This window comes from Pleurodeles waltl, chromosome 10 (assembly GCF_031143425.1).
Source record: "Pleurodeles waltl isolate 20211129_DDA chromosome 10, aPleWal1.hap1.20221129, whole genome shotgun sequence".
Classification (NCBI taxonomy): domain Eukaryota; kingdom Metazoa; phylum Chordata; class Amphibia; order Caudata; family Salamandridae; genus Pleurodeles; species Pleurodeles waltl.
The window spans coordinates 609,298,706-609,875,421 of NC_090449.1; the positions used below are offsets into that span (position 1 = coordinate 609,298,706).

The window sequence follows — 576,716 nt, forward strand, 5'->3', positions numbered from 1 at the left end:
CACATCCTCAACTCTATTTTCTCTCCCAACACCAGGATCGCCACCACCCACACAACCCCACTCACATGGTCCAACCACTGAGTCATACATTTCAAGATACCCGCACACCAAGCAGCCCCACCAGACAGAACAAAAGCATTATCAGGACACTGGTGCAAAATATCCAAAGAAAAATGGACCAAAACCCTGCAGGAACGCTCACCCAACCCAATTAGGAACCTCGATGTCAACACCATGCCCTTCAATAAATGGCTCACTGACTGCATCAATCCCACCACTCCCAGCAGAAACAAGACCTCCAAAAACAACCAACTACCCATCTGGCACACAAATGATCTCAGGAAGTCCAACCGCCACTGAAAACAACTTGAGAGAAAATGGAGACTCAACAAAAACACCACTGCAAGATCCATATATAAAGTCGCCCTCAACCTCTACCATCAAGAACTAGGAGATGCAGGGGGCATGGCCAGCCAAGATGTCTGACTAGACATCTTTTGCCAAGGTTACTGCTGTGAAAAAAAATAATTCTCCAGTATCCAGATGAATCTGTCTTATGACAGTCAGAAAGCCAGCTGGTACCTGTACCCCCGATATGCGAGTGGGGGCAGCTGAGTCTGCAGACGCCCACATCTGCACCGTGAGCATGCAGCGGCCTCAGCCCCAGGAAAAGTGGTGCGAGGGCAATGTATTGGCTGGCTGCCTGCGAGTGAAAATGTCCCTGGTCATGGATGAGGGGCGCATCAACAGCCCTAGTAGACAGTGTGGTGGTGCACCAGGTCCGGGACCACCCTGAGCCATGGTGGTCTTGACCTGTGCGTGCTGGGAAAACCGGGGAGGAGCCTGAACATGACTGTAATGGAATTGGGCCACAGAGGCCTTCTTCCCAATATGTAGGCCACTTTGACGGCAGACAGAGTTATGCGCTAGTGGCTGGTCCTAAGCTGGCGGCTGGGCCTGCAGCAGTAACCAGAACCTGCTGGCTGGGGATAGCTGAGAAGGAGAGACACTAGTTCAGCCCCTGGTATTGACCACTGCTGTGTATGGGACACCATGTAGAAACACAACGAGAGACAGCCTGCGGTGACTTGCCCCGTGGGGCTCCATTGGGGGCTATGTGAGATGCCCTCAGGAGCTTCGCTGGATACTGGATCGAAGCAGTGGGGGAACCTGTGAAGCAGCCTGCTAGCCTATCCCCTTGGTGGGAGGAATCGTGACCACAGTAAAGCGGGTGACAGTTGTGTGGCCTGGTCCCTGGAGTGGCAGGAGGAAGTCCATATCCCCCATTGACACAGGCGAGTGACTGGCTTCTAGAGCGAGAGTCAGGCTGGCTTGAACTGCTGGGTCAGCGAATGGTGGCATTTCTGTCTAGAGCTAGCACTGCGTGGGATACTGACTGGGCCCCGCGGTTGGGCCAGATTTTTTAGTCTGTGGGGAGGGCCTGTTGCATACTGAGCCGAGAGGATTGCTCGCCTGTGTCCCAAATTTACACTTGAGATAATACTTTGGTCTCGACACGGTGTTTCAGGATTCCTTCTGCACAAGTCTGAAGGAGGAGGGATGTCCCAAAGGTCCTGAGTGCTTGACTGGACTACAGCACCGGTGTATTCTTAACTGTTGTGCTTGGAGCAGCCTGATCTGAGCCATGAATGCCCTCCCGGGTGGTGCCAGCAGGTAACTGGAGATTTGCTAAGGTGTCTGCCCCGTCCACTGGGCCTAATTGATTGAGTGGGCCCGGCTTTGGAAGAGGCAGATATCTGCCCCACCAGGTAAGGAGTGCGGGCAGTGGAGGAGGCCACTGTCATCTATTTGGCCAATGTTTGAATCCCCATTTGAGCCTGCCGAGTGCAGGCCGCTTCACCCCCTTTTTGCTTGACATGGAATCTCTTGGGCTATTCCACGCAACAGTGTGCATTGAAATGCACTTGACAACATGGGGAAGGACAAAGATCCTAATGGGGTGTAGTCGAACAAGAGTGACTAGCACACAGTTCCGGGCTGATGCCCACAGGGCACAATGCAGGAGGAGCGGTCCGATCCGGGGACTGGGAAGCTGTAGCTTGCCATGGTTGAGATCCTGGCGGCCATTGGAGACACCAGAGAGTCTCTGGAATCTAAGATAGACACTATAGCAATTGATATTAATCACTTACGCTTGGACTTGCATAAGGCGGCTGAGTGAGTGTCGGGCACTGAAGATATCACTACTCTCAATCAGGAAGTCAAGTCGATCCAGGCTGCTGTGGCCGGACTCAAATACAGTGCCTCACAAATGGAGGACCGCTTGGAGGACACAGAGGACTGCTCTTGGTGCAACATATGCCTCATTGGCTTTCCGGAGCGACTGGAGGGCCCCTCTGCAGAATTCCTCCTAGAAGACTGGATACTGAATACACGTAAACCCAATCGTCTCTCTAACTTCTTCATGATCGAGTGTGCACACTGTGACAAAAGTCTCCCAGCTGGGTGTGCAACCCCCCCGGCCCTTATTGCACTCCTGTTCAGTTTTAGGGATCAGGACATGATCTTTCAGCCTGTACGCACTCATAGTTCCCCAGATTCAAAGACAAAGAAATCTTCATTTTCCCAGATTACACTCAAAGTTCAAGATCTTCACAATAACTTTTTGCCAATTAAATAACAACTTCGAGACCACAACATTAAATACAGTCTCCAGCAAAGCTTAGACTTCAACACAATGACAGAGTTCAATTCTTTGAATCGGCCCACGAGGCAGCGGAATGGCTTGATACCCTGGCCACTGGACAAAAGTGACAAACCCTTGAGCGGGGAGAACTGAGACAGAGGGGACAACGCTGTTCTGAAAGGAACAAGACCAAAACACAAGGCTTCCTGATGAGACGACAGGTGAGCGCATTCCCGTTTGCCTGGATGGGCCGTTTCAGAATGCACCTGCAGAGGTGCTAACCCAGAACTCCTTTTCTCAAACCCGAGAAGTACCGGACATGCTGAGTGATAGTATGGATGCTGGGTGACTAATTGAACTTGGGCTGACACCACTTGGTTTGTATGGGTTGCTACGTAACATATGGGGTATCCCATACCCGATTTTCTCTACTACATATCATTGTTGTTGATGATCGGTGTGGACATTGGTGGGCAGGTCTTTGTGACCTACTGCTCATCACATGAAACTAATGGTGATAACCAACCAATGTATCCTTATCTTGATTGCAATGTTATCTTTTGATTTCACAGAAGGAGGAGGCCAAGAGCTCTGCCTCCTACAGACTGCTGTGACTCCTGATGGTCTTGCAGTTTGTGGGGGGCCCCGGCGAATTATATCTACAACCACAGTTCAATCTTTCACAGCTTAGTTGGGCTAACCTGGGGTGGGCGATTGGGGAGCTATTCGGGACTTTATTGGTCACAGATTGTGTCATGGGGTTTTGTTTGTTCTGCCTGTGGGAGTGACTGCAGGTGGGAATGTAGGGGGACATGTCAACACCAGTTTTGTTGTTGGGCGGGGTAGCTTCCATGGTTAAGTGGTGCAATGAGACGTTCTACAGTCACTTATTTGCCTTACAGAGGCTTGGTCTGCTTATACCAAACCATTATGAGAGGCAAATGCACTAAGGCCCATATTTATACTTTTTTATCGCCGCATTTGCGTCACTTTTTGACGCAAAAGCAGCGCAAACTTACAAAATAAAATTGTATTTTGCAAGTTTTCAGTGCTTTTGCGTAAAAAAATTGTGCAAATGCAGCGCTAAAAAAGTATAAATATGGGTCCAAATATGATGACGGCCTTCTCACAGGTACGGATGACTCGGATTTGGATGCAGTCCCCGACTATTTGGCAGGACTATCACTGTCAAAACTGATACAAGAGGAGTCTAAGTTACTGGGAGCCCCAATGACTATAGAGAAACAACAGGGAGCATTAGATTTAAAGTAAAATGTCAAAAGCACCCGGAGGAAATGGGTTACCTGTAGAGTTTTCTAAGGCTTTCTCAGGCGCCCTAACAGACAAACTCTTGCCAGTATACGAGGAGGCTTTGGAGAAAGGGATACCTCCTGATACCATGAGAGAGGGCTTCATATTCCTGACCCTGAAACCTGGCAAGGACACTATGGTGGCGGGCTCTTATCTCCCACTATCAATGTCGACCCAGTGTGATATCAGACGGCTGATGCATGCGGTTAGGACTAGTCAACATCTGGAGAGTGCATCACCCAAAGTCCCGCGAGTACTCCTGCTGCTCCTCCACGTAGCGCACCTATAGCAGACTTGACTACTTCCTGTTGCAATCCACTGCAACACACCAAGGACTAGATACATCATATTTGGGACAATACATTTCAGATCACTCCCCTCTACTACTGACATACTCGCTCCATCGCATGCCATATAAGATACAATCATGGTGGCTTCAGGCCCAAACACTGATGGACCCTGACTTTCTTGATGCATTAATGGAAGCCATTGATCAATATCTTGATACTAATTGGGACAGTGCAAGCTGCAGAGTGATTGAATGGGAGGCAATGAAGGTGGCCCTTAGGAGTGTGTGTATAGCAACATGGTTGCCCATCCGTCAAACACTAGAGAGGGAATTGACACAGGGAGAGTTAGAGAAGGCACTGTCTGGAATGCAGGGAAATATGACTGAATGGGATAGACAGAGACATCAGGTGTGTGAGGTGTGGGGCCGGTTGGATAGACAGGTTCGGACTACCAAACGTCGTAGATGGTACTTGGAGGGGGCAAGGGGGGTTGCCTACTGACGCACCTTCTACTGTCTAAGAACTTAACCCAGCCTGTGTTGGCACTGAAAACCCATGCAAGATGTAGCAACATCACACAGCAGGCAATTAATGCAGTCTTCGTCGATCACCTGAAGGAGGTGTATACAGCGCAATGTGACAGACTTGGATGCCCCCGACTATTTGGCAGGATTATCACTGTCACAACTGATACAAGAGGAGTCTAAGGTACTGGGAGTCCCACTGACTATAGAGAAATAACAGGGAGAATTAGATTTAAAGTAAAATGCCAAAAGCGCCCAGAGGAAATGGGCTACCTATAGAGTTTTATAAGGCTTTCTCAGGCACCCTAACAGACAAACTCTTGCCAGTATGTAGGAGACTGGCCTGGTTTGTAGTGGGTAGCTAAGGTACTTACTCCTTATAACAGGTCCAGTTATCCCTTATTGAAAGGTAGGCAGTGTTCTAGCAGCTTATGCTGTCTAGACATAGCTGTAGCAGAGCAACTTAGGCTGAACTAGGAGACATGCAAAGCTCCTGCAATACCACTATGGTTCCACAATATGTATACACAATAAAAGACAATACTCAGTGTTACCAAAAATAAAGGTACTTTATTTTAGTGACAAAAGGCCAAAAATATCTTAGAGGCAATACTCCTTCTGGAGGTAAGTTTTATACACAATATATACACCAGTAACCAAAATAAGGTAAATAAACAGTCATAGAATAGTGCAAACAGTAGAAAACACAATAGATTGCAATGGGCCTAGGGGCAACTATAAACCGTATAGTAAAATAGTGGAATACAAATGTCAAATTCCCCCTTAGGCAAGTGTGTGTAGAGGGCCGCTGGGAGTGTAAGAGAACACCAGAGGTAAGTACAATTCCCCACCCCAGATCCCAGGAAAGCAGGAGTAAAGTACAGCAAATTTACTCAGGACACACTACAAGTCGTGATCAACGATCTTGCAAGAACCAAGCAAGACTGCAAGCAACAAACAATAGATTCCTGGACCTGAAGACCTGTGGAGAGAGGAGACCAAGTCCAGAAGTCAAAGAAGAGTCCAGGAAGGACAGGAGCCCCTGCCAACCTAGAAGAAGGTGCAAAAGTGGATTCTCCGGTCAGAAGAAAAGTACAGAAGTGCACCAAAGAAGATGGCTGTGGGTTCCTGCGTGGTGAAGGAGATGTCCCACGTCGAGGTGTTGGATGCAGGCTGTTTGCGTCGCTGGATTCCGCCGACAAGCCTTGGTTCAAGCAAGTATGTGGTTTTTCTGTCAAAGAGGAGCTGCCTGGACTCAGGACGGACCTGGGGGGGGACTCAACTTGGGCTGAGGAGACAGAAGGGGCTCTCAGCACTTCTGAGAGCCCTCAGAAGACCAGGCAGCACCCACAGGAGTCCCAGAACATGGGACAAAGAAGATGCAAAGGTCTGTCATCGCAGCACTACACTGGAAGGTCCCACGCCGCCGGAGAACAACTCAGGGAGCTGTGCATCGCAGGATTGAGTCCTGGGGACCTGGGCTACGCTGTGCACGAGGAACTTTTGGAAGAAGTGCACAGCAGCTCAAGGATCTGCAGAAGATGGGGTGCACAGGGGAACTGTCGTGGCACCGGGAGGCAAGCTCTGACCTCCACCAAATTTGGACAGCTGGGTCCCTTCGGTCCACCACCTGTGTTCCAGGGAGCACGCTCGTCGTCAGGAGAGGAGTCCCAGAGTACCAGTTGTTGTCACAGAAGGGTGCCTGTAGAAGCATGAAAGTGACTCTGTCACTCCACGGGAGATTCCTTCGGTCCTTCTGGTGCAGGGTGAAGACAGGCAGTCCTCAGAGCGTGCACACCTTGGAAACTGTTGCAAATGCTGGCTGGAGCTGAAGCTGCAGGTCACAGGAGTTGTCCTGAATACTTTGTTGCAGTTCCAGCGGTTCATGGAGCAGTCTACGGTTGATCCAACAATAAGAAGCTGAAGCAGAGGATGCACAGGAGTCCTGGCGGAACCTTGCAAACTGAATCTGAGGAAACACCCAGAGGAGAGACCCTAAATAGCCCTGAGAGGCAGATTGGCTACCTACCCAGGTATGCACCTGCACTGGCAGTCCTGATGAAAGATTTGTATGAGCTCCTAATGGGTGGAAAAGAACTGCTGCAGCCCATAAGGATCTCCTGGAACACCAATGCCCTGGGTACATAGTTACCATATACTAGTAACTTTTAAGGGGGTCAAGGGTGCCAATAAGAATTGGAACATGGCGTAACTGAACTGTAGTGACAAATTTGGTAAGTAGAGAGAGCATAAGCACTGGAGTTCTGGTTAGCAGAACTTCAGTGGCACAGTCAAGCATACTGACAACACACATAGGCCACAAACTATGAGCACTGGGGTCATGGCTAGCAGGATCCCAGTGAGACAGGCAAAACACACTGACAAATAGGTTTTAAACTATGAGCACTGGGGTCCTGGCTAGCAGGATCCCAGTGAGACAGTTAAAACATACTGACAAACACTCACAAGCAGGCCAAAAATGGGGGTAACCATGATAGAAAGAGGCTACTTTCTCACACAGTGTACAAGGAGGCTTTGGAGAAAGGGATACCTCCTGATACCATGATAGAGGCCTTCATAGTCCTGATCCTGAAATCTAGCAAGGACACTATGGTGGCTGGCTCTTATCTCCCACTATCAATGTTGAATTTTGGCAATGTGTAATATCAGATGGCTGGCGCATGTGCTGCATGCCCCTGACCTGGTAGATGATCCCTACGCATTAGACTTTCTAGATATAGAACAGGCATTTGATTCAGTATGTTGGGACTATGTCTGGCAGGTGCTGGAAGCAGTAGGGCTGGGTCCTATATAAAGTGGGTGAAACTGTTATATGAACGTCCGATAGCGAGTGTCAGAACTGGCCACTATGTGTCTTCAGAGACTTTTGTGTAACGCAGCACCCAGCAGGGTGCCTACTGTCCCCCCTGCTACTTGCCCCTGGCCTGCCATCTGTGGTATGCATTACAGGGTGGGACATATGAGTGGAGCACACAGAGCATGTAGTCTCGCTCTACGCAGATGATGCTATGATTTATCTTTGTCAGCCTGATCTCTCCGCCCCTATTTTGCTGAACATAATGCAAGAATTAAGAGAGCTCTCAGGCCTGCAGGTAAATAAGGCTAAGTTGACCTTGTTCCTGATTGGGTTGCTGAAAGAAGTACCACTTGATCAGTTACCTGTGGCTGGTATTCCATGGAAAATGGATAAAGTTTGATACTTGGGCATATACGTTACACACAGGGTGCAGCCAACCTACAGATCTAATTTAGGCTGTGTGCTCAGTCACTTGCGCCCAGCCATGGAGTTTTGGAACACATTGCAGCTGTGCTTAGTGGGTAAAATAGCCCTTATAAAATGGTGGTATTGCCTAGGTGTCTATTAGCTCTGCAAGGCCCCATGCATGAAATCCCCCATCGGGTTTTTCAAGACTTGGATAACATCTGGTGCAACTCCAGTGGGTAGGGAAGCGCTGGAGGGAATAGCTAGCTACCTTCAAGAGAGAACAGAGCAGAGGAGCCTTGAAGGTCCCACACTTAGACCTCTAATGACTAGCTTCCCACATCCAAAATGCAATCCTCTGGCTTGACAGAGAGGACAACTGGGAGAGATCTCTCCTAGCTGGCTCCCACAATGGATACCCGTTGGGTGAACTACTACTGAGGGACAGGAATGTCCCCGATAAATTACCCCATGTGATCCGGATGACATGCCAACTGTAGGACAGTGCTGTGCGGAAGGTGATGCAGAGGACTTCTTAACACCCCAGAGCTAGACATTTGGAATGTGCATCCTTTTGTCCAAATTGACGATGTTGAGTGACAGATAGCAGGAAGACAGCTTCATAATGTTCTCTGACTTCTATCCAGGAAACATCTTTATTGCCATGCAAGATGCACTTGACACATTTGGACTCGGACAGGGACAGTTTTTGCAGCGAAAACACTTCATGCTATTTATCCCAACAGGGCTCCCATTTGGACTCGCTGTGGTGTGGTGGAGGCAGATTCTTTGCATATTTTGTGGAAATGCCCCATTATTATGCTCTATTGGGTAGAGATATTGGCCCATATCAAAACAGTGACAGGGTGGGTGGTCCTCTGTGTGATTAAGCAGTGCCTGCTGGGCTTTCTTGCAGAGAAGCCCAAGAAAAAGTTGGGCATGAGGTTTGGAGTGCTGAGACTGACAGTCACCAAATGATGTATAGCAATCTGGTGGCTGAGCGTAGATCCTCAATGATTCAGGCTTGAAGAGGTGATCTGACAGAATAGGCAGGTGCAGAGGAGGTGCACATGCGAAGAACCAATCACAATGATAGGGTGACGTATGACCTGCTTGCTGGGGGGAGTAATGATGCAGATGTTGACGTCCATATCGCCATAGCCCAGATTGGAGCACCACTTGCAAACAACTTGGAACAGTGTCAATGCCACTCTATAAACACCAAAGTTCGAGTCATGTAATGGACCACATACGGAACAATGTTAAGGCTCTTTTTGCTGCCTCAAAATCCAACCATACATGGGAACTTGGTGGGGTGGTTGGGGGAGTTATTTTGGGGATATGAAACCCACTTATAATGTTCCTATTGAACAGTTTATTTCTGGACAATTATTACTCGTTATTGGTGAATACATGTTATATCCTACAGGATGATAGAAAATGTGCCTACAATTGAGATATTATGAGTAATGACAGTATGTTATACCTCTCAAACATCATTGAACAGAAGATTACCAAGATCTTCAACACATTCAGCCCACATCATACCTAAATGAACACCCAGCAGGACACCTCCCTCATTGTGAAACAGCAGCTAAGAAAGTGGAAACTCCTCTCAAATTAAGACACCATTGCCCTGATGAGTACTCGGGCTCGGGAACCCCACAGACCTACTTCCCAACTTCATATACAACCTTGGAAGATTCACCATCTCCTCTGTGCTCACCATTGTCATCCACACCTCCATAATCACCACTATCTTCCTGTCTTGCTGGACAAATGCAGAAGTCAACTCCCTATTGAAGAAACCAACAGCAGACGCCAACACCCTCAGTAGCTACAGACCCATCTCACTCCTGCCTTTTCCAGCTAAAGTCATGGAGCAAGCAATTAATACCCAACTCGCAAGCCACCAAGAACTCCAGCAGCTCCGAGACAGCTCTCAATCTGGCTTTTGCATCAACCACAGCACAGAGACTGCCCTCATTGCGGCCTCCAATGATATCAGAAGCATCCTCAACTGAGGAGAAACAGCCACACTCATCCTCTTCGACCTTTCTGCAGCTGTCGAGGTGGACTCCCCCAGCCCACCCATCAGATAGCTTCAGCACTAGGATTATCTGTGGACCGGCCCTCAAATGGGTTTCCTCCTTCCTCATGGACAGAACTCATTGAGTTAGACTTCCCCTACCCTTCAGAACCTAAGAAACTCATCTGTAGAGTCCCTCAAGGAATGTTGTTCAGCCCAACACTCTTTAATGTCTAAATGACACACCTCACTAACATCGTCAGAGCCCACGGCATCAACATGGTATGCTACACCGACGACACATAGCTCACTCTCTCTCTTACCAACTCAACCAGTACTGTCAAAGCAAACTTTGCCAACAGCATGAGCAACTTCACTGCCTAGATGAAAAACAACTACCCCCAGCTCAACACAGACAAAACCGAAATCCTTTTCTTCAGCAACAACCACTCCCCCTCGGACGCCTCTTGGTGGCTCTCCAAACTTGGCCCACCAACCACCCATACAGACCATGCCAAGAACCACAGACGACAAAAGCAAACAAACACAAATGATGGGGGGAATACGGAACCAATCAAACATTCACCCCCAGTCACACATCTGGGTTTAATCCATCAATTCTTTTGCTCACTACATGTCCCTAGTTTGGACCCAGCCATATGCAAATCAGTCTTGACCCTGTTCCCCGTGGCAACAGTCCAGCGAGAACTGCCAGGCGAGGTCCCTGGTCCGGAAACAAGCATCCTGGTACTGGTTTCAGGTTATCACCCTTCTTCAGCCAGGCTAGCTGAATCCGATGGCATAGTGAGCCTGGGACCCACCTCTGGGCATACCCAGCGCACTTAGGGTGACAAAAGCAAACAAACCCAAATGATGGAGGGAATGCAGAACCAATGAAACATTCACCCCCAGCCACAGATTTGGGTTTAATCAATCAATTCTGTTGCTCACTATGCCACCCTAACTGAACTATTCTGGACATCAACCTCTCCATGCGCAGACAGACCAACGCTGTTGCCTCATCATGCTTCCAGATCCTGCGAATGCTAAGCAGAACGCCACTGGCAAACTCATCCTGAACCTGCCCTGAAATAACCACATCTCTCTACACCTCAACAATCTGAACTGGCTCCCAGTCCAGAAAAGATATAGGTTCAAGCTAGTCACCCATGCCTACGCAGCTCTCAACAACACCGGTCCAGCATACCTCAACAACCGATTTGATTTCTACCAACCCACCAGACACCTTCAATCTGTGCCCCAGGCAATAGCACACTTCATTTGCATCTAGAAGGCCAGAAGCGGAGGACGCTCCTTCTCGTACCTCGCAGCCAAGAACAACCTCCTGCAATACCTCCAAACCTCCCCCTCTCTCATGGATTTCCAATGGAACCTCAAGACATGGCACTTCCAGACAAAACAGGCATGACCCACCCCCCCCTTAGGCCTGCCCTAGTCAGCACCTTGATACCTCCTCCAGTGATTAGCTGTGCTCTACAAATCCACATAACATAACTTTGAAGGAAAAGGGCTGTGTAGCAGCATGTAACTTCACACAAACTCTGGTTTTGGCTCCATGAAGAATGGCTTACTTAGTGCCAGAAGACCTGTCTAGTTTGCTCCAAATGAAAGTCACTGGGTGGACCAAGGGAGTGAGTTTTTCATACTCACTACTATATGGTCATTGAGGTCATCTCACTGCACCTAAACCAGACCTAGTCTACAGAGACTGGAGTACTTGGGTAGCGCAATGCCTTTCTGAACCTTGCCAGAGTTACAGGGCAATCCTAAATACAAAATTCCACAAGGATAGATGATTAGACTTCAGACTTGATGTTCTTGGCTCACAGGGGCCTCTCATATGAGCATTTTGTCCCATAGAGGACAGCCGGTATCCTGAGGTACACAGTGGTTGTTGACTTTAGTACACTCATGGGCAACAGCCTGCACTTCATGGCCTTTCTGGTGACATGGGTAGCGCAGACTTTGGCAAGATTGGGCAGCAGCCCGCAATCATGCAACAGTCCTGACCATACCAGGGTTCTTACACTTTTCTTACCAGGTTGCACTTAGCACAATTCCCAATGGGCCTCACTTCCTCCAGATGCTCTCCTCCTCCTCACAGGTTCATCTGGTCTTGGCAAGCAAGCAGAGGCTGGTGCTCCGGACTTTGGGCCAATTCTTCACATCCTGGTGGATGCCCTCACCCAGCAGGGTGACTAGCACACCTTGATCCATAACTCTGGTTCCAGCAGCTGTAGATGTTCCCAATACCTCTTCTAATGAATGGTGTTGTTGAATCACTTGTGAGTCTCGTGCTCCTACCTTTGAAGGCCAACTCCAGAAACAAATGGGATTTAGAATTGGATTCTTTGAAATTTGGTTGTGGGCGTCAGATCCTTTGAAGTGCTCTTTCCTCTGCTCTGCCATTCGTGAAAGCCACAGCAGGAGTGACTAAAATTCTGAGTGACTCACAACACAGGCCAAGGGAGTAACCAGGGATCAAGTAGGCACAACTCCCTTAATAGAGGTAAAAGGGCATGTTCATACTGCAGATCACTTTAAAACACGAAACAGGAATGCTGCACCCACCCAGTGTGTATCATCTAACTCTTGGTTAAGGCAGTAGCCCTCTACCTTCATGAGGGTAGCATTTGGTTCACCCTTCCTGTTCAATGGGCCGTAGTCCCAAGAGACAGTCCTAGGTCATGACGCACAAGCATGATTGATGCCCATCCATGACCAAAACTCATTACCAGCGGACTAGATATCATTCAGCTAGGGAACTAATGGCAGAGTTGCACGTAAGTCACCATGTTAGGGGATTTTCCATCCTAACATTCCTTGGGAGGTGAGCCGCTACTGTGAAGATTCTATGTCGCTGAGCTGACTACAACATGTAAATCACCTCCCAGCAAAGGCTCTCTGCCTCCACAGTATGAGAAGTTGTCATGACCACTGTAGCCTGAGGAAAACTGAAATGAAGACCCACCAAAACTTGAAGGGGTCCCCTCATCAGGGCAGATCTGGATGTACAGAGTTGGAGATTTGCATCTGAGCTGTGAGACTCGCCTAACGGTGGGGCAGCTGTGACCGATACACCATTAAAGAGTGCTCATTGGCCACCTGATGTTTGACAACAACAGGATGCACAAACCATAAGGCCAAGCAGATGCAAGACCTGCAAAACCGGGATCCAAGACTGGGTGAGTACTCACAGAATCTTCTCTTGATTATCAGTGATCCATTAAGGAGAAGAAAGGACTTCATTCTTGCTGTGTTCTGTACCATCCATATGAAGGTTATCTCTGTATAGGCGAGAAAAGTGGAACTTTTGTCAGTGATAGTAAAACCAAAGTTGTGGTGTAGAGTCATAGTCCAATGAGGGTGTTTCCTAAGCAGTCCACTGAGGGTGTTTCCTAAGCAGTCCACTGAGGGTGTTTCCTAAGCAGTGCTCGGGATTCTACTTTCACTATCCAGTTGTCCATGGATAATTTTAGTAAGGCTGCCACAACTGGCAGCACTTTTGCAACAACACCTAGAGCTCTTGTTAGTCTGTATGGTGAAATGATAGAACCATGAACTCATTATGCTGGATAACACATCTGAACACCTGGAAACGCCTGTGGGCAAAAAGAATCAGACAATGGAATAAGTATCCTGAAGACCTAGGGATGCCAAACCATCTCATGCATTTACTGCATCTTGAACTTGTCCTTTTGAATGGGCACGTTTATAAGGAGAAGATCCAAGATGTCTCTTAGATCCCCTTATTTCTCAGGGACCAAGAAGTAAAGGGAATAAAATCCTATCCCTCTTTCTCTCATAGCCACCACCTCTCTGTCCACCTTCATCAACAGGGCAAGGACTTCCATCTGCAAAATTGAAGCATTTGAAGGAGAGCTATCCACAGTATACAAACAACAAGAGTTCACATTGGTATAAACTTAACATGATTCAATTTATTGGCAAACAAGGTAGCTCATATTTGAATCCTATAGAATTTTAGTGCACACCGAGACAAAGCCATGCAAAAGGCAAACAAGGAAAATGTTTTAGTACATAATTAATTCAATTTACGCAGCGAGCCTAATCTAGACAAAGTTAAATTAATCCTGGTCTTTTTGTCAACATTTAAATCCCAGAGACACTTGAAGGGTCATCATCAGGGAATGAAAACAGAAGCATAAGAAAGGGTTTTAAATTTACACGAGGGCCAGGAAAGTGCAGAGAATTACGGGATAGGGTTGGGAATGTTCTTTGTTCTTGCGGCCCTATGCTATGGTATTTGTAGAGTGCTTCATCACCCATGAGGGAAGCCTCACGCTGAGCAGTTGTGGTACTGGAGCCTGCAAATCTAGGTGAAGAAGCACGTTTTCAGCTTTTTATGAAAATCCAAGAGGTAGGAAGAGTTCCTTATGTGGAGAGGGAGATTGTTACATTTTGGGTGAGATGTAGGAGGACCGGGCTCCGCTTTTGGGCTTGCGTATTTGTTGGGCCTGTGCAAGGGCTAGTCTTGTTTATCCGAGGTGTCTTTGAGGAAATGGATTCTACTGTTCAGGTATCCTGGTCCAGTCTTGTGGAGTGCCTTGAAAGGGAGGGTGAGCAACTTGAATGCTGTTCTTTTGTGGATCTGTAGTGTACTGCCTTGCAGAGAGGCGTAATGTGTTCTCAATGAAGGACATTCAGTATGAGGTGGGGAGCTGTGTTCTGGATGGTTTGAAGTTTGCAAGTGAGGTATGTGGGGACTTGAGCATAGAGTCTGCTGCTGATGAGGGCTTGCATGATCATCTGCCTAATGTAGGCTGGAAGCCCCCTGAAAATCCTTTTCAGTATTTTCAGCAGGAGGAAGCATGACAAGGTCACTGCGTTGATCTGAGCAGACATGTCCAGTTAATCATGAATGGTGAACTCTAGGGCCCATATTTATACTTTTGACACAAAACTGCGTTGGCGCAGTTTTGCGTGAAAAATATTACCGCCGGCTAACGACATTTCGGTGCGCTATGGGGGTGTCAAATTTATACTTTGACGCACGGCGGCACAAACCACAGGTTTAAGTCTTTTTTTTTTATGCACACCGCAGCGTCAAGTCATAAAGCAAAACAACGTTAACGCGGCGGAAATGACTGTGGGTCGATTTACGACTCCGCAAACTGGATATGCAACGTTTTTTGACGCAATAGTGTCAAATTTCCCCGCAAACACAGCCATTTCAGCAGAGGAGAGCCAAAATGGATCCCAGATGCCTGTACAGACCCCAGGAAGATGACAACATACCAGGAACCAGCCAGGAGGACCCACACAAGAACCAGGACAGTTTGAAGAAGAAAAGAAAGTGTCGCTTCAGTGCAGAGGAACAGGAAATTCTGGTGAAAGAGGTGACGGAACACCAGCACCAACTGTTTGTCACCTCAAAGTTGCTAATCAGTAGGAGAGAGGCAATATGGCAACAAATTGTTGACAAGACTAACAGTATGGAAGAAGTACGCAGAACAGTCATCGAGTGCAAGAAACGCTGGCATGACTGCAAGCGCAGGACCAAGGAAAAGATGGCCTAAGAACCGGAAGGCAGCACTGCAGACTGGAGGTGGGAGTCCAGCACACCAGGAGGCCCTGGACCACACGGAGGAGATGGTGGCAGCCGTCATCCCGGAGGAGATCGTCACAGGGATTCAAGGACAGGACAGCGCAGACTACCAGGAGGCAACACACATGCAGGGTAAGTCACATGGGGAATTAAAATGCACTAATGTCAACTACAACTGGGGGGGAGGATACCGACCACAAAATGCATGGAAGTCATGATATACATGGAGTGGCATGGGTAAAGGGGTATGGCATGGGGGCATGGCCTGTACAGAGAGAAGCTGGGGCACACCATAACACAACACCAACAACAGTTCCATGGGGGTATGCTGCCATGCCAACGATGTACCAAAGGTAAAGCCACGCCAGGAGGGAAGGGCATAACATCAAACTGACATCCCGTCACACGTCAGCCACTATACCCCCTACATTAACTAGGGCCCAATTAACAACCTCTAGCCATACCGACAACTGGAATGTAACAGTGACAACAGTTTCCACTACCACGTCCGCTCTGTGTGCAGCTCAAGTAGCCAATGGCAGTAACGTCCCCATGGATCATACACACCTAAATTAGTGGGTTGAGGATGACAACTTTAACAATCCCCTGAAATAAGACAAATGTTCCAGTCCTTGCAATTGTGAATGCCCATAGTTGCCGCAAACATCAGCCAATGTCATCAACAGTAGGAGCTACACAGCACTAAGGTCACACCCATGCTGCATATGCCAGGGTCCATCCTGTGCCTGGGTCACAATGCAACATCCCAAATGTCATACTGCTCAGGCAACAGCATTGAGGGGGAGGACACATGTAACTGGTCACTGAAATTCACCTGCACAGTCAGAGGAGGAAATAGGACACTGCTACGACTATCTGGGCAATCCAATCTCCACACATTCCCCAACATCAGCTGTACACATTACCATCAATGAAAACTATGGCCGCCATCCTAGAGGGGGTGCATCCGTGCATGATGTCAACTGAAGAACAGGCAGCAGCTATGCAAGGGCGAACAACTATCTTGCAGGAACTTGAAAAAAGGCTGAAGGAAATCAACACACCTGTAATACAGTTGACCCAACACCTACAACAGCAATCCTGTCAACGCGTGCACGAATGCAACATTGAAGCCCTCAGGGCCGACCTGGCTGCCTACCATCGTGATGTGGCTGCTATTCTCAAGAACCAGCAGATCCTCCTTGCAGCAGTACTGTCCTTAAGACCTTCACAGGTAACAGCGACCGGGATGTCTGATTCCACGTCTTCTAACACTGAGGTGGGTGTTGCTCCTTCACAACCACCACCACCAAGGACAGAGGAGGCAACACACACATTAGAAGAAGAAGACATGGAACAGATCACCTTCACACGTAAAAGTACCCGTAAGCACTAGTCCCTGCCACATGGCCAACTATTACCAAGGTCCAGCGCTTTGTAACATGCCAATCTTGCAACTGTACTCAATGACTGTTCTGCAAACTACTGTATATCTTGTCAGCCTGCCCAGTGCTTGTCTCTCAATTACTCATTGGCAAATCCTGTCCCTCTGCACTGTCTGACACATCACCCCAGCATGTCAAATGCATTTTCGTTTAGCACTTGTGTAGGATCACAATGGAAGATGTCACTATAATGGACTCACAATCACGGACAATGTACATATAGCACTACAGCACTTTTCAATAAATAGCACTTCCACAACCACTTTGTCTCTGTGTAATGTGACACATCAACCGTGCAGTAGATCACTGAAATTTGCCTCCTGTCATATTACATAGCTTGTCAATACAACTGTCCTGAAATAATGTAGTCTGCTAACTATGCACAGTGGCCTTGATTACACCATACTCTGCCCTTCCTGAGGGTAATATCGATGAAAAGAGAAACCATACACCATAAGGCTGTGTTGGGCAGAATAATGCTTCCTCAAGGGATATCTAAGCCATTAAATAGTGGCATCAAAATGTTGCCACCATGCAATACTAACACATATAACATTGCCCACAAATCTAAGCAAACAGTCAACAAACTGCATGAATGAAGGTGTCTGAGTTTACATCCAAATAAGTAATCATGCTGAACAGTGTCACAAATGATCTATGTGAGTCATGAACACAATACTACAAGAGTGCTTACTACCACTCAGCTAATAAGGGTGTCCTTGAACATCACACTGCAGTCAGACATAACACAGTGTCCCCAATCATAAATCTGGAAGCACTGTATGTGACATTGAAAACATACTTAATGAAAAAAACACGTTGGGATCTATAATAACTGTGAGTGGTGGTTGCAATGAATGGTCTAATCTTTGCAAGGTAGCTCTGGGGTAGCTGCCAATGTTACAGCTCAGTTGGGATTTGTTTGTAGCATAGGACACAAATGTAATACAACAGAATTCATGTACACTTATACCAAGGCCCTGATCTACAAGCATTTCACACATACTGTAAAGGGTTCACTACATATTCATAAAACGTTAATAACAGAAGAGAAAACTCGGGGAAAAGCCTTACCTACCCTAATCTACCCTAACTACTCATTACCCACAACTGTCCCTAACTAACCTAAGCTAATCTTACTTATCACATGTAACGAAACGTTCTAAACATCAACCGCACACCCCCCTTATGAGACGGGACACATGGAGGACAACAGATACTAACCTAAATACATACTATCCTATACTAAACAAATATATTTTTTTTTTGTAAGAAATAAAATTAATATTTTTTTTATATATATTTTATTTATTTTTTCAAAATACACATGAACCCCAACATAGCCAAACACACTCAAGAAGAAAAAAATGAAATAATCAGGACCCCCAACCCACTAACACTAACTAAAATAACAGCCTATACTAGCCTAACACTAAGCCCCCTAAACCCACAAAGTATAAGAATAAGGAAAGAGGAGGAAGGGGAGGGAATCATGTCCATCAAAAATGTCTAGAGGTTGGCCCTCCGGAGGGTCCGCTTAATGGACCGCACCCGCCGGTTGATGTGGCGAACATCCTGCCGCAGGCGACTCATTTTCCTGAGAACACGGTCCATCTTGCGCTGCTTACCTAAGATCCATAAGGATTCTCGCTCACCACCTGGTAGACCTATAGTTTCAGGAATTGGTGGTCCAACCGAGAGATTGTTGGAATACGTTGACATCGTTTTGCAGCCGTTTGTTACTAATCTTCCTTCTTTTATTAAAGACACTAAACATATTCTTAGCATCCTCACTGATATCACTTGGGAGCAAGGTATGACGCTAGTGACTCTTGATGTCACTTCATTGTATACAAGTATTGATCATGACTTAGGCATAATCGCCTTACGTCACTTTTTATACAGTCAATCGGCTAGTTTATATGGACATGCTAACATGATATTGGACATGGTCAGGATGATTTTAGACAATAACTTTTTTCTCTTCAAAAGGGAGTGGTATCGACAATAAAGGGGTGTAGCAATGGGATCTCGTTTCTCGCCAGCGTATGCGAACCTCTTTATGGGGTTCCTAGAACATAGATTGATTTGGGGCCAGGAGGCGAAAAATTGGAATTCGAATATCCTTTTTTGTGGTCGATACATCGACGATTGCATTATGATTTGGACAGGAAATACTATCGAATTAAATGAATTTGTTAGTTACTTGAATTCCAATGATTTCAACATCAGGTTTACCTGGGAATATAGCAAGACCAGCATCACTTTTTTGGATGTAGAGCTTTTCATCCATAGAGATAAAATTGAGAGTCGCCTATATAGAAAAAGCACATCTTGTAATTCAATTTTGCACGCAAGTAGTGCACATCCGAAACATCAAATTTACTCTATCCCCTACGGCGAAATGGTTTGTGCTAGGAGAAACTGCAGTTTGGAAGTGGACTTTAGAAATAACATTGATGACATGATGTCCAGGTTTAAATCCCGTGGCTATCCTTCAATTACCCTGGATAAAGCATATAGTAGGATTGGACGCCTATCCAGGGATGATACTCTGAAACATAGAAATAGTCACTGATAACAATGTAAGGTGTGTAGTGGATTATACTCCTACCTCAGCGTCCTTACGAAGATGTATGAGAAAACATTGGCATATACTCAAGGCAGACATAACTTTGAGAGGTCAAATATCAGACTCACCCACCTTCACTTATCGTAGAGGGAGAACCTTAAAAAATATTTTATGTCCTAGCTACTCTCCAACATCTCCAAGGGACAATTGGCTTACAATTTGCAGCAAGGTTTTTTTAAAATGTGGTCGATGTGTGATGTGTAAATGGAGCAGATCAGGGATTTCCATTTTCAATAGTCAGATGGGAGATAGATTTCAGATTATCTCTAATATTACGTGTGATAGCAGTTTTACTATATACATGATTGTATGTAAATGCGGTCTATATTATATAGGCAGTACTATTAGATCCCATAGAATGAGAATCAGTGAACATTATAGAGCTCTCAAACAACGGGACGAACGCTATCCCATAGTTACACACATGTATCAGTGCTCCAAACAGAACGATACCTGGACTTTTGAATTTTTTGGCTTTGAGATAGTACATGCTAGTCCACGAGGTGGTAGTAGGGAGCTAGAATTGAGGAAGAGAGAATGCTATTGGATTCTTAAATTAAGAGCAGTGGAAATGGGTCTCAATACCAATTATAAGATGGAATATTATTTGGATTAATATATTTTTGTTATGTATGTTGATAATTTACGCTTATTACTATTCATTATTACCTAAACAAGTGCCATTATTATAGAGGCTTATGAGGCATAATGTTGTCTTTCGGAAGTTTTGGTTGCAATGGAATTATATCTTTTTTCTTTTGTCTGACACAGTTTGGGGCACAGGAGACATTTTTCTATGCTTCCATTCCCTAGGGATACACGCCAACTATCATTGGCGATAATGTGTAATGGTGCCCGGCATTGTATAACTTACATCATGTTTTATTAGTCTTTTTATATTAATGTGGGCGGACGATATTCATACTCTGCTTGTTTGTTTATGTAATTAATATGTTTAAAGTATTGGTTACAGTAGGGTAGGCCTTCCTCATGTTCTGTTCATTTGCTATTTTTTTGTTGTTGTTATTTTTTAAGTTATATTAATGGACGAGTCTCTTGTTAAATAAATATGTTACTATTGGGTTTGGATTGTAAGGGAGGACGAGGATATAAACGTGATTTGGGTTTCGGTATGATCTCTTCTAATATATGATGTTGTCATTATTTTCAAGTTGTTGCTGACATTGGGTCTTATATCTCTTATTTTGATTTATCTTTTATTTTTGATCTTTTTAATTTTTTCTACTTCTCATTCTAATTCTGCAATTATAATACAGTAAGTAATCCTCTTATGATATTCCGAAATATTTATATTTCAAGTTGGCTAATTGGGATTATCAAATACGTTGTTTTTGATTTTCATATCTTAAAGATGGCGTCCGCGTTCGTTTCCCTTTTCTTTTTTCTATTTGTTGAAACGTTCTCTTCACGTTCAAGGCAATCGAACGCACGTAGCGGATCTTTTCTCCTCTCGCGGGTTTTGGTTGTAGTCACTTTGCCCCTTTAAAGATGGCGGGTTAATACGAGCTTCGCTCACGACTTTTGGGGTGATGTACTCGTGCTCCGTTTCTCGTATATAAAATAAGTCAGAACGAGAGGTGAGTGGGGGCTGCAGTATGCTCTCGCGCTGTCAGCACGGTTAGTTCTTTTTTGCTGGTAGATACTACGGGATTTATTTAATTTTCTTAATGTTTATAAATTTATGTTAATTTTTATTGCTTTAGGGGTTATTTACACATCATTACATTGCACGGACCCATTTACATGTGGTCAGCGATTGGTAGGTGTTTTTATGATTAACCTTGGGTGAATTCACAAGGTTTTTTAACCTAATTCATCATCTTTTTCACGTGTTTAATTTTGTGCTCTGTTATTGACAGGAATACTTTATTGTGTCAACAAAGTTAGTTTGCGCTATACCCAATTAAGGTATGGTCTGTCTTACTTGGGGTCACGGTGGTTAGATTTGGTGTTTTTGTTCACACTGAGTTTATGTGGCTATAGTATTTCTATTAAGTGAAATATGTGTGTAGTACTGCACTCCGCTTTTCTTTTAGGGTCGTTTGTGCGTCCAAGTTTTGAGGTCTTTCTGGCACTTCTGAATTCTTTCTATCTAGTACTAGTTATACTTTATATTTTCCTCGCCGTTTGTACCTTGGTTCCTCCCTTTCATTTCCAAACCAGATAGGGTTGACCTTATGTTCACTATAAAATTAAATTTACATTTTGGATTGTATAATAAGTATTTTGATGCAATTGGTGAATATGTTAGTTGTGTTATTATGGGTTATCTTGATTGAAATTTGAGATGTATATGTAAGCTTTGTCTTTTATGTGTAATGTATGTTTTGTTTTATGTATATTTTATGTGGCTCTTATATGTTTAATATTCTTTGCAGCCTTGAAAAAGTCACGGGGCGTATTCACTCCCATGACGAAACACGTGTTGGCTATCTTTGTCTTTCATTAAAGATGAATTCTTCATTTCAAGGACTCCATTGGATCTCTATTTACATATATGTTTCATGTGAATTGGACTATTGAAATTTTGAATTTGAATATTAGCAACTATTGACTATATAGACAACAATTTAATTACGTGTGCCTTAGTCTCTGTGTTAACAATGTGGTGTGTCTGGGTTGATACATTTAGGAGGTTGGGGAAGATCCTCCTGGGCTGAGAGCACCGTACTTCAAATTAACAATAATTTTATTTTCATTACTCAAGAGGGGATTGTTGGGAGCGCTATTTTTCCCTTAACATTTCTTCCCATTAGTTTATTACATTTTGCGCTGCAAGTCCACAAAAGCAGCAGGGTCAATTGTTGCAGCTGGGGTGGTCTATGTGCCAGCTGAGGAAGTGTGGGGCCGTGTATGGTCAATTCCTGTGGGCTGCCCTGACGGTGGTCCATTGCTAGGGCCTGGAGCACTTCCTGATGTTGTTGGCACAACGGTCTCAGCTGTTGGTGATGCCTCCTGGGTGGTAGTGGTGGTGGTGGTGGTGGTGCTGGTGGTGGCTGTGATGGGCAAAGAAGGGCCACCCTGTAGGAATGCCCTCCAGGCTCCGGAGGCCCGTTCGGTCCTGTATCTTCGGGCCCTCCTTCTGTACCCGACTCTACCTACAGTATATGCTGGTACCACATTGCCCGCCTCTGGAATTCATGCAGCTGGATGGGTGTCATATTAGCAGCTGTGAAGACAAATGAAAGAAATTACATTAGGAACTGCATTGTGTGAAATGGCACAAGAGGTAAATCAGACAGTACATCTACTGTACTTGTAACAGCTCATATCATCATACAGATCACTGAATGTCCCTGAGGAAGTACATGGCAGGCCAGCCTACAAAGGTGTATCACACATAGCACATCCAAACCCTACAAGATGGGTAGCAACTGGCATAATTTTGGCATCAGAGTTCTGCCAGTTGTCAGCTAGCAATCATGCTGCTAATCCTCCGCCAATGCCAGGGCTACAAATGCCAGTGTACTGGATGGAAATCTAGGGCCACATGATCTGCAAGTTGTAAATGGACTTGCTAGTATAGTACTGAGTGTGTATACTAGGTTCAGACCAAAGATTCACTGATTTACATGTCTGTGTAACAAACTTGTATCATCAGTCCTAGGTACACTATTCACAAACCCATGCCTGTGTTTGAGGGTGAGGGGTGGAGAAACAACTAACAATTTCAAACAACATGGACACCCAGGAAGCTTATGAAAGCTGGACATGTGTTTGGCTCAACACACACACCACAGGTAAGGTGTATCTACAAATAGGAGACAGCAAACCCTTGACCAATCCCAGCGCCACACATGTCTGGCAATGCAGACCTTTGCCCACATCATATACTTCCAGTAAGCCATGACTTACAACTAACACAGAGATGCAAGAACACCCCTGGTCATGATTTGCATGCATACCTAGGCCATTGCACTCAAGTGCCACATACTCGTAGCACTACATGTGCAGCTACATGCTGCTAGGAAGTTCAACCAACAGTTTAATCGGTACATTAGTGAATAGGGAAGCAGAAGTCTGTGGGTAAGCATTTTGCAGCCCCATTCTGTGAGAATGTGGGTCTGAGAGGCTACCTAAATCACAGATTAGGTCCAGTGCGACTCTTGCTGATACAAGTGTTATCCACATGACTCATCCCCATTCACATTGCGGGGCCTACAGGACTGACCTAGAATCCCTAAATAAGACAATAGGATAAGGATTGGCCAAATCTAAAATGCATAGTAAATGAAATCCCACTCATGGAACAAGACAAATGATGGGCCAGCGCATCACAACTTGCTATTTGTTCAACATACAGGAGTCCATCACTCATCACCAGCAAACACAACACATAACAGACATTTCAACACTTACTGGAGTTGTCGGGGTCCTCGAATGAAGCCACCTCACCCACACTGTAGGGTGCAGGTCCACCTGTAAGGCATGGAAGGGAGAAATGTGCTCAAATTCTATGCACTGACCAACAACTCCAAAGACAAATACTATGTGTAAGATTACATAAGTAAGTACATCCACTCAGACATGATGATACTGCATCTGATATAACACGGCTAACTTTTACATACCATGGGTCTCCAGTGAAATTTACACACGTATCTGCATACATGCAGTGGCCCTAACTATCATGTGGTGGCAAACATGTTCCTTCATTAGTGAGCAGACATAATAATGGAGTGTATTTGTCGCATCATGTGTATCCAAGAGAGACATCCAAAGCCAGTTACCTTGAGGAGTGCATTACCGGTCAAACAGCCATTGTGGCCATGACAAATGTATGACACATAGGTACAATGTACAGAGGAGCAGGGACATTTGTAAGCCCTCATGTTGTTACAGTTTCTTCATTTGATGTGGCCCAGCAATGATGAGTTGCATCAACCATAGATATAGGAACCCACGTGCATACCTTTGGCCTGCCATCCCTAAACGAAAGGTGGAACAACAAACACCAAATACCAGTGTAAGATGTTAGCTGAGGGCACTTTGCACTTTTTCCCTATGTCTCCAAATCCAGAACTGACATGTATCCGAAATGATGAAGGACCACAATAATCCCTAACATTTATAGAACTTCCGTGATCGCTTTCCTTACACACTCACCAGACACACATGAGACATATGTTTGGGCCACATTGCTATCATCAATTGATGTGAAGCCTGCACTCATTTTCAGCCTCATCTAGTGTTTCGAAAGTCAGTCTAGCTGTTCCGTCAACAAATGTTGGTAATGATTTTGAAAATCTATACCTCACAGGCAAATGTGACCTATGTATACATAATTAGCTCTTGATTTGTGTTGCTGTTTGACACAAAGGTGGCACCAACTTACATTAAGCAGAAGTATTTAGTAAGTTTGCAGAGCACTTGCTTCCGAACAGCTAGCAATTGTGGTCCTTAACATAGTCCATGAATGACTCTGTATGTTTCCAAAGCATTCCACACACTGAACAACATTGCCGACAGATATTGTACAAATCATCTGATGTCACTACAGAGCTTTTAATCGTGCACATTTACATGATTTGTACTCACCAACAGGGCCACCAATCACAATGCCCAGGTGGTCCAGCAGATCTTGCTCCCTGGAGATGAGGTCAGCCCAGCGATCCTGCAGCTGGTGGTCATTCCTCTGGCTCTGATACACATGTTGCAAGTGATGCAGAACCTTTCCCCACAGGATTCCCCTGTACCACCCGACCACCTGCCTCAATCATAAGGGGGAAGAAATGGCACACCAGCCATATGAACCGCCCAAGCTCCTCCTCACCCATCTTGCCAAGACGTGGCCTACCCAACATCTTAGCACAGAAAAAGGGGTATAGGGGATAAAGAAGAACAAAGGAGAATGGGGGGAAGTAGAATAAGAAAAAAGTTAACTAAACAACTAAAAGAGCCCAACTATCCCCAAACTTTTATTACCCACAACAGACTCCCACAAACAACAAAGACAATACAATACTGGACAATAGTACACAATAAACAATCAGACAGAATACAACAACAATATTTAATTCACAACCTAACAAGTAATGGACCATACAGGAGACAAAAGCACAATTGGACTAGACAAAACTCAGAACACAGCCACAAAGTGAAAGTACACCCACTGTACATAGGGGGTCATTCTGACCCTGGCGGCCACGAATGACGGAAGCACCGCCAACAGGCTGGCGGTGCTTCCTAGCCCATTCTGACCGCGGCGGTAAAGCCGCGGTCAGAAAACCGGGGCCGGCGGTTTCCTGCCGATTTTGCCCCGTCTGGGCTAATCCGCCATGGCAGCGTTGCAAGCAGCGCTGCCATGGGGATTCTGACCCCCTTCCCGCCAGCCTGTTTCTGGCGGTTGTCACCGCCAGGAAGAGGCTGGCGGGAACGGGTGTCTTGGGGCCCCTGGGGGCCCCTGCACTGCCCATGCCACTGGCCACTGGCATGGGCAGTGCAGGGGCCCCCTAACAGGGCCCCGGCCGGCTTTTCACTGTCTGCCTAGCAGACAGTGAAAAGCGCGACGGGTGCAACTGCACCCGTTGCACGGCCGCAACACCGCCGGCTCCATTCGGAGCCGGCTTCTGTGTTGCAGCCCTCCTTCCCGCTGGGCCTGCGGGTGCTAACATAGTTAGCGCCCCCAGGCCCAGGGGGAAGGTCAGAATGCCGGCAGCGGTCTTCTGACTGCGTAGCGGCCAAATGGCGGTTCCCGCCTGGCGGGCGGCAACCGCCGCCCGCCAGAGTCGGAATGACCACCATAATCTGTAAACAGAATATCCTATTACATCACTTCCTGCATAAAATGGCCGCCGTTTTTATTGCTATGCGTAAAATAAAATTTACGCATACATTATGTGCGTAATTTTTTTCGACGCACAGGAGTAAAAAATTAGGCCGCATCCATATGTTTGGAAATAGTCTAACACTTAACCAATTTTAAGGGCATAATGCGTCGTTTTTCAGTCATAAGCATCATTTTTTTATGCTTGTGTGTCATTTTTTGACACGTAAGCGTCAACATTTCAGGGCAATAACTGGGTTTGGGTCATTTTGCCATTTTAATGTAATGTTACATTTGTGACACAACTGAGATAGGCTGATTGCACCCACTTTGGTCTTGATGGTGTATGGTCACATGTGAGACATCATACTGCTGCGGACCATGATCCGCTACTTCCTTAACAGGATTTTCACTCTTGGCTGACGCACTAGATGGCCATATGTGTGGCCTACATATATGTATTGCACAAATTGGGCATGTTTGGCGTCAGGAGAGGATAGCAAGGTGACACACATAAGTACAATACCTCAATGCCTATGGCTCAATGTGTGCGCATTGGCTACTAATGTAGTTGTTGACCCAGTGTGTGTGCATCACAAGATGCATTATTGAAAATATGCTTGTATGAATGTGAAGTCAATGTGTCCAAACCTTAGATGCAAGTCATTGTGGAAATGAGAGAGGACATGTGTTAGTCATACATGTAGCAACATCTGTTGTGTGCACTTCCAAGATTTTGGGTAACGTAGACACCACAAATGACAAAGCATGCACCGGATAGAAGGCAGACGCTTGTTCATGTCAATGGTCCAAAAGTTGCCCATCCCATGTCCTGGAAATTTGGTAACTGCTTACTAGGCACCATGAGTCAGGCACATGTACAGACTAAGTGGGTACCATGTTATTGGCACAGACAGCCAAAGGTGACCCACAACTGTAATATCACACCACAGCTGTGGTCATATGACTGAGCCACAACTCTCCTGTGGCAGTGGTGGACCAGCAGACGAGGCAGCACGTGGCCACATATTTCCAGTGATCAATTGCACAGAGGTGTCTGGTTCATGTGTGTGGTCCAATGTTGATCTTGAATTTTTTTAGGGGTCTATGTTGTCACAGTTACGTCCAGGTCTCATCATGAGTCAGTGGTGGCTATTCCTGTATCTACTGAGTATCCTTCGGAGATCAATGGAAGTAAAGTCGATGAGGACATGAGAACCTACATGCGGATGGTCCCACCCTGTCACTGCAGACATGTTATGAGACTGTCAACAGGGCAACCTTGGTGTGCTGAGTGAGATCATATCTCAGGAGTCATGTTCCAGCAGGTGTCATTACAACATTTGTACACAGGTTGGCCTGTAAAGTTCCCACTGCATCTGGGAACATCATAGCCTCTGTGTTGATTAATCTTGCAGCTATTCAGCACGCACAGCCCATCAATATGTTGTGAGCAATGTGATTCAGCATGTTAACTGTCAGGGTCCTACCATGTGTGGACTTTTCATGCACATTATCAGAGGTAGCTGGTTCTGCTGGAGGCACCATACCCAATCCTTGCATACGGCCATGGTACACTCTCACACTTTGTCGTTCATGCATACATGAGCCCCAGACAAGGGATAGGCCATGATTTTGGTATTCAAAGACAATTTTACTAATATGGTACATGTAAAAAGCAGATGATGCTATACAACGTATTTGGGTATGCATTGAGGAAGTACCTGACAAAATACCCCCTGAGGAATGTGAGGTTTGGTAAAGCATGTGTGGCACATATGTAGCCACAAGGAACCTTTAGGGTAACACACAGACAGGTGCCAGTCAGGCTGACAGGATGCAGGGTCAATCAGGATCAAGCAATTTCACAAGGTACATACCCAGTGGTCTGACTTACACTGGTCGGAGGAAGAACAAGACAGTTGACATGGGAAACTGTGGTTGTCCTGTGTTTTGGAAGGTGACACAGAAACCTAAGGGCTGTGTTACACGTCTTAATTACTAGCAATGCATAACAGTGTATTTGACAAAATGGCAACTTCTATGCTGCTCCAAGCATCTGCAGGGGCAGTGCATGTTCAAATGGGTGGAGTGCATGGAGGTGATCACAGCTGTGTGCTGCATCAGTTTATCACAAGTCCTGTAGGTGAGATTCCAGTTCAAATGGCCAACAGTACCTTTCACACGGGAAGCAATGTACAGGTGATAACAGGGCTTAGAAACTACAAGCCAGTGTTTTAATTGACCTGACGTCCATTCAGTCAGATGTACTATGACAATGGCATACCATAGGAAAGGGTGTAGCACACTGGATTACTATTGTTAGTCTGTGTGTGTAGAGGAGGGAATATCGGGGTACACATATTACCATTCCAGAGACCTCTTCAGACAGGCGGGTTGAGACCAGGATCATGGATGTGTCAGGAGTTAGGAAATGGGCTGACATGTACATGGAACGTCATGTGCGCAATGCTTGTCATAGGTGTGGCACTTGTGCTGTCTATATTCTGCTTCTATGGAACTCTAGTCACAGATAGACCTTGCAAAGATAGGTGCTGTACGACTTACTGCTGTCAAGGGTCTGGACATACATTCCTGTTACCAATGCAATAGCACATCCACTGCCTCATGTATGAGGCATTTTTTTCCCTTATAGACGAATGGTGTCTTAGTTGTGTGCCATATGCTGCAATGAACCATGTTGCCAACATGTATGTGTGAAATAGGTGTGGTCCTCTGCTATTGCCCTTCAAAGGTGAAATGTACAGGATATATGTCATTTACAGTGTGTGTGTATGTGACTGTTGTATAATACGCATCACAATTGCTTTGCAAATTTCTGTGTCCTGATCAGTATATCAGCAATGCTCCATGAGGCTACACTCTTATTCTGATAGTTAGAGATAAAGGTAAGCACAAATGATTAGCCATACTATGATATGGTGATTATTATCGGTGTTTATTTACATTAGTTAATACAGTAGTGATGGTGAGTTGTTTTAAAAGAAATTGTTCACAATATGTTGGTGCCTACGCAATCCAGCAGCTGTGTTTTGTTGTTCCCTCTCATGTTGCAGGCCAGCATCCTCCTCTTCCTCCTCTTCAGGCATTTGTGGCTCTGGTTCTAAGAGGGGAATGTTCCTTCGTATGCAAATGTTGTGCAGGATGGCACATGTTAAAATGATCTCACAGACCATTTCTGGTGAATATAGGAGGCTGCCACCAGTGATGTCGAGGCACCTGAATCTCGACTTGAGGATGCTGAAGGGCCACTCCACTATGGTGTGTGTCCTCCTATGTGCCTCATTGTAGGCACGCTCTGCTGCAGTGCTTGGGTTGCCAAATGATGTCATAATCCATGGCTGGACCCCATACCCCTGATCAGCTGAAAAAGAAAATGAGTGGGATCATGTTGATGTAGCTTGCCCCATTAATATCACCTTGCATGGCAGTAGTTGTCTTGTGTTGTCTGTGACTCTTTTGTGTTATTTTGTTCCTACCTAGGCTTGTAGGATGTACCATCTGCATTGTGTTGTTTCCTTGGCTGAACGACTGTTTGCATGCTGACCGGTTGTCAGCAGTATGTTTGGGTATTTGCAGTACAGTGTGCACTCCCTAGCATTGTGACTTGTGATACAGGTGTCCCTGTGTCTTCACTGGGGGTGAGACGATAGTTCCATACACAGATTCAAATTGACAGTGGTGGTAAGACGTTAGCATCTATGTACCCTGGACATCCCACACCCTTAGACTTATGGAATGGATTAATTTAAACATTAGTGAGACGCTTACATTTTGCAAGATGACAATTAGCCAAACCTTTCCATACGTTGTGATCATTGACGTCTTAACATTTGACTGTAAACTAATTTCAGATGTGTGACAGGTTCACTGCAGACCTATCAAACATGGCTAGCGATGTCACGACCTCAGCGTGTTCCTGTCCACATGTTGCTGTTGTGGTGTATGTGTTGGTGGTCCTAGAGGGTTGCTGTGCAGTGTGTATATAAGTAGGTTTTTGTACTTACCAACAAGTAGTCCATTGCCATATCGTCCATCCTGGAAGTGTTGATTGATGGTAGAGTGACGGAAGATGAATGAGTCATGGACACTCCCAGGATACGTTGCCACGATGTTGGTGATCAATCCTTGGTGATCCACAATGGCCTGCACATTGATGGAGTGTGTGTGCTTCCTGTTGCGGTAGAGGTGTTCAGTTGCAGCAGGTGGCACAAGGCATACATGTGTGCAGTCGATGGCACCAAGGACGTGTGGGAATCCATTAATGAGGTAAAACCCCTGTTTTGTCTCCTGATGCTTCTGCAGTGTGTTTGGGAAGCAGATGTGGCGGGTGGGAGTCCAATGATGGCATCCAGTACTTTGGGCAAGAAGGCAGAGAATAATGGCTGTGATATTCCGGCAACCGGGGCGCCAGTGCTTTGAACGGAGCCACTTGCCAACATGTGTAGTACAGCTAGCAGCTTGGTTTCTGTTGGGATGGTGCTGGGTGTCAGCAAGGTGGGTGCCAACTGTGGCTCTATGTTGCGCAGCAGCTGCTGAATGGCCTGCCAGTTCAACCTGTACCTCTGGATGATGTCATGTTCCCTGAGGCCATGAAGGGTTGTTCTGGTGCGGAATATCCTCTCCTGCCTTCTGTGCTGCCTTTGGGGTCCCTGCTGGTGTTGTGGTAGCTGCTGTTGTTGTTGCTGGGCTATGCGTCTGCATGCACGCTGGATGAGAAGCACCTCCATGTCTCCCTTTTGCTGCTCTGCTGTTGCTTCTGTGTGTTCTGATTAAATACAGGTGTGTTTGCCCCATTTTAACGCCTGCTCTGACCCAGGTGTTAATTTTTTACGCAAATCGGGCTGTGCGTAATTTTCCGACTCTGCCTCCCGGCCGTGCAGCATTTTTGCCCAGAAGCATAAATACGACGCACATCCGTTTAAGTCTTTATTTGGATGGGAACACCTATCTTGCATATGATTAACACAAGGCAGTTTCCCGCATCCAAAAAATGACGCACATGGCGGGATTTTGATGTCCGCGGGCTCGGGCGTCAAAGTTGAAATATGGGGCAAGTTTTGCGCTGAATGTGCGTAAAACTTTTTGACGCACATTCGGCGCAGACGGAGTATAAATATGCCCCTAGGTTTCTTGCTTTCGTGCATGTCGTATCCTGAGGTTTGGTGACCACTAGTTGGAGTCCCAGACTGAGGTCTCTTTTCCAAAGGTGATCACTTCTGTTTTGTCCGAGTTGAGTTACAGACAGCTGCTTTTCATCCATCTGGCAATCTCAGTCATGCAATCCGTAAGTCTGTCCCTTGTGCTTATTGTTTTGTCTGATAGGGATACAATGAATTGAGTATCATCTGCATAGGACGGGACTTCTATGTTGTAGGCTCTGATGATGGTTGCTAGAGTGGTCATGTATATGTTGAGCTGAGGAAGGAAATTTGGGGAACCCCATAGATTAGTTCTGAGCCTCTGATGTGTGGGGCTGCATGTTGACAAACTGAGTCTTACAGGTGAGTGTGTCCTTGGTTGCCTGACTCATGCAGACATTGAATGAAGACAGGATGTGTGAAACTGTCAAAAGCGGTCTAGAGGTATCGGAGAATGAGAGTTGCCATCCATCCTCCGGCCAGGATCAGCCTGATGCCGTTGGCAGCTGCTATGAGGGCTGTTTGGGTGCTGTGCTGTGATTGAATTGGAATTCGGATTGTGAGATGCTGAGGACTTGCAGATCAGCAATATGTGCTGATAGGCATCTGCTGAAGCCTTTCGCCATGACTTTAGTGAGGTATGGCAGGAGCGATGTGGGGTTGTAGTTGGTGAGCTTGGTGGAGTCTGTGGTAGGTTTCTTCAACTGTCATTTGAATGCTGCATGCTTCCATGTTGGTGGAAAGGTGTGGTGATGATGGAGACATTGAGTATTTTGGAGAGAATTCTGGTGATGAAGGCTGAGTCCTTTGTTGAAGATGTGGTGGAGGAAGGGTCAAATGGGGGCCAAGTGGTTGGTTATCATGAGTTCTGCTGTTTCTTTGACAGTGATAAAATTCCAGGTGGTCAGGGTGTGATTACTTTCTGTGATGAGAAGGGTCTGGTGAAGTGGCTGGTTTCAGGTTAGTCCTTGATGCTCCTGTAAATGTCCTTGATTTTGTTGTTGAAGAGCTGGTTGCATAACTCCTGGAAGGGGATGATGCTGTTGATGATGGCTGTGTGTGCTGTGAATTCTTTTATCAGGGAGGCTTACTTTCTTTTGTTGGCACTGGAGTGTATGCAATTTGCCAGGTACTATTTTCATGTCCCCCAGTTGCTGGTGGGATCCTCATAATCCAGCTTTGTACAAGTCTCTGCAGTGTTTCGGTTGAGCATAAAATTTTCTTTTCCAGATGGATGCAGCGAAGTTTAGATATCCTAAGCTCTTCTATGTACCAGCAAGACTAGGTTCATGATCCTGTTGATTGTGTCTTTCTGAGGGGTGCCAATGGGTCTGCACAAAGGGTGATCCAGTTGTTCAACAGCAGAGTTTAACGGCAAAGCAAATGATCAATAAGCAGACTGGTGAAAGGAACGTTAAATGATTTGAAGCTAATTTCACAAACTTTGTTGTTGAATTAGGAGAGGAACATGTAACACCCCACTGCACTATGACCGCCTGTGTCAGTGAAGATGCAGCCTGTAACCTTAGTCGGATTGTTAGTGACACTGGTGGTGGGCAAAAAGACCAGAATAAATTAACTTATAAGTACTGTTAGTTTTGATGTTCCACTTAGCATAGTGTTTGGACCTATTAATTGATGTAGTTAATCAACGATGGATAGGATGATCGTGCTACTGAGCCTGAACTTATCATAGAATTCCTCCTCTGACTGGTCAAATACTGTTTTCCTGGCCCTAAGTATTCTTTCATGGAGCACCCTCCGTGCTAAACTGCCAAGAACCTCATCCTTCTGGCTTTCACATATAGGGCAACCACTTTGGATTAAGAAAAATTTAAACGTTCTGGCCTTCCTTTTATGTTTTGCCCCTGATTAACATCTGTGCCCAACTTGGTGTGAATTTGCAAGTACAGAATGATCAATCTAAATGTGTGAATGATTAGTACATTTCCTTTGCAATTCGCTATTTGGTAACTATCGTTAGGGAATCTTTATTTCATGGGACGAAAATTGCAATATCCTATTTCTTCGGTTCGGGGATGACAATTTTAGAACTTGAACTATTTTAACATTTAGGACAATTGACAATACACATTTAGCAGTTGCATACCACTACATGACTGGTTTGTAACTCGTTAAACTTTAGTACATCTCGCTCATGGTACCCAGAGTTATCAACTTGAAGGTTTGATTGGGCACGAAGAGGCTGAATGGGTAGAGATGCAGGATGATATTCAAAGAAGACAATTTACTTACCTTCAGTAACGCTCTTTCTAGTGGATACACTATCTAATCATTGATTCCTCAGCTGTAGACTATTCCCCAGACCTGAGAGTTGATCAAATAATTTTGAAGCAGTGTTTCTATGTGCCGATAAATGCTGCCATGTAGCTCTGCATTGGCGTACAGGAGTTTGTGCCCCACTATAGCCTGAATTCCCCTCCCAGAGAGAGCATTCTTGGGAGCTCTTAACACACAAAAGTAGTGATACTGCACATTCTCAGTTGTGGTGAACAGATATAGCCATGGTTCTCACCACTGCTGGACAATGCCCCGCACCATCTCAGGGTGTAGCCACCATCCGTGATCTGCCAGGCACTTAAAGATCTCACCAGTTGGTTCATGATCAGGGAAATCACCCTGAAGTTCCAACCAACTCCAGTGGTGTAGCGCCTTTTGGCAGAGGACTCAGGACTCCATTCCACTGTGCTTATTACAGTTCCATATGGCGTTAGTGTTGTCTGTTAAAACCTGCACCAGATTTCCCTTACTGGATGGCAGGAAGGCCTGCAATGCCAAGCGACTGGTCTGTAACTCTTTGTTGAGGGGGCTTTTCGCCAGAGATCATTGATCTTCTCTCCTAGGTGACCAACCAACCCAGCAAAGACATATCCATCACTACTGTCAACTGTGTGGGGAAGGGAGAGTGGTCTGCCATTGGTGATATTGCGTTTGAGCAGCCACAACTGCAGAAGTTGTACAGCCTCCTCCAAAACGGGGATGATCTCCAACAGGATTCCTTGGTGCTGGGCCCATTGAAATTTCAGTTCCCACTGCAGAGTCTGCATTTGCCACCTGGTGAAGGAGATACGCAGGATGCATGAGGTCAACAAATGGAGATGTCTCAAAGCCACTCTTACTGAAATACAAGACCAAGGCTGAAATATAGGGATCATGGCCTGAATTACCTGGATTTGTTGAGGCAGAGCAGAGGCGCTGTACAGCACCATGTCCAAAATTGCAACAATGAAGGGGAGCCTCTGCAACAGAATCAGGTGGGACTTCAGCTCATTGATCAAGAAACCAAGCAATGTTAGGAGGTCTGCCATAGTTTGGAGGTGGTCCACAACTGACTGAGGCGAGCCTGCCATTAACAGCCAGATGTCGAGATAGGGGAAAAGCAAACATGTGCCATGACCATCAATTTTACTCTAGGGTTGCTGGTAAGGCCGAAGGGGAGCATGGCAAACTGAAAATGCCCCTAGCTGACGTTGAACCACAGGTAGCATCTGTGGATAGCAAGACTGGCACATGAAAGTAAGCATCATGTAGGTCTACGGCAACCATGCAGTTCCCTAGATCCAGGGCAGAAAGAAATTAGGACAAAGTGAGCATTTTGAATTTGTCCTTGCAGATGACGGCATTTCTAGGGCAAAGATCTAAAATAGGACAAAGGTCTTTGACCGTCTTTGGCATGAGGAAGTAGCCGCCCAAACTGGCACCCTGTCGAAGTTTTCTTTGGTCAATACAGCCTGCACCTCTTGTCACAAAATGGAAAGATGCTCCTCCAAAAGCAACTCTGACGAAGGGGAGGTGGAGGATATCCTGTGTCTGATCCTGCTCCCCTTGTTGACTTGTTGGTTGTATGCCACTAAGGCCAATCTAAAGCAGCTTAGAGGCATGGATGTAATGGACAAAAAAGCAGACCTCATTGACCGAATGCAACGCCATGCTGGCAGGAGATAATACCTGTTTCCCAAACTCCTCAATCCTTTTCAACTCTATCCAGAGGAGTTGTAGGAAATGCATTAGAGTTAACCTTACTCGCAGAAGCCTGAATCACCAAACTCTCAAGAGTCAGGTATTAAGTGAGAAGGTCTGTGTAGGAAGCTGGCCTGGTGTGTGGTGGACACCTATGGTGTTGGCACCTTGTTCCAGGTCCAGGCAATGCCTATTAGTGACTTAAGACAGTGTCTAGGAAGCCAGGGCTCTCTAGAGGTAGAACAGCCAAGACTTATTAAGGAGACTTACAAAGCTTATGCAGTACCACAATAGTCACACAGTAACTTATCACACATGAAAGGAACCGCACAGAGGTGCTTTATTACAATAACCCTACACTAGATGCTTATAGATAGTCCCCCCAACTGGAAGTAAGTATACACTATATATACACACAATAACAATCAGAAATTGGCATGGAAAACAACAAGCATTGGCCAGAATTGTAGAAAATAGCTAGGGCCCTAAGGGAGGGCCAACCCATATACTAAAATAGTGCAATGCAAAGTGAAGTCCCCCACCCAAAGGTATGGAGTAGTTAGAGGGGAGCTGGGAGAACTTGGGACCACAAGAGGAAAGTACCTTAGTGACCTGCAGCGACCAGGAGAGCAGAGATAAGTACCTGGTTTTACCAAGGACTAACAAGAGGACTTAGAAAATGGATTGTGCGAAAACAGGACCAGGCTAGAGGAAACCAAAGGTGGATTCTGAAAGAAGAGGACCTGCAAAAGAAGGGGACAGAGTCCAGTCCGCGATGGAGGGTCCAGTCGGGGCAGGAACCACTACCCACCCTTCTGTGGATGAAGATCTCGGTCTACGGGGAAGAAGACCTGTTGTGGAGTTCAGGAGCTGCAGAGGCATCCTTGGAGCAGTGCAGATGGTGTCCCACGTCAGTCTTCGGGTCGCATATGGTCAATGGTTTAGTTAAACCACCAACAAGCCTTGGCAAATGCAAGAAGAGGCAAAAGAAGAGTTGCAAGGCTGAAAAGGACCAGCAAGGAGAAACAATGTTGCAAGGCAAGATCGTCTCAGGAGTTTCAGTCTTGTTTGTTCCTGAAGTGTCCATTTGTGGTTCCAGTGGCCAGGAGCAGAAGTAAACAATGCAGAGGAGTCCTGGTGGAGTCTTGCATGTCGAATCCTGTGGCCCCACCCTCAAGGGAGTCCTTAAATGGCCCTAAAAAGGGATTTTGGTCACCATGCACAGTCACCACCTCTCAGGAGGTGTTTCTGATGTCATCTGCCTGACCTGCCATGCAGATGCTCCCAGGGGCCTCTGCACATCTTGGTTTCAAGATGGCAGAATTAAGTGACCACCTGGGCACCACCACCTCTGGGGTGGTGATGGACAGGGGAGCGGTCACTCCCATTTCCTTTGTCCAGTTTTGCTCCAGAGCAGGGACCAGGGCTCCCTGAACTAGTGCAAACCAGTTTATGCAACAAGCACACCAAATGCGCCCTTCAAAGTAAACCGGTGGCTTGGGGAAGCTAACCCTTCCTCCTGGTAGGAGCAATACTGGGGGGTCCTCTCAGTAGCCCCCAGAGTGCATGGAATTATACAGCCAATACTAGCATTAGTATTAGGGTATGATTCCGACATGTTTGATACCAAACATGCTTAGGTTTGGAGTTACCATTATGTAGCTGGACACAGGTAGTGAATGACCTGTGCCCAGTACACAGGTAAAATGGCTTCCCCGCACTTACGAAGTCCAGTACAATGAACCTGGAGTTTGTAGGGGCACCTCTGTTTATGCATGGGTGCCCTCACACACAGTGACCTGCACCTGACTCTTTGGGCCAGAAAGGCCCATAGGGGTGACCTACAGTGACCTGGTGTAGGGACCCGTGGTGAAAGGGTGCATGCACCTTTTCATGCAGGCTGCAATGGCAAGCTTGCAGACACATTTTGCATGGGCTTCCTTGGGTGGCATAGTACATGCTACAGCACAAGGGGGGGTCCCCTGGTGTCCCAACGCCCTGGGTACCTAAGTACCATATACTAGGGACTTACAAGGGGACACCAGTATGTTAATTGTGGAGTGTACAAATGTCTTAGGAAACCAAATGTGGAGGGAGAGAGCACAATCACTCTTGGTTAGCAGGATCCCAGTGAAAACAATCTAAACACACTGATAGGAGGGGAAAAGTGGGGGTGACCATGCCAAAAAGAGGATACTTTCCTTCAATTTGGATTACCTGGTGCTGGCCTTTCATGTCTGCCACCTGTCTGTTTACTGGAAGGTAAAAGAAAGGCTTTGCCCAGGTAACCATTAAGGTGTTAGTTTAGGCTTCATTAAATGGGAGTAGGTCTTCAGATGAAACCAGATCTGGGTGCAAAACGTGAGTCACTACATTGTTTTTAACTTCCACTGAAGGTAGCTGTAGGTCCAAGACCTCCTCTGAAAGTCTAATCACCACAGCAAAAGATATGCTTTCCTCTGTAGGGTGTCTAATGGGCGACACAACCCTGTGTCCTGGTAGATATTTGTCCCACTAGTCTCTTGCAAGTCAATGAAAATGTCATCATCATCATCATCATAGTGTGGGAGTAAATTAGCCCCATCACCGTAGTCATCATTGTCTGGCTGATTTGAGTCTGATCAAAAAAGGAGACAAAGCCTCTAATGAAGGCTCATTGGAAGAGGAAGAGTTTTGTAGGAGTCTGAGCGAACTCAGACCAGGTGCGATGGAGTGGAATCAATATGTAAGCATGGTTAGGGTTGACACAGACTCGGCTCCTTAATGGACATCAAATTTAGCAGGAGCTCAATGTCCAATGCTTATCACCTTAGTACTAGCGTTGTTGGAGAAAGAAATACTGCAGATCCTGGAACTGGATGTGAAATCGGTACAGGGGTCTGTGCAGAACCAGAGGTGGGTTCGAGGAGGAGAGGGCAGATCCACCAGCAGTACCCCAACAGCAAGCCCCTGTGGACCTTGGAGCTCATAGCCACACTAGAGGGAGCCAAAAGAGGGCCAAAAATATGAAGCATGGAATCCCTGAACCCCTCGACCAGCTAGACCAGCTACAGCCTCACCAATGGCCTGGGGAAAACAAGGCGCAATGGGACCAGATGTGGAACTGGATCCATGACCAGGGACCAGGAGAGACATCAGTTGGCACCTTGGCAATCTCCAGACTTTTCTTTGGATAGTCCGGATGAAGTTGAGTCACTCTTCCACTTCTTGTACTTTTTCTTTGACTTACTGGACTCCCCCACCCATGAAGAGGATCTGTCAAAGGGGCAGTCGTGAAAGTGAGAACGAGCCTTCACACTCAACTTGGAGTGAGACTTGCATGAAGGGCTGAAAATTCTTTCAATGTTCCATGATGTACACGTTCATGCCACAGTCGCAGATTGTCTTTGAATGCATGAAGGCACATTCTGTGCATGTTTTAGAGTCATAACTGAGCCCAAATACTAGCAGCGCACATTGTGTGGGTCCATCACTAACATCAGCTTTCGAAAGTGTAATGCTATCTGGATTTTACCCCTAGCTCCGTCTTGACTACTGACGCCATTTTGTGCTTAGCTTAGCTTCAAATACCGTCATATTGGTGGTGCAGCTATTTTTCCATGCACAACTTATGCAAGATGTTTTTCACTCCTCTCACTCTCTTTCTGGTACAGCAGGGAACAGTTTGAAATTGGGAGCGCACCTTGGGATGTGGCCAATCTCTAACCGTGCTTTTTCAACGCTGACCTGGTACAGCCAGCGTTTGAAAAAAAACGTACTGTATTGGAGGGGGAAGTTTCTAGAATTCTGCTCTCTAGCATGTTTAAAGTATATAAGAGGGAAGCTTGATAACTGGGATAAGACAGAACTCATTTCTGGGAGGGGATGCCCTGCTCGGATTCCATTGTGGGTCGTTCTCTCTTTTTGCGGTCATTTGGGTTCACGACTTGAAGATGGCAAAGAGATGATGTCACTGTCAAGCCCAATGACGAAGCATTTTTAATTCTTACTTTTAGCTTTGCGTTGTGCATGAATATATAATCACTATATACGCATATATATTATACTTGGTTGAAGTAGTGTATTTTCTTTGTTTGTTTCTATGATCATTATTATTCTACTGCTGTGATTATTCTCAGAAGTGTACTTCTGTTGCTGCATTTGACATAAACGCTTACCCTGTACGAACCTTGAGAAGTGCCTTAAATTCATTACTCAGACTAAGAGTGCTGAATTGTTGGCATTCCTTTCATTTTGTCTTCTCTCAGTCTGAAGTATAGCAAAACAGAAAGTCACATGGTTTGAACCTTGCAGTCTTCGGTGGGGACACTGGTCCTTGCATACTGGAAGATTTTAAGAAGAATTGATCAACCGACAAAAGGAAGCAGATCTCCAGATGCATGTACGAAGGCCAACCCTGCCAAGTACCACTCATCAGGCATTAGACTAATGCACTTTAGTGCTGGTGTTCTGTAACGCATTTTAGTGCTGGTGTCCTCATCACCGCACTAAAATGCATTAGTCACGCTATTAACTGCCCATGAGGTGTGCTCTGAGAGAGCTGCATTTTTAGGGTTCAGCGTGGAAGTGCTCTAGCCTGCTGTAATCCCTCTGTGGGCTTTTAACCACACCCACCGCATGCCCATCAGTTTTGTTGGTTTGCAGGCTTGCTTTTAAAATTCATTTGATTTAATTTGTGATAGGTATGCATATGTCATGTTTAGCCCTCCTCGAGCACACAGGCCAACTACTGAAAACATACGAGGCTCTGTGTTTTCAGCATGGGTTCTGGACTACCTTTTCTTTTTATTTGCTACGCAGCACGATCTCACTGGGCAGTAGTCCAGTGCTTTTCATGACTTCGATCCTGTTACATGGATAATTGCACTTTTGCCAATAGGTTTGACTGCGAGCGAACTTCTGTTTCCTTTTGTGTGTCTGCTTCACGGTCATGGTGGCTGTCAGCTCGCTTATGTAAAACTGTTTTACTTTTCATTTCATGTGGTAATAAAAGCCCAGTTAGGACTTTACAACGTTAATAGCTCTAAGTTGAGAAAAAGGAAGACCCATTGCATTGCAAATGCTTGTTTTAACAGTGTTCGCCCTGGCAATGAGCGCGCTAGTGGTGAGAACGACCGTCTCACTAGTATATCAGAAGTGGCACTTGACTCTTCTTCGCATTTGTTAAACCTGACATCATGGCACCGAGCGGGCAAATGATTGATATCACCCAGAAGCCAAGCCTGTGCGAATACCATGCGTCTGTCATTGATGATAAACAATTCGACTGGCAGAGTGGCCCACGTGGCTCCAGGAACTGAACCTTACTTGTTGTTTTCCAGCAAGTTACCTACCCCATTGCTCTGACCACGCAGGGTGATTGGCCTGGGAGGTAGACACTCAGGCAACAGTTTTTTTTTTTTTCTTTGCTGCGACCGCCCCTACCAGAGTGACGCTGCAACAGTCCACAGCTGGCCAAGCATTAGTCTGGCATCATGACTAAGAAGGTGGGTCCTATTCACAGTGTGGAATGGATTCTACAGCCCTGCCTGCTCTGCCTCAGCAGTCTCCAGTACTGTGAAAGGTAGAATCTCTGCCACTACCTATCATGTGTGATGTTTCCTGTCCCTCAGTCCTTCGTAAATCAACATTTAGCTTTCTCTGCTAAGATGCTGCCTCTACGCTGCTGAATGCGAGGGCACTCTCTCGGGATGCAGGGTAGTGCTGCTATGTGTTTCATAGTGCCCGGAACACAGAGGGGCATATTTATACTCTGTTTGCACCAAATGTGCGTCAAAAGTTTTGACGCGCATTCGGCGCAAACCTTGCACCATATTTAAACTCTGACGCCCGACCCCGCGGACGTCAAAATTCCACTGTGTGCATCATTTTTTGGAGGCGGGTAACTGCCTTACGATAATGATACTGAAGGTAGGCGTTCCCTCCCAAAAAATGACTTTAAGGCCTGTGCGCCGTATTTATACTCCAGCGTCATTTTGACGCACAGGAGGGGGTGGGCCTTAAAAAACGGCACACAGCCTGATATGTGCCGTTTTTTAACGCCTGGGTCAGGGCAGGCGTTAAGGGGCCTGTGGGCTCGGAAGGAGTCCAGAGGTGACCTTCCCTGCCCCCAGGGACACCCCCTGCCACCCTCGCCCACCCCTGGAGGACACCCATGGATGGGGGGACCCATCCCAGGTCAGTACAGGTAAGTTGAGGTAAGTATTTAAAAGAAAAATGTAAGTGGCATAGGGGGGCCTAATTTGGGACCCCATACATGCCACTGTGCCCAATGACCATGCCCAGGGGACAGAAGTCCCCTGGGCATGGCCATTGGGCAAGGGGCATGACTCCTGTCTTTGCTAAGACAGGAGTCATTTCAATGGGGGTTGTGCGTCAAAAAATGGCGCAAGTCCGGTTTGAGGCATGATTTTTGCCTCAGACCTGACTTGCACAATTTTTTGACGCAGGACCCCTATTTTCCCCTACGCCGGCGCTGCCTGGTTTGAGTCTTTTTTTTTTTGCGTCAAGAAGTATAAATATGGGCCAGAATTCTTACATCACGGCACCACTTACTCTGACAAATGTTTCAGATAGCAAAAGCACAATATTGTATAAAGTTGTAACTCACATATTTGAGATCCTTCAAACTACCAAGGGACACTTTTTTTCTGGTTACGTTACACTAGCTCAAATTGATTTTCATGTTTTTTTTTAAGGATGATGAGACTAAGGCCCATATTTATACTTTTTTAGCACCACATTTGAGTCATTTTTTGACGCAAAAGAGGCGCAAACTTGCAAAATCCAATTGTATTTTGTAAGTTTGCCCCTTTTTTGAGTCAAAAAGCAGCGCAAATGTGGCGCTAAAAAAGTAAAATATAGACCTAAGTGATTTGCCCAGAATCACAGTATGTTGAGCCAATGCTGGGACTTGACCGTGTTTCCACATCTCCAAATTCTGCAGCTTTGGCCGTACGGCCACAACCTCTCTGCGCTTAACCCAATTTAGTCCATTTTATTCTAGAAATACAAATAAGAGTCACAGGGAACAATAGAAAAATGAGAGAACGCAAAGTAGGGGAAAAGTGGATTGTAGAGATGAGTGGAAGGGAGAGGGGTGAGGGAGAGGAAAGGCCTAAGGACACAAGAAGGATGGGAAGTGTTAGAGGGAAGGGAACTACAAATAGAGTAGAGTGACCAGGGAAAATAGCGGGAAAAAGGTGGAGGTGAAAAAGGAGATGTACTATACTATACTATAATATTGGGTGGAAGAGGAAAGTGCAGAGAAGGGAGGAAAAGTTAGATGCAGAGAGATAATGGCGAGATCACAGAAAATGGGAATAAAGACAAAAGGGAGGAGAGGGATGACAGTGAGGGCAATGGAGTTGCACGAGAGTTTAGGACTGGGAAAGAGAGAAAGCGAAGGAAGGAGAATATGCTAGAGAGTGAGCAGATATGGGACACTTACGCATATCATCATTACTCATAATTACTGTGGCCAAAGTATCCAATTCTTTACTCTTAACTTGTGAATGAGGACAGCGATCTTTATTGAAAGGATGTGTGTTTTCGTTCATCCTTGCCTATTTTGTAGTTTGTTTCAGCACTTCAGGAAAGTTGCAGTTATTTTTAGGCCATTTACTCAATAATGCATTTCAGAAATCAGTAATTTCTGAGGACGTATCCGCTTTGCTCCACTCATGTCAAACGTAAGGCATTACATACACAATGCAAGCATGAAAATGTTAGATGCTGGTAAAGTAAAAACTTGGCAGTTCTAATTTTGTGATATTTATCTTTTAACATAGACTTGATAGCTTGGTTAACTCCAGGTGTCACACCTTTGGTAACTGAATGTCACTCATATGGACAGTCAAGCCATGGAAGCAATCTGAAAACTTGCCATCTATAGAAGGTGCAGAAAGAAACTGATGTTGCAGGGCAGAGGTGGTTCATATTATTTGCGGCTCTGCTCCTTCACTTCTGGGGCAGAACGAAACAAATGCAGAGTTGCATGGTGTCGCCGAGTGGCGCACAGGAGCACTGCTTGAAAAAGTCCAAATACTGTTTGGCTTTTGGGAAATATTCTACAGGTCAGGAGTCTGCGGTTAGAAATATCCATCAGAAAAGGTCATTTCCACAACAGAGAACCTTGGGTCTTTGGGGCATATATTTGATGATCGCAAGTAACAACAATTCCTGCATCTCTGCCAACAGCTCTGAAAAGCCTAGAAGGACGGGGAAGGACGTGGAGTACTGGGAGCATGGATCAGAGGCCCACTGCCAAAAAGGTTCATGAGTTCTATGTAATGGCTACAAGCTGAAAAAAGCAGGCAAATTCACCATCTTCCAAAGGTGAAGACCGTTTCCTGAACCCTGCTGAGGGGGGGTAAGCCCAGTTTCTTCTAATGAAAAAGGGTGGTGGTAGACATTCTTGGTGGATTTCTGCAGGTTCTTCTTATTGTCATTGCCAGAGACTGCTTAATAGTTCTTGAGAATGCCGAACCTACAAAACATTGACAACTACCCAGATCTTATCTAGTCCACAGAAGCATCTGGATTGCACAAAGGCTCCAAGGCAGTGATCATGGCTTGAGACAGGCATGAGATCCACAAAAAATTACTTTGCAAGCTATCTGTAAATTCACTTGTTGAAGACTTTCTTTTTTCCATCAAATAAAGGTTGGCTGAGCTAGAATGCCTTAAACACCTTAAGCATTGTAGTCCATGCCTACATCAAGGCCCTGGAGTGAGGGATTAATGCGCTGTATAGTTGGCTGGAGCCTAGAACTGTGCCTGACAATCATTGGGCAGGGCAGGTTATGGTCTGTGTGTTTTTTCTTCAGCCAGCTAGAATGGCCTCTGCATTGACTCAGCACAGGTAGTATGAAATCTGACACAGCCTGAAAATGTAATAAAATACATTGGCATCTTTGCCTAAATTTACAACGGCTGAGGACAGGAGTACATAGCTTCAATTAAGAAGCAAAGTAATCTGAAGAACAATTTAATTACCTTTGGTAACAAAATATCTGGTAGAGACATATCTAGTTGCAGATTCCTTACCTTAGAATTCCACCTCCGGCATCAGTCTGGATCTGGAGATTTTTCTTCGAGCAGTACCCTTGTGCACCCTCAGGTGGCGTCAGTCGACTCCCCGTCCACTGTGGGCGTCAATATAGGCACCACCTGGAACACTGATTTCCGTTTCTTTTTACAACTTTCCACGCCAGAAGAAATGAGCCATGAAGAACACTGACCTGGTGCACCAGAAATAGGGCCCTGAAAGGGAAGTCACTGTCCCTAGAAATCAGTTTGCAGAGCAGAGAGGATGGGTGGGTCGGTAAGGAATCTGCAACTAGAATATGTCTCTACCAGATAATTCATTACCAAATATAAGTAAATTGTTCGTCTAATAGAGACTTCTAGTTGCAGATTCCTTACCTTAGAATAGATACCCAATCAATACCATCCCAGAAGGAGGGAATGCGAACCAAGATCATTACTAAGAAGTCCTGTTTGATAAATGTGTGCAAGGACGCCCACGTTGCTGTCTGACAGATGTCCAGGACTGGAACTCCGCATGCTAACTCAGTTACAGCTGTTGTTCTGGTAGAGGGAGCGTGCAAGCCCTCCGGGGTTGCTTTTTAGCCTATGCGTAGCACATTTTATTGCAGAGAACAACCCATCTAGAGATGATTCTCTTCTGCACTGCCCAACCTTTCTTCGCACCCACATAACCAACAAGGAGTTGATCATCCATCTGTACTCTTTGGTACGATCAAGATACAACACCAACGCTCTTTTTGGGTCATGGGGTTGGAGTCTTTCCTCTTCCTTAAAAGGATGTGGGGGCATGTAAAAATAATAGGTAAAGTGATGGATTGACCTACATGAAAGAGCATGACCACTTTAGGTAGAAAGGAAGCCCTGGTACGAAGCACCACCTTGTCAGGATGAATGGAGAGGAAAGATGGCTTTGAGGAAAGAGCCTGCAGTTCACTCACTCTGCAGGCAGAAGTGCTGGCTGCAAGGAAGGCTGCCTTCAGAGTAAGAAGCCGAAGCTCAAAAGGAGTACACATCAGAAAAGTAAGAACTAAGTTCAAATCCCATTGGGGCATTATGGACAGAGAAGGGGGAAACAGATGGGTAAGACCCTTTAGAAGGCTTCCAACAATGGGAGACGTGAAAAAGGATGGTTGGTCGGGCAATCTGAAGAAAGCCGAAATGGCAGACAAATAAACCTTGAGGGTGCCCAGAGCAGAGTCCTGATGGGCCAGAGAAAGAACAATCTAAAGAACCTCAGAAAGGGGGGTGAGAGGGGTCGACAGACTTGTCTGTACACCATGCCACAACTGTGTTCCAACAACAGGCGTATCACATTTTGGGGGAAGGGTGCCTGGCTGCCAAGATAACATTACAGATTTCAGACGGAAAGTCAAAAGCTGTCAACTATTGGTGGTCAATCTCTGCAGAAGAAGGCCTAGACTGGACAGGTTCGGGTGGAGAACCCTCCCCTGCTGATGCGATAAAAGATCCTCCCAAAGAGCCAGTCAGAATGGAGGATCGATGGCCATGCTCAAGAGCTCGGGATAACAGACCCTTCATGCCAGTCCGGAGCCACAAAAATGACTTGGGCTCAGTCGTTCTTGATCTTCTTGAGACATCTGGGCAGAAGTGGTATTGGCGGAAAGGAGGCCTGAGTTTCACTCATGACTAAAAGCGTCACTAAGTGAGTGGCGCCTTGGAAACTCCAGCGGGCAAAACATTTGACATTGCTCGCTCTCTGCGGAAGTGAACAGATCTAACCAAGGTTCTCCCTACTGCTAAAGAGATCTTGTTCCACCTCCCGATGAAGACACCATTCATGGCTGATGTCTGAGTTCATCGGCTCTGGCGTTCAGACAGCCTGCCAGATGTTGAACAACAAGGGATATGCCCTGATGTTCCAGCCATGTCCAGAGGCACAAAACCTCCTGATAAAGGGTCCACAACCCCACCCTACCCTGCTTGTTGCAGTACCACATGGCACTAGTGTTGTCTGTGAACACCTGCACCACTTTCCCTTCGTGAGAGGGAAGGAATGCTTTCAATGCTAGCCTGATCGTCATGTGCTCCCAAAGACTGATATGGAGCTCAGATTCCACCAGAGACCAGAAGCCTCTGATCTCCGCCTCCCCCATGTGGCCGCCCCATCCCAGGAGTGACACATCTGTCACTACTGTTAGATCTGGTGGGGAAAGGGACAAGGATCTGTCTCGGACCCAATCACTGTTCAAAAGCCACCACTGCAGATCTTGAGCAGTCCCCTCCGAGATCTGGACTATGTCAGAGAGATTTCCTCTGATGCTGCACCCACTGGAACTTCAGGTCCCGCAGCAGAGCCCACATATGCCATCTGGCATGTGTCACCAGCAGGATGCAGGAGGCCATGAGGCCCAGCAGCCTCAGAGTCATTCATACTGAAATACAGGATAGAGGCTGAAACATTGGTATAATAGCCTGAAGAACCTGGATTTGCCGCTCAGGGGGATAGGCCAGAAACTCCACTGTGTCCAGAACAGCTGCAATGAAAGGGAACATCTGTGAGGGAGTCAGGTGTGACTTCAGCAGATTTATAGTCAACCCAGCGAATGCAGGTGACCCGCCGCAGTCTGGCGTTAGGAGACAGCCTTGGGCAAGCCCTCCTTCAACAGCCAGTCGTCGAGGTAAGGGAAGACTGAAACCCCTAACCTGTCCATACTCATAGAGGTCTACCCACATAACCCTACTAGACCTGGGTAAACAGAAGACCTTACATAGATGTGTGGTAAACTAGTAGGAAAGAATAGCATAAGAATTCATCCTAAAACGGGGTAATCAATCCACCTGTTAGAAGTGAAACAATTTCATAATTTATTTAGATTAGTCATAGAAAATAATAATGCGTGAAAATATTGAAAACAAACATACTGTTTCCTTCAACAGCTAAAATACATATATCAGTTTATGCACAAAAACTTAAATAGAAATAGCATTAGTCTATATGACTAACAGTATTGTTGCTCTCCAAAAGATTTAATTCACAGTGTGGTTGTCCATTTATATTACACCTAAATCCACGAAATAGTGATGGTTGTTCTTAAAAGGACATATATCTCATGTATAGTCGTTATTTCTTCTCATTTTGAGATAATGTGTAGATTATTCTTTAGTTCCTTAATATTTATTGCAATCTCACAAGATCCTATTGTCAGATCCTATTGTCGACACGTTTCGGCCCCATCCCTTCTGGGCCTCATCAGGACCAATTGGAGATAACAATGCCTATTGAACATAGCTACAAATGGGATATGGTCATTAATTCCCATACAAATGATTGTGAAAAGATATCAGCCATTTGCCTTTAAGACTACCACATAGGGCATGCTAAAAAAGACTCCGTCTAGTGCTGTAAAACCATTTATGGTGTTGATAAATGAAAAATGGAAAGTGGACATAAACCTGTTAAAATATGGATCACTCTAATGCACCCCATAGTGAGAAAACAAAGGTAAAAACCTGAACATACTATTGTGAAAATCCTATACAAGGACCAGCCCCAAAAGTGACATGAGCAAGCTCTTAGTGTGTAAATTAGGAAAAGAAGAGCTTTAAACGTGTTTAATAGTCTTTAGATTCTTTTTTCCTACCGGTAGGTCGATCGGGACCTGAAACAAAGTTCCTTATGTCCCCTTAAGCTCTCCGACGTTTAGCTTGTGGTCTATATGAGCCAATACCCTAGAATACAAGTCAGGAGGGTCATGCTTCAGACAGCAACATATAAGTTCCCGCTAAACAGTACACCATAAGTGTTTGCCCTCAAAGTTACTCACGAGTTTTCGACACCAAGTGCTTCCCAGGAATCTTTGTTAGAGTCGAGCCCACGTACAGGTCTCCCCACCAGCGTCCGGTGTAGAAGAACAAACGCGCGCAGGTAGAAGTGATAGACTTTTTATAACTAGCGCACGCTGCGTACTTAACGGACGAGTGTCTCTGGAAGTACCACCTGGGGCGCCATCTTGGTATGGACTTACCAAACCCGAGGCCCCCGTAATATGGCCTGTAATCAAACTAATTAGAACGTAAAAGGGACAATGCAGTCTCTTGCAAAGCGGAACCCAAAGGAGTTATGCTATTAAGTAATACTCCTCTAGGAGTATAAACCAGGTACAAACTATTTGAGAATCTACAATGGATGGAATTGAGGCTTGTTAGAAATTGGGTTTTTGGTTGGCAGTCAGGTTACCCTCTGTCCAAGCAAGAACCCTCACTCTAGTCAGGGTAAGTCACACACTCCAAATTATCCTGTGCCCACCCTCTGGTAGCTTGGCACGAGCAGTCAGGCTTAACTTAGAAGGCAATGTGTAAAGTATTTGTGCAATAAATCATACAATAACACAATATAGCACCACAAAAATAAACCACACAGTGTTTAGAAAAATATATAATATTTATCTGGATAATTGCAGGTCAAAACGGATAAAGATGCAATGTGAAATTGTAGAGATATCACTGAAAAGTGATATTAAGGGGGTCATTCCTACCCTGGCGGTCCGAGACCGCCAGGGTAGGGGACGGAGGAAGCACCGCCAAAAGGCTGGCGGTGCTTCTGGGGCTATTCTGACCGCGGCGGTAAAACCGCGGTCAGAAAAGGGAATCCGGCGGCTTTCCGCCGGCTTCCCGCTGCCCCTGTGAATCCTTTACGGCGGCGCTGCAAGCAGCGCCGCCATGGGGATTCCGACCCCCTTCCCGCCAGCCTGGTTCTGGCGGTTTTCACCGCCAGAACCTGGCTGGCGGGAACGGGTGTCGTGGGGCCCCTGGGGGCCCCTGCAGTGCCCATGCCACTGGCATGGGCACTGCAGGGGCCCCCTAACAGGGCCCCACATTGATTTTCAGTGTCTTCTTGGCAGACACTGAAAATTGCGACGGGTGCAACTGCACCCGTCGCACACCAGCAACTCCGCCGGCTCCATTCGGAGCCGGCTTCCTCGTTGCTGGTGCTTTCCCGCTGGGAGGGCGGGCGGCCTTTTGGCGGTCGCCCGCCAGACCAGCGGGAAAGTCAGAATGACCGCCGCGGTCTTTTGACCGCGGTACGGTCTTCTGGCGGTTCCCGCCAGGCGGGCGGCGACCGCCGCCCGCCAAAGTAGGAATGACCGCCTAAGTGTCTTAAGTCTTTACAAAGCAAACAAAGTCTCTTTCAAGCACAAAGTACCTGGTTTAAAGTGGAAAATCTCCGCAAAGGGCCGCAGAAGAAGAGATAAGTGGAAAAATGGTGTGTGCGTCGATTTCTCCCCTGCACACACGGACTTGCGTCGTTATTGTTCACGCGGGGAAGTCGTGCGTCGTTTTCCGGCGCGCGGACAGTCTCTTTCTGTGGTTCACGGGATTACCAGATGTCTCGGGGTCTGTGCATGGATTCTTCAGCTTGTTTTCCGGCTGCGCGTCTTTCCGGGAGGCTGTGCGGGGAATTTTCGTTCTCACGGCAGGCGGCGCGTCGATTTCCCCTCTGGAAGTCGGGCGGCGTTGTCCTTGCGAGGCCATGCGTCGAAGTTCCGGCCGCCCCAAAGGCGTCGCGTCGGTGTGCGGCGATTTTCTCGCCGCGGAGCAAGCTGTGCGTCAAAATTTTCAGCGCACAAAGAGTCCAAATGAAAAAGAGAAGTCTTTTTGGTCCTGAGACTTCAGGGAACAGGAGGCAAGCTCTATCCAAGCCCTTGGAGAGCACTTTTACAGCCAGACAAGAGTTCAGCAAGGCAACAGGCCAACAGCAAGGCAGCAGTCCTTTGTAGAAAGCAGACAGGTGAGTCCTTTGAGCAGCCAGGCAGTTCTTCTTGGCAGGATGTAGTTTCTGGTTCAGGTTTCGTCTCCAGCAAGTGTCTGAGGTGGTAGGGCAGAGGACATGTTTTATACCCAAATGTACCTTTGAAGTGGGGGAGACTTCAAAGAGTGGCTTAGAAGTGCCCCAGGTCCCCTTTCAGTTCAATCCTGTCTGCCAGGGTCCCAGTAGGGGATGTGGCAGTCCTTTGTGTCAGAGCAGGCCCTCCACCCTCCCAGCCCAGGAAGACCCATTCAAAATGCAGATGTATACAAGTGAGGCTGAGTACCCTGTGTTTGGGGTGTGTCTGAGTGAATGCACAAGGAGCTGTCAACTAAACCTAGCCAGACGTGGATTGTAAGGCACAGAAAGATTTAAGTGCAGAGAAATGCTCACTTTCTAAAAGTGACATTTCTAAAATAGTAATATTAAATCCAACTTCACCGGTCAGCAGGATTTTGTATTACCATTCTGGCCATACTAAATATGACCTTCCTACTCCCTTCAGATCAGCAGCTGCCACTTCAACAATGTGTGAGTGCAGCCCCAATGTTAGCCTAAGAAGGGAGCAGGCCTCACAGTAGTGTAAAAACAAATTTAGGAGTTTTACACTACCAGGACATGTAAACTACACAGGTACATGTCCTGCCTTTTACCCACACAGCACCCTGCTCTAGGGGTTACCTAGGGCACACATTAGAGATGACTTATGTGTAGAAAAAGGGGAGCTTGAGGCTTGGCAAGTACTTTTAAATGCCAAGTCGAAGTGGCAGTGAAACTGCACACACAGGCCTTGCAATGGTGCAATGGCAGGCCTGGGACAAGGTAAAGGGGCTACTTGAGTGGGTGGCACAACCAGTGCTGCAGGCTCACTAGTAGCATTTAATCTACATGCCCTAGGCACATACAGTGCACATTACTAGGTACTTATAAGTATATTAAATAGTTCAATTGGGTATGATCCAAAGTTACCATGTTTAAAGTGAGAGAGCATATGCACTTTAGCACTGGTTAACAGTGGTAAAGTGCGCAGAGTCAAAGAGCCAGCAAAAACAGAGTCCAAAAAGTGGAAGGAGGCAGGCAAAAAGTTAGGAGTGACCACCCTAAAGCATGTCAGGTCTAACAAGGCTCAATCTCACCTATCCGGTAGTCTCCAATTGCGGAATGTCATATTAAAACGGATGAAACAGATTTTAACAAGAGTCAAAAGATCATCAGAGCCACTAATGTTAGTTAATACAGAAAATACCACAGTTGTATAGCAGCAAGGGCCTATTCTAGAATTGAAAAAGACAGTGTACTTCAAATTTAACACAGGTGAAATTTTTCACACAAACAAAGAACACCCAGTTAAATCAAAGACCATAGTTCCTCCAAGTCATTTAAGCCTTGTCTGGCTGTTTTATATTTCTCAATCAGTCTTGCCTCCATTCTCAATAAGTTTGAGCAGATGAGCTGCGACCACCGCCATCACTTTGGTGAACACTCGAGGAAAGCTGGTAAGGCCAAAGGGGAGCATGGTAAAGTGAAAAGTCTCATGATCTACCATGAACCACAAGTAATGTCTGTGGGCAGCCAGCACAGGAATATGAAAGTAGGCACCCTGCAAGTCAACACTACCATCCAGTCTCCTCAGTCCAGGGCACAGAGACCCTGAGCCAGAGTGAACATTTTGAAGTTCTCCTTTTTGAGGAAGAGCTTGAGGAACCGAAGGTCTAGGATAGAGCAGAGGCCCTTGTCCTTCTTGGGCACCTTAAAGTAGCGGGAATAACAACCACAACCTACTTCTGGCAGTAAGACCCTCTCAAAGGCTCACTTGGCCAAGAGAGCCATAGCCTCCATATGGAGAAGTGCCAGGTGATCATCCATCATCGGATCATAGGATGGTGGCATGGACGGAGGGGTAGTCTTGATGGGGAGGGGGTAGTCCCTTTGGACTATTTGCAAAACCCACCTGTTTGTTGTGATGGTGTGCAAGCGGGACAGGAAATGGCAAATCCTGCCACGGACTGGTCCCTGGTGGGGAAGCATTAGAATAGGAAGTTTGGAGGCTACAGCTGGGGGGTTTGGAGGTGGTGGACAGGCTACACTCCTGGCTCCCTGATCCACACAGATGCTGGATCCCATGTCCCCAGCCACGCAGAAGCTGGGCAGCATGCATGGCACAGTGGCTGATGGGGAACTGACACGGCTGGGCACCCCCTCCATAGCCACAAAAGGGCAAAAAGCAGACCGAAGGGTCCGGGGGGGAAGAGGGGGCTCAGCTGCAAGGCCAAGGGACCGGCAGTAGCCCGGGACTCCTTAAAGTGCTCGAGCACTAAGTTTGCTTTCTCTCCAGAGAGACTTGTGCCATCAAAGGACATGTCCATCAGTGTGGATTGGACATCCACTGAAAAGCCAGATGTTCTTAACCTGGCATGGCCACACAAGTCCACCATCAAAGCAACCGATCTGCCTAGAGAGTCAGTCTCATCCTGCCCACATCTGATTGTGAAATTAGCTGTGTCTCTCCCATCAGAAACAGCTTGGGGAAGAATGGCCTGGGCCTCCTCCAGGACCTGTGGCAGCACTTGCTCAACCATGTCTCATAAAGTATGGCTGTAACAGCCCAAAAGGCATGGGGTGTTCATAGACCACAATGCCAGGCTGGAGGAAGAAAACAACTTCTTCCCAGGGTGATCCAGCCTTTTGGATTCTCTATCCGGGGGAGCAGGAGGGAACGTGCCATGGGAAGTTGAGGCTTGGATGAACAAGCTCTCAGGGATAGGGTGTTGGGTCAGGACGCGGGGTCATTAGACACAGGCCTATGGTAGCGGGCTATTGTCCAGTTCACAGGAACCCCTGTGCTGGGTTTGGACCAGGTCCCCAGCAGGACATCAGTGAGGCCTTCATTTAAGGGCAAAATGGTTTCTTGGAATCCCTCAGTTGAAGCATCTCAGTCAGCAGGTTAGTCCTGACAACCACCGAAGGCAGCTTGAGGCCCAAGACCTCGGCCGCCCTCTGCTCCACCATGGAATAAGATGTCCCTCCTCCGTAGCCACTGTAGGGGAAGAAAGGATGCCAGCATCAGGGAAGGTGTCCAAACCGCTGGCTTCACCTAGTTCCTGATCCCAGACCATGGGGTCTTCAAGCTGGCATTCTAAAGGATCCAGCGACCCCTCTATACTCTCACCAAACTCATACAATCGGTGATGAGCGCTGCCGCTCTAGCTCCATGTCGGAGTCGCAATGAGTATGGGATCGATGCCGCCTGTGGGCCTGGGCGGCGTTAGTAGCATCAACACCGGAACCATCGTCGGGGAAGGTCGCAATGGTATGACCAATGCCGGTCCTGATCCGGAAGTGGATACCTGGGTGCCCCTCTTCCGGAGCCAAGGCCGAAGCCGCCAGCGGGGAACCCAAATGGTTCCCTGCCAAGTCAGCAGGGCCAAGGGCACTCTGACAGGGGCAGGCTGCCCAAAGATGAGGCGCATGGCCTCGTAAAATTTCTTCGATTGGACAGGGGTGGCTCCGGCTCCCGGAACTCAGGGAGGAAAGGAGTCGACCCAAAAGAAGGCTCTGAGAATGGAGGCCTTGAGCGATGACGCTCCTTCTGCTACATCATGTTGTCTGACTGACCGGGTGAAGTCGAAGAACATTTGTGCTTCTTTTACTTCTTCCTAGGCATAGCTGAATGTTCTGATGATTTTGAATGGGATGATGATGAATGGTGAGGGCTCCACAAGCAGACTCAGGACCTTCCTCTTGACGGAGAGCGATGCAGAGCTGGGCACCAGGCCACGAGTAGCTTTAGGGGCTGCTCCTGCAATTTTCGGGTTCCAGGTCTGGCACTCGGAGCGCGACTTCGAGCCATGGTCACGCTCCAAACACCACAGGTATACGAGGTGCAGGGACATCATCCAGTGACAGAGGTCACATGGCTTGAAGCCAGTCTTCTGTGACAACATCCTTTATGCACCAAGAAGTAAAAAAACTTCAACAAAAGGTTGAAAGGCTAGTCAAAAAGCACTGTGGGGAGCTCTGTGGATCTGCGCTTAGGCTGGGGCAGAAAGAAAAGAACTGACAGTGCACTGGGTGGTACCTAAATACGACCTGTGAAATCATATCCGGCGATCACGATGCCAACAACAGGTGCGGCGTTAACCGACACCACCCAACGGCATGCAGGGGTACTGCGAAGAATTATCTCCGGATCCAGACTGACGCCTGGGGAAAATTCTAAGGTAAGGAATCTGCAACTAGAATTCTCTATCAGATATGGCTGCACAGGGGCTGACCTTCACACATCCAACTCCTGCAACCCCAGCTGCCCCAAAATAGGACACTCCACTGCCTGCATCTACTGTTAAGCATGTCCAAGAAGGTTGCAGGATTTTTAGCCTGATTGAGAACTCTTAATCCAACAAGTCTGGCCTATTTAGAATTGGGTGCTTAACCCTGGGGCCCTACATCAGTATGATAATCGAAATGGCTTTAGGTGGTGCAGTATTGCCACATAGTATTATACCTGCTGGCCACATAGCTGCTTTCTTGCACACTGTAATCAAGGTTACCACCAGCAAGGATTTTTTGCTAGTGGTAATTTTCATTGCTCAAATATAGGAGCCCCATCCTCAAAACCCTCAACAAGGGACGGTCAGATTTGTAGCATCCTTTCTACCACTACAGGTGTGTGTGATATTTAGAAATGGGGATATTTTGCCAGTCATCTGGGATATTCTTCACATTTTGTTAAACTAAGGGCCATATTTATACTTTTTGACGCACAACTGCGCCAACGCAGTTGTGCGTCAAAAATGTTAACGCCGGATAACGCCATTCCAAAGCGCCATGCGGGCGCCTTATTTATGGAATGACGTTAGCCGGCGGAGCTGACTCGTGTGCGTCAAAAAAAATGACCCACACCAGGCAGCGCCGGCGTAGGGGAAAATGGAGCTTGGGCGTCAAAAAATGGGGCAAGTCGGTCTGAGGCAAAAAATCTGCCTAAACCCGAGTTGCGCCATTTGTTTTGATTCCCACCCTCCATTGACATGACTCCTGTCTTAGCAAAGACAGGAGTCATGCCCCCTTGCCCAATGGCCATGCCCAGGGGACTTCTGTCCCCTGGGCATGGTCATTGGGAATAGTGGCATGTAGGGGGGCACAAATCAAGCCCCCCTATGCCACAAAAAAAAAAATATATACTTACCTGAACTTACCTTAAGTTCCCTGGGATGGGTCCCTCCATCCTTGGGCGTCCTCCTGGGGTGGGAAAGGGTGGCAGGGGGTGTCCCTGGGGGCATGGGAGGGCACCTCTGGGCTCCTTCCGAGCCCACAGGTCCCTTAACGCCTGCCCTGACCAGGCGTTAAAAAATGACGCAAAAGGGGCTGGATGTCATTTTTTCAGGCCCGCCCACTCCCGTGCGTCATTTTTGCACGGGAGTTTAAATAAGGCGCACATGCCTTAGAGTCATTTTTTAGAAGGGAACGCCTACCTTGCATATCATTAACGCAAGGTAGGTGTCCACGCTAAAAAATGACGCAAACTCCAAGATCTTTGGCGCTAGACGGGTCTAACGCCAAAGTATAAATATGGAGTTAGCTTTGCGTCGGATTTGCATAAAAAAAAACGACGCAAATCCGGCATAAACAGAGTATAAATATGCCCCCTGGTGTTACAAAAATAAAGGTACTTTATTTTAGTGACACAATTACCAAAATGTACTAGATAGGCAACTCTCCAATAGGAGGTAAGTAACACACTAGATATGTGCGTTAGTAATCAGAAATAGGCATAAATAGCAATAGAAAAGAGTGCAATAGCAAATAGGCAATAGTCACCGTAAGGGGAGCCCAAACCATATACTAAACATGGAATGCGAATGTAGGACTCCCACCTAGGTAGGTGGACCGTGCATAGGGGAGTTTGGGAAACTAGCAAACCCCAAAGGTAAGTACGTCAGCGCCCCCCAGCGACCAGGAAGAAAGGAGTAAGTTATTAAATTTTCTCCAAACCACCCAAAAGAAAGAAAGAGAAGAAAATGCAACACCCACACAAGACTGCAAGAAACCAGCAGTGGATTCCTGAAGAGGAAGATCTGTGGAAGAAAGGGACCAAGTCCAGAATTCACAGAAGAGTCCAGTGGGGGCAGTAGCCACTACCCACACAGCTGTGGTTGCAGGAGTTGGTCGACAGTAGGATGGAGACGTTCAGGAATGAAGCCCTGGAGCAGGTGAAGAGTTCCTGGAGGATGGAGTTGATGTTCCACACCAGATGGTGCAGTCGGTCACTGGCTTGGAAAAGCCTCCCACAAACCTTGCAAAGGCCGAAGTCGCTGTTTAGCAAAAAGTGGAGCTGCTGGGAATCAGCAAGGTCCAGGAGGACTCATCCCATGTGGGGGGGCATAAGGGGGGACCCTCAGCAAGGCAAACAGTCCACAGAAGAAAAAGCAGCCCCCCCCCCCCCACAGGAGACCCACTGGAAGAGGAACCAGGAGTCGCAGAGGAGCCCACGCAGCACAAATGGGGAAAGGTCCCTTGCTACAGGAGAAGCAAACAGAGGGCTGTGCATTGCAGGAAGGAGTGCTGAGGGCTGGAGCTGCACGGAGCCTGAGGATCCCTTGGAGGAGATGCCAACAAGCCTTGGCAGCTGCAAGAGATGCTGTGAACAGGGTAGTGTTCTATGTGGAAAGGCAAGGGCTTACCTCCACCACAGTTGGAAAGCTGGCAGAGAGGACCAAGCGGACCACTCCGGACCACCACCTGTGATGCAGGATCCATGCAGCTCAGGATGAGAGGAGGTCCACCAGCCGGTCATTGTTGCAGTAGGTGCCTGTTTCACTCCAAGGGAGATTCCTTTTTCTTCTCAAGCAGACTGAAGACTTGCCGCCCTCAGATGATGCACAGCCGGGGAAATGTTGCAGAAGCTGGAAAGAGCTGTGGAAGCAATGTTGCAAGAAGAGTCTTCTTCGTGGAGGCAGCTTGTCAGTTCATGGAGGGTCCAGTCGTGGTTCCAGTGGCTAGAAGTAGAAGTGGAGGTTGCAAAGGAGTCCTGCTGGAATCTTGCAAGCCGAATATGAGGACCCATCCCAGAGGAACACCCTAAATAGTCCTAAGAGTGGCCCTGGTCACCTAGCCAGGTGCCCACCTATCAGAAGGTGCCTCTGACGACACCTGCCTGGCATGCCAACTTAGATGCTCCCAGAGTTCCCTGCTAACCTTGGAAACAAGATGGCAGAACACAGAGACCCCCTGGAGGAGCTCTGAGCACCACCCCGTGGTGGTGATGGACAGGTTACATTGTCCAGTTTTGTGCCAGACCAGGGATTATGGGTCCCTGAACCAGTGTGGACTGGTTTATGCACAGAGGGCACCAAATATGCCCTTCAAAGCATACCAGTGGTGCGGATGCTTCACCTCCCAAGCCAGTCACACCCATTTCCAAAGGGAGAGGGTGTTACCTCCCTCTCCCAAAGGAAATCCTTTTTTCTGCCTTCGTGAGCTTAATCAGATCAAGCAGCAGGAGGGCAGAAACCTGTTTGAGGGGTGAAAGCAGCTTGGGCTGTCTGGAAAACCCTGTATGACTGGTGGTAGCAATGCTGGGGGTCCTCTATGGAGTCCCCATGGTGCATTGAACAGTATTGCGGTATGATTCCAACATGTTTGATACCAAACATGCCCAGGTTCAGAGTTACCATTATGTAGCTGGACACAGGTTGTGGCCTATGTCCAATACACGCATAAAATGGCATCCCCACACTCACAAAGTCCAGAAAAATTGAACTGGAGTTTGTGGGGGCACCTCTGCTTTTGCAAAGTGCCCTCACACACAGATACCTTCACCCTGCTCTCTGGGTTGAGAGGGCCTATCATAGGGGTGACTTACAGTGACCTGGTGCAGTGACCTATAGTGAAAACAGGTGAATGCTCCCATTTCACGCAGACTGCAATGGCAGGCCTGTAGAACCCTTTGCATGGGCTCCCTATGGGTGGCAGAATAACTGCTGCAGCCCATAGGGATCCCCTGGTACCTCAATGTCCTGGGTACCTGGGTACCATATACTGTGGACTTACATGGGGGGACCAGTATGCAAAATGTGGGAAGAAAAAGGTTTAGTTACCAAAATTGACAGGAGAGAGCATAACCACTGGGGTCCTGGTTAGCAGGATCCCACTGGACACAGTCAAACACACTGACAACAGGCCAGGCAGAAAATAGGGGTAACCATGCCAAGAAAGATGGTACTTTCCTACACAACTCTCCCTCAAAAAACAAAGGACAAGAAGGCCAACCTTGCCCAGATGAGTCTTCCTTGTCTAAGTAGAAATATCTGGAGAGTTCAACTGTATTGGAGTGGTTACTCCCAGGCCTATGTTCTACTGTATACTCCATTCCCAGTAGTGATATGGACCACATTAACACTTTGGGGTTTTCTCCTTTAATCTGTTTGAGCCATTGAAGGGGCTTGTGGTCTGTCTGAACAATAAGTGAGTGCCAAACAGGTAGGGTCTCAGCTTCTTCAAGGCCCAGACCACAGCAAAGGCCTCCCTTTCTACAGCTCACCAATGCCTCTCTCTGGGGGTCAACCTTCTGCTTATGAAAGCAATTGGTTGGTCCTGGTCCTCCGTTTTGTGAAAGAGCTGCCCCAACCCCTACCTCTGAAGCATCAGTTTCAACTATGAACTTCCTGGAGTAGTCAGGGCTATTCAACACAGGTGCAAAGCACATGGCCTGTTTGAGGTCCACAAAAGCTTTTTGAGGGATAGCTGTCCACAACACTTTGTTTGCCATTCTATTAGAGGTGAGGTCATTAAGAGGGGCTACAATGGAGCGATAGTTCTTAATGAACCTCCTGTAGTACCCAGTGTGGCCTAAGAAGGCTTTCACCTGGGTCTGTGTAGTAAGGGGGAGTCCAATCTAAAATAGGTTGGATCTTCCCCTGCCGTGGTTGAATCTGGCCACCACCTACTAGGTGGTCCAGATACACAACCTTCCTTTGCCCTATCTGCCACTTAGAGGCCCTGATAGTGAGGCCTGTTTTTTGCAGAGCCTCCAAAACATTCTAGAGGTGGACCATGTGGTCATCCCAGGTGGAGCTAAAGATAGCTATCATCTAGATAAGCTGCACTGTAGGTTTCCAAGCCTTAGTTGACTGTATTCAACAGCCTTCGAAAAGTGGCAGGCGCAGTTTTCATACAAAGAGGCATTACTGCGAGGTGCTAATGCCCTCCAATGGTTGAAAATTGTGTTTTTGGTTTAGCATCATCTGATAACTTGATCTGCCAATAGCCTGCAGTCAGATCAAATGTGCTAAGATACTTGGTAGACGCTAGTGTATCTATGAGCTCATCTGTCCTAGGGATAGGATGAGCATCAGTTTTTGTGACTGTTTGAGCCCTCTGTAATCAACACAGAACCTTATCTCTTTTTTTGCCATTTTTTGAGTGAGGTTTTGGGACCAGCACCACTGGGCTAGCTCAGGGGCTGTCAGAGTGCTCAATGTCTCCTAGGTACAGCATCTTTTGCACCTTTGCTTTGATGCAGTCTCTGACATGGTCAGGTTGTCTTAAATGTTACTTTTGATAGGCAAACTGTCCCCTATGTCAATTGTGTGTTCACACCAGGTTGTCTGATGAGGAGTCAGAGAAAACAGTTCTGAGAACTGCCGTAAGAGATTCCTGCAATCTTCTTTCTGAGATTCAGAAAGACAGGCTGCTAGGATAAGTCCATCCACTGAGCAGTCAGCTGCAGTGTTGGAAAAAAGGTCAGGGAGAGGGTCACTCTCTTCTTCCTGTCCTTCATCAGTGGCCATGAGCAGGGTCATATCAGCCCTGTCGTAGTAGGGCATAAGGCGGTTCACATGAAGTACCCTCAGGGGGCTTCTGGGAGTACCTAGGTCAACCAAATAGGTCACCACCATAGTGTGGGGACCACTCCTCTTGTCCTGGAGTGCCCTGGGAGCCACAGGCTCCAGGACCCACACTTTCTGCCCTGGCTGGTAAACAGTTAGGACAGCCTTCTGGTCATGCCACTGCTTTTGCAATTCCTGGCTGGCCTGAAGGTTTTAAGTGGCCTTTTTCATGTACTCAGCCATCCTGGATCTGAGGCCAAGTATGTAATCCACAATGTCTTGTTAAAGGGGCTTGAGAGGTTGCTCCCAGCCCTCCCTTACAAGAGAAAGTGGCCCCCTAAAAGGGTGTCCAAACAGAAGTTCAAAGGGGCTGTAGCCCACTCCCTTCTGAGGAACTTCCCTGTAGGCAAAAATGAGGCATGGCAGTAGGATATCCCACCTTCTAGTAAGTTTTTCAGAGAGTCCCATGATTATGCCCTTTGAGAGCTTTCTTCAACCTCTCTACCAAACTATTGGTGTGGGGGAGGTAAGGGGTGGTGAACTTGTAAGTTACACCACACTCCTTCCACGTGGCCTTAACGTAAGCAGACGAAGTTTGTACCTCTGTTTGATACTACCTCTTTTGAGAAGCCCACTCTGGAGAAAATTCCCATGAGGGCTTTTGCCACTGCAGGAGCTGTAGTGGTCCTTAGAGGTATAGCCCCTGGATACCTGGTGGCATGGTCCACCACCACCAGTATAAATTGGTTTCCTGAGGCAGTGGTCGGGTCGAGGGGGCCAAAAATATCCACCCCAACCACTGGCAGTGGAAATAAGGGGGCCTTTGGAGTGTCACCTGTCTTGCCACTGGCTTGACAGGTGACACAGGAGTGACAAAACTCTTATGTATCTTCAGACATATGGGGCCAGTGAAAGTGTGGGACAAGTCTTGCTTTGCCCCAAGTAACCTGCCATGGGTTTGACATTGGCAAAGGAAAAAAAATGTCTATGCTGCAGAGGTACTGCCAATCTCCTGGTAGCATCAGGTTTGGGTTCCTTTGACTCTGAGTATAAGAGGTTGTCTTCCCAATACACCCTGTGGGTGCCACTGACGTCCCCTGCTTCCTGAAGGACAGTGTGCTTTCTCAACCCTTCCAGTGTGAGACAGGTTTTCTGAGCCACACTGAAATCTGCCCTGGCAGACCCCCCTGCACCTAAGAGCTTTGCTATGTCAGCTTTCAACTCTTCAGGTGTAGGTTCTGCCAAGGGAGTGGATTCCTCCTCCTAAAAGGGGGAATCCACACTGGAGGTTGGGGTAGGGGGCAACCTTTTGCCCTTTCTACCCTTCGCTATAGTAGCCTCTTGGGCCATTATTTCAGGCTTCAAGCTTCCTTTTTCTTTTTGTTTTTTTGGCCTGTGCCCTAGTCAAAGCAACAATATGCCCTGGGATGCCCAGAATTGCTGCATGGACCTCCAACTCTACTTCACCCCAAGCTGAAGTCTCGAAGTTGTTCCCTAGTAGACACTCTACAGGTAGGTCTGTGGACACTACAACTTTCTTAGGACCAGTAACCTTCCCCCCCTCCCCGAAATCAACAACTGCGATGGGGTGGCGCACAGTATTGTTGTGGGCGTCAGTCACTTGGTACTGATGACCAAGTAGGTGTTGCTCAGGGCACATCAGTTTTTTCAGTCACTGATTCATGCATAGTGACACTGTCACTTGTGTCCCTCTAGGCCTCTGCCGGAACACTATTTATCAAGGGAAGCTGCCTGTACTTACCCCTATTAAGGGGACAGGCAGCAAGGGTGGCAAAATCAATGCCCCCATCTGAAACTAAAACAGCCTCAGAGTTGTGTCTCACAAAACAAGCCCCAGTTACACTTCCTAAAGTGAGCCCACCTACACCCTTGCATTGGCTATTGTTACCTGACCCACCACTACTGCTATTACTAGGGGTCCTAGTGGTAGAGGTGGGGGTTGTAGTGGTGGGTGGCTTGGTGCTTTTCTTAGGACAGGAGCTGTCTCCTGGCCTATGGCCTTTGTTTCTGCAAACATAGCACCAAGGATTTTTGCTGTGGGAAGAAGAGGAAGAGGTTTTGGGCCCACCCTCCTTGCAGGAATTTTGTGGGCCTGATGAAGACTGTAGATTTGTTTTTGTCCCCACCCTTGCCCTGAGACTTAACTGCTTCCTTTTTCTTGTCTTTGTCACCCCTGTGTGAGCTTTGCTGCTCACCCTCGTTCTGACCCATTTGTCCACCTTCTTTCCCAATTCTTGGGGAGAGGTTGGATCTGAGTTTACCAAGTACCAGTGCAACAAATCAAACACACAATTGTTAAGTACAGTATATGCTCTCTCAGAATAAGATTGTATAAGCCCTCATAATCATTGCCTTTACTACCATATACCCAGCCTTCCAAAGCTTATACAGAGCAATTCACAAAATCAACCCAATCCTGGGCGGACTCCTTCCTGGGCTCCCTGGACTTTATCCTGTATTGTTCAGTGGTAAGGCCAAAGCCATCCAAAAGAGCAGATTTAAACACAGTGTAATTATCAGCATCTTCCCCTCTGACAGTAAGGAGACTATGGGGGTCACTCTGACTCCCGCCGGGCGCGGTCACCGCGCGCCCGGCGGGAGCCGCCAAAATACCGTACCGCGGTCGGAAGACCGCGGTGGGTATTTTGAGGTTTCCCCTGGGCTGGCGGGCGGCCTCCAAAAGGCCGCCCGCCAGCCCAGGGGAAACCGTCCTTCCCACGATGAAGCCGGCTCGTAATCGAGCCGGCGGAGTAGGAAGGTGCGACGGGGGCTACTGCACCCGTCGCGTATTTCACTGTCTGCCAAGCAGACAGTGAAATACTCGTAGGGGCCCTCTTACGGGGGCCCCTGCAGTGCCCATGCCAGTGGCATGGGCACTGCAGGGGCCCCCAGGGGCCCCGCGACCCCCCCTACCGCCATCCGGTTCCCGGCGGGCGGACCGCCGGGAACTGGATGGCGGTAGGGGGGGTCGGAATCCCCTCGGCGGCGCAGCTAGCTGCGCCGCCTTGGAGGATTCAATAGGGCGGCGGTACACTGGCGGGAGACCGCCAGTGTTGCCGGTCTGACCGCGGCTTTACCGCCGCGGTCAGAATGCCCTGCGGGGCACCGCCGGCCTGTCGGCGGTGCTCCCGCCGACCCTGGCCCCGGCGGTCTAAGACTGCCGGGGTCAGAATGACCCCCCCATATCTTCCCTTGTCAGAGAAGGAGAGCCAAAGGATAGCTGCCCACTGTCTCTGGGGGTGGGGGACCCTATGTACTTTATAGGCCCTCTCCAGAGGGGAGGACCACTTGTGAATGTCATCCCCCACCTTGTAGGGGGGGACAACCGTACTAAGGTTTCTAGAATCAAAAGAGTCCTCTCTGACCCTAGATTCCCTGAAAACAAACTTGCTGCTGCCACCATGAGGTGCTAACCCCAACACCTGCCTCTCTCTCTCTCCACTGCCAAGGTCTCCCTGCCTAGGGCTAAATGTTGCTGCTGCAGCCTCAGCTTGGCCTTCTCCAGTGTCAGTTGCCTGAGTTCCCTATCTAGAGAACCCTCTGCAGTTGTGCAGTGGCTCTCTGCAGACACTGAGGAAACATGAGATTGGGCAGAGGAGGATCTGTTCCTATTCTGGGATACCCTCTGAACCATCCCTCTAGGAACAAAGGTGGACCTACTGTTATGGTCCCCCTTTACACTACTAACAGTGCCCTTAGCAGGACTGTGGGTGTTCATAGGCTTTGCCTGATCCTCCCTGGGTATGTTTTAACCCACCTCAGTAGCTAAAATCTCTTTCTATAGCACTGGTGGGGGGGGGGGGGAGGAAGAATCTACTTCCTCCTCCTGGCTACCAGCATTTTGCTAGTGATCCTGGAGGAGCAGGCCTAGAAGCAGAGTCTTGTTGGGATTACTCTCAGCCTTCAGCATTCTTTCTGCACACAGCTCCCTAAGCACTTTGAAGGTCATTGCCTCATAAGGAGACTCCATGACCTGAGGTGTGTGCTCTGCAGAAGACATGTCAGCTAGCTAGAGTGGTGTAGGATCCATAACTACTCTAAGTCCCCAGAAAGAAGTTTGGAGTAAGGGCTATGCCTAAAACTCTTCTCTTACTCAATCCCAAGAGACTGTTTCCTGTTACTAGGTATAGTGTAGACCCCTAGGTAGTATGTGGTCTTTCCTGTGGAAAGTACAAAGTAACAGAGTGGTAAGGCAATTGCAAGAGGTAGCTGCAATTGCAAGAGTTAGCTGTGGATGAGCAGCCAAGGCTTATCTAGGAGACATGGAAACCTCATGCAAAGCCACTGCAGTTACACAGCACTTACACACATGAAAGAAACACTCAGTTGAACAAAAATAAAGGTACTTATTTTTGGTCACACAATACCACAAAATACTAGAATGGGAACCCTCCAATAGGAGGTAAGTAATATACTAATTATATACACTAGTAAACAGTAGTAGGCACAGAAAAGGTTAGAAAATAGTGCAAATAGCAATAACCAATAGTGACCCTAGGGGGAGCCCAAACCATATACTAAAAAAATGGAATGTGAACACAGGACTCCCACCTAGGTAAGTGGAATGTGTAGAGAGAAGCTGAGTACCTAAAAACCACAGTGATAAGTAACACAGTACCCCCCAGTGACCAGGAATGCAGGAGTAAATCACTGGAATTTCCCTAAACCACCCAAAAAGAAGGAAAAGAAGAGAAGACACCCAGACCAAACTGCAAGAAACCAGTTGTGGAATCTTGGAGAGGAAGCCCTGTGGAGAGAGGGGAACAAGTCCAAAAGTGTCAGTGGAGTCCAGGAGGAGTAGCAGCTACTACCCACCCAGCTGTACATGCAGGAGTTGGTCAACGGTGAGGAAGAACAGGTCAGCACTGCAGCCCTAGTGCCACAGAAGAGTATGTCCTGCACTGGAGTGAAGATTGCAGATGGGTGTCGGTGCAGGAATTCCACCAACAAGCCTTGGCAAAGGCAAATTTTGAGGTTAGTGGAAAAGTGGTGCTGCCGGGGACCAGCAAGGGCCAGAAGGATTCAACCCGGGAGGGGGAGTGTAGGGGAGTACAATCTTTCTTGGCATGTTACCCCCAATTTCTGCCTGATTGTCAGTGTGTTTTGACTGTGTCACTGGGATCCTGCTAGTCCAGGACCCCAGTGCTTATGGTTTGTGGCCTGCTTGCCAGGATACTTGCACTGTTTCATAATTGGCACTGGAGTCCTGCTAATCAGAACTCCAGTGCTCATGCTCTCTCTGTTTCTAAATTTGTCACTATAGTCCAGTGACTTCATATTTTACTGAAAATTGGCATACTGGACCCCCCTTATAAGTCCCTAGTATATGGTACCTAGGGCATTGGGGTTCCAGGAGAGTCTTATGGGCTGCAGCATTTCTTTTGCCACCCTTAAGGAGCTCATACAAACAATTCTTCAGGACTGACATTGCAGCCTGAGTGAAATAGTGTAAGCACTATTTCACAGCCATTTTCACTGCACCAGGTCACCTATAAGTCACCTATATATCTAACCTTCAGACCCTGAAGGCTAGGTGCATAGAACCTGTGTGTGAGGGCACCCCTGCACTAGCAGAGGTGCCCCCAAGTCATCCAGGTCCATTTTCCCAGTCTCCGTGAGTGCGGGGACGCCATTATAAGTGAGCACTACATATAGGTCAATACATATATGTAGCTTCACAATGGTAACCCCGAATATGGCCCTGTGAGATGTCTACTGATTCCAGTATTGGTTGCACAATCCCATGCATTCTGGGGGCTCCACCATGCCCCCCAGTACTGCCATACCAGCCTTCTGAGGTTTTCACTGCAGCACCAGTTGCTGTCACCTCACAGACAGGGTTCTGCCCTCGTGGAGCCTGAGCAGCTCAATCCCAGGAACGCAGAACAATGCATTTCCTTTAGGACAGGGGTGTTACACCCTCTCCCATTGGAAATAGCTGTTACAGGCATGGGAGGGGTATCCTCCCAGGCCCTCTGGAAATGTTTTGAATGGCACAGTTGGTGCCCTTCTTGCATAATCCAGTCTACACTGGTTCAGGGATCCCGAGTCCCTGCTCTGGCACGAAACTGGACAAAGGAAAGGGGAGTGACTACTCCCCTGTCCATCACCACCCCAGGGGTGGTGCCCAGAGCTCCTCCAGAATGTCGCTGAGTTCTGTCATCTTCTTTTCACGATTGTCAGGGAACTCTGGGAGCATCTAAGTGGCCAGTGCCAGCAGGTGATGTCAGAGATCACTCCTGATAGGTGCTTACCAGGTTAGGTGACCAATCCCCCTATCAGGATTAATTAGGGTCTCCCCTCTGGGTGTTTCCTCAGATTCAGATTGCAAGACTCCAGCAGGACACCTCTGCATCCTTTGCTTCACCTTCTACTGTCGGATCAACCACAGAACTGCTCCAGGAATGCTACAACTTGCACCAAAGTATCCAAGACGGCTACTGCAACTCTGTACTCCAGCTCCTGCCAGCAACTGCAACAGTTTCCAGGTTGTGCACGCTCCAAGGACTGCCTGTCTTCATCCTGCACCAGAAGGGCCGAAGGAATCTCCTGTGGAGTGACTGAGTCACTTCCCTCCTTCTGCAGCGACAACCTGCACTCTGGGTCCCCTCTCCTGATGACAAACATGGATCCTGAAACACAGGTAGCGGACCAAAGCGACCCTGACTCTCCAAAGGTCCAACTGTCCAAATTTGGTGGAGGTAAGAGCTTGCTTCCTGTGCCAGACAGTACCCCTGTACACTGCACGTTCTGCAGCTCCTAGGGCTTCTGTGCGCTTCTTTAAGGAAACCTTCGTGCACAGCCTAGCTTAGGTCCCCAGCACTCTATCCTGCGACGCTCAGCTCCCTGAGTTGTTCTCCAGCGGCGTGGGATCCCTTTGTGTAGTGCTGCGACGACCGTGATTTGTAACTCCTTTGTCCCAGTGTTCTGGGACTGCTATGGGTGCTGCCTGGTCTTCTGAGTGCTCTCCGAAGTGCTGAGAAACCCCTCTGCCTCCTCAGTCCGAGTTGAGACTTCCAGGTCCCTCGTGGGCCCAAGCAGCGCCTTTTCCCGCCAAACAAGTCTCTTGCGCGAGCCAAGGCTTGTTGGCGGAATCCAGCGTTTAAAACCAGCCTGCATTCACTGACTCAAAATGGGACATCTCTTGCACCAAGCAGGAACCCGCAGCTGTCTTCTTTGGTGCATTTCAGACTTTTTCTTCCAACCAGAGGTTTCACTTTTGCACCTTCATCCGGGTTAGCAAGGGCTCCTGTTCTTCCTGGACTCTTCAGCTGTTCTTGGACTTGGTCTCCTCTCTCCGCAGGACTTCAGGTCCAGGAATCCATTGTTGGTGTCTCGGAGTCTTGCTTGGTTTTTGCATTATTCTTTACCACGACTTCTAATGTGTTCTGAGGAAACTTGCTGTACTTTACTCCTGGTTTCCTGGGCTCTAGGATGGGGTACTTTACCTACCTTTTGTGTTTTCTTACAGTCCCAGCGCCACTCTACACACTACTCTTGCCTAGGTGGGAAGCCGACATTCGCATTCCACTATTTTAGAATATGGTTTGTGTTCCCCCTAGGCCCATTGTAACCTATGGTGTTTCTCACTATTTGCACTATTTTATGGCTGTTTACTTACCTGATTTTGCTTACTAGTGTCTATTTTATGTATAATACTTACCTCCTAAGGAAGTATAGCCTCTAAGATATATTTGGCTTTTGTGTTACTAAAATAAAGTACCTTTTTTTTTGGTAACACTGAGTATTGTCTTACATGAGTGTAAGTATTGTGTGACTACAGTGGTATTGCAAGAGCTTTGCATGTCTCCTAGTTCAGCCTTGGCTGCTCTGCCTACAGCTACCTCTAGACAGCATGGCTTCTAGACACTGACTACATTTCACTAATAAGGGATAACTGGACCTGGTATAAGCTTTAAGTACCCACTACAAACCAGGCCAACCTCCTACAGGGATACAGGGGACCCTCAGCGACCAGAGGACCCACGGGAGCAGAGACAGCACCCACAGGAGTCCCGCAGGACAGGGACACAGAAGTCAGAGAAGGAGCCCATACAGCACTATAGAAAGGGATCCCATGGCCCAGGAGAACCATGCAAACAGCTGTGCATCGCAGAAAAGAGTGCTGGGGGCTGGAGCTGCATGTAGCCTGAAGATCCCTTGGAGGAGATGCCAACAAGCCTTGGCAGCTGCAAGAGACACAGTGCACGGGGGTACTGTCCTGCGTGGGAAGGCAAGGGCTTACCTCCACCACAGTGGGAAAGCTGGCAGAGAGGACCAAGAGGAGTACACCGGACCACCACCCCTGATGCAGGAGCCACACAGTTCAGGATAGAAGGAGATCCACGCAGCCGGTTGTCGTTGCAGTAGGTGTCTGCGGATGCAGCGGAGTGACTCCTTCACTCCAAGGGAGATACCTTCTTTCTTCTTGTGATTACTGAAGACTTGCCACCCTCAGAGGATACACAGCCTGGGAAATGTTGCAGAAGCTGGAAGGAGGCCTGGAAACAGTGTTGCAAGAAGAGTCTTCTTCATGGATGCAGATAGTCGCATCCTGGAGGGTCCAGTCGCTCTTCCAGTGGCTAGAAGTCGAAGAGGAGGTTGCAGGGGAGTCCTGCTGGAATCTTGCAAGCCGAATCTGAGGACCCACCTGTAGGAGGCTGGCCTGGTTTGTGGTGGGTACTTTGGGTACTTACACCTTACACCAGGTCCAGTTATCCCTTGTTAGTGAATGTAGTAGTGTTCTAGCAAATTAGGCTGATAGAGGTAGCTATAGCAGAGCAGTTTAGGATGAACTAGGAGACATGCAAAGCTCATGCAATACCACTTATAGTTACACAGTACTTATACACAAGTAAAGACAATACTCAGTGTTACTAAAACTAAAAGTATTTATTTGGGTGACACAGTACCAACAATATCTTAGAGACAATACTCCTTCAGGAGGTAAGTATTATACACAATATATACACCGGACACCAAAATTAGACAAGTAAATAGTCATAGAACAATGCAAACAGTAGGAAATCCTATAGAATGCAATAGGAGAAAATAGGTCTAGGGGTAACACAAACCATATACTGAAAAAGTGGAATGTGAATCAAAAATTCCCCCCTAGACAAGTGTAGTGTGTGCAGAATCGCTGGGAGAGTAAGAATAAAGTTGGTAAGTAAATCACCCCACCCCAGAGCCCAGAAAAGCAGGAGTAAAGTACTGCAAGTTTCCTTAGGATACACTACACCTCGTTTTTGGGATTTTGAAGCAGGCAACCAAGTCTGCGAAGAACAACTGCTGGATTATTGGACCTTGAGACCTGCAAAGGCAGGGGACCAAGTCTAGAAGGCGAAAGAAGTTCAAGGAAGGACAGGAGCCCCTCCTAACCCAGAAGAGGGTGCAAAAGAAGAGTCTCTCGTTAGTCAAAGACTGCAAAAATGCACCCTAGGAAGAGGCCAGCAGGTTTCTGCATGATGCAAAAGATGTCCCACAATGTGAAGATCGTTGCAGACGAGATTTCGTGTTGAAAGGCACCAACAAGCCTTGGCTACGCCAAAAGTGCGTTTTTCATCAAAATGGCACTGGATGGACCCAGGAGAGACCTGGGGGGCCTCAATGCTGAGTGAGGAGGAAGAGGGGGCTCTCAGCACTTTAGACAGCCCCCAGGATACCAGCCAGCACCCCCAGAAGCCAGAGGATCTGGGTTCAAAGGAGGTGCAAAACATGTTTGCTGCAGCACAACAAAAGAAGGTCCCACGCCGCCGGAGAACAACTTAGCGAGTTGAGCATCGCTGGGTGGAGTGCTGGTGACCTGGGCCAGGCTATGCACGAAATAATTTTGCAAAGAGTGCACAGAGGCCTCAGGAGGCGAGGAAGACACAATACACAGGGGTACCGTCATTCTCGGGGACCTCAGGACAGTCTATGTTGATGATGTCCACCCTCTGTGTCCTTAGGAGCACGCTCGTTGCCGTGAGAGGAGTCCCAGGGTATCGGTCGTCACCTTGGAAGGTGCCTGCTTGGAGCAGGGGAGTGACTCCGTCACTCCGTGGGAGATTTCTTCTGTCCTTCTGGTGCAGGATGAAGACAGGGAGTCACCAGAGCATGCACACCGTGGAAACTGTTGCAGTTGCTGACTTGGGGCTGAGGTTGCTGAAGAAAAGTGTCTCTTGTAGACACTGTGTTGCAGTTACAGCGTTTCTTGGAGCAGGCTGCGGTTTATCCGAGGTCAGAAGAGTCTGGAGTTGTTGCAGAGGATTCCTGAAGGAAACTTGCAAGCAGAATCTGAAGCGAACCCATAGGAGATACCCTAAATAGACCTGAGAGGGGGATTGGCTACCTTATCAGGTATGGACCTCTCAGGAGGGGTCTCTGACATCACCTGCTGGCACTGGCCACTCAGAGCCCTCCAGAGTGCCCCCACACCTTGCAAAGCAAGATGGCTGAAGTCTGGGACACACTGGAGGAGCTCTGGGCAACACCCCTGGGGGTGGTGATGGACAGGGGAGTGGTCACTCCCCTTTCCTTTGTCCAGTTTCCCACCACAGCAAGGGATAAGGGGTCCCTGAACTGGTGTAGACTGGTTTATGCAAGGAGGGCACCATCTGTGCCCTTCAAAGCATTTCCAGACGCTGGGGGAGGCTACCCCTCCCCAGCCTGTAACACCCATTTCCAAAGGGAGAGAGTGTAACACCCAGCTCTCAGAGGAATTGCTTTGTTCTTCCTTCCTGTGACTCGCCTGCCCAGACCCCAGGAGGGCAGAACCCTGTCTGTGAGGTGGCAGTAGCTGTAGCTGCAGTGCAAGCCTCAGAGAGCTGGTTTGGCAGTACTGGGGGTCCATGGTGGAGCCCCCAGGATGCATGGAATTGGCTCCCCAATACCAGATTTGGAATGGGGGGACAATTCCATGATCTTAGACATGTTACATGGCCATATTCTGAGTTACCATTGTGAAGCTACATATATGTATTGACCTATATGTAGTGCATGGGTGTAATGGCGTCCCCACACTCACAAAGTCCTGGGAAATGGCCCTGACCTATTTGGGGGCACCTTTGCTAGTGCAAGTGTGCCCTCACACTTAGTAACTTTGCACCTAACCTTCAGCAAGTGAAGGTTAGACATATAGGTGACTTATAAGTTACTTAAGTGCAGTGAAAATGGCTGTGAAATAACGTGTGCGTTATTTCACGCAGGCTGCAATAGCAGTCCTGTGTAAGGGTTTGTCTGAGCTCCTTATGGGTGGAAAAAGAAATGCTGCAGCCAATATGGATCTCCTGGAACCCCAATGTCCTGGGTACCTAGGTACCCCATACTATGGATTTATAAGGGGGGGGTCCAATGTGGCAATTGAAATTGGTAAATGAAGTCACTGGCCTACAGTGAAAAATTTTAAAGCAGAGAGAACATAAGCACTGAGGTTCTGATTAGCAGAGCCTCAGTGACACAGTTAGGCACTACACAGGCATACACATTAGGCCATAAACTATGAGCACTGGGGTCCTGCCTAGCAGGATCCCAGTGAAACAGGCCAAACATACTGACATATAGGTTTTTATCTATGAGCACTGGCATCCTGGCTACCAGGATCCCAGTGACACAGTAAAAACAAACTGATCCACACTCACAAACAGGCCAAAAGTGGGGGTAACCATGTTAGAAAGAGGCTACTTTCTCACACCACCCCAGAGGAAGACCCTAAATAACCCTAAGACTGGACTTAGTCACCTAGCCAGGTGACCACCTATCAGAAGGTGCCTCTGACATTACCTGCCTGGCCTGGCCACTCAGATGCTCTCAGAGTTCCATGCTCGCAGAGTTCCCTGCTAACCTTCGAAACAAGATGGCAGAAACAAAGGATCCTCTGGAGGGACTCTGAGCACCATCCCTGGGGTGGTGATGGACAGAGGAGTGGTCACTCCCCTTTCCATTGTCCAGTTTCGCACCAGAGCAGGCACGGAGGGTCCCTGAACCTGTGTGGCCTGGTTTATGCACGGAGGGCACCAAACGTGCTGTTCAAAGCATACCACTGGCTTGGGAGGCTACCCCTCCCAAGCCAGTCATATCTATTTCCAAAGGGAGAGGGTGTTCCACCCCCCTCCCAGAGCAAGTCCTTTGTTCTTCATTCCTGAGCTTGATCAGATCAAGCAGCAGGGGGGAAGAAACCTGTCTGAGGGGTGGCAGCAGCTTGGGCTGCCCGGAAAACCCCAGAAGGCTTGTGGTAGCAGTGCTGGGGGTCTTCTATGGAGCCCACAGGGTGCATGGAATCATACTTCCAATACTGGCAACGGTATTGGTGTATGATTCCGACATGTTTGATACCAAACATGCCCAAGTTGGGAGCTACCATTATGTTGCTGGACATAAGTAGTGATCTATATCCAATACAGGCGTAAAATGGCATCCCGGCACTCATTAAGTCCAGGAAAATGGAACTGGAGTTCGTGGGGGCACCTCTGCTAGCGCAGGGGTGCCCTCACACATAGGTACCTGCACCCTGCCCTCTGGGCTGAAAGGCCTACCATAGGGGTGACTTACAGTGACCTGGTGCAGTGACCTGTAGTGAAAACGGGTGCATGTACCTGTTTCACGCAGACCGCAATGACAGGCCTGCAGAACCCTTTGCACGGCCTCCCTATTTGTGGCAGCATATCTATTGAAGCCAATAGGGATCCCCTGGTACCCCAGTGCCCTGGGTACCATATACTAGGGACTTACATGGGGGGACCAGTATGCCAAATGTGGGAAGAAAAAGGGACAGTTACCAAAGTTTACAGGAGTGAGCATAACCACTGGGGTCCTGGTTAGCAGGATCCCGTTGGACACAGTCAAACACACTGACAACAGGCAGAAATTGGGGGTAACCATGCCAAGAAAGAGGGCACTTTCCTACACTGGGGGTGCGGAAGGGAACGTCCACACAAGAGGTGGAGGCTTGGATAACCAAACTCTCAGGGATGGGGTGTTGCATAAGGAAACTTGGGTTGCTGGTAGCAGGGCGATGGTGTCAGGCAACTGTCCTGCTCACAGGAACCCCTATTTTGGGTTTGGATCAGGTACCCAGTAGGACATCTGTAAAGGCTTCATGGAAGGGGAGTAGGGGTTCAGAGGATGAAGCTCCAGGCCTACGCACCTCTGTCAAGAGGTTAGTCCTGACTTCCACCAAAGGGAACTCAAGGTCCAGGACCTCAGCTGCTCTTCGCACCAACATAGAATAGGAAGATCCCTCCTCCGTACGGTAGTGGGGAGAAAGCATGCCAGTATCTGGGGGGGTATCCATTCCACTGGCTTCACACAAGTCAATAAGTCAGTCCACAGGATCTTGGGACTAGTATTCCAAAGGGTCCATCAACCCCTCCCATTACTCACCATGACCCAGCCCAAAAGAAAGGGTCTCAGGACCTGACATAGGAGGCAAGGCTACTGCTGGCTTCAGAGTAGGTGTCGTACAACGCCATCTGGCTCTGTGTCAGAGTCGGCAGTAAGCATGGGGATGGTGCCGTTCGGGGTGCAGGCAGCGCCTGGTGCATTGGGAAGGTGGAGTGGGTACATCTGATGCAGTTACCGATTCAAGCATGGATCTTTGGGTGCCCTTCTGAGCCAAGGTGCCAGTGCGGAATCTGAAAGGGCCCCTTCAGACTCAGCGGGCCTGAAGGTGCGTCAGCAGTGTAAAACTGCCCAAACATGAGGTGCACGACCTCACAGAACTAAGTTGGGCAGGGGTCGCTCCGGCTCCCGTAAACTCCTGAAGGCGTGGAGTCAGCCCAGACGCAGGCTCTTCAAAAGGAGGCCTAGAACGACGATGCTTCCGCTTTCTCATCTTGTCGGTCGACAGACCAGGGGAAGTCGAAGAATATTTTGCTTTCCTCAACCTCCTCTTGTGCCTCGTCTTAACCGATCATCCGAGGATTTGGAGTAGGACGATGAAGAACACCACAACCGCTCCATTCCTCTCGACCAGGACCTCGACTTGCGAGGAGTAAAGAGACCGCTCCCTCGAAGCCTCCAGATCCATGGCTCGAAACTCGGAGCATGACTTCGTGTCGTGGTTGTGTTCCAGACACCGAAGGCACACGAGGTGCAGATCTGTCATGGATATTGCCTGATGACAGGTCTGTAGGGTTTTAACCCGGTCTTCCTTGATGACATCCTCGATGCACCAGGAGTTAGCAACTCGAAAAAGACTTCGACAAAGACGAAAAAGGCCAGTCAAAAAATGACTGAGGTAGCTCTCTCTGGATCAGTGCTGGCTGGTAGGGAATGAAAAGAACTAAGGTAGAGTGCCGGAGTGGCACACGTAGAGGACCCGTAATGTCATATCTGATGCAGATAACAGCAACAATGGACGCAGAGCCAATTGATGCCACCTAACAGCAAGCAGGGATACTGTAGGAAGCTGGCTCTGAATACACAATCTCAAAATGAGATAGTGTGCGCAGAGTCCAGGGGTTGCACAGAGGCTTGACAGAGGCTAAAGTAGATAATACTAATGCTCTATTTTGTGGTAGTGTGGTCGAGCAGTTAGGCTTATCAGAGGGTAGCGCAAAGCATTTGTTGTACACACTCAGACAATAAGGGAAGCACACACTCAATGACTAACTCTAGACCAATGGTTTTTATTATGCAAAAATATCTTTTGTTAATTTATTTCTAGAACCCAGAGATTCAAGGTGCAGATAAGTACATGAATAAATAAGTATTTAACATATTTATCAATACCACTTTGGTTGGAATTAGCAAGTTATACAGCTCTTAAATAAATGGCAGTAATCTGTTTTAACAGTTGACACACTGCAATTTTCAGAAACAGTTCCTGGGGGAAGAATATTAGTATGATTTGAAGGTAAGTACAGGACTTACAGTTCCAGTCTCCAGGGGATAGGAAGACCATAGGTGGGGGCTCAAGTTAACCCCAAACACCCACCACCAGCAACACAGGGCTGGCCAGGTGCAGAGGTCAAAGATGAGGCATATTTAACAAGCTCCTATGGAGACTTGGGGCACTCAGAATCAGGCCTGCTAGCAGAGAAGTACCGCGTCTTCAGAGGGCAGACCTAGGAGGCTTAGAGAAGCACCGGGGGGGGGGGGGGGGGGGGTCACAGGTCAGCACCAAACACACACCCTCAGCGGCATAGGGGTGGCCGTGTGCAGGGTGCAAACACAACGTCAGGCTCCCAATGCTTTCCTTTAGGAGGACCCCAGGGGCCACAAAGATGCTGCAGGTAAGTCCAGGGGGTCGGTTCCGAGAAACCAAAGGCTGGACAAGGCGGAGGGCCACCTGCTGGACGTTGCTGACCAAAGGCTGGACTCCCCAAGGCCAGGGGGCTGCGGTACAGGGGTACCTTTAGGTGTCAGGAATCTTCATCCGGTTTTGTCACGGTCAGGGGGGTGCTCTGGATTCAGGCTGCAGGCAGTGTCGTGGTGGACAGGAGGGGTCAACCCAGGGTGGGCACTTGCTCAGAATCACCTGGGGAACAGCTCTAGTCAGTTGGGCCACCTGACTCGGGCCGTGAGCGTTGGGTGCAGAGTGGGCAGGACACGTGGATCCAGGGCTGTTCTGGAGTCCTTAGATGGAGTTTCTTCTTGGACAGGGCCGCAGTCCATGGGAGTTCTTGGTCCTCTGTGATGGAGACAGTCTTCTGGATGCTTGTCAGAGGTTGCTTGACCTGCAGGATGTGTCTCTTTCTTTTGCACAGCTTTTGAAAATGGAGACAGGCTGGTAGGGCTGGGACCAAGTCAGTTTTCGTCTTCCGTCTTCTCTGCTGGGGTTTCAGCTCAGCAATCCTCCTTTATTCTTGTGAGATCACCAGGAATCTGATGAGCTAGGTTCACTGGAGACCTTAAATCCTGGATTTAGGGGCATTACAGGGGTCAGAGGGCAGTAGCCAATGGCTACAGACCCTGAGGGAGGCTACACCTTTATGGTGTCCACTCCCTTTGGGGAGGGGGGACACAGACCTAACCCTGCTGGTCCCCGTCCTCCAAACTAAGATGGAGGATTTTGCAAGGAGGGGGTCACCTCAGCTCTGGACACCTTAGGGTTGGTCGCAGCTGAGGTTTTCACTCCTTATTTTTCCTAAGTTGCCTGCCAAACTTGCAGCCAAAAGTGGGGCTTTGTCTGGGGACAGGCATCTTCACTAGCTGGAGTGTCCTGGGGCAGTGTAACAAGAGGCCTGAGCCTTTGAGGCTCAACGCCAGGTGTTACAGTTCCTGCGGGGGAGGGGGTGTGAAGCACCTCCACTCAGTGCAGGCTTAGTTTCTGGCCACCGAGAGCACGAAGGCTCTCACCCCCATGTAGTAAGAAACTAGTCTTGTCTCTTAGTGGCAGGCTGACACAGACCAGTGAGTCCTGCACTAAAGGATTGGGTAAAATACAGGGAGCATCTCTTAAATGCTCTTTGTGTGCATTGTTCAATACATCCAACACTGGCATCAGTGTGAGATTATTGTGCTGAGAAGTTTGATACCAAACTTCCCAGTATCAGGGAAGCCATTAAGGAGCTGTGGAGTTCATAATGGCAAACTCCCTGAACATATAATCTATAAGGCCACACTGCACTTACAATGTCTAAGAATGGCCTTAGAAACTGTAGGGGCATATTGTTCATGCAGCTATGCACTCACCTGTCTTATTGGTCACCCTGCCTTAGGGCTGTAAGGCCTGCTAAAGGGGTGACTTACCTATGTCACAGGCAGTGGTTTGTGGGCATTTTTTGTCTTATCCTCCCCATCAGCACACACAAGCTGCATTGGCAGTGTGCATATGCTTAGTGAGGGGTCCCCCAGGGTGGCATAATACATGCTGGAGCCCTTGGAGACCTTCCCTTGCCACAGGACCCTTGGTACCATGTGTACCTTTTACAAGGGACTTAACTGTGTGCCAGGGTGTGCCAATTGCAGAAACAATGGTACCGTTTTTGGGAAAGAACGCTGGTGCTGGGGGCTGGTTAGCAGGATCCCAGGACACTCTCAGTCAGGTTGGAATCAATATCTGGCAAAAAGTGGTGGGTAATCATGCCAGCAAGGGTACTTTCCTACACAACCCCCTCCCAAACAAAAGAGGATGAAACTACTGTTTCCCAAGAGAGCCTTCATTGTCTAAGTGGAAGAATCTGGAAAGGCCATCTGCATTGGCATGGGCAGTCCCAGGTCTGTGTTCTACTGAAAAGCCCATTCCCTGTATGGCGATGGACCACCTCAAAAGTTGAAGGTTCTCATCTTTCATTTGCATTAGCCATCTGAGAGGTCTTTAGTCAGTTTGAACAATAAAGTGAGTACCAAACAAGTATGGTCTCAGTTTTTTCACTGACCAAACCACAGCAAAGGCCTCTCTCAATGGCACCCCTATGCTGCTCCATTGGGGGCAAACCTCCTGCTAATTAAAGCAACAGGCTGGATCAAGGCCATTATCATTGGTTTGGGACAGGACGGCTCCTATCCCATGTTCAGAGGCATCTGTCTGCACAATTAACTGCTGAATATAATCTGGAGCTTTGAGAACTGGTGCTGAGCACATTGCCTCATTCAAGGTATCATAGGCTTTTTGACAATCGAGCCCAGTTTACTTTTCTGGGCATTTTCTTTGAGGTCAGCTCTATGAGGGTAGTCACAATGGATCCATATCTCTTCACAAACCTCTTATAGGAACCAGTAAAGCCAAGGAATGCCATGACTGGAGTCTGGGTTTTTGGATCTTCCCAGTCCAGAATGGTCTGGATCTTAGGCTGTAAGGATTGCACTTAGCCTCCACCTACAAGGTGGCCCAAGTATACAACTGTGCCCTGCCCCATCTGGCACTTTGATGCCTTGATAGTGAGGCCTGCTGAATGCAAGGCCTGCAAAACCTTCCCCAAGTGGATCCGGTGATCATGCCAGGAGGAGCTAAAGACCGCAGTATCATCTGGAAATTCTGCACTAAAGGACTCCAAGCCAGCAAGGACTTGATTGACCAACCTTTGGAAGGTGGCAGGGGCATTATTTAAGCCAAAGGGCACAACAGTAAACTGATAATACCCAAAAGGTGTAAAGAATGCTGTCTTTTCTTTTGCTCCAGGTGCCCTCCTAATTTGCCAGTACCCTGCAGTTAAGTCAAAGGTACTGAGGAATTTGGCTGCACCTAATTTGTTAATCAAATTAACAAATTAGGTGCAGTTGGTATAGGGTGAGCATCTGTCTTGGTAACAGAGTTGAGATCCCTATAGTCCACACAGAACCTAATTTATCTCTTGGAATCTTTGGAATGAGGTTTGGGGACTAGGCCCAGGGGCTGTCTGAGGGCTCAACCCCTAAATTCAGTATCTTGTGGGCTTCCACATTGATGCTCTCTTTGACTTGGTCAGACTGTAGATTTTTGTTTTGACAGGGAAACTGTCTCCTGTGTCCACATCATGGGTACACAGGTGAGATTGTCCAGGGATAAAAGAGAACAGCCCAGCAAACTGTTGCAGGACTTGCCTGCAGTCAGCTTGCTGTTGGGCAGTAAGGGTGTCTGAATAGACAACTCCATCAACTGACCCATCTTTAGGGTCATTTGAGAGGAGGTCAGGGAGAGGTTCACTCCCTGCTTCTCATCAGTAACCATCAGAATGGTTGCATCTGCACTGTCACAATAGAGCTTTAGGCAGTTCACATGGACCACCCTCTTGGGTGACCTGCTAGTGCCCAAGTCGACCAAGTAGGTGACCTCACTCTTTTTCCTTAGGGTAAGATAAAGGCCACTCCATTGGTCCCGAAGTGCCCTGGAAGCAACAGGCTCCAGAACCCAAACCTTCTGCCCTGGTTGGAACTCTACCAGTGCAGCCTTTTGGTCATACCATAGCTTCTGGAGCTGTTGGCTGGTCTCAAGGATTTTGGATGCCTTTTCCTTGTACTCAGCCATTCTTGAGCAGAGGCCAAGCACATACTCCACCACATCTTGTTTTGACTCATGGAGAGGTCTCTCTCAGCCTTCCTTTACAAGTGCCAGTAGTCTCCTTAGGAAAGGCCAAACAGAAGTTCAAAGTCGAAAACCCTACTCCCTTCTGAGACACCTCTCTGTAAGCGAAAAGCAGGCATGGCAGGAGGGCATGCCATCTCCTTTTGAGTTTTTCAGGAAGCCCCATGATCATGCCCTTCAATGTCTTGTTGAATCTCTAAACAAATCCATTGGTCTGTGGACGGTATGGTGTGGTGAACTTGTACACCCCACACTCATTTCACATCTGTTTTAGGTAAGCTGACATGAAGTTTGTACCCCTGTAATAAACCTCCTCCTTAGGAAACCCCTCTCTGGTAAAAATACCAATTAGGGTCTTGGCTACTGCAGTAACTGGAGTAGACCTATGGGGAATTGCTTCAGGGTATCTGGTGGCATGGTCCACTACTACCAGTATATACTGAGTCCCTGAGGCTGAGTACCTCAAGTGCACACACAATGTGCCCACCAACCCATTCAAAGGGAACCCCCACCACAGGAAGTGGAATGAGGGGTAGCTTTGGGTGGCTACTTGCATCATCACTGGCTTGGCAGGTGACACAGGAGTTACAAAACTCCTTCACCTTCTGGGATTTATTGGGCCAATAGAAGTGGTTGACAAGCCTACTTCATGTTTTTGTTGGTCCCAGATGCCCAGCTAGGGGACTATCATGGGCCTAAACTGCTGAGACACTACCACTCTCCTGGTGAAACCAGGTTTGGGGTCTCTGGCCTCAGTGTAAAGGAATCCATCTTCCCAATAGACCCTGTGAGAGCCACTGACATCTCCCTTTTCCTGTGCAGCTGCTTGCCACCTCAGGCCTTCAAGAGTAGGGCAGGTCTTTTGTCCCTGGCACAGCTGTTCCTTTGTGGGTCCCTCTGGGTCCAAGAGCTCTATCTGGTAAGGATCCAGCTTCATGGACTCAGTTCCCGCAGCGGATAAGACATCTTCCTGAGAAGAGAGGTCTTGTTTCTTGTGCTGCTCAGAAGCTGGTCCCCCAGTCTTCGTGCCTTTTCTCCTGGAAGGTTGGGCCATTTTTCCAAGCTCCAACACTTCTGTTCCATCATGTGCTCTGCTCTGTGCTCTTGTTTTTACACACACCAGTTCAGGGATTCCCAGCATGGCTTTTGCATTCTACTTCAACCAAGCTGAGGACTCCAGATCATTCTCTAGCAAGCATTCCACTGCGACTGCAGAAGAGACAACTACCTGTTTCAGGCCAGTAACCGCTCCCCATTCTAAAGTCACCATAGACATGGGATGGACCTTAGTTACAATGTCAGCATTAGTCACTGGATAAGTTTGTCCAGCCAAATACTGTCCTAGGGAAACCAGTTTCTCTGTCACCTGTGTCTTATCCATGTGATTGATTGACACCTGATCTGATCTATATTAGTCAATAAGGACAATCAATAAAGGACCATTCACCAATAATGTTCACAACTCAGCTTTAATAGAATTTTGAGTAAATATATGCGTTTGGCACATCAACAAAGTAGAATGAAAAATAGCAATAATGAGCATCTATTTATATGTGAGCAAAGAGTTCACCAATAGGATCACTGCATTGGTTGACTGTCTACGAAATGCATATTTCAGCTACTGCATCATATTCACATCAAGACGTTCAAAGAAAAAGCAAATATAAATGTGCAGAATACGTCATAATATAAACACAGTGCAAGTATGTTGATCAATCAGAATAAAGCAGAGAAACAAAGGCCTTTCATCCCTGGGTGGAACTTAACTTTATCCAGAATGCTGGGAAGCCCTCTCCTGCCTGCCCGAAACTCTCTCCCACTCGAGCGTCACAGTCTAAGAACAGCACAAACAGGGAGGCAGCGATGCGGGTGATGGCAGCTTGCGCAACTCCACTTGCGAGCTTCAATCCCCTCACCCGCGCTTCAGTGCTTAAGCAACCTGAAGCTTGGATTCTATCCCTTTCTCGCATCTTCTAGCTAAGTTATCAGCACATGTCCCTCGGCTGCTCTGTTGTTTCCTAGCCATTATTTTTCCGCCCTTTTACTGGACTCCCTTTCTCAGGGTTAGAACGACCTTCGCGTCCCTCTCCCACACTTCCTGCTTCTTACACATGCAGCTGCGGACAATTTTATCCATGGAATGTTGGAAAACAAGCTTGAAAGCGACATCGTGGACCTTTCCATGTTGTTTCAGGTTTCTGCAGGCATCACGCTCATCTGCACTGCTCAGACTAATTAACCCTTCGCGTCGCAATGTCTTCCGCACCTTTCCCTACACTGATCACTCCACCCCTTAGATGAGCGCGATGCATGCAAAACAAAAATCAATTTTTTGGCATTTCGCTAGCTAGGTTGCTACGAATACCCATCAGCATTATTCTAAGCACTTGCATTTTAGTATAAAGCTGTTTAATACATACATATAGACTACATAATATAGTCATCAATATGACACAAACAATCAGTAATCAGATTAAAGGATGCAACATTATATTTAGCGTTTTTGTAGCTCCTGGTGCCCAGCCCAAGAAAATATCATACCAGTGGTGCTCAGTTACTTGCTGGATGCGTGAAGCAGAGTGCATAAGCTGTTTAGCGTCTATGGTCATCTGTATGGATGTATCCTTGGTGTATTTACCTGCCATATCAAATTTAGCAAATGTGACTTGTGCGTAGTGCCTGATTGCCTCTAGTCTGGGTAGCTTAACAAAAAGTGGGATGTTCCATTCTAACTGTGCTCGCATTTGCGTTTGTGGTGAACTTAGTCGGACGGTATAGGATGTGAGTACTTATGTCAATAATGCTGGTAATATTGCACATACACATTAGTTGCTCTCTGGTGGTTTGTACAAATCTGTTAATGAGTAAGGGATGATTAGTAACATAACATATACTCTCCGTTCCTATCTGATATAAGTCTGTGCCATTAATAGGATAAGGTAACCATTCGCATTCTCCTGGTATTGGGTGAAGGCACGGATCTAGCACCCGTCCAGTGTGGGTACATACTCACTCATTAGACCAATCTGCACATCTGGTGGGATCTACAGTGTGGTTTGTCTGATCAATCCACTTTTTGTCAGTATGAGGTATCCACCATTCTTTACCTATCACTACGGGGAGTAATATAAAGGGGCACCATATTTCAGGAGGAAGATCACTTCTTGCTATATCAAAATGAGCATAACACATTTCTCCTTCACAATGAAACTGTATCTGCTTTACCAGTATCTCCTTGGGAAAATGCAATTGTTGTCTCCAATACTCTCCTTGGAGCTGTCCCCATTCTGCTTTAAAATCTGCATATTGTTGATTAACAATACTTTGCCATAATATACATTGGATACCCTTGGACACTGCTTGTGTGGTTTGAAAGCTTTTTTCCAAATTGCTCATAAGTGAAATTATGCCATTGCCAATCACAGTACAACCCTCGTAGGATTTTCCATACCTCCTGTGAGTGTGTGGGCCCCCATTGAGAAATTACTTTTATGGCCTCTCCTGTACTATATCCTGTATATGATAACTTATTCCTAATGGATTCAATATCAAAAGAATTCAAGGCCCCTATCCCTATTCCGGTGGCCCTGGCTATCAAGGATCCTAGAACTCTTCTAATGCGTAGCTTTGGCAAGGGCCATAACTGTAGTGTCCATGGTGCACATAATGGATCATACTTTAAGACATTTCCTTTAGCAATATTTATCTGTAACACAATATGGTTAATTATGCTTGCATGCAAAGCTTGCTTACATCCTATATCGGACTATGGAAACATTGCCTAAGTTGCTAACCATGCATCTTTCAGCTACATAAAACATGAAGGCTGGTGGTTTGGAATATCAAGCTCCTTTGGTTCCATTGTTCATTGTAACAACCACCATATGTCCTAGTAAAATACTTTGTTTGTCAGAACAATTATAGGGCTTACATGGATATGCCTGTGCTGGCGTAAACGGTACAATGGTATCACAATATTTGCATATCATGTTCAGGGTATAATTCAAAGCTTGTACTATTGCTGGTGTTCCTTGCAATTTGTTTAGTCCATTAGCATGTCGGATTTGCTGTCCGGTTACCTTCCAGGTCACAGCTTTGGCAGCCATCCACTTGCCTCCAGGTACTTTTACGGTGCAAAGTGAAATCTTCCCCTGGCCATCAGTTACATTAGCGGCTTGAGGTGCACAAGTGACATGAAGGTCCGTAAAAACATTCTCTGCTATATTCGGTCGAACCCAAACACCTCTTCCGGTTGCAATTATGACCGCAAACACGAACCACATCACCGACTGAGATGTCATATTTACGACCGCGGGGTAAGTCTCACTGCAGGTACAAACACAGGTAAATTAGAGTTCTTTAAAAGTACAACATACGTGCTCCCCACCTCTTGACTCAATTTCTCCCCTGCTTCTGGCTTTTTCCCCGGATGATGCACCCATACTTTTCTTCCTGTGCTTCCAAATCCTCTCTCAACTCTCTGGGTGTTATTGGGGGGGGGCGGCAGATCTCTCTTCTATATGGGGAGTGTACGCTTGTTCGCAAATCAATTGTGCAAGTCTGTCATGTGCTTGATATGATACAGCAGCATTTCCTTGGTTCAACAATACTACTTTGACTTCTCTACAATCTGGGTCTATAACTCCCCCAAGAACCGACACTCCCTTGATGGCTAGGCTAGATCGAGGGGCAATCCTACCATATCTTTCGGGTGGTACGCTCACTCCTATTCCTAGGGGTATGGTTTTCACCTGTCCTACAGGTACTTTATCTTCTGGAGCAAACAGATCTAGTCCTATACTGCCAGGAGTAGCCTGCAAAGGTAATCAAGCTTGAGGGTTTATTTTCCAGACAATCATTGTATGTATAGTTTCTCTATCATGCCCTGTCATCCGAATGAAAGGAGTCTGCTGCCCAACTGGTCTGTTGTTGGTCTCAATCAAGCCTGCAGCTTGTGGGTAATAGCTAAGGTGTAATATCCACCAAATTCCCAGTTCCTAGGCCCAGTCCTGCACTGCTTTCCCTGAAAAGTGTGTGCCCCTATCTGTTTGGATCTCATCAGGTACCCCATAATGTTTTATAAGGTAGTTTAGCCCTCGCAAAGTGGACTTCTAGTCTGCAGACTTACAAGGCATAACCAACATAAGGCCAGAGTAGGTGTCCACCATGGTCAATACGTAGCTTTTTCCTCCTTCTTTTGGTAGTGGCCCGATATAGTCCAATTGCCACACCGTGGCAGCTGCAGTTCCTCTTCTGATATGTCCGCTAGGCTTCTTTTTGCAGGGCACATTTCTCTAACTTGGTTGCATGTGGGGCACTCCTTTACTGCTTGTTGCACTTGTTCTTTAGTAACTGCAATTTGTTGTTGCTGTACCCATGCATAAGTGCCATTTTCTCCTAGATGTCCAGATGTTGCATGGGCCCAGTTTGCTAAAGCAGCTTCAGCTTCCTCATTGATGACCACTGTTCGTGTTTTGGCCATCTGATCTGCAGTATTATTGAATAGAGATGCAAGTGAGGTGTCCGATGGGCAGTGGGCATCCACATGTCCCACAAAGATTTGACATCTTTGCCCTTTCTCCCACATCTCTTCCCATAGCTACTCGCCTCCCCAGTTGGGGGTGCCTTTAATTTTCCATTTATCTTTGCGCCAAGTCGGGACCCAGCTTACTAGTCCTTGGTAAGTGGCCCAACTGTCAGTGTACACAAATGTTTTCTCTCCGATGGGGGCCTGTTCGATTACTGCTGCTACACCCTGCAGTTCTGCAAGCTGGCTTGATCCATTATCTCCTCCTCTCAGCAACAGCGTTTCTGTAGCAGGCTGGAATGCGACTGCCATTGTTGATGGTACCGGGCAGTGCCATCTGTGAACCATGCATTTTGTCATTCGTCTTCAGTAAGTTGCTCAAAAGGTGGGGCCGTTTTAAACGGTGAAGGTTCTATTTCAGTAAGTTCTGATGAGGGGACCATTGCCTGCAAGTCCACTGCCCCTAGCATATCTTCTTGTAACTTCGACACTCCTGCTGGCCCCGGCTTTGCCCTCTGCTGCAGGTACCATTTCTGCTTTACGATGGTAGACTCCTGTGCCCTGCCTACTTTAGCGCCAGACCCTCCTTCTCTTATACAGCCTAGTAAAGGGACCAGTGTTCTTAAGGGAACCGGACGGTCACCAGTTATGCGTTCCGTTTCTACTAATGCCCAATATGCCCCTGCTAGTTCTTTCTCTAATGGGGTGTAATTGCTCATGGATGGTGTTAATCTCTGACCAAAATCCTTGTGGCACCCTCTTTTTCCCTTGCCTCTGCCATAGACTCCACACCACTACATCATCCTGTACTATCATTTCCAGCTCAAATGGGTGTCCTTCTGTGATAGGGCCTAACGCAAAATAGTTCTGTAATGCATCTTTTGCCCCCTTAAAGGCCTCTTGCTGTTCAGGTCCCCATTGGAAAGCGTGCTTGTTTCGTGTGACTTGATATAACGGTCTCAGTATTAACCTAAGTGAGGGAAATGTTGTCTCCAGAATCCCATCAAATCAATACATCGTTGTACTTTTGCCTTTGTTGTAGGAACCTTTAGCTGCTGTACCGTATCAATCACTTTCTGTGGTATTCTTTTTTACTGGCCCTGACCAAATAGCGCCTAGGAATTTTACCTCTTGTGCAGGGCCTTGGACCTTTTTTTGGGTTAATAGCCCATCCCCTCTGCTGTAAGAACTCAATTAACCTCTCCAGTGTGTCTGAGACATGTTCTTTGGTTTCCCCAGTGATCATGATGTCATCAATGTAATGTGGAAGTTGTGTGTTCCCTGCCAAGAAGTTAGCTAAATCTCTGGCTATTAGTCCATGACACAAGGTGGGGCTACGTACGTATCCCTGGGGCAACTTTCTGAATGTAAACTGTCTGTTCTGCCAGCTTATTGCAAATTGGCCTCATCAATGTCAATCGAGAAAAAGGCATTTGCTAAATCAATTACAGCATGCCATTCCCCCACATCTTTGCTCAACTGTTCAACTAGCGTGATGATGTCTGGGACTGTGGCTGCCAAGGGCGGAGCCACTTTATTCAGTTGTCGATAATCAACAGTCATTCAATATATGTATCATCTGGTTTCTTATTGGGCCATATAGGGGAGTTAAATGGGCTCACGGCCGCCCTCAGCACACCTGCATCTAGTAGACCTTGAATGGTTTCTGAAATCTCTTTGTGACCTCCATGTACGCAGTACTGTTTGATGAACACTGGCTCCTTTGGAGGAGGCACATGTAATGGGCTCCACTTTGCATGCCCAATCAGAACTGTCAGATTTCTTTATATGTACGCTCCTCACACCAAAAGTGAATGTTCCCCATTGCGTGTCAAAAGCTTTGCCTAGTAACAAATCCATACCAATAATGTATTCTGGTACTTCAGCTATTAATACTTCTGCCGTAAACGGGGGTCCTTTACGAATTGACAATTTGAGTTTAACGGGTTTAGCCTCTTTCTCAGCACCCCCGTAACCCTTAATGATCACACTTTTTCCTGGCAGCCTCTTAGGGTTCCCTTTTATCAGAGTTACTTCCGCACCTGTATCGAGCAGTGCCATAACATGTTGTATTCTTTTTTGCCAATAAATAATAAGAGGTACATATGGCCGCCTGTCCCCGGGGCTTACCTCTTGCACTGATCTGACTCCTGGGGTTTGGCCTGACCTTCATAATAAGGGGTCTGGGACTTCCCAGCCATCTCTGGACAAATCAAGATAGAGAGTTGAGACAGGCAGCTTCCTATTTTTCCCTGACTCTGTTTTTTCCTTCTCAGCCTCTTCCATTGATGGTGCTGAGGGCTGCTTTTCATCGAATGCCTCCTTTTCTTTCTGTCTACGATGCAATGCTTTCCATTTATTAAGCAGATAAGGGGTAGGCTTCCTGTCTATCTCCTCTTTCTTCACCACAGTATTCAATAAATCTATCCACATTTGTCGTCTGATCACTTTTATTGTAGACTCTCCTCCCTTATATTTATTGTCTTGCCCCACAGCTCTGGCTGATTTTTGCCTGTCAAGCCCTTCTAATTGTGCCATTAATAATATCACATCCCCCACTGGTCTTCCCGGAGCGGGTCCTAGAAGAGCCAACAGGGCACATTTCATATGTGGAGGGGCATTCCTAATCAGTCGTGCTCTGATCCCTACTGTCACAGGTTCGACGTCGGGCCTTGCAAATTGTTGGGAATACACTGCGTTCTGCATCCCCATTTCTCATAGTTGTTCATTTGCCTCTGAAATTGTGTGCCAAGGGCCCCAACTCTCTTCCACATCTATAGCAGTTGGATACAATTGCTTCACTCCTTCCATCAACCAACCCATCAGAGAGAAAGCTTGTTGCCCCTGGGCACCTCGTAACCGTTGCCCTAACATGGCATGTGTAGTTACTGATCCCATTTTCAAAAGTTCAGTTGGTGATAAAAATGTACCATCTGCTCCAGTGTCCCACAATCTCACTAACCATTTAAAACAAAGGATCCGCAGGCATTTGTCTAAACATGCAGGTTATTTCCAACAGCTCACTTTGTGTATAATCTCTTACTAAACGAGAATTCTATATTTGCCCACCATTTACTCCCTTTGATTTGTTTTGCACAAGTGGACGAGCCTCCACTACACTTTCCTTCTCACCTTCAACTTCACCTAGTTCTGCTACACGTACTTCCACTTCATCCACCCAATTCCAATCATCATCGTTATCTGAGACTGTCCCATCCCAAGTATAAGGATCCCAGTTTTCTTTGCGTACCAACACCCTCACTTGCACAGCAGAGGGTATTTTAGGCTTCTGCCTACTCTTCTGTTTTGCTACTCGTACTGCTAATGCGGTCCACCTTGCTTCCATTTGATCACCCTGAGTCACTGCACTTTCTATAGTCTCTTTCATGAGTAACTGCCTTTCCTGCAAGGCTGCAACCTCATACTGCAGCTTCCTTATTTCTGCATCCTGGGTTAACGTTTTCCTGTACACCGTACGGAGCGCAGACAGGAAAAGCCATCCCACTTGCCCTGCTGCTTTCAGCTCCAGCTTTGCCCCTCTTAGTTTCACACACTCAACCGCATCTTCCACTAAGAGAGGAGTCACTTTCTCATCTAGTGCTTCCCATAAAACCGGCACTGCCCACCGGTTCAGGAGTCCTGCCACGCCAGAAAACGGGTCAGTTGCTAACCACCCCGGAATGGACCTGGCTTCTGCCCCATGCTGCCTTCCGCTCTCTGCCTCACTCTTCTTATGTCCCCAAAGAGGCATTATTGACTTATAACCCGCTTCTGGTTCCAAAATGTCTTATCCAGGTGATTGACACCTGATCTGATCGATGTAAGTCAATAAGGACGCTCAATAAAGGACCATTCACCAATAATGTTCACAACTCAGCTTTAATACAATTTTCAGTAAATATATGCGTTTGGCACATCAACAAAGTAGAATGAATAATAGCAATAAAGAGCATCTATTTATACGTGAGCAGAGTTCACCAATAGGAACACTGCATTGGTTGACTGTCTACAAAATGCATATTTCAGCTACTGCATCATATTCACATTAAGACGTTCAAAGAAAAAGCAAATATAAATTTGCAGAATACGTCAGAATATAAACACAGCGCAAGTATGTTGATCAATCAGAATAAAGCAGAGAAACAAAGGCCTTTCATCCCTGGGTGGAACTTAACTTTATCCACAATGCTGGGAAGCCCTCTCCCGCCTGCCCGAACCTCTCCCCCCCTCCAGCGTCACAGTCTAAGAACAGCACAGCCAGGGAGGCAGCGATGTGGGCGATGGCAGCTTGCGCAACTCCACTTGCAAGCTTCAATCCCCTCACCCGCGCTTCAGTGCTTAAATACCCTGAAGCTTGGATTCTATCCCTTTCTCGCATCTTCTAGCTATGTTATCAGCACATGTCCCTTGACTGCTCTGTTGTTCACTAGCCATTATTTTTCCGCCCTTTTCCTGGACTCCCTTTCTCAGCGTTAGAACGACCTTCGCTTCCCTCTCCCACACTTCCTGCTTCTTACACATGCAGCTGCGGATAATTTTATCTATGAAATGTTGGAAAACAAGCTTGAAAGCGACATTGTGGACTTTTCCACGTTGTTTCAGGTTTCTGCAGGCATCAAGCTCATCTACACTGCTCAGACTAATTAACCCTTCGCATCACAATGTCTTCTGCACCTTTCCCTACACTGATCAACCTGTATCCCTCAGGGCTTCTACCTTTGTCCCATAAAATTAGGAGGTGCTGCCTGTATTATTGCATGTTAGGTGGGCAGACAGCAAGTGTGGCTACATCCACCTCACCCTCAGAGACCAAAGTAGCTTCAGTGTGAACCCCAATTTGCTCTGGTCACAATGTTGATCCCCACCTATAGACTGGCTATGCCAGTACTAACTGGAGCAATGCTAGGGGGATTCTTTTTGGGACAGGCCAAGTCTCCAGTTTGGTATCCATGCTGTTTACAGTTGTGACACCAGGCCATTTTGGGATAAAAGTTTTTACCCTTGTACCCACTTGTAGAATGTGAAGAGGTTGGGGCCCACCCTCCTGTGCATGTTTTTAGGGCCCTTATGAAGACTCTTTGCTTGTGTCCTTGGTTGTCTCCCCACCCTTCCCTATAGGAGGCTCTGTGACCCCTTTCTTTTGGTCACCCCCAGTGGAAGTCTTGGTCACCCTTGTCTTGACCCATTGGTCTGCCTTCTTTCCCAATTCTAGAGGAGAAATTGGACCTAGGTCTATCAGATATTGATGCACATTGCCATTGAAGCAGTCACTTAAAAAATGTTCTTTCATAAACAAATTATAAAGCCCATCATAGTCATGCACTCCACTGCCAGTTATCCAACCAGCTAGTGTTTTCATGGAGTAGTATACAAAATTAATTCAGGACTGGCTCGAGTTTTTGTGAGCCCCCAAATCTAATTCTGGACTCCTCAGTGGTGAATACAAAGCCCTCAATCAGGGTAGCCTTCATGTGATCATAGGATTCAGCATCTACACCGGTGAGTGTGAGGAGTCTATCCCTACACTTAGCAGTAAACAGTTCCCAAAGGAGAGCTCCCCAATGAGAGCTGTTTAGTTTCTGGTAGCACAGGCTCTCTCAAAAGCTGTGAACCATTTGGTGATATCATCACCTTCTTCATATTTTGAGAATCAGTTTGGGGGATTTTTAGGACATCAGAATGCTCTCTGACCCTATTTAAGTTGTTTCCACCACTGATGGGTGCTAAGCTAATTTCTGCTTGCTCCCTCTCTATAGCTAGGAGCTGTAGCTCCAAAGATAACCTTTTGGCCATCCTTGCTAAAAAGAGGTCCTCTCCATCGAGGATGCCCTCAATGTTCCCAAGGAACTGGACTCCCCTGTGGAAGATCCAGGTCTTGTGAGCACTATCTTTGGAGATAGGGGCCTTGGGGCCCTGATCTCCCTAGTTAAGTCAGGAGTGGGGAGTTCATCCTCCTCAGCTCTAAGATCTTCTCTATCTGAGGTGATGTCTTCCTCCTCATCAGGGTGGTCCCTTGTATATTCTACCAAGAGCTCCTGGAACTTGACCTTGGTAGGTTTGGAACCTGTTCTAAACTTTTTCAGCTTGCAGAGGCACTTTTAACTCTCCCATCCCTAGATGGAGGTAAGGGGTGAGATGGAGTTCCACACCATTTCCTCTGACCTGCTCATTATGTTACTAAAGTTGGGGATTACTTTTAGGAACTAAAAACTACTTCTAGTTACTAACCCCTAACTTAAAATAACTTTTAAATCTAAAAAGGAAATGCTAGAGGGGACTTAACCAGGGCCCTAGCAGGACTTTTACAAATTTAGAAAAAATTGCCAAATTCAAAAACCAGTTTCTAAAGGCAATTTTGGAATTTAGTTGTGTGATCCACAAATGTAGGAAGCTGGCTCTGTATATACTATATCAAAATTAGATATAATGTGCACAGAGTCTAGGGGTTCCCCAGAGGCTTAACAAAGGCCAAAGTAGATAATACTAATGCTCTATTTTGTGGTAGTGTGGTTGAGCAGTTAGGCTTATCAGAGGTTAGCACAGAGCATTTGTTGTACACACACAGACAATAAGGGAAGCACACACTTAATGATTAACTCTAGACCAATGGTTTTTATATTGCAAAAATATATTTTGTTAATTTATTTCTAGAACCCCAAGATTCAAGTTGCAGGTAAATACATTAATAAATAAGTATTTAACATATTTATCAATACCACTTTGGTTAGAATTAGCAAGTTATACAGCTTTTGAATAAATGGCAGTAATCTGTTTTAAAAGTTGACACACTGCAATTAACAGAAACAGTTCCTGGGGGAAGAATAGTTAGTATGATTGGAAGGTAAGTACAGGACATACAGTCTCCAGGGGATAGGAAGTCCATAGGTGGGGGTTCAAGTTAAACCCAAACACCCACCACCAGAAACACAGGGCTGGCCAGGTGCAGAGGTCAAAGATAAGGCAAATTTAACGAGCTCCTATGGAGACTTGGGGCACTCAGAATCAGGCCTGCTTGCAGAGAAGTACTTGTGTCTTCGGAGGGCAGACCTAGGGGGTTTAGAGAAGCACCGGGGGGAGGGGGCCCACAGGTCACCACCAAACACACACCCTCAGCGGCATAGGGGTGGCCGTGTGCAGGGTGCAAACAAAGAGTCGGGCTCCCAATACTTTCCTATAGGGGACCCCAGGGGCCACAAAGATGCTGCAGGTAAGTCCAGGGGGTCAGTTCATAGAAACCAAAGGCAGGACTAGGCGGGGGCCACCTGCTGGACGTTGCTGACCAAAGGTTGGACTCCCCAAGGCCAGGGGGCTGCAGGACTGGGGTACCTTTAGGCGTCAGGAATCTTCATCCAGTTCTGTCGCGGTCAGGGGGGGTGCTCTGGATTCAGGCTGCAGGCGGCGTCGTGGTGGACAGGAGGGGTCAACCCAGGGTGGGCACTTGCTCAGAATCACCTGGGGACCATCTCTAGTCAGTTGGGCCAACTGGACTCAAGCCATGGGCATCGGGAGCAGAGTGGGCAGGATTTGCTGATGCAGGGCGGTTTGGGAGTCCTTAGATGGAGTTTTTTCTTGGACCGGGCCGCTGTCTATGGGAGTTCTTGGCCCTCTGTTATGCAGGCAGTCCCCTGGAGGCTTTTCAGAGGTCGCTTGACCTGCAGGATGAGTCACTTTCTTTTGCAGGGTTTTTAAAGTTGGAGACAGGTCATTAGGGCTGGGGCCAAGTCAGTTTTCATCTCCTGTCTTCTCTGCTGGGTTTCAGCTTAGCAGTCCTTCGTCTTTCTTCTTGTGAGGTCGCCAGGAATCTGATGAGCTAGGTTCAGGGGTGCCCTCAAATCCGGGATTTAGGGTGGCTAAAGGGGTCAGAGGGCAGTAGCCAATGGCTACTGACCCAGAGGGTGGCTACATCCTTCTGGTGTCCACTCCCTTTGGGGAGGGGGGGGGGGGGGGGTCACAGACCTAACCCTATTGGTCCCTGTCCTCCAAACTAAGATGGAGGATTTTGCAAGGAGGGGGTCACCTCAGCTCTGGACACCTTAGGGGTGGTCCCAGCTGAGGTGGTCACTCCTCCTTGTTTTTCCTAAGTTTCCAATTGAACTTGCTGCCAAAAGTGGGACTTTGTCCGGGGGAGGGCATCTCCACTAGCTGGAGTGCCCTTGGGCACTGTAACAGGAGACCTGTGCTTTGAGGCTCACAGCCAGATGTTACAGTTCCTGCAGCGGGAGGTGTAAAGCACCTCCACCCAGTGCAGGCTTTATTTCTGGCCACTAAGAGCACAAAGGCTTTCATCCAATGTGGTCAAACTCGTCGCTTAGTGGTAGGCTAACACAGACAAGTCAGTCCTGCCCTACATGATTGGTTAAAATACAGGGGGGAATCTCTAAGATGCCCTCTGGATACATTGTTCAATAAATCCAACACTGGCATCAGTGTGGGTTTATTGTGCAGAGAGGTTTGATACCAAACTTTCCAGTATTCAGTTAAACCTTTTAGAGCTGTGGAGTTCGGAATGGCAAACTCCCAAACCATATACCCAATAAGGCCACACAGCACTTATGATGTCTAAGAATAGACTTGGACACTGCAGAGGCATATTGCTCATGCGTCTATGCCCTCACCTGTGGTATAGTGCACTCTGCCTTAGGGCTGTTAGTCCTGCTAGAGGGGTGACTTACCTATGCTACCTGCAGGGGTTTGTGGGCAAGGCACCCTGAAAGGGGTGCCATGTCGACTATCTTTTGCTCCCCACCGGCTCACAAAAGTGGCAATGTGCATGTGCTTAGTGAGGGGTTCCCCAGGGTGACATAATGCATGCTGCAGCCCTTGGGTATCTTCCCTGGCCACAGGGCCCTAGGTAACATCGGTACCTTTTACAAGGGACTTAACTGTGTGCCAGGGTGTGCCAATTGTGGAAACAATGGTACAGTTTTTGGGAAAGAACACTGGTGCTGAGGTCTGGTTAGCAGGATCCCATCACACTCTAAGTCAGGTTGACATCAATATCAAGGAAAAAGTTTGTGTGTGTTTGGGGGGGTGGGGTTTAACCATGCCAACAAGGGCACTTTCCTATTGATACTGCTTGAGAAAAATCTCCGTATCCAGACTCATACCTGGGGAAAATTCTAAAGTAAGGAATCTGCAACTAGATATCTCTATCGGATGTATTCATTTTAGTTGTCCCTTTCAGAAGTCAGTCAGACAGAGAAGTCAGCAGGTAACTCTGTTAGCCAATGGAGCTACCAACTTTTCAAAAGCAAAAGTGATAATTTGGAAGTTTTGCTGTTAAGACATTTTAAAAGTATATGTCCTACTTAATAATATACATCTGCCTGCCATAGGGCTCCATAGGCCTTCCTTAGGGGAGAATTACATAAATTAAGGGAAGTGGGGGCTTTGCCATTGGTTTAAATAGCAAAGTCGAACTAGCAGTTTTAAAACTGTTCTTCCAGGCTGCAGTGGAAGGCTGAGAGACATTTTGTACAATCAGTGCTGCAGCCCTAGGGGCGGTGGGTGGGAGGGTACAATGTCTTTCATCGCCTTGGTAACCTATACTAGGGGCTTATAAGTAAGTCAGTTTATGTCAACTGGGAGTAGTCAATTCAAAATATATTTTGTAAGGGGTTACAACACTAGCACTAGGTTAGCAAGCCTCCGTACACTCTCAGATTCGAAAATCCAGCATCAGTCCAAACCTTTATGAGTGATCATGCAAAAAGAGGCTTTTCCTTACAGTTGTAGTTTCTCCTGAAAATCCTGTTTGATGGTAGAAAATAAAGCATAGATATGAATGCATCAAAATACACGCTGAGGTTCACATTTCTATCATTTAGGCGTACGCATGTTGTCCGAAATGTATCTTCTAAGAACAGATCTAAAAACCTATGTCAGTTTGCAATCGTACAGAATTTGTATAGAATGCATCTACCACTTAGGAAAATGTCAGTTGAATGGAAGAATGATGGGTCCCACATGTGAGACTGAAGGCAAAGCTATTAACACTAATTATAAATCAGTGCTCCATGGTGTGAAGTGTCTAAGATAGAAGAGTGTCTACTGTATTATCTACATCCCTTTTAAGATAGTATTATGTACCACTCTTGTAAATTCATAAGCTCCCTAGATCTGAGGAGCAAAAGACTCTTGTGATGTTGAGGATTCAGAATAGTGGAAGGGAGCTTAGCAGTTTTCACTGACTGACATTCAACCCAAAGGTGGAGAACAATTTTGTACAAGTTGAATTCCTAAACTTTTCAATGTCTTGGGCAGCCATCTGAAATCTGTCACATTTGACTGTTTGAGGTGCTCTTTACAAATCAGATCAGGTTGTTGGGATGGTGTCAGAAGTATAATTCCCCTGTTGAGGATTTAGAAAATGATGAATTTTCATAAGTTGCATTTTGGGGGTTGATCTGTGAGGTGTAGATTTTGATTCTGTTCTTAATGTGTTGTAGGGCATCCCCATGGATTGCTTACTGATTCACACAAAGGAGTTTAAAGGCGATTTTTGCTTTGACAAAGAGTATTTTAAAGATGCAAGTGGGCACTGGTTGAACCTTACTAATTCTGTGAAGGAGTAATGTTATTGAATACATTAGAATTGGACTTCAAGATGGAGACTATGAAAGTTTAAGAATGTTAGGTGAAAAGGTACATCTATCTTGGCACAGCAGTTCTTAATGTGTCCAGTTCAAAGTCTAATCTGCAAAAATGCTGGTTCTTTCTGACATGTTAAGAATATAATAAACATGATTCAAAATGAGAAATACTTTAAACAAATAAGTTTATTATATACATCCTTGAAATACAGATCTCTTAGCATTGCAGACAGGTTTGTTCCATCCTACCACACTTTAATCTATTAAAGGGGGCAGTGAGTGGTGGGGATGGTTATGATGAAATGTTATCACATTTTAAACCACGAAAATAAGACGAGAAAAAGCGTTGGATAACACTACTAGGAAGGACACATGCTCATAAGAACAAATCTTGAATCAGACATGATTAAAAGTAACAGGACATTTTGTAATAAAACAATTACGAGTTATATTTAGCACTTCAGAGACAAAAACGTGCAATGCTCAACAAAAACTTGAAACTGCAAACAACAAATATGACGTATCAAAATGACACAATCTTGGAAAGCCAACACCAGAAAATGTTAAAGTGGCGAAGGATTTATGGAATCTATCTCTGTCCATCACCAGCCTAAGACAAAAGAAAAATATACCTTCCCTTTGACCTTGCCCAGTTTATAATTTACAGTGGTTCCAATTTGAATTTGACTGGGATAGATCTGATAAAGAAGAGTACCTGCCAGTTTCAGGCGGGGTGGGGCTGGGTGTCACAAACATCCCTCCCACCCCCACCCGAAACTTATCTTCCTCGCTGGCTCCGCCATGCTGCTCCTCGGTCCTCACAGCAGGCACAGGCTCCCAGCCTGCCCTGCGGCCAATCCTGAAGCTGCATTTATGCTGCTGGCAGCATGAAAGCAGCATTAGGATTTGCCACAGCGCCCTGGCTAGGCGCTCCGAGGCAGAGTGGGAGCCTCTGCCTGCTATCTCCAACTCAGCAAGACAGTGTGGAAAAGCTGCAGCTTCCACCTGCTCCTAATAAAGTGTAAATTATTTGCCAGTAAAATGTACTCATATTTCTAATAAATATTTGAAATGCTGATACAATATATTGCCACATTTCAGAAACTGGTATTGTGGTTAAAATGTCAATTCTAGATCCTGGAAAGATGGAATTGTGAAGTATGATAGGCTTAACAGACAGTCAAATCTATTAAACCAAGCAGAATGAAAAAAGACCTGTATTCAGCTTTAGTAACAAAAATCAATACTCATTTTTATATTCTAAATATTATATTTATTTGCTTTGCTATTTTTTTTAAGGAACAGTAGATAATTCTTAAATTAATTGGAGTAATTATAATGGTAAAAAGATACTATATATAGGAGAGAACAGCTGCCTGTCTTCGTCACAGAAAGACTTTTTAAATGTCATTGAGAGAGCATGCAGGACTTGAACTAGATTTTCCAGTCACCTAAAATGTTCTACAGATATCTTGTCCAATTAGGATGCACAGCATCACAATTTACCCTGCTACATAATGGTGATCTAACAGATGTAGATCAATCTTGCTGCAAGAGGATGTTTGAGATTATGGAATAAAGCACAAATGGTAATCTCTACTCCTTTTAGAGTTAAAAGGGATTCAAATTGTGCAGAATATACTATTTTAGAATATGAGCATGTGCTGTTTTTTCTGTGAAAAAAACTGTTAAAATAGGGTCAGGACATATTAACAATGGAATGTACTTAAAAAGAGTGTGCATGCCTGAAAAGAGACTTAAAGTAACTATGGGCAAAATAGCTTTTCATCTCCACCATAAAGATGATTACATTATCTTATAGACAAACATAAGGAGGACATACATTGTTAAGATAATGATGAGCAAAAATGTACTTCCCGTAAATCTTACAAACATGAGCCACTCAAATGCACCATCTTTTATCTTGGCAGAATGTTTCTTCTCCTGTGAGTGTCACAGTCCCTTCCATTCAGTGTACAGGTTCTTCCCAAACCAATTCACTCGCCGAAAGTCTTGATAACCTCAAAGGGCCAGTGAGCACCTACAGTACTAATCTTTGAACCAGTACATTAGGATCAAAGAAAACAACAACTAATTGAGTCTCTTCAGTCTTTTCATGTTGATTTCTGCCGATAATGAAGGGTCAGATCACCTCCACTCTTCCAAATGAAATGCTTCACAGTTCGAAGGTCCATATTGGGATCCAATACCTGAGAAAAAGAGCAACAATTAGTCTCTCTATATATGCCTGCATTACTAGGAGACTGCAATTAAAACCCCATACAAACAAAATGAGAAATAAGAGATATAAAAAACTATGAAAACAATCTGAAAATCGCAAATAGATTACATTTTATTCATACCAAGCATCTAACGTTTGTAAAGCAAGGAAAAGTTAGTTATTAGTGACACCTGCTACCCAAGGGTAGCAACGTCTTTACATTTATATTCTTCGTTCAACTTCACTGGAATTATTGAATAACTCAGGCACATTTTCTTAGTTATTTTTTAAACAGACAACTTTGTACTGTTATGTAAAAATATTATGCTGCAGCACTACTCTCCTTTTTTGTCAAATCTTTACACTATTTGTTATCTCTATATATTCTCTACATATTTGTGGGCTGTGAAGAACAACTTCCTTTTAAATTAAAAGCCTTCTTGTAGCAAATTTGTGGCCCTGCCTTTTAGCCACTATATACTACTAATTGTTTTGAAAGTGGGGGTCTCTTGTTTGCTTAGATCCATCATATATATATATATATATATATATATATATTTAAAAAAAAAAAAAAAAAAAAATTTGCAAGCCAAATGCTCAAATCGCATTATAGTATCTTAAAGTCTTTTTCTTTTCAGCAGCCAAACGCCACCCTTTTCTGCACAGTAGTAAATAATTTCATTGGAACTGGCGAAGTAACAACAGCAAGATTCTTCTGTAAAACGTTCAAATTCCTTTATTTTGTTTTAGAAACTAATTCCATATTGATCAAGATTGTATTCCATCCTAGCTTCTCTGAATTAACTCTTCCTAGTCCTTTCTTTGATGACTGGGAAGGGAGTGTAAAGCGGTTGAGTTGCAGGAACCGTTTTTCTGTTGCGTTTTTCATCAGGAGGATTGGCTCCCTCTCCTCCTGCCTCAGATTTACACCCACCTTTGGGGTCTGATTTTTTTTTTATCCTTAAATAATAATTTATTCTGAAAGTCTCTTCCCCTGCTTTAGTAGCCTTGTGGATTATTCAAGTGTACCCTCCACTCTTACCTGTTGTTTTTAACAACCTCAAATTTGGGCAGATCTATAGTTTGGCATTTTCTGATGCCAATGCCTTTGCTCTTGAACTACTGTATGCCCTTCATATCACCGAGGGATTTTCTTGGCACAAGACTGTGGACTGAACAATGTGGGGTTTAAAACCTTTCTTGAAATTTTGTTTCTGGTGTCTGTGATTAGCTGCCACAGGCTCCATGGATTTATTAATATAGTCCTTTCATACCTGAGCTCTGGACTACAAGGTGCAGGAAGGGAGCAGAATAGTTGTGTTTTCGGGTTGCGTTTTTCATAACTAGTTATAGAAGGTTCTATGGCTCATCAATTTCTATTGCCTGGCTGCACTTACCAACAAAAAGCAGAGATCCAGAATCCAATATGTTTTCTCTATTTATCCTACAGTGGAATACTTGATATTTTAGTTTCCTAAGGCCTGCTTCTAAGTATCATCTGTGTGTCCCACAGCAGAATGTTTCAATCTGACTAGTCGCTGGCCAGCCGTTGCCTGGCTAGGCCAAAAAGGCTCCTGTTCTGTAATTTGAAAGGGTGACTGTCTCTTTCCACCCAGCCCAGCCAATTTCCAATCCCATTTGAAGGCTGGGAAGGGAATAGTGTTTCAAACCCTTATCCGAGGGGACATTTCTGAACCAGATGCCTTTCTGCAGCTGGGCCTGCGGTTTCTCGAATTTTCAGTTTTATCCTTAGCCCTCTTCATGTCTTTGGGTCAGGTTTGGGTGGACATTACTGAGAATTTGATTTGGTAGCCTTTGCCTAGCTATTGCCATTCATGTGAATTTCCCATCCACTTCCTGAGCAGAATAATTGGTAAAACGATCTTCAAAGTTTCACCAACTCAGTTTATTAAAAGTAACCCTTGCTAGCTTTATACGGTACTGTGACCTCACTAAATTGTCTCTTTCTTCATCTTAGGCAGAATGCAAATGAGAAGATAGAATCATAATAGAATTCCCATGTATTTCTGTTTGAGACACTAATGCATTGATATTGCAGGGTGATTCAAAAACAGAAGAAAATAACATGTTAAAATATTAGTGCATTCCATCTGTAGCCTGCAAAGTTTTCTTTTTTTCCTGCCACTTACAAAATAGTGTTTAGAGGGCTGAAGAAAGCCTACTAATCTGTATTTTAAATTGCCTACAGTGGGAAATCCTGGTTTTAGAGAAGTCTGATAACAATGAAGGAAGACCTCAAAACACACGCTACTTAGGGTGACATATGCAGTCACGGATGCAATTACAGTTGTTCCATCACATCTAGTAACTTCTTACATGGCTCCATGTTCCGACCATTGAGGCACCACCTAGTAACAAGTTCTGAAATGAATAGGTTTTGCTTAGTTTAGTCTGATTTATGCTTAGGGATAAGGAATCCCTGGTAAGAACTATCCATAAGTAATGTATTTTTATTAAGTTTAAAAGCAACCTCTTATTGATGCATACTAAAAGTATTATTTATGATGCTATAAATCCGGTAAATTAAGTAGAACCAGCATGCAAAAAACATCAAGAACTGCATATATGTGATGATAAATCATTTCTTTTAAAATCAGCCTACCACAGGATCTCGAAATTTCTTTCTCTTAGCAAGAAACATTTTAAAAATAAATTCAGGATAGCTCTACACAGATCAGCGCTGTTTATATGAAAAAGGACAAAAATCCAATAAGACCAACACAATACATTTTCCTTCAGCCAAGAAATTATTATTTCTCTCAGAACAGATTCAACAATCCTGGTCCTCCATCTGACTTACCTGATCCTGGCACAACAGTTCTATTTTCTCTTCAGCTAACTGTGCAACATCTTCTTCCTTTTCTTGTTCCCCTGGCTTTTCATTATTGGAGGAACTCGTGGTCTGCGATTCATTATCCAGGTTGATGATTTTTTCATATACATGCTCCATTACCTTTCTGACTTGCAACATATCACTTGCTGAAAGTCTATCTCTGCAGAAAGAATCACAAAAATCAACGAAGCTTTCAAAGTTTTGAAAGAGAACAAGCATGCTATCAAACTATGCCTATTGGTGTAAAGGGCTTTCATGACTCCGATCCAGAATGCCTGAATCTTTCAAAATAAAGTTCCACGCCACCCACCATCAAAACACATTGGACTACATACCCGCCCTGGTACATGGGCCTCCCATGTAACCCATTCATATCTCAATATACCTTTCCCGAAAGGTATCAAGCAGATCTACTTTTCAGGGTTCCTAGAGGGCTGAGAGATGAACTTATGCACGATGAACCAAGAGGGGATTATAGTAGCAGAGTAGAGCAGAGTATTTAGTGTGGTTCTAATAGTGGAAATATTGGCAGTTGCAGAATGTGAATAGGGGCTGCTAAAGGAGAGGGGTGAGAAGGGCTTTGTCCTCGGAGAGAAGTCACTGCATGTAAGGTAGGAAAGATTTAGTTTTTTGAAAGTAGCATTGTTTTGTTGCACCAAGAGGGGACAAGAAGGTGTAGACTGCAACATCTGTACTTTTCTGTGCTCGGGTGTCATTTTACCCAGCCCAATAACGCATGTTCATCCAAATCAAACAGAATTCTACAAAAATGCTGCTTTCTACACTTATGAAATGGGTATTGTCACAGAAGAATTTTGCATTTCAACATTGTGGTATATTTCTTTGTTACAATTATATCGAATATATTGAGGCAGCGTTTTCGCCTTACTCCCTTGATGTCTAGCGAGCGCATATATAAATTCCAGAACACCTAAGCCACCAGAATTATCTATCTTGCACATCCAGTGAACCTATTAAAAAGGTTATCCTTACCAGGGCCTTGAGCATATGGACAGAAGACTCACTGTGGATGAGATGGAAGGATTATGTTACTTACCTTGTAAGCATCTATTTGTCACATGTAGTTTCACATGCGGTGGACACTTCTGTCACTTAGTCTTGGGCTCAGACGTTTAAAACTTGTTTTTCTTTGAAAAAGTCTTTTGAGTCACGGGATCCAGTGATGACTACTCTTCCAGGCAATGCCCATGGTCATTTGCTCCTTCTGCAGATTGTTTTTAGACATTGAGTGCAAGTGTAGTGGAGCTAGGTGGTGTTTTAAGTGATGGCCATGTAGTGTGAGTGAAACTAAAAAATATCTATGTGTGTACATTATCTGGAACAAAAATTGACTTTGGGGAAGTGGGTGGGTGCATGTGAATCTACAGCACTACATGTGTTGAACAGATGCTTACAAGCTAAGGAACAATCCATCTATAGCGTGTGGCTATAGATACACATGCAGTGCACAGACTGTTAATCAGTTCTCCCCACCCGGTGGCTAGTCGCTGGGTATTGCTGATGCTTGGAATAAAGATCTTGGTACGGCCTGTCAGATACATGCTTTTTTGGGTGCAAGGACATCCACACAGAATTGTTTGGTAAATCTGTGTGAAGTTGACCAAGTGGCTGCTTAACAAACGTTAGCTATAGAAATGTTATCTAAGAAAACCATGGAAGGACCATTCTTCCTAGTAGAATGTGCCCATGGGGGGACCGGTAGGGTCCTCTGGCCTCAGCATAGCAAGTTTGGTTGCATTTGACTATCCATATAGCAATTCTTGCTTTGGATACAGAGTAACCCTCTCTGGTGATACAGAAAGCCATAAACAGCTGTTGTGTTTTTCTAAATGTTTTTTTCATCAATATAGTATCGTAGTGCTCTGAACATCTACAGTGTATTGTGTTCTTTCAGCTACTGAATATAGATTGAGAAAGAAAACTGGGAGCTCAATGGCTCAATTAAGATGAAAGGACAACTGAACTTTAGACAAGATTTTGGATAAGGTCTGAGGACTACCCTGTCCTGTTGCATTTGAAAGAACGGCTCTGCTAAAGTGAGCACTTGTATATCACTAACGCTACGCAAAGAGGTGAATGTGACTAAGAATGTGACTTTCCAAGAAAGGTATCGAAGTGGACAGGAATTTAAGGACTCATAAAGGGGGGCCATGAGTCTAGTCAACACCACAATGAGATTCCATACTGGAGATAGTGGTGTTCTTGAAGGTATCAACCTTTTCAGACCTTCCATGACCGCTTTGACAGCAGGTACTTTAAACAGTGAACTGTGTTCTCTGTTTTGTAAGTACGCAGCAATGGCTTCAATGTGATGATATATGGATATGTAAGCTAGACCTGACCTGTTAGGGTTGATAGAGTCAATGTGTTGAGCCATGCCGTAACATACAAAATGTTTTCCATATAGCTACGTAGCACGTGTCAGTGGTAGGGGTCTCACACTTTGAGAATGCCCATATATTCTGATGGCAGATTTAGATACCCAAATTCCAGAAATTGTGGAGCCAGGTGGCTAGATCGAGCTGTTTGGGATCTGGGTGCCTTATGACTGTCCCATTGTTTGTGTCAGAAGATCCTGCAGACTGGGGAGCTTCTTGTGAGGGTCCACTGACAATACTAGTAATATGGTTTACCATGTTCTCCGTGCCCATGTGGGAGCTACTAGAATTAGCGTGAGAGGTCTGCCTGAGCTACCTCACCACATATGGAAGTAGTTGGAGAGGTGGAAAAGTGCAGGCAAATACCCCTAACCATCCATAGTGCAGTGCCTAGTGAGTGTGGGTGGAAGCAAAGTGATGGTATATTGCATTTTCTGCTTTGGAGAATAGATGTAACTTTGGTGTACCTATTTCTGGAAACACCAGTATACAACTTGTGGGTGGAGTTCCCACTCGTGGACTTGTTGCTGCATCCTGCTTAGAAGGTCCGCAAAGTCACTGTCTACTCCTGGGAGATATTCTGCCAAGAGTTGAATATGGTGTGGTAATGCCCATCTTCATATGTGCTGTGCTAACAGAGAGGAGTAGAGAATGAGTGCTTCCTTGTTTTTGTATGTAAAACATCACTGTCATATTATCCGTTTTTATACAACACACACCATGTGCTGAATGTATGATAGGAAGGCCTTGAGCACTGAATTGCAAGGAGCTCTGGACAACTGATGTGGTGAGGTCTTTGTTGAGCAGTCTATACTCCTTTTACTGTCATTTTTAACACGCGCCCCCACCCCCAACAGTGAGTGAAGCATCTGTGTTAATGGTCATTTACAAAAGTGGGCCCTTGTCTGCCCTTCCCTGCAGCAGGTTGTCACTGTTCCACCATTGCAGGGAACAATGAATTGTGGGCTGAATCAACACTACGTCCTTAAGACTGCCCTCCGCCTGTGACCTCTGTGATGCTAAGCACTCCTGTAAAAGGCAGATGTGCAGTCTTGCATGGGGTAGAAAGGCCATGCAAAAGACCATCATGCCCAGAAGACTCATTACCGTCCAGTCTGGCAGGCGACAATGTGGCTCACAAGCAGACCTCTTTGTGAGTTGGGATAAGCTTTGGTTGTGACAGTGTTCATAATTGTCCCCGAGCAGGGTTGGATCTGGTGTGATTCCAGATGTGACTATGTCCAATTTATGGTAAACTGTAAACTTCGCACCTGTATAGCGCACTACTCACCAGTTAGGGTCTCAAGGCGCTGTACGCATACCGCTGTGGAACCTCTCCTGCTTTTCCCTGTGAGGCGCCCACTGCTGGACAGCCCCAGGGTGAAGCCAGGCATCCAAGCGCTGTGAGGGCCGTTGTGGAGATTAAGCAAGCTATTGCCCAGAGTTACAGAGTGGGGCCCATTAATTAGATTAGGCACAGAGGTGAGAATTATCTAGTCCAAGGGATTTGAGCCCAAGACCCCCCCGAGGTGGGAATTGAACCCTGGTCCCGGGCCAGATCTCTGCATCAGGGTCTGCTGCTCTAACCATTGTGCCACACTTCTCCACATGGTGAAGCCCAATCTGGGGAGAAGAGGGATAGGGACTTGTGTATCATGTACACAGATGACTGTCTGAACCCTTTATAAGCCAACTGTCCAGATAAGGGAAGACATGAATACCTGGGCTGGTAGTCAGGAGCAGATATTGTGGGGGGGCTGGCCCCAAAGGAAAAGTATACCTTAAAAGAGGTCTTGGGGATGACAGATGTGGCTACCCCCACAACAGCTTAAAAAAAACACCAACATATTAAGGTTTTAAAGAATGCCATACATTTGACTGTAGTTTTTAAAGTTTTATATGTTGACAGCTATGTGATAAGTAATAGGAAATTATGCCCTTAATCTACAATAAGAAAGGAATGGTGGGAGCCTTTCCGGAAATATGTGTCAAATGGTGTTTTGACAGCACGTCAAGGAAAAACAAACAATAGAATATGAATGCAAGTATCCCTAGGGTTCTGTATTCTCCATCAAGGCACCTTTGGGGAAATGTGTGGCAAATGCTGCATTTGCAGGAACATTTTCATAACAATTATCGATAATAATTGAATCTTTTTTAAAGGCATATCTAAACATATTGTCAAACATGACGCACACAACGTGATCTCACTGTCAGTCAGCACTGTGCTAATTGTGTCTGGCTCCTGCAGAAGAGATCTCAATGAAACAGGGATTAGAACAGAAAGCCAAGGTAAGCATTGGTTGTTGAGGGGACAGCTCAGCAAGTATGCCAATATGCTCACTTCCACTAGTCAAACGGACTACAACTAGCCATGCAGCTGCTCATCCATCACTCCAGATCACTGAACCAGTGCTTTATGTATGTGGATTAGTCGATATGGTGGGCACCCACTCTATTTTTGAGGTCCCAAATTTAGTTTCCACAATCAGACTGACCCATGCTAAAAAAAACAAAACAAGGAGACATAAAAGGTGAAAGAGAGGTATAGGGGAACAGTGACAAAATGATAGCACAGATGAAAAATAACCTGTAAGAGTAAAACAAATGAGACAGTAAATGGACGGTGGTAGGAGAGAGTGATGAGATGAAATCAAAATTAGGCAGCCTTGGTATTCGGTACAAGGGTATTCATAACCAGCATTTGCAATGCAGTAGATCTCACATTTGCTTGAGTTAGAGCTATTGGCACTGTAAATTCATAACCGGACTTTCCTTGACACACAAATTGGTCAACCCTGCCTCATAATTTCATCCTTCGCTGCCACATAATTCCAATGGCTCTGCGTATAACTAAAGCACTACCATTAATGTGTTCCTCTATCTGCACCGAAAAATTAATGTTGCCATTTAGCATCCTAATATAAATCTGTAATGGTAATTCCAATAGAATACTACTTTCACCACCCACACCATCAGTGTTGCTTGTTGGCTAAAAAAAGACACAAGACAGTCACAAAGGAAAGATAAATTAGAAGGGTCACCCAGAAGAAGACTTTATTCGGTATGAAATAATTCATCCATTAAAACAGATAAACACCAATACATTAGTTAAAATAACAATAAGGCAATATACAATAAAAACAACCATCAAAAATATAAACCGATAAAACCTCATTCATAAAAACAATAAGATAAAATTATTCATTCTAAAAACTCTACATTTTTACGCCAAGTAGTAGCTCCCTTCAAGAATGATCCCAGCCCCCTCCACAACAATACATCTGAGGCCATTTGCAGCCACATAAAAGCAGGGCGATATTGCACGAAATCCTTGGGCCTTAAAAGAGGTAATAAAAAACGAGTTCTAAACGGTGCATAAAAACACAAAACAATGTAAAATGGGGCAAGGTCTGTGGGGACACCCCATCACAGGGGCAGGGTCTAATAGATTTTTCCCCATACTAGCGTGGGGGAAACATAGATTACTTCTAATGATCCCCAAACGAAATCTAGTAATAAGAGACCTTTCCCTCACATCATTTATCTCTAAAAGACAGCGCTCAGGGCCCATCCCCATCTTTAACATATTAAAATCCCTGACCGATTTTTTCCCTAAAGCCTCCCCCTCCCTTTTAGTCCCCTGGATTCCCAGAAAATTATCCTTAACCCAATTTTTATCACGACTAGTCAGGCCCTCAGGATTTTCAAACAAATCAGGCCGCCCCAAATCATGGGCCATCTTTCTTATATACGTCAGCCAGGGAATGTTCTTTACATTGTCACAATCCCTTAAAATATCCATATTAAAAGTAGCATGTTCATTACTCCAGACAGAAATCCATAACAGAAGGGGAGCCAGCTGGATATTGTCTTGCACAAACTCAAGATCTAATTCCAAATGAAGGCAAAAACCAGAAATATTTTGCCCAACTCCCAATAGCCCTCTACAGAAACGATTTTCTTCTACAGTAGGGCCTCGGGTATCCATATACCCCCAAAGTGCAGCACCATACAGCAGGACAGGGAGGCATTTCCACCTATAGATTTCAAGCAAAGGCTTAATAGGTTTACTTCCTACCCTGACAGCAAAGTCAAAAGTCACACCAACTGTAGCATGAAAAAGCACAACCCCCTTCTGGCAATACAGGGTTTCCAAGATCCTTTATCATCAAAGATGACCCCCAAATATGGGAACTCATAGGCCCTGCTAATGATTTGATCATCGATTCTTAGCTCCCCCCACCCTGCTCAAGGGTCTTCCGCAAAGCATAAAATGTGATTTCTTATAATTAATCTCTAGGCCCAAAGCTGACATAAAGGAGGCATAAGCTCTGACTACTTCACGGAGACCATTCATAGTGCGGGCCATAAGGACCGCATCATCCGCGTACGTCAGCACGGGGACATTAATGCCATTCACCTTTGGGACATCCCTACAATGTTCCATCAGAAAATCCGACAATCCATTTGTATACAGAAGGAACAGAGTGGGAGCCAAGACACACCCCTGGCGCACACCCCTTGAAAGCTTAAAGGCCTCTGAACATTCCCCATTTAGACCCCACCCTCACATTTGCAACCGTACCGGAGTGGAGATACCGGAGCAACTCTACAATTTTAGGATCCATCCCTAGCTGATTTAACCTCTTCCACAGTATAGACCGGTTTACCTTATCAAAGGCACAGCTAAGGTCCATAAAGGTAAGGTAGAGGGTACCCTTCCTAGCTTGCGTATATTTACCAAGCAAAGACATTGTTCTCACGTGCCGAGACCTTCCCTAAAACCATACTGGTCCTGGCTTCAAATTTCATTACCTATCATCTAGGCCTCAATACGCCTTAAGATGATCCGTCCCAGAATCTTCACAGAAGAAACAAGGAGAGAAATGGGGCGATAAGACTTAGGATCGTTCCGATCGCCCTTTTTTAATACTGGGATAATACAGGCTAGTCTCCAAGAGGCAGGAATACCCACAGTAACTGCCACATTAAGAACGTTTAAAAGAATAGGTGCCCATAACTGGGGACTGGATTTATACAAATCCATAGGGATCGAATCCGGGTCTGGGGCTTTATTGCTAGCGCTACTCTGTATTGCATCAATAACCTCCTGGAGTGAAAACCTAATTGCTAGGTTAGGAGCCATATCATACTCATTGTCCCGGTTATTTCTTAGGGGGATACCCTCAAAAGTTCTACAGAAGTGATTTACCCAGGCCTCTGGGGCAATGTTACAGCTAAGTCCCTCAGATGTCTCTGTTCCAAAGGAACCTCTATTTACCACCTTCCAAAACAAACCAGGATCTTTCAGAACTACGGCATACTCTAACTCTTACCAGGCTTTGTCTTTATGTTTTATCTTGCTATCCCTCAGGGCCCTTTTATACTTAATTCTAGCTTCTTTCACAAAGACCCTATTTCTAAGATGTTTCTTAACGGCCATATTCATGTTTGCCCTAGCATCGTAACAGGCCTTGTCAAACCATCCACATTTGCGTTTACTGGGGCGGCTGCCTATTGAAAATAAACAGTCTCTCGCTGCTGTATTTACTACTGTTATTGCATCAATAACTGCCTTAGGATTGGGAGCCTCTATCAGAAGTATTTCCATAAATAAATGTAGGTTTTCCCCCACCACCCTTCCTACGACTTTTTGGGAATCTACTTGTTTCCAACCAAGCCGCCTGCCCCGCTCTCTTATCTCCACTGCAAAGGGCCCACCTCGTCCTAATTTACATAGGGCCCCAGGGAGTTTAAAAGACACTATAAGGGGATTATGGTCACAAATACACTCCCCTAGCACCCCTCCACCGATCACCAGATCTTTCATAGGTGAAGACACGAAGATATAGTCAATAGTGGATCCAGACCCTCTTCCCACATAGGTTGGGAGTTGGTGAGTATCTACTACTTCCATGTTACAGAAATTCTGTAGGCCCATCCTCCTAAATTCCTTAATCAGAACCCTGCCTCTGGAATCCTGCATACCATCCGCCGAATAATCCTCACAGTCACACTTAAAGGGATTTACCACTGTACTAAGCCTTCCCAACTTAGCATTAAAATCTCCAGACACAATAGCACAGAATTCCAACCCCACCTCCTCCATTCTAAGCTTCAATACCTGAAGAACGGAGAATAGGGCCCCAATTTGGCACCCCACATCCCACACAGCATTATAAAAATTTACCAACAGAATACTGAAATTGTTGGAAAAAATTACCCATACAGGCAATATACCCTGGTGGTTGCAATTGATTTGGAATGCACCCAATATCTTAGAGAGGCGAATTAGGGTAACCAGGCCACCTTTCGAGAGGCCACAAAGAGACTGCACAGCTGGAATCGCAAATCTATCATACCCATCCCACACAGCAAACCCATCCCACCAGGTTTCCTGAAGCATGATAATATCATAGTTAGCCAAACAACTAACCCAAGCCTGGTCAGATAGCTTGGCATCATACCCCCGCAATATTCCATGAGATAAGATTGCACTGAGGAGGCACCTCTTCTCGTGTAATCAGGGTCTTGGTGCATTGTCAATCCACCCCTTCCAAATCTAGATTACTGTTGGTAACAGCTCTTCGGCTGGTTGCCTGCAGGGTATTCTGACCTGGGGGGGATTCCTGCCAATACCAAGAGAAACCTCAGCACTCAATCGCATATGGTCATAAAAATAGCCCAAGGGGACCATACCTATTGTTCCTGCTCTTGAAGCAGCAGGACTACAAGTAGAGAGAAGCCTTTGTGTCAGGCCAGGATATCTAACATTTATAAAGATAAAATCATCATTCCCCTCCTTTTTTTTGGGCCCGACCCAACCAATTTTTCTAGCAAACAGAATGTCCTTAAAATCCTTACACGAAAAATCACAATTATTACTCAGCCAATATCCAGCCTTATTTATAAGTTGGGCCGTAGACTCAGTTGCCCCAGAAGCAAGAGCAGGAACATTCGTCAACACCACCACATAAGGGGCACAAGCTGGGGGGAGATCCAAGCAAGCCAACGAAGACCTGACCGTCAACAGGTTCTGATTATATTTCCCATCCAGCTGTTGGCAGATCCCCCCCAACTGCCAGATTCAGAATCAGGCTGCCTGCTACAATTAGACCTAATAAAGGCCCTTCCACCCATTAGTAGGGTAGTAGGAGGAGACGGTGCAATCTCAACACAAGTACTTTGACCCCCAAGATTTACAGGATTAGCCAATTGCTGAGGTATTGTCCCCAAAGGCCCCAAAGTCCCTGCAGCTTCCTCCTGCAGGATCAATTCCTCACTTGATTGGGATCGCCTAATCGGGGCCACACATTCACCTACACAATGCCTCCCTTGACCTCCTTGCTCGCATAGCCGAGAAACTGCTTTTTCTATGGCCAATAATTTCGCCACAACAGGGGACAAAATACCATGGACCATTTCCTGGAATTTTGACAATAAAATAGTTACATCACAGCCCAAATGCTGGCAAAGTTCAGGGTCACTACTCATCCCCTTAGGGAGCTCCAAGAGAGATGTTTTCATTTTGGGCACCGTTTTCTTTAGAACCTTTTTTTTTTTTCCTCGGGGGAGGGCAACATTTATCCAAGGGGCAGACCGGGGGAGAGGACAGCAAAAGTCTTTTGCTTCTTCTTGAAGATCCTTGACCAACAGAGCCCTCTATTGTCTCAACATGGGCGAGCTCAGCAGCAGCAACACATTGGTCGCCCCCCAGATAGGCCACCTCCACGTCCAAGCCCTCCGAAGGATCACTGACTACTGGGACCTGACGCCAGTCCTCCATTTCCGTGGATAACCTCCTCTCTGCCAAATCAATTTCCTTTGTTGCAACCCCAACAGCTCTTGCAAGGAAGGAGTCCAATGTGGTGGTTCCACTACCCTATCTACCACCACCACCCCCCAAGGCGCCAATTAACTGACCCCTTTTCCTACCCATTTTTCAATAGTGGAACTTCACACAACAAGAGCAACAAGCGTTGCAAAAAATAAAGACGATTTAAATCACCGTCTCACCCACTGTAGAACTCCAAATACTGGCAAAGTTAAATAGTCACCACCCACAGGAAGATGAAAGAGGGGTGGCCCAGCCAAGCCTCTAACGGGCGCAAGACGGGCCCGCCCTTGGCCCGGACGCGTCCTGCGCCGCAGGAAGAAGCAACGCGCTATACGTGCTTTCAGGGGCAGTCATCGCCCCCCTGTTTCCGGCTGTCGGGAGCGTCCCCCGAGGGCCCGGGTAGAGTTCCAAAATGTCCCACGCTGCGGGAAGAAGCAACACGCTATACGCGCTTTCTGGGGCAGGCACCGCCCCCCCCCGTTTCCGGCTGTCAGGAGCGTACCAGAGGGCCAGGGCAGAGTTCCAAAATGTCCTGCGCCGCTGGAAGAAGCAACATGCTATACGCGCTTTCAGGGGCAGGCACTGCCCCCCCGCTGTTTCCGGCTGTCAGGAGCATCCCCTGAGGGCCAGGGCAGAGTTCCAAAATGTCCCACGCCGCAGGAAGAAGCAATGCGCTATACGTGCTTTCAGGGGCAGGCACTGCCCCCCCCCCCGTCTCTGGCTACCAGGAGCGTCCCCCGAAGGCCAGGACAGAGTTCCAAAATGTCCTGCGGGAAGAAGCAACGCGATATACGCGCTTTCAGGGTGGAAAGGTTTATTATTTTGGGATCTCCACTAACATGGTGTGGGGGACCCAAATATGACCTAGAAAGATCATGTTGTGTTAAACATTTTGGTGGTGGTCCCATTGCACTAGGACCAACACAGGCTGAGTTATGGGCAAATATATTGTGAAAAAGAATGCTTGCAAAGGATTATGGGTCAAATTTTCCAGAGTGCACTGAATATTGTAGTAAAACCACACCCCCCCCCCCCGCTGTGCCTAGAGAGCCACTTTGGCTTTGACAATTTCTGTTTTATGTAAAGCATTTACCAATTTCAAGTGTTTAAAGGGGAGAGCCACAAGAAATGATTAGGTAACTGTGAACAATATGACCAGCACTTCAATTCTGTGGATCGTGTTCATGCTGTTGTGCCTGTTTGTGCGGTGAGCCATGCAGCACGAAGGGGGGAGACAAAAGAAATAGTTCACCCAGCTGAAGCATATTGGTAATCGTGCATTCATCTATGTAACAGAGGCAGTCTGCACGGCGTGACAAAGAAAAGCCTCAAGGCGGGACAAATGTAAGGCAATTACCAATTACATCAAGTGATTTTTGTAAGGCAAGTCTGCAAAGGAGTTAAAGTCATGGGTGTGAGGTGGGTGTGGGTAAAAGCCCACAATACTTACAACAGGTCAAAGCGCTAGTGTGCACAACCTAAAAATGCCAGGACAGCCTCCCAAGAAACACCTTTATCCCCTCCACTAATAGGTTTACAGATAAAGCATTGCTTGAATTCTAAACTACTACCAGGGAGTCTCACTGATACACTTTGGGGACAGACCCTCACTGTTGTAGTCTTGGTCTTTCTCTGGCTGCCTGGAAAGTGCTTCTATATTGACTGCAGGGCGCAGGCAGTGTAATTTAAATGATGATGGATTTTCAAACAATAAAATACAGGAGGCATAGTCAGACTGAATCCCCTCTTTTTTTTACTGTGACATCAGAGCGCATATGGCATCCTTGCAGCACTGTAAATTGTAAAGCTGCATTCTGAGAATGCACATTGAGACAGACTTATGGTTAATTTTGGCAGGGCTGAGGAATTATTTTATTTGGACGATGATAGGCTGCTTTATTGTCTCAAAAGGAAAATGTCACTTACCCAGTGTACATCTGTTCGTGGCATTAGTCGCTGCAGATTCACATGCTGTGCATAGTCCGCCGTCTGGTGTTGGGCTCGGAGTGTTACAAGTTGTTTTTCTTCGAAGAAGTCTTTTCGAGTCACGAAACCGAGGGACTCCTCCCACCTCGGTTCCATTGCGCATGGGCGTCGACTCCATCTTAGATTGTTTTCCCCGCAGAGGGTGAGGTAGGAGTTGTGTATGCTAGTAATAGTGCCCATGCAATGGAATGAATACGTATGTACCAAATGTAGGTTAAAGTAATATATTTACAAATGTACAAATGTTGAGGATATACTTCCAAACGGCTACAAGCTCCCGGGGAGGCGGGTGGGCGCATGTGAATCTGCAGTGACTAATGCCACGAACAGATGTACACTGGGTAAGTGACATTTTCCGTTCGGTGGCATGTGTAGCTGCAGATACACATGCTGTGCATAGACTAGTAAGCAGTTATCTCCCCAAAAGCGGTGGTTCAGCCTGTGGGAGTGGAAGTAGTTTGAAATAAAGTTCTTAGTACGGCTTGTCCTACTGTGGCTTGTTGTGCAGATAACACATCTACACAGTAGTGTTTAGTAAATGTATGAGGCGTAGACCATGTTGCTGCCTTACATATTTCGTTTATTGGAATATTTCCTAGAAAAGCCATATTTGCACCTTTTTTTCTGGTTGAGTGTGCCTTTGGTGTAATAGGCAGCTCTCTCTTTGCTTTAAGATAGCAGGTTTGGATGCACCTAACTATCCATCTGGCAATACCTTGTTTAGAAATTGGATTTCCTGTATGAGGTTTTTGAAAGGCAATAAATAGTTGTTTTGTCTTTCTAATTACTTTTGTTCTGTCAATGTAGTACATTAGTGCTCTTTTGATGTCCAATGTATGTAGTGCTCTTTCAGCTATTGAATCTGGCTGTGGGAAGAACACTGGTAATTCTACTGTTTGATTTAAGTGGAATGGTGAGATAACCTTTGGTAAGAATTTTGGATTTGTTCTTAGAACTACTTTATTCTTGTGTATTTGAATAAATGGTTCTTGTATGGTAAACGCCTGTATTTCACTTACTCTTCTTAGAGATGTGATGGCAATGAGAAATGCAACTTTCCACGTTAAGTATTGCATTTCACAAGAATGCATGGGTTCGAAAGGTGGACCCATGAGCCTTGTTAAGACAATGTTGAGGTTCCATGAAGGAACAGGTGGTGTCCTTGGTGGTATAATTCTCTTTAGGCCTTCCATAAACGCTTTAATGACAGGTATTCTAAACAGGGAAGTTGAATGAGTAATCTGCAGGTAAGCCGAAATTGCAGCGAGATGTATCTTTATGGAAGAGAAAGCTAGATTGGATTTTTGCAAATGTAGTAAATATCCTACTACATCTTTTGGAGACGCATGCAACGGATGAATTTGCTCATTATGGCAGTAATAAACAAATCTTTTCCATTTAGTTGCATAGCAGTGTCTAGTGGAAGGTTTTCTAGCTTGTTTTATGACCTCCATACATTCCTGTGTGAGGTCTAAGTGTCCAAATTCTAGGATTTCAGGAGCCAAATTGCTAGATTCAGCGATGCTGGGTTTGGATGCCTGACCTGTTGTTTGTGTTGTGTTAACAGATCTGGTCTGTTGGGTAGTTTGACATGAGGCACTACTGACAGGTCTAGTAGTGTTGTATACCAAGGTTGTCTTGCCCATGTTGGTGCTATTAGTATGAGTTTGAGTTTGTTTTGACTCAATCTGTTTACTAGATATGGAAGGAGAGGGGGAAAAGCGTACGCAAATATCCCTGACCAATTCATCCATAGAGCATTGCCTTGGGAGTACTTGTGTGGGTACCTGGATGCAAAGTTTTGGCATTTTGCGTTTTCTTTTGTTGCAAAGAGATCTATTTGAGGTGTTCCCCAAATTTGAAAGTAAGTGTTCAGTATTTGGGGGTGACTTTCCCATTCGTGGATTTGTTGGTGATCCCGAGAGAGATTGTCTGCTAGTTGGTTCTGGATCCCTGGAATAAATTGTGCTATTAGGCGAATATGGTTGTGAATTGCCCAATGCCATATCTTTTGTGTTAGGAGACACAACTGTGTCGAGTGTGTCTCCCCCTGTTTGTTCAAATAATACATTGTCGTCATGTTGTCTGTTTTGACAAGAATGTATTTGTGGGTTATCATGGGTTGGAATGCTTTCAACGCTAGAAATACTGCTAACAGTTCTAAGTGATTTATGTGAAAATTTCTTTGATGTATGTCCCATTGTCCTTGGATGCTGTGTTGATTGAGGTGTGCTCCCCACCCTGTCATGGAAGCATCTGTTGTTATAACGTATGTTGGCACTGGGTCTTGGAAAGGCCGCCCTTTGTTTAAATTTGTACTGTTCCACCATAGAAGCGAGATGTATGTTTGGCGGTCTACCAACACCAGATCTAGAAGTTGACCCTGTGCCTGTGACCACTGTGATGCTAGGCACTGTTGTAAGGGCCGCATGTGCAATCTTGCGTTTGGGACAATGGCTATGCATGAAGACATCATGCCTAGTAGTTTCAGTATTATTTTGACTTGTACTCTTTGTTTTGGAGACAAGGTTTGTATTACATTGTGAAATGTTTGTACTCTTTGTGGACTTGGAGTAGCAATCCCTTTTGCTGTGTTGATTGTTGCTCCTAAGTATTGTTGTGTTTGACACGGCTGCAGGTGTGACTTTGCGTAGTTGATTGAGAAACCTGGGTTGTGTAGGGTTTCTATGACATATTTTGTGTGTTGTGAACACCGTTTGAGCGTATTGGTCTTGATTAGCCAATCGTCTAGGTATGGGAACACATGTATTTGCTGCCTTCTGATATGTGCAGCTACTACTGCCAGGCATTTTGTAAAGACTCTTGGCGCAGTTGTTATTCCGAATGGCAACACTTTGAACTGGTAATATATGCCCTTGAATACGAACCTTAGGTATTTCCTGTGCGAAGGATGTATCGGTATATGGAAATACGCATCTTTTAGATCTAATGTTGTCATGTAGTCTTGCTGTTTGAGCAGTGGGATTACGTCTTGTAATGTGACCATGTGAAAGTGGTCTGATTTGATGTAGGTGTTTAGTGTTCTGAGATCTAGTATTGGTCTTAGAGTGTTGTCTTTTTTTGGTATTAGAAAGTACAGTGAGTAAACTCCTGTGTTCTTTTGATGACGTGGTACCAGTTCTATTGCGTCCTTTTGCAGCAATGCCTGAACTTCTAGTCCTAGAAGGTCTATATGCTGTTTGGACATGTGTGTTTTCGGTGGGACGTTTGGAGGGAGTTGTAGAAATTCTATGCAATAACCATGTTGGATAATTGCTAAGACCCAAGTGTCTGTTGTTATTTCCTCCCAAGATGTGTAGAACTGGCTTAGTCTTCCCCCCACTGGTGTTGTGTGAAGGGGTTGTGTGACTTGTGAGTCACTGTTTATTTTGAGGGGTTTTGGGACCTTGAAATTTTCCCCCGTTTCTTGGGAATTGGCCCCCTCTGTATTGTCCCCGAAAACCTCCCCTTTGATATTGTCCCTGGTAGGTTGGTGGTCTTGTTTGTGAGGTGCTGGTTTCTGTGGGTTGACCGCGAAACCCTCCCCTAAAAGTTGTTTTACGAAATGTGCCAAATGTGCCTCTGCCCTGCGGGGAATAGAGTGCGCCCATGGCTTTGGCTGTGTCGGTGTCCTTCTTTAATTTTTCAATTGCAGTGTCCACTTCTGGCCCAAACAATTGCTGTTCATTAAACGGCATATTGAGCACTGCCTGTTGTATCTCAGGTTTGAAGCCAGATGTGCGCAGCCATGCGTGCCTCCTTATCGTCACAGCAGTATTTATTGTTCTTGCAGCTGTATCTGCTGCATCCATAGAAGAACGTATCTGGTTGTTGGAAATATTTTGTCCCTCTTCAACCACTTGTTGTGCTCGTTTTTGGAATTCTTTTGGGAGGTGCTCGATGAAATGCTGCATCTCGTCCCAATGGGCCCTGTCGTATCGCGCTAGGAGTGCTTGCGAGTTGGCGATGCGCCACTGATTTGCAGCTTGTGCTACAACCCTTTTCCCAGCTGCATCAAACTTGCGGCTCTCCTTGTCCGGAGGTGGTGTGTCGCCTGATGTCTGCGAGTTGGCTCTTTTACGAGCTGCTCCTACGACTACTGAATCTGGTGTCAGTTGTGAAGTAATAAAAGCAGGGTCTGTGGGCGGTGCCTTGTATTTTTTCTCCACCCTTGGAGTTATTGCTCTGCTTTTAACTGGCTCCTTAAAAATCTGTTTAGCGTGCCTTAGCATTCCCGGGAGCATAGGAAGGCTTTGATAATGGCTATGGGTGGAGGACAGGGTGTTAAAGAGGAAGTCATCCTCAATAGGCTCCGAATGTAGCGAGACATTATGGAATTCAGCTGCCCTAGCTACCACCTGTGCATATGCTATACTGTCCTCAGGTGGTGAGGGTTTAGTTGGGTACGACTCTGGGCTATTGTCCGATACCGGAGCGTCATAGAGGTCCCATGCATCCTGATCATCTTGGCTCATGGTGGTATGAGCTGGTGATTGTGGTGGAGTCTGTGCCGGTGATACATGAGCCGACGGTGGTGGAGAGGGTGGAGGAGGTACCTTCTTTACCACCGTTGCTTGTGGTGGCTTGTCTTGTTGCTGAAAGTCAAGTTTCCTTTTCCTTCTGATTGGGGGAAGAGTGCTGATCTTCCCTGTACCCCTTTGGATAAAGATCCGCTGTTGCGTGTGATCTACTTCTGTTGTTTATAATTCCTCCTCAAATCTGTGTCTTTTTAGTTGGGAGGACAGTGATTGTTCCTCTGAGTAGGCAGTGGTTTTCGGTTCGGTTGCCGGGTGTTTTGGCACCGAAACCGTGTCTTTAGTTTTTTTCGGCTCCGACGAGATCTTTCTCTTTTTCGGTGTCGTGCCCTTTCGGTGCCGACCATCTTCGGTGCCGCTGTCTCTGTGCCAAGCAGTTTCGGTGCCGCTATCTCGGTGTCAACCCTTTTCTGCACCACTCTCTCGGTCCCGAGATTGCTGTGTGCCTGTGTCTCGACCTGAGTCGGACGACCTCGGCACCAGCTCGCCCTTTTTCGGTGCCGATGGACGGTCACCTACTTTATGGGTTAAGCCATGGCCTGTTGGCAGTGGCGTCCCCTGGGCTTTGTCTGTTTTTTCGTGTGATCTTTGTTTCGATGTTTTACTCACGGTTGGTTGCTCTTCGACGTCGAATTCTTCGGAATCCGACTCGTGGATAGGAGAAAGTTTCTTCTTCCTCTTCCTCGAACCGTTGTTGTCCTGTCAGCGTGGACGCCATCTGCAACCTCCTGGCTCTTCGGTCTCTGAGCGTTTTTCTCGACCGAAACGCGCGACAGGCCTCACACGTCTCCTCCTTGTGCTCGGGGGACAGGCACAAGTTACAGACCAAATGTTGGTCCGTATAAGGATACTTATGGCATTTAGGACAGAATCGGAACGGGGTCCGTTCCATCAATCTCGATGTTGCACGCGGTCGGGCCGACCAGGCCCCGACGGATGCTCGAAATAACCCCGAAGAGCTCCCGAAGCTCTGCAAGATTCGGTGGTGATTGGATCTAACTACCCCGATACCGAACGAAACAATACCGACGATCTAAGATGGAGTCGACGCCCATGCGCAATGGAACCGAGGTGGGAGGAGTCCCTCGGTCTCGTGACTCGAAAAGACTTCTTCGAAGAAAAACAACTTGTAACACTCCGAGCCCAACACCAGATGGCGGACTATGCACAGCATGTGTATCTGCAGCTACACATGCCACCGAACATACAATTTAGGAAGTTTTTCTGATGAACATCAATTGCCAATATTATGCTCTCTTGGTACTAAGGTGTTGGGACAGAAAAAAACTCCTCATGCTGGGAGATGCCCTGAGTGCCCAACTGTATTGTTGTCTGGATCCCTAATGCTGTTTTTGTGTCATAAGCAACAATGGATCATGTGGTTAGGCCATGACATAGGCCTGCCTCACGGACTACTGTCTTGTTGAAAAGGAAGGGGTGCCCAAAGCACTACCCTCATAGTGGCTTAAACTTACTGCTTTCATCAGGAGTTGAGCAGCACAAGTGCGGTGGTGGCAGCATTTCATGAAGTGATCAGCAGTACGGAAAAGGATCTTTTTACCCTGTGTCACTGGAGTGAGGCCTACAGGCTCACTCACTTTTTAAAAAAGTTCTGCTGCTGTGTGCTTAACTCATCCTTGGCCAACATCAGTTAGAAATGGAGTGCTGCATTGCACAGGAATAGTGACTCTGAATTAGTTGTATGTGTGCCTGGGAAGGGAACAACACAAGGATGGAGCAGTACTGTGCAGCACATGTATGGTTTGTACATGTACTGGATGTATGTATGCCTGAGAGGAATGCATTGCACAAGATGTGGTGATGTGCAGTGGGGTAAGCAGGGGCAGCATGTGCTGGGTGTGTTTGTGTGAAGTACAATACATGAAAAGGGTGAAGAACTGTGCAGCAAGCACAGTGAGTGTGTGTGCTGGAAGTGCATGTGTTTTTAAATAATACCCTGGTTAAAGATAGAAAAGAGTCAGTGATGACTAGTGTGCAAACTTAATGTGGGATAAATGCATGTGTACCTGCAAGGGTACAATGCATAGAGATGTTAGTGCTGAACAGAAAGTGTGCTATGTACACAGAGTAAGTGTGTCTGCAACAGTATTTTCTGTGGGGAACCCTGGGTTCCATGCCTAGTAAAGTCATGAGGAGGAGCGAAAACCCACCACAGACAGATTTGTGTATTGCTTCATTCCTGTGAGCTGGGTGAGGACACGCTGGAGGGAAAAGGAAGACTCCCTTTACATTTCCAAAGACTGCTCTTCGATTCAGTGATGGGTCAAAAAGAAGGGTCCTGGACACATCTCAGAAAGGGAGATGGGGCTGATAAGAGAATCATAAGGAGTAGGGTTGGGGTCTAGGGTTAAAGTTTTGATGCACATATCACTGCGGCTGACATCCAGGTGGGAACTTTGGTCACTCCCATGAATTGTGTTGTGGAAGGTCAGCTTTGAATTTGTGCCTGCTGTGACAGACCTGTTTCATGAAGGAAGATGAAAAGAAGCAGAACCTCAACATACATTTTAAAAGACCCAGAACCTAAATTACATTTGGTGTCTGGAAAAGGACTATGAGAAGGGGATGTTGAGTCCCCCAAAATATGTCATCTACCAAGATGTCAGATGGGCTGTGTAAGAAGGGGAAGCTCTGCAGGACTTCTGTCTTTGACCAGGCTTTGGGGGGGGGGGGGTAGGAGGCAGGGGGGCAGCAAGGCCTGCTTGTCTCCCTCCTGGGTGAAGGGACATCACCCAGGGAAATCAATATCACCTGGCATGGAGCACCAGCACCTGACTGCTTGCCAAAACCAGTGTGCCCTGTGAGAAGGAGAAGAGCATAGGAGGGAGAGAGGTCAAGTCGGCAGCCATACCGTGAGGACTCCCTGTACCACGTGTGAGGATTCCGCTGTCCACCAATTGGTCTGTAGCCAGTGTGCAAGGATGTTTTCAGTGACCTCTGTATGCCAGGAGAGGGCCACCATAGACTGTGCCAAGTATTGAGCGCTGTGTGGAGGGCGCCAAGCCCACATGTTCTGTTGCTGTGACCCTGTATGTCAGAAAGGGCCACAGGTGAAGAAGTTGTGGGACCACCATCCCTGGACTCGCCTGCGCGGCGATCCCACATCAAGCATGGCTGCTGTGGTGTGGCCATCTGCACCTGAGAAGCCTACATTGCGTCCGAAGGTACTGCAACAATCCTGTATGCCCAGAGGGGCTGCTGGACCCAAATCATCAAAGACGTCAGGCGGCCGCCTTGGACTGAAGTAAGGCTGTGATGGTAGGAATAGTGCACGAAAGATCTGCCCTGACTACCTCCTATGGACCAGGAGGACAATGCTGCAGGACTATTGCTATTGGGAGCCTAAGGACTGAATTCCCCGAAAGATGCTGTGATCGCAAGGGACAGCAGCCACGCCACTCCAGAAAGATAGCCTATGCAGGGCTGATGCTGCAGGGTGTACCGCGAGCAACCTGACCTTTGGATCTTGCGAGTGCTCACTGAGCACACACACTAACGCCAACAGCTTCTGTGCTGCAGGAGTGGGCATGCCTTGAACTAGGGCCTTTGGGACACTGGGGGATTTACTGATAAAGGTGCTGAAGCACATTAGGCACTTTTGACTGAAATCCTGTAAAGTCAAAAGGCAACTTTTGCGAACGGCCTAATAGTTTGCATTCCCGGATGCGGCCACCAGTGAATGGGGAATAACCATGAACATGTTACATGAAAGAGGGTAGGACAGGGATTCGTCCGATAGCCACAAGAGCCCCAACCTCAAGGGGGGACTGTGTTGTTGCATATGAATGTTGCACCGCTTTGTATGTGTAGAGTTAGAAATAAAATACTACTTTTTCTTATAAAAGCAAGTATTTGACTGGATGTTGATTTATTGTTTGTACTGTTTGCATTTTGAATTGTGAGTTGTGTTCCCTCATCTGTATCTACATCCACCCAGAGGGAGCCTTGACTGCTCGACCACAGCTACCACAGAGTCAAGTGCAGAAGGGCTACTTGGTCCAGCCGAGTGGGATCCATAGTGGGTCGGGCCAAGGACATCAGGAGTAAAAGGCCTCAACCACCACAGTCAAGCCCAGTGGCACTTGCGTGCCCTGTGGCCCTCTGAAAGGGGTTCTGAGATAAGGGCTGTTAAACAACAATGTTGTTTGGTTGGGACCATAGATTTGTTTTTTCTTATGCCCCTTGTCTAAGGGTCCATGGTGGTACAGTTTATATCACAGGCCTAGTCATTGTGTTCATGCATTGATGTCTCTATGTCCTCAAGTCCCAGTGACCTTGTGCTTTCTTCAGTGCCCTTCTCAGTGACACGGTGTGTCTGTATCCCCATGTCCCAATGCCAGAGTCAATGTGTGACTTCCACTGTCAGTGTTAGTCACAAGTTCCATATATCAATATTCCCACATTATTGTAAAAATGGCGGAGGACAGCCCCACACACAACGCTGATGCCATGGAAAACAGGAGATCACCCTTGCTGGACCAAGATACCAATAAAAGCATTCAGCCCAGGCAGGCTAAACCCTCGCCCCCCTGGTACACTGAAGAACTGAAAACACAAAACAAAGACTGCAAAAGACTTGAAAGAATATGGTAGAAAAAGGCTATGAACCACATTTGAAAAAATACACTCTGCCTATTTACAAATGATCACAAAAATATCAGGAAATCGAAGGCAAAGTTATTTCCAAAAACAAATTTTAGAATCGAAAAACCCCACAAGGGAAGTTTTAAAAATTTTAAACTCACTCATTCAGAAACAGATAGAAACTTTCCTAAATTATCACAGTTTTTAAGCAACCGTTTACCTTCTTTTTTCCACAGAACAATTCTTGACCTGGTGAAGAACATCACTCAGGCTCCAAAGACAGAGTCTGTTGGGGTTAAAACCGCTTCCCAGCCCATAAGCCTCTCTGAGACACTTTTAACCCCATTTGTGAATCAGAATTATCAATAACGTTAACAAAATGGTTTCTCCCCCCCCATATGAATGCTTGTCCACTACAACAACTTGAGAAAGCCAGGTAGTTCTATCACTCTACCACATCTCCTGCAAACCTGCAATTATATGTTGCTATTTGGTATAGTACAAAACACATAGAAGGCAGTAATTGTTTCACCTCTTTCAATTAAGCCTTCTTTAGACCATGAAATCTTAACCACCGACCAATCTCAGTTCTGCCTCCGTTTGCCAAACCAACTCAGATAAAGGTCTGTAACTTGTTCATTAGTCATCTGAAATTCTACAATTGCACAAAACTGCATTGGGTTTTCGCACAGGACAGCCTTGTCAAAGTCAATGAAGACATCACACACACCTTAGATGGAAATAGAGTGGTGACTATCAGTTTACTAGATCGGCAGCTTTGAAACTATCTCCCACTCCATTTTAATCCAAAAACTTGAGACAGCTGGAATCTCTGGAACATTCCTTGCCTGCTTTACATCTTTTTCACAGGGACGGACCCAACTGGTTATGCAGGGGTACTAGAAATCCTCAACTAAGCCCATACTGGTTGAATGCCCTCCCCCAGTGCTCTTTGCTAAGCCCCCCACACTAACTCGTACATGGCTCCTCTGCCTAATCTGAGAATCTTTTGGAACTTTTTTCCATGCTTATGCTGATCAGATAGAGTTTATCATCAAGTTACAAGAAAAACCTGAAAAAAACTGCACTTCATTTTAAGAACTCTTCCCCTTGGCATTGCCAAACACATGAGCACCAACTCCCTTGTATTAAATTACAACAAGACAATGAGTTTGGTACTAAAAAGAGTTGGCATCAAAACTGGTCCCTCCTTTTCTCCACATGCAATCTGAGGGTGATTGTTGATTCAGAATTCACTTTTTCCCACGCTATGTTCCACAGCTTTCTCACTTTTAGGAGTCATAAAAATCTTTCCTTTCATTCTGACATTAGCAAGGAAGGATTTTATCCAGGCAGTAATACTCATGAGGATGGAATATTGTATACTGTTAGTGGGGTTGCCAAATTACCTGTTACATAAAGTCCATATCTTACAAAACACAGTAGCCCATTTAGTCCTGGCCCTCAAGAAATCCTCTCTCTCCCTCCCCAACCCATATCCTGTAAGCTCTAAACACTTCACTGGCTCTCAGCTCAGAAAAGGTGTATGTTGAAGGCCATATGCTTATGCCACAAATATATATACAACGCAGAAAAAGCTCATACTTGTGTTTTCTATACTCACCTGGGACAGGTTATCTCACCCTTCAGGTCACAAAATACTTTCCTGGTTACTATACCCAGTTTCAGGAATCAACTGAAACTTTGATTCTAGCACTGTCTCTAGGGTCAATTTCTAGCACTGATTACATCTGAAGCAGAGAATAGTTTACCATGCAACTACCGCACCCAAGGAGCTCTAACGCTTTTCAGATGCCAATTAAAAACGTTACGCATTTGCAACTAATCAGTCAACCTTCACCTGAATCAAGTTGGTTGACAAAACATATTTTACACCATGCCTGGGTTAGTTTGCTAGTGCTAGGAAACTTAATTCTGGAGGTAAGTGCACTTTATAAAATCTGTATTAAATCAATCAATCATATAACTTTAAGTATCCCAAATATCAGTGTCTCACAATATATGGGACTGTGTGCCAGTAGGAGCAATGTCCTTTTCTGTGTATGTATTTGTACTCCATTATCAATATTGGTAAAACTGTGTTCTGTGACAATGTGTCACTACCAGTGCTCTTGTGTTGCTACCCCAATGTTGGTGCCCCCCAACTTTCATACTGTGCAATTGTTTGTACCTCACTGAATGTCTCCCCTGATAGTTTCCCTGTGCCAGTTCAGGTGCTCTAGTGCCAGTGACCCACTGTCACTGGCTTCATGCTGGCGACCTGTGTTGTGTTAGTGTCCATGTTTTGTGGCAACCCTCATAATTGGCCCACTGCTGGTGCCCGTGTCAGTGACTCAGCATTAGTATTTGTGGACTTCTCAGTGTTCATGGTTAATGTCAATCTTGGTACATATGAGCCAGTGTCCCTCTGTTTCCTCCATCGTTGTTGCAGTTTCAAACAGTGCCCCCTATTTCTCCGTCTATTCAGCATCTGTGTCCCAGGATCCATGTCTCCATGTCCATTATTTTGGTCTTGTCACTGTGGCAGTAACCCCTGGCAGTGTTGCAGTGCCCTGAATCAACACCTGTGTACCTAAGTCCCCATCTCGTTGTCAGTGTCCTCATGTCAGTGTCACACTGTTAGTGACACTTGTCAGCAACCACAGATCAGTACCCCAATATTGTGTCCCTCCAGTGACTGTTCTGGTGTTGTGTCCTAGCATCAGTATTTCGTGGAAGAATCTTAACCCCTTTGACTGCCCTGCCATTACCATTGTCCCAGTATTGATGTTTCTGCCCGGTCTGCATTCCAATGCTGCATCCTGTGTCTGTGCACCAGTGACTGTATCCTTGTATCAGTGTTGCAGCGTGATCGATGGTGTTCCTATGGCAGTGGCTCCCAGTGCCAATGCTGATGCCACTAAGTCAGTGTCTTTGTGTACAGTTTGCGAGCTGTGTCATAGTTACAGTTTCACTCTTGCAGGTCAAAATCTCCATGTCACTGTTGGTTTCTCTGTGTCAGTGTTCTAGTATCTGTGCCCCAGTGCCAATATCCCAATGTCATTGTCTTCATGTTAGTGTCAGCACACCCAGTAAGTGTATACCTGTCAATTCACTAATGTTAGGTCCTGCAAGTCAGTGTCCCTATGTTGTGAACTGGTATTGTGTCCTAGTGTGCACAACACTGTGCCCTAGAGTCCCTTTGTCAGTGTCCCAGTGAACTCCCCCATGCCAGTGTCCCACAATTAGTGACTGTGCCCCATGTCAGCACTCTGGTGTCACTGTTACTAGGAAGTATTGGTGCTTCGGTTTTTGTGTCTTCAACGCAATTACCCTAGTGTCAATGCTGATTTGCTATGACATTATCATTATGACAGAACCTATTGTGTGGTAGTGTTAGTCTACTTTTGTTGCCATGTCAATGTCCCTAAGTCAATGTTGTAGCTCCTTTGGCAGTGAGCATGTGAACATATGACAGTATTAGTGCACACTTGTTAGAGGCCTGTCTGTCACTCTCATTTGTGACCCTATATGTCCATCTGTCTCCCCCTTTCTCACTTGCCTCTCTGTCTACACCCCTTGCTCTGCTTAAGTTTATATGTAACCAACTGCCCCAGCGCCTGTGTTCTGGGGACAATCAGATATCTGACCCCACACGCGCAAGGACTGTAATCTTGATCTATTAATACTGATAGGAAAAAGAGATGCAGTGAGAAGGTGATGATCTCCCATGTTTAAAATAATCTCCTTCCAGTCTAATTTACTGCAATGCAGTGCAGTCTGGATTCAGTGTCACGTGCTTAACGCCCAATCAAGTGAGTATTTGTCCAGTGTTTAGAGTTTATGTAGTACTCATCTGGAGTGTTGTTTCAAGTTATGGGTGCACAAATGATGTTTCCTCAAGGTCACCTATCTTGTGTTTTGTCTGAGGGTCATCAGTAGTCCTCTTTCAAGCACCTGCAACAGTACCTGCAGCAACGAATGGACGGTTAGTGAATATAAATGACAAGGAATGGTTTGTGTATGGTTAAATGGATGGAGGCCTAATGGTGGGTTGTGTTTAGGTGGATTGTGCACAGCCACCTGGTACAGATCATGGGCCCCTAATGAGATAAAACTGCCTCTCAGAGTGACCAGATATTGCTGATTTGCTTGGATAGTCCCTTTTTTATAGACTTTGTCCAGGTGTCCTGACATTTTTCATTAAATGAAATACTTGATTTTGTGAGAACAGATGAACAGAAGCATGATGTGTAAAATGTTGCTCATCCTCTCATCTCATTTTCATCGTAATACAAGGACATGTAAGCTTTTACCACAGTCCTACCAAGTTTAACAGATTCATGTGACTAGCTACTCCAGTCTAGGTTTTTTCCCCTCACACTGTTACTACTAGTCTTGCTTATCCCATTATAAAGCTAGGACTACCTGTCCCAAAACGTCCTGGTACTTGTTTTTTAAAACCTGGTCACCCTACATATAGCATACATAAAATGCAGCCTTCAACTAACAGACAAATCACCAATACTGAAGCAACGTCTCCCTCACCTATGCCACAGAATGTATGTTGATAAAACGGTTTACCTCTATACACCAAATAATAGCTTCTGAGCACTTTGAAGATGGCGGTAGTTTAACAAACAGCGGAATAAGACAGAGGAACTGGACTTGGCTAACCAACTCTGCGACACTAGCTACCACTTCTGGTTATGGTGGTGAGAAAGATGGAGACGAAGTCCAAGTTTATTTTTGTTCCAGCTGACAGCCATACAATATTTTAAAAACAACAAATTAAAAGTGTTAACCAAACTGAGCCCTATGGCAAATGAACATATGCAAGGCAATACACTCAACTGCTAAAGGAACAGTGATACACTACATTCCTAGTCTAGGTAGAATCAACAGATTCATTAGAGATATATTAAAACACATATGCAATAAAATGATAAAAATATACAATCCAATCATACGCTTACAGGGAGAAACGTACCTCACAGACACTTTAATTACATAAGAACATTTGGGAGCAATAATCCTTCCTCATATTGCCATTCTACCGCACACTTAATATAAGAAAGGGCATGTGGGATTATAAGGGTATAAATTGGAGCAAAACATAGCAGCATATTACGGCCTGAGATACGTGCAAATCCACAGTAGCTATCTGGGTAGACTAGTGCCTAGCACTGCAGGCAGCTCTCTCAGGCGTCGCCACATTTCCCATAGAAAGGACGATACATAATTGACCATGGAGACATCATCAGATTTAAGGCACAGCGTCATCACCGACCCCCAAAGTATTTAAAAAGGGGAATGAACCATTGCCGAAGTGCAGAATAAAATTTGTTGCAAAACAAAATAAAATGGGCTAAATTACCTAACCCTCCAAAAAGCAATCACAGTGATCAAAACTAGCATAAAGCATATGGGTTCGTATAAGGTAATCTCTGCCGGTAGAATACCTAGTTGAAACTTTGTGTACAGTGTTCGCTTCACATCAAGGTACAACATATCTAGGTATTCTGAGAAGGAGGGGCCATAGATGTTACAAAAGTAATCGCTCAAAATGGAGCCTGGCTTCAGCTTACGGCGTTCCTTTAACTGCACATGTTCAGAATACTGCTCTTTAATCATATCTGCAGTATCCTGTCTGACTCTACCGAGGGCTTCCCTCAGGGACACCATGTGCAGATCATTTAGTATTTTATGTACATGAGAAAGCCATGTATGACCTCGACTGATACCACTGGCAATAACTTATTTTGGTATATCCAGAAAAAACGCAGCCTGGGGATTTCTTACTAATCTAACCCAGTAAATGATTGGCCTGAGTGCTGCAAATTCCTATATTGGAGTAAAATTTAACTCTACATACAGCGCCACTAATGGTGTCCCAGGTCCAAGCTCAAGAAGGGTTCCTAAGAAATCATTTTTGGCTACTTGAAGTGTTCGCGGATTCATGTACTCCCATAGCTCCGCCAATACAGAGCAGCTGCCACTGCCCTTTGTTTATATATTTGCCAGATGACACTAATACTTCTAGTTTCTGCTTTTTGCCTAAGACTGCTCCTGCCATTTGTTTGAAAACAAATGTTTCCATCTTTATGTGGTGGCCCCACAACAGATTTTCTGAAGATCAAATTCCCAGATAATTAAAATGCTTGGCAATTTCCAGGGGTTTAACAACTTTGCCCAAAGGCTTCCACTTGAAGCTAGGTGGTCTCAAGGCCATACACTTAGTTTTACTTCCATTAATGGTCAATGACTTCTTGCAGCAATATTCCTCAAATTGGTGTGATAGCTTATGGCCAGAATTTCCTGTTTGAGCCATCAGAACAGCATCATCCACACTGAATAAAATCACAGCTATAATGAGAATATCCAACAGATCTCCCTTAAGAAAATGCGCTATGTAATTTAGGAAAAGGCTGAAGAGCAAAGGTGCCAGCACACACCCTTTACCGGACACCTTATTCGACCGAGAAGGGATTGGTACACTCCCCACTAGGGCCGTACCGTAATTTGGCTGTATTGATGCAGTGCAAAGCCCTAATGGCCATTAATAAAGAGGCACCCACTTCTAGGTCTGTCAAGGCTCTCCACAACTTCTCTCTGTTGACTCAGTCGAATGATGCTTTCAAATCGACAAATATTAAATACAGCAATGACTTCCTCACCACAGTAAACTTTTAAGAAATCATGAATAAACAGAGCACCTGGTCAATAGTCCCTATAAGCCAGCCTGCGCTCCCGTCATGACATTCTGGGCGTCAACCCACAACCCTTGACGTGACTGAGCAAAATGTTCCCCAATAATTTCCCTCTGCCATTCAGGATGGCGATAGCTAACCGGGCAAGCCTGATCACCCTTTTTATGAATCGGAACAATAATGGCTGATGACCATGAAGGGGGCACTGCACTCCCAGCAAGTGCTGCATTAAACACTTTAGTGATAATCCTAGCTCACAAGTGGGGTTACTCACAATATATATCGTTAGGCACCATATCTGGGGGCTTCTGTGTCATTTCAAGGATAAATGTTTCCACCTCAGATGCTAGAATATTAATTGCACAAACCTCAGTAGAACCATTCTCTTGGACTAGCCCAGGACAGAGGAGGTAAGACTATATAGTGTACTAAAGTGGATGGTTTAAACAGAAGTCCCAATATAAGTTTCTATGGTACTAAACAAACCACCTCCATCTGATACATCAGTTACCAGAATAGTCTGGATTTTGTTTTCACAGGAGGCCTCCCTCAGTTCTTCTCAGAGTGCCAACTGATGCAATGACTTATTGGTTACTATTCACCCCTATACTTTTGAAATGTCAACTTGCTTAGAGGGCTTCGATGTTGCTCTACTAGATCAGAAGAGACAACTCCCTTCATTCTATGAGATGCATAGTCATACCAGTTTGCCCTTGAGCTCTGTTTCGCTTCCATCGACCTGGCGCAATTAGTGCCAATAGGCCCAGACCACATGGAATTCAGCTAATTAACCATCCCATTATAAGCTGTTAAAATTACACTGTTGTGATCAGAGGGGGAATGAAAAATAACCAGACCATATTTAGTAATCGAACATTTTAACAGTGGAAGTTTATGTGAGTATTTCTCACTGCTCCACCTTATTCTCCTTCTATTGTTAGACGGGGCAATCGCGAGCCTGAAGCTCCTCTCCCATAAAATAGTTGAAACTTCCCCCCTCTGGCGTACTTCCAGAATATAGTCCAAAAAACATTAATGTGCTGGAGTTCAGAGGGTCGCTATCTGAGCATTTATCTTCCGCCTGGTTAGACGGCAATGCGGTGATATGAGGCACTTTCTCCCATGAAGGGCGTTTGGTCAGATCAAACAATGTAAACTTGCTGTCTTCGCAGGACTTCACTGCCAGTACCTTGTACTCACTCTGTGGCAAGGCTCTTAAATGTTATGAATCAACCGCCAAACCATGCAGACTTAGACATATTTGTTCCTAAGTATTGAGTTTCTTGCCCAACTCTCTTTTGCAAACATTTCTGGCCATGGTCACCCCCCCTCCTTCCCTATAAATGTATTTATTAAATATATCCTCAAGGGGGAGAACCAGCTCCATTGGTATTTCACTCTGCCTGGTCTCAGTGGACTATCTGGTCAACAGACTCCCCGCTATTCCATGGGGTGGTGCAGATTCTGGTTCTTTATTAATCCTTTGATGAAGTTTGCAATCAGCTTTGAAGATGGTCTGACCACATTAATGCCACTGTTACCGCTACTGCCGCTATGGGGGAGGAAGACTGCCCCTCTACGGGCTCCACATGCACAATTGCGACTGCAGGCACTGGTGCGCTAAGGAGTCCTTTCTGCATACCGTCCTTCCTTTTTGGGTAGATTGCAAGCAATTTATGAAGGATTCTCGGGCCACCTGTTTAACACGTCTTTTTGCCCAGGTCATGACATATCTTCACCCAAAAACACAAAATTCTTGGTGTTGGCGAGGGGGACCCACTTCTTGCCCTCCACCGCAGGAACTAACAGCCATGACTAAGTGTACTCTTTTTTGCAGGGATTATTCACTTATCAGTTAGCTCCTCAAATGGTGGCCTAGAGGGTTGGGAGCACATTCGGATTGCAAGACGCACCATTCCTAGAAAGGGCTGCTTCTGCAGTCTGAGAGCTCAACCTAATGGAGTGATTCTAGCACCACTGCACCCTCTACCACCGCACTGTCTGCTGTCCCAAGGCACATGCCACAAGTTTGATGTCTCAGCTACTTTTCACGCCACACCAATCAGCGCCAAGGTTCACCTTGTAATGAATTAGAGGAAGCTCAGTTCACTGGCAGCACAAAGTCCCTGGTAGCCCCTATTGCTATTCTGTAGGGATTCTCCTGGGTTACCGGCTCCCTGACCCCTTGTTTTGCTTCAGCTTGTGAACCGATAGCCCATCCACAGTCCAACAGCCCAGAAGCAACCTCTGCAATAGCCACTGCAGCTTGCTCCTCCGCCTGGTCAGAGGTGGTGTGTACGGAAGGGGGTGTGCACATAAGTCGAGGTAACCCTGGGCCCAGGCAGCAGTCCAATCCAATCCAATTGAGGTGCACCCAGCTGAGAAAGGAGCCAATTTAGAGGGCCGGATGCTCAAGGCCCGGCACAGGTAGCAGGTAGAGTGGTGGGGGCGGAGAGAACCCAGCCTCATACCATAGTCGCCACTTATCTCCCTCTCCCCTGACCAAAAATCCAACCACGCGGGCCGGGCAGCGTCTCAGCCCTGGGCAGTGCAGCTCCGAAACCCTGAACACCAAGCTCCTCCTGCATCCTCAGTGCACAAAGTCAGAATGACACCGACAAGAGAACCTGTAAATCCTTCAAACGTTATCATAAGCAAATCAGAGCCACTAAATGCTCCACGCTCACCAGCCACATCGAAACTGTAATGCACCAAGAAAAAACTTTTCCATAGAGCAATACTTCTCCCCTTTTCTAGCAAGCTGCCTCAGCATAACACCCTCTCAGGAATTGTGCACCCAGCTGTCTCTATTCTTCAGCAACAAGATCATCAACATCTATGTAACCTTCAAGCCCAACTGGACATTTCCATGCTTGCAGCCCTCCTGCCCATCTCTAACACCCAGAGGACCACTCTACCAACATGGCCCATAATCAGCACTCAAGAAACCTCAATGACCCTGCATTCCATGTAAGTCGAAGCAACCTTGGACTCCTGCCCTCAACACCTCTTCATGTAAGAACTGGACCCATCAGTGCAGCAACATTCCCAGACACCTGGAAACACACCTTGTGCACTCCCTCGTCAAGAAACCCAAAGCAAACTGAATGTTCAAAACAACAATCGGCCTACCTCCCTGCTACCCAACCTAGCAAACGTATTGAAAAGATGATCAGCAAACGCCTAGCCAACTACTTCAAATACACCAGGCAATCAGATTCTGGAACAACTACAGTACAGAGACTGCCTTCATCGCTACCATGGATGACATCTGGATGATCATGGACAGAGGTGACACCACGGTGCTCAGCCTACTGGATCTTTAAGCAGCTTCCAACCCCATCCTTATCCAACAACTGCATGAAGCCAGCACCCAAGGTTCTGCACTTCGCTGGATTTGCTCCTTCATGACAGGCCGCACAGTCGGTCAGCCTGGCCCCCTTCACCTAGGACATCAACAACCTCATCTGCAGAGTTCTGCAAGGAGTCTCATTCAGCCCCACTCTGTTAAGAGCCTACATGACCCCACTAGCCAGGTTCACCCATGTAAATAACATATCCGATGCCAAGGACACCCAGCACATGATCTCCCTCTCTGACAAGACAATGAAATCACCTGAGGCATGAAAATCAACTAGCCCAAGCTAAACACAAGCAAAATGACTCATCGTGAGCAGCATGTACATAGAAACTCTGTCTCCTGCTTCCACACAAAAGATGCACAACAAAGTCTTCAAATGGCTCCCCACCAACACTCACATCTTTCACTCAAGCTCTTATCAACAGCTATCGGGCTTACGGCCACACCCCCTATGCTGGAATCAATGCTTAACTAACCAGAAGACGCCAGACCATACAAAACTCAGCAGCCAGGCACACCTTCATCCTCCTACCTCATGATCACATCACTGTGAACCGTAAAGCAACCGTAAAGCACTGTGAACTGTAAAGCATTATACCTAAATCACGATGTAACATAAGTTACATTGTGATTTAGGTATAATGCATTATCTCTCCCTAGTTTCCCTTATACCTGTTTCTGAGCCAGTGTGTGTGTGTGTGTGTGTGATGTCAGAGAATCTTTATGTATGCCTGGAGAGATCAGTTTGAAAGAGTGGGCTGAGCCACAGGATGCTGCTCCCGGATGGGCGTTGATATGGTTTTGAGATGACACAGGTAACTAAGACTTTATTCTTCAAATAAACATCATCATAAAACCTGTATTACCTGCCAACTGAGGATTAACAAGGAACGCAGCAAGTGTGGTGTAGCCCAACAGGCAGTGTGTGGAATTAGCCACTTAAGGGCTTAAATGCAGCTCTATTGGTATACATTGCGAGCAACGTTTAAGCTCAACTGGCAGTGAGTATATATTGGATGCCTTGTGTAAGGTCTCTATATACTAAGAAGAGGAGTACCTTTTTCCTGATTTTAACCACCCCATTGAGTAAAGCGTATCTCGCTGTTTAAGGGGACTACAATTATTACTTGCCAGAGTAGCCCTGTGTTTTGAGGGGTCAACTTGTGTAAAATGGTTATCTGGTCAGCATTATACTTTGAAACATACTGTTTCTGGAGCGCAAGCTGCGTTGAATGCATCACATGCAAGCTGTCAATCCTGAGCTCTTGATGCAGCAGTGAGTGCAGGGAGGTGAAATTGGAAATCAACGTATGATGATGTATAGAACATTTGGCAAACAAGCCCTAATTCCTGGAGAAAACAATGCTTGGTGATGCATTGGCAGCCGTTTTACATCTTTAGGAATGGTGTAATTGGATTTTATGTCACATCACCATATTGGAGGAGGATAGCTCAGCGGGAACAATAACAATTATTTTGAGTTCTGCCTCAACTTGTTCTAGAAGTCTTCAAGTATCAGAGAGCTGAGTGTAATTTCCAGAGAGCTGAGTGTAATTTCCGAAGCTGCACATCAGACACTGACAGTTTGGGCAAGGGTGCGCATTTTTCGGAAATTCAATCCGAAACAAAGCAACACATTGGGGGACATCCAAGGCTGTGGTTGGAGTTGCACTGGGAGACATAGCACGGTATTTTGCTTAGCTGACTAATGCACTGGGTCAGGGTGTATTGGCACTTTCCAGTCAGCTGTGATTGAATGCTTGATGTTCTATATGTGATCGGTAGCAGGACTCTCCCTAGGACAGACGTAAAATCGCATGCCTGTGCTGTGAAGATTGGGCATTGTATTTGGATGAAAGGTCGCTCACCAAAGACTTGGATTTGGGGTTCTGGTGAGATCTCTCTCACCAGTGAGTCGACTTGAGTTACCTGCCTAATGACAATCTGTTTTAATGCTCATTTGTTTTGATATGCTGTCAACAAGGGGCGATGCTATGTTGAGTATGCAGATTTTTATTTTATGTTCAATACTATGTGGAGAATTTGCACATGATATTTGTAATGCCAGGCAGAGTTGGTAAGACTGTGCTGACTATAGGCCTTAGTATAATTTCAATACAGCAGGGGATGTTTAAGTATTTGTGAAATGCTATGCTGGTCCTTTGTGCATGCTAGAGGTTTAATGAGGAGTCCTTGCGTTTAGTTCCCAGGCCTTGGGTGGTATATTGTGTAGAAGGTTGAGCGAAATCCTTGCCTACTGTTTGAGGGAGGGTGCATGGAAGACACCCATCAAGTTCAATTTTATGTAGAAACCTGTTTGGGATGAGCAAGGGCCGAAGTTATCCTTTGCCTACTGTTATGTTTGAGTGTGGTTTGGTTTTAATTTTATGTACTGTCCTATGGTGCAAAGATAAGCGAGGGTTGAAGTTACTCTTTGCCTACTTTTGTTGTGTGTACGTGGGGGTGGTAAAATACCCATTTTCATTAGTGTCTGTGGGTTGGTTCTAATTTTATGTAGTATCCTGTGGTGCAGGGATGGGTGAAGTTTGGAAGATGCCCTTCACCTACTGTTGTTATGCACAAGTATGGTAGGGAAAGACCCTTTAAGGAATTGCCACCTGGTTGAAAGAGACCTTTTTATGAATTGCTACCAGAGTACACAAGATTCCCTGTGTTTTGGAGAGGAGTGTTGGGGTGAAAGAGACCCTTTTCTGTGGTCACAAGATGCCTTGAGTCTCAGGGATGAGTGTAGATTGAAAGATACCTTTACTGTATCTACTGCAGTGATCAATCAATCATGGAATTTGTAAAGCGCACTACTCACTCGTGAGGGTCTCTAGGTGCTGGAAAGGGGGGGGGGGGGGGGGGAAGAGATGGGCACTGCTACAGTTCGAACAGCCAGGGCTTGCGAAGTATCCTGAAGGTAAGGAGGTCTTTGGTTTGACATAGGTGGGTGGGAAGAGTGTTCCATGTCATGGCAGCGAGGTGTGAGAATGATCTACCGCCGGTTGTAGTTCTGCGGATGCGTGGGCCGGTTGCGAGGGCGAGGTCGGCAGGGCAGAGTTGCCGGGTCGGGTGTAGAAGGAGAGACATTTGTTGAGGTATTCTGGTCAGTGAGGGTTGAACAATATTCTGTTATAATGCGCAATATGCTGCTGGGTCATAAGTGACCTTTTGTTTACTTCTTCGATGAGGGTTGAAAGATACCCATTATGTATTTTTATTATTTTCTATGAAGGGAAATGTGTAACATCCCGATTTCGGTGTAAAGCATTCTCTACCCCTAGTTTCCCTAATACTTGTTGCTCAGCCAGTGCAGTGATGCCATAGAATGTTTATGTATGTCTGGAGAGATCAGTTGGAGAGAGTTGGCTTAGCAGCAGGATGCCGAGCCTTGTGGGGCGTTGATATGGCTTTTAGATGACACCTGTAATTAAGACGTTATTCTTCAAATAAACTTCATCACAAAACCTGTGTTACTTGCCTACAGAGGATTTATCTTTGAATGTAACAGCTTTACTGACTCCCAATCCACAAACAGTACCCTTTAAACATTGACCACATGCACCTCAACAACCACATAAATTTCGACAATCCTACCAGATACTTCCGCTCAGCCGGACTCCTACTTGCACAAACATCCTGCAGACGGAGAACAAGATCTGGTGGTCATGCCTTCTACCTTGTTCCTAAAGTCTAGAAATACCTGCCCCAACAAATCAGAGCCTCCTCTCAAGTCCTTTCCACAGTCCACAAGAAAATGAAGAAGTGGCTCTTTATCTAGCCACTGGCATGACCCATACAGCTCTTACTTCAGCGCCAGGATGCCCCCCAGGGTAAGTTATGCGCTATGCAAATACACATTGTTGGACCTGGCCTTTTCTACAGGGTCATCCCCCAAACTTTTTGCCTTCTCCTCCTGATTCTTCTGACCCTTTTTGCCAGACGTTATGACTATGGGCACTTAGTGCATGCGCTCTCCCTTGTAAACTTGGTATGATTGGCTTATACCTGATTGGCACATTTAATTTACTTGTAAGTCCCTTGTACAGTGGTATCCCTATACCAAGGGCCTGTAAATTAAATGCGACTAGCAGGCCTGCAGCGTTGCTTGCGCCATTCACTGAAGTAGCCTTTCAAACCTGTCTCAGGCCTGCTAGCGCAGGACCTGTGTGCGCAGTTTGCTGCCACAGGGACCTGGCATCTAGATCTACTTGTCAGTCCAGAACTCCCCTTTTACTACATGTACGTCATCCCTAAGGTAGGCCCTAGCAAGACCTATGGGCAGGGTGCTATGCATTTAGAAGGCAGGACATGTGCCTAGTAGTGTGGCCTGTCCCAGTAGCGACAAACAGCCTATTTGGTTTCTCACTGCTGTGAATGCTGCCCTCTCATAGGATTGTACTGGAAATGCCCTGCCTTATGTCTAGAGGGTATTGTCTGATTAATGAGGCTTAGCGTAGGCATGTTTGGTATGGTTGTAATGGTAGTAAGAAGGCTGCTTACTGATGTAGGTGCATTTTTTTTTTATTATCGTTACAGAAATGCCACTTTTAGAATGTGAGCATTTCTCTGTGCTTAGGACTCTGGTGTTTTTCAGCTTGACTCCAATCCACATCTGGGAAGAGGGACAGTTGAGCTTTGTGCATACTTTTCAGATAGCCTGTAAACAGGGAGGGTGGAGGTGTCACAGAGGTGCATCTGCATTTTTAATGGTCCTCCTGGGCTGAGAGAAGAGGGAGGCTGGCACACATGCATCTGTAAAGGCTGTGCCCTGGCCTCACACAACAGGGTCATTTACCCCCAACTGATGTTTGGAGACTGTGCTGGAGGAGAGAAAGGACCCTCCCAGAACCAGTTGTAAATGGTTGAAACCCCCTCATCTTCAGTGCAAATGCTTTGCAAAACTGAGGATAAGTACAGGGGATTTTTCCCCACAATTCCGACAAGAACATACTTGGAATCAGACAGAACGCTGGCGGATGGACTCACCAGGAACCACTTTGGACTGCTGCTGTTGTGCTGACCTAAGACCAGCTGGGTCACCAGGAGGATCTGCCACTATTTGCAACCCTTGTGCTGGCCTGTTTGTTGGGCCTTGCATCCCTGTGCTCCCTCCCGTTCTGTCTACAGGGGCTGGGTGCTGTGGCCCCTGCATCTACTTACTTCTAAGCGCCTGGAAAGCGCTTCCTTTCTCTGAGCCTCTGCGCTTTGTAAGTGAATTTTGAGAGCGCTGGTTTTCTCTGCTTTGCGCTTTGAAAGCGCTCATTTACCCTGCCACTATCACCGCCATGACCCGGGCACTTTTCGATTGCCGAGCGCGTCAGAAGCACGCTCCTTCCAGTGCCCCAGGGGCAAAAGTGAAAACGGAGCGAACACATTTCTATTGGTGCCCCCAGGGTGAGGTACATTCCAAGGAGCGCCCCCGGGGCACCAGAAGGCCCTCACTTCGGACCAATCAACTCTGGGGCCCAGGTGGCCTGCCAGAGACTTGCACACCAGGTTGGGTGCGGGCAAATCCAGGACCAGACGTGCGGGGAAAGGAACTCTCAATGGAGGCTCCCTGCCACACCGTGCCCCGCAGTGGTTATTGGAGATTGTGGGCGGAGTGGAAGCCTCACTGATGCCCCTCCTCCCCTCCTCCCCCCACCGCCCGGACTCCTCTGCTGCCCCCTCGTCGGGGTTTTGGCTTTTGGTGGAGGACCCATAGCAGTCCGAGGAGGGGGCCCCCAGAAATCGCGGGTCCCAGAAGGGGCCCTAATAGACAAAACAGGAGGGTGAGTGCGTGCCACCCCCCTCCCCCAATCATTAGAGCGCCCCCCACCTTTCAGCACAGAGGAGCACAGGGGGCGCCTAGTTACTTCGTGGCACTGGAGGTGCCCTCATCAATAGAAACAGGTACTCTTAAAGAGACACATACTTCTCTAATGCTCCTAGTATGGGTGTTTTGGACTGTTATGCTAGCCTATGCTCTATTACGACATGTCATATCCTTGCTGATGTTCCTCACTTTTAAGGGCATGACATGCAGATGTTTTTGATGACTTGCCATATGCTTTCTAATGTTCCTGGTTGGGCATTTATAATATTTTTATGACAAGTGCATTTCTTTAGTAATGTGAGTCCTGACTACTGCTTATTTTGCAGAATAAGAAGTAACCTGTGTGTTATATGCGACTACTGCTGATCTCTGCATACTAACAGTATTATGTAACGTTCTGACAACTGCCTGGGTAGCAGGGTATTATTGACATGTTATGTGTGTATGGTCTAATTATGTTTTGTGCAATACAGTTTATTTTTACATAACATAATGATGTGTTCCCTTTGTGGTGTATTTATTACGTCATGTGTGTTGTGTAAACGCTTTACAGATTGCCTTTGGGTTAGGCCTAACTGCTCACCCTAAGTGGGTGAGCAGGGGTTATCTTGGACGTGTAACTCCCTTGCCCTGACTAGAGTGGGTGGGTTCTTCCTGGCGTAGGTGCATACCCCAGCAACCAGAAACCCCATTTCTAACACACTTTATAAAACATAACAGAAAGTACAGGTTGAACAGCCAATAAAAGTTAAAACCAGATGTCTGGCCTAGCTCAGCTCCATGTATTCTTGGCCCTTTTAGCTCAAAACAAGACAACTTTGAATGTGGCTTCTACCGGCCACCCATGCTTTAGGCTAATTCGCAAAGGATTAAAGTTAATGCATTAACCTTTCATGTAAAACAGGAGAAAGAGATTCCCAGCTAGTGGCTAAATTGTGAATCTATAAAACATGGAATGAATCCCGGCTTTACCACCTGACCAAATTGTGTGATCTTGTGCAAATGTTTTACTTCACCATGCTTGTTTTCTTCATTATTGCACACGAGAACACCCTCAAATATGTCTGCTGCACAAAAACCTCTGGTGTTTTGATTTAATAGACTATAATGTTGCAGGCTACATTGCATATGGGGTACACATGACAATGGAGTTCCCTCTTAGAGTTCATCAATGGCACTGCTGCATCTCAAAGTAGTGGTATAATCTGGTATTTACAGTAAAACACTCCCAGTTTTCAAATGTTTAAAAAAGTTTGTTTTTTTAACTTGATGCTAGCTGCACGATTTACATTCCAAATACGGGCTTAGCATTGACTCTTCAAAGTAAAGCCAGCCCCTCTTCTGCCTCTGGTCAGTGCTACTTTTTAATTTGTTGTCTTGCCCACCTCTTATGAGAAAGGGATGCTTTCTTGTTTGTTTGTGTGTACAGGAGTTACTTTCAGAGCAGAAGATGACCTTTGTTCACTCAACTGTCTGGAGGAACGCTGAGTCCTTGCTTGGGCTCGCTGCCCATTCCAGGCTTGGTACCTGGTGCAGTCTGCAGATCCCAGTGATGATAGTGGCTGCTGGGGCACAGAGGGCACAAGCTACAGAGGGGAGGCAGCCGACAGGCTGGTGGCGACAGGTGCATTAAAAGCAGCAGTGGCACTCTGGGGACTTGTGATGCCTGACACTGCCTGCTGGTCAGGGAGAGAAACCGAAGCTGTTCCTTGGGCTGCACAGTGCAGCAGTGCATGTGGAGCTCTGAGCAGACTCCAATAGGTTGATGATTTCATTTCAGGAGGGAGAGCACGGTAAAGTGTGGGAGGACACCTCCGCACAGCCCTTCCTCTGCCTCTTTTGACAGTTAATTTCCCACTTTTGCTGCAAAGGGAAATGTGAATCTCCCAGCTTGAAACTGAAAGCCGCCTCCTCCACTTTCTTGCGAGATAAGCTCCCACACAGCCGTAGCCCCCAGTGAAGGCAAGAGGAGCAACGTGCAGTGGGTCCACAAAATATAAAATAATAATGCAACAAAAAACAAGCAAAGCCTGTATTGTTTAGGGGTTGAGGGGATACAAAAATCGGGCTAGCCTGGCTCCCCCGTGGCACTGTCCCTCTGAACATCTACTACTGCCAGACATTTTGTGAAGTCTTGGTGCTGCTGTCACTCCGGAGGCTAAAACTTGGAATTGACAACGGCGACCACTTAGCGTAAACCGCAGATACTTGCTGTTAGAAATGGGGTCTTTGGTTGGCAGTCAGGTTGCCCCCTGTCCAAGCAAGGACCCTCACTCTATTCCGGGTAATAGAGAATCACCCTCAGCTAACCCCTGCTTACCGCCTTGGTAGCTTGACACGAGCAGTAGGCTTAACTTCAGAGTGCTAGGTGTATTTGTACCAACACCCACAGAAACTTAATGAAAACACTACAAAATGACAACACAGGTTTAGAAAAATAGAGAATATTTATCTAAGAAAAACAAGACCAAAACAATAAAAATCCACAATACACAAGTCAAGTTATCGCTAAAAATGCAAAAAGAGTCTTCATATAATTTTTTTAAACACACACTAAAACTGTTAGCGTGAAAATGTACCTTGGGTGTGTCAAAAATAACCCTGCACGGGCGAGTGGGCATCAAAAAGGGCTTGCGATGCGTCGATATCACTCATGAGCGAGACCTTGCGCCGTTTCTTCTTTAGTAAGGTCAACGTGCATTGTTTCTTCTCTCCACAGGAGAGCGATGCATCGATCCGGTCAGCACTCTCTGGTACGGGCAGGCCTTGCGTCGTTTTTTCACGCCCAGCGGTGTTTGCGCTGGAAATCCAGCTGCACGATGATCTGAAAACCAAGCAGCGTGGGTTGCGATCTCACCAGCCTCCGTCAACGATGCTGTGCATCGTTTCTCCAGCCCCGGGCATCAATCTCCGGGTCACGTTGCAGGCAAGCGTCGATTTTCAGCCGCGAAGCCGGCAGTGCGTCAATTTCTTAGCCGCAGATCGGAGTTGCATCGATTTCTTCCCACCATGGCGGTCTGTGCGTGGATTTCTCATTCTTGGGCTGCCAGTTTCTCCTTTCAGGGTTCCAGGAACTGGATGGGCACCACTTGGCAGGGTAGGAGTCTCTACAGAGACTCCAGGTGCTGGCAGAGAGAAGTTTTTGCTGTCCCTGAGAATGACAGGACACAAGCTCTAAATAAAGCCCTTGGAGATCTTCACAAGAAGGAAGGCAACACAAAGTCCAGTCTTTGCCCTCTAGCACAGGCAGAAGCAGCAACTGCAGAATAGCTCCACAAAGCACAGGCAGGGTAGCTCTTCTTCCTCAGCTCTTCAGCTCTACTCCAGGCAGAGGTTCCTCTTGGTTTCCAGAAGTGTTCTAAAGTCTGTGGTTTTGGGTGCCCTTCTTATACCCATTTTGTCAGATGAAGTAGGCCTACTTTAAAGAAAAGTCTCTCTTGTTTGTGAAATCCTGCATTGCCCAGGGCAGGCCCCAGACACTCACCAGGGAGTTAGAGAAGGCATTGTGAGAGGGCAGGCACAGCCCTTTCAGTTGTGAGTGACCACTCCTTCCCTCCGTCCTAGCACAGATGGCTCATCAGGAAATGCAGACTACACCCCAGCTCCCTTTGTGTAACTGTCTAGTGTGAGGTGTAACTGTCTAGTGTGAGGTGCAACCAGCCCAATTGTCAAACTGACCCAGACAGGCAATCCACAAACAGGAAAAGTCACACAAATGGTTTAAGCAAGCAAATGCTCACTTTCTAAAAGTGGCATTTTCAAACACACAATCTTAAAATCAACTTTACTAAAAGATGTATTTCTAAATTGTGAGCTCAGAGACCCCAAACTCCACGTATATCCGCTCCCAAAGGGAATCTACACTTTAATCATATTTAAAGGTAGCCCCCAAGCTAACCTATGAGAGGGACAGGCCTTGCAACAGTGAAAAACGAATTTAGCAATATTTCACTGTCAGGACATATACAACACATTACTATATCTCCTACCTTAACCATACACTGCACCCTGCCCTTGGGGCTATCCAGGGCATACCTTAGGGGTGCCTTGCATGTAAGAAAAGGGAAGGTTTAGGCCTGGCAAGTGGGTGCACTTGCCAAGTCAAATTTACAGTTAAATGCACACACAGACACTGCAGTGGCAGGTCTGAGACAGGATTACAGGGCAACTAATGTGGGTGGTACAACCAGTGCTGCAGGCCCACTAGTAGCATTTGAGTTACAGGCCCTGGGCACCTCTAGTGCACTATATTAGGGATTTACTAGTAAAACAAATATGCCAATCAAGGATAAGCCAATTACATACACATTTGGTATAGGAGCACTTGCACTTTATCACTGGTTAGCACTGGTAAAGTGCTCAGAGTAACAAAAACCAGAGTCCAGCACACATCAACAACCTGGGAAACAGAGGCAAAAAGTTAAGGGAGACCACGCCAAGGTTGAAAAGTCTAACACTTGCCATGAGCTGGGTGGAGGGGAATGTGAAAATATGCATCTCTGAGGTCAAGGGCTATCATGAACTCGCCTTTCCTGCAAAAGTTAGATTACATCTTGAAGGGTCACTATATGAAAATGTTCTGATAGGGTGTATCAGTTGAGTGACCGAGGTCTAGAATAGGACTCAATGTCCAGTCGTTCTCTAGGATTAAAAAGTATTGTGAATACACTCCTCTGTCCCGATACTTTTTTGGAACTGGCGTGATGGTCCTTTTGCCAAACAGCTCCTTTCCTTCTTCCTGGATAAGATTTACATGTTGAGGCTGAGGATGTTTGGTGGAGTTGCCAGGAGTAGATGGTAAACAAGCCGTACTATTGACAGTACCCACTGGTTGGACGTGAAGTCTGCCCACTGTGTCTGGATCCCAGGAAGTCTTCCTGCGGAAGATGTTGGGTGGTCAGGGGTGGTGTGGGGGCTGGGGTTAACAAGGGGAATCACTGCAATTATTTGGCACACCTCTAATGTTTTTCCTGTGTTCATTGCCTCTGTATGATTCCCAACCAAAACCTTTTACTCCTTATTGGTGGTAAGCCTGATGCTGTCACTGGTAGGACTACCCCAGATCTGTGGTGGACGCTTTACCTCCAGTCCTTACCTGTCGCTTCCGAAAGGACTGGCGTGAGGCAGCTGTCTGCAGTGCACCCATCGCTTTTGCTTTCTCTATGTCCTTTTTAATCTTTCCTAACATCTCATTGACTGTCAGGCCGAAGAGATGTTCCCCATCAAAGGGCACATTTAGAAGGTGTTGCTGCGCCTCAGGTTTGAATCCCGAAATAGGCAGCTACGCATGTCTGCATAGAAGGATAGCAGAATTTATACTCCTCACTGAAGTGTGCTGCTTTGCCATTCCATGTAGGAGCCACTACTAGAAAATCTGGGGATAGATGCCCACGGATGCAGAAATGGCCTGAGGAGAGGCTTTGTATGTTCTTTCCACCCCCGGTGTCAGTACCCTACTTTTTATTGGGTCCTTGAAACTTTCTATAGATGGCTTCTGCATTGATTATCACTGGTAGATACTGGGTAGGCTTTTCCATTTTAGGAAGTCCTACACCTCAGGTATGACATGAAATACATGTCAACCTCTTGGTACATACTTGTAAACCTTTTGGTATGCTGCAGCCCTCCCCGTATAACAGTGTAATAACTGATGGGATCGCCTGGCAGGATGGTTTAGTAGGGACTGGCTCATGATATGGGTTAAATGTAAAAAATTACAACACAAGCTGCCGAGCACCAATAAGTAAAAAATTACTTTCCCGCAATTAGTGCATTTAATAAAAATGACAAATAGGCAATCTAGCGTGGAGGAGATGGGAGATGCACTGCATGACGCTAACCACTATTGTGCACAACCAGGTGGAGGTATAGCATGAGGTGAAAGTTTATTTAAACTTCCTCTTTTTTCCCCCTCTTCAGTACGCCTAATGCCTTTTTGGTATACCAGCTGTTCTTTAGTGGTTGGCTTACCCATTTTAGCACTTATGGTCATGGTTAAGGCACTTGTGGTGGCAATTTTTTTTTATTGTGCAAATATATGTATACTTTCATTTGCTAGATTATTCATGGGTATCAGCGCCTCAGACATCTTATCCCGGTGCCCTGAAGAAGGTGGCTTCCGCTGGGCGGTCCCATCGAAACACATGTCGGCACTCTCCAAAGAATAAAAAGGATCATAGTTATGAGTATGTATAATCTACAACTGCTAAGCTGAATTCAACTACTCAATGAAATGCCATCTGAGATTTTTTGGGGAGTGAAGTTCAATAATTATTATTGATTTATCATCTCTAGGCAATGCAGGTTATAAAGCTGTTAGTTGTACTCTAAATGACATGTGAGGGTATACTGTGATTCTTTCATTATTAATTTCGATTAATTATTCCCAGGAAACTCAGGTCTAAAGTTTTACATTTATACCTATATGACATTGGGAACAAAGCTATATAGATTGGGTGTGACATAAGTGACCTTTTTTCTTACCCTTGCTGGTCTCTGATAATTTATGAATGGTATGATAGTGTGTGTTGTGAATGGTAACTTTGTATGAAGGTTTTTAATTACATGTGACGCCTGTGCCCCAGTATTTCATTTAGATAATTTATGCTAAATACTTGAAGGAAAATAATATTTTTTCTCTGAGATGTCATTATTGAGTGTATTATACAATAAATGATGAAGATTGCATTGATTTGTTGAGTTATTAAAATGTATATCTAAAAGAACTTTTTTGCCACACTAGGCTGCCTATTTATCATTTATATTAAATGCATTATTTGCAGAAAAGTTATTTTTCTTACCGATGCGGGGCATCATTTGTTTTCGTTTTTTACGGTATACTCCTTGGTTCATGCTGCCTATGTATTTTGCTTTTCAGGGGGACTCTTTTTGAACTACTCAAGATCTGGGTCATCCTGTGGGTCAACATTATAATCTTCCCATTGGCTGTCAGGGCTCTGTGGGTAGTCCGAATGCCCCTCCTAGTCATCCACTGGAGAATATGGTTCTACGCTCAGTGGCTGAATATTTAAGTGACTGCAATAAGAGAGAATATGCAGGTGAGCTGTGTGGTATTGGTGGTGGTTGGGTAGTGCCTTTGTTCACCATAGGCCTCTTTGGGGTGGATGTATTAAAGGTTACTCAAACTCTAGCCTCCTCTTTTTCGGGGCAGTAAGCTTACCAGTTTGTGGATCGACTGTCCTCTGGCATGAATCAAGGAGCTGTTGAAGTCTATTGATGACAGGGCCTTCCCCTTCCTCAGAGACGTGGTCTTTCGGGGTAGGTTTGAACTTCGGCACCAAAAAGTAATTGTGACGGCTTTTCAACAGTCTCTTTGGAGAATTCCTTCAGCACCAATGATTTCAATGTAGACAGCTTCAACGCTATGATATTCGCGCAGAGTGGGTTGGGGAGGTCTGAGGTTTTGGTGCCTCTGCGGCATGTCTAGGTCTTTGGCTAGTGGCCATAGGCCTGTCGTCCTTTCTCGGCTACAAAGCCTTCTCTCCGTGTCGACCAGAACCAGTAGGTCACAGAGGACCAAGAGTTGGGTCTCTAAATGAGCTGCTTGGGCGATCAGTTCTTGGGCGTGGCTACGGCAAGTCTTAAGACTGGTCTTTGGTAGTCAGAGCTCAAGTAATATCAGTACTCACAATCCTTAGTATAGTCTTTTGCCCCGGAATACTTCTGGCTCGATGTCAGGGCTCCCTTGAAAGGAGAAGACTGATGCCCCTCAGCATCGCTGGCTCCTTCGTTGACATCAGCGTTTTCAGATGCTACGTAGTGCAGGCTACCTGCAAAGTTCTCTCCCTTGTAATCTCTTTCCTCATCTACGCCAATTATTTTCTCCCCCTCCGACACCTCCCATTCAACAGGTGGACTCCATACTATGGGCAAATTGATGGGCCAGACGGTGTCAAAGTCTTTTTGGATTTGAACTGTTGACACGCTGCACAATCCTAGTTGGTGTGTTCCAGAGATAGACATAAATTGCAGTACAGGTGTTGGTCTTTGTGCAAGTACTTTGCATTGCACTATGGCACCTTCGTAGTGGGGTCTGTTCAATGAGCGTTCCCAGAACATTCTCTGGTCCCGATGGAAAGCACTGAATGGTCAACAAGTTGGTTCTTTCAGGACTGGTCACCGAAATCTTGGCCACGTCATGTGGTGAATGCTCTACAATGACTTAAGCTTCTCTGGGTCAAGTAGGCCTTGAAAAAGGGCATTGATAGCAACGGGCAAGTCCAAGCCAGACTGCAGAGAACAACAGTCTGAAGATGGAGCAAATGGCCATGCACATTGCCTCAAAGAGAAGGAGTCAATGGATCCCGGCATTCAAAATTCTTCAAAGAAAAACAACTTGTAATCGTCCAAACCCAACACTAGATGGTAGTAGTTTGCATAATATGGGTATCTACAGCCATACATCAATCAATCAAACATTTATAGAGTGCAGCAAATCACCCGTGAGGGTCTTGAGACAATGCAGCTGTATGCTGCTGTATAGAGGAATGATCTTTTAAACATCCAGGTCTTTAGTTCTCTTCTGAATAGCTGGAGTGACGGTGCAATCCTGAGGGGCAGGAGGAGGTTGTTCCATGCCTTGGCTACCAGGTGCGAGAAGGAGCATCCTCCGCTGTTGGCTTGACGGATCAATGGGGTGTCTACGAGGGAGAAGGAAGCTGATCGGAGGTGTCGCCTCAGTTGGGGGAAGGTCAGGCGTTTGCGGATGTATGCGGTCCTTTGTTGTGCAGGGCCTTGTAGATGTGGGGCAGTATCTTGAACTGGCATCTCTTCTGAAACGGGAGCCAGTGTCATTTTTTTTTAGATGGAATGTAATGTGGGTCCTTCTGGGGGGTTGAGCACGAGTCTAAAGGCTGACTTCTGTATTGTCTGGAGTCTCTTCAGGAGGTGTGCTGTGATTCCTACGTACAGCCTTTCCGTATTCCAGTCTGCTGGTGATGAGGGGCTGTGTGACGGTCCATCTGGTGTCTGCTAGGAGCCACCTGAAGATCTTGCAGAGCATGCAAAGGGTGAGGAAGCAGGGAACGGTGGGCGGAGCTCTCTGGGCCACCATGTGTCAGTCCATGGCAGAGGTGTTTCTCCCAAAGTTGAGGACTTCAGTTTTTTCAGTGTTGAGTTTTAGACAGTTGTCCTTCATTCAGTATGCTACGTTAATCATGCATCGGTGGAATTTAGCTTTTATGGTGGAGGGATCTTCGGACAGTAAGAGGATATGCTGTGTGTCATCAGCATAGGAGATGATGTTGAGTCCCTGTGATCTGACTGTGACGCTCGTATGGGAGGGGGCCATTTAGGAACTGAAGAGGGTCGGGCTGAGGTGATGATGATCTTGGGCTCTGAGGTGAACGGTGGGTTGGTCCTTTGGGTTCTGCCAGTGAGGTAAGAGGAGACCCATTTAAGGGCGTGTCCTCAAATCCTGATGTGGTGGAGTCTGTTGATCAGGATGTGGTGGGAGACGGTGTCAAAAGTAACAGACAGGTCCAGGTGGATGAGAGCTGCTGTTTTTCCATAGTCCAGGAGGGCTCTCATGTCATCTGTGTCTGCAATCAGGGCTGTCCCTGTGCTGTGGTTAGCTACACATGCTACAAATGTTACTTACCTTCTGTAACGCCTTATTCTGTTGAGACTATAACTAGCTGCAGATTCCTTACCTTAGAATTATCCCCACGCCAGACTGGATCCTGAAATGTTTCTTGAGCAGTACCCCTCCGCGCCAGTAGATGTTGTCATCCGCGCCAGAAGTGATGTTCACTGTGCCTATATAGGTGCCACCCAAGCACGCGGACGGCAGTTTCTTTTCAGAACTACCCACGCCAGGAGCGAGAAACACTGACCACTGGTGTGGGAAACTAGGTCCCTGCAAGGGGAACAGCCTTGACCACAGAAAACTGTCTATAAGGCGGGAAGGCTGGGTGGGTCGGTAAAGAATCTGCAGCTGTAGGAAGCTGGCCTAGTGGGTGGTGGGTACCCATGGCACTTACACCTTATACCAGGTCCAGGGTTCCCCTATTAGTGAAGTGTAAGCATATTCCAGTAGGAAGGTTCTCTAAAGGTAGCTGTGGATGAGCATAAAAGGATTATATAGGAGACATGCAAAGCTCATGCAATACCACTGTAGTCACACAGCACTTACACACATGAAAGAAAAAAAACTCAGTGTTGCAAAAATATAGATACTTTATTTTAGTGACAATTACTAAAAACACTAGATAGGCAACCCTCCAATAGGATGTAAGTAAACAAACTGTGCTGTGTAGGTGGTCTAAATACTGGAAAAGGCATGACATATGCATGCCTTTCACAAATGAAAACAAGCAGATTTTAAAAGGCAAGCCCACGAACCAATGTAAGCGACTGACGTGACATGGGCGTGGTTTGAAGTCCAAAGAGAGATTACAGAATAGACGGAGCACTTTGCGCTCGCCCATAAAAATGGAACGCAAATGCAGGAACTCCACCCAGGAACCTGTAAAGGGGAGCTGGGGGAACGAGGAAACCTGAAAGGAAAGTAACAGTGCCCCCCTGGCAGCGGCCAGGAAGAAAGGAGTAAGTTACTGGATTTTCCCCAAACCACCAAAAGGACTGAAAAGAAGGATAAAGCATGAAAAGGACACCAACAAGCCTTGGCAAAGGCAAGCGTCACAGTAGAAGAAAAGTGGAGCTACTGGGGACCAACAAGGTCCAGGAGGACTCAACACATGGGAAGGAGGGGGGAGTTAGAGGGGGGAGGGGTACCAGGAGACCCTCAGCAAGCAGAGTCCACAGAAGAAAAGGCAGCCCCCACAGGAGACCCACTGGTAGAGGACCCAGGAGTTACTGAGGAGCCCATGCAGCACAACTGAAGAAGGGTACCACACAGCAGGAGAAGCACGCAAAGGGATGTGGGCTGGGTTACACGGAGCCTGAAGATCCCTTGGAGGAGATGCCAACAAGCCTTGTGCAGCTGCAAGAGATGAGGTTCACAAGGGTTCTGTCCTGCACGGGAAGGCAAGGGCTTACCTCCACCAAAGTTGGACAGCTGGTACAAAGGACCACGGAGACCACTCCAGACCACCACCTGTGATGGAGGAACCACACAGTTCAGGATGAGAGGAGATCAACGTATCTGGACATCGCTGCAGATGGTGCCTGCAGATGCAGGGGAGTGACTCCTTAACTCCAAGGGAGATTCCTTCTTATTTCTCGAGCAGACTGAAGACTTGCCGCCCTCAGAAGTTGCAGAGCTGGGGAAATGTTGCAGAAGCTGGAAGGAACTGTGGAAACAATGTTGCAAGCAGATACTTCGTCGTGGATGAAGATGGTCAGTTCCTGGAGGGTCCTGTCGCAGTTCCGGTGAGTCGAAGTAGAGGTTGCAGAGGAGTCCTGCTGGAATCCTGCAAGCTGAATCTGAGGACCCACCCAAGAGGGAGACCCTAAATAGTCCTCGGAGGGGGCTGGTCACATAGACAGGGGACCACATATCAGGAGGTGCCTCTGCCTGAAATTGCCACCCAGATGCTCCAGAGGCCTCTGCCCACCTTGGATCCAAGATGCTAGAATCGAGGGACCCTCTGGAGGAGCTCTGGGCACCACCCCTGGAGTGGTGATGGACAGGGACGTGTTCACTTTCCTTTCCATTGTCCAGTTTCGCGCCAGAGCAGGGACTGGAGGTCCCCGAACCCGGTGTAGAATGGTTTATGTAAGGACACCAAATGTCCCCTTCAAAGCATACCAGTGGCTTGAGGAGGCTACCCCTCCCAAGCCATGTAACACCTACTTCCAAAGGGAGAGGGTGTTACCTCCTCTCTCCCAAAAGAAATCCTTTGTTCTGCCTTCCTGGGCTTGAGCTGACCTGTCAGAGGGGTGCCAGCAGCTGGGCTGCCCGGAGAACCCCACAAAGCTGGAAAGAGCAATGCTGGGGTCCTCTAAGGAGCACCCAGAATGCATGGAATCATACTTCCAATACTGGAAACAGTATTGGGGTATGATTCCGACATGTTTTATACCGAACATGCTTAGGTTAGGAGTAACCATTATGTAGTTGGACACCTGTGACCTATGTCGAGTACACACGTAAAATGGCGTCCCTGCACTCATGATGTCTGTGAAAACAGAGCTGGAGTTTGTGGGGGCACCTCTGCTCATGCAAGGTTGACCTCACACACAGGTACCTGCACCCTGCCCTTTGGGCTAGGAGGGCCTACCATAGGGGTGACTTACAGTGACCTGTAGTGAATAGGGTGCAATGGCAGGCCTGCAGATACACTTTGAATGGACTCCCCATGGGTGGCATAATATATGCTACAGCCCATGAGGGACCCCTGGTACCATAATGCCCTGGGAGCCTAGATACCATATACTAGGGAGTTAAATGGGGGCATCAGTATGCAAAATGTGGGGTGTGTGTGGTCCACGCAACCAAGTTTAAAGGGAGAGAGTCAATGGGGTCCTGGTTAGCAGGATCCCAGTGAACACGGTCAAACACACGGACAACAGGCAACAAATGTGGGTAACCACGCCAGAAAGAGTGTACCTTCCTACAGCCACTAGGCAGAGTCTCTAGCAGATAAGGCATTAGTTACCGAAGGTAAATAACTTGTTCATCTGACGGAGAATTCAAGCTGCAAACTGCTTACCTTAAAATAGATACCCAAGCAATTTCTTCCCCGAGGTGGGTCTGTGGAACAAATGTATGCTAGAAAATCTTGCAGGACCGAAGGAGCAAAATGCCCACCCCAAACATCAGGACTGCCCAGGCAGTAGGGGCTGGTGAAAGTGTACAGACGCCCACGCTGCTGTCTGACAGATGCCCATGAAACTCTGCGTGGTAACGCAGTGGTAGCAGCCTTAGCTCTGGTGAAATTAGCACGTAAACCCTCAGTGAGTTGCTTCTTAGCCAATAACAGATTTTAATGTAGAACACAATCCATTGGTAGATGGTTCATTTCTGTAGAACCCTTTCCTTCTTGTCTATGACATACCCTTTGAAAAGTTAGTCGTCCAGCTGGAATTCTCTTCTGTGGTCAAATTAGAACGGCAATGGTCTTTTTGGGTCCAGTCGATGGAGTCGCTTCTTCTATTCAGAGGAATTTGGCGGAGCATGAAAGGTAGGCAGGGTGATGGACTGTCCTACATGAAAGGGAGTGACAATGTTCGGCAGAAAGTAAGCTCTGTGCGAAGAAACAGCTTGTCTAAGAAGATGGTCAAGTACGGAGGCAGAGATGACAAGGCCTGGAGCTCACTGACCCTTCGGGCAGATGGTATTGTCATAAGGGAGGCCGTCTTGACAGTAAGTGGCATGAGAGGACAGTTATGTAGCAGGTCAAAGGGAGCTCACAGAACGTGTAACACTCCGAGCCTAACACTAGATGGCGGACTTATGCAAAGCATGTATATCTACAGCTACAAATGCCATTGAACATTTAAGTACAAGCTTGAGGTCCCATTGCGGCATGATAAAGGGTGAAGAGCGAAACATGTTAGGGACATTTCAAAACCTATTAACAACAGGGGATTTTAAAAGGGGTGGCTGATCAGAGAACCGCATAAAGGCTGAGATGGCAGAAAGATAGCCCTTTAACCCCTTGGTGCCACTGACGTAACGGTTACGTCTTCGGCTGCAGTGCTGCTGTTCCAAGGATGTAACTGTTACGTCCTGCACCTGGCCCACGCGGGGAGCGCTAGCGCTCCCCGGTGGGCCTCCCACCCACACCCCCCAGGCAGGGATGGCAGCGGAACCTACCCCCTCCCCCGCCCCCTCTAGGGGCAGCTGACCTCATCAGAGGTCACCCCCGACATGCTGGAAGCATGGCTTCCAGCGCGTCCAAGGTGAAACTGATTACTTTCTCCTCTGGATGGGGGAAGGAGCAGGTCAGAGAGGCATGAAAGGAAAGGAAAGGCTTTTCCGGTCTATCTGACGATCGTGCTGCAGGAATGCCCACTAGACAGCAGGGAGCTTGTTTTTTGTATATTGCACATGAGGGGAGTGGCCCCTTAGGCAAGGGTTGCTCCCGAAGGGGGCAAGTATAATTAAGGGGGGCAGATGGACCTATTTTAATTAGGCCCCTCTGCCTCCAAGGGAGGCAGAAACCGCTAGACACCAGGGATCATTTTTATTTATTTATTTTTACAGGAGGGGGGTGGCCCCTTAGGCAAGGGTCACTCCCCTGGGAGGCAATATTGTTTTAGGCCATTTCTGTCCCCCTATGGGGGTTAGATCGACCTATTTTTATTAGGCCAATCTGCCCGAAGGGGGTGGGGGGATGGGGGTGGGGGGCAGAAACCACTAGACACCAGGCATTTTTTTTTTTTACATGCACTTTACATAAGGGAAGCGGACCCTTGGGCAAGGGTCGCTCCCCAGGGAGGCATATCATATTAGACCATTTCTACCCCCACCCCAGAGGCACATTGGCCTACTTTTATCAGGCCAATCTGCCCTCACCAGGGATTTTTCTGAGTGTGTTTTGTTTGGGTGGGCAAGCCATTGGGCAATTGTTGCTGCCCATGGGGGCAAATTACTGTTTGCCATTTCTGCCCCCCCTTGGGCACAGATCAGCCTATTTGTATTAGGCCCATCTGCCCCCAAGGGAGGCAGAAACCACTTAGGCACCAGGGATCGTGTGTGTGTGTTTTGTTTGGGGGGTGGGGGCCAGCCCCTTGTGCAAGGGTCGCTACCTTTGTGTGTGGGTTTGGTAGGTTTCCCTAAGTGCCGGCTGAGCTACAGCCCTAAATCCACAGCTAGGCACTTTGCAAAAAACAGGTCAGTTTTCATTAGAAAAATGTGATGTGTTCATGTTGTGTTTTGGGGTATTTCCTGTCGCGGGCACTATGCCTACTCACACAAGTGAGGTACCATTTTAATCAGGAGACTTGGGGGAAGGCTGGGTGGAAGGAAGTTTGTGGCTCCTCTCAGATTCCAGAACTTTTTAACACCGATATGTAAGGTGAAAAGTGTTTTTTTGCCAAATGTTGAGATTTGCAAAAGATTCTGGGTGCCAGAACCTGGAGACAGCCCCACAAGTCACCCAATTCTGGATTCCCCTAGGTGTCTAGATTTAAAAAATGTTCAGGTTTGCTAGGTTTCCCTAGGTGCCGGCTGAGCTACAGGCCAAAATCCACAGCTAGGCACTTTGCAAAAAACACGTTAGATTTCAATGTAAAAATGTGATGTGTCCATGTTGAGTTTTGGGGCGTTTCCTATCACGGGCACTAGGCCTACTCACACAAGTGAGGTACCATTTTTATCAGGGGACTTGGGGAAACACAGAATAGCAAAACAAGTGTTATTGCCCCTTATCTTTCTCTACATTTTGTCCTTCCAAATATAAGAGAGTGTGTAAAAAAGAAGTCTATTTGAGAAATGCCCTGTAATTCACATGCTAGTATGGGGACCCCCGAATTCAGAGATGTGCAAATAACCACTGCTTCTCAACACCTTATCTTGTGCCCATTTTGAAAAAACAAAAGTTTCCTTGATACCTAGTTTTCACTCTTTATATTTTACCAAATGAATACCAGTATAAAATGAAAACCCATTGCAAGGTGCAGCTCATTTATTGGCTCTGGGTACCTAGGGTTCTTGATGAACCTACAAGCCCTATGTATCCCCGCAACCAGAAGAGCCCAACAGACGTAACAGTATATTGCTTTCAAAAATCTGCTATAGCTGGAAAAAGTTACATAAGAAAACGTAGACAGAAATGGCTGTTTTTTAACTCAATTTCAATATTTTTTTTATTTCAGCTGTTACTTTCTGTAGGAGAACCTTGAAGGATCTACACAAACGACCCCTTTGTGAATTCAGAATTTTGTTTACACACCCGTTTTTATCATTAATTGGAAGGAGGCTGGAAGCACAAAAAAATAGTAAAATAGTAAAAATGGGGTATATGTCCCAGTAAAATGCCAAAATTGTGTTGAAAAATTTGTTTTTCTGACTTAATTCTTCCTGTTCCTGAAAGCTGGGAACATGGTGATTTTAGCACTGCTAACCCTTTTTTGATGCCATTTGCAGGGAAAAACCCAAATGCTTTCTTCTGCAGCAGGGACTTAAATTTGCCGTGGATCGCTTATGTGGACAAAAAGTTATGAGGGCCTAAGCGCAAACTACCCGAAATAGTTAAAAAAAAAAAGGCTTGGCAAAGGTGGTGAAAAGCCCTGGCAGCTAAGGGGTTAATGTGACCAAGGTAGAGCTTTTCTGAGAGATTGAGAAAATAAACAGAAGGACCTGAGAAAGGGGAGCGGAAAGAGGGTCAAACTTGATCTCTACACACAATGCCACAAACTTGCTCCAGCTGCAGTTGTATACTGTCCTGGTGGAGAGAAACCTGGCTGCCAAGGTAATATTGCAGACTTCGGATGGATGGTCAAAAGCTGTAAACCATCACAGCTCAATCCCCACACATGAAGGCGGAGCACTGACAAGTTCTGGTGGAGAACCCGTACCAGCTGCTGTGATCCTTTCAAAGGGCAGCCTGATCAGAGGACTGATGGCCATGCTCAACAACTCTCTGAGTGCAGTCTGGAGCCACAAGGTTGCCTCAGGCTCGGTCGTAACTGATTTTCTTGAGAACGATGGGTAGGAGTGGAATGGGCGAGAAAGGCATACAGGAGGCCCGAACTCTGCTCCAGATGAAAAGCACGTCCGAGCAAGAGCTGCCTTGGAAACTGCAGAGTGCCGAACTGCTGACATGGTTAGATCTGTTCACCTCTGCCGAGAACTCACAAAGGCTCTCCCCGCTGCCGAAAGAGACCTCGCACCACCTCTGGGTGGAGACACCATTGTTCATCCACTAGCCATCTTCGGCTAAGTTCCTCTCTCCGAGCCCGCCAGGTGTTGAACCACCATGAGGGAGAGGGATCTGCTGCCGACCCAATCACAGTTCCTTAACAACCACTGCAGATCTTTTGCAGTTCCCTCCAAGATCTGGACAATGTTAGAGAAATTCCCCATATGTTGTGCCCACTGAAACCTCATGTCTCACTGAAGAGCCTGCAAATGCCAGTGGGAATGTGTCACAAGCAGGCTCCGTGACAGAGGCATTGAAGAGTATCCGGGCAGTACTGCTGAAGGTTGCCAGCAGTGCTGGGAGCATCTACATCAGGACGAGCCTCAGGGAAGGTCGATGTGGAATGACCAGCGCTGGTCCAGATCCATCTTTGGATCCAAGGGGCTTAACTGCCGACAGGCGCTGATCGGCTGGCAGTTAACCAGTAGGGGCCCCTCCTGACACTACTGGGCTGGAAGGTGCACCAGCGAGGCAGGGAGCCAAAATAATGAAGTGCATGACCTTGAACTTTGAGAAGCTGGGCGGGGCTGCTCCGGCTCCTGGAAACTTGGGAAGGTACAGAGTTGGCCAGGCGCATGCTCAACAGCAGACTCCGGCCTTGAATGTTAACGGTCTCTCGTCTTGTAGGATGACTTCAACGGACAAGATGAAGTCAAAAACCTCTTCAACTTCTTACTTTTCTTTTACTTATGGGACTTACCCAAATTTCTGGATTACTTTGATGAAGATCGATGGCTTTTCAACCGATCCCAGGACCTTCCTTTCAACTGGTATTGAGACTGTCGCAATGTCACACGTCAGGCAGCAAGAGGTTTGAGAGACCTCTCCCCCTCAAGGCCTTCTCACTTCCTGTGGGCCACTAGGCCGCTGTCATTTTGGGCAGGTCAGCGGTGTAGACGCCAGCCTCTTTACAGGAAGTCCTATTTAAACAGCTGCTCGCGTACTAAAAAAATGGCATTGGTTACCTATTAGAAAGTGGACAATCTTCCAGCTCTGCTGCGGGACGCATAAGGCCTTATGCCAGACCCAACCTGCTTTCCTGCACTCAAGACTTAGTTACTATTTGCCTTTCAGACAGTTAAGGTCTTCAACCAAAACCTTTCTGCACACCCCATGTATTCATACCTCTAGATCTGGTTGCAGATATCCTCATATTTGGCCCTGTATCACTGGAACAATCTCCATTCTTACCTATCACAATTTTTTTATTTTAAGAAGATGTTAAAAACATGGTTGTTTTAAAAAGTGACACTTTTGCCAGAACAGCACTGTGTTGAGATATTTCTTAGGGAGTGAGTTGGACACTTTATCAAGAATGAATTAATAAATAAAGGCTGTGAGGTGCATGGCAGTCAATGAAGGTCTTCACACTGTTGTCGTGCTCCAGGCACTGAAGGCAAACAAGATGTCGGTCTGTCACCGACATCTGTCGGTGACAGGTGCCATATGGCTTGAAGTCAGCATTTCTAGTAGGCACACCTGCCACACCAGAAGAAAATAAAAAAAAAAATGAGACAAAATGTTGAAAAAAGGTCAGTCAAAAAATGACTGGGTATAACGCTCTCTCTGGATCTGCACTGACTGGTGCACAAAGAAATGAACGGACATCAGTGGGCTAGGATGGTGCCTATATAGGAACCGCACAAGTCACTTCAGGTGCAGACAATGCCATGCGGAGTCAATTACACCACCTACCAGCAGCTGGGTAACTGCTCAAGAAAAAAAGTCAGGATCCAACCCGACAGCTGGGGGTAAATCTAAGGCAAGGAATCTGCAGTGAAGTCTATCAGATATCTGCACCTTTTTTAGCTCATCAAAAGTCCCACACTAGATAAAAGGCATAGTGTTAAGCTGTCTCAAGGTCCGACCACACATCAACTTCCCCAAGCCTCAAATATATCAGCAAGACGCCCAACACTGCTGGTCTGAAACAATTTCAATCTCTCAGTGGCTACCTTAGTCCAAACACTTCCCATGAATGTAGTCCCATTTTCTTCGAAGAAGACCTGCTGCACTTAATAATAAATGGTTACCTTATTTTAATACAATCATAGATATGGAGGTCCACCGACCTTTCAGGCCACCATCATGTGACTGTTGGCAGTAAGAGCGAGTTTTGCGACCTATGTCAAGAATATTAATGAGGTACGTAGGGCTGTGACAAACTCTGCTTCGGAAATTTTTGAACCAACCTAACAATATGTAGGTCTTCTTGCAAAATTGGCCACAAAAATAATTGTGACCACTTTTTGTGGCTAGTGTAGTAATATATGGGGCATTAGATGTGAGAAGCCATTGAGGGCGTGAGTGTGTAATAGCATTAGCACATATGCCTTGCTCCCATTCAGTTTTTTAAATTTCTGGCATCAAAAAATCGTTTCATTCACTTGACCTGCAACAGGGGAATAAACATGACAATTAATGGGAACTAAACAGCTCAAGGCATCAAAACGAGGTGATTTTACAACCTCTGTGGACACAAAACACAGTTTAATTCAATGCTAACTTCGTGCCCTTCTGGTGCTCAAAGACAAAATAAAGGTACAAAAACAAACGATGGAAAGGCGACATTGCAAGTATATTAATTATTAAATTCTCCATCTCAAATTAGCAAAATAAAAATGTTCATATTCAAACATAAGAAGAAATGATTAAGTATTTGTGGGGGAAAATATTATCGTAGTACTGAAAATGAAAATTTCATAGCAGACAAGAACAAGGAGAAATAGTTTTCAAATCATAGGAATTGTTCCATAATGTTAGCTATGAGTCAAAAACACAAAAGTTAGCTGCTTGGAAGACAAGAAAACAAGAACTTACTTCTTCAATGTTTTTGCCCCAGATGACGAGTGAGGCTGGAGGTAGAAGGGAATTTTGTTGAATTTTGGCATGTTTTTCTAATAGGAAATAAAAACATTAGATTAATAGTGCTGCAACCTGCTCCTGTGAAATGATCACAACCCATGCTTTGTTTGTAAACCTCGGGACCCCCATTCTCTCCCTATGTTTTGTGTGGATGAAAAACAAATCAATGAGTTATGTAGTTGAAAGTTACCCTCTATTTCTTAAGGAGAGAGGCATCAGATTCAAAGATTTAGATGGGCAAGTTTATTATTAGACTAACATTTTTAGCCTTGATGGGTGAGGTAGGACTATGCAGTGACAAATGGCTCCAACACCAGGAGTTTAAGTGACAAGTTAATACAAAGCGCTACTATGATGTTCTACAATATGAGTTACACATTTGTCTTCATTTAATGGAAATTTCGAAGAGGTGTGAAGGTGTTACTTAGTTGCCACGTATGAAACTAAAAGACCTACATTCCAAAGTTAAATCTGCTCTTGCCCAATCGTATGATTGGATCACAGGACCTTAAAGTGCCAAAAGAAAAAATTACATACCTTTACCAACGATATTCCTGGTAGATACTCTGCTTAACAGCAGATTCATCTCTTGAGTATCTATAGATGCCAGACTGAATCAAGAAACTTTGCAACAGCTCCTGTGTGCAGGAAGGAGGTGCTGTCTCCATCTTGGCATCAGTTGTGGCACAGATGTAACATCACTGGAGCTATGTAGAGCCAATCTAGAGACTTGACATCAGTTCCTCGTACATTCTGTCTGAGCCCTTTGACTCCGAGGGAAGGACAGCATTGGCGTGAACATGAATTGCAGTGCAACACAACTAGAATGAATGAAAAATGAGAGAAATATTTATAGAGGAGTAGCTACTCCTAGGAGTGTAAATTGGAGACAATGAACAGCTATGCTTAGACAAGAAAGCCATATTTTAGTGTTTCTCAGAACTGAGGTTCATTGTTGGCGCTTCAGAGATTGACCGGGAGCTGATTCCAAACTTGAGCAGCCAGGAACGATAAAGAAGAGCCACCCTTTGTTACACATCTGACTTTTGGAATCACTGCGAACAGCATGTCTGATGAGAGAATGATCTATAGTGGATAAACGTGTCCAAAAGGTACTGGGTACCCATTTCACGAAGAGCTCAATGTGCTAGCATGAGGATTTAAACAGAATTCTTCCTTTACCGGCAACCAGTACAGGGCCCCTAAGATGAAGAGAAATTGAGGCACGGATGGGAATGTTTTGACGTAACCGTGCAGTGGCATTCCGTACCACCTGCAGCCATTTAACTAGACCATTCGTTAGACCCCAATACAGGACACTGGAATAGAATAAACTTGACGTGTTGAGAGCATTGCCAACTGTTTTTCGGGAGAATAGCGGTAGCAGGGAGAAATGCTTTCAAAGCCTGTAGCATCGCAACAGAAGAGAATACTACAGTCTTCACCAGGGGCTCAAAAAAGAGAATGGTCAAATTTCACTCACAGGTTCTGTGCCACTGTAGCTGGACTGGAGGAGTGGGGGGGGGGGGGGGGTCTTCTCCAGTATCTTGGTAGCCACCAATAAGAAAGATGAGTCTTAAGTTGGTTATGGGGCATTCAGCCCTAGATTTTGTTTTTAAGTGATGGAATGAAGTTAGCCTTCTTGCAGCTAAGTGGAAGCAATACAGTAGACCAAGACGTATTGAACATTTGTTTAAAAACAGTGTTGATGACCTTAACTTTCAATGCCAAAACCGAAGGTGGAGCAGTGTAAGCTGGAGAACCTGACTTACACTCCTTATTGGTCTTTTCTGACTCTTACTGTACAACTCCACTGGATACAGTGATATTCAGGTCACATGTGCCTTCAGATGTAGAAACATTTTGTAAGTTTAAAAATGTCCCAAGGATTATTTGAGGTAGCACTGATTTCACTCTGAAAATAGGAGGCTTGGGCAATCTTTAGGGCAGCATGATATTTAATTAGGCCATTCCTGTAAAGGGCCTTTTGAGAAGGTAAATATTGGTTCGGGCATACTCTATCTACCGTGAACAACAACCTTAATAATTTTAAAATGTCTATGACCATCTTTCAGAACATGGAGGTCAGTGGGATTAGTGCTGAATTTGAAGGTAGAGTGTACACCAGAAGGATTGTTACAGGAGGTAAGTAACTTTTCTTCTGTAGGATACTTCTACAAGCAGATTACTCAACCTCATAGTAGCCGTCCCTGCAGACCAGACTGTCCAGGCAGTAGTGTTTAGTGAACATGTGCAGAGACGCACATGTTGCTGCCTGGCAAATATCTAGGACTGGAACTCCACTTGCTAACAAAGTGGTTGCAGTAGTTGCTCGGGTAGAGAGAGCACGCAAACTCTCAGGCTATTGCTTCTCACCCAAAGATTAGCACTTTTTAATACAGAGAACAACCCATCTAGAGATGGTGCTTTTCTGAACTGCCTGACCTTTCTTCGCATCCACATAACCAACAAAGATTTGATGGTCAACCTGAAAGTCTTTGGTACGACTGAAGTAGAATGCCAACACTCTTTTTTTGGATTCAGAAGGTGGAGTCTCTCCTCTTTATGAGAAGGATGTGGGGATGCATAAAAAGTAGGCATGGTGATGGATTGAAGTATATGAAAGAACATGACCATTTTAGGGAGGAAAGAGGCCCTGGTACGAAGCACCGCTTTGTCAAGATGGACAGAGATAAAGGGTGGCTTCGAAGAAAGAGCTTGCAGCTCACTCACTCTACGAGCAGAGGTGATGTCTACAAGAAAGCCTCTCTTTAAAGTGACAATTATGAAGAGGCTCACAGGGAGCACACGAAGTAAGTGAGCACCAAGTTCAAATCCCACTGGGGCATTATGAACAGGGTAGGACAAAACATGTAGGTAAGACCCTTGAGGAACCTCCCAACAATGGGAGATTTAGACAAAGAGGGTTGATCTGGTAGTCTGAGGAAAGCAGAGATGCCAGACAGATAACCTCTAAGAGTGCCCAAAGCAGAGTCCTACTGGGCAAGAGAGAGTACAAACAAGAGAACTTCAAACAGAGGTGATGAAAGGGGATCAACAGACTTGCTGATACACCATGTCACAAATTTGCTCCAACAACAGGCATACACCGTTTTGGTAGAGAGATGCCTGGCAGACCTCAGGCGATTGGTTGGGAGCTGTCAACTGCCGCCGCTCAATCTCCATGTAAGAAAGTGGAGACAGGACAGGTTCGGTGGAAAACCGTTCCCTGCTGCTGCCACAGAAGATCCTCCCGAAGAGGAGGTCTGAATGGAGGATTGATGGTCATGCTTAGAACCCCGGGATACTATACTCTTTGTGCCCAGTCCAGAGCATCATAGATTACTTGGGCCCGGTCGTTCTTGATCTTTTTGAGAACTCTAGTCAGAAGTGGTATTGGCAGAAAGGCATTTAGGAGGCGTGAGTTTCATTCGAGACAAAAAGCGTCACAGAGTGCCGCCTTGGAAATTCTAGTGCGCAAAACAGCTGACATTGCACGTTCTCTGCGGAGGCAGAAAAGACCTAACCAAGGTTTTCCCCACTGCTGAAAGTGACCTTGCCTCAGCTCCGGATGGAGATGCCATTCATGATCAATCATGCATTGACAGCTGGGTTTGTCTGCTCTGATGTTCAGAGAGCCTGTCAGATGTTAAACCACCAGGGATATGCTTTGACGTTCCCTTCATGTCCAGAGGCGTAGAGCCTCCTGACAAAGGGTCCACAACCGTACTCTGCCCTGCTTGTTGCAGTACCACATGCGGCGGTGTTGTCCGTGAACACCTGCACCACTTTTTTCCCTTGAGAGAGTGAAGCAATGCTTTCAATGCAAGCTCCAAAAGACTGATGTGGAGCCTGGACCCTGCCAGAGACCAGACGCCTTTGATCTCCTCCTCCCTCATGTGGCCCCACATCCAGGAGTGACATCTGCCATTACTGTCAGATCTGGTTGGCGAAAGAAAAGGGATCTGCTATTGACCCAATTGCGGTTCGAAAGCTACCAATGTAGATCTTGCTCAGTTCCCTTTGAGCTATGGACCATGTTGGAGAGATTTCCCTGAATCTGTGACCACTGGAACTTCAGGTCCCACTGCAGAGCCCGTATAAGCCATGTGGCATGTGTGACCAGCAGGATGCTGGACGCCATGAGGCACAGAAGCCTTAGAGTCATTCTCACGGAAACCGAGGACAGAGGCTGAAACATCGGTATCACAGCCTGAATATCCTGGACTAGCCGCTCAGGAGGATAGGACCGAAACTTCACTGTGTCCAGAGTGACTTTGCTGAAAAGGAGTGTCTGAGAGGGAGTAAGGTGTGATTTTGGCATGTTTATAGTGAACCCCTGCGAATGCAGGAGGTTCGCTGTATTCTGGAGGTGGGAGGTAACAGCCTGGGGCAAGCCTGCGTTCAACAGCCAGTCATCGAGGTAGTGGAAGACTGAGATCTCTAGCCTGCGCAGATGACCTGTGACCACCGCCATCACTTTTCGTAAACACCCGAGGGGCACTGGTAAGTCCAAAGGGTAACACAGTAAACTGAAAGTGCTCGTGACCTACCACGAACTGCAAGTAACGTCTGTGGGCATGCAGGACAGGAATATGAAAGAAGGCGTCCTGCAAGTCCAATGCAACAAGCCAGTCCCCATGGCAGATGGGACCTGAGCCAGAGTGAGCATTCTGAACTTTTCCTTTCTGAGGAAGAGATTGAGGGACCGGAGGTCTAGCATAAGGCTGAGGCCCTTGCACTTCTTGGGCACCAGAAAGTAGCAGGAATAACGACTACAATCTACTTCTGGCACAGCGACCCTCTCTATGGCTCCCTTGGCCAAGAGAGTCTAAACTTTCTCGCCAGGGAGTACCAAGTGATCCTCCGTCAATCGATCGTATGATGGTGGCATGGGCGGAGGGGTAGTCTCCAAGTGGAGGAAGTAGCCCCTTCAGATGGTTTGCAAAACCCACCTGTCTGTCGTGATGGATTCCAGTGGGGCAAGTGATGGCAAATCCTGCCTCAAACAGGTCCGTCAGGGAGACAAGGACTAGGAAGGTTTGGAGGCTGCAGCAGGGAGAGTGGTGGTGGACTGGGCTGACAGCTGGCTCCCTGATCCACAGACATGCTGGATCTCAGCCATGCAGAGGCTGAGCAGCATGAGCAGCACAGTGGTTGGATGGAAATGGATGCAGTTGGGGGCCACTTCCATAGCCACAAAAGGGGCTAAAAGCGGACTGAGAAGAGCAAGGAGCCGCTGTGAGGCTAGGGGGCCATGCTGTAGCATGGGACTCCGTAAAGCACTCAAGCACGGAGGTTGCTTTTATCTCTGAAGAGACGGGTGCTATCGAAGGCCATGTCCATAAGCGATTGCTGGACATCCCCTGAAAAGCCAGATGTCCTCAACCAAGCGTGGCGCCTCAAGGCCACTGTCGACACAACCGATCTGCCTAGTGAGTCGGTCGTATCGAGCCAACAACAAATCGTGAACTTGGCTGCATCTCTCCAGTCAGCAACAGCCTGGGAGAGAATGGCCCGGGCCTCCTCCGGGACCTGAGGCAGCACATAAGGGACTGTATACCATAACTATGGGAAAAGTGGCCCAAAAGACATGCGGTGACCGCAACGCCAGAGTGGAGGAAGAGAACAACTTCTTCCCACGTTGGTCCAGTCTTTTTGATTCCCTATCCGGGAGTGCGGATGGGAATGTGACGGAAAGGAAGAAGCCTGGATGACCAAACTCTCAGGAGTGGGATGTTGGGTCAGGAATTTTGGGTTGTTAAGAGGAGGTCTATGTCGGCAGGCGATTGTCCTGTTGACAGGAGCCCCTGTGCCGGGTATAGACAATGTCCCCAGCAGGACATCAGTGAGGGATTCAATAAAAGCCCAAAGGGGTTGTGACGTGGAAGCCCCTGGCTGAAGCACCTCAGTCAGGAGGTTAGTCCTGACAGCCATTGAAGGCAGCTCGAGGCCCAGGACCTCGGCCACTCTTCTCACCACCACTGAATATTAGGCTCCCTCCTCTGTAGCCACAGTAAGGGCAGTCCATTTAAGAGTCTTTAAGCTGGAATTCTAAAGGATCCAGTGACCCCTCCACACTCTCACTGTACCTGTACCCATAAGCATAAGTGACAGGATCCAATTTGGGGGGTGGGGGGGAATTCTAAGGTAAGGAATCAGCAACTAGAAGTCTCTATCAGATGAAATACCACAGCAGTACTCCCTCACCAGCAGAAGGCCTGATAGGGCCGTCAAACCAGTGCATCCCACAGTATGGAGCAAGAGAAATAGCCACTTCGCAATTCTGGAATGAGCCCAAATTCTTTCTGGCACTTCCTTTTTAGCTAAGGTATAAAAGATCCTAATGCAGAGGACAATCCATGGTAACACCATCTTATCTTCTGTGCTACCTTGTCTTTCTTCCAACAAATAGCTGACTGTCTGATCTGAACTCCTTCATCTTATCGAAGTAAAGCTGACTCCCGTAAAAGGGTCCAGCCTATGAAACCTTGACTCCTTTTTCTTTGTATGGGGCAGAAGGAAAAACGTGGGAAGTGTAATGGACTGCCCTGCACAGAATGGGGTCACCACCTTAGGCAGGAAAGACGCTTCAGTTCTCTAAATCAGTTTGTCAGTGTAGAAACGGGTAAATGGTGGATGCCAATACGCACTCCGACCAGGAGAGGACATGTGCTCTCAGAGGCAACTGGAGCGGAAGACACTGGGAGAATCTCATGAGGTCTGCATACCACACCAGACATTGACCAGTCAAAGACAAACAGAATGACTTGGTGAAGTTGCGCCAAACTGAGCAAAACACATGAGGAATTAAGAATATGGGGAAATGCAGAGTTAAGTAGGAATACCACAACCCACAAGGCTACCTGCAATGGAAACTACAGGGTACTGAACTGTGGGTATTGTGCATTCTTGCGGGTGGTCAAAAGGTCCACTTTAGGCATGCCCCATAGGGTGGAAAATGTTGGACCACCTCCACATGGACAGGCCACTTGTGATTGGCAAGATGATGCAGACTCAAGCTGTCTACTCTCAAGTGAGGGGAGCATGTCAGCACAGCCACCTTAAGATTTCTGATGAAGAACTGTCAGGATTGAAGAACAAATTCCTTCCAAAAACATCAAAATCCTATACTGAATATCCAAGATGCTCACGTGAGGAGAGAAAGCCCACAGAGATGTTGTGTCTGGTAGTACTGCCCCTAAGAACAGGAAGTGCTGACAGGGCTCTGGTGTGACTTCGACAGGTTGATGGAATATCCCAAGTCGAACAGCAGTGATTACCTAGGCTTGTCGGTGGTCTGACCCAAGCTGAGGCAACCCTGCTCTAAGCTGCCAATCGCCCATGCATGGGGAAAGTAAGATCCCCGACCTGCACAAATGTGCAGCAACTGCTTCTATACCCAATTGCCATTCTGTAGTGCCAAATATTTCACTATGTATGAGTTTGCAGGTGGAAGCAAGTTAGCTACCGCAATGGATCATCCTCCTAATGTGGGATCACTTGTGGAATTCGCATTAGATCTGAGTCTGAACCCAAAAAGATCCTCAATTACCTCCCGGTATTCTTTCCCTAGCAGAGAGCCAGGTTGGGTGCATTCACTATCTCTGGCATCTTCTGCTAGCTGTTGTGCTTCCCTTCTGGACCACATTAGAAGAGCCTTAGTCTGTGGGGAAGGGCCTTGATAGGGGACATAAGCCAGTGATGGCTTCTGAATAAGGGTCAACAGCCGAGCAGGGGCTACCAGCAGAGTATTGGGTGCCCTAGCAGCTCCGCCGGCACCAGAGACCACCCTGTAGCATGATATTGAAGCTAGTTGGCACCAGGGAAATCCTCACCTTGCATACCAATCCAGGGCACAGCAGAAGGAACCGCAGCATATCTAAACTGCACTGTCAGATTTGCATCAGTAGTTCCTAGTAAGCTGAGAAGTGTGCAGGCACTGGAGCAGGAAATGGGGCCGGAGCGGGCAACTAGGCTGGAACTGTGGCCAGTGTTGGCACGGGCTCTTCCACGAGAATAAAATCAACCAACTCCAATTCGTCAGAGGACTCCAATGAGGCTGCAAAAGTCAAGGAGATCGAACCCACAAGAAAGAGAAATGTTTGGAGAAGAGTCGTGGCGACCCTTCGTGTGCTTCTTTCTCTTCTACCTCGAAGATTGGCACCAAGCATGAAACTCACTGCATGAAGCAAATAAGTTTTTGCCTCCTAGCCCCTAACTGCATTGCTGTACACAATGCTACACTTGTCACACGACTTGGATAGTGCTAAGGGCCAAAGAACCACAGACCGACCTTGTGGCGTCTGAAATGAACATCAGACCCCCATCAGGAGTGGAGGGGCTTAAAGCCTCATGCTTTAGGTATCGGAGGGGGGTTGGAGTTAAAACAATTCACGGACAGTAGCTTGGATTTGTGTCAAGGGCTGCAGAAAAAAGTTAAATACCATCAGGGCTCTGGAGTGGCACTATAAGGCTCCAGTAATATCATCTGAGTCGCAACCGAACCGACACCGAAATGAAGCCAGCACTACCTGGCACAGGAAAGCTATTGGCAAGTTTCTGGAGCCAGTCTTGTGCCTGCATATTAAAGAGGTGAGGAATCTGCAGGAAGAAATATCCACCAACAAGCAATACAAGATACAAAAAACTGCATATTTACTGTACAAAATATATTTTACTTCCATCCACACAGTTCTATGACAAACGTCTTTTTAATATTTGCAGCAATGTTAAACTAGCCACCATGTGGAGACGTGGTACAAGACCACCGCGTTGGAGGGTTAGTTGTAACTCACTAAATTGTACTTGTCTTTTGAGATCATGCCCTCAAAATAGAGTCTGCAGTGCAAATAGCAAATATATTGCCAACTTTGCACACTTCAGTACATTTTCAAAGGATCTATGAAATTCTAAAATTGGTTAAAGACTAAAGGGTCCTCACAAGACTTACTTAATCTATCTAGGAGAATGCAGTTGGTATTTTTTTTTTCTTTTCTGAAGTGACAATAGATATTGAAATTCAACAGCATTATGCAAGTAAAAGGAAACACTAATACAGCTAAGTATGACAGCTTTGTGCAGAGGGTAAGAGTGTAGTGAACAGAACTGTGAGACACACAGTAGGGTGCTTGGATGAAGAGTATACATTACGATGAAGATACATCCATGATACAAAGTAGCTTGCACACAGAGGTTAAATACTGCATGCAAGAGGCAAAACAACTATTACATGGAAAAGTGGTACCACAGCCATCAATCAACCGGGATAGGTATCACTTCTCTTGAGAAACTAGTAGAATTGAGGAACATGCAGAGGACAAGAAAAATCAATTAGGATATGCAAGCAAGCTATTAAAAGTTTAAGACATGTCTCTCAGGCACGTAAATTAATTAGCTATTTATAGCTTTCGTATCTGTGACTGTAAAATAAGGACTTTGCATAATCTGAATAAATTTAAGTGAAAGATGAACAAAATGAAGTGGACGATGGGACAAGATAACCTTTTGAACACTGCCACAGTGCTCATGTGCGTCGGACAGCTTCCAACTGTCCATGAACATGGCACTGGATCAGAGGGATTTCCTTTCGATATTTTCAGCCTTTGGTTGTTAGGGGAAGAGCTTTCCCAGCAACCAAGGCTGAAAGTATCTCCACCCTGTAATGGGGATCGGCACGCTATGTGCACCAAAGTCATTACAGAGAAAATGAATGTAAAGTGAGCGAATCAGCTCATTTGCTTTCATTTTTTTCAGTGCTTGGGGTGTATCTCAGCCCCCTGAGCACTGATTTCAACAGGAGAGGTATTGTTGGAAAGGAGATAATCTCCCCTTTCCAAAGGCTTCATCTCCTTGTGGATCCCTGCTTGAGGACCGCCTTAGTTTTACTCCACTTGACCACCAGGGAGGGTGAGCAGCTCCTTGGGAAAGGGTTTGTGCTTCCCCCTAAATTTTGTTTATTAATTCATTCTTTTTGCCCCCTCACCCTCCGTGGGTGGCAGATGGGAGCAATAGCCCCTAATCTGCCCTTCGCAGGGTAGGGGATGGTTCACTAGCCACCAGGGACTTTTTTTTTTTGTATTTAGGAAAGGGTCAGGAATGCCCAGAATGGACAGGGCAACACCCCAGCCCCAAAAATAGGCAGTCTTTCTACCTCCTGGGAGCAGATGGGGTTATTACCCACAATCTGCCCTCGGGGTGGGGGGTAGAAAGCCCACTAGACATTAGGGATTTTTTTTTTTTTTTTAAGAAACATCCAGGGTTTGGGGGCTGCACAGCAATGCCCCCCCACCCCCTCAAAAAATAGGCACAGTCTTTCTGCCGCCCATGAGGGCATGCTTTTTTTTTTTTTAAACACCCAGTCTACCCTACCACTAGACACCAGGGATTTTTAGTTTGTTTTTTATTTGTCAAGTGGGTTGGGGGTTGGCCATTCCCCCACCCCAAATAAATGGGGAGACAGTCTTCCTGCCCTACTGGGAGGTAAAAATCCCCGATCAACCTCCCCGGGAGCTAGACAGAAGGGGAGGGAGGTGCCCACCATCATGAGCATGGTTATGCCCCCATCCCAACTGAAAAGGGCAACAGTCCCCCAGGAGAGCTTGGATAGCTCCCAATATCATCCCACTTGCAATAGTGAGCAACTGCACATTTTTGATTTGGGCACGCTGCCACCTGGAAAAAAATACCAGACTCAGACACTTCTGAAAATTAAACATTTGGGGGAGCCAAAGGTGGTGTGCTTCACGTGCACTCCACATCATTTTCTTACCTACAATGCCCTACAACCTCGTACTTTGCTTGAAACCATACATTTCCCCTACATTTCTGTGATGGAAATTTCTGGAATCCACAGGAATCCACAAAATTCCTACCACCCAGTATTGCCCCATCTGTACTGATAAAAACTCTGCCCCACTTGTGTGGATAACCAAAGCAGAGTCAGACTAAAACATATGGAGAAAAAAAAACCTGCCCTTTTTTACCCGCTTTGGTCCCCCCTCAATTTCTACATGTTTTTGGCCCTTCCCCGTTGTAGACCTGGCCCACCTACAAAAGTGTGGAGTCATTTTTATCAGGAGAATGAACGGAACGCTTGATGGCAGGAAATTTGTGGCTACCCTCAGATTACAGGACTTTCCAAAACAGAAATTTGAAGAAAATGTGTTGTTTTAGACATTTTGAGGTTTGCAAGGGATTCTGGGTAACAAACTGGTAGGAACCACACATGTCACTCTATCTTGGATTCCCCTGGGTGTCTAGTTTTCAGAAATGTACATGTCTGCTAGGGCCCAAAATCCACAGCCAGGTACAGTGCAAAAAAGGGTCAGTTTTGGGTTGAAAAATGTGCAGTATCCACGTTGCGTTTTGGGCTGTTTCCTGTTGTGGGCCATAGGCCTACCACACAAATGAGGTGCCATTTTTATGAGACTTAAGGGAACACAGAATAGAAGAACAAGTGTTATTACCAACTGTATTTCTCTGCATTTGCACCTTCCAAATGTAAAACAGTTTGTAAGAAAAAAGTCATTTTGAGAAATGCCCTCTAATTCACATGCTAGTATTGGTATCCACAAATTTAAAGATGTGCAAAAAAACATTGCTTCGAAACTCAATATCTTGTGCTCATTTCGTAAACATGTAAGTTTCCTTGATACCTATTTTTCACTCTTTACAATGTACCAAAGTAATTACTGTATACCGGTACACAATGAAAAACCATTGCAGGGTGCAGCTCAGTTAAAGGCTCTGGGTACCTAGGGTTCTTGGTGAACCTACATGCCCTATATATCCTTGCAACCAGAAGGGTCCAGCAGACATAAAAGTATATTGCTTTTGAAAATCTGCCATACTCAGAGGTTACAGAAGAAAATGTAGACACAAATGTCTGTTTTTCAACTCAATTTCAATATTGTTTAATTGCGGCTGTTACTTTCTATACAAAAACTTGAAGAATCTAAACAAGTGACTACTTGCTGAATTCAGAACTATGTCTACTTTTTAGGAACATAGAGCTTACTAGAATCTATCATTGGTTTTGTACCCATTTCTACCACTAACTGGAAGGAGGTTGAAAGGACAAAAAAATAGGGGAAAAAAATGTGGTTTTCTTAGTCAAGTCTGCCTGTTCCTGAAAGCTGTAAAGACTGTGATTTTGGCACAGCAAACCCTTTGCTGATGTAATTTGCAGGGAATAAAACAGACCCCTTCTGTAGCACTTTTTTCCCATTCTTCCCAAAACTCACAAAATGTAGTTGTATTTTGGCTAATTTCTCTCTCCCCTCCTGTGGAATTCACACACCCTGGGTATGCCTAGAATCCCCAGGATGTTGGAACAAAGGAATGCAAATCTGGTGTGGATACCTTATTTGGACAAAAAGTTACGGGCTCTAAATGCAAACTACCCCAATTAGCCAAAAAAAGGATGTGGGCGGCTCCCCCGTCGTCGTCTTGCACGGGGGGACCCAGTGAGGTCACCCCTCCGATGAGTGGTGTGTGTATCTCCCCCTGTGGCAGCATACCTTCAGGGGCATTTTTGTTTACACAAGCCACACGCAGGACAGGCCGGAGACCTCATTGGAGGCCCTGTTCCTGCGGCTGGGAAACCGTACTGCACATTGGAGCACCTGTGTGGACGGGGTGTGCTTTACTTACTAAAAGGCATAGCAGCGAAAGGGTTAGTAACGTATTACTTCGTACATATCCCTTCATCTGTTTTTCTGCCTCTCTCCATGTCTCACCAGATGGAGGGTTAAGTGGAAATAAAAATGGCTTTATTTAATAGTACAGCATGGCTTTCGAGGTAAATCTCCTAAGCATTCAGAAATTGTGTCCTGAATGCTACTTCTTTACCATTTGCACACACACGAAACAATGTGTAAATGAACACACAAACATTTTTGTAAGCAAGACAAAGTGGTAGTTTGCGAAGGCAAACATATTTTGTGCTAAGATGGGAAGCCATTTCCAAGATGGGAAACTGGACAGCTATATTTTATGTTGGATTACAGTTTAAGAAGGGAATTTTGTGCTTACTTTGTAAAACACTTGCATAGGTAACAGTTCTCAAAGTCACAACATGCTGATCAAGCTGCAGTCCCTCCACTCTGTCCAGAAAAGACTCAGATTTGCAACAGAATGCATAAAAAGCAACAATAATAAAGGAGCTTACCCTACGCAAGGGCATTCACAGACATTTGCTGGTGACCAAAAAGCATATTTTGTGCTTTCCCCTGGCCACAGACGGTTGAAACGCTGCTGATCTTCCTCGCTAACCCCTGACCTGTGAAAAAATACCTTTTGATTGGGTCATGCTCGCTCATTCTCTGTAATATGAGGCTGCTAAGTAATTTGCCACAGCTGGTTTTGGTACCAATTGAGCATTAGCTGTGCAACATGTGAAGGAAACATACACGGTTTTCCATAAGCATTGCAGCAATGGATTTATTTCATATTTACCTTCTGCTTGGAAATTAAAAGGTTCACAACATAATCCTGTTACTAGAGGGCAGGTTCCTTCAAAATAAAGGACTAGCATATTTTGTCCAGAGAAGAAGTTTCAAGTGTATAGCTGAACTGAAGCGCAAAAAAGATATTTCAGTTCTAAAAAAAAGTGCAGTAACTTGTTTTTATATACCGTTTATAATGCAACCTAGTCTTTTCTTGGTGCTGTGAATAATCAGGATTACTATTACCCAATTTGCTGGACCTTTTGTGTATAGACAACTAAAATGATGAAAGGCTGGTTTGGTCATGACTGATTTGAATTGCTGCCGTAACTGGAGAAATAATATAAAGTAAACAGGCAGCCTGACCCTGCAAGTAAAATTCAAGAGGCAGCACCAGAAAGTTAAAATACGTACATCCACAGTGATATCAATCACCCATTGTGGCACTGTTTCGTTGAGAAGCATAGATTCAGTTTCACCTCCAGAATCACGACATAACAATCTAGAAAGAGAGAAGATAACTTATAATTAACCATATAAAATAAAATATTCAATTATAACCTCATTCTAATTTATCTTTTTTCATTACTGAGTATTACAACAGAGTATGTCAAGTATGGCAGGCATCAGACACCACCAAGAAAACTACTGCATTCAATGTGAATAAAACACTACCATGTAAAGAAAGACGACATGGCTGCACAGTGATTGTCTATTTTTAGGTTCAACATAGCAGCGCACAAGCACTGTTTTTCAACGTGTTGTATTCTCTTCTGTGGGCTTTAGCCGCGCTCACCTCACTGCCATCGCTTTTATTCGTTCCTGGGCCTGCAAAAATCCCTTCATATAGTTAGTAAATGCTTTATGTTTGTTCCGCCTTGAGGCTGTTTTGTCACGCTCTGCACACTGACCCTGTTACAGGGATTATTGTACCATCGGCCATATACTTTACTGTGGGCGCACTCCTTTTTTTCTTTTGTCTGTCCTCAGTGCTCTGTGGTGGCTATGTCACTTTGAAGATTGATATAGCGTGGACTTGATTGCTGTTACTGGATGGCACTGTTTTTGTCTCCTGACTTCACAACTTCTGTCACCTCGTGCTCCGGTGTTGCTCTCCCTTGTGTAGTTTCACCCCATGGAACTGCCTACCATCATGCTGCTTTATCGTCTGCTTGTCTTGGTAACCCCTCCTTTCCCTGCACCATGTTGCTCTTGTCGTAGTTGGACTCATGCTCCAGGGAAGACTGCTGGTTTAAGGATGGCAGTACTTATGTTTGTAGGTGACTATGCCAATCCTAAAACAGTTGCAACTGTCATCCCAACCCTCCCAGCTCACAAGCAGCACCTCACCAGAAACCCAAACATTAAAAGGTGATTCGTAGCAGCCTTTACACATGGACTCAAGAGTGTGGCATCTCAGGCAGTGTAGTGGTTAAACCCAGATTACCCCTCTCACATGAACAACATTTTTCAATCAAACACAGGCAATGAAGAAGAATCAGTAAAGTTTCAATAGGTTTTATTTAGCAAAATTGCAATCTGCGATACAATACATGGGCTGCAATGATTAGGATGATGAACAGTGCAAGAAACAGAATGGTAAAGACAAGAGTCATTAATACAAAGAACCCCACCATCTTGCAATAATATGTAATGACATGAGATGTGAAATATGTCCTAATACCCTAGCATGATGAGCCTAACCTCTAACCTAAAAGAGAGCTAAGTATGTTAAACCTAATTTGCCAATGCCATGTCTATGAGAAGAGCCCCCAATACTCGTTCCCTTGGAATGAGGTCTCTAGCTCAGACTCCGTAGGAACACGAAGACTGGGTCAGCGTCAAGGCGACGTGCAGCATCGACAGCAGCGATGGCATCTGGTCAGAATCCCTCTATCTGTGTAAGTGAGGAGTATTTATACAGATCTGCTTGGACCCCTGACGAAGGTCTGTTCCCAAACAACAGAGAACAAGACATGCTTGGGACGGTAATTTATATAAAGAATTCCCTCGAAAGCGTGAAGAGGGAAGTACCTAATGTGAACACCTACAGCTTTTTTTATCTTTGTCGCTTGAGATTGAAGCCTTAGCACAGTGCCACTGATAACACAAACTAAAACATGGCCCTAACTAAAAACAAGGCAGCCATCTTAAAAGATTTAATTAAATAAATGTGCTAAAACAGAGCTAGCTAAGTAGGGTAAAAGTCACTAGGGGACAGGGGCACGAGTCTGCAAGCCAAAGGTTAAGCTAACTCCAGTATCCCACTCTAATTGTTTGCTTCTCGTCCCTGTCAAACATCCTCCCACCCAGTGTTGCTCTCTTCCTCTTGTGCCCTTTGCAAAACATCTCCCGATTTCCGTCTTGCGTGCTCTCCCCTGCAATCTAGCCTCACTTTGGTTGCTTTGCCTCATGTTCTTGCTCCCCTCCCAAAAACCCTTTCTCTTGCTGTGCCAGACACTCTTCTTTGGGTTTGGGATGAAGACTAAAACCCTGCGCAAGCTAGTTCCTTACATCTCGCTCATCTCACTAGTGTCTATGACACACTTGTAAACGTAAATTGCTTTTACTGACAGCAGAAAGAGACCGGGTGCGGCATAGTGCTGATGTCATCCCACCACTTTTCATTGCCCTTTTGCTGGTTCCTGGTTAAGAATTAGCACAGCATCACAGATTTACTTTGCTGATTTGTTTTTTTTCACATTTTCTTACAAGCCATCGTCCCGTTTTCCCAGAGCATGATATAAAGGCAGCTTCCCTCCTCAGTGGGTCCTGAACCCCAATCGAAGCACCCATTTATATAATATTACAACTTTTCTTTCTGCTGAATACTTTGTACTTATAAGTGGATTACCATGGTTGGCACCTTTTTCCACTCCTGAATGGTGAAATTCCGTGTTTCTGACGCCAAGTGATGAAGATATTAACTTTTGTAATATCCCACTGCTTTTCCCTTTCTGTTTTGGAAGAGAAAATCAGTTGAATCAGGTTTAATTCAGTATCAGGAACTGATATCACTTTTAGGACTAAGGAACATTGAAACTGCAGTAGTTGTACCTTCTTGTGAATTGCAAGCTCCTCATTTTTTCCTGGGTAGACGAGCACGGGGAGTTGCACTGCGATTCCCGTCTCCTGTGCTCATTCAGAGGTGCCGTTTAGGAAATAAGTAACAGCCTAAATCCTCCAAAAGCAGAGCAGTGTATGATGACAGATTAATTTGGGCTCAACTGAGATGAGTAAAGGATCAAGTGCATTTGGCGTGAGCTCTTAGGCTTCTCAGTGCTTTGGTAACTTTGCCCATTACAGGGGTCTGATGTACTACATTTTTCAAATCTCAAGATAACGTTATATGGTGGTGCAAGACACTTTGGACTCTCACTGCTCTTCTCCCAGCACTGATTTCTGATTGAATCATAAATAGTTATCCAATAACTGGCCCATCAGGCCCTACACGGATCTATCTTTCTTTCCACAGACCATCTCTCAGAACATATAGACCATTGCTTTATCTTTGGTCTCAATACCAGCTATGTTTTTGGTCCATGTTTTCTGCAGTAAGATGTTGAATGTAAAGTCTTTTTCCATTTCACTTGGAATAGGCTGCCCATGACAGCACAACAGTTCCATTAAGTTATGTAAAAGGCTTAAAGCACACCTTTAATGCAGACCTTCCACCCTTCCGCTTTGTAGGTTTCCATTTCTAAGTTCCTATTTCGCCAGTGCCAGGAAATCGCTTGGGTATATCAGCATTTAACAAAAGCTACTGCGCTACATAACATTTCAGCCAGTGCTTTAAATAGAAATATAGAAGTGCAGGTATTCACCATTCAGAGTAACTGCTTGCTTCTCCGAAGTGCCAGTGCATCCGCACTTGAAAGTATTACAGCAGTGCAGAGGCGTGCAGGCACCCTCCTTTTTAAATTAAGTAAGTGCAATTACTCATTTCAGGACAGTATCTTCTCATTTAAAGCACTGATTTCAGCCACACTCATGCCTCAGTTGTCCAAGCACAAGGTTGTGCAGAGTAATAAGAACTGAAGTGTGGGCACAGCATCGCAAATGTAGGGGGCTACCCCCCAAAGTTATTATTTGCTAGGTGCTCCCTTGTGGCTTTGCATATCCCAGATCATCACTCTTCTAGCAGTGCCTACTGGTTCAGTCATGGCTGACACTTAACCCACTGCAGAAAGATCATCATAATTTGCAGAATCTTCACACTCGATTCCATACAGAAACTATACTAATCCTGCCTTTATGACGTTTTGTAAGAGCTTTGCTTGTTTTTCCAACTGTCTGTCTAACCTGCATACCAGGATGCTTTGGACTGAACTTTGTGAATGTTAAAATGTATTATCAACATTTTCCTGTGTTCCAGCATGAAACAATATTGCCTGCTTTGCCAAAGTTATAACCAGTTTGTAGCTGTCACATTTGCTAGGCAGTCATTGACAGGATCCTTAACCTAAGCATTACCAGACTGAGAATATAAAGAATTGCAATACTGAACTACATCGAACTGCATACTGAGGATAAATAACCAGACAGTTGTATTAGAAATACCACTGTGGCCATCTATAAAGGCTTTTGTTTTTCTTCCGCAGGATGTACAGTGTCTCAGATGGAAGAGAGACCTGTACCATCATGCGCACCTTTGAGAATTTTGCTATTTTTAGCGTATGTTACTTGCAGTTGGCTTGAACAGTGCATGAACCAAACTAGAGCTGGTTGAAAAAAGTAAGTTGCTATCATTCAGAATTCATTTTGGGAATTAAGCGTGAACTCAAAATGTAATCCAGCCTGTAACAGTACTTTAGCTGTTTAGTATATTCATCGCAAGACTACTAAAGGCAGAGGAAGCTATTTTCATTGGGCGCCACCCTCTCACTTACTTAGGTTCTTTAGGTCTCACAGCGCATGCGCAGTCTCTTCGAGACATGCTGTGTTCACTCTTACTGTACAGACCACCCACCACTTTTGATTTGGTAATGAATGTGTTGTTTCGAAAAGCTTGTTTCCGTGTGGTTTTGCTTTGTTATATGTCCCTCCGTCTCATGTTTTGCTGCCTTCCATGGAGTAGTGACCTAATGTGTGTATCCATTAACTTTAGCGTATTTCACTTGGATATATGCACTATTTTGTTTTGCAGAGTGCCCGTGTTTCGGAAGGTTCCTTTTTTTAATGTGGTTTTGCTAAAGCTTGTGGGAGATGCATTAAAAGCTATTGTTTATGATGTCCTTTTTTGTGTAGCCATGTTGACAAGCTTTTTAGAAAATTATTGAAAAAAAATATATATATACTCATATTGTTTATTAAGTCTTCGCCATGAAAGCTTTGTGAAATTGCATCAACTGCGCTTTCAGGGCGTGCATCAGGCTTTCTGTGCCCAAAAGAAAACACCAACACTGAAGAGCTGTACCTCAGAGAACACCTTTTTTTTTATTTAATCCACCAAAAAGATCTGGGAGGAGTACAGAATGGGTTAACGTCCGATGCCGGGAGTAGTAAAGTGGCAGAAGCGGAAACAAACACCTCTGATTACTGAGAGGCGTCACTATGGAGTAAAATGAAATAAAAAGTGGCATTTTGGAAAGAGAAAGGGGCCTGGATCGCTGGGTGTACAGCAGAGCACCGAAGTAGATAAATATATCTATATCTCTCTCTCTCTCTCCTCCCCCCCCCCCCCCCCCTTTGTGTCTTCCCCCTCGCAGAGAAACTCTCCTTCTCCTAGGGCTGTGCGATGCACATCTGGGCCATTGACGCTGCTCTGCCTCGATTACTCGGAGTCCGCACCCCCTAAAGGTGATGGGGCGCCCTCCACTGTGTCCCTGCATAAGCTGTCTGAACCAGGACATGTCTAACCAGGGAATCCAGAGAAACGGGAATGTGAAGCTATGCCTGACAGGTAGGAAGCCATGCAGCATGTCTTGCCCAAACGTCCTTCCCTGTGAGTGGAGAAAGGGGGCTCTTTCGTTTTCTGACCTGCTTACTCATTTGTTTTCACACCCCCTTACAAACAAAACGTTTGATAGCACAGCTTCCGTCAGCCTCACCCAGAGTTCTCTAACCATGGGCATTTATTTCTTGTAACAGTCCTTTTTGTTATAAACTCCATACCAACATATACACCTCTCATGTTCCTGTGTGGGAAATGTAATCTTCAGACAGACCTTTAATATTTAAAAATAAATATTTTTCAAAGTTTCTAAAAGTTATAAAATGTTTTGTGAATATGATGAAGTATTTCTTCTTGAGCTCTCCGAATTATTGCTTTTGATCACTGCATTAAACTAGAAACTTCAGGGAGGGATGGATAGGACAGCCACAGCTTTCAAAAGCTGAGGTGTGCCATAAATTGTACAGTTTTGTGCAGATTATGACCCATTTTCTGTCTGAATATTTCTATGCTCAGTGAGCGCTGTCAAACTGGATTTTAGACATGAAACAGAATTTGCGTTTATCCTCAAGAAAAAATGTATGGACTATTGCAGTGCATTTTTCTCTTGTAACTCTTCCATAGTCTCTTTTCATCCAGTATATTATGGTAGCCAAAAGGTGGATTCAAATGCATTAAATACGAAAGACTGGCCATTACTGGCTAGAGATATCCTCAACATAACTTAAACAGCTTTTTGTAAGCCAAGAAAAAGGGGAGAGTTTGGTTTTCTGTCTGCAGTCTCATGTGATGCTTAGATCTAGTTCTCTGGAGGCCATGTAGAGTAATATGCATTTGTGGCCACTGTCGCTGCCAATATTAGTTTTATTTTTTAGCAATTTTCTGCAGCAGAGACAGGTCCCAGAATGTGGCAGAGTGCTTTACGGAATGTCGGTTTACACAAAGCAAATACGGTAAAGAACAGTGACTGCACTCACTTGAGTTCACTTTAAGTACAATATTAAGTTAGGTACTTTATACACAAGACCAACTGTATGAAAGTGCCCCTTCTGGCATGGTTACCCCCCACTTTTTGCCTGATATTGATTCTGACTTGACAGAGTGTGCTGGGATCCTGCTAACCAGGCTGCCGGACCAGTTTTCTTTCCCAAAAACTGTACCATTGTTTCCACAATTTGCACACAGTTAAGTCCCTTGTAACAGGTGCCCATGGTACTAAGAGCCAAGTGGCCAGGGAAGGTCCCCAAGGGCTGCAGCATATATTATGCCACCCTGGGGGACCCCCTCAGCAAGCATATGCACACTGCCTTTGCAGCTGGTGTGTGCTGGTGGAGAGAAAAAGACAAAGTCGACATGGCACCCAGTGTCTGTGGCACAGGTAAGTCACCACTCTAGAAGGCCTTACAGCCCTAAAGTAGGGTGCACTATACCACAGGTGAGGGCATAGCTGCATAAGCAATATGCCCCTACAAAGTCTCAGTCCATTCTTAGACATTTTAAGTGCAGTGTTGCCATATAAAGTATATGGGCTGGCAGTTTGTCATTATGAACTCCACAGCTCCATAATGGCTTCACTTAAGTCTGGGAAGTTTGGTATCAAACTTCTCAGCACAATAAACTCACACTGATGCCAGTGTTTGATTTATTGAAAAATACCCCCAGAGCGCATCTTAGAGATGCCCCCTGTAATTTAGCCAAACTTCTAGTGCAGGACTGACTAGTCTGTGCCAGACTCCCACTTCCAGGTGACTTTGACCACATGTGGGGGGGAGAGCCTTTGTGCTCTCTGTGGCCAGAAACAAAGCCTACACTGGGTGGAGGTGCTTGGCAGCTCCCCCTGCAGGAACTGGAACACTTGGAGGTGAGCCTCAAAGACTCAGGCCTCTTGTTACAGTGCCCCAGAACACTCCAGCTAGTGGAGCTGATCCCCCACCCTGGACAAATCCCTACTTTTAGCAGCACGTCCAGTGGGAAAATTAGGGAAAACAAGGAGAAGTGACCACTTCAGTTGGGACCACCCCTAAGGTGTCCAGAGCTGAAGTGACTCTCTCCTTGCAAATTCCTCCATCCTGGTTTGGAGGACAGAACCAATGGGGTTAGGTCTGTGTCTCCCTCTCCAAACAGTGGACACCGGCAGGGTGTAGCCACCCTTGTCAGATTCCTGGCTACCTCAAGCAGAAGAAAGAAGGAGGACTTCTCAGCTGACCCCTAGCAGAGAAGACTGAAGACACCAACTCACTTGGCCTCAGCCCTACAGGCCTGTCTCCAGCTGCTGAAGCACTGCAACCAAAAGGCAACTCATCCTGCAGGATCAGCGACCTCTTAAAAGCCTCAAGAGGACTGCCTGCACCCCAGGGGACCAAGGTCTCCTGTGGACAGCAGCCCTGTCCAGAAGGAAACACCAGCAAAGGACTCCAGAACTGGCCCAGATCTGCTTGTCCTCCCCGTGTCCAGGTGGCCCAACCTTCTAGAGCTATTCCCTAGGTGATTCTGACAGAGTCCACTCTGGGTTGATTGACCCCCCTTCTGTCCAACACGATGATGCCTGCAGCCTAAATCTAGAGGACCCCTCATTGTGACGGAACCAGATGAAGACTCCAGACGACAAAAGGTACCCCTGCACCCACAGCCCCCTGGCCTTGAGGAATCTGACCTTTGGTGCAGCAACATCCAGCAGGTGTCCCTCCCTCCCTGTCCAGCCTTTGGTTTTCTGAAACCAACTGCCTGGGCTTCGCCTGCAGCATCTTTCTGACCCCCGGGGTACCCATATAGGAAAGCATTGTGAGCCCGACGCGGTGTTTGCACCCTGCACCCAGCCACCCCTGCATCACTGAGGGTGTGTTTTGAGCTGACCTGTGGTCTCCCCGGTGCTCCCACAACCCTCCCCAGATCTGCCCTCCAAAGACGCAGGTACTTACCTGCAAGCAGGCCCTCAGCCTATACAGAAGCCCATGTTAAATCAACCTCAAATGTGACCTTTGCACTGTAAATCTTGTACTTACCTTGAACCTGTGCTAACTTTTCTTCCCCCCCCCGGAACTGTTCAGGAAAATGGCACTGTCAACTTTTAAAAGAGAGTATTGCTATTTATAAAAAAAAATGTATAGCTTGCCAAATTGAAACAAAGTGGTATTGATACATATGTTGGATACTTGCTTGAAAATGTACTTACATGCAACTTGAATCTTGCGGTTCTGGGAATAAAGTAACAAAATTTATTTTTGCTATATAAAAACCATTGGCCCGGAGTTAGTAATTGAGTGTGTGCTTCATTTATTGCCTGTGTGTATAACAAATGCTTTGCACAACCCTCTGATATGCCTACCTGCTCGACCACACTATCACAAGAGAGAGCATAAGCCTCTGGGGATCCCCTGGACTCTGTGCACACTATATCTCATTTTGATATGGTATATACATAGCCAACTTCCTACACCAACTGCTTAGGGACCTCCTTCCATTTGCGATGAACAACAGAACTTACAAACAATAATCATGTGTGTATAGCACTCAATTATTCCTATTTTATGAGTAATATGTTTTTCTGGTGGTAGGAACAGATTGTTGATAAATTAGTACACAAGTCTTCTTCAAAGGTACAATTTCCAAAAGTAAAAACACCAGCTTAGTCAATGGAAGTAAAATCTTGTTCCTTTATTATGTTTTCCATTCAAAAACCAAATCTACAACCAAGCCAGCCAGTGTGTTTCGTTCTGGTCAGAACGTCATTAAGGCTGTGTAAGTATATGCAAATGTAATGGTCATTACAATTGAAAATGTGTTGTGTCTAACGGCAGTGCACTACCATAACATGCATACTCCGCTCTATGCCACTCCACACCACTGTTCTCTGCACCACTCAACTTTGCACCACTCAACTTTACACCACTCCACACCACTGCACTCTATGCCACTTCACTCTACACCTGTCTACTTTACCACTCAACTCTATGTCAATGCACGTTTAATCACTCTACACCACTGCACTCTACATCACTCCAGTCTAGGCCACACCAATCTACCCTGCTCAACGCCACTCTACATCACTGTACTCTACACCACTCTGCAACACTGCACTCTACGCCACTGCACTCTTTGCCAATACACTCTATACAGTGCACTTTACTCTGTAACACTCAACTCTATGCCCCCGCACTCTATGTCAATGCACTCGACACCAGTCCACACTAAGCCACTCCAGAGTTTGCCACCCTACGCAGCTCCATGCTGTAGGAGGCTGGCCTGGCTTGTAGTGGGTACCAGAGGTACTTACACCTTGTGCCAGGTCCAGTTATCCCTTATTAGTGTAGAAGGGGTGTTTCTAGCAGCTTAGGCTGATAGAAGGTAGCAAAGCAGCTTAGGCTGAACTAGGAGACAAGTAAAGCTCCTACTTTACCACTGGTGTCATATGCACAATATCATAAGAAAACACAATACACAGAAGTACTAAAAATAAAGGCACTTTATTTTTATGACAATATGCCAAAAGTATCTCAGTGAGTACCCTCAGTATGAGGATAAGATATATACACAAGATATATGTACACAAACCAAAATTATGCAGGTAATAGCAAGAAAAGTAATGAAAGCAGTGTAGAGTTACAATAGATTGCAATAGGAGCACATAGGTATAGGGGCAACGCAAACCATATACTCCAAAAGTGGAATGCGAACCACGAATGGACCCCAAACCTATGTGAGCTTGTAGAGGGTCGCTGGGACTGTAAGAAAACAGTGAGGGTTAGAAAAATAGCCCACCCAAAGACCCTGAAAGGTAGGTGTAAAGTGCACCTACTACCTCCAGAGAGCATAGAAGTCGTGATAGGGGGATTCTGCAGGAAGAACAAACACCAGCAATGCAACAACAGTGGATTTCCGGACCTGAGTACCTGTAAGACAAGGGGACCAAGTCCAAGAGCCGCGACAGTGTCGAGAGTGGGCAGGAGCCCAAGAAATGCCAGCTGAGGGTGCAAGGAAGCTGCCACCTGTTGGAAGAAGCTTGGTGTTCTGCAAGAACGAAGAGGACTAGGAACTTCCCCTTTGGAGGATGGATGTCCCACGTCGTGAAGAAGCTTGCAGAGGTGTTTCCACGCAGAAAGACCACAAACAAGCCTTGCTAGCTGCAAGGGTCGCGGTTAAGGTTTTTGGATGCTGCTGTGGCCCAGGATGTCGCCACTTGGATGAGGAGACAGAGGGGGCGCCCAGCAAGTCGGGGAGCCCTCACAGAAGCAGGCAGCACCCGCAGAAGTACCTGAACAGGCACTTGGAAGAAGAGTGAACCGGAGTCCACGCAAAGTCACAAATGGGAGTCCCACGACGCAGGAGGACAACTCAGAAGGTTGTGCACTGCAGGTTAGAGTGTCGGGGACCCAGGCTTGGCTGTGCACGAAGGAAATCCTGGAAGAGTGCACAGAAGCTGGAGCAGCTGCAACTCACGCGGTACCCAGCAATGCAGTCTAGCGTGGGGAGACAAGGACTTACCTCCACCAAACTTGGATGAAGAGTCACTGGACTGTGGGAGTCACTTGGACAGAGTTGCTGAGTTCCAGGGACCACGCTTGTCGTGCTGAGAGGGGACCCAGAGGACCGGTGATGCAGTCTTTTGTTGTCTGCGGTTGCAGGGGGAAGAATCCGTCAACCCACAGGAGATTTCTTCAGAGCTCCTGGTGCAGAAAGGAGGCAGGCTACCCCCAGAGCATGCACCACCTGGAAACAGTTGAGAAAGCCGGCAGGATGAAGCGATACAAGGTTGCTAGTAGTCGTCTTTGCTACTTTGTTGCGGTTTTGCAGGTGTCCTGAGCAGTCAGCCGTCGATCCTTTGGTAGAAGGTGAAGAGGGAGATGCAGAGGAACTCTGATGAGCTCTTGTATTCATTATCTGGTGAGATTCCCAAAGCAGAGACCCTAAATAGCCAGAAAAGGAGGTTTGGCTACCTAGGAAGGAGGATTGGCTACCAAGAGAGGTAAGAGCCTATCAGAAGGAGCTTCTGACATCACCTGCTGGCACTGGCCACTCAGAGCAGTCCAGTGTGCCACAAACACCTCTGTTTCCAAGATGGCAGAGGTCTGGGACACACTGGAGGAGCTCTGGGCACCTCCCCTAGGAGATGCAGGTCAGGGGAGTGGTCACTCCCCTTTCCTTTGTCCAGTTTCGCGCCAGAGCAGGGCTGGGGGATCCCTGAACCGGTGTAGACTGGCTTATGCAGAGATGGACACCATCTGTGCCCATCAAAGCATTTCCAGAGGCTGTGGGAGGCTACTCCTCCCCAGCCTTCATACCTATTTCCAAAGGGAGAGGGTGTTACACCCTCTCTCAGAGGAAGTCCTTTGTTCTGCCTTCCTGGGCCAGGGCTGCCTGGACCCCAGGAGGGCAGAAACCTGTCTGAGGGGTTGGCATCAGCAGCAGCTGCAGTGGAGACCCCGGAAAGGCAGTTTGGCAGTACCTGGGTTCTGTGCTAGAGACCCGGGGGATCATTGAATTGTCCCCCCAATGCCAGAAAGGCATTGGGGTGACAATTCCATGATCTTAGACATGTTACATGGCCATGTTCGGAGTTACCATTGTGACGCTGTACATAGGTAGTGACCTATGTACAGTGCACGCGTGTAATGGTGTCCCCGCACTCCCAATGTCCGGGGAATTTGCCCTGAACGATGAGGGGGCACCTTGGCTAGTGCCAGGGTGCCCACACACTAAGTAACTTTGCACCCAACCTTCACCGGGTGAAGGTTAGACATATAGGTGACTTATAAGTTACTTAAGTGCAGTGGTAAATGGCTGTGAAATAACGTGGACGTTATTTCACTCAGGCTGCACTGGCAGGCCTGTGTAAGAATTGTCAGAGCTCCCTATGGGTGGCAAAAGAAATGCTGCAGTCCATAGGGATCTCCTGGAACCCCAATACCCTGGGTACCTCAGTACCATATACTAGGGAATTATATGGGTGTACCAGTATGCCAATGTGAATTGTTAAATTTAGTCACTAGCCTGTTAGTGACAAATCTGGAAAGCAGAGAGAGCATAACCACTGAGGTTCTGGTTAGCAGAGCCTCAGTGAGACAGTTAGGCATCACACAGGGAACACATACATATAGGCCACAAACTTATGAGCACTGGGGTCCTGGCTAGCAGGGTCCCAGTGACACAAACATACTGACAACATAGGGTTTTCACTATGAGCACTGGGCCCTGGCTAGCAGGATCCCAGTGAGACAGTGAAAACACCCTGACATATACTTGCAAACAGGCCAAAAGTGGGGGTAAAAAGGCTAGAAAGAGGCTACTTTCTCACACATGCGAATCTCCTTTACACTACTAACTTTTAGCCACCTTGAACAGCAGCCATGTAGGTGTAGAACATAACTAAAACACATTGACAAAGCCAAAAGCTCTTGTACAGGCGAGGCCTACTGGCTGTGCCAATTCTTGTTTATCGTCTGCTATGCAAAAAGGTAGCATGACTGCTCGAACTACCCATCATGCAGCTTTGGAAATTGTGAATCACAACGTTGTTAGACCCTATGTCCTTGGCATGATATGGCTGCAGAGTTTTTGCATTCATCCCCCTATTTTTTGCTGAACACCTATGGTTAGCACTCTCTACACTTGAACCGTGATAATGAGTGGTAAAGTGCTTGTGCTCAATTTCTTAAACATGGCATAATTGGGATAGACCTAATTGGCACACTTAATTTACTTATAAGTCCTTAGTAAATGGTACCACATGTAACCAGGGCCTGAACATTAAATGCTACCAGTGGGCAGCAGCACTCATTGTGCGATCCACTAAGGTACAACTGTAAAACATATCTCAAGCCTGCCACTGCAACCTGTATTGCTATTGTAAGCTGCCGTTTTGACCTGGCAAAATAGATCTTTTATCCAGGCCGAAACCTTCCTTTTTAACGCATTTAGGTCACCCCTAAGCTAGGCCTCTAAAGGCGCGTGAGGCAGGGTGCTTGGTATGAAAAAAAAAAAAATAATTGAACATGTGGGGGGCTTGGCCAGGATGGGGTCCCATCAACATGTTGCCCTTCTGAGCTCCGTGCATCGAATCCATCAGAACTTGGCTATTATCAAGCCAGACCATGCCAATGAAAGCATGAATCCTCGACCTAGAACCTCCCCGTAATCCCAGGATATCACCTGGATTCGGCGAGGATCAGTGAGACGGTGTGACTGGGACCCAAGACTGGTGCCCTCAGCAGGATCGAGGGCTTTGCTCATGCCCACTTAGGTGGCACATCTTTGCAGTGCATAGCAGGCTATAGAGCACAGCTCCGTCAGGGATTGTTTCTGCTGCATTTCGGTCTGGAGTGTGGTGGATGTGTGTGGAGTGGAATTACGTGGGTGGAATTTTGCAGGGTGGAGTTTTGTGGTGTAGAATATATTTGTGTAGTGGAATTATGTGGCATATGGTTGAGAACTGCACAGAATGTGCAGAAAGTTATTTAGAGAGGGATAGGTAGTTTGCAGGAAGTGGTGAATGAACTTGAGACGGAAGCAGAAAGTGTGTCTGAGAAAGCGATAAAGAAGGGGAGAGCAGGCCACAGTCACAAAGAGGGAGGACCCGTGTGTAAAGAAATGGCTCCCTGTTGCAGTTACCCCCCACTTTTTGCCTGATACTGATGCTGACTTGACTGAGAAGAGTGCTGGGACCCTGCTAACCAGGCCCCAGCACCAGTGTTCCTTCACCTAAAATGTACCATTGTATCCACAATTGGCAGACCCTGGCATCCAGATAAGTCCCTTGTAACTGGTACTTCTAGTACCAAGGGCCCTGATGCCAAGGAAGGTCTCTAAGGGCTGCAGCATGTCTTATGCCACCCTGGAGACCTCTCACTCAGCACAGATACCCTGCTTGCCAGCTTGTGTGTGCTAGTGAGGACAAAACGAGTAAGTCGACATGGCACTCCCCTCAGGGTGCCATGCCAGCCTCTCACTGCCTATGCAGTATAGGTAAGACACCCCTCTAGCAGGCCTTACAGCCCTAAGGCAGGGTGCACTATACCATAGGTGAGGGTACCAGGGCATGAGCATGGTACCCCTACAGTGTCTAAACAAAACCTTAGACATTGTAAGTGCAGGGTAGCCATAAGAGTATATGGTCTGGGAGTTTGTCAAACACGAACTCCACAGCACCATAATGGCTACACTGAAAACTGGGAAGTTTGGTATCAAACTTCTCAGCACAATAAATGCACACTGATGCCAGTGTACATTTTATTGTAAAATACACCCCAGAGGGCACCTTAGAGGTGCCCCCTGAAACTTAACCGACTATCTGTGTAGGCTGACTAGTTCTAGCAGCCTGCCACAAACCGAGACATGTTGCTGGCCCCATGGGGAGAGTGCCTTTGTCACTCTGAGGCCAGTAACAAAGCCTGCACTGGGTGGAGATGCTAACACCTCCCCCAGGCAGGAATTGTCACACCTGGCGGTGAGCCTCAAAGGCTCACCTCCTTTGTGCCAACCCAGCAGGACACTCCAGCTAGTGGAGTTGCCCGCCCCCTCCGGCCAGGCCCCACTTTTGGCGGCAAGGCCGGAGAAAATAATGAGAAAAACAAGGAGGAGTCACTGGCCAGTCAGGACAGCCCCTAAGGTGTCCTGAGCTGAAGTGACTCTAACTTTTAGAAATCCTCCATCTTGCAGATGGAGGATTCCCCCAATAGGGTTAGGATTGTGACCCCTTCCCCTTGGGAGGAGGCACAAAGAGGGTGTACCCACCCTCAGGGCTAGTAGCCATTGGCTACTAACCCCCCAGACCTAAACACGCCCTTAAATTTAGTATTTAAGGGCTACCCTGAACCCTAGAAAATTAGATTCCTGCAACTACAAGAAGAAGGACTGCCCAGCTGAAAACCCCTGCAGCGGAAGACCAGAAGACGACAACTGCCTTGGCTCCAGAAACTCACCGGCCTGTCTCCTGCCTTCCAAAGATCCTGCTCCAGCGACGCCTTCCAAAGGGACCAGCGACCTCGACATCCTCTGAGGACTGCCCCTGCTTCGAAAAGACAAGAAACTCCCGAGGACAGCGGACCTGCTCCAAGAAAAGCTGCAACTTTGTTTCCAGCAGCTTTAAAGAACCCTGCAAGCTCCCCGCAAGAAGCGTGAGACTTGCAACACTGCACCCGGCGACCCCGACTCGGCTGGTGGAGATCCGACACCTCAGGAGGGACCCCAGGACTACTCTGATACTGTGAGTACCAAAACCTGTCCCCCCTGAGCCCCCACAGCGCCGCCTGCAGAGGGAATCCCGAGGCTTCCCCTGACCACGACTCTTTGAACCTAAAGTCCCGACGCCTGGGAGAGACCCTGCACCCGCAGCCCCCAGGACCTGAAGGACCGGACTTTCACTGGAGAAGTGACCCCCAGGAGTCCCTCTCCCTTGCCCAAGTGGAGGTTTCCCCGAGGAATCCCCCCCTTGCCTACCTGCAGCGCTGAAGAGATCCCGAGATCTCTCATAGACTAACATTGCGAACCCGACGCCTGTTTCTACACTGCACCCGGCCGCCCCCGCGCCGCTGAGGGTGAAATTTCTGTGTGGGCTTGTGTCCCCCCCGGTGCCCTACAAAACCCCCCTGGTCTGCCCTCCGAAGACGCGGGTACTTACCTGCAAGCAGACCGGAACCGGGGCACCCCCTTCACTCCATTCTAGCCTATGCGTTTTGGGCACCACTTTGAACTCTGCACCTGACCGGCCCTGAGCTGCTGGTGTGGTGACTTTGGGGTTGCTCTGAACCCCCAACGGTGGGCTACCTTGGACCAAGAACTAAGCCCTGTAAGTGTCTTACTTACCTGGTTAACCTAACAAATACTTACCTCCCCTAGGAACTGTGAAAATTGCACTAAGTGTCCACTTTTAAAACAGCTATTTGTGAATAACTTGAAAAGTATACATGCAATTTTGATGATTTGAAGTTCCTAAAGTACTTACCTGCAATACCTTTCGAATGAGATATTACATGTAGAATTTGAACCTGTGGTTCTTAAAATAAACTAAGAAAAGATATTTTTCTATACAAAAACCTATTGGCTGGATTTGTCTCTGAGTGTGTGTACCTCATTTATTGTCTATGTGTATGTACAACAAATGCTTAACACTACTCCTTGGATAAGCCTACTGCTCGACCACACTACCACAAAATAGAGCATTAGTATTATCTCTTTTTGCCACTATCTTACCTCTAAGGGGAACCCTTGGACTCTGTGCATGCTATTCCTTACTTTGAAATAGCACATACAGAGCCAACTTCCTACACCGTGTATGCAGAAGACACCCTAAGAACAGGAGAGGATTGGTGTGAGAGATGGAAACCATGAAAAGGCATGGGAAAGAAATCATGCTTAGTATGTGTGAGCAGGCAGTACAGAGACAAGATAGGATGTGTGAGGAAGAGATGAGAGGGGGCAGTGGGATTGGGATGGGGGTAGAGGCAGTGTGAGGGAGAGATGAGAGGGGGCAGTGGGATTGGGATGGGGGTAGAGGCAGTGTGAGGGAGAGATGAGAAGGGCAGTGGGTGTTTGAGGGAGAGCTGACAGGGTTGTGGAAATGTAAGGGAGAGATGTGTTTGATTGGAATTGTGTGGCGTGGAACTGTGCACTGTGGTGTGAAGTTGAGAAGTGAAAATATATGGTACATACTTTTAAATGTTGTTTCCTAGAATGACTACTCATCTATGCTTAAAATGGATCCTGAGATGAGAATCTGGGTTGTGAAAGAAATCCAAGACCATATGAGCTCCTTTTGTATTTCCTTGAGACTTCAATAGAAAACACTTGTGTTTCCCTCAGCCAATTGTACTGAGGTTCAAGCAAGAGTATATGTGCTGAATGTAGCACCACAGAAGACCAAAGATAGAGCCACAAACCTTTTATTTATTTTCTCCCGAGGGGTCCTAAACTTTATCATGCAAGCTAGCAAACAGCATCAGGGTGATTAAAGCTGGTATTATCAAAATGAGCAGTACCAGCCCATAGGCTGCATCGCTTTGACATTTTCACTGCCTGCTGCAGAGAAATGGAGAGAGGCTGGAGAGCACAGCAACGGAAACAGGGAGATAAAATATGTAGCAGCTTTTGCAGTATGCCACAGTAGAGCAGGGCTCTCAAAGGTTCGGGTCAGTGGCCACGGTACTTATGGGAATACTGAGGCACCCGTTGGCCAAGTATACAAATACCCTGAATATAGGGGCTTATATTTTTTTAGTAAGTTCCTATGTATATAAAGAATAGAACAAATATTACACAATAGGTGGCTAAATGACATGCAGTAAATCACAATATCACAGATCGTAAATTTCCAATTTTTTTTATTCTCAAACAAAAATGAATCAAAGCTCCCCCTTATATTACATTAATCTTTCCCACAAGAGTCTAGAGATATACGTTCATTTCCTTCCAAGTTCACTGAACAGTCTAATGATGCTTCATTCCATCTCCAAGGTCCATTGTGTTTTATCTTAGGTGTTCCTCCAATGCTTATTATAGCCTCAAGTTTGAGTAGAGTATCCAAATTTAAAGAAAATATCAAAATTCCTTACAACGACCTCACAGCCAACACGTGTTTCGTCGCTTGACTTCTTCAGGGCTGGAATGTGTTCGCTTCTTATAACATGTTTATCTGAATCCCGAGAATCATCAAAAAGACAGAGATACAATCAATGTAATCATATTGAAATCACTCAAAATGTATGTCATTACTCCATAGTGGAACCCAGTGTTCAAACACCTTCTCGGTCGATTAGTATCTAATAGCCCAATCATAATTCAGAAAATTACCCGATTAGTCCATTCAGACACCCAAAGTTGTGACACTCCTTATCGTACAATCAAAATCACCCTAGTGTGACTAAGTGAATAAAAAATATTAATAAGTTAAATACAAGAACTAAGATATAGATCAACAAGAAGAGAGTTATAATATAGCTATTTTACTGTCATGTTACAACACAATAACCCCAAACTAATGGCCCAAAATATTCAATCCAATAGCGTTTTACCTCCAAAATCACCAAGACAAAAACTTTGTAAAATTTCAACAGACTGCGAACCCACAGTCAATAGTTGTCAGAGAACTGCCTTCCCAATCGAACGTGACACGAGACGCTATCCACTGCCCTGCAAACAAACTCATCGTGAGCCATGTCTTATTGTCCTTCTCTAAACAACCTATTATCAATAGACCGGGTCGACAATATTTTATCCACAACCTCACTATTATATATTACAGTTCCCAAGTGGGAACCACGTACCTCATGTGAACTCGTTCCTTCGGTAAAAGCCGAAGTAAACACAGCTTCCGTGTGTGGTTGTAAAAGGACACGTCGATGCCAAAAACGGCGTGTCCGTATAGTCAACATTTAAATTATGTCTGATCAATAAAATCAAGGACGGACCAATGCTCAAACGTCTTACACTAAACATAAACGAGGGACCACCCCTGTAAATATCGTACCAAGTTTTTACTACTCCAAAAAAATAAATAAAGGAAGGACCATTTGTCAATCGTCCTTCACTCAAGATAGACAAAGGACTATGCCTCCAACTACGATATCAATCACAAACAAAAACAAGAAACTCAAAGAGAAACAGTGTCGCCCGACGGTCCTGCATCATATAATAATAGTGCACCTAACCACTAAATATACCAATTTACCAAAATAGTCAACCTTCTATGTGAACCTTTTAGTCACTCATTATAAGGGTTAATGCCGACAATTAACCCTTTTGTTTTAGTTCCCATAGACATTCTCCAATAAAATACTCCACTCTTAATCCCGATAAGAGAGGAAAGGGAAATGTCTCGTGGAGAAAGTCCACACTCTTTAGTCGTCCCTGAGTAAACTAAATCTTTAATCCAATATACACCCTAGATGGCTATGTGCCAAGGTAATTATAAAATGACAGTAAAAAATTATTTTAACACAAAGAACAAACTGATAGACGAAAAAGGAAAGAGTACATTGAAATGAGTATAAATTAAAATATAGATAATTATAGATACATACTACTACCAAAACATAGAATTGAACAGTCCTAATACCGGACTATAAAGACATCCGGATATATAAAGTCACGGAGGAGAAAATATAGTGTGAACACAAGCATCATACATACAGTGAAAAATAAGTACCCAAGAGATATGATTGTTAACACAGTTTCCTTGCCATCAATACAATAAGACATTTAAGTGCCTACTTCAACCAAGAAGAAAGTACAATGTAAACACATATATTATATTATATTTACAGATAAATGTGTTACCCAATACAGTCCCATTGTTAACATAATGACCAACCCCATCATAGTCAATCCGAAGAGATATATTGTGTGGCAGAATAGAGCGTAACAAAACTAAGACAACTTCCAGCTTATTGTTGTGTCATATTTAAGTACACAGCACAAGAAGTAGAACCGTATAACGATCCCCAAATGCACATCTAGATCTAAGTCCCCAGAAAATATTCCAATTCCGTATCCGAGTTCAACCCATCTTCCACTGCCCTTAACCGCATTATCCACATTGCTTCTGTTCTTCGTAGTGTCAATTCCCTATTCCCCCCTCTCGGGTCTTTCAATACCTGTTCACAACCAAAGAAAGTAAAGCCAGTTCTTGTATTTTGAGACTCACAGTTAATCATATGTGCCACCAAAGGGTATCTCATATCTTGCTGTGCCAAGGCTCTAGCATGTTCCCCAATTCTCACTTTTAAAGGTCGAATTGTACTCCCAACATAATATCTCCCACACTTACAAACCACAATATAGACCACAAAAGAAGTGTTGCAGTTCATACTCGACCTGATAGAAAATGTTTCTCCTAATAGATTAGAAAATTATTTCTGCCCATGGCAAGCCCATTTACAGAGTCCACAATCTCCACATTTATAGAAGCCTACTCTCTGTGCTGACAACCAATTGACCTTAGAGACCGATTTGGGAAAACTAGGACTAAGCATTTCTTTTAGTGACCTCCCCTTACGAAAAGTGAAGATAGGTTTTCTAGTCAGAAACTCAGTCAATACTTCGTCTTGGAGTAACAAATGCCAGTATTTAGTAGTATATTTCTTTAATATCCCTGTACAATCTGTGAAGTCCGTAATTAGTCTCACTTTATCTCCCTTGTGCTTCCGTGCGCTCTTATTGCTTGATTTCAGTGTCAAATGTCGCGGAACATGTCTTATTCTATCTTGTGCCTTATTGATTATGCCTTCCAGATATCCTCTAACTTTAAAACGATCACCCATTTCCTGGAAACATTTTTCAAATTCCAAGTCATTACTACAATTTCTCCGTGCTCTAACCATCTCACCATAGGGAATTGACTATTTGATGTTTAGGATGTGCACTATCCGCATGTAACACTGAGTTACAAGCAGTAGATTTCCGAAACAATTTGCTCTCAATGCGACCATTTTCAATATACAATTCCACATCCAGAAATTCTATGCATGTCGTACTATAATGACATGTAAACTTGACATTCATTTCATTGGAGTTTAGGTAGCCTACAAAGTTCAACAATTGATTCACACCACCTGTCCTAACATGATACAATTGTCTATGTAACGACCCCAGTAGAGGATATAAGTCTACCATTGAGCAGCTCCTGGACCCCAGACCCACCTCTCCTCATACCGGCCCATAAAGAGTCCCGCATAGGAAGTGGAGAATCTGTAGCCCATGGCTACCCCTTGTTTTTGTCTAAACCAGTCATGTTAAAAAATAAAGTTATTGTCAAGAATCATGGATATCATTCCTAATAACATCCTCGTGTGTTGCCACCAATTCACAGGTTGCTTATTCAAGAACCATTCTATAGCCTCCAGGCCCACATTGTGTTGGATACAGGTGTATAAAGAAACCAGATCCAAAGTAACCAGTAACATAGTATCCTCCCATTCCACATCATTAAGAATACTCAGAATATGCATTGTATCCTTAATATATGATGGTAAATTTTGTACAATGGGTTTCAAAAAAACATGAACATATTCAGATAGTTTTTCAGTCGGACCACCAATGCCTGAAATAATGGGTCTACCAGTGGCCACGGTAGGCTTGATTTTCAGACACGCATAGACAGGGCTGTCTGTGCATGTAATTGGCTCTCATATCATGGCATAGTGAATTTTTGCTTATGATATAGTTCACATCCAGTATAGCGCCCGTGTTACTTTACTTTTAATAACCCTGAATTGAGAGTTTAGCACCATGAAACAGAAATTACATATGAGTAAAGGTTTCTGCAGGTATTTTCACATTTATGCTTGCAGAGTTACTATTAACCTTTTGACAGTGCTGACCTAGCACTTTCTCCATGCTGTAATCCCGTAAAAACATGGTGACACCACATTGCTAAAATATTTGTGACATGGTTATACCGCCATAAAAATGCAATAGTTTTAAAGCCAACCTCCTCTATACATGCAGCAGGAGAATGCCTTTATACAGTGCTGTGCACTGTTCCAGGAAGCGCCACATAATATGATGCAGTAACACCACATGCCGTGATACTGTGGCCAGACCCTTAATGTACAAACGTCGGCTTGAGGACAGAATTCGAACTTATCCTCGAGTAAACAGACATGCTACAGGAAAAAAAAAATAGAGTACTGCTTAAATGAAGATGGTAAACCATTCTACCTGAAGGATGTATTATTAAAATTTGGCGTGCATTTTAATGAGAAAGTGAGAGTGCAGCCTGTCCAATTAAAACAACACCTACCCCAACATTCACATTTGTTATCTCTTAAGGAGGGCTTGTGATATGGTGGTTATCCATTTTTCGTTCACGTCTTCTGCAGTCTTTCCTTTATCTCACATGCAGACCTGAAATGTGAGTGCCTGGCAGCAGCCACGTATAGTTCATATACCGCTGGAGGCACCTGAGAGTAAGTTCTGAACGACTTGTTTCCACTGTTTAAGAGTAACACAATTAGTGAATTTTCACACATTTTCAGACCAAGAGCCACAACGGGAAGTGAAAAAAAATCTCCACCTTGGAACATGTTGACAAAGAGCTGACATGAAACAAGGAGCTATGGGCGCTTATTGGCTCTCCCAGGCATGGTATTTGGTTGGTTACCATTCGTTCAACCTCTGCGAACTCTCTGAAATATTTCTGCTCTGTCCTCAGAGGTTTGTTGATGACTTTCTGTATGAGATTGTGGGACTGCACACAGAAAACACCAAATAGAGACGATGCCGGTAGGATGCTGGCTTAGTAAATGGTGTACACCTATAGGTGAGGCACCCTGCACTGAGTTCAGGCAACTCTTAGTGATACTGTAAGTGGTTCTAATAAGCAAAGCTCTCCAAGGGTAGCTGTCCAGAGCAGCTAAGGTTTATCAGACGGGTTGTAGAGCAATCGCAATAACCACAGAGCCAGTCACTGATTTACACACAAGAGAGAACCACAACAAGTGTTAGAAAAATAGAGTATTATTTATTAACACACAGGCACTGAAATAACTTTGGTATATTTTTTAACCGGAGATATGCACACACAAAAAATTTACTTAAAAACAGGTAGGTAAACGCATAAAGACACATGGGCCCCAATGGGGGTGCTAAACCATATACTAAAATAATAGGTTAAGAACAGTCCAACCAGACAAGACTCAAGGATCCTAAGGACAGGGAAAGTACTAGAACACCAGAGGTTAGTAGCAGAGTTTCCCCAGAAGCCAGTGTGCAGAGGTGTTACTTAGCATTGGTGTCCATGGGATAACATGGGTTAGTCACGGTTGGAAAAAGGTTGCAGAAGGACCCTTCCCAGTGGACCCCGAGGAAACTCGATGGAGCAACGAAGTTTCAAAAGGGACCCCACCCAAAGATGCCCACAGAAGAGGAAAACAAACACCAGGGAGCCCAGGTGCATAGGGGTGAAGTTGTGTCAGAACCTCCAGTTGAAGTCAATGGGGACCAGCTACCGGAGTGACCTGTGGACCAGGTTGGTGGAACTCACACATGTGTTCCAGAAACGGAGTACCAGAGGAAAGAGGGGACAGAGTCCAACCACCCGAAGTCACCCAGGGGGGTGCAGGACGGCAATGCCCACCCTTCTTGGGGGTACTTCTCTGCTGGACAGTTGTCGTGGAGAAGCAGCTGCAGCACCCAGGTAATGCAGCAGGATTCCAGGAGTTGTCCATAAGCTGTCCCACGTCAGGTGTCGCATTTCAGAGTAGCCAGTGACCAGCAGGGCCACCACAAGCAAGAGGAAGGATGCAAGAAAAGTTGCAATACATGGGACCAGTAAGGTCCAAAGGACTCAACCTTGACAGGTAAGTCAGGGCCAGTCCTCAGCAGTGGGGAGAGCTGGCAGGAATCAATGGCGACCCCAGCAGGACCCTATAGCAGCAGACACATGGATTTGTGAGGAGGCCTCAGCAGCACAAAGAAGATGGATAACCATGTTACAGGAATTGCAGGGAGGATGTCGGTCTTGGAGCTGTGTGATGCTTTGCTTGAGCCTGGGGCTTCTTGGAGCAAGGAGGTCTTCAGACTGAAGAGCAAACAAGCCTTGGCAACAACAAACAGATGTAGTGCACAGGGGTTCCGTTCCAGCATTGCCAACTTCCTAGTTGCAAAGAAGACAGGTCAGACTTCTGGAGAGCCACAGAACCATCACCTGTGTTGCAGAGCCTTGAGGAGTCCGTGGGACTGCAGGATCCACAACCCCGTCATCAACGTTGAGGTGCCTGCGGCTGCAGGGGAGTGACCCCTTCACTCCAGAGGAAATTTCTTCTGGATGTCCTTAGTGCAGGCAGAGTCCTTGTGACTCTGAAGGATGCACAGCCACGGAAGTTGCAGTCCTTCCAATGCTCGAAAATAGTTGCAATAGGAGCCTTCCTATCCGTTGCAGTCTTGTCTTGGTTTCTGGCGAAGTCCAGTAGCAGGACCCAGTGTCCAGGTCACAGAAGAGTTTAGAAGACTAATCTTGTAGACAAATCTAAGGTCCCACCCTCAGGTGAGCCCTTATGTAACCCAGGAAGGGGCTTGGGCGACTACTGTGATGACCCACCTATCAGAAGGGGGGGGGGGGGTCAGGGATGCTACTCCACTGGACTCAACAGTCAGATGCTCTCAGGGCCTCTGCTAATCTTATTTTCAAGATGTCTCAATCCAATGGGCACCTGGCAGAGCCGTTTGCACTTTCCTAGGGGAGGAGCTGGACAAGGGGGTGGTCACTCCACTGTCCTTTGTTTCGCACCAAAGCGTAAGCCTGTGGGCTCCTGTACTGGAAGAAATCATTTGTTCCATGGAGGGCACCAAATGTGCCCTTCAAAGTTGTCTGGTGGTACTCAGGAGCACTCCCACCCTAGCCCAGAAACGCCTATTTCTAAAGGAGAGGTGGTAACTGTACAAAGCTGGTGGGTACATAAGGTACTTGCATGACGAAGACTGTCAGCACTGCGGCCCCGGAGTTGGAGAAGAGTTCCTGGAGGAGGCAGTTGACATCCCAAGCTAGATGGAAGATTGCAGTCTTTCTGTGGCGTGGATAGGCCACCAAACTAGCCTTGGAAAAAAGCAAGAGTAGCAGTAAAAGAAAAGTGGGGCTGCCGGGGACCAACCAGTTCCAGGAAGACTCAACCCACAGGGGGAGTCTCTGGGTGCCCTCAGCAAGGCAGAGTCCACAGAACAAAAGGCAACCCCCATAGGAGCCCCCCTGGGAGAGGACCCGGGAGTCTCAGAGGAGCCCACGCAGCACAACTGAAGAAGAGTCCCACACCGCAGGAGAAGCACACAGAGGGCTGTGCGTTGCAGGGAAGCATGCTGTGGGCTGTGGCTACACAGAGCCTGAAGATCCCTTAGAGGAGATGCCAACAAGCCTTGGTAGCTACAAGAGACGCAGTCCACAGGGGTGCTGTTCTGTGTGGGAAGGCAGGGGCTTAACTTCATCAAAGTTGGACAGCTGGCAGGGAGGCACAACGGGACCACTCCAGACCACCACCAGTGATGCAGGATCAACGCAGCTCAGGATAAGAGATCCACGCAGCCGGTCATCAGTGCAGCTGGTGCCTGCGGATGCATGTGAGCGACTCCTTCACTCCAAGGAAGATTCCTTCTTCCTTTCCGTGCAGACTGAAGACTTGCCACCCTCAGAGGATGCACAGCCGGGGAAATGTTGCAGAAGCTGGAAGGAGCCATGGAAACAATGTTGCAAGCAGAGACTTGGATGCAGATTGTCGGTTCCTGGAAGGTCCGGTCGCAGTTCCAGTGGCCAGAAGTTTAAGTAAAGGTTGCAAGCTGAATCTGAGGACCCACCCAAGAGGGAGATCATAAATAGCCCTGGATGGGGGATTGGTCACCTAGACAGGTGACCACCTTTCAAGAGGGGGCTCTGACGTCACCTGCCCGACCTGGCCACTCAGATGCTCCCAGAGGCCTTTGCCCACCTTGGATTCAAGATTGCAGAATCAAGGGACCCTCTGGAGGAGCTCTGGGCACCACCCCTGGGGTGGTGATGGACAGGGGAGTGGTCACTCCCCTTTCCATTGTCCAGTTTCGCACCAGAGCAGGTACTGTAGGTCCCTGAAACTGTGCAGACTGGTTTATGCAAAGGAGGGCACCAAATGTGCCCTTTAAAGCATACCAGTGGCTTGGGGAGGCTACCACTCCCAAGCCATGTAACACCTATTTCCAAAGGGAGAGGGTGTTGCCCCCATCTCCCAAAGGAAATCCTTTGTTCTCCCTTCCTGGGCTTGATCTGCTCAAGCATCAGGAGGGCAGAAACCTGTCTGACGGGTGGCAGCATTGTGGGCTGCCCAGAAAATCACCGAAAGCTGGGAGGAGCAATGCTGGGGGTCCTCTAAGGAGCCCCCAAAGTGCATTGAATCATACAACCCATAATGGCAGTAGTATTGGCTATGATTGCAACATGTTTGGTACCAAAGACGCCTAGGTTCGGAGTTACCATTATGTAGCTAGACATAGGTATTGACCTATTTCCAGTACATGCATAATATGGCGTCCCCGCACTCAAAAAGTCCATGAAAATGGAGATGGAGTTTGTGGGGGCACCTCTGCTCATGCAGGAGTGCCCACACACACAGGTACCTGCACCCTGCCCTCTGGGCAAGGAGGGCCTACCATAGGGGTGACTTACAGTGACCTGGTGCAGTGACCTGTAGGAAAAAGGGTGCAAGCACCCTTTCATGCAGGCTTCAATGGCAGGCCTGCAGAGAGGTTTTGCATCGGCTCCCATGGGTGGCATAATACATGCTGCAGCCCATGGAGGACCCCTGGTGTCCCAATGCTCTGGGTACCATATACTAGGGACTTATATGGGGGCACCAGTATGCAAATTTTGAAGTGTAAAAACCATGAACAACTGAATTTAGGGAAAGAGACCACTGTCACTGGGGTTCTGGTTAGCAGGATCACAGTGAACACAGTGAAAAACACACTGACGTCAGGAAAAAGTGGGGGTAACCATGCCAAAAAGAGTACTGTCCTACAGTAACACCTCTTCTCTACAGGAAATCCTTTATTCTGCCTTCCCATGCCCAAGTTAATGTCAGGAGCAGGGGGGCAGAATATTGTCTGGGGCTAGCACTGACTTACATGAAGACCCCACATGGGGAATCCTCTAAAGAGCCCCTAAAGTACAGAGTACCATGCACCTAACACTGGAACCAGTGTTGTTGCCTGATTTCAACATGTTTGATACCAAACATGACTAGTTTCGGTGAAACCAGCATGTAGTTGGACATCTTGTGATGGCCAGTGTCTACTACGTACCTTAAAAATGGCTTCCCCGCACTTACGAAGTCCAGAAAATGGTGTTTGTAGGGTACCTCTACTCGTGCAGGGGTACCCTCACACTTAGAACCATGCACCCTGCCCTTGAGTTGAAGGGCCTACCTTAGGGTTGACTTACAGGGTCAGAAGTGCAGTGACCCGATATAAGGTAGACCTTATTTCTGGGGTGAAGGGTGCATGCACCATTTCACTCAGATGCAATGGCATGCCTGCAGACACAGTTTGCATGGACTCCAATGGGTGGCATAATATATGCTGCAGCCCATGGAGGACTCCTGGTGTACCAATGCCCTGAGTACCTAAGTAACATATACTAAGGACTTACAGGGGTATACCGGTATGCCAACTGTGGGGTGTAAGAAGTACTTATCAACCAAATTTAGGGGAGAGAACTCGGACACTGGGGTTCTGGTTAGCAGGATCCCAGTGTACTACAGTGACACCAGACAAAAATTGGGGACAATCATCTCAGGAAGATCCCACTGTCCTACAGTGCCATCAACTAAAATTTGCACCTGTAGAGGCAGAGTTTGAACAGATACAGCATGCACTAACATGCCAGAGAACGTGCACATGGAGTGTTAGTGTGCTTGTGCAAACATAGAACAAAAGGAAAGCCTAAATACAACGGTCATTGAAATGGCTGCTTTCAGGCTGAAGGTAACAAGACCCCAATCTTGGAAGAGAGCCATTTCAATCTCAATGGGTCTGAGTTGTGTTGGCAAAAATCTTTTTTCCAAATAGAAAACACTGAAGATTTAATTGTATGTAAACCATTAATAAATACGTAGATTACGTCTATAAACTACATACAACTATTTTAAAGTCAATAATTAACGAATGTTGTGAACAGCGAATTTTACATAATGATGCGGTTGTCTTTCCATCATAAAGAATAAAATTCAAGTTTATTTCCTTCTATTTCACAGACCATATCCATTTGTGTGTAAAACAAACAGAGACCCTTTCCATTTTAAATATGGCATCGGCTTTCCCTGTCCCGGTAGCGGACAGAAGCCATTTTAGGTAGCTTGCTCGGGGTTTCATTTATGTCAGCTTGTCTGCTCCGCCCTTCATGGCAGTGACTCTAAAGCCCAGGCCGCAGGGGACCAGAAGAGACCTTCAGGATGAAGCGTGGTCACTGTGTGATGAAGTGCAGCAGCTCTGAAGCAGGCGCTGCACTTTGTAAAGAGCTCTTCTGCCGCACTGTCGCCGCGTAATGAAGCGTGGCAGCCCTGAAGTAGCGACAGGCCGAACGCTGTGTGAAGTGCTTTTTGTTCTGAATTTTAGCTTAAATATCAACATTCTCGTTGCTAATGGGAGTCTGTGAAGTGGGTGCTGTGCTGAAAAAAATGAAAAGATGCGTGGCCTCGGAAACGGAAGTCACAACGACTGAAAAGATCGAGGCTCTGTGCTAGCTGTCAGAGGAGAGAACATGCACCGAGACAAACATGAGCAGGCAAGAAAAAACAAAGTAGTCCCTAAAGGAACACAATAAACACCTAACGCGTGAGGAAACAGTCCTTGGCCAGTGCTCCATGGGAGGAAAGCAGAAACAAAAAGGAGGGACAAAGAGGAAGGATTGCCCATTACCAAGGAAGGATCTGTAAAGGACACACAAATGAAAAGCAATGCACAAGCAATGTGTGGAGTTGAACTCCATAAAGCATATACAACCAGTCGCTAAGTGACAGTGCATATGCTGTCTAGGCTCGACCTAAAAAGGGGGTACACTTCCAAACTGGGGCAACATGTGGACTCCGAGGGATGCCTACTAATATTGAAGGAGAGATTGGCGGGATCTTAGTTACTCTTTTCTGTGTATATGCTCATCTAACAATATAACATACTTTTTCAAGACTTAATGGAGAAGCTGGCATACCTGCTTGAGGGGGCATTCGTGTTAGCCAGGGACCTTAACACCACAATTAACCTAAAACTTAATAGACCATGCAACAGGAAAGGTAATCCTAAACTACGTAGACATCAAGGGGAAGGCATTAGAGACTGGGAACTTATTGACATATCGAGCGAATTACATGTAATGGACATAGAATGCACTTTTTACTCCAATGTTAAGACTTCCACAAGAAAATATGTTTTTACTCAGACACTTGATCCCACAATTCCAAGAGAACAGTATAGAAACAGATTTTATCTGATCATGCCCCAGTCTTGACTTGATATGCAAGGGGTTCTTATCAGAACCCCACAATCAAACATTGAGGCATGAACGAGATAGCTTTTAGGGATCTGCTAATTCAAGACTCCATCACAGAGGCACTCAATTATTTCCGGGAAACGGCTAGGAAACTCTTGAGAATGAAACAGACGTAGTACGTGAAAATGACAAACTTCTAGCCTACAAAATTAAAGCGATACAACGCAGAAACACAATCTAATGTATTAAACATCCCACAGGCCCTACTGTATCCATGACTGACAGAATGCTTTACATTTTTCAAGTTTATGCGCATATATATGGTGCCAACCTTACAGAAGACACTGACCCGGAGACATACCAAGACATTGTCAAATTCCCAGAAATCCTCTCCGCCATGCTTGAGCCTCTGTCGAGGACCTCATAACTCCCCAGGAAGTGATCTGGGCAGTAAAATGTCTCCCTACAAGGCCCTGGGAGCGGATGGCTTTCCAGCTTCCTTCTGTAAAGCACCCAAACCCCCTCCCATCTACTTAAGATGTCTCTTAGAGATACCCCATTGTGTTGGAACTATAATAAAGCTAATGGTGATTCGCCACACTTAAGTTTTTAGTGTAGAACTGTGTCCCATTTTTGGGACTGTACATTCAACTTTATCTGATTCCTATTTAGGATCCAGTTGAGACGGGATTTCATCTCACTCATTCAAGGCTTTTATGACCCAAAGATTAAGACTTCTAATGATGGTCTAATAGTAGACATATTACTGACTGCGGCCTGCAAATCCGTACTTGGTAACTGGAAAAACACTGCAGCCACCTCTTAAGTCCTGGCTGAACTGGTTTAAGTCTCTTTGAAATAGATCTCTTACTTAAGGGGTGCCAATAACATTATTCTCCCAACTTTCCCCTGGAGACCACAATCTACAGCTGTTTGGAAGAAGCTAGACAGTTACTTCGCTAACACCAAACCTCCATGAATACCATATTACAAGAAACAAGGAGTGCCTATTATCTTTTAGTACATCAGTTACCTCACTATATTTTGTTGAACAGGTTACTTACCTTCAGTAACGATATATCTGGTAGGGGCAAATTCTAGTTGCAGATTCCTTACCTTAGAATTTCCCTTGGGCGTTGGACTGGATCCTGAGATTTTTCTTTGAGCAGTACCTTTGTGCCCCGTCAGGTGGTGTCTGTTGACTCCGCGGGCTTCACTGACGTTGTGGTCACCGTGATGATGTCGGGGGTCGTACAAAGGCGCCACCCTCAGTGTGGTGATGTAAGTTTCTTTTCACGACTTTCCACGTCACAGAGTGGAGCCATGAAGAACACTAAAAATGGTGCGCAAGAGCTAAGGCCCTAAATGGGGAATCCCCGTCTTTAGAAATCAGTTCACAAGTGGGGAGGATGAAAGACTTCATGCAATAGGAAAAGGTAGTCCTAGTTGCAGATTCCTTACCCTAGAATAGGTAACCGAGCAATACCATCCTCAGTGGCGGGCTGTGAACCAAGATCATACCAGGAAGTCCTGCAGGACCGAATGACCAAAGTAGACGTCTCAGCTGACCTGACTGTCCAGGCAGTAATGCTTTGTAAATGTGTGCAGGGTTGCCCACGTTGCTGTCTGGCAGATATCCAGGACAGGAACTCTGTGTGCTAATGCTGTGGTAGCAGCAGTTGCTTTTGTGGAGCGAGCGTGCAAGCCCTCAAGGGGTTGTTTCTTTGTCAAAGCATAGCACATTTTGATGCAAAGTAGTACCCATCATGAGATCGTACGCTTTTGCACAAGCTCCCGTTTCTTCACACCAACATATCCAACGAAGAGTTGATTGTCCACCCAGAAACTTTGGTATGAATGAGGTAGAACGCCAACGCTCCTTTTGGATTAAGACAGTGAAAGTCTCTCCTCTTCGTGAGAAGGATATGGAGGTGTGTACAAATTAGGCAAAGTGATGGACCTGCTTATATGAAAAGGTGAAACTACTTTGGGAAGGAAGGAGGCCCTCGTATGTAGCATCACTTTGTCAGGGTGAAAAGACAAAAATGGGGGCTTAGAAGAAAGAGCTTGAAGTGCCCTCACTATGCGAGCAGAGGTGATGGCAACAAGAAAAGCAGTTTTGAGAGTAAGGAGCCGCAAAGGACAAATGAGTAACAGCTCGAATGGAGCACACATTAAGTAAGGACAAAATGAGGCACCATTGAGGCATGATAAACAGAGTGGGAGGAAACAAATGGGTTCCTGAAGGAATCTAATAGGAGATTTAAAAAGGGAAGGTTGGTCTGGCAACCTAATAAAGGCTGAGATAGCTGATAATTAACCTTTAAGGTGCCCAAAGCAGAGCTCTGCTGGGCTAAAGAAAGGATGTACAAAAGAACCTCAGAGAGAGGAGCAAATAGGGGATTAATGGTTGTTGGTACACCTTGCCACAAATGTATGCCAATGACAGCAGTGTACCGTTTTAGTGGCAGGACACCTGGCTGCCAAGATAACATCACAGACTTGGGACTGAAGGTCAAAAACTGTCAACTGCCGCCCGACGATCAATCGCCACGAATAAAGGCGAAGATTGGCCAGGTTTGGATGAAGGACCGACCCTGTTGCTGCAGTAGAAGATCCTAACAAAGTAGTCTGACTGGAGGATCTGTGGCCATGCTCAGTAGCTCTGGATACCATACACTCCATGCCCAGTCTGGAGATACAAGGATTACTTGGGCCCAGTTGCTCTTGATCTTCTTCAGAACTCTGGATAGAAGTGGTATAGGTGGGAAGGCATAAAGGAGGCCTGCATTCCACTTGAAGTAAAAAGCGTCACCGAACGAGTGCCACCCTGGAAACTCCAACGTGCAAAACGCTGACATTGCGCGTTCTCTTGCGCCACCTCCGGATGGAGGCACCATTCCTGATCGACTATGCAGCGACGGCTGAGTTTGTCTGCTCTGGTGTTCAGAGAGCCTGCCAGATGTTGAACCACCAGGGTAATGCCAGCCATGTCTAGAAATGCAGAGCCTCTTCACAGAGGTTCCAGGACCCTACTCTGCCCTGTTTGTTGCAGTACCACATGGCGTTGGTGTTGTCTGTGAACACCTGTGCCACTTTCCCTTTGAGAGGGAAGGAATGCTTTCAATGCAAGCCTGATCGCCCAGAGCTTCAGAAGATTAACGTGGAGTCCAGACTCTACCAGAGACCTCTGATCTCTGCCTCTCCCATGTGTCCTCCCCATCCCAGGAGTGACGAGTCTGTCACTACTGTCAGATCTGTTTGGGGAAGGGAGAGGGATGTGCCAGTGACCCAAACCTAATTTGAAAGCCACCACTGCAGATCTTTTGCAGTCCCCTCTGAGATCTGCACCATGTCAGAGAGATTCTCCTGATGCTGCGCTTACTGGAACTTCAAGTCTCACTGCAGAGCCCGCACAAGCCATCTGGCATGTGTCACTAACAGGATGCAGGAGGCCATGAGGCCCAGCAGCCTCAGAGTCATTCTCACCGAAACCCAGGATAAAGACTTAAACATCAGAATCATAGCCTGAATATCCTGGACTTGCATTTCAAGAGGATAGGCCCGAAACTGCACTGTGTCCAGAACAGCTCTGATGAAAGGGAGTGTCTGCGAGGGAGTCAGGTGTGACTTTGGCATGTTCATAGTGAACCCCTGTGTGTGAAGAAGGTTCGCCATAGTCTGAAGGTGGGAGACAACTTTCTGGGATGTGTCTCCCTTCAACATCTAGTTGTCGAGGTAGGGGAAGACTGAAACCCCTAACCTGCACAGATGAGCTGCAACCACCGCCATCACTTTCGTGAACACCCGAGGAGTGCTGGCAAGATCGAAGGAGAGCACTGTAAATTGAAAGCGCTCGTGACCTACCACGAAGCGCAGGTAATGTCTGTGGGCAGGCAAGATGGGTATATGGAAATAAGCGTCCAACGCTAACATCCAGTCTCCTGGGTCCTAGGCAGACACGACCTGAGCCAGAGACAGCATTCTGAACTTCTACTTCTTGAGGAAGAGATTGGGGGCCCGAAGGTCTAGGATAGGACGGAAGCCCTTGTTCTTTTTGGGCACCAGAAAGGAGTGGGAATAACAACCACAGCCTACTTCTGGAGGAGGGACCCTCTTTATGATTCCCTTGGCCAAGAGAGTCACGACTTCCTCGTGGAGAAATGCCAGATGATCCTTCGGTAAGTAACCATAGGATAGAGGCATGGCAGGAGGGGCAGTCTCGAAGGGGAGGGAGTAGCCCCTTCAGACGATCTGCAAAATCCACCTGAACGTAGTGATGCATTCCCAGTGGGGCAGGTTATGGCTAATCCTGCCACCAACTGCTCTGTGATGGGAAGAAGGACTAGAAAGGCTTGGAGGTTGCAGCAGGGGTAGGGGCGGACTGGGCAGACCTCTGGTTCTCTGTCCCACAAGCCCGTGGCATTCCACATCACGCAGGGGCAGAGTAGCGCGAGTGGCACTTTGTCTGGGAAAGGGATACAGGAATCCGCTTCTGTGGCCACAAAAAGGGCGAAAGTCGGATTGTTGGGAACGAGGGGCAGTTAAAAGGCCGAGGGACGAGCTGTAGCCTGGGAATCCTTGAGCCTCTCCTGCACCGAGACTGCTAGTCTCCAAAGAGACAGGTGCATCAAAGGGCATTGTCCATAAGGGTCTGTTGGACATCCCCCGAAAAACCAGATGGCCTCAAGGCCACTGTCGACGCCACCAATCTACCCAGAGAGTCGGTCATGTTCAACCAACATCGAACAGTGAACTTCGCTGCGTCGCTCACATCAGCAACAGCTTGGGAGACAATAGCCCGGTTCTCCTCTAGGATATGCCATAAGACTTGTGTGACCGTATCCCACAAGGAGAGGGTATAACAGCCCAAACGGCATGTGGTGTTCACTGACCGCAGCGCCAGACTGGAAGAAGAAAACATTTTCTTCCCAAGTTACGATGGGAGCCAGATTCTCCCCTTCTTATGCCAATCTCGTTATGTGATGGTTTGAGGAGAGGTGGGTCAGCGGACTGGGTGCCAGAGTGGAAAGAATATATACTTTACTGGGGGCGATTCATTGACGGTTGTCTCATGATATGGACAGGCAATATATAACAACTAATTTAATTTTGTGATTACTTAAATAACAATGTTGATAACATTAGATTCACCTATCAATATAGTAAATATAAAATAGAATTCCTGGATGTGGAACTATTTATTCATGAAGATCAGATCCACAGTAGATTATTTAGAAAACCTACCTCGTGCAACGCGATATTACATGCTTCCAGTGCACACCCGAAACACCAAATACAAGCAATTCCATTTGGGGAATTAGTGAGGGCGAGATGTAATTGCAGTAGGGATGCTGACTTTTAAGAGTGTATACAAGATATGAATTTACATTTTGAACAGAGAGAATACAACAGCAGCACTATTAGGGCTGAACAAGAGAGGATCAAGAAAGTGAAAAGGATGGAGACATCACCGCGCTTGAAATCTCGAGATTTTGACACTAACAAGGTACAGATGATTACTGATTACAGTGAAAGTTCGTCTATTATGAGGAAGATGATGAAACGACATTGGAACACTATGAAACAAGACAATATCCTGAATGTTTTCATCTCGTCGAGTCCGCTAATTACATATAGAAGATGAAGATCGCTAAAGAATATGCTATTTCGAACCTACCCAAGACCAAAAACTCATGACAATTGGTTGACAGCAAAGAATTTAGGTTTTTACAACTGTGGTCATTGTGGTGTTTGCAAATGGGCTTGTCATGGTTTACAAGAGTATGATCACAATGGAAATACTTATCAACTAAGATCACATATGACTTCTGGCACAAAATATGTAGCATATATCATAAAATGAACGTATATATGTGGGTAGCACGATACGCTCATTGAGAGTAAGTATTGGCGAACATCTGCGGGCGTTGAAACACATGGATGAGAGATATCCAATTGTACAACATGTATTGTCATGTATCAATCAGAATACACATGTGAACATAACATTTTTTGGTTTGAAACAAATTCCTCTGGATCCCAGGGGAGGTAGTAGAGAATTACAATTGAGACATGAGGAATCACTATGGATTATAAAATTACAAGCGGTAGAGGTGGGTCTTAACTCAGTCCACAAATTGGAATATTTCTTAGGAACATAAAAACATGATTTAAATAAAATATATATGTTAGGTAATAGAGATACATGCACACACAATCCTCGATATAGGTTATTAATATATAGCTCAAAACAGAATTTTATTTGGAGGAGGTTGACGATTGTCTAGGTTGTAAATTTTGTGCAACGGTTATCATAATGATTGAATATACAGTAATTGTGAACTTGGGGGAATTTCAACATAGGTAGTGCAATATTAGGTATCTGGTGCGTAATCAATGGTATGTATCTAGTGCTTTGAAAAATTCATACTTAATATATGTATTAAATGTACCATTCTGGTAACTAAAGCCATAGGAGGCGACTAAACTGTGTTTATCAACTATCGTGGAAATCTACAAGTGTGAAAGACTTATGTATAGCCTTAGTTTCAAGATTTACAATAGAGGGAACAGGTTAAGTAGTCATATAAAAGAGGAATAGGTATACATAAGATATATGGAAAAGTATTGGCTACGGAATTCACTATTTATTGTTACGATCATTGGAAGGACAACAACTTGAAATTGACAAATGTAATAAATAGACATAGACTCACGCGTGCACTTTTTCCAAAAAATAAAAAAGAAATTGAAACACCGAGGGAGTTTAAAGACGGTATGCAAAATGTACTTGTATATGGAGGAAACAACTACAAAGTCCTTTTTCAATTTCCGTGAATTCTAGGGAGTAGGGTAATCTAAGTAGGACGAACGGGAGCGAGATGCCGACCCACGCTCACATTACGTAGGAAGTATTATTTAACTAGCGAGTTTCTGCCGCGCGTATTTGAGTGTACTCGCATATAGCATGAAAGGATACTGACAAGGAGATATAATCGGGTAAGCGATTAGAGAAAATTAATTTGATTGAACGGTATAAATATTACCTTACCAGTTCAGTGTTTGGAACTGTTATATTGGATCAAGCAGTGTTACATACGCGAATTGTGAGGCAAAGGCTTCATAATTAAGCCATAACCGTATCAGGTGGTTAAAAGGATCGTACACTCTATTTGTGGATAATTCTGAAGTCTATGAATACATTTTATGCTAATTCATGACATGGTTACTTAGGAATTTTAGATTTGTTAAGTTAGTGTGAGGACCAACTAATATATCCAATTAGAATTCATTAGTTGCTATCATTACATAAAGAATTACAGTATAAATAGCATGGAATATAGCTACATTAGTTGTTACTGTTTTAGACACAAGAAAGAAACAACCATAATTTGGAAATAAGGGATCTCATTACGAGTGAAGGTTGGTTCTTAGGATGAAATTCTTAAAACTCACAGGTGTGTGCATGTTCACATGGAGGTTCATTAATTTGGATATAGGGTAATTACACAACATTTATTACTATAATATATCATAACCTTTACAAATGTAAAAGGCCAACAATATAACCGCTTGGTAGTATTAATTATTCATAATTCATCATGAATTTTACTTTGAGGGAATGAAACACTAATAAATATCAAAAGAAACGTTAATAAGATTGATATTATGTGTAGTGTGATTCACTGAGCACCGCATGGGAAAGGTTTTGGGGAGATTATAAAGATGCTCATTCATGGTTTATATTATATATTAACACAGCCTTGATGAAGTCTAATGGGAGATTTCCTAGACGAAACACATGTTGGCTGGTTTGAAGATTCAACGCAAAATACATCTGTTGGAATTTGATATAAATATATAAAGGATTTTGTTGAACTTTTTTTTACAAGGATCAGTGTGGAGGCCATTTGGATGTATATATATGGACAACGATGAAGCTAAAGAAATAAAAGAACTACTGGAAACAATTTGGAAATATTGGTGACATTAATAAGCTAGATAATCATCAGATGAAATTCAGTTAAGAGGACTGAGGAATGAACAATTGTTATTGATATATACTGTTTGCATTCTGTAAATTATATCTATGTGAATTAATAGCTTGATGAGTGCCTGATATCAATTTTAATTTATTTACCAGTGATTTTGGTTGCTGGTATACAGGACCTTTTTGGGGGTATTCATCCTGTTCAGTGCACCTTCTAGGCCAATTAATTAGGGAATCAAGGACAGGAGGCGCCACCATATTTGGAGAAAAGTTCCCTAAATAAAGAAAAATTCTTCCCAAGTGAGACCATCCTCTTTGATTCCCTATATAGGGAAGTGGTCGGGAACGCACCAGATGATGAGGAAGCCTGGATAACAAGGCTCTCAAGCGTGGGGTGTTGAGACAGGAATTTTGGATAATTTGGGGCAGGCTGCTGGCGGCAAGCGATTGTCCTTTTCACAAGAGCCCAGAAGGACATAAGTGAGGGCTTCATTGAAAGGGAGGAGAGGCTCCAAAGGGGAAGCCCCAGGCTGAAGTACCTCTGTCAGGAGATTAGCCCTGACCTCTACAGTGGACAGTTCAAGGCCGAAGACCTCAGCCGCCCTACTGACAACCACAGAGTAGGAGGCGCTCTCTGCCGTAGCCACGGTAGGATAAGAAAGCATGCAAGCATCTGGAGAAGTATCCAGACCACTGGCCTTGCCCAATTCCTGTGCCCAGTTCAAGTTAGGGTAGTCCAACTGGTATTCATAAGGTTCCAGCAACCCTGCAATCCTTCCTCATATTCGTACCCATACGAAAAAGGGTCTGAATCCGACCTGGGGTGAGTAGGCCCCATCGAAGTCGGGAGCGGTGGCGGCCGACACCACTCCGGGTCATCTGGGATCAGGATTGGGTCAACGTCCAATGACAGCACAACTGATGGCGGGAGCATCGACGACCTAGCCGGTGCCGGACATAATGGTACGACTGGCGTCGGCACGGATCCGGTAGTGGATCCGTAGGGGCCCTCAGAGCCCGAAGCTGCTGGTGTGGAACCTGAAGGGTCCCCAACTGAACCACCAGGCCCGAAGGCCCAGCAGGGAGGTCGGCCTGCCCAAATATGAGATACATGACCTCATAAAATTGTTTTAATTGGGAAGGGGTCGCTTCAGCTCCTGGAAACTCGGGGAGACGCAGAGCAGACCCAGAGGTAGGCTCTGCGGAAGGAGACCTGGAGCGTCAACGTTCCTTCCGCGTCGTATCAGCCGCATGACCCGAAGGCTTGGAGGACGACGAGCGGTGGTAACTCTGCGAGCGGTCTCAAGACCTTCCTTTTGAGCGAGACCGGGAGTGATGTGGAGTTGAGCGCCGGGCCGCCATGAGCTTTCGGGACCACTCCCTCAAAGCTTTTCGGGTGCATGGCCCAGGACTCTGAGCACGACTTTGGGTTGTGGTCGCACTCCAAACACCATATACAGTCCCCGGTGCGGATCCATCACCCAATTCATGCGGTGACAGTCCTCACATGGTTTGAAACCGCACTTTGGGGACATCCTCGATGCACCAAAAAGTCACCAAACAACTTGACAAAAGTGTCGAAATTGGTTAAAAAATTACCATGGCAGATCTCTCCGGAGCAACACGCACGGAAAGAAAAGAACTGACGTCACCGCACTGAGGCGGTGCCTATGTACGACCCCAACGCCATCACAGTGCCACCGCCTGCGGAGTTGACTGACGTCACTTGACCGTGCACAAGTGTACTGTTCGAAGAGAAATCTCTGGATCCAGTCTGACCCCTGAGGTAAATTCTAAGGTAAAGTAAGGAATCTGCAACTATAAGTAGCTATCAGACACTCCATGTAATGTGGAGTACCTCTTACCGTAATAATTCCTTGATGCACCATAGGATAGTTTTATAGTCATTACTTAACCAAATATCGCTTGATGACCTTCACCAGACTATTCCTCTCTGAAAGGTGTGAATATTGCCACACCTATTTGCAGAACTGTCATGCCTACTATTAAAATTAACCTTGAGTTATTTTTATTCATATGTTTCACTTTGCATGTAAGCTTTGTTTCATTTTAAGCTTTGTTTCCATTTAGTTTTTTTTACATTGTGTAAAGTATCCTTGTGCAAGAGAGGGGTACGCTTTACCAGCCTTTCCAACATGTGATTTGTGTTGCTATATCATGGCAATTTTGTTTGTCTCTATGCATAAAAACTAACAGCTCTTGAAATAAAAATAAAAAAGGAATTCCCCTCGCTCATTTGAGAAATAGAAGACTTCACAATAGTTTTGGGATTTAAAATTGATTATGAGACAGCCATGGGAGTCCACACCCATCCACCTTCCTGGAGGGGCCCCTTTGACAAAACTTTCAAACTGAAACACATTCCCTGGTCTACTTAGGTATATTTATCCCCCTCGGCAAGCCTGCCTATAAAATGTGAACATATCACCACTGCCAGATACATTACGCAAGGACTTACACCGTTGGGGTGGCCTTGAGATTTCCTGGTTTGGACTAATAGCATATATAAAAATTAACTTCCTACCCAGGTTGTTTTACGCCTCTCAAACCCTGCCCCTTCCGTTTCAGAGGGAGGTGCTCCATTCAATGCAGAACCAACCACTAGATTTTATCTGGAGAGGCAAAACACCCAGAGTGGCCCAGAAAATGCCATATTGATACAAGAGACGCCTGGGGTTCCCACAAATTGACAGATAGATCAGAGCATCACAGCTCCGGCCTCTCCTAGATTTGGCCAACTCACGGAGTGAGATACTGTGGGCCTTAGGGGAGGGAGGTTTTTTACCCTAGTCCTTTTCACATATTGCCTTGGCTCCCCCCACGGATGAGGTGTCTGGATTATCGCTGAGACGTGGATCACCCTTAATCATTGGAATGCAATTGTTAGAATGGGAGGAATCACATCTTACCCCTTCCAATGTCTCCTCTCCTGATAATTCAGATTTTTTGTGGGGTTTCATTGACAGGGCTTTAGGAAGTGGCAGTAATGCTACAGTGTCATTAAGAGATCTATCCAAAAAGGGGAAATATCTCATAACTGTTGAAATGGCTCCAAAATGGCCAATGAATACCAATAATGCCTTCAGATATGCGCAGCTCCAACAATGGGGTTCTGCTTCCTGAGATGCACACTAGCTGCTCAAGATCTTACCCCAATAGAGTCCTCAATAAAAGATGGCAGTAGAAAAATATGAGATCACTCGCTCATACCAATGACTAGAGTGCCCGCTAAATCTGCCAAGCCACCATATGCCTTGAAACGGGAGGAGCAACCGTGAAGAGAGTCAGGCAATACTTCCTGGATAACTATCTCGGATAGGACGGCAACGGCCTCGATATACACACAATATAAGGAAAATGGCTATTAGACACTACTACGATGGTACCTAACACTGGTATACCTGCAACCCATGTTTGGGTCTTCGCCTTATCGTTGGCAGTGTGCAGCAGAACACAACACAAATCTTCAGATGTAGTGGAGCTGCAACATGAAACAGGCCTATTGAAAAACGTATCTAACAATTCAGGAAGTTACTATTCTGAAATTAACTATGAACCCATTGACCCTGTTCTTGAGTGTCATGGGGGAGGACTTGGAGTATCCACAAAAGCTTCTTTCTCACTAGCATATTGCAGGAAGATTGACCACTGGAAATTTTGGGAAATTGACAGCCCCCACCCTTAGCAGTGTAGTTGACAAAGCTGAGGTCTATATTCACTGTGGAAAAATGAACTGCCTTAATACAAGTTAAAACTGTGACGTTTGAGAGGACATGGACACCTCTTCTGCACATACTTGAAGGCCCAAGGGTCAAAAGCCAGAGGCCGGGGTAAACTGCCCTTGATTTTTACATCGATCAGAGATTTGTGACCCAAATGAATCGTACTGCTCTTCCAGCCCTAATGGAGAAGATGATACTGACCCGTGCAGGCCAAATTGCAGACCATAGCAACTACCTGGACCATTGACATCATGCATATTGGCTCTGGGCGGCGCAGGAGGATAAACATCCATATTGTCTTCTTGTTGTGGGGAGAACTCGGATAAAAGGATGGAGAGCATTGACAGGCTTAATAGTCTGATGGTGCTGCCCAATTCTATACCTTTGTTAATTTAGTCTCTCTGCCTTTTACATGACGCTTTTGCTTTTTACATAAAGCTTTTATGTTGATGATTCTTGATTTAATGGTCATACTTTTTTTACTCACTGCGCCAGACTGTCTCAAGTCCTGCTACTTGTATGTTGCCTATAATGCCTGAATTCCAAAACATTACAGCATACAAATGATATGTCAAACACTGTTTTACTTACCTTCTGAAAAGTTCAATAAAAACAGTTATAAAAGAAGAACAGGTATAATTTCAGCTTCACATACTTGAGCTTCACATGTCCTGGCATCGAATAGCCCCTAAAATCGTTTTTCACTGTTGTAAGGCCATCTCCCCCATAGACTAACAGTGAGTTTACCTTATTACACGTAAGACAAACCTTCAGTTTAGGAATGAAAATGTCACTTACCCAGTGTACATCTGTTCGTGGCATCAGTCGCAGTAGATTCGCATGTTCTGCAATAGCTCGCCATCTGGTGTTGGGCCGGAGTGTTACAAGTTGTTTTTCTTCGAAGAAGTCTTTCGAGTCACGGGACCGAGTGACTCCTCCTTTTGTCTCCATTGCGCATGGGCGTCGACTCCATCTTCGATTGTTTTTCCCCGCAGAGGGTGAGGTAGGAGTTGAATTGTAGTAATAGCGCCCATGCAATGGAGTGACTAAGTATGCACCTATTTAAGGTTGAGATGATACATATATAAATAATTGAAGGTAACTTCCAAACTGCTACAGGCTCCCGGGGAGGCGGGTGGGCACATGCGAATCTACTGCGACTGATGCCACGAACAGATGTACACTGGGTAAGTGACATTTTCAGTTCGATGGCATCTGTCGCTGTAGATACGCATGTTCTGCATAGACTAGTAAGCAGTTATTTTCCCAAAAGCGGTGGATCAGCCTGTAGGAGTGGAAGTAGTCTGAAATAATGTCCTTAATACGGCTTGACCTACTGTGGCTTGTTGTGCGGCTAACACGTCTACACAGTAGTGCTTGGTGAGTGTGTGAGGCGTAGACCATGTGGCTGCCTTACATATTTCTTGCATTGGGATGTTTCCTAGAAAGGCCATGGTAGCACCTTTCTTTCTGGTTGAGTGTGCCCTTGGTGTAATGGGCAGCTGTCGTTTAGCTTTAAGGTAGCAGAATTGGATGCATTTAACTATCCATCTGGCTATACCTTGTTTTGAAATTGGGTTTCCTGCGTGAGGTTTTTGAAAGGCAATAAAGAGTTGTTTAGTCTTTCTGATGTTTTTTGTTCTGTCAATGTAATACATCAATGCTCTTTTGACATCTAATGTATGTAGTGCCCTTTCAGCTACGGTATCTGGCTGTGGAAAGAACACTGGAAGTTCCACTGTTTGATTTAGATGGAACGGTGAAATAACCTTTGGCAAAAATTTAGGATTGGTCCTTAGGACGACTTTATTTTTGTGTAGTTGTATAAAAGGTTCCTGTATTGTAAACGCCTGAATCTCGCTTACTCTTCTTAGGGAAGTAATGGCGATGAGAAATGCCACCTTCCAGGTTAGGAACTGTATTTCGCAGGAGTGCATGGGTTCAAAAGGTGGACCCATAAGTCTAGTTAGGACAACATTTAGGTTCCATGAAGGAACAGGTAGTGTTCTTGGTGGTATAATTCTCCTAAGGCCCTCCATGAATGCTTTAATGACTGGTATCTTATATAGGGAAGTTGAATAGGTAGTCTGCAGGTATGCAGATATTGCTGCAAGGTGAATCTTGATGGAAGAGAAAGCTAGGTTAGATTTTGGTAAGTGAAGCAAGTAACCCACTACATGTTCTGGAGTTGTGTGTAATGGTTGTATTTGATTAATATGGCAGTAGCAAACAAACCTCTTCCATTTACTTGCATAGCAGTGCCTGGTGGATGGCCTTCTGGCTTGTTTTATGACTTCCATACATTCTTGGGTAAGTTGTAAGTGCCCGAATTCTAGGATTTCAGGAGCCAGATTGCTAGATTCAGCGATGCTGGATCTGGGTGTCTGATCTTTTGGTTGTGCTGTGTCAACAGATCTGGCCTGTTGGGCAATTTGATGCAGGGTACCACTGATAGGTCTAGCAGCGTTGTGTACCAGGGTTGCCTTGCCCAAGTTGGTGCTATCAATATGAGTTTGAGTTTGCTTTGACTGAGTTTGTTTACCAGGTAAGGAAGGAGAGGGAGAGGAGGAAAAGCGTAAGCAAATATCCCTGACCAGTTCATCCATAGGGCATTGCCTTGGGATTGTTTGTGTGGGTATCTGGATGCGAAGTTTTGGCATTTTGCGTTCTCCCTTGTCGCAAACAAGTCTATCTGAGGTGTTCCCCAGAGTTTGAAATAAGTGTTCAGAATTTGGGGGTGAATTTCCCATTCGTGGACCTGTTGGTGATCTCGAGAGAGATTGTCTGCGAGTTGATTTTGGATCCCTGGTATAAACTGTGCAATTAGGCGAATTTGGTTGTGAATTGCCCAATGCCAAATTTTCTGTGCTAGCAGGCTTAACTGCGTGGAGTGCGTCCCTCCCTGCTTGTTTAGATAATACATTGTTGTCATGTTGTCTGTTTTGACGAGAATGTATTTGTGAACTATTATTGGTTGGAAAGCTTTTAGTGCTTGAAAAACTGCTAGAAGTTCTAGGTGATTGATATGCAGTTTTGTTTGATGTACGTTCCATTGTCCTTGTATGCTGTGTTGATCGAGGTGTGCTCCCCACCCTGTCATGGAAGCATCTGTTGTTATTACGTATTGTGGCACTGGGTCTTGGAAAGGCCGCCCCTTGTTTAAATTTATGTTGTTCCACCACAGAAGCGAGAGGTAAGTTTGGCGGTCTATTAACACCAGATCTAGAAGGTGACCCTGTGCTTGAGACCACTGTGATGCTAGGCATTGTTGTAAGGGCCTCATGTGCAGTCTTGCGTTTGGGACAATGGCTATGCATGATGACATCATGCCTAGGAGTTGTAATACCATCTTTGCCTGTATCTTTTGTGTTGGATACATGCGTTGTATGATGGTGTTGAAATTTAGAATTCTTTGTGGACTTGGAGTGGCTACTCCCTTTGATGTGTCTATTATGGCTCCTAGGTATTGTTGTACCTTGCGCGGCAGAATGTTGGATTTTGTAAAGTTGACGGTGAACCCGAGTTTGAAGAGGGTTTGTATGATCTGATTTGTGTGATTGGAGCACTGTATGAACGAATGGGCCTTGATTAGCCAGTCGTCCAAATATGGGAACACATGTATTTGCTGCCTTCTTATGTGTGCAGCGACTACCGCTAGACATTTGGTAAAGACTCTTGGTGCGGTTGTTAATCCGAAAGGCAGTACCTTGAATTGGTAATGTATTCCTTTGAATACAAACCTTAGGTATTTCCTGTGCGATGGGTGTATTGGTATATGGAAATAAGCATCCTTGAGGTCTAAAGTTGCCATGTAGTCGTGTAGTTTTAGCAATGGCAATACTTCTTGTAGTGTGACCATGTGGAAGTGGTCTGATTTGATGAAAGTGTTCACTACTCTGAGGTCTAGGATTGGTCTCAGCGTTTTGTCCTTTTTTGGTATCAGAAAGTACAGTGAGTAAACTCCTGTGTTTATTTGTGTGTTTGGCACTAATTCGATTGCATTCTTTTGCAATAGTGCCTGCACTTCTATCTCCAGGAGATTGGAATGGTGTGTTGTTAAATTTTGTGCTTTTGGTGGTATGTTTGGAGGGAATTGTAGAAATTCTATGCAATAACCATGTTGGATAATTGCTAGAACCCAAGTGTCTGTAGTGATTTCCTCCCATGCTTTGTAATAATGACCTATTCTTCCCCCCACTGGTGTTGTGTGGAGGGGGTGAGTGACCTGTGAGTCATTGTTTAGTAGTAGGGGTTTTGGGGCTTTGAAATCTCCCTCTATTTCTAGGGAATTGGCCTCCTCTATATTGTCCCCGAAAACCTCCTCTATACTGTCCCTGGTAAGTGGACGGTGTTGCTTGTGAGGTGCTGGCTTGTGTGCTTTGACCCCCGAAACCCCCCTCGAAAGGGCGTTTTACGGAATGTGCTGTAATTCCCTCTGCTCTGCGGGGAGTAGAGTGCGCCCATGGCTTTGGCAGTGTCCGTATCTTTTTTGAGTTTCTCAATCGCTGTGTCCACTTCTGGACCGAACAGTTCTTTTTCATTAAAAGGCATATTGAGAACTGCTTGTTGAATCTCTGGTTTAAATCCAGACGTTCGGAGCCATGCATGCCTTCTGATAGTTACAGATGTATTAATTGTCCGTGCAGCTGTATCTGCAGCGTCCATGGAGGAACGTATCTGGTTGTTGGAGATGGTCTGTCCCTCCTCAACCACTTGTTTTGCCCTATTTTGGAAGTCCTTGGGCAGATGTTCAATGAGATGTTGCATCTCGTCCCAGTGGGCTCTGTCATAGCGCGCAAGTAGTGCCTGGGAGTTCGCGATGCGCCACTGGTTTGCAGCTTGTGCTGCAACTCTTTTACCAGCTGCATCGAACTTGCGGCTTTCTTTATCTGGGGGTGGTGCATCTCCAGATGTGTGAGAGTTGGCCCTTTTCCTAGCTGCTCCTACAACAACAGAGTCTGGTGGCAGCTGTGTAGTGATGAAAACCGGGTCCGTAGGAGGCGGCTTGTACTTTTTTTCCACCCTTGGTGTGATTGCCCTACTTTTGACCGGCTCCTTAAATATGTCTTTTGCGTGCCGGAGCATACCAGGGAGCATAGGCAGGCTTTGGTATGAGCTGTGGGTGGAGGAGAGTGTGTTGAACAAGAAATCATCCTCGACCTGTTCTGAGTGGAGGCTTACGTTGTGAAATTGTGCCGCTCTAGCCACCACCTGAGAGTACGCGGTGCTGTCTTCTGGTGGAGATGGCTTTGTAGGGTATGCCTCCGGGCTGTTATCTGACACTGGGGCGTCGTATAGGTCCCATGCGTCCTGATCTTGGTCACCCTGGCTCATGGTGGTGTGAGCTGGGGAGTGTGATGGAGTTTGTGCTGGTGAAACGGTAATCACGGGCGGAGGAGAGGGTGGTGGTGTAACTCTTTTCACCACTTTTGGTTGTGGTGCTTGTTCTGTCTGGAACTCCAACCTTCTCTTTCTCCTAATGGGGGGAAGGGTGCTTATTTTTCCTGTCCCCTGCTGAATGAAGATACGCTTTTGCGTATGGTCCACATCAGTTGCTTGTAGCTCTTCCTCAAACCTATGCTTTTGCATTTGGGAGGTTAGCGAGTGCTCTTCTGTATAAGAGCCTGAAGCTGGGTCGCTTGCAGTTTGTTTCGGCATCGAAACTTTGTCTGCGTGTTTTTTCGGCTCCGAGGTGACTTTTTTCCTTTTCGGGGCCGAAACCTCTCGGCGTCGATCTGTTTCGGTGCCGCTGTCTCGGCGTCGAGCCGTGTCCACACCGGCATCTCGGTGTCGAGGCTTGTCTCCAGCACTTTCTCGGTCCCGAGAAGGCTGCGTGCCGGTGTCTCGACCGGAGTCGGACGATCTCGGCACTGTTTGGGCCTTTTTCGGTGCCGACGGTCGGTCACCGAATTTATGGGTCGAGCCATGGCCTGGTGGCAGTGGCGTCCCCTGGGCCTTGTAAATGTTTCTTTGTGTGGTTTTCGACGTCTTACTCACGGTTTGTGTGTCGTCGAATCCTTCGGAGTCTGAGTCTTGGATCGAGAAGGTACCTTCTTCTTCCTGTTCCTCGAACTCCCGTTGGGCTGTCGGTGCGGACGCCATTTGAAGTCTTCTGGCTCGACGGTCTCGGAGTGTTTTTCGGGACCGGAACGCACGACAGGCCTCGCAGGTGTCTTCGCTGTGCTCAGGTGACAGGCACAGGTTGCAGACCAAGTGTTGGTCTGTGTAGGGGTATTTATTGTGGCATTTGGGGCAGAAACGGAACGGGGTCCGTTCCATCGGCGTTCTTCAGCACGCGGTCGGGCCGACCAGGCCCCGACGGAGGATCGAAAAAAACTACCCCGAAGGGCACCGGAGCTCTTCGATCTTCGATGCGGTGTGGAATCTAAGTACGCCGATCCCGAACGCAACAATACCGACGAAAATCTTCCGAAATTAGCTAATTTTCCGTTCCGAAACTCGGAGCGACAGGAACACGTCCGAACCCGATGGCGGAAAAAAAACAATCGAAGATGGAGTCGACGCCCATGCGCAATGGAGACAAAAGGAGGAGTCACTCGGTCCCGTGACTCGAAAGACTTCTTCGAAGAAAAACAACTTGTAACACTCCGGCCCAACACCAGATGGCGAGCTATTGCAGAACATGCGTATCTACAGCGACAGATGCCATCGAACCAGATAGATTTTGAATTGTAATTTACATTCTTTTCTAAAGAAAAATTCAGATTTTAAGTCACTATTTTGAAAATGCCATACTTAGATTCCATTTTTCAGCCGAAATCAAATGTGCCCTTCTGCCAGTGTCCAAGTTCTAAAATTGGAATAGCTCTCCTGTGGTGTGATGTGTATTCCCTTCCAGGCATGGGGGCAAGGGGCCTTGGTGTGGGGGAAGTGGGTCTTTCGGTCAAATTGGCTCAGGAAGATTTGTGCCCTGCCCTCATTACACTTCAAAGGATCCTGCCTGCAGCACACACAAAGAAACAAACCGGACGCCAGGCTTGCCCTTGCCTTTGTCACCCTAGATAGATTGGAACCAAGCTCAGGTGAAGGGAAATAACTGATCCAAACCAGTTTGGGAGTAGGCCAGGGATTACAGCCACAAAAAAGGCTGTCACTGGGTATAATGTTGCACTTTCAGAACCTTTCATCAAAGCACTCCTGGGCCTGTTGATTCAGAAGGAGGACTGCCCTCCTTTCTGATGAAGGAAAAATGGACCTGGTTTCTTAAACCCAGGATCCACAGAAGTGACCCCAAGGATCAAACGGCTGACTTCTATTTGAGCTACAGGGACATAAGCTTCCAGAGGCCTTTCCTGTAACTGCCCAGCTGACCAACACCAACTGGACCTGCCTGAACCCTGCGGCTGGCCTCTGCTGAAATAAGTCCTGATCACCAGAGGTTCCCTTCAGGTCCTGGACCCTTGGCAAGCATTAGAGAGTACTCTCCCTGCCCCTGAACTAAGTTAAAGGCTAAAATCCAGAAGTTTGGGCTTTTCGCGACCATACGTGGGCTCCTTGCATCAACACCGAATCACCCTGTGCAAAGTTTCTACGGTGACCTGCTCTTCATGTCAAACAGATGCCAACCTCTTTGCGGTCTTCCCCAATGCGGAGCTCCTAAAGAAACCTCTCATATGGACTTAGACAGTGAGGGGTAAAACCTCCACTGAGAGGAAACTGCCCCCTGTATCGAACCTGCACTTCATTGCGGCCAGCCTGAACTTGTGACTGACCAGTTCTAGCATAACCAGACATGCATTTGGCACTTGTTGCTTCTTGATGCTAGTTTCATCTAAAAACTTTAAAGATACATAACTCTAATTCTACTGATTGGATTTTTGCTTTTTTGGTATCATTTTATTTATTACACTTAAATCTAATTTTCAATATTGGAATTCTTCTTGTGTTGTGTTTTCTCTTTATTACTGTTTGAGTACTGCATAAATACTTTCACATTGCGTCTAAATTAAGCCAGACTGCTTTTGTGCCATGTTACCGTGGGGTTAAGTGCAGGCTTATTTAGTGCCTTTTGTAGTTCGCAGTGACACAGACTTTGTTTATTACTTGAGTGGTGCTCTCACATCTTTCAGCTAATAACCCCTTTTCTTACAAACACCAAAGAGGTTCAATGGAATTTCCTGGCCTGAATGCCCAGTTTCAAATTCTGGACTTATTCTGAAATTCTCATTTAAGTCACATTCAAAACCAGACTCTTTGGCTGTCACATACAAAGATTTGTTTTAAAACCACGTGCTTCAATTTATATAGTCACAAGAAACCTGGTAGGATGACATGTATGATGTGTCAAAAATATGTAGAGGATTCAAAATTTATGAATCTCTAAATGATACTATACTAAGGAATATAGTGAATATTTCTCGATATAAAGTTTGATTATCAGGTCATTTAATAATCTGCTGCATCAAGGGCACGCTGCAGTACATTCAATTAGGAAATAGAAGGGTTTTCATTGTGTGCCAACTGTGAAGTCCAGGGAACTCCACCTTTATGTGCATCTCTTGACCCAGTTTGAGTTTATTTATTTTTATATTTGGGGTGTATACGGAAGTAATCTGGGTAGGTCAAATATAATGTAGCTGTACAATTTATGCATTACAAGACTATCTACAAAGGAAGGCTATACTGTAATGCCTGACCAGTGTATGATATTAAACTATTGTTCAGGCTTTAATTCTATCAAGGATTACTGCTCTATTTTCCTTGTTTGCTCATGTCCTCTTTGGGCGCCATTTAACAATCAAGAATGTAGTTACTGTTCTCATCTTTGGACCAATATAAACCTCATGTTAACAAGTGTACATGTTTGAACCAAGCTTCCATTCAATCAAGACTTATTTTCAAGCCTTCTAAAGAAGAGTAAGATTCTTTGGTAAAAAACATAAAATAGCGTGATAAACTTGCATAATTCATTAGTATTCTAGTCAACACACAGAAGTCACTTGACAACACAACTTACCATCTGGGGTTTTGGGAAGTATAAGGTGGTGAGAGAGGAAAAGCTTCACAATTTAGAAATGTAGACAATATTGCCATATCACATGTATAAGTTGAACAAAACCATTCACTGATTTATGGCCTGAAGTAAAAGGACCATGAAAGATTAAGTTCCCCAAGTGACAGCCCCACTCATAAAACTTGCAAAGTGTATGCTATACTTAGCAACCCAGCACTTACCCCACCCACAGCCAAAATGGTCAATGCCGCTCCTCTTCAGCTTGAAGTGTTGGGGCCCCACAAACACACTGTGATTACAACACTATAAGTAACGTCTAATGCCGATCTCAAGTTGCTGGTCAACTGTCTGCCAACGTTTGACTTTCCAAGGCTAGCTACAACACTGAAGCCAATGGCAACAAGAAACCCTCAGCCCACATGAAACAGCACAATCACCTGAGTGATTATCAATCCAGGCTCTGCACAAGAAGACAGGATCAAGATATCTGTTGACAACTTCCATGGGTACTCATTCACTAGCCTGGACCATGGTCAACCTTTTGGTCTGATCCTCCTACAGCTGTGAGCAACATTCAACATGACTGAACATAACTGAACTGTCATCCTTCTTAGCAGTAACACGTGGATTAGCTAAAAGATCCAAAACCCTAATTAGGGATACTAAAATCATCAACTGTGATGTCCTCCAGGAATGCCTGACAAGTTCCCCCCCACCATATGGTTTAACAGTAAATATATATTGCATCCAGCCATCGTAACAGTGATTGTGGACTATGTTGTTCCACTTAAAAAAAAAAAAGAAAGAAAAAAAAGTACAAGTACAAGTACAAGAAAAAATAAACAGACTGTCAGTATACAAAAGAATGTAATGACATGCCTTAAACTAACTGAATGGTCCTGGTGCCAAAACTCTCTAGGAGTAAACTTGAACTCATCCATATCACAAGAAGAGTATACAAAAAACGTTTTTGAAGCTAAATCAAAGAGCATAAGGTCTCAAAAGGAGCTGACAAAAAATAAATGCAAACTGTTTTTTGAGGTAGTCCAAGTGGGTACAAAGTCCAGAACTATCCTACAAACATCGGGACAGACAGAAAATATGGGTATTTGCTTGTTTCTTTGACACCAAGATCAACAATACGTAAGCGCTGATTCATACAACACCCAGAAGCCTTGCAGCTCCATTGTCAGGAAATCACCTAACTGTCCACATTTAGGGCATAGCTAAACAAACAACGTAACATCATAAAGCTCAAGTTACTTTTTAAAACACTCTACCCGCCTCAGTGCCACAAGAGAGCTGTTATGCTCTAATGCCGCTTTGTTCAATCTTATAAATCTCTCCCTTCATCAAGGAATATTTCCAGACTTTTTTCCTCAACTGTTTGAAGCATTTGATAAAGTCAACCACTAAAACCTTATTCACACCTTTAAGGACTGCTTGAGTCAATCTGAAAGCAGTGTAGCAGCCCACAGTATGCCTAGAAAACTGATCGTAATTGGCTAAAGTAGATCATTCACTTACATACCCAACAGCTATCTCTCTCCAGGGGTCCTCCAGGAATCTGTGCTTCAACCAACTTTGTTTAATCTCAATACGAACCAATAGGTCTTGTCATGTCTTATCAATACACAGATGGCAACTAGCTATTCTTGAAAGCATCATTCAATGTGGACGTATCAAAAAAGGCTTATGCTAAGGACAAAATAACATTGTGGCTGACAACACCATCTCAAGTCTAATCTTTGAAAGACTGAGAATGTTCCAGCAGGCATCATCTATGCAAGTTCAATAGTGCTTGTGTTCTATAAACATTCTGGGCTGCGCTCACCTGATAGCGAATGCTAAATCTATTGGTTTCACTTGAGTAGCAGGGTCAACTTCCTCAGCCATATCCCTATGTTAGCTAGAAATGCAAATTACCACCTCGTAACTCATTTGTGGGATCAAACCCTACCTACCCGAACAAGACCTCAAAGGAGTCAGTCACGCAAAGATCGTTTCAAAGCTTGGTTGTGGGAATGGAATTCTTTTTGGCATTCCCAAAAACTCTTCCAGCTCCAATAAAAAGATCATTTAATGCTGCAACTCATAAGGGCTTGATAAGTGACTTCATCACCCCTATTTTGACTTTACTAGACTAGCTAGTAATTGTAGGAAGATCCATGTTCAAGGTTTCTTTCTTAGTCCATAAAAGTATACACATAGATCAATCATATTCTTCAGTCAAGAAACTGAAGCTCTGAGGTGGGGTCCCTCAACCCTGGAGCACAGACTTGCTACTACGTGAAGTCCCAATGCGATATATGCAGGATCCAGGAACAAATCTTGGCCAAAGTCAAAACATTATGTTGTTCCCCTCATACCTGGGCTAAAGTGCACTATCATCACATCCCTCCTTTAAAGATGCTTAATCTGCTCTCATTCAACATACTGAGGGAAAAACTTGGTACACCGGGCTCGCCATGGCAGAGCTCATTCCTAACTAACTAATCTGCTATTGCGTTTGGGACAATTCAAATGCAAATGATCAGACACTCAAATCTACCCTATCATTCACAGGGCAAGATCATTCAGTTTCTGAGACTCCACCCTCACAAACTTGCCTCCTCCTGCACAGAAGTCAATTTCATATTCTGGAACTCATTGAAAAGTGAACTCTAATCCCCGGTTTTGAGTCTCCCATTCCTGACATTGTGACTATGGATTGTTTATTCAAGATAGGCTGATTTCACTGCTGATTGTGCATCACTGGTCCCTTGCTCCTACCACCCAATCATTTTGAAGAATAAGTTACGTACCTTTGCTAACTTCATCTGGTAGAGACAATATCTAGCTGCAGATTCCTTACCTTTTCTTGTGCAGTACCCTTGCGCGCGTCCGTGCCACCTATATAGGTGCCACCTCAGTGCGCTGACATCAGTTATTTTTCACTACTTTCCTCGCCAGAGGCGTGGAGCCATGAAGTGCTATGGCCCTGAAAGGGAGCATCCCAAACCATAGAAATCTTTCTGCAGAGTAGGGAGGATGGGTGGGTCGGTAAGGAACCTACGGCTAGCTTTTGTCTCTACCAGATAAGGCGTTACCGAAGGTAAGTAACTTATTTATCTGAGACATCTAGCTGCAGATTTCTTACCTTTGACTAGATGCCCAAGCAATGCCAACCCCGATGGTGGGACTGCAGACAAATTCAAATGTAAAAGTAATGTTTGGAAACATGTACAAGGAAGTCCAGGTTGCTGTCTGGAATATGTTCAGGACAGGTACTCTGTGTGCAGTGGTTGCAGCTTTGGCTCTGGTGGAATGACTGCAAAAACCCAGGGGTTGCTTCTTGGCCAACACAACAGATTTTGATGCAAAGAACGACCCATTGGGAGGTGGTCTGTTTTTGCACCACCTGACCTTTCTTCACACCAACATAGAAGAGTTAGTCGTCCATCCAGAACTCTTTTGTGTGATCAAGGTAGAATGTCAAAGCTCTTTTTGGGTCCAGATGGTGGAGTTGCTCCTCTTTCTTAGAGGGATCTGGAGGCGCATAAAAAGTGGGTAAGTGGCGGACTGGCACACATGAAATGGTGTCACCACTTTTGGGAGGAAAGAGGCCTTAGTGTGAAGCGCCAGTTTGTCTAGAAAAACAGTTAATTAGGGGGGCTTGGATGATAAAGCCTGCAGCTGACTCACGAGAAATAGCGCCAAGAAATGCTGTTTTGATCATGAGCAGCCGGAGGGAAAAATTATTTAGAGGGTCGGAAAGAGCGTACATCAAGAATGTGAGGACCAAATTAAGGTCCCACTGAGGCATGATAAGAGAAGGGGGAAACATATGTAAAAGACCCTTAATAAATCTATTTATAATAGAGGAGTTAAATAAATAAAGTTGTTCAAGCAGCCGCAAGAAGGCAGACAGAGCAGAAAGGTAACTCGTTATAGTGCCCAAAGCAGAGCCCTGCTGGGCAAGGGTGAGAATAAAAAGATCAGCATCAGAAAGGGAAGCAGAAATCGGGTCAATGGACTTTTCTGTACAATATATTACAAATTTCTTCCATTGGCAGGTATATACTGTATTGGTAGAGGGACGCCTGGCAATATAATTGCTGACTTCACGAGGAAGGTTGCAGCTCAAACTACACACAAGAAGGCATAGAGACAGGTTTGGGTGGGGAACTCTCACCTCCTGCTGTGACAGAAGATCCTCCTGAAGGAGTAGCCTGATAGGAGGATCGATGCACATGTTCAAAAGCTTGGGATACCAGGCTTTCGGTGCCCAATCCACAGCCACAATGAGGACTTTGGCTCTGTCGTTTCTGATCTTCTTGAAAAGTCTGGGCAGGAGTGTTATCGGCAGAAAGGTGTACATAGAGCCTGAGCTCCACTCTAGACGAAAAGCATCTCCGAGCGAGAGCCGCCTTGGAAACCCGAGGGCGCAAAACTGATGACAATGTGCTTTTTCTGCAGAGGCGAACAGATCTAACCAAGGCTCTCCCCACCGCTGAAAGAGAACTTGCAAGACCTCCGGGTGGAGATACCACTTGTGATTTACTAGGCATCGACATCTTAGTTTGTCTAGTCTGGCGTCCAGGAAACCTGCCAGGTGTTGAACCACCAGAGATATGTCCTTTTGTTCCAGCCATAAGCAGGGGTGCAGAACCTCCTGACACGGTCCAGAACTCCACCCGCCCTGTTTGTTGCAGTACACATGGCAGTGGTGTTGTCTGAACACCTGCACAAACCTTCCCTTGATGAGGAGTAGAAAGGCTTGCAATACCAGTCGGATGACACGGACTCCAGCATGTTGATGTGGAGGGCGGAGTCCGCCGGAGACCAGAGTGGCCTGATCTCCACCGCTCTCAGGTGGCTGCCCAATCCCAGGAGTGATACATCTGTCACTACTGTGAGATCTGGCTGGGGAAGGGATAGGGGTCTGCTTCCGACCCAATCACAGTTTGCTAGCCACCACTGCAGGTCCTTTGCAGTTTCCACTGAGATCTGGACCATGTTGGAGAGGTTCCCCTGATGCTGTGCCTACTGGATCTTCAGGTCCCACATATGCCATCTGGTATGCATCACTAGCAGGATGCAGGAGGCCATGAGGACAAGAAGCCTCAGTCAATCTCACCGAAACCCAGGATAGAGGCTGAAACATGGGTATGACAGCCTGAATATCCTGGACTCGCTGCTCAAGAGGATAGGCCCGAAAGTACACAGTGTCCAGAACAGCTACAATAAAAGGGAGCATTAGGGAAGGAGTCAGGTGTGACTTTCGCACGTTTATAGTGAACCCCAGCGAATGCAGGAGGTCTGCCGTAGTCTGGAGGTGGGAGACAGTCTGGGGCGAGCCTGCCTTCAGGAGCCAATCGGCGAGATAGGGTAAGACTGACAACACCGATCTACACAAATGAGCTGCATCCACCGCCATCACCTTGGTGAACACCTGAGGGGCACTGATAAGGCAAAAGGAGAGCAGTGTAAACTGAAAATGGTTGTGGCCTACTGTGAACAGCAAGTAATGCCGGTGGGCAGGCAGGAAGGGGATGTGAAACTAGGTGTCCTGCAGGCCCAACGCTACCATCCAGTCTTCAGGATCCAGGGCAGACGAGACCTGAGCCAATGTGAGCATCTTGAATTTCTGCTTTCTGGGGAAGAAATTGAGGGTTCGGAGGTCTAGGATAGGGCGAAGACCCTGGTCCCTTTTGGAGACCAGAAATTCACAGGAACAGCAACTACAGTCTACTTCTGGCTTTTTATGGCTCCCTTGACCAAGAGAATCTGGACTTCCTCGGGAGCAAGGTCAGATGACCCTCTGTCAGCTGACGGTAAGATGGAGGTATGGAGGGGAGTGGAGATTCGAAGGGGAGGGAGTAGCCCCTCTGAATGATCTATAAAACCCACCTGTCCGATATAATGGACTACCAGGAGTGGAGATGATGGCAGAGTCTGCCACCAACTGGACGCCCATGATCTAGAAGGGCAATATCAGGAAGGTTTAGAGGCTGCAGCTGCTGAGGTTGGAGAGAAGGAGGGTGTGGGGGAAGCAGAATACTGGCTACCTGACCCATGGGGTTGGAAATAACCACGCCCTCGCCTATGCATATGCTGGGAAGCATGTGTGGGACAGTAGTGGCTGGGATAGGGCTGGCTCGGCTGAACGTCTCTTCTGTACCCACAAAAGGCACGAAAGGTAGACGGAGGTTGATGTGGGGCAGCTGAGAGGCCTAAAAGTGCTCCAAAGCGGAGTCTGCCTTGTACCCGAAGAGACGGCTGCCATCAAAGGGCATGTCCATGAGGGTAGTCTGGACATCCCCTGAAAAGTCAGATGTGCTCAGCCAGACGTGGTGTCTGAGCCCCACCATTGTGGAAACTGCCCTGCCTAACGAGTCAGTTGTGTCTAAAGCACAGCGAATAGTGAACTTGCACATGTCTCTCCCGTCTTTGACCACTTGGGAGAGAATGGCCTGGACCTCCTCCGGGACCTGTGGCACCACTTGTGCAACAGTATCCTACAGGGTGTAGGAATAGGGGCCCGATAAGCATGCAGTGCTCACTGACTGCAATGCAAGGCTGGTGGAAGAAAACATTTTCTTTCTGAAGCTATTCAGCATGTTGGGTTCCCTGCCCGGAAGTGTGGCAGGAAACGTGCAATGGAAGGTGGAAGCCTGGACCTCCAAACTTTCCGGGGTGGGGTGTTGGCTGAGGAAATCTGGGTCCCCTGAGGCAGGGAGATGGTGGCTGGCAATTGTCCTGGGCTTGGACCAGGTTCCCAGTAGGACATCTGTAAGGGCTTTGTTGAAAGGAAGCAGGGATTCAGATGAGAAAACTCCTGGCGTTAGCACTTTCGTCCGTTTTTTTTGTATTGCTTTGTTGTTTGCTACGCATGTTTTTATATTTTGTACATTTATATTTTATGATTTTGAGTAAAGAGTTGACTGACTGACTTCCATCAAGATGTTAGGCTTGACTGCCACAAAGGGCAACTCAATGTCCAGGACCTCAATCGTCTTCTTCACCACCATAGTACATGTAGCTCCCTTCTCTGTAGCCACAGTAGGGGGAGAAAGCAAGCTGGTAACTGGAGATGTGTCCAGACCGCTGGCATCACCCAGTTCCTCAACCCAGTCCATGCCCTGACCTTCAGACTGGTATTCTAAAAAGTCCAGTGACCCCTCCCATTCTTCCCTGAGGCCCAGCCCTTCAGAATAGGGCTGGGAACTAACCTAAAACACATGGGCCCTGCTGGCGCCAGAGTCAGTGTTGGTCTTCTTCGCTCCCTCTTGGTGTTGGATTCAGGAATACAAATGGGGCAGATGCTGCGGGGGTTGAGGAAGGTTGCGTTGGCACGAATGACACCGCTCCAGATCCTTGGAAGCCTAGCGAAGAGGAGGCGGAAGCCATCAGCACGGAACCAGATGGGGGCCCCCTCTTACCCTGCGGGGCTCCAAAGTTGGTCCGGAGGGGTCAGCCGACAAAAATGAGGCACAGAGCCTCATAAAAGCCTTTCATTTGAGCGGGGTTTGCTCAGGCATCCTGAAAAGTTGGGAGGTGCGAAGTCGATGCAGGTGTAGGGTTCCACAGAACTATGCTACTAACACCAATGCTCATTCGACCAGTCGGCTGACAGACAAGAAGTTGAAGCATGCTTTGAAATCTTGTGCTTCTTTTGCGTCTTACCTGAGTGTCCTGAGGACTTAAGAGTGGGACGAAGAGGCCTTGGGGTTCCTGGAGCAGTCGCGGGAGGTACCCCTCGACTGGGTCCGAGACCTCTGAGGAGGTGTACAATGCGGAGTTGCCTGCCCGGCTGCTAGCAGCTTTAGGAACCGTTCCCTGAACGCCTTCTGTGCCATGGCCCGGCAGTCAGAGCATGACTTGGAGTTGTGGTCACGCTCTTGACATCGCAGACACACAAAGTGTGGGTGCTAAACAGATGTGGCGACAGGCACCACACAGTTTAAAACCACCTGTCTTCCTGGAAGACATTCGCTCGACACACCAGGAGGAAATAAAACTAAACAAGCATTTACAATGCAAAGGGTCTCGCGTTTGCTCATGTTAGAGCTGATCGTGTTGTAAACTCCTAACCCGACTTTTCACCTATCGGGCAAAAGTGCATTTATGTACACAACCCGAAAAAGTGAAATTAACAATGTAAAGTGCTCGACTTCTGCCAAGCGAGATCGCGCTCATAAATTACAGAAAAATTAGTCCACGAGCCAGATGGAAAACAGCGATCCTCGCATGTTTTCTGTACTTGGTCGCTGCGCTCGAGGAGGGCTAGCCACCGGAAAAGGCATGACATATGCATGCCTTCATCTAATGAAAGCAAGCAGATTTTATTAGGCAAGCCCATGAACCAATAAAAAACACTGACGTGAAGTTGACAGGGCTCCGAGCCCTTTTCTAAATATAAAAGAGTCTCGCTGCGATACGCATGCGCGAGCGCATGCAACGCTGTCTCGACCCTAAAAAAAAGGTGTCAACAAAAGTTAAAAAGACTTTCAAAAAGTGACAGAGGATGGCTCTCTCCAGATCTACGCTGATTGGTATGAAAAGAAAAGAACTGACATCACCTATTGGCGAGCAGGAGTACTGCTCAAGAAAATCTTTCAGATCGAGTCTGACGCCAAGTGATATTCAAAGGTAAGAAAACTGCGGCGAGAAGTCTCTTATCAGAAGCAACATTTCAGATGCCCCAGTGCTAAGCAAAGTTCGGACACTGAAGATTGGAAACATATTCACTGTGTACATTTAAAAAGACTCGCTGTGAATGAGTCCTAGGAAATCTAAAAAGAATGCTCTGTGCACTGACAAAAAACTGCATAGGGAGTCACTTTGGTGGAAACACAGCCATATAAAAAGCTATAGAAACCTTGGAATTCACTTAGCTTAAAGTTATTACCGGGCTTCACATAAACCATTCCTCATAGGAAAAGGTTTGGCAACAATGGTGGAATAAGAAAACAAAACAAAATGAGACAACACAGTCTTATTTGGAGCAGTGCAGACTTTCAATTCCTTCGACCAAAAATCTTGAATCCAAGGATCATCCTTACACCTGATCACCATAACGTTTGTCATAGCTGAATGGGAAAGCCCTAAGATGGCAGTGTATTACACCTGTTGTCTTCGCATTCCCGCTGCACCAAAGAATCTACAGATGCACTCATCCCATCCCAGCAACATGATCCTCAGTACTCACCTCCAGAAACAAGATATGCTTCAACCCTCCACACAACTCAGTCCCAGCCAGCCGTCATGGCCTTTGTTATGGTGCGATAAAATAAAGAAAAGCCTTGACAACCACAGCACTACAGAAATCTGCAATGGCTGTGCATTTCAATACCTGAATAGTGTGCGTCCTCCAGCCTCACCAAAAATAACTGGTGTATGTGGTGGCACTTGAAAATAACCATTTCCTTTCTGTATTCTAGTTTCCTGTTCACCATTGACTGCTGAAATAGAAAGTTGTACAAAGAAACATTTATCAGTAGGCATTTGACAGATTCAAAGAAAGAGAAGACACTTCGAAAAGTCATGGTTCACTAATCAATTCATTGCTGCATAATATATTGAACAATGACCATCAATCTCCATTCTCATCAACTAACACAAATAAGATTACAAAGACTTCCATCATTCACCCTTTTGGTGACTTATTACTTATTGAATATGCTTGCAAGACATTCAGATCTATACAAATAAATGACTGAGCATATACTTGAGGATGGAAGGTAGTTTGGCTGCAGTTAGTTGAGGGTCCTTAAATCTGTGGCCTAAGGAAGAAAGTTGGATAACGTAATGAGCAAAAGAAAGGAAGAGGCATCTCCAACGAGTAGCATGTGAGCTACTTGTAGCTTCCCATGTACCTTTGGGTGGCTCTCTTGTGTGCACATCAGCCTATTAAGTTAAAAGCTTTTTCTTGGCTGAATGAATATATTTATACAAAAATTCAAATTTGTATTCCAGAAGAAAAAGTGAGTGTTTCCAGAACTCATAAGATGATGTTTGGAGAAAAATGGTTGAATTTCCAAAATACTTTTAAAGTGGATTGATAAATCATGCTGTGGCATAAGACTTATTACTAATATTAAAACCTTGATTACACAAGGATTGCAGCTATTGCTGTTATGCATTAAAGGACTCCACGATGACTAGACATATGTGCTGCATACAATTTGGGTAAGATCTTTAACATTTTAACAGGGTGTGCAGACCAAAGAAACTCTTTATGTAAAATAGTTGTCTATTACAAGCATTGGTAAAGCCAATGGGTCTCACATTTGGCATCTATTGATTTTGCCATTTTTTTTAGCCGTGCTATGAAGCATCACCAATGTGGTGCAGCATGGCTAAAGTTAATAAACTTAAAAAAAATAAAATAAATAAGGCACTATGACGCAGTGGTCACATCATTTTATAGGTGCCTTGATGCCACACGTGATGTCACTTGCATACCTTTTTTTAATTTTTTTATTTTAAGGACTTGTGTCCTGGCTAGCACAAAGGCTCTACGCAAATGGTGTACAGAGCAAAAGTTATTTCACATAAGTAACACAACACAGCTACACTAGAAATGTTGCACTTTAAAAAGCAAGTGTCTCTCTGTGCGCCATTGGAAGTGGTAGACTGTGCCTACTGTGCTACTTGTTGCAAAATGTCTAGCTATCCACGCACGTCTCACTGCAAACAAGTATGAATATTAATCTTCAAGAAAAGAGTTAAGAAAAGTGAAGTGAATGACACACTGGATTCTTATGGGACTTTTGATAAACTAGGGCCTGTCTTCCTCATCAAGTCTTACTTTTACATAATGTACATGCATTATTTGCATTTTATTATACGGTTTAATTCAGAAAATTGCAAGAAACAATGCTAAAGGCGTATGAATATCTCAGAGTTTATAAAATAAGTACAAGAAAATACATCAGACACCACCAGATCACAAATAATTTTTCTAGAGGATGTATTACCTGTGCCTGACCTGGGACAACTTCAGCTCTATGCACTGACAAAGGACTCCGTTTAACTGCTGAGCACCAAGTCCCTCTGCACCGCCCATTTGGTTTAATGTTGTTTGAATCTTTGTAATACCTTGAGGGACTTGCACAGTGTAAACTGCACAGCATTTCTGTGCAGACACAACTTGCTCCATGAGAGGCCAGGGCAGTGCAGGGAGTAAAGATTAAATGAGCAATGCTGGGTCTTGGCACCACAGACATGTCTATCCATCGTCCGTAAATATGGATCTGAGAGGCGGAGGTGTCGTGGCACAGCCATATGACATGATGGGCCAGTGACTAAAAGGGGAAGGTCAGAAAGGACGGGTTATTATGTATTACTCAAGAACAGGAATTCAGCAGCACTGACTGGGAACTCGATCATGGAGAGGTGGTGACAGGGACGTTAGTGGCATCAGGCATGTTCTCAAAAGCAAAGGGTTTGTACTTTTCCCTTCTTAAAGAGCAACTGACAGTGAGTCTCGGGCACTGCTGTGTGAGAAGGACAATGCTTGGAAACAATCGAGAAAATGGAAAAAAAAATAGGAAGTGCATAATCATGGTCCATTTGCACACAATGCATTTACAACTTAAATGATGGACAGTACACAATACGGCCTCTTTGGCTTGCAATTTAGGGCTGGAATTCTGTTTGTAATAACGTGTTACACAGTGCTTCATATTGCACTTTTTCTGTTTCTGCACGCTGTAAATAGCAGGCTGTAGCCTTTGCACTTTAAATAACAGGCACCACTACGTTTCCCTAATTTGTAGCACCCAATTTACTCACCTCAGACGAGTGGCTGCATCCTTGTTGATAAAGATTCAAACTGGGGCTCACTAGACCATACAAACTCACTCTCTTGTGTTTCCAACAATCACACTAATATACCACGGTCTAGGATATCAAAATGTGAATGGCTAAAGAATGCTGGTCCCCAGCTCTGGTGACCCCAAGACGGAGGTCGAATACACCTTGCCCGCAAGTGTGTTCAAGGATTGTGATGCAAGAGCATTGCTGTGGGTCCGTACGCAATGATTCACAAAAAAGCATACCGATGGGAGGGGTGTGGGCTGCTTGTGTCTCTGGGGGCTCCTCTGCTATAACCTGACAACTCTCCACGTGGAGAAGCTAGTTTCTTACAAGGATAATTGCAGGTGGCCATTTGCTTAAAAGAAGTGTGAACATGCATTACTGCTTTGCTTTCACTAATGACTGAGCTGACAAAAATCTCTGGAATGCACTTCTTAGAATAAAGAAGACATTCATTATTATTCCACCACGAGGTTCCTCAAGTAGTTCGGAGGCACACGTTTAAAAATAGTCAAAGCAATGAAAGGAAAATATATCAAAGTGATTCTCAACTACAATGTACACAGCAAATATATGCGATTATATTATAGCATAAATGCAAAACAAAGGATAAAGTCAAAATTCATCACCGTAGGGCCTGCCAAGGCTCTTCATCTTTCTCATGGCAGCAAGTTGATGACCCTGTTCAACTGCGAGAAAGAGATATCCACCCTCACAAGATAAGTGTCTGTGTCAGGCATTTGATGTCCAATCCTGACCGAGGTCTCGGAAATTCCCCTCGCTACTGACCAGGGCCACTTCTTTTATAGCTTATACAACCATGGAAAAAGCCTTCTGAAAGGCCCTTCCCTCTCAGATGTAAATATTCAAAACATGCTGGCTACTGTAGGTCAGAGTTGGAAGAAAAAACTTTTAAAATTGGCCAACATTTAAAAGCTCCCTCTTCCAAAGCCAACCTGTTCCCTGTCCTGAAGAAAAACAAAAAATATGTGCTTGCTTATCATGTTATCGTGTTCGGTAAGAGAAAATACAAAGAACACAAACTTAGATTACCATGTGGAAAAAAAACAGCTCATCTGCAATGTCTCAAATGCAATGTCTAATACCACGATAAAGCCAATAGGCAGCTAAACTGAATACAAAATGTAATGTCTAACGCCACAATAAAGCCAATAGGCAGCTAAACTGAATACAAAATGTGATTTGCAACTGGTGAACACTGAACAACTAATATGCACAGTGGTGAAACACAGTCTTTCACTACAATTACACCATGGACATACCACGGTCATTTTAATAAGATACACTACCATAGGCTTTACCTTCTATTCTTGCACCCAGAGTGCCTTGATGTTGGTGGTTTCAAGGCACAGCAGAAGTGGCTTAAGAACTAGAACTGCCGACTTTGGCTCTGGGGAACCAGGTTTAAGTCTCAGCATCAGCTGGGAAAATCACTTAATCTCCCGGTGCTAAACAAAGTAGAACTACTTTTAAATAAAAAATAAAAAAAGCTTTGCTATGACGAAGCAACACATCACAATGCAAACACTTTGAGGTGGGGTTTGAGTGAAGAAACAGAGAGAGGGGGAGTAAGACTATCCATGGAAAGAACTCTAACACGGGGAAGGGATGGGAGGTCAAACAAAGATGGGTGAGTTCAAGCAGCGAGGAGGAAGCGATGTACGGGGGCCTGGGGTGACTAGAAAAACCCCCCAGCAAACATGATGAAGGAGCAGCCAGCAGGAGGAGTGAGAGGGAGAAGAAACAGTACCTCAATCACGTTGATAGCAGCAGACAGGCACTGATTAGCTTGAATCAATCTGTGCTCGGTCCCTGCTTCACAGAAATATACAGAAATTAGGTTTTGCATGCACTGACCAATTACGGAGCATGTAAAGAAGAGTGATGTAAGACAACAAGCGGTAAGCCATGGGCAGGCTCTAAGCCCTTTTCTGTTATACAATAGTGTCTCACAAGCAAGATGCATGCGCTAGTGCACTAGCGCATGCTTTCGCAGGCTCAACCCTAAAAGGGAAAAGGCTCAACAGTTTTTTTTTTTTTTTTTTAAATAAATCTAGCCATTAGGGTTAGGAAATTAGGGAAATGTAATTATTATATTTTGCCCCACTTCATGGTGATTGACGTTCCAAAAAAAAAAAAAAACCTTTTGTTCCTGAATTAACAGCATAAGTAATAATAGGGAATTTTGGTGCACATTTCCACACAAAAATGTGAATGTAAGTAAAAATACATTCACATAACCGGTTTCCCATGTAAAATCATTTAAATACAATAAAAAGGATTAGTGACATTACACAAATATTGTCAACCGTGCAACGGAACAATGCAGACAAGACATAAGAAGTCAAGGGACACCAGTAACATTTTCACAACTTTGGTGGTGGTTACACAGGAGGCATTTAGAGGTCAGTTTGTGATTGTAGATATTAGCATGAATAGAACTAAACCTACTCATGCTGAGTAGCAGGACTTGTGAGCTACAATAAAGCAGAAACCTATTAGCTTCAGATGAACATGACTAGGAAACTACATTTCAGAATTTAAATAACTGAGCCTGATGTGTCCAATAAGGGACAACTATTTGAAGAAATAATTAGTTCTACTTGTATTCTTGCACAAAATGTAAATGAATCAGAGGTGCTCATCCTACAAGGGGAAATCTTGGCAATACAGTTCTTCATACAGAAGAACAGGTCACATCTGATCATGAATCAGAAGGCACATATTGAAAATGTCTTGAGCAGGTGTTTGTCTCAGAGAGCAGCAGATGCAACAGCCTTCATCAAAGTACAATCATCTTGGGGACAAGAAACTGGCGCTAAGAACATAAAAATATATATCTTGAAATGATCATCTACCATTCATAGGTTTCACCATGCCACTGAAATTAGCCAAAAACTGCATTCTGACTCTCAGCTCAGCTGCCCCCTACATTGTTCTCCTAAAATGCAGGTCCATCAGAAACCACTGTATAATAGTGTGGATGAAACAAGGAGCATGTAAATATAAACAAAAAAAAAAACATGCCCCACTGCTTTGTAAAAAAATGAATTCTGAACGAGAACACCTAATGGTAACTTTGTCTACATCACACATATTAAAAGAATTAATTCATTCCAATATGGAAATTCAAAGTGAAGTACAACTCCTTTACTAAACTAGCCACCAATTTAAAAGAACAGAAATAGCTGTTATGACTAAAACAAATAACTCTGTAAATGCAGCAAGCACTTCTTTCAATGCCACAGATAAGAAAATGAGAGTAATCACACAGAAATGTTCTTCTTGCCGCCATACCCTTGTTCTCAAAAGACTAGGGACAATTGACTCAATGTTGTCTATTCAACACAGTTTGTAAGCAGAGAGCCCAGTGGGTATACACAATTGAAAGGACAGGTACAAATGCAAGAAGATACTACTATATTTGAGGAGATTCAGCAGATTTCTTGGCCCCTAGGTGCTTCACCAGCAAACACAAAACACTAAAACCATCCAATGCAAAGGATAAACATATTAAATCTAGTAAACATAGAAAGGTCTTGGCAAGCTATAGACCAATCTCAAACATATCATACTAAAGCATAACACAAAGTGAGGTCATGCAACAACTCCACAAATACATTCAACACAATGTTCTTTTTCATGATCACTAGTCAGGATTCAGATGCACACTGAATCTGTCTCAATAAACATAAGAGAGAAGAACAAGTTACTTTCGGCAATTCTCTTTCTAGTGGATAGTCTATGTAAATGCAGATTCCTTACCTATAGAATATTCCACAGACGCCAGCTTGGATCCACAAGTGTACATAGCAGTACACTCATATGCCACAAGGTGGCATTGTGCGGTTCCACACTGACAGAGCTGAGCCACATATGTGCACCACTTTTATGCTGGTGTACATTTCTTACTTAGAGCCACATTTACTGCCATATCGTCAGCTTTTTGTTGGACACAAACAGGCTGATTCACGGAATCAGCCCGTTTGCAACCAAAAAACAAATTTCCCTATGTACAAATCCCTATTTTGCGAGACGGTATGCAGTTACTGAATCACAAAACAAGGTTTGCGACTTACAATTAGGAAGAGGCATCCCTTCTTAATTGCGACTCACAGGGAGATGTATGATTGTTTTGTGACCGTGAATGCGATCGCAAAACAATCACAGTTAACGCCTATTTCAAATTGCTGTTAACCCATTTGCAAACGGGAAGTGGAGTCCCCATTTTTTCATTTTTCTTTTTGTAATGTATCCCGTTTTCCTTTAGGGAATCAGTGTCGACCCTTCTCCTGATGGGAGCAGTGCAGCCTGAACTGCCAGGCCAGGTCCTCCTTGAACTGGAACAACTCAGGTGGGTTCAGCTTGGCTCCAGTGACCGAGAGCATGGGACCTACGTCATGCCACTTAGGGTGTAGCGCCCAACCCATTGTACCCGGCTGTTGAGCCCCTAACTAGGGCAAAATTGGTCCTGGGTGACTTGTAATCACCTTTTGTGTGTTTTATAATCTGTGGGACTGCAGAATTGGCACATGAAAATATGCACCCTACGGGTCGAAGGCAAACATCCATTCTCCTGGATCCATGGCAGGCAGAACTTGGGCTAGAGTAAGCATTCTAAAGTTGCCTTCACAAAGTAAGTCATTTAGAGGGAAAATATCTCAAACAGTCCAAGCTACTCTAACACAAAGAAATAGCTGAACTAACCACTTGCTACTTCCCAGGCCCAGTGGGCGGGCCAGTAGGACTTGCACCGCTTGCAGGAAGATGGAGAGGTGCACCTCTGTAAGCCACTCTGATGTGAGACAAAGGTGAGGGTGTGTTGGTAAAGAATAGAATGGCAAAGAACTGCTGGAAGATCTGGAGTACTCATCTATCAGATGTGATGGCCTGCCGCCCTGCAAGAAAACATCGAATCCTTCTTCCCACAAGGAGGCTGCATGCCGCTAAGGGCATCTAAAGCAGCTTGGAGTATGATGCCTCAGGGGTGAAGTACTAAGTAGAACTGTAACCCTGCACAGTGTCTGCTTGATACCTGTCGACAGCGTCAAAAGACTGAGGTGACTGCCTTTGTGGTGGGTAGCCAGGAGGTGCCTATACATCAGCCCCCCTGAGTTGTGGATCGGAACAAAAAAAGAACCTGTAGAGCAGGGGCTGAAAGGACCAAGCAATGTGCTGTGGCTCTGCTTTCTTTAAAGTGTTTGAAGGCAGAATCTGCCTTTTCACCAGAGGTGCGACTCATCAAAAAGCATATCCGTTAGCAACACCTGCACATTCTCAGAAAAGCCAATAAATCACATCTAGGTGATGATGTAGAGCGCAACACTATTGCCCACCAAACAGTCACTAGTGTGCCCAGGCCAGCCATGATGATATTTTGCAGCTCCCTGGCCATCCTAAATGGTTAGAGCCAACTAGGCCTGAAACACCTCCAGAACTGCCTTGTAGCAAGATCTTGATGGCCATATCCCAGAAAGACTGACTAATAAGCAGGCTGCACGGACTGACTTCAACCCCAAGCTGGTGGAGGAAAATAGCGACTTCCTGCAGGCCTAAATTCTTTTCGACTCCCTGTCTGGATGGGCTGTGCAGAATGCATTAGGATTGACTTTGCTGGTGGAAACTTTGACTACTAAACTCGCAGGAGTCTGAAGCTCTAAGTAAGTCTGGGTCACCTGGCATCAGCCTGTGGCATCCCATCACCCGCTTGTCCAATGGTGGGCAAGAGTAAGGCTTTGCTCAGGTGCCCATAAGGAAGTCAGTCAGGGCTTCTCATCAAGTGTAAGTAAGGGCTGAGATGAGGCTGGCAAGGGTGCAGAACCTCAGTAAGTACATTTGTCGTGACTGCATATGAAAGCAACTGTTAGGTCTAGAACCTCAGCAACATATCTTATCACTATGGCAAATGATGCACTCTTGTCTGTTGGAGATCCAGGGGGTGAAACCAACACCATGTCAGGGGACATATCCATCCCACTGTGGTCCTGCATGTCCATGTAGATATCTTCATAGTGCATTGGTAAAAGTGAGGTCCGTGACTTTTTCTATGATGAACATGCCCTTAATGGCTCCTGTCTCTTCGGAGAAAAGCAGACTCGGTGCTCAAACGTTTTAAAGACAGGCAATGGCCCGATCCTTCAGCTTACCTTCCCCAGCTTTTACATGGTCGAGGACACTGTATCCACAGACCTCGTGGATCAGGCAGCCAGAGGTCTGGTCATCTTTCTCGTCTCCACAAAAAAATTGCAGCTCTCTTGGCCAAGGGAGATGTAGAGAGGGTCCCAGACGTCAGAAGTAGGTCGTGCTTGCTGTTCCTGCTACTTTCTGGTGCAAAAGAAGGACGTAGGCCTTCATCCTATCCCAGATGTGCGGTCCTTCAACTACTTCCTCAAGAAGGAGAAATTCAAAATGCTCAGATTGGTTCAAGCTTTGTCTGCCCTGGACCAGCGAGACTGGATGGTAGTGCTGGACTTGCAGGATGCATATTTTCACATTCCTATCCTGCCTGCCCGCAGGCGTTACCTGCAGTTCATGGTCCGCCACAAGCATTTCCAGTTTGCCATGCTCCCCTTTGGCCTGACCAGCACCCCTCGAGCGTTCACCAAATTGATGGCGGTGGTTGCAGCTCACCTGCGGAGATCAGGGGTATCAGTCTTCCCCTATCTTGACAACTGGCTGTTGAAGATGGTCTCGCCCTGGGCTGTTGTCTTCCGCCTCCCAAAGGCAGTGGACCTCCTGGAGTTCACTATAAATGTGCCATAGTCCAATAACTCCTTCTCAGATGTTCCCTTTCATCAGAGCTTTTTGGACACAGTGCGGTTTTGGCCTTATCCTCCTAAGCGGCGAGTCCAGGATATTTGAGGCTATGATAGTGATATTTCAGCCTCGACCCTGGATTTCGGTGAGAGAGACTGAGGCTGCTGGGACTCATGGCCTCTTGTATCCTGCTATAATGGTATATGCAGGTTCTGCAATGAGATCTGAAGTTCCAGTGGGTACAGCATCGGGGGGAATCTTTCCAACATGGTACAGATCTCGGAGGGAACTGCAAAAGATCTGGAGTAGTGGCTAACGAACCGTGATTGTGGGAGCAGCAGATTCCTCTCCCTTTCACAATCCGATCTGACAGAGTGATAGAAGCATCTCTTTTGGGATGAGACGGCCATCTGAAAGAAGTGGGTATCTGGTCTCTGCAGGAATCCGGGCTCCATAAAAATCTGCTGTAATTTAAGGCAATCTGACTAGCATTGAAGGTCGTCCTAGCATTCATCAAGGAGAGGCTGGTGCAGGTGTTCACAGACAGCACCATCGCCGTTTGGTACTGCAGCAAACAGGGCGGGGTGGGGGGGATGCTGTGGACCCTATATCAAGAGGTTCTGCATCTCTGGACATGGCTGGAACATCAGGGCATTTCCCTGATGGTTCAACACCTGGCGGGCTCCCTGAATGCCAGGGCAGACAAGCTCAGCTGCAGTTGCTTAGTGGATCATGAATGCCATCTCCATCAAGGGGTGGTGCAAGGTCTCTTTCAGTGGTGGGGAGAGCCTTGGTTAGATCGGTTTGCCTCTACTGAACGCGCAATGTTAGTAGTTTTGCGCACTGGAGTTTCCAAGATGGCCTATGCTCGGTGACACTTTTCATCTAGAGTGGAGCTCAGCCCTCCTGTATTCCTTTCTGCCCATACCACTCATGCCCAGAGTTCTCAAGAAGATAAAGAATGACCAGGGCCAAGTTATCCTTGTGGCGCAGGATTGAGCACGGTCTGGTATCCCAAGCTACTAAGCATGGCAATCAATCCTCTGATCAGACTGCCTCTTCGGGAGGATCTTCTGTCGCAGCAGCAGGGGAGGGTTCTCCACCAAAACCTGTCCAGTCTCCGCCTTCTTGTGCGTGGAGATTGAGCAGTGGCTGTTGACAGCCTTTGACCTTCCTCTTGAAGTCTGTAATGTGATATCTTGGCAGCCAGGCATTCCTCCACCAAGATGGTATACGCCTGCCGTTGGAAACAAATTGTGGCCTAGTGTTCTGACAGAAATGTCAATCTCTTTCTGCCCCCCTTTCTCCGATCTTCTCTTGCCCAGCAGGGCTCTGCTGTGGACACTCTTAAGGGTTATCTTTCTGCTAAGTGCATTCCTCAGATTGCCTGATCAACCCTCTCTCTTTAAATCTCCTATTGTACATAGATTCCTTAAAGGTTTGGTTCATCTTTTTCCCCTTTCTCCTTTTATCATTCCTGAGTGGGACTTGAATCTGGTTCTCACGTTCTTGATGTGTACTCTCTTTGAACCGCTTCACAATTGTCCCTTGTGATTATTCACAGTCAAACAGCTTTTCTTGTGGCTATGACATCTGCTCAGTTAGTGAGATACAGGCCTCATCGTCTAAGCCACCCTATTTATCTATTCTTCCTGACAAAGTAGTGATTGGCACGCGGGCTTCCTTTCTTCCAAAGGTGGTCACTCCTTTGGCTACTTTCTACGCTTCACTGCACCCTTCCGAGGATGAGGAGCATCTCCATCATCTGGACACCAAACAAGCATTGTCGTGCTCCCTTCAACGCATGCAGGAATTCTGGGTGGACGATCAACTCTTTTTGGGGTATGTCGGAGCTAAAAAGGGTTGTGCTGTGCAAAAAAGGATCATCTCCAAATAGGTCGTGCTCTGCATTAAAATCTGCCACGCATTACCAAGAAGAAACACCTGAGGGCTTGTGTGCTGATTCTACCAGAGCCATAGCTGTGATCACATGGAGTTCTCTTTCTGGATATCTGCCAGGCAGCAATGTAGGCTTCCCTGCACACGCTTACCAAATATTACTGCCTGGATATTTTGCCCGTTCGGTCCTGCAGGACTTCCTGGTCTGAAATTGATCTGCAGATCCACCTCCAGGGATGCTATTGCCTTATATGGTAGAGACTATATTTAGCTGCAGATTCCTTACCAGCCCACCCATCCTTCCCGATCTGCAAAAGATTTCGAGGGGCAGGGCTATATCGCTTTCAGGGCCCTAGTTTTCTACACCACTGGTCAGTGTTCTTCATGACTCTGCGCTTGTGGTGTGGAAAGTCGTAAAAAGAAGCTGACACTGGCGTGCCTGGGTGGCTCCTGTGCGGGTGCTGTTGACATCTTTTCCGGCGTGGAAGGTGCTGGCAGCGCACACAGAGCCACCTGTTGGCGCGCCGGGGGACTGCTCACAAAATATCTTCAGAATCAAGTCTGATGCCTGGGATGGTTCTAAGGTAAGAAATCTGCAGTTTGATCTAGCTGTGACAATTTTTTATTGATTGTAAATTCATCTGACTAGGTTAAAACCCATACACCAAGATATACGCCGTGTATTGGTAAGATATATGTACATTACAGACTATATTGACTTTTGATGAGTAAAGTTCATTTAGAGGTTCGAATTGTGTTGTGTCAAAATACTGATGCAAATATTGTAAGAAATCCATCCTATTTAAATCGATGTATAATCACCACTCTTTAGAGTTGTCACTCTAGATGCCGTTAATTATTGATTTAACCTCGTCCCACTTTTAGTATCCTTTGAACTTTTACACCATATGACATACTTGGTCAGTCTGTTTTTCCATAACTTTGTTGCTGTGTCATGATGCCATACCTTTATTTCCGTTTCTGTGTGATCTGGCAGGTGTTAAATTGGTTTGGTTTACTGGTATACAGTGCCTTTATAAATCTTGCATGGCATGTCTGTCTACACTGAGAGAGGGTTCTGACTGTGGCTTGAATGCCCAGGCATTCCCAACCAAATAGCTGTGATGCCTCATAATATGTTGTCTTTCAGATATGTCTCCTTCATACACTTCTTTCGTTAATTTTCCCACAGCTATTCTTGGACTGTTGCCCATCCCAAAGGATGATGTGCACCATTTCTTCCATGGCCCTAAGGAATTCCTCTGGTACCCAATATGGTGTATTTTTTAACATATACTAGAATTTCAGTAAGAGGATTATTTTCATAAATGGCAGCCAATAAGAGATGTGGGGAAGTATATCTGCTACTGAACATCTTGTTTAAAAATCTCATTACTTTTGGTAAGTTATGTCTACAAAAACTCTTTGCCTCTTATCTCCTGTGTATCTAAATAATTAAAGCTACTTGCATCCACGTGGAAAAGATAATCAAAGTAGGGTTGTGAGTTCCATTTACGCAGGACTGATTTCGACCAATTTATATGAAACCATGAGAATTTCCTAAACATCTAGAATACATAAGTTATTCTAGTAAGGCAGAGTTCCAGTTTGAGAACATAAAAAAAAAAAACATTAAAAAAAATGCCAGGGAGACATTGATGGAAAGGGGAGAGTACCCCTTTCTATCAATGCTTTCCTGGCACAGTTTCCTTGCCATGGATTGCAGGAAACGGCCCGAGGCCCCAGGATTCTTGTTTGGGGCGGTTGGCCCCCATGTAAGTGGACAGTCCCCAATTGTGGGGGCAATATTTTTAATAAAAACAAGGGTTTCTCCCCTGCAGGTATGCTTAAAACAATCTCTTCTCATTTACGTGGGCAAAACAACACAAAAAAGTCACAGCAGTCACAATGCAAAAGCAGAATTTGGTTCAAGATTTGCTAATAAAGAGACTCCCCCACCTGTGGAGGTGACATTCAGGTTATCCTTGATCAGGATGAATGCCTTTGGATCCTTAGTTTTGACAGTATCATGAAAGGTTTGAATACAATGGGGGAATATATATGTGTATAAATATATATATATATAAAAATAGAAGAAAAATAAAACTATTAATATATATATATATATATATATATATATATATATATATATATATATATATATATATGTGGAAAATGTCACTTACCCAGTGTACATCTGTTCGTGGCATGAGACGCTGCAGATTCACATGCTTTGCACATCCCGCCATCTAGTGTTGGGCTCGGAGTGTTACAAGTTGTTTTTCTTCGAAGAAGTCTTTTCGAGTCACGAGACGAGGGACTCCTCCCCTTTCGGCTCCATTGCGCATTGGCGTCGACTCCATCTTAGATTGTTTTCCCCGCAGAGGGTGAGGTAGGAGTTGTGTATTATAGTAATAGTGCCCATGCAATGGAGTAAATATGTATGTAAATAATGTGGTTTAAAGTGATATATTTACAAATTTACAAATGTTCAAGATCAACTTTGAAACAGCTACAGGCTCCCGGGGAGGCGGGTGGGCGCATGTGAATCTGTAGCGTCTCATGCCACGAACAGATGTACACTGGGTAAGTGACATTTTCCGTTCAATGGCATGTGTAGCTGCAGATACACATGCTTTGCATAGACTAGTAAGCAGTTATCTCCCCAAAAGCGGTGGCTCAGCCTGTAGGAGTTGAAGTTGTTTGAAATAAAGTTCGTAGTACTGCTTGTCCTACTGTGGCTTGTTGTGTTGTTAACACATCCACGCAGTAGTGTTTGGTGAATGTATGAGGCGTAGACCATGTGGCTGCCTTACATATTTCAGTCATTGGAATGTTTCCTAGAAAGGCTATAGTAGCACCTTTCTTCCTAGTTGAATGTGCCTTTGGTGTTATAGGCAGTTCTCTTTTTGCTTTGAGATAACAGGTTTGAATACATTTAACTATCCATCTGGCAATGCCTTGTTTGGATATTGGATTCCCTGTATGAGATTTTTGAAAAGCAACGAACAGTTGTTTTGTTTTCCGTATTTGTTTTCTTCTATCAATGTAGTACATTAAAGCTCTTTTGATGTCTAATGTATGTAGTGCTCTTTCTGCTACAGAATCTGGTTCTGGAAAGAACACTGGTAGTTCTACTGTTTGATTTAAGTGAAACGGTGATATGACTTTTGGTAAGAACTTTGGGTTAGTTCGTAAAACTACTTTATGCTTGTGTATCTGAATAAAGGGTTCTTGTATGGTAAATGCCTGTATTTCACTTACTCTTCTTAGAGATGTGATGGCAATGAGAAACGCTACTTTCCATGTTAAATATTGTATCTCACATGAGTGCATGGGTTCAAAAGGTTGACCCATGAGTCGTGTTAAGACAATTTTAAGGTTCCACGAAGGAACTGGTGGCGTTCTTGGTGGAATAATTCTCTTTAGGCCCTCCATAAATGCTTTTATGACTGGGATCCTAAATAATGAAGTTGAGTGCGTAGTTTGCAGATAAGCTGAAATTGCAGTAAGATGTATTTTAATGGATGAAAAAGCTAGCTTTGACTTTTGTAAATGCAGTAAGTAGCTTACGATGTGTTTAGCAGATGCGTGTAATGGTTGAATTTGATTATTATGGCAATAATAAACAAATCTTTTCCACTTATTTGCATAGCAATGTCTTGTGGTTGGTTTCCTTGCTTGTTTTATGACCTCCATACATTCCTGTGTAAGGTCTAGATGTCCGAATTCTAAGACTTCAGGAGCCAAATTGCTAGATTCAGTGATGCTAGATTTGGATGCCTGATCTGTTGTTTGTGTTGAGTTAACAGATCTGGTCTGTTTGGAAGCTTGATATGAGGCACTACTGAGAGGTCTAGTAGTGTTGTGTACCAAGGTTGTCTTGCCCATGTTGGTGCTATTAGTATGAGTTTGAGTTTGTTTTGACTCAATTTGTTTACTAGATAAGGAAGGAGTGGGAGAGGGGGAAAAGCGTATGCAAATATCCCGGACCAGCTCATCCATAACGCATTGCCCTGAGATTGATCTTGTGGGTACCTGGATGCGAAGTTTTGGCATTTTGCGTTTTCTTTTGTTGCAAATAGGTCTATTTGTGGTGTTCCCCATCTTTGGAAGTAAGTGTTTAGTATTTGGGGGTGAATCTCCCATTCGTGGAACTGTTGGTGATCCCGAGAGAGATTGTCTGCTAACTGATTCTGAATCCCTGGAATAAACTGTGCTATTAGGCGAATGTGGTTGTGAATCGCCCAATGCCATATTCTCTGTGCCAGGAGACACAACTGTGTCAAGTGTGTTCCTCCCGGTTTGTTCAGATAATACATTGTTGTCATGTTGTCTGTTTGACAAGAATGTGTTTGTGGCTTATTATGGGTTGAAATGCCTTCAACGCTAGAAATACTGCCAGTAGTTCTAAATGATTTATGTGAAACTGCTTTTGCTGAGTGTCCCATTTTCCTTGGATGCTGTGTTGATTGAGGTGTGCTCCCCACCCTATCATGGAGGCATCTGTCGTTATTACGTATTGAGGCACTGGGTCTTGGAAAGGCCGCCCTTGGTTTAAATTTATATTGTTCCACCATTGAAGCGAGGTGTATGTTTGGCGGTCTATCAACACTAGATCTAGAAGTTGACCCTATGCCTGTGACCATTGTGATGCTAGGCACTGTTGTAAGGGCCGCATGTGCAACCTTGCGTTTGGGACAATGGCTATGCATGAGGACATCATGCCTAGTAGTTTCATCACCATCTTGACTTGTATCTTCTGTTTTGGATACATGGCCTGTATTACATTGTGAAATGCCTGTACCCTTTGTGGACTTGGAGTGGCAATCCCTTTTGTTGTGTTGATTGTCGCCCCTAAGTATTGCTGTGTTTGACACGGCTGAAGGTGTGACTTTGTGTAGTTGAGTGAGAAACCTAGTTTGTGCAGGGTTTCTATGACATGCTTTGTGTGTTGTGAACACCGTTCTTGTGTGTTGGTTTTGATTAGCCAATCGTCTAGGTACGCGAACACATGTATTTGCTGCCTCCTGATATGTGCAGTCACTACTGCCAGGTATTTTGTAAAAACTCTTGGCGCAGTTGTTATCCCGAATGGCAACACTTTGAATTGGTAATGTACCCCTTGGAATACAAACCTTAAGTACTTTCTGTGTGAAGGAAGTATTGGTATATGGAAGTATGCATCCTTTAGGTCTAGTGTTGTCATGTAGTCTTGTTGTTTGAGCAATGGGATTACGTCCTGTCATGTCACCATGTGAAAGTGATCTGATTTGATGTAGGTATTTAATGTTCTGAGATCTAAGATAGGTCTTAGAGTTTTGTCTTTTCTGGGTATGAGAAAGTACAGCGAGTAAACTCCTGTTCCTCTCTGATGAATTGGTACCAGTTCTATTGCATCTTTTTGTAACAACGCTTGGACCTCTAGTTCTAGAAGATCCATGTGTTGTTTTGACATATTGTGTGTTTTCGGTGGGACATTTGGAGGGAATTTGAGAAACTCTATGCAATAACCATGCTGGATAATTGCTAGGACCCAAGTGTCTGTTGTTATTTCCTCCCAATGTTTGTAGAACTTGGTTAGTCTCCCCCCGACAGGTGTTATGTGTTGGGGATTTGTGACGTCGAAGTCACTGCTTGTTTTGAGGAGTTTTGGGACTTTGGAACTTCCCTCTACTCTTTTGGAATTGGCCCCCTCTATATAGTCCCCGAAAACTTCCCGCTGATATTGGCTCTGATAAGTGGGCCTTGTTTGTGAGGTTGTGGGTTCTGTGCTTTGTCCTCGAAACCCCCCTCGAAACTGTGTTTTACGAAATGTGCCTCTGCTCTGTGGGGAGTAGAGTGCGCCCATGGCTTTGGCCGTATCAGTGTCCTTTTTAAGTTTTTCGATAGCAGTGTCCACCTTCGGCCCAAACAACTGATGTCCGTTAAATGGCATATTCAGCACGGCTTGTTGTATTTCCGGCTTGAATCCTGATGTACGCAGCCATGCGTGTCTCCTTATGGTCACTGCTGTATTTACTGTCCTAGCAGCTGTATCTGCTGCATCCATTGCCGAGCGTATCTGATTGTTCGAGATACTCTGTCCTTCCTCCACCACCTGTTGTGCCCTTTTTTGGAACTCTTTGGGTAAGTGTTCAATGAAATGTTGCATTTCGTCCCAATGAGCCCTATCATATCTCGCCAGCAATGCCTGTGAGTTGGCAATGCGCCATTGGTTGGCCGCTTGTGCTGCAACCCTTTTCCCCGCAGCGTCGAACTTGCGACTCTCCTTGTCCGGAGGTGGTGCGTCTCCCGAGGTGTGTGAGTTCGCTCTCTTGCGAGCTGCCCCTACTACCACAGAGTCTGGTGTTAATTGCTGCATGATGTATACAGGGTCTGTTGGCGGTGGCTTGTATTTCTTCTCCACCCTTGGAGTTATGGCCCTGCCCTTTACAGGCTCCTGAAACACCTGTTTGGAGTGTTTTAGCATTCCAGGTAGCATAGGGAGACTTTGGTATCGGCTATGTGTGGAGGATAGTGTGTTAAATAAAAAGTCATCCTCAATAGGCTCTGCATGCAGGGTGACATTATGAAACGCCGCTGCTCTTGACACCACCTGTGTGTAGGCTGTACTGTCCTCAGGTGGCGACGGTCTCGCTGGATAACAGTCTGGGATGTTATCTGATACTGGCGCATCATAAAGATCCCAAGCGTCAGGATCATCCTGACTCATTCCAGTATGAGTTGGGGACTGCATCAGTGGTGGAGTGGCTACCGGTGATGTGTGCGTTGAGCGTGGTGGAGATGGTGGCAGTGTTACTTGTCTTGCCACCTTTGCCTGTGGCTGCTTGTCTTTTTCTTGAAAGGCAAGTCTTCTTTTCATCCTAATTGGGGGAAGAGTACTTATCTTCCCTGTGTCCTTTTGGATGTGGAGCCTTCTCTGAGTGTAGTCTGGTTCCATTGACTCTGGTTCTTGTCCGAACCTATGTACTTGCATTTGTGAGGACAGTCCCTGTTCCTCTGTGTAGGAACATGTTTACGGTTCCAAGGCCGGATGTTTCGGAATGGAAACTTTTTCAGCAGTCTTTTTCGGCTCCGACGACACTTTTTTAATTTTCGGCGTTCCGGTTTCTCGGTGCCGACTCGTTTCGGTGCCGCCCTCTCGGTGCCGAACTTGTTCTGACCTGCTGTCTCGGGGTCGAGTCTGCTCTCTGCCGGTATCTCGACCGGAGTCGGATGTCTTCGACACATGCATGCCCTTTTTCGGTGCCGATGATCGGTCACCTATTTTTCGGGTTAAGCCATGGCCTGCTGGCGGTGGCGTCCCCTGGGCTTTAGCGGTCTTTCCATGAGTTTTGTGTGTCGACGTCTTACTCACGGTTTTCGGTGTCTGTTCGGGATCGACCTTGTCCGAGTCCGAATCCTCGATGGAGAAGGTTTCTTCTTCCTCCTCCAAGTGTTTTTGTCCTGTCGGCGCCGACGCCATCTGTAGTCTTCTCGCTCTTCGGTCTCTTAATGTCTTCCTTGACCGAAACGCTGGACAGGCTTCACAAGTATCTTCTTTGTGTTCTGGAGACAAACACAAGTTACAGACCAGATGCTGATCTGTATAAGGATACTTGTTGTGACATTTGGGCAGAAGCGGAATGGGGTCCGTTCCATTAGCCTTGAAGAGACACGTGGTCGGGCCGACCAGGCCCCGACGGGGGATCGAAAACCCCGAAGGGCCACCGGAGCTCTTCCAAATTCGGTGTCGATCTGTGGTAACTAACCCGATACCGAACGCACACAACACCGTCGAATTTTCAGAGATTCTAACTATCTTTCCGAACCGAAACACGGAGCGAAGAGGAACACGTCCGAACCCGATGGCGGAAAGAAAACAATCTAAGATGGAGTCGACGGCAATGCGCAATGGAGCCGAAAGGGGAGAAAAAAACTTTGTAAAACTGTAAACTTCGTACTTGTATAGCGCACTACTCACCCGTTAGGGTCTCAGGGGGCTGTACGCATACCGCTGTGGAACCCCTCCTGGCTTTTTCCTGTGAGGTGCCCACTCCTGGGCAATCTCCAAGGTGAAGCCAGGCATCCCAGCGCTGTTGTGGCCGTTGTGGAGATTAAGCAAGGTATTGCCCAGAGTTACAGAGTGGGACCCATGAATTAGATTAGGCACCGATGCGAGAATTAACAGGTCCGAGGAAATTGAGCTCAAGACCCGCCGAGGCGGGAATTGAACCCTGGTCCCGGGCCAGATTTCTGCATCAGGGTCTGCCGCTCTAACCATTGATGAGGAGTCCCTCGATCTCGTGACTCGAAAAGACTTCTTCGAAGAAAAACAACTTGTAACACTCCGAGCCCAACACTAGATGGCGGGATGTGCAATGCATGTGTATCTGCAGCTACACATGCCATCGAACATATATATATGAAAAAAATAATAAAAAATATTAATTTACTCCCTTGTAAGCTTTACTCTGTCTCCCCAACACCCTATGTTTCTATCAATCTATCCTCCATCCCCATTCTGACTCATCCCAAGCCCATTCTACTACTTTCATTTAAAAAAAACCCTGCCTAAGCTCTTTCCTTCTCTACCATATCCAACTCACCCCAAACCTCAGTTTACTACCATGAGCTCCCAAACAACCCTACTAAATTCTCCCTCCTTTATCTCACCTTTGACTCATTCAAAACCCCTCCTGCTACCATCATCTCCCTAACACTTTCACACAGACTCTTTCCTCCTCCATCTCTCCTTTACTAATCCCAAGCCTCATCTTATTACTATAAACTCCTAAATAACACTTCTGGATTCTTCTCTCCTCCATCCCTCGATTACTCTAGTCAATACAAGTAACAAATTCACATATCCTCTGCTCAAATTAACTCATAATAATACTAATACTGTACTCATATTTCCCTATACTAATCCACCATTAATTCCTTTTGGGTTCCGGAGTAGCGTGCTACTCGCCAAAAAGCGCTTTGACGCCTTGTCAGGGCTAGTAAGCGCTATATAAATACTATTACAATATAATACAATTATTTTGGTTTTTGGAGGCATACAGCTACACCGCCATTGGGGACATAAGGGCACATTCCTCACACAACCTAGAGTTGTGCCAAGAACCCAAACACCAGAGACACACCTTATGCAGTTCTGTCACAGCATCGGTTGCTGACCGTTACAGCATAGTTTGAACCTTGTAGTGTTGACGTAGTAAAAGATTCTGAAATTAATACTTCAGCTGATGAAAAGGGAGTGAGGCTTCACATCAGTGTTCGAAGGCACAGAAACCAAACAACGGGCATGGGCGAACATGGCTGGCATTTATATGTGGCTCTGCTCCATGGCATGTTACTCCATCACATCCTGGGAGGAACAAAATCAATGTGGAGCCGCACTACGACACTTAGCAGTGCAAGGGAACACTGCTATGAAAATATTAAAATCCAGGCTGGTGTCTAGGGAGTGTCCTAAAAAGTAAGGAATCTACAGTTAGAAGAATCCATCAGAATACCACTTATTTGCAAAAAATATGTGACCGCTACGCTACCTATAAAGTTCTGAAAAAGATGAAAAGTTGGATAGGGGATATTAGGCTCAGCATTGGCTAGCCTAGAGAAAAATGAATGATTGTTTCATTAAAAGCGTCTTCTTGCTAGGTTCATGTGGAGTACCTCCTGGATCACTTCATGCTCATCTGCTGTTCAACATTTACATATGCCCTGTGACACAAGCCCTTAAAAATACAGATGAATTTTCAAATATATGCCATCCAGAAATAGATTGTAGGCTAATAGGCAAAGAGCATTGGTCATGTGCTCTGCTCATCATGATCTTAGCTAAACTAGTGCTGCAGGGGATAGAACCAGACTCTCCAGTCTTCACCTGGAACTCAGCCATCCCAATCCACCTACAAGCAAGTATAGGCCTATCCACCTCACCAAGTAATAAACCTGGGGGAGGGGCTTGATCATCTTTGATGCACTGATTTGGCTCACAAATCAATTCAGTCGTGAAAGGGAGTTGGAGGGGGTCACATTGCAGTTTATATTTCTAAGAAAAGTTCTATTTCTGCAAATCAACCACCTGTTTCGGATCACAAGAGCAAGTGTCATAATAGGTCTAAATTGTTGCAATACTTTTTTTTTTTTTTTTTTTTTTTACAAAGTGTTCCTAAAGTACCCTACAAAGGCGACGAAACCAAGAAACCAAGCAGGACCTCAACATCTGCAACACATTAAACCAGTTTCAGAGTGCTATACTAGCACTTTTTTCTCTTTTTGTCCAACCCAGATGTGCCATCACACTCTTTGGCCATTCACAATACAATCGTATGTGTGGTCTTCCAATCATGTGGTGAATGCACCTTACTTTGTATTTCATTCGACCAAAATATGACTGCAAGTGATCCTTATCCCGAAGAACTACAGTACCATGAATACATTTGGCTAGATCTTCCATGGGACAAGTACCATCTTCACTGAACATGTGACCCAGGTGGGTCACCGCCATAAATTATGTGTACTTTTTCACTGCTTTATAGTCAAACCCCAGTCATAAGATTTTAACACCCATCATAATCTACTATCAGGTTAATATTTCAAGCAATCACACGCCTTTTTCTTATTTTGGAAACACCAAACCCCATTAGCACACCCCAACTTGCTTTTCGATTCCCTCTAAAAGACTGCAGGCATTGATGCCACCAAGACAGAGATTGACCTAAAGCTGTTTTCCCCTCATGCTTTAATGAATTATGCCAAATGGCACAGGTGGGGTGGAGCCCCAATGGATGATATCCCATCAAAAGAAGCTGATCACTTTAATACTCTTGTCAGCATATCCTCAACACTTGCTATGGGCTGACAATCTACCCACAGGGTCTCAATAGGATGACATAATTGAATTTCTGTTTGCCTGAAGGAAATAAACAGAGGGCTGAGCCTTCTAGTTGGCTGTACAGGTTGCATAACCTCACTTGCACATCTATTCAAGTTCTAACTTAAACTGCTCCTCGGCCTCCCACAGAATTATCACCCATAGCACCAGATTGTCTCTCTTAAAAACCTCCTTGGCTTTCCAAACCTATCTGAATATCTGAGGTTATAACACTTGCAGATACTGTGCTGTAATGGTCTCTGAAATCTGCAGGATTTGGTCACCATGAGATCTAAGCTTCAGTAGTCTGTGCAACTCATCTTCTGCAAGTATACCTTATCTTTATTGTTCAACATGGGTGATCTTGCCCGCACATATTCCATTATACATAGATTTGGGGCCCAGCGTATATGGAGAGCAGAATCAGCAAAATATCTTGACACCAGGAATGTATATATATGCCTTGGATAAATGTTTCATTTAACTGTATACTGTTGGTCAGGAACTATCTATTCTTGCCCAATGGCAACACAAACTTTATAACCCGGTCACTAATGTGAAATGCACTTTTTTCAATATTTTCTACAATCTACCCTCAACATGGGACACTCCTTGATTTGAAGTGTGACCTTTGGATTCACACAAACACTCCAGCACATCTTTGCCTCTTCCTTTTGTTTGTATTTCCAATCGCGCTGAACCTTGACTACTATACCGTCTTATTTTCCTACAAATGTGTATTTCTGTTTGCCCATAACTTCTCTTGAACTTGAGTGTTTACTGCTTTAAGCGCAAGTTAATCCGTAAAATATTCATCCTGAATTGCAGTGATCTTACAGATGAATAGGAAAACATTCAAGGCTGCTGTTTAACTCTCTTACCATCATTTGCCCTCTAAAAGCAAAAACTGAACATCTAGGACATCCTTTTCTCTGGTCTGATAAAGTTTGGTGCTGACTACAAACCAACAGTGATGAAATGGCGCTCCTTTTCTGTCTTTCAGAAGAAGGCCCTCTGGAATAACTAAACCCTTAAATAAATCCGATGTACGATGCCACAGTATATGTCTAGCAGTTCGAATCTGGACTCGGAGGGCAAGTGCAGTCTTAATGGTGGGTAGTGACATTTGTGCAGGATATTGAAACAGCTGAATTTTAGACTAGCTTCGCACAAATCTGTGTCATGAACCATCAAAATTTCAGACCAAAAATAATGGTGATCTTGTAATATAAGTCTTTCCTTCCAATTATTCGTTAGAAACACTAGAGAGGGAAAGAAAAGGGAGTCTGTAATAGTTCCGACCAAAAAACATTTCTCTATCCTTTCCCCAAATTTTAATAAATTGCTTGATTGGAGATATGGGAAAGGCAAATTCTTGTGTTATACAGTGTGATCATAAGTGCGGTAGGCCATGTCTTCTGCACAGTGTGGTCATACACAGTTCGAATGGTTTTAGCTGGTTTGCGCAGCAAAAAAAGAAGGGGCGGGTGAAGTCACAAGGACTGATAAGTGGAATGGACTGGCCTATGGTTAGATGAACCACTTCTGTTCCTATTACTACTTTTGTGACAGTGTCCCATCCTCCAAAGTCGTAGTCAGGCCCTCAATGTTATATACTGGCTGCTGGAGAAAATAAAATGAATTACAACCTAATCCTCACCTCCATGTACAGAAATGACACTTTCCTTCATGATAACTAGGACATTGTAAATTCAACCTAAGTGAGTCCAATCAATCAAATCTGTTAAATGCCTTCACTACTTCTAGTGACAGAAGCACTATGTTTTTTTCATTTTGCAATATTGGTAAGATTAACAGATAACTTGTACTTATCAGCTAGGCAATTTTTACAAAAACTGGGTTGATAGACTGATCCAAAATAAGGCAAAATCTCATGTAGTCATGCAACCAATATCACTGTAAATATTTTATCATAATAATTAACTAGTGCAATTGTCCTGCATACGCTACATAAAGTAAGGTCTTTGTCTGGTTTTAGCATTAGGCAGGTATTTTATTTGATCATGGATTTGTGATGGAATGTAAAGACAGAAAAGAATTATATACCTTTGATAAAGGGTCTGACGACAGCCCTTGATTACTATCTCTGAATGATTTATATCAGTGGCAAGAAAAAGACTGCATGCTGCTGAATCTTAAAATGTAAAACAAACTGCGGACAACTGTTGAATTCTTTCATTATTAAAAGTAACATTACAAATAAAAAATAAACTACTGTAAAAGGCTGAGAGATTAGAATAATCTAAACAGGAAACACTTGTTAAACTAACAAGACTATAAGGCAGCACAGTAAATCATTTGTAGTTGCTACTTTAATCTTAAACAAAAATGTAAAATATTAAGAGCTTAAACAGCTCACTCTGTTGATTTGATCAAAATCACATGTACAAAAACATAGGGCAACAAACTAACCATGGTTGACTTCAGTATCTTCTTCATCCACTGGACTGATGTGAGTTCTTGGCCAATACTCCAAGAGTGCTTGTAGTAACAAACCTCCAAGGTTCACTAGGAGAACATCATTAGTGAGTTAAGAGATTTACAAATAGTTTATGGAATTACACAAGCAATTTGCACCAAAATCATTCAAGGTGATGTACAGGACACTAACTGTGCTATGTAAAATTGGATCTTCAAACAATGATATTTCTTGACATGTTCAGATGCACAGGCAGAAAAGGAAGGTTGTGAGAAACTGGGATGTTCGTTGACTGGAATGCGAGCCCTGGTCAAGAAACAGATAAAATCCCTTGCGAGGTAAATCACAAAAAGGCTATAATTTAACCTGTTTTTAACCCTGAGAAGCTCAGGCTTAACTTACAGGCAATGTGTAAAGTACTTATGCAGCACATAAACAGTAATAAAGTGAAAACACAACAAAAGAAAAATCCCAAACAAATTTAGGAAAATAGAATACATTTTCATATACATTCTGACACCAAAACAACAAAAATACAATCATTAGATCCGGAGATATGAATTACAGATTAAAAATAGCACCTAGAAGATCAAAGCGCCAACAGCGGACATCTAGTCATGCGAGACCCGATCAAAGTCGAAAGTTAAGGCTGACCGTGATGGAGCACAGTTTGGATTCAAGAAGTTGATTGGGCCGGCCAATGCTTACCTTCGAACACAGAACAATCCATGAAGAAAACTGTCTGAGAAGATAAAGTTCAGCAGGGCAAGGCAGCATAAGGTATCCGAGGAGGGAGCATCGTCATCGGGTGGCCTTAGGTCAGAGCTTTCTACATTCGGACTTCGCCACCGAAATGGAAGAAAAGAACTTCAGGGGGACAAAGCAGAAGGCTGTGGCTGAAGGCAGTCCACAAGATCAGATACCCCTTTGCCAAAGGACCGCTAAAACGGATTTGCTGCTGCAGAGAAGTATGCAGTGGGGGAAGCCGTGAAGTCAATCTAACGAGCGATGCACCTCGAGCGGATAGGAAAGTAGTTTGGTTCTGGTCTTCAGAGCACTTTTTGGCTTAATTCTGTCAAAGTCCTCATTTTTTTTAAGTTCGCTATCTGAGCACCTCTGCCACCACAACCAAGGTCTACAACTGGTGTGAGACCTTCTGGGTTTCAGGACTCACTCAGGCTTCGCCCAGGTGTGGATTCAAGACAGTGGAAGCATTTTAGGTCCGTTTGGCCCTGGACTGGAGGCCAGCAAACTAGCCCTTGCAGTCAACTTCTAGTAGTCCTGGGTGCAGACGAGGAAGCAGGCTCAACAGCAGAGCTGGCCTCTCAAGGCTCAAAGCAGGCTCCAGACAGCAAAGCAGCCCTTCCAGCAGTGTGGCAAAGTGCGTAGCAGGTCCCAGCATCAGGCAGTCCTCTGAGAGTCCTTCCGCAGGTTAAGTAGTAAACTATAGAGTGGGTCTGAAGGTTCTATTTTATACCCTGGTGCCCTTTTTCTGGAAGGTGGGAGAAGCTTCTGGAAGATTTTCTGTAGTGCTTGCAATTTCCTTACTTCCTTGCCCTGCCTCCAACCTGGCTGAAGTGACAATACAGGGTTGTTAGGCTCTTGGTGTGAAGGCACAGCACAGACTATTTGGATGTAAGTGGAGCTGTGCTCAGCTTCACCCCACCCTTTCTGTGTGTGTGGGCGGGAAGCAGCTACACAATGTCATGTGACCCAATACAGGCTGCAGGTACAAAGAGCTAAGAGCAGGAACATGCCAACTTTCTAACAGTGGCAGATTCAAAACTGTAATGATATAGCCTCTTTAATGGTAAAGTCGAATTTATCATTACAATTTCATAGGTAACAAAGATGACATATCGAAATCCTCTCATACAGGAATTACAGCTTAATAAATGTAAGAAAGAATCCTTAATGTTATCGTATGTGAGGGGCGGGTCGCACAGTAGTGAAAAACTAATTTGGGAGTTTTTCACTACCATGACATGAAAAACAAACTTAATGTCCAACCTTTTAATTACATATACACTGCCATAAGGGTCACCCTGGGACCTACCTTGGGGGGGTGTATATGTAATAAAGGGGAGTGTAGTGTAGGAAGCTGGGTTCTGTAACCCCCTCCCCCCCGAAACATTTTGTTTGGTTCATGACGCAACTTTGGCTGACGTGCACTGGGTTCCTGCTAACCAAGTCCCCAGTGCCAGTGTTCCTTCCTCAAAACAAGATTCCTAGTCACTTGATCCTTCAGTGGCCAGGCCCTTTAACACCTCTGTAAGTCTCTAGTAAATGGTACCCCCGGTACCTAGGGCGTGGGTACTGAAGCAGGCCCCTAAGATCTGCAGTATAACTTGTGCCACTTTAAGTGACCCAGCACAAACCTCATGCAGACTGATATTGCAGGCTCCCAAAAGTGAAAACACAACATGGCACTCAGCCTGTGTGCCATGCCTCCTAAACACTGTATGTGATATTTGTAGGTCACCCATACAGTAGGCCTTACAGCCCAAAGGGAGGGTGCAGTATATTACATGTGCTGGACACTGGTCAATACGAGATGGCTTTACTAAAAACAGGGTGTTTAGTATCAAACATCTCATATTAATAAACCCTCAGTGATGGATGTATCAATACATGTACCCAGAGGGCATCTTAGAGCTACCCCTTGAAAACATACGAACTGGTGGTGGGCTTACTGACTAGTTCTAGCCAGTCTGCCACCAACAGATGAGATTCTGTCACCCAAGGGTGAGAGCCTTTACTCTCTTGAGGACAGAAAGAAAGCCTGCTCTTACAGGGAAGTTACACACCCCTCCCAACAGGATGACCTGCAAACCTGTATTCCAAAGCAGGAGGCTTCAAAGAAGCCCACCGCCTTTGGAATGCAGATCTGGCCTCTCTCAGAGGAAGATGCTGCCCCCCTTGTTCCAGCCCCACCTGGCACCTGGACAGGCAGGAAAATTAGCTATGCAGGAGGGGTGTTACATTTCCAGGCTAGACATACCCCTAGGGTGACCAGCCTGAATTCAACACATCCTTAGGAATTCTGCTATCTTGTGTGTGGTGGAATTAGGAATTTTGGGACGAGGTGAAGTTGAGTATTTAGGGGACCCCTTGATACCAGGATCTTCCAATCTTCGCTAGACCCAAAAGAAGGAGTGGACCTTCTGACCCGAGAATCGAGGCACACGACTGACTTGACACCAAGCCTGCCTGCTGTACCTGGCCCTGGAGAAGCAACTGACCCATCCTGCCACTGCAGCATTTTAGAAACCAGGCGAGCTGCCAGTGCTTCTCAAATCGCCAAGAACCCCTCCCTTGGAGCAGAGGAGCTGCTTCTGGATGCCCCAGACTGAGGAGATGAGTACTACTGGTGTCCCTTTGTCCCCCAGGCTTGTGAGACCTGAGCCGACTTGTTGGAACAGTCAGACTGGACCCCCAGTCAATGCCTGCAAACTGTTTCTGTGTGCCACTCCACCGTCATCGCCACCTCCACCGGTGATAGTGAAACAGATGGTCTAAACCCCCTCTGCACCTGGATGCCCTGGAATAAGAACAGGACCACTGGTGTCCCTATGTCCCAGAGCATTACAAGAACGGAACCTCCTCAGTGTTTCACCCGGACTGGACTCTCAGTCCATCCCTGCAGCATCTATGTGACCTGACCCATCTCCATAGACTTACATGGGGCCCCGGCGCTGAACTGCACCACTGCACCGGCCTCTCCAGTGCCGCCCAAGATGGCCTGTTGGTGTGGCCCAGGACACTGATTCGTACTCACCTTAAGTCCAGAAGATTGGTCCTGTAAGTTGCTGTGAAGTACCTGTGTGCTCTGTATGCTTTCTCTTCCACAGAGTAACATTGCAGCTACAGAGAAAAGTGTCGACTTTTGAAAACGTTAACAATTCCTATCTCGAAAAGTACTCACCTGATTCTGGTGATCTTGGTATCTACATTTATATAAAAGTATGCGTTATTTTTATGAATTGGCGTCAGATTTCTTTATTGGTGTGTCTCACTTACTGCCCACGTGTGTGCCTTACATGGTTAGCACTACCCTCGGACTGCTCGCCCGCACTACCACAAAAGAGCATTTGGGATGTCAATTGTGCCTCTGTGATACCTTTGGGGTTTGTCTGGACTCTATGCACAGTGTACCTCTTTTTGGTCCACTATATAAAGAGCCAGCTTCCTACAGGAAGTTTAAGGCTTGGCAAGGGGTTTTAAACGCCATGTCGACATGGCTGTGTAACACTGCATTCAGTCTGCAATGGCAGACCTGGGGCATGTTTTAGAGTGCTATTTAAGTGGGTGGCACAATAGGTGCTGCAGCCCCACTAGTAGCATTTAATTTATATACCCTGGGCATATGGTATACCTCTCTAGAAGGGACTTACAAGTAAATTAAATATGCCAATTAGTTATTAGCCAATTGGACCATGTTTTAGGGAGACAGCAAAATCATTTTAGCACTGGTTAACAGTGGTGAAGTGCACAGAGTCAATAGGCAAGCAGAAAGTGGAGGGGAAAAAGGCAAAAGGATTGGGAGTGACCCTGCAGAGAAGGCCAAGTCCGACAAAGGTTATTACACTTCAATACCTGGAAAGGTAATGGGTTGGATTATCATATATATTAAGTACAGTAGAAGAGGAGTTGGATATATTTTAAAACTATTGGCATTTATGCTAAAGTAAACGTACACAACATGGCATTTAAAATCTAACTGGGTTATAGCAACATTATTTTTAGGCAATCACTTTGACTACATAAACAATCACTGAGTGGGAGTGAGTGTCCATGGCTAATAGCTACATAGATGATCATCCTCAAGATACAATAGGGTGCACCCTTGAGTAGAATAGCCTTTGTCCATTTGTGCACAGACACATGTATACATCTTTCTCCAGCACTGAAAATCATGACAATTTATGGTAATTTGGAATATCAACCACACGCATTGCTTCTGGCAACAACCCTTCAGTCATTTCCTTACCTCATAAATCAAATGTAGTGAACTTATCATGCTTCTAATACATTGCAATATGCCTTTTTGCCAGAAGTAAGCCAAACATGGTCTTATGCAGACCTAACACATGCTGCCTCATATCAATCAATCGATCAATCAGGAATTTGTAAAGCGCACTACTCATCTGTAAGGGTCTCAAGGTGCTGAGGTGGGGGGGCAGGGTCTTGAGAAGTTTCGTGAGGGTAAGGAGGTCCTTAGTCTGACGCAGGTGGGTAGGAAGAGTGTTCCACGTCTTGGCGGCGAGGTGCGAGAATGATCTGCTGCGTAATGTAGTTCTGCGGACGCATGGCACGGTTGCGAGGGCGAGGTCGGCAGAGCGGAGATGCCATGTCAGTGTGTAGAATGAGATCCGTCTGTTGAGATATTTTGGTCCGGTGTTGTGCAGTGCTTTGTGAGCATGGGTAAGGAGTTTGAAGGTGATTCTCTTGTTGACTGGGAGCCAGCACAGGTGTTTCAGATGGCCTGTGATGTGGCAGTGGCGGGGGATGTCCAGGATGAGGCGTGCGGAGGCGTTCTGGATGAGTTGCAGCTTCTTCTGGAGTTTGGCCGTGGTTCCTGCATAGAGGGCATTGCCGTAGTCCAGTTTGCTGCTTAAGAGGGCCTAGGTGACTGTTCTTCTGGTTTCAGTGGGGATCCATTTGTAGATCTTTCGGAGCATGAGGAGGGTGTTGAAGCGGGAGGAGGAGATGGCATTGACTTGCTAGGTCATGGATAATCAGGTATCCAAGATGAATCCTAGGTTGCGCACGTGGGAGTTGGTGCGGCACTGAGAGTGGCAGGCCACCAGGAGTCATCCCATGTGGAGGGGGTGGAGCCGAAGATGAGGACTTCAGTCTTGTCGGAATTGAGTTTGAGGCAGCTGTTCTTCATCCATTCTGCGATGGCCTTCATTCCTTCGTGGAGGTTGGTCTTGGTGGAGTCCTTGGTGAGGGAGGGTATCAGCTGGGTGTCGTCGACGTATGAGAAGATGTTGAGGTTGTGGGAATCGGGCGGTGTTAACGAGCAGGCCATGTGGACGTTGAAGAGGCTCGGGTTGAGGGACAAACCCTGGGGTACGCCACAGATGATTTTGGTGGCCTCCGAGTGGAATTTGTGGGGGGGGGGGGGAGGAGGCGGACTCTCTGGGTTCTGGCGGTGAGAAGGTGGTGACCCAGTCAAGGGCTCTGTTGCAGATTCCTGCACTGCTGAGGCGTGAGCGTAGAGTGTGGTGGCAGACTGTGTCAAACGCAGCTGAGAGGTCCAGGAGGATGAGGGCTGCGGTTTCGCCGTTGTCCAGTATGGTTCTGATGTCATCGGTGGCGGCGATGAGGGCAGTTTTGGTACTGTGGTTGCTGCGGAATCGGGAATGGGAAGGGTCCAGGGTGCAGTTCTCAAGGGAGCAGGTTAGTTGTCTGTTGACAGCCTTCTCGATGACTTTTGCTGGGAAGGGGAGCAGGGAGATAGGGCGGAAGTTATTGAGGTCCTTTGGGTCCGCCTTGGGTTTTTTGAGGAGGGCATTGATCTCGGCGTGTTTCCAACTCTACGGGAAGATGGCAGACTAGAAGGAGCTGTTGATAATCCTCCACAGTTGGGGTGAGATGACAAAGCTTGCTTTGTTGAGGATGTGGTGAGGGCAGGGGTCAGATGGAGAGCCGGAGTGGATGATGTTCATGATTTTGATGGTGTTGTCGTTGACGGGGGTCCAGGAGAGCAGGAAGTTGGTCGGAGGTGAATCTGTGGTGTTGGTGGTTGCCGGGGGTGGGAGGTGGGTCTGGGTGCTGAAGCTGTTGTGGATGTCTGCAATCTTGCAGTGGAAGTAGAAGGCTAGGGAGTCACAGCAGTCTTGAGATTGCGGGATGTCGGAGCTGGGGTTGGAGAGTTCCTTCACGAGGTTGAAGAGCTCCTTGTGGATGTGTGGATTGGTGTTGATTTGGTCTTTGAAGGCGGTTCTCTTGGCAGTTCGGATGAGTTGGTGGGGTCTGCGGATGGCGTTTTTGAAGGCTGTGTGGTTGTCCAGAGTCTGATGTTGGCACCACATTCTTTCAAGTCTACAGCAGGTTTGTATTGATTCGAGAAGGTCGGTGTTCAACTAGAAGGCCCTTCTGTCGGTGCGTCTGTAGGAGGGATTCTTGATCGGGGGAAGAGTATTGGCACAGGTGTTGATCCATTGTCTGAAGTTGCAGCTGAGTCAGTGTCGGTGGTGTCTATAGGTGGGTTCCGGGAGAGGGTCACAATCAGTTGATCTTCGGTGACTTTGTTCCAATTGCGGTGGGGGATCTGTTGTAAGTGGTGGTGTGTTGTGGGTTTCTTGAAGGAGAAATGGATGCAGCGGTGATCTGTCCAGTGGAGTTTGGTGGTGTGGCTGAAGGAGACGTGATTGCTGGCGGACAAAATTGGGTCGAGTGTGTCCCCTGCGGAGTGGGTCGGCGTCGTGGTGAGCTGTTTGAGGCCGAGGTTGGAGAGGTTGTCGAGCAGGGTGGCGATGTTGTAGTCATTGGTGTTCTTGAGGTGGAAATTTAAGTCCCAAAGGAGTAAGTAGTCGGTGGACACGATGATGACGAACAGAGCCCGGGGTTCTGGCACTGGGTGCATTCCAGGCACTGGCTGGGTGGTGGGGGGGCATGAGGGGGGTGGACGAAGTGGGATGGGGAGAGGACAGCTGGGAGGCGGGAGTGGGGGCAAAAAACAGCGTGAAAAAGGAGCTGGGCTGCGAGGGAAGCAGTGGCGGGGGCGAGAGAAAGAGAGGAAGAGCGAAGTGAGAAAGAGAGAGAGCGGACTCTGAGAAAAATGGGTAAGAGTGAACGAGGTGGGACGGGGGACAGGACAGCTGGGAGGTAAAAGTGGGGGTGAAAAACGGCGCAAAAAAAGGGGCCGGGCTGCGGGGGCAGCAGTGGCGGGGGAGAGAGAGAGGAGGAGAGTGAAGTGAGAGAGAGAGAGAGAGAGAGAGAGAGCGGACTGAGAAAAATGGGTAAGAGTGAACGTGAAGCAAAAGGAGAACAAAAAGGGACAGACACTGAAGTGAAAGCAGAACAGAGAGCAAAGCAGAAAAAAGGGAGGAGAGAGGCAGAGGACAGCCTAATAGGAAAGCAGAGCTCTCCCACTAGACACTAGGGATGAGGCGCAGGCAGAAGCCGGCGGGTGGAGGAGGGCCTCAAACTCCTGACAGGGGTCAGGAGTTCAGAGGAGCGAGGGATGAGGGCTCTACTTACCAGGTGGAGCCACGGGAGGCAGAGCAGTGCACTGACCATTGCTATCAAACAGCTCCACTTAGGACTAGAGACAACCCTGTTCCAGAATGTCTGAACAAAAATCAAACAATAGAACTGTCAACACACTTAGCCTGGCATCCCCAAGAAAATGGTGGAGATCTTCTAGAAGGCAGCAGGTTCAAGATATGTCCAAAGTAAATACTTAAGGTAGGTTAGTAGACATTGATTAAATTGATTCTGCTCTTTTGTATATACTCCTTGCTCTGCGTAGACACAGAAAGAGGAACACTTTCTGCTAGTTGTCCTGGTTCGACAAGTCCAGAAGACAACTTCCTTGCACCGGCCCTGTATGACCCACCCTCTTCAGTACACTTCTGGACCTGTGGATACTCTGCCAGCAAGAAGGAATGCTGTGCTGCTGAAAGAACCGACACTCTGCTGGACTGCTGCTCTGAAGTACTGCTGCCCTCTTGCCTAGGTGAGAAGGACTGGATCTGCATCTCTTGAACCCAGAACTCCAAGGGCTAGTTGGCTGGCCTCCTGATCTGAAGCCTCAGGGACACAACAGGATTCCAACAGCCTTGCAGCTGCACCTGGCCTCTGCCACCTGTGAGTCTACCTTGCCAAGTGGTTCCAACCCAGTGCTGGACCCCTGGAAGTGGGCTTAAGGTGATCTGCCAGCCTGTGGATCCAACGGAACCGATGTATCTCCTCTGCTGTGCAGAGTAAACCCTAGCAGCACTGATGCAACTAAACTACTGTGTGGATTGAACCTGCTGCAATGACCCACATTACTGCAACAATGGATCTGTTGCAATGACCCGTAAATAAAGACCAACTGTCACTGCAGGACGCATCCTTGAAGCAGGCCCTTGTATCCCTCATCAACAGCACCCTTGACAATGACGCTGTACTCCTCATGGTAGCCTAGGAGCGCTTTGGAACAGACGAATTGCACTGAGCAGCATCCGTAACACTGGACTTGGCATCACATGCACTGTAAACCGGATCCTCAACAACACACGCCTTCACATCGCAGCCTTGCAGCATTTCAGAACAGATGCATCACTTCAGCTATGCAGTGTATTTTCGAAGCGGATCCTCACAAGGCTCCACATAACAGGATTTAAGGAACTTTGTTCAGCATGCCTAATTGACTCCCAGCAGCTGGCCCGCAATCAATCATGATTGGCCTGAACTTGTGACTTCGTCCCGGTTCAGCGCAACTAGATATCCACAGTTAGAGCTTTGTGTTTTTTGGTGCTATTTTTACTAACATCTTCCAAAAGTTCATAACTCCGGTTTTAGTGACTGGATTGTTGTTGTTGTGGTGGTCTTGTTGTATTTATTAAAGAAAGTTCTACTTTTCTAACCTGGTGTGTGATCCTTTTTGTGTGGTGTTTTCACTTTATTACTGTTTGAAATGTTGCACAAATACTTTACACAATGTCTCTAAGTTAAGCCTGACTGCTCTGTGCCAAGCTACCAGACTGCTGAGCAAGGGTTATTTTAGAGTTGGCTTGTGCCTCACTCCGACAAGGATTGCAATTACCGCTTGACCAGGCGTCACATCCCAGTCAACAAACAACCCAAATTCTTACATACAAGAATATTAAACGCAAAGTGCACAGAACTATGGGGAATAAAATGAACACAGAATACATTACTTAAAATGTTTTTCAAGTTCCTGGTACATCAACAATCTCTAAACAAGATGACTGATATTTTTCTCTTACAAATGTGGCAACCTGAGGCACAAAATAGTAAAGAAAAAAAACTTTATTAAGCTGGAATATACAAATCTCGATTTTTGCTTGTAAAGAATGTTAGTGGCAGAATTGACAGAGTTAGGTCATACATGCATGTCTTAGCAAGAATGTGAAAAGTTACATTTTCATGTGTTGTAAGGCCATTGTATTCAACATTTGTGTTTTTCCAATGGTGCCAGTGCTGCTATTTACCCCTCACCCCACTGGTATGCAAAGGCTGTGCTTAGCCTCATGACTTGTGATGTCAGCACTCCATGATGTAGGGCTCTCAAATTACTAGGCCCATGCATTAAGTACCTAATACAACCTAAGCTTTTTTCTTTCAATTCTGGTTTACAAATTGTATAATAACCCAGCTACCCATAACCAGTTCACACCTGTGAACTGCTTCAGGATAGACTTAAAATAGCATTAACTAAAGCTACATTTCTCAGGTGCAAGCCTTTAACACTGTTTGTCATGCCCGAACTACCTTTTATGTCATTTAGGATAGTTGCTTATGTCCAGTGCATACCCTGGATACACATATGTAGCTCCTGTGTGTATCAATAAGATATATTTTCTGCCTTTCTATCGTCTCTCGGTGTACATAGGCCGCTCTTGTTCCCAGGTAAACCCTACACTACTTTAATTCCAGCAGCATGTAACCAATGTACTCCAATGGATTACTACTCATCACTACAAGTTAGACTCAAGATCATTTACCATGCTACTTTTATCAATTAATTAATGTAAACTGTATACATGTTAGCTCTCACTTCTTTACCTATTTCATGCCTAAGCAAGTAACCACACACCACACCAAAACACTTCCCCACAGGCCACACTGCAAATCTATACTCTTCCAAACAAGTACTGTTCCCCCACACAGAAAAGTTTGGAAACCATATACAGATATATAGTGCAGGACACCGTATTGGGAAAAGGGTGCAGACCAAAAAAAACTACATAAATGTCACACAAACTGAAATGAATAAATAACCAGCATTCTCAATGTGAAAATGTCACGGCTAAGCTGCAACATAATGGACCGCTCAATTTTGTGCTACTTTCACTAACAATCTCTTTGCAATCTTGGCTCTTGTTCTTTACCCTGCTGTGCCATACATTATCAACGTTGAGACTAATGAGTATTGATCTCCATCACCATTAACCCTTAAATAACTCTTTAACCCGTATGCTACCATAATCTATCATAAGTATTGTGGCACCAGTTTGGAAGTGATGTAAATTCAAGGGAAATAAGAGATCCTGAACATCAACTAAAAATCACAAATGCACCCATGCCTCATCAGATAAAAAAACCTCAGAGATCGGTGGAATCAGTATAAAACTATTTCAAATAAAAGCATTGCCTTCTTTGGGAGTGAACCTGTGTCAGTGACGTCTCATTAATAGCATGCTGGATGTATACAGTTTGAGTGCTCTCTCAATTCTGCTGAGTTTATTATTTTTTTACGTACTTTTATTAAAAAAGGTCAAATCATACATTGTAAATGTTTCAGCATTTTTCACATTGGTATGTACCAGAGTTTACATTACTTGAACCGTACATTTGGTAGTGTCAGTTGATCAATCACATACAATAGTCCAATAACCGTAGTGTGATGCACAGATTGTTCCTGCCGCTGTTAGCAGGTAAATATACCTATCACCGATATGAACCATAAACTGGGGAGAACTGGGACAGTGGAACCGAGGGGGAAACGGAGGAGGGAAACTAATGTGAATTTTGCTTTAGATTGGGTGTGACTATTCTGAGTGAACTTAGGTAGAATATTGAGGTTGGCAGGGAGTGAGTTAACACTGCTGGGTAGCAACAGTATTGGGTCGTACACAGTCGCGACTAGGGGGGTAAGGGATTCTAATGAAATGAAGTGAGGAGCAGGATAATGGGAAGGTGTGACATACGCTACGACATATGAAGGTGGCATGACGTTGTCTTGTGTGTGTTGGTAGAAGTGTAAAATTATCATAGCCCAATGACTGGAGATGGGGAGTTTACGAGAGGCTGCGTAACTCTTCATCAAGTAGTGCCTCCTCTTCTGTCGCTCCACATTTGCGCATGGCTCCTCACTATGCCTCTACCAGTGGCGGGATCGCTGAACACCTGGAGGGTGTTTCTGCTGCATGTTTAACTGGCATTTGTTCTGGCATTAGCAATGGTCAGGGCACTGGGGACTAGGATTACACATTATGTGAAATCGTAATGGTTGAGATTACTCACATAAGGGGAGTTATGAAATTGTCAGACCTAATTTCTAGATGACCTTTTGCCTCCAGGTTGGTAGTAGTAAGGAATAGTTGAGTATGGCTCACACAAAAAAATATTTGCCAAGGGGGGTAGCTCCATAATGGAGAACCCTGCGTGACATTCTGAGTGATTTCCAAGTCTGGCTACTGGGATAACAAGGAGGAGAAAAGTGATTATGCCCTGACCCAGTCGTCAACTTGCGACTCCTAACATATAAGGTGCCAGGACTAATTGCCCAAGGCATTTTGGTATTCCTCTGCTACAACAGTCCCAGAAATGTAATGTGCTTTATGAAATTGTTTACTGGTATTGGGGAATTCTGTTGTGTATTATGTAACAAATTAACAGAGCAAACAGAAGAATGAATGGCATGATAAGGAGAAAGCCTGCTTCCCACCAAAGACTAAAGTAGCTGTGAACAGGTATAACATAAATGTCCTAAAACAAAAAAGTTTAGTTTACAGTGACATATGCAGGAAAAGCAATTTATGGCTCCGTCATATGAACAAAAGTTTTATTAAGAACAAAAAAAAAAGGAAATAAAAAACTGTCACCCTTCCTATTTCTCACCTGACCAGCTTTCTGATGGAATTTGACAATCTGTGAAGCTACGAGGGCTACGGCCTAATGTTTTTGTTCCTCCAGCAGAGTAAAAGCTTCTGTTGGACAGGGTCTATAATAGTGGGTGGCAACTGCACCCCTCCACTATTAAAATGTTTTAAGGAGACACGAGGTCTGTAATTGATTGCAGTGTACAGGGACACAGGCAACTTTGTTTCACATGTGCCCTAGGAGAGGGATGACCAACCCTATTGTTTAAAATCCATGCAATTGCCCTTAACTGGGTTTCTCCATTATGTCTTGCCTGTATGTGGTAGGGTTTGTCGGTATGTTGTGTCATTGAGGAGCCTTTCACAGGTTTTCATTTCCACATGGTGGTTGGATAGTTCCTCTACAAAGAAACAGTGAATATAACAAAGATGAGTGTTCCTCCTTGATACTGCCTTTGTAAATATCTGTCATCCTTTCTATAGTTTACACCTAGGAGCCTTGACAGAACCAATGATACTGAAAGCTGTCAATGATTGCTGTACCACAAGCAATACAATTTACTTAATCAAGTCTATTATCCCGTAGTAGCTAAGACATCAAACTATTTGTTGTATTCATTCCTATATTTACATAGGGGTGAGTTCATATCTCAGAGAACTTAGGTTTCTTCATTGCAAAACTAGTGTTATGCAACTGGTGGAGTGACAAGTGATACAGGCAGTATGTTAGGCAGATACAACGAACCATCCACACCATTTGATATATAGTTTCGAATTGGTCATAACTGCTATACACAAAGCTGACAAAGGGAGATAAGTCATTTGGAGTTAAACAAAACACTTGTGAATCATGTACTGATAGACCTATGCTCCCTATGCCAGACAGAGAGGGATGAGTGGCCGAGATTGGCTGGAAGAAAGCAATATATGTCTCTCTCTATAAGGTGAGTAACTTGAACGTACTGGTAAATCCTATGCCCTTTACCCCAGATACATAGATAGCATTACAATTATGAAAGTGAGCAGCCAACCTTATCTAACAAAATAGGGCATCCCTTTTGGAGTAGCCCTTCACCGCACAGTGGAATCGTAACTCAGGAAAACTAGAGAGGCAAGGGCATAGAAGCCCTCAAGTGGAAAGCATCTATGTCCATAAGTTGCAATAAACCAAACAAGCTCAACGGTAGTCTTAGCTGAAAGCTTTCCAGAAGGGACACGAAAGCTGACAAGAGTTGATCAAAAGATGTAATAGTTTTAATTCTTTGGGATGCGAAGGTGATGTCTTATGGACTAACATGAAAGGCTTTCTCAGAGTCAAAGGGCAGAATTGGGAAAATACGTATGGAATACCATCTCCTGGTTGGCACTGTACTGCAACAGCATTTTGAGAAGGAATGACCAAATCACAGAATTTAAGAATGGACCATGCAACTTGCTGACTCAACAAAATGAGGCAACTGCAAAAAGGCAACATTTTACAGTCACTATTGAACTAATGGTCCAGTGGGGCCACGGAATAAAACAGGTTTGAAGTTTCATAGTGGATGGTTAAATGAGCAAACAAAATCAACTTGCCCTCAAAATTACATTACTGTAGAGCTTTGTTCTTCTGGGAAGCTCCATCCTATCCAATGTATATGTCTGAAAACAGAACTGAGAAGCAGTATAACATTCTGTTTATCCTTGTTTATGGTGGCCTAGATTTCCGCCTCTTTAACCTTTGGCAGCTTTGGCAAGATAACAGCCATAGACTTACTTGAGCTTTTGATATATCTCTGCACTTCAGCTTTTGTCAGCCAGAGGTGAAGAGCATAGTTACCTACTTTCTATTCACATTGATTCTACAGCTTGTAATTATTTTCTTATCTAAGAAGTATCACCAGACTAGTTCCTGAAACTATATCAACTAATTCTTTCATCTGTCAGTATCAGCTGGAGTGTCACACATGTCACCACCCCAATGATTTAAATGCTACGTAATGACAGTCTCTGGGCTGGGCGATTATTTGTACCCTATTTCTCTGCTCCATAGAGATCACAACGAAAAGACTGGCTTTTTTTATTTATTTTTTATTTTCAGTGGTTGGCTCAAGAATAAACCCATCCTTAATGTTGGAAAGCAGCAGAGAAAATGGAAATCTGCGGGATACAACAGTATGTACTAGAATAGCTTAGAAAAAGTTTGTTTTCTAATAGATTGGGCTGGACTGTTCCCAATTGAGAAGGACCAAGGCTAATTTGCATATGGTTGCTCCCTCTCTGGAGTGGAGCAGTGGGCAAAAAATATGGAATGGAAAGCAACCACAGTGGGTGCCAATAATATATTTTTGCGAGCATTCCATTCATCTTCTTTAATTGGACCTGCAATGTGCACAATCCAATACTTGCTATGGTACAGGAGCAAAGCTGCAGGTCATTCAGGTGCAAAAAGGCTGAAACCATTCTGTGGCTGCTTATGTTGCCATTCAGAAGAGACATGCTCAACTGCAGCAAGGCAAACATGGATTTTGATATGATTGTTTCCTATTGAAATGGGGCGCAGTGAGTTCACAATGGAATGCGATGAACAATCACCTGTGGCTGAGACATTTAGAAAGTATTCCACCCACCACCTTTTGTTGTGTTATCCCACCCTACACCTAAGACAATAATGTAATTTTGTATTACAAAACATGCTCCTGCTGAGAAATGAGCTAGCTTTTTGTTTCTGTAAAATTGATAGAGACAATAATGTTGAGAAGGTAATGGAACACGAATCCGTAGCTACAAACTATAGCTGCTGGACCCCATAATGAAGATAATGGGACAAACTGAATTATCATGGGACACATTACCTTTTCAAACACCCTAAAGTAAGTATAAAGAAAATGGAATTTAGACACACACACAAGACACTGCCATCCAAAGTTTAACACCCACATATCAAATTAAGACTCACATTTTGGGTCAGATCCATCTGGACTGCTGAATCCAGCATCCTTTGCTGATACCCACGCAGCAAAGCAGTCATTCTCATCTAAAGTAATAGTCAGCATCTATTAAAGACAACAAAGGGTAGGTAAAGACAAATAGTCAACCATATATTCAGCAATACATTTTTGAGTGTCAAATAACATTTCCCATCAAGGAATCACCATGTTTTCTAACAGATGCAAATATATTAGAAGTATGAATAATATATCTTAAAGAAAGTGGGAAAGAGATATACAGGTAAATACCAACTCACTTCCAGCCAATATAAAAGAGTAACTATTAGAAGATGCCACAGAATTACCTGAGGTTATCAGTTCTGCATTGATATAGGTGCTCCGAAATATGAGGCCGGTTAGAGGGAGTGGGTGGAAGGGTAACTTAACAGCGAAAAACTACCATTAATAAGTGGCTTACAATCTCATACCCACCTTCTGTCACCACAAAATGACAGCATGTGTCTATATTTTAGATTTTTGCTACATGATACTCACTAATAAACAACTTAAACTCTGCTATTTTTCAATCATTACTCTAAAGAAATTCACAGACCTTTCCATCAACATCAATGAATAAACAAATAACACATACATCAGAAGTGTGCACCTAAGAGGCATCTTGGAGCTGGTTTCCAGTAGAAAAAGCACCAGCAACAGAGTGTGAGAAAACATCCATATTACCAAAGTAGGTGTGTTTTTAAGATTTTCTACAACAAGCACAACAAGGAATGCATTTTAGTTTAATCTGTAGATTGTTCCATAGCTGAGGATCACATACTTTACAGGGATCAACCGTCAATCCTCACTTTCTACACTTTTGAGATAGAGAATAACAGAGACTCTCCAGAGTGAAGGGTCCACAAGGGAGTAGACCTTAAATAAGGTGATAAATGAGAATTCTAGGTTCCAAAGCAGACTGTGTGAAGTCCAAGAGCGTAAACTCAAGTCTCTGCTTCCTAGGTAGCCAGAAAAAAATGACCTGAGAACCAGTGATCTGATCATTTATTTTGAGATCGTATAAGATGTGAAATCTTTGCAGCTGATGAACCGGGGTTCCAGTTAGACCTACATAAAATAGGCTACAAAAGTCCAGCCAGGATACCACACACAAGGCTACAACTGACCTATGGAAAGGGAAGGTGGCAAATTCAAGGGGCTTTTTAATGATCTTCAACTGATCGAAAGAATAACCCACCAGAGAATTAACATGAGTTGCTAAGGTTAGCTGCAAATTCAAATGAAAACCAGGACTATTCACTGATTTGGCTGGAACTTGGGTGCAACTGGGTCTGTTGGATGTTTTCTTCCCACTAACAACTCCATCTTGATGACATTCAGTTGTTGAAAACTGTTACAACATCCAGTCCTGACATGCTAATAAACATTTAGGTAAGATTTCTGCAGATTCTAGGGTCTGTTTATCGAGGTGGATTATGTGTGATTTATGCATGCTTGAATTGCAATTGCAAGTGGTATGAGAGGGCAAACATTAAATCAAACAAAATTGTACTGGTATCAGGGAAGGTCTCTGAGGTACCCTGCAAGATATTTTATTTTAAGTTATTTGATGCATTTTTATTTAAAGGGGTTAGAACCCCAGTCTGAGTCTTGACCCAGAGAAAGGAGACAAAGCAGACCTACAATTTTCCAAGAAGTCCAATGCCTACCAAGCTGGATATCAAGATGTTATAATCCACCATATCGTAGGCAGTGGAAAAAAACAAACCAAGGAGTAAGCCTGCTGCATTTCTCTGCTCCAAAACTGAACAAATGTCCTCCACATCCAAAACAAGAGCTCCTGTTCCTTCTCCTGCTTTAAACACTAGCTGCCACTGATTGAGGAGATTGCTTCACAAATAGAGAATAAGCTTTTTTGCTACTACCCGACTAGAAAATGCTCCCAAGAAAGGTGATAGGGCAGTAGGTAGTTAGTTACTTGACTACAGTCAAAATTACTTTAAAAAAAAAAAAAAAAAGGTGGACTTACCACTTCTCGTTTCCCCTCTTCAGGATAATGTCAGATGTCAAAGTAACAGATTCATTTCATCACTAGAGGTAACAGCAATGCATCCTACTTCTTAAAAAGCTGATCTGGTAGATGATATCTGGTGAACTAGATTTTTATTTTTTCAGACTTAATTTTATCTCCAGACAATTTGGCAGATTAAAATCAAACAGGTCAGGCTTTGTTTTTTTTTCTCCTTCATGAGGAACGAGAGAGGAGATTGCATGGGGGCTTCAATAATTTTAAATCCGTTATTTTTATTTTTTATTTTAGTAATTGTGCAACCTCTTCACAAAAAGTTTGATTCTGTGAGATCTTAAGGTTTAAACACTGATGTTCTATACATGACTGTAATGAACTTAAAATATACTTTGCTGGATTGATGGTGGCTCTAATTTTTCCTTTTAAAAAAGGAGATTTCGCGTTCAAAATATCTTGCTTGTATTGCTTTAGTAACTGTTTAGAATTTGTGAAAGTGTTGGGTTTGTATGCCTTGCACAATTTCATTGCTGCTTTTTGTTCCTTTGTTTTGAGATTCTCATTTAACTATGGAAAGGAAAGTTTCCGCTTACAATCTTTTTTTTTAAATTTGTATTTTGTACTTGAGATGAGAAGGAGAAAGAATATTTACATTTGAAATAAAAATACAAAGTGAGCTATTAACTTTACGGTTTAGCCACAAAGGTCAGTAGAATGTAGAAATCCGAACTACCTAGTACAGTGGTTCCCAACCTTTTGACTCCTGAGGACCCCCAATGAATCATTACTGGAAGCCGGGGACCCCCAGCAATTTGTACAATTTCATTTTCAAACATGAAAACAGTAATTCGCAAAAAATATAACAAGTACACATCAAACAAGTACTCAAATTACTAAAGATAAAATTCTTTTATATTGAAAAAATAAGCAAAAATCGAAACATTTTACTGGAAAGGTTGATGCTGCATCTCGGCAACTACCTTTTTAATGTTTGGTTTTTATTTAGGAAAGGTGAATCCTCAGGTCAGATTCTAAATTTCCGGAGCGATTTGTTTTTATTTTTTAGGTATGCAAGATCTGAGAACGTTTTTTCACATAAACTAGTGAAGGGAAAGGAAGTAAACCATAAGGGCCTCTCATCTCTCCCTAGCCTCTCTGTCACGTGTATTTCATTTGTTTTATAGCACCTCTCATACCACTGTAGGGTGTCAGGGCACTGTACAGGGGACTTACAAGGTGTAGGATTCCCATGTCATCCACACTGGTAGGCATTTTCTAAGAGTGCTTGGTCCCGAGAAGTACAAATTTAGGATTCAGAACACAGCACAGTGATTATCAATGACGTGGGCAAGAAGAACTTATTTCTACACAAGCAAACCTTTTTTAGCAGCATAAGGAAAATGAAAGACTAGGAAAAAAAACAACTTTCTAATTTGTGCCATGCTGTTTGCATGCAGCTCTTTGATGGCAGTTCACAGCTCATTGTGCTAGATTAAGATTATGAACTGCACCGTAACAAAAGAATCTCTGTGACAAAAGCAGTAACCCACTGTGCCATGCACATAAAATAGTTTTTTCCAATATACACGTTCTTTGCAGCAGGCATATTAACCACCTGTGCTATCTTTGAGTCAAAACTGCAACTAGACAAAGCTCCCATCTCTCTTCAGCGGATACATTAATCACTTGAGTTAGCTTGACGTTTTAATTGTTGCTGTACAAGGAGCTTTGCAGTGGGTTTAAAACTGCTCAACAAATGAAGTAATAAAAATGAAAGCACGCACGCAGAGAAGTGCCTTTCTCCTAGCCCAGGCCTGCGGACCCCCTGGGAATGTGTCACGGACCCCTTGGGGCCCGCGGACCACAGGTTGGGAACCACTGACCTAGTACACTCCCTAATGCAGGAAGGCAACACATTGAGGACTATATTAAAAAGCCAAACGTTAGCGCATGCCAGCATAGTCCTCTGCTCAACCAGTTTAATCCTTTAGTGTCTCAGATGTGCACAAATCATCTTTGTGAGTGGACTGCTACACAAAGGTACACCTATCCAGATTGAAATTAATATCTAATGACCTCTTCGAATGACCCCCAGGCTAAAGAACCTAGTTAAAGAGCCATACACAAAGAGCATCAACATATCCAGCACAACACAAGCTGCATTGGCTCAGCATTCAGAAAAGCAGAAAACCTAAATTTCTAGTTTTATACAGAACAATATAGAAAATGACACTGCCTTAACTAAGATTTTTAGACAGCAGTTTTTGTTTAGAAATATTAGGCCATCACACACACAAAACTGTTGAGAGTCAAGAGCAAAGCCAGCAAAGATACTGTCTGTGGTACCCCACCCCAAGAATTTTCATCTGAAATCACAGACCAAATCAAATTGTGAAGGTTTGTGGAAAGTGGGCTTTTCAGAAAAGCTTTACGTTATCAGTGATATAGATGACACATTGAGCTTCCTTTGATGTCAATGGTGACTAACATGTAGCCGACTGAAGCCTTGTTTGGGTGATTGAGTGCAATTTTCAAAAAACTTAAAGCATGTTCCTAAAGATTCTATGGACTGCGTGCTGTTTCTCCACTAGTACCAGGAAGACCTTTGTGGGCAATTTGTTACACTTTATGAAGTATAATAATGATATAAAAACAATCCTATGTACTGTTGATTCACCAACTAAACTTGATTAGTATCCTTAGAAACCGCTTCATCAACCCTGCTGATTTAGGAGAACGCAGATTATTTCTCAGCAGTAGTAATAAGGAGGCTCAGGAGAAATATCCCAAAAAATATCTGTCATGAGAATGATCATGGCTGTATTTTGGGCAAGATGCAGCATTCACAGCAGTCTATATGGGCTATGACTGTACATGGCACTGCAGAACCTAATCAAAATTCACTGCTGCAATAACCACTAATTTTTTAGAGTGGGTCTCTTCCCCAAAGGAATGAAAGAAAATGAAAGGCTTCATTTTTTCCTTTTTTCAAAAGAGAAATTATATTGACCTTACTGCTTATCTGCATATTTTAATTACATTTCTAAGTGTTTGATAAGTTGCTCATTAATAGCCTACACAGGCTGTGACGATGAAACAGGTGAAATAACTGGCCTGTATGAAGACTTCAGAACTGTCATGTTAACAACTGATCACTCCCCAAATATCAATCTTGCAACTAAGTGAATACTGGAGAAGAAACAGACTATTCAAGGCTTTGGAAGAGCATAAAAACCTATGATCACCACAATTCATACTAAGGTTTATTAAAGGCTTAGTAATGGTAGTGACCACTCCCTGATATGTAACATTAAAGAACTTCAAGACAATTCAGAAAGAATGTAGTGTGGTGACAAAGGTAACACAACAGATACTTTTGAAACAGACAAGTGTTTGGAATACAGTCCTTTAGTGGCACCCCACACTTTCAACCTATGTTTATGGCGTGGAGCAAGTCCTCTATGACCTTTAGGCCGATTGTCCATTGATGTAAGGGAGACTAAATTGTTGATGTACATGGATACTTACTTTGCCTACATAGGAAAAAGTAAGTGTTTGGGTCTTGGAGCTTCTCTGAATATCTGGTTCTTTAATTTTATCAATTAGAAAATCTTAATGCTGGGGGGTCTATATTTTGTCAAATTGGCACTCACATTTGCAGTGAACAACTGCAACTTGATTTGAATATTCGGGTATTCATTTCTTGCACAAATTAACCTTTTCTGCCAAGAAAACGTTTAACAGGAATTCTGGGACCCAATACCTAAGTAGTGCTGCACTTTAATACACAGAAGATGTGCGGGTTTCCATTCTGTGAGAAACATTCTAAAAGTCTGGTCAACGCCATGTGGTGGGGAATTTAAAGATCGCTTCTGTTCAAATAGCTAAGAATGCAGTGATAAAACAGAGTAAGTATTGGGAACACCGTTCCAAGTAGGAAAAACATTGCATATTTTCCCTTGCCACTTTACAAGGTGATTTAGTGGAAAGGTTACTGTGGATATACTTTGGGTAAATCTTCACAATTCTGTTCTAAAATGTCATGTCATGTTTTGTGTCCAAGAGTTTAGATTTTCTATAAATGTGGTCCAAAATTCTGTGTTATTTAGAGCAACTGTACTAATGAAAACACATTCACTTCCATAGTGCAAATGTTACATTACAGTTTATTATCATAGTACAGCAAAGATAACTAGAGCAAATTAAGTATTTACTGCTGCACAGACTGTTTGGTACAATCACTTTACCTAAGGAAAAACTGACCAAGTAGCCAGGAGGCCTCGAGTTAGATTTTACTTTACAGAACAAATGTAATCCTTGGCATTTTGGCTTTATTTAAATACATATTTTAACAACAAATACAAATGAAAAAGCATCCTGTTGTGTGAATTATGGATTTTGCTCCTAACCATAACTTGTGAATTTCAGTATGTTTTTGGTTTGAGTTTGTAATCATAACTGCATTTAACTGTGCTTTTTTTAGGGGAATTTCTCAGGTTTTTCTCAAACATATGTTAAGGAGTTTTAATGTTTTTATTCTGCATGTTTGCGTTTTCTTTCCCACCAAGGGCTTAGGGTGATAAGAATGTACTAGGACGGCAAGGAACGGTTTTGTTTTGATAGAGGGCACCTTGGGATTTTGTCCAATTCCCGACGTGTTCTCTTCAAAGCCGACCTAAAGTAACCAGCATTTTTTGAATAATAAACTTATGCAGTGGGAGGGAGTTTCTAGAATTCTCCTCTCTTGTTTGTTCAAAGTATAAGAGGCCGAGACCAGATAGACCGTTGAGTGACTCACATCTCAGACATGCTCAGGATACTGAGGGGTGTCAACCTTCCCGCGAGGATAATTTATCTCACTCCACAATTGATTCTGGGATCTGGCGGTCTGATGCTGATTAGGAGGGAGGAAGCAGATTTGCCCTTGCCTCATGGTGATGCATTTTTTAAATTCATAATTTGCTTTGCGTTGTAATATAGATACATATATTTGCTGTGTATATTGTAGTGGAGAATCATTTGTACATGTTTTCATTTAATTGCTGTGACCATTTTGAAACGTGTGCTTTCAGCACGCGGACCTTCCTTTACGAACCTTGCAAAGTGATTTAAAAAATGTCTTCTTTAGACTAAGAAGCGCATTCCAGAGATTTTTGTCAGTGAATGAGTGTTTCAGCTTGGTCATTAGTGAAGCAAAACATCAGGTCACAGGCTTCCTATAACTAGACCGATCACCTTCACAGAATTTGCAACACCCATTGAGAAATATATAGGGGTGTTGACTACTCTTCCATTAACAGAAACTTTACACCTACAACCAAACAAGACAGCTATTTCTCTGTGTGGCCCATCTTTTGACCGTCCCACCCTTCAAAGTTTCCAAACTATCATAAACTTGTTCTCTTCCTCCAGAAGTACTAGCGCTGGGGCGGGATCCGTGTACGAATGAGAAAAATCAACAATCACATTCAATTCTGGAAAACTGTGAAGGCCCCTCCAGTTTATAACACAACAATACAGATGGCTATATATGTGTGGCAAAGGAGACATGCTTCACTGCCTCATCTCAAAGTCTCCACACCACCAAATGTATAACATTTGATGCATAATATGTAAAGTCTCTTTGAATCTCACTAAAAACCTCCCATAAAATACCCTAGTACATCCATCATCCTTTCAACCACACACTCTGAGAGAGCACCCAAGAACACAAAGAAAATCAGAGTGCTTTGAAGTAGTTTCAGAAGGCATGCAGCACTACAAATTCTACAATACAGTAACATGAACAGACCCCATATTAAAAAATTCTTAGAAATAATTTGTCAGCATCCCAGTCATTAGGAAAACACAGCAGTAAGGGCAACCAAATTAGTAGACAGCACAGAAGTTCACTGTCCTTCCATTACATCCAGCCTCTCCGAGAGCCATGAGCATTCCCTTAGTATTACTTTCATCATGCCCATTCTGAATCCGAGCTCCTCACATCCGTAGAATTGGTCTTAATCATGTGTGCTCTATGATCCCCTTTATGCCCTTTCAGCACTGCAAAGGATGGGACACTTTCCTTTACTATTCCTCTCATTCACTACAACTAGCAAGGTCTAGCAACCATACTGAATAACCCAGAATCTTTCTTACTCATCAAAGCACTAGTTGCCTCTTGTCAGTAGGTGCTAGTCCGATAAACTAGGCCAGTTAGCAGATATCTAGGTACAACACACAAATGCACCAATTTGGTGGCATGCAGCAAGTGACGCCAAATAATATTGGCTTCAAGTCTCAGCACCCTACTCCAGAATCAGTGGACCACAAAGTAGCTCAAAATCCTGCAGCTTTACATGTGGACTTCAACCAGTCAATTATGCTCTTCAGTGAGTGAATATGTTGAAGTCTATACAGGGTCACTGTAATCATGATAATAATAGGAATATTAACATAATGACCAGTGTTCTAATCTATTGTATGAAGCTGTTTATATAGCACTGTAAAGTTTTTAAAGCAATGTGATGAATAGTATTATTAATCAAAACAATCTATTTTAGCCTGCAAGAACTGTGTCTGAACAGAAGGGGGCCTTGCCTGATGGCAGTGGTTTGGTCAGAGTTGTTAGGATTTGATGTTTTTATTTTTTATTGTTGTATTGCTTATCCAATTTTCAAAAGACTTGACATGCAGGCAATGAATGAGAAAATCTTGCTAAAAACTAAAGGACGTTCCAGACACATTTTACATATCCCACACTAAGAAAAAGTGCATACACACAGGAAAGAAAGCAGAAAGTGTTCTGCGATTCTGTGATGATGATTAAGCTATTCAATTGCCTTGAGAAGATCACACATTACAGATCTGTTACATGATCAAAGGGCCTACAAAAAATCCTGTTAGAACACTTATTTGTTTGTTACAGCTAAGAAAGTTTTACTGAGATTATCAATTCATCCAAACCCAAAGAGAAATATACTTAAAGATACTTGGATAGTTGGTGGCATAACTAGAAAAGGTATAGCAAGCAGCTTCTTACCCCAGTTTTTAGATCTACTGAGAACCAGTTTGGAACGTACACCATTTTAAATCGTTTCTTAATTTCTTCCTCAAAATCTACTTTTCCAAGATCTTCCACTTTACATGCCTGCATAGGAAAATAAGCAAAATCAAGAACTGCTCTTTATTATAAAAATAACCATAGCTAGTATTTTAGTTATCAATCAACTGCAACAGCAGACTGTACAGTATCAATCTTGAATTAGCCAATCATCAAGAAATGTATCACCAGACCTTCAAAGAATTAAATAAGAACAACATATCAGCACAACTGTTATAATCACCTATATGCACATCAAGCAACAATGCACGCATTTTGTGCCTACTCATGGAAGGCAGCAGGGACACGTTTCCCTAGACAGAAATGGTGGACGCCTAAATGTAAGACACTTGACAGGATGTCATTATTTATATTATATCAATTAGTTTAACGGTTATGTGGAGTAAGGTTATTGGTACAAAGAGGACTACAGTTTACATTAATTTCTAGTGTATAATTAATAATGCAAGTTTAACAAATGTACTTTTTTCAAGTATGCAACAAGCAACCATTTATATACCTTGCGAACTGGCTGATGGCCCTTCTCAGTGTAAAATCACAGCAATTAAAAAGTAGCTGTGGCACAAAGTAGGCCTGGCAGCAATATGCTGTCAGTGGATAAACCTGTGTAACATAGATCATACATAAATATGCTAACTATATTTTGTTCTAGCAGTCTAGAGCCACCTAAGCTTGATTAAGGATATATAGATTCCAAGCTTTACATAAGCATAGGATTTTTCCAGAATCATTGAGAAAGAAAAATGTGTACAAAGTACCAATAAGTAGACAATGTAGGATTATTTTATAGGTGGGATACATAGTTAAGTTGGTCACGATTACTGACTTGTTTCCAACTTTACGAGGTGTTCTTACCTTATCTATCTAGGAGATGGAAATAGGGTGATGTGAAATTGTCTGTGTTCTTGAAAAAAAAAAAAAGGCTTATCTACGCACAAAGACAACACTTAACAAGTGGTGTGAACTAAGTAGTAGATAGGCAGCACTCGGGTGAAATGGGCACATACTGATTTTAGGTAGTATAATGGCTATATAATTCTAAGTACTAATAGCCTTTAGGTGGCATGCCTCCCATCTTATAAATTACTGGCCCTAGTATTTTGAGGTTTTACTCAAGCAATTGGTATTTGCAGGGTATACAGTGAAGACATGATGGCCTTAGGGGGACCAATAAGCTTACCCAAGGTTGGTTATTCATGTTTTAAGCTATTTTAATTTCACTAATTGACTTCCGAGACAAAGGAAGTGTCTCTGTCGACACTGAAAGTCAAGGTGTCTTTTCCAGACAATTCCATCTTGATAATTTCTCCCAAGTTAAGAAAAAAATACTCAATGGAAAGTTAGTGTGAACATTTCTTTACATGTTCATGTCCCATCCAAGAGGTGTTAATTACTCAGTCAATAAAACTTTATTTAGTCCAGAGAGGACATAAACAAAATTATTAAATACACAATACATCTATTAACAATATCACAGAATTAAAAAAGTCAATCATAAGATAAAACATTAATCCATAAAATAAGAAACAGTTCAATAAAAAGACATCATTTAAAACACACAATTCACGTAATAAATACCATACCTCTAAAAATAGGTGTCAGTGTATAAGAGATACAAATAGAGGACTCAGCTCACCTAATTAGAAAATCTTTTGCCAATAAGTTTTCTGGCTTTCACAGCTGATAAGATCAAATAAAACTTAGCAACACAAACCATGTCCGTTTGCAACAACCACAAATATAACATTGCTTCCTCATGGGTCATACTATTTAGTGCCCTGAGAAGTGAAAATAAAAAGGCCATTTTCTGCTCACAGTATAAATCACAACATAAAACCATATGCAGCTGTTACTAGGCATAACAGAATCGCATGGACATGGCATTAGACCCCTGAATGTGTATGCACTGGAAGGATAAGTCACCAGAAAATGGGCTAAGCCCAACCAAAATATCATCAAGTAGAATCTATAGTGTTGAGGAACCCAACACATCTGTTTCAACACTTGGAGTAGGACATAAAGGAAGGTATGCTGCCACCATAGCCTTACTTAAATTACTACTCCATCTTTCTTCAGTAATCTGGATGAGTAACTAATTCTCAGCCAATAAAATGTCTTGTTTACTTATGGGCCCTGGTAGTTATACCACCCAACATTTTCTTCACATACATTAACCATTTACACTTATGCACCTCTTCAAGTTTCAAACAATCTAAAATCAGTGACTGGGTAAGAGCCGCTTCTATTCTGGCCCATATTGACTGCCACAATAACACTGGGGCTAATCTGACCACATCTTCCAAACAAGCATTTTCAGTGCAACGGGGCTCGCATTTGCTCGAGTTAGAGCTATTTGCGTTGTAAACTCTTAACCGGACTTTTCTTGACACAAATTAAAAGAAAAAAAAAAAAAGCGCAATCGCGCTATGTAAAATGCAGCAGGATCGCACTAAAATTGAAAACGCAAAAACGGAGCGCGATCGCGCTATGTAAACCCCAGCGTGATCGTGCTGCAGGGAAAATTAACAGATAAAGTAGTCCGGAAACCCGGGCTGAAAACATCGAGCCTCGAATGGTTTCAGTAGTTTACCGGTGCTGTGTAGGTGGGTTAAATACCGGAAAAGGCATGATGTAGGCATGCCTTTAACAAATTAAAGCAAGCAGGTTTTAAAGAGCAAGCCCAGGAACCAATGAAGGTGATTGACGTGACCTGGGCGTGGTTTATAGCCCAAAAAGAGATTAAATCATGGACGGAGTGCTTTGCGTTCGCCCATAAAAAGGGAGGCCAAGTTCATGGCAATAACAGATGGGATACTACTGGGAAGTGACAACAAACTTCTCAATTTGTTCTCACTCATTTGCAAGGGGGTTGAACCAGTATACCCCCATACACCCACACCATATGTGACAATAGAAATAGTCCTGGCTTTATAGGCAATGATAATTGAGTTAAGTGGCGCAGAGCCTAGTTTAGAGATAAATTTACAGAGATACAACCACCTCCTCGTACTGCGTGACCATAGCTGCTTTAAGATTGTCCCATTTGCTATCATTATCAAAGGGCACTGCCAGATATGTAAATGTGGAGACACATTTCAGACGTGTGTCTCCAATACTACAAGGAAGGTACTATGCTTTTGGGCCGTCTGCAGACTATGGTATAAGATTTCGCTTTATTGGTGGAAAAACACAGCGCAGTCATAAAATCAACAAATTTAACTAGCAGCTTTTGAAGACCCCTCCCTGTTCACACCATGAGGACGCAGTCATCAGTAGACAAGCAAACAGGTTGCTGACGAGCACCTATCTTTGGTGGGGTCGATCTCAACCTCTACTAAAGCTTCCTCAAGGTCGAATAAAAACTACAAAGAAAGGGGGCCCAGAACACACCCTTGTCTGACCTCCTTTCTAACCTTGAAGAATCAAGAGCATTCTCCATTCAGCTCATTCCTAATCCTGGCTTCCACGTCACTATGCAGTTGCGCCAATATCTAAACAATCTTAAGGTTAGCCCCCCCCTTCTTAATCAGCATTTCCCATTATTTACTTCTGACAACGTTATCAAATGCCGCCCTTAAGTCCATTAACGCCAAGTAGAGAAACCTTGCAATATGCCTACGTACTTCTCTAACAACAAACACAGGTCAAGACAATTGTTGCACGCCTTTATTTCTTGTACATTCAATAGGGTATTCCATCTCGTTCTCGCCCGTCTTCACATATACATTATTTCAACTCAGCGCCAGCGGGTTATGGTCGCTCAGCCCACTAGCAAGAATCTGTAAATAGACCACTTTTCAACATCAAGAATTAAAAATCATGACATGATCAATCACTGATCCTCTCCCCCTTCCTTGAAAAGTTACATGAGGAACACAGTGCTTAGACAATATATCACTCCCAATATTAAATCATGTATAATCATCAAGCTATTTAGTTTATCCATGCTTGGGCTAAGCACAAAATGCAAAGTACTGGTGGCCTGTTGTAGGAAGTTGGCTCTGTATGCACTATTTCAAAGTAAGGAATAGTATGCACAGAGTCCAAGGGTTCCCCTTAGAGGTAAGATAGTGGCAAAAAGAGATAATACTAATGCTCTATTTTGTGGTAGTGTGGTCGAGCAGTAGGCTTATCAAAGGAGTAGTGTTAAGCATTTGTTGTACATACACACAGGCAATAAATGAGGAACACACACTCAGAGACAAATCCAGCCAATAGGTTTTGTTATAGAAAAATATATTTTTTCTTAGTTTATTTTAAGAACCACCGGTTCAAATTCTACATGTAATATCTCATTTGAAAGGTATTGCAGGTAAGTACTTTAGGAACTTTGAATAATTACAGTAGCATATATACTTTTCACATAAAACACAAATAGCTGTTTTAAAAGTGGACACAGTGCAATTTTCACAGTTCCTGGGGGAGGTAAGTTATTGTTAGTTTTAGCAGGTAAGTAAATCACTTACAAGTCTCAGGTTTGGGTCCAAGGTAGCCCACCGTTGGGGGTTCAGAGCAACCCCAAAGTTACCAAACCAGCAGCTCAGGGCCGGTCAGGTGCAGAGGTCAAAGAGGTGCCCAAAACACATAGGCTTCAATGGAGAGAAGGGGGTGCCCTGGTTCCAATCTGCCAGCAGGTAAGTACCCGCGTCTTCGGAGGGCAGACCAGGGGGGTTTTGTAGGGCACCGGGGGGGACACAAGTCAGCACAAAAAGTACACCCTCAGCAGCGCGGGGGCGGCCAGGTGCAGTGTGTAAACAAGCGTCGGGTTCTCTGTAGGTTTCAATGGGAGACCAAGGGGTCTCTTCAGCGGTGCAGGTAGGCAAGGGGGGGGCTCCTCGGGGTAGCCACCACCTGGGCAAGGGAGAGGGCCTCCTGGGGGTCACGCCTGCGCAGAAGTTCCGTTCCTTCAGGTGCTGGGGGCTGCGGGTGCAGGGTCTTTTCCAGCCGTCGGGACTTTAGGTTCAGGCAGTCGCGGTCAGGGGGAGCCTCGGGATTCCCTCTGCAGGTGTCGCTGTGGGGGCTCAGGGGGGACAACTTTGGTTACTCACGGTCTCGGAGTCGCCGGAGGGTCCTCCCTGAGGTGTTGTTTCTCCACCAGTCGAGTCGGGGTCGCCGGGTGCAGTGTTGCAAGTCTCACGCTTCTTGCGGGGATTGCAGGGGTCTTTAAATCTGCTCCTCTGTAACAAAGTTGCAGTTCTTTTGGAGCAGTGCCGCTGTCCTCGGGAGTTTCTTGTCTTTCTTGAAGCAGGGCAGTCCTCTGAGGATTCAGAGGTCGCTGGTTTTTGGGAAAGCGTCGCTGGAGCAGGTTTCTTTGGAAGGCAGGAGACAGGCTGGTAGGTCTGGGGCCAAAGCAGTTGGTGTCTTCTTTTCTTCCTCTGCAGGGGTCTTTCAGCTCAGCAGTCCTCTTCTTCTTGTAAGTTGCAGGAATCTAAATTCTTAGGTTCAGGGAAGCCCTTAAATACTAAATTTAAGGGCGTGTTTAGGTCTGGGGGGTTAGTAGCCAATGGCTACTAGCCCTGAGGGTGGGTACACCCTCTTTGTGCCTCCTCCCAAGGGGAGGGGGTCACATTCCTATCCCTATTGGGGGAATCCTCCTTCTACAAGATGGAGGATTTCTAAAAGTCAGAGTCACCTCAGCTCAGGACACCTTAGGGGCTGTCCTGACTGGCCAGTGACTCCTCCTTGTTTTTCTCATTATCTCTCCTGGACTTTCCGCCAAAAGTGGGGGCTGTGTCCAGGGGCGGGCATCTCCACTAGCTGGAGTGCCCTGGGGCATTGTAACACGAAGCTTGAGCCTTTGAAGCTCACTGCTAGGTGTTACAGTTCCTGCAGGGGGGAGGTGTGAAGCACCTCCACCCAGAGCAGGCTTTGTTTCTGTCCTCAGAGGGCACAAAGGCTCTCACCGCATGAGGTCAGAAACTCGTCTCTCAGCAGCAGGCTGGCACAGACCAGTCAGTCCTGCACTGAACAATTGGGTAAAATACAGGGGGCATCTCTAAGATGCTCTCTGTGTGCATTTTTTTATAAATCCAACACTGGCATCAGTGTGGGTTTATTATTCTGAGAAGTTTGATACTAAACTTCCCAGTATTCAGTGTAGCCATTATGGAGCTGTGGAGTTCGTTTTTGACAGACTCCCAGACAATATACTCTTATGGCTACCCTGCACTTACAATGTCTAAGGTTTTGCTTAGACACTGTATGGGCATAGTGCTCATGCACTGGTGCCCTCACCTATGGTATAGTGCACCCTGCCTTAGGGCTGTAAGGCCTACTAGAGGGGTGACTTATCTATACTGCATAGGCAGTGTGAGGTTGGCATGGCACCCTGAGGGGAGTGCCATGTCGACTTACTCGTTTTGTCCTCACTAGCACACACAAGCTGACAAGCAGTGTGTCTGTGCTGAGTGAGGGGTCCCCAGGGTGGCATAAGATATGCTGCAGCCCTTAGAGACCTTCCCTGGCATCAGGGCCCTTGGTACCAGGGGTACCAGTTACAAGGGACTTACCTGGGTGCCAGGGTTGTGCCAATTGTGGAGACAATGGTACATTTTAGGTGAAAGAACACTGGTGCTGGTGCCTGGTTAGCAGGGTCCCAGCACACTTCTCAGTCAAGTCAGCATCAGTATCAGGCAAAAAGTGGGGGGTAACTGCAACAGGGAGCCATTTCTTTACACCTGACTACCAGCTCTTCCACATATCCTATGCTGGAAACATGTACCTTTGAGGCAGGACCACATGTATGTCGTATTTATAGACTCACGAGCATAATTTGATCTGGTACCGAGACACACCTTATGGGAGTTTTTGGAAGCTTATAGAATTCCTGGTGATCTCCTGTGGATCCTAAGAGTATTGCACCAAGGTACATATTCAAAAGTCAGATGGAGCAGAGGAGGGGACCTTACATCTAAAATCCCCATTAGGCGAGGCGTTAGACAAGGGTGCATGTTTGCACCAACATTGTTTAGCCTGTACATAAATGGCACAGTGAAAAGGCTGTTACAATGTAGGCATGATGAACCTAAAAGTGCTGGGGTATCTGTTCCAGTCCTTAGGTTTGTAGATGATACGCTTTTAATATCAAGATCCCCTATGGGACTACAATGTGACCTGGATACCTTTGCTGCTTTCTGCCATGAAAGAGGTTTAGAATAAAATCTGTCAAGGCCAAGTTTATGATGATCAACTCACATCGGTCCTCCAGAAAGAAGCCGATAATTTGTGGAGCTCCTCTTGAACAAGTCAAATATTTCGACTATCTGGGGGTAAGGCTGGTGGATAACATGCACTGGGGACCTCAACTAGACAAAAGTAAGTCTATCTTATTTCAGAGGGTAATGGCTTTACAGAGAAGATATAAAGCTACTGGGAGGTGGCTCGGCCTCGCCGGTTCTAAAAGTTTATGGGGCCGCTGCTGTGTCAGCAGCCACATATGGGGCTGATATTTGGGGCTAAGGAAACGAAACACCATTGTCACAGACAGAAAATACGTTTGTCAGGGCTTTGTTTGATCTCCCAATGAGTGTACCCCTTCTACCACTCATTTATGACCTGTCCCTAAATAGGATTCACCATTTGACTGCTTTGAGATCCTGGTGTATTGGGAAAAATTGTGGTCATCTGCGGAATCCTCCCCATGTAGGATATCACTTGTCGAATTGGTATCCTTAGACTTACCCTGGCTAAAACATGTAAAACAATTAAAGGATATGTTAAAAATTGAGGAATCGTGGAGCAGGCCTAGGTCAATGGGGAAAGACAGTGCAGAAATTGAAAAAAGAATATTGGGATCACATTGTGTTAAGAGCCTGGGTTGATCAGAAAAATTGGAGTATAACTGTGCAATTTTTGTTACATAAGTGTATTCCCAAATTTGAACCATATGTTAACAGAATCACTCCCCTCCAAGAAAAACAACTATATATTTTGTTCAGATGTGGGGTTCTTCCCCTAAAATCCTTCACTGCATGTTGGGGGAAAAAAATCACCGACCAATCTTCCTGCCCACACTGCTTAGTGCTTAATGAATCCGAGGCTCATTTTTTCTTTTTTTGTCCACAATACGCTCAGGCGCAGAAAAAAATGGATAATTCCACTATGCAAATTAATGGGTGTGAGACAATACAAGATAATGTTATGAATGCTAAAAAGTGAAACCCAAGAAACAATCATGTTTCCAGGTTTCTAGCTATTTGCACTGAGCTTGGAGACTGACTTAGAATTACTACTTAAAATGCCCAGTAACCATGTGGACACAAACAGATACAATCTAATTATGACTGATATAGCATTTTATGTGATTGTTGAGCTTATTGTAGGTCGCCTGATGTAAATATTCGACATGGCAAATTGTACAAATTTAGTAAGTGCATGATCTGCAGTTTCTCGTTATTTGTATTGGTATTGGAAATTGAGACTGAACCAGTACTCAAAAGACCCCGTAATTATGCAGACCCAAATAGACACAACATATGTACAACTTTGGTAGAGTATCCTAAGTGATTGTTGAATTTATTGTGGGTTGACTTTTTGCAAATATTCGACATGGCAAATTGTAAACATTTTAATTGAACTTAGTATGAACAAGAGTTTAATGTATTTTATTTATTTATTTATGGCTTCAAAGCCGAAATAAAGTATTTACTACTACACTTTGCTAGTACATAACAAAATATATGCAGCTTCAGAATATGTTCTAGGAGTTATTTTGCCAAATAACAGGTAGCATGGTTTATTTGTACAAAAGACAATTGTGCTGCATCCAAGTCCTAGCAGGTTGTATTTTGCCAAGCATTTATAGTCCATATATCATACCACTTACATAACATACAACTCATCATATGTTCTTAGTTCTCCATCAGGGGAAATCATCATTATTGATGAATGTCAGGATGTTTCCATCGATCCAGAAGGCTCACAGAACAGGTAAAAAACATATTTAAAATCGAATTATCTGTTTAAATAAAAAAAATAAAAAAAAATGATAAATGTTTGCAATCTTTGTTTTTAAATCTAAGTGGGAAGAGGTTGCAAAGGGAATTAGGTGCTTCACCATAAAGCTCCCCAATATGTCAACACCCACGAATGCCTGTGATCATCATTGTTTCATAACTATTGGGATGCAGAAATATGCAGTACCTATAAGAGAGGAGGGAAAGACAGAGAAAAATGTACATTATCAAACATTGATACCCTGCAAAGCAGTTGCAAAATCGGTCTTGGCAGTGGTGTTTAAAGAAAGGGTAGGCTCAAAGCCACAGAAGAGCAACAAATTTAAGAAATGGGGCTATCCCTAACCTGAGCAGCAGTAGTAGCAATTACTTGCTTAGACTCTGAAACTTCCACATCTAGAATGGTTAAAAATGTCACACCGAGAGCCTCAAAGATTTAGTTCTTTCTCTAAATAATACTTGAGACACAGCTTACCATTCCAAAATAATCAAGTACTATTCTATAGAGGTCACCGGACTGGTAAAGAATGAAGGTAAAAGCTTGAAATTAGTTAACAGAGAAGATATGTGAAGGCAAAAACAACCTTATACATATGTAGAACATGTTAGGCTCACCAGTAAAGAAACCATTAATTTCACTAAGCCTCTTGGCTCAAGTGTTAGATACTACAAATGCTAAATTCCACAAGATAGATAGCCTTGTAGACTGACTTACATATGGGCTTCAAAGAGCACATACTTTTGTAAGAAGATTACCTTCCCAAGAAGGATCTGGTCTTCTGTTGAGATAGGAATGTCTGATGCATGGTGTACAGTTTCACCCCGCCACCCCCACACAATTAATTGCAGACTGCATATATTTGTTATCCTGGCTTTTGACTTTGGCCCTAGTCTCACGCAAATCTAGTGTGTGAGGGGGAGGTCTAGTAGGCCGGTGCTTCGAGATGGGTGAGGCATTTGATCTACCCTGAGACCTGGAGGGGGACATGAAGTATGGCCCGTTGTACAAACAGCGGACTACTGTCCCTTTAATGGGATTACCAAAGAGTGGTGGTAGCAGTGTACCTTCTTCGGTGAACCCATAGTTGTGACCAGATCTTTCCTGGCCTTTTGCACAAGATGGAGGTGAGGTTGTTTTCCCAGACAAAGGAAGTGTATAGCTGGAGGAAGAAGATCAAAAAGAAGAAGGCACTGATGTGAGTGGAGGGAAGACAATCCTCCTTTGAAAATTTGAATAGCTTATTGCTGAACAAGGAGCTGTTGATTAGTCTCTCTGGAGTACTGTCATTTTGAGGGAAGGAGTGAGGGAATAGAGTATGTTGTGCAAAGTAAAGAGGAGCCTTAGGGTGAGGCCAAGCCTCTTCTTTCCTTGTGCCCTCCTTTAGGCTTGCTAATGACAGCCAGGTGCAGTAAGTTCACACTTCTTGGTGTCTCTATTGTGGGTACTCTAGGCTGGAGGCAATTCTCACACTACACAAAGTCTGTGTTTGGAGGCTAGTCTACAAATGACATTTGGAAGGGCAACCATCACAAACCAGTTCTGAAAGTGAGAGTGTAGATACATATCTCCTGTCTGTTCTGACGACATGATTACAGGACCAAGTGGCTCACGTGTTGCTCTGCAGAGTACTCAGAGGACTGCTGCACACCAAGAGCTGGTGTCTGCCAGACAGACAGTTCCCCATAGGTGAGAGGATCCTTAGTTAAGAGCAGTGCACCAGCCCAGAAGCTGGGAACCAGCCTGCATGCTGAGAGACGGAAGGAGATTGTTCACTCTGTCTTTACGGTCAGTACTCCTGCAGAGTTAAGTGCAGTGAGACCCCAGCATAATGGGTCTGCAAAAGAGGAGCTTTGTGCCCAGTGTCTGTGTGCCCCAGAACCTCCGCCTGTGAATGAAAGCGGGACCCAGGAAGCTGCGCTATGTCCAAAGCCACTGAGCGCAAAGCGAGATGTTGTGGCGTTACCGGGCTTCTGAACTTGATCGTGAAGTGGCAGTGTGACCTGAGCAGCTGCCCCCACTGTGAACCATATTGCGTCTGCTGCACGTCTGCGCTGTCAAGCCGAGATGGGGGACTTGTTGCATACAGTCTGGAGTTGTGCTGTTCTGGCCGGTTTCTGGACTGGGGTATTTGATTGCCTGGAGGGAGTGCTGGGCCTTACTCTGCTGAGGACCCCACAGGGTGCACTGTTGCACACATCAGACGACACTGATGGGAACAAATATCAGCAGATCCTGCTATGTCTGGGCCTTACTATAGCCAAGTGCAATGTTGCAAGGGCGTGGAGCAAAGCTCCCATCTCCTCCCTTGAGGTTCGGAAGGGGGACTGGACCTCTGCTTAGGTTTGGAACTTTCTATTTAGATAGCTTGGGATTGCTGAATGAAATACTATACAATTTGGGAAGGGTGGGCTTGCTACGGTGGGATACAACTGGAGTCGTGCCCCCGGCAGGGGAGTTCCCTGGAAGCAGACATCACAGTATTCACAACTCGAATATCAATTTTTTTGGGGGGTGGGATTGGAGTTAGTCTGGATTTGTAGATTTTTCTTTGAGCAGTACCCCTGCATGCCATTAGGTGGTGTCGGTTGACTCCACGTCCGTCATTGGCGTCGTGGACACCAGACATGATGTTGAGGCTAGCATACAGGGGCCACCCAGGCGTGCTGACATCAGTTTCTTTTCATGATTTTCCACACCAGAAGTGCAGAGTAATGAAGAACACTGACCCTTCTGCGCCAGAACTAGGGCCCTGAAAGGGAAGACCCGGTCCCTAGAAATCAGTTTGCAGAGTGGAGAGGATGGGTGGTTCAGTAAGAAATCTGCAACTAGAATATGTCTCTACTACATAATTTGTTACTGAATAGTAAGTAACTTGTTCATCTGAGCAAGACTTCTAGTTGAAGATTCCTTACCTTACAACAGACACCCAAGCAATACCATCCCTGGAGGAGGGTCTGTGAACCAAGATTATACTAGGAAGTCCAGCAGGACCGAACAGGCAAAGTACTCGTCCCTTCGGACAGGACGGTCCAGGTTGTAGTGTCAGGTAAATGTGTGCGAGGATGCCCACATTGCTGCCTGGCAGATGTCCAGGATTGGAACTCTGCACGCTAACGCAGTGGTTGCAGCTGTTGCTCTAGTAGAGTGAGCATGCAAGCCCTCCAGGGGTTGCTTTTTAGCCAATGTGTAGCACATTACTATGGAGAGAACAACCCATCTAGAGATGCCTCTCTTCTGCACAGCCTGACCTTTCTTCGCACCCACAGAACCCACAACGAGTTGATCCATCCACCTAGAACTCTTTGGTACGATCAAGATAGAAAGCCAATGCTCTTTTAGGGTCCAGGCACTGGAGTTTCCTTTTTCTTGGAAGGATGTGGTGATGCGTAAAATGTAGGCAAAGTAATGGATTGGCCTACATGAAAGGGCATGACTAGCTCCGGTAGAAAGGAAGCCCTGGGGCGAAGCACCATCTTGTCAGGATGGATGGAGATGAAAGGTTGCTTCAAGTAGATTCTGCAGCTCATTCACTATGCAGGCAGAGGTGATAGGTACAAGGAAGACTGTTTTCAGAGTGAGCAGGCAAAGTGGGCAGTTGTGAAGTGGCCGAATAGGAGCACCCATCAGAAAAATAAAACTGCGTTGAAATCCCATTGTGGCATTATGAACGGAGAAGGAGGAAACTGATGGGTAAGACCTTTAAGAAATCTTTGAACACTGGGAGATTTAAACAAGGAGGGTTGGTCAGGCAATCTGAGGAAAGCCGAGACGGAGATAAATAGCCAAGGAGGGTGCCCGGAGCAAAGCCCTGATGGGCCAGAGAAAGAACAGTCTAAAGAACCTAAGAAAGAACCTAAGAAAGAGGGGCAGAGACGGGGTCAACAGACTTATCTGTACACCATCCCACAAATTTGTTCCATCAACATGTGTGTACCGTTTTGGCGGAGGGATGCCTGGCTGCCAAGAAAACGTTACAGACTTTTGGCAGTAGGTCAAAAGCTGTCAACTGCCACCACTCAATCTCTGAGCAAGAAGGGCGAGACTGGACAGGTTCAGGTGGAGAACCATCCCCCGCTGCAGCAACAGAAGACCCTTCTGAAGGGGCAGTCTGATCGGAGGATCGATGGCCATATTCAAGTGCTCGGGATATACCATACTCTACATGCCCAGCCCAGCACCACAAGAATGACTTGGGCCCGGTTGTTCTTGATCTTCTTGAGAACTCTGGGCAGAAGTGGTATTGGTGGAAAGGCCCGAGTTCCACTTGAGGCGAAAATTGTTGCCAAGCGAGTGTCGCCTTGGAAACTCCAACAAGTAAGACAGCTGACATTTTGCGTTCTCTGCAGAGGCGAACAAATCTAAACTTAGATCTCCCCACTGCTGAAAGAGACCTTGCGGCACCTCCGAATGGAGACACCATTCATGATCAACCAGGCATTGATGGCTGAGTGTGTCCGCTCTGGTGTTCAGAGAATTCACCTGATGTTGAACAACCAGGGATATGCCCTGATGTTCCAGCAATGTCCAGAGACGCAAAGCCTCATGACAAAAGGTCAACGACTCTGACCAGACATGCTTGTTGCAGTACCACATGGCAGTGGTGTAGTCTGTGGACACCTGCACCACTTTCCCTTTGAGCGAGAGAAGGAATGCTTTCAATACTAGCCTGATCGCTCTGAGCTCTAAACGGCTGATATGGAGCTCAAACTCTGCTGGAGACCAGACGCCTCTAGTCTCCGCCTCTCCCAAGTGGCCACCCCAGCCCAAGACTGATGCATCTGTCACTAAGGTCAGATCTGGCTGGGGAAGGGAGCAGGATCTGCCTCACATCCAATCACAGTTCAAAAGCCACCACTGTAGGTCTTGCGCATCTTTGTCCGAGATCTGGACCATGTCGGAAAGATTTCCCTGGTTCTGCGCCCACTAGAACTTCAGGTCCCACTGCACAGCCGGCACATGCCATCTGGCCTGTGTCACCAGCAAGATGCAGGAGGCCATTGGGCCCAGCAGCCTCAAAATCATTCTCACCGGAATAGAGGCTGAAACATTGGCATCAGCCTATATATCCTTGGCTCATCGCTCGGGAGGATAGGCCCAAAACTGCACTGTGTCCAAAACAGCTCCGATGAAAGGGAGCATTTGAGAGGGAGTCAGGTGTGACTTTGGTGCGTTTATAGTGAACCCCAGCGAATGCAGGAGGTCTGCCGTAGTCTGGAGGAGGGAGACGACAGCCTGGGTCGAGCCCGCCTTCAACAGCCAGTCATTGAGGTAGAGGAAGACTGAAACACCCAACCTGCACAGATCAGCTGCGACCACCGCCATCACTTTGTTGAACACCCAAGGGGCGCTGGTAAGGCCAAAGGGGAGCACAGTAAATTGAAAATGCTTGCAACCTAACATGAACCTCAAGTAACACCTGTGGGTAGGCGGGACAAGTATATAGAAATATGTGTCCTGCAAGTCCAGTGCTACTATCCAGTCTCCTGGGTCCAAGGCAGAAAGGACCTGAGCCAGAGTGAGCATATTGAACTTCTCCTTTTTGAGGAACAGATTAAGGGACCGAAGGTCTAGGATAGGGCAGAGGCCCTTGTCCTTCTTGGGCACCAGAAAGCAGTGGAGATAACAACCACTATCTACTTCTGGCTCAAGAACCCCCTCTATGGCTCCCTTGGCCAAGAGAGCCGTAAACCTGAAGGGAAGTGCTAGGTGATCCTCTGTCATCTGATCGTAGGATGCTGGCATGGATGAAGGGGTAGTCTCGAAGGGGAGGGAGTAGCCCCTTTGGCTTATTTGCAAAAACCACCTGTCTGATGGGATGGTGTGCCAGTGGGGCTCGTAATGGCGTATCCTGCCGCTGACTGGTCCCTGGTGGGGAAGCATCAGACTAGGAAGGTTTGGCGGGTGCAGGACATTTGGGGGGAGGACAGGGGGCGGGGTGGTGGACTGGCTAGACCCCTGGCTCCCTGATCCACGCAGACGCTGGATCCCTCGGCCAGTGTGTGGCGAGGCACAGTGGTTGGCAGGAAATTGACATGGCTTGGCGCCCCTTCCGCAGCCACAAAAGGGGCAGAATGCAGATAGAGGTGGGCGGGTGGTAGCTGCAAGGCTAAGGGACCAGCCCACAGTCCGAGACTCAAAGTGCTGAAGCACCGGGTCTGCTTTGTCTCCAAAGAGATGGGCACCATCGAAGTGCATGTCCATCAGTGTGGATTGGACATCCCCTGAAAAGCCAGATGTCCTAAACCAGGCGAGGCACCTCAAGGCCACCGTTGAAACAACTGATCTGCCTAGAGAGTCGATCGTATCCAACCCACATCTGATTGTGAACTTAGCTACGTCTCTCTCATCAGCAACAACTTTGGAGAGACTGCGCGATCATGCCCCATAGAGTATGGATGTAACAGCTCAAAAGGCATGGAGTGTTCACAGACCACAATGCCAGGCTTGCGGTAGAAAACAGCTTCTTCTCAAGGTGATCCAGTCTCTTGAATTCCCTATCCGGGGAAGCTGAAGGGAATGTGCCATGGCATGCTGAAGCCTGGATGATCAAGTGCTCGGGGGGAGGGGAGAATGGGGAAGGGTGTCAGGTCAGGAATGCTAGGTCATTAGGCACAGGCCTATTGCGGTGGGCTATTGGCCAAGACCTCAGCTTCTCCCCACCACCATAGAAAAAGAAGCCCCCTCTTCCGTAGCCACGGTAGGGGAAGAAAGCATATCAGCATCAGGGGAGGCATCCAGATCACTGGATTCACCCAGTTCCTGGGCCCAGTCGATAGGGTCTCCAACAACCCATCCATACTGTCACCAATCTAGTACCCATAACAATAAGGATCAGGATCTGACCTAGGGACCAAAGTCAGAATCAGCGACACTGGTCTAGCTCCGTGTCAACAATGAGTATGGGATCGGCGTCGCCTCCGGCCCTGCCCGGCATCAGAAACAGACGCTGGAACCGTCGTCGGGGTAGATCGAAATGGTACGACTGATGCCGGTTCAGATCCAGAAGCGGATCCTCAGGCACCCCCCTGGAACTGAGGCCAAAGCTGCTGGTGCGGAACCCAAGGCGGCCCCTGCTGGCCCTGTGGGGCCTGAAGGCACTCCGACAGGAGCGGACTGCCCAAAGATGAGGTGCTTGGCCTTGTAAAATTCCTTCAATTGGTCAGGGGTGGCTCTGGGTCCTGGAAACTCGGGGAGGAATGGAGCCGACCCAGAAGTAGGCTCAGAGGATGGAGGCCTCGAGCGATGATGCTCCTTCTCCTGCGTTGTGCTTCTTAGACTTCTTCTTGTGCTTACCCAACTGTCTGGACGATTTGGAATGGGTCGACGAAGAGTGGTGAGGGCTCCGTGAACGGTCTTGGGATCTTCCTCTCGACCAAGAACAATGCGGAGCTGGAAGCCAGGCCCTGAGTAGCTTTAGGAATCACTCCCTCAAAGCCTTTGGGTTCATGGCCTGGCACTCCGAACACGACTTCGGGTCGTGGTCGCACTCCAAGCACCCCAGACACATGTGGTGCAGATCCGTCACGGACATCACCCGGGGACAGGAGCCGCAGAACTTGTAGCCGATCTTCCGTGACAACATCTCAATGCACCACGAAGTCAAAAGAACTTCGACAAAAGGTTGAAAGGCCAGTCAAAAAGCATCTGTAGGGGTAGCTCTCTTTGGATCTGCGTGTAGGTTGGCGCAGAAAGAAAAGAACTGAAGTCAGTGCGTCGGGGTGGTGCCTATATATGACTCAACATCAAATCCGGTGTCCACAACACCCACGACAAACGCAAAACCTACCAACACCACCTAACAGCAGACAGGGGTACTGCCCGAGGAAAAATCTCCAGATCCAGACTGACGACTGGGGAAAATTCTAAGGTAAGGAATCCTGCAACTAGAAGTCTCAGATAGTGGGTGCATCTTTATTGTTTTTGTTTTGTTTGTTATTTTTATCTTGCTTTGTCATATTTTGTGCATACTGGTCATACAGCCAGGTTGGATGGTCTACCTATCCTAAATGTACAACAGATTGGTTAATATGCATGCTTGCTGTCTATTTAAATTTTACTGCATTATTGTTCAAAACACAATAAAACATTTGGAAAAGAAAAAAGAAAGAACACATCCCTGAGAGTAAACAATAGGCCTTGTCTAAGGCATCATGGACCATTAGGTCTGCTAATTTTCTAAAAACATGCTTAACGATCAAATGACCCTCTGATCTCATCTTCACATCACTGTAAAGGAGCTGGAAGAAATTGTGTACCTTATCTTAAATGGATTGGGCGTACCTGTTTAAAAAGGTGGGAAGGATTGCTGCTCTTAAGTGTTATGCACAGGAGGGACAAACAACAACAAGTGTTCAATGAGGCCAATTATCTTTCCCTGTGTTTACCAGGATTCATGAAGAAGGTGGTTCTCTTAACTATCTGAAAGGTCAAGCACCAGTTGGCTTTCTCATTAAGCTGATACTTTGACAAATAAATATTTCACATTCATTTTGCTATTGGTGTGCTACTTGATAGGCTCCAGAGCATCTAGGTGCTAGGGTACATTATCTGTATGCACCAGAGCAATGTACAAAGTATTGAAAATGAAAACGTGGCACTAGATTGACTGAACCAGGATGTTAAGCAACCTACATCCTGCTTGCAATCTCTGCAAAAGTAGTTATGTTCAAAGGCAGAAAAGACCTAGAGCAAAATTTACTTTCTTTTAATTCTAGTTCTCTATTACAGTAATCTTTACTGAATTTATGGTGATATTTGCTTGTGATCAGGAACACTAACTCAAAAACAATATGTATTGAGGCAAGACAATGTCACAGTATATTTGGCATTTCATATGAATACTCTTATAATTGACAAGCCCAGCTCGTTTTTAACTTTGCATTCCCCTCCTGCCCACTGTCCCCAACATTTCCACACACACAGGCCAGTAATAGCTAGGCATGTGAGAGACCATATGCCCAACTCCAGCTGGGACGCCTTGTCCTTGGTGGTGATCCTCAGTAGGTAAAGTCTGAGGCTCTTGATGTCTACGCATGGACATGCTTCCTATCCTTGTGAGATGGCAGAATCAGTGGCCTCCAAAACTGACAGAAATTTATTGATTCAATTATCTTCACCACACCTAGGGCCATCCATAATTCGAATTACCATCTATTTATTGTACGGTGCTCTGTTTTCTTACAGTCTGAGGCTATGAATGACTTAATGTCATCTGACATTTATTCATAAGTGTTTCCTTCATTTCTCCTATCCCCAGCAAAACCACATCTTTAGAGTCCTGATTAGGGAATCCCAATATTTGTTTAATCTTGCTGAGCACCTCCTTCCAAAAGTGCTTCAATTTGCCACATGTTCATGAGCTATGTAAGACGAGCCTTCTGTGTTGCCACATCTTCAGCACTGACTTTTTATGTCTGGATAGATTTCTTTAAAGAGATGTGGGGTAAGGTACAAGTTAAATTTAAATTTGAAACATTGCTCCCTGTGTATTACAGTTCCATCATTTGTTATGATGTACCATAGCCTTTCACTTCTTTGTCTTCGATGTTTCTCTGGAGGCTCTTTAACCATGTTTTATGGAATCGCCATATGTTATTTTTTTTCCATTCGTCTTTGGCAGCTTGTACTAACAATGGCTCCGCAGTAATACTTTACAATATTATCTTGACAGCTACCACTGCATAAGGCAAACTAGCATGGAAAGGCTCATCAAGGATGGTTTAAGGAGATACTGGGAAATGAAAAATTTACCACATATTTCTAATAAATAGAAGCTGTAAATAGAACCTTTCGGTTGAGCATATCGTTCAATAATTGTTAAACTTTAGCATACCTTACATGTGAAATGTCATGATACGAGAAGTAAAGCAGCTGAATTCCAGTGCGATAAGTGGGTTTTATTCTTGTCAAGAATATCTAAATTGCATTATCTTTCAATATTACTTCTTTACAGTAGGAGAATAGTTGCAAGTAATGCTGTAAAAGGCTCTACCCCTCAGGCCAGCTGACCGCCAACTGTCTGCGACCCATATATACATCTTCACTCACATCAGGCACACACAAACCACTTGATAACCCAACACCACTAGCTACCTTTCACTCAAGGATATTAAGGAGCCTCTTCTTTAACCCTGAGGCTAATTCTGATTAATTGGAGAGCACTTATTATTCCACTCATTCAGAGTTCACTGTACATCCTTCCAAGGTGTAGCCAAGAATGCAAATGTACCAAATGTATTTAACAGTGTTCAGAAGCATCTTCAAGGGAAAAACAAAACATAAAAAGGGCCTTCTTTCCTATAAGTACACCCCAGGTGGTACAGCAGGATGGGAGTCTACGGCTGTCTAGGGACAATGAGAGATATTACAACACCATAACTGTATGCTGGGCTCAAACAGAACCTTCCTTCTGAAAACACCTCCCTCCCAACAGTAAAGGTAAACAGTGAAAGTTAAAAACCATCCAAATGAATCCCGGAGAAAAGGCACATTAATTAAAGGGCAACTTTCAAGATCAACCTTTTGTTTCTCATCATTAATACATCACTATGAAAAGACAAACAGAAATATAGAAAGTGGTGATTTCCGAAGAAGGTGCTTTTTAGAAACAGGGCAATTGAACACGGACCTGGAATGAGGTTAAACCCTCTTAGTGACAGACAGGGGAGAGGCTTAAATGACTTGACACATAATCCACTCACACGATAAACTAAATGTGTAATGACAATATCAGCACTATACAGTGTTGATCGAAATAGCCATATAGGAGTGCACTTACCTTTAAAACATCCCAGTAGGCTACATTATTATTTGTATCTTTGGTTAGTATGTGCCTCTTGTCGTTAAGAATGTGGCACTGAATAATACTAGCACCTCCTAGTGGAAAAATAGGAGAGGGTAAAAAACATCGCTTCAATACATTACAAGGGCCTAGAATCCCAGCTTATCAGAAGGTACACATCAATGAACATTTTCAAGCTCTGTAAATACATTAGCCTCTTTTGTGAAAGCATCTCTTTTAGCGTTGGGCATCAATGAATACTAATATTTTAAGTTAATGCCGTTGTTTGTAACCTTAGAACATGCCCATGACAAATAGCTTGTTACCTTTAATCACTTGATCCGCTTGTGTACATAGTGGTGACAGAAGAGTGTTGAGATCATTATCATATTCCCCAGAAGTTCTGAAGTTATGAATACCCTTTAATGACTGAGAAGGAAAAAAAATCTAGATTAGTTAACACCCCAGTTCAAAGTTTAACATTTCAATCAAAGTTGTGTGTACATGCAAACCATAGCTAATTTTCCAACAGATAAGAGTGAGTACAGAAAATCAAGGTGTGTATGATACATAGATAACTTAAAACTGCATTTTATGGGGCTCAAGTGACAACACGAAAAACTGCAAGCTTTTTAAATGCCTATAAGCATGGAAGTTCTGTCTTGGGGTGTTTTACAGTGTTGAAATGCTCTTAATGGAGTGGTCTAAAAAATAAAATACCTTTCACTTCGAACCATACCTTGAATGGCCTCGGACAAGTAAGCCTACATTCCTCCAGAGAAAATCCCTCCAATTTTCTTTCATTCCATCCATCTGTCCGTTCACTCTTTCAACTACAACCGTCCATATTATTCTTTCACCTTTTGCTCCCTCTATCCATCCAACCATTCATACACCAATACCTTTTTCTTCCACCCCTTTCACATCCATCCACCCATCTCACCTTCGATATAATTTATTAGTACATCAATCATTTACGTCTATCAATAAATCAATGGACCATTCTATAATCCTTTCACTCTCCAGCTTATAATGATATCCATCCCTTAACCCATCTTTTCACCCATCCATCCAGCAAATTTTTCACCTTTCCATCAATTAAGTGTTTGACATTTCCATCCACTCTTTTCAACTTTGTCATTCCTTCAAACCTTTCTTCCAGTCTATCCTTCACATTTTGTTCAGTTTACCCTTTCTTTATGACACTTTCTTCAATGCCTCATTCTTTTCTCTTTCTATTTTACCCCCAAATGTATGTATTTATTTTTTGTTTTTAATCTCTCCACCTTTACTGTTGCAGTTGGTGTCAGTCTATTCTAGGCATTTATTACTAACATTCACTATACTTTGCTCATGGAACAGCCAATGGCTAACATCAGCAGCTCTAGTGCAGTTTTCTCATTACGGCCGTTTGTCTGCAAACCAACACACGAAAGTGACTAATGAATAGGTAAAAGCCTGCTGTCAGAGAAATGGGGACACGGTGCACCACCCCAACATGGCAGCTAGAACATTGTATCAATGCAGAAAAAGCAGGGTTAACTTATTAAGGAATATGGTCAACTGTAACAATGGCAGAAATAATCAGAAAATACAATTATAAAGCACCTGTAATTCCTGGACAGGAAACAGTTTTAACAGTCACTGTGCCATTACACTCACCTCTTCATTGTCCTTAATAGATAAGGAAGACCCATCTTATTACACAGTCATTGCATTGATAGATTGAGAACTCCTCCACTTCTGAGGGTGTAGTAAAGTTCACCCACCACTGAGGGCCTTCTGTTTTGTCTTTGTAGTACAGGTGTCTGGTAGATTCTGCACCCAGGATCAACCTTCCTTAGGTGGGCTAAGTAGGGTACGTATGCTGTCAATTCCTCAGCCCGGGTCCCTTCCTTTCTGTTTGTGCCTCCTGTTGCCCATTTCCCTTTGGTCTGTAGTCAACAAAATCTGGAGGGAAGGATTACGGGTGAATTCTGTTATTTCCTGTGGCCAACTAGGCTCTGGTATTTCAGTCTTCAGAAGATGATCTCCCAGGGGATTTATTTTAAGTCTCGATCAATCGCTCTCCCATCCTCTGCCCACACCTACATTGTTGTGGCTAGGACGTGATCCTCAAGTGTAACCAAGGCTCACATTATTAGGTGGTTGCTTGGGCTGCTTCCAGCAGTTTTGAATCCCACTGCAATACAAAAGCAGGGCTACCCGCCTTTCACTCTGGTAGGAATATATTATCAAGGCAATCCTTTTTCTCCGGTTCATTACATTTACTATTTTGCAGCTGTAGTGTTCATTACATTTATTTTGCAGCTATAGAAGTTCAATGTGTTTCCTGGCTACAGTCACTGTACTGTTTGTTGTATATTTCGTTATCCAGCTTCAACTAGTGAAGACTGGCAAGCAAGGGGAACTACATGGTAATGCCACACCTACTTACTGATAATGTTCCTTACGGTGTTGCACATATTATTTGTCACAGTCTTACTATCTTCCCCATTCTGTGTAAGTTTCTAAGAGCTTTGCATCTGTTGTAAGTAGTGTTGTGCTTGAAGGTAGTTTATAAGAATGCAAAAGGCATGCAGAACATCAGACCAAACCAGAAAAAGAAAGAACTAAAATGGTTTGGTAGAGTCAAAAAAATAAAAAGTAAATTGAGAAGATTGGGATCTGGGAGAATTCAACCTTTAGATGGCTATTACAAGGAAGAATTAGCTAGGGTTAAACAGGAATACAGATCATTAATCAAGTTTAGAAAAAAAAAAGAATTCTATTCGGAAAAATGGGAAATGATGCTAAAGGTGACTTGGTCTAAAGCAGAAAGGACTTTCTGGAAATTACAGCAAGATGGCATAGCGTTGGACAAATAAGGGTAAATTGCATAGTATCAGAAGACCACTAGATAGTTTCATAAACAGAGATGTTTTATTAATAATGTAAGGGTGGAAGAAGTTACATCTTATACATACCTTGGAATGACCTGTGGGCCAAATCTAGACTGGAAATTGCATTTGAAGTCCATAGAAGCACAGGCACTCCCAAGTGTATTGGGATTGTTAAAGTTCTACAGGATTTATGGAGGGTACAAAATGCGCGTGTTTTTACAAACTTTTAAGGCCATGGTGCATTAAATATTTAATGGTACAGACATTTTTTTTATACGAGTATTTATCAAGATTGAAATAGGCTGGAAGTTCAGTGTGTTAAAAGACTATTAAGACTCCCTTAGTCATCCATGGTGCAAGCAATAAGTATATTATTAAAACTGGTCTCCTGGCACATCACCTCAATGAAGTTGCGGATTAGTTCTTGGCGAAGGTTGCTGGTGGACATACAGGAAAAATTGCATATTTTATTGAAAATGAGCTTTTAAATAGTGAATTGCAGTGGGCTGCGAGTGTAACAGAGCATATTAGGAAAACTTAATTTGCTCTCTTTACATTATCGCACTTTAGAATTGCCCATGAAAATCTCTCTAAATGGTTTGAATATGAAAATGAAAATATGAGTAAGGTTTGAGGTATTTACGATCGAAAATATCTGTCTTACACATCATTGATTTGTGGTGTAATAAGGACATGTATCCTTGCATTTTCTGGATTGCGGGTCAAAGTATGCGATATAGTATCCTAAAATATAGATTGGAAAAAAACAAAAAAAACAATGTTGGCTGGTATGAAGTTGCCCAACATGATCTGCAAAAAAAAGGGTGTTCATTTATTTGGTGATGTCTTTTAATGTATTTATAGTATTAGCGAACTGTAATACATTGTAATGAATTTGAAGTTTAACAATGCTTGATATGCTTATGTTGTATATATGGCTGGGATAGTTTAAGAGATTATAGTCCCAATTAACTTATATTTTGCTAAACTAGGAGCACTGGTCAAATGGCACTGCTTCAGAAGAGAAGCCTGTATTGAAGGGCGGGCTGTTCACCTTCCAAAGAGGAAGTGACAAGCTTAAAAAAAAATTCCAGGGCTGCAACACGCTCAACACTGTGACCCTGGCTCATGTTTCTGTTTGATATTTACAAAGTAGATTCACGCGATTTTTCAGGTTGTGTCTACAAAGCGCTTAAGCTGTGTGTTACTGAGTACCATTCATCAACAATACAATAGTAGAAAGAGTGGGCTTGAGCAGTGCCTTGCTCATGAAAGTATGGTTTCATTGTAGATCGCAACTGAAGTCTCCCGTTGTGATGGCTTTCCTTCCGTCTTTTGTTTTCCCCACTCCTGGAGCATACCTTATTTAACATCATTTCGACTTGAAGAGTTGTATCTTTCCACTGCTGATATCAAGAAACTGATATTAATTATCTTTTCATTGCACGTAGTGCAGTAGGTCTGCATGCGCTTCATACTCCTGCCATATATTGTTGGGCTCAGACTGATTGCAACTTGTTTTTCTTTGAAGTTTTTAGAGTCATATGGTCTTGGGGACACCTACTCTGGTCATAGATGCACATGGGCATCTCTGCAATTGTGTGTGGATGTGTATCAGCGTTGCTCTCCAGTCCCAACGTGTTTGAGGTTTCCTACAACTTGGCAGTAATGGTTTATAATCACACCTCCACAAATTCAAATGTAAGTGGATATAATGTAATTCATTTGAAGACTAAAGATTATTTTTAAGTGGTACTTCGTAGGTATCGGAACATCCTACTACCAGGGGTGCAAATTCACAATGCATCACAAAATCCACTGTGTAAATCAAACATCCAAAAAAATAACCCAGCACTCAATAGGAAGTCCACACAAATGTAAGTGTCTGTAAAGTAAGGATTCATATGGATGGTTCAGTTAAACGGTTTGTTGAGAAGAGATGAAATCTGTAGCCTTCAATACGTTTGTAACTGGAGAACAGCCTACACGTGTTTTGTCACAAAGTGACTTTTTCAAGGCTGCAAAATCGTGTATGAATACATCACAGTAAGATATATAAGAAAAAGGGGGGAGATACAAACTACTTAAGTTAGGTGTGAGTGAAGAATGGGAAAGAAATCCCCTGCACCCAACTTGAAAAAAACATACTGTGAGGACAGTAGGAAAAGAACATTCCTTTGAATATAGTGCTGCCATGTAACGTATTTGGATAGTGAATAGTATAGAACAATTAACAATAGGAAATGTTCAAAGTGTAACCAATAAACAGAACAAATTTTGTGATGATGAACCGAAAGACTTCAGAAAAACGGGTGTTACCCACTAGATTCTGTGTCCATGATGTATGGCTAGAAACCTAATTGAGAAGAGACAAAATAAGTGCTGATTATTGAGTAAGGAAAACTGTAAAACTAACCTAGATTAAACATAAAATAAAGTAATTGATATGAAGGCTCCAATAATATTGGCTCCCATGTGTGGTAATACACCAAGAATGGAACCAATAGGAAATGGTTACAGGTTGCGATATCACTCCAGATATATTAGCCCAAGAACAGTAACATTTGAAACCTAACCAAATGATATTCCTTTGTCAAAAATGTCAGTTTCATAGTGGTTGGTCATAAACACCATTCAGTGCGAATAATGAAGCTTACATGTAGTCCCTCAGCAGTAGATCCGTTCGTGAGGTACCGCTATACAAGATATGAATCTGTATTCAGTAATAAGAAATCCAGAAGTAACTCTCTAGCTGGATATAAATACAAATAAGAGTATTTTAGAGAAAAACTAAAGTTTAAAGCGGGGGAGCAAAAGAAATGTGATAACCTCTTCTAGAGAGCAAAATTCACTTCGTTGTATGACGGGACCTTGTTATAAAGAGTATATCTTGTCAAGGAGCCATTTTTAAAAAGAAAAATGGATTTGAGAGAAATCATTACATTCAACATACGGTGACCCCAATAAACAAAATTAAATCATAAAAATTGGGAACCTACCTAAGGTATAGAACATGAAGAAGTAGCCTAATTGGGTGGTGTAAGGCCTCCTTTAAGTAATAAAACTAAAGGTTTCACCAGCAGCATATGTAGTGCCAACTTTTTTTTTTTTTTTTTTTTAATTGTATAAAGTAATTGGCCCAAACCAGTACATATAACGAGAAGAGAGGTCACATCTATATTTTTACCTGCTGTAACACCAAACAGAACGAAACGAGTAATGGTCTGAGCATCTCTTGTCCAAGGAACACAGCCTGTATGCTAAACACAATGTGATATAAACCAAGCGGCTGCCGGTATTGGCACCTTGTGTCACTGAAATTAATACAGCATAGCTTTGAGCATGACACGACAGATAAAAATAATACCCCAGAGGCAGTTGACATAGGAAAGCTGAAAATGCCATATAGTTAAAGGCATCACATGACAGTAAAGAATATAAATTAAAGCTGTAGTTGCAGAGTGTGAGCAGCATTCGGATTTAAGTATACAAGCCTATAAAAACTCGGTGAATAAGCATACCTCTCAGATGCGAGTTCTCAGTATGGCATGGAGCATCCTGGAAATAGAAGTTGGGCGCCATGTCAACTCCATTTAAATAAAGTGTGATGTGGAAATAAAGGAAGGGTTACCCTATTGTTATTTGCCCTGGCACAAAATGCTACAGATCAGCCATCTTTTAGTATAATGTTGAGATAAATAAAGATGTAGCAAGAAGTGGCGAGTGGAAATCTATACTCATGTAAGGCTACACGGGCCCCGGATATAAGAAACCCGGTGTTGTGTGTAATTCTACAATGAAGTATTGCAGATGTTATAACAAGGAACTCTAAATAAAAATTATGCCTGCAAGGGTAATGCAGACTTAGAATACAAAAAAAAAGTACCCGTTTCCAAAGCAGACACATTGTATCATAGGCTGAAAAAGAACAGGTGCCATATATAATTATAATAATGATACATGATGGTAAAAGATTACGTGTACAAGTCTAAATACTACGGAGATAGAGTCAGGAAGTTTACTGTGGCCATAAAGAAACATATCTGGCATTTGAGAAATGGCTCCAAAACTATGTTGTCAGGACCTGAGCGTTGAAGAGCCTGCCATGTATAGAAATTAATAATGGACTAAATGGTCCTAAAGACTTAATTCTAAGGGCAAGGTCAAGTACCAAGTCCGGAACCTCAAGTGAAAGCTTAGTTATCAAGACACCAAAATGTTGAACACACAGGCAAGTCTATAACATGACATAAATTAAAAGCTGATAAACCATATTTGATAAAGATATACTTGATGCATGCAAAAAACACGCAGACATGCAATTAATAGTTATATACAGAGAGGTGTATACAAATAGTATAACAAATGTATGTGCTATCAGTCTAATATACTATATAGTTTTTTAAGAGACATTTGTAAATGTCCCATCACAGCCCTAGAGCACACAGTTTTCCTTCCAGTTGCAGAGAACACAGACACACTTTCAGTTCATACAATGCACGCTTCACTCGAGTTCATAGTCGTTCACAAGCATACCACTCGGACCTCAACGCCCTTCTGGCAGCGCGCCTTCCTGACCGACCTAAAAAAAATTAGGACTTGCACGAGGTAATGGAAAGGATGCTCTTCAGGAGATACCACGGTGCCTTTCCAAATACCCCTGTATCAATTGCCACATCTGTAACTTGTGCCTGTTGAGTGTGATGGTGCATGTTGAAAGATGTGTGGTGCACAGATTACAAATCACTAAAGTCTGGGGTACACATAGTAGTCCACTTTTAAACAGGGTAAAAGATTAACACACCTGGTTGCAGGGGTATGTTTAAATGTAGGCTTCCTCTTAGCACAAACGCCTGTTGAAAACAACCTGTTAGACAGGCCAAAACATCTATTGACAACAGATTGTCTCCCAATGGATATCCTGACATGTACCCATGTTAAACGGTTGCAATACTCCGCTACAGACAAATTATTTGTTGCGATGATGTTTACAAGGTATGGATGTTTATTTTCAGAACTTCACTGAAGATTCTGAGGCAATGCAGATTGCTGAATAATAAAGAATATAATGTAGGAGTGTCCCTCTATAAGGTGATTTATCTCACAATGGCATTCTAAGCGTGGCTCAACGTTTGTATGCAATTATTCCTTTCTCAGGAATGTGTGTGCTGTACTTTACCAAACTACAGAGGGTTGTCAATAGGGACTAACGGAACATAGAATTTCAGTGACAAAAGCATACCTGTCAACCTCTTGACTTAATATCGCAGGTCACGTTAGGTCACTAAAAGGGTAATTCTGATAAAGTGAATACAATATGAACTCTTTTTTGAGGGGAGGGGGAGATGTCCAAGGTTTTAAAAAAACAGGGGCGTTCAATTAAAATCTATGGAGGCATCTTGTTTGTTAGGTAGGTGACATAGGTTTTGTATCCATCAAGTGCTCAAAGCCCACGTCCATTATTACTTGATTGGTGATAGAAAATTGGACACAGGTGTAGCATGCTGAATTACTTTTAGTTCACCAACATTACAGGATGCTGTCCCAATGACAATGTCAGTAATGTCATCTATGATTTCATTTAACATGCCATGAGTCATGTAATATGTGAGGTCATAAGCAATGAATGGCGGGGATGCCAGTTATAGTTACTTTAGTACACTCTAACTGGTGAATTTCAGTTTTGTTTTTTTGTTAATTTTGGTCATCTCACTTCAATATCTAACTAGAATGTTACTTTAACCTTTTTTAGTGAAGTTCCTAAAATGAACAAAGTTCTTGTTGCCATAACAAATTTTATTGTCAGTTTAACCTTCCTTTTTTCCAGTGAATTTCTAGAATATTGTTTTTATCATAACCAAAATTGAGAATGCACCCTAGCCCATCAGGCAATCTTCAGCTAATGCCTTCCCCTGTGCACGGCTTAAGGTTGGCCGGAAGGCCTGGTCTGTGGCAGCACCAGGTGAAAGCTTTTACAGCACCTCCTGCAGGAATGCAGAGATATCTGTGGCCTGAAAATAACTAAAAAAACAAAAAAATAATAAAAAAATTAACCTCTGTGTAGTTTCTCTGGGCACCCGCTGCATATGCCTCGTGGTAAGGGTGTCTCAGCCCTGCACTTTTATGCCCATATAGAAAAACATTTTCAGGACATAGGCATCAAGTCCCCAAGTACTATAATCGAGGTCGCAACATTTTTTTCAGAGTTGAGGCCAAATCAAACAGTCCCAGCTGGACAGGTTCTGGTCCTGCAGTAACGAAACGGCTGACAGCAGAACAGTTCCCTGGGCCAATCAGGAGGCTCTACTTTTTTTTTTCCCCAGTGATGTGGGACTCTTGAGGGACCAACCAGCCATCCAGATATACCATTTAATCCCTTCATGCTAACCTGAGCACCTCTTTAAATGCTAATTTCTCAAAAATATTTTAAAAGAAGAATACCAAATCCCAGGAAGCAAGTTTGAGAAACGTTCTAACTTCCAGCCAAATTTGGTGTAATTCCGTTCAGTCATTGTTTCTATCAGAAAACAAAGTTTCCTGTTGGAATTATCAAGGGAAAATCAATGTTTTGGGAAAATCCCACCTTTTCTTGGCCCCCGCTTGACGAATCAGTACAAAACGTTCAATGAAGGAGCAGAGGTGGCTGAACTTTATTTTGAAAAGTTTCATGAAGATCTGTCAAATGGCACCAGTTAATAACGAAACAAAAAATACTATTCCGATTGAAACTGACTTAACTATAACTACACCATGCTGACTGCCACTGTGAAATATTATCTACATAAAATGTTACCTCTAACTATCTGTTCATAGCGTGCAGTGCTTTAGGTTCACATGATCTATCATCTGGTGTTTGCAACTTGTTTTCAGCTGATGACATTCGAGTCACAAGACCGGCTGTGACTCAACCCTTAAGTCTGTTAAGTACCAGCCCATGGACTACACCTTAGATTATATTACACTCAGCAGGTGATTAAGGTAAGTGATGAGCAGTGTCGAAGACAGAATATGCTGTACGTTATAAAAGGACTGGAAAAGCAAAAAACGGATATCGCTAGAAACTGGGATGGGGCTATGTGAATTAAATGCACTACAAGCTATTATGCTTACAAGTAACATTTTCATTTCATATAATATTTGGCTGTAGATGCACATGTTCTGAGTAGACTGCAAAGCAGTTCCTCCCTTAAACACTGGCTAGCAAGCAGACTAAGTCTGAAACAGTGTTCTTAGGCCAGTTGGTCAAGTAAAGTTGGTTGATGTGCTGGAATATTAACACAAGTACTTGGTAAAGATGTGTAATGTTGACAAAGCAAAAGTTAAAGTGGAAACTGTTTTGCATGTGGGATGGGCTCTAAGGGGCAAAGGAAGTCTACGCTTAGCTTTAGCATTACAAGCCTGGATGCGCTTGACAATTCACTTTGCAATGCCTGCTTTAGGGATGGGGTGACCCTAGTGGGGTGGCAAAGGCTACGAAAAGTTAAGTGGACTTTCTAAATGGTGCAGGTCTATCAATATAGTATATGAGAGCCCGGTTAACATCTAGGGCCTGGAGGGATAACGACTCTTGTTGCTGGAAGCTCAGTGGCCTGCAGACAACCTTTAGCAGAAATGAAGGGTTTGTGGGAAGGACTACCCTATCCTTGTGGATGTGCAATACTGGTTCCTGTATTGTAAGAGCCTGAAGCTTGTTAATGTATCTGAGGGACTAAGATTAAAAAGGTCACCTTCAAAGACAATAACTCTAGGCCACATGAGTAGAGAGGCTTGAAGAGTGAGTTCAGGCATCACTGAGGACCACAGAGGTGCAGGGAGCGTTTCAGAGGTGTTATGTTTTAAGGCCCTCCTTAGAGGCTTTAATGACTGGGTCCTTGAAAACTGAAGTCTTATCAGTTTTGTAAATAGGCTTCAACTGCAGTTAAGTGTGTTCATATAGAAGTGTAGGCCAGACCTGCCTTGTATACATGTAGAAGATAACAGACAATCTATTGCACAGCAACATTAAATGGATGTTAGAAGGTATAATAGTGGCCGAATCACTTCCACTAACAGGCATAAATAAGTGGTGGGCTTGCATGCCTCTTGCAGTATAAGCATGCATTCCTTTGGAAGGTGGACACAGCCAAACTCTAGGAACTCAGGTGCTAGATCGAAAGGTTCAGCTTCCTAGGGCCTGTGCGTCTGTGGTGGCTCTAATGCAGACTGAAGGTCTGGGAGCAAGAGGACTGACTGACATTTCCTGGAGCACTGAATGCAGGACTGCCTTGCCCAGGTCGGTACAACTGGAATAAGAGACATGGACACCTTGTGCCTCTTCCTCATTAGGTACAAGATGAGGGGTTGGAGAGAAAAAGAATGGGAAAATCTCTCTGACCAGTTCGTCCACAGTGCACTGCCCATGGACTGAGGCTGAAGGTACATGGAGATGAGGTTTTGGCATTCTACATGTTCAGGAGTGGTGAACAGGTCGTTGATAGAGATTCCTCACCGAGGAATGTACTAGAGAAGGACTTGTCAGTGGAGATCAAACTTGTGGTCCCACTGCCCTGGTCCACAAAGTTGTTTTCCAATCCCAGAAATTGCTCCGCCAACAAGTAAATGGCTTTGTGGGGTGCCCAATGCCAAATCTTCCGAGTCACAGCTGGGGGAAGTAGACCTCCCCAAGACAGACAGACAGACCGACCCCCCCTCTTCTATTGCTTGACTAGCTAATTAATGGCTGTCAGTCTGTCGGTTTTTATGAGGACTGTCACGCCCTGAATGAGTTTGAGAAGTGCTCTCAGAGCTAGACGGATGGCCAGCAAATTTATAGTTTATGTGGTATCCTTGGTATACTGAGGAGTGCTGGTGCCTTGTACGGTCATTTCATGAAGGTGTTCACTTCACCCCACGAAAGACGCATCACTGCTGATGCTCACTTGCAGAAGAGAAAAAGAGATTTGCGTTAACACCACAGCAGCGACTGCTGAGCCCTAGACTTATATATATATACCTATACACACACACACAATTACATATTCTAGCTATGGAAATCAGAGCTTAGCGAGCAAAGCAGAGATAACAGCGTGCACTGATTGAAATAAGAATGTTCGGTTTTCATGAGCAAAGAAGAGGCTCAATCATGCTTAGAAACTGCTGAAATTAAAGCAAGCATAGCAGAGCCATCAATGCTCCTTAGTTGCAATAAGGATGTTGTGCTTTTGCTTGTATTTCACAAATAGGCTTCTCTTTAAAGAAGGAGGTACAGTTGAGCTCAGAAATGCTTGAAGCTTCCCATTATTAATTAAAAAACCTGAAAAACATTGAAGCTCTGCAGAAGCAGTCATGGGGATGGAATTTGCACGAAATATGGAAAATATTTCACTAGTCCTTGTAAAACCTGGGTTTTTGTACCACTGGGCAATGAAAGAACTAAATCCCACAAGACAGATTATACACAAAGGTGTAAAAAAGAGGCAAATATGCCCTAGGGACTAGGTTTTTAATGCAAAAAGGAAAGTTTAAAAAACAGCAAAGGGGGGCAGATTTGAGTTACTGAGTGAAATGCAGTGAAAAACAAGCAATATGCAATGCAACATAAAATTTTAGGATTGCTGCGAGAAAAGTACTACTTAGTGTAATGAAAATTTCGAGTAAGTAACAAGTCTCTTACCCATTTATTTACTGACGATTTGGTTGTTGCTACCCAAAGTGCTGTTGGAGGATCAGACCTATCCAGTTCCATCTACGAAGTAAATCAGAAAGGAAAAAAAACAAAATGTATTAGTATTTTGATTCCTTGTCCTGCTGTCAAGCTCTGCAATTTAAAATTAACAAAGCATGCAGTCATTTCTACGAGGTAGAGAATGAAAATGTCACTTACCCAGTGTACATCTGTTCGTGGCATCAGTCGCTGAGATTCACATGGTATGCATGAGCTCGCCATCTGGTGTTGGGTCGGAGTGTTACAAGTTGTTTTTCTTCGAAGAAGTGTTTTCGAGTCACGGGACCGAGTGACTCCACCTTCTGTGCTCATTGCGCATGGGCGTCGACTCCATCTTCGATTGTTTTCCCCGCAGAGGGTGAGGTAGGAGTTGTACTATAGTAATAGTGCCCGCGCAATGAAAAATGTAAGTATGTACCTATTAAAGGATTAAGTAATATATATACAAATGTACAAAATTGAAGGTAACTTCTGAACTGCTACAGGCTTCCGGGGAGGTGGGTGGGTCCATGTGAATCTCAGCGACTGATGCCACGAACAGATGTACACTGGGTAAGTGACATTTTCAGTTCGATGGCATCTGTCGCTGTAGATACACATGGTATGCATAGACTAGTAAGCAGTTAGTTCCCCATAAGCGGTGGTTTAGCCTGTAGGAGTAGAAGTTGTCTGAAATAGAGTTCTTAATACAGCTTGACCTACTGTAGCTTGTTGTGCGGATAGCACATCTATACAGTAGTGTTTGGTGAATGTGTGAGGCGTAGACCAAGTGGCTGCCTTACAAATTTCTTGCATTGGGATGTTTCCTAAAAAGGCCATTGAAGCACCTTTTTTCCTTGTTGAATGTGCCCTGGGAGTAATGGGCAGTTGTCTTTTTGCTTTAAGGTAGCAGATTTGGATGCATTTAACTATCCATCTGGCTATACCTTGTTTTGATATTGGGTTACCTGCATGAGGTTTTTGGAATGCAATAAATAGCTGTTTAGTTTTTCTGATGTTCTTCGTTCTGTCAATGTAGTACATTAATGCTCTTTTGACATCTAATGTATGTAGTGCTCTTTCAGCCACAGAATCTGGCTGTGGGAAGAATACTGGTAGTTCTACCGTTTGATTTAGATGGAATGGAGAAATAACTTTTGGTAAAAATTTTGGATTAGGTCGTAGGACGACCTTATTTTTATGTATTTGTATAAAAGGTTCTTGTGTTGTGAACGCTTGAATTTCACTTACTCTTCTTAGAGATGTAATGGCGATGAGAAAGGCAACTTTCCAGGTGAGGAATTGTATTCCGCAAGAGTGCATGGGTTCGAAAGGTGGGCCCATGAGTCTTGTTAGAACCACGTTTAGGTTCCATGAAGGAACAGGTGGTGTTCTTGGTGGTATAATTCTTTTAAGCCCTTCTATGAATGCTTTGATAACTGGTATCCTATACAAGGAAGTTGAATATGTAGTTTGCAGGTATGCAGATATTGCTGCAAGGTGTATTTTAATAGAAGAGAAGGCTAGCTTTGCTTTTTGTAAATGGAGCAAGTAATTTACTATATGTTTTGGAGTTGCCTCTAGTGGTTGTATCTGATTATGATGGCAGTACCAAACAAATCTTTTCCACTTACTTGCGTAGCAGTGTCTAGTGGATGGCCTTCTGGCCTGCTTTATGACTTCCATACACTCTTGACTAAGTTGTAAGTGTCCGAATTCTAGGATTTCAGGAGCCAGATTGCTAGATTCAGCGATGCTGGGTCCGGGTGTCTGATCTGTTGGTTGTGTTGCGTTAACAGATCTGGTTTGTTGGGCAGTTTGATGTGTGGTACTACAGACAGATCTAGCAGTGTTGTGTACCAGGGTTGTCTTGCCCACGTTGGTGCTATTAAAATGAGTTTGAGTTTGTTTTGACTCAATTTGTTTACTAGGTAAGGAAGGAGAGGGAGAGGAGGAAAAGCGTAAGCAAATATTCCTGACCAGTTCATCCATAGGGCATTGCCTTGGGATTGCTTGTGTGGGTATCTGGACGCGAAGTTTTGGCATTTTGCGTTCTCTTTTGTTGCAAATAAGTCTATTTGTGGTGTTCCCCAGAGTGTGAAGTAGGTGTTCAGAATTTGTGGGTGGATTTCCCATTCGTGGACTTGCTGGTGATCTCGAGAGAGATTGTCTGCCAGCTGATTCTGGATCCCCGGAATAAACTGTGCTATTAGACCAATTTGATGGTGGATTGCCCACTTCCATATTTTTTGAGCTAACAAGCTTAACTGCGTTGAATGTGTTCCTCCTTGTTTGTTTAGATAATACATCGTTGTCATGTTGTCTGTTTTGACAAGGATGTATTTGTGGGTTATGATTGGTTGGAAAGCTTTTAGTGCTTGAAAAACTGCTAATAATTCTAGATGATTTATATGCAGTTTTGTTTGATGTATGTTCCATTGTCCTCTTATGTTGTGTTGATTGAGATGTGCTCCCCACCCTGTCATGGAAGCATCTGTTGTTATTACGTACTGTGGCACTGGGTCTTGGAAAGGCCGCCCTCTGTTTAAATTTATACTGTTCCACCATAGAAGCGATAGGTAAGTTTGGCGGTCTAGCAACACCAGATCTAGAAGGTGACCCTGTGCTTGAGACCACTGTGAGGCTAGGCACTGTTGTAAGGGCCTCATGTGCAGTCTTGCGTTTGGGACAATGGCTATGCATGAGGACATCATGCCTAGGAGCTGTAGTATTGTTCTTGCTTGTATTGTTTGGTTTGGAGACATGTGTTGAATGACCCTGTTGAAATTGTGGATCCTTTGTGGAGTTGGCGTTGCTACTCCTTTTGTCGTGTCTATTATGGCTCCTAGATATTGCTGTACTTTGCTTGGCAGAATGTTTGATTTTGCAAAGTTGACGGTGAACCCTAGATTGTAGAGGGTTTGTATGACTTGATTTGTGTGGTTTGAGCATTGTGTGAGCGAACTGGTTTTGATTAGCCAGTCGTCTAGATACGGGAACACATGTATTTGCTGCCTTCTGATGTGTGCAGCGACTACTGCTAGGCATTTTGTGAATACTCTTGGAGCGGTTGTTAAACCAAAAGGCAATACTTTGAATTGGTAATGTATTCCTTTGAATACAAACCTTAGATATTTCCTGTGTGATTGATGTATTGGTATATGGAAATATGCGTCCTTGAGGTCTAGGGTTGTCATGTAGTCGTGTTTTCTGAGCAATGGTAACACTTCTTGTAGTGTGACCATGTGAAAGTGGTCTGATTTGATGAATGTGTTTACTACCCTGAGGTCTAGAATTGGTCTCAGTGTTTCGTCCTTTTTTGGTATCAAGAAGTACAGTGAATAAACTCCTGTGTTTATTTGTGTGCTTGGTACTAATTCTATTGCATTTTTTTGCAGTAGTGCTTGAACTTCTATCTCTAGAAGCTGTGAATGGTATTTTGATAAATTTTGTGATTTTGGTGGTATGTCTGGAGGGAATTGCATGAATTCTATGCAATAACCATGTTGGATAATTGCTAGGACCCATGTGTCTGTAGTTATTTTGTCCCATGCTTCGTAATATTGATGTATCCTCCCCCCCACTGGTGTTGTGTGGGAGGGGTGAGTGACGTGTGAGTCACTGCTTGTTGGTAGTGGTTTTGGGGCTTTGAAATCTTCCTCTATTTCTAGGAAATTGCCCCCCTCTATACTGGCCCCGAAAACCTCCCCTGTACTGTCCCTGGTAGGTGGGCGGTGCGGACTGTGAGGTGCTAGCTTGTGTGGCCTGACCCCGAAACCCTCCTCTAAAAGGTGTTTTGCGGAAGGTGTTATAAGATCCTCTGCTCTGCGGGGAGTAGAGTGCGCCCATGGCCTTGGCAGTGTCAGTGTCCTTCTTGAGCTTTTCTATGGCTGTGTCGACCTCCGGACCGAACAGAAGTTTCTCGTTTACTGGCATGTTAAGCACTGCCTGCTGAATTTCTGGCTTGAATCCAGACGTTCTGAGCCATGCGTGCCTACGGATGGTAACCGACGTATTAATGGTTCTTGCGGCCGTGTCTGCTGCATCCATGGAGGAGCGTATTTGATTGTTGGAAATGTTTTGACCCTCCTCAACAACCTGTTTTGCTCTTTTTTGCAGATCTTTTGGGAGATGTTCAATGAGATGCTGCATCTCATCCCAGTGGGCTCTGTCGTATCGCGCTAGCAGCGCTTGTGAATTTGCGATGCGCCACTGGTTTGCTGCTTGGACAGCAACCCTCTTCCCGGCTGCATCGAACTTCCTACTTTCTTTATCTGGGGGAGGTGCATCCCCAGAAGTGTGTGAGTTTGCCCGTTTTCTGGCAGCCCCTACCACCACAGAGTCTGGTGGCAGCTGAGAGGTGATGAATACAGGGTCCGTAGGAGGCGCCTTATACTTTTTGTCCACCCTAGGCGTCACTGCCCTACTTTTAACTGGCTCCTTGAAAATGTCCTTTGCATGGCGTAGCATGCCTGGGAGCATCGGCAGGCTTTGGTAGGAGCTGTGGGTTGAGGAGAGGGTGTTAAATAAAAAATCATCCTCTACTTGTTCCGAGTGTAGTTCCACATTATGGAATAATGCTGCTCTAGCCACCACTTGTGAGTAGGCTGTGCTGTCTTCCGGTGGTGATGGCCTAGTTGGGTATGTGTCTGGGCTGTTATCAGACACTGGTGCGTCATACAAGTCCCACGCATCCTGATCTTGGTCATCGTGGCTCATGGCGGTGTGAGCTGGCGAATGTGACGGGGTGTAAGTTGGCGAAGCCGGAGTTACAGGTGGAGGCGAGGGAGGAGGTGTTACCTTTTGTGCTGTTTGTTGCTGAGGAGTAAACTGAAGCGTTCTCTTTCGTTTGACAGGTGGAAGGGTACTGATCTTCCCAGTCCCCTGCTGAATAAAGATACGCTTTTGCGTGTGATCCACGTCAGTGGATTGCAGTTCTTGTTCAAATCTATGTTTCTTCATTTGAGAAGACATAGAATGCTCTTCAGTGTAGGAGCCAGAAACAGGGTCTGATGTCGCTTTTTTCGGCTCCGAAAACCCAGTCGATTGTTTTTTCGGCTCCGAGGTAACCTTCCTCTTTTTCTGTGCCGAAAATTCCTGGCCTCTATGGTCTTCGGCGCCACTGTCTCGGCGTCGATCCGTGTCGACACCGAACTCTCGGTGTCGATGCTTCTGTTTAGCACTCTCTCGGTCCCGAGGAGGCTGCGTGCCGGTGTCTCGACCGAAGTCGGACGATCTCGACACTGAATGGGCCTTTTTCGGTGCCGATTGTTGGTCACCGAGAATTTGGGTGGAGCCATGGCCGGTTGGCAGTGGCGTCCCCTGGGCCTTCTTTCCTTTTTTAAGGTTTGATCTCGACGTCTTACTCACAGTTCTTGTAGAGTGTAGCTCGTCGGAGTCTGAGTCCTGGATGGAAAAGGATTCCTCCTGTTCCTCTTCTGTCTCGAACTGTGGACGCTCTTTTGGCGTGGACGCCATCTGGAGTCTTCTCGCTCGACGGTTGCGCAGAGTTTTTCGGGACCGGAACGCCCGACAGGCCTCACAGGATTCTTCGCTGTGCTCGGGTGACAGGCACAGATTACAGACCGAGTGTAGGTCCGTATAAGGATATTTGTTGTGGCATTCGGGGCAGAATCGAAACGGGGTCCGATCCATCGGCGTTGTCCTCCACGCGGTCGGGCCGACTAGGCCCCGACGGGGTGCCGAAATCTACCCCGAAGGGCACCGAGGCGCTTCGATGTTCAACGCGTCGTCGTATGTGTCTATCTCTAACCGGATCGCAACGATACCGTCGAAAATCTTCCGTCTTCAGCTATCTTTCCGTTCCGAAACTCGGAGCGACAGGAACACGTCCGAACCCGATGGCGGAAAGAAAACAATCGAAGATGGAGTCGACGCCCATGCGCAATGAGCACAGAAGGTGGAGTCACTCGGTCCCGTGACTCGAAAACACTTCTTCGAAGAAAAACAACTTGTAACACTCCGACCCAACACCAGATGGCGAGCTCATGCATACCATGTGTATCTACAGCGACAGATGCCATCGAACATTATGTCATTTACATTCTTGTTATATAGAGACATTATACAAATATACACATTTGTTCGAGAACATTCATCCTGTTACAAGTCCATGCCTGCACCAAAGATGTTACTCTTACTTCCGACAGAAAGCAACTCCAACCCTAGCACCACACACTCAGACATTAATATCACAAACATCACAAAACAAACTTCATCTCAATATTCGTCACAAAGACCCAAATCCTGCCCCCATCTACACACATTCTAGATCCCCTTTTTTTTAACAGGGTGCAGTGCACAGCAGGACGACTGCAAACTAAAGACTGAGGTAGAGGACCTCTAGCTTTGCCCTCTCCATGAATCAAGTCAAGTCAAAGAAGTCTTTATTCGATATTTCATCATAAAAGACATGCTACACGTCATAATACTTATAAAATTGTCAGTGCTAATGATTATAACAATAAATACAATATTTCATAAAAGCTACTAAGAACGTATTAAATCTATCTAATGCGTCATTTGTTAAATATTTTAACATAATAATAAAAAGGAGTACATTACTTTAAAAAGGCTCAGTTCTAAAATTCAGGATAATTTACTTATCTAAAACATGTAGCTGTTTTAGTGATTCAAAACGAATTATCCATGCCCACCCCAGGAATTTGGCCACCCCTATTGCTATAGTAGGTGAAGGATCAGTTTTAAGGATCCTACAAGCAGTCTCGGCCGATTGTGTGCCCAGACTTTTGCATAGGGGTACCAACCACTTCTTCCTTGGGGCAGCATATAATGGACAAACAAAAAACAAATGGCTCACATTTTCCCGCATTTCAGTACACAATGGGCATTTATCTGGGCCACCAGTACCCCAGGTGGAGGTTAAACACCTTAATGGTAATGAGCCCACTCTAACTTGGTGATATAATTTACGGTCCATGGGTTTTGTTATAACATCCCAGTACTTTTCAATTGCAGAGGCATCTTTCACGTGTAAAAATGTTGTTGTAAGGGAACTACCTATAAGGGATGAGTGTCTTGTGCCTACCACCCATTCCCAATATAGTTGTTTCAGCACTTTTTTTTGAAGGAAAGGTAGCTGAGTCAGGGTTGTGCCAAAGGGCACCTAGACCCATGGCACAAAGAGTGGTTCTAACACCCTTAAACCAGCCAATCTTATCAGATCCTAGGGTGTCCCTTACCTCGAGACATGCTTTCGCATATAACAACAGCTCTGGGGTAGACCACAACCTCCGCCAGAAGGCCAAGGGCCGAAATCTGGCTTGGTCTTCCACCGGTTGGAGCCCAAGGTCATAAAGGAGCGGAATACGTGGGGATGACCTCGGAAGACCAACCGCCCCTCTTATAAATCTGTTTTGGGCCAGCATCAGTCGGTCCAGATTGCTATAACCCCAAAGCTCTGCCCCATACAAGACTGAGGGAAGAATTTTTGACCCATAGATTTCCATAAGTGGGGACATCGGGCGGGTAAATGATCTTTTATATTCCTTAAGAAGGGCTCCGCCTAGTTGAGCACGTTTAAGTGCTTGGATATCAATCTGGGGTTTCCAACTAAAATTGTCACTAAAATGCACACCCAGATATGTAAATTCATTAGTTTGCTCAAGAATAGCACCACACATTTTGACCCTTGCCACAGTTTGTGTTCGACCTCTTAGTACCATAAATTTTGTTTTAGAAACATTTACTTCTAGCTCGTTCTCGTCACAAAATAACTCAAATCTGAGTAGGGCCTGTTGGAGCCCTTGCCTAGTCTTTGATAATAACAAGGTATCATCCGCGAACATGAGCAATGGTACTTTCATTCCCGCTATCTGGGGAGCATCCGTGGGATGTGTTGCAAAATATTTGGTAACCCCGTTAATAAACAGGGAAAACAAAGTGGGAGCCAGGACACATCCTTGTCTAACACCTTTCAAAACATGGAACCTGTCCGTAACCTCGCCAGGCTTACCCCAGCGGACTTGGGCATAGGTGTGTGCATGAAGATTCACTAGGAGTCGCACTAGAGCCCTGGGCATTCCCTGTTCCAGTATGCAATCCCATAATTTAGGCCTAGGAACCAAGTCGAATGCAGATCTTAGATCCACAAAAGCTGCATATAACTTGCCCTTACCCAAAAAAACTGTTTTCCAATATAAGAGGGCAAAACGAAAGGCTTGATCAAGGGTGCTTACATGAGGTCTAAAGCCCGCCTGCAACGGAGTCAAAATATCTGAGTCTGTTATCCATTCCTGTATCCTCCCTAAGACGAGGCGCGCTATAATTTTTTGGATCGCATCAATAAGGCTGATAGGCCGGTAGTTTGAGGGTACTGAGCGATCGCCTTTCTTGTATATAGGAAGGATTTCTGCCCCATACCATGAATCAGGAATTTTAGCGCCTGCAGCAACTGCATTCGCCAGGTGGAGTATATAAGGTACCCATAGGTCCTGGTCTTCCAAAAAAATGTCCGCTGGAATACCATCTGGGCCAGGGGCCCTCCCTTTGGGAATATTTTGCAGGCAATTGATAACTTCAGTAGCTGAGAATATTAACAGCTCGGCGGGCTCAAGACGGTAGGGTATAGTCACTTCTACTGTATAACACTTAAACTGATCCTCAAAAATTTGTACCCACTGATGATTAGAGACAGATGCTGGGCTATAGTGGGCGTCCTGCGAGATACCCCATCTCATGAGATACCAAAACTGTTGCATGTTGCGTTTACCACAGGCTTCTGACAGCATAAGCCAGCGTTCCTCGTCCCACTTTTGTTTTGCTTTGCGTTTTGCCTCATTATAGAGTTTTCTACAAGATCTAATCTGGCTATGATTTTTGTTTTTAATAGCCTCAAAGAGAACTCTTTTTGTCAAACTACACTCTTTATCAAACCAAGTAGGGGATGAGTATTTCTTGGGCCTAGGTTGTTTAGGGATATGTTTGATGGACAACTTTTTAAGTTCCTGAAACAAGTCAGAGTGGGTGCGTATAAGTTCGCTGTTAATCTCGTCCTGTGAGCCACAATTGTTTAAAAGCTCCACAGAGCTAGACACTAAGGTTCTTATTGCCCTACGGGCCCCAGCGTCAACGGCTATTTTGGGCCAACGTACCCTGCGCATGTCATTGCTCACAATGACCTCTCGTGCTGTTACATTAGGACCACTACCCTCTGACCTCTGAAAGCTGGAATCCCTTAAGGTCAAAACCAGCGGGTCATGATCACTCTCTGGGCGTTCCGTAACTAGCATATCAACAACTGCAAACCACTGCCTCACATCGACCAAAATATAGTCGATACGACTACTGTGTCTGCCGTTGTTGAACGTATGCCTGCCCTTCCTATCTGACTTGACCCTTCCATTAACAGCTCTTAGACCCATATCCAGGCATAGCCCCTTGATATAGGTGGCTGAGCTCGACCACTTAGCAATCGAGGGTATCTCAAGTTGGGGAATACCCCAGGATAGATCCTCCTCCTCGGTGAGCGGGCCGTCCTCAATACCCAAGGGCTCAAAACAAGTATTAAGATCCCCCATCACAATCTTGTGGCCATCGGTCGTTGAACCTGATAAAATGTCATCCAACAGGAGGAGGGTCGGAGAAACCCTTCCTCCCTGGAGGCCCCTGACATAAATATTAACCAACAGGATGTTTGTACCTTGGTTGGACTTTATCTTTACGGCAATTATGTCTGAACTATCAATTGACACTTCTTCAACTCTAACACCCGCACTTTGGCGGACCCAAATTGTAAGACCTCCAACAGGACGCCCTTTCTGGCCTCTAATTGCTGGCTTGCTAAAGTTCAGATACCCCACCCGAAATATCGGTGTGATAGCCCATGTTTCCTGGAATGCAATTATATCGCCCTGATCAATGAAGTCCCTCCAATCAGGAATACACTGGCTGGACTCCAGACCGGCTATGTTCCAGGATATATACCTTGATAACATGTCAACAGACTCAGCTAAAGCAGTGGGTGAGTCCATACTAAAATTGGGTAATGCAGACAATGTACCAACAGGGGAAATGTCAGGATTATTACTTGGATCTGTGGCAATAGCCTTCCAGCTTATATCTTCTATGTGGGGGGATTTCAATAAAGTTAAATTAACTATTTCTTCTCTACCAATCAGTCAATCATTCTCATCTAGACAGGATAACGGCCCATATCTCCCGGCAGTAATCAAGGGTTCAATGCTTTCTGGTGCGAACCAGCCCCTGGGAGGGTTAATGACATTTTTATTAATCTGGGAAGGCACCTTCACCTCGGGATACACCGTAGGATAAAAATCTGGGAGTTCCCAAGTGACTATTGGTCCATCTGCAAGTTGCGGGCACCAGCCTCGCAAAAATGGGACCACATTTGTACTCCTGAAATTAACTATTACCAGATCACCTGGAATATCTTGAATCATGTGGCCAAGCCAACCCACCCTTCTCACATTTAAAATTTTACCATCAATGGTAGGGGGGAGGGGTCTATTCTTAGTAAGCCAGAAGGCTACTTTATTTTTTAAGTCATTGTAACCTTCTTTTTTACCTGAACTAAGTTCTGGCACTCCTGACAATATACATACAAATGGAGCGGCCTCAGGTGGGAGATCAATCCTAACATTATAATTATTGATGTGCTCTGTTACTTCCTTGTGGACTCGAGTTGGTTGTGGCCTACCCTCTAGGGACCCTCGAATCACTTCGGGTACCCTAGGTATAGTGGGCTCCGCCTCCAAACTTGTTTCGTTACATGGGGCTTTATGTCTTAAACTGCTGCCCGTGAGTATTGCCTGCTCAACACAATTTCCAGATGGTAAACCAAGAGGTACCGTTAGTACAGCTGCTGGTGTCGATGTGGCTTGTACCCTCAAACAGTGGACCTCTTGGGTAAGTACTTCAATTTTCAACAATAGTGTGCTAAAAATTTCAGCCATTTTTGCCGCTAGCTTATCCTCTACTGTTGCCAGTATATTTTCTATATACTGCCTGTTGTGACAGCAACCCGCTGGCTTATCAGATCCCCCGTCTAACCCCTTTGGTTTAATAGTATGGGTTTTTGCTTCGAGGGACTTTCGAGAATTGCTGACCTTCCCCGCTCCTCTTTTGCCCAACGACTTTCTACAAGCCCTAACTGCTCTTGCTGGTTGGGGGGGGGAGTATCTGCCATAACCACGGGGCTAAATGGGCTCTCGCCGATTGTACCCATTGAGTCTAAGGGATTAGAATATATCTGTGCCTCAGTTAGTATCATATCCTGATCAGTGATGGCGCCCAGATCCTCAAAGGTAGACACTGTATGTGGGGAGGAACTAGGGTGTGTCTGAACAGGGGAACCTCCTTTCCCTAGGGAAACTCTACGATCACTATTAATCTTTTTAACCACTTTAACCAGGTAGTTATCAAGCATAGTAGCCCCTAGTTTTTTGGCGGAGTTATTACAGTTAGCCATCATAGGTTGGTTGGCTGCAGTAAGTACCACCAGCTATAATTCAGCAATACAAAACACAAAACCGCGTAGTCAAGATGTACTACAAATAATTTACAGTTTAGGCAGTTTAGGCCCAGTCCCGTCTCTTGCCCCTGCCCGGTGCAGTGTACCTTGTTGCAGTTTAAGGGCCCGGGGGGCGTGGCAGCACTTTCGCGCCACTTAGCGCACAGGAAACACAGAGAATTCTGAGTATTGTAGATCTCCCTGCGTGTTTTTAGCAGGCAGCCTACTGCGGCGGCGGCGATCCGAACCGGCAACCCAGTGTCCTGCAAGAGTGTGCAAGAGTGTGCTGCTGGTTGTCTCCAGTGCCGGGGTCTGCCTCTTGTGCCCGGGGTCAGTCTCTGATGCGGGTCCTGTCACGGTGCTCGGGGTTAGTCACTAGTACCCAAGTTGTGGTGCCTGGAGGTCAGTCACTTGTGGTGCCTGTGGCCAGGATCAGGCTCTAGCGCCCAAGGCCAGTCTGTGGTAAGGGATCAGACACCGGGACCTCTCTCTGATGCCACAGTCAGTTTCCGGTGCTCGGATCGCTGGCTCCTCAGGCCACTCCTCGGGTCCCTTTAGGTGAAGGAGTGTGTAATGAGGTCTACTATAACACCCTTGGAAATCTCTGTGGAGGGCGCAGGTCACCGGCTACCCCTGCACACAACGGACTGCAACGGGACTGCGGGTCAGCGGTCTCTCCGGGGGCGCAGTCAATCACCTCCAAGGGTCTCAGGGTCTCCAAGGGTCTCAGCCCTGCCCCTCCCGGGAGTCGGCGGGGCGTCAGAGGGCCTAACGAGGGTCCCCCGTCGTCCTCAGCCTGTCTCTGTCTCTGTCTCTGTCACTGGGTCCTGAGGGGCCTCTGACTCTCCCTGGGTTTGCCCCTCGGTTTGCCCCTCGGTCTTACCCCTCGGCCGCTCTCAGTCACCGGGCCCCAGGGTCGTCCCTCGGCGCTCTCGGGTGCAACGCAGGGGGATCTCGCAGGGGGGCGCGTACCGGTGAGGAGCCGCTTGATCCAGCTCCAAGCTCCTCCAAGCTCCTCGCCTTTCCCACGGGCCCTCGCCCCCCCCCAAATGCAGCAGTAGCGGTGGTGGAGGCGGCGGCAGCGTCCGTGCTCTGCTCTACGCCGCGCCGCGCTGCACTCCGACGTGAGCCACCCGGCACCTGCGGCACCTGCGTGAGTTCAGCGTTTCGCGTATCTTGACAGGGGATGTTGGATGGGGTCAGAGAGGAGGAGGAAGGAGGGTTGATTTTAGCAGAGGTTGTTGGTGATATTATTTATAACACACAAGACAGGGATTGAGAGCGGGGCGGAGAGTAGAAAAATGAAAGGGATGTCGTTTTCGGGAATGAGTAGAAAGAAGTCCTTCGCCACAGATAATAATCCCCAGTGTTTGCCTCAATAATCCCACAATGTCCGTCTCAAAAAATGCATTCAGAACAGCAAATGCGACTGCAGAACTGCACCCGGGCTCCCCAGCTTCTGCACTTCCGTCCCTTGCCTGTCTGTTGTTCTGCTAATAAATCCCAGTTATGGTTTTGAAAGAGTTTTGTACAGACCCCCGTGGTTGCTGGTGACGCCGTTGCTCCTGCTGCTGCCTGTCAGTGGTTGGAGGCTCCTCGCTTCTAAAACCGTCCTCGAGTTGTGCTGTGTTTCAGGGCAAAGGAATTAAAGGAGAGCGTTGCTGGTGAAGTAGAAGACCATAGTGCCGGAGGAGAAGAGCAGACCTAACCCGCAGACCTAACCCGCAGGTCTCGGGAAGTGCTGGAGACAAACCCGGAAGTGACGACAATCTTACTCTGGTGCAACAAACTGGGGTGCCTCTCCATGAATCCACCACTGTCTCATCCCCAAAGATACTCAGTGGTTATGCCACGATATAAGCCTTAGATAAGGACACCTTTCACCTGACGTGTGGATTTCGTATACCCATTGAGAAATAAACTGCAACTATCACAGTGGGAAAATGCAGCACAACAGTAAACTGTGTGCAATCCCTGACAAAATTCCATACAGGCTCACAATCTGCATATGTGCTTGCTTTCTGACAGGAAGTTGGCAAACAGAATCTGAAGGAAAAATACGAAATGAAAACCAGCATCAGTTTTAACAGAAAATATTAAACTGTGACTTGAAGTGTCAATAAACGGTTTAATTAAAATTTCTGTGAACAAATATTTATAAGGGCACAGTTCTATGTTCTGGTATTCTTCTTCTAGAGCTAGAAATAAAGAGCTGAAGGGTTGTCGCTGTTTTATAAATTGGGAGTACTGTTGCACTTGAACAGCCTGAAAGGGACATCACAATTTTACTGTCTGGGAGTGTGCATGTCTATAGAAGCAATATGGTTTCAGGATTCCTCTTAAGAATGTGGAACCAGCAGCAAACGTGCTTCAAACCCATTTTATTTCTTGTACAGTGTTTTTTTTAAAGCCAAACATGGAAAGTAGATGTTGCCTTTACATTGGCATGTATTTTCTCTTCAAACGGTAGGGGGGGAAGTAACTTGGCTTTTAAGAATATTAAATGAAACTCATGTGCTACAGAAGCATTTAAATACATAGAATGGGCTACATTATGCTCTGAAATGTGGACAAAGAAATGCATTTATAACATAAATAAAAAATAAAGCCAAAATCAAGGCTAGATTATGAGTCACTGGTCAAACTACATTAAAAGACTTTAACACCAGATTTGTGCTTTAATCGTCGAGAAATAGCCCAGAATGTAAATGCTTAAGGAGCCAAAGATACCACTCTATGCAGAGGAGATGTATGCTCTAGTGCCCCAAGATACCTAATGATAAAAGCTGGCAGATCCGCATGTATCAGGCTTCAAGATCTATACCCAACCCCTTCTCAATATCTTAGAACAAGGCTGTACTCAAAACCTTAAACAAGAATCTGATTTTAAATCTGAATAAGAAAAACCGTAAAAGTGGGTGTTAGAATGGTAGACTTCTCTTGTGAGCCATGGGACTTATGTATTAAATTGAAAAGCGGTGCTTTAAATAAAAGAAGAAAAAGTGGAAAGTGAAAACTGTACGTAAGACATCAGGAGTGGGTAACCAGCTTGCGGTGATCCCCTGGTCCTCCTCATCCTCCCAAAGGCAGACTGCCATGATTCTCAAAGCGAAAGTGCCTCCTCTGCAAATTAATTAGCACAATAGTTCAGGAGTCGGTAATGATCGATAGTTTGCAACAGCAAATCGCAGTCAGAGACCACTATTACTACCTGTTGCAACACGCAAAATGGGGTGTGGTGAGCAGACAAACAGAACACATCTTTCGCACAACTTCATATCAGTGATTTGGAAAGAGTCACAAAATCTAATTTTGCAAGCCGAAATTACTTTTGACGGGTAAAATGTTTTTTTAATTTTTAAAAGGATATTTTGCAGTAGCAAATTTATGTCTTTAAGATAGAAACACACAATGTTAACTATTTGTGTAAAATGATAAGAAGTACAATGCTGGCTCAGAAAAAGAGAAGGGTCAAAATACCTTAAGAACTGGTGCCTTTTCATCACAAATCAGTACCCTGATGTCAGGATTCCTCAAGTCTGTACAGTATATTTTTCTGTCTCTGCCTCCTGAGTAAACATGAGTGAATGCTTCATTGACCTGCAAAGCCCACACACCTTCATCATGAACTCGATATGTTGCTATGCACCTCTGCTGGCCTAGAGACCAAAGACGAATTGTTCCATCGGAGCTACCTGAAAGACACTGAACAAAACGGGAAATAATTAAATTATTGTCACCAAAATTATGACTGCAAAAGTATCTCTTCTGGACTACATTACTTCTGCATTTCCTCAAACGGAGTAAAATAGAGAGCAAGACCGAAAGAGGCCTCACCCCAGGTTATAATTTCAATGCAACTGTAAATAATAAAAGTGGTGTGATATGTGAAAATCAGGAAATTTAAAAAAAGACAATCATACGTTAGATGTCAAAGTCCAAAATATACAGAAAAGCGATAAAATAATACAAATATACACCCTGCCTACCAGAGATCTAAATATTTAAAGTTGCAGACATTGAACTTTCCATCTAGAACAGCTCAAATAGCATACAAGGTGAAATGAGGTTGTAATGGAGGCATATTTCGAGACACTCAAATGATATACATAAGGAGGCATAAGAAAGCATTTTACACGTTTTGTAGTCAGGACAACAACCTAATTTATTTTATTTGAGGTATTTATAAAGTTTACATAACACTGTATTTTTTTAACCGGGTAGTGCCTGTTACAGTGGTAGACAAGGCTATTTATGTAGGACAGACTTAAGTGAAATGGATAATAAAAGGTTGGAGATGGGTGAAAAATGTGTCCAGGTGGGGGGTGTACAATGTTAGGTATATGAAAGGGTAGAAGTAGGCATTGCTTGGAAAGGAGAATTTGTTTTTTGCCTAAATGCCAAAGATAGAAAACGAGTCTTAGGGTATAGCTCAAATAAGGCTTAGCTCTTAGATATCAGAATATGTAACAGAAAACGTTACACAAATCTTTTGACACTGTCTCCTAGTGGCTCATAATATGGGGCAACATGAAAGCACAGCCGTATGTGGGTCACGTGGACAAAAGCAAATTATATGCTGTTGAACACATTGACATATGTAGAGTTCTATCCCATTTACCAGGGCATTCAAGTAAAATGTTCTCATCTTTCCAAACCCTCAACCAACATTTCTGTATCTCCAGAGCCCCAGTTCCTGTAGCACTTGCAGTGCCAGGTAGAGTTCTGCATGAATAGTATAGGAGAACTGAAATGTATTAATTTATTTCCTAAGGAGCTTTATAGTGCTCTACCAGTAATGTTTTAGGTACTTCAGAGAGCCAAAAAGAAAGTAGAATGTATGGTGAACGTTAAAGCTGGGAGTTGATAACCACTGAGGTAGCATGTAGATTTAAAGACTGTACGCAACTATGGCCAAAAGAAGGATAGGGCTAGACATGGATCTGCCACAGCTACCAAAATTAATCTAGAAATAATTTAAGTGTTGTGGAGATTATGGTATAGGTCCGAGATTAGTCTCGATTTAAGAGACGAGAATATTGTGACGTCTGAGCAATTGGACATTAACTGCCACCAGGGATACTTTTAGTTACAATTGGGAATGGTGGTGGAAAAGTAGCTTATTGAGGTCCTATTGAAGAAGTCAAAAGAGGCATTCATTCTAATAGGGAAGGAATTCATGGATGATATTCTTAGATCACAGCCCTTACAGTTTGGAAAGTCCAATTAGAAAATGAGCCTCAACAGTTCACTTTTTACAAGTTTCTAGAAAAGCCCAAATCGATAGTCTCAGGCCTTGCACTCCAATGATGTGTCTCAGTGTTTCATCTGCATCAACTACCATTGATAGAGCACATTAGAAGCTGGCAAGTGGAGGCGTCTAGCTTATGTTCCTATCAAAAGACTATGTAGATAGTGGAGGGAACTTTTAATAAGACTCTGGCTTCAAAAGGCAGTCGGTGCAGTGCTCTCAAGGCAGGCTTGAGGGGATCCCGTTTAATTAGATTAACACATTTTAGTTGCATGGTTTTTAGCCTTTGTAGTCTTGCAATGAGTGATTAATTAAGGTCAATTCAGATGATATTCCAGTAACTTAAGTCGGACATAACAAAGACTCTGATGGTTTCATCCAAAGATCAGCACAGAGTAAGCTAAATATTCTGTTGAGGGGAGAAAGCTGGAAATTGATCCTTTTTACCACTGCATTGACTTGTAAAAGAAATGACAGTTTAAAACCAAAAATAGCTTCACATTCATGGCTTGTTTTGTGGTGGATAGAGGAGGGAGCCAAGATATGGATGTCAATCCAATATTAGTGGGACAGGCTTCTTTTAAACAAATATGAGGCTCTCATCCTTGGTTCATTTAATGTTGTTCTCCTATACCCAGTCGAGGTGGTCGTGTAAACGTGAGGTAAAGTTGGAAGCTTAAGTTGGATTGTTCTCCAGTCAAAACTGAAATTGGGAGTTGTATACATACATTTGGAAAATTACATAATCCTGAGAAGATAGATATTCAATAAAAGACAGGAAAGGCGTGAACTCAGGGGAATGTAACAGGGTACGGGGCAACTGAATGATTCAAGTGGTCCAACCCTGCGTTTTGACTAGGGTTTAGAGGAAAAGGTTTGGATCAGGATTCAGCTGTGCCACAAATACTTGCATAATTCTATAGCCAGTTCAAAACTATTGTGTTGTTAGCTGTATATCAGGTAGCAGACAAGTCAGGAGCTGGAAGACTTGTCTTTATCTATTGAAAGGAGCTCCTCCCTTCTGTCAGCTCTGGCTCTTTCTGTGTCTCAAACAAGTATGATCCCAAATTGGTGGTTGAGTTGCAGATCATTCAGTTCTCCTTGTCCTTCGACGGTCTTGCAAACGGAAGCAAGGTTAAAAATTAGGATATGGTTAGGCAGGACAATGGGTCCATATTTGTTTTAAAGAAACAAGCATTTGCAATGCAATATGTCTTGGATTTGCTTGAGTTAGAGCTATTGGCATTGTACATTTATAAGTGGACTTTTCTCATCACATATATTGGTCAAACCCTGCCTCATAATTTAATCTTTTCCTGTCATATAATTCCAATGGCCCTGAATATAACTAAAGCACTTCCATTTACCTTATTCCTCTATTTGCTGCAAAAAAATGAAAATGCTGCCATTTAGCATCCTAATTCCAATAGAAAACACTTCCACCACCACACCATCAAAGTTAGCTGGCTAGCTAACACAATTCCCCCCAAAAATACACAACACAGCCACAGAGAACAAATAAACTACAAGGATGACCCAAACTTATCATGAGTGTTCAAACAGTCATAGTGTAATAAGGCTGTTAAGTTGGCCTGAATCATGGTCATAATTGCAATAAGGAGAGATTAGTAAAACATATGCAATCATCATATAAGACTAAATCAGAAATACACTTCTGGCATTAGACTGCAATGCTCAAACCAGCCCCTAGAGGGCACCATAAAAGCAATATAATTTGTGAGAAACATGGTCATGGCCATATTGTTAGCACCTAGAGGACATAACCCCTTGAAAAAAACAGGAGAAAGTAATACAGTGCAACCATATACTTAGCCCCTAGAGGGCGTTTTTAGGGCTAGCAGGCATACTGCAATGATACTACAAACAAGGCCTTTAAAAAAAATCTCCCAGCTGTAAAACAAATGATCTAGCCACAAGAAAGCTTAGAAGACTTGGATTGGCAGAAGAGGTTATTATTTTAGGGTTCCCAACTAACCTAGTGTGGGACCTAGTGTGGGGACCCAGAGATGATGCAAACAGAAAGCACATGTTGATAGTGGTCCTGTTGTCCTAAGAGCACAACAGGCTGAGTTATGAGCAAAAATGTTTTGTAAAAGTAGTTCCCTGCAAAGCATTATGGGGCAAGTTTTTGTGTCATGAATATTTTAGTATGCTGATATGACCGTAATGCTTAGAACAGCCCCTAGAGGACACCACAATGAAAATAGCATTTTTAAGAAACATTGTGATGTAACTATATAGTTAACCCCTGGTGGACATAACCGCACAAAAAGAAAATGACAATAAATAGTATAGTGTAACCATATATTTAGCCCATACATTACACATTTTCAGGGGTAGTGGCCTATAACAATGATATTACAAACAAGACCCTTAAAACACATGCTATTCCCACCTATAAAACAAAAGTTCCAGTCAGCAGAGCACTTTAAAAGACTCTAGATGGTGGGAGGGGTTATTATTTTGGGGTCCCCACTAACATAGTCTAGGGACCCAGAGATGACGCGTGCGTCATGCTGAACGATTTGGTAGTGGTCCTATTATCCCATGACCAATGTTTATGAGCAAAACTATTTTGCAAAAGTAATGCCCTGCAAAGCATTATGGGGCGAGTTTCCAGAGTGCAGTAAATAGTGTGGCATCTGCTCTCCCCGCTGTGGCAGGAGAGCCTTTCGCTTTGAGGATTTCTGTTTTACATAAGCATTTACCAACTTCAAGTGTTTTAAGGGGAGAGCAACAAGAAATTACTTTCATTAGGTAACTGTGAACAATGTGACCAACGCTCCAATGTGCCTGTTCGCGCTGCGAGCATTATGGCCTCCATGCAGCACGAAGGGGAGATAGAAAAGAACAAAAAATAGTTTGCCCATGCCAAAGTATATTGGCAATCATGCAATAATCCATGTAACAGGGGCAGTCTGCAAGGCGTAACAAAAACACCCTTAAGGTGGGACAAACAAAGCATTTACCAATTACAACAAGGGACTTTTGAAAGGCAAACCCAGGAACAAATGAAAGTGATGGGTGCGAGATGGATGTGGTTAAAAGCCCAAAGTTTATACAACAGGCCAAAGCGCTTGCGCGCTCAACCTAACAAATGGCCTTAGGTGGTTTGGGACAACTGCTAATTGATGGAACATATTTATTGTGGTTTTTTTTAAAACTCTTTATTGAAACAAAGCTCAACGTACAATGCATACATCGGACTCTGCAGGATTTACTTAGTACAGCCATAATACTTATTTTCAGCATATAGGACCATATGAACTACAGAATGGCATAAGACAGTTCAGACATCTTCCCAGCTGGTTGCTAATAGCAATCTCCCTGGGGCTCTGAATGGCCTCCGCCCATCATCGTCCTCTATCAGGCCTATGTTACCCTTCGATACTGATCGGAGATGCTGTAGTATAGCGGGTGAATTATTAAGTAATTTCACATAAATTAATGAGGGCTTTACTTGGCACTGGATCCAGTAGAAGTCTATCATCCAAGGGTGTCGCCTCTGGGAGCTGCACCCCCTCCGGGACATGACTCCTCAGGGCATGTTTCAGTTGCATATATCGGAACTGTTCCGGGTTAGTCGGTTCATATTCCCCCACCAGAACCGTAAAAGACACCATCACCCCCCACCCCCTACGTCTCCCAGATACTAAATTCCAATTAGTCTCCACTGCCTAAATCCTGATAACTTCTCCTTGCGCAGTGCAGTGCTATTCCAAAGGGGAGTACGGTTGGTCAGCTTGTTTTCCCAGTCAAGAAGCTTGCGAGTCTCTCTCCAAACGCAGACCACTGTCTGAGTGTGTTGCGGTCTTCACTCCCACCCCATAACGAAGAGACAGGAACCCTCCACTCCCATGGCCTCTCTATCCACCCGATATGCTGGGTCATCTCGCTCTGTGAAGACCCATTTGTTTATTATACTTAAGTGAGCTGCCCAATAATATAAGCGCATGTCTGGTAAGCTAATACCCCTTCATACACTCTGCGCTGGAGATTAGGCAAGGAGATACGGGTACACCCACCATCCCACAGGAGCAGACAGAGCTCCCCGTTTTCTTGTCTGAACAATTCCGGTGGCACCAGGTAGGGAGTGCTTTGCAGGATATACAGTAGGCACGGGAGGGTCATCATCTCAAAGAGGACTGCCCTGCCCATTAGGGACACTGGAAGTCTCCGCCAATGCGCAACATCTGTTCGTAGGCGCTCCAGCTGGTGGTGTAGGTTTTCCTGCAAGAAAGCAGCTGCTATAGTAATGTGTATGCCCAAATACTTGAAACCCTTGCATACAATCTGGGCTTTGCTACTTGCTGGAAGGGGAGGGGCTGTCCCTGCCAGAGGAAAGATCAGAGATTTTTTCCCAATTAATTTCATACCCTGAATAGGAACCAAAAATCTGGAAGAATCTACCGTGGTGCATGGTCTGGTAACATACAGGAGGATGTCGTCCTCAGAGTGATATGCGCTCTTCCCATCCTCCCGCACTCTCTATGCCTGTTACTAAGGGATCATGCCTAACCAAAGTCGCCAGTGGCTCCAGCGCTAAAGCGAAAAGCATTGGGGAGAGGGGGTAGCCCTGCCTCGCACCTGTCCGCAATGTAAAGGGGCAAGAGAGTATTCCATTGCCCCGCACCCTCCCCAGTGGGGCCTGATAGGAGCCTAATCCACGCACCGAAGGAGACTCCAAACCTGGCCAGGATAGCAAAGAGGTATGACCATTCAATACTACGGAACGCCCTACGGCATCTAGAGACATCGGGACGGCATCCTCATGGTCCCACACCTCAGTCATATGAAGGACTCCATACGACCTCCTCAGATTAAGCCTAGTGCCCCTATGCGGCATGAAACCCGTTTGGTCCGGGTGGACCAGGGACGCAATGACCCTACGTAGTCTGTTACCTTTGTAAGCACTTTAGCCTCTACATTCAAGAGGGAGATAGGTCGGTATGATCTAAAAGGATTCCGGATTCTTGCCCGGTTTCAATAGCACCACTATTGTGGCCATGCGTTGGTCTTCCGGGAGAGTCTCCTCCCTCCTACTCTCCCGAAACATTTCACCCATACGATTCGCTACTTCCTTTACCAAACATTTATACAGTTCTACGGGTAAGCCATTTGGACCTGTCGCCTTCCCACTTTGAAGGGCCCTGATTGCATCTCAGACCTCCTCCACCGTCAGATCAAGTTCTAATTCCTCCCTGGCGCTCCTGGAAAGCGTCTCAAGTGGGACATCGATTAACAAGTCTGCACAATCCTCCTCCGGGTATGCGGACTGGGACATATATAGGCGTTCATAATAGGAGGCGAAAACCTCAGTCATGGGCTGCCCAGTTACATGTCTCCTTCACTCATGATCTCTCAATATTTATTGGGTTTTAAAAATCCAGTGCAAGGGCAGGAAGGAGTTGTTTAAGGAAGACTACTCAGCATGGGCCTGTGTGTCAGCTATATGGTTTTATTTTGCCAGCCACAGTTAGCATCTCAACACTTTATAGGGGTTTGAAGAATGTGAATGCAGGATGCAATGAAGGTGACAAGGTGGTAAGGTCTGGTGGTGAGCCGGCTGATCTGGAGGTAGATTGCCATATTTTAGATATACTGGATTTGAGAACCCAAAGTAAATCTTCATAGCGATGGTGTGATTCACATAGGGAAACATCACCTTGGAAGAAATAGCACACAGTGAAGGGACCATGGAAGCGGGATACCCAGGGGGAGTTTGAACAAAGTCCAGAAGCACGTATGGATCCCGTAGTGAGTCTCACAAGAGGTCATCAATGACATATTAAAGGAAAAAGGGGGGTGGATGCCTACATATATGGCCACTGGTAGTACATACAATGTACTAGAGGCATGGATAATAAAACGGGGGTGGGGGGGCACTTGGGTATGTGAACAAATCAGGAAGACCAGCCTTCTTGTGATCCTATGTAGGAAGTGTTTTAGAACCACTGAGGTGTGGTTACTGTGTTATAGGACAAAGCAATTAGCACTGTGATGGATGGAGTGTAAGAAAGACACAGTGGTTTACAGTAAGTTGGCAGCTTTGAACAGCTCTGCAGGTCCATTACTGTATTCCTTATAACAGTGCACTTCAGTTGGTTATTGCACTGGTTTAGTCATTCTGAGATTGCACGCACAGGTTGCAGGGAGATGGTGAGATGTCTACAAGTGGTCATTGTATTTAACTTGCTGGTTCTTGCATTGGTGGGCTAAATAAGTCTATATTGGACAGCAGTAAGTGAGGCTTCTCTTCAGTTATTTCTTGCCAGTTCAGTTGGTTAATAGAGTTTATTTGTTTAGACTGGTACAGTGCTGGGTGAATGAATTGCCCGTAGGGTTCTTTCTTATGTGACAGTAAGAAGGTCAAGTTGTATAACAGAAATGTTGTCGGGAACTCCACTCTGCCACCTGACAGTTATGGTTTTAGTGTTAGTGTGGGCAAGGGTAGACATGTAACCCCTTCACGATTTACCTGTTCATAGAAAGTTGTGTGCTGGCTGGGATGTTTCATATCTGTGGACTGAATATGTAACATGAAGGAGTGATTATTATTCTGGGTTTTATATCAGGGTTGTGGGAAAATGCATTCTTGGAAATACCAGTGTTTTCCCATCTCTTCTGCAATATAAATGGCTCCTGAATTCTACAGATATTGGCAGCTAGTGAGTTCCAGAACTTGGTGGCTTGTACTGAGAAAGAAGCTGCCTCCTTTGGATTTCTTATGGTCCACAAGACCTCTAAGCCAGGGTAAGTAGGTGTTTTAAACTCTGAGTACTACAAATTGTACTTTGACACCTGATCTGCAGCTGTAACAACAACAGGAGAAACTTATCTGGCTAAAAATGTAATTTTGCCTGCTGCCTTAAATTCCCTGTAGAAACAGGCAACGGTCTTATCAATGAAGCATGTATAGTGATGCGGATTTAACTACTGCACTCAAATAAGTGAAAGTAAAAATTGGTTATCTGTCTGCTAACACCAGTCGATGTAAAGAAACACTGCGCTATTAAACTAAGTTTTAATCCAGATATCTATCAACAGATACACTGAATTGCAAGATGACAGGAATTATTCACAACTTTTGTGTGTGTAAACTTGACTGTTCTCATTGACTTAAGTTACCCCAATGACTTTGCTAGTATTGGACAAGTCAACATCAAACATCTTGTGACCAAGACTATCGTAAACAGCCAAAACCCAAAATGCATTGATTTACTTCGGACTTGCACCTCTGTCCCAGTGACGCTCTTAATGCATTTGTTATAGTTGAAGAGAATCTATCTATACATATATTGACACTAAAAAACTAAAGGTTAAAGGGAGATTATGGTTAGGTTCACATTTTACACACATAAAACCATGAACTTCAGCAGTTCTAGTTATATCAAGAAACTATAACTTGTGCACTAAAATAACTATAATCCACACCCCAATCATACATTTTTCTCATCAACATTTTCTTACAAATTTTGCAGTCATATTATCAATGATGTCATAGAAGATATAATGATTGATGTAATCTGTGGGCACATTACACCCCCGCCCTTCAAATGCCAATTTTGTCCATGGGGACCCCATCCGTGGGGCTTGCCTTCTTAGATATAAATACATCTTTTCACTTTAATAACTCTAAAACTACTTAACAGATTTACACCAAATTACAAAAAGCACTGTTTATGGACCAAGATCTAGCTTTCTGTCAAATCTGGTTTAATTCCATTCAGCAGTTCGGGTTGTAATCGTGTCTAAAATCCCTATGGGAAATTATCTGGGGAAACACGTTTTGGGGCGGCCTCTTTTTCTTAGCCACGCTTGACGAATCACACCGATACTGCCCAGACAGCAGCTAAGGTGACTGGCAAACTAGTTTTGAAAATTTAGTAAATAATAATCAAACAGCAGTAAAGTATGAGCAAAACAAAAAACGCTTTTCCTATGAAAACTAGGTCCTAACTTTAACTACCTACTGGCGACTGCCAGTAGGAGATATTTATATATATATATCTACTGATCATGTCAGTCTTCAGCATAACACTGCATAATATAATAATTAGACCAGTCTGACGTTTTATGCAGCTTATAATGATGATTACATACCTGTGTGCCATCTCTGTTCAAGAGCAAAGCTTTAACATTGTCTGTGTGCCCTTTCAGTTTCATCAACTTGGCACATGTCCTTGGATCCCACACTCTCAACACCTATGAAAATCAAGAATGGACAAAATGAGTAATTTCATAACTTGTCATCCTCTAGATCAGTGGTTCCCAACCTGTGGTCCGGGATCCGTTGGGGTCTGCGAAGCTTCCTCGAGGTTTGCGACTGCTTAAAAAATTAAATAATATTAACAGATTACGTACCCAGCTTTCAGTAATGACTCACTGGGGGATCCCCGGATCCAATAAGGATTCAGTGGGGTTCCCCAGGTTCCAGTAATGATAAAGTGGGAACAAAAGGTTTGGAACCACTGCTTCAAATGCAATTTCAGTAATATATCACTTGCAAATATTCAAACTAACAAAAATGTAAAACCAATCCGGAAACTCTGATGTGACAGGTCATTAGCCCTATTTGTGGAAGTTAGGGAGGGCAAAGAGCAGGCAGACAGGGGCCACTGGACCAGACCAGTAGAAGCAGAGGCTGTTTGCCACTTATACCCTGAGCGTTCGTCCTATCAATGCAGTGCAAACTGATCCAAGTACACCCTTTCCCCACGTGACTCAGGGTTGGAAGGACAAGCAGTCAAAGGCTTCTTGTGGAGGCAGGGTTGGAGGCAAATACTCAGAAACCAATAATCAACCAACAGATACAATAAATCAATGTCAAGCACAGGGTTTTGCTTTTTTCAGAAAAAAGTACTTTTAAAATCACAATGGTGCATATACTACAAAATTAGATCAGTATCAGATTCAAGGTTAGGATATCTCACTGGGATCATATACTGAGAAGCTGGATCTGCCCGACTGCCCTCATTCCTGACATATGGTGTGGTCTACCCACCTTCTGCAGGTCTAGTGCAGTACACTCCGGCAAGTCGAGTTTATGCCAAATTAGGCAAGTTTCAACAAGCAGTTGCCACTGTGGCAAGAGGTTGATCGGTTCGTATATTTTTTTTGGCCCAAAAGATTCTTAATGAAAAGGGTGAATCAATACAGCGTTTAGCTTTACTCACGTTTATAGTCTCCCGGTCTTTGGAGGCTGTGCCTCTCTGTTACCTGCTAGGTGAAGGGCTCAGCCCTACAGCTGCTGGCGGTGTCCAATTTCACTGGGTGGTGCCTTAGGTAGACACTCTATATCCACAAAGGTGATCCTACTTTCTTTTTCCCGCTTCAGGTGTCAGCTTGGCAGACAGGGCAGCGGAGGGCTGGCTTTTTGGAGATGCCGCCTCTGGGCAAGGCATCCCTATGAGGTGCAGCAGCCTTCCCTGTTCCCTGTGACTGGTTTCACATGGGTGCACTGCCCGCTGGCAGAAGCAGTTGAGCTTCTTTAGAAAGTACATCACTAGCACTATGCTCTGGGAGACTGGACAACCTCTAACAGTACAGGTCGATCCCAGCAGTGCTCCCACTAGATAGTCCACTTCCTCTAGGAGACCCATACACTGAGAACACGGCTGGGCTACTCCTCCTGGATGAATAACAGCTTTTACCATGCAATACAATTACAATGCAAGCGTCTTTATCATGCAAACTTTTACAATGCATATGCCTTTCCCACGCATGCCTTTACAATGAAAATGTAAGTATTTCACTGGTAAGTATAAAACAGGGTGATTTTACAATGTAGGGGTGTGTAGGGGCATTTGGGTGGCAAGGGTGTTTGTAGGTTGGGTAAGGGTTTACAGTTCAAGATTTACAATTCCAGTTGAAGACATAAGCCAAAACACGTTAGCCCTTTACATGTGGTGTGGTGGACTGTCTGTCAATAAAACGCACAGAGCTGTCCTGCTGATATATATGGAAAATGTCACTTACCCAGTGCACATCTGTTCGTGGCATGTAGTGCTGCAGATTCACATGCTATGCATTGCTTCCGCCATCTAGTGTTGGGCTCGGAGTGTTACACGTTGTTTTTCTTCAAATAAGTATTTTCGGAGTCACAGGATCGAGTGACTCCTCCTCTCGGTCATACTGCACATGGGCATCGATTCCTTTGTTAGATTGTTTTCCCGCAAAAGGGTGTAGGGAGGAGTGATAGAGTGTAATAATGTAAATGTACTATAAAAATAATAAGTAAAATAGATGTCCTTGCAAATGTAAATGTATATACATATGTACAAATAAAAAACTGCAATCAAATCAAATCAACAACATTTATAAAGCGCGCTACTCACCCGTGAGGGTCTCAAGGCGCTAGGGGGAGGGGGAGGGGGAGGGGGATTACTGCTGCTCGAAGAGCCAGGTCTTGAGTTGCCTCCGGAATGCAAGGTGGTCCTGAGGTTGGTGGGGAGGGAATTCCATGTCTTTGCTGCCAGGTAGGAGAAGGATTTCCCACCTGCAATGACTCTAGGCTTCCGGGGAGGAGGGAGGGTGCATGTGAATCTGCAGCACTACATGCCACGAACAGATGTACACTTGGTAAGTGAAATTTTTTGTTCCATGGTGTGAGTGGGTGCAGATACACAAGCTATGCATAGACTAACAAGCAGTTCTCCCCAAGATAACGCTGAGGCTAGCCTGTAGGAGTTGGAGTTGTTTGAAATAATGTTGTTAGGACAGTAAGATGAATTTTTAATAGATGAGAAAGCTAAATTTGACTTTTGTAAATGAAGTAGGTAGCATACAATATCTTGTATTGGCGCTGTAAGTGGGTCAGTATTTTTTGATTGACAGTAATAAACAAACTGTTTCCATTTGTTAGCATAGCAGTGTCTAGTTGTAGGCTTGCATGCTTGTGTGAAAACTTCCATACATTCTAATGGAAGTTGTAAGTATCCAAATTCTATGACTTCAGGAACCAAATTGTTAAGTTGAGAGCCCTGGGATTGAGATGTCTGATTTGCCCTTTGTTTTGTGTAAGCTAATCTGGTCTGTTTGGAAGTTTGTAGTGAGGTACTACTGAAAGGTCTAGGAGTGTTGTGTACCAATGTTGTCGTGCCCACGTGGGGGCTATGAGTATCATGGTGAGAGAGGTTTGACACAGTTTGTAGACCAGAAATGGAACTAGTGGGAGAGGGGGAAAAGCGTAAGCAAATATCCCTGACCAGTTGATCCATAGAGCATTGCCCTTGGACAGAGGGTGTGGGTGTCTGGATGCAAAGTTTTGGCCTTTTGCATTTTCACTTGTTGCAAACAGGTCTATTTCTGGTGTCCCCCACTTTTGAAAGTACTGTTGAAGTACCGGAGAGTGAATCTCCCATTCGTATATCTGTGGGTGTTCTGCTTAGGAGATCTGCTAGCTGTTTGTGAATTCCTGGAATGTATTCTGCTTGTAGATGAATGGGATTGTGAATTGCCCATTTCCATATAGTTTGGGCTAGAAGGAACAGTTGAGATGAGTGTGTCCCGCCTTGTTACTTTAGATGATACATGGATGTCATATTGTCTGTTTTTATCAAGGCAGACTTGTGTTTGAGAAGTGGTTGAAACGCTTTTAGGACAAGGAACACAGCTAATAATTCTAAATGGGTTATGAGATAGTTTAGCTGTTTTGAATCCCATTCCCCTTGTATGGTAAGGTTGTTGAGATGAGCTCCCCAACCTATCACTGATGCTTCTGTTATTGTGGTCTGAGGCACAGGGTCATGAAATGACCGCCCCTTCATTAAATTGCTGAGATTCCACCATTGGAGGGACTTGTGCGTTTGGCGGTCTAACACTAGATCGTGCAATGCACCCTGTGGTTGAGACCATTGCTGTGAGAGGCACTGTTGTAGTGTTCTCATGTTTAGTCTTACATGCGGTACTATTGCTATGCAGGATGCCATCATTCCCAATAGTTTCATGATAAATCTTACAGTGTATTGTTGATTTGGCTGCATTTGTGGTATGAGATTTTAGGAAGCTTGTATTCTTTGTGGATTTGGATAGGCTAAGGCTTTTTGTGTATTGAGAATAGCACCTAGGTAAAGTTGCACCTGTGCTGGATGAAGATGGGATTTTTGGTAATTGAGAGTGAACCCTAATGTATGTAGGGTTTCTATTGTGTATTGAGTGTGTTGTTGACAATGTATAAAATTGGCAATCGTCTAGATAAGGAAAGACATGTATGTGTCGTCTTCTTTAGGTAAGCTGCTACTACTGCACGACATTTTGTGAACACCCTTGGAGCTGTTGTCATGCCGAATGGCAGAACTTTGAATTGGTAATGTTTACCGCTATCACAAACTTAGATATTTTCTGTGAGCTGGATGGATGGGTATATGGAAATACGCATCTTTGAGATTTAATGCAGTCATGTAATCTTGTTTTTGTAGTAGTGGAATGATGTCCAACTGAGTTACCATGTAAAAGTATTCTGACAGGATATAGAGATTTAGTGGTCTGAGATCTAGAATGGGTCTGAGAGTGCAATCCTTTTTGGGAATGAGGAAGTATCTTGAGTATACCCCTGCTCCGTGTTGAGATTTTGGAACTAATTCTATTGCCTCTTTTAGCATTAGCAATTGTACTTCTTCTTGTAATAAAACGTTGTGTTCTGGGGACAACCTGTGAACGGGGAGGAATATTTGGAGGGGTGGAAATTAATTCTAGGCAATAACCATTACGGATAATTGAGAGTACCCATTGGTCTGGGGTGATATTTTGCCATTGGGAGTGGAATTGCTGCAGTCTGCCACCACAGGAGATTTGTGGGATTGTGGCATGCTTATGAAGTCATTGTTTTGATGGGATAGAGAATTTTTTTTTAGGCCTGGAATTTGCCTCTGGCCCTGAAGTGTTTTCCTCTATAAGAGCCTCTAAATCCTCCTCTATGGTACTGTTGTTGTAGACCTTTTTTAGGCTGGGAGGTAGAAGCCTCCGGAGATTGTGGCTTGAATCCTCCTCTAAATTGCTGCTTACGAAAGGAGCCTCTATAAGGTGTTATGTATAGGTCTGCCATTGCTTTAGCATTGTCTGAGTCCGTCTTGAGTTTTTGTATTGTGGTGTCAACCTCAGGACCAAACAGAGGGTTCTTTTCGAATGGCATATTCAGTACTGCCTGCTGTATTTCTGGTTTGAATCCAGAAGAACGTAACCATGCATGTCTGTGTATGGTTACAGCAGTATTCACACTTCTAGCTGCTGTATCTGCAGCATCAAGGGCAGACCTTATCTGGTTATTACTTATTGCCGGACCTTCCTCAACAATTTGTTGAGCCCTTTTCTGATGTTCTTTTGGAAGGTGTTGTAATAGCTCCTGCATCTCAACCCAGTGAGCTCTATCATTCCTTGCTTCCCAGGCTTATGAATTTGCAATGCACCATTGGTTGGCTGCCTGTGTAGCTACCCCCTTGCCAGCAGCATCAAATTTCCTGCTTTCTTTGTCAGGTGGAGGGGTATCCCCCGACGATTGGCTATTGGCCTTTTCCTGGCGGCACTGACAACCACCGAGTCTGGAGGTACCTGAAGTGTAATGTAAGCAGGATCTGTGGGTGCAGGCTTCTATTTCTTTGCTATGCGTGGTGTTAAAACCCTCGCTTTAACCGTGTCCTTAAATATCTCGACTGCATGCTTGATCATGCCAGGTAGCATTGAGAGGCACTGGTAACATGTGTGTGGAAGATAAGATATTAAAAAGGAAATCCTCTTCTAAAGGCTCATTGTGTATGAGTACCCCGTGGTACTCCGCTGCCCTAGGATGAAATGCGTGTATGCAGTTGTATCCTCTGGTGGGGAAGGTTTTGAGGGATATAGGTCTGGGAAATTAGCTGGTATGAGATCTGGATCATACAGATCCCAAGGATCAACCGTATCACTATGAGAATTAGTCTGTGAGTGAGTTGGTGAAGGCAACGGTGGTGGGCCAGTGGGTGGTAGTGAAAAAAGAAATTGTGGTGAATGTGGGAGAGAAGAATGCAAAGGTAATGGCTTCTCCTTCCGTTTAAAAATCTTTGCTGGTGGTGGAGCAGTATTGAGAAGTTCCTGAAAAGCCAACTTTCTTTTAGTCTGTGGAGGAGGAGTAATAATCCGCCTAGTCTCTTTATGCATATTGTAGGAAGTTGGCTCTGTATGCACTATTTCAAAGTAAGGAATAGTATGCACAAAGTCCAAGGGTTCCCCTTAGAGGTAAGATAGTGGCAAAAAGAGATAATTTTAATGCTCTATTTTGTGGTAGTGTGGTCGAGCAGTAGGCTTATCAGAGGGTAGTGTTAAGCATTTGTTGTACACACACAGGCAATAAATGAGGAACACACACTCAGAGACAATTCCAGGCCAATAGGTTTTTGTATAGAAAAATACCTTTTCTTAGTTTATTTTAAGAACCACAGGTTCAAGATTTACAAGTAATACTTCAAATGAAAGGTATTTCAGGTAGGTACTTTAGGAACTTTGAATTAGCAAAATAGCATATACAGTTTTCACATAAATGACATATAGCTATTTTAAAATTAGACAGTGCAATTTTCAACAGTTCCTGGGGGAGGTAAGTGTTTGTTAGTTTTTGCAGGTAAGTAAACCACCTACGGGGTTCAAGTTTGGGTCCAAGGTAGCCCACCGTTGGGGGTTCAGAGCAACCCCAAAGTTACCACACCAGCAGCACATGGCCAGTCAGGTGCAGAGGTCAAAGTGGGGCCCAAACGCATAGGCTTCAATGGAGGAGGGGGTGCCCCGGTTCACACAAAGTACACCCTCAGCGGCACGGGGCGGCCGGGTGCAGTGTGAAAACAAACGTCGGGTTTTCAATAGAAAGCAATGGGAGACCAAGGGGTCTCTTCAGCGATGCAGGCAGGCAAGGGGGGGGGGGGGGGCTCCTCGGGGTAGCCACCACCTGGGCAAGGGAGAGGGCCACCTGGGGGTTGCTCCTGCACTGGAGGTCGGATTCTTCAGGTCCTGGGGGCTGCGGGTGCAGAGTCTTTACCAGGCGTCGGGTCTTTGATGCAGGCAGTCGGGGTCAGGGGGAGCCTCGGGATTCCCTCTGCAGGCGTCGCTGTGGGCAGGGGGGGGTCAACTCTGGCTACTCACGGTCTCGCAGTCGCCGGGGAGTCCTCCCTGAAGTGATTGTTCTCCACAAGTCGAGCCGGGGGCGTCGGGTGCAGAGTGCCAAGTCTCACGCTTCCGGCGGGAAACGTGTATTGTTTCAAAGTTGCTTCTTTGTTGCAAAGTTGCAGTCTTTGGTGAACAGAGCCGCTGTCCTCGGGAGTTCTTGGTCCTTCTAGATGCAGGGCAGTCCTCTGAGGCTTCAGAGGTCGCTGGTCCCTGGGGAACGCGTCGCTGGTGCAGTGTCTTTAGAAGTGGGAAGACAGGCCGGTAGAGCTGGGGCCAAAGCAGTTGGTGTCTCCGTCTTCTCTGCAGGGTTTTTCAGTTAGGCAGTCCTCTTGTTCTTAAGTTGCAGGGATCTGTGTTCCTAGGTTCTGGGGAGCCCTAAATACTGAATTTAGGGGTGTGTTTAGGTCTGGGGAGTTAGTAGCCAATGGCTACTAGCCCTGAGGGTGGCTACGCCCTCTTTGTGCCTCCTCCCTGAGGGGAGGGGGGCACATCCCTAATCCTATTGGGGGAATCCTCCACCTTAGGGGCTGTCCTGACTGGCCAGTGACTCCTCCTTGTTTTTCTCATTATCTCCTCCGGCCTTGCCACCAAAAGTGGGGCCGTGGCCTGAGGGGGTGGGCAACTCCACTAGCTGGAGTGCCCTGGGGTTCTGTAACAAAGGGGGTGAGCCTTTGAGGCTCACTGCCAGGCGTTACAGTTCCTGCAAGGGGAGGTGTGAAGCACCTCCACCCAGTACAGGCTTTGTTACTAGCCACGGAGTGACAAAGGCACTCTCCCCATGTGGCCAGCAACATGTCTGGTGTGTGGCAGGCTGCTAAAACTAGTCAGCCTACTCGGATAGTCGGTTAAGGTTTCAGGGGGCACCTCTAAGGTGGCCTCTGGGGTGTATGTTACAATAAAATGTACACTGGCATCAGTGTGCATTTATTGTGCTAAGAAGTTTGATACCAAACTTCACAGTTTTCAGTGTAGCCATTATGGTGCTGTGGAGTTCGTGCATGACAGACTCCCACACCATATACTCTTATGGCTACCCTGCACTTACAATGTCTAAGGTTTTGCTTAGACACTGTAGGGGCACAGTGCTCATGCACTTATGCCCTCACCTATGGTATAGTGCACCCTGCCTTAGGGCTGGAAGGCCTGCTAGAGGGGTGACTTATCTATACTTCATAGGCAGTGTGAGGTTGGCATGGCACCCTGAGGGGAGTGCCATGTCGACTTAGTCGTTTTATCCCCACTAGCACACACAAGCTGGCAAGCAGTGTGTCTGTGCTGAGTGAGGGGTCCACAGGGTGGCATAAGACATGCTGCAGCCCTTAGAGACCTTCCCTGGCATCAGGGCCCTTGGTACCAGGGGTACCAGTTACAAGGGACTTACCTGGATGCCAGGGTGTGCCAATTGTGGAAACAAAAGTACAGGTTAGGGAAAGAACACTGGTGCTGGGGCCTGGTTAGCAGGCCTCAGCACACTTTCAAATCAAAACTTAGCATCAGCAAAGGCAAAAAGTCAGGGGGTAACCATGCCAAGGAGGCATTTCCTTACACATATGGATCCTTGATTTTCTTTCATCCATGATTTCTAGAATGGTTTGAATGTCAGTGACCTCAGAAATGTATTCTGATGGTTTTGATTATTTAGAGGACTGTTCATCATATGGCTTGGAGCTCTGCTTCAGGTGTCTCGGAAGTCCTTGTTCTGTACAAGAATACTTTTTCGGCTCCGAAGTTTGCAGTTTTTTTGGGCCCGAAAATATAGCCTGTTTCGGCTCAGAGGCAGGACATCGAGGTTTCGACTCCTAAGAGTGTGGACGCCGACTTGGTTCGGAAGTTAAGCTTTTGGTGGATTTGCTAGACTCCGGTATCGAAGTAGGCACCTTAGGAGTGGCCGAAGGGGCAGTCGTACTCACGTGCTGACCGGCAGTGATGAGTTGGCTATCTTCCTCCGAGTCTTTTTCGGAGGCTGTGTCCTGAATGGAAACTGCCGTCTGTGCCTGTTCTTCCTCAAGGGTGCCGATATACTCTGCACTTTGACACCATTTCCGGTCTCCTGGCTTCTCTGGTCACGCAGTGCCTTCTTGGATCGGAACGATTGACAGGCTTCACAATTCTCTTCTTGGTGATCCGGCGAGAGACAGAGATTACATACCAGGTGTTGGTCTGTGTATGGAAATTTCGTGTGGCAGCGAGGACAGAATCGGAATGGAGTCCGATCCATCAGGCTTTGGTGTGGTAGGCCCGAACAGGCTAGAGATGGGAGCTCATGCCCAGAAGGGCGAAAATTGGTTTTCGATTGTACTATCGGCTCGACTATAGATGGAAACTCGATCGAAACAATACCGACGGTCAAAGAAAGTTATCTAGAGTTTCCGATTCTAAATCTCAGAGCGAGAGGAAACACGTCCGAACCCGACAGCGGAAAGAAAAACGATCTAACAAAGGAGTCGATGCCCATACGCAGTATGGCCGAGAGGAGGAGTCACTCGATCCTGTGACTCCGAAAAGACTTCTTCGAAGGAAAACAACTTGTAACACTCAGAGCCCAACACTAGATGGCGGAAGCAACGCATACATGTGTATCTGCAGCTACACATGCCATCGAACACACACACACACACACACTATATATATATATATATATATATATATATATATATATATATATATATATTTTTTTTTTTTTATTTATTTACACACACTTTATACTTATGTTTTTGTTGTAAAGGTATGAGTGGTAAAGGCATATTCATTGTAAAATATTGCTTGATAAAGACGCATCCGTGGTTAAGACTGCGTTGTAAAGCCACGCGTGGTAATGGCATGTGTGATTCTGACATACAACCCTCCTGGACAGTCTCTCCTCATGCAGGTCTAGGCACTAATTTTTCTCTCTGAGCAGCCAGGCAGGCTTCCAGGTGACAGGCAGACTCTCAGCCTTTCCGGCTTGGAGCAGACTTCAGGTGATGCCCCCTTACCCCTGGGAGACTGGCCTTTATTCAGGCACTAGTCTTGGTTTCACAACAGCTCCTAGAGTACTCCATGGACCCCTTCCTCCTGTGGTCAAGAAAAGCTTGAAAATGGAATAAAGTGGGGTTTTGTCTGTCCCATTTTTTATATAGATTTTACAGACAGGATGTGTGGGTCCACTGTTTAAGGTCTTGGAATTGTTTCATGTGGTTTTCTTTCAAATGTCATTTTCTGGCTGCAGAGCAGTCACAGCCTTAACATATGCTTGGCACATCTAAGGGAGTTGTATCTGTGATGGCGTGAATGATGCTACATATTAATCTGAGCTATTTTGCAGTTACGTTCAAGCCTCCAATGCCATTCTAGTTTATAGAGTAATGTGTACAAAAGAAGTTAGAAAGATGATGTCAGTGACATCAATGATGTCATTAGTGATGTCATATAATATATACTGAGTGATGTAATATGTGTGGGCATAAGCAGTGTATGGCTGGGGCACAAGTTATAGTTAGCTCTGCTAGCTAACTGGTGACTTTTTGTGATTAAAATGTTTATGTTGTCACTGGCATTCACCAACCTAAAACGTTACTTTAACCTTTGCTTTTTTCATGAACTTTCTAAGAATATTTTTTTTAAGCAAAAATATTTTTTATCATACTTATTACCTTACTTTAACCTTGGCTTTGTTTTTCAGTGAATTTCAAGGTGTTTTTTTTTTTTTTCTTTTTTGTTTTTTTTTTAACATACAGTAATTTTACAACTATACATAAAGCCAAATACCCACTGTACACAGCCCTTCGCCTGCAGCCAGGTTCTGCTTTAACTCCCCTCAGGCAGCCAACTACACTCTGTGCAAAAGCTGTGCACAGAGGGGGTTGGCCACAGGGTTTTGCCTGCCGTCAGGCCATTCTGACCATACCCCCAGCAGGCTGCCAGACCAACAACAGGTAGAGATTTGGCGTGCACATCATAGGCTGCCTACGGGGCCCTAGGAACCCCATCCCCTGTGGCCAAAATATATATGTAACATATATATTAAGGGGAATGGGCATGCAGTCCCCCTGCCCACCCTCCCTATCCCCCAAGCAAAATATAATAAAAAATAAAAAAAAAGCGGTGGGGGAAGTGGGTCCAGCGTCTCCGTTAATTATAGATGGGTGCCCATGTGCCAACCCAGGGCACCCACCAACCAACACGCTGGGCCCACGGGGGAGGGTTGGGGGTTTGAAGGGGGGGACGGGGGGGGAAGAACCACAGAGTCTCTGCATCCCAATTAGTTCACCTCATGGTGCAGGAGCCGAAATTGCTCATGCCCGGAGGGATCAGCTGCTTTTCTGCATGCTCCCTTCAGCAGGGAGCAATGTCTGTTGTGTCTCGTTTCCCTGCCCACAGTGATGCGGGGAGCAAAACAGAGCACAAGCCTGCTACCAGCCAGGGGGAGCATTTTTAAATCTCCCACTGGCTAGGAGCAGACCTAGTGTTTGCTCTCATTTGGTGGACGATTTAAAAATGCTCCCACCAGGTGGGAGCAGACAAATGTTTCTCTGCCGGCATGAAAACTAGGGTGTCCCAGGGTTGGGCTCTTTGGACTCAGTCACTGATCTGGCCCCAGGGATGGGGTTTCCGGGGCCTTTAAAGGCTCAAGGAGGTGAGCCACATCTCCCCTCTCCTTGACCCCATATTTCAGCTGCCATCCCCTTTACTGCACAGTTTGGGGCAGAGGGATGGGCTCCCCAGGGCCCCTAATGGCTCAATGAGTGAGGCCGTACCCTCCCTTAGATAAAGAATGCAGCCCAGGGGGATGGGCTTCCTTGGACCTATAAGGACTTGGAGGGGTTTGTCTCCCACCCCTTATTGAATATAGACCCAGAGGATGGACATCCTCCCCCTAATTAAAAGAATGTAGCCCTGGGGAATGGGGACCCGGAGCCCAAAATAGAGTCGGGCGGCACACTTCTCATACAATATATATATATATATATATATATATATATATATATATATATATATATATATATATATATATATATATATATATATAAAAAACACACACATATTGTAGGCTGCCATTTCTTTAGTTTTTTCTGCAATCCACTGTTAGGAGTTCAGTAGGATCACTGAAAATAACTTAAAAAAATATATATATATAGTTTGGCTCCGGGTGAGGTAGTTGGGCACTCTGGGCCCTCCAGCCCACAGGGGGAAGGGTATACCTACCATATATATATTTATATTTATTCTTTTTTTTTTTATTTCAGGACAGATGACTAAGTCCCTGCGTCCAGTAATGTACATTCTTTATATATTGCTGGCAGCCAATCAGCGTCCATTCCTGCTTCCTTGCAGCTAGACCCCTAGCAGGCTGGCCACCCCACACTGCACACTGATTTTGGCATGCATAGTGTAGGGTTGGCTTTCAGGCCTGGAGGACCAGGCTTTAGGGGTCCCTATAGCCTGCAGACAAAACATATACATTAAGGGGAGGACGGTGTGCAGTCTCCATCCTCAACCCTTAATTTGCCCCGGGTACACCGCTCCCCGGGCACGTTCTAATAAAAAGAGGAGGGAGCCGCATGGCCTCCGTCCCCAAACCTTAAGCCCTGGAGTCGAATACATTTAAAATGGCGGATGGGGCCGCACACTCCATGCACCTTCCCAGGTCTTACGATCCCATCCTCCAAGGCCAAACCCAATAAAACATTTTTTTTTAAATAGATGGGGGGGGGGGGGGGGGGGGGGGTCACGTGGCCCCTCTCACCAAGCTTTATTGTACTCGAGTTACCTCATAACCCAGGGCCAAATATAATAATAACAGTGAGGGGTGCACAGCCTCCCCACCCCAAGCCTTCTCAGGACACAGAGGACCCTCTCGCTGGAGGCTGTAGTTTTTTTTTTGTGCTTTTTTTTTTTGCATGCTCTACACCCACCAAACCTTCTTAGGCTCTGAGGACCCCCATCCCCCAGGATTGTATTTATATTCAAAGAGGGAGGCCATGCACCCCCTTCCCTTCTGGTCTTGTCAGGCCCTGGGACCCCATCCTTCAGAACGGTCTTTATTTTAAAAGGGGAGTGGGACCTTCTGCGCCACCCCCACTTCCTAAGTCCATTATGGCCCCTATGCCCCAGGGACTCCATTTTAAATAGGTGGGTGTCCCATTGCCTACCTGGGGTACCCAATCATTCACACGTTGGGGGCTGCAGGGAGAGCCCCAGCAGCTCCACGCATGCTGAGCGAGCTGGTTTGTTCCAGCGCAGGAGAAGCAGCTATTTATGCTGCTCCCTCCAGGCAGGAGCAATCTGTTCTGTTTCCCTACCCCCATCAGTGAGAGCAGGGAAAAAGAACACAGGCCTGCTCCCAGCTGGCGGGAGCATTTTTAAAGCTCCCGGCCACTGGGAACAGACTTTGTGTTTGCTTCCATCTGGTGGAAGATTTGAAAACAAACAAGTTTCCATGCCTACATCTGCATTCGTGCTGGCAGGGAAACCACTGTGTTCTGCCTATGGGCCCCCGAAACACAGCAAGTCGGCCAGCCCTGGGGTCCATGGGGCCATTAAAGGCTTGAGGGGTGGCCAGGGACTTAATGGCTTATGTAGCAGGCGTAGCCTGCCTTCCCTTATAAAATACTGTGGGCCCGAGGTCAAATATGGCTTGGGGGGCAGCATGCCTCCCGCACCCTTTACTAAAAGCACTGGGCTCTTGGGATGGGGTTACTGGGACCGAATAGAGCTCAGGGAGAGGGGGTAGCATGCCCATCCTTAAAGGATGCGAGTCCTGCATGATCACTGCAAAAAATTGCCATGTTTTTTCCAATGTACCTGGGGCCTAGGGTATCCGCACGCTGCCCCTGTATGCTTTTTCCTTTAAAGTTCGAGACAGGGGACTAAGTCACAGAGTCCTATATTGACTGCCAGCAACATTTTTCTGATGTTGCTGGCAGCCAATCAGAGTTCTCACTTCCAAGGGAGTCTGACTTCCGCAGGCACTGTGAGCATTTTTAAAGCTCCCACCCACGGGGAGCAGACTTTGTGTTTGTTCCCATTTGGCAAGAGATTCAGATATGCTCCCGCCAGGCAGGAGCAAACAGACGTTTCCCTGACTGCATTTGTGTGGACTGTGAAACCACTTAGTGCCTTGTATGGGCTCTCTGAGCACAACAAGTCGGCCCCAGGGGGGATGGGGTTCACAGGGTCATTTAAGGCTCAGGGAGGAGGGGTCAGTGGCCACCCTCCCTTTTTTTTTTGTCCACCAAAGGGACATATGGTGGGGGGAGGGGTAGAAGGGTAGGCATACCTGCCCTCCTAGGTGTGGTGGGGGCCTGGTGGGGGTGCCAGAGGGACCCTTCCTGGGGCCAAATTCACTGACACACTGCATATTTTTTTTTTTTTTTTTTTTATGTGCTACAGCACTTTAAAAAACAAACAAAAAAAACAGGGTGGGCTAGGGAGGGCCAAACCATATACTAAAAAGTGGAATGTAGAATAGTGATAACAACCAAGGTAAGTGCAGATAGAAACACCAAAGGTAAGTTTAGTAAAGGTCCCCAGTAACCAGGTGCAAGGTAGTTACCCAACCAGTTGTCCCATAGGCTAAGGCAGAGAGTAGTGCTTGTAGTTCGTGGAATTCAGGAACCCACCCAGTGGACTTAGAGGAAACCAGCAGACAAGGGGCAGGATGGAGAGTGCCCCTGCCCCAAGATATCCAGAAGACACGAGTACCTACACCAAGTACTCAGATGCTGAGGGGAGAAGGGACTCTCTCTGAAGTCAGTGGAAGCATTGGATTGTACAGCTGCTGTCACGACCTGAGGTCCAGGCCGATGGAACCAGGGACAGATTCGAGACGTGGAAGACCTGCAAAGGAAGGGGACAGAGTCCAGCTCCCTAGGAGATGCCCAGGTGGTGCTGGTGACAATGCCCACCCTCCTGAATATGAAGTTCCTGCAAGTCTGTGAAAGAAGTTCAACTGTGGTGTCCAGGAGCTGCAGAAGATCGCAGGAGTTGCCTACGAGCTGTTCCTCGACGGTTGCCCGATTGCAGAAGGGTCAGTGATCAGTCAGGTCACCATCAAGCTCTGTCAAATGCAAGCAGGAGCTCAAGAAGTGTTTGCAAGGTTTTGGGGATGAGCACGGTCCAGGAGACTTTACCCAGGAGGGGCAGTCAGTGCTGACCCTCCGCATGCAGGAAGGCCAGAAGAAGTCGATGGAGCCCCAACGACTGACCCAGAGATGATGGACAGAGGGAGTCACAAGGAGGCTTCACCAGCACAACAAATCAGAAGTCCCACATCGCAGGAGTTGCAGGACAGGGGCTGATCTTCACGTTGCAGAGTGCTGGAGGTCAGGGCTTCTTGGTGCCTGAAGATCACCCAGAGGAAGAGTCAACAATCCTTGGCAAATGTAACAGTCACGGTGCACAGTGGTTCCAGTCCAGTGATAGGAGCAGGGGCCCAGTCTCCCAAGCTGGTTAGAAGACGAGCAGGACCCAGAGGAGGCCACAGACCCACCACCTGTGTTGCAAAGTTGTTGGATGTCCGTGGGACAGCTGTCTCCACCAGCCAGTCAACATGGTCTTGAGGCACCTGCAGTTGCAGGGGAGTGACTCCTTCACACCAAGGGAAATTCCTCTGTGCTTCCTGGTGCAAACAGAATCCTTGTGGTACTGGAGGATGCACAGTCTAGGATGTTACACAATTAGGAGAAACAACGTTGCAGTGGGAGCCCTTTCCACCAGAAGCAGAAGTGATTCGGCTCCAAAAACAGACTAATAGTGGTTCCAGAGGCCAGGAACAGAAGATATCTTGCAGAAAGTTCCTTGGAGAGACTTGCTAGACAAATCTGAGGTCCCACTTGCGAGGGAGCCCTTGAGTAACTCTAAAGAGGGTTGGTCACTCTTTGAAGTGACCCATCTATCAGAGGGGTGTCAGGGAAGTCATCTACCTGGCCTAACCAGTAAGATGCTCCCACGGGCTTCTGCCTATCTTGTCTCCAAGATGGAAGAATCAAGCGGCCACCTGGCAGAACTCTGTGCACCTCCCTAGGGGAGGACCAAGACAGGGGGTAGTCACTCCCCTGTCCTTTGTGTAGTTTTGCACCAGAGCAGGAACTGGGGATTCCTGAACTGGTGCAAACCAGATTATGCAAGGAGGGCACCGAATGTGCCCTTCAAAGCACTCTGGTGGTGCTCAGAGGCAACCCCACCCAAGCCCTTAGACACCTAATACAAAGGGGGGGTGATCACACCTCTCCCTTGCAGGAAATCCTTTGTTCTGCCTCCCCGGCCTGAGCTTGGCTCACCAGCAGGACAGCAGAACAGCAGAACAGTATTTGGGGTCAGCAGCAGTGTGGGCTGGCAGCTAGACCCCGTAAGGCTGCACAGGCAGAACTGGGGTAATCCTCCAAGGCAGTGGTTCCCAACCTGTGGTCCGAGGACCCCTGGGGGACCCCAAAGTCTCCTCAGGGGGCCAGCGACTGCTTAGAAAATTAAATAATATTAACAGATTAGGTCAACAGTTTTCAGTAATGACTCGGGGGGGGGGGGGGGGGGAGATTCCAAAAAAGATTTGGTGGGGGTCCAAGGCTCCAGTAAGGATAAAATGGGGTTCAACAGAAGTCAAAAGTTTGGGACCACTGCTCTAAGGAACCTCCAGGGTACATGGTATTATGAAAGTAACACTGGAATCATTGCAGTCACAGGATTCCAACAAGTTTGGTACCAAACATACCTAGGTTCAGAGAAGTCTTTATGTTGTTGGACCATTCGTATTGACCAGTGCCCACTACATATCTTAAGATGGCTTCCCCGCACGGAATCCAGGAATTGGCCTGGGGTCTGTAGGGGCACCCTCACACTTAGAGGCATGCACCCTGGCCTTGGGCTGAAGGGCCTACCAGAGGGGTGACTTATAATGTCTAAGTGCAGTGACCAGGTTCGATGGTGAAAGGGTGCATACATCATTTCACGCAGGCTGCAAGGGCAGGCCTGCAGACACAGTTTGCGTGCGCTCCCATGGGTGGCACAATACATGCTACAGCCCATGGAAGAATCCCTGGTGTACCTATGCCCTGGGTATCCTAAGTCCCATATACTAGGGACTTACATGGTGCACCAGTATGACAATTGTGGCTGCAAAATGTTTACTGGCAACCACATTTAGAGGACAGAACACAGTCACTGGGGTCCTGATTAACAGGATCCCAGTGAACTACAGTCTAAACACACAGACATCAGGCAAAAAGTGGGGTTAATTATGCCAGAAAGATGGTACTTTCCTACAATCACCATTCATTTCTAAATACCTCACATATTACATTACTCATGACATGTTCTGACATCATTGATAACATCACTGCAACAGACATCATTGATGACAACACTGTGTATACCGGAGGCGCCAGTTATGGTTACTTTAGGGCACAAGTTATAGTTATGTTAGATAATGAATTTCAGTGGTTTTGTTGGTTTAAAATGGAATGTTTTAACTGACATTTCATATAACTATAAGATTCCTTTCAAATCTGTTCTGATTCTCTCCCTGCTCTAAACTCTACTAAACACACAAGAAGTCAGGAGCACAAACCTAACACATCCAATGCGCAAACGGAAAAAGAAAATTACTAATCTACTAATTATTAACATTTAATCTGAGGGCTACTTGTCGCAGAGCGCTTTAACACCTCGTCAGGGGTAGAAAACGCTTTATAAATACAATTTACAAATTGCAATTTTATAATTTCTAACTATAAAATCACTTTAAAACAAATGTTAGCCTGACAGACAATCTTCATGTTCAGTCAGGCAGCCAGGAGTTGAATATGCGCTAAATGGGTAGGCGCCTGGCTGCACAACCTCAAATTTGCCCGGCTGAAGATTTCACAGCCAAGTGGGCATGGCCTCCTTAGCCTAGTAAATCTTCTGTGAGCCTCCCCCTCATGACGAGGGGGACTGTCACAGGCAGACTTAGGCCTGGGCACATCAGGTTTAAGCCTTGAAGTACCTAGGGCAGAGTGTCCACATTCGTAAGAGTGGGGTAGTGAAAACAAGTCTCATTAACCTCATCCTACTCGGTGACGAGTAAGGGACTGCCGCCTCCTCATTAGCTGAAGGTCAGACAATGTGGGGAGGAGACCGTCTCAATCCTCTAGGACCCACAGAGAATTCAGTCTTGCCACCCAAAAATCAGGCTAGTAAGTTTTTTTTTGTAGTTTTGGGTGCGTGTAAGTAGGTAAGTTTGCGTGTACATGCTTTGAATGAGTGTGTGCTGCATGTGGGTGTGCCACCCCTGCTGCACATTACCGACCACCACTGATTTATATAACGGGCATGATCCTCCATTTTACTGTTGGAGTATTTTACCGCACAGCGGGCAAAGATGAACTATGAAAGTGATAAATAGAGATGTCCATGCATTTGAGGAAAAGAGATAGTAAAAAAAATACTGCAACAGCTCCTGGCATCTGGGTGGGTGAGCGGTCAGGCACATATGAATCTACAGTACTGTATGCCACAAACAGATGCTTACAGGGGAAGTATTTTTTCAGTTTAAGTCATGGGAGCCTGTAGCAACACATGCTGTGCACAGACTTAAGCAGTCCTCCCCAAAAGTGGTGGCTAGTCTATGGGTGTTGCAGTTGACCAGAAAAGTGTAATAACTTCCTAACCAACATCAGCTTGGTGGCAGGCTAGAAAATCCATGCAAGTAGTGTTTTGTAAAAGTGTGAAATGTAGACCAGGTAGCTATTTTGCATATATCAGCTATTGGAATGTTCCCAAAGAAGGCCACTGAGGCTCCTTTCTTTCAAGCAGAGTGTGTTCTATGAAGAGTGTGTAGAATTATTTTTGCTTTAGTATAACATGTCAATGTATTTTCCTATCCATCTGGCAATGCCTGACTTGGATATATCTTTCCCTTTATGGGATTTGGAGAAGGCAACAAAATGTTGTTGTGTCTTTCTAAAAGTCCTGGTCCCATCACTGTAACACACAAGGGCTTCTTTTACATCCTAAGTATGGAGAGCCCATCCCGCAACTGAAACAGGTTGTGGAGAAAAAACAGGTAGGTCAATTGACTGATTAAGACCGAATTGAGACACTTCTTCAGGGAGGAATTTGTGTTTGGTGTGGAAGACAACCCTATAAGGATTATTCCAGGATTATTGCTTGAACCTTATCTGCACACTTGAGTGAGGTAACAGCAATTGCAAATGCCATCTTCCAAGATAGGAAGGGGACAAGTGTGAATGGGCTCAAATGGTGTGCCCTTGAGTTGCATGTTGACATTCCATGAGGGTGCCGGGGGAACCTGCAGAGGAATCAAACTTTGAGACCTTCTATAAAAGCTTTACTGGCGCGTATCCTGGAGAGGGAGATGTGTTGTCTATTCTGAAGATATGCAGCCACTGAGGCTAAATATAACCCTATGGAGGTTGGGGCAATCCCAGAAACTTGCAAGCGAAGCAGGTAAAAATGTTTTGTACTGTAGCTTTCAGCAGGTCAATTTGTTTCGAGTGACTGAAGCAGACAAATCTCTTCCATTTGGCCTTATAGTAGGGACACGTGGATAGGTCTACAGACTTCCATGAAAATGCTCATGCACTCAGGTGGAAGATTAAGGTTACCAAATTCTATGACTTTGTGATCCAAATTGCAAGGTTAGGGGACCTGTAATCTGGGTGTCTGATTTCTCTGTGATTCTGTGTGAGAAGGTCCAGGCTGTTGGAGAGCCTCTTGTGTAGAACCAGAGAGAGTTCGAGCAGAGTTATGAACCATGGCTTGCAGCCCATGTGGGAGCTACCAGGATGAGTGACAGAGATGTCTGCTGAGACCTCCAAACCACAAATGAAAGAAGAGAAAGAGAAGGAAAACGAAGGCAAATATCCCTGAGCAGTTCATCCATAGGGCTTTGCTGCTGGACTGTGGTTTTGGGAAACTGGAGGCCACATTTGGGTATTTGAAGTTTTCTGCTGTTGCAAACAGATCTATCTGAGGGAACCCCCACCTGTAAAGGTAACTGAGGAGGACTTGACGGTGGAGTTCCTACTTGTGGACTTCGTGTCGCAGCCTGCTGAGGAGGTTGGAAAAGTTGTTGTCCATCCTCCGAAGGTACTTCACTAACAAATTAAATTTTGTGGTGAACGCCAAATGGTGTGGGATAAAAGAGAGCTGTGGAATGCGCCCCTCCCTCCCTTTTTGAAGGTCGTACATGGCTGTCATACTGTGCGTCCAGACAAGTGCAACTTTGTCTATTAGGTGAGGTAGGAAGGCCTTAAACGCTAGGTGAACGGCTAGAAGTTTCAGGTAGTTGATGTGGAGACACTGGCATTTGGTCACCCACTGATCCTGTACAGTCAGATCCTGTAAGTGTGTGCCCCACACCGTAAGGGAGGCATCCGTTGTAAAAATCATCTGCTGAACAGGGTCATGGAAAGGCCACCCTCACAACAAGTTGTGTTCCACCACTGCAGAGTGTGATGTGTGGCAGCCAATCAACACTGGATTATCCCTATGACCTTCTGCCTGAGACCACTGTTGCACCAAACATCCCTGCAACAGGCTCATGTGAAGCCTTACATGCTGTACTATAGAAATACAGGAGATCATCACCTGTAAAAGGTGCACGAGTGTCCTGACTGAGGTGTTGATATGGTTCAAACAAGGGAATCAGTGCCTTAAACGACTGGATCCTGGCAAAATTAGGATAGGCTAAACCTATCTCCATGTTGAGAATAGCCCCTAAGTAAGGCTGGATCTTTAGGGGTTGAAGGCGGGATTTGGTGGCGTTGATGGTAAACCCTTAGCAATGAAGCAGATCTATTGTGACCAGCGTGGGTTTGCTGCACTGTTGATGGGTAATGGAGGCTCCGTCTGCGGAGGTATATAGCTACCAATGCAAGGCACTTGGTGAACACCGGAGGTGCAGTAATAACCCTAGAGGGGAGCACCCTGAACTGGTAGCGCCTTCCGCAGACCAAACATCTGAGCTATAAGAGATGATCCTTATGTATTGAGATGCGGAAATAGGCATCCTTTAGGTCAAGCACAACCATAAAGTCGCCTTACTAATGAAGCGGGATGACAGCCTGAAGAGTTACCATGTGAAAATGCTCTGATATGATGTATTTGTTTAGGGGCCTGAGGTCAAGAATGGGCCAGAAGGACCAATCTCCTTTGGGTAATAAGAAGTACAGTTAGTACCACTCCTGTTGCTGATGCTGGGGACAAGTTCTATAGCCCGTTTGAGGAGAAAGGCTTTGACCTCCTGCTTGAGTAGTGTTAGATGTTTCGCTGATAGTCTGTGTTTGCGAGGTGGAATGGTGGGAGGCGGTGAAGTGAGGTCCAGACAATAACCATGTTGGATTATATTCAACACCCACTGTGCTATGTGGGAAAGAAACCTTGTAGGCAGACCCAAACAGGTAGTTGTGTGGTCAGGGAAAGAGTAGATCCGTCAGGGTTTTGTTGCAGGTGCAGCTCCTTCAGAGGAACTACTATTGCTTCTGCATCTGGAATTGCTGCCTCTGTACAACCCTCTAAAGCAGTGGTTCCCAACCATTACTGGAATCTGGGGACCCCACCAATGAGTCATTACTGATAGCTGTGGACCTAATCTGTTAATATTATTCAATTTTCTAAGCATTTACGGACCCACTGAGGAGGGTTTGCGGACCCCGGGAGTCTCCGGACCACAGGATGGGCCCCACTGCTTTAAAGTAACCCGTGGCAGAGGATTGCTGACCCTGGGAGCACTAGTAAAATGTGGTGGCTTCAGGGAGGTGGTCTTTGAACCTACCAGGTAACGGGTGCTTCAAAAGGAGCTACAGGGAGTCGGTGTTTGCAGTGTCCCCATAGCTTTCCTGTCTCTGTACCCTTTTTATTTTTTTCCAAAGCTTGTTCTACTTGTGGTCCAAACAGGTGGGCCCCGTCAAAAGGCACCATTAGCAAGTTCTGCAGAACGTCCAGCTTAAAATCAAAGATACGGAGTCAGGCATGTCTGCCTAGCAGAATGTTAGTATTTACTCCTCGAGCAACAGTGTTAGCTGAGTATAGGTTACAGCGAATAGATATATTGGAAATGAGCTTGCCGTGAAAGACTATACCATGGCCATGTTTCCTATGCTCTTCAGGGAGGTATAGAAGGACCTCCTCCATTTTGTCGAAGTAAGAACAGTCTTATCTCGCAAGAAGACACCTGGAATTCACAGTGCACCAGTGGTTATTTAATTGCACTGCCATCAGTTTTCCTGCCACATTTAAGTCGCTACTTTCTTCATCTGGTGGCAGGACATCTCAGCTGGCCTGGGAATTTGCTCACTTACAGGCAGTGGTGATTACAAGGGAGTCGGGTGGGAGCAGACCACAAATAAATAGTGTGCCATATGTGGAGGCCTTATATATTTTATCCACCCTAGGTGTTAGGTCCCTAGTCTGGACACAGTCTTTAAAAAATGTCGGGGTGACAGCATGCCTTGCGCATGGGGAGATATTCGGCAGAGCTGACTGTGGAGGAAGGAGGCTCAAATAAGAAGCCCTTCTCTGAAGGAGGACTTCTCTCTATGTAGCTCCACCATATGGAAGGAGGCTCTACTGATGAGTTCTTGAAAGGATGTAGAATTATTAGGAGGGAAGGGGCTGGCAGGGCACAGGTATGATTCTGTGTCCCCTGAAGTGTAGATCACAGGAGTTCCCAAGGTCACCTCTGGGGGAGTACCAAATGTGTCTTGACCCCCATCACGCCCACCTGTGTCAGAATGAGGAGCTCCTTGAGATGTGATGTCAAGGGGATCTGCTGGAGAAGGCAGTGGGGAGAAGGTTGAGGCGGAGGGATAGGTGATGGTGATAGTGGTGCAAGTTTTAAAGAGCTGGTAGCCTTATTCGCCTTTTTGCATAGTTTTGTAGGAACCGGAATGTCCAAGGCCTCCTCGAAGGACAGCTGATGTTTCAAGAATGGAGCAGCAAGGCCTGAAAGGCGAACAAGAATGAGACAGTGTGTAGGTGGACAACCAGCTGTTTCTGTGTTGAGTTGAGCTGCTTTTGCATCTTATGGAGGATGGGCTCGATTGTTCCGGTGTCATACTTGGAGGTTGATGCTGAAGTCTTCGACTCCGAGGGTGCCTTCTGTTTTGGTGCCGAGGTGGCGCTTGATGTAGAGGCGGATAATGTTGGGGTGGCCAGACCGAAGCACTCTGTCTTGAAAGCATCTTCAGCACCGAGCCCGAGCTGGGTGGGAGAGCCCGAAGCTGTTACTCTGTGCAGACAATGGGCCGAGATAACGGCGGACTGAAAGCCTGCCTCTGATGTTCCAGTGGGGCTGCACACCTCTTTCTTGAAGGCTGCTCTGAAAGCATGCGGTGTCAAGAGGGCTGGGGGGCATACTCACAGGTTCTGAGAAGGTGTAAGGTCCTCAATCTCCACGTCGAGCCAGAGCTTTCCCTGAGTGGAAAGGCCTCTTTATCCGCAGCTGACTGTTGTGGGTGCTTTTCCCCACTCGAAGCCCCCCGGACTGAAAAGGTCTTGAGTATCTTCTCCGCTCCTAGGCGCCATCTTGAGTTGACGAGCTCGATGGTCACGGAGAGTCTTTTGGAGCAGAAGGAACAGTAGGCACCAGACAGCCACACTGTGTTCTTGGGTAAAACACAGATTACAGACATGATGGAAGTTGCTCTGAGGATATTTGCATGGCAGCAAGGACAATACCTAAAAGTAGTCAGCTTTATCGCTGACAAGGCATGGTGGAAAGATGCAACGGAGACAGGAGTAAGCCCAGATGAGCGAGTCCCTGGTGGGGCCCTGGTCGATACAGCACCAGCTCTAGCACACTAATTCAAATATCGAACAGCAAATGAAAAAAGGGGATGGAGATGGAAGTACAATACCGGCGAAGGAAAGGTACCATGTGAATCAGAAAAAGCACCTTGACTGTCGAACCAGAGCACACAGCCGAACTCCATAGCATTAAGAAAACAATCTGACAATGGAGTTGATGACCATGATCACCAAGAGAAGAAGTCACTATATTGTGACTCCAAAGATTTCTTCAAAGAAGAACAAACTGCACACATCAGGGCCCAACACTAGTTGGCAGGAGTATGAACAGTATGTGTATCTACAGCTACACATATAAAAAGGAAAAAAAAAAAAAAAAACACACACACACAACAAATTCTTGCAGATTCCTCCTCGCTAAGTGAAACCCAGTACCAAAGGACTGATACAGCAAAACAACAACCTTCGCCTCAAGCTTGGAAATCCAAACAATTGTGTTTAGTTAACATGTTGGTAGAAGTCCAAATCGTTACAGACAAATGCAGCACAAAAGAAGTTATAACCACTGAAGGAGCCATTAGTCTCTGGTCATGCTCACTCCTTGATCCTCCCGCTAAGTGCTGGTGCAGCTTTGACAGAACCTTAAAGTGGTTTTATAGGAGTGACTGCAGTAGAGGAAGGGGACTGCTTTCTACCTCTGCAGCCTCTGGAGAAAGAACTGCTGTATGGCCAAAGAAGCAGCCAGTAAGGTGATGGCTCCTCTGCCTCAAACGTTGGTCTTTGAAACAGATGCAAATTTTCAGCATTGATGCTAAAATATGCAGCTTGAAATGCTAAAATCAATGAGCTCGCAACTGCTCCACAACATTTACAAGGAAAGAATGCACATTTTTCACCAAAGAGACGCTCACTGGCAAACGATTTGGGTAAATACCGATTGTTGTTGCTATGCCTGCATTGAATGAAGGCATTAGTGCACTTTAAAGGAACTCGTAAAAATACAGAAAAAGCTAAAGTTACAGAAAAGTAGCTAACAAAATATACATTAGAACAGCAGAGAAGAGCTAAGATGAATAACATGAAGTTATGAAAACCATGATAGTAGCTTGGACAGCGGCAGACAATTCCATGGATCACGATCAAATGTGCCTGAGTTTTGCAACATCACTGTTTGGTGGAGGTTTGACGATGTACTTCACTGCATCCCCTATATTTGTAACTGTTTGCCAACGTATTTCTTCATGTGCTCAAAAAAAAAAAAAAACTCCCCCCCGCCCCCCTTAGAAAAAAATCCCTAGTTGCCAATTTATCAAGTTTCCACAGTGCATGACTAACATGATGGCAAGCTAGAATCATTTGCAGCGCACAGAGCCAACATTTCTACACATGAAATCAAGCCTCATTACATCTAATGGTTTCAACTCCCTGCTGGAAATACTTCGATTTTACCTTGGGTTACAAAGCCTAAAATACCAGACGCTGCAGACATGGGTGGATGAAAAAAACCTTAGGGTCTTAGAAAACAGGCCTATGCAGTTGTGCCACGTGGGTGTGCACGGCAAGGGCCGTTAAGGGCTTCTCGCACTGCGCCAGAATGGGCCCAGAGGTGCCTTACAGAAGGAAAGTAGTGGTCCAATAAAACCAAGCCTGGAAAAGTTAGTTAGCTATTACCTCAGCCACCATTAAGGGAAGTTCCCAACAGTTCAGCAGCTTTCCAAATCACAGAGACAAATGACCAAATCTCTGTAGAAGGGAGTCAGTAGAATAAACCATGTCCATCTTTGATGTGGGGTCTAACCTACAAGCATATTGTGGGCATCACTTTAAACCATCTCTGCAATCTTAAGAGGCTGAAACTTCCATTTCTAGGGCAGAGTCATAGCGAATAAATGCGTCACAAGAACATATGTAAGTAAATCAGAACTACTGAGAATAACATTTTCCATTCACTGCTGAGAAACCCAGTTTCAATTCTCCTGCAGCTAAAATTGCTTGCACTTTTTGCAAAAGAAAGCTGATGAAATATTACATAACTGGTAAGTATCTGGACGTACATGACCATAGAAGACTGACACATGGATACTGACACATGGACTGACAGCGCAGAACTACAAATGAAATTTCTGGTAATGCCCCTGTTTACAAATCCCGCAGTGCTAGGCTTAGTAAAATTCTGACTTGATGAAATGTCATTGTACGGGATAAGGTGACATCCTTCTCTATAGTTTTCCAAAGTGTAACCTTGATTTTCCCTGATTTGTTTGATGATATGTAAAAGCATGGTTTATGACGGTCTGAACAGCAACAGATTTAGTACAGGAATTTAAAACACAGTTGAGTAAGGGTAACATCAATCTTGATCATATATATTGATAATAATTTCAAAACTGCACTACATCATTATGACTAGCCGTTTTTGTGAATGTGAATCTAATAAAAATAGTTAAGTACAAAGCACATTTAATCAACTTTCTTTCTACAAGAGATGTTCATAAAATGTGCAATTAGCAGATTTTGTCATCCTTCACGGTCATTCACAAATCATTTAGAATGTGTGTGTTTATAATAACACATTTTTTACAACAGACAGTTTTGAATCTTAGTATTGGGAGACAGTAGGACTACATATTTCTTTGTTACAACAACACAGAACATATTAAAACAAAAGGTGATTTTTTTCATACTGACAAATGATCATAGCTGGGAAGTGAGAATTAGATTGATATCCCAGTATTTTCACTCAGATATGACTTCTAACAATAAAACCTGTCCCTGAATGCTTTTTAATCATTAACTCACTCTGTGTTCTTCCTTGGCAAGGTTGGATCTAGTAGCATTTAGGACAAACCATTGATTCTTTAACATGTGGAGAAGACAGATGTCTACATCCGTAAAAGAAGGACTATACACTGCACACACAGATTCGCTATTTCAAAAAAGCAAATAAAACCAATTTAAATATTACCACTGAATCTAACAGATGACCACAATCCACTGATTTAATGGCAATGCACTGCTACAAGCCACAAGTAATGATTGATACTTCTCTACACATAGTCTATACATACCTTCTCAGTAGACCCAGACACAATGACTGTTCCCATCTGATTCATTGCAAGGCTGTAGATAGAATCTTTGTTCCCGCTGAGGGAGGAAGCTATTCATGAAAAACAAGCAAAGAATAGTTAAAGTAGTTTACACCAATTGATGAAGATTTCATGATATATACATATGCCTCGTTACACTAATTGGCAGCACACAACTGCAGAAGTATGAGGGCAGAAATTATACATTCAATAAAGTATAACAACTGCTCTAATGACCACACTGAAAACTATTTTCTCGAGGCACGGCTATCATGGGAGAATCTGGAAGGGAGGTGGAAGAGACTTAAAAGCCGACAATGAGAGAAATCTGTGTTCCTTCTCATGGTTGAACAAAGAATGGAGAAATGAAAAGTACTGAAACAACAAAAAATGGCATATGTAAATAGAAAAAAAGAAACATGGACAAGCAATTAAATGGTTTGGGCCAAAAAGATGATAGGATACAAAACCGAGAAGGCAGAAATAAGGATTAAAAAACTCAAAACAAATGGTAATAAAAATGAATGATGCAATAGAAAACAGCATACCTCTCTACCTCTCTTAGGATTGAGTAAAAGGAGGTGGAATTAAAAAATAGGGGCAAAATGGAGGACAATGAATAAGGAAAACTGACAGGAGCAACAGAACAATATCAACAGGTAATAAAAACAGACTTCCAAAAAATTATCTGGAACAAAAAAAACACAAAATCCTCTACTAAAATAAATATGAGTCAAAAAGGTAACAGTACAATTAAAAACAATGGCAAATGGCAGTAGGAGATCTTAAAAATATTTGTCAAACCCAAGACTGCTGTGCAGGTCAATAGCATTATTGAATAACTATGTTAATTTGTTACAAAGATCTTGAGTTCACAAGAATAACCTTGTGGGTGACAGTGCATATAACGTAACATCTTGGCTAAAAGACTGGAAGTCCTATTGTCTAGCTTAAATGACCCTGACCAGGTGGGCATTAATAAACAAGCAAAGCAAAAACACTAGATGCCTGTCTAATCTGGTACAAAAAGCACCAAGGAGGAACCTCCTGGTGGATCCCGGTATCCGTAGATGCAAAGGGAGCCTTTGACCAGCTGAGCTGGGGGTTCCTCAAGGCAGTCAGCACACACACACACACACACACACACACACACACACAGCAAACATAATACAAGAAAAATCTCAAACCACTTTAGAATCGTAGAGTGCATATTAACAAATAAAATGATACCAGAATGACAATAAGCCAATCAGTAGAAACAGCAACATGACATTTTAAAGCTTTTTTGTCAAAATAGTGCCTTAAAGCACAAAGCACAACTCACTGGCATATAGTCAACCTAGACCAGGAGAAAGTCGACTGTGATGGAGTTGGTGGTCAGGGGGGTGTCACTGTAGCGCAGAGTCAGGTGCAGCGGAGCTTCACATTGGTGGTTAAGGGTGGCAGAGTCTTGGCACGAATGGGCTGGTTTGTGGTTGCAAGGAGCCTAAAACTTCAGGTTTTCACCTTTCTTCACAGGAGGAGCTCAACTGATACCAGCCAAGCATTCACGACCTGGGGAGGCACCTTTTGAAGATCAGGAACTGACCTGCTGCAAAGCCATGCAGGGATCAGGCAAGTCCAGTTGCAGGTCCACAAAGGTCAGGTAGGAAGTTGCAGGAATGCCTCTGGAGCTTATTGTGTCACTTCTAGCTCTGAACAGGTAGTCAAGTCAACTGACCTTTGGAGTCACTCAGGTTAGCCTGGGATGAAGGAAGAAGGCCCAGTCTTCAGTACAGGCCTCAAGTAGCAAGGAAGTCTTCTGGTAACAGGAGGGGAGTCCTCTGGGTTCAAGGCAGGCCTCAGCAGCAATACAGTCCTCTAAGGAACAAGGCAGTCTTTCTTCTGTAGCACCTGCTGGTTTAGAAGTGTACGGAAGAGTGGCTCTGAAGGTCCCATATTTATACCTGGTGCCAGCCTCTGAGGGGGAAGCTTCACTATATTACCCCCACATCTGGTTCTGGAAAGTTCTTCTCTTCCCCTTGCAATGTTCCAAGAAGTAAGTCTGGGGGTGATAAAAGACTAGTGTAAGGTTCCTTTGTGTGTGTGCTGGAGGTAAGCCATTTGAAGTGTAAGTGGGGCAGGGAACAGCTCCTTTCCCAACCATCCTGGCGGAATGGCGGATCCTGTCAACACTTAGTCCTTTTTTGTCTCACTGTCTGGGAAGAATAGACAAAGCCCAACAATAGTGCCTTTCACAAACATGTGACCCAGGACACTGGCAGAAGGCACAAATGGTTATGATAGAAAAGTACAAACTTTCTAAAAGTGGCATTTTCAGAATTGTGACTTAAAATGCAACTATACCATTGATGAGGATTTTAATTTACAATTCACTTGAGTCTAAACATGATATTCTTATGTGCTTCCAATCAAGAGTTGTAATACAAAATGGTTCCAGAATTATGAATGCAACAATGCTAAAAACCAAATTACTATTTAGTACAAACTATCATCAAGATAAATGTCCTCTTATGAAGCATTGTTCCTTTAGAAAAGCACTGCATTACGGCGTAGTGAGTGTAAATGAAAAACCTGCTCAGTACTTTCATGGGTGATACACACGTGACAATAGTGATCAAAAGTGCATATCTAAAAGCCAAAATAGTAAATCCCATTCCTGGCTACTCAACAATATTGATAAGGGTCTGCTATTTCAGTTGACATTTCAATCCCTAAGGAGATAACAGGATCACCATCAGGTCTCTAGATATAACTAAGCCTTACTGAAAATATAGAAAAGATAGAGATAGTAAGTAAACAAGAAATGTTGTGCAAGGTACTAAAAGCATATATAGAAAGGTACTCACAGTAAAAAAACAAAATTAACCTTGCGGAAGACTGCAGGAGAATAGACAAGGTGAGGTGTGAATTTCATGTGAAACAAGTCACAGTTGTAGACCAGAATCAATAATAAATACTGCTTACCTAAAGGGGTAATGCAAAAATGACAAGTCCCTAGGGTATTATACTTGTGATTAAGAAGAGGGAACTAATGAGAAAGTTAGGAAAGTATATTACAGGAACCAAAACAGGAAAATCCTCGAAAGCCCTAATTACCTGAGGATAATGGTACAAAACCAAGGGTGGACAGCAGGAGCTAAATGGAGGGGTTACTAAACCACAGGAGAAAAAGTTCTGCTGCATGGTGTGTATCCTGAGCTTCTCCACGCAGACGAGGTCCCAAATGGGGAACAAATACAAGAAAAATCTGACACGGTGATAGAAGCAGTGGCCCAACAGCAAGTGAACAGTGTCACAGCGAATCGAAAAGTAGGTATTCCTAGTTTTTTTACCATGAGCTGCACCCTCAGGGCAGCACTTTCTGCAATTCAAAGTAGCTACTTTTCAACCCTTCCCAAAAACGCTTGGGGATTTATAACTTTCCCCATAATATTCTGGGGCTGGAGTTAGAACAGTAAATAAGCCTCCTGGAATATTTGGGGTAAAGTTGTTCTTTCCCCAAATATCCTAGGGCTGGAGTTAGAATAGTAAGTGTGACCTTCAGGTGCTTGCCATGCCCACGAGCTGAATAGTAAGCCGCCACTCATTATTTTCACATTTAAGCCAGTAGTGTGGAATAGAAAGTAGGACAAAAATGGGTGCCTTCCTGGATGTGTGGATAACAAGGTGGTAAAAAGAAAGAAAGGACACAGAGATCCTGAATGGAGTAGTCAAATTGGAGTGTTAGAGAGTCGTAGTTGCCGTAATGACGTCGAGAGTAATATATAGACACCGCTTCAGCGCAGCAATGTCAGTTTCTTTTCTCAACTTTCCACACCAAAGCGCAGAGCCGCAAAGAAGACCACTGAAACTGGTGCACCAGAGCTAAGGCCCTGATTGGGGAAGTCCTGTCCATAGAAATCAGTTCGGGAGGATGGGTGGGTCGGTAAGGAATCTGCAACTAGAATGCCTCAACCAGACATGTTGCTATCGAATGTAAGTAACTTGAACATCTGATAGAGACTTCTAATTGCAGATTCCTTACCTCAGAATAGATACCCAAGCAATGCCATCCTGCAGGACTGAACTATCAAAGTAGCCATCCCAACGGACCTGACTGTCTGGGCAGTAATGTTTAGTAAATGTGTGCAAGGACGCCCCCGTAGCTGCCGGGCAGATATCTAGGATAGGAACTCCACAAGCTAACACAGTGGAAGCAGCAGTTTCTCTGGTGGAATGAGCGCACAAGCCCTCAGGTGGTCGCTTCTTAGCCAAAGCGTAGCTCATCTTGATGCAAAGAAGTACCCATTAAGAGATGGTACGTTACGACAACACCGTCCCTTAATTTGCACCCACATATCCAACAAAGAGTTGATCGTCCACCCGGATATCTGTAGTATGATTGAGATAGAACCCCAACGCTCTTTTTGGATCCAGACAGTGGAGTCTCTTCTTCTCATGAGAAGGATGTGGAGGTGCGTAAAAAGTAGGCAAGGTGATGGACTGGCCTACATGAAAATGTGTAACGACTTTGGGAAGGAAGGAAGCCTTAGAGCATAACATCACTTTGTCAGGGTGTACAGACAATTATGGGGACTAAGAAGAAACAGCCTGAAACTCACTCACTCTGTCAGCAGAAGTGAAGGCAACAGGGAAAAACAGTCTTGAAAGTGAGGAGCCATAAGGAACAATTGTGCACTGGCTCAAAGGGAGTACACATAAAGAAAGTAAGCACAAGACTGAGGTCCCACTGAGGCACGGTAAATGGAGTGGGAGGAAACAAATGGGCGAGACCCTTAAGGAATCGACTAATAATAGGAGATTTAAAGAATGAAGGCTGACCAGGCAACCTAAGAAAGGCTGAAATAGCTGATAAATAACCTTTAAGGATGCCCAAAGCAGAGCCCTGCTGGGCTAAAGAGAGAATGAACAAAATAACCTCAGAAAGAGGAGCAGAGAGGGGATCAACAGATTTGTTGGTACACCATATGTCACAAATTTATGCAAACAACAGGCACATACCGTTTTGGTGGAGGGACACCTCGCTGCCAAGATAACATCACAGACTTCGGGTGGAAGGTTAAAAGCCGTCAACTGCTGCCATTCAATCTCCACCCGTGAAGGCGGAGATTGAACAGTTTTGGTGTGGAGAACCGTCCCCTGCTGCTGGAATAGAAGATCCTCACGAAGAAGCAGTCTGAGTGGAGGATCGGTGTCATGCTCAATAGCTCTGGATACCATACTCTTCGTGCCCAGTCTGGAGCCACCAAGATGACTTGGGCCTGGTCGTTCCTGATCTTCTTGAGTACTCTGGGCAGAAGTGATATAGGCGTAAAGGAGGCCGGAGTTCCACACGAGATGAAGTGTCTCAGAGCGAGTGCTGCCTTGGAAACTCCAACTAGCAAAACAGCCGACATTGAGTGCTCTCTGCGGAGGCAAACAGATCTAAACAAGGCTCTCCCCACTGCTGAAAGAGAACTTGTGCCACTTCTGGATGGAGATGCCATTCGTGATTGGCTGTGCATCGATGGCTGAGTTAGTCTGCTCTGGCGTAGAGCGAGCCTGTCAGATGTTGAACCACCACGGTAATGTCCCGATATGCCAGTCATGTCCAGAGGCGCAGTGCCTCCTGACAAATGGTCCAGGACCCTACTCCACCATGTTTGTTGCAGTACAACATGGCAGTAGAGTTGTCCGTGAACACGTGCACTACTTTCCCTTTGAGAGAGGGAAGAAATGCTTTCAACGTAAGCCTGATTGCCCAAAGCTCCGAAAGACTGATATGGAGCCCAGAATTCGCCAGAGACCAGAGGCCTCTGATCTCTGCCTCTCCCATATGGCCGCCCCATCCCAGAAGTGACATGTCAGTCACTATGGATAGATCTGGTTGGGGAAGGGAGAGGGATCTGCTGTGGACCCAATGTGGATTCTAAAGCCACCACTGCAGGTCTTTCGCAGTTCCCTCCGAGATCTGGACCATGTAGGAGAGATTTCCCGATGGTGCGCCCACTGGAACATCAAGTCCCACTGCAGAGCCCGCATATGCCATCTGGCATTCGTCACCAGCAGGATGCAGGAGGCCATGACGCCCAGCATCCTCAGAGTCAGTCTCACTGAAACCCAAGATAGTAGCTGAAAGATCGGAATCATAGCCTCAACATCCTGGACTCGCTTTTCGGGAGGAAAGGCCCGAAATTGCACTGTGTCCAGAACGGCTCCAATGAATGGGAGCGTCTGAGTGGGAGTCAGGTGTGACTTCGGCACGTTTATAGTGAACCCCAGCGCGTGCAGAAGGTTCGCCGTAGTCTGAAGTTGGGAGATGACTTTCTTGGGCGAGTCCGCCTTGAACAGCCAGTCGTCAAGGTAGGGGAAGACTGAAACCCCCAACCTGCACAGATGAGCTGCAACCACCGCCATCACTTTGGTGAACACCTGAGGTGCGCTGGTAAGGCCGAAGGGGAGCACTGTAAATTGAAAGTGCTCGTGACCTTCCACGAATCATAGGTAAAGTCTAGGTAGGCAGGATGGGAACATGAAAATAAGCGTCCTGCAAGGCCAACACTACCATCCAGTCTTCTGGGTCCAAGGCAGACAGGACCTGAGCCACAGGATGAGCTTTTTGAGTATCTCTTGAGGAAGAGATCTAGGATAGGACGTAAGCCCTTGTCTTTTTAGGGCACCAACAAGTAGTGTGAATAACAACCGCAACCTACCCCTGCCGCAGGGACCCCCTCTATGGCCCTATTGGCCAAGAGAGCCGCAACTTCCTGGCGGAGAAGTGCCAAATGATCCTGCAGAATATGGCTGACCAATGGAGGCATGGCTGGTGGAGCAGATTCGAATGGGAGGGAGTAGCCCCTTCAAACCATCGGGAAAACCCACCTGTCCGTCATGATGGATTCCCAGTGGGGCAGGTGATGGCGAATCCTGCCGCCAACGGGACAGAAGTGAGGGGACGGACTAGGAGGGTTTGGAGGCTGCAGCAGGGGTGGACTTGGCAGACCTTTGGTTCCCTGTCCCACAACCATGTGGAAATCCGTGTCCCCGGACATGCAGCGGCTGAACGGCATGGGTCGCACGGTGGCTGGGAAAGGGATGCAACAGGGAGCCCCTTCGGTGACCAAGAAAGGGGCGAAAGGCGGACTGTTGGGGACGAGGAGCAGTGGAAAGGCAGAGAGACTGAGCAGGAGCCCAGGAGTCCTGAACCTCTTCAAAGCCACGTCTGCCTTGTTTCCAAAGAGATGGGAGCCATCAAAGGGCATGTCCATAACAGTCTGTTAGACATCCCCCTGAGAAACCAGATGTACGTAACCAGGCGTGGGGCCACCGTCGTCGCAACCGATCTACCTAGAGAGTCAGTCATGTCCAGCCTACATCTGCTAGTGAACTTTGCCGCGTCTCTCCCATCGGTGACAGCTTGGGAGATGATAGCACGGGCCTCCTCCAGTACCTGCAGCCGAACTTGCGCGACTGTATCCCACAGAGAGTGGGTACAGCAGCCCAAAAGGCATGCAGTGTTCACTGACCGCAGCGAGAGACTGGAGGAAGAAAACATCTTCTTCCAAGATTGTTCCAGCCTTTTTGATTCCCTATCTGGAGGTGCGGAAGGGAATGCGCCAGAGGATGAGGATGCCTGGATGACAAGGCTCTCAGGCGTGAGGTGTTGGGACAGGAATTTAGGGTCATTAGGGACGGGCCGATGGGGGGCGTGCGATAGTTCTGTTGACAGAAGCCCCTGTGTTGGGTCTGGACCAAGTACGCAAAAGGACATCGGTGAGGGCTTCATTGAATGGAAGAAGAGGCTCAGGTGTGGAAGCCACTGGCTGAAGCACCCCATCAGGATATTATACACATAAGCAGGCTCGGTAGAGGATGGCCTTGAGCGTCAACACTCCTCCCCCATGGCATCAGCCGAACAACGGAGCGAAGTCGAATGATGACTGGATCTCTTCGACTACTTATTTTTCTTACCTTGTCCAGAAGACTTCAAAGAAGAGTGGTGGTGGTGGTGGCGGCTCTGCGACCGGCATCAACACCTTTCCTTCGAGCGAGACCGGGCCACCATAAGCTTGAGGGACCACTCCCTCAAGGCCTTCGGGTGCCTGGCCCGGCGCTCGGAGCACGACTTCGGGCTCCTGGCACCACAAAGAGACCCGACACGGAACAGTCACAGACATCATGCAGTGACAGTCCACGCACGGTTTAAAAACAGTCTTCGGCACAGAACTAAAAGAACTGATGTTACTGCGTTGAGGCGGCGTCTATGTACTACTCCTGACATCACCATGGCAACTACGATGCCAACAACACCCGCAGAGCTGACAGAAGCCACCTACTGACACACAGGGGTATTTACTGCTTGAAGAAAAAAAATCTCTGGATCCAGTCTGACGCCTGGGGGAAACTTCTAAGGTAAGGAATCTGCAAATAGAAGTATCTATCAGATATGCAAACTTACCATTAAAGAGTTTTTAAAATCACAATTCCTTTGAGGCTAAACATGAGATACCTACCTGCTCCAAATAAAGAGTTGGCACTTAATAAATATAATAAGGTAACCTAACTCTGTCCAATCAGTGGGACATGCCTTAGAGTAGTGAAAACAAATGTAGGAATTTTTCACTACCAGGATATGCAAAACATAACAAAAGTCCTGTTTTTTTTTTTTTAAATACAATATACCTTGCCCTATGGGCCTACCTTTGGGAGGACATATATTTATAAAAAATATATAAAAGAAAGGTTTAGACCTGGCAAAAGGTATATCTTCTGTTGGCTTGCTCTGACAGGCTTAAGATGTTTTAAAGTGCTACTTACGTGGGTGGCACAATGCATGCTGCTAGCCTACTGGTAGCATTTCATTTGCAGGCCCTGGGTACATCTAGTACCATATATGAGGGACCTATAAATAAATTAAGTGTGCCATTTAGGAGTAGTACTGGTTAGCATGGTAAAGTGCACAGAGTCCTAATGCTAACAAGAATGAACTCAGAAAACAAGAGGTAAAGGCAAAATGTTTAGGGGTGACCCTGCAGAAAGGGCCAAGTCCAACACCCGAATCCAAGAAATCAAGGTAAATAGGACCTCATTCAACACATGCATGTGCATTTGTGGCCCTACTCTCTTTCCAACTGCTCCTCACTATCTGTCAGGAGCTTTGTCTCATTCCAATGCCCTCCTGTTTGCAGTGTACAAACTACAATTTGGACAAAGTATCAAAGAATGGGAGGAGTGAGTCATTTCTCAGCAATGTAGAGTCATAAACACAGAAGCAAGTGTGACAGTTAGGCTATGTTCACATTTCACAACCAGTATCACATCTGTTTTGGCCTACATCTACATACCAGTGTGATGAACCTATGAGATTTACCAGGCTAATACATAAAGCCCATGCTGGCAGAGATTTGCAGTGCAGCACCTTCCCCAAGTCGGATCAAGGCCAAGTTTAGCAAGAAGATGCGGTTGTGCTATGTGTTGATAGAGGGAGATGGAGAAACAGACACTGTAGGTGGACTCAACAGGTAGGCAGAAAAAATAGTGCAGCAAACACATAAGCATTTGGCCTGTCAGCCTCAGACCAGTAGAGCATGAACAAATAAGACACAGTTTTATGGAGTTACAAGCACAAAAGAGACACCACAGTTGTGATTTTGAGACAGACTCCTTTCTGGTCAATCACAAATGCAAACAGTATTACTGCCTGCTGACACAGGACTAAAGCGGTCAAACAAAAAATGGGTGAATCAAGCTACCCCAAACCCCACTCTTTTTATGTTCCATACAAAAGGTCTTTGATTATGCCACACGTAAAAAGGAGTGGAGCAATTAAATGATGGCCTAATACAAGGTTGGAAAATAAATAGGCTCGGAGCAATAAAATTGCCACATGGATAGTAAGACATTGGATCAATAAATAGGACAAAGGGGATAAAAAGACAAAGGCAATAAAATAATGTGTTAAACGATGGGGCAATACAAAACAGCATGAAATAAAAGAACTGGCACAATAAAGAAATAGAGCAAATGAAGGACACAGGGTGGATCTTTGTGAGGAATGGATGTTTGTGCTGGCAACAATACACTTCAGCCGTCATTTTGCAGATTCTTCAGGTACACTGAAGAAATAAAGGCTTTTCCGCCTATGTTAAATGGAAAGATGGTAAATGTTTTAATCTACACAGAGGGCTCCAAAAGCAATAAAACAAAATATTGGTATTTGGAACAACAGGAGAGCTGGCACATGCATGCCAAAAGCACTGAGAGGGTCAAAGAGTACTACATCTTAGTTTTAGCTGCATTACTCATATTAATTGATTGAGTGAGCATCTTGGAGTCCCAATGTTTGTCTGAAGGCACTTAATGCAGTTTATTTCGAGCTGTTGGAGCAGCATAAAAAGATGTATCTGGCTCGAATTGTGCCAAAAAGTATCAAGGGTTATATATGTTAAATTCAGTCAGCTTTTGGGACTACCCCAAAAAATGTTTCGATTGAAATAACCTGACTAAACTTTGTAGATCGTCTTGCCAAATCAGAAGGGAAATTAGCAATTAGTTGGCTGAAAGCTTTGCTTGTAAATAACAGCTGCTGGGAAATGAAGTTGTTCAGTACACGTGTAGTGAACCATGGGTTAAGTGGTTCTCTGGCTGGATTAAACTCTAAAAATGTTGCTTTCTACCAATACATAATTCACAAAGTTAGAGAAACACCCTTTGTTGCTGACTGTGAATAAGTTCATAAACAGGAAATCACTGGTTAGGATGAGAAACAGACCAACATTTGGTGAATGCCTCAATAGTACAACTTTTTAGATGAATGCTGAATTTGAGATTATGTTTCCGAAGCATTCTCAGTAAAAGACATGGAATAAAATCCCAACTGAACAAAGAATATGTGCCTGTAGGAGAATTATATAGACTTACAATTATACATTTCATCTGTTAGAATATCCAAAACAGTGATTCTACCCAATATTTTCAAAATATAACATTGTAAAGTTTAATGACTAAATAGAACCAAAGCTTGAGGTGAACTCACTTGACACACGTATAGAAGTAGGGCAACATATTGATAGAGTGAGAAAAATTAATAAACTGCAGCCCATCTAGCCAGATGAATATTTTAAAACATAAAAAATATAGTATAAAAGACGAAATATTACTGTAGCATTAAACAAAACGTATAAGGTGCAATTTAACATGCTTTTGTAAACATGACCTACGCATCCGTTAGCTTTATTAATTCATTTGCAATAGGTTTTTAGAGTGATGCTGTTTATCCAAATACAACATGAATAAAATATAAAAAGGTCTTGATTGATTACAAAAAAAGACGCAGGTAAATAAAATTAGACATGGTTAATAAATGGCGGGACATTAAAGGATGCTGGCAAACTACAACTTGGAGTAATATAAAAAATGGAAAGGGTTTTTAAAAAAAGACAATTGAGTGATATAAAGTAAAAGGAGTGCAAAGATGCAACAGAGAAAATGCAGCAATGAGAAGGACAAGGCACAAGGCAAAAACATTGTGATTAAAGGGACTAGAGAAATAAAAAATAAAAAAAGAGTTAGGCAATAACAATGAATGTTATGTTGGTAGTGTGTAAAACACTCAATTAACTAAACAGAAATTTGGTCCAGGTCTTGAGGGATACCGCAACAACGATGGATGAGTTTGGAAGTGCAGTGGATTGCAGGATGTGACATGCAAATTCCCAGCAGAGATAAGGGTAGGATCCACATGGTGAGTGTGTATCCACAGGTGAAACTCTGCCAACAGCATATGCTTCCACTATTGTCTACATAAAGTACACATTTACGTGCAAAGTTTAAAAAAAAAAAAAAAAAGTAGCTACTGATTTCCCTCAACCAGTCAAATATTGTCTATCACTTATGCAGGGAGGCTTCTTTCACTCAAAAGGATTAAATGAGAACTCCGGAAGTCTGTAAAATGTTAAAATTACTTAATTGCTGTTTTGGGGTCGAGCGTGCGCAAGCGCTCTGGCCCCTGTTGTAATCTCTCTGTGGGTTTTTAACCACGCCAATCAGTTTGGTTGGTTCGTGGGCTTGCCTTTTCAAATTCACTTGATTTTATTAGTGAAAGGCTTGCATAAGTCATGCCTTTTCTGGTGTTTAGCCCTCCTCTACAGCACCAGTAAACTACTGAAAACATACGAGGCTTTGTGTTTTTTGAATGGCTTCTACACTATTTCTTTTATTTCCTTCGCAGCGCGATCTCGCTGGGCAGTAGTCGAGATCGCATGGATAATTCTACTTTCGCTGGTTACATGGATAATTGCACTTTTGCCGATACGTTTCACAGCGAGCGAACTTCTGTTTCCTTTTCTGTGTCTCCTTCATGCTCATGGCGACAGTCGGCTCAAATATGTGAAATTGTTTTACATTTCATTATCAGTTTATGTGGCAAGAAAAGTCAGTTTAGGAGTTTACAACGCGAATAGCTCTAACTCGTGCAAACGCGAGACCCACTGCATTGTAAATGCTTGTTTATGCTTTCTGCTAATGTCTTTTGTATATTTCAGCACACACTTTTTCAGACCCAAATACCTTTCAGGTCAAAAGGAATTGTGTCATGTTTTATTCCATCTTGTGCGATGATCTTGAAAAAAATTATTTAATATATTTATTAACATTTTCAAAGTTTAAACACATTGTGCTGCACAATTAGACATAGGCAATATGACATTACAATCTTTGCACATCTACGTTAAATGCCAACAATATGAGATAACCTATGAGATGTCAGATTGGTCAGTCAAGACAGCATTCTTTAATCATAATGTATTATTTTTTTCCCCACATCAAAAATGTAATATGCATATTAATTATTTTGTGGACCATCGCATAGAGACAAAAAGAGATAAAGAAATATCAGTCTGTGAGTCAAATTTTCAACTCAACTGTGGTTTAACCTTCACACATAGAAGATGATCATTGTTTCCCCACTTATTTTAAGTGCCATATATGCTCGGCACCCGCTAAATAGATTGGGTGACTCCTGGGCACTCTCTAACCAATGGGTTACAAGTTCCTGAAGTCTAATCCTACCTACTTTTAGAGCAGTTTTTGTTTGCCGTACTGCAACCAATCTCATTCCTCTGTGCCAGCTACAGCCAGACAAAATCATTGTGGGTCTAGTCACTTTGGGAACATGCTATATCTAGTGTCACGCATGTTCCACTCTTAGTATTATGCACACTATTTTGTGGGACAAAAAAAAAAAAAAAAAAAAAACAACACACAAAAGTAATGGAATGCATGTTTGAAATAATCTCAGCCACTGGTAACTGTTCAGGCAGCATCCCAATCCTTTGTTTATTTGCACACCATTTCATCTCAGTTTGGACCCAGCTATTTGCAAAACAGTCCTGCCCAGCCCAAATCTGAGCAGTCCAGCTGAAACTGCCAAGCCAGTTCCTGCCTGAAGCGAAACACAAGCAACTCAAGACTGGTTTCGCTCTAGTTATGGGCTCGTCAGCCGGGTACAGTTGGTTTCAGTGACACACTGTGCACGGAACCCACGCCTGGGCATACCCATCCCACTTAGGGCGACAGAAAAAGTACACAAAAAGTAAAAGAAGGAATGCTTGAATTAATCTCAGCCACTGGTGATTACTCGGGCCGCACCCCAATCCATTGTTATTTTGCACACCATGTCACCTCAGTTTGGACCCAGCTATTTGGCAATCGGTCTTGACCCTACTCCAATAGGAACAGGCCACACTGAACTGTCAAGCCAGGTCTTCCCCGAAACAGAATACAGAGCAGGCTAGATGCCACGTTTTCACCTTTATTGTAGTGGACAGCACAATACATGCTGCAGTGTAGAAGTTGCATTTAGCTTTCCATTTCAGTGGTGTATTTGGCACCATGTACTGAGGCTTTATAAAAAAGCTAAAAGGTACTAATCAGGTTTAAAGATAACTTTGACATGTTTTGAGAGTGCACATTTAAGGGGTCAGGAGTAAATATGCTGGACAGTGGAACGCAGTTTCTAATGTTATAATTCAAGTTTACCAGCAGGTGTGGATTGGTGTACTTTGGCTGAGTGGCAGGTCAATATAAGCAGCAAGTGTCCAAATAAATGGATCGAGATTTATGACAGCATTGGTTGAACCTGACAAGGTAATACTTAGCAGACTAAGTTGAAGAGTACATTTAAGACTAGAAATACTGTTTAAAGTCATATAAAGGCTTAACCACACTTCTTCAGTTAGCATTTGTAAGTGTGTAAAAGTACCATCAAGTAACTATACTATACATACTGTAAAGGCAGATTATGCTTTTTTAATACAAATGTGTTAACATATATATTTTATTTTTTAAAGAAGATTACCAGGAGGGGAGTTAAAAAAGATAAAGAATGAAAAAAAGAAAAACTGGGGGTGACCACCCAAGAAGGGCCACGTTGCAACAGCTGGTCTGTGCAGGCTGGTTGTCTTTGATTTACATTGTTTTCTGTTTGGGCATTGCCTTTTGGATTGCACTGCAAACCTGTGGTGTTCACCTGCCAATTTATCCGCAGACAACATGGCTGTGCTAAGGGGTCAGCAGAAAATATTTTAAAAAACAGTTTGTCTAGTACAATAGAATCTCTTTCAGAATACCGAAGGTGCATTTTTAGAACCTTATACATTTTTCAATGTACAACTGAATGGAATATGGGAGAACGTTTTAAAAAAAAAAAAAACATATGCAGCTTATCAACCATGCAGTTTCCTGGATGCCACAATGAAATGTCCAAGGCTTGTTTTGTATTGGTGTTTTTATAGAGCTTTACTACACCTTCATGAGACTAAGAGTTTTCAGATTACTAAGAGGGTACTCTGTTTTAGGGTATGATTAATACTGTGTATTTTTGGGTTATGTCGGAAGAATAATTTTTTGGTTTTGTGCATGAGATTTGGAGATCGGGCTCTAATCACATGGTGGCGAAGTTGAAACTATTTTTAAGGATAGCGTGTAGCAAAGCTATGTGGGAGCGGCAGTCACGCTTCTGTATACAGTTACTATAATTATCTTGGCAAGTAAAGAGACTAGGATGTACACTCAGATGGTGTGAAGGGACAAGTCAAGAATATTCACAGATAAGGAGTAGAGAATAAGCCACAGGCACCTCAATAAATGATGTATGTGGTCCACTTGGGAACTCTGGCAGCGTGGTGAAAGAATATTCAGGTACCTACATAAATGGGACTACCCAAAAGAAAAGGGGGATCACCCAAAAGTGGTGGAGGTCTAAAGGGGTCCAATGAGATGCAGCGACAGTACAAGCAAAGTATATTCACAGACATCTCAGTAACATGTCAAAGAAGAAGTGGTGATGGTGCAACCCCAGACACCTCGGTGGGTGGAGAACAAAATGACAGGCAAACCAAATGCACCTCATTAAAGGGCCTACGGTGGGAACCGATAATTTCACGGTAGGAGAAATTCCTGAAGAAGTAAAATAGCTGCACAAAGGAACCCAAAAAAAAATGTGCTCATATTTACAGTGGAGTCATTTACTTGAGGCTGTCTAACAGGGACACATCCAAAGCAACTGGTCACTTGATGGTCTGTGGGATGATATGTACAATTTATATTACACATACAAACACAAGAGTCATTACAGATAGTCTTGACAGAAGTGGAAAGTGGACATGTCTTGAATTAAAGGAACACTGGGAACGCATTAAAGTGTAGAGGGGCTTTTTTGCGCTGTTCACTTACTAGTAACAGTGTTGTTTGAAGCAGTGAGTGCTGTTAGAGTATTTACATCCCAGAGGAAGATTTGCCTGTCAAGTCCTGCTGATGCTACCAGCTCCTTGTCTTTTGCATATGCCAAAGCTTTCACATAATCCTACAAAGAAAAATATGCAGACATTGTTTTTTAACATATTTTTACACGGAGTAAGAATAGCTGCCTTAAGCCATCATATATATATGCAAAATAGTAAAAAGTACCATATAAAAATGAACTAACATTTTCAAACATAGAAATCATGAAGAATTATTAAACTAATTTTTCAAAAACTCTCAAACTCACAGTATGATGCAAGGCAGGGAGATTTATTTTACACAACAAATCTAGTCTAAGACTCAGATTAATGTATTACTTTAATGTTGCTATATCATCCTTAATGTTGAGCTAGAAGCCAGCCAGGAATGACCAGGTTTTCAGTCAAATATGAAAGGGCCTCCACAGCATGGGTTTAAAAGTGAAAAATATTGGGGGTGGGGGGGTGTCCTAGCTCGCCAACATGATGCCAGCAATGTAAGCGGTCTCCACTGCAGTCGTCATCAAAATCATGTTAACATCCTACCCACGCCATAGCAGACTTTATGCCCTAAACTCATGGGTACATCTAGAGACCCAGTAACATTCATGGAGTACCGAAGACCGCGATCGCGACCTCCACAGACAGTGCAGCCTCAATCGCCGGACGCGGGTAGAAACACACAGAAGGCAGCAAGCAGCCCACAGCCTCATCCCACTCCAGATCGGGCCCTCGAAGGATTGCGATAGCTGGTGGCTGTGGGCTGGCGTGGCAGGCCCAAAGGACATACAACTGGCAGCGGAGGCCGTGGATTGGGCTGCTGCTGACCTGCATGGGGGCATGAGGGAAGCAGAGAGGTAGCTCCTGCAGGAGCTTCAGAGCGGAGAGTGAGACTGATTTCAGAGTTATGGAGGTGGGGGGGGGAAATCAGTGTGTGGGGGGCTGGGATAGACCACCTGGGTCTGGTGCTGCCGTCCTGGACAGGGCCTCACTCCGCTGGGGGCACCGCGTGGGAGGTCTGAGACACCAGCTGTGTTGATCCCCTGGATCCGAGGACTGAGAACAACCCACAGCACACCCGAGCAGTCCCACAGTGCTTAGAGGGCCGAGAGGATGGACCCCAGATAAATTCCTGCCTCCATCCATGCATAGGACTCATTGAACTGTGGTGATTACCCAAACGTCACATTAATAAACTTGCCATAGTGTTCTGCAGGGGTAGGCCCCGCACCCTACGATGTCTTCGAGGAGCTTGCCGTGTCCTAGATTGCCCCTCAACTTGAAATATCATACATAGGGTGACGACACACAGCGGAAGTGGCAAGTACCAGAGAGGATATTGTTGATACAAAACCTGCTACGGACCTCAACGAGATCCTACCTGGTACAGATTGCAGCATGTTCTTTGACAATGCAGGAGAGACACTAAGGACACTACCTGGCTTGCGACTCCATTAGGGGGCCTCGCTGAAGGCTGATACCCCAACCATCGAAGCGGCCAGGCTTGGCCCTGGTGTGGCTTGCAACAGGGTGTAGGCAGAGAGACAGAAAAATACATCCACCAAGGACCCCACTGAGCGGCGATGCCTATCCTCTGCCAGTGGTGGCTACACATTGCAGAGTGCTCGTGCCTCCCCCTGTGACCTCTGCGGGTCATGCATCCTGCAGGTGTGGACCAACCCCACATACATTTGTCAAGTTCACTGCCCATCTTGACCAAAGACAAACTAGCCTTCGGGATGACCAAAAAAAGTACTCTAAAAAATACGCCAAAATAGGCGCTGCAACGCCAGACCCAAATGGGCCTGCACCATGCTGAATAATGCTACACTGCTGGCGGCAATTACACAGTCTTGCAACATGTTGGATGCTAAAATAGCGGCTGTTGGCTCAGCTGCCACCCTGCTTCATCAAGCCTTCCGAATGCGATAGAGTGGAATACTGAAGCAGAGGCATGGTGTTGGGTGTTAAAGGCTCAGTCAAGACCCTTCAGCAAAAGGCTGACACCCTAACGGTCGTAACAAAGGAACTGCTGGCCCAAGTGGAAGATGCAGAGAGCCGCACCCATCGCAATAATTTGCAATTTGTTGACTTTCCAGGGAGATGCAAGAGCCCATCCATGGATAGATTCCTGGCAACCTAGCTCTGGTCGATGATCCCGGAAGAATTCCTTTTGGCCTGTTTCGTGGTGAAGAGGGCCCATAGGGCTCTGGCAAGGAAGCCCGACCCAGGGGGAGACCATATCCAAGAATCGCTAGAATACTCAACTATATAGACTGACATGATCCTCAAATTTGCCCGGAGTCAGGACAAGATTCTATATCAATCCCAACACAATGATATTCCAGTATTATATGAAAATGGCACAACAGTGCCAATCCTTTACAGCAGCAAAACAGCACCTAAGATATCTTAAAATTCCATATGTGCTGCTATATCTGGCACACCTGTGACTCACCTGCAACTCACAGACCCTATTTTCCAATTCCTCAGAGGAAGTCTTCACCTGGTCAGATGAATCTGTGACAGTGAAGCCACATTCACCGCCCCGCATAGCCTCCGACTCATCCCACAGTGACAGACGGGAGAACCTGGCCAAACCCAGTGGGAAACGCTGCAATCATGCTCGCTCTTCTTGGAGAAACACACGTCAAGAAGATACACTATAAATCCTCACCAAGGGAAATAACCTGCCCGCTTCACAAAAAAATGCCTAATGAGGACATTTGGGCCTCATATGGCCAGCTGGGGAAATGCTTACTTAGATAACTGTAGTATGGAACACATATAATAACTGCACTCCTAGACATCAAAGTTTAACTTCTCTAGATCATTTCTTTTTTGGGGTAGGGAGATGGGGATCCATTGGCGCTGGTCCACTGAGGCCCCCGTTGGGATTCCAGGGAGGCATCTTCCATGACAGGTACTTCTTGTTCACTGAAGTATGGATCGGAGAGGAGGAGGAGGGGGGGGGGGGGGGGGGGGACTGGTTTATTGTTTTTGGTTGTTATGCACAGATTCAGTATACACACCTGCTCTGGTTCACGCACTATGTCACGTGCGCTTACACACCCGCAGAGGATGTGTGACGTGGGCTCCATGAGCCCCTTTGGCCATGTCATCACGTGGAAGGGGGGGTTCTAAAATGAATAAAACAGGGTGTATTTCTGAGGCAGGCTAAATGACAGGAGACTCATCTCCGGGATCTAGGTCTCCCTTCCTGGACACGTATGGCTATTTGCAGGTTCACCACTCAGGATTCACCAGGGGATCATCGAGCACAGGTATTAGGGTCCCCTCCCAGCTCACCATTGCATGGTTGGACAAGTTCGATAGATACTCATTTGTGACTGGCACTATTTATGGAGAGCATCTGACATTTGTCAGTATATATGCCCCTCTGCCTCTAGGGCAGCCATTCATAGATCAAGTAGTCGGGCTTTGGGGGGTGGGCTATCTGTGATAGGTGGAGACTAGAATGATGTGAGGCACCCAGAGATGGATAGATGGTGCGCCCAGGGGGAGCGGGGTGGGGAGGTCAGAGTGCAGAGGTTGGTGGGTCAAGCTGAGTTACCTAGTGTCCACACTGCGCTGGATAGACACATGGAGGGCATATCATCAGCGAGAAATGGGATACACACATTATTCAAGGGTCCACAGCTCTTTCTGGAGACTCGACTATATATTGGTCCCCAGGTTCTTCCTACACAAAGTGTGAGAGATCAGAATATGTTTTTTTTTTTAATCTGGAAGCGATAATTCTTGCCAAAACCTTAGCCAAAATACATATTGGATCTGGTCCACCAAGACCAAGCAGACTATGACTCAATGAGCCAACTGCCACAATATTAGGTACATGTACAATGCACTGGCTCTGGGAAAGAGACTGGACAGGCCAGAGGCAGTACCCTTGGCAGATATAGACAAAGCTTTTAATTTGGTCACTTCAAAGTACCTTTTTGCCCTCCTTGAACATCTAAACCTTGGCCCCAGATTCCTATTGTCTTCTCATTTGCTATATACCGACTTGTCAGCCACAGTTTGGGTAGCTGGTGAGTTCTATGACCCACTCCCAATTTGCAGAGACACACAGCAGAGGTTTCCGCTGTCCCCATTGCTGGTTCCCTTGGCCAGGGAACTATTGGCTACGTGAATTAGGGGGACGGTGCCCAAATACAAGGCTTTGAATGGTCTGCAACGCTGTCCGATTGGATAGCTCTGTATACAGACTATGGTCTATTCTTCCTCACTGACCCCGCAACCTCAAGGACCCGTAGCCTACAGTTCATGCAGATCTTGGACAAGACTTTGGGTCTGTACATCAACGAAGCAAAATCAGCAGTGCTCCTGGTTGAGGGTGGCACGGGTGCCATGCAATGGGTGTTAGGTTTGAACTTAGCCACTGAAGGATTTAAATACCTTGCAGTATACATCTCTCCAGCCCAATCGTTGCCACATTATCTAGCCTCAGATCTGTCCTGCGTGAAGGAGGAGGTGGTGGCCCCAGCTGGCCCTATCCTTACTAGGCAGATCAGCAATTTTTTTTAAATGGTCTCCCTGCCTCGAATATTGTACCAGCTTCAGAATGACCCCTACGCGGGTCCTGGGTCATGGTTCAGACAGCTTAATGCGGGTTTGAGTCTTGTGGGGGGCAAAACGAGTGGCTCTCCGAACATGCTTCCAGTCCACATACAGCGGAGGCATTGCTGCCGCAAAATTTGGGTTCCTAATATGCCGCCTCCAACCTACAGGTTATTAATGACTGGTGGTATAGCCCTCAGTTAGATCCAGCATATGCGTCAGAGCTGGGCTATGGGAGACACCTCCCCATTATGCTACCTCACTAGGTTAGCAGAAACTAAGGGATCTCTTGAAGAGCCACACATTCAGCAATCTACATAAAATGAAGAGTATTGGTAGTAAACTCAGGTTCCAATGGTGTGGCAGGTGTGACATAGGACATGCATGCCATCATTGGCAGGGTGTGCATACTCTAATAGAAAGGCAACAAAATGAAGCACAAGTGAGGGTCTTTACATCTTCAGTTCATTTTTTGGAAATATCAATGAGGTATTCTGCACTGCATCGCACATCATATTGAAAATATGCCAACATTTCATGGGCAATCGTACATTTCTGAAGGATATTCATAACAAGCAGAGAACCAACATTCTTCAAACTATATTCAAGGGGCTTTCATGAGCAAAACAAACGTATAAACGTACATTTGCAAATTTTTGGGGGAAGAAAAAAAAAACAAACAAAAAAAAGAGGGTTTTACAAACAGGTGCACAGACTAGACGAAATAACTAACTTTGCCACCTTTCAGCAAACCTACACACTGGGGCTAGACGTGGTTGGAATGCCCTTTTGAGTCTGTGCAGACCTACAAACTTGCATGTTCAAGGGTGTTCGCCAATTCTTCTCTAAGCTTTTCTTACAATGTGAAAGGTTGGAAATTTACTTATGACAAAAGCAGAAGTAAAACTTGTTCAAGGGGGTTGGAAGAAAGGGGTTGTAGGTAAAACAAGCATTCAAACTCTCAGGAAAAGGTCAAATAAACACATGCATATTTGTTCATACTTGAATGCAGTTCACAAACTTTTTTCTAGGAGTAAAGAGTCCAGGCCTACTTCTGTAAATTCAAGTGAATTCAAGAACATCTTAAATCTGCAAAATGTAAGCACATATACCAGGGGTTTAATTTTCTAACTTTCTAATTTCATATATGGTTAACTTGTCTAATAGTGTCTGCATTCTATTCTTTCATAAGGGGCACATCAGCACAAAAAGAGGTTTTCTTCAGTACAAGTGAATACTATGGCACTGGTTGCTATTTGAGATTTAAAAAGTATGTTTTGTTTTTAGCCAAAGTTCTTGTTATAATGGTGAAAGCCTGGCAGCTCCCACAACAGTAAAGTTTTACAAAAAGCATATTGAAACACTGTAGGAAGTTGGCTCTGTATGCACTATTTCAAAGTAAGGAATAGTATGCACAGAGTCCAAGGGTTCCCCTTAGAGGTAAGATAGTGGCAAAAAGAGATAATACTAATGCTCTATTTTGTGGTAGTGTGGTCGAGCAGTAGGCTTATCAAAGGAGTAGTGTTAAGCATCTGTTGTACATACACACAGGCAATAAATGAGGAACACACACTCAGAGACAAATCCAGCCAATAGGTTTTGTTATAGAAAAATATATTTTCTTAGTTTATTTTAAGAACCACAGGTTCAAATTCTACATGTAATATCTAATTTGAAAGGTATTGCAGGTAAGTACTTTAGGAACTTTGAATCATTACATTAGCATGTATACTTTTTACATAAAACACAATAAGCTGTTTTAAAAGTGGACACTTAGTGCAATTTTCACAGTTCCTGGGGGAGGTAAAGTATTGTTAGGTTTCACAGGTAAGTCAGTCACTTACAGGTTTCAGTTTTTGGTCCAAGGTAGCCCACCGTTGGGGGTTCAGAGCAACTCCAAAGTTACCACACCAGCAGCTCAGGGCCGGTCAGGTGCAGAGGTCAAAGAGGTGCCCAAAACACATAGGCTTCAATGGAGAGAAGGGGGGTGCCCCAGTTCTAGTCTGCCAGCAGGTAAGTACCCGCGTCTTCGGAGGGCAGACCAGGGGGGTTTTGTAGGGCACCGGGGGGGACACAAGTTCACACAAAAAGTACACCCTCAGCGGCACTGGGGCGGCCGGGTGCAGTGTAGAAACAAGCGTCGGGTTTTCAATGTAAATCAATGGGAGACCAAGGGGTCTCTTCAGCGATGCAGGCAGGCAAGGGGGGGGCTCCTCGGGGTAGCCACCACCTGGGCAAGGGAGAGGGCCTCCTGGGGGTCACTCCTGCACAGGAGTTCCGTTCCTTTAGGTGCTGGGGGCTGCGGGTGCAGGGTCTTTTCCAGCCATCGGGAAATGGAGTTCAGGCAGTCGCGGTCAGGGGGAGCCTCGGGATTCCCTCTGCAGGCGTCGCTGTGGGGGCTCAGGGGGGACAACTTTGGTTACTCACGGTCTCGGAGTCGTCGGAGGGTCCTCCCTGAGGTGTTGGTTCTCCACCAGTCGAGTCGGGGTCGCCGGGTGCAGTGTTGCAAGTCTCACGCTTCTTGCGGGGAGTTGCAGGGGTCTTTAAATCTGCTCCTTTGAAACAAAGTTGCAGTTCTTTTGGAGCAGTGCCGCTGTCCTCGGGAGTTTCTTGTCTTTCTTGAAGCAGGGCAGTCCTCTGAGGATTCAGAGGTCGCTGGTCCCTTGGAAAGAGTCGCTGGAGCAGGGTTCTTTGGAAGGCAGGAGACAGGCCGGTAGGACTGGGGCCAAAGCAGTTGGTGTCTTCTGTTCTTCCTCTGCAGGGGTTTTTCAGCTCAGCAGTCTTCTTCTTCTTGTAGTTTCAGGAATCTAAAGTTTTAGGTTCAGGGAAGCCCTTAAATACTAAATTTAGGGGCGTGTTTAGGTCTGGGGGGTTAGTAGCCAATGGCTTCTAGCCCTGAGGGTGGGTACACCCTCTTTGCGCCTCCTCCCAAGGGGAGGGGGTCACATCCCTAATCCTATTGGGGAATCCTCCATCTGCAAGATGGAGGATTTCTAAAAGTTAGAGTCACTTCAGCTCAGGACACGTTAGGGGCTGTCCTGACTGGCCAGTGACTCCTCCTTGTTTTTCTCATTATTTTCTCCGGCCTTGCCGCCAAAAGTGGGGGCCGTGGCCGGAGGGGGCGGGCAACTCCACTAGCTGGAGTGTCCTGCGGTGCTGGCACAAAGGGGTGAGCCTTTGAGGCTCACCACCAGGTGTGACAGCTCCTGCCTGGGGGAGGGGTTAGCATCTCCACCCAGTGCAGGCTTTGTTACTGGCCTCAGAGTGACAAAGGCACTCTCCCTATGGGGCCAGCAACATGTCTCGGTTGTGGCAGGCTGCTGGAACCAGTCAGCCTACACAGATAGTCGGTTAAGGTTTCAGGGGGCACCTCTAAGGTGCCCTCTGGGGTGTATTTTACAATAAAATGTACAGTGGCATCAGTGTGCATTTATTGTGCTGAGAAGTTTGATACCAAACTTCCCAGTTTTCAGTGTAGCCATTATGGTGCTGTGGAGTTCGTGTAAAACAGACTCCCAGACCATATACTCTTATGGCTACCCTGCACTTACAGTGTCTAAGGTATTGCTTAGACACTGTAGGGGCACAGTGCTCATGCACTGGTTCCCTCACCTATGGTATAGTGCACCCTGCCTTAGGGCTGTAAGGCCTGCTAGAGGGGTGAATTATCTATACCTGCATAGGCAGTGAGAGGCTGGCATGGCACCCTGAGGGGAGTGCCATGTCGACTTACTTGTTTTGTTCTCACCAGCACACACAAGCTGGCAAGCAGTGTGTCTGTGCTGAGTGAGGGGTCTCCAGGGTGGCATAAGACATGCTGCAGCCCTTAGAGACCTTCCTTGGCATCAGGGCCTTTGGTACCAGGGGTACCAGTTACAAGGGACTTATCTGGATGCCAGGGTGTGCCAATTGTGGATACAAAAGTACAGGTTAAGGAAAGAACACTGGTGCTGGGGCCTGGTTAGCAGGCCTCAGCACACTTTCAATTCAAAACATAGCATCAGCAAAGGCAAAAAGTCAGGGGGTAACCATGCCAAGGAGGCATTTCCTTACACAACCCCCCCCCCCAAACGAAAGAGGATGAGACTAACCTTTCCCAAGAGAGTCTTCATTTTCTAAGTGGAAGAACCTGGAAAGGCCATCTGCATTGGCATGGGCAGTCCCAGGTCTGTGTTCCACTATAAAGTCCATTCCCTGTAGGGAGATGGACCACCTCAACAGTTTTGGATTTTCACCTTTCATTTGCATCAGCCATCTGAGAGGTCTGTGCTCAGTCTGAACTAGGAAGTGAGTACCAAAGAGGTATGGTCTCAGCTTCTTCAGGGACCAAACCACAGCAAAGGCCTCCCTCTCAATGGCACTCCAACGCTGCTCCCTGGGGAGTATCCTCGTACTAATGAAAGCAACAGGCTGGTCAAGGCCATCATCATTTGTTTGGGACAGAACTGCACCTATCCCATGTTCAGACGCATCTGTTTGCACAATGAATTGCTTGGAGTAATCTGGAGCTTTTAGAACTGGTGGTGTGCACTTAGCTTGTTTCAGGGTGTCAAAGGCCTGTTGGCATTCTACAGTCCAGTTTACTTTCTTGGGCATTTTCTTGGAGGTGAGTTCTGTGAGGGCTGTCACAATGGATCCATATCCCTTCACAAACCTCCTATAGTACCCAGTCAAGCCAAGGAATGCCCTGACTTGAGTCTGGGTTTTTGGAGCTGCCCAGTCCAGAATAGTCTGGATCTTAGGCTGGAGTGGCTGAACTTGGCCTCCACCTACAAGGTGTCCCAAGTAAACCACAGTTCCCTGCCCTATCTGGCATTTGGATGCCTTGATAGAGAGGCCTGCAGATTGCAGAGCCTTCAAAACCTTCTTCAGGTGGACCAGGTGATCCTGCCAGTTGGAGCTAAAGACAGCAATATCGTCAAGATAAGCTGCACTGAAGGACTCCAAGCCAGCAAGGACTTGATTCACCAACCTTTGGAAGGTGGCAGGGGCATTCTTTAAACCAAAGGGCATAACAGTAAACTGATAATGCCCATCAGGTGTGGAGAATGCTGTCTTTTCTTTTGCTCCAGGGGCCATTTTGATTTGCCAGTACCCTGCTGTTAAGTCAAAGGTACTTAAGAATTTGGCAGCCCCTAATTTATCAAATCAGCTCATCAGCTCTAGGAATGGGATGGGCATCTGTCTTGGTGACAGAGTTAAGTCCTCTGTAGTCCACACAAAACCTCATCTCTCTCTTTCCTTCTTTTGTGTGAGGTTTGGGGACTAAAACCACTGGGCTAGCCCAGGGGCTGTCAGAGTACTCAATTACTCCCAATTCCAGAATCTTGTGGACTTCCACCTTGATGCTTTCCTTAACTTGATCTGACTGTCTGAAGATTTTGTTTTTGACAGGCATGCTGTCTCCTGTGTCCACATCATGGGTACACAGGTGTGTCTGACCAGGGGTTAGGGAAAAGAGCTCAGCAAACTGTTGTAGGACCTTCCTACAGTCAGCTTGCTGTTGGCCAGAGAGGGTGTCTGAATAGATCACTCCATCCACTGAGCCATCTTTAGGGTCTGATGAGAGGAGATCAGGGAGAGGCTCACTCTCAGCTTCCTGCTCCTCATCTGTTACCATCAACAGATTCACATCAGCCCTATCATGGAAGAGTTTTAGGCGGTTTACATGGATCACCCTCTTGGGGCTCCTGCTTGTGCCTAGGTCCACAAGGTAGGTGACCTGACTCTTCTTTTCCAGGATTGGGTAAGGGCCACTCCATCTGTCCTGAAGTGCCATGGGAGCCACAGGCTCCAAAACCCAGACTTTCTGCCCTGGTTGAAATTCAACCATTGCAGCCTTTTGGTCATACCAAAACTTCTGGGGCTGTTGGCTGGCCTCAAGGTTTTTACTTGCCTTTTCCATGTACTCTGCCATTCTTGAGCGAAGGCCAAGTACATAGTCCACTATGTCTTGTTTAGGCTCATGAAGAGGTCTCTCCCAGCCTTCTTTAACAAGAGCAAGTGGTCCCCTTACAGGGTGGCCAAACAGAAGTTCAAAGGGTGAGAACCCTACTCCCTTCTGAGGCACCTCTCTGTAAGCGAAAAGCAGACATTGCAGGAGGACATCCCATCTCCTTTTGAGTTTTTCTGGGAGCCCCATGATCATGCCCTTTAATGTCTTGTTGAATCTCTCAACAAGGCCATTAGTTTGTGGATGATATGGTGTAGTGAACTTATAAGTCACTCCACACTCATTCCACATGTGTTTTAGGTATGCTGACATGAAGTTGGTACCTCTGTCAGACACCACCTCCTTAGGGAAGCCCACTCTGGTAAAGATACCAATGAGGGCCTTGGCTACTGCAGGGGCAGTAGTCGACCTAAGGGGAATAGCTTCAGGATACCTAGTAGCATGATCCACTACTACTAGGATGTACATATTTCCTGAGGCTGTGGGAGGTTCAAGTGGACCCACTATGTCCACACCCACTCTTTCAAAGGGGACCCCCACCACTGGAAGTGGAATGAGGGGGGCCTTTGGATGTCCACCTGTCTTACCACTGGCTTGACAGGTGGGACAGGAGATGCAAAACTCCTTAACCTTCTGGGACATGTTGGGCCAGTAGAAGTGGTTGACTAACCTCTCCCACGTCTTGGTTTGTCCCAAATGCCCAGCAAGGGGAATATCATGGGCTAAGGTCAGAATAAACTCTCTGAACGCCTGAGGCACTACCACTCTCCTAGTGGCACCAGGTTTGGGATCTCTTGCCTCAGTGTACAGGAGTCCATCTTCCCAATAGACCCTATGTGTTCCATTTTTCTTGCCTTTGGACTCTTCAGCAGCTTGCTGCCTAAGGCCTTCAAGAGAGGGACAGGTTTCTTGTCCCTTACACAACTCTTCCCTTGAGGGTCCCCCTGGGCCTAAGAGCTCAACCTGATAAGGTTCCTGCTCCATAGGCTCAGTTCCCTTAGAGGGCAGAACTTCTTCCTGAGAAGAGAGGTTCTCTTTTTCTTGTTGTGTTGCAGCTGGTTTCCCAGCTGACTTTCCTTTTCTCTTGGTAGGCTGGGCCTTTCTTCCAGACTCCAGCTCTACTTTTTCACCCTGTGCCTTGCACTGTGCCCTTGTCTTGACACACACCAGTTCAGGGATACCCAGCATGGCTGCATGGGTTTTCAGTTCTACCTCAGCCCATGCTGAGGACTCCAGGTCATTTCCAAGCAAACAGTCTACTGGGATATTTGAGGAGACCACCACCTGTTTCAGGCCATTGACCCCTCCCCACTCTAAAGTTACCATAGCCATGGGATGTACTTTAGTCTGATTGTCAGCGTTGGTGACTGGATAAGTTTGTCCAGCCAGGTATTGGCCAGGGGAAACCAGTTTCTCTGTCACCATAGTGACACTGGCACCTGTATCCCTCAGGCCCTCTACACTTGTCCCATTAATTAAGAGCTGCTGCCTGTATTTTTGCATGTTAGGGGACCAGGCAGCCAGTGTGGCTAAATCCACCCCACCCTCAGAGACTAATGTAGCTTCAGTGTGACACCTGATTTGCTCTGGGCACACTGTTGATCCCACTTGGAGACTAGCCCTTCCAGTGTTAGCTGGAGTGGAGTTTGAAGTGGTATTTTTCTTGGGACAGGCCTTGTCTCCAGTTTGGTGTCCAGACTGACTACAGCTACGACACCAGGCCTTTTTGGGGTCAAAGTTTTTACCCTTGTACCCAGAATTGTTTTGTGAAGAGGCACTGGGCCCACCCTCCTGTGCAGGTTTTTGGGGGCCTGTAGAAGACTCTTTACTATTTTTGTTTTTGGCTGTCTCACCACCCTTCCCCTGGGGAGGTTTTGTGACCCCTTTCTTTTGGTCACCCCCTGTGGAAGTTTTGGACACCCTAATCTTGACCCAATGGTCCGCCTTCTTTCCCAATTCTTGGGGAGAAATTGGTCCTAGGTCTACCAGATGCTGATGCAGTTTGTCGTTGAAACAATTACTTAACAGGTGTTCTTTCACAAATAAATTGTACAGCCCATCATAATTACTTACACCACTGCCTTGAATCCAATCATCTAGTGTTTTTACTGAGTAGTCTACAAAGTCAACCCAGGTCTGGCTCGAGGATTTTTGAGCCCCCCTGAATCTAATCCTATACTCCTCAGTGGAGAATCCAAAGCCCTCAATCAGGGTACCCTTCATGAGGTCATAAGATTCTGCATCTTTTCCAGAGAGTGTGAGGAGTCTATCCCTACACTTTCCTGTGAACATCTCCCAAAGGAGAGCACCCCAGTGAGATTTGTTCACTTTTCTGGTTACACAAGCCCTCTCAAAAGCTGTGAACCATTTGGTGATGTCCTCACCATCTTCATATTTAGTTACAATCCCTTTAGGGATTTTCAACATGTCAGGAGAATCTCTGACCCTATTTATGTTGCTGCCACGATTGATGGGTCCTAGGCCCATCTCTTGTCTTTCCCTTTCTATGGCTAGGATCTGTCTTTCCAAAGCCAATCTTTTGGCCATCCTGGCTAACTGGATGTCCTCTTCACTGGAGTTATCCTCAGTGATTTCAGAGAGGTTGGTCCCTCCTGTGAGGGAGCCAGCATCTCTGACTATTATGCTTGGAGTCCGGGCTTGAGAGGCCCTGTCTTCCCTAGATAGGACTGGTAGGGGGGAATCACCCTCCAGGTCACTATCATCATCCTCTGAGTTGCCATCCTCAGAGGGGTTGGCCTTTTCAAACTCTGCCAACAGCTCCTGGAGCTGTAGTTTGGAAGGTCTGGGGCCCATTACTATTTTCTTTAATTTACAGAGTGACCTTAGCTCCCTCATCCTAAGATGAAGGTAAGGGGTGGTGTCGAGTTCCACCACATTCAAATCTGTACTAGACATTATGCTTCTAAAAGTTGGAATACTTTTTAAGAAACTAAAACTAGTTCTAGAATCTAATTCAAACTTTTCACAAACTTTTAAACACTAAAAGAAATGCTAAACAGGGACTAACACAAGGCCCTAGCAGGACTTTTAAGAATTTAGAAAAATTTCAAATTGCAAAAATCAATTTCTAATGACAATTTTTGGAATTTGTCGTGTGATCAGGTATTGGCTGAGTAGTCCAGCAAATGCAAAGTCTTGTATCCCACCGCTGATCCACCAATGTAGGAAGTTGGCTCTGTATGCACTATTTCAAAGTAAGGAATAGTATGCACAGAGTCCAAGGGTTCCCCTTAGAGGTAAGATAGTGGCAAAAAGAGATAATACTAATGCTCTATTTTGTGGTAGTGTGGTCGAGCAGTAGGCTTATCAAAGGAGTAGTGTTAAGCATCTGTTGTACATACACACAGGCAATAAATGAGGAACACACACTCAGAGACAAATCCAGCCAATAGGTTGTTATAGAAAAATATATTTTCTTAGTTTATTTTAAGAACCACAGGTTCAAATTCTACATGTAATATCTCATTTGAAAGGTATTGCAGGTAAGTACTTTAGGAACTTTGAATCATTACATTAGCATGTATACTTTTCACATAAAACACAATAAGCTGTTTTAAAAGTGGACACAGTGCAATTTTCACAGTTCCTGGGGGAGGTAAAGTATTGTTAGGTTTCACAAGTAAGTCACTTACAGGTTTCAGTTTTTGGTCCAAGGTAGCCCACCGTTGGGGGTTCAGAGCAACCCCAAAGTTACCACACCAGCAGCTCAGGGTCGGTCAGGTGCAGAGGTCAAAGAGGTGCCCAAAACACATAGGCTTCAATGGAGAGAAGGGGGGTGCCCCGGTTCTAGTCTGCCAGCAGGTAAGTACCCGTGTCTTCGGAGGGCAGACCAGGGGGGTTTTGTAGGGCACCGGGGGGGACACAAGTTCACACAAAAAGTACACCCTCAGCGGCACTGGGGCGGCCGGGTGCAGTGTAGAAACAAGCGTCGGGTTTTCAATGTAAATCAATGGGAGACCAAGGGGTCTCTTCAGCGATGCAGGCAGGCAAGGGGGGGGGCTCCTCGGGGTAGCCACCACCTGGGCAAGGGAGAGGGCCTCCTGGGGGTCACTCCTGCACAGGAGTTCCGTTCCTTTAGGTGCTGGGGGCTGCGGGTGCAGGGTCTTTTCCAGCCGTCAGGAAATGGAGTTCAGGCAGTCGCGGTCAGGGGGAGCCTCGGGATTCCCTCTGCAGGCGTCGCTGTGGGGGCTCAGGGGGGACAACTTTGGTTACTCACGGTCTCGGAGTCGCCGGAGGGTCCTCCCTGAGGTGTTGGTTCTCCACCAGTCGAGTCGGGGTCGCCGGGTGCAGTGTTGCAAGTCTCACGCTTCTTGCGGGGAGTTGCAGGGGTCTTTAAATCTGCTCCTTTGAAACAAAGTTGCAGTTCTTTTGGAGCAGTGCCGCTGTCCTCAGGAGTTTGTCTTTCTTGAAGCAGGGCAGTCCTCTGAGGATTCAGAGGTCGCTGGTCCCTTGGAAAGCGTCGCTGGAGCAGGGTTCTTTGGAAGGCAGGAGACAGGCCGGTAGGACTGGGGCCAAAGCAGTTGGTGTCTTCTGTTCTTCCTCTGCAGGGGTTTTTCAGCTCAGCAGTCTTTTTCTTCTTGTAGTTTCAGGAATCTAAAGTTTTAGGTTCAGGAAAGCCCTTAAATACTAAATTTAGGGGCGTGTTTAGGTCTGGGGGGTTAGTAGCCAGTGGCTACTAGCCCTGAGGGTGGGTACACCCTCTTTGCGCCTCCTCCCAAGGGGAGGGGGTCACATCCCTAATCCTATTGGGGAATCCTCCATCTGCAAGATGGAGGATTTCTAAAAGTTAGAGTCACTTCAGCTCAGGACACCTTAGGGGCTGTCCTGACTGGCCAGTGATTCCTCCTTGTTTTTCACATTATTTTCTCCGGCCTTGCCGCCAAAAGTGGGGGCCGTGGCCGGAGGGGGCGGGCAACTCCACTAGCTGGAGTGTCCTGCGGTGCTGGCACAAAGGGGTGAGCCTTTGAGGCTCACCGCCAGGTGTGACAGCTCCTGCCTGGGGGAGGTGTTAGCATCTCCACCCAGTGCAGGCTTTGATACTGGCCTCAGAGTGACAAAGGCATTCTCCCTATGGGGCCAGCAACATGTCTCGGTTGTGGCAGGCTGCTGGAACCAGTCAGCCTACACAGATAGTCGGTTAAGGTTTCAGGGGGCACCTCTAAGGTGCCCTCTGGGGTATATTTTACAATAAAATGTACACTGGCATCAGTGTGCATTTATTGTGCTGAGAAGTTTGATACCAAACTTCCCAGTTTTCAGTGTAGCCATTATGGTGCTGTGGAGTTCGTGTAAAACAGACTCCCAGACCATATACTCTTATGGCTACCCTGCACTTACAGTGTCTAAGGTATTGCTAAGACACTGTAAGGGCACAGTGCTCATGCACTGGTGCCCTCACCTATGGTATAGTGCACCCTGCCTTAGGGCTGTAAGGCCTGCTAGAGGGGTGACTTATCTATACCTGCATAGGCAGTGAGAGGCTGGCATGGCACCCTGAGGGGAGTGCCATGTCGACTTACTCGTTTTGTTCTCACCAGCACACACAAGCTGGCAAGCAGTGTGTCTGTGCTGAGTGAGGGGTCTCCAGGGTGGCATAAGACATGCTGCAGCCCTTAGAGACCTTCCTTGGCATCAGGGCCCTTGGTACCAGGGGTACCATTTACAAGGGACTTATCTGGATGCCAGGGTGTGCCAATTGTGGATACAAAAGTACAGGTTAGGAAAAGAACACTGGTGCTGGGGCCTGGTTAGCAGGCCTCAGCACACTTTCAATTCAAAACATAGCATCAGCAAAGGCAAAAAGTCAGGGGGTAACCATGCCAAGGAGGCATTTCCTTACAAACACTCATTTCCAAACCAAACAGCTGACAATAAAAACTAATGGCTTTGCCAAAGTCTGTGTATTTTCATGTTTCCCATTATCTTGCCATAACTGCCTTTCAGATATTTATTTTGGGGAATAGCAGCATGTACTACACATTTTACTAGATGATGCTTCAAAGAAATGGCACCTAAAATTGCACAGTAGTTTAGCAAAAAACAAATTCTCTCTGCTTTTAGTTCATTTTACTTTGAAAGCAAATAATTATCAATCATGCCTTCAATTTACTGCAGGTATCTGCTTCTAGTCAGAGAGCAGTCTGGGAGCATTGTAGGCATCCTCACCTAGTTAACCTTTGCAACAGTGTGTACAAATTTTAATACTGGAAGTAGTGAAAGCTGAGCTCACAGCATTTCCTTACTGTGCTTACCCTAATACTAAAGACTTTGCATTTATAGCCCATGGACAGCACAAACACATGGATACAAATGCTAACCTTAACTGCAGACAATGCTGTTTCACAGACCCATAATGTGGCACTTTGAATTGGAAGCCAAAGGGTTTATGCTCTAGGGCAGTGGTTCCCAACCTGTAGTCCGGGGACCACTGGGGGTCCACGAAGCCTTCTCAGAGGGACTGCGACTGCTTTGAAAATTAAATAATATTAACGGATTAGATCGCCAGCTTTCAGTAATAACTCAGTGGAGGGTCCCTGGATTCCAATAATGATTCAGTAGGGGTCCCCAGGTTCCATTAATGATAAAGTGGGGGTCCACAGAAGTCAAAAGGTTGGGAACCACTGCTCTAGGGTATTCGCCCAACTTATTCCAAAGACAAGATAAACATGAAAACCTATTTTCCTTGGCTAGGCCCTGCTCGTCCTGTGCTGCTGTAGCGATCTTGCTTTTCCCTTGTTCTCACCGCTTTCTCCTTGCTCCCCCCCTGTTTTTTTTTTTTTTTTTATGTACCCGCTCTTTGCTTTTCCCTCATTTTCACATCTTACTCCTTGCTTCTCCCTCATTTTTACTGCTTTCCCTTGCTTTTTCCCCTTACTAGTGACAAACAACTGGATACTTCCACAGCCTGAAAACTCAGAAGAGTGAAGATACCCCAGACAGCATCACATTACATTATCATGACATATAGGCACCCTGGGACTAGAAATATTGTAGAGGCACAACAAAATGCAACATATACTAGTCCAAGTGATAACCTTTCATCAAAATAGGAATGCCAGTATTATACAGATCCTGCTAGCTTCTCTCTGGATTTATCCCAACAAATTTCCTAAGTATACCCTCAAGGCTGACCCAATCAATGAGCACTTCAAAACACTATCAACCGAATTGCCTTTTTAAGGAAACTTGCCACATCAGGAAGGTCTATGAGTCCTAGGTCACTGAAAATGCCACGTCACTTTTAAAGTCCTCAACACACTGCTGCTACAAAAGTATCTAGAAGAGAATGACAAGTGGAGGTGATACAGTGGCAATAATAATCTCAGTGGACCCAATTCGGTACTGAAACCCCCCCCACTTGTGCTACAGCCACCTCAAGCACCTAGCAAAGACAAACCAAACCCAGCCCTTTAATCCTGTTGTAAAACATCTAACTGATGAGGCACTACAACGCCGGGTCAGGCAAGAAGAAAGCTATAAAACTAGCATACAACATATGCACCTTAGTTCACTCAGTCCTACCAAGCTGGGCACAACCTAGACCTGCAGCCTAGAATCTTCAAACTCTGATGCCCATCCCAGTACTGTTGAGACATACTCCCCAATTACTCGGTTCAGGCACCAATACCTAACTTAAACAAAGTGCAATGTAGATTATACTTGATGCACAAGAAAGATAACTCTAACATTATCCAGGGATGCCTCTGCAACACCTTATCTGTTGGTGGAAGACCAAGAACCATGTACTGATGCCGTAAAATACTAATACAATTCCTACAATTTTGTTTTAAGTGTTTCAGCCTAAAGTGACATGAAATTAGAAGACTGCAACACAACACAGGAATGTGTTGAGACATTTTTTAACAAGCCTTTGCAATGTAATGGGTGTCACATTTGCTCAAGTGGGAGCTATTAGCATTGTAAACTCCTAATCTGACTTTTCTTGCCACATAAATTGAAAATGAAAAGTAAAACAGTTCTGCATAAGCGATCCGGTTCAAAGTGCCACGGCATCAGCGTGAAGCAGCACACAAAAGGAAAAAGAAGTTTGCTTGCAGTCAAACGTATCAGCAAATGTGCAATTAGCCATGTAACAGGGGCGATCCAAGGCGGTAACTAAACCGCCCCAAGGAGAGACAAACGTAAAGCATTTACTAACAAAAAAAAGAGGATTTTTGAAGGGTGAGCCCATGAACGAGTGATGGTGATTGGCGTGCGGTGGGCGTGGTTAAAAGCCCAGATACATATCAACATGTCAGAAAAGCAGCGTTTGCGTGTTGCTATACTCGACCTAAAAATGAAATCAGTGGACACAAACTGTTAAAAATATTTCTAGAAAAAAAGCAAACTGGAAACAATGAAGGACACCCTTTTTATAACTGCAACGGCTTTCTAGGTTTTGTCAAAGCAAAGATCAAAACACTGGTTATTATACAGGAAAACCTTGAAAAATCACCTTTTGTCCCATAACACCAAAAAGAACCCAGACTTCCAATACTGCCTTCACAAAGAAGGGCATTCCCCAAATACTCTACATAGCAGGAAAAGTGGCAACATGACACCTGTTCATTGACAGCAGTAAGGACCAAATTGACATATTCAATCTAGGCATCGTTAAACTGGTTCTTCCAACACAATTCAGTGCCAAGGAATGTCAGACATTCCACAATAGCCAAGCCAGCTGCAGAAAAGAGGGATGGCTAAAAAGAACGACAGGTGGTCATAACTAGCAGCTGCAAAAATAACAGATGATGGACGGAGTGCTGAAAAATGTCAAACATTCATCCCATCAAAGATCTGAGCCTAAATCCATTGTTTTCTTGCCCACCGTCCCACCCCAGTTTGGACCCATGCCAATGCAAATCAGTCTTGACCCTGCTCCCCAGGGAACAGTCCAGCCTGAACCGTCAGGCCAGGCTAGTCCCTCCTTGGACCAGAAACAGGCATCTTGGGACCATAGCTGAACAATTTTCACAAAGGTGTGTTGGGCACTAGCTCCAAGAGCACAGAGAAGTGAAAACGTCAACTATAACCTCAAGTCATGGTTAAGTCTGATAACAGGTTGAATGACCGACTTTACCCTGTATGGATAGCCTACAGATATAAGTTTGGGTATTCACTAAGCAATAAGAACAAGTTACTTACCTTCGGTAACGCTTTTTCTGGTGGATACACTAACTACCTGTGGATTCCTCACCTTATGAATTCGATCCTTGCGCCAGCATCCGACGGAAAGTCTTCTTCCTAGCTGTCTACGTCGACGAGGACGTCATAATGGCACGGCTCCACGTGACTCCGTCTGACGTCAACGTGCCAATAAGAGGTCCTCATCGGCGTACTGACGTCAGTTTCACCTCATTTTTTTCGTGCCTTTACGGCTAGCAGGTGTAAACCGACCATGAAAATTGATATATATACGAACACAAAAATCTTGCCCATTGAAACCATATATTTACATTATCACCTTAAATACATGAATATACAAAAAAAAAATATATATATATATATATATATATATATATATATATATATATATATATATATATATATATACACACACACACATACATACACACACACACAAATATATAAATATAAGAAGAAATATTAATCCAAAAACTGCAAGATAAGAGTGTAACCAGGCAGGCAACGGGGAGGCGGGAGGGACCGTGAGGAATCCACCGGTAGTTAGTGTATCCACCAGAAAAAGCGTTACCGAAGGTAAGTAACTTGTTCTTCTGATGGATACAACTACCTGTGGATTCCTCACCTTATGAATAGAGTCCCAAGCAGTACCACACTCAGTGGTGGGTGCCCGCCTGATTACACTAAGAAATCTTGCAATACTGAGCAAGCAAAATGACTGTCCCTCCTCATCTCAGAGTCTAAACAATAATGTTTCACGAAAGTATGGAGGGACGCCCAAGTTGCCGCTTTACATATGTCTATTAACGGAACTCCTCTAACTAGGGCCGAGGATGCAGACTTAGCCCTAGTAGAGTGGGCTATGATACCTTCAGGAGAGACTTTTTTCGCCAGAGAGTAACAAATCTTAATACACAAGATGACCCATCTGGAGAGTGTTCTTTTCTGGACCGCTCTGCCCTTTCGCTGTCCAGCATACCCAATAAACAGTTGATCATCTAAGCGAAAGTCCTTAGTCCTCTCTAGGTAAAAACTCAGGGCCCTCTTAGGGTCCAACCTATGGAGCCTCTCTTCCTCTTTAGACGGGTGGGGAGGAGGGTAAAACGCAGGTAGAGTGATAGTTTGCCCTATATGAAAAGGGGTGAAAACTTTCGGCAGAAAAGCAGCCCTGTTTTCTAGAACCACTTTATCAGGGAAAAACATGGTAAAAGGAGGCTTAACGGAAAGTGCCTGAAGCTCTTCAATCCTCCTGGCAGAAGTAATTGCTATTAAGAAAACGGTCTTAAAGACTAAAAATCTCAAAGGACATGAATGCATGGGCTTGAAAGGCGAACCCATTAAGAATGTCAAAACAAGATTTAAGTCCCACTGAGGCATGTGAAAGGGAGTAGGAGGAAATCTATTCACCAAACCCTTAAGGAACCTGTTTACAACTATCCAAACCACTTGCAGTGGCAAGACCCTGGAAGTCATCAGAAGGCTCGATCTCGCCTTCCTCAAGCTGCCTGTATTCCTCCTCCTCCAGAAGTCTCAATGCCTTCCTCCGAGATCTAAGATGTGTTTCCAAGGCCGGCGTCGACATAGAATCCATTGACGCCGACGATCTCGAACCCCGAACAGGGCCAGGAAGGCTCCTAGGCTCCACCGGTGCCGGCGCCGACACGAAGTCGGCTGATGACCTTCTCGAAGTCGAATGGCCAGAAGGTTATGGAGCCGGTCGGGATGGAGACAACAACGACGCCGGATGGCCGGAGAAGGAGTCGGTTGACGTGCAGGCGGATCCACAGTCTCAGGTGGAGGACTCCTGCCAGGGGAGACCGGAGGCGCCGACCGCCAGTCTCTGTAGGGCAGAAGGGCATGAATGGAGCAGCCCTGTACGACGCCGGTGAGCCCAAATTGAACGCTAATGGCCTCGTGGGACCCGCCGGTGCACCAGCAAGGGCCATGGACTGAAAGACAGTATACATCGCATTCAAAAATGCGGCCGGATCCGTCCCTGGCGTCGGGAAAGCCGGGTACAGTTGTGCAGAAGTCTGCTGAACATCAGGATCCCTGGCGCCGGTGAAAAGTGAGGGCTACATTGAGTGACCTCAAAAACTGAAGGCGCCGGTGACAACTCCGGACTCTCCTGCTGAGGCGTGACAGTAGGACTCATCTCCCATATCTTCTGGCGTCGTGAAGAACGAGACCGAGACCTCGACCTCGATCGGCTCCGCTCCGAACGGCGCCGAGTCATGACGGCACAGGGAATCATGATGACGCCGCTTCTTATGCTTTTTGGGAGAAGCATGGGAGGAATCCTTTTTATGGCCCTTCTTCTTTGCTTTAGCTAAGAAGAGCTTCGCCTCGCGCTCCTTCAGAGCTTTGGGATTCATGCTCTGACACGAAGAGCAACCTTCTACATCATGTTCTGAACTAAGGCACCAAATACAGTCCGAGTGGGGATCGGTCACTGACATCCGACCCCCGCATTCTCTACACGGCTTGAAACTGGACTTCTTCGGAGGCGACATTGTAACCTTCCAAAATCGTTACAGTTATCAACGAGCCAGGAAGAAAAACTTATTGGCACGTTGACGTCAGCTAGGAAGAAGACTTTCCGTCGGATGCTGGCGCAAGGATCGAATTCATAAGGTGAGGAATCCACAGGTAGTTGTATCCATCAGAAAGAGAATATACAAAAGAGGGAGGCTATCCTAACATCACTCTATTCAAAACAGCCCAAAGGCCTGATCCTTCTTGACTTGTCAATAGTGCATGAAACGAGTCATGAAATTCTACTACTAGGTGTGAAAAGAAGCAGGATCTAACCTAGTCCTTACAGTGATTCCACTTATTTCTATCTGACCTGCATCACCAACAAATTATAACTTGCTACACCTCCTTATTCACTAAACGCGCGGCAGGGGTGTGGAATTTAATAAAATATTTACTTGACCATTGGACAGGTTGCTTCTTAAATCTAGTTGTCCTGTAAACAAATCTACCCCTCCCTTTGGGGCCATGTAGTGCTGCGACAAATTATGGCAGAAATCTCATTATGTAAGACCTCTGATAATAGCCTCTCGGATTATGCCAGGGCTACTACCATCGTAGGACTGGAATACTTGCAATTTCAATCCTTACTATAGCAATTTCCTTATTTTGCCACCTTTCTGCAGATCTACATACTGGGTCTGGAGGAAGCAGTAAGCAATAAATCCAAGGCTGGAATGCCTATGAGTCTGAAAACCTACTAATGCACATGTTTTAAGGATTTACACCAGCTTTTCTCTAATCTTTTCCTATAATGAGAAAGGTTGGAAATTTAATCCTGACAAGGGCAGGAGTAGACCTTCTTCCAGGGTTGGTAAAAAAAGTGGTTAGATGGAAAGTGAACTTGTGACGGCTCATAACATTTTCACATAAGCAGATCTACACATTTCACAGATCTTTTCTAGGAGTACAATTTCAGGGTCAAATTCTATATGTTCTTGTGAATTTTTGAATGACACTAATTCAAAGACATATACCATGGGTGCACTTTTGTCACTTTCTTTAAGAATTGGATTCCTAATTCGGTCTGGCGTTAACAAAGATGTTTTGTTTTCATTAAACTTCTATTTCTCTCTCTATTGGCTGGCTTTACTGTGAGTGACTGCATTCTGCTCTTTCACAAGGACCATATTGACACACAAAGAAGTTTTGTTCAGTGACAGGAACTACTGTGGCAATCAGTGATGTAACGAAACTGGATTGGGACCCCCAGCAAAGAACAGAGGGGCCCGCCTCCAGACTCTTTCAGGGCAGTTACTGTGATGAGGGGACCCCCCTGGAGGCAGGCTGTGGGGCCTTTCTATGCTGCTAGCAGCATATGTGTACTTTTTTTTTTTAAAGACCAAAAACATTTCTTTTTTTCCAGTGTTTGTTACAATGGTGAGGGCCTGGCAGCTCCCACAACAATAAAGTGTTACTAAAGTAATTTGTCAAAAGAAGACACACACACTGACAAAACCAAAAGACTCACAAAAAATTTTGGATTGGATTGCTTTGCCAGTGCTTGTTTATTTTCATGCTTCCCATAATCTAGTTGAAAATGGTTACACTGATTTTCTATTAGAAATATTTTTTGGGAAATACTAGCATGTATCAACACATTTTACTAAATGACGCTTCAAAGAAATAGCACCTAAAATTTCATAGCCGTACAACTTTTTTTTTTTCCTACTTGCATTTTTGTTTTTTTAGCATTTTATTTTGAAAGCAAGGAATAGTCACTATTGATTACAAGCTTCTTCAAACATTTGCCTCTAATCAGAGCATTACACTTAGCCTCATATTGTTAAAATGTTCAAACATGTGGGTACACTTTTTTTTTTACTGCAACCACCGTCAGTAGTGCAGTGTGACTGTAAAACGTTTTACAGTTTTCACCCTAATAATGAAGGCTTTTCATTAATGAACCATAAAGACAAGCATGAACAGCATTAACAGATTGACACACACATCATCTTTAAATGCAGAAATTTCCCTTCTCTGTAAACTGGCAGCCAAATGATTTGTGCTGCAGGGGGTTGGGCCTATTTGTCCAAAGGACAAAATAATTATGAAAACTTGTTGCCCTTGACCCCAAACAGTGTCCAGGCGGAATTCCAGATGCCTGGTGTGGAGTCCCTTAGTCTTAACTATCACTTAAACCATTCAAAATCTACATGCCGGCCTAGGAAGACGTAACTTTGCAACACAAACTTTTATGTAATACACAAGGAGGAGACACATTACTGTAAATTCATGTCAACTCACCGGTGTTTAAGTCACGAACTATTCAATAAAGTCAAATCACTTGTAGCTAAATGGTACCAAAACCAGGGTAATTGAATCAAGTGGCACATTGGAACTTAGGGAACTAGTTGATAAATCCCACCCAACACAAGAAGAAATAATAAAATAGGCCTAGTTGAACCTAGACCATTGTTCTCTCAGCAAATTAAAAGCAACATGAAGAGTACCACCTTTTCATTCAAGACATAAGGAAAATGGTCACTCTTTACTCAAAATACAGACACGTCAATTTCACAACGAGTCCCCAAAAAAAATTCTTACGGGCTTGGTTCTCAAACAATAAAAGAGACTGAGTCCAACAGAAAACACCAGAATCTTAACAGTGTTATTTTATTAATGTATGTCTTTTTTCATTTACAGGCTCTGATGCAACTACATTCTTTCAATTTACATAACACTACCTTTCCTTTTTGAGACCAGAGTTTTTTTTATTTTTTATTTTTTTTAGTTAATGTTATTTTTATATTGCAAAGAATTACATTGTCTATTGCTGAATTCTACTGTGCTGCGTCTAAAACCACAAATGGCGTAGCTTGACGACTATTGAGAAGCCCATGGTTAAATATATGGGATGGGTGAATTTCAGATAACACATTTTCTCAGGCATAATGGTAGAAGGTTTGGTAGAATAAGCAGCCTACAGACCACAGTTTGTAAAAACATCAACCCATCCTCAAAATTATTACTTTTACATACAAGTTCACAAACATGTCGTCAAACAAGATCATTTAAATAATCAGAATAAGTAAGATACTTTACCTTGTGTGTCCGTAAAGTGGACATGCAAAATCCCTTATGTGCATTCCATACTTTAACAGTTGTATCAGATGAAGCAGATATTACTATATGGAGAATAACACAATAGATTAAACCATGGTTACAATAACAATGCAATGTATATATAACTCAATGCATTCTAATCTTCCATAGCAATCTCATTTTGAGATGAGTATTTAGGAGTGGGGATGAGTCCCTCACGCCTCTTTATCATTTGCCTCAAGTTACAAATGCACATAATAAGTATGGGCCAAATAAGAGCTAGACGTTGGCAGCCCTTCCACAGAGAAGGAACGAGACAGACTGCTTTCCCACTTACACAACATTTTTAGCAGTGCTAGGTTTCAGTACACCCAGCAGCACATACTCCATCAACCTTACCGGCCAACAGAAATGGAAAGCTAAATCTACACAACTGCTAACTCTGGTTGTCCATGCTGCCTTGCCACAGATGCAGACACACATATTCTGGGACTGCCCAAATACTAGCTCATTTTGGGGCTGAAATCTGTACTATATTTTCGTCTACTATTGGCCATCAAGAGCTAAATATCTTAGGGTGTTGCATATAAGGGCTTTATAAATTACACAAAGTACACCATACAAGTGGATTTCTAGACTTGGCATTTCTCCTCAGCAGGTGCTTGATCACAATGAGATCGAAGGCCTCATTCCTGACTGGGGTAACCAACTGGCATGCTACAGTAATTCTCTGGGCTTCTGTGGAGTTAGCATCCCTGAGATGAGAGAAAGCTGGGCACTCTGAACGCACACCATTGCTCCTCTATGTGATTATGATTTTTTTCCCCCATTAAAAACTGTCTCAAAGCAACAATAGACCACCTCAAAAAGACCGACTATCAGTTTCTATATGATTACTGTACCTAGTATGAATTGAGTTACCTAGTATTTAAACCCAGTCCCTAGGGATGCTCCCTGGACTCATAAGCATTTTGTCTCCAACAGCACAATAAAACTTGCCCTCACTTCTCCTGCTAATAGTATATGACCATGCTTGTTGCTGTTTAGTTATGTTTTGCGTTCTCTACAATTTTACCACGGTTAAAACTTTCCAATGCTTTAGCAATATTTTTTAATATATCTTTTTCTTAATCATTTTGATTATCAGTTGTAATCTCTGTTGCGTTGTTACATTCAATAAGGTATCAATATACAAGAAAACAACTTCAAAAGCTATAAACGCTCAGTGTTTACTTAATTGTCAAACCAATCAGCTGTGACGGGATGCCCCCCCACCACAGTACATCATGATTTACCTTGTTCCATTTACACTCATATACCAGGTGTCCTTTCCAAAGCATTCTACATCACCTCTAGATTCCCCCTTCACAGTGTCATCACTATGCTTTAGCAATATTGATTTGACATCATTTTTTCTTGTTATACTATTGCCACGGATCATCAATCTATTAATGACAATGTTTCCTTATCACTGCATACGGAGGCTATGTCCCAATTAGAACGTTATATTGCCATATTGCGCTCTCCTTAACTTAAAAAGGGAAAAATAATTTAAAAGAAAAGAAACAAAATTAAAATTGTTTAAGTTATACTGGCAGTGCATAAAATGCAAAGGAAAACCGAAGAGGAGGGCCAGGCATTACATATTGAATACAGTTAACACTTTCACAGAATACAGGAACCATGACAGTACTGAATATTTGGAAAGATCAAAATAAATAAGGCTGAAAGTGACACAAGGAAGAACATCCAGATATAGCTTTTTGGTCTCATTGTCAGCTGCTCTCACTTTCCTGATCCTTCTTTCTTTACTCCGCTACCCATGTCCATCCTAATGCTGGTGATACTTATTCAGGACCAATATCATAATAGCACTTTCTAGTATAAATGCATCAATCTGGGAGGGTTAGCACACAGACCTGGGGATGGGCCACTGGAAACAAGGTGCACATGACTGAAGAGCCTCAATTAGGCTGAAATTGGTCTTGTTTTGCTTGTATACCGGTTCAGACAGGACCTGGGTTGGCAGTTCGGACTGATCTGTTTTTACTGGTGCAGCAACAAAGCTAATTTGCATAAGGCTAGGTCTAATCTGAAGTGACAGTGAGAAAAAATCATGATGGACTGGGATGCAGCTCAGAATAACTACCAGTAACCGAGAATAATTCAAGCATTCTATTCAATCGTTTTTGAATTTTTCTTTGGGGTAGATAAGGAAACGGGAAAGATATTGGGTGGGGCAGGAAGCATGCAGGATCAGATCAGGAAATGGGAAAGATGTTGGGTGGGGCAGGAAGCATGTAGGCTCAGGAAGGAAGAGTGCACACAGGCTCTGGCTCAAGAGAGTACATTCATCAATTGTTAATGGGGCATTTATAACAGTAGCCAAAAGAACCAAATGTAATAGGAATAACATTAAAGTGCAACAAAGTATCCATGAATACAAGTAATGCACTGAGAGGAAACAGGGTGAGGGGATAATGGTCACTCACCAGAAATGAGGGGAAAAACACTAGAGAATGGGCAGCACCTCTCTTTACTCTCATTAAACCTTTCCTTCGGTCACTGTTAGACTTGGCATGGTCTCCCTTTACGTTTTGTCTCTGTTTCCCAGGTTGTTGATGTGTGCTGGACTCTGTTTTTGTTACTCTGGGCACTTTACCACTGCTAACCAGTGCTGAAGTGCAATTGCTCCTATGTAAAATGTATGTGTAATTGGATTTCCATGACTGGCATATTTGACTTACTGCTAAGTCCCTAATACAGTGCATACGAGGTGCCAGGGCCTGTAAATCAAATGCTACTAATGGGCCTGCAGCACTGGTTGTGCCATCCACATTAGTAGCCCTGTAACATGGCTCAGACCTGCCACTGCAGTGTGTGTGTGCAGATTTTAACTGACAATTCGACTTGGCAAGTGTACCCACTTGCCAGGCATAAACCTTCCCTTTTCTTACATGTAAGGCACCCCTAAGGTAGGCCCTAGGTAGCCCCAAGGGCAGGGTGCAGTGTATGTTAAAGGCGGGACATGTACTTATGTGTTTTACATGTCCTGACAGTGAAATACTGCCAAATTCGTTTTTCACTGTTGCAAGGCTTTATCTCTCTCATAGGATTTACATGGGGCTACCTTTAAATATGATTAAAGTGTAGATTCCCTTTGGGAGCAGATGGACCTGTGGAGTCTGGGGTCTCTGAACTCGCAATTTAAAAATACATCTTTTAATAAAGTTGTTTTTGAGTTTGTGTGAAAATGCCACTTTTAGAAAGTGGGCATTTTCTTGCTTAAACCATTCTGTGTCTCTGCCCGTTTGTGGATTCCATGCCTGGGTCAACTTGACAGTTGGGCTGTTTGCACCTCTCTCTAGACAGTGACAGAAAGCAAGATGGGGTGTAGCCTGCATATCCCGATGAGCGATCTGTGCTAGGAGGAATGGGAGGAGTGGTCACCTACACCTGAAAGGGCTGTGCCTGCCCTCACACAATGCAGTCTCCAACCCCCTGGTGTGTGTCTAGGGCCTGGCCTAGGCAAGACAGGATCTCACAAACAAGAAAGACTTTCCTTTGAAGTAGGCCAACTTCAAAGGCCAAAATGGGTATAAGAAGCGCACCCAAACCCCTGAAAATTAGATCACCTCTGGAAATCAGGAGGAACCTCTGCCAAGGAGAAGAGCTGATAGCTGAGGAGAACTGCTGCCCTGCCTGTGACTGTGCTTTGTGGAGCTATCTTGCAGTTGCTGCTTCTGCCTGTGAAAGGGGACAAAGGGTGGACTTTGTTGTGCATTCCTGATTGTGAAGAAATCTCCACAGACTTGACCTGAGCTTGCCTCCTGTTGTTGAAGTCTCAGGGCCATCAAAGACTTCCCCTGCCAGCACCTCGACTCTCTGCTGAGACTGCTGCCCTGCCAAGTGGTGCCCTATCCAGTTCCTGGGCCCTTGAAAGGTGAAGCTGGCAGACCAAGACTGAAAATCCACGCACAAACCGGCGTGCGGAGAAATTCGACACGCCGCCGGCTTCGCGTTGAAATCTGCACTCCACATGCATCACCGCTGGAAGATCGACACACACGGCTGGAGAAACGACACGCAACGCCCACTGACTGAGGTTGTTAACATCAAAGCCCCACATAGCGCGTTTTTCTGATACCGTGTGACAGGATTTTCAATGCAAACCTCACTCGGCGTGGAAAACCAACGCAAACCCTGCCAGGACCCGAGGTGCCTGTCCAGATCGACGCATCGCTCTCTTGCGGAGAGGAAAAAACGCATGCCGACCTTCCTGGAGGAGGAAGACGCACGGTCTCGCTTGCGAGTTAGAAAACGAAGCATCGCTGACCTTTTCTGACGCACACTCGCCTGTGCGGTGTTATTTTGACACAACCCAGGTACTTTTTCACGCTAACAGTGTTAGCACAGTTTTCTAAGGATTTAAGACTCTTTTTGCTTTTTAATTCAGAACTTGACGTGTGTATGGCGGATGTTTGTCATTTTGGTCTTGTTTTGTTTAGATAAATATTTCCTATTTTTCTAAACCTGTGTTATGTCATTTTGTAGTGTTTTCAATGAGTTACTGTGTGTGTTGGTACAAATACTTTACACCTAGACTCTGAAGTTAAGCCTGCCTGCTTGCGCCGAGCTACCAAAGGGGTGAGCGGGGGCTAACTGAGGGTGATTCTTATTTACCCGGACTCTAGTGAGGGTACTTACTTGGACAGGGGGTAACCTGACTGCCAACTAAAGACCCCATTTCTAATAGTCACTCATTTGGTAACTCATAAAGCTCCCCACCCCTGGCATAACCCCAAGTTTAAATAAAATAGGTCATAGGTCCTAGCAAAGATACGTTTCAAGGAGTTTTGGGGCTAACCGAGATAGAGGACTAGAAAAAAAAACATCCCCTTAAGTGATTTGAAGTCAGGAAGACAGAGTCGGTGTATGTGAGGCATAAGTGGTACTGAAAAGGCTTGAAGGCAGAAGGGAAAAGATTCTGATACAATTATATGGCTGAAATTGCCAAACAGATGTTCCAAAGGTGGTTCTTACTACTAAAGTTTGGCATATCACACAAGGCTCTTAATGTGGACACCGATCAGCACAGCAGGCAACTTAGTTGCAGACGGGGAAAAGATCACTCTGGAACCAAACTCCACAGCATCGGTCAGCTTGAAGTGATGTGGTTTTACTTACTGACAAACAAACTTTTTGTAAGTATCTGCAACAAATCCAGGTGTAATGACCCAGGAAGTAGGGGAGCTGCCAATGTCACAACACAATCACTCACATCCACGCCACCTTCAACGTACCACTCTGCTCCGCAAAATTAGAACCACCTACAGGTGCATGAAGCCAGCATGACTTCCTTGTGAAATATTTAAACACTTGCTGTGCTGCAGCTGATTAAAATGAGTCTGAATAAGAGGGTGGGTTGGAAACAATTGTTTACTGGAAAATAACCTTTATTATTCTAAACACTGTATTTTAAAAAAACAAATAAAAAAAAACCATGGTTGGTCTTTTTCCCCCCATTTACGTACTGTATTTCTACATGTTTAATTACTCTTGGGTTTTGCTAGAACATAATAAAACAAAAACAAAACAGAGCCAATATGCTAAATTTTAAAGTGCCAGATATGCCATGATTAGAAGCTAAGGCAACCATGACGATGTATTCTGATCTAGGACAAACTCACTAACATTGATGCAATAAGATGTGAAATTTTTCTAAACTGTACAGATCATGCAAAAAGCAACAGATCTAACATTCAGCAAGAGGAATAATACTTACATGTTTTTCCATTACAACAAAGGACAATATCATTTACCCAATCGGTGTGATGCTCCATAGATGCTATATATGGGTCTTGCTGAAATAAACACCAGAACATTTGTTATAGGTCTCCATTCCAGCACATCTGGTGCTATGTTCATCACACAGAAAACATTGAATTAAACACTTGTGATTATTCCTGGAAATATATTCAATATATAACCAATTAGGCAAAATGTACTATTCATGAATGTGGATTCTGTTTCAGGGCAAAAGCAAGTATTTGATATTAATCTTGATCGCCAAACAAAAGACAGCCCACAAGCCAACAAACGGATTCTGTACAACTACCCAACTCAGAAATTCCATAAAACATTTTTGTCAGAAAAAACTACCAACTTAAGACAGTTCCGAATACAAAGTAGAAACAACAGTTATTCAGAACCACTCACAAAAAGGACTCTCTTTGCTGTACACAAGAGTTAAGTATTAGGGTCTAAATGGTGGTTAGGACAGAGTAGTTGTGAAATACTGTGGTTTATGCTACTTAGATTAGTGTATATCTGTTTACATATCACAAAGTGAACGTCTGGCACAGCCAGACAGTCCAAGCAGATGCGACCACCCACGAGGACCTTTCCTTTTTTCATTTAACAGCTGTCACCACCCACCCCACCATTTTGTTCGTCCGGCCAAATCCCAAATCTGCATGGTCCATGACTGTATTTAAGGTGGTAAAGTAGGCGCAGGTGAACTCCAGCTGTTCTCCAGATTGGTAAACCAGTGCTAGTCAGGAGTGAAGAGCAAATGGATGGAAGTAGACACCTGACCTGCAGTGCACATGGAAGCCTGGTTGTCCACAGTAAACTGACTGATGGCTGCCCTGAGGGGAAGGGGAAGGTGAAGGGGCAGGGCAAGCAGAATTCAGCACAAGATCTTGCAGTGTAGTCACTCATCATAGTCCAAAACAGGATCAAGATGGGTCTTGAGTCTGAAGTGTGCATTTTAGGGGTTTTCCACCCTGCTCTGGGAAGTAATTGTACGTTTTGGCAGACACAAATATACAAGACCAAGACTCAACCTGGGGGAGTGTCAGATCTCTGGAGCAGACTAGTCATAATGGCAGCACAGAAAAGTGTTGAGATGAGGATAATCCACCACACAAGCAGGCTGTCCACAATTTCAAGTTTCCAAAGGGACCCACTTTGAGAGGGATGGAATTACACACTGGATGGACAGAAAGCATAATGATGGGTTCTTCTTGACCAGGGCAGAGTGGTTATGTCAGGGCCCAATGAGGAAGATATGGAGATATACTAGTTGCTCAACCTTCCATTTAAAAGTTAGCAAGAAAACTGTGGAAAAATCTTGTCAGGTGTGTGGGTTTTAAAGCCCATCTAGGGCATTTCAATGGGGGCGGGGGAATTAAAGCATGATACCACATACAAAGGACAAGTCGGCCTGATGGTCCCAGTATTTTTTCCTCCCTTTACAAGAAAATCCTATAGCATTTCAGGGCAAGTCGGGCCGATTGTGTTTTTTGTCTGCCATGTGAACTCTTTTCTGCATAGTGGAACTTCACCGAAGTCCTAAGCAAGTAGTGGAGACATTGCGAGCAACAAGAACCTGTATAATCAACCTGGATAACATGATTTTCATGATACAGGACAGTTTTAAGGCTGTTCATGGCAGTGATCGGCCATAACTACATGCAACAGGTTGGAATTCCTGGGACTCACCAGACACAGAAAATACAATTTCTATTCACATAGTGTACAAAACCTGGGAGGTCCAAAAGGGAAGTTTGGAGTAAATATTCTTCAACTCACCAAGATAGTCCTGCGTGCGATTGCATGACTAAGAAGGCAACTAGCAGTGTTGATTCAAGCCAATTTCCTTTGCCCCCTTATTACAGGGCACTTCATTGCTGAAGGATGATCTCAAGAAGGGCCTTCTGTTCCATTCAAAAGTGGCACTCTCCTTGGAGACTAGGACAAAGTTGGAATGGTGGATGGAGCAAACAGATCCTGTAATGGCAGGGCCATATTTGCCAAGACTGCAGGCCTCTGCATCAAATTGGATACTGGCAGGCTTTCAATGGCCATAAGCTCGGTGGTTGGAAGATACAAATGGACAATCAGTCAAAAGTGAGAGACAAAAGTCATGCTCCTTTACAGTAGCATATGTGGACATGGACTTCTGACATTATTGTGTGTAACACAGGACCTCTCTCTAAAAGAAGTCCAGGTACAAGGGAAACATGAGCAACTTAAATCCTTTTTTCCGGAGAGAGGGGGCAGTTTAGCTATCTCCTGGAGCAGTGACATCCTTGTGTCAAAAGTGTTGGGACAAAAAAGTCCTTTGCATAGGGATGGACGTGCACCATTGCCCTCAGTTCCCCAGATGCAACAATGTATGGATCTCTGGTGCTGATTTTTGTGGTCATGTGCGAACACGGATCATGTATGAGGGCCATGATGTAGGCCTGACTCACAGATTGCAGTCTTGTTGGACCAGGAAGGGTATCCAAATCAATACCCTCATAGTGGTGAAAGGCTAATGCTGTTGCCGTGAGTTAAGTAGCACAAGTATAGTGGTGGAGGCATACTGTGTAGTGATCAGCAGAACTGAACAAGCCTTATTACCTGTGTCACTGGAGTGAAGCCTACAAGCTCACTCACGTAAAGTTCTGCTGCTGTCTGCTTAACTCACCCTTGGCCTACATCAAGTTACTATGAAATGATATGCAGCGCAGGCTGCATGTGTGTGCTGTGTGTATGTGTGACTGTGAATAGTACAATACATGGAAGACTCTGGGTTCCATTTCAGGGGGCCCTGGGGTGGCTGGAGTTACATGAGGAGGTAGAGAAAGAGCCAGTCTCTTTAGCAAAGGGTGCTCTTTGATTCAGGGTGAGGTCATTGGGAAGGGGCAAGGGCACACTGCAGAAAAGAGATAAGGCTGATGGATACAAGAATCAGAGTAAAGCGCTGGGGCCCTGGACTAACCTTTTGGTGCACATATCACTTTCGCTGACATCTGGGTGTGAACCTCTGGTCACTTCCATGGCAGGTGGTGTGGGGCTATCAGATTTGGAGTTGCTCCAGCTGTGAAAGACTGCTTTCTGGAGAAAGGCAAGACAGAAGAGTGGGCACTTCGAAAGGAAGCAGACACTCAATAAGACTCAGAACCTAAATGTCTGGAAATGGATAATAAGTGGAGCTTAAGGCTCCCATAATTGTCAACTGTCAAGCAACTAGTCGGGCTTCCAACAGAGGACAGCTTCTGCAAGACTTCTGCCTAAGACCAGGACTAGGTCTAAGGTCTGCTAGTTTCCCCATCTAAGTGAGGGTAGATCACCAAGGGAAATCCTAGACAACAAGCCCCTCATGCCTGGAGCACCTGCACCTGTCTGCTTGCCAAGACTAGTGTGCCCTGTGAGGAAGAGGAGAGTGCTTGGAGGGAGCTAGAGGATCCTTGAGAGTGGATCCCTCTAGCAAGGCATGAGGAGACTGCTAATGCAATGATCAGGCTGTGCCCATGTGCATATTCAGGTCAGTGACCCCGTATGCCAGACGGGGCCGCTATGAAGTTAGCGGTGGTTGCACTGATCATATAGAGTGTGCAGAGTAAAGTCGGTGCGATTTCCCAGAAGGGGCAGCTGTGAAAATTGCATGCTTGTCGTACAGGGCCACAGCAGAGGTAAGTTGGCAAAAACTAGTGGGGGCCACAGTGAAGGTGAAATTACTGCTGTGGTAATCAGGCCATCACCCATGAGTGGAGTGGCCACCGTGAAGAACAAGAACGCTGCCTGGTTCCACCACTGTTGAGAGGAGACGACTGTGCATGCTGACCCACAACTGAGGATCAGAACCCTAGCAACTGTTCACCCCACCTGTCAGAAGGATCACAGGAACATCTCACACGAGGTACCGCTGTGGATGCTCAGCCGCAGTCCCTGCAGAGCTGCAAGTGATACTCACCGCCAGCAGCCGCTGCAGTTCGCCGTGAAGTCAGAGAGTGAACACTCCCAGCGACTCTGGTAGCACAGCCCCTGCAAGAGCAGGTAAGACTGATTGCAAGGGCTGGAGGGCCCCAGGGAAACTTATTCTGCCACATAGACCTTTGGGCGGGAAACACCTTAGACCTTTGGCAGAGTCAGGGTGTGACTCCAGAGACTCGCACTACCAGCTGGGCTTAACCTGAATGTCATCTATAGTGAATGGGGAATAACCACTACCATTAGTGAGATAGAAGTGGGGCTCGGGGTCGTGTCATTCAAACAATGGAGCCTTTAGAGGACTGTGTACAGTTTGTGCATACTGTATTTCACTTTGTGCTTGTATATAAATACTAATTCTTTCATAAAAGCAAATATTTGACTAGCCAATTATGTATTGCGGATACTGAACATATTTTGAGTTGTAAGGCTGTGTTCACCCACTCTTGTATCTACCTCCATCCAAGAACCCTTGGACAGCTCTAGCCATGCTTCTACTGAGAGTCAAGTGCTGAATGGGTACTTGGCCCAGTTGCTCAGGACCCATTGAAAGTCAGGTCCTGGGAATCAGGAGTACAAGACCTCAAACCCCCACAGTTGGGTCCAGTAGCCCCTAATTGCCCCATGGCCCTCTGAAAAGGGTTCCAACAGGGAAGGGCTGGTTTGTTTCTCGCAGCAACACTGCATGTCAGGTTTTATTTAGTTGGCAAACAAATTCACTGATACAAGTATTCAATGCGATGTGCAGGCAGACGGTACACCTTCTCTACTTTCTTGAGAGTGAACTCTCAGATCAGGAATTTTCTGTGATGCCAATGATATCACCTGGGCCAGCTCAAGCATGGTATTTTCTATCTGGAGCGCTCTTGTTATTTTCTGATCATTCCTAATCTTCACCCAAACTCAATGGTCGTGCCTTATCCTCTAATAGCCGATGCAGCAATTGGTAATCTGGAGGATTTCAGAGTAGCTGTTCCTTCTCTGGGTTATTATTAGATGCTGCAATATTTTTCACAGAATTTTGGACTTTGGCACAAAGAAACATAACAAGTAAGTCAGGTAGGCATGGCCTTGCTGAGACTTGGCAAAGGACTGGGATTTAGGTACATAAAATGTAGCATACAGGCTTCATTGCTTTCCTAGTTGCTGAAGCACGGTGAATCAACATGCATAGATCAGTCATCTCCTACAGTTCTTACTGGGGCATTTTAAAGTGGGTGGTCTACCAGTAACCCAGATGAAAATGTGGCTGAGCAAGATCTGAAAACATTTAGTAAAAGATACTCTTAGCCTCTGAAAATTGACGGCAACAGACAACAATGTGATGGATGGAATGCTTGAACTATTTTCAGCCACTCGCAATCACCGCTCAGGCCACATTCTTGTCCTCTACTTTTTGGCCATGCACAAAAGAGATATGACAATGAAAACCTACACTGTCATGATTAGTCACAAGTCTTTCATGAACTTTATTATGTATTACTCCTATATTTCAATGAGTGAACCGTTATTCGTTTCATCTTTGAACCAAAAAGAGGTTATTTCAATTCCTGCCTTTTTGAGGAGAAAAAAAAAAAATATATATATATATATATATATATATGTGACCTCACTAGAAATAACAAAAACTGATTAGCTTACAAGCACTATGCCTGATCTCCCCTCGTGCCCTCTGAAATGCTTAAGAATGCTGCAGTCCAGCTTCAACCATGCTGAGACGAAATTTCAATAATTCTGGCTATCTTACATGGATGAGGGCACATCCACTCAATAGTAAGAAGCAAAGCCTACTTTCCTATGAAAAACGCTGAGCAGAAAGAATACACAAAAAACATCTAAAGAATCCAGGACCACCTACAACTAAGAGTAAGCATTGGCAAAGCCAATTGGGACGAACTGGTTGTCCCAATGCCTTTAAATAAGCTGTACAGAGTCAGCAAGATGGATCAGTAAATTTAAAGAAAAAAAACAACAAAAAAAACAAGAGCTCAAAAGTACTTTAAAGGGGGGGATGGGCCAGCTGAAATAGTTTTAAAAAAAACAAAACCATGGGAAGTGTAATCGTGGAAGGGGCCAATGCGGTTGGGGGAAAGTATAAAAGGTTCAGCGGAGGGAGGAGAAGCACATTTGCGAAAGTAACAGGCCGCTGAGGAGGAGGAGGAGGCAGAGAAAAGTACAAGGGGAAAGTTAGAAAACATATGCCCTCCCATCAAGAGCTTAACCAAAAATAAAAACACAATTTTCGAAAGCAAGCAGTGGAAGGACACAAAGTAGAGAGACTATACTCTTGGGGAGGGTGGAACAAAGAAGAATCCAGCAACCTCACACAAGGCAACGAGTAGAAAGAAAGTTAATGACTGTAACACTAAAGCCACAATAAAGCCAACCAATGTTAAGCAATGGGGGGGGGGGGGGTTCCTCTAAATCCACTAAATTCACAGTAGGTCTTTTGCAATCAAACCTATAAAGGTAGAAGACTTAGACAAACTGCTTCCAGAAAAATTCCACACAGGATCGCAAATAGTACATCAAATCACACCCATAAAGGGAACGCACTGCAGCGTATCGATGTTTATCAGAAAAAAATGAAGTAAGCATACAATAGTTACAATGCGATCCAAAGCATGAAAAGGCTGAAGGCAGAATGTCCGAAAGGTAAAAAATGCCTTAGGGGTCCAGAATGGAAGTCCATGAATTGGAGAAAATGAACACATGGGCTGTGACCAAAAGTATCCCAGTTTTCATGGATTCCTGCACCCCATCTATTAGCACAGTGATCACAGTTACAAGTGGTGCCATGTATACCACACTCTAATTACGGAATTTCAATGAAGTCTGAACCCCCGGATACATTTCATCAGGTCAAAGCTGCCGACATTTACCAGGGAAAAATGCCTGCTAAATATTGTGGCACGCAGATAGCACCAAAATACGAATGTAATTTCTTAATTTTAGAAGAAAAATAACGTACACAGTAAATTAAGATCCAATGATATTGGATTTTATTGGATGCAATAAATATCACAGAACCATTCAGGGTGAGAGTGTGGTTTTTTACCAGATTAGCTGAAAATTCCTGAAGCCAGTTATACCTATGAACAAACCCATTATTAAAACACAAATGGAAGCCAACATGTCTCTAGACTCTGACATAATCTGTTCCAACTGAAAAACAAACATTCAAAAGCCATTCAACCGGCAAATGGAAACAACAAAGTCAGCACCTATTAAATTAACAGGTGTTACGAATTAAAGACCACACTAATAGAACACACTTAATTCTGCCAGAATCCAACGAGTCCTCGAAAGGAAGCTCACACTCACTTAAATGAGGATAATGAAACACAATATTAATCTCAAAGTCTCAAACATATACTCAGGCGAACAAATTCTGACCACTAATAAAACTATTTTTTTCTAATAAACAGCAGGTGTGAAAGTGCCTACCAACCAAATACATGTGTTGGCACAAGCAGCAAAAGTGTCAAGTTCCCATGTCACCTAGCACCTTTCAGTTCCCATATTGTTTGGGAACTTAAGGGAGAATTCCTGGATATCTTGCAGCAGACACAAATGATATGTAGACGGTGAAGGAGACTGGCGTGGTCTGTGGTCGGAAGGTAGCTGTGCAAAGGGTCAGACAGACTGAAAAAGTCGCCAGGCAGTGATTATGCAGCTCTATGCACATACCCACATTATAGTCAGCACACATGAAACACCTCTTGCACGTATGTAATGCTGCTTGTCCGCTATCTCTTGACGCTTCACTTCTGGCAAAAGGGGAGCACTTGGTTGAGTAATACCTAAGTGACAACAGCTGGTTATAATTCACCACTTCATCCCTTGGCTTTTCAAGCAAGTAGTTTGCATGTAGGGATGCCTTTAAGATCTTTTCTCTTCTGGGGTTTGGACAGGGGGTGGGGGTACTGGGCTGGGGCGAGGGGGCCTGGGTGGATTGAATTTTTCACACTGAGACCACAGTCTAGTGCGTAGAGACTTTGGGGTTCCCCAAAGCAATGGTTAATGGTGCGAAGTAAAAAAAAAACAAATACAAAAAAAAAAAAAAAAACAGCCGAGTGGGATGGGAAGAGGAGGGGAAAGTAACAGACAAACTGAGTGGTGGGGGCAACATGAACAGAGTAGAGTGGCATGAATCTGAAGGGGGGAGCAGCATACAGTGAAGAAAGCAAGATAACAGAAACAAGTGCCGAAAACAGCAAAGAAAAAAAAAAAAATAGGTCTCACCTTTCAAGCCATACTGCATAGCACCTGCAATGATGTGCAGAGTGGCAACCAGTGTAAAAAAAATATATATATATTTTGACACAGCCACCCAGCCATTTTGTGGCTGCGTGCACCTCGCAGGCATGCACCTACAAAACGATGTAAGCACTTTTTGTGTGTGTGTGTGTGTGTGTGTGTGGGGGAGGGTTGGATCAGTAGCAAAACAAAAAAAACAAGCATTTGCAATGCAATAGGTCTCGCACGTGCCAGAGTTAGAGCTATTGGCGTTCTAAATGCCTAAATGGACTTTTGCCACATAAATTGATCAACTGTGCCTCATAATTTGGTCCTTTCCTGCCACACAATTCGAGTGTCCTGCATATAACTAAGGCACTTCCATTTAGCTTCTCCTCTATCTGCAGCAAAAAATTTAAATGATACCATTAAGCATCCTAATTTAAATCTGCCATGCTAAATGCAATAGAATACCACTTTCCCCACCCCACCATCGGAGTTGCTGGTTGCTAACACAATTTCCCCAAAAAAGACACACGACAGCTACGGAGGAGTAACGAGAGAAATAAACTAGAAGGGTCACCCAAACATATCACAAGTGTTCAAACAGTCACAGTTTAATAATGATATTACGTTGGCCTGAATCATGTTTGAGGATAGGTCAGCAGTAAGAAGAGCGAATGATGTGATTGGGTGGATAATGCGTGATATAGATGCAGTAAAGCCAGGCGCTGTCGTATGTCTTGTCCAACCTGGGGATGGTGACAGCGGAGTTTGGCGAACATTATGTTGTTTTGAGAGACCATGAGGGTGACCTTGTAAAATATTAAAGAATCTAAAGAGGCGCTAGAAGTTCACACGTGATTAGTTCACACTGTTGGAGGAGGATGACTGGTGTCCAACGATAGTGACACTTCCATATGAAGTATGGTGTTTGTTCACGGGCCTTTAAAATGTCAATTCAGGTGTTCAGAAATAATGGTGGACGTGCCGATGCCCAAAGGAACAATAATATACACAAGCAATATTAGATAGTGATAAACTGGAGAGCAGAAAGTTTAGCTCAAAGGGCACACATCTTGGATTTTCTGCTCTACACTGTCACACAGCCCCCCCCTGACCTCCCCCCCCCCTCTATAAATCTTAGTATAACTGTTCGGTAGATGTAACAAGCTCCTAGACAGAATTGGTGGCAGCCACTCATACAAACTCACATTGCCTATACAGTCAGTCAGGCTGGGCAGCGGTGCCTTGGGCTTGGACTTGCAGAAAATATGGTTCACGGCTCCTCTGCTCTCGCAATACTGGGATTACACAGACAATGGACATAGCGCCGCTGCTGATGCTGCTCCAGAGCCCTACTCAGAATCACAACGCAGCACAGGAATGATCAGCTGCACTGACAGACCATCCTGACACCAATCATGATTCAGAATCCTCCAGGAAGAGGAGCGAAGACAGGGGCCCTGCAAGGCTGTGGAAAACTCAGTGGCCATCTTGAAACATTAGATGGCTGTGCAAACCTCACTTAGTTAGCCTTGAACAGTTCTTTGTGTTTCATAAACTGTAATTTAAACCACCAACTTGAGCGAATATACATAAGCAACACCATAATTTTCAACTTCATTATCAAATATGCTCTAACAGTGATAGGATTTAAATCAACATTGATGGTTATTTTGGAATATGTATAGCCACATTTAATGACCGACAAATCCCTATGGTGTCTTATTTTCAAACAACAGATTTATCGTTGAATGAAGGCGTGTCCACTTGGAGAATTTATCTTGCCCCTTCATTGGTTACACATAGGCAAAACCAGAATAACCATAATGTAACCAATGCGAGAAACAGAATTTACAATGTTGATACGCCTAGATTTACACTATAGCTGCACCTGAAGTCAAGGTTGTGCTCAAATTTAAATTCAAGAAAACAGACAAGGGTGCCTTTTCCCTGACCACAAGGTGCAGTAACGGCATCAGAATATTGGACGCGTTTACTACTCAACGGGGAAATAATCTGTCTCTTGCTTTATTTGTTTCTCCATTTTAGAAACAGCTCAAGTGAAAGATGGTCGCCATGCTTGTCCTCACTCTGAGCCTTTTCTTTTGGAGCATTCCTGTGGACAGTTGAGAGCAGGCTTTATCTTTTACAAAAGTACTTCGTTAAAAAAACAAGTGACTGCCTCCTGGTCATCACGCTCAGAGTCAGCCATGACTACCACAGAGTGACGGAGGTAGCTCAGTGCTTAAAAATGGTGGCGGGGGAGGAGAGGGACAGAAACAGACGCCCTTGGAAAAGAGCCTCTTACCATTTGAGTTATAATGAAAGAAATACACTGACTTGGATGGAAAGCTCAGGTTTATTGGAGCATTGGCACTACTGTCTGAATGTATAGCAAATGTAATCAGATAAGATTTACAGCCCTGCTTACAGAAACAAACCTCAGAGGGACTGAAAACATCTAATGTCGTGGTCAAATGCTTTGAGAGAAATGTAAAAGTAGTCCCAAACAGATGCTACAATGGGAAAAGTGCAAGGGTACGAGTACCTGGGCACTGCTCTTTTGGAGAGGAAAAGGAGGAACAAAGAGGCAGGACTGACCACTAGCAAGCAAGGATTTTTAAATGACACTGAAACGAACAAATGAAATGGTAGAATTACTGTGTACTAAAAGTACACAAGAGGCTGATCGCTTATGCTTAACCTAAAAAGGGAATTATCACTATATATTGTGGTCAGGCAGGGGGGAGTGGCGACAATACAGAGAAACCGAGAAGGGCGGGGCACACTGAAGCAACACAGAAGGGCAATGATCCATGGCAGGGAGAAATACAAGATTGACAAGTTGGGACACTAAGAAGAAGCAAGCTAATGGAGAGTGGCAAGAAAGGCCAACCAAGGGTAAGGAATGAGCAGGCTCCAAGCCCCTCTATGTTTTTAGTGAGCCACAATATACCATGCAACATGCGGCGCAGGTTCAGTCTAGTAGTCTTGAAGTAAAAACCTATGCTCCTGGTGAGGGATAAACACATCAGGAGGAAGGAAAGTTGTTGAATATGAAGCAAGTAAATGAGATTGACAAGAAAGCCAAACTAGAAAAAGCAATAGGCAGACCTAAAGCCCATAATGTGCTGGTTATTCTATACAAAAAGTATCTCAATAACAGACCTAACAAGCAGTGGAAAAGCCAATAGGTCTCACCTGTGCGAGAGATATTGGCTTTGCCAATGTTTTGCTTAGCCATGTTGTAAAACAGTGGGCCGTAAAAGAAAAAAGTGCTGCAATGCGGACAGGGTTATAGCATTTTTCCCCTTTACTTTCAGCCATGTTGCACAGCATATCCACTAACGTACAAGGCTAAAACACAGTAACAAAGCCAGTAGCTCTCGTATAGACAAGGCCTATTGGCTTTACCAATGTTTAGTAATAAAGCGTGGCCTAGCAATACTTAGACATATAGACAGATCAGGATACAGTCACAATAAGGTTCACTCACAACCACCAGAGTCTAGAAATGCAATGCAACACATTTTACTGCAGAGATCATTAGGCATTAATAACAATCCATGTGAGGGAATGAGAGCGTCAACGGCTGGCACCCATTACTGAAGAAACAGCCTTTGACGGGCACATGCAATTCCGCAAGGCACTAAGGTACACTGATGCAAAACAAAAAGTTTTTTAAAAAAATTATAATAATCTTTCAAAATAGTGAATTATGTTAAAACGAAGATAGAGGAGCAACAGCCAAAAAACAAGCTGTGTCATAAGTTGATAATATATCTCAGTCGATAGAGCTTCCACAGCATAGATTTCTATAAGCAACAGGCCAGATGTTTCATTCAGGCAAAGGCAACTCAGCCTGCAATCCTTCCAAAATGTAAAACATGGGTATCACCTAGCTGAGTGATAACACCACATAAAACTGAGCTCTCAAGAAACAATCTGCTTTGCGGAAGGAATTGTCATTATTAAAACCAGGTCACAAATACAAAGGATTTATGATACGTATATATTTAAAACTGCATATCATGCTGTAGTCCTCATGTGAATGTTGATGTGTGCTAAAAATACAGACAGAAAATACAATTTTAAAAGAGTGTATCAGATCTTATTTGGGACTTCACAGCATAGGGCGTACAGTGAACATGTGTTTCGAAGCGCAACATCACAAAGCTGTGTTGCTGTCAAAAGCACATTGCTTCTTCCTAAAAACCTCAAGTACCTCAATCTTAGTGTGAGCAGTGGGGGGGGGCGGGGAACAAAGAAATTAATCAATGCTTGGTCCATGCTCCATGGAATAAACAAACACACAAAGAGGAAGTGAAGTTGACACGCACTGACCAATGAGAAGCAAAGGAAAGATCGCCTCTCTCAAGCCAACCAATGGTAAATAGTGGGTGGGCTCTAAGCACTTTGTAGCCTTTTTTTTTTTTTTTTTAAATAAACAAAAGATCTTGCAAGCAACAGCGCATGGGCTGTCCCTGGGGAGACCAAAAAATGAATATTATTTGCAATGGGAATCAGATTACCCATTTACCTTATGGGGAGCTAGAAGAAAAGAACAGTGCCACTTGGTTGAGAAGTTATTTTTAAAATGGAAACTACTTTTATGGCAAGCAACAAAACTGAATTGGCACAAGAGCTCCCATGCTCTAACTGTTATCAAGTACAAACTTCCCATGCAAACTCCAAAACCATCTCACAGTGAATATTCTTTGGTCGCAAGATAAACACTGCACATCAGTACTGACTGCGATAGTTATTACATCACCCTGGGTTTAAAGGTATTGCAGCACTAAATGTTGTTAATTTTATTATTTATTCTTCTACATTGATTAATTTTAGCCTGGAATAATGTGAACTGTTATGGGTGTAGGCTACTGTTGCAATGTTTGCATGAAATACCACTGAACTTAATCAATATATCAATCAATAGCTGTGAATTTGAAATTAAAAAAACTTTGATTCCACTATCCATACCTTGTGTTGGTTGACGCTCCATATCCTTATGATAGAATCTCGGCCAGCTGTGAAGAGCCTATTTAATGCAGGGTCCAACTGGAGTGCATTTACCCCATTCCGATTGTACTTCTCCACCTCATCTCTAATCACATACGAAACCTGCAACAGATTATCAGAGATCTGTGAAATAAGCATCAAGGAATATTGTAAAAGTCAAATTCCACTTTGGTAACTTTGATGGCTTTTGGATCTGGAATCTCAGAAGGACTAAACAATGTGAAAAGGTAGCTTTCAATGTCCCACACCAGTCCAGAGTGCATTCATTCTAAGAGCATCCCCAAGTGTAACATTACATATGGACAAGTCCAGTCAATTTAAGGGCACTCCCAGTACCCTTCATGTTAGCACTCCACAGTCCCATCAACACAAGCTCTGTTCTGAAAAAATAAAAATACAGTATATCTGTTTCCTACAGACATTGGATGAGAGCAATGCTAAATTTTAAGGATTCTTTCACTATCTTCATAATTCTATCAATGAACAAGCTTAATATAGCGATGCCCAATTTAGATCCAAAGAACTTGATCTGTGCCAGATATGAAGATATTACCACTAAATGAAAGAAGACTAAGATTTGGATTCACTCTATTTAAATGTGTTATATGTATATTCTGGTAATCTTACACTCATCCCAGCCTTCCTGGACCAATATTAGACACATCTAACTTAGTTGGCTACATCAATGCACAAGCCTTTCTGTGCCCTATCAATGCAAGCAACCTGCTGAGTCTCACAGTCCATGAAAGAGTCTTCCAAGGTTGTACTCGAGGGATCAAAAACCTTTCTTACACTCAGTAAAAATACCCTGCTCTCCTGGGTTCACCTAAAGCCAAAAATGTCCACTGATGACAACATTACAGCCCTGCAGAGCCATATTGAAACTACAACACAGCCATTCCAATTTCACACATCCAAGAACCATGCTGAAAAATGAGCACTTAAGCCCAAAGACAAAGTGAAGTAACTTCTGCATTAGTGAAAATAAATTGATGCATTACATGTTAACACCTGAAGTGTTGAAGATCTCAGGAGCTCTACATATTAAAATGTATTTTTGCATCATGTATCAGAAACTCAGGCATTGCAAGATGAAATACCTAGTATCAAATAGTTGTAATGTCAAAAAATGAAATAAACAATAAACGTTCTCTTCAGGCATCTCTGGTGTCAAAATGGCTCAGAATTGCATCTATACACAATGAGTGTGTGAATTACGAAGCTGCTCTGATCTAAGCGGAAAAAGGGCATCAACACCTCGTTGAACAAAAGGTATGGAGCAGGGATGATGCCACTTGTCCCCTGTTTTCTTAGGGAAAGCAAGCTGTCCCCTCTACCAACCTCCATCAACACATGCATTCCTTTCGTAGCCCAACAGGGATAAAGAAGCAGTGAAGCAAGGGCTTATAATCTTATCTCTGCCTCAATGGATAGCAGCTGCATCCATGGTGGAAACAGGCTAGGGTGCTGTATGTGAATCCTGCATCCTGGAGTTATGTGAATCTTGTGGTGCATATTTTGAGGTCTCCACTCAATCTACAGTTGATACAGATATTGGAAATACACCAATGAAACAAACTTTTCTGAAAGAGCCTATTTAGCAAACTTTCCGATAGCGTAGAGCTGAGGATGTATTTCAAAACACAAGAAATCAAGGTAGAAGTAGAATTTCAGTGTCAGAACAATGCGCTGGAATAGACTTTAAAACTGGTCAACTGAGGACGTAATTGGAAATATGCCCGACTGTATGACCAATCACTAGTCATACAGACCGACAATGGGCAAACATCACTGGGACACATTAATGTAAAAGGCCACTTCCACCAACAGCATTCTTGCCAGCCCTACCAGTGGAGGCAGCGGGCAACTCTCAGCAGCACTACTGCATCAGATTTTACTCCTACATCCAACTGCTTCTGGCGCCCAGCAGGACCCACACAGTAATTATTGCCAGCAGAAAGAACAAACTGGTGCACAGCCAAGCACAGGCTGCCTGAGGATCGTTTACTGCAGTTATGTTATGTTATCAGAGCTTCAACCTGCATTCTCAATCCAGTCTAAATTTTGTGTGTCACTGTTTGCTGACAAATGTCTGGAATCTTGATTACTATTCTCCTATTTCTATTGTGCAGCAGTTAAACTTCAACCGTGGGTACATGCAGCACTCCTACCTGCAGAAGGCAGCTGTGTTGGTGATCATGGAGAAACTACAAGTTAAAGGGACATTTTCCCAATCCTGGCATGCTTACCAAATAAATACATTTGGGCTGGTGCTTCAGTTTAATTGAATTCATTGGGATGGCACACATTTTTTGCAGTGGTAAGACTAACTACTATGCCATCTCACAAACAGGGTGCTGAAGGAAAGTAGCAAGTTGATCTTGCTACTGTGAGCTCCTCCCCTCTCCTACTCCGCTGCCAGCCGTGCTTGACCGCTTGCCACCGCAGTCACAGCTACAACCACTTGCCTGCTTGGTGATTTCTAGCTGCTGCTACAAGCTGTCTTCAAGCCTGTTTCAAGCCTTTCAAAACGGTCCAGAGACACCCAAGGACCGTGCATGTTCCTATGGTGTGCTGGGAGGAGGCGGAGGTACATAACGCTGCTCCTGAGAGTACAGAATATTGTTATCCACTCAGCAACCTCAAACTCCAGTAAGACTAGAGACTCGTGCAGGCACGGTGCCACTGCACACTAATGCATCCCGGGGATGTCGAGGGGATTGTGGTGTAACTAAGGCCTGCAGCAAATTTACAAACTGCGATGCTTCCAAGGCCCCCTGGGCATTTGCAGGCACGAAAGGAGAAGTGCTCTCTGGGGTTTGGGTGCCCGATACAGAAAGTGCCCAAGTCGGGCCTCTTACAGACACATGCTGCAGGGCTGTTGGCCTTAGAAGTGTCCACTTTGGCAGAGGCTCTGATGACGGGAATACCTCTGCTTCGAAGACAGAAGGTAACATTGTCGCTGGATTGCGAAAGGTTGTGATTTTGCCACAATGTAGCACTGACCAGTCTGATACAAGCAAAGCCTTTGCTTCTGTTCCTTGGAGTCCTTCAACACCTGCCACAAGTAACTTAGACACCAGTTTCTGTGCTGATTTACTACCAGTAAATACTGTGGGCCCTAGGCGTATGTTCACTTGGGGGGCTGAGGGGTAATTAAGTAATCATATGTGGAACAGATGCAAGCAGACAGGCCAGAGATGTTAAAAGGGGCAGTATTATTAGAGCAGGCTGAAGAAGGAGACTCAGGGACTTATGTCTTCTCCCGCTCATTCAATCTATTCAAGAGGGTGAGACTGATGGTGCTCGGGTTGCTAATGTGGATACTTCAGTCTCTTGCCACCCTCTGCTAGGAAAAGCCAGGGCAATATGAAGAAATCCAAGACCAAGTCAGCGCAAAGAGACCCCAACTTGGTAAGACTACTCCCTCATGAGTAAGGAAAAGGGTGATAAGGAGGAGGGTGATAAGTAGCCGCATCACAGGTAACCCATTGACGGACTGGGTTATGTCAAAGTGGCAATTTAAAGCCTTAATCGCCTGACTATCTATGGTTCAGAAGGAGTGTCAGCCATCACAATCTGCAGAGAAACTAAAAGGCGCAGTGGCATCTAACCTAGCTACTCCTAGATCTGAGAGCTCAACATCCCCAGAGAACAGCCTTAATGCTTCCGGTGGTCAAATCCTTTCACCAGCCTCATCTACTGATGCCTCTTTTGCTTTTGGGGGTTCACAATCAGTCAGTATTTGTAAAGCGCAGCTACTCACCCGTTAGGGTCTCAAGGCGCTGGGAGGGGGGGTGTTCTAGGCGATGGCTGCACAGTAGGAGAAGGAGAATCCTCCTGTTCTGGTTTTCCTGATGCAGGGTACTTCTGCGAGAGAGAGCTGGGCTGAGCGTAGGGCCCTGTGGGGTACGTGGAAGTTGAGTCGTTGGTTCAGTTAGGCTGGTCCAGTGTTGTGGAGGGCTTTGTGTGCGTGGGTGAGGATCTTGAAAGTGATTATTTTCTCTATGGGGAGCCAGTACAGTGTACGTAGGTGTTGCGAGATATAGCAGTGTCGTGGTAGGTCGAGGATCAGTCTGGCAGTGGCGTTCTAGATGTTTTGCTGGTGAATTTTTGGTGGATTCCCGCGTAGTGTGTGTTGCTGTTGTCCAGTCTGCTGGTGATGATGGCATGTGTGACAGTCTTTCTATGTTCGAGAGGGATCCATTTGAAGGTCTTGGTAGGAGGAGGAGGGTGCGGAAGTAGGTGGAGGTGACTGAGTTGATTTGATGATTCATGCGGAGGTCAGGGTCCAGGATGATTCCGAGGTTGCGGGCTTGGCAGGCAGGGATGGGCAGGTTTCCGAGGGTGGGTGGCCACCAGGAGTCGCTCCATGCGTTTGGTTGAGGCCCCATGAGTACTTCTGTCTTGTTTGTATTGAGTTAAAGGCAGCTGTCTCTCATCCAGTTGGTGACTGCTTTCATGCCTTCGTGGAAGTTGTGTCTGGCCTTGTCGGGTTCGTTGGAGAGGATGAGTTGGGTGTCGTCGGCGTAGGAGATGTTTATTCCGTAGCTTCTGACGAGGGTGGCTAGCAGGGCCATGTAGACATTGAACAGCGTGGAGCTGAGGGAGGATCCCTGGGGCACTCCGCAGGTGGTGGGTGTGGGATCTGCGAGGAAGGGGGCGAGTCTCACTCGTTGCATTCTGCCAGACAGGAAGGATTGGATCCAGTCGAGGGCCTTGTCTCTGATGCCAGCTTCGTGGAGTCTTCTTATCTGGGTGTGATGGGAAACTGTGCTGAAAGCTGCCAAGAGGTCAAGTAGGATGAATGCCGCCGTCTCTCCCTTGTTCAGTAGGGAGTGGATGTTGTCTGTTGCGGCCAGGAGGGCTTTTTCAGTGCTGTGGTTTGACCTGAATCCAGATTGGGAGATGTTGAGGTATTCAAAAAATGTGGTGAGTTGGCTGTTGACTGATTTTTCAATGACTTTCGCAGGAAATGGAAGTAGGGAGATGGGCCTGAAGTTTTTGAGGTTGGTGGGGTCTGCCAAGGGTTTCTTGAGGAGGGGGTTGATCGCAGTGTGTTTCCAGTCGTCGAGGGAAGGTGGCGGCAGCTAATGAGCAGTTGATGGTGAGGCAGAGCTTGGGGGCGATGGTGTCTGCAGCTCTGTTGCTGCAGCTATGTTCACAGGAACCATCTTTATCTTCAATCATACAACTACCACAAGCACTGCGGGTAGAGGTGCAACAACACTATTCCCAGGTCAGGGCTGATAATGTGTCAATCCAGTAATCACTGATTGCAGTAGGTGGAACAGGAACGGCCCTCTCTATGGATGTTTTGGAATTGCAGCAGTGAGTGGCCAATGTGGAAGAGGCTGGGTCAGCGATGGTCAAAAGTGTGGAGAATCATGATCGCTTTATGGCACTGGTTCAGTCAAAAACTGAAGATTTGGAAAATTGTCATTTAAGGAATAACTTGCAAGTTTTCGGAATTCCAGAAGGAGGGAAGGTGATGATCTTAGACAATACATCCAGCAGTTGTTCGGGAGGGCATTCCCATATGTATCGGTTTGGGATATGGATTCTCAAATACAGCGGGCACATCGGCTTCAAATTACTCAGAATAACGATGGGCCTAAGTCCAAAGCCAAGCCTACAACTCCTATACTGATTTTAATCTATGTAGGTAATTACTTGCTAAGGCAGGCAATATATTTGAAAGTCTCTCTTGCTCTCCCAGTGGCTGTTGAACCTATATCTATTTTTGTTCAGTCAGACCTGTGTAAATCTACAACGGACAGAAGATGGAAGTTTTGCCAGCTTTTTGATTCTTTTAAAGCAGTTGGGGCCCAAGCTTTCTTGCAGGAGCCAGCTATACTCAAGATTATCAAGGATGGCTGTACCAGGATGTGTCTTACTGAGTAAGACGCAGCACAGGTTCTAAGCAGTCTGAAAAGCTCTGCGTCATAGACTAGATGTCTGCCAATGCCTATGCTAATGTTGAGTAGAATTGGAGTCCCTTTATATGCTTGGTGCTCATAGTTTTGTTTTTGTATTAATATGGGCATTCTTGGTTCTTTCACTTTATGTTTGGGGCACTGTAAATTCTCTCTCTCTTTTTTGGGTGGCACGGGCAGTGGGTAGGCAGCGAGGGGCAGTCTGGGGAGGTTGGCTCCTTGGGCTGTGCTTCTTCCATCAACAGCTGAGGGATTGGGAGCATTCTCTCAGCCGGATATGGGGAGGGAGGGGTCTCGGTAGAGGAGAAGGTGAGGTGGGGGTTCACACTTCGCAAATGTGTCTAATACATGCTGGGGTTATGAGGTACTAAAGGTCAGTACAATCAAGCATTGCTAACAGAATCAGTGTCTTCAGGGTCTTATACTGAGAATGATTTTTGGCAGTTGGCGGTTTGTATGCAGCTAAGGGCATTCCTAAAATGATTATGTTTAAGTGCATGTGTTGGAACGTGTCAGGCCAAAACTCACCCAACAAATGTCAAATGCTGCTGGAGGAGATCAGGATGTATTGCCAGCTCCGGTTAGCCCCAAGAGAGACCCATCTTGCTTATAAAGACAGTTTCTTACTCAATCAGCTGGGCTATACAAGTATTATTAGCAGTCCGTCTCCTTTCGTAGGGGTAGAGGGGGAGAATCAAGTAGCTAGGAATTCAGAGATTGAGATATTAAAAACAGTTGCAGGCCTGTGGGGGATATGGGCAATTGCTCATTTTATGATATGCTGTCATAAATTTGTTGTCTGCATTGTATATGGACCGAATGTGGATGATCCTGGGGTAACTGATATGCTTGAACTTGAACTGTTGGAATGGTCTAAAGAGCTGCTTATAATGGGGGGGCTTTAACTGCGTTACGGATTGCAGTATTGATTCTACTAATCGTGCTACATCTCACATGGTTAAAACTAGAGCACCCATACAGGAGCTTGCTTGCCTGCACGGGTTGGCAGATACTTGGAGGGCACCGTATCCGACCACCCCAGCCTATACCTTTTTTCCCCCATCTTCACACAAGCATTTCTCAAGGACAGATATGATCTTTGTTAAAAGGGCTATGGTGCAAGATGCTGACATGGAGGTTTGTCACAGTCACCTTCGATCATAACCCCATAATATTGTCAAACTCCTGGCGGTACAGAGGGAGAGGCGTCAGTTTACTAAACCAGAGTACCGCAAATTTGTTACAAAATCCCTTCCAAAGTTTTTGGGGATTACTATAGGCATAGCCTCGCCACATGTGGTGTGGGATACCATGAAAGCCTTTATCAGGAGGATTACAGAGCAGTATATTTACAGTACATGCCAAAATACTTTAAGTGTGCTGAGGCAGTTGGGTCAGGAAATCTCATTGTTGGAAACTTTGCATGCCAGGACTATAAGCATGGGGGATATTGGTAGCTCTGATGAGCAGGATGTAGATCGTCAGCAGATAAACAGTCTCTTTTAGGACAAAACCTGAGAGAGAAGGTAGCAGTTAGCTATGCTGAACCTAAGACCCTCCAATATGAATATGGAGAACAGGTGGGGCAGGTCCTGATGCACCAAGCTGCAGATAAAAGGGTGAAATGTGCTATACATAGTATTAAAAGCAGTGATGGATTGGTTAATACCAACCCTCGGGATATCACGGAACAGTTCTTTCTTTTTTATCAGGAACTCTAAGGAAAACTATTATTCCCTTGGGACTGTATAAGGCCTTTAAGGATATTCAACTCCCTCCCTCTCCTTTTACGTACGATACAGTGTATTAAGGATGGCAAAGTTCCTAACACCTGGAATATGACTAATATTATAATAGTTTTGAAGTGTAAACCACCAGAGGGGAGGGGAGGGGAGTTCTATCGTCCCTTCTCTTAGATTAATGCAGATGCCAAACTTTTTTGCTAAAATTCTAGGTTTCGTCTTGCAGCAGCAACATGGCTTTACAACTGGCAGAGACACTACTAGCCATATCAATACAGCAATCGCTGCTTTGAAGTATCTGAAAAAATGGGAAAGACTGAGTATGATATTATTAGATGCAGAGAAAGCACTTGATCAGGTTTTTTAGGCACTTCCTGTGGGCTTCGATGGGGGCATTTGGGATTGGAGACCAGTTTTGTGTATGGATGCAATCTCTATATCGGAATGCATGTGCAATGCTGGTTGGCTCGGGGATCTCCTTTCTATCTTTTAAGATACTGCGAGGCACCCAGCAGGGGTGCCGGCTATCTCCCTTTCTGTTTGCTTTCTACCTAGAGCCTTATTTGCAGTCCTCATTTAAAAACAATGGGATTTGGTTTATGGAAACTGCAAGCTTAGGGTCACTGTGTATGCCGAAGACGTCACCATATGTGCATCTAACCCATCTGACGCTATGAAATGAATAATAGAAGAAGCAGAACAGCTCAGTTCATATTCTGGATACAAGTTAAATGTAGAGAAAACCCCAATTTTTTTAATTTCAGACCGACCGACCGAATCTCGGGGTAGTTTCTTCAGCTACCTACCTGGGTATTCAAATGAGCGCAGAGGTTAATAATATTGCTAAGTTAAATTATAAGCTTTTGTTGCAATTTGTTCTTTCTCAACTGTGGCTCTGGAATAGGCTGCCGATAAGCATTATCGGCCGGTGCATCATCATCAAAATGAACATGTTGCATACATTTGTATACTTATTTCAGGCAATCCAACTTAAGGTCCCAATGTTGTTTTTTTAAATGGCTTGCAGGGGCCTTAAGCAGTTTATCTGGTGGTGTAAGCGGGCTTGTCGCGCTATTCTGTATCATAAGTTACCATAGAAGCAGGGGGGGGGGCTACAACTACCAGATATTAAACTTTATTATTGGGCAGCATTTGCTGGACGACTCCGCAATCTGCTCACAGTTAGTGAGCCAGATCTTTCAGCACAGGCATATCAACTAGCATTGGGCCAGAATACTGGCTTTTTTCAATATAGAATATCTGATCCCAAATACTACAAATGGATTATATTCAATTTTATTAAGGATATCATTTTATAAGGCAGGAGATCTGTGCCAAATTCTCTTTAGGATTAATAAATTGCAACACACCGCTATGAAATAATCCAGCATTTCCGGAGGCGTTTCATGATGGGATTGAGGTACTGGGCAGACTTGGGGTTGAAACTGTGGGGCAGCTATATGACCTGAATTGATTTCACTCATTTGCTGGGCTCCAAGCCGCCTATAATAACCCAAACACCATTTTTTCAACTACTTGCAGTTAAAGAAACTATTTCCTGTCTGCCTGTAAAACCACTATTAACCTAGCAGACTCTACCATTATGAATTGCCTGCATTGCATTAGCAGTAAATCCTTAATTAGCACGATTTATCTAAAGTTTTGTGAGTCTAGGTTGGATGGAAGATGCATTACTTTTAGCCTCTAAGTGGAGCAAGGTGCTAGACTGCGAGGTTACACCAACAGAATTATACAGTGCTTTGCACACAGTGGAGGGGTCTGTGCACTCTGTTAAACTTAAGTTACAGTAATTTAAGACCATTTGTTTGTTATAGCAAACACCAAGAGAATTATGGGGTGGGAACACTAGTGCTGATAAAACTATCTGCCCTAAGAGTGGTCCTGGGCCGCTGACATCCTACATATGTTTGCAACCTGCCCAGCTTTACAGGTGTTTTGGGCTTGGGTAAGCCAATTAGCAGCGATATGTTGTGGATTTGAAACAATTTACCGCTAAGGAAATAATGATGGGATACAGAATGGTATATGATGTTGGTTTTAGACGGCTGCGATCCATTATTATAGTTGAGACTAGACTTTGTATTGCAAGATGCTGGGTGTCCTCAACCCTACTGCAGGCCACAGAATGTTAGTTGAACATGCAGCAGATTTAGGAGTTAGAGCTTGCTCTTGCCAAAGCAAGGGGGGGGGCTGATCACTTAAAGCTTGATGGGACCTGGTTTGGGTTCAATTGGAATTTCTGGGATAATGTGCAAACTTAATTGGGTATTGCCTATTGCTAATCTGAAGGTGTTGTTGGATGTATTGTTTATCATGAATGGTATGTTGTCCTCGTATGAGTTTAATCTCCTCCGTTCCGCCTCCTTTCTTGTTTTGGGTGGATTGGATACAGAGTTATTATGTCTAGAATAAGGGTCTCAAGCTGAGGAGGCTTATGAATGTATTTTCTGCATCTCTTCTTAAATATCGGATTCTTGGCATTGCCTTATGTGTATGTTATGATCAATCCTAAACAAAACTCATAAAAATTAATAAAAGCAATAAGCTTTTTCTGGCTAAATCTATCTGCTTTTAATTTGAGTAGAATAACACTTACTTGCAAGATCGATGGTTACACAATTTTGTACATTAGTTTAGAGGTCAATTCCAATCATGACATCAGAATTCCAATTACATTTTTGAAGCCTTAAAAAAATACCTATTTTTGTTACATACTACTGCCGAGTATAAAGACAGTTTAGTGCCCCATTGTGTGAGGTCACAAACCTACCTCCTGTTTTTGCCACAATGCTTCCTTTGTGCGATATCACGGTGTCCCTTTTCCTGCAAGTTTGCATGTGTTCCCTTCTTAAGGAGTTTGGTGGTAGGCCCCCTCTTTTAAGAAGTACTAGCACCTGACGATTTCAGAATCTGACCCTTAGCTTTTAAGGTAGCCTAAACAGGCCTCTCATGTTTACTGTCCTCATGCAATGACAGATAAAAAAGCATTGGTCTCACTTTCCAGCGTCCCTGGAAAGTGAGACCGGATGTTGCCTTCACGTGTTACAGCTAGGAAAGGGCAAGAAGCTGAAGCTTTAGTGTAAAAGCTCACTTTATTCATGTATGTTTGTTAATCAATTTTAATATTTTAAATGAAGCTCAACATGATTGGATCTGCAAAGTGGCTCGCTTTCAGTCTTTGCAACTGGCACTTTGTGAGGAATCTGTGTCCGTGTAGTAGCCTGTGCTGATTATTGACCGTGTGCAGCATTTGCCAGGTGATTTCAACAGCCCTGCAGCATCACTGTCGCTGGTAGGTCTGGAAGGCAGAGTCCAGTATTTGCTCCATGCCCTTCTTTAACTTTTTTTTTATTTTTTTATTTGTAGTCATCTATGTCTGCTAACAGTAGCTTTCAGGCTGCAGTAATCCAAAGTCAATAATACATTTTCTATGTGCAAGTAAGAATTGTAGGCTTCTGTGATGTGCACTATAAAGGGTTGTTGTACTAGTTACTTGTAAACCAGTCTACCAGGAAGCACCCATACTACCCTTTTAAAATTGAATGTAATTGTTAAATGTTTATTGCAAGCAAATGGCCAGCCCATTTACGTGGTGGTATATTCTTTCTTCGCGGTTTTGTTTTTATGGCCCATGCCTGCAAAAAACAAAACAAAACAAAAAAAGGAAATTTAACCATTGGAAAGAACAGTTAGTGGCTTTAGCAGTACTTGCCGGAACTGTGTGCAGCCACACGAACTGTTTCAGAAATGCATGTGTTGCATAGTAAAACATCATGTTTTAGGCTGGGGTGGCTACTTCATCTGTGTCACAATGCAATTTATGCTGCCATCACTCTGAAAAAGGTCATGAGATCCAACTTCCAATGATGTTATCAGTGAGCTAATTAACAATTTAAAAGCCTCGAAAATCCCACCTCGCATTGATCAAAGAACGTTGGCAAACATGACAAGAGATTGTCATAGGAATATTCAACCACGACCAAACTATAACAAGGAACTTTAGCTTTTGTACAGGTAATGTTTGGTAGAACTTATACACAGGACTTCCCACGAAAAAGTTTTACTATTATTTGCATGCCTATATAAAAAAACAACAACAAAAAACGGTCACAACCAGTAACTCAGTAAACTTCTTTTAGCAACCTCACTGACCTGGTCAGTGAACTGCTCTGCCTCTGCATAGCTCCACCACTAAGTGGGAGCCCGTCCTGTTGAACTCTGACCTCTGTCAGTTCAAGGCCCTCCTCGACCGGCACCGACCTGGTGACTACTGGGAGAGCTCCGTTCTTCTGCTGGGCTGCCCTCTGCTCCTTTTCTCTTATTTCCTCCTTTTTCTTAGTGTGTTGCCTTTGTGCCTTTCGCTCCTGCTCTTTCCTCTTTCTTTGCCTCTTTCTCTTTTCTCTTTTAGTGTGCCGTCTCTGTGCCTTTTTCGTTTTTATGCTTCTTTTCCTTGTTTTTCTCCTCACTCCTCACGTTACCCCACCGCTGCTGACCCGCCAACCTCCTCTCGCATTCTCACTGCTGCGGCCCACCCCCTTTTTTGCACCGTTCCCACCTCCCAGCTCTCCTCTCACTCCCCCTCCCCCCCCACTTTATGGCTGTCGCTGCGCGGGAGGAAAAGCAACCTCACTGACCTGGTCGGGAACTGCTTTGCCTCCGCATAGCTCCACCACTAAGTGGAAGCCCTGCTGTCTTGAACTCGGACCTCCGTTAGAAGATCAAGACCCTCCTCCACCCGCAGGCTTCTGCCTGTGCTTCATCCCTGGTGACTAGTGGGAGAGCTTGGCTCTTCTGCTGGGCTGCCCTCTGCCTCCTTTCTCTTTTTTCCTCCTTTTTCTTAGTGTGCTGTCTTTGTGTGCTGTGCCCTGTGCTTTCCTCTTTCTTTGCCTCTTTCTCCTTTCTCTTTTAGTGTGCTGTCTTTGTGCCTTTTTCGCTTCTGCACTTCTTTTCCTCGTTTTTGTCCTCACTCATAGCTTTCTCCCCGCCGCTGCTGCCCCCACGGCCCACCCTTTTTTGAGCAGCTCCCACATACCAGCGGTCCTCTCCTTCCCGCCCCTACTTAATGGCAGCCGCATACTGCAGGCACACCTAAGACAAGCCTGTCTGCGCCAGTCCGCGATCAGCGCCAGGACCCCTGGACCTCTCAAACTCCACTGCTACATGCCAGCAGCACTCATCGCTCTCAACCATGGGCACAACAACTGTGAGCAGGCATCACCAATCAACACCATGGGACCCTTCACTTGTTGCCACTGCAAATTCACCAGCCTCCGTCACCCAAGTCCACCCCCGAGGACCCACAAAGCAGAACACAGACTCAGATGTATCCTGGTCAACACATGCTCCAAAGCAAACTGGTTCGCCCAACATCATGGCAACCATCCACTCAGGAGCGCCAACCGACCCCTGCCCTCACTACATCTTCAACAAAGCCAGTGACATAATCACACCCAAACTCTGGCATGCCAACAACCGCTCCTTCAAAACTGCCACCTTCCCAGAGAGTTGGAAACATGCCGAGATCAAACCTCTTCTGACGAAACCCACCGCCGACCCGACAGACCTCAAGAACTACCAGCCCATCTCCCAAATGACCAAAGTCATCAAGAAAGCAGTCAACAACAACTTACCACCTTCCTGGAAGCCAACGACATCCTGTACCCCTCTGAGTCAGGATTCAGAAGCAACCATAGCACTGAGACCACCCTTCTAGCCGCCACAGACGACATCCGCACCCTCCTCAACCGAATCGAGACTGTCACCCTCATCCTCCTGGACCTTTCTGCCGCCTCTGACAGTCTCACACAACACGCTTTGCACCAGTCTCCACGACGTCGGCATCCGAGACTCAGCTCTGCAATGGCCCCCCTCGTTCCTCACAAGCCGAACATAGAAGGTCCGACTCCCCATCCCCCTTTTCTCTCGGAAGCCACCAAGACCAGCTGCAGCATCCCCCAATGACCAACGCCGAGTCCCACCCTCTTCAACCTCTACATGACCCCACTGGCTACCATCATCAGAAACCATGCACTCAACATCATCTCCTACGCCGACGACACCCAAATGATAGTCTCCCTCACCGACAACCCAACCACTGCCAAGAACAAGCTCCACGAAGGAATTAAAGCAGTAGCCGCCCGGATGAAAGACCGTTGCCCCAAACTGAACTTGGACAAAATAGAAGTCTTCATCCTCGGCTCCACACCCTCCGCCTGGAACTATTCCTGGTGGCCCATCGCCCTCGGAAACGCCCCCACCCCCACCGACCACGGCTGCAACCTCGGCTTCATCTTAGACTCATCGCTTTCAATGGACCAATAGGTGAACGCCGTCTCATCGGGTTGCTTTCCCACCATGCGCATGCTTTGTAAAATCTACAAGTGGATCTTTACTGAAGCCAGAAGAACAGTCACCCAGGCCCTCGTCAGCAGCCGCCTCGACTCAGTCAATGCACTCTACGCCAGAACCACCGCCAAGACTCAAAAAAGATTGCAATGCATGCAGAACGCCTCCACCCGTCTCATCAAGAACGCCCCTCGACACAGCCACACCATCGCCCTTCTGAGAGACCTGCCCTGGCTGCCTATTGACAAGAGAATCACCTTCAAGCTCCTGACCCATGCCTACAAGACCCTACACGACGTCGGACCAGCCTACCTCAACCACAAATTCTCATTCTACACTCCCGCCAGACAACTCCACTCCACCGACCAGGCCCTCGGCAATGTCCCCCCACATCTGGAAAACCACAGCTGGAGGAAGATCCTTCTCCCACATCGCCGCCAAGACCTGGAACACCCTCCCCATCCACCTCAGGCAATCACCCACCCTGTCACAGTTCAGGAAGGATCTCAAGACCTGGCTCTTCGACTGATCCTCAGCACCCACCTCTTCCTCCCTCCCCCAACGCCTTGAGACCCTCACGGGTGAGTAGCCGCGCTTTACAAATCCCTGACTGATTGTCTGAATGACACTGAGAGTACTGTCTCATGTTAATGCGTACCAGGCTCTTAAAGCTCTCCACGTTTTAGTGGTAATGCCGTGGAGGAATTTTATGGACCAAGATGTCTTTAATGTTAGTCAGGAGATGTATATTCTGCACAATTAATTGATGAAATATCTGTACTCAACTGTTACTTGATGTTCGGTTGTAATGTCCCAATATGTCCCAGATTGGACTGTGAATATGCAGGTGAATCAAATAGCCCTGTCATTCACTTTAGATGTCGTTGTGTATCCTCAATACCTTTAGGTACCAACCATCTAGAAACTTTCCTAGACAGATGACTGATTTGGTAGCTGCAGGAGGTGTTATACCACATAAGTGGAGAACAGATTCAAGCAAATGCTTCCCTCACTCTTTAACTCCTTCAGAAATAAGAGAAACCATAGAATTCAGCTAGGTTTTTACTGAAGGAAAACCTCTTTGGAAGTTATTACAGGTGAAGTCTCAACTGAAAATCATATAAACATAGGCCAGAATGTTTCCTCCTATCAAAGTGATGGCCCATTCTGGTAAATTGTTCAATGGTGTGTGTGTATATATATATATATATATATATAATTCAGTATCACTTACACCACATCATAAACTTGTGTGTGCACACCATGCTGTAATGGCCAAAGAAGCAGCATGCATTAGTGGATACTTAACTTGGAAGTGTAAGTCACCTGGGTGCTATGCCTCACGTTTGATCTTTCTGAGAGTGGTAAAACAGGTACTGAGGTTCTGAGTTAAAAACTGAAGCAGGGAAGAATGAGATAAGGTAGATATCCTTACAGTCCAGTGCTCCTCACACCCCATAACCATCACCACACTAATTTTAGTAAGACCTGTGTGTCACTTCCCCATTGCCACATAAACTGCTGGATGAGTGATTCCAGTGCCCCACTCTTCCTTTGTAAATGGCTACTTTTCCCTTTTTTCTGCAGTCTATGTCAATAGAAACAGCTTATGGTCTTATGTATCAATGTCTTTTCTGCAAAGTGCTTTGCTGTTTCTTGGCACAATCACTGTGCTTTTCATAGAAGTGATGAAAGGGATCACACATTGTTCATTCATACTTAAACATGTAAATAGCAATGGGGGGACTGGGGAAAATGATATTGGTCATAATATTTCTTCTGTATTGGTGAATGGGACCCTTCTGTTGCACTTGGCAGCTGCACAGTCACAGATACTTGTAAATACCAGTCCATTCAGATTAGAGTTTGGTTTTTAGGGACTCTTGCAGGCAGTATGTCTTTTCTTGTACAGCAGTCAGAACCTAGAGAAAGCATTATAATATTCAGTGTGTATACGGTATACTTTATGAAATGTAGGGAGCAAAAAACGTAATTCTTGATTATTTTGCCTTTACATCACCACTACAATCAAGCACTTAGAGGCATATACCCGTTTACTGTCCAGTATCAAAAAGGATACTGCCTTTCCAGATAGAAAGGCAGTTTATAAATACCCCAATCAATCAGTTTCATATGAAATATAAAAATGAGGCAGGAAAAAAAAAATTTAAAAAAACAGCATGACTCCATTCTCAATATATACAATAGCTCAGTATAAAAATACCAGACAAAGAGGTGCAGATGAGTTATCAGGAAAGCAATGAGAAACAGTTAAACTGCCAGTTTGCAATCTTAAAGAACCTAGCATCCCACTTGGCATAAGTGTCACATTTGCGCATCCCAAGAGCTTTGCAATTCGCTGGCTATTTTTTTTTCCAAACCTAAAGTACATCAAATATGTGGGTAATCAGCAAACAAAAGAGTACAGGAAAGGTCAAAATGTGCCACAATAACATACTCCACCCTTACATTCACCTCCAATACCCTCATATAGTGGTGCCTTGGCAGAAGTAATTCTAATCTTTATCTTAGAAAAAAAAAAGAATGCAAAGTCCAAATAAGAGATGGCCAGGATCTTCTCGAGATCCAGTCCAGGAGAAATGTATAACAAGCATGTACAATGCAATGGGTCTTGCGTTTGCTCGAGTTAGAGCTACTGATGTTGTATATTCCTAACTGGACGTTTCTTGCCACATAAATTGAAAATGAAAAGTAAAACAGTTGACATAAGCGAGACGATTCAAAGCGCCACGGCCCTCATGAACATGAGTGTGAAGGAGCGACACAAAAGGAAAAAGAATTTTACTTGCAGTCAAACGTATCGACAAATATGCCATTATTCATTGAACGCGGTTGGTGTCCAAGGCGGTAATAAAACCGTCCCAAGGAGGGACGAACGTAAAGCATTTACCAATGATAACAAAGGATTTTTTAAAGGCAAGCCTATGAATGACTGAAAGCTACGGGCGTGCAGGGAGCCTGGTTAAAAGTCCACAAAAAACCTAGAACAGGTCACAGCGCTTGCGTGCTTAACCTAATAAGTATATCAAACCACATTTTGACTTGATTACTTGGCTCACGACAAGTACCACAAACATACAGGCATGCATAATTCATAGACACACATGGAACGTAGATGACAGAGGAACTTAGAGGCCTGTGTCCAAATTACAATATCTTGCTAAGCTACTTGAGAAGACAGTAACACAGGGCTATGCCAGTTTAATCAACCGAATAAACTGCCTGGTAGACACCAGGCTAGCTTTAGGCCTTTGCACTGAACACGGTGAGTCGAGTGCTCTGCCTAGATACCATACAATACATTTGTTGAAACAAACCCCACATGCGTGAAACTGGTCAACAAAACTCTAAAACCAGTGTTGACATCTAGCTCTGCTTCTAAAACGCAGTCCCTCTGGGACATGTATTCAAAATCGTTCATCTTGCAATCCACAGCGTCCTATTACCAAAAATCAAGCCTATGAGTAGGTAAAAAGACCTGTAAAATGGATCTGTGAGTTTAGCACTTACCATGGATGCTGGTTGGGAAAGGAAGGTTATAAATTTAAATCTATCGTGGCAGAGACAACTCAAACTTTCATTATTTCAACACTGATGGAAAACTATTAAATGTGTAACTACAATACCTTTTGTTTACAACGCTTACAAACATCAGCATGGTTAGGTTAAATGTTCTATGGAAGTGACCGACATGTCCAGAGCACTACTTATTAGGTAGGATGGATGTGGCAGCCATGGTCAAGCATCTGGGCCTGGGGACAGGCCTACTTGCAAGCAAAGGAATGTGTCAGTTGCAAAGAGCCTCTCCAGGCTGAGTGGGGGCATATTCTCGTAAATCCAGTCTGTATGCCCAAACATTTCAAAATATATTTCAGTAGTTGTGAAAGCCCATTTTGTGCACTTCTGTGTGATGAAAAAAATATTTTAAAAGGAGATAAACAAATCACAACACTTTGCTTGGTGATTTGCAAATGATAAATATGTTTTCTCAATCCCAATTTTCACAGATTATTGTTAATTCAGTATGTAGTTTGATCAGTAAAGCTGCAAAATAGTGGAATGATTTTTGGACATTTCTTGGACATTTACTGTCTGTGACTGACAGTGTGTTGCCACATAATGCTTTAGTAATATATCTATTAAAAGTGAGCGTTTAAACATAAACTGAGAAACACTCCTGCCCTGATGACAATGCCATTAGTAAACTAAGGGGCAAGTCATGGATCATATGTCCCCTATAAGTGGGCTAGATTCTTATTGTACGTGGAGCATTAATTTTGTCTATTTAATCAAACAAAAGTGTTTTTGTACAGCAGAAATGCTAAGCTCACAAATATGAAGGTGCACTTGTATGTGAGAATGAAGAAAAAGGCGAGACTGTAAAATAAAATATTTGCCTAGGATCACACAATTTGAGACCCATTTATGGGTCAAGTACATTACTGTAAGGTCGAGTAGATTATTCAAGTTACTCGACCTGCAGGTCTAGTAAAGATTTTATAATTTTTTGAGGCCTGTTAAGACAATGGCTACTAGAATTATGCAATAGTGTGGCTGTGGCGATTTTGGCATTAATACAGGTTTGCTGCATTTTCCACACAATCCATTGTTGCTGCATAATGTGCAGAGTTTAACCCGAATAGTTCATGAGTTACTAAAACGCAGCAACATGTTTCTGGACACTGGTAGGCTTTTTGAAAACTTTGACTGGTCATCTTTCTGTTCCTAATAGGGTGCAACCAATACCCAGACAGGGTTAACGTGTTTAAAAATGAAAAAATAATAAAGCAATACTATCACAGAATGTGCCCCGTTACACCGCATGATTTAGCTTTTCTTGTCAAGTAATATACTCAAGTCTGCCGCATAAATTTAGCCCTCCGCTGCAGCATAATATTAGTGGCTCTGCTTAAGACTAGGAGGACTACAATGTGTAGGATCCATGTCATCCATACTGGCAGGAATTATACGCTAAGAGTGCTTAGTCTGAAGAAATATAAATGTAAGGTTTAAAACGTAGCATAGTGGTTGGGGTTGTTTTTTCTAATAAATATTTATTATTATCCAAAGGAACTCTATTTAGCAACCTTAGAATAATAAAAGATTAGGGGAAAAAACATTAAGGTTGTAAAGCCATGCCCTGCAGGTTCCATGCTGCTATTTGATTCTGGTTCATAGCCAGAGCAACTGTAATTATGCAGCTGAAGTCTAAATTAGGCAGCAGGTTTATTTTAATTATGTGGGAAGAAAAAGCAAATTATGTGGTGTAAACTGGCATATTTTGTGATAGCATTACTTCATAATTTTTACGCTTTACACTTGCTAAAACTTTCTGGGCATAGATTGCACCTCATTAGTACTGGTTCAACACCCACATATAGTAATGAGGAAGACAAAACTGACTAGTGAACTTTTGCAAAGGGCGTGCTGTTTTGTGGCAACACATGATGCTGCATTTTTAGTAAGTTGTCAACCATTTAAACTAGAAACAAAAACTTTTGTTAAGATCTGCTGATCATGTAGCAGATGATGGATTATGTGGCAAATCCATAACTATGCAAAAAGCTCTGCAGCAGCTCAAGCGCATAACTCCAGTGGTCCTGTTCATGATTCACTGTGCTTTATTAAAAATGTATCTTATAAACTGCAATTAACAAAAATATCTCTGTGACAAGAACATAACACACTGAACTATCTACATAAAAAACATTTATCTGCATGTTACACGTTGTGTTTTGCTGGAGGAACATTATCCCCCTGCACCACTTTAAGATAACTCAAAACTCAGAAAAACTCTACTCTCTCCAACAGTTACATTAATTATCAGAGTTAAATTACTGGCACATACTGTGGGTGCATTTAACCCTGCAGTAAATGTGAAAATACCAGGGATGTGGAATTCCTATCGGGACATCTTGTTTGGGGTCAAGGGCAACAAGTTTTTATGTTTACTTTGTCCTTGGGACAAGTAGGCCCAACCCCCTGCAGCACAAACCCTTTGGCTGCCTGTTTACAGAGAGTGGAACTCTCTGCAGTTGAGGTAATGTGTTTCCAAAAGATAATGCTGTTCGAACTTGTATTTATGGTTCATTATTTGAAAACCTTCACTATTAGGGTGAGTGCTGTAAATAAATGTTTTAAGGTCACACTTCACTACTGACGTTGGTTCCAGTACAAAAACAAAAAAAAACGTGTATACACATGTTTGAAAAGTTTAGGCTATGAGGCTAAGTATAATGCTCCCAGAATGCTCTCCGATTATATGCAAATGAAGTGTCATTTAGTAAAATGTTTTGATGCATGCTAGTATTTCCCAAAAATATTTCTCATGGAAAATCAGTGTAACCATTTTCAACACGATTATGGGAAGCATGAAAATAAACAAACACTGACAAAGCCAACTGATCTGACATATTTTTATAAGTCTTTTAGCTTCATCAATGTGTGTCTTGTTTTGACATGGCTTTTGTAACACTTTATTGTTGTGGGAGCTACCAGGCCCTCAACATTGTAACAAACACTGGCAAAAACCCCCCAAAACGTTTTTGAACTCTAAAAGCACATGTTGCCACCAGTGGCATAACAAAGGCCCCGCAGCCGCCCTCCAGGGGGCCCCTTCAGCACAGCACCTGCCCTGAGTGAGTCTGGAGAAGGGGCTCCTCCATGTTCTTTGCAAAGGGGCACCCTCCAGTTTTGTTACGTCACTGATTGCCACTGTAGTTCCTGACACTGAAGAAAACTACTTTGTGTGCCAATATGCTCCTTGTGGAAGAGAAGAATGCGATCACTCACAGTAAAGCCAGCCGAAAGAGAGAGAAATAGAAGTTTAATAAAAACAAAATGTCTTTGTTAACACCAGACCTAATTAGGGACCAAGACCCACATGTAGGTAGCTTTTTGCATGTCGCACACAGCGACTTTCGCTGTTTGCGACGTACAAAAAGCACATTGCGATGCACAAACACAGTTTTGCGATTCGGTAACCTGGTTACCGAATCGCAAAACGGGTTTGCGACTCGCAATTAGGAAGGGGTGTTCCCTTCCTAATTGCGACTCGCAGTGCAACGTAGGATTGTTTTGCGAATGCGGGCGCAAACCAATGGCAGTTTGCACCCATTTCAAATGGGTGCTAACACTTTCACAAAAGGGAAGGGGTCCCCCTGGGACCCCTTCCCCATTGTGAATGTCACTGTAAACATTTTTTCAGAGCAGGCAGTGGTCCTGCAGACCACTGCCTGCTCTGAAAAAATGAAACGAAAACGTTTCATTTTTCGTTTTTGTAATGCATCTCGTTTTCCTTTAAGGAAAACGGGCTGCATTACAAAAAACTGCTTTATTGAAAAGCAGTCGCAGACATGGTGGTCTGCTGTCTCCAGCAGGCCACCATCCCTGTGAGGCCGCCATTCGCAAGGGGGTCGCAAATTGCGACCCACCTCATGATTATTCATGAGGTGTGCATTTGCGAAGCCCTTGCGAATCACAGATGGTGTCAGGGACACCATCCTACATTCGGATTTGCGACTCGCAATTTGCGGGTCACAAATCTGAACCTACCTACATGTGGCCCCAAATTCTTAAAGAAAGTCACAAAAGTGCACCCATGGTATATGTCGTACCCCTATAAAATATTTGTGAACTGTATTTTAGCATGGGTAAATACGCATGTGTAGATTTGCTCATCTGAAAATCTATTGAGCATTTGCAAGTTCATTTTCCCTCCAGCCACTTTCTTCCCAACCCTGGAAGAAGTTCTAATCCTGCCATTGTCAGGAGTAAATGTCCACCCTTTCTTATTATGGGAAAATATTAGAGAGAAGCTGGTGAAAATCTTTAAAACATGCAGGTTAGTAGGTTTGCAGACTCAAAGGCATTCCAGCCCTGGAACTATTGCTTTCTGCTTCCTCCAGCCCCAGTATGCAGATCTGCAGAAAGGTGGAAAAATAAGGAAATTGCTACAGTAGGGATTGAAACTGCAAATATTCAAGCCCTACTATGGTAGTAGCCCTGGCATACTCAGAGAGGCTATTATCAGAGCTCTTACATAATGAGATTGCTGCTATAATTTGGCGCCACACTACATGGCACCAAAGGGACAAGTAGATCTTTTTACAGGACAAGTAGATTTGAGAAGCAACCTGTCCCGTGGACAAGTAGATATTTTAATAAATTCCACACCCCTGAATACAGCCCTTCCCCAGAGCTTGGCCGGCCTAGTGAAGATGCCATGCTCTAAGGCCAGGCAGGAGGTGTCCCAGCACATGTTGTGACTGCACAGAGAGGCTCAATATAATTCTGTCTCTGACAATCGGCTAGCAAACAGAATGACAATAGGCCAATAGCAGTCTATGCCAAGTCATAGGGGGCTGCTGCAGGACCTTGTGTTTGCAAAAGGAGAACCAGCTGGCCGGCCCCCTGTTACAGAACTGAGGCTCCTCGCTCAATGTCCAGAATTACGGACAAAAGGTGTTTGTGAAAAGGCTCTTCAAGGACAACAGACGTGGTGGTCACCCTACACAGTATTCAAAAATAACTTTGCCTCTCCATTTCGCTGTCCAGTCGGAGTCTGACGGTTTCTGCCATAGCATCTATCTAAGCTTCATGACATGAGTTGAACACTTGAAAATAAATGTAAGACACAGTGCTTGGTAAGACCTTTCTGCTCCTAACAGCTTCCAAACCAACAGCAAAACAGAATGAATCCACACACCTAGTCAAACCTTCTGTAAACCATGCACCTTTGTTCAGCAATGAAATCTAATTGTAAGACAATATAATAAAGCACTCTATTAAAATTGCATGAAATTGTGTTCTAAAATACATGAAAGGATCTGAAAGGAGCCTAGATCCAAATCTATATACTATGCATGCAACTGTTTGAACCAGCACATCACACACTGCAATCCATATGTCTTCCTGAGGCCCACTATAGTCTCGCCAGAAACAGAGAAAGAATTCAAAAGCGGCTACACTACCGGAGAGCAGGAGTTCTGGGTAACCCATGCAGGCAAATTGATCTCATGTATCGAGTTTCCTCTACGCATATGTGCCTCAGTCAAAAGAATGGCAATTCACTGCCTGCACATTACTATTCTAGGCTAATTAGTGTCTTCTATTCGGATTGTGAGCCCACCCAAATGACTGCTTTGAGATCTGGGCCTGCGAGATTGCTTGCTCTGCCTCCCCTTCTGTCTCCATTCAACAGGAAAACTCACCTTTAATAGGACATAGTCATCAAAATCTGTGTGTTACACCAACAGCACTCATTAAGTGTAAGCCCAGCATCGGCGTCTGCACAGCACGGCTCCTAGCCTTCTAGTTAGCAGTTCAGGGATATTTTGCAAGCACATCATCCCCAAGCAACAGTCCACGCTGGACAACTCCTGGAACCATCACATGCACAACATAGCTCAAGGCGACACAATAACAAACTCTCTTCAAACCACATGTATTCTTAGCCCTGTACCAGCAGTTTACATCAGACAACTTAAGAACCATCATGGTCACAGTACATCTCTTAACTATCTAGTCGTTTAAGTGTTTGATGCCTTAATGTCAGTCCTAAATCAAGTTATACCAACATCTGACCCAATACCAACAGTAAACATTAGAAACAACCAACAGCGTTATACATACAGTATAGCATCAAACTATTTAATTAGACAAGCATTTGACATCTTGGTGGTACATCATTCAAATTATCTACATCCTGGGACATACTACAAAGATTAACCGTCCTGTTATCTTACATACACCACACACACATACTTTAGACATAAACACTTGAGCTAAGCAATGGACAACTGTTTACCAAAGCAGTACAAAATAAAAGGAAATTGTATTCTGTAACTGCATCCATTCACAAAGTGCTCTGAACGGGGCCACAACAGGATCAAGCTGTCTGCTTTCAGTATAATTCATTATAAATGAATACACTAGTTCAGTGGCTCCCAACCCAGAGACCCTGAAGGTCAACTAAGCTGCCTCAGAGGGGTCCCGGCTGCATAGACAATTAAATAATATTAGCAGATTTATGAAGTGTATATAAATAAAGTGGCTAAATGTACAATTGAACAGTTTAATATGTACTGTAAATGTGAAACTGGCTCACACAGAATATAGTATGGACAATGTGTGCCTTCAATTGAATTTAGAAATGTTCCAACCTTCCTTCTAAAATACATTTTTTTATTTATATTGGTTTGCTAATTAAATAAAATATGTTATAATTTGTGCATGTCTGATGAATGCTTGTTTCTGTATTTTTGTGCATTGGTTTGCGGTTTAAATCATCAACAATGTTTAGGCCAGGGTTCCTGGCTTCCAGTAGTGGAAGGTCCCCGGAATCGAACAATGAGTCAGTGAAGGTCCACAGTTTCCAGTGATGAAAAGATGGGGGTCCACAGAAGTCAAAGGTTGAGAACCAAAGCACTAATCCACCCTAGTCTTGACACCGCCTGTCCACTAAAATTCACGCATTAATAGTAAGAAACGCAACCAAACACAAACAGGCTACTTATTTTCAGCCAATGCGAATGCCAGTAACAAAAGACGCACAGTTACCAAAAAAGCTCCGGAACCGTAGAAAATTTGGGAAAGGGATGTACAGGAGCTTTTACAATAGACATAAATACCAACACTCCCGGGTTCGGCACACGACTCATGTTGTTTTAAACTAAAAAGTACAGCAAGTACGTAGTTTCCGTCGTAAAGCGTCGTCCTCTCGAAATTAATTTTGAAATGTCAGTCTCTCAATGTTTTTCTCCTTTTCTTCTTCTCGTGATTTCGCATTTCTTACCATGTCTAACATGTACGACAAGGCTTTTACTTTTGATTTTCCATTGTAAGCATTGGTAAGAATATACCAGCAGATTCCATACTGTTCATTGAAAAAAAAACAGGCTAGCTGAACGAGAGCCTCGTAACCTTGGATCAGCTGACAGCTATTATCTTCTGTTATTGTTCAGCAAATGCCTAATGCCCCACGCCTGTTTTCAAATGCTCATGGTGCGAGTTAATGCACCTGCTTTTTACCGCATACCATTCTGCCGCTTTCAATTGATCAGCTCAATCACTACACATCATATCACTGCGTTTTATGCACCCTGCACTTGGGAAGTTTGAATGGTACGTTTCGCTACGGAACCCAACTGTTCGAATCTATGGCCGCTCGCAAACCATAAGGCTAACCAAGCCCCTCCGCACACGAACACGAAGAGTCGCCCAACTACCTCCCCTCGGCTTCGCTGCTTACAGCCATGTAGCACATAATACCTGTACTTTTCTCCTCCCGGCGGTATTCTGCCTATGATGCGCAGCCATCTTACTTGGGGAGCGACTTGTTCCCATCGCAGGAAACGACGCAGAATCGGCGCATAGGTGACGTCACCAAACGTCATGGGCGCGTGGACCGCACAAACACTGTTTACTAGGTTACTGGTTTTCCGCCTTCAGTGACAGAGTATTCACTGATTGGTCGACTGTGTGAGGTCGTACTCGGTTGCTATTGGTTGCTCTAAGCGCGAAGAGGAACGACAGGTCGAAATAAAATATCTAACCAGAGTTTACAGGGAAACAGGTGGAGAGAGAGTGGAAAATATGCGTGGCATATGTTTGATTAGAGGTGCGAGTCCCTAAGAACCAGACTTTAGTCTTGAGAGAAAGAGTCGAGGAATGACTGGTATATAAGGTCTAGATGTGGGCTGACCAAAGGCAGGGCCATCAGAGACAGCGCTTCAGAGGGGATTGTTAGAGAGACACAGCGCGGTAATGTAGAATCGGACTAAGCTGTCGTGGTCAAGAGGAGGCCTGTCGGAATGGGAGGCATTTTAGTACAGCGCAGGTTGGAGGGGTGGAATTTTATCAGAGGAGTGACTAGTGGGAGCTGATGATACCCAAAAGAGGCGTGACAGACAACTTTGATTAGTGACACGAAGACAGTTGCATTTTTTTTGGCATCTCCTTCAACTGTCCTGGATTTTTAAACTGCATTACTTTGTAATAATAATGTTTTGTATTGTCGCATAGGTTCTGTTAGACTTTTCATCCTTGGCGTTGTCTCCCTTACCTCTTTGCCTCTGTTCCCCGGGTTGTTGATGTGTGCTGGATTCTGTTTTTGCTGTTTTTGTTACTCTGGGCACTTTACTACTGCTATTCAGTGATAAAGTGCAGGTGCTTCTATATAAAATGTATGTGTGATTGGATTTCCATGATTGGCATATTTGATTTACTGGTAAGTCCCTAGTACAGTGCACTAGAGATGCCCAGGGCCTGTAAATCAAATGCCACTAGTGGGCCTGCAGCACTGGTTGTGCCACCAACATTAGTAGCACTGTAGACATGGCTCAGACCTACCACTGCAGTGTCTGTGTGTGCAGTTTTAAACTGCCAATTCGACTTGGCAAGTGTACCCACTTGTCAGGCCTAAACCTTCCCTTTTCTTACATGTAAGATACCCCTTAGGTAGGCCCTAGGTAGCCCATGGGCAGGGTGCAGTGTATGTTTAAGGTAGGACATATACTAATGTGCTTTATATGACCCGAAACTCAAATACTGCCAAATTCATTTGTTACTGTTGCAAGGCCTATCTTTCTCATAGGTTAACATGGGGGGCTACCTTTAAAAATTATTAAAGCGTAGATTCCCTTTGGGAGTAGATAGTCATGTGGAGTTTGGGGTCTCTGAGCTCACAATTTAAAAATACATCTTTTAGTAAAGTTGGTTTTAAGATTGTGTGTTTGAAAATGTCACTTTTAGAAAGTGAGCATTTTCTTGCGTAAACCATTCTTTGACTCTGCCTGTTTGTGGATTCCCTGTCTGGGTCAGTTTGACAGTTGGGCTGTTTGCACCTCTCTCTAGACAGTGACACAAAGGGAGCTGGGGTATAGCCTACATATCCTGATGAGTCATCTGTGCTAGATAAATATTTTCTATTTTTTTAAACCTGTGTTGTGTCCTTTTGTAGTGTTTTCATTGAGTTACTGTATGTGTTGGTACAAATACTTTACACCTAGACTCTGAAGTTAAGCCTTCCTGATTGTGCCAAGCTACCAAGAGGGTGAGCGGGGCTTAACTGAGGGTGATTCTCCTTTACCCTGACTAGAGTGAGGGTCCTTGCCTGGACAGGGGTAACCTGACTGCCAGCCAAAGACTCCATTTCTAACAGGTTCTCACTATCCTAATGAGACTGATTTGGGCGGCAGAATCACCTGTATTGCGGGGGACTGAGTCTAATCCCGCATCACTTGACACCTGTCGGCCTAATCCGGGTTTTGTTCCGGCTAACTCACAGTGCCTCATCTCCACCCAAGAGCAGGGATGATGGGGGCAACCGGGCGCATGACATAAATGACTCCTCAGGGGAATCGTGGTCACTCAGATCTCATATGTTTCTCTCAGTTACATTAGTCTCACATATGCAAGGACAATCCGAGGCAGAGTACAGAGTATAGTTCAATAAAGTTTTATTGAAGTAACTGCATCTTAGATAATAAAGCATGAATTGCAGTAACTAGGACAATGAAACACAATAGTATTAAAGTTGTGACAAGAGTAAAACACAAGAATAACGCTACCATATTGTCACTAGAGTTTTTAAGGATAGTTCCTTCCTAAGCTATGTTAGAGCACACCATGTTAAGCTTTTATTTTGCCCTTCAGGTTCCCCCCTGGGAGGACATCATACCTGAGCAAGAGGCCTGTAGTCTACAGAAGCAGCTGCAGCAAAGCAATCAAGAAATAGTCATGGTCATCTGGCTAGAATCTCCCTCTAACATGCATGGGTCAAAGTAGTGTTTTTAAAATGAAACAGCTGATGTTCCAAGAAAGGATCCCCGCATAAGAGTGTGAATGTTTCTGTGAACATTGGAGACAAAGCGTACCACTTTTGTCGGCAACCTATCTTGCTGTAGCCTTGAGAAAAGCACAGAGTGAAAGAAATGTCTTGTTTGAGAACGTAGTGCTGACCTAGACAAAGAACAGCTAGACAGAGAAAATAAAACAAGACCGCGAATGTAGCTCCTGTTAAAATAATATAACAAAGCTGAAATAAACATATCTAGGTTAAAGTGCACAGCGGCAGGCCTAGATTGCTAAAACAACGTATATAAAACTATAGCTCAAATGGCTGCACAACAATACTACTTTCCAAGATTTCAATGTTGTTGTTGTCCTCCAGATCTCAAACTCGGCAGTAATTAAAAACTGACCTTGCAAGGTCCTGGACTCACAATCTTCACTTTACGGGATAAAAAAAACAGAGATCGGTTTCTCAACATCGATATTTCCAACACTGACTATAAAACTTCAAGGTACTCCATGTCACAGATTTAGGTATGTTTCCGTTTCACATTTTACTTGATCTTACATTTCCTAAGCAGTCCTGCCAAGTTTCCAAGGTCCCATGCATGATGTGCTGGTCCAGTCCAGTTTTGTATTTGAGTTCTATGACTTGTAGACTTGTTTATTCTATTACAAAACAGCTCTACAAGTCCCAGAATTCAAAGAAAAAGAAATCAGGACTGTAGCATGGACCTAGAAAACTTGGCAGCTATATCCATGGGTGTTTTCTTTTTCCAAGACAATGTGTTGCTGTAGTTTTTTTGTGTAGCTTATTCTTGTACCATGCATACTGTGAACTGAGTCACCTCTGTCTGTTAGTTTAGGTTGCAGGTGAATGTTTTATCACAGGCAACGATTGATAGCTTTGGAGTTGAGGGTAAAGGAAGTGTACAAGTGGATTATTATTTAGGGTGGGCAATCGCCCATTTCAAGGAATAATATCTCTAACTTGTCTGGGGGAACCCCAAAAGTCAATAATCTAACCTGTGTTTAACCCTGTGGTAGTTATGGCACGAGTGGACAGGCTTACTTAGGCAATGTGTAAAGTATTTATGTAGTGCTAAAACAGTAATAAATTAAAAATCCCAAACCGAATTAGAAAAATAGAGTATGTTTTAATGCAAAAAAAGACACCAAAACATTAAAACCCCATTGAGGGTAATCAGAGCTATGCATTTGTAAAGATTTGAATGACAACAGTCTATGGAAGTGGTAGACTGGGACTTAGGCACGTATTCAGGCCGACTAAATGCAATTACAATTAAGTGTGAGTTGGATACATCAAGTGCTTTCTGACTTAAACTTTCATGGAACTCAAATGTTGCAACGTGGCAAGCCTGAAGCTTTATCCAACAAAGCCACATCAAAATTGGACCCTTTGCTACAAGGTCCTGCAGATGTCCCAGGGGTTTTGGAACTCCAAAACTCCTCTAAGCCCCTGCTTTTCAGAGTTTCTAGCACAGCTAGTCTGGGTCACCTTGAAGGCTCCCATGGCCTATGGGACAGTACTTAGGGGGCAGGACTCACATCAACAGAGGCCAATTGGCAAGGTCAAGTCCAGGACTAGTTGTTACAGATCATCTGGTCACTTAAGAAAAAATGCCTCATGCAGCTTGTGTCACTATAGCCACACAGTTCAGCCAATTGACCCTTGGAGTCCACTTCTCAGTCCTGGGCACAAGTGGGAGCAGATACATCCCTTTAGTTCACACAGGTCACAGAGAGCAGGCCCTCGTCCTTGTCTAATTTTCTGCAGCTCCAGAAAGTGTTCTAAGGAGGACTGCTGGAGGTGCCACATTTATGAGGTGCACTAGCCAGTGTGTGAGACTGAGTTCTGGTCCCTCCCTAACCAATGAGAAAAAAGTTCACAGGGATAGTTGGTGGCATGGGACTGTTCCCTGCGCAATGCCCAGTTGTGTTGAATGCAATGTGTGGCCTGACTGCGTACCTGTGATCCTCTTTTTTTGATGCCGGTCATGCTACACACTAATCGTGACCTAGATTTGACCTAGACCCAGCCTGATTACAATGCTAGGTTCTGGACCTATTTCTGAACCTGGAGTGGCGCACCATGTGCACCTTCATAGTGATAGATGACTACCATCCCTGACATAGGTGTCCTTTGTGGGGTGCGTTGGTAGAAACATACCATGTTACCTAGTTATAACAGGCTTTTTACCTGTGAAATATGAATGTTCACTTACTGGCCCAGTCATCTAAAGTTCTGCAGCTCTTGATGAACCCAGAATCCTAAATGCGACATCCCATGTGTTCCTCGTGTGCATGTATGCTAGAAGTTGTAGTGTGCTTGTGCATGCATATTAGATGCAGTAATGTGCCATGCAGGAGTGTTGCAGGCCTGCAGGTTTCATTTTGGAAGCCCACAGTCTGGACCAAAGTTCTCACTGGTGAGCCGGCTTAAGCTAAAATCTGCAGCTGCCACCCAGTAGACACCCACCATCAGAAGCCTCTGCTCCTGCTGTGGCATGCTATGTTGGTGGCTGCTGTACCTCCCGAACAGGACTACAGTGTGCTGCCAGGAAGCTCCTTCTTGCCACCAGTTAGATCCCGCTGCCGCAAGAGAAGTGAACGTGGTCTCACACCTTTCCTTGACTGCCATGAACTGCTGTAGGCTCACGTAGATTCAGCGAGAAGGCCAAACCACAACCTCATGGAATACTGAGGGGACTGAGTGGGGCCCGGAGCTGCTAATCTGACCTTTTTTGAGAGACTGATTGAACCTACCACAGGGGTGAGATTGGAACAACATGTTACACCCACCAGTAAACTGATTGACCCTTAGCCTGCTTTAGGGCTGAGGGGTGGCAGTACCAAAGGGGGGACCAACTAAAGCCAAATGATGACCTAATCAGCGAATGCCCCTAAGAGTACCAAGCCTGTCACCCTGGAATAAAGTATTCAAACATAATTGAATGTGTAGTGACATTCTCTGTTTTATGGAATAAAAGTGCATGTCTTTTCCTATAAAGAGAAGCACTGGGTTGGTCACTGATTTTATTGAACTGGCAAGGGTGTGATGGTATTAATTTTTGAGGTGAGCAACCCCCACACTAACCTCTAAGAAACGTGACGGCTCACCTACTGTACTACTGATAGTCAAAGGAGAAAAGGGTTGTTCTTGGCCCAGTTTGTAGTGATGTAGTAGGGCCAGCCCCAGAATAGCAAACGTAACAGCTTCAACCCCCACTATAGCCCCTGCCTGCCCCATGGCCTCATAAACATGGTCTTATATTTGGGTGCAAGCCTACAAAGGACAACTTCAAGCCATTAAAGCAGTAGTACAGCAGAATCACCTTATTACAGTACACAGCAAAAACGTCAGCTACAGGGTTAAAGGGAGAAGACCTTGACGCCCTGTCCTTAGATCAGTTGAAGGATGTACGTGTGTATAGAGCGTGGATATCTCCCAGAAGCAAGGACAGAGAGATCCTTGCGAGTTTTGGAAGGCTCAGGTAGATAAAATGGATGGAAAATTGATGTAGACTTTTGCAGTGGCACGTTGATACCCAAGAAGCTAGCTGTCTGAGCCCTATAGTTCAGTTTTCCTCCAAAGACCGCATGTGTAGAATGCAAAACGCAATGTCATCAGCGGCTGGCACTGACACTTTTTGGATGGGGGACTTAAATTGTATCGGGAATGGTGCTCTGAATTGCCGCACTCACAAACAGGTAACTAAACTTAGGATGATGGCTAGAATAGTGGAGGTCATGGCACACTTGGAGTCCAGCAATATATGGAGAGAAACGCACCCAGTACAGCAGGAATACACATGACACTCAGCCACACATGGTTCCTTTCAGCAGGCTAGACCATATATTAGTGATGCAACAGATGGCCACCAGAGTACAGTAGATAACGCACCTAACCCAATATCTGTCTGACCAAGCCCAGATTGGATGTCTATTTAAATGGAGGGGCAGTCTTAGGTCGCCCTATGCCTGGCGATTCCCATCTGAAATACTAAAGGACAGGTGGGCAGGGAGACAGCAGAAGCCCTGATATAATCTTTTAAAATCAACTGCAACACAACACAAAGCAGGCTTACAGAATGGGAAGTGATGAAAGCGGTGGTGAAGGGAAGATGTGTGTGTCTATCATGTGGGGTGAGACACACCCTACTGACAGAACTCCAGCATAAGGAAGAGACACTGGCAGAAATTCAGACACTACCATGGGTTGATGAACATATACAGGGCCGGAAACAGACGTGTTACGACAGATGGCAGTAGTTAGAGACTGACTTGAGCAATATACACTGAAATAGTATCAACTACTTCACAGGGAGGGGGAAACTTCGGGACAGCGCTTGGGAAACTTCGGGACAGCGCTTGGGAAACTTCGGGACAGCACTTGGCCTGGCCTGGATCTTACACCGTGAGATGCCACACCCTCCTGTTCTCCATCTTAAAAAGCCCAGAGGGGGAGACACATTCACCCAGAATGACATTCTGGAAGTATTTAGAAATCAGTTGAAACAGTTATACACTTGCCCCACTGACCCAAACAGGGAGTGTATCAGGAATTATCTGACTGGAATGCAGATCCTATGTGTAGGAGGGGTTGCGGCCCAGGAATTAGAAGCAGATCTCACATTTAGAGGAGGTTAAAAAGGCGATAACGTCTCTTCCAACTGGGAAAATGCCAGGGAATGATGGCTTCATGGCCACATTCTGTCAGGCCTTTCAAAAAACAGAAGTAGCACACTGATTACTCGCGGTGTACATGGAGGCACTAGACAAGAGAATACTCCCGAAGTCTATGTGAGAGGATAGCATAGCAATGGCTTTGAAACCCGTCGCTGTGGCGTCTGACCTGTCATCACATCGTCTGCTCACGATGATTAACATGGGCATGAAAGTCCTTTGTAAAGTGCTTACATTGAGACTGGGACCTGTGATTTCCAGGCTGGACCACCCAGACCAGTGTGGAGTCATCGAGAGTCGGAATACTATTATAAATCTCAGATGACTGATGCATGTCATGCATGAGGTGGAGGGCAGAAAGGAGGAACTTGCCTTGTTCTCTATTGATATTGCCAAGGCCTTTGATACAGTGGATTGGTGGCACCTAATGGCGGTTCTTGAAGCAATGGGGTTTGAACAGTGGTTCGGAGCCTGGGTGCAGTTACTCTATACGGAACCAATGGCCAGGGCCAGACTGAGACGGCTAAGCTCTGCACCTCTGAAGGTGAGCAGGGGCATCCGGCAGGAATGCCTGCTGTCGTCCCTGCTGTTTGCATTAGCGCTGGAAGCTTTGGCCATACAAATCAGACAGAAATGGCAATGTGGGGAATCCAAGTGGGGGGATAAACCATCTAATGTCACTATATGCAGATGACATGATATTCTTTATCACAGCTCAGAGAGAGTCGTTGTCAAAGCTGCTGGAGTACCTCAGCGCCTCTAGAAAAATGACAGGGCTGCATATGAATCCGAAAAAGTTCCTGATATTTCCCTTGGGCCGGCTTGCGGCACAGGATCCTACAGCGTTGCTAGTCTTGCTATTCCAATGGGAATGAGATCATTTTCATTATTTTGGGATAATGGTGGCGCACAGGGACAAGAAAAGGAAACAATATACTGTAGTGCGGATAATGGAGGGTCTCACTAAGTCAATACAATTCTGGAACACATTTCTGCTGCCCCGCATGGGATGGGTAGCTTTAGCAAAAAATTGTGTTTCTGCCGTGCTGCTTATATATGTTACAATACTCTGTGGATATGTTGCAGAGAACCGTGTTCATGCAGCTACACTCCTTACTAATGACACTAATATGGGTTGGAGGTAGATGCAGAGTAGCCTGTGAGATTCTACATTTGCCCACGGAGGAGAGGGCTTAGCATTGCCAAATATAGAGATGCATTATCTTGCATCTCAACTGCAGCATGCTGCTCATTGGTTGTCTGATGATGACAACTGGGAGAAAGATTTGCTTGCAGACGGGTCCTGTGGCACTGCACTGACGCAGCTGCTGCATAGTGGTGGGAGAGCTGATGTGCCTGTGCCATATATCATCAAGCATACAGCTTGCTTGTGGGAGCAAGCAGTGAAGGTGGTGCTGGGACGAACCCCTTTTGCATTTGAGTTTAATTCCTGGGATCTCCCAGCATTCCGTACAGAAGCTGACATGGTAGATGTGGGCACTTGTCGGGGGAGGATTTGAGGCACTGAGTGACCTTTATCCCAACAAGATGTTCAGCTTGTTTGAAGTAGCCCAAGAGACTTTTAACGCTAGACAGGAACACTTTCTTTTATATGCCACTATAGTAGATATTGTAAGGGACATATTGCCCATATCTCCAGATACTCTGCTTTCCTCTGCATTGTTTAGAACACTGCTGGAGTACCGGGGAAGCAGACACTTGGTCTCCTACCTGTACAGGGCAATGATTGCTGATAAACCTAGGATGGTATTTCTAGACAGGGCAGCTTGAGAGGAAGATCTGGATACACCAGTTGAGGATGCGTAATGGTAAAGAGTCTGTGCGCTGGTCAAGTCGGGAATGAGTAACTCTTGTTTCAAATTGGTGCACTTCAATTACATTCACCTTCCTTATGTCACTCCAGTACTCCTTCATAGAATAGATCCTTCTAGAACAAACAAATACCACTGCTGTCCAGGTCCGACTGCATCCTTGATACACTTAGCTTGGTACTGTCCACCGGTACAGGCATTCTGGGATGTAGTGGCACAGAGACTGCAGTACATTGAGAGGAATACAGTAGAGTTCGATCCAGGACCTTGTTTACTGGGAGCGGTCAAGAAACAAATGGGCAGAAATAGGGAATGGAAATTCACACAATTACTCCTACAGCTGGCGAAAAGGCTTGTAGCCATCACATGGGTGGGTCACTTGGTACCTAGTGACGAAGGGTGAGTAAGGGATGTTAAGGAATGGTCGGTGGCAGAGGAAGTGCGTCTCTGCTGGTGCAGGAGAGATAACCATCCTACTGAGGACCTGACTACCTGAGGGTCGCTCCTTACCGGATTTGAGAAGGGAAGGGAGACCCACGAGGTGGACAAGTCAGACTCCGGGGAATGATTTAACCCAGAGGGACATATGGAGACGTTCACATACCTGGGGAGGGGGAAATAGATAGTATTTTCAAATGATGTATGCGGTGAACTATAATACTCTGTAAGGAATCACTAACAATGTATCCCACATTTGAAAAGATGGCTGAGTTGTTTAAGGTGTTATTAGTTACACAACTATAATGTACTAAAGAATGCTGAAGTACTATAAAATAATGTCTATAAAAAAAGACAGCATGTGTATTTCCCAAAATTTGCTTACCAGAAATTCCCCAAGGCAATTGCCACCACTGCTTTCTAGGGCTCCACTGATTCAGACTCCAGGAATCATCTCCATTGAAGGGTTAGGTCTAGAAGAGACCCTCAGATTGAAATCAGCTCTCTAAAACGCGAAGACTGAAGAGGAGAAGGCCAAAGAGTTTGAGAGGGGAAAACTAAGATGAGCTCTCCTGGAACAGGGAGATGGAGGATGAACAGGCACAGGAAGAGGAAATGAGTGAGATAGAAAGGCAAAACAAGGAAATGGAGAGGGAGAAGTTAACTCTTGTGAAGGAAAAGCTTAGGATGGCAGCAGAGACAGTTGCTCCTGGAAAAAGCAGTTTCTTTCCAAAGTCTTGTTGGGAGCTTGCCAAGGTGCCTAAAGAAAATGTGCACATATGCATGAAGAACAATATATTTTGGAATGGTTTGTGAGATTACATGCAAGACTCAGGCTTCGAGTGATACGCTGAAGGGTGCAGCAAGGATAAGTTGGTTGTTGCTGGAAGGGACAGCAGTCATTGGAAAAAGTGACTGTGGCTGAGAAACAGTAAATACGTGCATGAAAGAAACACTGATTAGACATTTTGGCCTAAAACTAGCTAAGTACCTGCAAAGGTTTAAAGTCAGCAAGCAAGAGGATAGTGTTCTCTTTGAAACATGGATTCATGGTGTGTTGTTTGACTTGAACGAGTGACTAAGATGAATGGAGGCTACAGATTTTCAAGCCCTAAACCAGCTTATGGTTAGGAAGCGACTCATGGAGGAGTGGTCTACCCCACTTAATACCGGTCAGATTTGACAGAGAAGGCTCCAGGGACACTTGCATCCTCTGTGGTCACTCACCAATTCTGGGGCAGCATCTCCTCCTACTGGGTTTGGTTTCAAGATGGCTAGCAATACAATAGAGAGGGCAGGCTCAGGTGTCAGCTACATCTGCCTGTGGTAGGTGGAGAAACATTTTAATTAGGAGACTGGGCAGAGCCCTCAGGCCACCCTGACATTTTCGCCCAAAATCCAGGGTCTTTTGTCCACAGTTTGGGGGAGCAATACATATCTCAGTACTTGGCAGCCATCAGCAGCCATTTGACGCTAAACACCACTGGCTTTAGGCAGAAAATGTGCAACTTTCTAAATATGCCATTTAGAAAATAGTAGATTATTTCCCTGGCTGCTACTAATCCAAATTTAGCATTTAATACATGTAATAATGTAGCCCTATGTTTCCCAGAGGAAGTACCCAACCTTGCTACAGTTAAATAGCTTTTGGGGATATTTCACTTTTAGAACATATCCAACATGCATTTCTACATTACCTACTTTTAAATATACTACACATCACCTTCGGGGCAATAAGGCCAACTTAGGGGTGACATTAATATTTAAAAGAAAGGTTTAGGCGTGTTAAAAACAGGTTATTTCGAAAGGTTTACAGTTTAAAATTGCCACAGGAATGTTACCCGCGTGCAACTTCCAGGCTGCACACTACAGTAGTCTCTCATGTGCAGCCTGAACACAGGTGTGAACACATTTTCATGTGTAACTAGCCCTGTGCTCCTTGTTCTATCTGCATCACAGCAACCTTATCCTAAAAGGCAGACACTAGCAGTAAACATGCGCAGTCAATTTCCATTAAATTACCATGAGTTGTACTCGGCTAGTAAGGCTTGCCCACAGTAAGGCTACAAAAACCCGATGATCAAAAGCAAAAAACCTTTGACTAAATGGGCAGAACCCATTTGCAACACAATGCATTGCTTAGAGGGGATTGGGTGCAAAGTATGTCCTTTTTGGTGTTTGTGTGTGTTTTGTGTGCTTGTGTGTATGTGTTTAGAGGCAATGAAGGAAAGGAGATGTAAGTACACAAAGACAAGAGTGAATGGGCTAATCTTTGAAGTAGCACATATCTGGCCCCTTGGGCTGCTGTTCTCCATCTTGGACTTGTTTTGCTCCTTGTGGCCCGACATAGCCACCAAAAGCATTTTCATGTGGCTGCTTAGCCTCTAAAGGGGCACATTTTGCTGCGAGCTGGATATTCTGGCCTCTTGGCGCCATCCTTCTCCTCTGCCTGGCTTCTTGTGCTTCTGTCCTGCTGGTGGGGGCATCTTGAGCAGCTGCTAATCTACCAGCATACAAAACCTCCTCCTGCCCACATTCTCCATTACCCATGGCCTTTTTGTTGTCATGCAGGGCATCTGAGGGTGGCACTGGAATCCAGGTGTTTCCCTCCACTGGTCCTCAGGGGCAATAAGTGTCTCAGCACCACCTTGCCCTGGAGAGACCAATCCTAGTACTTGGGGTCAGCTGGAGTCAAAGTCCTTAGTCCATCCTTGCAGGGCATCAGGTGCCTTCACATTTCCCAGCTGAGCATCCTTTCCACTGTTGTCACCTCCCAAGTCTAGTGTCCCAACTGTCTCTTCCTTGTGCAGGGGTTTTTAAGTGCCAGGTACCCCTGGCCAATCCGGTGGTCACACATCATTCCTCCACCCTGCCCCAATCTTCCTGCACAGCATTCTCGGACAATCCAAAATGGTGACGTGGAGAGCTTCTCTGAGGCCTTCAGCTCTGGCCCTAACATCTTCCTGACACTTTTCCACCAAAACCTCAAAGGCGAGTCCATTCTGGGCTGGCTCCAGAGGTCTGGACTCCTTCCTTTAAAAAAAATATATTTTTCAGTTAAAGCTACCTTACATGGTAGAAGTACTTATAAATCAATTACGGCAAGCATAGAAGAACCAGACCAAAATCACAATCAGGCAAGATAGAACAGAGAGAATGCAACAGATTCAGCATAGATAAGCAATTATACAATGTCCCTGGCTCACATACTAATGCTTTCTGACCATTTAGTCAGTGCTGTCCAGATACGTTCCCCCCAGCGCCTCTTCTTATAGTTTTTGAGTCTATATAAACTCAATTCTATACCGGAAGAGCCAACAATCTTGCCCTCCAATTTTCCAATGTTGGGGGCTCCACTTTTGGACAATCTGAGGTGATACATAGCCGGAGTATTGCCATGGCCATAAAAAGGAAATATCATTCTTTTTCTACATATCCATTCTCTTCCGCCAAATCCACCACCCCCAATAACACTAAGGTAGGTGTAAGACTGACCCGCCCCTTGATAATAACACTGAGAAACTATTCTACTTCATAAAACAGAAACTTCAACTTGGGGCAAACAAAAAACATATGCATAATCTCAGCCTCTGCCCCCCCACAACGATTGCATCAGAGCTGCCTCACTTACAAACCTTAGCTGGCGTATAGTATTGGTTGAGTAGCGTCTTGTAATGTTGGGTTTGTTTTCAGACTAGCTGAAAAAAAAGTATTTTCTGCCAACTCTAATAACTCCAACCAAACCCCTTCTTTACCAAATTGCATACCCCAACTTTAATTCTGGAGAGAGAGATCATCCTGCTGAATATCTACTAATAAATTATATAGTATTCCTATCTTATCCCTACGTCTGATTGCTTCTATTATTGAAATTGTATCCATGCTGGACAGTTCCTTTTTACGACAATAGAGAAAATCTCAAATTGCAAGAACTTAAAAAAATGATTCCTGGGCAGATTCTACCAGGCCTGTAGCTCCGTAAATGATTTGAGTGTGGAGTTGGTATATAAGTACCCAATTCTAGTTATCCCTCAATGTCTCCAAATATCTAAAAACAGGACCCTTAAAAACAGAGAGAGGGAGTGATGAGGGGAAAGTGGAGCATAAAAGTTGATTCTTCCCATAGAAATCCGCCGTTTTAACTGTACCCATATCTTGTGGGCGGCTCGTAGAACCTTAAATCTTGTTAATTTGAAATAGCTGGATTCTATATATTTCAGGAGCCTAACTCTTGCGTCAGAGCCCAACAACATTTCATAGATAGAGGGAGACTCTGCATAGCTGCACCCCTCCATGCCTCCAGTGATCAATACATTCATCTGTTGCATTCAGCAGACGTAATAATATAGCATAAAGTTAGGAACCGCCCATCCACCTCGGAATCTTGGGAGAGTCATATATTTCATGGCCCTTCTAAGTTTAGTATAACCCCACAGAAACTTGCTACTGATTGCTTCTAGCTTGGTTAGCCAGCTTCTTGCAAACTCTAATGGGACTGATCAGACGAGATATAGTACTTTAGGGAAAACATTCATTTTTAATACATTGCAGGGGCCCAAAAGAGATGCAGTCAGGTGGTGCATTCTGTCTAGGTCTTTTTTTATTTTAACCAACAGGAGGGCCATATTTTGCTCCACCAGCTGACCTATTGCAGCAGTGACTCGGATTTCCAAGTATACAGCATCAGACACAACGCGCTTATCTCTGAAAATAGTCTGACCTGAACAGAGAATCTGGGCCTTGTCCTCATTTGATTTGTAGCCAGAGTATGATCCAAACATTTTAGCCAAACTTTCAATTTCCTTAACGGCTCCTTCTGGATCAATTATAGTCACTGCCACACCATCAGCATACGCAAAAACCTTATACCTCTCCCTATAATAGACAACAGGTTAATATCTGTACATTCCTTCAGTTTAGTTAAAAAGGTATCTATATATAAAGCAAATAATAGCGGTGAGGACGGGCAGCCCTGCCTAGTAACTCTAGAGATGGACATTAAATCTGAATCTAAGCCTGCCAGATGTACCATGGCTTTGAGGGCCTTATATATGGCTTTGATAGCTGTTAGAAAGCCTTTCCCAATCCCCTTCCACTTCAAGGTCTCCCATAAAAAATCCCATGAAACGTGAGCAAATACCTTCTCGGCGTCTAGTAGCACCAAACCAAGTGATGTTTGATGTGCTTCCGCAAGGTCAAATAGGGAGATAATCTGTCTGATGTGGTCAGCTGTCCCCCTGCCTGGAATGAACCCATGCTGCCTTTTGCATACTATCAGAGGAATGACCCTTGCCAGCCTGCTTGCTAAAATCTTTGCTAATTAACTTGTTTATTGGGGGGGTTGCAAGAGGAGACGGCAGGGTTTTTTAGGCAGAAGCCTTAAATCTGATTATGATCCAGGGAAAGAGTTTAAATCCTGAAGTTCTGTACAATGCGTATGTGTGTTATTGGAAAGTGCAAATTGAAACCTAGTGTGCATGTTTTACCTAAACGTGATACCGTGCTAGGGTTTGTAGGCCTAAGTGGAGTGAAAATGTACTTTAGGACAGATTTCACTTATATGTATAATAATAATATAATGAAAATACCACAGATTTTCCGCCAAACACTATGGACCTCTACCTAAAGGCCGACTACTACTCTAAGGCCTACCCCAAGCCTTGACCAAGTCTTACAGAGTACCTTCTGCAAGAGGCTACCTTTGTGCTGATAGCATGCTGGACACAATGGTAACAAACACAGCACGCACACATACCCACATGCACGAGCTCATGTGTAATCAGCCCAGTGGCTCTCACCATAGGTGGCAGCAGCTACCTTATCATAAAAGACGCACACTGGCATAGGATTGGTCCAATTACTGTGCATGTACCATGAGTAATACTCAGGTAGTGAGACTTACAGTAAAAGCTCAAAACACAGGGTAGTCAAAAGTGAAAAATCCTGGTGGACTGAATGGGCGGAACCCATTTGCTATGAGACCTTTTTAGCACTGCTTCAAAGATCAGTAGTCTTAGAAAAAAAACAATAGGGAAGTAAAACCGCTCTATCTCCGACCAAAAGGTGGTCTGTACTGTGCTGGTGCGAGTGCTCCAGTCTTCTAAAAGCAGTAGCTGTTCATCAGGATGTTCCTTTGTAGATCATTCCAACAGGAGTGCTGTTAAGGTCTGGACTCCCACCTTTTTAGGCTAGACCTATTAGACTTTGCAAATGCTTGTTTAGTTTGTCAACTACTTCTTTTCCAGTCGGATGTATCCTCTCAGTTGGGGGTGGGAGGGGGGGGTGAAATGAGCCAGAAAAGGTGCTGAGGCTTGCCAGAATGACTAGGCGCAGGTCTTGGATGCTCTGGTAGATGACACCGCTGATTTTGAATTATGTGCATGCTGGCAAGGGTGACAATGGAGTGTATCAGGGTGGAGAGAATACTGTCCCATTTGAAATGCTTGATTTTGGGATCCACCATCTCCAACGTTGCTGAAACATCCTAAAGTATTCTTGTTTTTTTCTGGCCTTTATTTCAGATATGCAGGTATTCCGAATTACTGTTTATCCATATGACTTCTACTCACACTTTTGCTCAAACTATAGCTAAAATGGCTACACAACAATACTACTTTCCAAGATTTCAATCTGGTTGTTGCCCTCCAGATCTCAGACTCAGCAGTAATTAAAAACTGACCTTACAAGGTCCTGTACTCACAATCTTCACTTTACGGGATAAAAAAACAGAGATCGGTTTCTCAACATCGATAATTCCAACACTGATTGTAAAACTTCAAGGTACTCCATGTCACAGATTTAGGTATGTTTCCGTTTCACATTTTACTTGATCTTACATTTACTAAGCAGTCCTGCCAAGTTTCCAAGGTCCCATGCATAATGTGCTGGTCCAGTCCAGTTTTGTATTTTAGTTCCATGACTTGTAGACTTGTTTATTCTATTACAAAACAGCTCTACAAGTCCCAGAATTCAAAGGAAAAGAAATCAGGACTGTAGCATGGACCTAGAAAACTTGGCAGCTATATCCATTGGTGTTTTCTTTTTCCAAGACAATGTGTTTCTATAGTTTTTTTGTGTAGCTTATTCTTGTACAATGCATACTGTGAACTGAGTCACCTCTGTCTGTTAGTTTAGGTTGCAGGTGAATGTTTTATCACAGGCAACGATTGACAGCTTTGGAGTTGAGGGTAAAGGGAGTGTACAAGTGTATTATTATTTAGGGTGGGCAATTGCCCATCTCAAGGAATAATATCTGTACCTTGTCTGGGGGAACCCCAAAAGTCAATAATCTAACCTGTGTTTAACCCTGTGGTAGTTATGGCACGAGTGGACAGGCTTAACTTAGGCAATGTGTAAAGTATTTATGTAGTGCTGAAACAGTAATAAATTAAAAATACCAAACTATAAAAATCCTAAACCGAATTAGAAAAATAGAGTATGTTTTAATGCAAAAAAAGACACCAAAACATTAAAACCCCAATGAGGGTAATCAGAGCTATGCATTTTTAAAGATTTGAATGACAACAGTCTATGGAAGTGGTAGACTGGGACTTAGGCACGTATTCACGCCGACTACTTGCAATTACAATTAAGTGTGAGTTGGATACATCAAGTGCTTTCTGACTTTAACTTTCATGGAACTCAAAATGTTGCAACGAGGTAAGCCCGAAGCTTTATCCATCAAAGCCACATCAAAACTGGACCCTTTGCTACAAGGTCCTGCAGACGTCCCAGAGGTTTTGGAAGTACAAAACTCCTCTAAGCCCCTGCTTTTAGAGTTTCTAGCGCAGCTAGTCTGAGTCACCTTGAAGGCTCCCATGGCCTATGGGACAGTACGTAGGGGGCAGGACTCACATCAACAGAGGCCAATTGGCAAGGTCAAGTCCGGGTCTAGTTGTTACAGATCAGCTGGTCACTTAAGAAAAAATGCCTCATGCAGCTTGTGTCACTATAGCCACACAGTTCAGCCAATTGACCCTTGGAGTCCACTTCTCAGTCCTGGGTACAAGTGGGAGCAGATACATCCCTTTAGTTCTCCACACAGGTCACAGAGAGCAGGCCTAGTCCTTGTCTAATCTTCTGCAGCTCCAGAAAGTGTTCTAAGGAGGACTGCTGGAGGTGCCACATTTATGAGGTGCAATAGCCAGTGGGTGAGACTGAGTTCTGGTCCCTCCTTAACCAATGAGAAAAAAGTTCACAGGGATGGTTGGTGGCATGGGAGTGTTCCCTCCGCAATGCACAATGGTGTTGAATGCAATGTGTGGCCTGACTGCGTACCTGTGATCCTTTTTTTTTTATGCCGGTCATGCTACACACTAATCGTGACCTAGATTTGACCTAGACCCAGTCTGATTACAATGCTAGGTTCTGGCCCTATTTCTAAACCTGGAGTGGCGCACCAAGTGCACCTTCATAGTGATAGATGACTACCGTCCCTGCCACATGTGTCCTTTCCTTTGTGGTGTGCGTTTGTAGAAACATACCATGTTACCTAATTATAATGACAGGCTTTTTACCTGTGAGATATGAATGTTCACTTACTGGCCCAGTCATCTAAAGTTTTGCAGCTCTTGATGAACCCAGAATCCTAAATGCGACATCCCATGTGTTCCTCGTGTGCATGTATGCTAGAAGTTGTAGTGTGCTTGTGCATGCATACTAGATGCAGTAATGTGCCATGCAGGAGTGTTGCAGGCCTGCAGGTTTCATTTTGGAAGCCCACGGTCTGGACCAAAGTACAAGATAGGGGAGGAATTGCTTTTCTCCAGTGAACATATGCATATTGATGACATCTCCTGCATGGGTTGAGGAACACTAGTTACTATAGGGAGGAAAGAGGAGACAGGCTTTCCTTAGAATTGTGAGGGTCCTTACTGATAACTGGGGCTGGGAATGACTCTGTTTACAGCTGCCATGTTGTGGACTGCGGGGGGTACAGGGTGAGACCTGCAGTATCTTTTGATAAAGAATAGAGTCATTTGAAGGGGAAGAGATTCTTATTTCTTTTCATGATCTCTGAGGAGGTGTAAATAAAACGGTGCAGTCTGCTCTCACCTTCTGTACCTTTGTAGTGGGTACGCCACCTGGAGACTATCCTGCTGGGCAGAGCATCCTTGCAGACAGAGGCCAGGTCAGGGAATTGGCCTAGTCAGGACACATGAAAGAAGTTCCCCCCAAACTAGTTCCGAAGAGCAGACCTGGAATACACATACACGGTTAGAGAAAGCGGTGTAAAGGAGGGAGATCAAAAAACCATCATTAGTTGTTGTGGACTTTTCTACTGAATACTCAGGGACTACAGAACAGCTGAGAGTTGGTGTGGCACTGACAGGCAACTCCTAAGAGGCAAGGGAACCCTTGCAACACTTGGGTGGTGGCAGTTCACAGTCCCTCAACTGGCTGTCTGAGCCACGAGATTTGCAGTGCCCAGGATGCATGATAGTCCATGGAGGCAGGGCTAGAGTCCATCCGGCGGTGGCTACAGTTGCACAGTGGTGGTAGTGCGGACTTGTGTGGGTGTCTGTATAGTGGCGGATTTCTCAGTGTGGGTCATAATACCATAGCGGTATACTGCTGCAGTCACGGTATGTGGCGGCCGTAAGCGCGGCGGTAGGCGGCATTTACCGCCAATGTTGTAATGAGGGCTTAAATGTTTTGGAATTTCTGATGTGAGCAGTAGGTGAAATGTGTTAACGGTGGGTGGAACCCTGGTGTGGTGGTCCTAACGCCATGTTTAAGGCGAATGAATAAAAGATATCTAACGCCGTACACCGTGAGTTGCGTTAGAGCTTATACAGTCTTGACATTGCCCGTCTCTAAATAAGTCTCCCATGGCCACATGCCATCCCTCATCAGTAGTTTTCAGCCCACTGCCTCGCATGTAACTGGGATCACGGTCTGGTTGTGAAGAAGCATGGCCGGTGAGTATAGTAGCTGTTTCCCTTCTCGCCTAGTTAGCTTGTGCCATGCCGCCTGTGTGCAGGTCACAATGGAATCCAGGGGTGTCATACCCCCCAACCCAGGTCCCAAGCTGGATTTATATATCCCTGTTTGATGGCCAGGTGTGGCATGTATGGGGTTTAGTAACAGTAAATGGCAAAGTGTGCCTGCGTGCAGATATGATAGAGTTCCAAATAAAAAAAATTCTAGCTTACGCGTCAATAATTTTCAATTCTATTAAGGACACGGAGGCGAGGATTATGCTATCTCCTTCTTTACTTACTCCAAACAGCAGCCAATCATTTAACAAGAAAATATAAACTACATATCCCAATAGGCATAAGTCCAGCATCACGTGGCCCAATCACCACCCGTACCCTTTGTCCATAAGAGTCCTGACCCTAAACGTCACTTCCTCTTTCTTTGATAAGTCTCTTCACAACAGTCAAAAAACAGAACTTTCAAACTGTAAACTTGGTGTGAATCGAAGTCCTCTGGGAACCAAACTTCAAGATTGGACTGAAGAACAGGTCCGTGAACGACGTCCTTAGAAATCAGTTGAAACAGTTATACACTTGCCCCACTGACCCAAACAGGGAGTGTATCAGGAATTATCTGACTGGAATGCAGATCCTATGTGTAGGAGGGGTTGCGGCCCAGGAATTAGAAGCAGATCTCACATTTAGAGGAGGTTAAAAAGGCGATAACGTCTCTTCCAACTGGGAAAATGCCAGGGAATGATGGCTTCATGGCCACATTCTGTCAGGCCTTTCAAAAAACAGAAGTAGCACACTGATTACTCGCGGTGTACATGGAGGCACTAGACAAGAGAATACTCCCGAAGTCTATGTGAGAGGATAGCATAGCAATGGCTTTGAAACCCGTCGCTGTGGCGTCTGACCTGTCATCACATCGTCTGCTCACGATGATTAACATGGGCATGAAAGTCCTTTGTAAAGTGCTTACATTGAGACTGGGACCTGTGATTTCCAGGCTGGACCACCCAGACCAGTGTGGAGTCATTGAGAGTCGGAATACTATTATAAATCTCAGATGACTGATGCATGTCATGCATGAGGTGGAGGGCAGAAAGGAGGAACTTGCCTTGTTCTCTATTGATATTGCCAAGGCCTTTGATACAGTGGATTGGTGGCACCTAATGGCGGTTCTTGAAGCAATGGGGTTTGAACAGTGGTTCGGAGCCTGGGTGCAGTTACTCTATACGGAACCAATGGCCAGGGCCAGAATGAGACGGCTAAGCTCTGCACCTCTGAAGGTGAGCAGGGGCATCCGGCAGGAATGCCTGCTGTCGTCCCTGCTGTTTGCATTAGCGCTGGAAGCTTTGGCCATACAAATCAGACAGAAATGGCAATGTGGGGAATCCAAGTGGGGGGATAAACCATCTAATGTCACTATATGCAGATGACATGATATTCTTTATCACAGCTCAGAGAGAGTCGTTGTCAAAGCTGCTGGAGTACCTCAGCGCCTCTAGAAAAATGACAGGGCTGCATATGAATCCGAAAAAGTTCCTGATATTTCCCTTGGGCCGGCTTGCGGCACAGGATCCTACAGCGTTGCTAGTCTTGCTATTCCAATGGGAATGAGATCATTTTCATTATTTTGGGATAATGGTGGCGCACAGGGACAAGAAAAGGAAACAATATACTGTAGTGCGGATAATGGAGGGTCTCACTAAGTCAATACAATTCTGGAACACATTTCTGCTGCCCCGCATGGGATGGGTAGCTTTAGCAAAAAATTGTGTTTCTGCCGTGCTGCTTATATATGTTACAATACTCTGTGGATATGTTGCAGAGAACCGTGTTCATGCAGCTACACTCCTTACTAATGACACTAATATGGGTTGGAGGTAGATGCAGAGTAGCCTGTGAGATTCTACATTTGCCCACGGAGGAGAGGGCTTAGCATTGCCAAATATAGAGATGCATTATCTTGCATCTCAACTGCAGCATGCTGCTCATTGGTTGTCTGATGATGACAACTGGGAGAAAGATTTGCTTGCAGACGGGTCCTGTGGCACTGCACTGACGCAGCTGCTGCATAGTGGTGGGAGAGCTGATGTGCCTGTGCCATATATCATCAAGCATACAGCTTGCTTGTGGGAGCAAGCAGTGAAGGTGGTGCTGGGACGAACCCCTTTTGCATTTGAGTTTAATTCCTGGGATCTCCCAGCATTCCGTACAGAAGCTGACATGGTAGATGTGGGCACTTGTCGGGGGAGGATTTGAGGCACTGAGTGACCTTTATCCCAACAAGATGTTCAGCTTGTTTGAAGTAGCCCAAGAGACTTTTAACGCTAGACAGGAACACTTTCTTTTATATGCCACTATAGTAGATATTGTAAGGGACATATTGCCCATATCTCCAGATACTCTGCTTTCCTCTGCATTGTTTAGAACACTGCTGGAGTACCGGGGAAGCAGACACTTGGTCTCCTACCTGTACAGGGCAATGATTGCTGATAAACCTAGGCTGGTATTTCTAGACAGGGCAGCTTGAGAGGAAGATCTGGATACACCAGTTGAGGATGCGTAATGGTAAAGAGTCTGTGCGCTGGTCAAGTCGGGAATGAGTAACTCTTGTTTCAAATTGGTGCACTTCAATTACATTCACCTTCCTTATGTCACTCCAGTACTCCTTCATAGAATAGATCCTTCTAGAACAAACAAATACCACTGCTGTCCAGGTCCGACTGCATCCTTGATACACTTAGCTTGGTACTGTCCACCGGTACAGGCATTCTGGGATGTAGTGGCACAGAGACTGCAGTACATTGAGAGGAATACAGTAGAGTTCGATCCAGGACCTTGTTTACTGGGAGCGGTCAAGAAACAAATGGGCAGAAATAGGGAATGGAAATTCACACAATTACTCCTACAGCTGGCGAAAAGGCTTGTAGCCATCACATGGGTGGGTCACTTGGTACCTAGTGACGAAGGGTGAGTAAGGGATGTTAAGGAATGGTCGGTGGCAGAGGAAGTGCGTCTCTGCTGGTGCAGGAGAGATAACCATCCTACTGAGGACCTGACTACCTGAGGGTCGCTCCTTACCGGATTTGAGAAGGGAAGGGAGACCCACGAGGTGGACAAGTCAGACTCCGGGGAATGATTTAACCCAGAGGGACATATGGAGTCGTTCACATACCTGGGGAGGGGGAAATAGATAGTATTTTCAAATGATGTATGCGGTGAACTATAATAATCTGTAAGGAATCACTAACAATGTATCCCACATTTTAAAAGATGGCTGAGTTGTTTAAGGTGTTATTAGTTACACAACTATAATGTACTAAAGAATGCTGAAGTACTATAAAATAATGTCTATAAAAAAAGACAGCATGTGTATTTCCCAAAATTTGCTTACCAGAAATTCCCCAAGGCAATTGCCACCACTGCTTTCTAGGGCTCCACTGATTCAGACTCCAGGAATCATCTCCATTGAAGGGTTAGGTCTAGAAGAGACCCTCAGTTTGAAATCAGCTCTCTAAAACGCGAAGACTGAAGAGGAGAAGGCCAAAGAGTTTGAGAGGGGAAAACTAAGATGAGCTCTCCTGGAACAGGGAGATGGAGGATGAACAGGCACAGGAAGAGGAAATGAGTGAGATAGAAAGGCAAAACAAGGAAATGGAGAGGGAGAAGTTAACTCTTGTGAAGGAAAAGCTTAGGATGGCAGCAGAGACAGTTGCTCCTGGAAAAAGCAGTTTCTTTCCAAAGTCTTGTTGGGAGCTTGCCAAGGTGCCTAAAGAAAATGTGCACATATGCATGAAGAACAATATATTTTGGAATGGTTTGTGAGATTACATGCAAGACTCAGGCTTCGAGTGATACGCTGAAGGGTGCAGCAAGGATAAGTTGGTTGTTGCTGGAAGGGACAGCAGTCATTGGAAAAAGTGACTGTGGCTGAGAAACAGTAAATACGTGCATGAAAGAAACACTGATTAGACATTTTGGCCTAAAACTAGCTAAGTACCTGCAAAGGTTTAAAGTCAGCAAGCAAGAGGATAGTGTTCTCTTTGAAACATGGATTCATGGTGTGTTGTTTGACTTGAACGAGTGACTAAGATGAATGGAGGCTACAGATTTTCAAGCCCTAAACCAGCTTATGGTTAGGAAGCGACTCATGGAGGAGTGGTCTACCCCACTTAATACCGGTCAGATTTGACAGAGAAGGCTCCAGGGACACTTGCATCCTCTGTGGTCACTCACCAATTCTGGGGCAGCATCTCCTCCTACTGGGTTTGGTTTCAAGATGGCTAGCAATACAATAGAGAGGGCAGGCTCAGGTGTCAGCTACATCTGCCTGTGGTAGGTGGAGAAACATTTTAATTAGGAGACTGGGCAGAGCCCTCAGGCCACCCTGACATTTTCGCCCAAAATCCAGGGTCTTTTGTCCACAGTTTGGGGGAGCAATACATATCTCAGTACTTGGCAGCCATCAGCAGACATTTGACGCTAAACACCACTGGCTTTAGGCAGAAAATGTGCAACTTTCTAAATATGCCATTTAGAAAATAGTAGATTATTTCCCTGGCTGCTACTAATCCAAATTTAGCATTTAATACATGTAATAATGTAGCCCTATGTTTCCCAGAGGAAGTACCCAACCTTGCTACAGTTAAATAGCTTTTGGGGATATTTCACTTTTAGAACATATCCAACATGCATTTCTACATTACCTACTTTTAAATATACTACACATCACCTTCGGGGCAATAAGGCCAACTTAGGGGTGACATTAATATTTAAAAGAAAGGTTTAGGCGTGTTAAAAACAGGTTATTTCGAAAGGTTTACAGTTTAAAATTGCCACAGGAATGTTACCTGCGTGCAACTTCCAGGCTGCACACTACAGTAGTCTCTCATGTGCAGCCTGAACACAGGTGTGAACACATTTTCATGTGTAACTAGCCCTGTGCTCCTTGTTCTATCTGCATCACAGCAACCTTATCCTAAAAGGCAGACACTAGCAGTAAACATGCGCAGTCAATTTCCATTAAATTACCATGAGTTGTACTCGGGTAGTAAGGCTTGCCCACAGTAAGGCTACAAAAACCCGATGATCAAAAGCAAAAAACCTTTGACTAAATGGGCAGAACCCATTTGCAACACAATGCATTGCTTAGAGGGGATTGGGTGCAAAGTATGTCCTTTTTGGTGTTTGTGTGTGTTTTGTGTGCTTGTGTGTATGTGTTTAGAGGCAATGAAGGAAAGGAGATGTAAGTACACAAAGACAAGAGTGAATGGGCTAATCTTTGAAGTAGCACATATCTGGCCCCTTGGGCTGCTGTTCTCCATCTTGGACTTGTTTTGCTCCTTGTGGCCCGACATAGCCACCAAAAGCATTTTCATGTGGCTGCTTAGCCTCTAAAGGGGCACATTTTGCTGCGAGCTGGATATTCTGGCCTCTTGGCGCCATCCTTCTCCTCTGCCTGGCTTCTTGTGCTTCTGTCCTGCTGGTGGGGGCATCTTGAGCAGCTGCTAATCTACCAGCATACAAAACCTCCTCCTGCCCACATTCTCCATTACCCATGGCCTTTTTGTTGTCATGCAGGGCATCTGAGGGTGGCACTGGAATCCAGGTGTTTCCCTCCACTGGTCCTCAGGGGCAATAAGTGTCTCAGCACCACCTTGCCCTGGAGAGACCAATCCTAGTACTTGGGGTCAGCTGGAGTCAAAGTCCTTAGTCCATCCTTGCAGGGCATCAGGTGCCTTCACATTTCCCAGCTGAGCATCCTTTCCACTGTTGTCACCTCCCAAGTCTAGTGTCCCAACTGTCTCTTCCTTGTGCAGGGGTTTTTAAGTGCCAGGTACCCCTGGCCAATCCGGTGGTCACACATCATTCCTCCACCCTGCCCCAATCTTCCTGCACAGCATTCTCGGACAATCCAAAATGGTGACGTGGAGAGCTTCTCTGAGGCCTTCAGCTCTGGCCCTAACATCTTCCTGACACTTTTCCACCAAAACCTCAAAGGCGAGTCCATTCTGGGCTGGCTCCAGAGGTCTGGACTCCTTCCTTTAAAAAAAATATATTTTTCAGTTAAAGCTACCTTACATGGTAGAAGTACTTATAAATCAATTACGGCAAGCATAGAAGAACCAGACCAAAATCACAATCAGGCAAGATAGAACAGAGAGAATGCAACAGATTCAGCATAGATAAGTAATTATACAATGTCCCTGGCTCACATACTAATGCTTTCTGACCATTTAGTCAGTGCTGTCCAGATACGTTCCCCCCAGCGCCTCTTCTTATAGTTTTTGAGTCTATATAAACTCAATTCTATACCGGAAGAGCCAACAATCTTGCCCTCCAATTTTCCAATGTTGGGGGCTCCACTTTTGGACAATCTGAGGTGATACATAGCCGGAGTATTGCCATGGCCATAAAAAGGAAATATCATTCTTTTTCTACATATCCATTCTCTTCCGCCAAATCCACCACCCCCAATAACACTAAGGTAGGTGTAAGACTGACCCGCCCCTTGATAATAACACTGAGAAACTATTCTACTTCATAAAACAGAAACTTCAACTTGGGGCAAACAAAAAACATATGCATAATCTCAGCCTCTGCCCCCCCCACAACGATTGCATCAGAGCTGCCTCACTTACAGACCTTAGCTGGCGTATAGTATTGGTTGAGTAGCGTCTTGTAATGTTGGGTTTGTTTTCAGACTAGCTGAAAAAAAAGTATTTTCTGCCAACTCTAATAACTCCAACCAAACCCCTTCTTTACCAAATTGCATACCCCAACTTTAATTCTGGAGAGAGAGATCATCCTGCTGAATGTCTACTAATAAATTATATAGTATTCCTATCTTATCCCTACGTCTGATTGCTTCTATTATTGAAATTGTATCCATGCTGGACAGTTCCTTTTTACGACAATAGAGAAAATCTCAAATTGCAAGAACTTAAAAAAATGATTCCTGGGCAGATTCTACCAGGCCTGTAGCTCCGTAAATGATTTGAGTGTGGAGTTGGTATATAAGTACCCAATTCTAGTTATCCCTCAATGTCTCCAAATATCTAAAAACAGGACCCTTAAAAACAGAGAGAGGGAGTGATGAGGGGAAAGTGGAGCATAAAAGTTGATTCTTCCCATAGAAATCCGCCGTTTTAACTGTACCCATATCTTGTGGGCGGCTCGTAGAACCTTAAATCTTGTTAATTTGAAATAGCTGGATTCTATATATTTCAGGAGCCTAACTCTTGCGTCAGAGCCCAACAACATTTCATAGATAGAGGGAGACTGCATAGCTGCACCCCTCCATGCCTCCAGTGATCAATACATTCATCTGTTGCATTCAGCAGACGTAATAATATAGCATAAAGTTAGGAACCGCCCATCCACCTCGGAATCTTGGGAGAGTCATATATTTCATGGCCCTTCTAAGTTTAGTATAACCCCACAGAAACTTGCTACTGATTGCTTCTAGCTTGGTTAGCCAGCTTCTTGCAAACTCTAATGGGACTGATCAGACGAGATATAGTACTTTAGGGAAAACATTCATTTTTAATACATTGCAGGGGCCCAAAAGAGATGCAGTCAGGTGGTGCATTCTGTCTAGGTCTTTTTTTATTTTAACCAACAGGAGGGCCATATTTTGCTCCACCAGCTGACCTATTGCAGCAGTGACTCGGATTTCCAAGTATACAGCATCAGACACAACGCGCTTATCTCTGAAAATAGTCTGACCTGAACAGAGAATCTGGGCCTTGTCCTCATTTGATTTGTAGCCAGAGTATGATCCAAACATTTTAGCCAAACTTTCAATTTCCTTAACGGCTCCTTCTGGATCAATTATAGTCACTGCCACACCATCAGCATACGCAAAAACCTTATACCTCTCCCTATAATAGACAACAGGTTAATATCTGTACATTCCTTCAGTTTAGTTAAAAAGGTATCTATATATAAAGCAAATAATAGCGGTGAGGACGGGCAGCCCTGCCTAGTAACTCTAGAGATGGACATTAAATCTGAATCTAAGCCTGCCAGATGTACCATGGCTTTGAGGGCCTTATATATGGCTTTGATAGCTGTTAGAAAGCCTTTCCCAATCCCCTTCCACTTCAAGGTCTCCCATAAAAAATCCCATGAAACGTGAGCAAATACCTTCTCGGCGTCTAGTAGCACCAAACCAAGTGATGTTTGATGTGCTTCCGCAAGGTCAAATAGGGAGATAATCTGTCTGATGTGGTCAGCTGTCCCCCTGCCTGGAATGAACCCATGCTGCCTTTTGCATACTATCAGAGGAATGACCCTTGCCAGCCTGCTTGCTAAAATCTTTGCTAATTAACTTGTTTATTGGGGGGGTTGCAAGAGGAGACGGCAGGGTTTTTTAGGCAGAAGCCTTAAATCTGATTATGATCCAGGGAAAGAGTTTAAATCCTGAAGTTCTGTACAATGCGTATGTGTGTTATTGGAAAGTGCAAATTGAAACCTAGTGTGCATGTTTTACCTAAACGTGATACCGTGCTAGGGTTTGTAGGCCTAAGTGGAGTGAAAATGTACTTTAGGACAGATTTCACTTATATGTATAATAATAATATAATGAAAATACCACAGATTTTCCGCCAAACACTATGGACCTCTACCTAAAGGCCGACTACTACTCTAAGGCCTACCCCAAGCCTTGACCAAGTCTTACAGAGTACCTTCTGCAAGAGGCTACCTTTGTGCTGATAGCATGCTGGACACAATGGTAACAAACACAGCACGCACACATACCCACATGCACGAGCTCATGTGTAATCAGCCCAGTGGCTCTCACCATAGGTGGCAGCAGCTACCTTATCATAAAAGACGCACACTGGCATAGGATTGGTCCAATTACTGTGCATGTACCATGAGTAATACTCAGGTAGTGAGACTTACAGTAAAAGCTCAAAACACAGGGTAGTCAAAAGTGAAAAATCCTGGTGGACTGAATGGGCGGAACCCATTTGCTATGAGACCTTTTTAGCACTGCTTCAAAGATCAGTAGTCTTAGAAAAAAAACAATAGGGAAGTAAAACCGCTCTATCTCCGACCAAAAGGTGGTCTGTACTGTGCTGGTGCGAGTGCTCCAGTCTTCTAAAAGCAGTAGCTGTTCATCAGGATGTTCCTTTGTAGATCATTCCAACAGGAGTGCTGTTAAGGTCTGGACTCCCACCTTTTTAGGCTAGACCTATTAGACTTTGCAAATGCTTGTTTAGTTTGTCAACTACTTCTTTTCCAGTCGGATGTATCCTCTCAGTTGGGGGTGGGAGGGGGGGGTGAAATGAGCCAGAAAAGGTGCTGAGGCTTGCCAGAATGACTAGGCGCAGGTCTTGGATGCTCTGGTAGATGACACCGCTCATTTTGAATTATGTGCATGCTGGCAAGGGTGACAATGGAGTGTATCAGGGTGGAGAGAATACTGTCCCATTTGAAATGCTTGATTTTGGGATCCACCATCTCCAACGTTGCTGAAACATCCTAAAGTATTCTTGTTTTTTTCTGGCCTTTATTTCAGATATGCAGGTATTCCGAATTACTGTTTATCCATATGACTTCTACTCACACTTTTGCTCAAACTATAGCTAAAATGGCTACACAACAATACTACTTTCCAAGATTTCAATCTGGTTGTTGCCCTCCAGATCTCAGACTCAGCAGTAATTAAAAACTGACCTTACAAGGTCCTGTACTCACAATCTTCACTTTACGGGATAAAAAAACAGAGATCGGTTTCTCAACATCGATAATTCCAACACTGATTGTAAAACTTCAAGGTACTCCATGTCACAGATTTAGGTATGTTTCCGTTTCACATTTTACTTGATCTTACATTTACTAAGCAGTCCTGCCAAGTTTCCAAGGTCCCATGCATAATGTGCTGGTCCAGTCCAGTTTTGTATTTTAGTTCCATGACTTGTAGACTTGTTTATTCTATTACAAAACAGCTCTACAAGTCCCAGAATTCAAAGGAAAAGAAATCAGGACTGTAGCATGGACCTAGAAAACTTGGCAGCTATATCCATTGGTGTTTTCTTTTTCCAAGACAATGTGTTTCTATAGTTTTTTTGTGTAGCTTATTCTTGTACAATGCATACTGTGAACTGAGTCACCTCTGTCTGTTAGTTTAGGTTGCAGGTGAATGTTTTATCACAGGCAACGATTGACAGCTTTGGAGTTGAGGGTAAAGGGAGTGTACAAGTGTATTATTATTTAGGGTGGGCAATTGCCCATCTCAAGGAATAATATCTGTACCTTGTCTGGGGGAACCCCAAAAGTCAATAATCTAACCTGTGTTTAACCCTGTGGTAGTTATGGCACGAGTGGACAGGCTTAACTTAGGCAATGTGTAAAGTATTTATGTAGTGCTGAAACAGTAATAAATTAAAAATACCAAACTATAAAAATCCTAAACCGAATTAGAAAAATAGAGTATGTTTTAATGCAAAAAAAGACACCAAAACATTAAAACCCCAATGAGGGTAATCAGAGCTATGCATTTTTAAAGATTTGAATGACAACAGTCTATGGAAGTGGTAGACTGGGACTTAGGCACGTATTCACGCCGACTACTTGCAATTACAATTAAGTGTGAGTTGGATACATCAAGTGCTTTCTGACTTTAACTTTCATGGAACTCAAAATGTTGCAACGAGGTAAGCCCGAAGCTTTATCCATCAAAGCCACATCAAAACTGGACCCTTTGCTACAAGGTCCTGCAGACGTCCCAGAGGTTTTGGAAGTACAAAACTCCTCTAAGCCCCTGCTTTTAGAGTTTCTAGCGCAGCTAGTCTGAGTCACCTTGAAGGCTCCCATGGCCTATGGGACAGTACGTAGGGGGCAGGACTCACATCAACAGAGGCCAATTGGCAAGGTCAAGTCCGGGTCTAGTTGTTACAGATCAGCTGGTCACTTAAGAAAAAATGCCTCATGCAGCTTGTGTCACAATAGCCACACAGTTCAGCCAATTGACCCTTGGAGTCCACTTCTCAGTCCTGGGTACAAGTGGGAGCAGATACATCCCTTTAGTTCTCCACACAGGTCACAGAGAGCAGGCCTAGTCCTTGTCTAATCTTCTGCAGCTCCAGAAAGTGTTCTAAGGAGGACTGCTGGAGGTGCCACATTTATGAGGTGCAATAGCCAGTGGGTGAGACTGAGTTCTGGTCCCTCCTTAACCAATGAGAAAAAAGTTCACAGGGATGGTTGGTGGCATGGGAGTGTTCCCTGCGCAATGCACAATGGTGTTGAATGCAATGTGTGGCCTGACTGCGTACCTGTGATCCTTTTTTTTTTATGCCGGTCATGCTACACACTAATCGTGACCTAGATTTGACCTAGACCCAGTCTGATTACAATGCTAGGTTCTGGCCCTATTTCTAAACCTGGAGTGGCGCACCAAGTGCACCTTCATAGTGATAGATGACTACCGTCCCTGCCACATGTGTCCTTTCCTTTGTGGTGTGCGTTTGTAGAAACATACCATGTTACCTAATTATAATGACAGGCTTTTTACCTGTGAGATATGAATGTTCACTTACTGGCCCAGTCATCTAAAGTTTTGCAGCTCTTGATGAACCCAGAATCCTAAATGCGACATCCCATGTGTTCCTCGTGTGCATGTATGCTAGAAGTTGTAGTGTGCTTGTGCATGCATACTAGATGCAGTAATGTGCCATGCAGGAGTGTTGCAGGCCTGCAGGTTTCATTTTGGAAGCCCACGGTCTGGACCAAAGTACAAGATAGGGGAGGAATTGCTTTTCTCCAGTGAACATATGCATATTGATGACATCTCCTGCATGGGTTGAGGAACACTAGTTACTATAGGGAGGAAAGAGGAGACAGGCTTTCCTTAGAATTGTGAGGGTCCTTACTGATAACTGGGGCTGGGAATGACTCTGTTTACAGCTGCCATGTTGTGGACTGCGGGGGGTACAGGGTGAGACCTGCAGTATCTTTTGATAAAGAATAGAGTCATTTGAAGGGGAAGAGATTCTTATTTCTTTTCATGATCTCTGAGGAGGTGTAAATAAAACGGTGCAGTCTGCTCTCACCTTCTGTACCTTTGTAGTGGGTATGCCACCTGGAGACTATCCTGCTGGGCAGAGCATCCTTGCAGACAGAGGCCAGGTCAGGGAATTGGCCTAGTCAGGACACATGAAAGAAGTTCCCCCCAAACTAGTTCCGAAGAGCAGACCTGGAATACACATACACGGTTAGAGAAAGCGGTGTAAAGGAGGGAGATCAAAAAACCATCATTAGTTGTTGTGGACTTTTCTACTGAATACTCAGGGACTACAGAACAGCTGAGAGTTGGTGTGGCACTGACAGGCAACTCCTAAGAGGCAAGGGAACCCTTGCAACACTTGGGTGGTGGCAGTTCACAGTCCCTCAACTGGCTGTCTGAGCCACGAGATTTGCAGTGCCCAGGATGCATGATAGTCCATGGAGGCAGGGCTGGAGACCATCCGGCGGTGGCTACAGTTGCACAGTGGTGGTAGTGCGGACTTGTGTGGGTGTCTGTATAGTGGCGGATTTCTCAGTGTGGGTCATAATACCATAGCGGTATACTGCTGCAGTCACGGTATGTGGCGGCCGTAAGCGCGGCGGTAGGCAGCATTTACCGCCAATGTTGTAATGAGGGCTTAAATGTTTTGGAATTTCTGATGTGAGCAGTAGGTGAAATGTGTTAACGGTGGGTGGAACCCTGGTGTGGTGGTCCTAACGCCATGTTTAAGGCGAATGAATAAAAGATATCTAACGCCGTACACCGTGAGTTGCGTTAGAGGTTATACAGTCTTGACATTGCCCGTCTCTAAATAAGTCTCCCATGGCCACATGCCATCCCTCATCAGTAGTTTTCAGCCCACTGCCTCGCATGTAACTGGGATCACGGTCTGGTTGTGAAGAAGCATGGCCGGTAAGTATAGTAGCTGTTTCCCTTCTCGCCTAGTTAGCTTGTGCCATGCCGCCTGTGTGCAGGTCACAATGGAATCCAGGGGTGTCATACCCCCCAACCCAGGTCCCAAGCTGGATTTATATATCCCTGTTTGATGGCCAGGTGTGGCATGTATGGGGTTTAGTAACAGTAAATGGCAAAGTGTGCCTGCGTGCAGATATGATAGAGTTCCAAATAAAAAAAATTCTAGCTTACGCGTCAATAATTTTCAATTCTATTAAGGACACGGAGGCGAGGATTATGCTATCTCCTTCTTTACTTACTCCAAACAGCAGCCAATCATTTAACAAGAAAATATAAACTACATATCCCAATAGGCATAAGTCCAGCATCACGTGGCCCAATCACCACCCGTACCCTTTGTCCATAAGAGTCCTGACCCTAAACGTCACTTCCTCTTTCTTTGATAAGTCTCTTCACAACAGTCAAAAAACAGAACTTTCAAACTGTAAACTTGGTGTGAATCGAAGTCCTCTGGGAACCAAACTTCAAGATTGGACTGAAGAACAGGTCCGTGAACGACGTCCTTAGAAATCAGTTGAAACAGTTATACACTTGCCCCACTGACCCAAACAGGGAGTGTATCAGGAATTATCTGACTGGAATGCAGATCCTATGTGTAGGAGGGGTTGCGGCCCAGGAATTAGAAGCAGATCTCACATTTAGAGGAGGTTAAAAAGGCGATAACGTCTCTTCCAACTGGGAAAATGCCAGGGAATGATGGCTTCATGGCCACATTCTGTCAGGCCTTTCAAAAAACAGAAGTAGCACACACTTACGCGCGGTGTACATGGAGGCACTAGACAAGAGAATACTCCCGAAGTCTATGTGAGAGGATAGCATAGCAATGGCTTTGAAACCCGTCGCTGTGGCGTCTGACCTGTCATCACATCGTCTGCTCACGATGATTAACATGGGCATGAAAGTCCTTTGTAAAGTGCTTACATTGAGACTGGGACCTGTGATTTCCAGGCTGGACCACCCAGACCAGTGTGGAGTCATCGAGAGTCGGAATACTATTATAAATCTCAGATGACTGATGCATGTCATGCATGAGGTGGAGGGCAGAAAGGAGGAACTTGCCTTGTTCTCTATTGATATTGCCAAGGCCTTTGATACAGTGGATTGGTGGCACCTAATGGCGGTTCTTGAAGCAATGGGGTTTGAACAGTGGTTCGGAGCCTGGGTGCAGTTACTCTATACGGAACCAATGGCCAGGGCCAGACTGAGACGGCTAAGCTCTGCACCTCTGAAGGTGAGCAGGGGCATCCGGCAGGAATGCCTGCTGTCGTCCCTGCTGTTTGCATTAGCGCTGGAAGCTTTGGCCATACAAATCAGACAGAAATGGCAATGTGGGGAATCCAAGTGGGGGGATAAACCATCTAATGTCACTATATGCAGATGACATGATATTCTTTATCACAGCTCAGAGAGAGTCGTTGTCAAAGCTGCTGGAGTACCTCAGCGCCTCTAGAAAAATGACAGGGCTGCATATGAATCCAAAAAAGTTCCTGATATTTCCCTTGGGCCGGCTTGCGGCACAGGATCCTACAGCGTTGCTAGTCTTGCTATTCCAATGGGAATGAGATCATTTTCATTATTTTGGGATAATGGTGGCGCACAGGGACAAGAAAAGGAAACAATATACTGTAGTGCGGATAATGGAGGGTCTCACTAAGTCAATACAATTCTGGAACACATTTCTGCTGCCCCGCATGGGATGGGTAGCTTTAGCAAAAAATTGTGTTTCTGCCGTGCTGCTTATATATGTTACAATACTCTGTGGATATGTTGCAGAGAACCGTGTTCATGCAGCTACACTCCTTACTAATGACACTAATATGGGTTGGAGGTAGATGCAGAGTAGCCTGTGAGATTCTACATTTGCCCACGGAGGAGAGGGCTTAGCATTGCCAAATATAGAGATGCATTATCTTGCATCTCAACTGCAGCATGCTGCTCATTGGTTGTCTGATGATGACAACTGGGAGAAAGATTTGCTTGCAGACGGGTCCTGTGGCACTGCACTGACGCAGCTGCTGCATAGTGGTGGGAGAGCTGATGTGCCTGTGCCATATATCATCAAGCATACAGCTTGCTTGTGGGAGCAAGCAGTGAAGGTGGTGCTGGGACGAACCCCTTTTGCATTTGAGTTTAATTCCTGGGATCTCCCAGCATTCCGTACAGAAGCTGACATGGTAGATGTGGGCACTTGTCGGGGGAGGATTTGAGGCACTGAGTGACCTTTATCCCAACAAGATGTTCAGCTTGTTTGAAGTAGCCCAAGAGACTTTTAACGCTAGACAGGAACACTTTCTTTTATATGCCACTATAGTAGATATTGTAAGGGACATATTGCCCATATCTCCAGATACTCTGCTTTCCTCTGCATTGTTTAGAACACTGCTGGAGTAATGGGGAAGCAGACACTTGGTCTCCTACCTGTACAGGGCAATGATTGCTGATAAACCTAGGCTGGTATTTCTAGACAGGGCAGCTTGAGAGGAAGATCTGGATACACCAGTTGAGGATGCGTAATGGTAAAGAGTCTGTGCGCTGGTCAAGTCGGGAATGAGTAACTCTTGTTTCAAATTGGTGCACTTCAATTACATTCACCTTCCTTATGTCACTCCAGTACTCCTTCATAGAATAGATCCTTCTAGAACAAACAAATACCACTGCTGTCCAGGTCCGACTGCATCCTTGATACACTTAGCTTGGTACTGTCCACCGGTACAGGCATTCTGGGATGTAGTGGCACAGAGACTGCAGTACATTGAGAGGAATACAGTAGAGTTCGATCCAGGACCTTGTTTACTGGGAGCGGTCAAGAAACAAATGGGCAGAAATAGGGAATGGAAATTCACACAATTACTCCTACAGCTGGCGAAAAGGCTTGTAGCCATCACATGGGTGGGTCACTTGGTACCTAGTGACGAAGGGTGAGTAAGGGATGTTAAGGAATGGTCGGTGGCAGAGGAAGTGCGTCTCTGCTGGTGCAGGAGAGATAACCATCCTACTGAGGACCTGACTACCTGAGGGTCGCTCCTTACCGGATTTGAGAAGGGAAGGGAGACCCACGAGGTGGACAAGTCAGACTCCGGGGAATGATTTAACCCAGAGGGACATATGGAGTCGTTCACATACCTGGGGAGGGGGAAATAGATAGTATTTTCAAATGATGTATGCGGTGAACTATAATAATCTGTAAGGAATCACTAACAATGTATCCCACATTTTAAAAGATGGCTGAGTTGTTTAAGGTGTTATTAGTTACACAACTATAATGTACTAAAGAATGCTGAAGTACTATAAAATAATGTCTATAAAAAAAGACAGCATGTGTATTTCCCAAAATTTGCTTACCAGAAATTCCCCAAGGCAATTGCCACCACTGCTTTCTAGGGCTCCACTGATTCAGACTCCAGGAATCATCTCCATTGAAGGGTTAGGTCTAGAAGAGACCCTCAGTTTGAAATCAGCTCTCTAAAACGCGAAGACTGAAGAGGAGAAGGCCAAAGAGTTTGAGAGGGGAAAACTAAGATGAGCTCTCCTGGAACAGGGAGATGGAGGATGAACAGGCACAGGAAGAGGAAATGAGTGAGATAGAAAGGCAAAACAAGGAAATGGAGAGGGAGAAGTTAACTCTTGTGAAGGAAAAGCTTAGGATGGCAGCAGAGACAGTTGCTCCTGGAAAAAGCTGTTTCTTTCCAAAGTCTTGTTGGGAGCTTGCCAAGGTGCCTAAAGAAAATGTGCACATATGCATGAAGAACAATATATTTTGGAATGGTTTGTGAGATTACATGCAAGACTCAGGCTTCGAGTGATACGCTGAAGGGTGCAGCAAGGATAAGTTGGTTGTTGCTGGAAGGGACAGCAGTCATTGGAAAAAGTGACTGTGGCTGAGAAACAGTAAATACGTGCATGAAAGAAACACTGATTAGACATTTTGGCCTAAAACTAGCTAAGTACCTGCAAAGGTTTAAAGTCAGCAAGCAAGAGGATAGTGTTCTCTTTGAAACATGGATTCATGGTGTGTTGTTTGACTTGAACGAGTGACTAAGATGAATGGAGGCTACAGATTTTCAAGCCCTAAACCAGCTTATGGTTAGGAAGCGACTCATGGAGGAGTGGTCTACCCCACTTAATACCGGTCAGATTTGACAGAGAAGGCTCCAGGGACACTTGCATCCTCTGTGGTCACTCACCAATTCTGGGGCAGCATCTCCTCCTACTGGGTTTGGTTTCAAGATGGCTAGCAATACAATAGAGAGGGCAGGCTCAGGTGTCAGCTACATCTGCCTGTGGTAGGTGGAGAAACATTTTAATTAAGAGACTGGGCAGAGCCCTCAGGCCACCCTGACATTTTCGCCCAAAATCCAGGGTCTTTTGTCCACAGTTTGGGGGAGCAATACATATCTCAGTACTTGGCAGCCATCAGCAGACATTTGACGCTAAACACCACTGGCTTTAGGCAGAAAATGTGCAACTTTCTAAATATGCCATTTAGAAAATAGTAGATTATTTCCCTGGCTGCTACTAATCCAAATTTAGCATTTAATACATGTAATAATGTAGCCCTATGTTTCCCAGAGGAAGTACCCAACCTTGCTACAGTTAAATAGCTTTTGGGGATATTTCACTTTTAGAACATATCCAACATGCATTTCTACATTACCTACTTTTAAATATACTACACATCACCTTCGGGGCAATAAGGCCAACTTAGGGGTGACATTAATATTTAAAAGAAAGGTTTAGGCGTGTTAAAAACAGGTTATTTCGAAAGGTTTACAGTTTAAAATTGCCACAGGAATGTTACCCGCGTGCAACTTCCAGGCTGCACACTACAGTAGTCTCTCATGTGCAGCCTGAACACAGGTGTGAACACATTTTCATGTGTAACTAGCCCTGTGCTCCTTGTTCTATCTGCATCACAGCAACCTTATCCTAAAAGGCAGACACTAGCAGTAAACATGCGCAGTCAATTTCCATTAAATTACCATGAGTTGTACTCGGCTAGTAAGGCTTGCCCACAGTAAGGCTACAAAAACCCGATGATCAAAAGCAAAAAACCTTTGACTAAATGGGCAGAACCCATTTGCAACACAATGCATTGCTTAGAGGGGATTGGGTGCAAAGTATGTCCTTTTTGGTGTTTGTGTGTGTTTTGTGTGCTTGTGTGTATGTGTTTAGAGGCAATGAAGGAAAGGAGATGTAAGTACACAAAGACAAGAGTGAATGGGCTAATCTTTGAAGTAGCACATATCTGGCCCCTTGGGCTGCTGTTCTCCATCTTGGACTTGTTTTGCTCCTTGTGGCCCGACATAGCCACCAAAAGCATTTTCATGTGGCTGCTTAGCCTCTAAAGGGGCACATTTTGCTGCGAGCTGGATATTCTGGCCTCTTGGCGCCATCCTTCTCCTCTGCCTGGCTTCTTGTGCTTCTGTCCTGCTGGTGGGGGCATCTTGAGCAGCTGCTAATCTACCAGCATACAAAACCTCCTCCTGCCCACATTCTCCATTACCCATGGCCTTTTTGTTGTCATGCAGGGCATCTGAGGGTGGCACTGGAATCCAGGTGTTTCCCTCCACTGGTCCTCAGGGGCAATAAGTGTCTCAGCACCACCTTGCCCTGGAGAGACCAATCCTAGTACTTGGGGTCAGCTGGAGTCAAAGTCCTTAGTCCATCCTTGCAGGGCATCAGGTGCCTTCACATTTCCCAGCTGAGCATCCTTTCCACTGTTGTCACCTCCCAAGTCTAGTGTCCCAACTGTCTCTTCCTTGTGCAGGGGTTTTTAAGTGCCAGGTACCCCTGGCCAATCCGGTGGTCACACATCATTCCTCCACCCTGCCCCAATCTTCCTGCACAGCATTCTCGGACAATCCAAAATGGTGACGTGGAGAGCTTCTCTGAGGCCTTCAGCTCTGGCCCTAACATCTTCCTGACACTTTTCCACCAAAACCTCAAAGGCGAGTCCATTCTGGGCTGGCTCCAGAGGTCTGGACTCCTTCCTTTAAAAAAAATATATTTTTCAGTTAAAGCTACCTTACATGGTAGAAGTACTTATAAATCAATTACGGCAAGCATAGAAGAACCAGACCAAAATCACAATCAGGCAAGATAGAACAGAGAGAATGCAACAGATTCAGCATAGATAAGTAATTATACAATGTCCCTGGCTCACATACTAATGCTTTCTGACCATTTAGTCAGTGCTGTCCAGATACGTTCCCCCCAGCGCCTCTTCTTATAGTTTTTGAGTCTATATAAACTCAATTCTATACCGGAAGAGCCAACAATCTTGCCCTCCAATTTTCCAATGTTGGGGGCTCCACTTTTGGACAATCTGAGGTGATACATAGCCGGAGTATTGCCATGGCCATAAAAAGGAAATATCATTCTTTTTCTACAGATCCATTCTCTTCCGCCAAATCCACCACCCCCAATAACACTAAGGTAGGTGTAAGACTGACCCGCCCCTTGATAATAACACTGAGAAACTATTCTACTTCATAAAACAGAAACTTCAACTTGGGTAAACAAAAAACATATGCATAATCTCAGCCTCTGCCCCCCCACAACGATTGCATCAGAGCTGCCTCACTTACAGACCTTAGCTGGCGTATAGTATTGGTTGAGTAGCGTCTTGTAATGTTGGGTTTGTTTTCAGACTAGCTGAAAAAAAAGTATTTTCTGCCAACTCTAATAACTCCAACCAAACCCCTTCTTTACCAAATTGCATACCCCAACTTTAATTCTGGAGAGAGAGATCATCCTGCTGAATGTCTACTAATAAATTATATAGTATTCCTATCTTATCCCTACGTCTGATTGCTTCTATTATTGAAATTGTATCCATGCTGGACAGTTCATTTTTACGACAATAGAGAAAATCTCAAATTGCAAGAACTTAAAAAAATGATTCCTGGGCAGATTCTACCAGGCCTGTAGCTCCGTAAATTATTTGAGTGTGGAGTTGGTATATAAGTACCCAATTCTAGTTATCCCTCAATGTCTCCAAATATCTAAAAACAGGACCCTTAAAAACAGAGAGAGGGAGTGATGAGGGGAAAGTGGAGCATAAAAGTTGATTCTACCCATAGAAATCCGCCGTTTTAACTGTACCCATATCTTGTGGGCGGCTCGTAGAACCTTAAATCTTGTTAATTTGAAATAGCTGGATTCTATATATTTCAGGAGCCTAACTCTTGCGTCAGAGCCCAACAACATTTCATAGATAGAGGGAGACTCTGCATAGCTGCACCCCTCCATGCCTCCAGTGATCAATTCATTCATCTGTTGCATTCAGCAGACGTAATAATATAGCATAAAGTTAGGAACCGCCCATCCACCTCGGAATCTTGGGAGAGTCATATATTTCATGGCCCTTCTAAGTTTAGTATAACCCCACAGAAACTTGCTACTGATTGCTTCTAGCTTGGTTAGCCAGCTTCTTGCAAACTCTAATGGGACTGATCAGACGAGATATAGTACTTTAGGGAAAACATTCATTTTTAATACATTGCAGGGGCCCAAAAGAGATGCAGTCAGGTGGTGCATTCTGTCTAGGTCTTTTTTTATTTTAACCAACAGGAGGGCCATATTTTGCTCCACCAGCTGACCTATTGCAGCAGTGACTCGGATTTCCAAGTATACAGCATCAGACACAACGCGCTTATCTCTGAAAATAGTCTGACCTGAACAGAGAATCTGGGCCTTGTCCTCATTTGATTTGTAGCCAGAGTATGATCCAAACATTTTAGCCAAACTTTCAATTTCCTTAACGGCTCCTTCTGGATCAATTATAGTCACTGCCACACCATCAGCATACGCAAAAACCTTATACCTCTCCCTATAATAGACAACAGGTTAATATCTGTACATTCCTTCAGTTTAGTTAAAAAGGTATCTATATATAAAGCAAATAATAGCGGTGAGGACGGGCAGCCCTGCCTAGTAACTCTAGAGATGGACATTAAATCTGAATCTAAGCCTGCCAGATGTACCATGGCTTTGAGGGCCTTATATATGGCTTTGATAGCTGTTAGAAAGCCTTTCCCAATCCCCTTCCACTTCAAGGTCTCCCATAAAAAATCCCATGAAACGTGAGCAAATACCTTCTCGGCGTCTAGTAGCACCAAACCAAGTGATGTTTGATGTGCTTCCGCAAGGTCAAATAGAGAGATAATCTGTCTGATGTGGTCAGCTGTCCCCCTGCCTGGAATGAACCCATGCTGCCTTTTGCATACTATCAGAGGAATGACCCTTGCCAGCCTGCTTGCTAAAATCTTTGCTAATTAACCTGTTTATTGGGGGGGTTGCAAGAGGAGACGGCAGGGTTTTTTAGGCAAAAGCCTTAAATCTGATTATGATCCAGGGAAAGAGTTTAAATCCTGAAGTTCTGTACAATGCGTATGTGTGTTATTGGAAAGTGCAAATTGAAACCTAGTGTGCATGTTTTACCTAAACGTGATACCGTGCTAGGGTTTGTAGGCCTAAGTGGAGTGAAAATGTACTTTAGGACAGATTTCACTTATATGTATAATAATAATATAATGAAAATACCACAGATTTTCCGCCAAACACTATGGACCTCTACCTAAAGGCCGACTACTACTCTAAAGCCTACCCCAAGCCTTGACCAAGTCTTACAGAGTACCTTCTGCAAGAGGCTACCTTTGTGCTGATAGCATGCTGGACACAATGGTAACAAACACAGCACGCACACATACCCACATGCACGAGCTCATGTGTAATCAGCCCAGTGGCTCTCACCATAGGTGGCAGCAGCTACCTTATCATAAAAGACGCACACTGGCATAGGATTGGTCCAATTACTGTGCATGTACCATGAGTAATACTCAGGTAGTGAGACTTACAGTAAAAGCTCAAAACACAGGGTAGTCAAAAGTGAAAAATCCTGGTGGACTGAATGGGCGGAACCCATTTGCTATGAGACCTTTTTAGCACTGCTTCAAAGATCAGTAGTCTTAGAAAAAAAACAATAGGGAAGTAAAACCGCTCTATCTCCGACCAAAAGGTGGTCTGTACTGTGCTGGTGCGAGTGCTCCAGTCTTCTAAAAGCAGTAGCTGTTCATCAGGATGTTCCTTTGTAGATCATTCCAACAGGAGTGCTGTTAAGGTCTGGACTCCCACCTTTTTAGGCTAGACCTATTAGACTTTGCAAATGCTTGTTTAGTTTGTCAACTACTTCTTTTCCAGTCGGATGTATCCTCTCAGTTGGGAGTGGGAGGGGGGGGTGAAATGAGCCAGAAAAGGTGCTGAGGCTTGCCAGAATGACTAGGCGCAGGTCTTGGATGCTCTGGTAGATGACACCGCTGATTTTGAATTATGTGCATGCTGGCAAGGGTGACAATGGAGTGTATCAGGGTGGAGAGAATACTGTCCCATTTGAAATGCTTGATTTTGGGATCCACCATCTCCAACGTTGCTGAAACATCCTAAAGTATTCTTGTTTTTTTCTGGCCTTTATTTCAGATATGCAGGTATTCCGAATTACTGTTTATCCATATGACTTCTACTCACACTTTTGCTCAAACTATAGCTAAAATGGCTACACAACAATACTACTTTCCAAGATTTCAATCTGGTTGTTGCCCTCCAGATCTCAGACTCAGCAGTAATTAAAAACTGACCTTACAAGGTCCTGTACTCACAATCTTCACTTTACGGGATAAAAAAACAGAGATCGGTTTCTCAACATCGATAATTCCAACACTGATTGTAAAACTTCAAGGTACTCCATGTCACAGATTTAGGTATGTTTCCGTTTCACATTTTACTTGATCTTACATTTACTAAGCAGTCCTGCCAAGTTTCCAAGGTCCCATGCATAATGTGCTGGTCCAGTCCAGTTTTGTATTTTAGTTCCATGACTTGTAGACTTGTTTATTCTATTACAAAACAGCTCTACAAGTCCCAGAATTCAAAGGAAAAGAAATCAGGACTGTAGCATGGACCTAGAAAACTTGGCAGCTATATCCATTGGTGTTTTCTTTTTCCAAGACAATGTGTTTCTATAGTTTTTTTGTGTAGCTTATTCTTGTACAATGCATACTGTGAACTGAGTCACCTCTGTCTGTTAGTTTAGGTTGCAGGTGAATGTTTTATCACAGGCAACGATTGACAGCTTTGGAGTTGAGGGTAAAGGGAGTGTACAAGTGTATTATTATTTAGGGTGGGCAATTGCCCATCTCAAGGAATAATATCTGTACCTTGTCTGGGGGAACCCCAAAAGTCAATAATCTAACCTGTGTTTAACCCTGTGGTAGTTATGGCACGAGTGGACAGGCTTAACTTAGGCAATGTGTAAAGTATTTATAAAAATCCTAAACCGAATTAGAAAAATAGAGTATGTTTTAATGCAAAAAAAGACACCAAAACATTAAAACCCCAATGAGGGTAATCAGAGCTATGCATTTTTAAAGATTTGAATGACAACAGTCTATGGAAGTGGTAGACTGGGACTTAGGCACGTATTCACGCCGACTACTTGCAATTACAATTAAGTGTGAGTTGGATACATCAAGTGCTTTCTGACTTTAACTTTCATGGAACTCAAAATGTTGCAACGAGGTAAACCCGAAGCTTTATCCATCAAAGCCACATCAAAACTGGACCCTTTGCTACAAGGTCCTGCAGACGTCCCAGAGGTTTTGGAAGTACAAAACTCCTCTAAGCCCCTGCTTTTAGAGTTTCTAGCGCAGCTAGTCTGAGTCACCTTGAAGGCTCCCATGGCCTATGGGACAGTACGTAGGGGGCAGGACTCACATCAACAGAGGCCAATTGGCAAGGTCAAGTCCGGGTCTAGTTGTTACAGATCAGCTGGTCACTTAAGAAAAAATGCCTCATGCAGCTTGTGTCACTATAGCCACACAGTTCAGCCAATTGACCCTTGGAGTCCACTTCTCAGTCCTGGGTACAAGTGGGAGCAGATACATCCCTTTAGTTCTCCACACAGGTCACAGAGAGCAGGCCTAGTCCTTGTCTAATCTTCTGCAGCTCCAGAAAGTGTTCTAAGGAGGACTGCTGGAGGTGCCACATTTATGAGGTGCAATAGCCAGTGGGGGAGACTGAGTTCTGGTCCCTCCTTAACCAATGAGAAAAAAGTTCACAGGGATGGTTGGTGGCATGGGAGTGTTCCCTGCGCAATGCACAATGGTGTTGAATGCAATGTGTGGCCTGACTGCGTACCTGTGATCCTTTTTTTTTTATGCCGGTCATGCTACACACTAATCGTGACCTAGATTTGACCTAGACCCAGTCTGATTACAATGCTAGGTTCTGGCCCTATTTCTAAACCTGGAGTGGCGCACCAAGTGCACCTTCATAGTGATAGATGACTACCGTCCCTGCCACATGTGTCCTTTCCTTTGTGGTGTGCGTTTGTAGAAACATACCATGTTACCTAATTATAATGACAGGCTTTTTACCTGTGAGATATGAATGTTCACTTACTGGCCCAGTCATCTAAAGTTTTGCAGCTCTTGATGAACCCAGAATCCTAAATGCGACATCCCATGTGTTCCTCGTGTGCATGTATGCTAGAAGTTGTAGTGTGCTTGTGCATGCATACTAGATGCAGTAATGTGCCATGCAGGAGTGTTGCAGGCCTGCAGGTTTCATTTTGGAAGCCCACGGTCTGGACCAAAGTACAAGATAGGGGAGGAATTGCTTTTCTCCAGTGAACATATGCATATTGATGACATCTCCTGCATGGGTTGAGGAACACTAGTTACTATAGGGAGGAAAGAGGAGACAGGCTTTCCTTAGAATTGTGAGGGTCCTTACTGATAACTGGGGCTGGGAATGACTCTGTTTACAGCTGCCATGTTGTGGACTGCGGGGGGTACAGGGTGAGACCTGCAGTATCTGTTGATAAAGAATAGAGTCATTTGAAGGGGAAGAGATTCTTATTTCTTTTCATGATCTCTGAGGAGGTGTAAATAAAAGGGTGCAGTCTGCTCTCACCTTCTGTACCTTTGTAGTGGGTATGCCACCTGGAGACTATCCTGCTGGGCAGAGCATCCTTGCAGACAGAGGCCAGGTCAGGGAATTGGCCTAGTCAGGACACATGAAAGAAGTTCCCCCCAAACTAGTTCCGAAGAGCAGACCTGGAATACACATACACGGTTAGAGAAAGCGGTGTAAAGGAGGGAGATCAAAAAACCATCATTAGTTGTTGTGGACTTTTCTACTGAATACTCAGGGACTACAGAACAGCTGAGAGTTGGTGTGGCACTGACAGGCAACTCCTAAGAGGCAAGGGAACCCTTGCAACACTTGGGTGGTGGCAGTTCACAGTCCCTCAACTGGCTGTCTGAGCCACGAGATTTGCAGTGCCCAGGATGCATGATAGTCCATGGAGGCAGGGCTAGAGTCCATCCGGCGGTGGCTACAGTTGCACAGTGGTGGTAGTGCGGACTTGTGTGGGTGTCTGTATAGTGGCGGATTTCTCAGTGTGGGTCATAATACCATAGCGGTATACTGCTGCAGTCACGGTATGTGGCGGCCGTAAGCGCGGCGGTAGGCGGCATTTACCGCCAATGTTGTAATGAGGGCTTAAATGTTTTGGAATTTCTGATGTGAGCAGTAGGTGAAATGTGTTAACGGTGGGTGGAACCCTGGTGTGGTGGTCCTAACGCCATGTTTAAGGCGAATGAATAAAAGATATCTAACGCCGTACACCGTGAGTTGCGTTAGAGCTTATACAGTCTTGACATTGCCCGTCTCTAAATAAGTCTCCCATGGCCACATGCCATCCCTCATCAGTAGTTTTCAGCCCACTGCCTCGCATGTAACTGGGATCACGGTCTGGTTGTGAAGAAGCATGGCCGGTGAGTATAGTAGCTGTTTCCCTTCTCACCTAGTTAGCTTGTGCCATGCCGCCTGTGTGCAGGTCACAATGGAATCCAGGGGTGTCATACCCCCCAACCCAGGTCCCAAGTAGGTCAAGGAGGGGGCTGGATTTATATATCCCTGTTTGCTGGCCAGGTGTGGCATGTATGGGGTTTAGTAACAGTAAATGGCAAAGTGTGCCTGCGTGCAGATATGATAGAGTTCCAAATAAAAAAAATTCTAGCTTACGCGTCAATAATTTTCAATTCTATTAAGGACACGGAGGCGAGGATTATGCTATCTCCTTCTTTACTTACTCCAAACAGCAGCCAATCATTTAACAAGAAAATATAAACTATATATCCCAATAGGCATAAGTCCAGCATCACGTGGCCCAATCACCACCCGTACCCTTTGTCCATAAGAGTCCTGACCCTAAACGTCACTTCCTCTTTCTTTGATAAGTCTCTTCACAACAGTCAAAAAACCGAACTTTCAAACTGTAAACTTGGTGTGAATCGAAGTCCTCTGGGAACCAAACTTCAAGATTGGACTGAAGAACAGGTCCGTGAACGACGTCCTCAGAATAGCAAAGATGCGACTTCAAGGATTCTTCTGATCAGAACCTAAAGAAAAAACAATATATATGTGGTAATATCCCGTAGTAGTGCAGAGAAAATATACTCTTTTAATGACAGTAACAATTCTGGGTGGGTAGAAATAATGTCAATTATACAATCAAAACATAATTGCAATCATTTGATGTTAACCACATTGTTTCTTATGGAGGGATAATCCTCGCCTCCATGTCCTTAATAGAATTGAAAATTCTTGACGCGTAAACTAGATTTTTTAAATTCTATTTCAGGACCGGAGGCTCAGATTATGCTCGTTTAAAGCTGATTAATAACCACAGAAGCAACGTCTAGAACAGGTTTTTGATAGAATTTCCTAAAAGTGGATTCAGATGACCGCTTTCATAATATCCTCTAGGAGAGAACCTAGCGCATAAGTCTTGGACGCTATTGCGCCTCTTACTGAATGAGCTCCAAATATGTTAATGTCTATGCCTGCTTCATTCATTAACCATTTAACCCATCGAGACAAGGTGGCAGACGAGACCGGTTTAAAAGGTTTTTGTAGAGCTATAAGTAGCTGTCCAGATGTATTTTGTCTGAGAGTTTCTGTAACCAATTCTTATTGTCTTAAGCATTGGACTACACAAAGTTTTGGGTTGTCTGAAAATACTGGGTACGATACCGACCTGCTATTAGTCTTTGTCCGTTTGGAAATGTTGAAAGTAACCCCTTCTGGGGTGTACACTCTTCCTGCTACGTCCAAGGCTTTGACGTCTGATATGCGTTTACAGGAGATGAGGCATAATAGCATTGTCAATTTGGCTGAAATCTGTTTACGGGATAAAGAGCCATTGTCTGGCCAGGCTTCCAAGAAACGAAGTACAATGTTAACATCCCACAAAACAGAGTATTTGGGAAGAGGTGGATTGGATAAGCGGATACCCCTAAGTAATTTACATACAAGCGGATGCTCACCTACCGGTTTCCCATCCAAGTAATTATGGCCAGCTGAAATGGCTGATCTGAAGTTGTTTACTGTTCTATAAGCTAGGCCTGTGCCGGCTAGTTCAGCTAGGAAATTGACAATCATTTCAACGTTATATTCCACGGGATTGAGACCCTGTCTATCACACCAACTATTCCATCTTTGCCATGCAGATGTATATCTCTTATGGGTACCTGTTGCCCAGGCTTGCTTGATGAAAGTCGCAGCTTGCTGCGAAATTCCTGGGGAGTTCCATCTTGCCCTGAAACCTTCCAAGCCATCAATGTTAGTTTCAGTGAAACAATCATTGGATGTTGATGTTCTCCGGGTTCAAAAGTAGATTCGGGCGAGGAGGAATGAGAAGAGGTAGGGCGCAAGTTAACTGAAGGGCAAGCGTGAACCCGGATTGCGCTCTCCAGCAAGGGGTCACTAATATAATCTCCGCTTTCTGATGTCTTATCTGAGACAGTACTCTGGGGATCATTAGGAATGGAGGAAAGGCATATCCCCGAAACTTCGACCAATCTTGGAGAAAGGCATCGGTCGCTAAGGCTAGAGGGTCTAGACGCCAGCTGAAGAAGGCTGGTATCTGAGTATTGAGACGAGATGCGAATAAATCCACTTTGCACAGACCCAAAACTTGAAAATCAGTTGGAAGATTATCGGGTCTAGTCTCCAGTCGCTGAAGTCTGTCAGGTATCTGGAGTTCCAATCTGCTATTGTATTCTGGTCCCCTGGGAGATAATCTGCCATGATAGTCAGGCGATGGCTGATGCAATAGTGCCAGAATTCTTTGGCAATTTCGGCCAGTATTCTGGATTTTGTGCCCCCCAGTTTGTTGACATACCGCACTGCAGAGATGTTGTCCATTCGAAGCAGAATGCAGCAGTCCGTCCTTTGAGGGGAAAGACTCCTGATAGCAAAGGAGCCCGCTAGAAGTTCCAGGCAGTTGATATGAAGGGTCTGTTCCCAGGTCGACCAACAACCCCCAGTTACTATCGAGCCGCATCGGGCTCCCCATCCCCAACGGCTGGCATCGGACTCTATCACAATCTCTGGGTGAGAGCCGAATATTGCCCTGCCATTCCACGCCTCCATGTGTTGGAGCCACCAATGAAGTTCTGCTTTCACTTCGTCGGTCAGGGGAATCGATTCCGAGTAGCTGAGACCCTGTTGGAGATGTCTGATTTTGAGTCTCTGGAGGGTGCGGTAGTGGAGAGGGGCCGGGAAGATTGCCTGAATCGACGAGGCCAGGAGACCTACTATTCTGGCAATGTTCCTCAGGGATACTATCTGGCTGGCTAAATCCGTCCTCAGTTCTCTCTTGATGCCTCGAATCTTTTGAGGTGGGAGAATAAGATGGGAGAGTTTGGAATCTATCCTGAAACCCAAGAAGTCTATTATTTGGGAAGGACTCAATAATGATTTCTGCACATTGATGAGGAAACCTAATTCCTGCAGAAGATTGATTGTCCATTCTAGATGTGTCAGGAGAGTCTGGGGATTTTGAGCCATCAGAAGGATGTCGTCGAGGTAGACTATGAGCCTGACTCCCTTGGATCTCAGGCGTTCCATCACTGGCCTCAATAGTTTCGTGAAACACGTCGGGGCCGATGAGAGACCGAAGGGGAGAGCATTGAACTCCAGGCAGTGTCCTTTCCAGAGGAACTGTAGGAATCTCCTGTGAGGGTGAAATATGGGAACTGACTGATAGGCGTCTTTGAGGTCGAGACGCACCATCCAATCTCCCTCTAGAAGTATGTCTCGTAACAAGTGGATACCCTCCATCTTGAGGTGTCTGTAAACAATCCAGTAGTTGAATTCTTTGAGATTTAGTACTAGACGGTGACCTCCTCCCTTTTTGTCGACGACGAAAATGGGGCTTAAGAAACCTGACGGGTGCAGGGAAGAGTAACTTACCGCTCCTTTGTGCAAGAGGTCTTGCACCTCTGCGTCTATAAAAATCTGATCTGTTAGGGAAAAATACATTTGTGTTGGGGGGGAGGACTAGAGCGGGGAGCCTATAAACTCTAGATGAAAGCCAGTGACAGTCTGTAGAATCCAGGGATCTCCCGATATTCGTTTCCAGTTCTCTAGGAATAAGCCCACTCGGCCCCCAAGGCGTACTTGTGAATGAGGGATAATGCTCACCTGAATAACTGGAGTCTTGGATCGCACCCTGCTGGCCTCTGAGGGGTCCTCGTCTGTATCTGGGGCGTCCGCCTTGGTTGCAAGTGGGGTAGAAGGTGTTGTCCGATTGATCGGAGTACCAGTTTTTTGTACCTCTTTTGTAAGAATATTGGGAGCTTTGGAAAGATCCTCGGCCGGGCGTACGCCCTCCAAAACGTCCGGCCCTGGTAAAAAGGTTTCTTTTGAAGAACTTCTTAAGAGATAAGTGCGCTTTGTCTAGGGAAGAGAAGGTGGCGCAAAATTTTGCTAGATCCTTAATAAAGGATGAGACAAAAAGGAGGCCATCGGGCCGATGGACCAGCTTCTGAGGATGCCAAGTCTGTTAGTTTGGGGTCTATTCTCATAAGGATGGATTTGCGGCGTTCCGACGACACCGTGCAGTTTGCGTTGCCTAGAAGGCAAAGTGACCTCTGGGCCCAGCCCATCAGGACATCGGTATCCATGGGTGTATTTGTTTGTTTGGCTAGGTAGGCCATGTCTAAGATCTTTGTCAAGGGGCCTGTGACATCTGATATTTTATCTTGGCAATTGCTCCATGATCGGTCCAGACCTTTTTTGGGGTCCTTGCCAAATTTTCTCATGAAAGTGACCATGGTGGGATCAATATCAGGAGTGTCCGTCACCTTTTCATCAACATCGGGTCTGGGGCATTCATCCTTAAGATGTGAACGGACCTCCTTGTCAAAACTTCTTCTGACATTGTCGTGGATGTACTGAGCTACTTCAGGGGATGGAGTCCAGTTGGAAGCTCTGGGGTGTATGATCTGAGTGGGGTCGAAATCTAGGGTTTTAGTTAGGGAAGGTTCTTTCCTAGTTTTTTTGCTGGGAATGGGAGGATCTGAAGCGTCAGAGTCGCTGGAATCCGAGTTGGAATCCGAGGAGGATGAGGAAGAGTCTGGGTCTTTAGCATTACTGTAGTTATGCTCGGTGGAATGCTTTTTAAATAATTTGTTAAATGCGTCAGCATGAATCCCCGAGATCGTGCTTTCCACTTCCTCTACGTTTTTGGTCTTGGTTTTGCATTTAGATTTTGATTTCTTCTCCTGAGAGGAGGATTGGTGTTCGCTATGCCAACCCTGGGATTTAGCGAAGTCAAATAATTGTCCTGAGAAGGGACCTAAAGCTTTTACCAGGGCGTCATTAACAGATTGCTGTACTCTGTTATCTAAGGCTTCAACCAGGTTTACCTCTAGTTGGTTGCCCAAATCATCAGGGTAGAACCCTGTCTCATTCTCACTCCATTGTGCCATAATGGGAACATTTTTTAAAAGGTTTTCTATAGTATAACAGGGGGAGTGTAAGCCCCTGACAGGCAAATCAAAAGCCCAAATATAGCGTGGAGGGAGCTGCCTGTAGTATTGACACACTCTAGGCAAAGCCTTATTGATTTTTACAACCCATGTCCTTTATAGGAACCGGGCGTCAGGGAGCACAAATATCGAAATGCAGGGAGGGAAAAGTGCAGCTAACACTCCGCGCGTCCGGTGAATCGAGCTGTCTCATCCAAAGTGGTGAGATCGGCTCGAAACACGCACGCAAAGCGCGAGCGCCGCAATTGAAGAAGGACTACACGGCTCACGCCGTGTAAACGCTCCCGCTCCCACTCCACAGGGCTAACAAAAATCGGCGATAAAAGCCGTTAAAAACAAAACAATAAAGGTGAACTATGAACGGGTCAGCGCGACCAAGATCGCATCGCTACCCGACAAAAACTGTTAACTGTTTAAACATTAATATATATACGTCAAAACACACAGATAATAGAGAGTAATTAAAATGTCACTTATCTGCTGCGGAGCAGCAAAGAAAGAGGAAGTGACGTTTAGGGTCAGGACTCTTATGGACAAAAGGTACGGGTGGTGATTGGGCCACGTGATGCTGGACTTATGCCTATTGGAATATGTAGTTTATATTTTCTTGTTAAATGATTGGCTGCTGTTTGGAGTAAGTAAAGAAGGAGATAGCATAATCTGAGCCTCTGGTCCTGAAATAGAATCTGGAGCTTCAAAGCCCCCTTGAGCAAACAGCCAGGTAAGCACCTCCCATTTTAAGCATGGCTGTTTACCTGCCCAAGCCAATCGGATCAACTGCGTTTTGAGCATACTAAAGTAATAACTGCTCGGTGAGTATGGTATGTTAATAAAGAATTAAAGCAACTTGGGCAGAATGACCATTTTCATAAAGGAAATGCATCCGGCAAGCGAAAGGGGTAGGGAAATTCAACGAGTCGCACTGGAAGTGATACTCTCCAGTGCCTTTTCATAATTTGCTCTCATAAGTTCAGCTCTATCTCGAAAGTCCTCAATGCCCTGGTACCTAAAACCAGAGTCGCACCATTGTAGGGGATAATCCGGGTGGAACATTTGCGTATTTGCTGTCAGCAGGAAGATATATGATTTCCTCTAAATGTTTTGTATATCAGAGAGGCGACCAAATCTGATCCATTCCCATACTACTGCGTTGAGGCTGATTTTGGGATACCTGATATAAAGCGTTACATCATGCGCATAAAGTGAAATAAGAAAATGTCTACTGGGTGTCCTGCTCGCATATGTACTGTGGTGCTGGCATAGCTTAGCAGCTAGGGGCTCCATCGCAAGAGCGAAAAGCAGGGACAATTGGGGGCACCCCTGCCGTGTCCCACGGCTGATTGGAAATGGCGCAGACCACAGACCATTAATTAACACTCTTGCCGAGGGATTTATCTAAAGGAGTACCTGACCCAGGACATGAACCCAGGTGGGCAACCCATGCACCTTAATATAACTATCAGGTAAATCCACTTGAGCAAGTCAAATGCCTGTGTGGCTTCTAAAAAGATAGCAGCTGCTGAGAGGTCGATGGTCTACAGTAGTGCAAAAACAGTACGTAGATTATGCGAGGGGACCCTGCAAGGGATGTATCCTGACTGGACCGGTCTCATTAGAAAGGACATTAGCTAACACAGCCAATTTGCCAGGACCTTCTCCAAGATCTTCACATTACAATTTATTAGGGACTACAGTCTGTATGAGTCACAGCTGGAGGCTTATTTGTTCGGTTTGAGTAGTGTCATAATCACAGCCTCTCTCATGGAGGGCGGTAGGATTCTGTCCTGTTTGGCCTCCGAATATACCTCTTTTAGAAGAGGCACAAGGGTGTCGGTGTAGGCCTTATAGAAGTCTGCCGGAAGCCGTCAGGGCCCGGAGCTTTTCTCGACAAAAGCTAATAGCTTCACGTATCTTATCATGTTCAATATCCACTGCTGAAAACCTGTGATGCGAATCACTGAGCCAGCCCAAGGCTACGTCCTCTAAATAGCCGTCTTTATCAATCCAGGCCTCCTCGGTCGAAGTGTAAAGGCGCTCATAATAGGTTGTAAACACCTTAAGGATATCAGGTGTGTCCAGAAGAAGGAGGCCACATTCATCCTGTATCACCAGGATGGTGATCCTCGGGCGCATTGTGTGGGTTATGGTGGCTATGGCGCAGCCCGGCTGTTCTCCCTCACTATAGGATCGCACTCCTGCATATTTGCCTCAAAAAAGCACCTCGCACTCAGCAGTCTCCTGATTGTCGGAGAGTGCCAACTGGAGCAGACAAGCCGGATTGGCAGTGTGGGATGTCGCTTACGCAGCTTCTAGGGATTGAATACCTGCCTCCAAGTGGCTGTGTTTGGCCCTGATGACCCGAAGTAAGCCTCTGCTCTTTGCTTTGCAGATACCTCACACTGTGACCTTAAGGGCCTCTCAAATCATACAAGCTTTTGACACAGAGCCCGATTAGTGAAAACAAAATCTGTTATTTTCTGTCCCAATTCATCCTGAAAATAGATGTCGAGAAGAAGGGCGGGCATAGTCTCCATCCAACATGAGGGGGAACTGCAGACAGCAGGGCGAGCCGCAGCAGGAGAGGGGAGTGGTCTTAGTACGTGCATGCCAAGGGGTGATATCACTCACCGAGGCTGCAAGGGCACGGGATGTGAGCCAATAGTCTAACCTTGACCAGCTAGTGTGTGCACTGGAGTAAAAGGTATCCTCCCTTAAGCGTGTGTGAAGCCAACGCCAACCATCCAGCAGTTCATTCGCTATCATTATGTTGCTCAGGCGCTTGGCTGTTGCCCCGTGTGACATGGTTGTGCTGGATTGTTTGTCAAGGGTAGCGGTAAGATTGAAGTCTGCCCCCTCATAATATGTGTGTGGACCCAATGTCGGCTATCCGAGCCCATAAGGGGTAAAAAAAGAAGTTGTTGGCCGTGTTAGGGCCATTGCAGTTGAGTACAGTGATCGATTGGTGTGCCAGTCTCCCCCAGATAATAGTGTATCTTCCCTGTGGGTCATTTCTAGCGTCCTGCGGCACATATGGTATGCCCCTGCTGAACAATATGGTGGTCCCCCATGAGTAAGATGAGAAAGTAACAAATTGTCAAAATGAGGCCCAGCGTGTATCAAACGATGCCAGCACACCAGGGGCGAAGTGGGTTTCTTGAAGTAATGCCAAATGTTTATTGTGTCTATCTAGATATGCAAGAATGTGCTGTCCTTTACCCAGATTGCCTAGCCCTCTTACATTTCATGTGAGGCAGTTGAGGGTGGGCACTGAGATCCAGGGGTCACTATCAGCTCTAACTGGCAACATCTAGTGTGGGGAATAGTATCAAAGCAGTGGCTCGCAGCACTTCTAGCAGAGTCAATCCATATCTTTCATATACAGTCGGTGCATGTAGGCATATACCATACACTGAACGCAAACAAACCAAGCCCCCCTACCCACACTGACAGCCCAAACCTGTCAGGCATTGCCCCTTCAATGAAATCCCCACATGACCAAACTAAAAAAAACAAAGGAATTTCAACTGGCACAGGAGTATCCCCTAGTGAGGTCATCCAGAGAGCCAAGTGGGAGACACTCCACAGAGCGAGGGTATCCAGGGAGTCCATGGTCACCCCAGGGAAATTATGCCTGTTTAAATCCACCTGGGGCACAAGTACAGGATGCCTCGCCCATAAACCAAGGAGTTTTGGTTGGTGTGTTGTTCTAACATGGCTTAAGGATAGGGGGAGATCACAGAGCAAGAACAAACATTCGGGTCTTATACAGGCGAACAATGTTAGCCAGAAAGCCATGCCAAAGGAAGCTCGCCACCAGCCACTCAGTGTCAATCAGACACAGATAAAGAGAAGTTTGGATGGCTGGCATTGTGAGTCAGCGGAGAGTCCCATCGGTGATTATACTTCAGGTACGCCCTATCCTTCTGTGGGGTGTTGAAAACGTGATCTTTGCCCCGGTGAGTGATGCGGAGTCAGGCGGGGTACAACATTGCATAGGGAATGTTTGTCTGCCGCAGTTTCTGTTTTATTGCAGTATACTTTCTGTGGGCCTCTTGTACTGATACAGTGAAGTCCGGGTATATGGATAATTTGTTGCCTTTGAACTTCAACATGTGTTGCTCCTGTGCCATCCCTAGGGCTACATTCCTATCCCTGTAGTTCAGAAGGCGAACTATTATCTGGGGAGGTGGTGTGCCCGGTGGCGGCGTCACAGCAAGAGATCTGTGCACTCGCATAGTGTCTTCCGCTGTTGAGATCCTTTGCTCAGCTTCAGTCTATCTCCCAGGTTGCATGTCCAATGTATTGGTTAGTGAGTCTAGCATAGCGCACATATTATCCATCTTGCTTTCAATTGAGGGTAGGATGCTTTGCATGGCCAACTAAAGGGGTTTCTTGTCTCCAGCTCCTGGGGAATCCTCAACAGGCTTATGGTCCAGGTGCTCTTGTTCCATGCTGTCTCATTGAGGTCAGGCTGATTTTATAGCTTCATACTGAAGTTTCACTTGTTTTTCGTCACATTTCCTCATGGTAGATATCCACCTCAACAAGGGATAAATTGAGGAGAGCAAAGAGGGGCACCCCAGGCGTTGGGCCTTGCCCCACAGCAGCAGCAGCGATCAACTAGTACGGGCTTCCAGGCGTGCAGCTGCGTGGGGCATGCAAGTGCACCCGCACCCCCTCCCCCATGCAGTCGGACAGCACCTCGGGCAACCCACTAGGAAGGGCCCAGCACTTCTCCCAGGTGTAGGTGATCCTCTTAGTGTTCTGGTGCAGGCTGATGCCTCGCCAATTGCCGCCGAAGGCCCCCAAGGCATAGATAGTCTGGCAGCCCTCGCATGGCAATTCCAGCACATCTCACTCCTACCACAGTATAGATCGACTGGGCCTGCAAGCACCTTGGTAAGAGTGCGCCGTGCCCGAAGGTGTTCTGTAGAAGTGGTTTCCGGGGTGCCCCCAAGGGAGCAGTACAGACAAAAAAGAGAGAACTGTACCTCTAATAGTTCCTGAAGGAGGATAGCTATCCGCTCAGATTAGAGCCAGGGGAGGGCAGGCCCAGCGTTGCAGGTCTACCCCCTCTCGTGCTTTGCACCTGTGTCAGGGGCCTCCTCAGGCGTGGCGCTTGCCCTGCAAGGCACTGCGTGGTTCTGCTGGTGCAGCAGGCCCCGACATGGCCACGAACAGCCTCACCCCTGCTCCTCAGGCCCCACCTCATCAGTATGATGTCAGTGTAGGCTCTGTCTCAGCGCACACCCGGCTCGGCAGTACTGCACATGCACCACGAGTGCCTCCGAGCCCCCACTGCATCCCGTGGCCTCGCGGCAGGTCTCAAGCATCAAGCAGTGCCTCCACGGACCCCGCTCCGTTGCACAGCTAGCCAGCGCTCCCGCTGACTCGATGTCCTCTGCATGGTACTTGGGAGGGCAGGAGCCCCCGTTCAATGAGCTGGCACCAGCCAAGTAGATGAGCTGTCTCTCTACCACTAGAAAGGAGGATCAGTCCTGCAGCAGCTCCGACATGTTCAACCGCTCCGCTGCTGATGTCAGAGTCAGGCCTCACTGACCATAGGGGCCCTGATTGTGTTTAATGCTGTGGTTTTGCCTATGTCAGCAAGTCTCCCATTTATCAGCACAACGGAGTAAAATCGGGAGTTGTGGGTCAGTCCCTGGGGAGGATTATGCCAGATGATGATCCTGGTTCGCCGGGAGCCTCATAGAGGTGTGGAAATCTTGCGCTCTGGCTCTCTGGCACCCCCTGTTTTGTACCTGAAACTTGATTGGAGAATTGTCAGCGTGCATTTGAAGATTCACATGATGCTGCTGTAGGAGATGTGTTAATGGGCACACATAGGTGTTGAAGACCATCATTGGTGGTGCAGACTTCTGGCTTCTTTGCAAGATTGCACCGAAGGTGAAAAGACTATTGACGCAATTCAGAAATGTTGGGTAGGAGGAGCTAACCGTTCCAAGGCAAGTTCAATGACTCTAGTCTATTCATTAAGTCTACTCAGCAGTATGTGACAGTTCAGTGTGCTAGGTTGCAGAGAGATTGTGGAGTATGGGGAGTAGATTCTTGTTTTCATTCAGATCAGAAGCAGCTATTCCCAAATGTTCACCAGGGCAGTTTCAGTGGCTGTAGCTGACCTGAACTCAGATTAGTGAACCATAATGAAATAAGATTTATTTCAATGCACTCTTGTTTCTGTCTTGTAGCCTTGTGTTCTTGTAGGGGAATGGGAGGTTGGAGCTTGGCTGGTCGTTAAACAAGCCCTTTGGAAGGGTGGTTTCTGCAGCAGAGGCACGATTGTGGCATGTTTCAGGGAATTTGTTACTACTCCATGCAAGAAAGTGGAGTTGATTGTGAAGATTTGCCTTCAGAAAAGGAAGGAACTCCCTCATACACACCAGTTTACAGGATTCTGAAGGTGGCTAGGAGTTCATTGTTCCTATGGCCGTTATATATACTTGCCCAGTGACCTGAAGGAGATAAAGGATGAGTATTGAAGCAGAGGTAGGGTAGCAAGAGGATACCTGGTTGGTTCAAAGTTGATGTCCTGGATTTTGGCAATTTTTCACTCAAAGAGCAACACAAAGTCTTCACAGTGCTGGTGTGTCATACACTGGGTGTTCTTACAAGATAGAGTCCTTTGGCTTGACTCTAAGCTTAACGTGACTTTCCATTACAAGAGGGTAACCACTGTGAAAGAGCACAGGTTGTGCACAATGTGCAAAATTTGCAAATAACTGTGTAATTTGGCAGATGGTTATCCAGTGGTATCTCAAAGTGTAATGCAAATGACATTCAAAAGTACATTGACAGTAAATATTTGCAATCCTCTGAGTATTCTGGCTGTGCATCTGACACATTGTTAGGTGTAGTATCCATCGGAGGAAGACCACAACAGTAGAGTATATTTATAGTAGTTTATTTGAAGGTAAACAAGGACCCACAGGGAACCACTGCCTGCCAGGTGAAGGGCAGAGAAAGTCTGAACTCACCTAGCAACCAGGGTTCCACATAGGAATGAGATGAACATCACAGTGACATACACCAACATTCTACATAATAAAGAAAACAGAAAATAAACTAAATGAAATACTATGTGGATCCTACATTAGGTTTGGGCTGACATCCCTGTATCACCTTTTCTGCTGGTGTCTAAATTAGTTAATGCCTTGTACATTTGTTTTGGGTGGTCAACATAAAATGCAGTTGGTTGTCTATGACGAATCATTTGACCATGTAGGCAATGTTGAAAAGGTTCAATTTTTCCGCTTCTTGAATTTTACATGTATGAACGGTAAGATCAAGTGTATGGTTATCAGGAAATAACAGAACACAGAATTGTTCACCCAATTCATAAATGACATGCTTCTGTCCAGTAGGTCTCAGATGTTTGGAATATACAAAGTGATTTGCAACATAGGGGCTGAATATGCCTTCGAAGATACAGACATTTGTCTCAAAGAAGGCAATTGTTCCACTTTACTGAGAGCTCATTTTAGGAAACCTATGTGACATTTTGGTGATCGACAGGTGAATTGTTTTATTGCTGACTAATATAGTGGGTGTTTAATTGATGAATCTGGCGTCAAAGTAGATGGTTTTAAAGGTTAGGCGTCTCGAGGTTACATTGATTTTTCTACCAGTTGCTTGGGTGCCACGGTTTCTTCTCTGTTACCAATGTGTCTAGAGTGTCCAGGAGAACCTGGCAGCTTGAGAACAGATATTGTGAAACAACAAGAGAGTTTGACTTTATGCATTAAACACTGCATAATGGTTCTGTTTTACTTCTAATTTGGGTTCCAGTGTTTGGGAGCCGTGAGAAAAATGAATGGGATTGCCTTTGCTGCAGTCTGGGTATCAGATGTTACCGGAACATCAAAAGTGGACGTTTCTTTGGTGCTTAAAATTAAGGTTTGTCTAAAGATAGGAGGAGTGATTAGAGAGGTTGGTGCTGGAGAGTCCTGTCTCAAAGGCTGCAAAAAGGAGTAAGAGTGAGTGTCACTTGACAAGACCTAGCGAGATGTTACCATGAATGCCTCCCACGGTCTCCTAAATAATTTTCAATTCACTGCATTTTTCAAATGACAGGCTGTAGCTTGCAACAGTTATAAGCCCTAGCCATCAAACCTATACGAAAAGGAAAGCCAAAAAATTGATGATTTACAAAACGTGAGGCCTGATGTTTACTTCGGAAGATGACTTCTTGAAAAACCTTTCTACATTTATTAGGTGAGGGTCAGAGACACTGGCTACAAAGACATTAGTGGTGTTGGAGTAGTAGTTTAGTTTTGCTAGTCAAAAAGGGCCGTCATTGTGGGCATGTTGTATGTAAAAATGTTTTTTTCTGATTTCTGGTGTAACGTTTCTTTTTTGTTGAGGAACTGAAACTTCTTTCTGCACATCCTTTGGTAGCACAGGAGTTTTGAAAAAAAAAGATGTGAATATCAGTTTTTTAATAATTGGTGTTGAGGAGTTGTTAGGAAACATTGCGGGCACATGCATTAAAGATTTTGCATTTCTTTGCATTTATAATTGATTTGCAACATAAGTGTTAGTCTCTGCAGAAAGATTATACTTTCTCCAGATTTATGACATGTACCACCCTCATCGCACAGGTAATCAGGGACAAAATCACAAAGGACCTTGTTGATATCACTACTGTATCACAGCATCACTGACTTAATTACTGATGCCTCTCGAGGACATTACAGCACACAGTCCAGTTGACAGAATTTAAGACTGTACCAAGCACACTATGGACACAGAGATTACCCTCCAGTCTTGCTTTAGTGGAAGGGGAAGTTGTGCTGCGAGCAGAGGCACTTTGTCTGTTCTTGGTAGGCTCTGACATTCATTACGGCCCTGTGCTGATGGTGAAAAGATGCAGTCTAGAGCCTACTTCATGTCCACTGAGAGTACTGTCTGATATTTGCCTACGCCTAGCGCTCTGCACCCCTGATGTGACAGCACATGGGCTTTTCCTTGCTCAGTGGGCACAGGGCACAGTCCTTGACCTTCCATTGGGCGCTACACAGAAGACATCTACCCCACAAGCCCACTAGGCCTGGCCATAAAGTTGCGCTTACAATGCTGTTAATGCAGGTCCTCTGTTCCGCACACCCACCTCCCTACGGTTTCTTGGCTATTTTCTTGAGAAATGTCCTGGTGGCTTTGGTCTCTGGACTTCGGCCTCAGATGTGCTTTTGTAGCTCTGAATGCAATGGCTGGCTCTTCTGATCTGTACTTCTTCCTTAAGAGCATGTTTTTTTAGTTCTTCGCTATGCCAGTCACTCATGATTCAGGGACTCCCCTCCAGCCAGACCCTTTTCTCCGCCTTTTTGCTTTGAAAGCGACTTCAGTGATGACATTGATGTGACATGTGATGTGACATGTTACATCTGCAGTAATGTCATTTTTGATGTCACTAGTGATGTCATGTGTAAGGTTATCAGCAGTGCATTAGAAATGTGGAAATAAAGCAGAATAGGTGACTGGTGAATTTCAAAGGGTTCACTTTTCATTTTGTAAGCACTGTTTCACAACAACTCTGGTTGTTTAGGTCTCCCAGCTATTACCAACACCGCCATAATTTTAAGTTGGTGAGTAGTTGTAAGTCTGTGCAAGGTAACAGGTAGTGTGTTGTGGAACTAAACTGTCACTGAATGTATTCGTATACTTTTTTCTCTTAGTAACAAACTCAAAAACCCGTGCATTCCTGCATATAAACCTTGTTTATGTCAATTTCCAGCTGTTAGGTTTCTGCCTCTTATAATGTTAGAATTTAAATCCACAGACTGCCTTTTCAGGCGGCTTCGATTTTTATTTCAATTTGACTGTGCTTGATTATTAATCATCCGCTAAAGCTGGGCAGTCAAAGGTCAGTACCACGCTGCACTTAGTCAAACACTTGAATTAAAATGACCCTGCCACTTCATCTTTGAGGCGCAGGATTTCTCCAGCTGGAAATGTTACAGTTTCTCCTCATGTGGCATCAAAGTAATCAGACCTTCCACATCAAGATGGCTGTTCAGATGCTTTTAAACAGGCCTTGCTTTATAAAAGTCACTTTGTCAGAATTGCATTCTGGGCACTCTGCATTCGTCCGGTTTTATTATCAAGGTGGTAATGATTTCAGACCTTCGTTGATTAAAGTAGTAGGTGCCTTACTGAGAGGAGTGCAGCAGGTAAGTGTAAGGGGAATCCTTTTTACATTAGCAGGCATTGGCGAGCGCATGGACAAAAATCATGAGTATTACCACGCTGTTCTAGGATAAATGGAACACTGTAAGCCAAGCAAGGAACGAAAAGAGTCCCGGGCACATAAAAGAGAGCGTAGGAGGATGCCTGCTTCCTAGTTGCCGAGTAACATTCCTGCAGCCGTAAATCACTGAACGAGCTTGAGTGGTGGTGGGTAGGCCATCGGGGAGCAGGGAGTAACCAGTCTGTGAATGCATTACACTGTAGTACCTTAATTACTCACGAGTGACCTTCGTTATTTTTTAGTCCGTAACGTCCTCATTACAGTCATTATATATTGAGGTGAGTCCCACCTCATGAGAGTTTAAAATGAATCAGGAAGATGGAGGAGTTGTCTTAGTAACCCGCCTACTCTAGTGGGCATCAATAAGAAGGACGACTACCTACAATTCATCCTCATTTTACCAAGCCCACCAGAATCCCGCAGTTCATGGAGGGTGGATGGATTACAATGATTGTGACGAGGACATCGCAGTCTAAGGATAATGATAATGAATATTACCAGTAAGGAATTAAGGTGTTATCCCTACATCCTCACGTCCTCATCCCAGTTATTATGTATTGAGGAATACTAAAGCCACAAAAAAAACTTCACCATGAAATGCAAGCAGACTTTGAAAGAAGAGATAATAGTTAGCTAACTAAATTAATTTTATTCATTACTTCAAAGAAACATAATTCAATACATTTAAACCAAAATCATCCTTATCCAGGCCCAACCCCCTAATCTTGTAGTGATTACAGAAAGTATGAGGAGATACCCAACTATTAGCTTGGCAGTTCTCAGTTAGGGATACACCTTTAGCTTTAGCCCAAGAGGCCCTTCCATCTCTAGTTGATCTCCCAACTATATTTTTTGGCCTAAGTATAGGCAGAAGGAATAATCTCCCTTATCCATCTACTGAAAGTAATATTGCAAGCTTTATTCCTTTGATTTGAATTCCCAAAGGTAACAAACGATCAAATCTTCTAAATGCTTTTGTTCATTCTAGGAAGGGTTAAGTGTCTCTTAACATCTAGTTGGCACAGAGCTGTTTCTTTTGAGGACCTGGAATTGGAAAAAAGGCATATTACGAGATAAGAAAAACACTTTAGTAGTCTAAATGCTAGATTCTCATCCTAAAGGAAACCTCCCTGAGATTCCTTAAAGGCTTTATTAGCTGCCCAATGGGCTTTTAAGGTGGTAACAGCTAACCTCTTCTGAAAACATTAAATATAAACTGAAGCACCATGTTATTGTTGCACTCTACAGGAATGATTTGGGAGAACACCAAAGTTCACAATGTTTTCAGAGTCTGGATAAGGCGTTGAGGGGTGCCTGGATTGTTGAATATTACTCGCAAAATGATCTGAAATAGCCTTGTTTAGCAGCCCATGCCTTTCGATCTTCAAAACTAAAGAGCTGGAGGTTGAAGGGAAAGAGATCCCAGAGGTTAAACTTTAAGTAGAATAAGATTTATTCTCCAAGGAGGAGGAGCAAGAGACATGGAGAGCAGAAGAAGGAACCCAGCGCATTTCGGCTGATAAGACACCACCCAATTACTTCTGCTGATTCTCTCTGAATATTTAGAAGTTGGCAAGGGTTCAAGGCTATATGAGGGAAGGTATAGAGAAGAAAAGGCTATTGAATAAACAAGACGGCCTCCCCCCAAGTACCCTGTGTTGAAAGAGAGTTGTGTGGGGAAGCAAACAGTTCTATATGTATAGTCCCAAATTGTATGCATATGTCCACAAATAACTGAGTGAGGCATAGATCTTTTGATGTCGAATGTTTATGGCTCAGAGTCTGCAGCTCCATTCTCCTTTCCTCTGATTTAGTATGCTCTCATCGATAACAGACGTTGTTCTGCCCAAGTTATGTTCATTGCTGCTACATTCAAGGATGGCGACTTAGATCCCCGGTGCCTGTTGACATATGCCATTCAGACCTAGTTGTCTGTCCTGGAAAAACACGTGTTGATGATGAATTTGTGTCTTGCGACTGATGAGGCTCTTCCAGATGGCATTTCCCTCCCTCCAGTTTGACAGTTGAAGTTAAGCCATCCTGGACCATTTCTTCTGTGGTGACAGATCTGAGAGAGTTGCACTCCATCCTTTCATGCTTGCATCTGTAGTTCTTATACACAGGTTCTAACAATCCCTTTCTCAGCCACCAAAGCAGTTATTGAGATATTTGCTGTATTACAAGAATGTATCTCTTGAACTCCATTGATGGTGGTTTCCTGTACTTGAGTAGATGAAGTAGCAAAGTTCTAAGATGGAGTCTGGCCTAAGGGACTAGAAACATGCAAGAGGCAATATGACCTTGCGCTTGCAACCAAGTTCTTGCTGTAGCCTGAAACCTCAGCAAGTACAGCGGTCTTCAGAAGCTTCCTCAACTTCTCTACTCTTTCTAGAGGAAGGTACTTCCTTTCCATTCTTCCAAATCCATTGTGAATCAGGCTCCTATAATGATACAATCCTGTGAGGGCATTGGGTGAAATTTCAGAAGATTCACCAGTAGGATGTGTTTGGATATGCAGTTCTGCATGACACGTAATCCCTAAAGAACTGCCTCCCCTGAAGATGCTGCTAGGAGCCAGTCATCCAGGTATGGAAACACGTGAAGAACTTCAAGAGGTAAAGAAGGGATTAGAGGTGACATTTTAGTGAAGACCTGTGTGGCAGCTTTGATGTCACATGACAAGACCTGGAACTGAAAGTGTTTCCCAAAGACAGTAAATCACAGATATGTTTGGTGAGATATCTCTAGAGGAATATGGAAGTAGGCATCCATTAAGGCTATTGTTACAAGAAATGCTCCTGGATGAATTAGAGGGATGATCTAATGTAGTGTTTACATTTTGAAATGGATTTTCTTGATCCATTTGTTTAGGTCACCTGAGATCAATACTCATTCTGAATTCCCCTGTCAGCCTGGGTACCAGAAAAATTCTCAAAAATAGATTCTCTTGTTTGGTTGAGATCTAGGAACTCAACTTATAGCTCCTTTCATTAAAAACAAATGAATTGCTGCCTTCATTGATGTCTTTTTCAGAGGATCGATTCGTGTTGGTGTAAGAATTGTCTTTGAAGACAGAGGAGGAGAGAATAATTCTATCTTGTAACCTCTTGCCACAACTTTTAGAATCCAAGATTTTTTACATTCCTAGAGGAAATGTTTATGCTTCCTCCAACTGGCCACTTTTGGCCATTTTCAATATAGAAGCACTGTGAGTTTTTCTGAGGAGTCTTATTTTTGTGTTCTGTAGGAGTCTTGTATCCCGTATCTTGCTGTCTCCTATGATTATAGGTAGACTGTCTCCTTGAAGTTTGTCTGAAGGTAGACTGAAACTGGTTGCCGTTGAAATAGCAGAAGACTAATAGTGGCAAAAAGAGAAGGAGTGTATTTTCTATTTGAAAACATATTTCTTCTAGTTCCTGCCTGAATAATTTGAGTCCACCAAAGAGAAGATGTAAGGCTATATTTGTCTGGGCAGGATCAATATGCCAGTTGCGTAAAAACACATTTCTTTTTGCTGCTATGATAGCTTCTTCAAATGGAGCAGAAGCTCTAACTGCAGCGAAGCTATGTCTGAGAGATATTCAGAATGTTCTTCTATACTTTCCAGTAATGCTGTGCATTCAGTTCCTTCTTCAATGTCTTTGAATAGTTCCCTAAAGTCAGACATTAAACTTTTACTTGTATAAGATGCATACATGCCTGCTCTCATGGCCAGATTTGATCCCACATATGCTTTTTGTGCTGCGTCCACTCTTTTGTCAATAGAGTCCGTAAGCATTTTCTCCTCTGCTATTGATGATCTTCCTAAGAGATTTTTCCACCAAAGAATCCATTGGCACAGCCTCTGGAATTTTCTTCTCCATATTAACAAGAGGATCTAACCCTGACATAAAACATGGCACCACAATCATGTCCATATCTTTCAATCTCTAAAAATGACATCTAAGATATGTTGATGTACGGTTAGCTAAGGAACATTAGCTTTAAGAAACTGGCATAATGCAGGTTTAATGGAATTTCATCATCTGAAAATCACATATTAAAGAACATTCTGGATAGAATGTTAGGCAAAATCTCTTTGTCAGTGTAACCCTTTTGTTAATTGTGTTGAATGACATCCTCTTCATCAAAGAAAGAAGAGATTTCAAATATTTCCAAATTATGTTTAGGGGAGTCTTTAGCAGTGTAATACCTCCCATAAAGTCCTCTTAACTTCCTCCATAAATTCTGCATCATGAGAATGCTTCCCGTACCTTTTTCATGAAAGAGAATGAGATCTGGAGGCATATCTGGAAGAATCAAGGCTTGAAGGCTCCACATGTCTAGCCTTTTATAAGTACTTATCCATGTTGCTCCTTAAGTTGCACTAGAAATTCCTGGAAACAAGAAATTAGCAGTTTGAAAAATACCAAATGTACCTGCCATTGCGATTCTAAAGAGGAACATGATGACCCTGATGCGTATGAATAATGATAAGGCGCGTGTGCGGAAACCCCAGAAAATTCCTTCTGCCCATGTGTGAAAATGCCTGCAGGAGGAATAGCAAGAGAGTCATACTCCTCTTGCTCAATTCACACAGAAAACAAGGTGGCAACAAAGGTAAAAATAGAAGCTTACCATCTCCACCTGCTAACTCACAGCAAACAAGTGGAGGGGGTCCCTGGAGCCTAAGTTCCCCCAGGACCTCAGTCTCCTGTGTTACACTAACTCTCCAGTGCCCAGCAGCAGAGAGTCTGGTGAAGTTGGGGGTCCAAGCCAGGCAGGGTCCCCATCTGAATTTCTCATCCCAGTCACAGTAGGAAAAAAACAATTAACTATGAGTAGTCTTCCTTCTTATTGACACCCACGAGGGTGGGCGGGTTACTAAGACGACCACTCCTTGTTCCGGATTCTTTTTTTCCTGCTGTGAGGTGGGACTCAATACAAAATGACTAGAACGAGGACGTAAGGACATAGGGATAATGCAGGAACTATGAAGTATGGCAGCTTCACCATTTATTGTAGAGGGAGCCATGCTTGAAAAGGGTGAGGCGAATATGAAAAGGGACATCCTCTCTCTTAAACATCATTGTTATGTTTAAACTTTTTCTGCCACTGTAAATAAATGCACATACACATACCCCATTGAAAAGGGAGACCCCGCCATCCTCAGGTGTACAAAAACACAAGTAGTGAATATGTAAAAAGAAAATCTTCTGTTAAGGTGTTCAAATATGTTTTTGGAACAGTGCAAAAAGTTCCATAATTTAGCGAGAGAAATTAAAAGAAGTATTTGTTCAGGCAAATTAACAAAAAAGAGCAGGTTGGGAGAAGTAGGTGTTGCGGAACCCACTGGTTAAAATTATCTTGAGAAAAAAGGAAAAATGCGGAAGTAGATAGGAGCATGAGGGGCCTTTGTCACAGAAAAAGGGAGGGGATTAAAAAACAAATAGAACCCCAATCAAAACAAATTTGGTAAGCAAACGAAGGTAAATAAGACAGGATTATATACATATTTTTTATAGTATTTGTTTTTCTCAAATAGTATGCATTATTTAATAAAATATTGCATCATTCCATTACAGAACATAGAAGGATACCAACAAAACAAAGTTGTGCAGTAGAACCAAGAGTGACCCCCCTATGGATTTGGTGTTTGATCACTCCAAGGAGTTCCACACATGCTGCAAAATGTAATTGCTTCTGGAAAATATTAGTCTTATCCATCCAAACAAGTGATTGGAGCTTATCATACATATCTGCAGTTTTTATTCTTGTAAATGTAAATGCAATATAGAAAAGGCAACTAGGAGATCAAACCTGGTCCTCTGCAAACATTTCAGTTCATTTCCCCCATTTGTCATAGAAAAGTCCTCTTATTTCTTATCCTTGAAGTAGCTCTCTCCATAGTGGCAAAGTTACCAATTTCAGCGATCCGGTCTCGACCTTACTTGGCTTTATAGATCTGCAATGCATCTGGATTAATCTTTTCCCATTGACAAGGCTTATTGGATCCCTAGTTGAATTCCATGGCATTACCTTCTTTCGTTTTCATACAAGTGAATAAGATAAGCAATTTACTGTTCTGCATATGAATATCAGAAAACATGTGAATGTCCACTAGTTTGTCATGCCACATTGCTTCCACAGGTGGACTTGCCATAATTAAATGTTGCAGAGACCCATTCACATTTTTGTATTTTCATCATCAGTTATCGGTTGCCTTTTGATTATACACACACTACCTTGTGTCCAGTAGCTCTAAAACTGATCATTTGCTGAATAAATAGATCTTGTCTGGATCTATACACAAGGAGTATGTCTTCAAGGACACAGTAGGTGATCTGTGATCTCTGCCCCTACTTCCTCTTTCCAGTCTGCAGAAGAATGATGGAGAAATTTGAGAATTACGATAATAGTTAACAGATAGCATCTAGAACGTCTTGAAAGTTTAGCCAAGAGCTGGAATTTGATACTGATGTAGAGTAACCACCTTAAATCAGGTCTTTGCAGACAGTGTCTCAAGTCCTGCAATTTTCACCTACTAATCATTATTACCAGGTGTGTTAGTCTGATTTGTTCAGTGGAAGAAAGACTACAACACCCAGAATGCATTAGGCAATCACTCAAAAGATCAGGACTGATAACAGTGTCCTTAATAACCTTGAAGGAGCTGGCCTACCAAAATTGATGCTTCCAATCAATAATTTGGAACAATAAATATATGCAGAGAACCAGATCATAGCAATCTGAAAAACAAGGATTTTTAAGATTCAGAGGGAGAGCTGGTCCAGTCTTCTAGGCTCTTCTCAGGTTGTCGACAGCTGGTTCAGTCCTCTTCTGATCTTCCAGAGGTCCATTAGTGTTCTGAAGTAGGTGCCTGGACATGCCACATTAATGCCTGCCAGGATCTAGTGGGTGGGGGTGACAACTGGGGATGCCCCAACCAGTGAGGTAGAGGTTTGTGGGGCTAACCCTACCCACCTTGGGAATTTACATGATGGCCAAAGTCTTCGGCCACATTAAACCTGGGCTCTGAGGGCTAGGATTGTATGTGGGGAGTATACTATGGTAATCCTAGGGGCCTCCCACATCTAACACCAAAATCCAGTTTGATGCCACCCATGTACCCGTAACAACCTCAGAGACAAAAGTCTGGTAGAACAAAGCTCAGTTTTTCGTAACCAGACATGGGATACACAAGGATCTTTTTGTCATCCTACCTTCACCCTTTGACTTGCATCACAAGTCCCCAGATGTTACATGTAAACTAGCAGATCTGTCAAATAGACTGCAACACTGTAATGTCAAAAAGAGGCCCACTGTGTCTGGGTATGCGAAACAAAAGAAAGGCTCTCCCCAAGTTTCTATAAGGATTCTATGCATACCTGTACACCTTGCACTGAGTTGCTGCGTCAGCTCTCTCCATCCTTTCTGTTGCACGTGGCTCAGAGTGGCAGTCGACTACACCACTGCAATGTAGCAATGGTGTGATGGTGTCCTCTCTGGCCACAGTATTGGATTCCCATCTGTAAGGGTTTCCAGCTCCTCACACTATGAAATTCAGCAATTACCTCATTTTTTTTTATTATATTAGTTTTATTTTTCAGGAAGTTACATGTTTTTATTAATTATTGTTACCTCTGTTTCCATGTTTTTTATTTAGTCATGTATTACTTACTTTCCCAGCCCAAGATGGCCAGCACCTTTTTTGAATTATGTCATATCCTGTTCTTCATTAGAGAAGGGACCTCATTTGAAAGTCCAGTTGCTTCACAATTTGTTTCTTAATCATTGCCCGATTCCTGGACTTTGTGGACTCTGCATTCTCTCCAGTTCCTTTCTTCTCTCATTGTCTCCTGAACCGTAGCCTGGTAGACTTTTCTGCTCTCCAGTTCTTTTATCCTACTTGCTGAGCTATTTCCTGCAGCTTTGCTGGACTTTCTGATACATTCTGGGGTCTGGTACTGCCTTTGGAGCCAAGAGGGCTTTCTTCGGACTAGGAAAACTATCCAAGCCTCGCCTAAAATACCTGCTCTTGATAGGTTGTGACAACACCGTCTTCTGAGAATAGATCAAGTTCAAGAAGTTCCTCAGATTAAGAAACTCTTGACAGTAGTTAATTGTCAGTTCAAAATCTCACAGCAGAAAATGTCTTTCTTCATTGATCTTTGGACACTCTAAAACAAGGCAACCTGGATTCTCCATTGGCTTAACTAAGATGAAGTTTGATGGCAATACCAGGAAGTTAAAGGTCTTCTTAGGTACTAGCCAGGCCCATTTAACCTTTAAACCTCACATCTATGCCTTCAACAGATCTAAGGTTGGGTTTGTTGTTAGTAACACCAATGGTAAAGCCTTGGCATGGGCTATGCTGCTAATTTCAAATTCCAGTCCTCTCCTGAATAATTTCATAGACTTCCTCCAGGAGTTCAAGAAGATGTGTTTGATCGCCAAGATCACAAGTTTTCTGCTCAAGAACAATTTCTGGAATTTTGCCAAGGGCCCATGGACTGTCATTCATGTACTTTGAAATTCAAAGCATTGGCATGATATGTGGACTGGGCTGACTCTACCCTAAAGTACCCGTTTTTAAAAAGATTAAAAGATTAAATAAAAGATTAAGTAGCTGGGGTCTTTCAACCACTGTTGCTCCAATATTCAATCAAACATCTAGAGGTATAACTTTCTTCGGGAAAGACATTTGGAACATAGGAATCAATCCTCTGCCAAGTCCTTCTACAAACCATTGTGTAAAATTACACCTAAATTTTCTGAGCCTGAAGATGAAACTATGCAATTAGGAATCACCAAGGGTCCATTAACTGAAGAAGAAAATGCAAGAGGATGAAAACTCGGTTTGGGCTTTAATTGTGGTCGGTCGGGTCATCTATTAAGCTCCTGTCTAGTTTGCCCTACATATAGTTCTGAGAAGTCGGGAAACTAAGGAGCTTTCCCCTTGTGCAGGGAATAAATGTGAGTGACAATCAGACATCTGTGCGCATTCCTTCAAAATTGTCCAGTTTTGTTCTTCTCCAAGGGGAATTTTTAATTACACCTGAAAATTGCCTGGCATCAGTGCACATTGACTGCAGAGTTTCCAACATTTATATGGACATTCAGTTGGCCTTTCATCACCATATTCCAGTTGGCAAGAAAGATGAGCCAGTTACTGTAGAAGCTGTCTAGAGAAATATTTTGGCCTCCTGCTTAGTAGTTGAGGAAACTCAGACTTTAGCTCTCAAAATAGCAAACCACTATGAAACCTTAACCTTCGATACGGTTTCTTCTCCCTGTTATCCTTTCATTTTGGGCATTATGAAATACATTGTAATGCCGTTTGGATTATGGAATGCTCCCTCTGCCTTGCAATAGTTCATGAATGCAAGCTTTTCTATTCCAACCCTTCAGTCTATGGTTGTCTACCTACATCATATCCTGTTTTTTCTAATGACTCTACTGAACACTCCAATCATGTCAAATAGGTTTTGCAGCACCTAGGAGATAATAGGCTATTGGCCAAACCTGGAAAATGACTCTCTGAAAAATCCTCTGTTGAGTATTTAAGTCACGTCCTATCATCTGAAGGAATTACTATGGACAGCCAAAAGGTTCAAGTTATCCTTGATGGCCCAGTTCTTTCATCAGTGAAATAAAAGTTTTTGAGGCATGGCAAACAACCTCATGCCTCAAAATATTTAATTGTGGAGACAGATACCTCAGAACCAGCTATGGGGGCAGTGTTCATTCAAACCAGAGATGATGGAGAAGAACATCTTATTGCCTTCCACTCTAAACATTCTCTCCCCATAAAAGAACTATTCAGTTTCAGAAGTGGAACTCCTAGCTATCAAGTCTGCCTTCCTCAAGTGGAGACGTTTCCTACTGAGAGCCCAACACCAAGTGACTGTTTGTACAAGTTATAGAAACCTTCAAGTTCTCCAACATGCTGGATACCGGAATAGCGCTGGGCCTTCTTTTATCAACAAGTTCATGTTTTCCTTACTTATATATTGGGATCAGAAAAGTTAGTTGCAGACTCTTTATCCAATTGTTACCCTGAATCCAAAAAATGTGAAACTGTGGAGAAGATCATTATTCCACAGGCCTTTGTATTCTCTGTAAATACTACTTTCTTGGAAAAGTCCAAACTAATCAATCTATTCATTCCAAAATAAAAACATCCTCTACTTAAATATACAAATGATCTAATTTGGTATTAAAAAATTATCTTTATTCCAACAAATCACTTACAAGGAAAGATATTAAATCCATGTCATGACGCATTAATTTAGGGGCACAGAGGTCGACAAGTTACTGAAGATCTCATCAAAAGGAAGTTTTGGCAGCCTTCACTTCATGAAGATGTCATAACATTTGTTAAGCCTTCTGAAAGCTGTCCCCAAAGTAAAATTGAAACACAAAGAAAAGCAGGATTACTTCTAACCCCTGAAATTAATTCCAGGCCTTGGCAGATTATTTCCCCTAGTTTTATTGTGGAATTACCTCTGTCAGAAAACTGTACCAAAGTCATGGTTACTGTTGATTCTTTCTCTAAAAATGGCACATTTCTCTGCTCTCCCTAAATTACCAACTGCCACAGAAATGGCTGAGGTCTTTTATGCTGACACATTTTGCCTCCACGGCTTGCCCCTGAAAGTTATTTCTATCATGGCCCTCGATATATTTCTATATTCTGGAAATCCCTATGTATACTATTAGGTATCAAAAGATCGTTAACATCAATTTTCCACCCTCAAGCTAATGGCCAAACTGAGAGATTGAATACAACTGAGAGAGCGTAGCTTATATAATCTATATTAACATGAAATGTTTATGAACTAATGTATAATAATGCTGCATAGAAACTATATTAATACGCTTTGTTAAAACGTGCACTTGAAATGTGACCACGGGGAGTGGCCGCCAATGTATACAGGAACTAATAGAAATGACTAATGTTGATAAAATATGATATAAAAGTGTGGTTTTGCACTAATTAATAATGATTATGTCATTACAATTATGCTAAATGAATTTTGTATGACTTAAGTTAGCATGAGCTGAAGCCTAGCTGCCTGACTCTCATATTAAATGTGATTTTCTTACGTGCAGTTTGCTGACCCTTTGTTTTCTTCAAACTAGAAGCTGAATGTAACTATAGTAGATCCGTTCTCATGAAATCCACATTGCTTGTAGAAAATATCAGTCAAAATGCAACAGTGTAGATTAATGTAATGTACAAGGTCGTTTAAACCGGTGAAGACAATGGAGCTACTGTCCAAAAGATGTGCAGAAAATTACAGAAGGATGAAATCATACTGGACATTCTACCTCTAAAGAAGTCAATAGTGTGGACCAATAAAAAGCTTGTAAAATAATATGGGGTGAAAGATTAATGACATAATCCATTTTCTAATTGGGTAAAGATAGTGGGGTATAATGTTCAACCAATTAAGTTTTAGGGGAATGTACAACGAAAAAGGGATAAAAACCCATGACACAGGGAGCCATTTAGGTGGGTTAGGGAATGCTATTGATTTTATCCAGAAACTTTGTCACTCTGTTTGGTGACTTATTGGTTTACTTAAAATCATTCTCATCCTTAGATTGCCCATTTTTACACTTTACCTCCTTATGAGGGAAGTGCCCCTTTTTACCCTAGAGCTGAGCTTTGATTGAGGGCGAATCAACTGATGTCCTGAAGACGAAGACTGAACCTGAGTGCTGACCCAAATCTTGGATGGTAACTATGACACTGAACTTGTGATTTGTCTGTTTGCTTTTCCTTTCTAGGTACCAACTGCTTACCTTTTGACAGAGTCCATTGCTAGATGTTTTCCAAATTGGTGTTCTAAATTGTTTTGCATGAAGCCCAACATGCTAATCAGTGGTTAGGACAGGGGTTCACTAAAATTGACGCAAATAGACAAAATGACTGAATCTATGTTTTGTTGAACCGACGCGTTATTGACACTCTGCTAAATCGATCTATGTTCACGCCGTGTTATATTCTGATGTTCGCGATTCTTGCCTTAGTGAAATCTTATCAGAGCTGCCATATTGTGACTATGTTATTGTGTTTCTTGGTTTTGAGATTAACACATCTGCTTTAGAATTGTAACTAATAGGGAATACAAACTCATAAAATTCTACTAAACTGTCTGTGGTTATTCATGGTGGTGTTTTGAATTGATTAATGTCTTTGACTAAAGTGAAATGTATTGTTGTGATAAACATTGATGACATTATTGACGCATTGATTGACATATTGGTTAGCTATCTCGTCCTAAGGTGTCTCTCAACTGGGTCAAAAGATTCATTGGCCTAAAACGAGTCCTGATGTGTAATAAATTATCATAGAGGGATGCGTTAACAGTTCTGGTAGCAGAGCGACTGTTTGGCCCTTTGGGGCCCTAGGACGGAGAATTATTGTTTAGATTGTTTTTCTGAGATAATGCAAACTAGAGATATGATGTGTTTCTAAATTCCCCATGATTTTCCCGGGATCTCGGAGCCTGCCTAAGTGAGTTGGGAATGTTCTCTGCGTTTTAGCATGTGTGGTGTAGGATTTGTACTTGCTCATCTTATGCATTTTGCAGGTGATTTGTGAAGTTTGTGTGTGTTTAGGCCAGGTAATGTTGTTTTAGTAGGAGTGGGCGTACTCCACAGTATGAGTGTAGGAAAGTCGGCGTACTTCAAATGAGTGTGGCGCTTTGTGCTAAAAAATTATCCACGTGGTTGGTTGTTAATGTACGGACCCGTCGCGGTCTAAGACTCCGGAGTATATTGACAAAGTGCAGGAAACACTTGGGTTTATGTTGTAATTTGTGCGGTTTAAGTAGGTCAATCGGGCGTGGTTGACAAGTCGAGTTTGAGTCAGTCGTGTGAGTAAAACCTTAGATGGAGATTTGGCAAGTTCTAAAGTGCACTAGGATGAACAATTGACAAGTCGAGAGTAGGATTTGCGGGTCAAATTCTGCTTGCTTATGCGGGAACTGAGAAGGAGATAGTAGCAGCCGAGGCTTCAAGTGAAATCTCTGTAAAGTTCTGAAGCGATTGTGTACCCTTCCGGTAGTAAACCGGCAAATTTGAGTGGTTGTTGTTGTTAAAGGTGCTCGCAATATATTGCATTAGTTCAGTGCGAATCCAGTGTATGGGCGGATAGGCCGGAAGACTTTGGGGGTGATTCTGATTCTGGCGGACGGCGGAGGCCGCCCGCCAGAATTCCGCCCCCATTATACCGCTCCGCGGTCAGAAGACCGCGGAGGGTATTATGAGTTTTTCCCTGGGCTGGCGGGCGGTCTCCAAAAGACCGCCCGCCAGCCCAGGGAAAAACTCCCTTCCCACGAGGATGCCGGCTCGTAATCGAGCCGGCGGAGTGGGAAGGTGCGACGGGTGCAGTGGCACCCGTCGCGTATTTCAGTGTCTGCAAGGCAGACACTGAAATACTTTGCGGGGCCCTCTTACGGGGGCCCCTGCCGTGCCCATGCCATTGGCATGGGCACGGCAGGGGCCCCCAGGGGCCCCGCGACCCCCCCTACCGCCATCCTGTTCATGGCGGCTTTCCCGCCATGAACAGGATGGCGGTAGGGGGGGTCAGAATCCTCATGGCTGCGGAGCGCGCTCCGCAGCCATGGAGGATTCAAACGAGCAGCGGAAAGTCAGCGGGAGACCGCTGACTTTCCGCTTCTGACCGCGGCTGAACCGCCGCGGTCAGAATGCTCGTTGGAGCACCGCCAGCCTGTTGGCGGTGCTCCCGTGGGTCAGAATGACCCCCTTTGTCAGCTGCAGTGTGTGTGAGTGTGACGTCAGTGGTGCCGCGCTGGGATAGGTCAGTTGCCGAGAGGATTCGCGCATGGATTGGCAGCCGTCCGTGAGAGGCAATAGGTTGAGAAAAGGTGGGTGAAGAGTGTCCGGGGAATTAAAGTCACTTTCTGATTAAATACAAACAAAAGAAAAGACGCAAAGATGAACTTTATCAAGGCTTAGGAGCGCTCTGAAAGGAGACGCATACATTATGGCGAGTGACGGGGAGCCTACACCGCCTGAGGGTACTCCAGCTTATACAGTAATGGAGGAAAATGGTGTCACGCCTTGCTTATGGATGAAACAGTGGCGCAAATTGACAGAAAAGGATGGATGTTTGGCGTTTCCGGAACACGGAACGTTCAATACGAGAATTTTAGAGAATTTAAGGTGGATGTTAAGTGTACAAAAGCCACCTCCGAGGCCAGCTAAGTACGAGGCATTAGCAGTCTGGGACTTAATGGCTATTAAACAAAGACAGCAGAAATTCGAAAGGAGAATGAGAAGGGCAGAAAAGACCTTAGCTGGGGCTATATGGGACAATGAGAGCAAAATGTAGAGAAGGGGGATAGTTGACAGACTTAAATTGTTCCCAGCAATAACACAGGGAGACGAAACGCAGGGAAAGAAAGCCACCTGCAAGACCAATAAAGACTCTAGTAAACCAAAAGAGACTAAGAGGTCTTGGATAGAAGAAGATGACTCAGATGACAAAGAGTTTCTTAATCAGTTGTTACATGATCGCCCGCCACCTTATGCAGTAGACGACAATGCCCGAGCACTAGTACGGGTCCTGGGAACCAGATGCAGGATAAGGGAGTTACAGATACAGTGCAGACTGGTGATACAGTTTTGATACAGAATGGTGTCAGTGTACCCACTGCGCCAGACATGCAGATACAGTTGCAACCTCCACCGCAGATACAGAGAATCTATCCAGACGTCCCAGTACTAGAGACTACTACGAATCTAATAGTGCCGCCTGATCCGATATACACAAAATCAAGGTTAGTGCAGGTTAAGCCAACTCCACAATTGCTGCCTCAGCCGCAGCAACAGTTGGTTCCAAGTTATAGCCAAGTAGCAAGTTCTTCATTAGTACCTGCACCAGCTACAGTGAGTCAAGCTTTGGGAGCTCCTGCTCCGCAGGGTTTGGGACCAGGCCAGACACCAGCCGCCATATCGTTACCAATTACTGTTGGTCCGCCGGTGCCGTTGTATGCGCAAGATAAGCCTGGCACATGCAATCAGGGAGTGAGGACCCCAGAAATAACAAGAGGAGGGTTCACAGGAACCCCCCAGCCCATTTTACAGAGAGAACAAGCAGCAGAAGGACTTAGATCTTTGTTAGACCTCAGTCCGATTGGAGCTCCTCTAGAGGTAATGAGACAAGCAGGGTTAAGTGTGATAGCCCCACAGACCATGAGTGCAGAGACATCACAGTCACCGTTGATACAGTCAGGAAACATTTCGTTGCAAGGTTTTACTGTACAACAGTTGAATGAGTGGTTAGAAAAGACTTATGCTTCACAGAAGACTGCAGTAACTGCAGAGAAGTCAGAAAGGTCAGAGAAAGATGACTACCTAAATTTTGTAAGACTGGGTGTGGAAGCTGCTGAACTGGTGGAAGGGACAATAGGGGTAAACAGATTAGAGTCATACACAGAAGCAGAGTTAAGGTATCTGTGCCCCAAGATTACTAAAGAAGTGGGTAAGGTGCATCAGAGGTTGGCGAACTTGGCAGACAAATACAATATTGACATTGAGAATACTAAACATTTGAAAAGGAGTTACAGACTACACTTCGACTATAAAGATTTCGACCACATGAGGTCGGCTGGAATAAAAGCGCATCTTAAAGAAATATTGCAAAGTGCTCAGATCTGGGGAGCCTTAGAAAAGTGGGAAGGCAGATGGGCAAAGAAAAGAGATAAGGAGAAAGGTGAAAGTCCGGGATCAAGTCTGACTAAAGCTTCATCGGACACTGAGACAGTAAAGATGTTACTGATGAGAGAAACAGCTGGAGGGGTTCTAGTCCACGTGCCGTGGACTTGGGGAGACATTCTGTCTTTTACAAATGATTACCCCAGGTTGAGGGAGAAACCGATAGAGTGGTATCAGCAGACAGACAGGTTTGTAAAGCTTGCGAAGTGTCTCTGGGAGGACTTAAATACCTTCTTTGAAATCATTGTTCCACCCGATTTATGGCTTGAGTGCAAGAGAGGTGTGGACTGGCCAACGCAGGAACCGGCAAGGGATGAGGTGACCGGAGCACCATCTGAGGAGGTGATGAAGTACTATCATAAAGTGATTGAGTTTTTGAAGCAGAAAGTGTCGCCGAAAGTGACCGAAAATCAACCGGACCTCACAGGAGGTCAAAGAGTTAATCCATGCTTATTATGAGAGGTTGTTGAAAGCGTTCAAACATTATAGTGGCACTGAGACTATTGAGCCGAATCTTGAACTATCTTGTGTTCAGATTTGTTGAAGGGCTGAGACCAGAGTTCAGCCAGATGATTAAGAATCATTTGATCTGTTGGCAAGTGAAGCCGATTGATGAGGTGTTGCAGAATGCGAAATACTGTAGTGACGAGATTGAGCTGAAGCAGAGAAAGTTGAAGGAGAAAGTGATGGTGATGCAGATAAGGGCAGCGCAGGCAGGTATGCAAGGGAATGGAATCCAGCAGATGGTACAGCAGCAACCACAAGGGAATAGTGTGTATCAGGCGCAACCGAGAGGCCGAGGTCGAGGTTTTGTGAATCGCGGTCCAGACTTGAATACTGTTGTGGTTCAAAATGATGTGCAGAGGATGAAAAAGATGTCACCATGTCACGCGTGCGGGGGCATGGGGCATTGGAAGCGGGAATGCTCAAATGTGGTGCATGATGGTGTCGTTCAACAAAGCACTGATGTCGGTACATTTCAAAATATGAGGGGTCCAAAATTGAGAGGTCAAAATCAGAACTTTCAGAGTAACATGGTTCAGATGCAGGGGTTACAGCCCACGCAGCAAATGCAAATGCCACAAATTCAACCAGCACAAATGCAGCAGGTACAACAGCAGGTTCCCGTGGTACCTTGACAGCAAATGCAATTACCATTAGCTCCAATGGGACAGCAACAGGTGATGCTTCCTCAGCTGGTCACAGGTCAAGTGATGAGTCAAAATAACACAGTGCAGCAGTTCCCATTGCGTAGTGAGGATAGATTGAATGATCGGATGACAGCTCAGACAGCGAGGAGTGCAGACTTGCGGCGTCCCTAGGAGTAGATCAGAGGGGACCCTATGTCAAGGGAAAGGTGATAGGTCACAAGATTTCATTCTTGGTTGACACCGGAGCTACACACTCTACAGTCAGAAGTGAAGAGGCTCCTAAATTACCGCTGTCAGGACGTACCATAAGAGTGGTAGGAGTAGCAAACCAATACTTGACAAACCCGATTACTGATCCGGTTCAAGTTGAGATTGGCAACTTCCAGGGACTGACTAAGTTTGTAGTCTGCGATTCGAGTCCCGTATCCCTACTGGGAAGAGACTTGCTGTGCAAAACGAAATGTTTGATTACCTGTTCCAACGATGGAATTGAGGTGCAGACAAACAGTGATGATGAAGGGGATGATGGTCAGTTCTCAGAGTTAGAGACAGAGACTGCAAATGAAGATTACCCTTTGATAACCCTGTTCCCGATGCTTACAGTGACTGACTTGCCACCTGAGTTGCAAGGAACAGTGGCAGAGAAAGTGTGGGACTGATAAAAGGAGTTGAACCAATTAAAGTACAGGTGAAGCCAAATGCTGTTTCCCCAGGTGCCGCAGTACCACATGGCACAAGATGTCCTTATACAGGTGTCGCAGATAATTGCAGACTTTGTAAAGCAAGGAGTCCTGAAGGAAGTATTGAGCAGTCCATGCAATTCACCAATAATGGGTCTGAAAAAGCCTTGTGGGAAGGTTCGAATTGTGCAGGACTTAAGGAAAATAAACGAGATTGTGGTACAATGTTGCCCCATAGTGCGAAATCCAGCAGAAATCATGTTTCAGGTTCTGTGTGATGCAGAATGGTTCACAGTTGTGGATCTGTCGCAAGCGTTCTTTTCGGTGCCTCTTCATGAGGACAGCCATTTTCTCTTCAGTTTCAAATTCCTGGACAAGGTGTACAGTTGGTGCAGAATTCCTCAAGGGTTTTCTGAATCACCTTCCATATTCAATCAGATATTGAAGAAGGATTTTGAGTCATTAGAACTGCCTTTCAGTTCGACTCTGGTGCAGTATATTGATGACTTACTGGTCGCGTCCAGAACAAAAGATGACTGTAGGTATGACACGATTGCCTTATTGAACCATTTGGGAAAGAATGGACATAAAGTGTCCGCAAAGAAGCTGCAGTATTGTCAAAAAGAGGTGAAATACTTAGGGCACTTGATAGAGAAAGGGTCCAGGAGAATATCAAAGGAAAGGGTGACAGCCATACTGCAGATGAACCCCCCCCCCCCGACAACAAAAAGAGATGTCAGAATGTTTTTGGGAATAGTGGGCTACTGTCGTCAGTGGAGTCCCAACTTTTCGATTATCTCTAAGCCATTGATAAAACTGACAGGCAAGGAAACCAAGGATGACCGTATAACATAATTTGGTCCAAAGAAGAGCTTGAGTCATTTATGGAATTGAGAGAGTGCATGTGTAAGGCACCAGCTTTAGGTATGCCTGATTACACAAAGCCTTTTCTACTGTTTTGTCATGAACGTGATGCTTGTTCTTTGTCTGTTTTGACGACAGGTCCATGGAGGTGCAAACCGTCCTGGAGCATATTTTTCAGCTACCCTGGACGAAGTTGCAGCATCCTTACCGGGTTGTTTGCGCGCAGTTGCAGCAGTTGGTCAAAGCCTCACACAGTGTGAAGGCATAATGATGGGACATCCCTTAACAGTAATGGTTCCACATTCAGTTGAAATTCTGTTGACCCGAACTAAGACTCAGCACATGACAAATGCCCAACTTACCCGATATGAGAAAATCATTTTGGGGTCACCTAATGTCTCCTTAAAGCGATGTACTGTATTGAACCCGGCAACTCTACTTTCTGTTGAAAATACTGAGATTAATAATGTCGAGGAAGTGGAGCATGACTGTCTTGAGGTAACAGAACTGTGCACCAAACCCAGACCTGACATTAAAGACACGCAGTTAAATTAAAATGACTGCATTATGTTTGTTGATGGATCATGCTTGAGAGACTCAGTCGGAATACTAAGAGCTGGTTATGCCGTGTGTACAATCACCGGTATTATAGAAGCCTCCTGGCTCGAAAAAGTGTATTCCACACAAGTGGCTGAATTAATTGCCCTTACTAAGGCATGCCACGCAGCTGAAAATATGAAAGTCACTATCTATACTGACAGCAGATACAGATTTGGCATTGTACATGATTTTGGCCAATTGTGGTCACAGAGGGGTTTCCTCTTCTGGTTCTCCAGTTAAAAATGGCGAACAAATTAAGGATTTGTTGCATGCGATTCAGTTGCCTCTTGAAATTGCCATGGTGCAATGCAATGCTCATGTTAAGTCACAAGACTTTGTGTCAATGGGAAACAGTTATGCAGATCAAATCGCAAGGTTTTGCGCATTGAATTGTATATCGTTCAAGGATCCGTGGGAATTGTTACCGCAAACTGAAAATGAAACATGTTTAAACTTTGCATTAAGAGTTGTTGACACATTAGATGAGTTAAATCACTGCAGGGTCGTGTTAGCAAAGAAGAGAAACGCTCCTGGCAGAGAATGCAATGTGTATAAAGAGCTGACGACTTGTGGGTCTCAGAGGAGGGGAAGTTAGTTTTACCAAACAGTCGTTTGTCACAGTTTGCAAGACTTTACCATGGACAGGCACATCTTGGGAGAGACGCAATGATCAGATTGTTCAAGATTGATTGGTTCAATCCAAAATTCAGACAAACCGCAGAGGTTACGTGTCACAGGTGCATCATCTGTCAACAGATTAATGCAGGAAAAGGGACTGTGGTGACTTTGAGCCACATAGGGAGAGCTGGAGGTCAGTTTAGCAAGATGCAGATGGACTTCATTGAGATGCCTGCATGTGGAGGATTGAAGTACGTGTTGTGATTGTGTGTGTTTTCAGTCACTGGATTGAAGCCTATCCTACACGTAGAAATGACAGTCTCACAGTTGCAAAGCTGTTGCTTAGAGAGCTAATACCCAGGTTCGGGTTTCTGGTCTCTTTAGAATCAGATAGGGGCAGACACTTCGACAATGAGGTGCTAAAGCTCTTGTGCGCTGCATTGGACATTGAACAGAAGCTGCATTGTAGCTACCGCCCCGAAGCATCAGGATTAGTGTAACAAATGAATGGTACCTTGAAGTCGAGAATGGCAAAAATGTGTGCAGCCACCAATATGAAATGGCCAGATGCATTGCCTTTAGTGTTGATTACAATGAGAAATACTCCTGATAAGAAGACCGGACTATCACTCCATGGGATTCTCATGGGCAGAGCTATGAGGTTGCCCGCAGTACCTGCAAATGCTCTTGTGAATATCACGGATGATATGGTGTTGGACTACTGCAAAGGTTTGGCTGATGTGGTCTGCTCTTTTTCCCACCAGGTGGAGGCCAACACATTGCCACCGATCAGTGATCCAGGTCACAACCTGCAAACCGGTGACTGGGTGGTTATCAAGAAACGTGAGGAAGTCGTGTTTGGAGCCGCGCTGGAAGGGGCCATATCAAGTGATGCTGACAACAACCACTGCTGTGAAATGTGCAGGAGTTCCAAACTGGATACATGCCAGTCACACAAAGAAAGTGACATGTCCAACTGATGAGGAACTTGAAGTTTCCGACACAGCAATTCCGGAGAAGGAAGTCTCAGGGCCAGAGAACAGCCAAAGGGGAACTGAGACTGCAGGGGAGCCCACTGAGGACAGCCTAGTCCCTCAAGCAGTGAACGAGTTTGAGAGAGGTGACGATGAGCCTATCTCAGTAGAGGCAGAAGGAGAACTAAGTCAAGGAGAGGTTCTCCCAGAAGTAGACAGGTACGGGTTAGAGCTTGAGGCTGTTACAGACCCAGAAGAAGAAGAAGGGGAAATAGTAGAGAGAGGTCAAAGCACACCGGCATCCCCTGAGCCAGTTGCAGGTCCATCAAGCGAAAACACCATAGTACAAGAGGAGGGTGCTGTTCAGCGTCCTGAGAGGCCAAGCAGGAAGAAAACGCATAAAGGTGATAATTGGCCAAAGAAACCAGCTGCAAGGGAAAAGATCATCCCAGGTGAGACAATAGAGGAAGAAATCAACACAACCAGAAGAGAGGATCTAAATGAAGGAGAGCTGCAGAGCGAACGCAGGCTGAAAAGAAAAAAGGTTGCAAATAGAAGGTATGCAGGCCCTGAATGGGCATATCCAACAACATCTGAATGGCAACAAGAATTCTTAGCATTTTGTTTTGATCGAGAACTACCAGGCCAATACTACGGTACCTGAATTCAAACAGAGAAAGAGACTGTGTTAGAGTTAAAATTGAAATTGAAAACTGAAAACTGAAGAAAAGAGACTGATAAAATTACCGGATGTGACATCTAAAACCGGAATTGACTCTGAAAAACTGATTATGACGAGCTGCTAACCTGATTTGACAAAAGGGTCCTGGGGTGAGCGAAACGCTGTAAAATCACGCAGAGAGAAAGAGAGACTTTGCATTAAGAAAAAAAAAAAACACTTTTAAATCATTCTCAAGTTGATTGTTTGTTTTGAGTTTTCTGCTATCTGATTCTTTACAGATCATGGCTTACACTAGAAGTAGTAGCAAGAATGGTAAAATGTGTGGTTGGTTAAGTGTTATCTTAGTTATTGTGTGTGCAATAATAGTTGTGGGTGTGATTGTGGGAATGCCATGGATTGATAAGAAAATGACTAACAATACTTCAAAACCTGAAACTGCTACACTAACACCGTGGGAAAAATTTGAGCAAGATACACAACACTTGCATGAGGGAACTAATTCAAAGGGGGAACTTTCCACTAATGTTTTCTATCGCTTGCTGAATGAGTGTGTTGATACAATGGATGCGAGAAACTGTTATGTGTGTACCAAGATTCCTTCATCAGTACAAGAGGGGGTCACCTATCATAGTCTGCCTTTAACCTACAGGATAAGCTGTAGTTTGCTACTAACAAGATTCTATGACCAGGAACATGTGCAATATTTTTACTCTAATTTAGACGTAGTGTTTTCTTTTGTGCCTGTGATTGAATTTCTGAACAAGTTAGCTAAGGAGCATAGTATAAAATTAGTTAGAGGATTCTTTGAGCCGACACTAACATTTGGGACAGCTTATGCCCACCGCAATAATCTAACCTGCTTATTAACACCTCTGGAAAAAAGCTTTTGAGATCACACTGATGATAGACGCAAAGCACTGAAAGAAAGATTAGAGAAAGGATTTGAAAAACGCACATATGCAAATGATTATGCTTACACCGCAGTAAAGACGCAGGGCAAATTAGCTATAGATGCATTACATGTAGGAAGACTTTGTATATATAAATCTGAGCATGACACTTTATTTGTGGGAACGAGTGAATGCAGGCATGTGTTTTTGTTTCAGAGTAAGTGGACTTCATGTTAAATGGACAGGATCCAGCGATCCCTGGGATCTATTATATATGTGGACTTAATGCTTATTACCGTCTCCCTAAGGGATGGTATGGGATATGTTATTTGGGGATATTCTTCCCAAAGATCTACCAGATTGATGACTTAAAGCAATTACCTAAAATGTCTGAATTACAACATGCTGGACAAAAACGAGAGACAGCGGCTGCTGTCGTTGTTGACATATTTGGAGCCATAATTCCTTCAGTAGGGGTTATTTTAAACTCCATAAAGATTAAAAAATTGTCTACTATTGTGGATAACATGCTGACAAATTTTACAGGGGCTATACTGATGGATACTTAACTTGCTGCGGAAAGAGCTATGACTCTTCGAAATCGGCTTGCTTTAGACATCCTTTTAGCAAAGAGCGGAGGAGTCTGCAAGATGCTCAACAAGCGTCATTGTTGCTCATTTATACCGGATAACAGTAAAAAGATTAGAGATATGCTTACTAACCTAACCAGAGATAGTGCAGATTTGAAGGATTTGAAAGAACCTGGAGTGTGGGAGAAAGTAGGAAAAGGAATTGCCAGAGTAGGGAGCTGGTTTATCAATATTTGGAATGGGGTGCTTGCAAAAATACTAAGGGATCTATTAATTGTCCTGGTCTGTTTATTAGGTTTATGGGGAGCATGCAATATTAATGACAAAAATTAAGAGAAAATGGACAAAGAGAAACAGGAGGAATGAAGAAAATGAAAGGGAGAAAATGTTTAATGAAATTTGGGAAAGTTCACACAAATGCCAAGATGTTGAAATGCGCATTATGCGTAAAGTGAAAAATTTAAGTGAAAGGTTAAAGAGAAAGGTTTTTGTGATGACGAGCATCATCAGAGGAGGGACTGAGAGAGCGTAGCTTATATCATCTATATTAACATTAAATGTTTATGAACTTATGTATAATAATGCTGCATAGAAACTATATTAATACGCTTTGTTAAAACGTGCACTTGAAATGTGACCACGGGGAGTGGCCGTCAATGTATATGGGAACTAATAGAAATGACTAATGTTGATAAAATATGCTATAAAAGTATGGTTTTGCACTAATTATTAATGATTATGTTATTAAAATAATGCTAAATGAATTTTGTAGGCCTTAATTTAGCATGAGCTGAAGCCTAGCTGCCTGACTCTCATATTAAATGTGATTTTCTTACGTGCAGTCTGCTGACTCGCAAAAGGACATGACCCTTTGTTTTCTTCAAACTAGAAGCTGAATGTAACTATAGTAGATCCGTTCTCATGAAATCCACATTGCTTGTAGAAAATATTAGTCAAAATGCAACAGTGTAGATTAATGTAATGTACAAGGTCATTTAAAGCAGTGAAGACAATGGAGCTACTGACCAAAAGATGTGCAGAAAATTACAGAAGGATGAAATCATACCGGACATTCTACCTCTGAAGACGTCAATCATGTGGACCAATAAAAAGCTTGTAAAATAATATGGGGTGAAAGATTAATGACATAATCCATTTTCTAATTGGGTAAAGATAGTGGGGTATAACGTTCAACTAATTAAGGTTTAGGGGAATGTACAACGAAAAAGGGATAAAAACCCATGACACGGGGAGCCATTTAGGTGGGTTAGGGAATGCTATTGATTTTATCCAGAAACTTTGTCACTCTGTTTGGTGACTTATTGGTTTACTTAAAACCATTCTCATCCTTAGATTGCCCATTTTTACACTTTACCTCCTTATGAGGGAAGTGCCCCTTTTTACCCTAGAGCTGAGCTTTGATTGATGGCGAATCGACTGATGTCCTGAAGATGAAGACTGAACCTGAGTGCTGACCCAAATCTTGGAGGGTAACTATGACAATGAACTTGTGATTTGTCTGTTTGCTTTTCCTTTCTAGGTACCAACTGCTTACCTTTTGACAGAGTCCATAGCTAGATGTTTTCCAAATTGGTGTTCTAAATTGTTTTGCATGAAGCCCAACATGCTAATGCTAATCAGTGGTTAGGACAGGGGTTCACTATAATTGAAGCAAATAGACAAAATGACTGAATCTATGTTTTGTTGAACCAATGCGTTATTGACACTCTGCTAAATTGATCTGTGTTCACGCTGTGTTATATTCTGATGTTCGCGATTCTTGCCTTAGTGAAATCTTATCAGAGCTGCCATATTGTGACTATGCTATTGTGTTTCTTGGTTTTGAGATTAACACATCTGCTTTAGAATTGTAACTAATAGGGAATACAAACTCATAAATTTCTACTAAACTGGTGTGGTTATTCATGACTGTCAGGTCATGGTGGTGTTTTGAATTGATTAATGTCTTTGACTAAAGTGAAATGTATTGTTGTGATAAATATTGAAGACATTATTGATGTATTGATTAACATATTGGTTAGCTATCTCGTCCTAAGGTGTCTCTCAACTGGGTCAAAAGATTCATTGGCCTAAAACGAGTCCTGATGTGTAATAAATTATCATTGAGGGACGCGTTAACACAACTCTTGACAAAATTCTAAGATGTTATGTCATAGCCACAAAATATCTGGAATTTCTCTGGCCTGCAGCAGAATTTGCAATTAATAATTACATTCATACATCCACTGGTTATTCTTCTTTTTTTCACTTACTGGGTTTTACCCTTGCACTTTTCCAAGTACTTTAGAAACTGAGGACCCTGTGCCTGCAGCTCAGGAATCATTAGAAAGGTTTAGGAAAACAAAAAAAAAGTTCCATAATTTACCAAAGTCTAAATCCAGACAGTGGGCTCAAGCCAATCGTAGAGATGGTTGAAGACAGAGGACCTGATTTAGATCTTGGTGATGTTACCGCCAAACTGCTGTGGCGGTGGGCCCGAGAAGACCGTCAAGACAACAGTGTTCCACCTGCTGTATTTAGATGTTACAGTTCTGCAAGCGGTATACTGGTCGTGGTTTGCTGATGGAGGGAGGACATCCCGGAACCCAAGGGACATCGGGCAACTGCAGTGGCTGTGGAATACAAGTAAGTCACACACACACTGTACCTTTATAATATGTGTCCCCCTGCATCACACACAACTCAGCACCAATTAAAAACTATTATCCATTACCATTCCACCACAACACTGCACGCACATGTACATGCCGCAGATACACATTGCCATACATCCACAACACAACACACACACAAGTGATGCTGCATCCTCACACAACCACAACAACCAACACAACTATACACTCATCTAAATAAACACACTCACACACAAGCACTACACACATCACAACAACAACTGTCACACAACACTCCACTGTATGTTGCACGCAGCAACACAACACACTACACAACATACACAACAACATCAATGCCATATGCAAGTGGCACATATACTGACACAACCACAGCACCCACTACACCTCCCTTCACCTCAACCAGCCAATTGCTTCGCACACAAACATACATATACTGACTCACACACACACAACTTGAATCACAACATGACAGGTACAGGTCCCCTTGCAATGTGCACACATGGACACAGTTGACAGGTATGACTGTATTGTCATTCTGATGCCGGCATTCATTTGCCAATGGATAACTGACACCAAATGACATTTGTGTATGTGTGCAACATCTGTTGTGTACCAGGATGTCCCCATCCGTGTATATCCCACCCATGTCCCCGACATATGCATGTCACAGAAATCTACAAAAATCACTGTCACATGTATATATCTGCAGTGGTCCCGAGCTCATGTGCAGTGACCCCCCACGATGTACACAGCCAATGCACGTTCCATACCTTCATGTCCAGTGACAGAGGGGTTCGTGTTTTCTCCGTGGTCCAGTTGCAGCTGCGACAGAGGGTGTTGTCCAGTCGTGTCCACCCAGAAAATGGAAGAGAAATTAGGAAAATAGTGAGTTTTCACCCCATCGCCCCAAATCCGCCAAGTCAGACTTGGAGGTCAGACTGCCACATTTTGCTTGGCGGTAAGGCACATCCAAATTTGCATGGCAGTAAGTGTGGCTGGAGTCCACCACTAGCCACTCTTTCCTAAGGAGCTGTGGAGGAGGATGGGAATCCTTGGCAGAGTTGGTGGGACTCATGCAGGTTATCATCTATGGGACTGCCAGAAGCTAAATCAGGCAGGCGGACCATCAAGTTGACGGATGGGGTTTCCGTTGAAAAAGTAGCTGCTTACCCCTTACTGCCTACATCTAAATCAGGCCTAGAGTTTGGTTATCTTTTTTTTAATTTACCTCATTCACTCTATTGATCTGAGTGTTCTCCTAGAAATTAAGGGCCTTTTAACATTTCTAGGATTATAGCTCCTTTAACAATTCATCTCAAACACCCTCCTTTTTGGGGAGTTTACCCTTCCTTTCATGTTTCTCATCTAAAATGTTATCACCCTCTTAAAGGTCATTTAATTAGAAAAAAACTGATCCTGTGTTCATTAGTGGATAGTCTGAGTATGAGGGCTAAGAAATATGACTCCCAATATTTTTGGGGAAAATTGCAGTATCTCATTGAGTGGAAGGGATGTAATCCATGTGACCACTCTTGGGAACCAGCAGACTAGGTTCATGCATCCTTGTTGCTTTATTCTAAAATTCCCAATGAACCAAGAAATCCTAGGAGGAGGCATAGTAGAAGAATTTTATCTTTACCTGTATGTCAGGCTCTCTCTGTTCTCTCTGCTCCAAACAGCTCTGCACAGAGGCCAATTACACCACTAAAATGTAGTGAAGATTCATCCTCGCTGGCACCATATTGGATTCACAGCTGTAAAGGTTTCCAATTCCATTCAAATCAAATCAAATCAAATCAAATCAAATCATAAACATTTATAAAGCGCGCTACTCACCCGTGCGGGTCTCAAGGCGCTAGGGGGAGGGGGTTACTGCTGCTCGAAGAGCCAGGTCTTGAGTAGTCTCCGGAAAGCGGAGTGGTCCTGGGTAGTCCTGAGGATGGTGGGGAGGGAGTTCCATGTCTTGGCCGCCAGGTAGGAGAAGGACCTCCCACCCGCCGTGGTGCGGCGGATGCGAGGGATGGCGGCGAGAGCGAGTTTGGCGGAGCGAAGAGGACGGGTGGGTGTGTAGAAGCTAAGGCGGCGGTTGAGGTATTCGGGTCCCTTGTTGTGGAGGGCTTTGTGTGCATGGGTGAGGAGTCGGAAGGTGATCCTTTTGTTGACGGGAAGCCAGTGCAGGTGTCTCAGGTGGGCGGAGATGTGGCTGTTGCGGGGTATGTTGAGGATGAGGCGGGCGGAGGCGTTTTGAATTAGTTGCAGACGTTTCTGGAGTTTAGCAGTGGTTCCTGCGTATAGGGTGTTGCCGTAGTCCAGGCGGCTCGTGACGAGGGCGTGGGTCACAGTCTTTCTGGTGTCGGCGGGGATCCAACGGAAGATCTTTCAGAGCATGCGGAGGGTGAGGAAGCAGGAGGATGATACGGCGTTGACTTGTTTGGTCATGGTGAGAAGTGGGTCCAGGATGAAACCGAGGTTGCGTGCGTGGTCTGAGGGGGTCGGTGCTGTGCCAAGGGCCGTGGGCCACCAGGAGATGTCCCAGGCAGTCGGGGTGTTTCCGAGGATGGGGACTTCCGTTTTGTCTGAGTTCAGTTTCAGACGGCTGAGTTTCATCCAATCTGCAACGTCTTTCATTCCATCTTGCAGGTTGGTCTTGGCGCTGGTGGGGTCCTTGGTGAGGGAAAGTATCAGTTGAGTGTCGTCGGCGTAGGAGGTGATGATGATGCTGTGTTTGCGTACGATGTCGGCGAGGGGGCTCATGTAGACATTGAAGAGAGTCGGGCTGAGCGAGGAGCCTTGTGGGACGCCGCAGATGATCTTGGTGGGGTCTGAGCGGAAAGGTGGGAGGTAGACTCTTTGGGAGCGGTTGGAGAGGAAGGAGGTGATCCAGTCCAGGGCCTGTTCTTGGATCCCGGTGGAGCGGAGGCGGGTTATTAGGGTGCGGTGACAGACGGTGTCGAAGGCAGCCGAGAGGTCGAGGAGGATGAGGGCGACTGTTTCTCCGTTGTCCATCAGGGTTCTGATGTCGTCTGTGACTGAGATGAGGGCGGTTTCTGTGCTGTGATTGGCTCGGAATCCGGACTGAGAGGGGTCGAGTAGGCTGTTGTCTTCAAGGAAGTTGGTAAGTTGCTTGTTGACGGTCTTCTCTATGACTTTGGCAGGGAAGGGGAGGAGCGAGATGGGGCGGAAGTTCTTCAGGTGGCTTGGGTCCGCCGTAGGTTTTTTCAGTAGGGCGTTGACTTCAGCGTGTTTCCAGCTCTCTGGGAAGGTAGCAGACGAAAACGAGCTGTTGATGATGGTCTGGAGGTGCGGGGCGATGATGTCATCGGCTTTGTTGAAGATGAAGTGTGGGCAGGGGTTCGAGGGGGCACCGGAGTGGATGGAGTTCATGGTGGCTTTGGTCTCTTCCGTGTTGATGTGAGTCCAGGCGTTGAGGGTGATGGCTGGGGTTGTAGGTTCTGTGGTGGTTGGCTGGGTCTGGTGTCCGAAGCTGTCGTGTAGGTCAGTGATCTTACGATGGAAGAAGGTGGCGAGGGAGTTGCAGAGGTCTTGTGAGGGCGTAATGGCGTTGGTGTTGGCGTTAGGGTTGGAGAGCTCTTTTACGACGTTGAAGAGTTCTCTGCTGTTGTGGCTGTTTTTGTCCAGTCTGTCTGTGAAGAAATTTCTTTTGGCGGCGCGGATCAGTTGGTGGTGTTCGCGGGTAGCATTCTTGAGGACAGTCATGTTCTCTGCGGTGTGGTCCTTGCACCAGGCTTTCTCGAGGGTGCGGCAGGTTTTCTTTGATTCCTTAAGGGTGTCGGTGAACCAGAGAGGTTTTTTGGTGTTGGTCTGTCTTGGGAGGCGTCTGAGGGGAGCGAGGTTGTCTGCGCAGTTGGTGATCCAATTCGTGAGGCTGAGGGCTACGTCGTTGGGGTCGGAGGGGAAGGTGGGTTGGTTGTCGTTGAGAGTGGAGAGAAGCTGTTCCTCGGGGATTTTTTTCCACTGTCGACGTGGGATGGGTTGTGTGCAGAGGTGGCGAGTCTCGCGTCGGAAGGTGAAGTGGACACATCTGTGGTCGGTCCAGTGTATAGCGGAGGAGTGGCTGAAGGATACATGGTTGCTGGCGGAGAAGATGGGGTTGAGCGTGTGTCCGGCGATGTGGGTGGGGGTGTTCACCAGTTGCATGAGGCCGAGGTTGGAGAGGTTGTCGAGCAGGGCGGTGGTGTTGGGGTCGTTGTTCTGTTCCAGGTGGAAGTTGAGGTCCCCGAGGAGGATGTAGTCCGGCGAGGCAAGGGCGTGCGGGGAGATGAAGTCGGAGATAGAGTCGCTGAAGAGGGCGCAGGGTCCAGGGGGTCGATAGATGAGAGTTCCTCATTGTGAAACTGTGAAACTAAGCAATTACCTCCTGTTTTCTTTATTATATATGAGTTTTCTGTTTCAGGAAGTGTACACGTTCTACTAATTATTATTGGTACCTCTGTTTCCATGTTTATTTAAGCATATTTAATCATGTATTACTTACCTTCCCAATCCAAGATGACGGCACATTTTATGAATCATGTCATATCCTGTTCTGCACTATCTGTTGTATATGAATGAGCTAAGTCCAGTTGCATCACAATTATTTTCTGACTCGTTGCCCGCTCACTGGACTTTGTGGACTCTGGGTTCTCTCCAGTTCCTGTTGTTATTCCCTCACCGTCTTCTGAACCATTGCCTAGTTGGCAAGAACGGTTTTTTTCTGGTCTCTAGTTTTTTAATCCTTCTTGCTGAATTATTTGTGGAGCATTGCTGAGCTTCCTGCTACATTTTGGTGCCTGTCACTGCCTCTGGAGAAAAGAGGCCCTATCTTCGAAATAAGAAAACCATCCAAGAGTGGCCGAAAAGTCCAACCCCTGACACTGTCAGCTAACATTTGCCTGTGATGAGGGGGGGCAAGGACAGCCTTCAGGACTTTTCATTGAATCTATAGAACGTGCCCGCCATCTGAGACTGCCATAAATGTATGTAGTTGCATAGTTCTGAAGTGAAATAGCAAGAAAGGAGAGCATGTCTTCACAGTCTGCATTTATGCGTTACTGTTATTTACATCTGGAAAGTAAATAGAAAATATGTGAAAAAACATGAACCCTGCATCTTCATGCACGAAGCAAACAAGGGTGGAAGAGAAAAAGGACAAATAAACAATATCTTAGCAACATTTGTAAACCTTGAAGCGCATCTGAACTAATGAGAAACCATTTCTTTTGCTGCAGGCAATTATTATAAAATCCCAAACTTTTGTTTGAAAAAGCAAATATTTTCTTGCAACTTTCAGTGCAGAGGACATCTTTTTTTTGTTATTGCCTGTATGTTAAACAATTAATAATCTCTTTATATATGCTGAGTATAGCATGATTCCATTTTTTCTGGGACAAAATTGACCTTAACCAAGTTTTCAGTTTGTGGAGACCAATTAAGTTTCTCTCAGCCTCAAAGAAGATATTGGAATAACTAAGATAACCTATTGTAGCTTTTAAACCTATTTAACAAAAGAGTACTTACATATACTTGATAATACATTTAACTGAGGCAAGGGTAGGAAAGAGTCAGTTTCTTGGTTTTGAGCAATGGTGTCTGGTGTATGTGTGTCTCTGTATCCATTTTTGAGGTTTCAGTCCATATCGTCAAATCTGTAATAAGCCCTCATTCATTTTGAAAGATAAAGTGGTAATCACTCATTGAATTTTAGTGAGTGTGATTAATGTATCGTACTGGAAAGAAGCCAGCACCCCCACCTTACCTTGACTGAATCTTGACCACCCACTGTTGCTACTCTTGGAGAATTGGTTGTATAAAATCTTTTTGATTTGGAATTTAAGAGTATCTCAGGCCACGAGACACCAATAATAAAAGCAGTATCCTTTGGACTTGGGCATTATGTCACCTCTAAATGTTTTGCCTTCACCTCTTCTGCTTTCCGAACCCATTTTAGTTGGCTTTTTGGACTATGTGCACTTCACCAATGCTAACCAGTGGTAAATTGTTTGTGGTCTCTCCTTTAAACATGGTCAAATTGGCTTCTATCCAATTAGCTCATTTAATTTACTAACAAGTCCATAGTAAAGTGGTACTACATGTCCCGAGGGCCTGTAAATTAAATGCTAAAGGTGGGCCTGCAGAACTAATTGTGCCACCATTTAAGGAGCATTTTAAAATATGCCTCACACCTGTCACTGTAGCCTGCTGTGCAGTTTTGAACTGTGATTCTGACCTGGTAAAATAAACCTTTTGCCAGCCTTTTTAATTTATATAAGTCCCGTCTAGGGTAGGCCGTGAAACACCCATGAGGCAGGGTGCAGTGTATTTAAAAATTTGGCCATGTGCTTTTAAGTTTTGCATGTCCTGGTACTGAAAAACTCTTAAATTCATTGTTCGCTACTTCAAGGCCTGTTTCTCTCAGGATAACTTTGGGTTACCTCATTACATTTAATAAGTGATCATTTTCACTTTGGAATTTGGAAAGGTAGAAGGGTCGGGTTTAGTGTCTTAAGAATTCTAATTTTAAACCCACTTTAATGGTAAAGTTGGATTTTAAGTCATAATTCTGAAAATACCACTTTTAGAAAGGTAGTATTTACTTGTCCTAACCACTTGGTGCCTGCAGCCGGGGTCCTGGATCACATCACAGGGTGTAGTTGACAGATGGCCTTTGTGTATTCCTCCCAGATAGTAAGACAAAAGGGGATTGGGTTTTGGCAGGATGAGTGGAGGGCAATTGTTCCCTGGCCTAATTACATTTCAAAGCTACTGCCTCAGTGCACTCACAAAGAACTTGACACCAGTCTGTTGTCACCCCAGACCCCTTCAAGCCTGGTAAGGGGAAGGAAAGAAATTCCAGAACCAGATCTGAAGGAAGTCTTGATGTTTCTTCCACTTCAAAGGCTGTCATCAGGTTATAATATTGGACCCTCTAACCAACTCTTTAGTACTCTCCTAGAACTGTGGAAGACTACAGAAGAACTGACTTGTACTCCAAGAGACTGCCTTGTTGCTTGAGGCCTGCATTGTTTCTCTGAGAGCTGCTGTGTTGCGACCAGATGACAGCCCTGGTGCTTGAGGTCTGCCTTGTTCTCTTGAGGACTGCCCTGTTGCTTGAGACCTGCCTTGTTCTCCTGAGGACTGTCCTGTTGCTTGATGACTGCCGTGTTATCCAGAGGACTGCCCTACTTCTTGAGTCCTGCCCTGTTGCTTGAAAGAGCAAGGACCATCTGCTCTACCAGAGGAATACCAGAACGACTCTAAGGGTCAGGGTGTTGACCTTTGTCCTGAGCTACAAACTCCAGGAGCCTCCTGCAACTGTCCAGCTGACCTGTTGCAAATGGGTCTGCCAGGACCTGCAATTAGACCTCGCTGAGCTGGTCTTTGCTGGAGTGAGTTCCTGATCCCCAAGAGGTGCCTGCCTAGGTGCTGTACCCTTGGTGTTAGTTTATCTCCTCTTGTGGAATCCTGAGGTTTTGAACTCTGCATGCATGACTTTGAGAAGGTAACCTTTTTCAGTGGGTCTAACTTGGTCCCGCTATCCAACCTCACTCCATTGTGGTCAGCCTGAACTTTTTACTTTGTCCTGATATAGCGCCCACATACCCACAGTAAGAGCTTTCTGCTTCTTGCCGCTATTTTTATTTAAACCTTTCAAATTGCATGGCTCTGACTCTACTGATTGGATTTTTTGTCATTATGGTCTCATTTCATTTATTAAATGTTACTTTATTTTCTAAATTGGTGTGGTTTTTTTTCTTGTGTTGTTACTGTATTACTGCTTGTGTGCTGCATAAATACTTTACACAGTATCTCTACATTAAGCCTGACTGATTTTGTGCCAAGCTACCAGAGGGTTAAACACAAATTACGTTAGTGACTTTTGAGGCTCACCGTGACCAGCATTGTGTTTGTTGCTTGAGAATGTTTTTCATCCCACTCAATCAAAACCCCAATTTCTTACAGTATCTGTCATTCAGTAACCACCTACTATTCCAGGTCTCTAGAAGAATCTTAACAATCTGTGTGTCAAAGCCTCAAAGCACTTAGAAACAATGCTACCAAAAAACCATTTACCAGTTCTCCAGTTGGCAATACACTGACATTAACAGACAACAGCACATCACTAACTGTGGTCCTGTGTGTAAAATTTGGTCAAAGAACTATAATATTTGTAATCCCAGCTTCTCATTTAAAAAAAATAAAAGTATGATGTAGTAAACACTGAATTCAAATCTACACAGGCTTCCAGCAGTGGCATTTGCCACAATGGCAATCTCTGGGCACATCAGAACCTACCCCACTGTAACTGCAGTGTTGTGGGCAATGTATAACCAGGAAAAATGATTATTATTCCCAATTTCCTTGTTGAAAAACTGTGCTCATGGTCAGTCATATCTTCCACAGACAACTCTGCTGCCATTTGCTTTAGCATTGCACAGAAGAGTGAGGAGGAGTGAAGATATTTTCACAAACAGCTTAAGTGCACTGCTTGCCTTCCTCTGGCTGGAAGGTGAAAATCGAGGCACTTTATGCACTCGGTGCAGCACAAATATAAAACACAATAAAAAAATCTTTAAACTTATGCTGTCTAATCTGAGGGAAGAATGAGTGCAGATGGATGTCATGAGTGCAAAGTGCTCACAAACTGAGTATCTGAAGACAGACAAATATGACACGAAACATGCCTTCTGGAGGAGATTCTCATAAAAGAAGAGCCACAGTGTGTGTGTATTGGAAATAGAAGCTTTATGAATTTGAAAAACCTGATGTGAAAAATACATAAAGGCTAAAGGCTAGCATGTGAAGTGCCTTCATAAAAAGATGCAGTGTTTGTAACATGTTCGCAAAAACCAGATGCAGTGTGTGTGTGACAGGTCATTCAAATGCATAAAGCTTGCTGTGTGAGACTCAGAGTATCCCACATCGTGAGATGCTTGAAACAATGAGAAATGTGGCACCGACCTGTGAGATCCTCACAGATATTTAGTACAGTTAAATATGCAGAACAAGATGCTTATGGAGGATGCTTGGTTAATATGCAAATATATATAAGGTTCTCTTGTAGCCAGTACAGGCTTTGATTAATTGAATCATTTGAAACCTTCTGGTGTCAGTTATTCTTCATTGAAAGACACTCTAAGGTTGTTATTAGCCCTGGAAAGGTTTGCACTAGGGACACTCCGAATATGTTGTGCTACAAGAAATATTTTTGAAAGCACAGTAAGCATTTAAACATTGAGGGGCACATTTGTAACTTTTGATACAAAGTAACCATACCAAAGTAACCAAAGTTGCTTTCCTGCATCAATAGGAGAGAGTAGAACAGCACGATATCTAGCAAGGTATGACACTGGTTTTGTCTCTCACTGCAATGGTGCACATATGGCACCAGGGAGGTGGGAAATTAGCTATGCAGTAGGCATGTTGCACCACCAGGTTAGAAACACCCCTATGGTGGGTTACCTGATGTGCTCCACAAAAGAAGAGTTTCAGCATCTTGTTTTTGGTGGAACTAGGAACTCAGGCACAGGATTATGCCAACTCCCCACAGGAAGTGGTCATATATGGGGTGTAGTCACCCCAGGGATAAGTAGCCCATGGGCTACTGACCTACACTCCCCTTAATGCCCCTAAATTCGGTCTTTAGGTGGCCTCCTGTCACCAGGAACTTAGATTGCACTGACTAAAAGAAGAAGGACAAAGTAGAGCTGACAAGCGCCAGAACTGTGGAATAGCTTACACTTTGGCACCAAACCCTACCATCCTGCTCCTGTCCCGACAATTGCAAAGACCTGACTTGTCCTGCAGCTGTGCATCCTCGCAAAGTCTTGAAGGCCTGCTAGCACTTTGCCAACCAGTCAGCATCTCCCTTGGAGTGGAGGAGACACGTTCCTATACCAGCAGGCACCAACCGGAATTGCCTGTTCTTCCATTTGGCAGACCATTGGATCCACTCAGGGAACAACTCACCAGGAAGAGGATCCTGAGTGTCCAGTATGTCAGCCCCCTTGACCCGTGCAGTCTTTGAGACACTGAACCTGCCCAGAGCCTCCCTGCACCAATAATTGGGGTATCACAGCCAGTTGCAAGCACCAGGGCTTGTTTCTGTTCAGTCCGAACATCACCACCGCCAAATCTTACCTACTTATTGAGGGACTTTGAGAGAGGCCAGCTCCATGCAAAAGTTATCTTGTTGTGTTTCCAATCCCCTCTTCTGCAGATGCACCGAGAACTGATAGAGCCTTAAACTTGCAGACCCACCACAGAAACACCTAGGCACCCAAGCCCCACAGCTTTAGTCCATTGAATTCTGACAGTGTCTCTGTGGTCCTGATCCTTCAGAGCCGAGCCCTCTGTTGGTTTTTGCTAGACTGGTCCCCACTTGCAGCCCGTTTCTTACAGGTACTTTTCCCCATTGACTTTTGCGTGTAGTGTTTGAGGCTACCACCAGTGGAAGCACCTCTGCTCCCGGACACACCAGGACAGGTAAACTTGATCTGTTGGTGATTTCTTGGACCTTAGCCCTTACTATTATTAAGTCCAGAGGAATAGTCCTATAAGTCGATTGCCAAGTGACCCTGTGCAGTGTATGTTTCTCCCATAGGACAACATTACTGCACTTGAGGCTCATGACAATCTTACAGCTGTCATTTCTGTATTTATCAATATCACTAACTCAAAATGTACTTACCTGATCTCGAAGATCTTGGTGTCTAAATTAATATAAAATCTATTATTTTTCTAAATTGGTCTCAAATTTCTTCTTGAGTGTTCCTCATTTATTGACTCTGTATGTTCAACAAATGCTTAACACTACCCTCTAATAAACCTAACCTACTCACTCACACTGCCACAAAGAGAGCATTTGGGATTAATAATTTAAACTCTGTAAGCCAATAATGGCCATCTGGACTATCTGCACGGTGTACCCCTACATTGGTACACTACATAACCAGCCAGCTTTCTGCAGCAGTCCACAGTGCACTTACCAGTTATAAAAATATATGAGATGTTGGTTAGCCACTGAAAGCTCAAGCAACATCGAAGCGGAAGATTGTCTCTGGTTGAGATCGGAGTTTAGTTGGAACTTTGAGCCCATAACAAGCTGTGCTTTTATTTGACTTCTGCCTGTCACCCTCACTCTCCTTGCATGCAAAAAAAAGGTAAAAACACAACATTTCCATTTAAAGTAAAAAGGAGAGAAAATAAATACAATTTTAGTGGCTAATTTGTACAGAGTGAAACAGAAAATCTAGATTAATCATGGCTTCCCCGCTAAACCAAATTGTTTGATCTTAGGCAAATACTTTTTTTAACCTATCTTCCTTTTTCTTCACTATTGTATACAAAGGCACCATCAGATTCATGAGTTCAGAGTATCCACTGTACAAAACCTATCATGTTTTATTTAATAGACTATGGTGTTTCTCTATTTTATACGAATGTGGGCTGCATAAGGGATTCACATGATAGCTGTTAGGGCAGGCAAATTTCTAAGTTCCTGTTTAAGAAGTATTACCTTAATAACTCTCAGTGTAGTGCCATAATGGAACATATTAAATTCAAAACTTCCACATGTTAACACAATACAAATTTTTGAATTTTGAAGAGACTTTATCATATTTTAAGTGATGTTCGGTGTATGATTTTCATGGCAAACACTTTCAGGGCTCTAAGAGCAAAGCCAGACCTTTGGCTTGGAGTATGGTTGCCCTGTTAATGTTTGGCTCACTCATTTCCATTGGCATTTTAACCAACTTGAGCTTTACTCTCAGAATAATGGATTTTCCACAGACTAGGGAGGACCAAATTATGTGAAAGAAGCAGTGGCTGCTGCAAATATCAAGGGGAGGGGCAGGGCAACAGGGGTTGGCAGGGGGTAAATAAATGTTTTTTAAAAAGACTAACCGTTTGCCGCCGCCGCCGACCTCTCCTGCTCCCTCACTCGTTCTCCTTTCCTGTTCTGGTGTCCCAGCATTTGCTGGGACACCAGAACAGGCTCTCCAGCAATCCTGGCCCTGCTTTCATGCTTAAGCTACCATCAAATCAGGATTGGGCTGAGCGGCTCAAACTGCCACTCAGACACAACCCTGGGGCCTGTGCAGTTTCTCCAGTCCTGCTGTGTACACAGCCGGGCTGGAGAAACCTAAGTACGCCTGTATGTTTGGACGGCCGTCTTAGGCTGTCCAAACACACATGCGCACTTAGTGCACTCTCTCCTCATCCCCCGCTCCCACCTCCCGAGGCCCTGCCCGCCCCTCCCTTCACATGCTGGTTGAGCCAGCAGCATAAAAATAAAACAATATTCAAGTATTGTTTTATTTTTCTGCTGCTGGCTCTTAGCCAGCGGGAAATGTTCCTCTGCCATTGCGGAGGAGCCTCCTCTGTGTGAAAGCCTTAACTAAATTATTCAGCAGTAAAAAAGCTAATTATGCTGCATAGTGTAACATTTCTTGTAATGGTATTAGTTCATGACTGCCATTTTTACAAATCTAACACTGTATGGACAAAAGTTTCACCTCATTAGTACCATTTAGTGCCCAAAGTTTGTATATCTGTTGTACATGGGGATCAGAGTTGTGCCCTTACCATGTGGTTTTGCTGCTCTTATGCAGACATTGGAGGTGAAAAGGAGAGAAGGATAGATTTTTTTTGACTGATTTTAATATATGGATGGATAGAAACGTGTACGTGCCTTGTGGCTTATGTTTGGACTATTTTGGTATGAGATGAAGGCTACCAACCTTCAGAGGCACAAACCCAGTGCATCATGCAGTTAAAAGGCCCGTAGGTCCACTTAATCACCTGCAAAGTAGCTTCCGTAGTAGGAAAATGCGACATGCACTTTACAGTGCAACAGGGAGCATAACATCCACAATACACTTCACTAAATGCAACAATTACCTGGAATGAGAAGAGCATATGAATATAGGGGGCCGAGCCATTACTTAAATTATATGTAGAACCTGATGATATGAATGTAACTTTTTCTTTTATTAAAGATTCTGTGTAAATAGTGTATTATGGTAGGAATAGTTTCAAGGTGCTAAGAAAATTAAAAAAAATGTAATTAACATTTATATTCTACCATTAATATTTGGTTATAGCTCCTAGGGACTCATGGGCGTTAGGAAAGTGCTGTAGAAGTGCTGATATTATAATATAATGTAACTGTCATGCTCATTTATGTTTTAAAGGAAACTCGTGCAATCTCTTCTTTGTAGTAGTTAAGAGTGTGCCAAGGTATATTGCAGTGTATTTGTCAATAGGGAGAGATATGCTAATGGAGCCATTAATCCCTATTTATCCTTCCCCACAAAGTCTTTAACTGACACTTTGCAGGGGGGCTGAAGAGAGCGTGAGACCACAGTTTGTACAAGAAACAATTAAAACACAATGCCTCCTCTACTTTTAAAAGGCCTTTTAATGGCCTGTGAAGTGCTTGAGTCCCACACATACCTTAGATAAGAATCCTCTGTGTCATGGAAGCTACTGCAGCCTCGGTTATAGCACAAGAGAAGGTTGGGACAGGGGAGCTGAGGCCCTTTTTGTCTAATGGGCATTGCACGTTTGGTTTCGGGAAAAGAGAAATGCTGAATTTAAGCCAGCAGTCCCTTTAAACTTCATTTGTTTTTCAGTCCCCATGTTTCTAATGTGTTTAATTTTTAAAATGAATGAAGTTTAAACAGGGACAGCATCACTGTCTCCTTTTAAACTGCTGGATCGTTTGTCCCCCCATCCTTTGTCCCCTGCGTCCCCCCACCTCTCAAATCTGAGGGGGATAAATCCCCCATGTCCCCACACTTCCTACACCCATGGGAGTGGCCGGCAAGATAGCCGTCCGGTCACACTGGATCTGAGCTCCAAGCCCGCAGTCAGAATCCTGCATAATCCTCACGCCCAGGAGTGCATCCGAGCCATGGACTGCCTGGGTACTGCTGTGGACTCTAGCAGGGGTGCGTTGTGGCCTTTAAATGTTCACCCGCCACCCAGAATTAGGTATTGCAGGTAGGCAGGGGCCTGGTGTTGCCCAGCGGCACACAAGGCGGCCCTTCCTGAGGCCTGCCTGCATTGTGCTTCCTTTCGCAGAAAACGTGTCTCCCTTCCAGAGGTGGGAAACCCCTTGCATCGCGCTGGTAGCACTGATCAACCTGCACTGAAGTTGCGGGCCGTGGCGGTAGCCGGAGCCGCAGGATCCTGATCTCCAGCTGTGACACACAGAGGCCCGACCCTCCGGACAGCAGAATTGCCTTGGACCCTTGCCTGGAGAACTGCACGTCCGTGGACTGCACATTGGGCAATGGCACACCTGTGATCAAATCTGCCGCCTATTCTGACCCACCCACCCTTCAATCATCAGCACGTCTGGTCTGGCCTGCTGATACCTCACAGAGTTGCGTTGTCCCAAGGTGTGGGGACAGCACGGACTGGGAGCCTCCCCCTGTTCACAAGAAACCTGAACAGCAGACACTGAGGAAGCCCAGTGGGCTCTGGTGGGTGTGGTGAGCAGCTCGTGAAAGCTCTGACTGCCGTGGAGGCAGTTAATCTTTGCCAATGCTGTGCCCTCCTCAACCTTAGTTGGAACTTGGCAGTAGCTTGGATAGGACGTAGTTGTTGCCCTTATTTGATCCCATGATACTGTCAATTGTGATCAACAGATCCCTGGGTGGTGTGGACTGCACCTTGACCAATCCAAGACAGCTGGGCTGTCCCCCCCCCCCTTGCAGAATGAACCCAAATGGTGAGCTCACCCTTCAGAAGGAGCTGCTTGGCACTGTATTTGAGGGGGGGGTTGTCAGCCCCGGAACGGCCTGAAAGGGACCCCTTGTCGCAGGAGACAACCAGCGCAGTTGTGGAGGGAGGTCATTAATGTGCATCTGCTACTTTCCATATTAATTTAATGACTGTCTCCTGCTGCTCACCTCTGGTAGGGACAGGCAGAGTGCCTCCCAGTAGTCCAGTGGTGGCGATACTGATTATCAGACATTCAGACCCTATTGTGGCAACCATGGGAGCACTGGACCAACAGGCCGAGTGCTTCATAGTGGTCCAGTGGTGGCGATACTGGTTATCAGACATTCAGACCCTATTGTGGTAAACATTTGGGAGCACTGGACCAACAGGCCAACATGGGTAAAAACAGGAAACTTTGGTACAAGCAGCAAACAACAATAGACCCATGGCCCACGGAGCAGAGGGGGCGCCGGCAAGAAGGTGGCCCATGGGGAACTGCAGGAACCACAAGGCCCAACAGGAGCACATATCTTGGAGGCAATTAAGGCCTCAAGAACTGCAGAGAAAGTGAAAATTGAAGCCTTTTCCCTTGATGTAAATCTACTACGATCTGACACTCTTAAAGTGACGGAGTGGTCCGTTGCCACAGAAAGGCAGGTTTCTGACTTGCAGGCGGAGATGAAGGCACTAAAGGCCACGGTGGCGACACTGTAAGCTCAGATAGGAAAGCTGGAGATGAGAGCAGAAGATGTGGAAGGATGATCTTGCAGATATAGGCCCTCATTATGACTTTGGCGGTTTTTCCTTAAGACCGTCAAAGCCACAGGTGCCAGGAGGCCGCCAGTGCTGGCGGTCTTCCAGCCGCCATAATATGGGTACTGCTGGATTTCTGCCACACTTTGGGTGGAAATCCGGCAGTATCCTTGCTGGCGGTCGTAGGCGTCTGGGCAGTGCTGCCACCTGCACCGCCCCGCCAGAAGGACGCCGCCAGCCATATTATGACCATTAATATGGCCTGGCGGTGTCCTGCTGGCGGGGTGCTGCCGGCGGTAGCAGCACCCCTTCCCTGCAGGACGACCTTCTCGTCGGACAAGATAAGTCAGGCGTCCAACAAGGAAGTGGGGTGGGAGGGTGGATGGTGTTGTGTGTGATGTCTGCGTGTGTGTATGTATGTGTGTGTGAGTGTGTGAATGCGTCTGTGAGTTGTGGTGTATGCATGTTTGTATGCATGTGAGTGAATGTGTGTATGAATGTTGCAGTGAGTGCGTGTCTGAATGTCAGTGTGTATATGTGTCAGCATGTTGGTGTGGTTGCATGCCTAAATGCGTGTGGGATGATGGGGGGGTTAGGTGATTGCTGGGGGGTAGAGAAGCCATCCACCGGTGACAGAGAATTCCTTCCTTGTCACTGGTTGCTCTGCCGCCATGGTTTTCGAGGTGGTGCTGCAGTCGCAGAAACCATGGCGGTAGGGCCACTCATAATGCCGCCGGCGGTCTTGTGTGGGATAAGACTGCCGGGTTAGAGATGAACATCTCCAGCCCGGCAGTTCACACCGCCATGGCGGTATGAGTCGTGATGTGGCGGGTTGGCACAGGCCAACCCGCCACACTCATAATGTGGTGGTATACACCGCCAGTCTGTTGGCAGTGATACCACCACATTAACCCTGGTGGTCAAAGACCCCCAGGATCAAAATGAGGGCCTTAATCTGAGATTTGTGAAATTTTCCGAAAGGCCCCAGGCTCGACGCTGGAACTGCTCCTGGAAGACTGGATACGGGCACAGCCCCTAGACATTGGTTTGTCACAATTATTTGTAGTTGAGCAGGTCACTGCCTCCCTCCCCCCCCGGCCGCTATAGGAGGGGTTTACTTTTCCTAAGGACCATCATCAGAATGCTCCTTAAATACAGATATCCTACCTATGACAACTACATGATATGGATATTTCCAGGCTACACACAAACTGTCCAACAACAACAAACTTTCAGTGGGGTTCAGCAGACGTTTAGGGTGATGGTTCCCCAGTATATGCTACTCTACCCCGCCAAGCTCAATGTGCTGCACGAGGACCAATTGCACTTCTTCATGAAACTGGAGGATGTCTGGGACTGGTTAGTGGAGACGAAAGGATCCAGCCACAGGACCGGGAGGGGGCCTGATGAGGACCCAGAAGGGACCATAACGGGAATCGACGATCAGGAAGAGAAGCAGACAGGAGCAGTGCTCCATGTCCAGCGCTAGAGTGGTGGTGCATTGAGATTGCACTTTGAACTTGGAACAACAATGCCGGGAACATGCCAGAGCCTTGGTGGAGTCGGTCACTTTGGCTGACTCTGCGATAGAGGTTCAGAATTGATGGAGGAGACGCAGATTCCTGAAGCTGAACCCACTTTGAACTGATGTGACATTTGCGCAGTTACCCCTGGAATGCTGAGGGCATGCTGGAGTGACATGATTGGTGCAGTATCCTTCTCAGGTGGCATACAACTAGAAGAAATGCTATTGTATAGGTCTGTAATGTAACCGCCGCCTAGGTAATGCATGGTTAGATCCCACTAATGAGTTGAGACATTTCAGCACAGTGGCATTTTTTGTTTCGAAAGGGATTCAGATGTTCGTGGTGGGGCAGCTGGGTGGGCCGCTGTGTCCCACCCTTGGGATATATTCCACGTTTGAGTAGAGTGTAGTGGATCTCTTACACAGCCACAAGTTTTAGTTGATTCACATTTGGTGGTTGGGGTTTATTACAGATGGGAAGACACGTGCTTCGTTCAGGTGTGTTTACCCGAGGAGGGCAGTAAGGTTCTGTTTGTTGTGTAAAATGTTATTTGCTACAGTATACAGTGTTCTCTGGTTGGGGGGGTAGGGGCTGGGGGAGGGGGTGTTGAGGGAAGCCATTGGGCCCATGCTCCTGAATAACATTTGATGGGTAGTTCCACTCGCTTTCTCATGTGGAATGTGAGGGGTCTAAACTCCTTTGTAAAATGCTACAGGACATACACTTACTTGAGACGAATGGGGATCCACATTGCAGTGTTGCAGGAAACACATCTGATGGACGAGGAGGCTCAGAAATTGCAAAAAAGTGGAGGGGGCAACTGTACTCATCAACATATTCCTCCTATGCCAGGGGGGTCTCCATGTGGGTTGTGCGAGGGCTCCCATTTCAACAGCTTAGTCACACAGCAGATATAGAGGGGAGATATGTCCTAGTACATGTTCTGTTGGATTGTGTGAAGATGTGCCTCCTATACATCTACGCTCCCAACACTGACAATGGTGCATTTTTTTAATTCCTAAAGGCCTAACTTTTATGATACATGGGCATGCCTTTTGTTTGGGATGGAGATTTCAATTGTCTTCTTGGTGGAATTGTAAATAGGCACCCACCCAAGTTGGGAACCAAACCCAACATGAGATCTAAGTTGCGGGAAAGTATGCACAGACTGCAGTGTGTTAGTATATGGCAACAGCTCCATCCGACGGGTGTGGATTTTTCTTGCCACTCCCCCACGTCGGGTGGACTGATTTCTCTTGACCACGGATGGTGTGTTAAACGTCCAAGGTGTGAGTTAATAGGTGAGTTTGCTTTTGGACCATGCTCACCTACTATTGGAGTGCGGACTTGGCAGACAAAGACCTTGTGTAACTTTGTGGAGACTCCGATCAAAGCCACTGGGAGACCCAGAATTTAAGGTGGCCATGCAGCTGGTGCTGCAGGTCTACTTTGAGACTAAGTGGAATTGTGCGGGTCACCGAGTGGGGCGTCTTTAATGTGGCCATGCGAGGGGAGAGCCTCAAAAAAGTATATGGCACCCAGAGGAAGCCGAAGCTGGAACTGCGAGAGGGAGCGGCACACTTGGCTCGTCTTCATAGATGGACATTAGGATGAGAGAGGGGCTGGCGGACATCACAGATGCATACAGACAAGTTGCTGGCATCTGGGACTGGCTAGACAGTCATGTGAGACAGGATTACCGTCAGAGACTGCACAGAGAAGGGGACTGGCTGGGTCGTATGCTGGCCTGGCTTCTATAGCAGGAAAGATCTCCCCCCAGTCCGTGATCCCATTCTTGACCAGGGAAGACAGGGCGATAGTTATGGCCAAGCAGCAATCAACCTGACTGCAAGAGCATTTGGCAGGAGTATACGCGACTCCACTGGGAAATTAGTTACACAATATAGATGTGTTTTTCAACAGGGTCGCAGTCCCTCAATTATTGGCAGAATATAGGGAGGTCCTGGAGAAAGAGACACAATTAGACTAACTACAAGAGTCCTTCTGAAACATGGCCAGAGGGAAAGGCCTAGGGCCAGATGGCCTCCCAGTGACTTTTTTCAAGTATCCTCTGCTGATCTTCTCCCTAAACCCCTGGAAACCTTCCAGAAGGTGAACTTGAATGGAATCTCTCCTGAGCATATGCGGGAGGCACTCATAATTATGCTGCTAAAGCCCCATAAAGACCATACAGACTGGGGATCATACCACCCATTATCTATGCTCAACCTAAATGTTATGTTGCTTGCAAAGGTCCTGGCAACGCGTCTGAGGCGGATGGTTACCCATCTGGTGCACACTGATCATTGTGGCTTTATGCCAGGGAGAAGCATCCACACGAACTTGCAGAGACTCTCGCCCATCTTCCATGCCACCCAGACTGTGAGGAAAGAGGCACCGTTTGTGGCATTAGAAATAGAAAAGGCTTTCAACACCCTCTCCTGGACGTGTTTATGGGAGGTGTTGCAGAGAATGGGACTCAGCCCAAAATGCTTGCCTTGGGTGCACCTATAACAAACTCAACACAGGGCGACGTTCACACTGGCCAAGTGATGTCACATGCCTTAGGGGTGCCCTCTGTCCCCGCTCCTCTTTGCTCTTACCATGGAACCACTGGCAATCTATCTGAGGGACAAACACTGTGACTGGGGAAGTCGCGGATAATACTCTCCTTTAAGTGTCTGAACCTGAAACATCAGTGCCGCTCCTTCTGCGACTTTTGGAAAATTGTCAGACCTTTATTTCTACAGACACAAAACAGTGCTATTCCCTATGTCGTCCTTGGTACTCTGAGCCATGACTGACCTCCCAGTGATGGGACTTCCTGGGAAACAAACCAGTTTCAATATCTTGGGATCCAAATAGCACACAACCAATGCATGCAATACAAATTGAACATGGGTCAGTTTTTAGAAGGCCTCACTAATTCCATTATGTTCTGGAATAGCCTACCATTGTCCGTCATGGGCAGGGTGGCACTGAGTAATGTTGTATTGCTCCTCAGATGTATTTGTATTCTGCTGGCCACTTTGTTTAGACAGCTCAATGGACTGTCTGTGTCCTTTGTCTGGGCTGGTAAGCGTAGCTGATTTAAGCTGGAGATCCTAAATTTAGATCTAGTGGGGGCTAGAACTTTCAGATCTTCTGTTGTATTACCTAACAGGATTGCTTCCATTTGCTGCACTGTGGTGTGAGCAGGGCCCCAATAGGGAAAAGAAACCACTGGAGGACCTGGTGCCGCAGTTGACCTCCAAAACCTTCTTATGGGGAGGCCGCAGAGTACAGGCGGACACCTCGTTTATAGTGTCCCAGGTCGAGCAGGCCTAGGACAAGGCAGAAACATATGTTTTCAAGCATGCGCCTTATGCGTATTTACTTCCACTTTGGTGGATCAAGACCTTCCTGCGTATTTGTGCCTCCATGGATGGCATGCTGTGGGTGAATGGCGATTGCTGGCGAGTGGAGGATCGCTACTTGAATGGCTCATGTGTAACTATCAAGGAGGCGGGCAAGCTGTTCCAAATCTGCACCAGGCAGTTTATGAAATATGCAAGCGTATTCCACACAGCAAATGAATCTGAGGTACTGAGCATGCTGCTAGATCCAGGCTCACATAAGGGTCTCATCTCTTGGTTGTATGCTGCCCTGAAGAGCAACAGGCTGATTAGCACAATATCATCCCGTCTTCAGTGGGACAGGGACTTTGACACCCCAGTCATGGATTGTGAGTGGAAGTGAGCCAGGGCACAGCTACAGGAAGCTGCAAGCAATGCTGGGTTCCAACTAGTGCAATTCTGTTATCTACACAAGCATACCTGACCCCACAGTGACTCCACAAGGTCTACCCCACACGGACAGCTGACTGTGCCCTATGTTGTAAGTCCCCTGCCAATTTTATCCATGTAATGTGGAGCTGTTGTGAGCTGCACTTTTACTGAATTCATATAATACACTCAGTGACTCAAATAATGGGAGTCCGGCTTGACCAGACGGTCCAACACTGTCTCCTGGGCCGTCTGCTGCTTCCCAAAGACGGTGGGAAAATGAAACACAGGTTTGCCCAGTTGGGCCAGTTCTGGCCAGATGCTGTATTGCTATCCACTGGGTCTCAGGACAGGTGGAGAACTAATTTGCTGGAGTGGGCAATAGCGGAAGAATGCCGTTTCAGGAGGGTTCGCACAGATGAATACGCATAAAGAGGCTTGGAGATAAGAAATGAGACTGTGCACCGGCTGGGGATTTTTGGGGAGGAGGAGGATCATCCACAAGATCACCTGGGCCCATGTCTCCCCATGGACTACTGGCGGGTTTGGCTGAGTCAGTGTAGCCTCTATGTCATGGGGTTGCACCCCTCAACCCCGGAATAGATGAGGATGGGATATTGTAGGAGGCTGGCCTGGTGTGTAGTGGGTACCTATGGTAATTACACCTTGTACCAGGTCCTGTTATCCCTTATTAGTGTAGTGTAGGCAGTGTCTAGAAGCCAGGCTCTCTAGAAGTAGCTGTGGGTGAGCAGCCAAGGCTGATCTAGGAGACATGCAAAGCTCATGCAATACCACTGTAGTCACACAATACACACACACATGAAATAAAATACTCAGTGTAACAAAAATAAAGGTACTTTATTTTGGTGATAGAAATACCAAAAATACCATAGAGACTATACTCCCTTAGGAGGTAAGTAATACACAAATGATATACACTAGTATGCAGAAATAGACATAAGATCAGTTACAAAACAGTGCAATTAGTGAAAATCACAATAGGTGGACAAGGGCCTAGCGGGAGCACAAACCATATACTAAGAAAGTGGAAAGCGAAAGTCGGTCTTCCACCTACTCAAGTGTAGTCTGTAGAGGGGAGCTGGGAGTACTAGAAAACCCCAAAGATAAGTACTAGAACCCACCCCAGTGACCTGGAAAGCAGGTGTAAAACACTAACTTTCCTAGAACACACAGAAACGAGAAGAAGAATTATGCAAAACCTAGAAGAGACTGCAAGACACCAACAGTGGATTCCTAGACAAGAAGACCTGTGGAAGAAGGGGCCAAGTCCAAGAAGCACAGAAGAGTCCAGGAAGAACAGGAGCTCCTGCTAATCTGGATAAAGGTGCAAATGGAGAACCACCAGTGAAGAAGAAAAGTCAGCAGTGCACCCAAGAAGACGAAGTCGGGTTCTTGGAGGGTGCAAGTGATGTCCCATGCCAGATGGAGGATTGCAGTCGGGTTTGCGTCGTCAGAGTCTGCCAACAAGCCTTGGCACACGCAAAGTTCGTGCTTAGTGGGAAATGGCAAAGGACCAGGTGGACCCTACCCAGGAGGATGAGTCAGACGGGCCCGCAGCAACTCAGAAAGCCCACAGAAGACCAGGCAGCACACACAGTAGTCCTACAGCATGGGGACAAGAAAGTTGCAGAAGAGGCCCATGCAGCACTACAACAAAGGCTCCCATGCTACTGGAGAACCACTCAGGAAGCTGTGCGTCACAGGATAGAGTGCTGGGGCTGGAGTTACAAGATGCATGAAGGATTTGGAGGAAGGATACTAACAAGCCTTGCCAGATGCAAAACACTTGGTGCATGGGGTACTGTCTTGCGAGGCAAGATCTTACCTAGCCCAAAGTTGGACAGTTGGAAGCCAGGACCGTCGTGATCACTTCAGTCCACCACCTGTGATCCAGGATCCACGCAGCTCAGCAGGAGAGGGGATCCACGCAGTTGGTCGTCGTTGCAGTTCGTTCTTCTGGTGCTGGCACCAGCCACTAAGATGCTCCCAGAGCTCCCTGCCAAGCTTGAACCCAAGATGGCAAAACCCAGGGACCCTCTTGAGGAGCTCTGAGCACCACCCCTGGGGTGGCGATGGACAGGGGAGTGGTCATTCTCATTTCCTTAGTCCAGTTTCATGACAGAGCAGGGACTGGGGGTCCCTGAACCAGTGTATACTGGTTTTTGGAAGGAGGGCACCAAATGTGCCCTTCAAAGCATTTCCAGTGGCTTGGAGAGGCTCCCCCTCCCAAGCCTGTAACACCTATTTCCAAAGGGAGAGGGTGTAACACCCCTTTCCCAAAGGAAATCCTTTGTTCTGTCTTCCAGGTCTTGAGCTTTTCAAGCAACAGGAGGGCAGAGACCTGTCTGTGAGGTGGCAGCAGCTGGGGCTGCCTGCAAAACCTCAGAAGGCTGAAATTGCAATACTGGGGGTCCTCTAAGGAGCCCCCAGAGTGCATGGAATCATACAACCAATGCTTGCAAAAGCCTTGGGGTATGATTCCAACATGTTTGATACCAAACATGCCTATGTTCGGAGTTACCATTATGTAGCTGGACATAGGTAGCGACCTTTGTTCAGTACACACGTAAAACGGCGTCCCTGAACTCACGAAGTCCAGGAAAATGGCCCTGGAGGTCGTGGGGATACCTCTGCTAGTGCAGGGGTGCCCTCACACACAGGTACTTTGCACCCTGTCCTCAGTACTGGGGGGCCTGATATAGGGGTGGCTTATAAGTTACCTGGTGCAGTGTAAATGGCAGTGAAAGGATGCCTGGACCTTTTCACGCAGGCTGCAATGGCAGCCCTGCAGAAGCCTTTGCATGGGTTCCCTATGGGTGGCAAAATATGCTGCAGCCCATAGGGATCCCCTGGAACCTGAATGCCCTGGGTACCTAGGAACCATATACTAAGGACTTATAAGGGGGAACCAGTATGCTAATTGTGAGTGAAATACAGAGTTTTGGGAGAGAGAGCATAATCACTGGGGTCCTTGTTAGAGGATCCCAGTGAACACAGTCAAGCACACTGACATCAGGCAGAAAATGGGGGTAACCATGCCAAGAAAGAGGGTACTTTCCTACAGATATAGGTTTAGAGATGTGGAGAATGTAACCAGATGGGAGAATGGGGTCTGTGTGTTGAACCCTTCCCCTCCCCTTTTTCTCTGACCTATCTCTGTGGCTTATGAGATTTATGAATGGTATTGCCATTTAGAAGGTGAGTGCAGTCTTATGCCTGGATCCCCCTGTTTCCCCTCTCCCCTCCCCACTGTTTCACTCCAAAGATGGGCAACAATATGTGATGTTTTTAACTGAAATCCCTGGCAGAGTGGAGAAGCAGCTGTATCAATATTGCATTTGTTTAGAATGTTAATAAATACATGTATATAAAAACATTTGCCTGTGATGGAGGGGGCTCCTGAAGTGCACCCCAAGTGTCAAATGAAAAACTCAAGCAGACCTGTCAAACAGGATGTGACATTCAAGAAGGATTTGACATGTAAATCTCAAAAAGGATCTTACCAGCCCACCTGCATATTCTGTCAGCTTCAGATGGGTCATCTCTGCCCATTCGGGTCAGCTTATTGTTTGCTCCTGGAAGCAAGTTCACACCTCACTCCTGTCTATTTAAAGGCTACTTGCTAGCCAGAGTAGCATAGCAAAATGTAGATTTAGCTTCCAGGGACTTTGGGTAGGGCAAAGGTAACTTTTTAAACGTTACTTTTCTGTAATAGCTAGAAAAAATGTGACCTCACTATTAAATTGTTTTTTTAATAACTATTACAATGGTTGTTTCATTACATTTCTAGCTAGACACTTTCCTGAGATACAGTATTAGCATTTAATGTGCATCCCAGTGCTTTCCTACAGAAAAAGCCAACCCTGCTTCAATAAGAATAGGTTTAAGGGGCTAGTTGCTGTAAAGACATGTTTAATATTAAACTTTTATGTGCTCTATTTTAAATACAGTGCACCCTGGCTTATGGCCTACAAGGCCTACATAGAGATGGCTTATAAATATTTAAAAGGAAAGTTCTGGCCTGTCAAATGAATTATTTTGACAGGTCAAATTTGCAGTTAAACCCTACACAGCTCGGTTACCGGTGGCAGGTCTGCAGACATATTTACAGTGCCACTGTAGTTGATGGCACAATCGACACTGCAGCTCACTTATAACAATTATCTTACAGGGCCTGGGTACACCTTGGCACCACATACTAAGGACGTATATAAAAGTTAAATATGCCACTCAGGAGTATACCAATTTTATCATGTTGAAAGGAGGAGCACAAGCACTGTACCAGGGTAATAGGGTCCAGCAAAAGGAATACATTGGAGTGTCCCAGCAGAAAGGGCACATTTTCAACACTTGTCCAATGTTGAACTTAGTAAGTGGGCTCTCATCTGGTTCAATGGTCAAACTTTAGAAGGACACAAAGGAGTGGGCCAGGTGTTAAGACTTTGTCTGACACTACCTCTGATGGCCAGACATGATGAAAACTCTGACTCAGTTTTTAGAGACTTGTGAATCCAACCTTGACAGACAAATTCCTCAATGGTTCCTACAACAATTATAAACATCTCCAAAACTCTGTTATACTTTTTCCGTGTTCTTGTTGTGACACATCCTGGGGGCTCCACCATGGACCCCCAGTACTGCCAAACCAGCTCTCTGAGACTTGCACTGCAGCTACAGCTGCTGCCACCTCACAGATAGGGTTCTGCCCTCCTGGGGTCGGGCAGCCCAGTCCCAGGAAGACAGAACAAAGCATTTCCTCTGAGAGCAGGGTGTTACACCCTCTCCCTTTTGAAATAGGTGTTACAGGCTGGGGAGGGGTAGCCTACCCCAGCCTCTGGAAATGCTTTGAAGGGCACAGATGGTGCCCTCCTTGCATAAGCCAGTCTACACCAGTTCAGGGACCCTTTGTCCCCTGCTCTGGCGCAAAACTGGACAAAGGAAAGGGAAGTGACCACTCCCCTGTCCATCACCACCTTAGGGGTGGTGCCCAGAGCTCCTCCAGTGTGTCCCAGACTTCAGCCATCTTGCTCTGGAGGGCTCTGAGTGGCCAGTGCTAGCAGGTGACGTCAGAGACCCCTCCTGATAGGCCCTCACCTTATAAGGTAGCCAATCCCCCTCTCAGGGCTATTTAGGGTCTCTCCTGTGGGTTCTCTTCAGATTCTGCTTGCAAGTTTCCTTCAGGAGTCCTCTGCAACAACTTCATCATCCTCTGACCTCGTATCAACCGCAGCCTGACCAAAAACCGCTGTAACTGCAGCAAAGTATCCACAAGTGATACCTTTCTTCAGCAACCTTACCTCCAAGTCAGCAACTGCAACAGTTTCCACGGTGTGCACACTCTGAGGACTCCCTGTCTTCATCCTGCACCAGAAGGACCGAAGAAATCTCCTGTGGGGTGACAGAGCGCCTCCCCTGCTCTTGCAGGCTCCTTCCAAGACGATGACCGGTACCCTGGGACTCCTCTCACAGCAACGAGTGTGCTCCTAAGGACACAGAGGGTGGACATCGTCGACATAGACTGTCCTGAGATCCTGCTGATGCAATTTGGAGGAGGTAAGACCTTGCCTTCACGGAGAGCGAAGGTACCCCTGTGTACTGCGTTTTCTTCACCTCCTGAGGCCTCTGTACACTATTTGCAAAATTCCTTCATGGACAGCCTGGCCCAAGTCCCCAGTACTCCATCCTGCGACGCTCAACTCGCTGAGTTGTTCTCCGGCGGCATGGGAGCTTCCTTTGTTGTGCTGCATCAACTGCATTTTGCACCTCCTTTATCCCCGTGTCCTGGGTCTTCTGGGGGTGCTGGCTGGCATCCTGAAGGCTCTCTAAAGCGCTGAGAGCCCCCTCTTCCTCCTCACACAGAGTTGAGGCCCCCGGGTCTCTCCTGGGTCCATCCAGCACCATTTTAATGCAGAATACACTTTGGTCGGAGCCAAGGTTTGTTGGTGACTTCCAACCCGAAATCTCATCTGCAATGATCTTCACATTGTGGGGCATGCTTTGCATCATGCAGGAACCCGCTGGCATCTTCCTAGGGTGCATTTCTGCAGTCTTTGACTAACCATGGACTCTTCTTTTGCACCCTCTTCTGGGTTGGCAGGGGCTCCTGTCCTTCCTGGAACTACTTTCGACTTCTGGAATTGGTACCCTTCTTTTGCAAGTCTTCAGGTCCAGGAATCCAGCAGTTGTTGTTTGCAGACTTGGTTGGTTACTACATAATCCCAATCACGAGGTGTAGTGTATCCTAAGGAAACTTGCAGTACTTTACTCCTGCTGTTCTGTGCTCTGGGGTGGGATAATTTACTTACCTTTGCTGTATTCTTACTCTCCTAGCGATTCTGCACTCACTACACTTGTCTAGGGGGGAATTCGTGATTCGCATTCCACTTTCTTAGTATATGGTTTGTGTTGCCCCTAGACCTATTTTCTCCCATTGCATTCTATAGCATTTCCTATTGTTTGCAGTGTTCTATGACTATTTACTTTTCTAATTTTGGTATCTAGTGTATATATTGTGTATAATACTTACCTCCAGAAGGAGTATTGTCTCTAAGATATTTTTGGTACTGTGTCACCCAAATAAATACCTTTATTTTTGGTAACACTGAGTGTTGTCTTTACTTGTGTATAAGTACTGTGTAACTATAAGTGTTATTGCAGGAGCTTTGCATGTCTCCTAGTTCGACTAAGCTGCTCTGCTATAGCTACCTCTATCTGCCTAAGCTGCTAGAACACTACTACATTTCAATAATAAGGGATACCTGGACCTGGTATAAGGTGTAAGGTGTAAGTATCCAAGGTACCCACTACAAACCAGGCCAGCCTCCTACACATGTGCACCGATTGAATTTGGTTATGAAAATTATGTTTAGGACCTTCTTCATTGTATTCTCAAAAGCAACTGCTGTCTGAATGAAGTATTGCACAAATACACCCATATATTCACATTTATGGCACACAAAGCCAAATTTTAATGTGAATATAGTATTCCGTGTGTAGGTAGGCAGTTTGATATCTGTTTAATCTGCCTATCAACTTGCTTAGGAAGAAGCAAGAACAATGCCAGACATGAGCAGCACATCATCTGCACCCAGGAGACAGAATTGTAGTCCACTGGTGGAACAAGGAGAAAAGAACAAGGAGCACAAACTCATACATGAGGTTGAGAAAAACACCTGGGAGCCCTGTGTAGTGGAGACATCAGGAACTGAACCACAGGCATTATAAGATACTCCACAAAAATAATTTGCTTTCTATTGAAGAGGACGCAAAGCTAGCGGATGATGGAGCCTGGGCCATATCTTTTCATCTGGGGTCCGATTAATCTTTTCTTCTCTGTTCCGAGTGTTGAAGAGATAGTTTACCAAATTATTCAGATCAATTACAGTGCATCTTAATAGTAACACATTAAACTTCAGAGCCTAAATTAAAGTTTCAAAGGGCTTTGTTACAGTCTCGAAGCCAAGGTTACATAGGTGAGTCTCAAAACTATTGTGTAGATATACAAAATCACCAAGGGAGTGTTAAGGCATTGCACAATATTAAATCAAGCAACATATAAAAGACCAAGGGCATGATTTAGAACTTAGCGGACGGGTTACTCCATCACAACAGTGACGGACGTCCTGTCCGACACAATCTACATCCTATTGGGTATAATGGGATTTAGATTTTAGCGGAAGGGACATCCATCACCGTTGTGACAGAGTAACCTGTCTGCTGAGTTCTGAATCAGGCCCCAAGACTTCAATGGCAACAATGCAGAGAATCAGGAAAAGTACTTTTCTACTGCCTAACAATTGAATCTAACTCCTAGACTATTCTATTACTAAAGGAATATCCGAGAAAGGTTAGCAAACAAAATTTCAGTAGAAGATTCTGTTAATGAGAGGTGCGGTGACATAAAGCCACACAGAAAATATGAGGCCTGTACCTCAAAAAGGTCCACTCTGATCAAGGGGCAAAGAAAGTCTGAATCTCTCGCCACACTTAATTCTTAATTTTTCCAGGTGTGATGACATCATGATAAAAACTCTTATTTGAAAAACATAACTGTAAGGCAGTTATAATAAACAATTCAATCTGCCAAAGCCTTCGACACCTAACCTTGATACACCTTTGCATTCAGGAATCTCAAAAGCTGTAGCTGCCTGTGCTAGGATACTCCTTCTGTCCGGTAGCTTTTCTCTCGGACCCTCTTATCTTTCATGCACAATGAGCTCTTTGTTAACTTCAGCACCTGCAGCTTAGGAAAAACTATTTTTCGGGTTGAAGATAAGAACATACAAAAAGAATGCAGCCTTCACTCTGACCAACTAGAATGAACATGAATATACCTTTATTTCAAATATATTTAAATGTCTAACTTGTTGACTATTAAATGATTATAAAGAATAACATTTCTAAAATACTATAACATTGACATTCTTGCAAGCGAGTATTAATGTAATTGCATAAATGTTAACTTTCACTGTGCACTTTTACTAATACATTTCAGTGCCCCACTTTTAACAATTTGTTTTACATGTTACAACAAGAACAAGCAAGAACAAGCATTTGCAATGCAGTGGGTCTCGTGTTTGCTCGAGTTAGAGCAATTAGGATTGTAAACAGCTAACTGGACTTTTCTTGCCACATAAACTGAAAATGAAAAGTAATACAATTTCACATAAGGGAGATGATTTAAAGCGCCACGCCATGAGCTTGAAGGTGACTAATCAGAACAAAAAGAACGTTCCGATTTCGGCTTTGCTTAGTAATAAAAAAACGAGCATTGTCGCGATGTGTAAAAGCTAGGATAAACAATAGAAGCACTAGGATAAACAAAAGAATTAAACTAGTAGTCATGATAAGCACCCCATTACTGCCCAGTGAGATCGCACTGTCTATGAAATAAAAAGAAAAAGTAGTCCAGAAACCAACAGAAAACATGAAGCCTTGTATGTTTTCAGTAGCTGTCCAGTGCGCTCGAGGAGAGCTAAACACTGGAAAAGGCAGGACGCATGCATGCCTTTCACAAATAAAGTCAAGTGACTTTTAAAAGGCAAGCCCACAAACCAACTAAACTGATGGGCGTGTGGTGGGCCTGGTTAAAAGCCCACAGAGAGGTTACAAGGGCCAGAGTGCTTGAGCGCTCGACCCTAAAATAACCACCCCTTCTCACGTTTTAGGAAGCATAATGGCGCAGCCAGGTTATGTTCTTTCAGTCCTCCCTCTGTTGACGTATGACGTCATCACAAACCCACTTCATTCTTGAATGAGACTCTCTAAAACTTAGTCGTTTTGAACAGCTTTCATCTGGATTCTTCCAAACGCTTCATGTCATTGTGATGTTTTCACAGGCTATCTTCCAATTCAACCTCTGCTCTCGTTCCTCTTTGCTAAATCCTGATTCGTGGAAAATATTGTATCCAAGTTCAAAAGTTCATTTATCAATAGTATAAAATCTTCATGAGAATTCTAGCCCAACTCCGTGTTCTTCTAAGTGACAACCTTCTTTCTTCTACTGCGGCCTAAGAAATCTTCCAAACTGTCGATCCCAATCAATGTAAATGTTGCTAATGTGGACATAAACTAAACTCATAGATCACAATGAAAGTTCAAAGTATAGTTCAACCACAATGTTCAATTCATGGAGGTTCAGCCAAACCTGTATGTTGACTCCAAACCTCCCAGATTTCTTGATCTGCATCATTTGCAAAGTAGGTCCACTCAGGTGAAGAATACCTATGACTAAGCACTTTTGTCCTTTTTGACTTTCTCAATGCCACACCTTTATCTTCACTTCTGCTCAGATCAGAGTTGTCAGTTTCCTCAACAATCACCGGTGTCACAGGCAGACTCACATTTCCTTGTTCTTGTCTTCTGGGCCAATGATCTCCAGCTTCCACTCGCTTTCTTCCAGCACTCGTTCCTTCTCCTGGGTCAGATTCTGACTCCAACTCACTTGCCACAGAACAAGACTCTTGTGTTTCAGCTTCAGAGTCAGTCATGACTAGCTCAAGACCCTGTTCAACTTGATTGAGCTCTACTTGCGGCTCTGCTTGGTCCCTGACAGCTTAAGTGTCCTGTTCATGTTGTCTTTCTTGCACCACTGGTTCCTCTGAGACAGGCGCTGTCTTATCAAGAGGACACTCAACTCTGCGAATATGGGAATAGTAGATCCAGGTGGGAAGACCTTCACACTTCACAGCAGTCATGGTCACTAGAATCACTGATAAAGCTCACGCCAGCGAGATTCCAGACACATTTTCCTGACACGTGTCTTCACCAAGACCCAATCGCTGGGAATAAGGTCTTGGCACCGTTCCTGTATTGTAGAAGCTGTAGTTGATCTGACCTGATGAGACACAGAAAGCACCACATCAGCTAGTCTTTTGCAATAGTCCCATATCATCTGTTATATTCACAAGTGCATTTACAGGAATCACTGGCAGTCTCATCACCCTCCCCATCAGGATTTCGTGGGTGGACAGTCCAGTCTTTCGATCAGGTACACTCTGAAGACTCATGAACACAAGGGGCAAAGAATCAGCCATTTCAAGGATGTCAATGCACACACCTTTGCTATGCCATTCACTTGCTCAACAAGACCTAATGCCTCAGGTCTATAACTGCAGTGCAATCTCTGCTCAATTTGCAATGTTGCACACAACAATTTCAGAACCTCATTGTTGAAATAAGTTCCTCAATCTGATTCCAAAGAGGTCGGGAAGCCAAACCTAGGTATGAGTTCCCTTAACAGCAGTTTGGCTACAGTAAATCTATCATTTCACATAGTTGGGTGTGCCTCAACCCAATGTGAAGAGATACACACAATAACCAAAACATACCTCAATCCGCTGCACACAGGCATCTCAATAAAATCCATCTGTATCCTCTAAAAAGGTTCTCCTAAACTTCCTATGTGACTCAATGTAACTGCATTTCTCTTTCCAACATTGTTCTGTTGACACGCAACACATTGGTGACACAACGCTTCAGCCATCAATCTGAATTTGGGATTCAACCATGCCTGTCTGAACAATCTCACCATGGCATCCCTACCAATATGAGAGAACCATGAAAATGTCAAGCCATAGGTCGAAGCAGGCTATTGGCAACACTGGTCTTCCATCCATTGAAACCCAAATGTCATTATCTCCTTTAACAACAACCTGCCCTCACCCAACCTTGCTGTTCATCTTCAGGCACTTCCTCTTGAAGCCCTTTCACCTCATCCAAAGTATCAGCTGTTGTCAACAAAAGGTTAAAGTTAGTCTCATCCATTCCCTCATTTGCGAATTCACCATTAAAGATACAGACATTATAGGCACAGTATTTCGCAACCTCGTCTGCATACCTATTGCTCAAAGTGACATGATCATCTCCGGAATGATATGCAGGGCACTTGACCACTGCAATTTCTTAAGGCAATTGTAGTGCATCGAGGAGATTTTTCACTTGTTCACCATTTCGGATTGGAGATCCAGAGGATGTGATAAAACCTCACTGAGACCACAGTGGCTCCAAGTCATAAACAACACCAAAATTCATATTGACTACAGTTAAACATTGTCAGTCTCAATTGATCAGAGACACAGCATGCTCTAGTAAAAACAATCAATTCAGCTACTTGGGCATGAAATATTCTTTAAAGCCAAGAAGCTTGGACAAATCTAGACAATGCACAAATAGCATAAGCTGCTCTCAAACTTCCGTCGTTGTTTCTCAAGTGTGAACTATGAACATAAAGGACATAATCAGATTCGGGTAATGGTTCATCTCGTATGCCTGGTCTCGGTTTGGTACATAGTTCAGTGATATCAAGACAATCGTGGTCCCCTTCACAATTTTCAGTAGTTCCCTTTCCACTATTGGCAGCAGAGTAGCAAGATTCAAAATCCCACAGTGCTTAATTGTCACGTTTTCTAAGGCCAATATAGTCTGCTTGTACTCAGTAAGTCGACTACTAGTTAGATGAAGCGGTTCTAGTTCTAGTCAATAAAAGCTCTACTGAATGAAGGATGTACACAGCTAATGGATGTCCCTTAACGATATTTTTGCACCTCTCTATGCTAGTTCTAACCGCAACTGTTGATTTTAAACATCCAAGCAATGCAGAAGCACAGAATCTAATTTGGTGAAAAATGGTGCCACATGTCTCTTAGCATTTCCAAGCATTTGAGTCAGCATTGAGAGAGTATAGCCCTCCCTCTCTCTGCAGAAAACTGCAAAAGATTTGGGGTACGGCAGAGACATTCTCTCAGATCAGCTCTAAAAACGAGACAAGACAATTGTTGTCCCAAGGCACCATATCAGAAACATCCTTGTGTGTCAGCCTCTGTAAAGGCTTACCCACCAAGAAAAAGTTGGGTATCCACTGTTGACAGTAGCCCACTACTCACAAAAACATCCTGATTTCTCTCTGTGTAGTTGGCGGACCCATGTTGCACATTGGTGAAATCTTCTCTTGTGACACCTTTTTCACTCCGTTCTCAATGTGGTGTTGAAGGTATTAGAGTTGTTTTTGACAATATTGCAACTTTCCTGGAGATACTTTGGGGGTCATTATGACCCCGGCGGTCGGTGTAATAGTGGCGGTAGTACCGCCAACAGGCTGGCGGTACATACCTCCACTCTTATGACATTGGCAAGTTAACACACCGACTGCCAAGGCGATAACGACCGCCGGGCTGGAGACTACAGTCTCCAGCCTGGCGGCCGTCACTAGGCCACCCATGGAATTTTGACCCCGCCCACCCCCATGGTTACCGTGGTTTCTGTACCGCCAAGGAAACCATGGCAGTAGGCACTATCAGTGTCAGGGAATTCCTTCCCTGGCACTGATAGGGGTCTCCCCCGCCCCCTCCTACACCCCAGAGTCCTCCCCCTCCCAACCCCCACCCATATACACACATACACGCACATACATACACACCCATACACACACGTATACACACGTTCACCCACGCATGCATACATTTATACAAACTCACAGCAACACTCACAAACATACATCCAGGCACACACGCAATCACACAACACAACATGCACGTACACATACACCCACTAATGCACACATGCTTTACACACGCATGCACGCATTCGAACACAGTCACACACACCCCCACACACGCACACAACACCCCCAACCCCTCTCTCCTGTCGGAGAACCCGACTTACCTGCTTGCAGGGTATCTTCTGGCAGGAGACGGGACACGGCGCTGCTGCCAGCAGCAGCATCCGCCAGCAAAACACCGCCAGGCCGTATCATGGGACATGATACAGTAGGCGGCTTTTGCTGGCGTGGCGTTGCTGCTGGCAGCAGCACCACCTTTCCGCCGTCTGCCACCATAACCGTAGCCAGAATTCCACCAGCCATCTGTGCTGCTTTACTCTTCAGAATATCAAAACTATGCACTTCAGCATATTTTAAGGCACAATGTAAAGCAATCACTCTCAAACACCTTCGTAAGTAGAATAATCAAGTTTATTTAAGGGGCAAGTTCTCAGCTAGCAAAACTAAACCACACTAATATATATATATATACATCAGGAGAATAACATGAGAATAATGATAAAGATATAAGCACTCTGTGAATAATTGCAAGAGTAAGTGCATATAATACAAGCACCCACAATATACCTCAATGCTCAATAGCATGAAAATGACTGCAAGAATAAGTGCATATTACGCGCGCACACACAATATACTTCAATGCTCAATAGCATGAAAATGACTGCAAGAATAAGTACATATTACGCGCGCACACACAATACACTTAATAAATTGAAAAGCTTCACCGAAAAGAGCGTCTGCATCCCTCCGCCGTACACAAAGCTGGGGAACCCAAATCAGCTGGCACAGGGAGCCTCATATCGGGACAATCAGTCCTCCTGGCGTTGCGTCCAACCCAGAAGAGAGTTCCTAAACCAGCCCATCCAGGCCCCCAACTTTTATAGTATTTACTAACGCCCAGGAGTCTTTTCTAGAAAAAGACCCCCTCCTTTACAAATTGTGCAATCGGCGGTACCTTGTTCACCCTTCGAGACGTCTCCTCAGAACGGGCCAAGTTCCCAGGAGAGGACTCCAAGGTGAAGCTTGCATTCCTCCTTGTGTACAGGCGCATCCCCCTGTTGTTCTAACTGATAGCTCGTGGAATGTAAATAGCGCCCTTCGTACCAGGCAGATGGAGCGAAGTTGAGCAGAAAAACACCCCACCCTTCAGCTTGCCGAAGCTTGTGGAAAAACACAGAACAGTGCCTTACGCACCGAACCAGACTCGACAAAATGGAGTCGTGAACCAAAATGGAATCGAAGGCCAATGAAAGCAGAGGCCAATGGTCCACACTCTGCACCACTGTTTACCTTGCACGTAGTGCTGCCGCATGCACGTAGTGTATGTAGCAATACATTTCCACCCTTGGACCATTTGGCCAACTTACAACTAAGTATATCCTATAAGCTGAAATGGCAATGCTCTTGGGCGACACTGAGATAGAAGGTTAGGCACACACTGAATACAACAACATAATGAAATTAAAATAACTGTTATGATAATGATTACACCAAAGATATAACGCAGTTGGCCTAAATTAGGCAGCCATCCAAAAGCCCAATCCCACCACCCCTTGTCAACATCCTGCTGCACCCCCTTCACCAACTTATGCAGGGCCTCTATGTGGGAGTTGATTGATATGGAGTGGTCGGATAAATTGAAGCAACATAATCCTTCAAAATCACTGCAGCCATGGTTGTGTTTAAGCAGTAAATAATCAATAGCAGCGCGATTCTGCAAAGCAGCTCTTCTAATTCCCTGTACATCTAATAACAGCTCAGCTAAGGCAGCTGATGTATAGTTAATATTCTTGACTACTAAACATGCAAGATTATTAATAACTCTGGTATTATATACTGCAAGTCCTGGCACCCCTACGATAGAACCAGCTAAACTAACATATTCTGTTTTGGACAGCAATGAAATTTCAGAATCACAGTCCGTAGGTAATTGAATAGTGTCTCTGGCATAGCGAGGGTGTAGAGCAGTATCCATAGGAAACATGAGAAAGCCTAAGCGTGACCAGGCACAAGGCCCTCCGGTTAGATTGGCTGGAATATAAGTAAAAGAAAGATTACCACAAGAAAAGAGCCAACCTTTAGGCAACTTAACATTTTGAATGTGGCTGGCAGCAGGCACCACATGTTGGCAAAACATCGAATTATTTACATTCAAACAGGTTAGGTCAGTCCGTGAGTGGCACAACGTCCGTTGTGCAGCAGTTAAGTTTTTGTCTCTTTTCTCCAATTTGAGCTGAGCACATTTACCTATTTTCATAGGATCACAGGTCAATGAATAGCACACATCCCCATTTGAGATGTTAAACGTGAGTATAGATGTCATGTTCCTCCACAACCGCCTGCCCACCTCCGGGCAATGACAGCAGTACTCATAGAGTGACAGATGGGAGCGAACGTCACTCACATCCACCATTCCATCCTGGTTTGTATTGTTAAAGATGTGTAATAATACAGCAGCAGGAGTGGGCACTGCCACTAGACAAGTGGTAATCAAATCTTGAACGCTTTGCATGTTACTCATACAGAAGTGAGATATATTCAGCACTTCCTGCGCTAGATGAATCCAAACATTGTTCGGTTGATGCAGCAGCGTTGGCATCTGCGGCTGACGGTTGAATTTTTGGGCTATGAGCCCCTCCCGCTCCCCGGTGGAGTCTCCCGAACGGGCTCCATACACCACACTCATGGCACAGGCACTCCACAGGATGATCTGAAAAGAACAAAGGACAAAACACATATTATCATTCTCGCAGATAGCATTTGTCAGCGGGAACATGTTCCCATTTGTCTTGACCAGGTCGCATAACTACCAGGACATTGTCTGGTCCAGTGGTGATGACATCAGTGGGTTGAGGAGGGTTATTTGGGGATTCAATCCACACTTTGGCCCCTGGGTTCTTGTCAGTAGATCCGAACCCTCCTTTGCCTCTCACAGTGAGAAGGGCCGGGGCGCTCCCCTTCTTAACAACACCTCCATAAACCGGCATAATGACAATTTGGGCAACGCGATCACCAGGTTGCACCACTAGGTCTGTGTCACCACTGTTCAAGAGAATGACTTTCAACTCGCCTTGGTAGTCTGCATCTATCACGCCTCCTAAAACTTGGATGCCCCTCAAGGCAAGCCCAGATCGAGGGGCGATCAGACCGTAATGCTCAGGGGGAATCTGAATTCCCACCCCAGTTTCAATCAGAGTGATGTCTCTAGGTTTCAATCGATGCATGTGTAAAGCATGTAAGTCAAGTCCTGCAGATTCTGGTGTAGCTCGATATGGGGGCCAAAGCTCCTGGAGCTGTTTCCCAATACACAATGGTATTGCTCGTTGTAAACGGATTAATCTGTAAAGCAGGTGTCAGCATTCTCATGAGAGGTGTCTCGGCATTTGTTAGGGGTCGGTTGTTCAAAATTTGCAAAGCATCATACAAATTATCCCTCCACCCCTTCAGTGTCCCATCATTCAGTTTACGCAATTGTTCTTTCAGCAACCCATTCATTCTCTCAATCAGTCCCGCTGCTTTTGGGTAGTAAGGTATGTGAAAAATCCACTCAATATTGCGTTGTGCACAATAGTCCTGCACTAGTCTGCCCTTGAAGTGGCTGGCGTTATCACTTTGAATCTGGAGTGGCACTCCATAGTACAGAATCAACAGATCTAGTGTTTTCAGGGTGCTCTGCTGAGTTGCGCGCTTGCAGGGAAAGGCTATGAGATACCCAGAGTAAGTGTCTACCACAGTGCAGGCATACTGACACCCTCTGCTCACTGGCATTGGTCCAATGTAATCAATCTGCCAAATCTGTCCTGGCAATTTACCTCTACCTAGCTGGCCTCTCACCACCTGTGGGACCGGTCTGTGCTGTGCATGCTGACAAATGGGACATTCAATGATTGCTGTTTTAATCAAATCTAGGGGAAGATGCATCCCTCTAATCTCAGACCACCTGTGAGTAGCCTTTTCTCCAAGATGTCCGCATTTCTGGTGTGCCCATTTAGCCATTCCCACCAAATCAGAACTCTGCGCCTCCACTTCAGCCTCTTGAATCTTGGCTCGATCGTCTGCAAGACAATTGAACCATCGGTCTAATGAATCAGTTGGACAGTGAGCGTCCACATGATAGACAGTCACGGTGCTTTGAGGTAACATTTCCCAGATCTCCTGCCATAACTCCTTCCCCCATACCTCTTTGTTATGGATTTTGTACTGATGTGCATGCCACGTGGGAAGCCAAGTAGCTAACCCATTGGCGGTAGACCAGGAATCTGTATAAATGTGACATTTTCCGGGTAGCTCCTGTTTTAAAGCCTGATACACGGCATAAAGCTCTGCATACTGGCTACTTTTTCCCTGTCCTGTAGTTGTCAAAAGCTTCTTGGTAACAGGATTATAGGACACTGCCTTCCAGTGCCTTTTCGCTCCAACATATTTTGCTGAACCATCTGTGAACCACACATGTTTTTTGTCATCTGCAGACAAGTCTGCGAACGGCTGGCCCCACCCTACTGGGGATTCACACACTGAAGGTACATCATGCAACATTTCGGAATTCTCCACTGGAGCCTGCGCTACCTGCTCATGCAAAACGGCGGTCCCTTTTGGACCCGCTCGTGCCCTGTCCTGGACATACCATTTCCATTTTATAATGCTGGCTTCTTGCGCATGTCCAATTCTATGAGTTTTTGGGGAACTCATCACCCACTGCATGATGGGAATTTCAGGCCTTAAAATCACATTGTGTCCCAGTGTAATTTGCTCAGTATCAACCAGGGCCCAATAGCAGGCCAGCAGCTGCTTCTCAAAGGGAGTATACCGCTCTCCTGCCTCAGGTAACTTCTTTGTCCAAAATCCCAGGGGCACCCTCTTTCTTCCTTGTTTTTGCCATAAACTCCAATTGGCATACTGCCCCTGGACTGTCACATTCAACTCAATGTCTCCCTCTCGAATCGGCCACAAATCCAAAGCATGCTGAATGGCGTCTTTCGCCAATTCAAACGCGCGCTGCTCCTGCTCTCCCCATTCAAACGCATTTTTCTTTCGTGTAACTTTGTACAATGGGGCCAAAATCTGAGACAAATGGGGTATATGTTGTCTCCAATACCCAAATAGTCCAATAAAACTCTGGGCTTCCTTCCGATTTCGCGGTACTGCGAATTCCTTAATCTTTTGTTTCACTTTTGGCAACACTTCTCTGTGTCCCTGATTCCACTGAATGCCCAAAAATTTCACGCTCTGAGACGGTCCCTGCACTTTCTCGGGGTTAATCTCCCACCCTTGATTCTGCAAATGTTCCACCACCCTGTCTAGCTGAATTTGCACCTGTTCTTGCGTCTCTCCCTGCATCATCACGTCATCTATATAGTGAGAAATTTGCACTCCAGGAACCACTGGTACTTCATCCAAATGCTCTGCCACCAGCCGGTGGCAGATAGTGGGGCTATGTAAATACCCCATGGGTAATCTACAGAAGGTGTACTGACGCCCCGCCCATTGGAATGCCAGCTGAGGCTGGCTCTCAGTAGCTATTGGTATCGTAAAGAAGGCATTGGCAATGTCAATGGTTGCATACCAAGTCCCACTGTGTTTCTGTATGTTCTCAATCAAGGTAATAGTGTCTGGGACCGCTGCAGTCAGAGGAGGTGTATGTTTATTCAATTGGCGATAATCAATGCAAATCCTCCAACTGTTATCACTTTTACGAACAGGCCAGAGGGCATTATTCCACGCAGTGGTGATGGGAACTATTACCCCGGCCTCTAGTAAATCATGTATAGTCTGGCTAATCTCCTCATGTCCTCCCGGTATTCTGTACTGTTTCATTTGAATCACCTTAGTAGCTTGGGGAAGTGTTACCGGAGGAATCTTCAACAGCCCCACCCTTGCGGCGGCTATTGATATAAATCTTTTGGAACCAAATTGATAACATCCATCTTCCAAATGTAGGGTCATCCCTTTCAAAATGTCAATTCCAATAATGTATTCGGGAATGGGCACAATCAGGACAGTGTATTCTCTCTTTGGAAGTGCCCCTATTTTCATGGGAACCACTATCTGCACTGCCGGGGTTTCTTTTCCGCCCAATCCCGTAATGGTAAAGTACTGTCCCCTGAATTTTCTTGGATTGCCATGAATCAAAGTGGCCTCCGCTCCGGTGTCAACGAGGGCTCGAACTTTTTGAACATTTCCACGTTTCCAATAGATTTCTACTTTGACATGAGGTCTGTTATCTTTGCGAGCCCATCCCTGCACCGGAGTTTGGCCTGTTTCCTAATCTATTTTCACTCTGTGCACATCAGAGTCTGCCCAAGTCAAATCTGGATACAGTTTGCGGTAATTCTCAGGGAACTCCTCCTCCTCCTCCCTGTCTCTGCTTCGCAACCTCTCTGAGCTTACCAGCTCCCTCTCCCACTCTCTTCCTCGAGTTTTCCCAGAACCTGTCAGTTCCCGGTCTCTCTCCCTGCTCCGGGTTCCCTCTGCGCTTCGGTGCTCTTCCTCCCAATTTCCGTCCTCTGGGGATCTCTCTCTACTGTGGGGTTTTCTCCCTCTCTCTCCCTTTTCACCCTCACGCTCCTCCCCTCCTGCCTTTCTCTGGTTCACCACTTTGTTATCCTTCTTGTTCCCTTTCCTACTCCCCTCCTTTTTATCCAAACCGCGTTTGCGGTACATTTCCCACAGGTCCTTGGTGCTTATCCCATCGATTTCATTCCTGGTCACCCCATCTCGCATCAAGGCCTGAAACATGTCTCGCCTTGTCACCCTGTTGTTATCAGTACGATTCTCAGACCGTGAATTCCTCTCTGGCTTAGCCCATTCTCCTAAATCACTTAACTCACGCACCGCTTCTACCACCTGAGACAATGGGTTACCAGTCTGATTAATTAACAAAGTCATGATGACATGCTTATATGCAGGAGGAGCGGCCCTAATCAGCCGGTTTCGTACAGACACACTTAAAATTCCATTCATCAAATCATGGGCATTACCCATAAAGATAGCTGTTTTCATCCCTTCTTCCTTCAATCTCTGTACTGCATCTCTCAAAGTATACCAAGGTTTATCATTAGGCGGCCAGTCTGACTCTGTCGGATACTTCTGAGCACACCCTTGCGCAGCTAGCTCTAACAAATTGGTCATGGGACCATTCCCTGGATAGGTTCTAAACTCATTTTGAATAACGGGGTCTGTACTTAACATACAAAGCCTCGGTGCGTCGCCGTGATCCAATTGGACCCCCTTGCCCCCCATATCGTGCACCCGCACCAACCACGTAAGCAATGTTTCCCCAGAACTCTGTCGAAATCTGTCTATCACATCACTTAGTTCTTGCTGTGTATAATCCTCCAGGGCATCCAACATCACCCCTCCAGGATTAGCTGGGCTATGCTGTAACTTTCGCCGATATATGGGCTGCGCACGGACAACATTCCTGCGCTCTGTCTTCTCCTGTCTAACATCTTGGCAGTCATCGCCCCCGGACCCATCTGAA

At 45.0% G+C, this 576,716-nt stretch overlaps 1 protein-coding gene across 1 annotated transcript; it reads right to left on the bottom strand.

Annotated features, from left to right (window-relative positions):
• Positions 1–95,502: 95,502 nt before the first annotated feature.
• On the bottom strand, positions 95,503–449,501 carry WDR48 (WD repeat domain 48). Its single transcript, XM_069211082.1, has 19 exons — positions 449,364–449,501; positions 423,989–424,129; positions 410,781–410,859; positions 404,996–405,078; positions 379,670–379,799; positions 363,938–364,026; positions 337,116–337,217; positions 327,221–327,445; positions 312,199–312,270; positions 299,991–300,093; positions 299,662–299,759; positions 279,849–279,956; positions 270,813–270,909; positions 255,083–255,178; positions 230,639–230,747; positions 171,184–171,271; positions 157,277–157,353; positions 100,377–100,569; positions 95,503–97,544 (listed from the first exon to the last, which is right to left on the bottom strand). Exons 1-19 carry the CDS (start codon positions 449,436–449,438, stop codon positions 97,449–97,451), a joined length of 2,061 nt encoding a protein of 686 aa, XP_069067183.1. The 5' UTR covers positions 449,439–449,501; the 3' UTR covers positions 95,503–97,448.
• Between the last annotated feature and the right edge of the window lie 127,215 nt (positions 449,502–576,716).

Excerpts from the sequence above, each read along its gene's own strand:
- WDR48 (XM_069211082.1), bottom strand. The coding sequence starts at position 449,438 with ATGGGAACAAGTCGCTCCCCAAGTAAGATGGCTGCGCATCATAGGCAG. Across the intron at positions 364,027-379,669 it reads TTCAAACAACACTGTTACTA|CTTCCTCCCTCAGCGGGAAC; the intron begins GTAAGTGAACAG and ends TTTCATGAATAG. Across the intron at positions 255,179-270,812 it reads AGATGGATCTGACCCAAAAT|TGAACCTTGGAGGTTTGTTA; the intron begins GTGAGTCTTAAT and ends ATGTTCTCCTAG.